This window comes from Oryctolagus cuniculus, chromosome 11, assembly GCF_964237555.1.
Source record: "Oryctolagus cuniculus chromosome 11, mOryCun1.1, whole genome shotgun sequence".
Taxonomy (NCBI): domain Eukaryota; kingdom Metazoa; phylum Chordata; class Mammalia; order Lagomorpha; family Leporidae; genus Oryctolagus; species Oryctolagus cuniculus.
Window position 1 is genome coordinate 69,341,520 of NC_091442.1, and position 576,716 is coordinate 69,918,235.

Consider the following 576,716-nt stretch of genomic DNA (forward strand, 5'->3'; position numbering starts at 1 on the left):
ACTGTGGCATAGTGGGTAAAACCACTTCCTGTGGTGCTGGCATCCCATGTGGGTGCCAGTTCAGGTCCCAGCTGCTCCATGTCCATCCAACTCTCTGCCAATGCACATGGGAAAGCAACATAGAATGACCCAAGTTCTTGGACCCCTGCACCCATGTTGGAGACCCAGTAGAAGCTCTGGGCTCCTAATTTTGGACTGGCCCAGTCCTGGCAGTTGCGACCACTTGAGGCATGAACCAGCGGATGGAAGATCTGTCTAACACTGCTTGTCAAATAAATATGTTTTTTAAAAGTGTGTAAATGTTTACACACATACACTTCTTTCTGAGCTCTTCTCAATCCCAGCTATGTATACAGATTCTAAATAGCACTATTCTAAGTGTGGTCTATGGATTGTGCCAGTCAGGAAATCATTTATTACCTCCCCCTGGTTAGATAACTACTGAAAATGAGGGCAGATGTTTACAAATTCCTGTAGCAATCTGATAATATCCAAGTCTGTAATTCGTAGTCTCATCTCATTGGATAGACACTGACATGAACAGGTGTGGTCAAACTCAGGCTGAGTTTCACATAGTGCACTGTGCCATTGGACCACATATCAGCCTTGACAGATGGGAAAAACAGCCTTTCACCACTAACAGTCTAAGAAGCACAAATGTAGATCCGTATGCAGCCTGATACTGCCACCAATTTCAATACCAAAACTGTTTGGGATTTAGGATCACAATGCTAAACAGGCCAATGAGAACGGAAGACTTCAAGTATAAATGATGAAGGCCCAAGAAAGACCAAAGCGACATTAGGCTGTTAAAGCCAATTTGCCATAAGAAGGTAGCACTATTGCCTTCCAATAGAACTAACTAGAAAGTAGCACTACTGCCTTCCAAAACAGCAAAGATTGTATTTACATGCATACATAAAAGAGAATTCAGTTTCAGGCAAATAATATCAAGTCACGTAAAATTAATGCAGTTAATTTTAATTTTATTGATTATCAGGGTAGTGTTGTTGGTGTTTCATTTGTAAAATCTGTTTTGGCTACGTGGTTGTGAGAGAGCTAGAAGCACCAAGAGTTTGCATCTACTTTTACATTAGTACATATTTAAGCAGTGTAATAAAAAATAAACAAAGTTGGCAGGGGAGACCGACAAGATTTTTTTTCTTCCTTACAAAAGCTCCAAACATGATTTCAATTTGAGAAATAGTGGTCGTTTGGATATTGGGTTTAGGTCAGAAGCCTGGACTGGAGAAAATAAGTCTTCTTAAAAGAAAAAGGGGGGGGGGGTTTAGAAAATTAATAGGAAGCCACTCAGCATTTGAATTAGACATTCCCAGCTGTAGCTAGGAATGAGCCTGCCTTGGGTAGCTGTGCAAAACTGTACTCATTGTAACTTAGTTGCATCACTTGAGTCACTTTGTTACAAAGGAGTTGCTTTATGACTTTGTTATACACGTTACAGGTAAAGTCTGCAGGGGAAACCTCGGAATATATTTGGAAAAGTAAAAATTAAGATTTTTAAGGAAAATTGTACTTTATGTAACAGAAGTTATGCAAATAATGAGATGGCCCAGTAATGGATAAATAAACTATATAACCTTCAGTCTTTCACCAACTTCCCACCTTTGTAATATAACAATGTAACAATCATAGATTTCACCAAGGGGCCATCCTTATTCTACAGAGGAGAAAGGCAAAGTTACCAGGCAAAGTCTATGCCTAGGCCACAGAGCCAGGAAAATGGCTTATTGAGTCCAGTTTATGTATTAAAACTGCGTTCAGGGGGCCGGCGCTGCGGCTCACTTGGCTAATCCTCCACCTGCAGCGCTGGCATCCCATATGGGCGCAGGGTTCTAGTTCCAGCTGCTCCTCTTCCAGTCCTGCTCTCTGTTGTGGCCCGGAAAGGCAGTGGAGGATGGCCCAAGTGCTTGGGTGCCTGCACCGCATGGGAGACCAGGAGGAGGCACCTGGCTCCTGGCTTCGGATCGGCGCAGCGCCGGCCGTAGCAGCCATGGGGTGGGGGGTGGGGTGAACCAACATAAGGAAGACCTTTGTCTCTGTCTCTCCCACTGTCTAACTCTGCCTATCCAAAAATAAATCAATAAACAAACTGCATTCACAGGGGCCAGCACTGTGGTGTAGTGAGAAAAGCCACAACCTGCAGTACCGACATCACATATGGGTGCCAGGTTGAGTCCCAGCTGCTGCACTTCCAATCCAGCTCCCTCCCTGCAAATGTGCCTGGGAAAGCAGTGGAAGATGGCCTGAATCCTTGGGCCCCTACACCCAAGTGGGAGACCTGGAAGAAGCTCCAGACTCCTGGCTTCAGACTGGCTCAGCTCCAGTGTTGCAGCCATTTGGGAAGTGACCCAGCAGATGGAAGATATTCTCGCTCTCGCTCTGCCTCTCAGTAACTCTGCCTTTCAAATAAATAAATCTTAAAAAAAAAAAAAAAAAACACTGTATTCACATAGTATTCAGTTGTTTTGGAAAATAAAACTGTCTAATTCTCTTAAGGAAGACATTTCTATAAAAATAATTACCATTTTACCATTTTTTCTCATTCAGTTTAAAAATAACATAAAATTCAAACTTAGTTTTAAGAGATAAGAGGAAAGGATAATTATGGTTTCATTAAGTAGTATAAAAATTTTATATAATTAAAAGAAAAAAGCTAGTGCACAATAAGCTATCATCATGACCCAGACTGGTAGCTAGTTGCTCTGGTAGTCCTTTATTTTTACATTATTCTACTAGATTATGTGTCCTAGATTATGTGTCCTTTTTCCCTTTTGTAGATTTGCTGGTAGGGACGTCAAGAAAGACAATAATTGGAGGAAAGGATACTAAATTCTGTATCATAATACTGTGTCTTAAAATACAACTCTAATGCCAATCAGTACATGAACCAAAGACCTGCCCCTTCCATAATTCCTGCTTTTACCTGGTCACCAGCCCTCCTCTTCAGTATCTCTATACAGCCTGAAACAGAGGGTAGTAGCAGCTTACCAGATTCTTGCCCCCTCCAAATTACTCCTTTTATAAATCTTTCTGGGGTCTGGGGCTATGGTTTATTGGGTAAAGCCATCTGGGATGCTGACATCCCATACAGGCACCAATTTGTGTCCTGGCTGCTCCACTTCCAATCCATCTCCCTAGTAATGGCCTGGGGAAAGCAACAGAAGCTGGCCTGTGTTTGGGCACCTGCTACTCACGTGGGAGACATGGATGAAGCTCCTGGCTCCTGGTTTTAGCCACCTGGGGAGTGATCCAGTGAATGGGAAAAAAAAAAAAAAATCTGTCTTTTTCCCTCTGTAACTTGACTTTCAAATACATACATAAAGTTTAAAAAAAAAAAAAGTAAAGTAAACATCCTTCTGAAAGCTGCTCCTGTCAGTCCTCTGTTGGAAGTTCTTCAATTAGTGCCTCATTGCCTGATGGATACTCTTTGAACTCTACACTAGCATGAAGTTCCAGATCTGGCCCTCTCCCAGTCTCATGTTTTTCCACCAAGTTCTCCCATCTCAAACATATTTGTGTTCTATCCTCCATATGCATGCTCATATTCTATACTTCAGCTCCTTAAGAAACCAGTTGTGGTTCTTGGAGTACCTCACTGCAAAATGCTTTGGAACATACCATGCTGTCTGCCTGAAATAGCTTTTTCTCACGGCTCCTCCCCACCTCCTAACCTTCTCCCCTCCAAGTCGTCTAACACTTTCTCTGTGTTACGTACTCTGACAGCTGTCCTTGGGCACTTTGTTCTCTGCACTCACTCCCAGCACACTCAAGCCCTCCTCTCTGCTCCCCTGACACCCATCTGTACAGGAGGAGAGAGGTGGTACTGGAGATGCTGGTACAGGCATGACTTCACAGCTGTACTTAATACTCTCCTTGAAAGCAGGAACCAAGATTTTCTCATCCTGAACAACCATGCTGGCTGCCCGTGCTCAGTGAACATTTGCTAAGGGTATGAAGTATGGCCTGGGCTGCCTTTCTCCCCACACAGGAATCTCTTCCCCTTCAGGAGCGAGTCAGACTAGCATGTATCAAAGACCATGTATCAAAGACCTTGGCCTCATAAAGTTCTGTGTTCCAGTGTAGCTTTTCCTAAAACACAGGACTTTAAAAGCTATTCATGAGGTTTTTAAAAGAATAAAAATGTTATCATTTCATCATCAGGATACCCCATGGTATTAAGTTTACAGATCAAGATATCATAAAAATAATGACAGTTGCCATCATTGAGCCCTTAACCACATGATTCTATCCCAAATTTTTCACATTCATTCATTTCATTTAATCCTCACAAGAGACAGATGTTGTTTGTCCTCCTCTTCAATAAAAGACTCAGGGGTGTTGAAAGGTTAAAAAGCCACAGAGCTACTAAGTGCTGAAGCAAATTTAAACCCAATGCAGTCCAACTTCAAAGATGTGGTTATCAATCACTGCACAGGAGCTATGGGCTCTATCTAGGCTACAAACCATATCTTCACATTCTATTCATCACTTGATTTGGTGCTTAAAGTTCAATGACTGTTGAAATGAAAGAGGGTAAGAAATTAAACCAGTACATTTTAATTGTCAAATATATTTAGATAACATTGACATTCCAATAAAACTGGCAACACCACTACCAATGGCCACTGACCTGTCTAAAGCAGTAGGCTTCTTGAATAAGGAAATTTGTATCAATAGATTTTTTTTTGTACTTATAGTCAGGAAACTAACCCCCCCCCCATGCCTACTTCTACCTCTCTAGTTTTCTACCACTCTCTTTGTCTACCTCTCTCAATAAATAAAAATTTAAAAAAGAAAAGAAACCAATCTGGTTGCTGCAGAAGGAAGCATTATCTGAGGTGCCTTTCTTTGGCTAGTAGGCCATCTGTCAGGTAGCCAGACTGAAGGTTCAGATATATGACTTTAATTAAATAAAAGGATAGCAATGGAGCAAATGCACAGTGGCTATTAACAAACAGTAACCTCCAAGTTCACCACAGTGAGGCAAACAACCAGTTCTTGTTAATTCTAGCCTTTATAGCAAATACTCTATGGAAAGAAGAAAAACTATGCAATAATCTGTTTGGTGGAAAGTTATTCACTTAAATGGGTTGCCTTAGTTAAGTAATTCTACTAAAATATGTTGAAGTTTCAATCCTTATTGTAAGAGAGTTAACAGAACTACACAAGTCAGTGTGTCAAAATCTCAAAATAGACCTTAGAAATGTTTTCCCAGTATATGTAACTAAAAAAAAAAAACTCTTCTGATTCCTAATCAAAAATTTTATAGCAGTTGATTAAATTGATTAAAATCCTGCCAAAAACTTATAAGATGCTATAATGTTAGTAAAATGCTATGAACTTCATTTCAAAAGTTAACTCAGCTTTTTTTCTGTGTTATCTCCTTAGAAACTGCTGCCCTATGTCTTAGCTTTGTTACTTCAGGCAAATTTATTAGTTCAGACTCTTTCTTCTTCTGGTAAAGACACCACCTTTCAGGTATGCTGTAAGGATTATACCAAATAATACCTGTGAAATGCCTAACACAGTGCCTGATCCAGAGAAGACCCTAGCTGCATTGTATTTCTTCTGTCCCCCCCCCCCCACAATGTACACTGCTCAAAACTCAAATTCCAAGTTGAACTTTTTGTTAAGCAGGCTGTAGAGTACAGTCTTGTGATGTGGAAACTGACAGACCAAGGGTGTAACAGAAGCACACACTTTAACCTCCCTCTGCTTTCTCCTAGCTATTTTATAGAAACAATTTTTTAAAAAATTTATTTATTTGAAATGCAGAGTTACAGAGACACAGAGGCAGAGGAAGAGAGAGAGGTCTTCCATCTACTGGTTCACTTCCCAAATGGCTGCAACAGCTGGAGCTGGGCCGTCCTGAAACCAGGAGTCAGAAGCTTCTTCAGGGTCTCCCATGTGGGCACAGGGGCCATAGAACTTGGACCATCCTCTACTGCTTTTTCAGGCCCTAGCAGAGAGCTGGATTGAAAGTTCAGCAGCCAGGACTTGAACCGGTACCCATATGGTATGTTGGCACTGCGAGCGGTAGCTTTACCCACCATGCCACAGTGCTGGCCCCAGTTAGTTCTTTAAATCTGAGGATACCCATATAGCCTCATGTGCCAAAACATAAGCAAAAACTGACAATTTCTGCAAACAAAGTTCAAAGGGAAATTCTCAAGTTCATTGGTTGATCTTCAAAACCTATGAGAACAAAAAGGTAGGGATGTGGAGATCTATAAGCATGCACAATCTTCCCCTGGTGAATATATATGTTGTAATGTGAAATGCATTTATCATATCTATTGAATTAGACAACACTCATATTAAGTTTAAATATAAAACAGAATGAAATGAGAAAAATACCATTTAATATTTTCCTCAGAAACTAATAACATCAGGAAGTGCGCTTGCAGAAACAGAAGGGATATATAGTCTTCCTTAGCAGTATGATTTCACATTGCAGCCACACATTAAAGCACAAATGAACATTTACTAGCCAAAGTTACACAAATCAGAAGGAAAGCTTACAAGCCAAAAGAAAAGCATTGTTAATTACAGAGGCATCTATTCTTTTACACTGAGATTTTCCTCAATAACTATATTCTTATTACACACAGTTAATAAGCAGATATAAAACCAATAAGTTACTGAATTTAATTTGATGGGAAGGAACATGAAACATAATAGTCTTTGAAATCAAGCCTCTTCTAAAACATTTACCCAAAAGTTATTACATGGTGTCTAAATGAATTGGATTTAGCAGCTCCAGCAGAAAATCAGGAGGACAGAGAAATGTGCCCTGAATTTTAGCAGTATGACATCTTACATGGGTAATTCTTCACGTCATTCTGTAACTCACTACATCTGCTACAACAAACCATGTTATAGTTTCTCTACTCACCATTGTATACAATAGCAATAGCTCTCTCAATATCATCTTGACAAAAGCCTTCAAGATGACCCCAAGTTTTGAATGCTGTGTTGGTATCACATGAAGTTACACAGATTAGCCAAATTTTTTTGTATGTGACAACACCAAGTAAGATTGTTCCCCTCAATCAATCTTTGAGATTAATAATTTTATTAAAGAATACTTTTTCAAATTTGTGGTCCTTAATGTATTAATTTGCATTATATTTCAGAAACAGATTTAAGTAACATACACATGAAAAACGTTATGCTAGAGTAGTCTCCATAATAGGCTTTAGAATGCTTAAACGTAAATTGGGAGTGGGATGTATGTGGAGGAAGCAACAGTTACTGAGCACAAACAACCCTAGAATTTAATGGTAAGATACTAGAAATTGACCTTTTGCTCAATGTTATTCCTAGACAAAATTAAAAATGTATTTGTTCCATGTTCATTATTTTCCTGACCAACCTACAATATAATCTGCTTATATTTTAAAAGAACCTAATTCAACACTATATGAATCACTTAAATTTAAGTTCCACAGCAAAAGCAAAACAAAACAAAAAACTAGATGTGAGATGACTTCCAAATGCAAAAAAGGAAACACTGTTCATCCTTTTGCAATAAAATTCTCCCAAAAGGATAAGCCAAATCTAAGCAGTATCCTCTGATCCACACTTTTAAGTCATGGAGGCATCTCAGTTCACACACACACATACACACACACACACAGCAGCACCACCACCAACACTGCTATTGCACAGATTTTAAAAGAAATTTCGACACAAAAATGCCACAAACAAAATGCACTCATTATTTAGAAAAGTATCTCATTATACAAGTAACAAGCTAAGAGCCTTTAGAATGAAAAAAGATACTAAGTAACAGGCCTTCCCTGCTTCCCCTATTGGGTGAACAACTGCAAAATACCCAGTTTCGGATTCCAATGTTTAATGTTCTGGAGGAATTTCAGTCCTATTTCCATCAAACAAATTAGGTGATCATCTTTCAAAGTTACCATATCTGCAAAAGACATACAAGTGCATTTTGTCACACTCCAAAATCTACCCACTTTAACATTCCAATGAAATTTGATGACAGCACTGTGATTTTTTAATCAAAGTGCATTGTGACATTTAGTTGATAGAACACTCCATGTTTGGCAGAACGCTTTAATTTAATGCTTTACTTGGTTATAAATGACCAGTACCCGTATTTGCAACTTTTAAGATATGACTTTCTAAAGGGGAAAGCAGAAGCATTTCTGAAGCAGGGATGCCTTCTGAGTGGGTAAATGTAAGGTCGCCGGCCAAAAAGCGTGCTGGAGAAACGAATGCACAAATCTAATAAGGAAGTGGCTTTAAAGGGATAAATTCCCTGAGTCGTTAACAGGATATAAACCAAAGACAGGTTGTGCCACCTAGAGAAAAACTGAAAGTTGCACATTGGTTTTTCCATAGTGCGCATTTGAAAAGCCTGAAACTTTTGGCATGCCCAATAACCAAACCACCGTGCATACGGCTCATCAAGCTCAGCAGACAACTCTGCCTTCGCCACACTCCAGCCTGACTTCCTGCTTTCCCACCCATGCAGCACCACTTAACCTCCAAGCAGAGACGGTTTGCCACAACCCAGGCAGACCCTGAATCTGAAACCCATCCAGCGCTAGAGCCTTTTCCTCGAAGACAGCACAGGCCTTGGTCGAAGGAGCAGGAGATTAAACCCTGGTGAACCTCACCGGTCAGAGTCCCTCTGGGTGCTGGCAGAGCCAGTGTGCACACCCCTCCAGCCCCACGAGGCCTGTATAGGAAATTCTGGTGCACTCTGCACAGCATATCCAGGTTACGGAGATGAACTCCTGGCCAACCTCTGCGCAACCCAAACGCCATGCAATGACCTCCGCAGAATCGAGCCTAGCAGGTGCAAACGGCCTTCAACTTTCCTCTCCGCGAATCAGTTAAGAGCAACGTGCCCAGCACACGTGTGAGGCTGAAACACAAAAGGTCTGCAAGGCACCTGGCACGGAGAGCCGCCTTTCACAAAGAAAACAGACAGTAATTAAGAAAATCCCGCAGTCCTGCGGTATCAACCCGACAGCTGGGACTGCGCTGGGGCATAACTCATCGCCCAGGCAGTCGCTCCATGCCCCAGACCCTGGGCCCTGGGACAGCTTTCTCCTCCAGAAAATCGCGGCAGCGCCCCTTTCTCGCACCCCCAAACCCTTTAGGGGACCTCCAGCAACTTTGGGCTTGGCAACACCCTGGCAGCCCAGCCAGGGGCGGGGACACCGCGAAGGCGGCCGCGGGAGGAGCAGGAAAGTTTGTAAAGTCACTTAAAGCACCGCGGGGTCTCCCCCCAGCCCCCAACACACAAACACACACGCCACACCCGCACCCCCGGCGCCCACCGCACGCAGGGCCGTTCGGACTCCACGTGCGGCCGGGCCCGGGAGAAGCTGGAGTTCGCCCTCCGTCCCCGCCTGGCGCAAAGTTCCCCGCTATGGCACCGCGCCTCGGCCCCTCGGTCCTCCCCCCAGAAGAGCCTCTCCGAGTTCGCGCGACGCCACCTGGACTCCCGAGCGGGCCCCGAGGGCGCGGCGCCCCTCCCCCGCGGCCGCCGGCCAGGTCGGGCGGGAGTCGGACACCGGGAGGCAGCGGGGGCGGCCCCGGCGCGGACCCCCGGCCCTGCCTCGCCCCACGCGGCGCCCCACTCACCTCGCTCCTGCTCTTCCGCCTGCAGGCAGATGGGGATATTCTTCTTCCAGCCGGGCATGGTGTCGGCTCCGGCGCTCGGGCTCGGGCTCGCTCGCTCGTTCCCTCTCTCCGGGGCTCGCCGCACCTCCTCGCCCGCCTCGCGCCAGGGGCTGTTCAGCGGGGCTGGGGCGCCGAGGCGGCTCCCGGGCGCATCGAGGCGGCGCCGCGCGCCCCGCGCTCGACTCAAACTCGCCGAGGCTCCGGGTGGCGGTGGCGGCCGAGCCGGGCCGGGCCGCGCTGGGCAGGGCTGAGGGGCTGCAGCTGCGGAGGCCGGGCCGGGGGGCGGGGGGCCGGTGCAGGCCGAGAGCGGGGCACTGCGGAGCCCCCGTGAGGTGGGCGCCGGCGGCAGGAGTAGGCTGGCGCCGCCGCCTTTTACCCCTCCTCCTCCTCTACCTCCGCTTCCCCCTCCCCCTTCCTCGTCTCCTCCGCCAGCAGGTGGGACTCGGAGCCGCCGCCGCCGCCGCCGCTGCTGCAGCCTCACAAAGCCGCGCCGGCGGCAGGACTGAGGCTGCCGGCTCCCCAGGCGCCGCTCGCGGGAGCCTCCCCGGAGACGCGCGCGAGGCTGAGCGGGCACGGAGGGGCGCGCGCGCTCACACCCTCCGCGCCCCGGGCCGACGGCCTGCGAGGCGCGCCCGCCGGGCCAGGTACCAAGCCAGGCGCCTGGCCGCGGTGTGGAGCCCACGGCGATCCTCTACAGCCACTACTCCCTCCCCAAGCCTCAGCTGGCGGTTCCCCGGCTTAGGCGACGACCTCGACAGAGTAGGGGGCAGTGTCCTTCCGTCTAGTCCCTCCTCCTCGCCGCGCGCCCCCCGCCCTGGCTGTCGCCCCCTCCCCCAAGTTGCGAGTCGCAGCCACTGATTCGCTAACTTCGCCCTCGATGGAGGGCAATGGCAACTTTGGCGATGGTCAGCGCTGGCGGGTCCCAGGGACACATTTGCTAGTCGGGCGGGGAAGGCACGAGCGGAGAAGCTCTTTTGTTTTAAATGATGCAAGGAGACCTTGGCTGAGTGAATATTTAATCGCTGTCTTCAAGTATAAGAGGGATTTTATGATCAGGTTTTACGATTAGTTTCTTCCCCTTGTAGTGGGATCATAGAAAACCGGTGGGGGGGGGGGGAGGGAGACTGCTTTGCAGTAGAGCCTGGAAGATTCTGCCCGGTCGTAGGGGCTCTTGCTGGCGCTTTCCGTGCCGCCAGGAGGGCCGCTGGCAGCCTTGCGGATGACACTTGGCAACTGCCTGCCCTGCAGGGGAATGGCATCCACCCACTTCCAAGCTCTGGGCTGGCTGCACAGCTTCTGTGTTCGCCCCTGAGTTTGGGTCCCCTGAGGCTGTAACTACTGGATTGTGGTTGTGGGGAACCAGCCACTGCACTGCTAGGACTCTCTGTGTCCTGTCGTTTGTCTTGGCCTCTGAAGACACTGCAGTTGGCTCTCCCAAAGTGAGGACATCGGCTCATGCCAAGGCTTCTCTCACTCTTCTCCCAGAGACAATAATACTGCCAGAGAAATGTAATAACTGAAAGATAGAATCTTTCTTCCTCTGCCACTGCATAAGCGCCTTATCAGGCAGAGATGTTTGCTCCTGCTGCTGCCCCTTGTCAGGGCAGCTGTCTGTCATTAAGAACTTTGCAGCTGTCACAGTCGGTGGCTGTCTCCAAGCCGAGGAGAGGCACAGGTCCAGAAACTTCGAGGTTGCGGAGAAACTGAAGGGCCCCATGAATGGCGCAGTCAAACCATCCCAGGGGGTATCAGGGCAATCCCATCTGAGTCGCTCAAACCTTCTTTCTAGACTTCCTGAAGAAGTAAAATCCATAAAATTGATGTGAGTGTTGCGCCGGTCACCCCTCCATGTGCCTCCCTCAACCCTAAAATAAATAGGACTTCTTTGATACTTTTGTCCTGTTCTAAGCTTGTTTCAAGGTCTAATCCTAACTACTGTACATGGAGAAAGGCATTTGTCATTGATTCCCCAAAAGGAGAAGCCAGTGCAGCTCGAACCAGGAGAGCTGGCATCTGTATGCAGCCAAAGACCTAGGTTCTGACAACGTAGAAATGATCTCAACATGTTAACAGCATCTCAATGTCCTTAACAGCACTCTGGCCTCAGAATTAGCCCTTAAGGCATTCGGATCTGGCTGAAAAGCCCTTGAGAGTATTCTGGGCATGGAAAGCCAAGACACTGGCAAAAAAAAAAAAAAAAAAAAAAAAAAAAAAAAAAAACAAACAAACAAAAAAAACCACCTAAATGAAAGATCTCTGCGAGTTAGATCCATCAAAGAAGGAGGTACCTTTCTCTGAAGGGTGGAGAGAAAGAGAACTTCCACTTTGACTATGACGTTGTCTAAATAAGATCAGAGAGTCGGTGAACTCAAAAGGCTTCCATAGTCTTGGCAACTCATGACAAGAGCCTAGGGTGATCACTGACGCCATAAACAAGAGTGTCAATTTGTTATGTCAACAACAAGAGTCACTGTGCACTTACTCCTCATGTAGGAACTCTGTCCTTAATGTGTTGTACAATGTAAATTAATGCTATAACTAGTTCTCAAGCAGTACTTTACACTTTGTGTTTCTGTGTGGGTGCAAACGGTTGAAATCTTTACTTAATATATACCAAATTGATCTTCTGTATATAAAGATAATTGAAAATGAATCTTGATGTGAATGGAATGGGAGAGGAAGCCAGAGATGGGAGGGTTGTGGGTGGGAGGGAAGTTATGGGGGGGGGGGAGCCATTGTAATCCATAAACTGTACTTTGGAAATTTATATTTATTAAATAAAATTAAAAAATAAAATAAAAAATGTACAGGTCTTACACAACTTTTTTTCAAAATTTTGCTTAGTACACATTTCCAATATTGTTGTACCTGGTATTTCTCTCTCTCGGCCTCTGTCTCTTTCTCTCTCCCTTCCTTTTTCACACTCATTGCATTGTCCACAGAAATTGTGAAATAATGTGACATAATAAATACCCATATTTTGTTCACTAAAAAAAAAACCAGCATCTTAGATAACATTTTATATGCGATGTTTAGTTATTCAAGAATACTTCTTATGCAACAAATGCCTGGTATGGATTGAACTTACTCCTATAGTTAAGTTGCAATCTATGGCACAGTTGTCCTGCCAAGATGAGTGACATCACAGTGGATATGGAGTTCTAGCTCACACCTGTTAATAGGATTTTAACTTGGGTAGACAAAATTCCTACCATGTGTTAGGCTCAGTGCCAAAGCAGAGGATATGAGAAGAAAATCATAGCTTAGTAGTGAAAGATCAAATTAATACATTCTCCTGTGTGTTGTTATTCTTTGGATTACATAACTGAGACTGGTAAAGAAATGCTTAAGGATGAATTCATATCTTCCTCATCTCAACTTACTTAGTGTGTAAACATGCGTTCAGCAAATCCAATACCTCTTATCATCTTTGTATATAAAGCTAAGTCATCAACTAGGCCCTGAGCTGTGTTGAGGAAATATATGGCTCACCCCTTCACACCCCCAGAGCCAGGGGCAGGAAGCACTAACCTCTCTTGGACAGCACTATCATGTTACTGCAAGGAAGTCAGCCCTTAATGAAGACTTTTCATGACACTATTGAGATCACTTGATATTGTCAAATCAAAAAAAAAAAAAACTAAATCATTTAGAACTGAGTCTGGAGACCTGTCGTGGTGCAGCAGATTAAGCCACCACTTAAAATGCCAGCGCCTCATACCCGAATGCCTGTTTGAGTCCCCGACTGCTATGCTTTTGATCCAACTCCCTGCTATTGTGCCTGGGAAGACCATGGAAGATGAACTAAGTGCTTGGACCCCTGTCACCCATGTGGGAGACCAGGATGGAGTACCTGGCTCCTGCTTTGGCCTGACCCAGATTTGGCTCTTGCCAGTATATGGGGAGGGAACCAGTACATGACAAACATCAACCTCCCTTTCTCTCTCCCTCTTTCTCTCTCCCTACCCTCTCCTCCTCTCTTCTCACCTTCTCCCTCTCCCTCTTCATCTCTCCTCTTTCTGTAACACTGTCTTTCAAATAAATAATATTTTAAAAAAGTGAGTCTGAGGGGCCGGTGCTGTGGCATAGCAGGTAAAGCCGCCACCTGCAGTGCCAGCACCCTATATGGGACCAGTTCAAGTCCTGGCTGCTCCACTTCCCATCCAGCTTTCTACTATGGCCTGGGAAAGCAGTAGAAGATGGCGCAAGTCCTTGGACCCCTGCACCTGTGTGGGAGACCTGGAGAAGGCTCCTGGCTCCTGGCTTCAGATCAGCCAAGCCCCAGACATTTGGGGAGTGAACCAGTGGATGGAAGACCTCTCTCTCTCTCTCTCTCTCTCTTTCTCTCTCTCTCTCTGCCTCTGCCTACCTGTAACTCTGTCTTTCAAATAAATATTAAAAATTGAATATGGTATATTCAATTCCATTGTATGTAGTCATCATATTCAAAGTATTATATATAAGAGTCTATTCCAAGGAAAATGTTTATGGACTTTAATGAGGAAGATGTCTACCAGCCAGTAGAATATAAAATGTATTCCTTTTCTCCATTACTAAATTTGAAAATCAATGTCCTTTAAAGATTGCAACTCCAACTGAAACCACTGTTGGTGGACATCATCTCACTTAGATTAAGAATTTGAGCTCTTATTTGAACATAAATTCTTCTTAGTTATTTGTGTAGTTTCACTGACTTTATAGCCAGGGTGTACAGAATTCGATTTTTAATTTAATTTTGTTTACCTTAACTAGTATGAATAGTTGACCACACAGGCTCGAGAAGAGCTCTCAATGTGGCTTCACTTGATCTCCTTTTCAATGTGCAATTTTCAAAATAAAGGAGAAAGAAGACATGTTCTCTTCCTGTTAGTGCCTCCCTTGCCTGGTAGGAAGGAAAATTTCCTGGAAACTAAAAGCTTTAATTTTATTGTTTGATCTTTTTTTCAAGCTTGCATGGATATTCTCAGTCCATTAAAGCATTGGAAATGTGTGTGGTTGAGAGCAAGAGCAGCTTTCCTTTCATTTTCTTTGTACTCTGACAACTAAGCCTCAATCTCCCGCTCTCAGGGCCTTCACTCTAACAGAATGTTATGTCTTCTTGGGACTGAATTGCATGAGTCCCTGGAGTCCCACAGGAGATGTAAAATCCCAGCTGTTATTTTGGATTTGATCCAGGGCCTAAAAACATCCACAATATATTTTTTTAATCGTGCATTGACTTTTTATGAACATACACACTGCATACTAAGCAGGAACCTGAAAGTTTCAATAGCACTACCAAAAACTAGTGCTTCTTTTCTATGCCATACAGTGAATTTGAAAATTCTTTTAACACCTGATATGCACTCCTAGTGGGAACCCATGGATTCCTTCAGATGCTGTTAACTGACTTTTACCTGCAAAAATCTTCTTTGAGCAACTAAAATGAAAGAAGAAACAGCTTCCTTGGATAGTTTATCTTCTTTGGGGAAAAAAAAGCTAAGAGAGCAGAAAACAAACAGAATAAATTCAAGTTGTTTTCACTTCAAAATTTTCAGTTAGGAAACCATAACTGGGGAAAGGGGTGACGTGGAAGGAGAAGCTCTAACAGGAATAACTGAAGTGGGACATGTGTGAAAGGAAACAGAGAACTCACCTAAAATATTAGAATATTGTGGTTTTCTATATTTTTATTTATTTTAGAGGCAGAGAGATAGAAGAGGGAGGAGAAAGAGAGTGAGAGAAAGAGTTTTCTTCCACTAATTCATTCCCCAAATGCCTACCATGACTGGGACTTGGCCAGGACTAACACCAGGAGTCAGGAACAAAATGCAGCTCTCCCACATGGGTGCCAGGGACCCAATGAGTTGAGGGCCTAAAAACATCCTCTCAGGACCTGCTCAACAAAAAAGTGGAGTCAAGAGCCTGAGGCAGGTATCAAACCTAGGCACTCCAACATGAGCTGTGAGACTATGTGCTAGACCAAATGTCCATCCCTAGCATGTGGTTTTAAATGACAGTACAAGGCACAGCAGTTGGAGCCAGAGAGGCTGCAATGGTTAATTTCACGTGTCTGCTTGAATGGGCCACCAGGCACCCACACATTTGGTCAAACATTATCCTGGGTGTATCTGTGAGAGAACTTTTGGAAGAAATTATCATTTAAAGCAGTAGAATGAGTAAAGCGAAATGCCCTTTCCAATACGAATGGGCCTAGTCCCATCCGATGAAGAACTGAGTAGAACAAAAAGACTGACTGTCTTTCAAGAATGTGAGAATCCTCCTGCCTGACTGCCTTTGAAGTGGGCCATACACTTCTTCCTGCACCCAGACATGAATTGAAACATCAGTTCTTCCTGGCCCTTTAGCCTGTTGCCTCTAAACTGGAACTGCACCACTGGCTTCCTACTCTCAAGCTTCTGGACTCTGATCAGAAATGCATTTTCAGCTCTCCAGAGTCTCGCCTGCAGAGCGTGAAGCTTGTCAGCCTCCTTAATCACAGGAGCAATTCCTTAGAAGCAATCTCTTTCCACGTATATCCATCCTATTGGTCTGTTTCTCTGAAGGACTCTGTCCCCCCTATTTAAACTGTGATGTGGGGCAGGTGTTCGGTGAAGCATTTAAAATGATACTTGGAACACCCACGTCCCACACTGGAGTGCCTAGGTTCAAGGCCTGACTCTTGTACACTCTTGGAAACAGCAAGTGGTGACTCAGGTCATTGAGTTCCCACCTGGATTGAATTCTGGGCTTCTGGCTTTGGCCTGGCCTAGCCCCAGCTGTTGCAGGCATTTAGGGTGTCAACCAGTGGATGGATGATCTCTGTCTCTCTGTCTCTCTCTGCCTTTCAAAAAAATCACCTTTTTTAAATTAAAAAGATAAAATATAATACCTAAATCACTATGTTTTGGTGGGGATTAAAGAATCTAATATAGTTAAGGTATTTAGCACAGTACCTGATGTATAGTTAATTAAAGATTTGAAAAAATACATCATCTTGAAAAGAAATTATGCAGAGTAAGCTCTTGGGATTCATGGGCTTCTAAATATACAAGAACTCCCTAAAATTGTAGGCAAAATTTTGTGAGTGTGTTTATGATCCCCCAACACACACATATTTGTGGTGATAAAGCAAAATCCATAGAGTTCATCAAGTTCTGAAAAGGACACTTAATCCAAAAAGAGAGTAAAAAGTCTCTGATGAATGTGAGAAGAAGACTACAATATAGAGTTAAGTTTTGGTTTTGCTAAAACTGAGAAAGGACTAATCCAAAAGGGCTTTACTTCCTAATTGAGCTTTAAAATTACTGATACTCAAACTCTCTGCTTCCACTTTCCTTTTGTATTTGAACTTTTCACAAAGTCATCTTTACTGCTGACACCCTAGTTTTCAAGTCTGATTCACACCTAAACTAACTGCAATTCCTCTCTCAAAGATGAAATCATCAGTTCAGTCCCCTGGGGTGAAAATCTGAGAATCATTTTGACTCAGTTCCAAATCCCCAGTTGGTTACCAAATTCTTTCAAATCTACCCTTGAAATAATCCTGGAACCTCTTCCTTTCTCTTCCAGGGCACTGCCCTGACTCAGGCCCTGATTAGCTTTCACCTGGACAATCTCAACAGACTCCTCCAAGGTCATTCCTTCATTCTCTCTTGACTCCAAAGTGCACCACTATCAATATTGTCATGGTTGTTTCTCTTCAAGTAAAATTCCAAATTACCTTTCTGCTGCCTCTAAGTCAGATTTTCTCATGCCTATCCCACTGTGTCTTTTGCCACAGTTGCTCCTCACATAAGCACACCCATCTTCCCTTCCTTGAACCACCAGCAATATCCCTTTGAGTCCTCCCCATCATATATTACCTCCATTTCCTAAATAGCTTTGCTCCCATATTTGTCTAACTTTGCTTATCAGAACAAAAATAGATTGAATGCTTAAGACTAAAAGAAGTTACCTTACAACATGCATTAGAACCATAGTTTGAATCCAAGGGTGTTGGGCCCTAAAGCTTATTATCTTTCCACCCTACATTGAACCAAACACTTTCATTTATACACAAAGTCTTGCATTTATACCCATCAACTTTATTCTACTTCTTCCATGGATCTTGATTTTTCTTGTTTGCTCACCTTCCTGAACTACCATATCTCCTTGTTGACAGCATTTTATTGTTGCTTATATGTAATGTGATCTATCCTATCACACTCTATATTCTGTAGTGACATATGTGTTAAACAAGACAATTCTGGAACCACATGATTGAAATTCAAATCCTAGGTTCTCCACTGGAATGACAATGGGCTTTATCCTGCCTTTGTATCCTTATCTGTAATAGTAGGACAAATCTCATGTTGTTGGAGGCGGGGTGTGAATTCAAGGAGTGCTTGCAAGCATTTAGACCTGAGTCTTAGATATAAAGAGAATCAAATAAATGTTCCATATTATTACTATCATAGGGTCAAAGATGTGCCTTACACTACTTGGCATTGTCACAGTCATCCGGCATTGGACCTATGGTTAGTACATACCCAATGGATGTTTGGTAAAAGGCCGCATATGAAAAATAGTTTAAAATCAGTTTCATTACCTAAATAAATCCTTGGTGATTAGGAAGAATTGGCCCATTAATGTATTGAAGATGGAAGGCTCACTTACTTCAACAAAGGCTGACAATATTATTTTTTTGTCCCTCTGATATTCAAATTAAGTTGTCCAAAAGGATTTGATCTTTCTGGAATAAACAAATCTGAGAGTTTATGCAGCAGGTTTCTTTTCTTCCGGGGCAGGTCTCCTCTGGCTTCTTGTCAGCGTCTGGCTCTTGGAAGTGGCAGCCTTTTTTCCCCACCACTGGCTTCTGATTCTTGACACCCACAGCTCTAGGCTCCTTTCCCTTCTTCACCACCTCAGGCTTCTTGCCTGTAGCCTCCTTGTAGTCTGATTTGGCTGCTGGTGCCTCGGCTGCTTCCTCCCCCTGGGCTTCGTGATTCCTGGCCTGGACATGAATGGTGTTCTGCCATGTGGTCTTTGCATATGGGTTCAGCTTCAACATGATTCTCAGATTCTTCAGCAGGTTCTTTAGGACTCTGATGAATCTTCTTGCATGGTGCTCAGAGTGCTCTTTGGATTGCTGGGCTTTTCAAGATTCTGTTAAGATCTATATTATCTTGTACAAGGGAAGGTTGTAATTATTCTAGAGAGAAGGTCTGACCATATTTCTTTTAAAAAAGATTTATTTATTTGAAAGGCAGTTACAGAGAGAGAGAGAGACACAGAGAGAGAATGAGAGAGAGGTCTTCCATCTGCTGATTTACTCTACCAAATAGCTTCAACACCCAGGGCTGGGCCAGGCTGAAGCCAGGAGCCAGGAGCTTCTTCTGGGTCTCCCACTTGGCCATCTTCCACTGCTTTCCCAGGCATTCTAGCAGGAAGCTGGATTGGAAGTGAAGCAGCTAGAACTCGAATCCATAGGGATGCTGGCATAGTAGGCAGCAGCTTTATCCTGTATGCCACAACACTGGCCTCTTGACAATATTTTAAAAGAAACCTTTTAGGTCAGAAGAGACAGAAATGACTTTATTATTATTAACATGAGCAAAACTTATTAATTGAGTAGAGGATAGACATAAATAAGCATTTCATCAGGAAAATTGAATAGATGTTTCCTACTGTCATGACCAAAACCTACTATTAATGAATTCAGGTTTAGTCTCATGAGAATCTAAAAAAATTAGAGCAATGAAGTGATTAAGGAAACTGACTTCAGAAAGAAAATGAAAGTAGCTGGCTGCATCTAGTATAGACTGGCTAAGCAATGACTAAAATATTCCTTGGTGAAAATTGAAAGGATCAGTTAAGGAGTAAATGCCAAACAGGAAAAGGAATTATTTATCATATTGGAAGATGGTAAGTAAAAATAAAGACAGAAATGAAAGGAAAGTGTAGGCTGGTCAAGAGGCAAGATTTAACTTTTATGTATTGTCAGTGAGTAGTGAAAATTATTGGTTAGAAAACTATATACATACATCTTCCAATTGTTAGTGTACAGATTGATACAATCAGTTTCAAAGGCAATCTGGCAATATAAATAAGCTACAAACTATAAATAATTTTACCTAGTTATACTGTTTTTGGATCTCTCTCCTAAGGAAATGATCAAAGCTTTGGCCAAAGATTTATACTCAAAGATGTTAATGATAGCTTTATTCGTGATGGCACAAAATTAGAAAGGTTCTAAATGTCCAATAGCAGGGGATTTTTTTTATATAATTTATATTGATCAGTGTTAAGCCTTTAAACATCACAATTTTAAAAGACAGTAGTAAATTCTCATGATAGAGTATCTACCAAGAAAGAGGGCTACCTATACTATATTTCATAGGTTCTAAGCATATTTTTAATATTCTTACATACCTAAAATCAAAATACTTCTTGTAGTTTTATTGCATATAATGTGTATTAAGACTTGGAAATAGAAGACAACAGGTTGAAGGCAAGACAATAACAGAATGTAAGAAATGCTGTGGCTGGCGCTGTGGCTCACTAAGCTAATCCTCCACCTGCGGCGCCGGCACCCCGGGTTCTAGTCCTGGTCGGGGTGCCGGATTCTGTCCCGGCTGCTCCTCTTCCAGTCCAGCTCTCTGCTGTGGCCCAGGAAGGCAATGGAGGATGGCCCAGGTGCTGGGGCCCTGCACCCACATGGGAGACCAGGAGGAAGCACCTGGCTCCTGGCTTCGGATTGGCGCAGTGTGCTGGGCATGGCAACCATTTGGGGTGAAACAAAGAAAGGAAGACCTTTCTCTCTCTTTCTCTCTGTCTCTCTCTCTCTCACTGTCTAACTCTGCCTGTCCAAAAATAAAAAAAAAAAGAAAGAAATGCTGTGTTATCCATATGCTGTGTTATCCATACCCTAGCTGAAACAGCATATATTGTGTGAAGACCACAAACATCAAAAAGTCTGAATCATAGAATTAAACACAAGAATTGAAGCTTGAATATGAGAAAGTTTTAGTAATTCCTAGCCAATTAATTTCACCTATGTTTTCCTCATGTAAGCTGAAGATATTTAATAAAGCCTATGTCTAAAGGATTTTTTTCAACAACTATAAAATAACAATTCTTTGTGGTTAAACATTGTATCATAATACAGGCAAAATTTTTTCCTTCCTTCCTTTTTTCTTTCCTTCTTCCTGACTTCTGTCCTTTCCGTTCTTCCTTCTTCCTTCCTTCCCTTGCTTATTTCTCATAGTACATAAAATAATAATGAGTGCTGATAGAGATGCCCTCCTAGATTAATGGAAAACATTATGGACTTATACTATGAGTCAAACCTCTGAGGGGAGAAGATATATACAAATATCTTCTCTCTGGATATTAACAATATCTGTGAGTTATTGCCTTCTCTTTTGTGCATTTTTATATTTTATAAATTTTCTTTAGAAAATAGAGAAATGAGCTGCTTAACAGGGATCTGTCTTGAGGAATGCATTGTTAGTTGATTTGGGCATTGTGTGAATATCATAGATTGTACTTACACAGACACAGAATATACGATATGTATATATAATTATATATTGCTTCTAGTGCCATGATGAACAAAACAACATGAGATTAAATCAAGCACAAAAGAAAACGATGCAGTCAAGGGACTTGGTTAATACAAGATATATGAGGCTGCTGCCTGTGTAACATGACATATTCTTTTACTGTAAGCATTTCTATAAGTAGAAGGAATCTACTCTAAAATAATAATAAAAGTATAGTATAATAAATATATAAACCAATAATATACTCAGTTACTGTCTTGTCAAGTGTTATGCACTGCAGTTAAGTGTGCTGTGCTTTCATGTAACGGGCAATGCGAGTTTGTTTACACTGAAGCCACTACGAATGTGTATAGTGCATGTGGATAATGCGCTGTGTTTCAGTACTATGAGGCTATGGCATCACTAGGCAACAGAACATTTCCAGCTTCATTATAATCTTCCGAGACTTACCATTATATATCAGTTTGCCATTGACCAGAATGTAATTATGCAGTGCATGGCCATACCAGGGGTCTTCAAAATGTTACTGGAAAATGCATGTTCTAAAATATTACGTAGGAATATACATTTTCACACCAAAATAAATTCATACTGATTTGTTATAACATGTATGAACAGGAAGTGAGTTGAAACACTATGAAGGATAAGATGTCTGTTTAAAAGGACCCTGTCAAAGCAGCATGAACTCTGATAACATTGAAGAACAAATATCAAATTGATGGTGAAGCTTGGGTGGAAGAATAGTGAAATCATTGGTGCTTTACAAAAAGTTTGCGTGGAAAATGCTCCAAAGAAATCAGCAATTATGATGGAGAACTGATTTTAAGAAAGGACGAGATGATGTTAAAGATGAAGCCCATGGTGGAAGACCATGCACATCAATTTCCAAGGAAAAAAGTAATCTTGTTCTTGGCCTAATTGAAGAGAACTAACAATCAGCAGAAACAACAGCTGCACCATAGACATCTCAGTTGGAGCCGTTATGATTCTGAATAAAAAAATAAAGTGGAGTGAACTTCCTGCTTAACAGGTTCCAAAACTATTGAACCCAAATCAGTGTGGACGAGGACAGAACTTTCTTTTTTATTTTTATTTTATTTTATTTTTTTTATCTTTGACAGGCAGAATGGACAGTAAGAGAGAGAGACAGAGAGCAAGGTCTTCCTTTTGCCGTTGGTTCACCCTCCAATGGCCGCCGCGGCCGGCGCATCACGCTGATCCAAAGCCAGGAGCCAGGTGCTTCCCATGGTATTCCTTGCGGGTGCAGGGCCCAAGCATTTGGGCCATCCTCCACTGCACTCCCGGGCCGCCTCCAATGGCCGCCGCGGCCGGCGCATCACGCTGATCCAAAGCCAGGAGCCAGGTGCTTCCCGTGGTATTCCATGCGGGTGCAGGGCCCAAGCATTTGGGCCATCCTCCACTACACTCCCTGGCCATAGCAGAGAGCTGGCCTGGAAGAGGGGCAACTGGGACAGAATCCGGCGCCCCGACCGGGACTAGAACCCGGTGTGCCGGCGCTGCTAGGCAGAGGATTAGCCTATTGAGCCATGGTGCCGGCCTTAGGGGGCAGAACTTTCAATGGAAACTTTTAGCAAGTGAGATCAAGATCTTGAAGCATTTCTTCAAAGAACTGTAACAGGAGATGAAATGTGGCTTTAATAGTATGGTCCTGAAGATGACTCAGAATCAAAGCAAAGGCTACCAAGGGGTAGAAGAGGTCCAGTTGAAGCAAAAGCAGATCAATTAAGAGCAAAGGTTATAGCAACCACTTTTGGGGATGTTCAAGGCATTTTTCCTGTTGGCTTTCTGGAAGACCAAAGAACAATAACATCCACTTATTAGGAGAGTGCTTTGAGAAAGCTGATCGGGGCTTCAGGAGAAAAAGGCCTAGGAATGCTTCACCATGGAGTCCTTCATGACAGTGCTCCTGCTCCTTCCACTTTACGAAATAAGGACAGTTTTGCAAAAGTTTCAATGCAACATCATTACGCATCCACTTTACAGTCCTGATTTGGCTCCTTTTTGATTGCTTTTTGTTTCCTACTTAAAAAAAATTTAAAGTGCACCAATTTTCCTTCTGTTGATAATGTAAAAAAGACTGTATTGACATGATTAAATTCCTGGGAGCATTAGTTCTTAAGGGATGAACTGAATGGCCGATATCACTTATAAAATTATCTTCAATTTGATGGAGCTTCTTTGTGAAATAGAGTTTATGTGTGTATATATATATATATTCCTTTTAAATTTTATTATCCTATTATTTGGTCTCTGTCATTAAAAGAGTCATTAATTTATTTCAGAGGGAGAGAAGAAAGGAGGGAGATGGGGTGGAGAGAGAGAGAGTGAGAGAGAGAGAGAGAGAGAGAGAGAAACTCCCATTTGCTGGTTCATTCCCCAAACGCTTGCAAGGGCCATGCTGGGATGCCAAAGCTGGGAGCAAAGAACTCATTCAGTTCTCTGTGGATGACAAAGATCCAGTCACTGGAGCTATTCGAGTTTTCTAAATTCCTTGTTACTAAATTTTAACAGGAAAAAATTTTTAATAAATATTGTTTTTAAAAACAGTGCTGGAACTGGTTCTAGTCCTGGCTGCTCCACTTCCGATCCAGCTCTCTGCTATGGCCTGGGAAAGCGGTAGCAGATGGCCCAAGTCCTTGGGCCCCTACACCTGCATGGGAGAACTGGAAGAAGCTCCTGGCTCCTGGCTTTGGATCGGTGCAGCTCCAACCTTTGCAGCCAGCTGGGGAGTGAACCATTGGATGGAAGACCTCTCCCCTCTGCCTCTTCTCTCTCTGTGTAACTCTGACTTTCAAATAAATAAATAAATCTTAAAAAAAAAAAAAAAACTATGCTGGAAACAAATGAAGATGAGAATCTCTTCAAGCTACTCTGGGATTTTTGTATCTATGAGCAATTTTACAGTGAATAGTCTAAAATTTGAAGTAGAAAAGTTGAAATTTCATTCTTGTTTCTGTCAACCTAGCCATTTGTAAAATGATGTGGTTTTCTAGAACTATCCCATTCTCTTGCGTAAGAAATACACAGTAACATTCACTTGCCTAAAGTAGCAGTGTGTGAGCATCTGGAATGAAACAAATAGATGATATCATAATTGCAGACAGTCTAAGCAAAGAGTAAGAACAAAGGACTTTGTGAAGACAGAACTTTTCTCCTTTTAACTTACCACTAAGGAATATTCATCTCCATACTATCTGTGAGGCCAAGACAAACCAATCTACTGAAATCCCCAGGAACACCAACTTCAGATCAGTTTTTGTCTCATGTACCAAAATATTTTTAAATGTCCCAAAGACACATGTAACCTTATTTATTTTTACAGCCTGCAAACTTGGTCTCAGCAATGAACGCAAAGTACCTGACACACATGTATTATGCATTATGCATGTATGTGCATTTGTTTATATTCTCTCTGATTTTTAAAAGTCTGTTCAATGAGCCTTTTTATTCCATACTTATTATATATGATGTTTCATTAAGATCCATGGGTAGAGTTGCTCCTACTTTGTATTTACATTACTTAAGCACTACAAGTGATATTTGCTACTGGTTATGTATATGGAAAATAACTTACAAGATTTATGATGTGATTTTCTTTCTTACACATGGTGACTGGGTTGCCTCCTGACTTTTATTTATGTCCTGAATGATAATCAGCCTCTTCCATTTGCCCACCCACGCAGTCGCCTGAGGTTTAGATGTGGCTGGAAATGAAGGTGGGGGAAGAAATAACTGTGTTGGGTTCAGAATGATAAGAGCCAGAGAAGAGACCAGGAGGCAGGCCAGCTTCCAAGTTAAAGCATCAGTCTACTTCCTGTAAAGCAAAGAAGTCCTAGGGCTTGATCTAGAAGGTCCCCTAGCACTGCACTTTACATTCCAAGCTATGGAAAATTAAAAAAGACCTGTCCTGTGGAGATGACTATTAATTAACAAGTAGACTAAAAAATGAACTCAAAATTGTAAGAAATAGTAGACTAAGGACCAGCGCTGTGGCTTAGTAGGTAAAGCCGCCGCCTGCAGTGCCGACATCTCATATGGGTGTTGATTCGAGTCCCAGCAGCTCCATTTCTAATCCAGCTTTCTGCTATGGCCTGGGAAAGCAGTAGAAGGTGTCCCAAGTCATTGAGCCTGTTTACCTGTGTGGGACACCTGGAAAAAGCTCCTGGCTCCTGGCTTAAGATTGGCACAGCTCTGGGTGTTGTGGCCATTTTGTGAGTGAACTAGCAGATGGAAGACTTCTCTCTCTCTCTCTGTTTCTGGCTCTCTATAACTCTGCCTTTCAAATAAAATAAATTAATCTTTAAATAAAAGAGCAAGAGAAAAGAAATAGTAGACTGCAAAGGGACTTCAAAGTTTGTGAAAATGGAATAAAAATATATTTATTTTGATGACAAAAAATGTGAAATCCATGCATAAAAGGGTATTCAAAAAGTTAACAGAAAAGGAATATTTATGAAAAATTCAGTCATGATATCAAATTTGGGAGGCATGAAAATAAACTTATTTATAAATTGTATTTTCCATGAACTTTTTGAACTGACTCATAGATGAACACCAGGAAATATTGTCATCTACAGCCAAAATCTAACAGAACAAAGGCCAAATGGCAAATTACGGTGTTTAATGGTTGTGTGTGAAAGAAAACATCCCCTTCTCCTGAAGCATCTGTAACAGAGCCAATCTTTTGAAAATAGAAAATTATAAACAAACTGAAGAAGCTTCAAGCCAACTTCCCTAAATTCATTAAGTCATTAAGTCAACTTTACATTCTGACCCAAGAGGAAAAAAAAAAAAAACAAAGCAGAAAATCAAAAAGAAAAACAGAACAAAACAGCCTGAGCAGGCCCTGCATGAAGTGCCAGGGAGGGATCTTCTCAAATCAGAAAGCATTCTCTCATGCCCCAGAGTGGATTTCATCAAGCAAGTAGCTTCTCTGAATTTCTGCTCCAGCAAAGTTCAGTCCATGTTCCACTAATGACAGGCAGCCTAGAGTGACCTGTCTGCCTATAATTTAGTTCTATTTTTAGCTCATTTCACAACCCCAATTAATACTCCATTTCTTTTCTCCTTAGTCATATTCAAAGGGACTTGAAATAAATTTAGCTTTGAGGTTGCCTTCAATCTGAACTCAAATCCTTCTCAACACTTTCTCTTTCATCACTATTTGCTCTCTTCCCATTGTCATTTCAAGATACAGACCTTCCCGCCACTTCTCCACCATCCCCCAACTTCCCAGAGCCAATTGCAATCTCTGCATTCTAAGTGACAGTTAACTAACCTGGTAAGTCAAAGCACGCTAATACTAATGGACTATTAGCCACTATTGTGCAAATGAAGGCATGTTAGTGACCTACCCTCTTTTCCCCTCTGGGAATTTTTACTGTGGCATTTAAAAATCTTAAAGAGATGGTAGTGGCAGTGGATTTTTAAGTAAGAGAGAAAAGCAAGAGAAGTAAGACAACCTTTTTTTTAATTCCTTAAATGACAACATGAAGAAAGGGTGTCACAAGGGTAGTAGTATATGCATCTCACTATTATATTATGGATGTTGCTTCAACTGCTTTGTTCGGAGCTGCTGTGGAATCAGCATTAGGTTAAGCCCTAGAAAAATGCCATGAAAAGAGACTTGCATTTTTGTTTCTGTAACAAAGGTTACAATGCTTGAACTCTCAGTTTAATTGGTATATATTTAAACTTTTCTTGCAGTGGAAAAAGAAGCATTTTTAACAGTAAGCTGCTGCCATGTAGAGCCTAAATATCTGAAAAATTCATTAAAATAGTACTTTAATTTTGACAGAGTTGAACTACTTGGAAAATTAATTGATTGTTTCTCATTTGAGCTTTGGAGAAGTCATTAAGGTTTTATGGTTTATGGAAAATTGAGAATTGAAGTACACCAGAATCAATATGTTATCTGATGTACAGAGAAAATAGCACTTCAGATGAAAGAAAGCGTAAACCATTCTTCAGAGCTTTTCCATGCTCTCTCCTGATTCGACGGGTATATTTACATAGAGCTTCTATATTTACTTGTATTCAAAGTCGTTAGTCAGTCATTTCATTGTGCGGCACATTGTGAGGACCGAATAATGAGTTCTGAGAGATGAACTGCTGCATTTTAGAATCAATAGCTTTCCGGGAATTTTTTAAAAAATGTTAAGGACATAACACAAAATACCAGGAATATTTAGATAGGTTTGTATGTTTTGTATCAACCTTTAACAGATAACTTGTATTGGGTTAACATTAGGGGCAATGGAAGCAATTTCAAATGTTCCATATAGGGCTTGCACGCATTATGGAGAAAATCAACTTGTTTCATGCAAATAAGGGGCAATGAGGTGGGCACTGGCTGATGCCAACAGCAAGGTTTAGAAACCTATTCTGCTAGATAAAGCAAGGATAAAACAGAAAAAAAAAATAGCAAGGACTGGTAACAGAAAACATCATCATGTAATTTGTCTAGTCTTCTAAATAAGTCTTCTCTGTCTGTGTCCTCTTCTGATTGCTCCCATCATAATCCTGGGATGATTTGCTATTATTCAAGTTTTGCAAACACTGAATGGATTGATTTTCAGAATAGCCACTTCTGCTTTATCCACTTCTACTACCGCTATTCCAAAGAGATAGTTATATTTTCTTCTTTGAATATTCATGGCTGCTTCTAAACTCCTTTACCTCAGATTGACCCTTCCCTTCTTTGGGTAGCTAAAGTCACTTCCAATTAATCATCCTCCTACACAGTCCTATCCAAAGTAGCCTGTGGAGGCATAGGAGAACAGTGAGAGTGTGTTGGTGATAAAACATTTGTTAGCATAAGCCTTATCTCAGAAGCACTAGGTAAACAAAATGGCCCTACAGTTGGCAAATTGATTATCTTGGTTATCACTGAAAATCAGGATGGCTGTCTAGTAAGAATATATTCTGCATAATATATCCTTGCGATCACCAAGCTGTTGCATAATAGAACAAGAGAGTGCTCATTAAGTTAGCATTTTATACATGGCATGTTCACATTCACTAGTCTATAGGTCCATATGTATTTTATACAATTAGGTTAACTATTGTTTTCTTTCCTGGGAACCTAGTAATCCTTAAGGAAGACAGCACAAATAGAGAAACTCTTCAAATCTCCTTTAGAATTGTAAACTTCTTTCTTTGATTTTTCAGTTTTATTATCAAAGTCTGTAGAAAACTCAGGAATTTGAGGAGAAATAAATACCCACCCAAACCAAGGCAAGGTGCCAGTCCATTTTATGGTCTTGCCAGCCTGGAGTGCAGCCCTTTACTTTGTCTTTATGCTGCCAACATGTGAGTAACAGGTCTCTGCCTTCCTTCCCCACAGTCAGTTTATCCTATTATATTTTCCCATGATAGGCATCTCTGAACATGTTCTAACAACTTGTTCAGAGGACTACTTTTAGTGAAAATGGATGACTAGCAATATTTACTGCACTAATGATTGCTTGTAAGAATATAATTTATTAAACTATAGCTACTAAACCAAGAATAAGAATTTCTTGTTCATGATTATATTACAGCTCTGGATTTATTGAGACACCAAAAAAAAACAGGGGAGACTTTTTCCAAAATATTCACAATAGCTCATATACTTTAAAGGGGGAAAACAACCCAAGTATATATTGGAGTCATGAAATTTAAGTCTTACTCTGGTTTCTTCCACCTAATCTGTTCAATGATCCCAACCATTTGAAATAAGCACCAAACAAGCACTCTTTTCTGAGCAATAATTTTTTTCTGCACCTAAATTTAATTCTCCAAGCTGTTCAATCACATGGTGCCATTCTTCACTGTGTTGAAGAGATTACACTTCTCCTTTTTGGAAAGAGCCTTTGAGACAAGCCATGGTGTCCATGAAGTCTGCATTAAAACATACTTGGAGTATATAACACTTTAACTCTTTAGCATGAGTCATGACATAATCAAGATTGATTTGTTGCATTTTAACCAACTTGTAACCAGTCCAGCTATAAAAGTTGTCAAGAGGCTAGGGAGATGGTGGGACCCAGACATAGAGCTGTTCTTCAGAAGGTAGACTTAAAATGAAAGGACAGGAAGGTCTGAAACAGGCAGCTAGTAAGAACTATTTGCCTGGCAAGAGAAAACATCCAATACTGAAGGGCACCTTTAGAGACTAACCCCACCACTCACAACTTTTCTGAACTTCCTATTGCCTACCAGATCTTTAAATACAATTGCCAAAGTCTGCACCCAAAAGGACAAGATATTGACAGTCACAGCATTGCATTTCTATTTTTTCCCCTGCAGCTATATTTGAAACTGTGGGGGTTAGATTTGATTCTGAGAAGAATATCAGTAGACCACCTGACTTCATAATCTGATAAAAGTTATTGGTATTTACTGGGACTTGTATCATGCTGAAAATCAGCAACATGATCTTTCTTGGTATATGTTGACATCTCTAACGAGAAGGTTTTATTTTCCTTGAAAGTTCAGAAAGTAGCACAGACAGAAAACACCATAGCCCCCATGGGTGAGCAGATAAGTTTGAGAGATCAAGGACAACCAATAGTCATCTTGCTTCTCCATACTAAATCCTTTGCCACAACACTTACTTCCTCCCCAACCCTTTTATATTAAATTGGCAAGACTTAAAGTCAGGGAATAGAAACATGTGTGGAATTCTCACATTAATTCTGTAAACAGGAAAGAAAGAATAGGGTAGTGATTAACAGCATGGAACCAGACATAACTATATTGGACTTCCAGTTCCATCACTTACTATCTGTGCAAACTCATGTAACTTTGTTAAACCTCAGTTTTCTTGTCTGTAAAATGGGGATAATAGAATTCATTTCATGGAACTTAATAAATATTCCATCATGAGCAGTTATTGGATTTTTACAATTACAAATTCTAGTACAATTTACCTTTATGACAATGATTTTATGGTACTATAACTATAGCAACAAATATCATTCAAATTTTTAAATAAGTAAATTGTCATCAAGTGTTATTGCTTGGATGTTGTTTTGAATGTCTCTTAAAAGTCCATGGTCGGCCGGCACAGTGGCTCACTAGGCTAATCCTCCACCTGTGGCACCGGCACCCTGGGTTCTAGTCGCAGTTGGGTGCTGGATTCTGTCTCAGTTGCTCCTCTTCCAGTCCAGCTCTCTGCTGTGGCCCAGGAAGGCAGTGGAGGATGGCCCAAGTCCTTGGGCACTGCACCTGCATGGGAGACCAGGAGGAAGCGCCTGGCTCCTGGCTTCGGATTGGCACAGCTCCGGCCGTAGTGGCCATTTGGGGGGTGAACCAACGTAAGGAAGACCTTTCTTTCTGTCTCTCTTTGTCACTGTCTAGCTCTGCCTGTCCAAGAAAAAAAATAGTCCATGGTCAAAGGCTTGGTCCCCAGGTTGACACTACTGGCAGATGGTGAAATCTTTAGGAGGTGGAGAGTACTGGGAAGTCCTTGGGTCTTTTGGAGCCTATTCTTGGTGGGGACTGTTAGACCCCAGCCTCTCTCTCTGTCTGACTTCCTGTTTGGAAATGCAAGCTCTCCCATACACAGGAACCTCCATTAGGATGTGACTTACAGCCTGGAGAACTTTTGCCAGAACTGAGCGAATGGAGTTGCCATGACCTTGAACATCCAAAGCTGTGAGCTCAGCAAATCTTTTCTCTTTATAAAGTTAGCTCCTTTGGAAATTTCACTGCTGTGACACAAACCTGACTAATATATCAAGGAACTATATGTCTACAAGATAGACAAGTCCTGGCATCTGTGTTTTATGGATATGAGAGAACTATAAATTCCAGTCTTTTCCCTTAAGTACTATACCTCATAGTCATGGAGGCAAGACTACCTTAGGGATATCCAGTGTTAGTAAACACAAGCAGTATTAGAAATAAAACACTGCTGTATTTATGTATCTAGAAGTTGGGTTGTGAGGCTGGGGTTGTGGCATAGCTTTTAAGCTACCACCTGTGATACCAGCTTCCCATATGGATGCCAGATTGTGTCCTGGCTGCTCCACTTCTAATCCAGCTCCCGGCTAATGCTCCTGGGAAAACAGCAGAAGATTGCCCAAGTATTTGGGTTCCTGCCACCTACATGAGTGACCCAGAAGAAGCTTCTTGCTCCTGGCATTAAATTGGCTCAGCCCTGGTCATTGCAGCCATTTGTGGAGTGAACCAGCAGATGCAAGATCTCTCTGTCTCTGTATCTTTATCTCTTTCTATAATTCTGCCTTTCAAATAAATAGATTCTTTTTTAAAAATTGCATCAGTTTTAGATTATTATGGAATCACTTAGAAAAACAATCATGTAACATAGTCATTGGTCTTCCAATGCTTTAAAAAAAGTATCTGTGCTGACAAAATATAGTAACCTATGGAATTAAGTCAGACATTGCAGTAAAGTAGCTGCCCATTCAAGTTTGCATGTCCTGATTTTGCTTCTTCATTGTACCAGCTGAGAAGGACCTCTGCTATGGATCACCTGAAGAGCTGCTCCCATGGTGCACTGAATCCAGACTTAAAGGGATGAACTTACTTCCATACTTTGTGTATCAAGTAAATCTTCATTGCTGGACATTGCTGGACAGACACCCACAAGCATGTGGTTCAAATGTACAACTGGACCAAAGCCTATAGACCACCCTGTAAGATGGGCAACATAAACATATTCCCTCAACTTCTCTTTTCTACTTTTCTCTCCAATCATACATTCATTGCTGCAATGATGACACTCAGTATCTGTTTAGAAGTGACTGTGCCTACATTACCAAACAACATTGGGAGAAGGGTCTTCCAGGTTCTACAGCCATCTAGGAACTGCCTAGGAAATCACACGGGAAGAAGGCAACAGAATGGAGATGTTGACACAGGTTTGCTTCTACAGGGACATTTTCCTTTTTCAAAATGAAAGCCAGAATTACCTGACTCTAGGAAGTATCACCCTGGAGTTACTTGCTTCATGGTTCAAAAACTTGTTTACTGAGCTTTTGTTCTGATAATAATCTGAAAGTCAGTTTTACTTAGGAATGAACAGCAAGTCTAACTTGAATTTTTTATTATTGTAGCTGTGCTACAAGAGGTCAAAAATGACCCTATCACTGACCCATGGAAAAACACAGAGCTATTCTCTTTAGAATGGTTAACCTTATCTCTGGTTTAAAGTAAACTTTCAGGTAAGGACACACACACACACACACACACACACACACACACTACCCTACTCTATTCCTTTCTACCTATTTTGTTTCACTTCACAAAACTAAAGGGCAATTTGAAATAACCAATAATTCTTATATAAATCTGGTCCGTCAATTTTTCCACATCCTTTCTACATTGACCAAGAATGTAACAAGCTTTCCCAAGAGTAAACAATGTATAATGAATGCAAGCTCCCTTGGTTAGGACAGTGTATGGAGCAGGGTGGTGGTTACAGAGTAACTCGGGTCTTCTGAAGAACTGTGACCACAACAACAAGACATGTTTGCAGACCTGGCTGGTGGAATTCACATAATTTGTGATCATACCTTCTATAAATATGTCCTACTTTACTTAAAATATTTTGTATATAATGGTGGATGTTTGGTGTAATAATTAAGAAACCACTGGGACGTCTATAGCCCGTGTTGGTTGAGTCTGGGTTTCAGTCCACATTCTAGCTTCCTGGTAACGTATGCCCTTGAAGGTGGTGAGTGATGGCTCGAGTATTTGGATTCCTGCCACCCAAGTGGAAGAACTGAATTGATTTTCTGGCTTGTGAATTTGATCTCACCCAGGCCTAGCACTCCAGACATTTGGGCAGCTGAGATTCTCCCCACAAACCCCACCAACTTCCATGTATATGTACCTTTCAAAACATAAAATAAACAATGAAATAAAATATTTAATATGTAAATTAATCATATTACTTAGTCCTGAAAATAAGCTCAAAATTACCATCCATTGAGACACACCACTCCCATTAATCTGTTAAAGGCATATTATTATTTTTGTTAAAATAAGGACAATGAGGCATTCAAAATTTAACTATGATTCCTTTATGGATAGAACATTTAGTATTTATGGCTTAGTCTTCTGACACTCAATTCAAGGACCCAGCATGTGGTCCATTCACGCCCATAAGTATCTGCCTAGGATATTATAATTATATTTTAAAACTATTGTAGGAGAGGGCCGGCACCACAGCTCAGTAGGCTAATCCTCCGCCTTGCGATGCCTGCACACCGGGTTCTAGTCCCAGTCGGGGCGCCAGATTCTGTCCCAGTTGCCCCTCTTCCAGGCCAGCTCTCTGCTGTGGCCCGGGAGTGCAGTGGAGGATGGCCCAAGTACTTGGGCCCTGCACCCCATGGGAGACCAGGATAAGTACCTGGCTCCTGCCATCGGATCAGTGCGGTGCGCTGGCCGCAGCGGCCATTGGAAGGTGAACCAACGGCAAAGGAAGACCTTTCTCTCTGTCTCTCTCTCTCACTGTCCACTCTGCCTATCAAAAACAAAACAAAACAAAACAAAACAAAACAAAACTATTGTAGGGGAGAAAGGAGTCTTAACTTAAATTTTATAATTGAGACTAACTATGAACTCTTAAATTAACTATGAACTCTTAAATTTGTTTTCTCAAAATAATACTCCAATAATTAATCATTCAATGGTTATTTTGGTGTCACCTGAGGAGGAGCACACATACACACACACACACACACACACACGTCTGAAGAGGTAATATTGCTCTAGGAGATACTCACCAAAATAGTTGTTCCAAATACATTCTTTTGGATATCATGGGATATACTTAAATGCTAATTTTTCAAATTTGTGTATTTTTTATTGATTTCTTTATAGACTTTCCTTAAAGAACAATAGATTAGATATCTTGATGAGGAGCAAGCACCAATATCATATGTGAACTTTTCCTAAAATGCTCCAGAATCTTTGGGAGAATGTACTTTGTTAGGAAAATGAAAGTACTTTCAAAAGTAAACTTATATTTTTAAGCATAAAATCTGACTTTTTGGAAAGCAATTTTGGAAAAGGTGCTTCCTTTCCTAGCTAAAAAGTAGAAATGACAGGCTGAAATTAAAGCTAAGACCATTCTGTCATACTGCATGTCACACATATTCACAATATTTTAAGTAGAAATATACTATGTCTGGTAGTCTTTTATTTGTTTCACAAGTCTTAATGTATTTCTGATAAAAGGAAGAGGGGAAAAAGAAGACAAAAAATAATAAGCTTTTAAAAAATATCCCCCTTTCATTTAAGGATGAATATAATTATACTTAATGAAAAGAAAAAATTATCAGGGAAATATAATCTTACCCAAATCCACATGTTTGAGCTTTTATTTCAGTTTAAAAATACTTCCATATTTATCTTTTTTTCCATATTTATCTTAAATCCTGGTCTCTGTGTTAATTTTTTTTACTTGACAGATAGAGTTAGACAGTGAGAGAGAGAGACAGAGAGAAAAGTCTTCCTTATGTTGGTTCAGCCCCCAAATGGCCTCTACAGCTGGAGCTATGCTGATCTGAAGCCAGGAGCCAGGTGCTTTCTCCTGGTCTCCCATGCGGGTGCAGGGGCCCAAGTACTTGGGCCATCCTCCACTTCCTTCCCCAGGCCACAGCAGAGAGCTGGACTGGAAGAGGAGCAACCAGGACTAGAATCTGGTGCCCATATGGGATGCGGGTGCTGCAGGCGGAGGATTAACCAAGTGAGCCATGGCGCCGGCCCCTCTGTGTTAATTTTTTTAAAAGATTTTTTTTTATTGGAAAGGCAGTTACAGAGAAGAGGCAGACAGAAAGAAAGAGACAGAAGGGGGGGGGGAGAGGGAGAGAGAGAGAGAGAGAGGTTTTCCTTCTGCTGGGTCACTCTCCAGATGGTCACAGCATCCAAAGTTAGGCTGATCTGAAGCAAGGAGCCAGGAGTTTCTCCCAGGTCTCCCACATGGGTTCAGGGGCCCTAGGACTTGGGCCAACCTCTTCTGCTTTCTCAGGCCATAGCAGAGAGCTGGATGGGAAGTGGAGCAGCTGGGACTTGAACCAGCACCCATATGGGATGCCAGGACTGTAGGCAGAGGCTTTACCCACTATGCCACAGCACCAGTCCCTCCATGTTAATATTTTTAGGTTGGCTTCTAACTACCAATGCTACTGTAAAGCAATCTTCCATTTCATCAAATATGAGAATGTCTCTTGTAAGAGAAATTTATAATGGTTGTGAGTTGTTTGTTTTTATCATTACTTTTTATAACCAAAACCCTATCATAAAGCTATTATTTTTTCTATGCCCAGAAGGCAAAAGAACTTGACCTTCTATTGAATTTGTTCATCTAAATGTCAACTTTTCTTTCATGGAATGAGACTTTAGTCTTAATATTCTCATTCTGAACTACAACCATATGACATTTAAGATCCTTTTCCACTTTATAATTTCTGGTGATTTTGTTATACAGTCCTTTAAAATTAATTGTAAATTTTTTATAATCACTGCTGAGGAATATACAGGGTTATATTAACCTAATAGAGTATAAAAGTATTTATATGAGTGGTTTGCCTTTCTGTAGAGATAGTGTAGAGCCTAGGATTTCTCCAAGGAAGTTTCCTAGTGTCTTTGAGTTGCTGCCTGAGAGAAAAAAAAAGTACTGAAAGAGTCCTCCTCCAAATTATATTCTTGAGCCCAAGGACTTGCCCTTATCTCTTTACTCTGTATTGCTCTCCCTTCTTTTAATATTCCTTTTATTGATTTATTTATTTTCAAATTATATTTAAGGTTTACAAATTTCATGTATTTCATGTATACAGATTTAGGACATAGTGATACTTCTCACCCTACCCTCCCTTCTGCCCATGTTCCCACCCTTCCGCATTCTTCTTCTATTCCCTCTCATAATTTTTACTATGATCTACTTTCAATTTACTTCATACTCATAAGACTAACCCTACAGTAACTAAAGAGTTCAACAAATAGTAAGAAAAAAAAAGCACTGTTCCTCAACAGTAGAGACAAAGGCTGTAAACAATAATCAAATCTCAAAATGTCAACTTCACTCCTATATATGACATTTTTGGTACTCTATTAGTTACCACAGATCAGGGAAAACAAATAACATAGATGCCCAACAGGACTGCATAGCAACAAAAGCGAGCGCTTTTTTTTTTTTTTTTTTTTGACAGGCAGAGTGGACAGTGAGAGAGAGAGAGAGAGAAAGGTCTTCCTTTGCCATTGGTTCACCCTCCAATGGCCGCCATGGCCGGCGCGCTGTGCCGATCCGAAGCCAGGAGCCAGGTGCCTCCCCCAGTCTCCCATGCGGGTGCAGGGCCCAAGCACTTGGGCCATCATCCACTGCACTCCTGGGCCACAGCAGAGAGCTGGACTGGAAGAGGAGCAACCGGGACAGAATCCGGCACCCCAACCAGGACTAGAACCCGGAGTGCTGGCGCCTCAGGTGGAGGATTAGCCTATTGAGCTGCAACGCCGGCCGTGGGCACATCTTAACACACATGGTATGTGTAGAGTGTCAATGTATAGGTGCACATTTGTTTTGAGTTAAATTGGGTTGTTGCATTTTAATGCATAAGCTGCCCTCAATGCTGTGAGTTTGCTAGCTCATATTCCTTCCTTTGATTCCAGATTTGTTTTTACTCATGTACTTGAAGGAGAGAGAGAGAGAGAGAGAGAGAGAGAGAGAGAGAGAGAGAGAGAAACACTCCCATCCTCACGTTCACTCCCTCAATGCCCACAATAACTGGGGATGGGATGGGGCAAAGAAGCTAGGAGCGAGGAATGTAGTTCAGATCTCCCACATGGGTGACTGGAACCCAATTGCTGGAGACATAACTGATACCTCACATATTCTGCATCACCAGAAACCTGGAGTCAGGAGCCAGAGCCAGGAATCAGAGTCAAGTACTCCAATATGTGTCATGGGTAACTTAACTGCTAAGCTAAACTCACATCTCTGATACTACATTTATTCAGGCTTTCATCTCTGACTCTCAGATCTACCTCTTTAGTTCCATATTTTAAATGCTCTTACTGCAGTTACCCAAAGCAGCATCAGTAGTACTGCCTTTGCTTCAGTTTGTCATCACTCAGATTTCACTGTCCTTGAATGGGTACCCTTTATTCTAGGATAGCTTTAGACAGGCTTTTCTGCTCTGCTTCAATGTTTTCAGAATATTTTTGGTCAAATTTCTGTAGCTTGATCAAATTTCTGCCAACTGTCCTTTCATAGAATTTCTTAACTTTGGTTAGCACACAGACTCTGTCTTTCCATTGTCTTACTAGCGTACTTCAGACATTCCATGGAAAATGTGCTTTATCTTTAGTTCAATTTCCCATGAACTAATTAAGTATCCTAATATTTGTCTCTCTGTATCTACAGTTTAACATTCAGTGTGATGAAACATATTAAATATGTTTTAAAAACTCATGAGTTCATAATGACACTTAAAAATACTCCTTAGCCACTATTGGAAACAGAGAAAAAAAAAAGGGGGGGGTAACAGAGGGAGGGGACAAGCATTTGTCTTACTTGGCTCTAGGAACCTTATACCAGTAACAAAACAGTTGATGAGGAGAAGTTTTTTTTTGAATTGTAGCTCAAAATGAAGGATAATTTAATTTAAGTATCACCATTTTGCAATTTGTAATGAAGTAAAAATTCTGATAATAATCATCGGTGACTTTTAAACTATTAGATTGAAAAATTTAGTTTGTAAAAAATGGATCAAGTGGACAATACAAGAACCCGGTGATCAAATTTAATAATAAGCAAAAAGAAACAACCACATGTTCTATGTCTCCTGATATGATGCAAAAGAAAGTCTGTAACACTATGATATATTCTTATAAGAATGGAAAAGGAGTTTTATCAAAGTCTCTAGATTGGACTACTAACTTCATAGGACACACAAGCGGTGGAGGATATCACAGGAAGGCAACATAAAAATCTAGAATGTGTGAAGTTCAATGGGGCAGGTTACTTGCTTTACTCAACAAGTGGAAAGAAAAGCAAAGAAGGAAAAAATACGTATATAACAAGAGATTTTACAGACATATCAGTGTGTACTGTATGCATTTTGGCTCCTGATTATTAACAAATGCTAGCCTATGAAATAAGTGGAAAAATCTGAAGGTTAAGAATTTGGTAATATTTGATAACATTAAATTATTAATTTTAGGTATAATAAAGATTGCGGGGGTTTTAATTTTTTTTAATTTTTTTAACTTTTATTTAATGAATATAAATTTCCAAAGTACAGCTTATGGATTACAATGGCTTCCCCCACATAACGTCCCTCCCACCCGCAACCCTCCCCAAAAGGCTTATTTATTTGAAGGTTGAGTGATAGAGAGAGAAAGAGAGAGAGCAAGCAAGAAAGAAATCTTTCTTCCATGAATTTAATCCTTAAATGGCTGCCACAGGCAGGCCAGGAACCAGGAACTCCATCTTGGTCTCCCAAATGAGTTGCAGGGGCAAGTATGTCCACCATCATCTGCTGTCTTCTCCAGTACATGAGCAGCTGGACTGGAAGCACAGTAGCCAGGACTCAAACTGGTGCTCCAGTATGGAATGCAGGAGTCACAAGCAGTGGTTTAACCCACTATACTACAATGCCCAATCCATAAGTTTTTGTGGTTTTTATTTTTTTAAGAAAGAACAGTTGTCTTAAAAACATACATAATGAGATGTTCATGGATAAGGTGACATAATGCTGGGATTTGTCTCTAGAACTTCGGAGATATGGATGGAATATAGATGAAACTTTGTCCATGAATAAACAATTACTGAAGTTGTAGTACTTCATGGTAGTTTGTAATACTATAGTGCACAGTTTTACATATATTTCACATTCTCATAATAAAGGATTCTGTAACTGATAATTTTTTACTTCACAAATACAAAGGGAACCCCAATGTGAAAAGAGGAGCTGACTGAAAATTATAGTTTATCACATGGGGTATCTTTATAGAATCATAGCAATACTCTTACCTCACATTCTCTTCTCCCCAACCCCAAGACCTTCAGAAAATATGATAATGCCTGTTAAGGTGTAGACAGTAGGTGACCAGACGGTGGGAAGAAACACGTTTTCTAGGAGAGTGGCAGATTAATTCACTGGTTTTGAAGAATCCTTGCATTGTCCTCACCACTGTAGAAATGTGGTGCCTCAGGCTGGAGATGATCTGTGCACACCTCAGGTGAGTTCAGTCTCTTTTAATTACTAGTGCAGGCCAGCAAGAGACCCATGGTTACCTTTGCAAATTACATGAGGAGACATAGCCTTGTCACACGCAGGTGGTTTCTTGTTGCATTGGGGAGAAGGGAGCAAAGCTGCAGCAGAAGAAGCAGGGTTAAAGCAAACTGAGAACCACAGTCCTAGAACACTCTTGGAAAGTCTAACACTATCAAAGGATGAAAACTCAGTAGATTGGGGTACACTGTTACAGGAAAGACTTCTCAAACCTGACAATGCAGGAAGGGGTCAGTGCCCACTTACAATCAGACTGGTATGCAGAAGAGATAGAACTGGAGTCAACAGGTGTTGGGAGTATACACTTAAGAGGGAGGTGGTGATTCAGTAGACTTACGGTGAAAAAAAAATGATTATGTGGTCTCCTGGGAGTCTAATGTCACCTGCAATCACATGATCTCTGTAGCACACACCAATCAGTGACAGAATTGGGGTGAGTCCTTAGGCAAACACCTTTGTTCTACCCACTTGGTGTTCTCACCTTGGCATCTCCCCCAACTCTGCCTTAAATGTTAAACCCTTGCCCAGGCTGCAGCAAAAGAGATGCTTAATCTCTTCTCAGCATGACACAGAAGGAAGAGGGAAGAGTCAATGGGAAAGCCTTGGACTCCAAAACAAGCTGGCTTAGATTAAATCCTGGTTTTGTGTCTTCCTAGTTTGCTTGATTCTGGAAAGTTTTGGGATGTTTTTTATCATCTATAAAATGAACAGAGTATATTTCCTACCTTCAAGTCTTATTGTGAAAACAAAATTTACAAGCAACTGTAGATTTATAGTATTAAAATAAGCAGGAACTGTCCCTCCCATGCTGTCCATGGTCATTTGGGGTCCTGGGAAAATGGAAACAAGATAGACTGTAGTATAGTCGAATCCTAGCAGGTTCAAATAGCATGTGACACCCCCACACCAAGAAAATCAGGTCCTGAACCTGTCCAAACTTGATCAGTGAAGAGCTGCTTTCATGAAAACTTCATGAGTCAAAAATATTATAATACCCTACCCAGCCTCTTCCCAGTCATAATCCCAACCCATTGTTACTGAAGTAAGGGAGCTGAAAGTTTTCTGCTGATGCCATCTCCTCTAAAGGACTTATTTGTTTTTCTTTTCAGTGGTTTCCAATACTACCAACAGACTGAGTGCCAGAAAAATTGGATGGTACATATCCAAAATGTTGATTCCTTTGGGCTGAGTAAGAAAATGATTCTAAATCAATGAGCTGGAGCATTGTATCAGGTAAGTCCAACATGTTTTCAACAGAATTAAAAAAAAATACAGAGGATTTGAGAATCATGAAATGGGTGAAGAGTTTAGGTTCCTCATATGTTGCATAGTCCAAAAGTGAGAAGTCCAGGTTGAAGGACAGCCCTGCTTTATGCAGGTTGTTGTATGAGTATGTGGAGATTGTGGCAGATGATGATGGAGGAAGACAAGAGATTCAGAATTTTTTGGTTATCTTTCATAAAAATCTTTATATTCACTAATATTATTCTTGAGTATGTAGACTTGGCTCACTAAGCATTACTTCTTTCTTCTTTCCATTCCTTCCTATATCAAGTATATTAGAGATGGACAGAGCATTTGCTAATAACTTTTTGAAATAGCTAAAGAAAATTATACTTGCAAATAATGTGTCCCACTTTGCCACCATAAAAAGCCTTCCTTTTCACTAGAATAATCTCTACACTTGTTATTAACTTTGACTCAAGAGTTTTATGCTTATTTTTTTAAAGTGGCCACACTAATGTTTAATAACATAGATATCCACTATTTATTTAATTGTGAACATCTTACTAGATTAACTGTTGACAACTGTATATTTCAATTGATTCTTTAAAAAAATCACCAGTACTAAAAATACAAAATTTTGGAAATTAGGAAAAATAAATTCTCAACCCAGTAGCCCCAATAATATTATTTTCAAAGTAGTCTTTAATCACCCCTTTAAGAGTAAGTCTGCAAGACAATTCTGTAATTTTATTAAGTTCAAGCTAAATTACTAAAGATATTTCTCCTGTATTTCTTGTTTTCACTTTACACTTAGGTTACCAAAAGACCTTATAGACCCTTCCCTAAGATTAATCTTTTTTTTTATTTTTATTTTTGACAGGCAGAGTGGACAGTGAGAGAGAGAGACGGAGAGAAAGGTCTTCCTTTGCCGTTGGTTCACCCTCCAATGGCCACCACGGCCGGCGCACCGCACTGATCCGATGGCAGGAGCCAGGTGCTTCTCCTGGTCTCCCATGGGGTGCAGGGCCCAAGCACTTGGGCCATCCTCCACTGCACTCCCGGGCTACAGCAGAGAGCTGGCCTGGAAGAGGGGCAACCGGGACAGAATCCGGCGCCCCGACCGGGACTAGAACCCGGTGTGCCGGTACCGCAAGGCGGAGGATTAGCCTAGTGAGCCACAGCGCTGGCTAAGATTAATATTTTAAAGCTGCCCTCTGATGCAAATAATTATTTTAGATCTACTGAATCCTTTTATTGTGATTAAATGGGATGGGTTTGTACTGCTGCGCTTTACATGGTGACAATCATGTTAAATACATTTTCCACTGCTTACATGGCCTCCAAAACATTAAGTTAAATAGAGAAGCACATCATAGACCTGGGATGTTTGTTTTCCCAACACAGAATACCATGCAGAGTGTCATCTGGAATACCAAACTTCTTCCTGCCTCTTACACAGGAGTTGGTGCTTGTAGATAGAGCTTCAGACAATAAATGCAATGAAAACGCACACTGGAGGGATCATGCTAGCTTTCCTGAATTCTGGGCAATGTCCCAAGATTGAAATGAATTGTTCTTTGAGCTGTGAGGAGTGGATATCTGAAATCACTCTTTTAAAATCCACAGGAGGCTTGAGAACTATGAAACTATAAAATGTCAACTTGCAGAAAATTAAAGATTTCAAATACTGAGCTTGATCTTGGACAAACACTGATTCCTGATTGACTACAGTAGAGAAAACCATAGCCACATTGGACCCAGGCAAGGAAGGTCATTCAGAGTACAAAACCTTTGAGTACCGCCAACAGCAGGATGCTGAAATAAGAAAGAAACAAATATTTCTTAGCTCCAGCACTACTGGTTCCTGGTCATTTAAATTCTCTAAAAGCCAATTAACCAATATAATACAATGGCTTAACTTCTGGACTCTGGAACCAGACAAGCTAGGTGCCTAGTGTTGGCTTTCTCACTCAACACTGTGTAAACTTGTGCATTTCGACCTCTCTAAGCCTCACCTGTAAAATCAACCTGAATTAAACTCTGAGGATTGTTATGAAGAGTCAGTGAATGAGTACATGAGGCAACCAACATACAGTAAATGCTCAATAAAAGAACTCCTATTAATATTATTCCTATGAACTATTGTGTGAACATTTCAGATAAAATATATGAAAAGGCTGTGAAGACTACAGATGGCCACACAAATGCAAGTCATTGCTAGTTTGTTTAATTCTCAAGTAGGCTTATCTCCATAGCTCATCAGTGGTTTGGATGAAATCCAAACTGTGTTGGGAAAGAGCAACTAAGTACTGGTAGGTATCTGTAACTTGTATTTTAGAAAGTTTGCTCTTTGTATGTGTCTGGTTAGGTAGGTACCTAACTTTGCAGGCAGCAATGCTCTTAGCCTGAATCCTTACCTACTATCTTAATAACAGATATGTCTCTAACCCTTGGAATTTATATACTAGGAAGGAGACAGGAATCAGAGAGTCATACTTCTTACTTATTCCCTTTTCCTGCCTTAGGCTCCACTCCTCTTTTTTCCCCAAAGAAATCTTTTATATAATGAGTACAAATTTTGTAAGTACAACTTTAGGAATATAGTTATTCTTCCCACCCTACCCACCCTTTACCCCCACTCTCACCCCACCTCCTCCTGCCTCTCCCATTCCAAGTCCCATTCTCCACAAACTGTTGAAATTTTTACTTAGTATATACTAAATTGATCTTCTGTATATAAAGATAATTGAAAATGAATCTTGATGAAGAATGGGATGGGACAGGGAGTAGGAGATGGGATGGTTGTGGGTGGGAGAGAGGTTATGGAGGGAAGAGCCACTATAATCCAAAAGTTGTACTTTGGAAATTTATATGTATTAAATGAAAGTTGAAAAAAAGATTCATTTTCAATTAACTTTATACACAGAAGACCAACTCTACATCAAGCAAAGAATTCAACAATTTGCACACACACACACACACACGCTCAAAATATAAAAAACTGCTTGAGAACAAGCTTTACAGTTTATTCTCATAGTATAACTCATTAAAAACAGAGGTCCTGCATGGGGAGTAAGTGCACAGTGACTCCTGTTGTTAATTTAACAATTAATATTCTTATGTATGACATCAGTGATCACCCGAGACTCTTGACATGAGCTGCCAAGACTATGGAAGCCTTTTGAGTCCACAAACTCTGTCAATATTTAGACAGGGACATAAGCAAGGTGGAAGTTCTCTCCTCCTTTCAGAGAAAAGGACATCCTTCTGTGATGGCTCCTTTTTTTCACTGGGGTCTCACTCACAGAGATCCTTCATGTAGCGCATTTTCTTTTGCCATGGTATCTTGGCGTTCCATGCCTAAAATGCTCTGATGGGCTTTTCAGCCAGACAAGAATGCCTTAAGGGTTGATTTTTCTGAGGTCAGAGTGCTATTTAGAGTGATTGTCATTCTATGAATTTGCTGTGTGGATTGCTTGCCATGTTGGAACATTCTTCCCTTTTTAATTCTATCTATTATTATCATCAGACACTTGATCTCATTTATATGATCCATTTAACACTTAATTCTATCTATATGATCAATTTAACACTTCATATGATAACTTTAACACTGGGGCCGGCGCCGTGGCTCACTTGGTTACTCCTTGTCTCATGGTGCCGGCATCCCATATGGGCGCCAGGTTCTGGTCACAGTTGTTCCTCTTCCAGTCCAGTTCTCTGCTGTGGCCTGGGAAGGCAGTGGAGGATGGCCCAAGCACTTGGGCCACTGCACCTGCGTCGGAGACCAGGAGGAAGCACCTGGCTCCTGGCTTTGGATCAGCGCAGCGAAGCGCACCAGCCTAAGCGGCCATTTGGGGGGTGAACCAACGGAGGGAAGACCTTTCTCTCTGTCTCTCTCTCTCTCTCACTGTCTAACTCTGCCTGTTAAATTAAAAAAAATGATAACTTTAACACTGAAGATGGCATTATTATCACCCAGCTTAATAGGATTTGCAGTCCCATGGCAAGTTTTTAGCTGTACCCTTAGAAGTAAGTCCATAGGAATATATGCAGTCCACCCCTCTTAAGTTTTCTGGCTATCAGGTTAGTCATTGTTTGAGTCATTCCAAAGGTTCATGTTATAAAGGATTATAAGACTAGTTTTCTGCCTCTGCAGGATTGAAGTATATGGTGAATTGACCATTAATTGGTGTGGGTCAACTTGAAATGGATAGATTCTGCTACTTGAGAAATAGAAGGGAAAGAAAACTAAACATTGCTGCTTGCTATGAGGCATAGAACAGAATAAGAGAAGAAAATTATAATCTGGAATATGCTTTGAGTTCCTTTGAAAAATGTCAGAATCTAGTGCTGTGGCATAGTAGGTTAAGCTGTCACCTGCAGTGATGGCATCCCATATGGGTGCTGGTTAAAGTCCCAGCTGCTCCATATCACATGCAGCTCCCTGATAATGTACCTGGGAAATCAGCAGAAGATGGCCCAAGTCCATGGGCCCCTGCACCCATGTGGGGGACACCTGGATGAAGCTCCTGGCTCCTGGTTTCAAATCACCCAGCTCTGGCCATTGTGGAAATTTGGGAAGTGAACCAGCAGGTGGAAGATCTCTCTCTGTATCTCCCTCTCTTTCTCTGTAACTCTGCCTTAAAAACACACACATACACACACAAAAATTTCAGAATCCAAGGACTTTTACTACTCACTAGAAATCCTACTGAAAGTCTGATTTTCCCCAATGCCTGGTTATATTATCAGATTAGATTTTTGACAAAAAATTAGAAATAAGTTTTCTGTACGGAATGACATACAGAGTTAGCAAAATATACAATATTTTGAAAATTCTGAAGCTGAGCTCTACTGTCAGAGGAAAGGAAACCAATAATGAATAAGAACCTGTGGTAGAAATTCTGAAAATTTATGAAAAAAATTGCCTTTCTCTTAAAATGAGTGATTTTGTATGTATATACTATCATAGGAATTAATAAACATTTGTTGAGGGGTGGGTTAGGCTTAGCAATTAAAGACTCCAGTTAGGATAGCCATTATCACATCAGAGTAACTAGGTTTGATTCCCAGCTCCAGGTCCTGATTCCAGTTTCCTGCTAATGCAAACCATAGGAGGTAGCAGGTGATAGCTCAAGTAAACCACTCTATGGGTAATCTGGATTGAGTTCCTGGCTCCTGGCTTCAGCCTTGCTAAACCCCAGCCATGGTGAACATCTGGGGAATGAAACAGTGGATGGAGGCTGTCCATCTATCTCTCTACTTCTTAAATGAATAAATAAAAATTTAAAAGCAAATACTTATTAAATAATTATTCACTCAACAAAATGAAATTCACTCTGTTATATGTATTCCTGTAAAATGTTTGTCCTCCTGTAATCTTTTGGGGAGACTGAGCAAAGGGACATTTTGATCAACCTAATCCTCTAAGAAAATATGAAGCTGTCCTCATGGCCTTTGTGCACAGGAAAGGCAGTGTCCATCAGTGCATATCCCTCTTCTATCCTTGAGTAAATACCAGCAAAAATGGCCCATATTCTGGGGCCAGTGTTGTGGAACAGTGATCTAAGCTGCTGCTTAGACACCAGCATCCTATATCAGAGAGCTGGATGCTTCACTACTGTTCTAGCTCCCTGCTAATGAGCCTGAGAAACCAGCAGATGGCCCAAGTGCTTGGGCTCCTGCTCCCCACGTGGAAGACCTGTATGGAGTTCCAGTCTCTTGGCTTCTGCTTGGACCAATTTGGACTGTTGCAGCCATTTGTGGAGTGAACTGGTAGATGGAAGACTCTCTCTCTCTCTCTCCCTCTGCCCCCCCCCCACCCTGTGTGCGTGCCACTCTTTCAAATAAATAAATCTTTTCTAATAAAAAAGATGGCCCATATCCTGCACAATGCCTTCTCCTATAATCCTCTAAAGAGAAATATGAGGGTAGGTCAATGGCAGGCTGTGTGGAGAGGCTGCTCTGTATTCTGCCTTTTGATGATCCCCAACCCACCCAGTATCATGTCACAGGTGAAGATGTGTAAGTGGATAAAATCTCTCAACTGGTACATATTTGTACCTGTTTGCAAAGAACTAAGGAGGCCGGCACCATGGCTCAATAGGCTAATCCTCCGCCTGTGGCGCCGACACACCAGGTTCTAGTCCTGCTTGGGGCACCGGATTCTGTCCCGGTTGCCTCTCTTCCAGTCCAGCTCTCTGCTGTAGCCCGGGAAGGCAGTGGAGGATGGCCCAAGTCCTTGGGCCCTGCACTTGCATGGGAGACCAGGAGAAGCACCTGGCTCCTGGCTTCGGATCAGCCTGGTGTGCCGGCCGTGGCAGCCATTGGAGGGTAAACCAACGGTAAAGGAAGACCTTTCTCTGTCTCTCTCTCTCACTGTCCACTCTGCCTGTCAAAAAAAAAAAAAAAAAGGCACTAAGGAAGCACATCTGATTGTGAATTGCAACAATTAGCATTGGGCATCATAGTCATTAATATTACCTCCATTCTAGGCAGAGGTCAACATTGCCTCATGAATGAGTGACTCAGCATTACAAAATTGTGAGGTGTTTCCTCTGTAATTAGATTTGTCCCACTCTGAAGTAATCAAAATAAAGTGCTTACTGGGAGAGAAAAGTTTAAGGGTAATCTGGACGTATATCATAGTGATTCCTATTACTACACAACCTTCATGGGGGAAGCAACAAAAAATCTACTCTCCTTTTCTGGACATATGCTACATCCCGCCCTACAATTGTATTCCCCTAACTCCTTTGAACTAGATATGGTCATGGGACTCAATTCCCAGAAGTAGCATGTGAAGGAAAAGATGAGTGTTACTCCTGAATCATTTGCTAAAAATGAAACTGATACTCTTGGACCTCTCTCTCATTTCCCATTGTACCCAGGACCCATCTTTGACTACACAGATGAGGGCAGAGCTCCTTCATGGTGTTACCTGATAACAAAATAGAAGAAACATGAGCACTCTAATGCCCATAAAAATTCCAGTCACCCCTGAACCCACTCTTCTCACTTCAGGACCACAGTGGGGGAGGGAGATATACTCTTTATACACAAGACTATTCTCATCCTCTGTAATTTTGGGTCCGTTTGAGACTTTATCATAATGCAATAAATAATTATATATCGTTCCATGTAATAATATCTATATATAATTGTATTTGTTTTCTGTAGCTATGTAACAAGTAACCATGCACAGTCCCATAAAACAAGACATGTATCTGTTCTGTAGGTCAGACTCTGATGAGTTGTCTGCTGAGGGTCTCTCCAGGCAGAAATCAAATTGTCAGCCAGGCCTGCAATCTCTTCTAAGATTCAGGGTCTTCCATGCTCATATGTTGTTGGCAAAGGGACTTCCTTGCTGCTGTAGACTGTGGCAAGGTCCCTGTTTTCCTGCTAGCTATAGGGCAGTGACCACTCTCAGTTCCTTGCCGCTATTTTCAATCCCTTGCCATGTGGCCCTCAGAGGTTGGTCTAATATGGGTGCTATTTCTTCTTAAAAGCCAGCATAAGTACATCTCTGGCTAATTTCTCTATTAATATCTGGAGAAAATGCTCTGTGTTTAAAAGGTTCACCCAAAGTCACCATGGGTAAACTCCCTTCTGCCATATTAGGTAATATAATTTCAGAGAGATATATTATTATATTCACAAGTTCTGCTGACACTCTGGAAAGAAGAATATGTATGGCTTATACCTGAAGAGGTGGGAATTTTGGGGATCATTTTACAATTCTACCTACCACCATCATAGACTAATACACATATGTAACACATGTGATACATACTATAATAACACAATAATGATGACTTGTTGAGTGCTTTCTATGTACCAGGAACTTGAAAACCATTTTACAAGCATTTTATCATTTAATCTTTGTGATAACTCCTATGAGAGATAATACAATAGTCCTTATTCCACAGATTACAGTGATAACTTGCCCTCAAAGTTTTACAACTGGTAAGTGGGAGAAGTTGGATAGTACCCAAGTCTGTTTCTAGACAGCGTGAACTTGGGAATTTGACTTAGCTGTTACACATGGTCCTAGTGTCTTTTAATTGTTGATAGCACTTGTCACAATCCCAATTAAATAATTATTGTGAAATAAATTGGCTATGTTTGTCTTCCCAGAAGGACACAAACATCATTTTGAAGTGTATTCACTTACAAGTGACAGAAAGCTTGAAAAATATTGGCTTTAACAAATAGAAATTAGCTTTCCTAATCTAGATGAGAAGTTCAGAGGTGTCAGTTGCTGGTAATATCTCTGAAACTGTCCCATCTCGTGATGTCTTTTTGAATCCTTTGGTCTTTATTTCCTGGGTTCAAGGTGACTGTTTTATCTCCAGCCATCACATCTAAATCAAAGCTGGACAAAAGAAGAGTGTTCAAGATAATAGTTTGTGTAATCTTGGTTATTTTTAAACAGTAAAATTGTTAATTTTTAAGATTTATTTGAAAAGGAGATGGGGGGGAGAGTTATCTTCCAAGAGAGAGAAAAAGAGAGATCTTCCATCTGCTAGTTACTACCCAAATGATCCCAATCGCCAGGGTTGGGATGCTGGATCAGAGAAACTCCAAGCTGCCTCCGATACAGAATGCCAGAGTTGCAAGCAGCAGTTTAACACATGCCAAAAAATGCCAGTCCCTTACATTGTGGTATGGCAGGTAAAGCCACTGCCAGCAATGCCAACATCTCATATGGGTGCTGGTTTGTGTCTTGGCTGCTTCACTTCTGATCCTCTTCACAGCTAGTGCACCTGAGAAGCAGCAGAGGAAGGCCCAAGTGCTTGGGTTCCTGCCAACCACATGGGGGATCTGAATGGAATTCCTGGCTTCTCACTTTGGCCCGGCCCAACCCTAGTTATTGTGGGCATTTGGGAGAGTTAACTAGCCAATGTATAATCAATTTCTCTCCCTACCTATCAAATAACTAAATAAGTTAATATTTTAAAAATGCTTAGTATATACTAGGCAATCAATACATGATGGCTACTGGTAACCATATGATCCAGAGACCCCAAGTGAGTATTATTCCAGCGCTGCTTTTGCTGATTCAAGGATAAGCAACAACAGCTGATGGCCCTGCTGGCCCCATTAGCCACAGAAGGATCTGAATGAGGTACACTCTAGAGTGGGGAAGTGGGAAGTGAGGAATCTCCTTCCAGCTACCCTGGTGCTTTGCCAGCTAAGGCTGGCCAGAATGGGCCAATTCTGTAGCAATTGCTCAGCTGCCACCTATACATCTCAAATAACACAGCTGGTGGGCAGGGCCAACGCTTAAAGCTTGCTTCCTTTCAGAAGTGGAAAAAAAAAAAAAAGAAAAGAAAATCCCATCCCTGAGGTTAACACAACTTTGCTGCAAGGGTTGAGGTGGGGAAAAAATGTAAAACCTCTGCGCCACCATCTTCTTCATGACAACATTTCCACAAGCTTCTTGATCTTCCACTTACTTTTATCCTTCTGGGGCCCAACTACAAGGTACTAGTATATTTATATATTGCCAGCTGCAATGCACAGTCCAAGCTCAGAGCCCCCTCTTTGAGCAAAGATGGAGCAGCAATGCTAGGTGCTTCCTACAAGCCTTCCCTCCTCCCTAAGTATCCACTGGGTGGTGGGTGAGTGTACCAGTTTGCTATGTCTGCTCTAACAAAGTGCAAACTTGGTGGCTTAAATAACAGAAATGTAGAGCCTCATGGTTCTGGAGGCTGGAAATCCGAGGTCAAGGTGTTAGTAGGCTTGTTGCTTTCTGAAGGCTGTGAGGGAGAAGTTGTCATGTGTTTCTCTCCCAGCTTCTAGTTATTTTCCAGCAACCTTCGGCATTCCTTGGCAAGCATAAGCATCATCACCCCAATCTAGGCCTTCATCTACACATGCCACTCTGTGTGTGTGTGTGTGTCCAAATTTCCCCATTTATAAGGTCATGGCCATACTGGTTTAGGGCCCATCCTGATAATCTCATCTGAACTTGATCAACTGCAAAGATCTTATTGCCAAATAAGATCACATTCACAGGTGCTGGGAATCAGGACTTCAAAGCTTTCTAAGGGGCATAATTCAACTCTTAACAGTTTGGAAGGATACACACTTTCCTTTCTTTAATAAAGACCAATAGTGATTTTGGGCCTCCTAAAATGTGAAGATTACTTCCAGGATGTCAAGCGAAAAGGCCCTACAAATCAGTCATTATTTTACCTGTTTTTTTTTTTAGGATAACACTGACCCACATAATGTTTCCAACAGAAGCAATGGAAAACACAATTAAAAGAGATTCATGATTTTGTATCTCTATGAAACTTCTGAATAAATAATCAAGCCAGAAAAATTAATGATTATGATCATGGCTATGATTTATGGTGCAATATGCCTTAAAGCATGTTTATCATAACACATAGGATCTGCTGCCTCTTCATGTTATACACAATACTGGGAATTTAAGCACAGTGGTACTGACAAGTGGGTGTCAGAGGCTCCATGTGTGGTTGAAGAGAGGCAGTCTCAGGAGATTTACAGAGTGTGCCTAAGGTCAGGCTCAGCTGGGGAGGGATGGACTCAGGGTTCTAATCTTAGGTCTGAGTACTGAAACTGTTAAGTAGGCTGCCCGTTTTTCGTCACAGAAAACATACTTTCCATATCTTTGTGACTCTAATAAACTTAATGACTTACAATGGCTGAACATGAGAAAAAGAGATTTTGGGCAAGCTATATTTTTAATAAAAAGATTGAAAATACAACCTATGGTGCTATGGTGCTGAAATGGTGCTTCTTTTTTTTTTTTTTGCTGGTGTTCAAGCCCATCAGATACACCGTGGTTATAACTGAATTGAATAGGCAGTGGTTTAAAATGTAGGAAAACTTTGGGTTTAAAACTTAGATTAAAAACTTAGGAAAATGTGGGTTGGTGTTTCAAATAACTCTAAATTTTTATATTTTTGTCCTTTGAGGGCACCTACATGTAAAAGTTATGGAGGCATGGGGTGAACATTTGGCTTTGCAGTTAAGGCATCAGTTAGGATGCCACATTTCATATCGGAGTGCCTAAGTTCCAACCCCCATCTCCAGCTCCCTATTCCAGCTTTCTACAAATGCATATACTGGGAGGCAGTAGTGATGGCTCAAGTAATTAGGTCCCTGACACCCATGGATTGAGATCCTGTGTCCTGGCTTTGGTCTAGCCCAGTCCTGGTTACTGTTGACATTTGTGAAGTGAACCAGCATATGACAATATGAAAATGCCCTTGCTCTCTCTGTCTCCATCTTTTCAATAAATAAATTTTTAAAAATTTAATTAAGGGGCAAAAAATTCAAGCTTTGTCTACCTCACTACTAAAAACACTTTAGGAAAAGACAGGCATTATTGAGAGTTTGATAATAGCAGAGTTAAAGAAAGTATCATTTATTTTAAATGACTCTTGTGGTTTAGAAAATGCAGATTCCTCATCAAACTATTTAATTGAAATCTTCTTAATACTCAGGTTAAGTCACATTAGTAAAAAAATGAAGAATTTCTTTAAATCACTTTGCTGTAATAGGATTTTGTGAATAAGAACCAATTTAAAATAAATGGGCCACTCGCTAGATTTAGACATTTCCATCATATAATTTTCTGCTTCAAATCTATTTGCAGTAATGAGTTTTGATCTATTGTCAAATGGTCAATTGTTTTGGACCTTGTGCTTCTCTTCATGCAGTCTATTAATTGATGAGCAACTTGTGGAAATCTTACAAATAACTCCTGGTCTGTTTTGTATTTTTTAAAAATTTATTTGTATGAAAGAGAGACAGAGAGAGAGAGAAAGAGAAATAGTGAAAGATTCCCCATCTGCTGGATTATTCCCTAAAGCCCACAACAGCTTGGGTGGGGCTAGGCCAAAGCTAAGAGCCAAATGGGCAGCAGGGAACCAGCTACTTGAACCATCACTTGCTGCTTCCCAAACATTGTGAGGGAGCTGGAATCAGGAGCAGAACCAGGACTAAAACCCAGGCTGTCTGACATAAGATTGTAGGCATTTCAAGTCGAAACTTAGGTTATCAAATGACTGCCCCAACATGGCCTGTTTGTAATGATGATAAAGACAAAATTTAGGCCGGCGCCACGGCTCACTAGGCTAATCCTCCGCGCGGCGCCAGCACTCCGGGTTCTAGTCCTGGTTGAGGCGCTGGTTCTGTCCTGGTTGCTCCTCTTCCAGGCCAGCTCTCTGCTGTGGCCCGGGAAGGCAGTGGAGGATGGCCCAAGTGCTTGGGCCCTGCACCCCATGGGAGACCAGGAGAAGCACCTGGCTCCTGGCTTCGGATTGGTGCAGCGCGCCAGCCGCAGCGGCCATTTGGGGGGTGAACAAACGGAAGGAAGACCTTTCTCTCTGTCTCTCTCACTGTATAACTCTGCCTGTCAAAAAAAAAAAAAAAAAAAAAAAAAGACAAAATTTAGCACAGATATTTGACCTGTTTCAACCCAGAACTAACTCAAAAATGAGTTTTGTCCACGGAATTCAGATGCATAAGTCTCACATATTCATTCAGCAAATATGTATAAAACACCTTTCTGGGCCAGGCATGGTTCTAGTGATGGAGACACACCACTGGACAGACTAATAAAGATCCCTGCTTTGTGGAGTTTACCTTATAGGAGGGGAAACAGACAGCAAACTGTAAACCTAACAATAACCATGATAAAAATGTTGGATGTATGAGAATGAAACAAAGAAAAAAGTGAAAAGGTGACAGTGTCACGAGAAAAAAAAGAAAAAAAAAAGGAGAGAGAGCTAAGAGGCATTGGGAAAGTTTCAGGCGACATTACCATGTTAAATAGCAGGCCAGGGTGAAGGTGGCCATAGAGTCTCAGACTAGAGAATTTGGAAGTAGGTTTCAGCTAGATGACATTGAGAAGGACCAGGAAGTTTATAGCGCATGTTTATTGTAAACAAGGGCCTTGAGTCTGAGGGTAGGATCAAGACTCAGCTGTATCCTCACCCACCTCCTTCCAATTTAGTTCTATATTTTATAGCAAGTGTGTATAGAACAGACGAGAGAGCCTAGATTTCTTTCCCTTAGAGATGAAGGGAACAAGTATGGAATAAGAAGTCACAAGGTACATGGGTAGAAAATTTTTCAGGGTTGGTATAATGAAATCTGTTTCAAACAAAATGGAAATGTTCAAAATTATCCTTCAAAGTTCCTCTGGAACACAGCTGTTGTAGACCAACTGACCATCTCAATAACACTCCACACTGCCAGCTTTTTTATTGGAATAGATTTGTTTCTTCACTTGAACATAAGATAAAATACTTCATTTGAGTTGTAGAGGGCCACATTAAATGTTTATTTCTTTGTCCATGATGAAAATAGTTTATTTTATTTAAAATAATTTATTTTACTTGAAAGCGAAACAGACATCTTCCACCTATTGTTTCATGCCCCCCAAATGCCTGAATGCCTGTAAGAGCTGGGGCTGGGACAGGCCAAATCCAGGAGCCCAGGACCCAATCTGAATCTCTCATAGGGTAGGCAGAGACCCAACTATTTGAACCATCACCTGCTGCCTTCCAGAATTAATAGGAAAATAAATCAGAAGTGGATCCAGCTCTCAAATCAAGCACCCTTGATATGGGATGCAGGTGCCCCAAGTGGTGTCTTATACCCTCTTATATCAAACACTTGCCCCTGAATATTTGAATATGGCAAGATGCTTCCAAGAAAACTGAGTTAGACTGGGGTCACAGCAGATTCATGTCTCTTGTCTCACTCCAGAGAGGATGATCGTTATGGGCGATGGCAGCCAAATACTATTTTAGCATCGCTCCATTTCTTTCCCAAGCAGGCATAGTTGAATTTGCATAAATTATTTAAAGTAATTACTTAAAAAATGATCCTCTACCTAGAAGTCCTAGTTCTTGGGTTTCATCAACTGCTGTCAGTGTGCCTGCATCTCACTTTGTCTGCCCCTCTGAGTGACCCTCTGATATTCACTTTCCTGGTTTTTTTTTTTTTTTTACTGCCTTACAAAGCCACCAACATTTAGGGCCATGGGACAACTGCCCTGCTCTACTGTTCAATGGGTTTATGTCTTCTTTTTTTAAAAGATTTATTTATTTGAAAGACAGAATTACACAGAGAGAGGAGAAGCAGAGAGAGAGAGAGAGAGAGAGAGAGAGAGAGAGAGGTCTTCCATCCAATGGTTCACTCCCCAATTGTCTGCAACAGCCGGAGCTGTGCCAATCTGAAGCCAGGAGCCTGGAGCTTCCTCTGGGTCTCCCACGTGGGTGCAGGGGCCCAAGGACTTGGGCCATCTTCTTGCTGCTTTCTGAGGCCATAGCAGATACCCAAATCGGAAGTGGAGCAACCAGGTCCTGAACTGGTGCTTATATGGGATGCTGGCGCTTCAGGCCAGGGTGTTAACCCACTGCACCACAGTACCAGCCCCGGTTTATGTCTTCTAAGCTACTGAGACAAATACACACCTGGATATTTTTCTCTTGGTCCATTTCATTTAGTTCAATAAAAAAATTTCAAATGAATTATTAAAAAAACAACAAAAATAATACAATTCACTTCTACACACTATTTCAAGGTCTAAAATTAAGAGACAAAATCCAAATTAAGAGAGCTGCTAGAGTCAGTGAGAGTGTAGGGGAAATTCAAAAAATCAGGAAGCTGGAAGACCCCTGGTTTGATTAGTCAGGATTGTTCTGATGACACATGCATAATCTTCTCCTTCGGGATAAAAAATAAGAAGATTAAGTTGTCTTTGTCTAAGCAACACATTACAAGCTTAACCAAGATTAGCCACATTATAGCAGCTGAGATTATGCATTCAAGATTCCAGCAACCTAATTTTAGTATTTCAAAAATTGAAGCAAATTTCTCTCAATGCCCCAACTAAAAAACAAACAAATAAGCTGTAATCAATGAAACACAATTCTAAATACTTTTTTTTGGTTGAGAGAGACATAAAAATTATAGAAGAAGTATTTGAAATCTAGTTTTCCTCCCAATGGAGTTCCTAAAGTGGAGATTTTAAAAAATTATCAAAGATAATTGTGTCCTCCAAAATTTCATTTTGGCCTCAATGAGAATACCACCAACCCCTATCCCCCATAAGTTGAGCTGAGAGAGGTATGCAGGGTTTAGAAACAGGCAATATAGACTCAATCCTCCCCCCACCAAAAAAAAAAAAACCCTAAAGAGTTAAAATGTTCTGCTTGGTTCTAACTGCCAAATTTCCAGGTTTTCATCAAGTTTTGCAAAAATGAGACACCCTTTGCTAATAACCAATCTCACATGTATTTGGGCTAAAGTAGTTAAATTGATCCAGTGGATTTAGTGTGGAAACTTAGTTGCCTATATAACTTAATTTTTATTTAAAATAATTTTTAAATTAAAAATCGAGAAATGAAATGGCTTTCTAAACAGGAATCCTGTGACTATAACCTAAAGAAATCCCAAACCCAGGTGTGACTCTGACATGGGTTAAGAAAATGAGGAGCGTCTCTCTGTCTCTCTCTCTCTCTCTCACTGTCCACTCTGCCTGTCAAAAAAAAAAAAAAAAAATGAGGAGCGACTTCCAAGCAAGCAGCAGGAGTGGGTGCACACGAACATTCACTAGAAGCCACTGTGCAACAGAACTGAAGGAAGCCCAGTTGCAGCAGGGCTTTTGAGCAGGCCCAAGGGTTTGGAAGCCTCTGCTTCCAAATCAGGATATTGCAAAACCATGTGGAACCAGCTGGACAGTGTTTTGCAAGAAGAACCATTAAGACTTATGGGAGGCAATTCAACCAAAGAAAGCAGGTTGAGATGTGCGAGCTTACTCCAGGGACGGTGGGTCACTGTGAGAGTTGAGGGGCAATTCTGAGGTTGACAAGGCTTACATTGCTCAGATTTACATTTGGCCCTTGGTCACATCCAGAGACTTGTGCCAGAGCTGGGGAGGAGGAGTGACCAATATGCATCTGGTCACCCGCATTGATAGACACAAGTGTGGCAGTGTGGCTCCTAGTCCTGTAACAGAACAAAACCCAAGTGCGAGGTGGGGTGAATGCTACTGTTCATCCTGAAAGCACTGCCATGTAGTGTGGCTACCTGGGATGCCCTGGGGATTAGTGAGGGGGAAAGGAACATGACTGTTAGATTATCATCATGACAATCTGACACCGGAGCAAGTTCTCTGGGGAAGCAAGGGCAAAGACCCCATGTCACCCAGGAGGTGAGAATCTTGGAGTCTATGTTGCAACACACTTTCTGAGGATTTTTCTCATGAGAGGGCTCTCCATGATTTCTTTGGAGAAACCAGATCTCACACACACACACAGACACACACACACACACACACTCCTTTTTAAAAAATCCCTTGGGGCAACCATTTGGCTGAGTGGTTAAGACACAAGGTATTCCCCATCCTATATTGGGGGGCCTGATTTCAAGACCTGGCTAAAGTTCCTGAATCCAGTTTCCTGCTAATGCAGACCCTGGGAACTAGTGGCAATGACTAGTAGTTGGAACCTTGCCATCCATGTGGGAGGCCTAGATGAAGTCACTGGCCCCAGCTTCAACCTGACCCAGCCCTGGACCTTGCAGTCATTTGGGGAGTGAACCAGTAGATGAAGGTCTCTCTCTCCCTCCCTCTCTCTCTCTCTCTCTCTCTCTCTGCTTCTCTGCCTCTCCCTCTCCCCCCTCTCCTGTGTGTGTTTCAATAAAAAAGAAATCTTCTAATCCTGCTGCCTCCCTAGTCTCCCCACTGTTTAAGCTGTTGCTGTGGCCTAAAGAAACACAGGTTTTGTGCACTATTGCCTTTTATTCAGAAACCTCAGCTCCTCTCACCATTTTGTCTTCCCCACACTGCCTTCCCCAACCATACACATAGTTTCAAAAGTGGCAGCACTTAATGAGCTCCTTCAGGATTCAGAGTGGATACCAATGACATGAAAAAATGACTTCTACTTTATAACTGTTTAATCCACTTAGGGAGGTAGCATACGTTTAAAGAATAAAGCAGAATACAACAATAAATACAAATTAAGATAAAGCATCATACATAGCCATTATGTTGCAATGAACAACCTAGTGGATTTATTGAGGAGGATTTCTTGGAAGAAGTGAGGTGATAAAACTTTGGAGAGAAATATTTTTCTGTTTCTATCTGTGACAGAGAAATCCCAGCCACCCCATGCAATATATCAGTTCAGGCAGCAAGTCAGAGGTTTGTGTGTGTCAGCCACACATTGGCATGCACACACACAATGAAAGCAGGTGTTATCTCAAGTGGGGGCCAGGTCACAGAACAGCACTTCCAACGAGTCCCCAGGGTTCAATCCACATGCCACTGCCATCCTCAGGAGATGACAGAGTAAGTAATAGCCATGAAAATGTTAAGTGCCCAGATTGGAATCTCAGGGGGACCATGAAGAGGCAAGCAGGCCCCAGACTCATTCAGAATTCTGAGTACCTACAAAGTAGGAGCAGGAAGCAGCCTGGCTGTATGAGTCAGACACCCAGATCCAAGTTCAAGTTTTCTGTTGTATGGTCATGGAGAAGGTACTTATTTTTCTGAACTTGGATTTCTAATCAGCAAAACAGCAGTAATAGCACTTGCCTTAAGGAATTATGAAGATAGAACACACACACACACACACACACACACATCTTGCAAGGCATCTGACATTTGGAAAGTACTCAATGCATTAGGTTTGCAGGTCTACACTTGGCAACAGGTGTCTCCCTAACCACAAAATGAGGCAAAGACAGTGGTGTGTGGTTACAGGAAATATAAGAACACAAGGAACTGAATAGCTCCTGACTTGCCCAGAAGAATCATTCTGGAAGAAAACTACCCTTCTATGCCTCAACCTCAGAACCTTTTGTTTCCTTCTGGATCAAGGACTAGATCATTGGCTCCACCTCCAGCAGCCAAGTGCTGATGTCAAGGTCATGTTCACAGCATGGAGTCAGGGTACTGAAGAATGCTACTTTATCTTCAGAATTGTGCCCGCTTGAGTGCTGTTAACGTTCCTGCTGCTCTAAGATTGAGGTTGCTCTTGCGGCTATTTTCCCCTTAACGGTTCTTCCAGCCAGGGTCACTGTCTTGTACTGGCCACGGTGCTGCGCCTGGGACCTGATGCTGAGCATGTTTAGGAAGGAGCAGGGAGGTGTAGCTGCTCTGTGTTGTACTGGCATCTCTTGGTACGAGGTCAGCATTAGAACCACTTCTGTTTTTGTGCTGCTCAGTAGCCCCAATCTTTTTATTTCCTTGAAGGATAAATGTGTATTTTTAATTAAAACAGAGAAAACCCTGGGATATTTGCTTGACCTAAGCTTCTGTTCCCTTATCTGCCATTTAATGATGCTTTGGCAATTGCATCATTTAATCCAAGGAGCAACACTGGAGTGTTGATAGTAGTTTTCCCATCTCACATATGACAGAACCTATGACTGGACAAGGTAAACATTTCACAGGTAGCTGGTGGCAGAATCAGAAGATAAACCCACGAGTTCTGACTCTGAAGACACTCTGTTCTCCGTAACTCTCTTATTACGGGTAGACACTAAGATTGGTGGTTACAATGCTGGTTGGGACATTTGCTTCCCATATCAGGGTAACTAGGTTCAAGTTCCGACTCTGGTTCCCAATTCCAGCTTCCTGCTAATGGTTTCCTGGGAAACAACAGGTGATGGCACCCATATCAGAGATTCAAACTAGTTTCCCTGCTCCATGATTTGGCCTTGTCCAGTCCCAGCCATTGTAGGTATTTGGGGAAGTGAACCAATAGATGAGCACTCTCTGTCTCTGTCTGTGTGTCTCTCTTTCTTTGGCTCAAATAACTGAATAAATACACAAATGAATTTATATAATTGCTGAAAGAATTGTGGTGAGAAAGTAGTCTTATGAATTTGTGTACGTCCAATATTTAATAGTCACTAATACATGTAAAGTTACTGTTCACTGATTAAGAGAATGAATGAATGAACATTGAGGACAAGCACAAGGCAATAGTGAAACTACTCAGTGATAAAGGGTTGCCTTAGTTCAATAAACAACATTGGAAAACATTGTTAAGGCTGAGGGAGGCTCCAGTAAATTTTGCAATGCATGGCAAAGGTGACGGAAGGCGGGATCTGAGCATGATGACACATCTAGTCTAGGACACAATATGCATCAAAGACTTAAGAAAAGACAGGTATGGCTTTGTACAAGTCTGCTTTGACATGAACCTAGGAGGGGAACAAACAAGAAAATCAGCAGCAGCAAGAATGACAAGTAGCTTCTATAGGTTTGTGTGCAATATAGTAAGCAGTGCAAGAGAGCCGAAACAGAGGAAGAGTGAATGTGCTACACACATTAGGGAGGAAATGAAATAGATCATAGAGAAAGGGAAAAGTAAGCAGAAAAAGAGGTTCATTGTATGTAACAGAAAGGAAGTCAATAGATTACTGCTTAGAACAGGAAATGAAAAAATGATTCTTTTTAGAAACTCCTGTCTCTCTGTCCACAACACAATGAAAAGACCAACTCAACTAAATATTGTGGGCTCCACTTTCACTCCACTCTCCACTTCTGTACATTTCTTGTTTGTAGAAGATACCTGAGCAACAGCTTTAGAAAGCACAGCACCTTTCCACCTACAGAAGACCTGACATCAGAGTTGGATTACAGACCCAAAGGAGCTTAGGGCAGACCCAGAAATCTAGGAAACAACATAAAAAAGAAGCCACAAACAATCTCTGATTATTGACTGTGAGTCCTAAAATTTCATCTTGTTGTGTAATTTTAGAACTCAGTCACAAATTTATTCCTTCACCAGTATTTATTAAATCTTAGGGTAACAGACATAAGACTAGAAGGTAGAGACAATGTGACACTGTCCTGCTTCATGGAGCTCACAGTCATTGAAGGATAGAGGGGATATAATAGACACTTCCAGGGAAATGTAATAATATTGAATGAATTAACTACAAAACAAAATTCTTTGGTACTTTTCCCAACATTTTGGAGGATATATATATATATATAATGTGTGTGTATGTGTGTTTGTGTGTGTGTGTGTGTGTGTGTGTAGATATTTAATTTGAGAGGCTGTGGATGGAGGAGAGGGAGACAGAGATTGAGAATGCTCCCAACTGCTGGTGCACTCTTTAAATGTCCACAATGGCTGGGGCTAGGCCAGAACCAAAGCTGGAAGACAGGAACTTGACCCAGGTCTCCCACATGGGTGGCAGGACCCTAACTACTGAGCAGTCAGCTGCTTCCCAGGGTCTGTATTAGCAAGAAGCTGGAATCATGAGGTGGAGCTGGGACTTGAGCTCAGGTAGTTCCATGTGGTATGTGGACGTCTAACCGACATCTTAGACAACAGGCCATACCCTCACCTTGAAGATTATGTTCCTGGGTAGCCTCTTCATATGGCAACAATTAGGTTGACAAAATTAGATTTTTATTATTACAATTTCACCATGCTTTGTGAGTAATGCCATGGAAGTTTATAGAAATGTTAATACCAGAATTAGAGAACATCTATCGAGTGACTTTTATGCATGAGCTGTGAGATTTCAGGGCATTTAAGCCTTTTTCTGTCAGTGGCTAACTTTCAGCTCTCTCTGAATTAATGACATCATTAGCCTATTGTCATTAATGTTTTCATTATGGTGGCATATCATGAGTTTAATTTTATCTTCCTTGATGTCAGTCACTTTGTGTCAAATCAGCAAGAAATGTAATATTTTTCACTATAACCACAAGCTTCACTCCTCTTATTAGATTATCAAACTATATCTACAATACTTTTTATTAATTTGGTTCAAAATGTATCTCTTCTACATCAATTACTTTTCAGTGTCAAAACAATTTCTGTAGATTTTATCACTCATCTTTTTCATGTTTCATATTTCATTAATTTTATATTTCTCTAATAAAAAGATATAACTATGATAAAAAGAGGCATCTTTTATATACATCCAAATCAGGAACTTTAACTTCCAACTTGTTCTATTGAAATATTCATAAATAACCGCCAAATTAAAAAAACATGATTTTTGAGCTTTATTAACTTTTGAATAACCTTTTTGCATCTTCTTTGTATCTATGTTGTGAATCTTGAATAGCTTTGCAAATGGACAAATCAAGTTGTTGCCTCCAGATCTTCCCTTCAAAAAAAAATCCAAGTTGGTATGTTTGTTTAAATGCTCCACCTGGGAGGTAAACTAGAAAACACATAAGTTTTACAAAATATCACAATAATCAATAACCTCAGGAACTATAGGGCCAGCTTTTCTCCAGCAAGATTAAGGAATGAGCCACACATGGCAAGCATTCTGCAAACTTAAAACTCTTAGATCTCTGCTCTCACCTCTTCTATAGCTGTGTTGTCACACCCTTTGATTACAAAAGTTGCTTAGTGGCAGATTACAAGATGACTGCTTTTGTTCATGTTGTTAAAGGAAATCACACATGAATGCTTTTCCTTTAGCAAAGTAAAGGTAAATGTAACATGCAATATATTGCCTTCAGAAAGCCAGATCACATCAAGGAATGATGGAATGTACCAAAATTCAGAGAAAATGGCCTAAAGGAGCTCCCATTAGCCAAATCTGAGACAATTTGAGATGAAAATAAATTATAGCCGCCACCATGGCTCACTTGGCTAATCCTCTGCCTGTGGCACCGGCACCCTGGATTCTAGTTCTGGTTGGCGCGCCAGGTACTAGTCCCAGTCGCTCCTCTTCCAAGTCCAGCTCTCAATGTGGCCCGGGAGAGCAGCAGAGGATGGCCCAAGTGCTTGGGTCCCTGTACCCTCGTGGGAGACCGATACGAAGCACCAGGCTCCTGACTTCAGATTGGCACAGCACCAGCCATAGTGGCCATTAGGGGAATGAACCAACAGAAGGAAGACCTTTCTCTCTCTCACTGTCTATAACTCTACCTGTCAAAAAAAAAAAAAAAAAAAAAAAAAAAAAAAAAGAAAACAAAAGAAATTATAGAATAGCAGGTAATTATTATTTGAATTATGTAAGAATCATGAATTCACACTTACATAAATGAATACATATATAAATAAATGTGAAGAAAAATACTCATAATGGAAGACTGATAGACAAAGAAGGAATTAAGACATTAAAATCACCTTTTAGGTAACCATTACAGATATAATTCAATCCATTAAGTGAATGCTAAAACTAACAGGCAGTTTGACAAAGAATAAGCAGTTTCAAAATACCTCCCAATGGGGCCAGCGCTGTGGCGAAGTGGGTTAAAGCCCTGGCCTGAAGTGCTGGCATCCCATATAGGTGCCAGTTCTAGTCCTGGCTGCTCCACTTCTGATCCAGCTCTCCACTGTGGCCTGAGACAGCAATAGAAGATGGCCCAGGTCCTCGGGCCCCTACACTCATGTGAGAGATCCGGAGGAAACTCCTAGATCCTGGCTTTGGATCGGCACAGCTCCGGCCATTGTGGCCATCTGGAGAGTGAACCAGTCAGTGGATGGAAGACCTCTCTGCCTCTACTTCTCTCTGTAACTCTTGTAACTCTCAAATAAATAAAATAAGCCTTTTTTATTTTTTATTTTTTGACAGGCAGAGTGGACAGTGAGAGAGAGAGAGAGAAAGGTCTTCCTTTACCGTTGGTTCACCCTCCAATGGATGCCGCGGCCGGTGCGCTGCAGCTGGCACACCGCGCTGATCCGATGGCAGGAGCCAGGTACTTATCCTGGTCTCCCATGGGGTGCAGGGCCCAAGGACTTGGGCCATCCTCCACTGCACTCCCTGGCCACAGCAGAGAGCTGGCCTGGAGGAGGGGCAACCGGGACAGAATCCGGCGCCCCGGCCGGGACTAGAACCCAGGGTGCTGGCGCCACTAGGTGGAGGATTAGCCTGTTGAGCCGAGGCACCGGCCCTATAGCCATTATTACAAAGGACTTATACCCATAAGGATCCTTACCTCCAAGCTTATTAGCTTCGTAATGAATCTGGTTTTGCCTGTAAGTACATGAAGATGGAGTGTATTCCTAGAAATGAATGCACAACTAAATCAGTATATATGGTTGTTTTAGCACAAACGTGGAAAAATATATTTCCAGTATCATGCTCTATTTCTTTTTTTTTTTTTAAAGATTTTTTAAAGTATTTATTTGAAGGGTAGAGTTACAGAGAGAGGAGCGGAGACAGAGAGAGACAGAAAGAGAGAGAGAGATTGATATTCCATCTGCCTGTTCACTCCCTAAATGGCCGCAACGACCAGGACTGGGCCAGGCTGAAACCAGTAGCCCAGGGTTTCTTCTAGGTCTCTTGGGTGCAGGGGCCCAAGCTTCCACTGCTTGGCCATCTTCCACTGCTTTCTCAGGAGCATTAGCAGGGAGCTAGAAATGGAGTGGAGCAGCTGGGTCTTGAACTGGTGCCCATATGGGATGCTGGGATCTCAGGTGTAGACCTTACCTGCTACACCACAACACTGGCTCCTCTATCTCTCTTTAGTTATCTCCTGTTGCTCCAGTTGAGATGTGTGTCCAACTTAAGCATCTTAAGTTTGCTTAAGTAATGAATGGTTAGTCCTCCTGGTTTGTAGTTATATTTATAATATTTCTCAAATGTTAGGGATTTTCATAAACCCTGATGATCTCATGGTTGCTGCTTTTTTTTATTACTTCCTTAAAAGTGTCCTGACATCTTAAAATCTACATTTTTTAAGACCAAAAAAGTTATGCTTCCTTTGTTCTTTTTTGATCAATTCAAGAATAAAATGTGCATACCTTTAGTTAGTCATCATAGGTCCAAACTGTTTGCCACATCATGAAAATAAATGATAGACCAACATAGAATACACCACTCATTAGGTACAATTTAGAAAAGCACATTGAAATTTCATCATATGGAAACATTTGACATCCTTTGGATCAGGAGGAAAATGATATATTAACAACATCCTGTAATTTATCATAAAAAAATCTCCAAACTAATCAGTGTTACATGGATGGCTCTAAAATTATTTGGCTTGGTGTGATTGACGTTCAGGGAGTAGGAGAGAGGTTGGTTGAGGTTAGAGCATTGAAAGTTTTCATTGGAGTAATCAACTCTTTATTCTATAAATCAGTAGAGTACCATTGTAGTTATTCCAGGAAATCTGAGTTGTCTCTAAGAAAGAACATGAAGGTAGTGTAAGAAATAAACTGAAATAAGAAGTATGTGGAGATGGAGAGGACTGGTTGGAAGCTGTCACAAGAGTCCAGATATCCTAAGATCTGATTTAAGGCAGAAGCTCTGGGAATTAAGATAAGAGAAAGGATTTGGGGCATTTGGCCTAGAAGTCAAGATACCTGTTATGATGTCCATGTCCCATATCTGAGAGTACTTGGGTTCAATTCCCTCCTCAGGCCCCCAGCTTAGGCATTCCTGCTTATGTGTACCCTGATAGGCAGCAGTGATGGCTCAAGTGATCGGATCAAGTTCTTGACTCCGGGCTTAACTCCCTGATTAGAGTCTGATCTGCTCCACTTCCAAACAAACTCCCTGCTAATGCACCTAGGAAAGTAGCAGAGGTCAGCCCAAGTGCTTGGGTCCCTGAACTCATGTAGAAGACCCAGAGTAAGTTCCTGGCTCCTGGCTTCAGCCTGGTCCAGCCCCAACCCTTGTGGTCATTTGGAGAGGTAAACAACATATGGAAGACATCTCTCTCTGTCTCTCCATTGCTCTCTCTGTAACTCTGCCTTTTAAATAAATAAAATAAATCTTAAAAAAAGAAAATGAAATGAGAAATATCCCCCATCTTCTTCCAATGGACTTTATGTATCTGGCTGTGATACTTGGAGGCACAACAACCATCCCAGGAATGATAGCTTGGGGATAAACAAATAGGCTGAAAGTAAAAATAGAAAGAAGCTGAGTTTTATTTGAGGTAATTTGCGCTCTAACTAACCAGAGGACTTCCTATCTCTAGAATTCTTATTTACACCTTATATATCATTATATATTTTCCTTACTGTTCAAACCAATCAAGTCTGGCCTTTCTGTTACATTGAAAGTATCCTCACAGATATCTTATTAATCCAAAAATGGATAAACAGGTTGAAGAGGTTATAATGGGGGAAGATTTTATTTCTAAAATGCTGACTGTGGCAATTATTTTGACTAGCAAGAAGCTAGTGGAGAAAACATGGGTATTTGGAAATTATACATATACGAACTTATGTTGAGGGATGATTTAGAAAACTCGAGAAGCACATGTTGATGGAGAAAAGAGTCATTAATGAGTGTGAGAAGAAGCTTCATATAAAATACAAGCAAACGAAGAGTTAGCAAAAGAGGAGACAAAAATAAAGAGGGAAATCACAAAAGATGTGGTGATTTCAGAAAACAAGAGGATGATCAGACTTTAAGAAACAGTAAATCTTAAAAAAATAAATAAAGAAAAAAAAAGACATTCCAAGATGGCAGAGTAGGGAGGGAGCTTACTGCTCTGGTCTAGGAGAGGATAGCCTAAAAAAAGTGGAGAGAGTGCAGTCTCAGGGAAGAGTTAGGGAGAAAATGGCAGAGGAAACTCGACACAAATTAGAGGGACACAGTGGACGTACACGGAGGGTGTGGGCGCCCACAACTTAGGACTCCAGCAGCTGAGAGCATCCACACCAGCATGGGAGAGTGAGGTGAGACCAGACTGCAGCAGCCCACGCCACTGGTGATAAAGCTGCAGGAAGAGCTTAGAGGGAACCCAGCTTGGAGCCCTGTGAGGGATAGTGTACCTACCAAACTAGAGGGAAAAAAAGTGACATGTTTCTCCCTCCCTGATCACTTTGCAATGGTGTCCCATAACAAGTTGATAGAGCAAGCACCATTTTGAACATACCTAACATCTGTGCCAGCTTGTGTCCACACCAAGCAATCAGCCAAGTGTTAGAACATTCAAATCAAAGAGAAGGAGAGGAAATTAGAAAACCAAAAAACACTGTTGGGAATCTACAGGATACTATCAAACAACCCAATATACGAGTTCTAGGAGTTCCTGAAGGCACGGAAAGATGGAAAGGATTAGAAGGCCTTTTTAGTGAAATAATAACAGAAAAATTCCCTAATTTGGGGAAAGAAAGGGATATCCAAACACAGGAAGCACACAGAACTCCTAAGAGATATGATCAGAAAAGATATTCACCAAGACACATTGTAATCAAACTCACCACTAAGATTCTAAAATGTTCACAAGAGAACACCAGATTACTTTCAGAGGATCTCCAATTAGACTCACAGTGGACTTCTCATTAGCAACCCTACAGGCTAGGAGAGAATGACAACATATATTCCAAGTTTTAAGAGAAAAAACTGCCAACCAGCATTCTATACCCTGCAAAGCTCTCATCTATGAATGAAGGTGAAAGAAAGACCTACATAACAAGCAGAAATTTAAAGACTTAGTCACCACCCATCTGGCTGTACAGAAGATGCTTAAGGATGTGATACACACAGAAACACAGAAACATAGTCATCACTAAGAAAGAAGGTAAAGAAAGAAAATTTCTCAGTAAAAGTTCAAAGGAAAATAATAGTTAAAAATAGAAATATATTGGGGAAATGGCAGAGCAAATTCATTACTTACCAATAGTCACCTTGAATGTAAATGGCCTCAACTCTCCAGTTAAAAGACATAGACTGGCTGAATTTATTTAAAAACAAACCAATCTATTTGCTGCCTACAAGAAACACATCCCACCTACAAAAATGCATGCAGACTGAAAGTGAAAGGATAGCAAAAGATGTTCCATGACAACAGAAACCAAAAAAGAGCTGGTGTAGCCATCCTAATATCAGACAAAATAGAATTTAACACAAAAACTGTAAAAAGAGACAAAGATGGTCACTGGGTAATAAGAGATCAGTCCAACAGGAATATGTAAATATTATTAACATATATGCACCAAATTACAGGGCATCTGGTTATTTAAAGAAATGTTAAGGGATCAAAATGGAGACATAGGCTCCAATACAACAGTAATAGGGGACTTCAATACCCCATTTTCAGCAAGGAACAGATGAACCAGACAAAAAAATCAGCAAGGAGACAGCAGAGTTAATTGACACTATAGACCAAATAAACCTACAGAACTTTCCATCCTACAGTTGCAGAATACACATTTTTCTCAGCAGTGCATGGAACTTTCTCTAGAAATGACGACATGCTAAGCCATAAAGCAAGTCTCAGTAAATTCAAAAAATATCAAAATTATGCCATGCATCTTCTTGGACTGCAATGGAATGAAGCTAGAAATCAACAACTCAGGAAACTCTAGAACATATGCAAACACATGAAGACTGAACAGCCTGTTTCTGAATGAACAGTGGGTCATAGAAGAAATCAAAAGAGAAATCAGTAAATTTCTCAAAACAAATGAATTGACAATACAACATATCAAAACCTATGGGATACGGCCAAAGCAGTGTTAAAAGAAAAGTTTATAGCAATTGGTGCCTACATCAAGAAATTGAAAAAGTATCAAATAAATAAGCTCTCAATTCATCTCAAGGATCTAAAAAAACAATAACAAATGAAAACCAAAACTAGTAGGAAAAAAATAATTAAAATTAGAGATCAACAAAATTGAATCCAAGAAAAACAAAACGAAAGATCCACAAAAAAAATCAACTACCTTGGAATAAATTTAACCAAGATGTCAAAGGTCTCTATGATGAGAATTGTAAAATATTAAAAGAAGAAATAAAAGATACCAAAAAATGGACAATCTTCCATGCTCATGGATTGGAAGAATCAATATCATCAAAATGTCCATTCTTCTAAAAGCAATTTACAGATTCAATGCAATACCAATCAAAATACCAAAGATATTCATCTCACATCTCTAAAAAATGATGCTGAAATTCATTGGAGGCACAGGAGACCTTGAATAGCTAAAGCAATCTTGTACAACAAAAACAGAGCTAGAGGAATCACAATACCAGATTTCATGACATACTACAGGGCATTTATAATCAAAACAGCATGGTACTGGTACAGAAACAGATGGGTACACCAATGGAACAGCATAGAAACACCAGAAATCAATCCAAACATCTACAACCAACTTATATTTGATCAAGGACTTAAAACCAATCCCTGGAGCAAGGACATACTCTTCAACAAATGGTGCCGTGAAAACTGGATCTCCACATGCAGAAGTATGAAGCAAGACCCCTACCTTACACTTTACAAAAAATTCCACTCAATATGGATTAAAGATCTACATCTACAACATGACACCATCAAATTATTAGAGAACATTGGGAAAACCCTGCAAGACATTGGCATAGGAAAAGAGTTCTTGGACAAGACCCCAGAGGCACAAGCAATCAAAGCCAAAATTAACAAATGGGATTACATCAAATTGAGAAGTTTCTGTGCTGCAAAAGAAACACAGGACTGTAAAGAGGTAACCAATAAAATGGGAGAAATTATTTGCAAACTTTGCAACTGATGAAGAATTAATAATCAGAATCTACAAAGAAATCAAGAAACTCCACAGCAACAAAAGAAACAACCCAGTTAATTAATAAATGGGCAAAGGACTTAGACATTTTTCAAAAGAGGAAATCCAAATGGCCAACAGACACATCAAAAATGTTCAGGATCACTAACTGTCAGGGAAATGCACATCAAACCCACATTGAGGTTTCACCTCACCCAAGATAGAATGGCTTTCATACAGAAATCAACAAACAACAAATGCTGGTGAAAATGTTGGAAAAGGTACCCTAATCCACCTTTGGTGGGATTCTAAACTGGTAAAGGCATTATGGATGACAGTATGGAGATACTTCAGAAATTTGAATATAGACCTACCATATGACCCAGCCATCCGCCCCCTGGGAATTTACCCAAGGGAGATGAAATCAGCAAATAAAGAGTTATCCACAACCTCATGTTTATTGTAGCTCAATTCACAATAGCTAAGACATGGAACCAACCTAAATGCCTGTCAAGTGAAGACTGGATAAAGAAATTATGGGATACGTACAGTATAGAATACTACACAGTGGTGAAAAAATGAAATCTGGTCATTTGTAACAAAGTGGATGAATCTGGAAAACATCATACTTAGTGAAATAAGCCAGTCCCAAAGGGACAAACCATATATTCTTCTTGATCTGCAAGAACAAATAGAGCACCTAAAACGAAATCTGCAGAAGTGAAATTGAAACTTCAAGAAAGGATGACTTTAGTGGCACTTGTCTTGACTATTTTGGAACAGGTTTTTTTTGTTTGTTTTTTCTCTTCATACTATTTGTTGAACTCTTGATTTAACATAGAGTTAATCACATATGTATAAAAATCAATTGAGGATGAATTCAGTAAGAAAGAAGAGTGGGAATAATAGAGGGAGTAGGAAGTTTTTAACTGTAAAGCTGTATAGTTCTGGATGCATTCCTAAGGACTAACTTCTAAGGATACGGTTTAAAAACTGTCATGAGAACCCAAATCCCATTATTCTTGGTGATAAAAATGTCATGTTAAGTGTTAAAGTGATCACATTAAATGTTAAATTGAACCCGTATATATAGGATTGTTAAAATGATGATATAAATAGAACCAGGTGTTCAGTAAATATAGTAGATAGAATTAAAAAAGAGAGAATGTTCTAACATGGGAAGCAGTCCACACTGCTGACTCATAGAATGACAATTGCTTTAAGTAACATTCTGACCTCAGAATCAGCCCTTAAGGCTTCCTGGCCTGGCTGAAAAGCCTGTGAGAGCATTTCAGGCATGGAAAGCCATGACACTGTGGTAAAAACATTTTCTACATGAAGGATCTCTATGAGTGAGATCCCAAGGGAATGAAGTGGTCATCAAAGAAGGATGCACTTTTCTCTAGAGAGGAGAGAACTTCCACTTTTCTTATGGCCTTATCTAAATACTGATGGATTTTGTGGATTCAGAAGGCTTCCATAGCCTAGGCAGCTAGGAAGAGCCTTGAGTGGTTACTGACGTCATACATAAAAGTGTTAGTTGTTAATTAACAGGAGTCACTGTTCACTAACTCCGCAGGTAGGACTTCTGTCTTCAATGAGTTGTATTATGAGAGTTAACTGTGATATTTGTTCTCAAACTGTGTGTGTGTGTGTGTGTGTGTGTTCGTGTTTGTGCAAATTGTTGAAATCTTTTTTTTTTTTTTTTTTTTTTGGACAGGCAGAGTTAGACAGTGAGAGAGAGAGAGACAGAGAGAAAGGTCTTCCTTTTTCCATCAGTTCACCCCCCAAGTGACGCTACACTGATCTGAAGCCAGGAGCTAGGTGCTTCCTCCTGGTCGCCCATGCGAGTGCAGGGCCCAAACACCTGGGCCATCCTCCACTGCACTCCGGGGCCACAGCAGAGAGCTGGACTGGAAGAGGAGCAACCGGGACAGAATCCGGTGCCCCAACCGGGATTAGAACCTGGGGTGCTGGTGCCGCAGGCGGAGGATTAGCCTAGTGAGCTGTGGCACCGGCCAAATTGTTGAAATCTTTACTTAGTATAGAGATGGTCTTCTGTGTACAAAGTTAATTGAAAATGAATCTTAATGGAGAATGGAACTGGGAAAGAGAGCCAGAGGAGGAGGGGTGGGAGGGCAGATATGGTGGGAAGAATAAATATATTCCTAAGGTTGTACATATGAAATTTATATTCCTTAAAATATAAGTTAAATAATTAAAAAAGAAATAGGAACTGGTTTGAGTATGTGGCTCAGTGTTTAGAATACCACCTGGGATGCCTGCCTTCCATATAGAAGTGCCCAGTTTTGAGTCCAGCTCTGCTTCCAATTCCAGCTTTCTGTCAATAAGCACCCTGGAAGGGAGCAGGTGATGATCTTTGATCTCTGCCACCCACATGAAAGTTCTGGATTGAGTTTCAGGCTCCTGATTTCATCCTGGCCCAGTCTTGGCTGTTGTGGGCATTTGGGTAGAGAACCAGTAATTGGAAGATCTCTCTCTCTTTCCTTCTCTCTCTGTCATCTCTTTCTTTCAAGTAAATAAATCTTTAAAAAAAAAAGAAAAAGATTTAATACCTGGTAGCCCAAGGCCCTGAAGAAGGAGGTGGTTGGAAAGTATGAGATTCCCCAAGACAAAACAGAAGGAGAATCAGGGCATCTAATAATTTCAGGCAGTTATAACAAAATTTCATAGACTGGGTAGCTTATAGACCTTAGAAATCATTTCTCATGGTTCTGGAAGTTGGAAGTGCAAGATCAAGGTGTTAGTAGCTCTGGTATCTAATGAGGGCCCATTTCCTAGTTCAGAGATGGTTCTTCTCACTAAATTCTCACATATCAGAAGGGGCAAGCAAGCTCCTGTGGGCCTCTTTCATAAGAGATCTAATCTCACCATGGGGACTCTGTCTTCCAGATCTCATTGCTTCCCAAAGGCCCCACTCCCTTCAACATACAAATTCTGGAGGACACAAATATTTGGACCACAGCAGAGGAGTAAGCTACTTAACCCCAACTACTAGCCTCTAAGCTTTCTATGCTTTTTCCTTACCCTTCCCTCCCTCCCCCTCCCCCTTTCTTTCTTTTTGGTTCACCTGGGGGAGCTCAACTCAAACCCTCTTTCAGAAACCACTGAAGGTTCTTACTAGTTGTCCTCCTCCATAATAAACAAATGAACAAAATTCTGGGAGTGCAATTAATGGCAGATTTGGATTTAATGGAAACACTTCTTGTAATCAAGTAGGTCTTTTACAATGAGGTCATGAATTACTTATTTCAATCAAAGACTGGAAAATTATGTCTTTTTGAGGCAGAATTGATGCACTGCACAGAAGTTTGAACCACATGAGCTTCACTAGGTAATGTTGGAATAGAAGAACCTTTGTAATGGAAGCAAAAATGGCAAGCAGGGATAGATCTGGGAAGAAAATGGGAACTGAGGACAATATAATACAAAGATACCTTAAAAATAAAAGAGAGGAGAACGGCATTAAAAGTAGCTTTTACCTTCCATATGATTCCTGCCTTAGGTTGGTTAAATATTTCTATAACTTCTAGCCAACAAAGTAATGGTGCTACAGTTTGATGTACATTCCAAGTCAAGTTTTGAAACTGCCTCAGGCTATGTCAATGTCTAGTCTTGTACTGAAGAGAATGTTCAGTCTATCACTGATGCCTATCGTAATGTTTTCAGATGAATGAACTGTTGCATAAGACAAGGAAACGATAACCAAATGTTGTTGGCTTTGGATTGTCAGCTTTTTATGGGCAAAGAAGTCAAGAATAATTATCAATAGCCAAGGTATTACTGCATGGAAAAGAGTAGATTTTTTTTCTGGGGGGTGGCTTTTTTCTTAAAAATAAAGGAATCCATTTAGTGACTGGTGATGAATAACGTGTTGTTTTGTCCATGAGTAAAGTATGCATGGTTAATTATTATTAAGGGGATAAATGCAAATAAGAAAAAACAAATAACGTTGAAAGAGGCACTGTGCTCATTATGAAAGACAAACCTCTTGACTACTATATTAATTAATTGACATGAATAATGTATCAAGAGAAGAGGCTGATTAATATCAGTAGTAATGAACTTTAATTACATAATCTAATCAAGGCATTTCAGAAATTTCATAGGCACTCTTAGGCATATACCTTTCTCCAGCTGTCAATTTCTAGTTCATATTGGGAAGGCAGCTGTATATAGGCAGGTGACTTGAGAAAGTTCATGCAGCAAGAAGCTGGCATAGCAGAATCCAAGCTAAGAGTTCAATCACTGTCCTAATTAATTTCCTCAGATGTTATTTGTACCTCAAATTCTTATGAAAGGATTGTACCTTTGGAAGAATTTCAAACATTTGTCTGCCACAGAGTGATGGAAATACTTGATATCAGTTACCTGACTGGCTGAAGGAGATGGCTTGAGGAAGTGCTGAAAACAGTTGATTAAATTTCTCACCCATCATTAATGGTGCATAGCACAAATTCATAATGGGCACAGTTGGACTTAATCTATTTTATGCACCCTTTCCTGACATTACACCAAAGGACTCAGATTCTATTACTAGAATATGTTTCAGGCGGTTCCAAGATGGTGGAGTAGGGAGGGATCTTACGGATCCAGTCCAGGAGAAGATAGTTTAAAAAAAGTGGAGATAGTGTAGTCTCAGGGAAGAGTTAGGGTAAAAATGGCAGTGGAAACTCTACCGAAATTAGAGAGACATGGTGGACCTATGTGGAGGGCATGGGCACCCACAGCTCAGGACTCCAATAGACAAGAGCCTACACACCACTGCTGGAAAGTGAGGTGATATGAGACCACGGTAGCTTGAGACACTGGTGAAAAAGTGGCAAGAAGAGCCTAGAGGGAATGAAACTTGATGCCCCGTGGGGGAAAGTGCACCAGCTGAACTAAAGGAGACAAACAAAGGATGGTACGGACACGTTTCTCTCTCTCTCCAATCACCTTACAAAGGCATACAAGCTGATAAAGCACTCGCCATTTTGGACATATGTAACAGCTGCGCCAGCTTGTGTCTGCGCCCAGCAATCAGCTGAGTGGAGATCCTGCCTCTGTGTGGGGAGAAATAACAGGGAACTAGGAGCTTGTGACTGTGTGAGGCTTCTGAACTGGGACTGTGAAAATAAAAAAAATAAATAAATGAGGGTGTATAGGAGAACTCACAGTGTGGCTGAGACTTTGAGCAGTCTTGGTGGGAGACGCCACAAGCTCAGGTGGTCCTGGTTACCCGGTGAAAGACATTGTTGGGGAATCTGAACTTATACTGAAGACTGCACAGATCTTTTGTGCGCTCCTTGAGATAGAGCAGACAAATATCATACCCACTGGAGCTAGCACTCAGGCACTGGTTTCCAGCGAGAAGAAGAGCTCAGCTGAGCAGAATTACTTCCCTTATGATTAAAATAGAGGGAGAGGATTTACAACGCCAAACAAGGGTGTGTTACCTTAGGCATGCCCCTAACCCTGGAGAACTAAACAGAGCTCTCTCGGGCCACACCCTCCACAAGCCTCTAGAGATTCACTGAAAGTAGACAGTCCACTTATCTACAGAGTCATAGTACAATGATAAAAGCTGCCACAGCGGGGGTGGGGGGGCAGAAGAAGAAACCGAGTATCTCTACAAATGCAAGCAACAAATGCAACAATCCAAGAAATAAGAATAAGGAGGGCAACATGAAGCCCACAAAAGAACACGACACTTCAATATAAGATTATGAAAATGATGAGATAGAAGAAATACAAGAAATGGAACTCAAAAAATTGATGATAAGACTACATAGAAGTAATCAAAAGCAAACATGAACAACTGAAATCCATGCAGAATATGAAAGAAAATCTCTCTCATGAAATTGAAATCTTAAGGAGGAATGAAAAAGAAATGAAGGATTCAATAGAACACAAAATTGAGATATTGGAAAGAAATCAAAATGAGATGAAGAATTCCATAGAACAAAAAAATTAAAAAAGATCATCAAAACAAAGAGCTGTTTATTTGAAAAAATAAACAATATTGACACATCATTGGGCCAACTAACCAAAAAAAGGAAAGGAAGGCCAAATCAATAAAATTAGAGATGAATAAGGAAATGTAGTAACAGACACCACAGAAATAAAAAGAGTCATCAAAAATTACCAAAAAGAGTTGTATGCCAACAAACTGGGAAATCTAGCAGAAATGGATAGATTCCTGGACAGATACAACAAACTACATTGAACCATGAAGACATAGAAAACCTAAACAGACCCATAACCAAGTCATAAATTGAATCAGTAATAAAGGCCCTCCCAACAAAGAAAAACCCAAGACCAGATGGATTCACGGCTGAATTCTACCAGACATTTAAAGAAGAACTAATTCCAATTCTTTTCAAACTATTCAAAACAATTGAAAGACAGGGGAATCCTCCCAAATTCCTTTCATGAAGCCAGCATCACCTTAATTCCTAAATCAGAAAAAGATGCAGCAGAGAAAGAGAATTACAGACCAATTTCCCTGATGAACACAGACACAAAAATCCTCAATAAAATTCTGGCCAATAGAATGCAACAACACATCAGAAAGATCATCTACCCAGACCAAGTGGGATTTATCCCTGGTATGCAGGGATGGTTCAACATTTGCAAATCAATCAATGTGATACACCACATTAGTAAACTGCAGAAGAAAAAAACCCATATGATTATCACAATAGACACAGAGAAAACATTTGATAAAATACAACACTTTCATTATGAAAACTCTAAGCAAATTTGGTATAGAAGAAACATTCCTCAACATAATAAAGGCAATTTATGAGAAACCCACGGACAGCATCCTATTGAATGAGGAAAAGTTGGAATCATTTCCACTGGGATCTGGTACCAGACAGGGATGCCCACTCTCACCATTGCTATTCAATATAGTACTGGAAGTTTTAGCCAGAGCCATTAGGCAAGAAAAAAATGAAAGGATACAAATTGGGAGGGAAGAAGTCAAACAATCCCTCTTTGCAGACAATATGACTATTTAGGGGATCCAAAGAACTCCACTAAGAGACTATTGGAACTCATAGAAGAGTTTGGCAAAGTAGCAGGATATAAAATCAATACCAATTGGGGCTGGCGCTGTGGTGTAGTGGGTTAACGCCCTGGCATGAAGCGCAGGTATTCCATATGGGTGCCAATTCGAGACCCAGCTGCTCCTCTTCAAATCCAGCTCTCTGCTATGGCCTGGGAAAGTAGTAGAAAAGGGTCTAAGTCCTTGGGCCCCTGCACCCACGTGGGAGACCCAGAGGAGGCCCCTAGCTTCTGGCTTCGGATCTGTGCAGCTCAGGCTGTTGCAGCCAATTGGGGAGTGAACCAGCGATGGAAGACCTCTCTCTATCTCTCTCTCTGCCTCTCCTCTCTCTGTGTAACTCTGACTTTCAAATAAATCAATAAATGTTTTAAAAAATCAAATCAAATCAATACATAAAAATCAATAGCCTCTTATATACAGACAATGCCACGGCTGAGAAAGAACTTCTAAGACCAATCCCATTCCCAATAGCTACAAAAAAGTATAAAATACCTTGGAATAAACTTAACCAAGGATATCAAAGATCTCTACGATGAGAATTACAAAAATTTAAAGAAGGAAATAGAAGAGGATATCAAAAAGTGGAAAAATCTTCCGTGTTCATGCATTGGAAAAATCAATATCATCAAAGTCTCCATTCTTCTAAAAGCAATTTGCAGATTCAATGCAATACCAATCAAAATACCAGACATTCTTCTATGTCTAGAAAAAGTGATGCAAAAATTCATATGGAGGCACAGGAGACCTTGAAGAGCTAAATCAATCTTGTACAACAAAAACAGGGCTGGAGGCATCATAATACCAGATTTCAAGACATACTACAGGGCATTTATAAACAAAACGGCATGGTACTGGTATAAAAACAGATGGATAGACTAATGGAACAGAATAGAAACACCAGAAATCAATCCAAACATCTACAAACAACTTATATTTGATCAAGGAACTAAAACCAATTAATGGAGCAAGACAGTCTATTCAAATAATAGTGCTGGGAAAACTGTATTTCCACATGCAGAAGTATGAAGCAAGACCCACACCTTACACCTTACACAAATCCACTCAACATGGATTAAAGATCTAAATCTATGACCTGACACCATCAAACATCAGAGAAATCCTGCAAGACATTGGCACATGCAAAGAGTTCTTGGAAAAGACCCCAGAGGCACAGGCAGCCAAAGCCAAAATTAACAAATAGTTTACTTCAAATTGAGAAGCTTCTTTTTGGAAAAAGAAACAGTCAAGAAAGTGAAGAGGCAACCAACTGAATGGGAGAAAATATTTGCAAATTATGCAACTGATAAAGGATTAATAATCAGAATCTACAAAGAGATGAAGAAACTCCACAACAAAAGAAACAAACAACCCTATTAAGAGATGGGCCAAGGACTTCACAGACATTTTATAAAAGAGGAAATCAAAACGGCCAACAGATGCATGAAAAAATGTTTAGGATCACTACCCATCAGGCAAATGCAAATCAAAACCATAATGATGTTTCACCTCACCCAGGTTAGAATGGCTTACATGGAGAAATCAACTAACAACAGATTATGGCTAAGATTTGGGTAAAAAGGCACACTAATCCACTATTGGTGGGAATGCAAACTGGTAAAGCTACTATGGAGGACAGTTTGGAGATACCTCAGAAATCTGAATATAGACATACCACACGACCCAGCCATCCTACTCCTCAGAATTTACCCAATGGATATTAAATTGGCAAAAAATAGAGCTATCTATACCTCAATATTTGTTGCAGCTCAGTTCACAATAGCTAAGACATGGAATCAACCTAAATGCCCATCAACAGAAGACTGGATAAAGAAATTATGGGATATGTACTCTACAAAATACTACACAGCGGTAAAAAGAAAAATGAAATCTGGTCATTTGCAACAAAATGGGGAATTTGGAAAACATCATGCTGAGTGAAATAAGCCAGTCCCAAAGGGACAAATATCATATGTTCTTGATTTGTGACAGCTAACAGAGCCCCTAAAAAGAGCCCTCTAGTAGTTAACTTGACACTATGAAAAGAAATGACTTGATCAGCCCTTGTCCTGACTGTTGAGGAACACCTTACTCTTTTATTCTTTTTAGTATTTTTTATACATAATACCATTGTTTGAACTCTTTACTTAACACAGAATTATTCTTAGGTGCTTAAATCCAACTGAAAATTGATCCCTGTTAAAAATAAGAGTGGGAATAAGAGAGGGAGGAGATGTAGAGTTTGGCGCAAGCTCCCTTGGACTTACCCCTAAGGGTAAAGCTAAAACTTGCCATGGGACTCCTTATCCCACTAAGTTTGCAGGTGCCAATGCTGTAATTCTAGTTAAAGTGATAAGTTTAAATTCATAACTGATTTTAAAGATAGGATTAAGTGTCAAAGGGATTACATGAATATGACCAGTGTCTGCTAATAATAATTGATAGCATTAAAAAGCAATGAATGATCCAACATGGTAAGCAGGATACACAGCAGACTCATAGAATGACAAATACCCTAAACAGCACTCTGGCCTCAGAATCAGCCCTTAAGGCATTCAGATCTGGCTAAAAAGCCCATGAGAGTTTCTCAGGCATGGAAAGCCAAGTCACTGCGTCAAAAAATGACCTAAATGAAAGATTTCTGTGAGTGAGATCCTGGTGGAAAGAAGGGGCCATAAAAGAAGGAGGTACCTTTCTCTGAAGGGAGGAGGAGAGAACTTCCACTTTGATTATGGCCTTGTCTAAATAAGGTAGGCGTTTGTGAACTCAAGAAGCTTCCATAGCCTTGGCAGCTCACGACAAGAGCCTCGGGTGATTACTGACATCATAAATAAGAGTGTCAATTGTTAAATCAACAACAGGAGTCACTGTGCACTTACTCCCCATGTAGGACCTTTGTCCTTAATGTGTTGTACTATGAGAATTAATGGTAAAACTAGTCTTAAAACAGTACTTTATACTTTTTGTGTCTGTGTGGCCGCAAACTATTGAAATTTTTACTTAGTATGTACTACGTTGATATTCTGTATATAAAGATAATTGAAAATGAATCTTAATGAAGAATGGGGTGGGAGAGTGAGTAGGAGATGGGATGGTTTGGAGGTGGGAGGGGAGTTATGGGGGTAGAAACCACCATAATCCAGAAGTTGTACTTTTGAAATTTATATGTATTAAATAAAAGTTTTCTATAAAAAGAACATGTTTCAAAGCTCAAACATACTTTTCTATCTTAATGGATATGAAATATCCCCAGAATTGCTAATAAGGCCATTAATGAATTTCCTTGGAGAAATGAATGTGTCTTAGAATAACAAATTTCCTGTTACTTCATAGGCTGTAGACTGTTGTGCAGTGGTGACTGAATAACAGATGTCAAAAATGGTTTAAAGGACATATATCAACCTAGAAATGTATGTTGATACACCAGAATTAAAAGCATCCAATGCCTCAAATATTTTTGAAAATATCTATAGCTCATCAATATGAAGGGGTTGGAGGTTCCAGGATATGCAACTTTCTGATTTGGAAGAAGATAACAATTTCATAACAAAATAGAGTGTACTCAGCACAGAACTGAATGCATTTTGGTTGAAGAGTAATGAATATGAGGAAGAGTAGCAAACAAAAAGAATATATAGTTTGCATAAGAATATGGAGGGTTTAAAAAAAGAGAAAAACTTTAGAGCTTATTTCCTCTGTAATTTTTCTCCAATCATCCTAAAATAGGTTATATGTACCGATTAAGTCCTCACATGCTATATTTTATCAAACACATATAATACTTGATTGTTTCTGTTTCTTAAATTGTGTGACTTCATTAAATTCTTTTTGGGCCAGGAACTGTGGCAATCTTGTTCCCCTTCTTCCTAATCACCCTGCAAGAACTCTGACACATGGGTAAGTGCTCAATACATATTTGTTAAATAAATGAGTGAGTGGGCAATGGGAAGCCTTTGATGACCTGTAAGTTGGGGAGGAAATTGGCTTAAAAGAATCATGAAGAAGTGAAATGGAATACACATAGGCAAAAATACTGGTTATTTTAACAGCTGCTAGTATAGGAGAGTATCTTGCATAGATTCAATCACAGATAATTGTGCTTAATACTTTGGAAACTGTAGGATCTAAGGGAGCAAGACAAAGCTACAGACATGCTTCTACTCCTGCCACCACTTAGGAACTTTATTGTATTCATGTCATGCCTTTGTTTTAAAATTATAGCTGAGGAAATTGAATCTTAGAGGGATTTCTAGTTTTCATGAGGTCATACACTTTGTAATTAATGAAGCTGAGACTAGGTCCTAAGTTCTAAATTCCCATCCAACAGTTTTTTCATGTGACTCATATTTTTTTTAACTTTTATTTAATGAATATAAATTTCCAAAGTATGATTTGTGGATTACAATGGCTTCCCCCCCATACCGTCCCTCCCACCCACAACCCTCCCCTTTCCCACTCCCTCTCCCCTTCCATTCACATCAAGATTCATTTTCGATTATCTTAATATACAGAAGATCAGCTTAGTATACATTAAGTAAGGATTTCAACAGTTTGCTCCCACACAGAAACATAAAGTGAAAAATAATAGATGATTTTTTTTAATGATGATGAATTCAGATCAGACCTATTGTCATGTTTAATCCCAGTGAAAGTCAAGTTGGGAGTTGATAATTTCTTTTTTTTTTTTTTTTTTACAGAGGATCAGTTTAGTATGCATTAAGAATTTTTAAGAACTAGAAGTTTTACTCATTTTTCTCCATAAGCCTCTCTTCTAATGTCACAATAATCTTTTTCCTTATAAAATATCTTAGAGCCATCTCTTTTTAGTCACACTGTAACTGCCTTTACATGGGCCATCAGCATATTAGACCAAGAGATAATACTCTCCTTGCTCATGATATTTCCTCCTTAAATCCAACCTATTCCAGCAACCTTATAAAATGAATTTTCCTAATGAGTCACATACTAGCTTGATGACAGGTAAAATATTGTCCCTAACTCTTATAGGCAACGACTAGATGGATGCCTTCTTTACAATAATAAGGAAATACACAACATGTCTAAAATTTAATAATAGATTAAATTCAATATAAGAATTTTTTACAGAGTATCTGATACCTCTTTTAGTTCAATTTTATTGGGCAAATACTTGTTGATCAATTATGTGCTTAGCTTTTAAAATATTGCCATTTTATCACTAATATTGTCATTATTGATATTATTAAATATTTAGTGCTTAGGAAACTTAGAATAGTTAATATTCAAACATATCAGTAAATGTTATGTTGACTTTTAATTTCTACCAAAGGAAAAAAGTTTGTTCTAAATATTGGCAAAGAAACAAAGTGTACCATGTGTGTACCCTTAATCCTAACAAGGGTCCAAGAAAAACAATTAAAACATCACTTTAAATGTTATATTGTCAGCCGGCGCCACGGCTCACTTGGCTAATCTTCTGCCTGTGGCGCCAACACCCCAGGTTCTAGTCCCGCTTAGAGCGCCAGATTCTGTCCTGGTTGCTCCTCTTACAGTCCAGCTCTCTGCTGTGGCCTGGGAAGGCAGTGGGAGATGGCCCAAGTGCTTGGGCCCTGCACCCACATGGGAGACCAGGAGGAAGCACCTGGCTCCTGGCTTCGGATCAGTGCAGTGCACCGGCCTCAGCGTGCTGGCCACAGCAGCCATTTGAGGGGTGAACCAACGGATAGGAGGAACTTTCTCTCTGTCTCTCTCTCTCTCTCACTGTCTAATGCCTGTCAAAAAAAAGGTATATTGTCATTAAATTAGCTATCACCAGGAAAATTCATTCTTGCCAAGTTTTTCTGGTGATTTGTCTGCCAAAAGGCAAGGAAAGTATCGAAAGAAAAATACTGCTATGGACTCAGTCAAAGCCTACAAGAAAGAACTTGTTTAAAAACAGAAGTGATACAACTTGGGAACAATAAAACTATTCTGAAATAGCCAATGAAGGGGAAAGCAGGACATAACCAGCCATGATTACATTTTTATATGTGGCAATTATTTTTATTACAATGTAAATGTTCCTTTCAGAGGAATATGGAAAATTACAAGAAAGAAAGTAGTAATCTAGAGATAACAATGTTAGCCTTTTGATATACATCTTCCTGTCTTTTTGTACAAGAATTGTGCTTCTTGGGCTGGCGCCACAGCTCACTATGCTAATCCTTGGCCTGCAGTGCCGGCACCCCAGGTTCTAGTCCCGGTTGGGGCACCGGATTCTGTCCCAGTAGCTCCTCTTCCAGTCCAGCTCTCTGCTGTGGCCCAGGAAGGCAGTGGAGGATGGTCTAAGTGCTTGGGCCCTGAACCTGCATGGGAGATAAGGAGGAAGCGCCTGGCTCTTGGCTTTGGATCGGCGCCGCACACTGGCTGCAGCGTGCAGGCCATAGCAGCCATTTCAGGGGTGAACCAACAGAAGGAAGATCTTTTTCTCTGTCTCTCTCTCTCACTGTCTAACTCTGCCTGTCAAAAAAAAAATTGTGCTTCTCTTGTTATATAATTTATACTATATTTTACATAAAATTTTACAATGTAGTTTCTTTCTTCGATTCATAACACATCATAAATATCTCATTTTGTTTTGTGGTCTACTGTTTAAATGATATTCTATTTTAAAAAGTAATGATAGCTACTTTGCATTGGCATTGTGTGCTAGAACCTATATAAGGAGTGATATTAGATTGTCTCATTTAATGTTAAGCATTCCCATTTATTTTGAGATTCAGGGAAAATAACTTGCTTAGGACTCTGAAAGTAAGAATTAGGAGATTCAGATGTGAATTCAGATAATTTAAAACTAGTCTGTGCTCTTAACCTCTATGTTATAGCATTTCTATTACTGCAATAATTTATTATAAATAAAATCAATCCACTACTGATGTACTTCTAAGATGTTCACATTTTCAGGTTATTACAAATAACTGTGTGACAAAGTTGGCCATATATTTTTATAAATAGATGCATATATTGACTACTCAAAAATATAGAGTGAAATTGCTAGCTGAAAAGGTATACATAGGGGGCCGGCGCCGTGGCACAGGTTAATTCTCTGCCTGTGGCACAGGCATCCCATATGGGCGCCGGTTTTAGTCCCAGCTGCTCCACTTCCAATCCAGCTCTCTGTGTAACTCTGACTTTCTGTGTAACTCTGACTTGCAAATAAATAAATAAATCTTTTTTAAAAAGTGCAGAGAGTGTAGATCAGAAAGTTAGGGAGAAAACAGCAGAGAAAACTCTACCAAAATTAGAGGGACATGGTGGTCCTACGTGGAAGGTGTGGGTGTCCATAGCTCTGGACACCAGCAGCAGAGAGCCTACATATCAGCATAAGAATGTGAGCACACAGAAACACAGAAACATAGTCATCACTATGAAAGAAGGTAAAGAAAGAAAATCTCTCAGTAAAAGTTTAAGGAAATTCTAAGTAAAAACAGGAATATTTTTGGAAAAAGAGCAGGGCAAAGTCATTACTTATCATTAGTCACCCTGAATACATATGGCTTCAATTCCCCAGTTTAAAGACACAGACCAGCTGAATAGACTAAAAACCAAAACCCATCTATTTGCTATCTGCAAGAAACACATTCCACCAACAGTGATGCATGCAAACTGAAAGAGAAGAATGGACGAAGGTATTCCATGCCAACAGAAACCAAAAAAGAGCTGGTGTAGCCATCTTAACACCAGACAAAATATACTTTAACATAAAAACTGTTAAAAGAGACAAAGAAGGGCACTATATAATGATTAAGGGATCAATTCAACAGGAAGATGTAACTATCATAAAGGTAGGTGCACCAAATTACAGGGCATCTGGCTTTTTAAAAGAGGTATTAAGGGATTTAAAGGGAGACTTAGACTCCAATAGAATAGTATCGGGGAGGGGGGACTGTGGTGTAGCGGGTAAAGCCACCGCCTGCACTACTGGCATCCCATGTGGGTGCTGGTTTGAGTCCTGGCTGCTCCACTTCTGATCCAGCTCTTTGTTATGGCCTGGGAAAGTGGTAGAAGATGGAACAAGTGCTTGGGCCCCTGCACTCATGTGGGAGACCCAGAAGAAGTTCCGGACTCCTGGCTTTGGAGTGGCACAGATCTAGCCATTATGATCATCTAGGGAGTGAAATAGTGGATGGAAGTTTTTTCTCTCTCTCTCTTTCTCTCTTTTTTTTTTTTTTCTCTCTTTTGGTCCTGCGTTTCCCACAGCAGTTTTTTTTTTTTTAACTTTTATTTAATGAATATAAATTTCCAAAGTACGATTTATGCATTACAATGGCTTCCCCCACATACCGTCCCTCCCACCCACAACCCTCCCCTTTCCCACTCCCTCTCCCCTTCCATTCACATCAAGATTCATTTTCGATTATCTTAATATACAGAAGATAAGCTTAGTATACATTAAGTAAGGATTTCAACAGTTTGCTCTCACACAGAAACATAAAGTGAAAAATAATAGATGATTTTTTTTTAATGATGATGAAATCAGATCAGACCTATTGTCGTGTTTAATCCCAGTGAGAGTCAAGTTGGGAGTTGATAATTTCTTTTTTTTTCTTTTTTTTTTTTTTTTACAGAGGATAAGTTTAGTATACATTAAGTAAAGATTTCAACAGTTTGCACCCCCATAGAAACACAAAGTGAAATATATTGTTTGAGTACTCATTATAGCATTAGATCTCAATACACAGCACATTAAGGACAGAGATCCTACATGAGGAGTAAGTGCACAGTGACTCCTGTTGTTGACTTTACCAATTGACACTCCTGTCTATGGCATCAGTAATCTCCCTATGCTCCAGTCATGAGTTTCCAAGGCTATGGAAGCCCTCTGAGTTCTCCGATTCTTATCTTGTTTAGACAAGGTCATAGTCAAAGTGGAGGTTCTCTCCTCCCTTCTTTGAAGACCTGTTCTTTCCACTGGGATCTCACTCGCAGAGATCTTTTGCCAGAGTGTCTTGGCTTTCCATGCCTGAAATACTCTCATGGGCTTTTCAGCCAGATCCGAATGCCTTTAGGGCTGATTCTGAGGCCAGAGTGCTATTTAGGACATCTGCCATTCTATGAGTCTGCTGAGTATCTCACTTCCCATGTTGGATCACTCTCCCCTTTATTTATTCTATCGGTTAGTGTTAGCAGGTACTAGACTTGTTTATGTGCTCCCTTTGACTCTTAGTTCTTTCATTATGATCAATTGTGAACTGAAATTGATCACTTGGACTAGTGAGATGGCATTGGCACATGCCTCCTTGATGGGATTGAATTGGAATCCCCTGGTATGTTTTTAACTCTACCATTTGGGGCAAGTCAGCTTGAGCATGTCCCAAATTATACATCTCTTCCCTCTCTTATTCCCACTCTTATGTTTAACAGGGATCACATTTCAGTTAATTTTTAACACTTAAGAATAACTGTGTATTAATTACAGAATTAAACCAGTCATATTAAGTAGAACAAACAAAAAAACTACTAAGAGGGATAATGTATTTAGTTGTTCATTAACAGTCAGGGCTATGCTGATCAAGTCACCGTTTCCCATAGTGTCCATTTCACTTCAGGAGGTTTCCTTTTTGGTGTTCAGTCAGTTGTCACCAATCAGGGAGAACATATGGTATTTGTCCCTTTGGGACTGGCTTATTTCACTCAGCATGATGTGTTCCAGATTCCTCCATTTTGTTGCAAATGACTGGATTTCGTTGTTTCTTACTGCGGTATAGTATTCGCCATACCACCCTGAACGCGCCCGATCTCATCTGATCTCTCTTTCTCTTTATCTCATTCTCTCTGCCTCTGCCTCTCTGTAACTCTGCCTTTCAAATAAATAAATAAATCTTTTAAAAAAATAACGATAGTATTGGGGGACTTCAATACTCTACTTTCAGCAACGGAGGGATCAAACAGACAGAAAATCAACAAGGAGAAACAGCAGATTTAATTGACACTATAGGCCAAATGGACCTAATAGATATCTACAGAACTTTTCATCCTACAGTTGCAGAATACACATTCTTCTCAGCAGTGCATGGGACTTTTTCTATGACTGACCACATACTAGGCCATAAAGCAAGTCTCAGCAAATTCAAAAAATCAAAATCATACCATGCATCTTCTCAGACCACACAGGAATGCAGCTTAATATCAGCAACTCAGGAATCTCTAGAGCATATGCAAACACATGGAGATCGAACAACATGCTCCTGAATGAATAGTGGGTCACAGAAGAAACCAAAAGAGAAATCACAAATGAAGATGGCAACACAACATATCAAAACTTATGGGATACAGCAAAAGCAGTGTTAAGAAAAAAGTTCATAGCAATAGGTGCCTACATCAAGAAATTGGAAAGGCACCAAATAAGTGAGCTATCAATGCATCTCAAGGAACTAGAAAAACTACAGGCAGGAAACCAAACCAAAAACTAGTAGGAGAGAGAAATAATTAAAATTAGAGAAGAAATCAACAAAATTGAATCCAAAAAAACAATAAAAAAAGATCAGCAGAATGAAGAACTGATTTTTTGAAAAAAAAAATAAACAAACATGACACACCATTGGCCCAACTAACCAAAAAAGGAGAAAAAAGACCCAAATCAATAAAAAAAAAGAGATGAATAAGGAAATGTAAAGACAGACACCACAGAAATAAAAAGAGCCATCAGAAGTTAATACAAAGAGTGAATGCTAACAAACTGGGAAATCTAGCAGAAATGGATAGATTCCTAGACACGTAAAACCTACCTAAATTAAGTCATAAAGGCATAGAAAACATGAACAGACACATAACCAAGACAGAAATTGAATCAGTAATAAAGGCCCTCCCAACAAAGAAAAGCTCAAGACCAGACAGCTTCACTACTCAATTCTACCAGACATTTAAAGAAGAACTAACTCCAATTCTTCTCAAACTATTCAAAACAATTAAAAGACAGGGAATACTTCCAAATTCTTTCTATGAAGCCTGCATCACCTTAATTCCTAAACCTGAAAGAAATGCAACAGAGAAAGATAATTACAGACCAATTACTCAGATGAACATAAACGCAAAAATTCTCAACAAAATTCCAGCCAATTGAGTCCAACAGCACATCAGAAAGATCATCCACCCAGACCAAGAGGGATTTATCCCCGGTATGCATGGATGGTTCAACAATTGCAAATAAATCAATGTGATACATTGCAATAGCAAACTGCAGAAGAAAAACCATATGATTATCTCAATAGATGCAGAGAAAGCATTTGCTAAAATACAACACCCTTTCATGATGAAAACTTTAAGCAAATTGGGTGTAGAAGGAACATTCCTCAACACAATCAAGGCAATTTATGAGAAACCCATGGCCACCATCATATTAAATGGGGAAAGTTGGAAGCATTCCCATTGAGATCCAGTAACAGACAGGAATGCCCACTCTTTTTTTTTATTTGACAGGTAGACAGAGAGAGGGATAGAGAAAGGTCTTCCTTCCATTGGTTCACCCCCCAAGTGGCCACTACGGCCAGAGCTATGCTGATCTGAAACCAGGAGCCAGGTGCTTCCTCCTGGTTTCCCATGCGGGTGCAGGGGCCCAAGCACTTGGGCCATCCTCCACTGCCTTCCTGTGCCACAGCAGAGAGCTGGATTGGAAGAGGAGCAACCAGGACTGGAACCCGGCGCCCTTATGGGATGCTGGCGCCGCAGGCAGAGGATTAACCAAGTGAGCCATGGTGCCGGCCCCAGGGATGCCCACTCTTAACCAGTGCTATTCAATATAGTACTGAAATTATTAGCTAGAGCCATTAGGCAAGAAAAAGAAATCAAAGAGATACAAATTGGGAAGGAGGAAGCCAATCTATCCCTATTTGCAGATGACATGATTCTATATATTGGGGATCCAAAGAACTCCACTAAGAGACTTTTGGAACTCATAAAAGGGTTTGGTAAAGTAGCAGGATATAAAGTCAATACACAAAAACAAACAGCCTTAGAATGCACAGACAATGCCACAGCTGAAAAAGAACTTCTGAGATCGATCCCATTCAATAGCTACAGAATGTATCAAATATCTTGGAATAAACTTAACCAAAGATATCAAAGATTCTATGATGAGATTTACAAAACTTTTTTTAAAAAAGAAATAGAATAAGATACAAAAAATGGAAAAATCTTCCATGTTCATGGATTGGAAAAATTAATATCATCAAAATGGCCATTCTTCCAAAAACAATTTACAGATTCAATGCAATGCCAATGAAAATACCAAAGACATTCTTCTCAAGTCTAGAAAAAATGATGCTGAAATTCATGTGGAGACACAGGAGAACTTGAATAGCTAAAGCAATCTTGTACAACAAAAACAAAGCTGGAGACATTACAATTCCAGATTTCAGGACATATAACAGGGCGGTTATAATTAAAGCAGCATAGTACTTGTACAGAAACAGGTGGATAGACTAATGGAACAGAATAGAAACACCAGAAATCAATCCAAACATCTACAACCAATCTTTACTTAATGTATACTAAGCTGATCTTCTGTATATGAAGATAATCGAAAATGAATCTTGATGTGAATGGAAGGGGAGAGGGAGTGGGAAAGGGGAGGGTTGTGGGTGGGAGGGACGGTATGGGGGGGAAGCCATTGTAATGCATAAGTCGTACTTTGGAAATTTATATTCATTAAATAAAAGATAAAAAAAAGAAAAACAATGTTTGCAGTTAGAGTAGCAGCTGAAGAAACATTGTAGACTACACCGCATGTTTATGATATCAGTTCTAGCACTATCTGAGTGACCTGAGCCTACTCCTTCTGTGCTACGGTTTTCTCTTCTGTAAATGATTACTTAGCAGCTAAATCAATTAATAAAAACAAAGCATTAAAATGGAAAAAAAAACAAAAAAAATTGTGAACAGAAATTGATCACTGGGACTAGTGAGATGGCATTGGTACATGCCACCTCGATGGGATTGAAGTCGAATCCCCTGGTATGTTTCTAACTCTACCGTTTGAGGTAAGTCAGCTTGAGCATGTCCCGAATTGCAAATCTCTTCCTCTCTTATTCCCACTCTTATATTTAACAGCGATCACTTTTCAGTTAAGTTTCAGCACTTAAGAATTGTGTATTGATTACAGTATTCAACCAGAAGTATTAAGTAGAACAACCAAAAATATACTAAGAGGGATAACATATTAAGCTGCTCATCAACAGTCAGGGTGAGGGCTGATCAAGTCACTGTTTCTCATAGTGTTCATTTCACTTTAACAGGTTTCCTTTTTGGTGCTCAGTTAGTTGTCACCTATCAAGGAGAACAAGTGGTATTTGTCCCTTTGGGATTGGCTTTTTCACTCAACATAATGTTTTCCAAATTCCTAACAGGGATCACTTTTCAGTTAAAATTTAAACATCTAAGAATAATTGTGTGTTAATTACAGAGTTCAACCAATGGTACTAGAACAAAAAAAAATACTAAAATGGATAAAGTATTACATTGTACATCAACCGTCAGGACAAGAGCTGATCAAGTCACTGTTTCTCATAGTGTCCATTTCACTTCAACAAGTTTCCCCTTTGGTGCTCAGTTAATTGTCGCCAATCAGGGAGAACATATGATATCTGTCCCTTTGGGACTGGCTTATTTCACTCAGCATGATGTTTTCCAAATTCCTCCATCTTGTTGCAAATGACTGGGTTTCGTTGTTTTTGACTGCTGTATAGTATTCTATAGAGTACATGTCCCATAATTTCTTTATCCAGTCTACTGTTGATGGACATTTGGGTTGGTTCCAGGTCTTAGCCATTGTGAATTGAGCTGCAATAAACATTAATGTGCAGACTGCTTTTTTGTTTGCCAATTTAATTTCCTATGGGTAAATTCCAAGGAGTGGGATGGCTGGGTTGAATGGTAGGGTTATATTCAGGTTTCTGAGGAATCTCCAGACTGACTTCCATAGTGGCTTAACCAGTTTGCATTCCCACCAACAGTGGGTTAGTGTCCCTTTTTCCCCACATCCTCTCCAGCATCTATTGTTGGTAGATTTCTGAATGTGAGCCATTCTAACTGGGGTGAGGTGGAACCTCATTGTGGTTTTGATTTGCATTTTCCTGATTGCTAGTGATCTTGAACATTTTTTCATGTGTCTGTTGGCCATTTGGATTTCGTCTTTTGAAAAATGTCTATTGAGGTCCTTGGCCCATCTCTTAAGTTGGTTGTTTGTTTTGATCTTGTGGAGTTTCTTGATTTCTTTGTAGATTCTGGTTATCAACCCTTTATCAGTTGCATAGTTTGCAAATATATTTTCCCATTCTGTCGGTTGTCTCTTCACTCTCCTGACTGTTTTTTTTGCAGTACAGAAACTTCTCAATTTGATGCAATCCCAAATGTTAATTTTGGCTTTGACTGCCTGTGCTTCTAGGGTGTTTTCAAAGAGGTCATTGCCGGTACCTATATTTTGCAGGGTTTTTCCAATGCTCTCTAATAATTTGATGGTGTCAGGTTGTAGATTTAAGTCTTTAATCCATGTTGAGTGGATTTTTGTGTAAGGTGAAAGGTAGGGGTCTTGCTTCATGATTCTGCACGTGGAAATCCAATTTTCCCAGCACCATTTATTGAATAGACTGTCCTTACTCCAGGGATTGGTTTTGGACCCTTGATCAAATATGAGTTGGCTGTAGATGTTTGGATTGATTTCTGGTGTTTCAATTCTGTTCCATTGGTCTATCCATCTGTTTCTGTACCAGGACCATGTTGTTTTGATTACAGCTGCCCTGTAGTATGTCCTGAAATCTGGTATTGTGATGCCTCCAGCTTCGCTTTTGTTGTACAAGATTGCTTTAGCTATTCGAGGTCTCTTGTGTCTCCATATAAATTTCAGCACCATTTTTTCCAGATCTGAGAAGAAGGTCTTCGGTATCTTGATTGGTATTGCATTGAATCTATAAATTGCTTTTGGGAGAATGGACATTTTGATGATATTGATTCTTCCAATCCATGAGCATGGAAGATTTTTCCATTTCTTGGTATCCTCTTCTATTTCTTTCTTTAAGGTTTTGTAATTCTCATAGTAGAGATCTTTAAAACGTCCTTGGTTAAGTTTATTCCAAGGTATTTGATTGTTTTTATAGCTATTGTGAATGGGATTGATCTTAGAAGTTCTTCCTCAGCCATGGCATTGTCTGTGTATACAAAGGCTGTTGATTTTTTTCTTTTTTTTAACTTTTATTTAATGAATATAAATTTCCAAAGTATGGCTTATGGATTACAATGGCTTCCCCCCCATAATGTCCCTCCCACCCACAACCCTCCCCTTTCCCACTCCCTCTCCCCTTCCATTCACATGAGGATTCATTTTCGATTCTCTTTATATACAGAAGATCAGTTTAGCATACATTAAGTAAAGATTTCAACAGTTTGCTCCCACACAGAAACATAAAGTGAAAAATAATAGATGATTTTTTAAATGATGATGAAATCAGATCAGACCTATTGTCATGTTTAATCCCAGTGAGAGTCAAGTTGGGAATTGATATAATTTCTTTTTTTTTTTTAACAGAAGATCAGGCTGTTGATTTTTGTGCACTGATTTTATACCCTGCTACTTTGCCAAACTCTTCTATGAGTTCCAATAGTCTCTTAGTAGAGTTCTTTGGGTCCCCTAAATAAAGAATCATATCATCTGCCAAGAGGGATAGTTTGAGTTCTTCCTTCCCAATTTGTATCCCTTTAATTTCTTTTTCTTGCCTAATAGCTCTGGCTAGAACTTCCAGAACTACATTGAATAGCAGTGGTGAGAGTGGGCATCCCTGTCTGTCTCAGTGGAAATGCTTCCAACTTTTCCCCATTCAAAGAGGAAATCCAAATGGCCAACAGACACATGAAAAAATGTTCAGTATCACTAACGTCAGGGAAATGCACATCAAACCCACAGTGAAGTTTCACCTCACCTTGGTTAGAATGGATATCAGACAGAAATCAACAAACAACAATTGCTGGCCAGGATGTGGGGTAAAGGTACCCTAATCCACTGTTGATGCGAATGCAAACTGGTAAAGCCACTATGGAAGACAGTTTGGAGATACCTCAGAAATCTAAATATAGTCCTACCATACAACCCAGACATCTCACTCCTCATACTTTATTCAAGGGAAATTAAAACAGCAAATAAAAGCACTATCTACACCTCCATGTTTATTGTAGCTCAATTCTCAATATCTAATAAATGCAATAAACCTAAATGCCTGTCAGTGTAAGACTGGATAAAGTTAGGGATATGTGCTATGGAATACTACACAGTGGTAAAACAAACGAAATCTGGTCATTTGCAGCAAAATGGAGAAATCTGGAAAACATCATTCTGAGTGAAATAAGCCAGTCCCAAAGGGACAAATATCACATGTTCTCCATGATCTGTGACAACTAACAGAGCACCTAAAAGGAAACCTAGAAGTGAAATTGACATTATGAGAAGCAAATACTTGAACAGACCTTGTCTTGACTGTCAAGGAACAGTTTATTATTTTTTTTTACTATTTTCTTTTTATACTTAATACCATTGTTTGAACCATTTACCTAACACAGAATTATTCTTAGGTGTTTAAATCCAACTGAAAATAGATCCCAGTAAAAAATAAGAGTGGGAATAAAAGAGGGAGGAAATGTACAGTTTGGCACACATTCCCATGGATTTGCTTCTAAGGGTAAAGCTAAAAACTTGCCATTGGACACCAAATCTCATTAAGCTTGGTGGTACTAATTCCATGTTACATATTAAAGTGATCATATTAAGTGTGTAACTTATCATATAGATAGGATTAAGTGTCAAATAGATCACATAAATAAGACCAACTGTCTGGTAATAACAATAGATAGAATTAAAAAGGAGAGAATGATCCAACATGGGAAGCAGACCACACAGCAGACTTATAGAATGACAAATGCCCTAAACAGCACTCTGACCTCAGAATCAGCCCTTAAATCATTCGGATCTGGCTTAAAAGCCCATCAGAGCATTTCAGGCATGGAAAGCCAAGCCACTGTGGCAAAAATGATCTACATGAAGGATCTCTGTTAGTGAGATCCCAGTGGAAAAAGGGCCCATCAAAGAAGGATGTACTGTTCTCTGAAAGGAGAGAACTTCCACTTTGCTTATGGCTCTGTCTAATTAATGACGGAGTTTGTGGATTAAAAAGGCTTCTATAGCTTTTGGAGCTCATGTCAAGATCACTGACATAAATAAGAGTGTCAATTGTTAAATCAACCACAGGAGTCACTGTGCACTTACTCCCCATGTAGGACCTCTGTCTTTAGTGAGTTTTAGTATGAGAATTAAATGTGAAACTTTTCTTCAAACAGTATTTTATACTTGGTGTGTCTGAGTGGGTGCAAACTGTTGAAATCTTTACTTAGTATAGAGTTGATCTTCTGAATATAAAAATAATTAAAAATGAATCTTAATGAAGAATGAGTTGGGAGAGGAAGTAGGATGTGGGATGGGTGTGGGGGTGGGAGGGTGGGTTTAAGTGTGGGTTTAAGTGGAAGAACCACTATATTCCTAAAGCTGTGCCCATGAAATTCGTGTTCATTAAATAAAAGCTTTCTGAAAAAAAAAAGAAAATAAATTGGGTAGGACACAGCTTATTGCTCCTCCTTGATATCTTGAACTCAAATGCTAAAGATTGGAATCAACTGAAGTCTCATTAATTCATATGTTTGGTAGTTGATGCTGGTCATTTACTGGGTAGGGAACGGTGCTTAGTTCTCTCCATATTGACTTCTATATGTGGTCTTTGCATGGAGGCTAATTTAGCCTTCCTCACAGCTGGTTTTCACAATGTAAGCTTCCCAAGAAGAGTTAGGTAGAAGCTGTGTCCTGTTTATGAACTATCCTTGAAAACCACTTGGATCACTTCTGTATTTTATTGGAATTATGGAGGTTCTGGTTCAAAGAGAGGCTAAATAGACTGTACACTTGATATGGTGTGTCAGGCTTGTAAAAGAACATATGGAATATACATATTTCTGTGGTCATTTTTGGCAAAATAGAATCTTCCACAATCCCAAATAATATCAAAAAAAGGGCTAATGTTCCTCAAATCGTGAATACTGGAGTGGTAGCATAGTAATGAAGGTTAAATTCTTATCATAATCTTGATCATGCTTGTTGAGAAAGGGATTAGTGCTTTTCCAATTACACAGTTTGTAAGCTCCATATCTCTATGGCCAGGAGAACTCTTGTGGTGTCTGACAATTCCCCAAACTGTGCCTCTATGTGTGTTTTCAGAATATGATGGGCAGTATTAAATTAACATCTCATGCTATTGTTTCTGTCTCTGCAAGTGTCCCCAAAAATTTTATCCAGAGGCACATTTTTGAGCTATCTGACAATTTGCCTTTGTTTGTTCTAAGGTGTTCCTGTCTGGAATATAAAAACCTCATCTTTATTTATTTATAGGCACATTACTGAACTTTTTAATTGCTTCTAAAATCTTTTCAGTTGATTCTATTTAAGATTTCTAGACAACAGATTTTCCAAGTAATGATGGTTTGCTTTAAAAATTTATTTATTTAAGAGGAGCAAGCGTGTGCGTGAGAGATCCCATCCAAAAATGATTTATTCCTTAAATGCTCACAGAAGCTGGAGCTAGGTCAGGCTGAAACCTGGAGCCAGGAGCCAGGAACTTAATCCAGGTCTCACATGTGGGTGGTTAGGGACTCAACTACTTAGTCATCATCTGCTACCTCCCAGGATGTGCATTGGCAGGAAGCTTACATCATGGTCCAGAGCTGGGACTCAAACCCAGGTACTCCAGTGTGGTGTCCCAACCAGTGTCCTGACCGTTAGGCCAAATGCTTGCCCCTACTTTCTTGCTGTTTATTGTCCTATAATGGCTGAAATTAGCAGAAAAAAAGGTAAATAGTTATGCTGACGGAGGAAGTTGCTATATTTTCATTACTTTAAAATGAGAAAGCTATTAAAGATGATATTAGTAGTTGATTTGAGATAATTTTCATTATCATTTTAAAGAAGCACCTTCTAGTCCCCACTTACTAATTTTTCAGCTTTTTAAAATAGATCACAACATTTTGTTTTAGCCTCTGTGAAGACTATTTTTCTTATTCAACATTTCGGTATGCATGCTTTATATTAGTATATTTCCTAATATTAAATCATACTTGGACTAAGCTGTTTTATTATTGTGTATTTTCTATTTTTGAATACAATCACCTATTAACAACTCTTTGCATACAAATTTTGCAATATCTCATATATTTTTATAAGAGTAGTCTTATTGTAACTATTTTCGATATACCTTGTAATAACATTGTTTCTCTGCTCTAAAATTATTTTTGAGTGGCTTTAACAAATTATTGCCATTTCCAAGTGGTTGAAAACTATTTGAAATTCTATTACTACAACTTACTAATAAAATATTTTTGTAGAAAAGATGTATATTATTTCAGAACTTAATCAGACAGGGTTTACTAAGTGAACACATTAACTTCAAGCTCTCAGTAATTTTACACAAGAAGTATTTATTCTTTGTTGTATTGCATACTGAAGGACATGTTAATAGAGAGCTATACTTCAGGGTTCAGGTTAATGAAATACTCACAATGTGTCGATGTTGCTGTCTCAACTCATTATGTCAATCTTCTCTGTAACAGGGAAGAGATTGAATGAAGCACTCATACCTTCCTTTAAAATCTTCCACTCAAAAGTAACACATGTAACTTATACTCATAGCCTGCTCATTATGCTAGTCATACAGCCTTGCTTAACCACAAAGTTAGGTGGTCAAGCAAACGGAAACTCAGAGGTATGTAAATGTGTGGTAAAATATTGATAAATCTAAATGGAAGGTAGTTTCTGAGTATTATACTGCAGTTAGATTCAATGTTAGAATGAGCATCTATAGAAGTATTTCACTGTAAATGATGAAGACAAATGGGAGGCCCCTAAAAAGATCAATATGGCTTTCTCTGATGAGAAGTTTCTCTAATGAGCTGAAATTTAAAAGAACATTTTTAAAAAGTGAAAAAACTAGAAAGTTAAAGAAAGAAGACTATTCTCTCATCTGAAACAAGCTGACAGATGGACATGTTTTAAGAAACTGAACATCAGAGGCCAGTGTTGTGGCACAGCAGGTAAAGCATTATCTGCAAAGCCAGCATCCCATACAGACACCGGTTTGTGTCCCAGCTGCTCCACTTCTTATCCAGCTCCCTGCTAATGGCCTGGGAAAAGCAGCAGAATATGGCCCAAATGTTGAGCTCTGCTACCTCTATGGGAGACCTGGATGAAGTTCCTGTCCCCTGGCTTCTCTCTGGCCCAGCCATGGTAGTTGTACCCATCTGGGGAGTGAACCAGCCAATGGAAGATCTCTTTCTCTGTCTGTGTCTCTCCCTCTCTCCTTATAACTGTCAAATTAAAGAACAACAACAACAAAGAAAGAAATTGGACATCAGGCAATTAAGGACAGGATTCCATGAGAGGCAGTTTTAAAAATGAGAGAAGCCTAAGGATTTTCCCCAGATTACTTCCTTGGGATAATTTCCAGGTTGCAGTACAGGGAAGGAGAATCTAGGTCAAGTCTGAGTTGATGAGACAGATGTGAGGATCTGAGAAAATTAAGGTGACTGGAGTTCATATGACTGACTACAGAGAAGAGACATTTGCACAAATATTGAACTCTGGAAGTCTGCAGACAGTCCTCCTCTATCATTAATTGTTCTGATCAGCACACATGTGTGAGAAAGCCACATGAATCTGAGGAAAGAATCATTTACAAAAAAAAATAATAGAGGTAGCAATGTCCAATAACACAGGATTGGGAACAGGACCTGTTCCCAATAACCAGAATGGAAAACTTTACAATTCACAGGGCATTTGTAAAGTATTCAGGAGGGTTTGCTTTCATAGTGAGGAATAATTAGCCATAGACTTGTTCTGGTGCCATGTAACAAATCTTAAACATAAGACCTAAAGGACCAAATTCTGTCCAAATAACTTAGTTGAATGCCAGGACATGTTTTGAGAAATATTTATAAGTGCAACAACAACATATGCAGCTCCCAACAAGATAAAATTCACAGTATGCAGGACTGAGTCATTCATTGCCAGGCATGAAAAAGCAGGGAAACATGATCTATGATGAAAGGTAAAATTAATAAACTGACCCAGAAGTGATGCAGGTATTAAAATTAGGAAACAATGCCATTAAAAGAGTTATTACAATTATAGTCTATGCATCCAAAAGTAGAATATGGAAAGTTCAAGAAGGACCCAAGTTAAATTTCTAACAACGAAAACTACATTTTCTGAGACGAGAAATACACTGGATGGGATTAACTGTAAATCAGACATTGTAGAAGAAAAGTTTAATGAATTTTAGAACATAAATCGAAAGGAATTATTTAAAATGAAACTCAAAGAGAGGAAAAATTTAAATGAACATAGCATCAGCAAACAGCATGACAACTTCAAGAAGGCTAATATATGTGTCATTAGGGTCTCCAAATGAGAAGACAAAGATAGAGGAACAAGAAAAACATTTGAAAAAAAAATAATGCTAGAAAATTTTCCAAATTTCATGAAAATTATGAACTTTCAGATCCAAGAAGATATGTAAATCTCAACCACAAAGGAATGAAAATAAACACTCCCAGACATCATTATTAATTTGCAAAAAACAAATGTTAAAAAGAAAATCTTAAAAGCAACCCTAGGAAAAAGGCATAATATATATGGTGGAAGAAGGATATGGATGATAGAAGATTACTTGTTGGAGACAGTGTATGTGAGATGACAGTGTATAAAAGTCTTTAAAGTAGAATTTCAACACAGTATTCTATATTCAGCAATAGTTTTAATAGTGAATTTGAGATAAAGAATTTTCAGATTCATAAAAGCTAGAATTCATCTCTAGCAGACCCACAGTAAAAGAAATACTAAAGAAACAACTTCAGGAGAAAAAATCTAGACAGAAATGTGGATTTACACAAAAGAGTGAAGAACATTGGAAACTCAGGGAAAAAATTCTTATAAGGTAAAACACACAGTGACAGTCCGTCCTTTCATCAGGATTCTATACGAGTTGGGATTCTTTCCTAGATGCAACCCTTATGCATGCCCACGAACACTGTCCAGAACTGAAAGAATAGGGTTTTACTATGATTGGTTTAACTTAGAATTTACTACACAAGTAAGTGGGAAAGGAAGAGAAAACTAAGTTAGGACTATATAATAAGAAAAAGGAAAATGATTGTTAGGTAGACTAACAAAATCATCTAGAATAGAGGCCGTGGCTGATATGAAGGTACTTCAAAAGGATAGTGTAGAAAAAGAAATGGAATTAAATGATAAGCTTACTTTGGCACAATGGGATTTTGAAATATGTGCACAATCTTACATAATACAAATTTTCCATGAACTTTTTCAAGAATTACAATTAAAAGACAATGGACATTTTGTGTGACCTTCAAAATACCCTTGTGTGTCTGTGTGTCCCTACACAAATGTATGCATGGGTCACAATTGTACATGATTAAATTATTTATGTATATATATGCGTGTGTGAGAGATATATGTAAAAACTGGATATTAATATAAGCCTAAGTTTGAAATCTGTATTTCTTTCCATTATTAAATATTTGTCTATAATTACCTTCTAACTTAATAGGTGGAGTAACTTTTGGTGTAGTGATTAAGATACCACCTGCGATACATCCCATATTAGAATTCTTGGGTTTCAGTTCAGGCTCTGCTCTTAGTTCCAGTTTCCTGTGAATGTGCATGCACACTTGGAGGTAGTAGGTGATGACTCAAGTACTTGGGTCCATGTGGGAGACCTGGATTGTGTTTTTGCATCCTGGATTCAGCTTGGCCTAACTCCAGCTATTGTAGGCATTTGGGGAGTCAATCAGAAGATGGGAAACATCTGTCTGCCCGTCTGTCTCTGTCTCTGTCACTCTCTTGCTCTGTCTTACAAATAAGTAAGTAAATAAACTTAGCAAATTTGTCATATTCTATAGAATGAATGTATCGTAATTCATTTTACCTAATTTATAATCCCTGATGCTTAAGGTTTAGATTGTTTTGAATTATTAATAGTCCTATGACAAATATCTTTCTAGGCATAACTATGTGCACTCCACTGATTATTTTCTTGGGATAAATTATTTAAATGGTAAGAGTCAAATTAAAGAGGTAACTCAAATGTTGTCTCATAGCAAGGTTATATAAGTTTTATTTTCCCACAAGCAGAATAGGAAAGTATTTACGTCCCTTCACCTTCACCTAAACAAGCTTTTGAACTTCTCCAATTTGATAGGCAGCTATATCTTTTCATTGCCTTAATTTTGTGTTATTTTGACTATCAGTAAGGTGATCCATGTATTCCCATATTTTCCATATTTGTATTTCTCCTTTTGTGAATTATCTTTTCAATATCATTTGCCTCAAAAATGGCATTACAAGGCAAACAAACTATGAAAGGAAAAACACATATTGAAGACACACTGAAGAATAACATGGACTAAATTGTATTATGAGAAAGGTAAGTGGCCAGAAACAGTTGAAGCTCATAAAAATCATAAACAATATTCTTATTAGACCTAACTTACAGAGAAAATAAGAATCTATTGATTTTCCTTAATATTCTCTATGATGAAGACAGATGACAAGGTCATATAAGTAGATTAGGAATCGGTAGAAAACAGTTGAAATCCTACCTAGATTAAGAATTTTCAGAGAGCTTACTTTCAGGTGGGCTTGACCCTCAGGAACTCAGAATTGTCAAAGTACTAGGACTACGGGTTAGATGGTTGATATACAGGGAATTTTACAGAATGGGAGCTCCTGGATGTCTGGAAACTGGTGAATGCTGTCTTTGGACTTCAAAAGTGAAGAGGAGGGGGAGGATAGTTGAGGCTGCATGATTCTTGATGTACTAGTAATAAATGAGATTTGTGGATTCCCAGTTGATTCAAGGGTGGGGAACATCTAGTCTGCAGGCTATATAAGACCCACAAAAATCATTTGGTCTAAAAGGCCCATGAGAGTCTCAGGCATGAAAAGCCATGACACGGTGGCAAAAACAACCTAAATGAAAGATCCTGGTGAACAAGATCCCAGCAGAAGGAACAGGCGATCAAGGAGGGAGGCGCCTTTCTCTGAAGGGAGGAAGGAACCTCCACTGTGATATGGCCTTGACTAAACAAGTTCAGAGTCAGTGAACTCAAGGGGCTTCCATAGCCTAGACAGCTCACAGCAAGAGCCTCGGGTGACGTCATAAATAAGAGTGCCAGTTGTTAAATCAACAACGGGAGTCACTGGGTACAGGCTTCCCATGTAAGATCTCTGTCCTTAACGTGCTTTACTATGAAGCTTAAAGACAACAATACTAGTCGAACAATACCCTATACCTTGTGCGGTTGTGTGAGTGCAGCCTGTTGAAATCGTTGCTTAGTGTATACTAAGTTGATCTTCTGTATATGAAGGTAATTGAAAATGAAACTCGATGAAGGGTGGGATGGGAGGGGGAGTGGGAGAAGGGAGGGCCGTGGGAGGGAGGGAGGTTCGGGGGAAAGCCACAACAATACAAAAGTTGCACTTTGTAAATTCACATTTATTAAATAAAAAAAATCATTTGGTCTGCCTAAGGCAATCACAGGTGGGACTTGAAATTCAATAAATCAATAGCAGGTTAATTTCAAGTTGATAATTTAGTATGACCTTCAAATTATAAATATAAATATAGCTACTTATAATTGAAATATATTACAAGTATAAATAAATTATTAAGTTATACATACCCCAGTGGCCCTTGGCAGAAAAAAGTTTCCTCAGCCTTGCATAATCAGGAGTGTTGGTGTCCAGTGGAATTCTATAGGATCCAGTATTTAATTTAACCTGTTCAAAAATATGAATGTCAAGATCACACCATGAAATTTAAAGAGAGTGTATGTGCTAATGGAAATGAGTCATCTGAATAATGTCAGTTGCTTAGGTAAAGGACTGGGGATAGTGTAAACTGTGTCTTACTTTAGAAAAACTCTTATTCAGGGCAGGTGTTGTGGTATAGCAGGTAAAGCCATTACCTGCGACGCTGGCATGCCATATGGGTGCCTGTTTGTGTCCCAGCTGCTCCACTTCCAATCTAGCTCCCTGATAATTGCCTGGGAAAAGCGGTGGAAGATGGTCCAAGTGTTTGGGCCTCTGAATCCATGTAGGAGACCTGGATGAAGCTCCAGGCTTCTGGTTTCAGACTGGCTCAGCCCTGACTGTTGTGGCCATATTGGGAGTGAAACAACAGATGGACAATCTCTCTTTCTGTCTCTTCTCTCTCTGTAGCTCTGACTTTCTAATAAACAAGTCTTTTTTTAAGAAAAGAAAAACTGTTACTCAGTTTTGTTCAAGTCTAATATGGCAGAGATAACCTAAATAGCAAAAAAAAAAAATCTTAGAAATTTGTTAGGTTATATACAGTTCCACTTTAGAGTGGGCGAGAGACTAAAAAGATTACCTTGTCTAAGTCTTCATTTTATGATTGTCAAAACAGATGTCAAGAGAGGTAAAGTGCTTTCCACAGCCTTCCAAGTGGGCTGAACAATTTAATTTTTTATCAACTATCATGTAGTGTTCTCTCTCTCCTCCCCCCTCTTTTTCTCTCTGTCTCCCAACTTTGTCCACCTATCATCATCATCATCATCATCATCTATCAGCAGTAGCAGCAGCCATCTCTCTCTCTCTCTCTCTCTTTTCCTTTGCTGAACGTAATTGGTCTTTTCAGAGCAAAGTCACAGTGCATGTCTTGGGCTGAAACATGGATCTCCAACTAGACTTACAGTTTCTGGGAAAAGAATCTTACCTCAATGATTTCTTAGCTGATCTTATGGTTGCTATCACTTGATTCCACATTAATGATGCACTTGACTGTCTGCAAAGGAGCAAAACCCTGACCTGCAAGAGCTATTCCTGCCTCCTGTGGAAAAAGTGTCCCATTGAGATGAACTCTTCATCTGCCCAGCTTACGTCTCGGACCTCATTTGCAAGAATTCTCCCACCACTCACTACACTTCAGTGACACTGCCTTGGTTTTCTTCTTCCAGCAAACAAAGCAATCTCAGCAAATCTTTTGTTACCTCTGCTGAACCTTTTTGTGAAACTTCTGTCATAGGACCTTTGTGTGGCTGGCCAGAGGTTTCACTTTAGCTGTCACCTTCTCAGAGAATTCTAACTTGATAGTTCATCCCCAAATACCTGGCCACTCACCATCCCAATGTTCTGTCTTACTTTTTATAGCATTTATCATTGTTTGAAATTGTATTTTTTCATTTTTACATGTTTATTGTTTATGCCACCTCACACTCTAAAATGGAAGCCTCACAAGAACAGAGTGTTTCAATAGTCCTGTTCGCTGCTGGATCTGCAGTGCTTAGAAATATAACTGGCTTGTGGGAAGATCTCAATAAATATTTGATGAGCAAATGAACTGAGCTCCCACTTGGACTTCCTGGCCCTCTTAGTGAAAATCATAATATCTGCCTTTATTTGAGGCCCATAATTGTGTGCATATAGGCACATACAAGAATCAGGTAGAGCGGAGGAATTCTTCTTATTAAATTATTACTATTAAATGAGAACATGAGCCGGTGCCACGGCTCACTAGGCTAATCCTCCGCCTTCCGGCGCCGGCACACCGGGTTCTAGTCCCGGTCGGGGCGCCTGATTCTGTCCCGGTTGTCCCTCTTCCAAGCCAGCTCTCTGCTGTGGCCAGGGAGTGCAGTGGAGGATGGCCCAAGTGCTTGGGCCCTGCACCCCATGGGAGACCAGGAGAAGTACTTGGTTCCTGCCATCGGATCAGCGTGGTGCGCCGGCCGCAGCATGCTGGCCGCGGCAGCTATTGGAGGGTGAACCAACGGCAAAGGAAGACCTTTCTCTCTCTCTCTCTCTCTCTCTCTCTCTCTCTCTTTCTGTCCACTCTGCCTGTCAAAAAAAAAAAAAATTAATTAAAAAAAAATGAGAACATGACTTTTCACCTGAAATAGAAGCCAGAATTTCAGCACTTGAGGAACTTGAAGGACCATATTATCACGATGATCATGATGATGATACTCTTACTACTGATGATGATGGAGTATAACTGAAGCCTAGAGAAATAAAGTAACTAGCTCAAATTACACAGACATTTCCACGTAAAGGTGAGGCATTACCTAAGTGTCCAGACTCCTAATACTATACTTTTTCTGTTGAACTATATCCCCCCCATAATCTAAGAGACTGCATATGAACCAACCATGATGGAAAGGATCATCAATGGTAGGAGAAAATCAGGAAAAATTTATTAGCATTGTTTGTCGCAGGTACAGAATCAAGGAGTGGCAAAACATTGCCTCTAGACTAGAGGAAGGAAGAATAACCATAATGTTACAAACCAGGAAACACGCATGGGACACAGTTATTTAGATTATAAAAGATACAGTTTTTTCCTTAAAGGAGAGCCATACTCCTCTTATAACAAAGCCACTCTGTAAAAGGAGCTCTGAGGGGTTTTGTGGTTGCCCCATAATTTAGATAAATCAAATCAATTTTCTGTGCTCATGGAAGATCTTCTCCTAAGTGAAATGTGATGCAAATGTTAGAAACCATGGTTTTTCACAACTGTCACATAAAATTCTATCTTTCATATGTATGTCAGTGTTATAAAACCACAGCTAAATATAGATATAGGAATGATTTTATTCAACATGACTTGAGTATAGAGAATGATATTAGGTAAGATAGACATATATATGTATATATATTTTCCATAATAACACTATACTCTAAAAATCATTGCTTCCAGATCACAGATTGTGTTCTAAATGTAATGTTTTCATAACCTGCATTTTGGCCAGGCTTTATTTAATGTTCATGAATGATTAGACATGGAATCCTTGTGATATGATTATTAAAGATGCACAATGTGCATATATACTAATGCCATATTCTCATTAGTTCTAGAGTTGTCTTCAAGTTGATGGATTTCAAAGTGTTATTTACCACATTATTTTGAACAGTAATAAAGGAGGAGAAGCTGTATTATTCAATAAACAAAGTGATCAGATAGCTCAATTCTCACATATCGCACGTGTGGGTGTGGGGTGAACTGCAAATGAGTATTCACACAGATGTGGAGGGAACTCCTGACTTCCCTCTGCATTATCTAAACTGAGAGACGTGTCTGGCCATGCTCAGGGACCAATACACTGGCACAAATGCCAAGTGAGGAACAACATGAACAACACCAGACTTGAGATTTCAGGTCTTTAATTAGCAGTAGGACCCTAAAATACTCACTGAACTTCTAAAAGTTTTAGTTTCCTCATCTATAAATTGATGATAACGATAATGTTCTAGCTCTATCAACAAGGATAATGCTGTGAAAGTTCCTCATAGACTAAAAAGTGCTCCATGAATGCATTTCCTTGTGGTGGGAGGACCTGGCTGGGATAAGGTTAAGGATTCAAACACCCTAGTTAGCCAATGACGCAATAATACTGAGCAGATGTCCTATTTTTTGTTTAATTGCGCTCTCGCCTCAGGTGTCATTCATATACATAGACAGGGTCTTAGTCTATTCGGCCTGCTCTAACAAAAATACTTTAGACTAGGATAATAGTGGCAAACAGCCATTTAGTTCTGACATCTCTGGAGGCTGGAAAATCCAACAATAAAGCATTAGCACATTTGGAAAGGGTTTGTTGTCCACCTCCAAGATGGCTCCTTCTCCCTGCGTCCTTACATGGAAGAAGAGATGAGCACTGTGCCATCACATGGTGGAAGAGTGAAAGGACAGACTCCATCAAGTTTTTTTCTTTTGAAGAAGATCTATTCATTTGTTTATTTGAAAGGCAGAATTACATAGAGAGAGGGCGAAGGAGAGACACAGAGAGCTCTCCCATCTGCTGGTTCACTGCCTAAATGGCTGCAATGGCTGGGGCTGGCCCAGACTGAAGCTAGGTTCCCAGAGCTTCTTCCAGGTCTCCCACGTTGGTGCAGGGGCCCAAGCACTTGGGCCATTTTCCACCACTTTTCCCAGGCCATTAGGAGGCAGATAGATTGGACTCAAACAGGCACCAAAATGGGATGCTGATGATGCAAGCAGAGGGCTTACCCGCTATGCCACAATGCCAGCCCCCTTCAAGCCCTTTCATAAGAGCCCATCCATCAGAAAGAGCCCTCATGACCTAGTCACCTCCTAAAAGTCTGCTTTTAATAGTATTGCATTGGGGATAAAATTTCAATGTGAATGTTGAATGGACATAAACATTCAAACCATAGTACATTCATATACATATATACCATCTTCTAGTGACCAATACCATTTTCCACTAAAAGGAAGCAAGATACCTTAAAGAAAAGGCTGAGTTCAGCATTGGGACAGGGAGAATTAAATTTGAGTCTGGAAAGCAAAGAAGTGCTCAAAAAAGTATGGGTCTTACCAAAAGGACAGACAGCTTAAAGAGATTTTCATTGGCTAATTCTGGGGAAATTGAGTGTCAAAATAATTAAGGATAATAAATAACTATAAATCATTGAAAAACTAATTTAAATTTCCTAATATTTTATTTACAAATACAGTTCCAATAGATGAAAGACTTATGTAAAAAGCACATACTTAGGACCTAGAGGACGGAAAGAACAAGATCTTCCATCCAATGTTTTACTCCCTAGACAGCTGTGATGGCTAAGTCTGGACCAGGAAACAGGTACGCCATTTGAGTGGCAGGGTCCCAAGTCCTTGGGCCATCTTCTGCTGTTTCCCAAGGGTACTATCAGGGAGCTGGATGGGAAGCACAGCAGCCAGGACTCTGATAAGGGATGGTGGCATCACAGTAGGGTGTCACTGTGCCACAATGCTGGCCACAGCAAAAACTATCTTTTTTTTTTTTTTTTTTTGACAGGCAGAGTGGACAGTGAGAGAGAGAGACAGAGAGAAAGGTCTTCCTTTGCCATTGGTTCACCCTCCAATGGCTGCCACGGCTGGCGCACTGCGGATGGCACACCGCGCTGATCCGATGGCAGGAGCCAGGTACTTATCCTGGTCTCCCATGGGGTGCAGAGCCCAACGACTTGGGCCATCCTCCACTGCACTCCCTGGCCACAGCAGAGAGTTGGCTTGCAAGAGGGACAACCGGGACAGAATCCAGCGCCCCGACCGGGACTAGAACCTGGTGTGCCGGCGCCGGAAGGCGGAGGATTAGCCTAGTGAGCTGCGGCGCCGGCCAGAAAAAACTATCTTAATTCAAGAAGCCATATCATTGTGAAAGGAGTCAGCCTCAGCAGTTACTTTGAAGGACTGATGGCAATTATGATATCTTCAAATGCTAATGAAGGCTGAGAATCAATGGAGTGGACAATAAATCAACTAAATGCTGAAGTCGAAGACCAGACAGCATAGGACACTGATGGAGGCAAGACTATTCAGTTGGAAGAGGAATACAGCATCAGGTTTCCCAGATCTCCCCGCTGGTGATGTATTTGTTATTTTTAAAATGCAACCATATTTTATGTGGATTTTTAAAATAAACTGGAGTAAGATCATGTGACCTTTTGATCAAAATAAAAAGATGAATAGATTATCTGAAATTAGTGTTATCTGAAATGACTGTCTTATTTTGAGGGTTCCAGTATTAATGCAAAAAATAAATTTTTAGATTGTGCTTGGAAATTGGTACTTAAAGCATTTCCCACATAAGAGTTCTACCTGGCTTGGCCAAACCCCAGGATGGGAGCCACTTCTTACATCCACAAAATTGTCCTACTGCTGTAAACTTTAACAGCTTGCACAAGGGAACTCATTTTAAAGTGAGAAATGGCATAACTTACAAAAATTAGGGGCTGGCATTGTGGCACAGTGGGTTTAGCCACCGCCTGTGATGCAAGCATCCCATATGGACTCAGGTTCAACACCTGACTAATCCATTTCTGAACCAGCTCCCTGCTAATACACCTGGGACAGCAGCAGATGATAGCCCAAGTGCTTGGGCCCCTGAACCCATGTGGGAGAATTAGAAGAAGCTTTAGACTCCTGGCTTCAGCCTGGCATAGCACTGGCCATTGAGGCCATTTGGAGAAGGAACCAGTGTTTGAAAGATCATTCTTTCTCTCTCTTTCCCTCTCTCTCTGTAACTCAGTAACTCTGTCTTTATTTAAACAATTAATTTGTATAAAATAACTTGCTTCACTAAAGATCACAGTTTTTTGCTTTGGTATATAAATGATATTTTGGAATAAACATTAACACTAAGTAACATATGACTCCAACAAAAATATGATTATTGTGTTAAAGAGTATTTGATTTGTCAAGGTTTTGTGACTCAGTAAAGGTTTTATTACCTTCCCTGGATTTTTAATTTCTGATTTAGTATTCTGTGCCATGAAATGCTTATGTTAACTGAAAACAATCAAGTAATTACTTGATGGAAAAAGAAAAGGAAAGGAGAACCATGAGTTTCCTGATAACAAACAGCTAAATGGGGAAAATGGAAGAAAAATAACCATCATCCTGACTTCCAAAAGGATAGATTTGTATTGCTGATTTTTAAAAGATTTATTTATTTATTTGAAAGTCAGAATTATATATAGAGAGGAGAGGCAGATATATATCTATATCTATCTATCTATCTATATATATATAGAGAGAGAGAGAGAGAGACAGAGACAGAGACAGAGAGAAAGGTCTTCCATCCACTGGTTCACTCCCTCGTTGGCTGCAACAGCCAGAGCTGCACCAATCTGAAGCTAGGAGCCAGGAGCTTCTTCCACGTCTCCCAAGCAGGTTCAGGGGCCCAAAGACTTGGGCCATCTTCTACTGCTTTCCCAGGCAGTAGCAAGGAACTGCATTGGAAGTGGAGTAGCTGGGACTTGAGCCAGCGCTCTCTGCTTATTTATGACCTTTGTATTCATCAGTTTCTTTCTGTCCATGGTTTTTTTTTTACCTTTTATTTAATGAATATGAATTTCCAAAGTACGACTTATGGATTACAATGGCTTCCCCCCCATACCGTCCCTCCCACCCACAACCCTCCCCTTTCCCACTCCCTCTCCCCTTCCATTCACATCAAGATTCATTTTCGATTATCTTAATATACAGAAGATCAGCTTAGTATATATTAAGTAATGATTTCAACAGTTTGCTCCCACACAGAAACATAAAGTAAAAAATAATAGATGATTTTTTTTAAATGATGATGAAATCAGAGCAGACCTATTGTCATGTTTAATCCCAGTGAGAGTCAAGTTGGGAACTGATAATTTCTTTTTTTTTTTTTTTTTACAGAAGATCAGTTTAGTATGCATTAAGTAAAGATTTCAACAGTTTGCACCCACATAGAAACACAAAGTGAAATATATTGTTTGAGTACTCGTTATAGCATTAAATCTCAATGCATAGCACATTAAGGACAGAGATCCTACATGAGGAGTAAGTGCACAGTGACTCCTGTTGTTGACTTTACCAATTGACACTCCTGTCTATGGCATCAGTAATCTCCCTATGCTCCAGTCATGAGTTTCCAAGGCTATGGAAGCCCTCTGATATCTCCGACTCTTATCTTGTTTAGACAAGGTCATAGTCAAAGTGGAGGTTCTCTCCTCCCTTCAGAGAAAGGTACCTCCTTCTTTGAAGATCTGTTCTTTCCACTGGGATCTCACTCACAGAGATCTTTTGCCAGAGTGTCTTGGCTTTCCATGCCTGAAATACTCTCATGGGCTTCTTTCTGTCCATGTTATGCTTATAAGCTCCATATTGTGTGCACTTGTGGTTCATTTATCTCATCACTGTATAAAATCATTGTATTTATGAACAAATCACAACTTATTCTCCATTTTACTGGTAATGGATATTTAGGTTGTTTCCACTTGAAGATTATCTCAAGTAGCACAACAGAGGGTATTCTTGGACTGTCTTCGCTAAAAGTATGCATCTTTTTTTTTAGTTACATATCTAAGAGTAAAGTTGCTGTGACACTAGATATAAAGCTATAGATACAAATTTTGGAAGACTCTGCCAAATTGTCCAAATGGCTTTCCAAAGTAGCAGAAGCTATTTCTACTCTCTCTAGCAGTATATGAAAATTTCAATTGTTTCACATTCTTGAGCAACATTTAGTATTGTCTGCGTATAATTTTGGTCAGTTTTTTGGGCATGTTAGATTTCTACAGTGGCATGACAAGTTACCAGGAACCTAGAGGTATAAAAACGACATAAATATATTATACACCAGTTTCTATGTTATAAAAGTTCAATTTAACTGACTCCTCTCCTCAAAGTCTTCCAAGGTTGCAACAAAGATGTTGGCTGGGCTTTTTTCTTATGCAGGGGTTTGACTGGGCCAACATCTGCTTCCAAGATTGTTCAGATTGTTGGCGGAAATCATTGCCTTCCTGCTGTACGACAGAGAGCCCTAGCTTTTCACTGGCTACTGCCTGGAGTCTGGGAGCAGGTCCTATAAGCTGCCCACCGTTCCTAGATATCACCTGCACATCCTTGATGAATAGGCTTCTCCCAAATGTACTTCATCAAGCTCATAAGAAATGCCAGCTCCTGTGTGTTAGCATGAGTCTTATATAACATAATGTAAAATGGGAGTGACACCCCATCATCTCTGCCGTGTTCTATCAGTTAGAAGCATATCACAAGTCATGACTGCAGTCAAAGAGAGGAGGTTATACAAGAGAATAAACACCACGAGGTAGGAGTCATTATGGATTTCTGCCTGCCACAGCAAGTATATTGGGGTATTTCACTGTAACTTCAGCTTATGTTGGAGCACTGTTTTCTCCTCAAACCTAACAGAATAAGAAAATGTTTACCTAGGATATTTGGTTTCCTCGGCAAATTATCTTTTCTCTCCATCTTGGGAATTAAATTCTCTCTTGCTTTGTCCGTCTGGATATGGGCTCAAAGTATAGATTTCAGCTTTACATACTAGATAAAGCCTATTTATCTATAGGTTTGATATTCTGCCAGCTCAGGAATCCACGCCATTTATCTTTTAAAGATTTATTTTACTTATGTGAAAGGCAGAGTTACAGAGAGAGATGAAGTTAAGTAGAGAGAGAGAGAGAGAGAGAGAGAAAGAAATCTTCCAGCTGCTGGTTCACTTCCCAAATGGCCATCATGGCCAGAGTTGGGCTAGGCCAAAGCCAGGAGCCAGGAGCTTCACCTAAATCTCCAATGTGGGTGCGGGAGCCCAAAGACTTGGGCCATTTTCTACTGCCCTTCCAGGTGCATTAGCAGGGAGCTGGTTTGGAAGTGGAGCTGCCAGGACTCCAATCAGCACCCATATAGGATGCCAGTGTGGCAGGTAGTGGTATAACCCATTACGCACAACACCAGTCCCCATCCTTGCCGTTTCAATTGGATATGAAGCACAAAGACCTGAGCCATAGCCAAATATCTGAGATATTAGTAAAATACAAGAAATTCTTATTCAGTTACCTGGAAATGTTACTTGGCATCTTCTTTCTTGCTTCCTTCCTCTAAAACAGCATGAAATATCACTGCACTGTTAAGCAGTTGCAATTCACCCTGGGGTGACAGTGTTTCAGAAGTGAGTGTTGTGACCTTTGATATTTGTTTATCACTTCTCTTAACTTTATGGAGTGGCTAGAACCTTCCCCAAGAGGAAGGTAATACATCACTATTAAATATTATCACAGATAATATGTTTGCTGAATCATATATTACAATTGAATCTTCCATGCAGATGACAAAGAAAAAAAGGTGATCATTATTCCTTCAATATTAAGAACTTTAAAAGTCATCCAACTAGGTAAAACCCTCATTTCAAATTTCTTGTTTGCTACAGAGAACATATTATAGATAAATAATACAACTAACTGCAATAATACAGAGCAGAGTTATAGTACTTGATCAAAATTATGCCAAGGTTTAAAAAAATAATTGTTGAGTGGTCTTAGGTACTGAATACTTTCCTAAGTCCAAGAAGCATAAAAGCTCATCTTAGATATTTATTTTTTGTCTCTAATGATTTTAATCTTTTGATAGCTTTGTTAAAAGAAATATATAGAAGGAAATTGACATTGAGGGAAATAAATTCCCAAATATAGTAAAACATCCAGAGGAGAGTGATTGCATCTAACACAAAAAATGTCACAGGGATAGTTCCTATGACCTTGAGCTACCTTTGAGTCATCTTTATAAGACTAAAGAGATATTCAATCAAATTTGAATTTTCTTGCAAGAAGTAGAAAATATATGCTAAAATATCCAGAACTCTGAAACAAAAACCTAAAATTATTTATAATGAATAAAGATCAACTATCACAAGCACTTTCTGAATTTCTGCTGAATCAGGAATATTATTAGAACTTAAATTTGATTTTATAAGTAAAAGTCTTAGGCAACTCTTTATTATATAACAGATTGAAAGGGTAATGAGTGATGAGCAAGTTCTATTATATGTGTTAAAACTCAAGAAGTCAATCCATTCTAAGTTATATGTTTTTATCATTTTATGTTCTTTTTGTTTTTTAAAAAAAGTCATTAGAAATAATTTTTAAAGACGCACTTATTTTGGTTTGTTGGATATGTCCCAAATTAAAATATCCTTCTACATAACATTCTTAAGCAAGAGCATAATAATAGAACTAACAATTTTTAATTAACTGGAGAAAAGTTTTATCTCAGAAAAGGGATGAATACCAAATAACCAGCTATAAATCCCTTTTTGAAAATAATGATGATACCTCACCCCGGTTAGAATAACTTACATACAGAAATCAACTAAAAACAGATGCTGACAAGGATGTGGGGAAAAAGGCACACTAATCCACTGTTGGTGGGAATGCAAACTGGTAAAGCCACTATGGAAGACAGTTTGGAGATCTCTCAGAAACCTGAATATAGCCTTACCACATGACCCAGCCATCCCATGCCTCGGTATTTACCCAAAGGAAATTAAATTGGCAAACAAAAAAGCTGTCTGCACCTTAATGTTTATTGCAGCTCAATTCACAATAGCTAAGACATGGAGTCAACCTAAATGCCCATCAACAGAAGACTGGGTAAGGAAATTATGGGATATGTACTCTATAGAATACTACACAGTGGTAAAAAAAAATGAAATCTGGTCATTTGCAACAAAATGGAGAAATCTGGAAAACATCATGCTGAGTGAAATAAGCCAGTACCAAAGGGAAAACATTACTATATTCTCCTTGATCTGTGACAACTAACTGAGCACCAAAAAGGAAACCTGTAGAAGTGGAACTGACACTATGAGAAGCAATGACTTGATCAGCCCTTGTCCTGTCGAGGAACAGCTTACTATTTTATTCTTTTTAGTATTTCCTTGTTCTACTTAATATCATTTGTTGAACTCTTTAATTAACAAAGAATTATTCTTATGTGTTTAAATTTAATTGAAAATTCATCCCTGTTAAAAATTATAGTGGGAATAAGAGAGGGAGGGATGTACAGTTCAGCACACATTCCCACAAACTAATGGTAGAGCTGGAAATGTGCCATAGGATTCCAAATCCCATTAAGTTGGCATGTACCAATGCCATCTTACTAGTTAAAGTGATCAGTTTAAGTTCATAGTTGATCATAAAGATAGGATTAAGTGTCAAAGGGATCACATGAATAAGACCAGTGTATGCTAATAATAATTGATAGAATTAAAAGGAGAGAACAATCCAACATGGGAAACGGGATATATAGCAGACTCATAGAATAGCAGATGCCCTAAACAGCATTCTGGCCTCAGAATCAGCCCTTAAGGCATTCAGATCTGGCTAAAAAGCCCATGAGACTTTCTCAGGCATGGAAAGCCAAGTCACTGTGACAAAAAAAAAAAATGACCTAAATGAAAGATCCCTGTGAGTGAGATCCCAGTGCAAAGAAGGGGCCATCAAAGAAGGAGGTACCTTTCTCTGAAGGGAGGAGAGAAGTTCCACTTTTTTGTGGCCTTGTCTAAATAAGATCAGAGTTTGTAAACTCAGAAGGCTTCCATAGCTATGGCAGTTCATGACAAGAGCCTCGGGTGATTACTGATGTCATAAACAAGAGTGTCAATTTGTAAAGTCAACAACAGGAGTCACTGTGCACTTACTCCCCATGTAGGATCTCTGTCCTTAATGTATTGTATTATGCGAATTAATGGTAAAATTAGTATTCAAACATTACTTTATACTTTGTGTAGCTGTGTGGGTACAATCTGTTGAAATCTTTAGTTAGTATATACTAAGTTGATCTTCTGTATATAGAGATGATTAAAAATAAATCTTAATGAAGAATGGGATGGGAGAGTAAGTAGGAGATGGGATGGTTTGCAGGAGTGAAGGTGGTTGGGGGGGAAATTGCTATAATCCAAAAGTTGTACTTTTGAAATTTATATTTATTAAATAAAAGTTTTCAAAAAATTAAACAATCCTGTCATAATAAACAGAAGTTTCTAAAATGTGCCATACTGAATTAAAATATATAAATGAAAATATTCCTTTTCTTCCCAGTTCTCCATTGTTTCTATCAAAACATAAAATACATTTTTCAAAGAAAGTTTGATATGAAATAAAAAATAGGAGACCAGGAGGAAGCACCTGGCTCCTGGCTTCGGATCAGCGCAGCACCAGTTGTAGCGGCCATTTGGGGGGTGAACCAATGGAAGGAACACCTTTCTCTCTGTTTCTCTCTCTCTCACTGTCCAACTCTGCCTGTCAAAAAATAAATATGTAAATAAAAAATGAAAAACCAAAAAAACGGTGATGTTTATTAATGCTGACATAGTGTACTTAAAGCTCTGCAATCATGGTATAGCCACAGAAAACAGGGGCTAGGAATTTGAATACTACTATTCTCTAGTTGAAAGTGAACTAATGTTACAAGCTACCCCTTTGCCAGGATAATATATATTTTCATCAATTTTCTGTACCTATTTATATGTTTATATATACATATCCTCTAATCTTCTCACGGATTTTTCAATATATTACTATCTATATAGCAGATATCATTATCTTAATTTGCTTGATGAGGAAACCAAAGTGTAGTCAACATGACCAGTCAGTGATAGAGCTAGAATTCAAATCCTGATGTGTGTGTGCTTCTGAAATACTTTGCCTTCCATGTCCAATAAAGTGACATTATTAGTGTGTGTGTCAGGTAACATCCTTGAGGAACTAATGCTTCCCCCCAACCCTGTGGCCTCTCATCCCATTACTAGAAGCCCCTGTGATTGAAGTCCCTTGCTGAGTATAAATTCCATTGTTAACAAAGTGTACTCAGTGTGAGCTCACGTTCACAATGTTCTTGAGGCTGGGCTATGCCAAAAGACATGTGGACAGATGTTAACTTGGCTTTGAGACTGCTCTACCATTTGCCTCTAATTCCACTAACCTGTACTTAAACATCATGGATCCAGACCTATCATCAGTCATGAGAAGAATGCCTAAGCTTGGTTCTGCATCTTGCCACATTTTATTCCTCCTTTCCACTGCTTGTAAAACCAGTGTGCAAATTTAGACAAAGGACAAATGAACATGTGAACATTTCAATATTTTTGAGTTTTGTAATCTTTATCAGTTTGATTATGATATGGCATGATGTAGTTGTCTTTGTACTTATATTGCTACAGATTCACTGGGATTTCCAAATCTATGAATTATTAGGCTTTTTTATTGTCTTTAGAAATTGCCTAGCTGGCAGGCGCTGCGGCTCAATAGGCTAATCCTCGTCCTGCAGAGCCAGCACACAGGGTTCTAGTCCTGGTCGGGGCGCCAGATTCTGTCCCAGTTGCCTCTCTTCCAGGCCAGCTCTCTGCTATGGCCAGGGAATGCAGTGGAGGATGGCTCAAGTGCTTGGGCCCTGCACCCGCCTGGGAGACCAGGAGAAGCACCTGGGTCCTGGCTTCCGATCAGCGTGATGCGCCGGCCGCAGCACGCCGGCCACGGCAGCCATTGGAGGGTGAACCAACGGCAAAAGGAAAACCTTTCTCTCTGTCTCTCTCTCTCACTGTCCACTCTGCCTGTCAAAAAAAAAAAAAAAAAAAAAAAACCAAAAAAAGAAAAAAGAAAAAAAGAAATTGCCCAGCAGTTATTTCTCAGACTATTATTATGCCATAGTCCCTCTCTGCGCTCTTTGTAGGACTCTAAGTACACGCATGTGAGGCCTAACTTACTCCCACATACTTGTTGTATTCTCCTCCATCCTCTTTTTAAACAAAATTTCTTTGAATTTTATTTTGGATATTTTCTATTGATGTGTCTTTGTAAGTTCACTAATTTTATATTTTGCTATATACACTAGATTTTTTTCTTGCAAACACCAAAAAGTTTTTAAAAATATAATTTGCATACCTAAAATTCACCTATTGCTTGCTTTGTGGTCTAAATATATCTCCACTTTTACTTTTCATTTTTGCAAAAGATACTTTTTTATCCAGACTCCTCTCCTTCAGGGATTTTAGATGACTAGAAAAACTGATGATTGGTCCATATTAATGTACAATTTTTTTCTTAGTCTCAGATGTTTAGAATGCAAAAGAAGTTTCCTAGAGACAAAACACCATAACCTACATTTTCTCAAAGGAAACTTCATGAACTATTTTTTTCAAGGGATTCATGTAAAAATACACATGCTTGAATTTCATTCCAGACTTACAGAATCAGAATCTCTTAAAATGAGTCTCAGAATCTGAACTTTCACAAGCTCTCCAGCTGTTTGTTATGGACCATGGAGTTTGAAAACGCAAGTTTTAACACATAAATATAAATCTCAACTATCTACTCGTAGGACTTCAAGCCCAGGGCAGACTGGCACCAACAAAACTGTAGAGGGATCCAAGTGCCTCAGCTAAGCTTTTTCAGTGACACTACAGTACATCCACTAGTTTCAAAACCCCTAGCAAGCAAAACTAATGTAGTTTTAAGCAAATGAATATTTATATGCTATATGCACAAAATCCAATTTTATATGGACTCCCGGTGGAGAAATGTGGGAGCAAATGAAAATAGTCTTTTTATTTGAGGGGTAGAAAGAATCTGCAAAGCCAGACTTCTATTCTGGGCCAAAACAGATATGGAAAGAAGTAGGAAATGATTAATTTAAAATGACACAATCCATTTCAAGTCTCAGCCGAGAGCACTGATGCATTGGCTGGAGAACATCATCACACTGCCCAGGAGCAGAGCTGGTGCAAGGCTGCTGGCAGCTTTGAGTTTTCATAGATTTTTTCTGTGTTGCTCCTTCAACCATTTTTATCCCTTTCAGCCTAGAATTGTCTTAGGTAAAATGAAATCCAATCTTAGCATGACAAAAATGACATCTTCTGAATTGCAGACCTTTAGTTACATAGAGACATGCAAAATGTGTGGGATGTGTTTGTGATTGAAAAAAATTTAAGCAAAGCAAGCAAGATATTGCATCTATGAAGTACTTTGGTCAGACCCTATAAAACTAGACTCATCAGTTTGTATTATCAGTCTCTCCTTAAGTCTGCCCCTTTGCTTCAAGTGCCTTAGTAAAATGGCTCTGTAATTTCTTACAGACAGCGCTACTGTACTCATTGTTGGTAAGCTAGTATCTGCAAAATAATGGAGATATCCTGTTGCTATAACTCTTTTCACAATTTATTTTTAAAAATCATAGTCCAATACAGAATAAACACTGAAATGTGAAAGAGCATACTTTAAATCTCTTAGGGGAAATATAGGATAATATATTTATGACCTCAGGATAAGAAAGAATTTCAGTGAGGCACAAAAAGCCTAACTGATAAAGAAACAGCCTAATAAATTAGATCACATCAAAATTTAAGACTACAGCATGATAAAAGAACTTGTAAGTTAAATGCAGGTGACAGACTGGGAGAAGATATTTGTAGCACATAAAGCACAAAAAGGTTTTTTTTTTATTTTTTGGCAGGCAGAGTTAGACAGTGAGAGAGAGAGAGAGAGAGAGAAAGGTCTTCCTTTCCATTGGTTCACCCCCAGGTAGCTGCTACAGCCGGTGCACTGCACGGATCCGAAGCCAGGAGCCAGGAACCAGGTGCTTCCTCCTGGTCTTCCATGTGGGTGCAGGGCCCAAGCACTTGAGTCATCCTCCACTGCCTTCCCGGGCCACAGCAGAGAGCTGGACTGGAAGAAGAGCAACTGGGACAGAATCCGGTGCCCCAACCGGGACTAGATCTCAGGGTGCCAACACCGCAGGCAGAGGGTTAGCCATGTGAGCCGCAGCATCGGCCACAAAAAAGTTTAGTATCCAAATACATATAAAGAGAGCATACAATCCAATGAGGAAAAGAGAACCCAATACAAAATAGGCAAAGATACTAACAAGCAATTCACAGAACATGAAATTCAAATTATCCATAAACATATGAAAAAAGAGACAGATTCACTAGGATCAATGGAAATGCAATAAAATAGTAAGATATTGTTTCTCATCTAACAAATTATGAAAAATAAAAGTATTTGAATGGATCAGAAAAGATTCCATAACTGCAACCTACAGAAGCCAACAGTTTAAATAGAAAAAGAACATAGTAGATTATAATAGCTAACATTTATTGATTGGTAACTATATTCCAGGCACAGTCCAAAAATGCCTATTTTTTCATTTAACTCTCAGAAAATACTATAGGAAAGATACAGTTATTTCCCACATTTTATAGAGGAGGAAGAGGAAGCATCCTGTTTCCAGAGCTCACAGTTTTTAGAATATTCAACTAACTATTAAAACAGTCTATAATATGACCAGAGAAACACCCCAAATCCCATTACTCAGCACCACTGACTCTCCACAACCACTAGAGATTCTGAATACAAACTTCTGTTCATGTCAATAACACCAGCACCAACAACAGAATGTTGCTTCTAGAGCCTCTTATCTCTGAGGCTTCTGAAAATCGGGTTCACATACTACCAGTAAGAGTGGATTCCAAGGGGTACCTGTTTCCAATTATGTTATTGGTTTTTCATTTGTGATCTAACTGGGGTGAGTCTGTCTGGTAAAGCCTAGGAAAGGAGAGATCAGAGTCTATTTGAGGTCTAGAGTGGCAGATGTGAGCTTGTGAAAGTTTTCCAAACCAAGGAAGGATACTTTGGGTTCTGTGTGGCCAAAAAAAGAAAAGTGTTTGGCATGCTGACAACATCTCATGCTCCAGGAGGAGTGATAAAGATCTGACTCATTGTGGGTATATGGCCCACAAAATTATTTGGCCTGGCCAAGCAAAGTTATCTGCAAGTAGGCCTTAAAATTCAGAAAATCTATAGCAGACTAATTTTGTATTAAGATATTCCAGCACATGTGCAAGGGAAGATATCTCAAAAATATCAACTGCTGCAGTATTTTTTTCCTCCCAGAAACCATTATTTAAGGAATAAAAACTTCATGCATTTCATAAATACAACTTAGGGACATAGTGATTCTCCTAGCACACCCACCCACCCACCCAATCTCCTTCCTCTCTTCCTCCCCTCTCTCCTATTCCCATTCTTATTTGTTAATAAGATCTATTTTTAAACTTGATACACATACAATTAACTCTATACTAAGTAAAGAATTCAACAAATAATATGAAGAAGAAAAATGTTCCTCAATAGTCAAGACAAGGGCTGCTCAAAGTCATTACATATTGAAGTGTTAATTTCACTTCTATAGATTACCTTTTAGGTGCTCTATTAGTTATTGCAGATCAGGGAGAACATATGGCATTTGTCCTGTGGGGACTGGCTTATTTCACTAAGTATGATGTTTTCCAGTATCATCCATTTTTGTTGCAAATGACAGGATTTCCTTTTTTTTTCCTGCTGCATAGAATTCCATAGTGTGCAAATACCATAATTTCTTTAACCAGTCTTCAGTTGATGGACATTTGGGTTGATTCCATATCTTATCTACTGTGATTTGAGCTGCAATTCACAATATGGAGGTATAGAACACTATTTCATATGCTTATTTCTTTTCCTTTGGATAAATTGCCAAGAGTGGGATGGCTAGATCATATGGTAGGTCTATTTTGAGATTTATGATGTGTCTCCATAATGTCTTCCACAGTGGAAATAACAGTTTACATTCCCACCAACAGTGGATTAGGTACCCTTTTCCCCACGTCCTTGCCAGCATTTGTATTTGTTGATTTCTGTATGAAAGCCATTTTAACTAGGATGAGTTAAAACCTCATTGTGGTATTGATTTGCATTTCCCTGTTGGCTAGTGATCCTGAGCACATCTTCATGTGTCTGTTGGCCATTTGGATTTCCTCTGTTGTCCAAGTTCTTTGCCCATTTCTTAACTGGGTTGTTTGTTTTCTTATTGTTGAGTTTCTTGAGCTCTTTATATATTCCAGTTATTAATCCTTTATCAGTTGCATAGTTTGCAAATATTTTCTCCCATTATGTTTGTTGCCTCTTCACTTTGCTGAGTGTTTCGTTTGCAGTGCAGAAGCTTCTCAGTTTGATTTAATGCCATATGTCAATTTTGGCTTTGGTTGCCTCTGTCTCTGGGGTCTTTCTCAAGAACTCTTTACCTATGCCAATGTCTTGCAAGTTTTCCCCAATGTTCATTAATAATTTGATGGTATTGAGTCAAACATTTGGGTTTCTAATCCTTTTTGTGTGGATTTGTGGTGTAAGGTGGGGTTCTTGCTTCATATTTCTACAAATGGAGATCCAGTTTTTCCAGAACCATTTGTTGAAGAGACTGTCCTTGCTCCAGGGATTGATTTTAGTTCCTTTGTTAAAGATAAGTTGGTTGTAGATGCCTGGTTGAATCCTGGCATTTCTATTCTGTTCCATTGGCCTACCCACCTGTTTTTGTACCAGTTATCAAGCTGTTTTGATTATAACTACCCTGTAGTATGTCTTGATATCTAGTATTGTGATATCTCTGGCTTTGATTTTGTTGTATAAGATTACTAGCTATATGGGGTCTCCTCTGTTTCCATATGAATTTCAGCATTATTTTTTTCAATGTCTGTGAAAATGTCCTTGGTATTTTTATTGGTATTGCATTGAATCTGTAAATTGCTTTTGGTAGTATGGACATTTTGATGATATTGATTCTTCCAATCCATGGATATGAAAGATTTTTCCATATTTTTGTGTCTTCTCCTATTTTATTATTTAATGTTTTATAATTCTCTTCATAGAGATCTTTGACATCCTTGTTAAATTTTTTCGACAGTATTTGATTTTTTTTGTAGCTATTGTGAATGGGATTGATCTTAGAAGTTCTTTCTCAGCTGTGAGATTGTCTGTAAATATAGAGGCCATTGATTTTTGTGTCTTAATTTTATATCCTGCCACTTTACCAAAATCTACTACGAGTTCCAATACTCTCTTAGTGGAGTGTTTTGGATCCCCTATATATAGAATAATGTCATCTGCAAATAGGGATTGTTTGACTTTCTCATTTCCAATTCATATCCCTTTGATTTCTTTTTCTTGCCTAATGACTCTGGCTAAAACTTCCAGAACCATATTGAATAGCAATGGTGACAGTGGGCATCCAGGTTTGGTTCCAGATATCAGTGGGAATGCTTCAAATTGTTGCCATTCAATTGGACACTGGCCATGGGTTTGTCATAACTTGCCTTGATTGTGTTAAGGAATATTTCTTCTATACCCAATTTTCTTAAAGCTTTCATCATGAAAGGGTATTATATTTTATCAAATGCCTTCTCTGCATCTATTGAGATAATAAGGGTTTTTTTTTTCCTTCAATTTGTTAATGTGATGTATCATACTGACATGTGAATGTTGAACCATCCCTGCATACCTGGGATAAATCCCACTTGGTCTAGGTGAATGATTTTTCTAATGTGTTGTTGGATTTGATTGGCTGGTATTTTGTTGAGGATTTTTGCATCTATGTTCCTTAGGGAAACTGATCTGTAGTTCTCTTTCTCAGTTGCGTCTTTTCCAGGTTTAGAAATTAAGGTAATGCTGGCTTCATATAAAGAATTTGGGAGGATTTCCTGCCTTTCAATTGTTTTGAATAGCTTGAAGAGAATTTCAGTTAGTTCTTCTTTAAATGTCTGGTAGAATTCCACAGTGAAGCCATCTGGTTCTGAGATTTTATTTGCTGGGAGGGCCTTTTTTCATAAGATTTATTTATTTATTTGAAAGTCAGAGTTACTCAGAGACAGGAGAGGCAGAGAGAGAGGTACTCTATCTGTTGGCTCACTCCTCAACTGGCCACAATGGCCAGAGCTGCACCAATCTGAAGCCAGGGACCAGGAGCTTCCTCCAGGTCTGCCACACAGGTGCAGGGGCCCTTCCACTGCTCTCCCAGGCCACAGCAGAGAGCTGGATCAGAAGTGGAGCAGCCAGGTCTTAAACTGGCTTCCATATGGGATGCCAGTGCTTCAGGGCAGGGCGTTAACCCGCTGTGCTACAGTGCCAGTCCCTGGGAGGGCCTTTATTACTGATGCGATTTCTACCTTGGTTATTGGTTTGTTTAGGTTTTCTATGTCTTCATGGCTCAATTTAAGTAGGCTGTATGTATTCATGAATGTATCCATTTCTTCTAGGTTTCCCTATTTGTTGGCATACAGTTCTTTATAGTAATTTCTGATGATTCTTTTTGTTTCTGTGGTGTCTATTACTACACTTTCTTTTTCATCCCTAATTTTATTGATTTGGGTCCTCTCCCTCTTTTGAGGAGGGGTTAGTTTGGCCAATGGTGTGTCAATTTTGGTTTTTTTTTTTTTTTTTTTTAAAAACCAGTTCTTTGTTTCACTGATCTTTTATTTTTTTTGTTTGAATTTTTGTTTATTTCTTCTGTGATTTTAATTATTTATTTTTTCCTGCTACTTTTGGGCTTGGTTTGCTGGTGTTTTCCTAGGTCCCTGAGATGCATTGATAGCTCATTTATTTGGTGCCTTTCCAATTTCTTCATGTAAGTGCCAAGTGCTATAAACTTTCCTCTTAACACCACTTTTGCTATATCACATAAGTTTTAATATGTTTTATTGTCATCTTCATTGATTTCCAGAAATTTTTTCATTTCTCTTTTGATTTCCTCTATGACCCACTTTTCATTCAGGAGCATGTTGTTCACTCTCTAGGTGTTTGCATATGTTCTAGAGATTCTTGAGTTGTTGATTTCCAGCTTCATTCTACTATGATCCGAGTAGATGTATGGTATGATTTTGATTTTTTTGAATTTGTTGAGACTTTCTTTATGGCCCAGACATATGTGGTCTATCCTAGAGAAAGTGCCATGTACTAGTGACAAGAACATGTATTCTGCAACTATAGGTTGAAAATTTCTGTAGATATCCATTAGATCCATTTGGTCTATAGTATTGTTTAACTCTGTTGTTTCCCTGCTGATTTTCTGTCTGGTTGATCTGTCCACTACTGAAAGTGGGGTGTTGAAGTCCCTCATTACCATTGTATTGGAGCTGATGTCTCCCTTTAGATCAATTAACATGTCTTAAATATCCAGGTGACCTATAATTTGGTGTATATACATTTATAATAGTCACATCTTCCTGTTGAATTGATCCCTTAATCACTGCATAGTGCCCATCTTTGTCTCTTTTAAAAGTTTTTGTGTTTATTAGTCTATTTCATCTGATATTAGGAGCACTATACCATATACCAGCATTCTTTTGGTTTCTTTTAGCATGGATTATCTTTTTCCATCCTTTGACTTTCAGTCTGTGTTTATCTTTGGTGGTGAGATGTGTTTCTCATAGGCAGCAAATAGATGGGCTCTGTTTTATAATTCATTCATCCAGTCTGTATCTTTTTTTTTTTTTTTTTTTTGGACAGGCAGAGTTAGACAGTGAGAGACAGAGAGAGAGACAGAGAGAAAGGTCTTCCTTCCATTGGTTCACCCCCAAATGGCCACTACGGCTGGCACTTTGCGACTGGCGCACCGTGGCAATCCGAAGCCAGGAACCGGGAGCCAGGTGCTTCCTCCTTGTCTTCCATGCGGGTGCAGGGCCCCCCATATCCTCCACTGCCTTCCCGGGCCAGAGCTGGACTGGAAGAGCAACCGGGACAGATCCAGCGCCCCAACTGGGACTAGAACCCAGGGTGCTGGCACCGCAGGCGGAGGATTAACCTAGTAAGCCGTGGCACCCACCATAGTCTGTATCTTTTAACTGGAGCATTGAGGCCACTTACATTCAAGGAGACTATTGATAAGTAATGACTTTGCCCTCCTATCTTTGCATAAATATTCCTATTGTTTACTTTGGATTTCCTTTGTACTTTTACTGGGAGATTTTATGCCCTCACTTTCTTTCATAGTGATGACCATGTTTCTGTGCTGTGTGTATGATCATTTTATGTAAGGCTGGATGATTTGTGACAAATTCTTTCAATTTCTGTTTGTTTTGTAGGTCTTTATTTCACCTTCATTCATAAATGAGAGCTTTCAGGGTACAGTATTCTGGGTTGACAGTTTTTTCTCTTAAGACTTGGAATGTATCTTAGCATTCTCTCCTAGTCTATAGGGTGTCTGAAGAGAAGTGAGTTGTGAGTTTAATTGGAGATCCTGTGAAAGTAACTTCGCACTTCTCTAATGCACATTTTAGAATCTTTTCTTTATGTTTTACTGTGGAGACTTTGACTGCAATGTGTCATGGTGAAGATCTTTTCTGATCATGTCTATTAGGACTTGAATGTCCCTTTCTTTCTCCAAATGAGGGTCGTTTTCTGTAATTATTTCACTAAGAAAGCCTTCTAATCCATTCTCTTTTCCATACCTTCAGGAACTCCTAAGACCCATATGTTGGGTCATTCTATAGCGTATCATAAATCTCCAACTTCACTTTTTCATATTCTAATTTTTTCTACTTTTTTTTTGGTCTGAGTGTAAAATTTGCAGAGTTTTGTCTTCTAACTCAGATATCTTTCTTCTGCCTCACTGAGACTGTTGTTAATGCTTTCTACCACATTTTTATTTGATCTATTGAATTCTTATTTTCCAATACTTCATTTGGACTGCTCTTTAAAATTTCACTTTCATATGATAAATTTTCATTCATGTTATGCATGGATTTCCTTAGTGATAGATTTGCTTCTGATTACTTCTAAGTAATCCTACAATCAAGTTTTTGAATTCCATTTCTTGCATTTCTTCAGTCTTTTCATTTTCAGATTCTAGCACTGAAGTGTTGTTTTGTTCTCTTGGAAGTGTCATGTTGTCTTCCTTATTCTTGTTTTTTTAATTACTGCATTTATTTTTAGGCATCTGTGGAGATACTAGTTGTTTTTTTCCCCCTGTGGTGGCTTTTATCTTTAGACTATGCCTTTGTGGCTTAGCTTAGTGTCTGCTCTTTCAGCGAATAGCCAGAGGCATGTACGGGGTGTGGTCAGGGAGCTCTATTCAGTGTTCAAAGGTGAGGAGTGTCCAAGGTGACACTCAAGTTGGTCGTGTTAAATCCCTCTCTCTTTTTAATCAGAGAGGGGTTTGTTCAGCTCTGTTGTCATACTCTCATGGTCACTCCCTCTATTCTAAGGAGACCAATGCCTGAGTGCTAGCCCCAGTGGGTATAATATTCATCCATGCTGTCATAAGGACCACATAAAGGATCCACACAGTCCAAGGTGTGAGCATGGATCGCACAGCAATGACCTCACCAGGGAATCAAGGAGCATGTGGAGCCATCCACAAGGACTGCCCAGAGACCCAGCCACACCTTGTGCCTTCCCATGCAGCCACATTGTTTCCATAGTCCCAGCACACAAAGTTCCCATAGTCATGAGCACCCATCCCCCTGTCAATTCTGCCAGCCAGACTCTCATGTCTCCTCTTGGCTGGTTGCTTGGTGTGTGGACATGAGCTGGTGCAACTCTTTTATGTCACCCACCCTCTCTTGGCTAGTTACAGGACACCAGTGCCAGGTGGTCAGGAAGAGAGAAACATGTCCCCTCGTTTCCCTCTAGGTTGGCAGGTACACTGTCCCCACACGGCTCCAAGCTTGACTCATGCCAAGCTCTTCCTGCAGCATTATCAATGGTTCTTGGGCTGCTGCTGTCTGGTCTCACTTCATTCTGCACAGCTGGTGCTGAGGCTCTCAGCTGCTGGGGTCCTGAGTTGTGTGCATCCATACCCTCTAGGTGTCCTGTAATTTGCGTGGTTTCCTCTGCAGTTTTTCCCTAACTCTTCCCTGAGATTGTACTCTTCCACTTGTTTCTAACTATCCTCCCCGCTAGACTACAGCAGTAAGTTCCCTTACTATTCCACCATCTTGTAAACCTGCAGTGTTTAAAATAGCCTATTAGAAACAACTAACTTTCTATCAGTGAGTAAGAAAATTATGTTATGAAATAAAATACTATACAGCAATTAAAGTGAGTGACATAGATCTATACCAATCAATAGGGTAACCTCCATAACATGGCAGCAAACAAAAAGCATCAGAGATGTTACATCCCATATGAGAACAGTTATGTATGTTGAAAACAAAATGAAAAGAGCACATGAATGGAGTGAGCAAAAACAAAAGGGATACACATCACATTCATGATCTATGAGTTGCCTTTGGAAATAAAAAGAGGAGACTTGGACTGGGGAGAAAGACAAAGAGAATTTTACTTTTATTTGAGATATTTTAGTTCCTTTATTAAACGTATAAAACTGGAGCAAAAATGTTAAAACATTAACATTATTTGTTGATTTTTGATTATGTGTATATGACAGTTAACTATTTTCCCACATTATAATAGTTTTCCCAGAAAGGAAAAATCATGATTATTCAACTACAATATTTGAGCTTCACATTCTTGCTAATGTAATCCATTTTTAGGAGCATTTTATTCTGTTTCATAGGCTTCTCTTTTGGACAAATAAAGGATATGATTTTATTATGAATATTGTAGTTGTGTAATTAACTTGATTAACATTCCATTCTTATGACTACAGAGATTTATACAACTTCCAGGATATTTAATGTTAAAAGTTCAGACATAATCTTTCTCAGTGGTATAATCTATACTTATCTACTTTCTCTTTGTATAATTTCCCAAAAATGATTTGCCTCTTGCCTTTTGGATGATGAAGATAGGATCCAATAGGTATCTGAGAGTAAAGCCATTTTTTTAATAAATGAAAAAAATACTTTTAGAATTAGTTTATTTCAATTGTAGCAGTTACCAAGCGTCATTACATTGATGTTTCTCTTTTTTGAAGAAGAAAATTGAGAGTATTTTCTCCTACAATATATATTCAGAATATCCTTGAAGCTCTACTCTTAAAGACAGGTCTTAAGACACTTATCACCCTCCTGGATATTCTATTTAATCAAGTCCTTTGAGTAATTTCAGACTTCAATAGAATCAACAGTCCCTAATAGAGGAAAAATGTCATAAATTCCTAGTAGCTTAGGAACAGACAATATTATGTATGCAATCATTTAAGTCTCTTCAGGAAAGCTCACATAGGTATCTTCTAGATCCAGTTTTGAGAATAACCTAGTAATAGACTTCTAGAAACATAGTGACATAGAGGAGTATTTCATATTCTCAAGAGAGGCTCAGACTACCAAAGGAATATCACCTCTGGTATCTGAAGTTATTAGAGCTCTCATGACTCAAACTTTCAGAAAAGAAAGCATGAAGTGATCCTATTTAGTACCTACCCAGATTGATGGAGAGATATTTGCATAGCAAGTTTTAAGCATGTCTTCAAATTATATGACAGGATTATATCAGATACAGAGAAAGCCCTTTCTCCCTGTCTGCTGTTATCAGCTTTAGATTTAATTGTATTAATGGAAAATAGTAGAATTAAAGTTAAAGATTAAACAAATCATTAGTAGAAATGATGGTGAAAAGCAGGAAAACAAAGATTAAGAGCCATTACACTAACTCTATTCTGAAAGGTTCATAAAACAAGATTGATGGTTGCCAGCTTGAGATTGTATAGGCAACATCAAGGATAATTAAAACTGGTCTTAGTGGAATAAAATATATTGGATGATGAGCAGTGATTATACTTCTGTTCATGATGATATTTACCTGCAGTAACTACCTCTGGGGGATGGAGAGAAGAGGTTAAAGGGGAGGTTATACAGGAATTGTAATCTATTTGATTATACTGCTATTTAAACTTGATGATAGGTACATGGAAATTTGTTCTAATATTTTTTATTTCATTTATTTGAGAGAGACAAAGACTCTCTCTTCACCTCCCCCCCTCCACCCAACACACATGATTTAGTAGAATCAGTAAGGAAAAATGGTCCAGAAATGAAAGGAAAGTCCAATATTTCCATGCTGGTCACGTGGAAGCCTACCTTGGAGGACTACCTGGCATGATGTTCACAGATGGAGTCCAAGCAAAGTTGAACTGTTCCAGAGTTGTCCAACACAGTTAGATTTTTTAAAAAAGGATAAACTATATAAACTTTTCATCTGTTGAACACCTTCCCTGATGGGAATACTATCTAAAGGGTTGGCCAAGCTCATCATTCGCACAGTATCATTGTGGGTCTGAAAATGTGATTCAGGTGCATAGTGAGTGTCTGAAGAGAAATTTCAAGAACTGAAGGAAATATTTGTCTAGGCAGAATAGATTATTCTCGTAAGACAATACAAAATCAAACAGAAGCTAGAGAATATAATTAATTGAGTTGTTGATTAGAATGGGTAACACAAGAACAAGTCTAAGAAACTGATGGGCTTCTGTTCAGCTAATGCTCACTTGTATAGTTTGAGCTCATCTAAAAGCCTTATGACAAGGGAATGTCTTTATAATATTGCCACACAGAGTAGTTGGTCTAGGCTGGGATCTTCCAGACAAGTCATAAAGATTGAAGACTATCCAAACTTGGATTTGCTTCTGAAAGAATATGCTTTCCTTCAGTGATGTTCAAGGGCTTGTCAGGTTTAATGAAGAACTAGGCTGAGTCTGAGTAGGTAGAGTTTGTAGATAAGTTGAACAAAATTTATCAATGACTATGAAATGGCAATAAAAATCTTTTCCCCATGTAAAGATCTCAGAGAACCACATTAGGTCAGTGGTTCTCTAACTTGAGCTTGTAACAGAAATAGCTAGAAGGTTTATTAAACACAAATTACTGAGTCTTACCACCAGGGTCTATGGTATTACCTAATAATGTGAATTTCTAACAAGTCCATTAATAATGATGCTGTTCTGGGGAATATACATTGAGAACAATTGGTCTAGAGAAATGAGAGGTAAATGATCATAAGACTTCAGAAATCTCCCATAACCAGAACAATTTGCAGATAACTTGAAGTTCTTGACTTTGTTGGGTACTCCCACACGAAAATCTTAGTCATTTTCTTTGACATCTTTGGATCATCTTACTTGGATAAAAATATGATGACCCAGCTATAACCACCACCAAACTCTAATTTAAGCCATGCTTTTCAGATTTGACTGGGAGGTGACACCATGGTAAATTTCCTAAGAATCAAGGGTTGACTGGATATTATATACATAGAGAAATCTTCTCATCTAGAAAGTCATGGAATATTCCATTTATGATTTACAGGAAGACAAAAGGGATGTTGGACCAGCTGAACCATATCATTCAATGGATTGAGACATTTCTGTGAAACCATTTTCATTTACTACTCTTTGTCACCCAAGTTCTAGATTCTCTAAAAGTCATACCTTTTCAAGCCCAAAGTTTCACAAAACTGATCTCTAACAGGGATTAATAATAGTAGTTAGTCATCTTGAATGACACTTATGCTAGACTTTAGTAATCCTAAGCAAGCCCCAGGGTACCTTTGGGAGTTGATAGAGGGCCTTATGGAACGCTACCACAACTGAATTCTTGAAGGCCTTGGATTTGAGTGATGAAAGTGAATATGGTTGCTTTCCTGGAAGCCAAGCATTAAAAAAGGAGAGTTTGGCTACCCACTTCATCTTCTATTCAGGAGAAGTTCTCCTGCCTCTTTGTTTTACAAACTTGCATAACATTTAGTTAATGAGAAGGAGGAAGAACATGGAGACTTAAAGAAGGTCTAAGCAGTACTGGTAGCAGAATTTCATGATAGAGAAGATAGGGGATACATGGCTCTTCAGTGACTTGTTTAACAAATATTTATGTGCTAGGCTTTTTTCTAGACACAAAGAACAAGCAAGCCAAAGTCTCTACTCTCAAGTGTCTAATATTTTCAAGTGGATAGGCTGAGAATAATGAATAAGGGAATGAATAAAAGACTCCATTAGTTTCTTGAAATCTTGACAGGCTTTCCAATATACAGCTCAACAGAGAGTGGTTATTCATTTGTGCAGTAGTGGCACTGGGTCAAGTATGCATTTGCGTTCTCTGGAAAAGGCATGATTCACGAAGCGGCATAATGTCCCTGAATATATCATTTTCAAACCTGAAGTTAGGAGAGAGTCAGTTTTAAATCCTTTGAAATCTACAAATCTCCTTTCCCCAAGGAATTAAACTGGACATGGGGAGCAGACCTGCAGTGTCTGACAGGGTTGGAATGGAGGCACACGGTACTGGTGGGCTAATATTGGCACTGTGTCTAAGAGATGTAATGCATGTGCAGCATGAAAGACAAAAATTTAAAATAAAAATGAGGAGCAGATCCATGGAGCATCCAGTGGAGACTGCAAAGTGAGGTAAGATGACAATAAAGAATTGTGAATGGGCATGAATGCACCGAGATAAGTTCTGGATGAATTCCAAAGTCAAAAACAAACAACCAAAGCTAGTTTTTATAAGGTTTTAGTGCATTCTTATGTAAGCAGAAGTATCTCTGTAAAGAACTCAGATTGGGACAGATATTCTGACTCATTTATTAGGAATAAAAGCATGCAGAGTAAGGTAGCAGAAAAGCAGACGGAATTTAATTATTACATCGAGAAATAGAATGAATGTGTATTTATTGAACAATTAATACATTCTTGAACTGTACTTAGTCCTTGATCTCTTGTAATCCTTTCAATGATATAGAAGCTTAGAATAAGTATAATCTTGTTATCGTAAAAAAATAGACTTAATGATAAAAATGGCTTAAATACAATGGAAGTTTATTTAGTACTCATAAATCAATACAAGGCAGGGTTCTTGATCAGCAGGCAGCTCTTCCTATCCTTTGATCCCATCATCCTCTAAGTGCTTACAGTTTTTATCTGCTTCCAGTTAATAGGAAGAAAAAGAAGACACATCCATTTCTTAGAAGCTTTGACCCAGAAATGACAAATGTGATTTTCACAAACATTCCTTTGGTGAGAATTAGTCACCTTGATACAAGAACTATTTCATGAAAATCTCTTTGTTGAGAACTACCACACCTTTATATAGAGGGGAGACAGGGAAATATCTCTTCAAGGAAACATCTCTATGTCCAGGAAGGGGTAGCACAAATTTTTTTGTGTTCCGCTGTCTTAATAGTCTGTCCCTCAGCCTAGGTTTCTATGTTCACCCTTCTTTGCACACATATGGCACATTCCTCCCTAAAGAAATTAAGGGTCAGAACAATCCTCTTTCTGCAACTAGCTCAAAATGCATGATCTTCACCTCTTCACCATATTTATAAGGTCTTATTTTGGTCTGGAAACCAATAAACTGAAAACTAAACTATGGAATTGTGTAGCAAAGACCAGGTATATGAAATTAGCTCTATTTTGGATAAAGAAAGAGAGGGAGCTGTCTTCTTTCAGTGACCTATCCAGTGTAAGTCACTTCTGCTGAGGTGTCCCTGAAGCCAAGATCCATATCTTTGATCTGGGCCAGAATAAGGTAAAAGTGGGTGAGTTTCCACTGGGTGAGCACATGGTGTCAGATGAATATTAGCAGCTGTCTTCTGAAGCCCTGAAGGCTGCCTGTATTTGTGCAATTACATGGTAAAAAGCTGTGACAAAGATGGATTTCATATTCAAATACAGCTCCACTCCTTCCATGTCATCTGAATCAACAAGATTTTGTTCTGTAATGGAGCTGACAGGCTGCAGACAGGTATGTGGGGTGCTTTTGGAAAGCCCCAAGGCACAGTGGCCAGGGTTCACATTGTTTCAGTCATCATGTCCATCTGCACCAAGCTGCAGAGCAAGGAACATGTGGTTGAGGCCCTATACAGGGCCAAGTTCAAGTGCTCTGGCCTCCAGAAGACCCACATCTCAAAAAAGTGGGTATCACCACGTTCAGTGCAGGTGAATTTGAAGACAGGGTGTCTGAGAAGCGCCTCTCCCCAGTTGTGATCCCTTAGACAAGTGGCAAGCCCTCCTCTCATGATGGCTTCCACTATTCTGCACTCCTTCATCATCAATAATAAATCCTGATTGCTGTTCAGAAAAAAAGAGTGGGAAATGTACAGCAGTCACAGGACCATAGCAGTAAATCTTAGTAGGGAGCCATTGTAAAGAACCAATATTTTGGGGGCTAGTGCTATAGCTCATTAGCCTATGCCTCTGCCTGTGATGCCGGCATTCCATATGGGTGCCAGTTTGTGTCCCAGCAGCTCCTCTTCTGAAACAGCTCTCTGCTATAGCCTTGGAAAGCAGTAGAAGATGACCCAAGTGCCTGGGCCCCTGCACCCATGTAGGAGACCCAGAAATTCCTGGCTCCTGGCTTTGGACAAGCCCACCTCCAGCCATCATGGCCATTTGAAGAGTGAACTAGTTTCTCTCTATCTCTCCCTCTCTTTGTCTCTAAAATAAAATCTTAACAAAAAAGAAACCCATATCTTGGAAATGGGTGAATTGCTTTATTGGGCCTTGGTTCTGCTCTTCTTTGCTCATCTTTAGCTCTCTCAGAGTTTCTGTCTGTTGTCCTCCTTGGCCACATCTGAAATAAATGTTGGGGAGGATGCCATCATTGGGAGTTGTCTAATTTCCATAGTCATTCTGTTCATTCAACTGGGGGCTGGCATTTTTTAAAAGCTTAAATGGTCACAGATTTTGGGTCAGCAGTATCATTTCTTTATGTATTATTCAGCCATTGATAAGTTTTGCATCCAAATCGCAGTGGCTTACAACAATAAAGGTTTGTCTCTTGCTCACATTATTTGTCCACAATACATAGCCTGAAAGCAGCTTGTTCTATGTGACTTCTTTATTCTGGAGCCCAGACTGAAATAACTCCTACTTAGGATTAGTAGAGTCATACAACGGCTCCTAATGCATTCGATAGCACAAGATGATATTCATTCCTTCTTCTCACGTTCCACTGGATGAGGGAAGCACATGTCTCTCTCAAGGAGGTAGTGCAAGTCTGAAGGCAATGAACAGAGTTGTGCAGTCTTTTTACAGGGATTCAGTAATAATACAAACTACCTTTGGCAATATAGGATGCCCAGGAATTTAGCAGGTCTCAATCTATTTGCTCTGGTCAGTTCCATGTGTAACCACTTTCTTATACCAGCTTCAAGTCCACTTTGTTTCTTGCTTCCTTTATTTTGGCATTTATTTCTCAGTTTAATGAGATCCTCCAAAGCCAAAGGCTTGGGTGAGAGAACAGGATACACAATTGTATCTTTGCTGTAGTCTGAGTCATTTCATTTGACCGAGGAACCTTATTGGATCTTTGTCACTCAAGTCTTGTTTCAATATTTCCTGTTGTTTAGGATCCAGATGCATTCACACTGAAAAGCCCCACATGTCTGGACTCTTTCCAGTCCCTTTTACTTCTTGTTCTCTAATCAGATACTCTTTGCCTGAGCTCATCACTTTCTTGCAATATCTTCCTGAATGCAGCAGCCCAGCATTGCAAACACATAATAAGATTCTAGCTTTTTCCAATTCTCCTCTCTCCTTCAGCCCCACATCAACAGCTGCAGACTCAAGCTATCCCTTTCAAGCTATTGCAGGTGATGGTTTCACAAAAGGTTTTGTCATCAAAGTTTTATTAATCTAACATTACGTGTTTGTTTCCCCAGTGCCCATTATCTGCTCGCTAAGCCAGTACCATATATTTTAGGTTTTTTTTTGTTTGTTTTGGTAGCACCACAGTCCAATTTCCCAAATTTTCAACAATTACTTATTTATTCATTTCTTTTTTTAAAGATTTATTTATTTATTTGAAAGTCAGAGTTACAGAGAGAGAGAGAGAGAGAGAGAGAGAAAGGTCTTCTATTCTTTGGTTCACTCCACAATTGGCCGCAATGGCCGGAACTGTGCCGAACCGAAGGCAGGAGCCAGGAGCTTCTTCCGGGTCTCCCACACGTGTGCAGGGGCCCAAGGACTTGGGCCATCTTCTACTGCTTTCTCAGGCCATAGCAGAGAGCTGGATGGGAAGTGGAAAAGCCAGGACTCAAACCGGCGCCCATATGGGATGCCGGAGCTTCAGGCCAGGGTGTTAACACACTGTGCCACAGCACCAGCCCCTATTTATTCATTTCAAAGGCAGAGTCACAGAGAAAAAGAGAAAGTGGAGGGGAGAGAAAGAAGTAGGGTAGGAAGAGGGAGAGAGGAAAAGATATCTCAATCTTCCATCTGCTGGTTTACTTTCCAAATGGCTGAAATATCTGGGGTTAGGCCAGGCTAAAGCCAGTAACTAGGAACTCTATCCAGGACTCTTGTATGGGTGACAAAATAACCCAAATCTGGCCTTCTGCCAGTTTTTTGTAAACAAAATCTTATTGGAACACAGCTGTGCTTATTCATACATGTTTTGTCTGTGGCTGCTTTTGCATTACAATGTTAGTCCTGAATAGTTGCCATAGAGATATTATGACCTGCAAACTTAAGCCATTTACTATTTGGCCCTTAAAGAAAAAGTTTGCTGGGACCAGCGCCATGGCACAGTAGGTTAATCCTTCGCCTGCGGCGCCAGCATCCCATATGGGCGCTGGTTAGAGACCAGGCTGCTCCGTTTCCCATCCAGCTCTCTGCTGTGGCCTGGGAAAGCAGTGGAAAATGGCCCATGTGCTTGGGTACCTGTACCTGCATGGGAGACCGGGAAGAAGCACCTAGCTCCTGGCTTCAGATTGGCACAACTCCAGCCGTTGAGGCCATCTGGAGAGTAAACCAGTGGATAGAAGACTCTCTCTCTCTCTCTCTCTCTCTCTATCTCTATCTCTATCTCTATCTCTATCTCTATCTCTATCTCTGCTTCTACTCTCTGTGTAACTCTTTCAAATAAATAAATAAATCTTTAAGAAAAGAAAAAGTTTAACACTTCTTCCAGTTTCAAATCATTGTCACCTGAACCCAGCTAACAGAAGGAAAAAAAAATGGGGAAGGTAAAATTCCTCTTTAAGTCCTGGTCCACAAGCTTCACACAGACTCCCACTCACATTCCATTATCACACGGCCTCACCTAGATACAAAGTGGAACTAGGATATGCATTCCACAATCAGGCAATCACTATGTCACTTTTCAGAAGCCCATGTTATACAAAAGGGAGTAAGGATTTTGGTGGACAGTGGGTCATCTCTGCCATGATGCCCATCTTGTAGATTAAAAAAAAATTAGCCTTCTGAAAAAATAGCACTTTGGCTAATACTTCAAAACTTGTTTCAATGTACAGTATCATATTAAAATAATTAGCAATTTGGTGTCCAGCATTAGAAAAACTTAAGATTTAAGAGTAAATGTTCAGGGTAGGTGATTGGACAAGTGGTTAAAATGTTGCTCAGAGCACCTGCTCCCAAATCACAGTGCCTGGGTTCAAGTCCCAGTTCAGCTTCTGATTCCAGCTTCCTGCTATTGCAGACTCTAGGAAGTAACAGGTGCTGGATCAAGCAGTGGATTCCTGCCACCGACATGGGAAACCTCAATTCAATCCCCAGCTCCTGTCTTTGATGCGGCCTAGTCCAGCCTGTTGCAGGCATTTAGGAAATGGACCAGCAGATGAGAGCTTCCTTTCTCTGTCTGTTTCTCTCTTTCTCTGTCTACCTCATATCTCTATTCCTTTCATATAAATAAATAATTAATTAAAATCAATGAAGAAACCTACCTAAATGTAGGATCTTGAATCATGGTATTTTTGAGTAGGTTTATTGCTCAGACGCTAAATAGCTATAAGCCATTAACAATAAATACACTCTGGGCCGGCACCGCAGCTCAGTAGGCTAATCCTCCTCCTGCAGCACCAGCACACAGGGTTCTAGTTCCGGTCAGGGCGCCGGATTCTTTCCGGGTTGCCCCTCTTCCAGTCCAGCGCTCTGCTGTGGCCTGGGAGGGCAGTGGAGGATGGCCCAAGTGCTTGGGCCCTGCACCCCATGGGAGACCAGGAGAAACACCTGGGTTCTGGCTTCGGATCAGCGTGGTGCACCGGCCGCAGTGTGCCGGCCGCGGCGGTCATTGGAGGGTGAACCAACGGCAAAGGAAAACCTTTCTCTCTGTCTCTCTCTCTCACTGTCCACTCTGCCTGTCAAAATAAATAAATAAATAAATACACTCTGAAGTATTCATTACCATGATGATTGGATTAAATACCCATATACTGATTTTTTTAATTTGACGATTTTAAATTTTAACAATTCATAGAGTTGGCATTTCCCAAAAATTATTCTAAGAAAATTATTCACTGAAAGAGTTTCTATTTTATACAAAGCCTGTTTAACCTAAGTTAGGAAATAAAATCATACTTAGGAGAACATATATTTTATCTAACATTAGTATTGTTGAAGTCAAACTATAAAAACTGGTTATACTCATATGAAGAGTCTGATTTGAAGCTGCATCCTTGGTATTAAGCCCTGTTATCAACAATGTAGTTCCAGTAAAACAATGCCATGTATTACATTAAATAACATCTATTAATTTGAACTTTAGTGATTTTGAAATTTTGTTAGTTTTTAATTTGTGAATTTGCTTTTTATTATATGAGAGTTGTTAATGCATATTTCTTTCACATTTAAATAAGGCACGTGAACATTCATTTTACATTATAATAAAATGATGTAAGACAAAATGCAAGGAGGTGGATCACTGTCAGCAGGGCTTTCTCTTTAAAACAAAAATATGAATCACTCAATTCCTAAGCACTGCATGACACAATCATCACTTCCCGGAGCTCAAAAATTCCAGCCTTTGAGTTGGCACAGACTTCAAATGAAGGTTTGAGACTAACTGTGCAAAATAAGGACAATGGAGTGAGTTTTGAGTGACATCAAATAGAATTACATTTAAAAAAAAAACACCTAGATGTGGGCCCGCACTGTGGCACAGCTGGTTAAAGCCCTGGCCTGAAGCGCCGGCATCCCATGTGGGTGCTGGTACTAGTCCTGGCTGCTCCTCTTCTGATCCAGCTCTCTGCTATGGCCTGAGAAAACAGTAAAAGATGACTCACGTCCTTGGGCCCCTTAGCCCATGTGGGAGACCGGAAGAAGCTCCTGGCTCCTGGCTTTGAACTGTCGCAGCTCTGGCTGTTGCGGCCAACTTGGGGGTGAGCTGGCGGATGAAGGACCTCTATCTGTCTCTGCCTCTCTCTCTAACTCTTTCAAATAAATAAAATAAATATTTAAAATAAAACAGCTAGATGTAAAGCAAGATGGCAGAGTTGGGAGAGAGCTTACCACTATAGTCCAGGAGAAGATAGTATAAAAAAGTAGAGAAAGTGTAGTTTCAACGAAGAGTTATGGAGAAAATGGCAGAGGTAACGCTACACATATTGGAGGCACACGGTGGACCTACATCAAGGGCATGGCCACCCACAACTCAGGACTCCAGCAGCCAAGCATTGGAAAATGAGGTGAGACCAGACAGCAGCAGCCCAGGCCACTGGCAAAAAAAGCTGCAAGAAGGGCCTAGGAGGTACCCAGCTTAGAGCCCCATAGTGGGGATAGTGTACTTGCCAAACTAGAAGATGAAAAAACAAAAGGACGGGACAGACGTATTTCTCCCTCCCCAATTACTTTACAATGGCATCCTGTAAAAAGCCAATATAGTAGGCGCCATTTTGGACATGCGTAACAGCTGCACCAGCTCATGTCCATGCCCTACAACCAGCCGAGTAGAGACTCCTGACTCTGGTGGGGAGAACTAACAGGGGGCTATTAGCTTGTGACTGTGTGAGATTTCTGTACCAGGAAACTGAAAAACTGAAGGTGTGTGGGAGGACTCACGGTGTGGCAGGAACTTTGAGGAATCACAGTAGGAGACTCCACATGCTCAGGGTTTCCTGGTTACCTGGTGAGAGACATTGCTGGGGAATCTGAACTTGCACTGAGGACTGCACAGATCCTTTGTGTGGTCCTTGGGACAGAGCAGACAAATATTACACCCACTGGGGATAGCACTTACCCTGGTCTCCTTTGAGGAGAGGAGCCCAGCTGAGCAGAATAAATGTCTCTTCTGATAAAAAAAAAAAAAGAAAGAAAAAGAGAGATTTACCACACCAAACCTGGGTGTGTCACCTTAGGCACACCCTTAACCCTGGAGAACTGAGCAGAGCTCCCTGATGACACCCACTAAAAGCCTCTAGACATTCATAGAAAGCAGATATTCCACTTATCGACAGAGTCATAGCACAAAGATAAAAGCCACCATAGAGAAAAAAAAACAAAAACAAAGAAACCAACGAGTATCTCCACAAATGCCAAATAAAAAACACACCAATTCAAGAAACAAGAATAAGGAAGACAACATGACACCCCAAAAGAACACAACACTTCAGTAGTAGATTGTGAAGATGATGAGACAAAATAAATGCAAGAAATGGAATTCAAAAACTTGACCATAAGATTACACAGAAGTAATCAGAAGCAAATGCACAAGCTACTGCAATCTGTACATAACATGAAAGAAAATTTCTCCCACAAAATTGAGATATTAAAGAGAAATCAAAATGAAATGAAGAATTCAAGAGAACAGATAAAAATTGCAGTGGAGAGCCTTAACAACAGAATTGGAGAAGCAGAAGAAAGAATATTGGACTTAGAACACAGAGCAAAGGAAAGTATACAGTCAAACCAAAGACAAGAAGAGAAAATTAGAAAACTAAAAAACACTGTTGGGAATCTTTAAGATACTATAAAAAGACCCAAAATACAGGTTCTAGGAGTTCCTGAAGGCATTGAAAGAGAGAAAGGATTAGAAGGCCTTTTTAGTGAAATAATAACAGAAAACTTCCCTAATTTGGGGAAAGAAAAAGAAATCCAAGTATAGGAAGCACATAGAACTCTTAATAGACATGACCAGAAAAGATCTTCACCGTGATACGTTGTAATTAAACTTACCACGGAGTGGGAGGGGGGGAGGGCATAAAGAGAAGACTCTAAAATGTGCACGAAAGAAATGCCATATTACATTCAGAGGATCTCCAAATAGACTCACAGCAGACTTCCCATCAGAAACCCTTACAGGCTAGCAGAGAATGGTGAGATACAGTCCAAGTCTTAGGAGAAAAAAACTATCAGCTCAGAATATTATACCCTGCAAAGCTCTCATTTATGAATAAAGGTGAAATAAAGACCTCTCATAACAAACAGAATTTGAGAGAATTGGTCACCACTCATCTAGCCCTAAAAAAATGCTTAAGTACGTGTGGCAGACAGAAACACAGAAACATTTTTATCACTATGAAAAAAGGTAAAGGAAGAAAATCTCTCAGTAAAAGTTCAAGGAAATTCAAAGTAAAAAATAAGAATATTTTTGGAAAAACAGCAGGGCAAAGTTGTTATTTACCAACAGTCAACTCGAATGTAAATTGCCTCAACTCTCCAGTTAAAAGACACAGATGGGCTAAATGGATTAAAAAATAAAACCAATCTATTTGCAAAATATTGAAGAAAGAAATCTGAGAAGATACAAAAAATGGAAAAATCTTTCATGTTCATGGATTGGAAGAATCAATATCATCAAAATGTCCTTTCTTCCAAAGGCAATTTACAGATTCAATGCAATATCAATCAAAATACCAAAGACATTCTTCTCAGATCTGGAAAAAATGATGCCAAAATTCATATGGAGACAGAAGAGATCTTTAATAGCTAAAGCCATCTTGTACAACAAAAACAGAGTTGGAGGCATCATAATACCAGATTTCAGGACATACTACAGGGCAGCTGTAATCAAAACAACATGGTCCTGGTACAGAAACAGATGGATAGACCAATGGAACAGAATAGAAACACCAGAAATCAACCCAAACATCTACAGCCAACTTATATTTGATCAAGGATCTAAAACCAATCCCTAGAGCATGGGCAGTCTCTTCAACAAGTGGTGCTGGGAAAACTGGATTTCCACGTGCAAAAGTATGAAGCAAGGCCCCTACCTTACACCTTACACAAAAATCCACTCAACATGGATTAAAGATCTAAATCTATTACCTGACAACATCAAATTATCAGAGAACATGGGGGAAACTCAGGCAAAGAGTTCTCGGAAAAGATCCCAGAGGCACAGGCAGTCAAAGCCAAAATTAACAAGTGGGATTACTTCAAATTGAGAAGTTTCTGTATGGTAAAAGAAACAGTCAGGAAAGTGAAGAGGCAACTGACAGAATGGGAGAAATTATTTGCAAACCATGCAACTGATAAAAGATTAATAACTGAAATTAAATATATCAAGAAATTCCACTACAATAAAACAAACAACCCAGTTAGGACATGTGCCAGTGAATTAAACAAACATTTTTCAAAAGAGGAAGCCCAAATGGCCAAGAGACACATGAAAAATGTTCAGGAGCACTACCTGTCAGGGAAATGCAAATCAAAACCACAATGAGGTTTCACTTCACCCCAGTTAGCAAACAGAAATCAACAAACAACAAATGCCTTGAGGATGTGGGTAAAAAGGTACCCTAATCCACTGCTGGTGGGAAAGCAAACTGGAAAAGCCACTGGAAGACAGTTTGAAGATACCTCAGAAATCTAAATATAGACTGACCACATGACCCAGCCATCCCACTCTTGGGAATTTACTCAACGGAAATGAAATCAGAAAACAAAAGAGCTATCTGCACCTCTTTGTTTATTATAGCTCAATTCACAATAGCTACAAGATGGAATCAACCTAAATGCCCAATAACTGAAAACTGGATAAAGAAATTATGGGATATGCACACTATGGAATACTACAAAGCAGTAAAAAAAAATGAAATCTGGTCATTTGCAACAAAATGGATGAATCTGGAAAACATCATACTTAGTGAAATAAGCCAGTCCCAAAGGGACAAATACCATATGTTCTCCCTAATATGTGAGAACCAATAGAGCACTTAAAACGAAATCTGTAGAAATGAAATTGACATTTCGAGATGACTTGAGCTGTCCTTGTCTTGACTGTCGAGGAAGAGGGTTCTTTTTTGTCTTCTTTTATTCATACTATTTGTTAAACTCTTTACTTAACATAGAGTTAATAATAGTGTATAAAGTCAATTGAGGATTGATTTCAGTAAAAACTAAGAGTGGGAAGAGTGGGAATAAGAGATGGAGGAGGACCTTTGTAACTGTTAAGCTGTATAGTTTTGCATACAATCCTACGGACTTATGTCTAAGGGTGCAGTTTAAAATCTTGTCATGGGACTCCAAATCCCATTAAACTTGGTGGTAAAAATGCCATATTAATTGTTAAAGTGATCATACTAAGTGTTAAAGTGAACATATAGATAAGATTAAGTATTAAAGAGATCATATAAATGGGATCGAGTGCCTGGTAATAATAATAGATAGAATTAAAAAGGAGAGAATGTCTAACATGGGAAGCAGTCCACACAGCAGACTCATAGAATGACAATTGCTTTAAGTAACACTCTGACCTCAGAATCAGTTCTTAAAGCTTCCTGGTCTGGCTGAAAAACCCATGAGAGCATTCCAGGCATGGAAAGCCAAGACACTGTGGCTAAAACATATTCTACATGAAGAATCTCTATTAGTGAGACTCCAGTAGAAAGAAGTGGCCATCAAAGCAGGATGTATTTTTCTCTAAAGGGAGGAGAGAACTTCCACTTTGCTTATGGCCTTGTCCAAATACTGATGGAATTTGTGGATTCAAAAGGTTTCCATAGCCTAGGCAGCTCATGTCCAGAGCCTTGGGTGGTCACTGACATCATGCACAAGAGTGTTAATTTAAGTTAACAACAAGAGTCAGTAGGCACTAACTCCTCATGCAGGACCTCTATCCTCAATGAGTTGTATTGATAGTTAACTGTAAAACCGGTTCTCAAACAGTTTGTGTGTGTGTGTGTGTGTGTGCAAATTGTTGAAATCTTTACTTAGTATAGAGATGATCTTCTGTGTTCAAAGTTAATTGAAAATGAATCTTGTTGGAGAATGGGACTGGCAAGGGGAGAGGGAGGAGTAGGAAGAGTGGGAGGGCTGATATGGTAGGCAGAATAAATTGTACTTATGAAATTTATATTCCTTAAAAATTAAATTTAAAAAAAATAAAAAATGTAAAGTTAAAAAAATTTTAAAAAACACCCAAATTTAATCTTCCCAGATTTTTGGAGGACCAGCATTGCCTTACAACCTCAGGTGGTTGCCTCAGCAACATAGAAGCTTGTATAGATAATTACACTAGATTCCTTATTTGTAATTGGCATTGGTTACTCAGTTAATAGAAATAAAATAGACAAAAAAAAAACAGGGAATTTTAAAGTATGAAACAAACATACCATAATTATTTCTTTCATTTAATGCAAATAAATAAATGAGTCTTAATTCTCCCATACTTTGAGGTGAAATCACAAAAGTATGAGTCCATCATTTGCGGTATAAATCAAATTTATTAAAGTGTTGCAGGATACAATTTGAAATTCGTCAAATCTGTTCTCTTTATATTAATAAAAATTATAAAAAGAAAAAAATCATAAACTAAAAAAGAATACATGCAAACAAAGAGAAAAAAAGTGGCACAAGAATCTGAGGCACTTATCCTCAACCTGAGTGCAGAATCCTGTCTAATTTCTCTGCTAAGTTTTTAATAGTTATATTGTTTATACCTATTTCAAAAGGACTTTTAATGGTTTGGCTTTATTAGAAGTCTCAAAATCATTCATTTTTTTCTTATCAAAGGCTCTTTTCATTTATATATTATTAATTTATATAATATTTAAAATATGTAATTGTGTGTGCAAGGGTGGGGGTGGAAGCAAAGCATTTGACCTAGCTCTTAAGAAGCTGGTTAGGATGCCCACATCTCATATTAGGATACCTGGATTCAGTGCCTTGCTCTGGCTCCGGATTTCAACCTCCTGCCAATGCTCACCCTAGTAGGCAGCAGTGATGGTTCAAGAAGTTGTTTTCTTCCTTCTAAGTGGGAGACCTGGATTGTATAACTCACTCCTGGCTTCTCCGCTGTGAATATCTGGGGTGTGAAAAAGCTTATAGGAGCTCTCTCTCTTTCACTCTTACTCTCTCTGTCTCTCAAATTTAAAAAAAAAAAAGTGATTTATTTAACCATATATTCTATGTGTATTATAGATATATCATATATGTATTATATGTGATATATATATAAAACAATTGCATTAAAGTAGTTTGGGAACTAGTCTGACCAACTCCTGCTAAGTAAGCAGCTCACCTGGTGAGTAGCATGATGGCATACTGAGGAGACCTTAAGCAATAAGTGCCATGAGCATCAGTCAGCATGTTTTACAGAAGGAATGGAGAGCATCATCCATTTTAGAAACCTGGTTAAATGGATGTCAGATTGAAAAGCAAATGTAAAAAATTCTACTTTACAATGCCATGTATATGAAAAAATATTTAAGTGTCAAATGCTATAGAAACCCAAAGCAGGGAACAACTAACAGCCTGTATCCTAGATCTCTTCAACTATTTATTAAACAATAGCAGAAACCAAAACCAGCTTTCAAAAATTTTATTTGAGGGACCAGTGTTGTGATACAGCAGGTTAAGCCATTGTCTGTGATGCCAGTATCCCATATTAACGACTATTTGAGTCCCAGCTGCTCCACTTCTGATTCGACTCTCTGCTAATATACCTGGGAAAGCAGCAGAGAACAGTCCAAGTGTTTAGGCCCTTGAACTCATGTGGGAGAACCTAGATGGATCTCCCGGCTCCTGGCTTCAGCCTGACCCAGTCCTAGGTATTGTGGCCATTTGGAGAGCCATTCTCTCCCTTTCTCTTTAACTCTCTCCCTCCCTCCCTCCCTCCCTCTTTCCCTCCCCATCTGTCTGTAATACTGCCTTTCAAATAAATAAATCCATCTTTAAATTTTTTTTACTTGAACATTTTCCCTCATTGAAATATTGGTGGGTTATTTAAAAACAAAAGATCAATGTGGTTTTATATTATTCCCTTAAATTTGGGGGATAAACCATGCAATATGAGTGTACTTCAAGCAGCTAGAGGAAAACGGAATTAAAGATGAATTTATTCTGTTGCAAGAAATTCTGACTTCCATTTCCCATGAACTTGTTTAAGACCTCCCATATTTCTTCTCGTTTTGGATTATCTGTAATTGATGAGTCAATTATTCTTAATGATCATGCCATGAAGTGTTAAAATTCCCAGAAAAGGATCTTTTTTCTCCTTGAAGGAAGGACTAATTTGGTGCTCTAATTGCACATGGTTCATTGTGAGTGATTTCATCTGCTGTCTTATCCAGCTGCCTTTTCTCTGTTCACTCATCCTTGGTGCTGCTTAATTTTCATCACTGTACTCTCTCCTCCTGCTTCCAGACCTTGCTGGTTTCTCTCTCCCCTAGAGCACTGTGATGTTTAATGATTCCTGGTCTTGGATCACTCACTGCCCAGTCATACGTTTATGTCTTGTCCTCTAAAATAGACTGTAAGTTTCTCAACAAAGGATTGTGTCTTTCATGTATTCTTTGGCTCACAGCATCTCTACACCACAGGTAAAAGCAATTACTTGTTGAATTGAATCAAAATCACTAGCAGGCTCTTAGTAGAATGTAGTTATACTTAATAAACTGACAACTAGACTTTAGTGAGCAATCATTACATTTTTATTCTATAGCAAGTGCCCTCGTAAATAAGTATTGTAGAGATAACCCTTCACTCCCAATGACAACCAAATAAATGGTTTCCACTCTAGGAACCAGAGGAGTTAGTGAACTTTAAGGTAGACTTAATGTAATAGAATATTAGATGGTTCATTTATCTACTGTTCTAGGGTAAGTGCTGAAAAAGAAATTCCACTCCACTCTTACTGTATAAACACATGGAAGGAAGACCATGTCATGTTTGATACTAGGTTTCAATAATGTCTGAAATATAAAAATTAATTATCATAAAAAATTAGCCATCATTGTCATCATCATCATCCCAACAAAAACAATGAGACCATTAAGACATGAATTGATCATTTATTTTCAGTCCACAGCAAGAATAATTGAGCTTGGATTTTGGATTCTTATCAACAAAAAGTCTAAATAAAATCTCTGCAATGAGAATTCTCTTTACAGAGTTTTTCTCCATCTGTTTCATATGTTTGTTGAAATGAATGGATTTTCCTCTAAATGTTTCCTTCACTTCCTCTTCTTTCTTTCAGAAGCAATTTTCTTCTAAAAGGAACACAGTGTAATGTAGCCTAATATATCTACAGTACAAACTGCAGGACTTAATGGAACATTCTTTAGGAACAATTCATTCCTTCCTTCTTTCTACTCTGGAAAGCACTTCTATTACTTGAGCCATTTCTAAGACATTGTCTTGTTAACATTTGGGTATTCTAACTTGAGGTTCTAGGCATACTAAGACATGAGGAGGAAAAACACATTTTTATTTCTGTTTCCCCTGAGTATAAGAAACATTACTTTTCTATTTCAGGCCAAATCCATGTGGATTTTGTTTCCCTGAGTAGAAATGCTTCTGAGGAAAACATGAGTGTTAGCCTTTGGAGCTAGTAAGTCATTGATCCTATAGCAAGCAGGTGACTTATTTTTAAGGAAGACAAAGACAGAGAATCATAACAAGAGGTGGATTTCCCCAATGACAAGTCACTCTCATACTTCTATGGGGAGACCTTTCCTGAATGTGGAGAACTTACTGAAGACTTAAGCTACTAGAAAGGAGGTACTTGCGAGTGAACACAGAGATGCTGCATAGGAGGTGTCAGTGAAGGAATCTCTCATGACTACAATGGAAAACATAGCTAGTAAGCAAAGAAAGGATCATCCAAAGACAAAATGAGTGGTTTAAAGGGATGTTTCTCCTTCATTCTACTTCCCACTGCTACCCTCAGATGCTTAAGCATCTATGCACATTGACGTCTCTTATCCATCTGGTTGTCAAGTTTGGAGTCTCTGTAATCTCACCTTCTTCATGGTTCTTTGAGATCTTCCTCCACTTCCAACCTGTATTAGTTGGGGTTCTCCAGAGAAATAGAACCAATAGGGCTTGCCTCTGTGTGTATGCTCATGACACATGGCATTATAAAAAATTGGAGCATGTTATTATGGAATATGGCAAGTCTCAAGTCTCAGGTAGCTCTCCAAGCTGAGTAGGAAAGTACAGTCAGGAGAGCCAGTGATCTAGTTCTTATCCATAGGCCAGCAGGTTTGGGACCAGAAAGGACCAATGTTTCAACTCAAATCTGAATCAGCAGAAACCAATGTCTTAGTTTAAAGACGGATGGCAGAAATTCTCTTTTACTTGGAAGATGATTGATCTTTTTGTCTTAGTCAGGTCTTCAATTGACTCCACGAGGCCTACTCACTAGTGAGTGCAATCTGCTTTACTCAGTCTGCAGATTTAAATGTGAATTTTATCCAAAAACATACTCAGAGAAACACCGAGAGTGTTTTACTAAATTTATAGATATTCCATGGCCCACTGAAGTTTATGCATAATATTAACCATCAAGTTTTCCAAGACCACAACATCCCATCCCCAAGCCCCACATATATATACCTCATGACTTCATTTCTTTATCTTACCAAGATACATTCATTTCCAAGGCCGGGATCACCAACTTCACTATTTTATCTTTGTTGCATTTTGAGTTTTAAAACTGAGCTAGTGTGTAGAATGTTTAGTTTAATTGAGCCCCCTTAGGATCCACATGTGTGGCAAGGATATGGGATTTGAACATAAAGTGAAGTTGAGCTGTGATGCAACTGGACCACAGACTTAGTGGGCTCCAGAGGGAACTCTGGAATTAAATGAACCGTAGTAATGGTAGTGCATGGAGCCAAAAAGGACCAAGACAATGGATGTGGGCCATCTTACAGAGGTTGTGACCATAGGTAAGGCAGGCCCTTGCAGCATTCCCATATGCTGGGGCAGCAAGTCTGTCCTTAGAGGGAGTTGTGGGAGTGCTCACCTCTCCAACACAATGGTTTGGGTTTAAACATCATGTCCTCTTCTTCTTAGTGACTCCCCTTTCAATTTTCAAAGCTCTCTTTTAGAAAGTTACAGAAAGAACATTTATATATTTGTAATTTCTTTATATTCATGCCATAAAAATCTCTTTACAGGGCATTATCAATGGCTCTTAAAATTTTAAAAATTATTATAAATTGATCATTTATAATTATTTTTATATGGTACAAAGTATGTTATGATTTATGAATACAATGTGGAATAGATAAGTCACATTAAAATTTACTGTGATGAGAGTATTTGAAACTTATTTAAGTTTTAGCCTGAGCCATTAGGCAAGAAAAAGAAATCAAATGGATACAAATTGGAAAGGAGGAAGTCAAACTAGCCCTATTTGCAAATGGCATGATTCTATATATAAAGGGTCCAAACACTCTACTAAGAGACTATTAGAAGTCATAGAAGAAGCCGGCGCCGCGGCTCACTAGGCTAATCCTCCGCCTTGCGGCGCCGGCACACCGGGTTCTAGTCCCAGTCGGGGCGCCGGATTCTGTCCCGGTTGCCCCTCTTCCAGGCCAGCTCTCTGCTGTGGCCAGGGAGTGCAGTGGAGGATGGCCCAAGTGCTTGGGCCTAGCACCCCATGGGAGACCAGGAAAAGCACCTGGCTCCTGGCTCCTGCCATCGGATCAGCGCGGTGGCCATTGGAGGGTGAACCAATGGCAAAGGAAGACCTTTCTCTCTGTCTCTCTCCCTCACTGTCCACTCTGCCTGTCAAAAAACAAAAAACAAAACAAAAAAAAAACAAAAAAAAAGAAGTCATAGAAGAGTTTGGTAAGTAGCAGAATATAAAATTAACACACAAAAATCAATAGACTTTGTATATACAGACAATGTGATGGCTGAGAAAGAACTTTTAAGATCCATCCCATTCACAATGGCCACAAAAACAATTAAATAACTTGGAATAAATTTAACCAAAGATGTCAAAGGTGTCTACAATGAAAATTACAAAACATTAAAGAAAGAAATAGAAGAAAATAAAAAATGGAAAAATCTTCCATGTTCATGGATTATAGAGATCAATATCATCAAAATGCTCATACTGCTGAAAGCGATTCACATATTCAGTACAATCCCAATGAAAATACCGACGGCATTCTGCTCATGTCTAGAAAAAACAATGTTAAAATTCATAGGGAAACACAAGAGACTCTGAATCTGAAGGCATATTATACAACAAAAACAAAGCAAGAGACATCACAATACCAGATTTCAAGACATGCTACAGGGCTGTTATAATCAAAATAGTCTGGTACAGACACAAAAACAGATGAGCAGACCAATGGAATAGAGTAGGAACCCCAGAAATCAATGTGTCTACAACCAACTTATTTTTGACAAAAAGAGCTAATTTCAATCCCTAGAGCAAGGACAGTCTTTTCAACAAATGGTGCTGGGGAAAATGGATCTCCACATGCAGAAGTATGACATGACTAGACCCCTGGCTTACACCTTACACAAAAATCCATTCAAAATGGATCAAAGACCTACATCTACAACTCAATACCATCAAACTACTAGGGAACATTGGGAAAACCCTGCAAGACATTGGTATAGGAAAATACTTCTTGGAAAAGGCCCCAGAGGCAAGGCAATCAAAACCAAATTGACAAATGGGATTAAATCAAGCTGAGAAGCTTCCGCACTGCAAAAGAAACACTCACCAAAGTGAAGAGGCAACCTACAGAATTGGAGAAAATATTTGCAAAGTGAGAAACTGACAAAGGGTTAACATCCAGAATCTATAAAGAGTGCAAGAGACTCAACAGGAACAAACAAACAACCCAGTTAAGAAATGAGCCAAGGCCGATGCTGCAGCTCAATAGGCTAATCCTCCACCTGCGGTGCCAGCACACAGGGTTCTAGACCCTGTCAGGGCACTGGATTTTGTCCCGGTTGCTCCTCTTCCAGTCCAGCTCTCTGCTGAAGCCCAGGAGTGCAGTGGAGGATGGCCCAAGTCCTTGGGCCCTGCACCCACATGGAGGACCAGGAGAAGCACCTGGCTCCTGGCTTCAGATCAGTGCGCTGCACCGGCTGCAGTGGCCATTGGGGGGTGAACCAATGGCAAAGGAAGACCTTTCTGTCTGTCTCTCTCACTGTCCACTCTACCTGTCAAAAAAAAAAAAAAAAAAAGAAAGAAAAGAAATGAGCCAAGAACTTAAACAGGCATTTTTCTTTCTTTCTTTCTTTCTTTTTTGGAGATTCTTTTTTTTTTAACTTTTATTTAATGAATATAAATTTCCAAAGTACTGCTTATGGATTACAATGGCTTCCCCCCCATAACATCCCTCCCACCCACAACCCTCCCCTTTCCCACTCCCTCTCCCCTTCCATTCACATCAAGATTCATTTTCGATTATCTTTATATACAGAAGATCAGTTTAGCATACATTAAGTAAAGATTTCAACAGTTTGCTCCCACACAGAAACATAAAGTGAAAAATAATAGATGATTTTTTAAATGATGATGAAATCAGATCAGACCTATTGTCATGTTTAATCCCAGCGAGAGTCAAGTTGGGAATTGATAATTTCTTCTTTTTTTTTTTTTTAACAGAAGATCAATTTAGTATACATTAAGTAGATTTCAACAGTTTGCACCCCCATAGAAACACAAAGTGAAATATATTGTTTGAGTACTCGTTATAGCACTAAGCCTCAATATACAGCACATTAAGGACAGAGATCCTACATGAGGAGTAAGTGCACAGTGACTCCTGTTGTTGACTTCACAAATTGACACTCCTGTTTATGGCATCAGTAATCTCCCTATGCACCAGTCATGAGTTTCCAAGGCTATGGAAGCCCCTTGAGTTCTCCGACTCTTATCTTGTTTAGACAAGGTCATAGTCAAAGTGGAGGTTCTCTCCTCCCTTCAGAGAAAGGTACCTCCTTCTTTGAAGGCCAAACAGGCATTTTTCAAAAGAGGAAATCCAAATGGCCAACAGACACATGAAAAAATGTTCAGGATCACTAGCCATCAGGGAAATGCAAATCAAAACCACAATAAGGTTTCAGCTATTCCTGGTTAGAATTGATTTCATACAGAAATCAACAAACAACAAATGCTGGCAAGGATGTGGGGAAAAAGGTACCTTAATCCACTGTTGATGGGAATTTAAACTGGGCAGCCACTGTAGAAGACAGTATGGAGATACATCAGAAATCTGAATATAGACCTACCACATGACCCAGCCATCCCATTCCTCGGAATTTACCCAAATGAAATCAGCATATGAAAGAGTGATCTGTACCCCCATATTGTGTATTGCAGATGAATTCATAATAGATAAGATATGGAATCAACCAAAATGTCCATCAACTGAAGATTGGATAAAGAAATTATAGACTATATACACTATGGAATAAACACAGTGGAAAAAAATTAAATCCTGTATTTGCAACAAATACCATATGTTCTCCCTGATCTGTGGTAACTAACAAAGTATCTAATAGATAATCTATAGAAGTGTCTGTAGAACAGTCTCGACTGTTGAGGTACAGTATTTTTTCTTCCTTCATACTACTTACTGAACTCTTTTACTTAGTGTAGGGTTAACCTTACAATCATTAAGTAAACTGAAAGTAGATCTCTGTAAAAATTTAGAGTCAGAATAGAAGAGGGAAGAGGAAGAATGTTTGGAGCATTGGCAGGATGGAGGGAAGTATTAATATATTCCTAAATCTGGATACATGAAATATACAAAACTTGTATAACTTAAGTAAAATTTAAGAGAAAGGAAAAATAAACATATTGTCTTAACAATTTTGAAATGTATAATGTACTATTATTAAATAAATTTACCATGCTTTGAAAACAATTTTAAAAATAGAAGATTATTCTTCCTGTCAAACTGAGACTTTAGTACTTTTTGACCTCATTGTCTCATTTTCCCTCATCCTGGACATCTCTTAATAACCAAGACGAAGGCAAATATAAAGATCTGCTTAAAAAGATAAAGATTAAACAAGTATCAGTATTTCAAAATATTGTAGAGAATCATTCTATTTCTTCTGAAATAGTCATTTCTTTGTGATGTTTTTTCTTTATTTTGCTAAAAATTATTTTGATTACCATGTAAGTCTTGTACATCTTTATGTGGCACAGTGCATAGGAATATTATCCAGCTTAAAAGCAGAAGGATATCTTAAAAGGAAGGAATTGAAGATCATTATATTAAAGAAATAAAAAATGCAGAAAGAATCACTCTGTTTTAGAGCCAAAATAAGGATTAATAAGGCCAAGTTTCCTTTATTTTGTTAATTACTTAATTTGTGACTCCCAGGGACTTTTTTCCTTTAATTTTCATCCTAAATTGTAAGAGAGTTCAGGTTTTTGTGTGTTTATACTACAGTTTATGACACAAAGAAAGTCCTGGTAAGACTGTCCCCATCATGGGTAAAAAGTCTCATCTCTCTAAATAAGAACATCAAATCTTCACTTTAAAAGAGTCTCCAACCACATTGATAGAATTGGCCTAACTCATGGGTAGAAGCAATGTAGGTTTCCTTTCCAGATATCCTACTTTGTAGCAAGAAAATATATAAGTAAATAAAAGAAAAGACAAAAAGAGAGAGGGAGAGAAAGAGATCAGTCGGATTACATTTTAATATATTCTATCCATACTGAATACTTTGAGTCTAAAAGCAGAGCATAAAAACCCAACTCAGCTGAAATATGAACTACCATTTGTTATTATCAATGCTGTATGTCATCATTAGCAGCCTCATATTTCAAAAGGACGGCCGGCACTTCCAAGGTCAATGACAGTTTTATATAAAAATCCCAAATGAAAGGATTGCAGAGATCAAAGATTTGAAACAATCATGTAGAGAAAGATTGTAATAATGTTGGCTCATCCATTCCAAAAATTGAGTTTATTTTTTATGCCTAAGATGAAGGGATGGGAAGAGATTGAAAAGGAAGATTTAATAAAAGCTATCAAGATGAGCCTGTGCTCCCAATCATAAGTTTAACATTCTATCGGAAAAGTTGCTAAGGAAAAATGTGCAATTTTTTTTTTACTGTTTGAATGTCCACTCCCTTTTGGTGAATTCGTTTTGAGAAGGCCTGATGTTAATACAGAATAATTCGATTATCTAGCAGGATGATAATTTCACAGACAGAAGAAAATAAATCAAATCAGCACAGTGGTACCAAGGAGGAGATGTAGACATCCTGTGCTGAGCTTTCAATAACTTTGGAGTATTTATATTAATGGAAGAGGGAAAGGTACAGACTTTCAAAGCTTTCAGATTTTCAGAACTAATTGGGAATCAGGATTATTACTGACCATCTCACATTTTCTTGTTTCAGGGAAAGAATGAGGTTATAATGAGGAATTATCCAAGCCAAGGATTTTTAGCCAGTTGGTATCAGCATCTACTTTAGTAATCTCATTCCTGCCATACATGAAGGAGAGTGACGGAGCAGTTGTGAGAAAAGGGAGGAAACACAGTATGCTCCCAAATATTTCAACTTTCCATAGTGCCAACCTCACTATTTGCCTGCATTTTGAAGTCATGAGCTGAAGTTACTTGGAGAACACTTAAAAAGCTCATAAAATTTTTAAATTTATATATAGTTTTTTTATAATAATGTTTCTCATGAACTTTTAAAAAAGGTTTACTTATTTTTATGTGAAAGGTAGTAGATGGGGAGAAAAAAAAAGGAGACATAAAAAGAATGACAGAGAGCTTCTATTCTCTGGTTTACTCCCCAAATGTCCACAATAGCCAGGACTGGGTCAGACCAAAGCCAGGATCCAGGAATTCCATCTGGGTGCTTCACGTGGGTGGCATCATTTGCTGTCTCCCAGACACAATAAAAAGGAAGCTGGTTTGGAAGCCTAGAGTAGCCAGGACTTGAATCAGGAACTCCAACATGGGATGTGGAATTTGTAAGCAGCAGCTTAAACATTTGCAATACAATGTCCACCCTTCCATGAACTTTTTAAAGAACGTTTATAAAGCACAGCTTACAAAAATTCTCACACCAAATTAAATATATCTTTTAATTCCATTTTTCCATGAAATTTTTTTGAAGTACCATTGTATTGTGGGAGGGAAAGAGAGATTAAGCTAAAAAAAAATAGAACCTTGCCAGGACCCAGAAATACTTACTAAGCCAAATTCAACTTCAAACACCCAAATTTTCTCTACTGAGCATTTTCTTGCCTCAATAATGTGGTCCCTCCTTTCAGACTTCATGGTATTTGTGCTCATCTTATATGCCTTCCCCCAACGTTTATATCAAAGTTTAATGTTCTAGATAGCTAGGAAATTGGAGGGAATCGCCTATGCCAAAATCTGTTTTATTTATAAAAATAGTATTTCATTGAAACGATTAAATCAAAGGGCTGAAAATGGAGAAGTTATTTCCAGTCTCACGGTAGAGACTTCTCAATCACCAGACTCAGCTAAGCCCGCTCTAAATTATGTCTACTTCCTTAGCAAGATTATGGCTTTCTCTGAAATCAGTCCTCCTGGAGGATCTTGGACATGAGCTAATGGCTGAAGGCAAGTCTGAGGTGCTCCTTACTGTGACATATGATTGGGCTGCAGAAAAGCTTTCTGTAGACACGAATGCTTCTGACCCTCTCTCCAAAACCATCTGTAAACATCCCACAGCAATACTATTAGGAGGTGGGGCCTCTGGGGGTGCTTAGGTCATGGGTCCTGAGCTCTCATGAATGGGATTAGTGTCCTTGGAAAGGAGGCTCCAGAAATGTTCCTTAAACCTTGCCCCACGTGAGGACACAGCAAAAGGATGCCAGTCTATGAAGCAGGCCATCAGCAGACACCAAACCTGCTGGCATCTTCACCTTGGGTGTCTAGCCTCCCAAACCGTGAGAAACAAATTTCTATTGCTTATAAACCATTCAGCCTATGATAGTATTTTACTCTAACGGCCCAAATGGACCAAGATACCCTCCAAATATCCCTATTTCTCCCTCACAGTGCCTTTTAAGCTCTCATTTCAGACAATCTCAGAGTAAATTTGTGTGCGCTACTTCAGATCTAACTCAATCCCAGCCCCAGCGAGCACACCATACACTTTCAGTGACGAGACAAACATTGCTGAGTATATAGAAATGGTAAGATAAGTGCATGAGCATTTACTTTTTACAGACTCTCATTCATCACCCTCCAATGCTGCCAGCAATACCAGAAATCAGTTCTTATTTATCTTTCTCCATACATTCTCAGGAAGAAGCCGAAGATGAGGAAATCAAAATTAAATGCAGATTCAATACAGTGTTGCCTCTTCAAGACATCTTTGCCTTTTAAAAATAAAAGCTTTGTCTTTGTTGTAAAAGTTTTGTACAGCCACAAGTAGAAAAGTAAAATGTGTGTGTGTGTGTGTGTTCACAAGGGAGTGAATGGAGGAGGGAAGAGAAAACCTATGTAAGTTTTAGGGGTTGTCCAACTTTCTCAGAACACACACCAGGGAATGAATGACAAGGTAAAGGAACAGTTACTGATAACAAGTAGAGTATGCCTCTGTTATGTTTCTCCTAGACACCAATCACTGCTTAACATGCTATATATATATATGTTATTTCTACTTATTCACTTTATTGCCTCTGTATCTACTCCAATATACTTCTATAGCCTATGCTAGTAAAATTGCACACCATAGAAATCTTATTAACATTTTTGAACTGTTTGTATGATTATTAACATGTACTTAAATTTTTCTGTTACATGTGTTGTAATTATATTTTCCTATCCTGCACTCATCTTTTTATTTTGTGGTGTCTTGGTAATAGAAGTCCTTAATTTAGTATAGTTGCATTTATTTTTCTTTTGATTACTGTTAACTATTTGTGTATAGTTAAATAAGTCATTCCTTCTTCCAAAGACACAAGCACATCACCTATGCTATTTCTTTAAAGTGCTATCATTTTTTCAATTACAAGTCTAATTTTGTGTATGATTTGAAATAGAAGTTTAATTTTATGTTCTCCATGGATAATCAGTTGTTGCAGCATCATTCATTGACTGTTCCACAAGTCCCCTCCTATTTGCAGTATGAATTGCCATAAATCAAGTTTGTGTCTCTGGATATACTTGCAGTAATTTTTGGACCCTATTTTGTTCCACTGGTCCAGCTGTCTTTCTCATCCTTGTATGCTGTCTTGCTATCTGACAGAGCAAGTCATACTTTGTTTTTCTTCTTCAGGATTGCATGACAGTTTTAGCCCTTTCTACTTTCATATCAATTTGATGTCAGCTCATAAATTTTCCCACAAACACATGGATTCAAATAGATTTTAATTTTTTTGCACCAAAATAGTTATCTTTTAATTCCATGAATTTTTTAAAAAGCTCATTGATCTGAAAAACAGATCCAGAGGTACAGAGTAAAAGACAGAGAGAGAGAGTGTGTGATAGAGAGAGAGAGAGAGAGAGAGGTGGAGGAGGTGAGGAGGAGGAGGAGGAGAGTGAAGGGGAGGGAAAGGAGGAGATGAGGGAGGGGATGGGGGAGGGGAGGAGGAAGGAATGAATATCTCCCATCTACTGGTTTGCTCCCCAAATGGCCACAACAGCTGGATCTGGGCTAGACCCAAACCAGGAGCCATGAATATTATTCTGGTCTTGTACACTGGTGGCAGGGACCCAAATAATTGAACCATTTCTGCTGCCTTCACAGGCATATTAGCAGGAGGCTGGATCAGAAGGGGAGCAGTTTGCATTCTAAGGCATGGATGCCAGCAACTACACAAGCAGTGGCTTGACCCCCATGAACTTTATGAAATACTTTCAGACACATAAATACCTGTTGGGGTTTTCATTAGAATTATATTTAAGGTATATAAATCAATTAAGGGAAGATTGAAATTCTTAACAAATTATTTTGGTCTATTAGCTTGATATAGTTATCATTTTATTTAGATATTCTTTATTATCCCTCACCAAATTTTTAAATTTTCTCTTTAAAGAAATTGCACATCTTTTAGTTGTGTTTATTCTTGGGTACTTGAAGAGTTCTTTCTGTATGTGTAAGATTTTGTGTATACATCCAATTTATTTGGTAGTCATATATTTATTAAGGATTTCTATGTATTCTTTAATATGTTTTGGTGAGTTCTATTTTTATCTTGTAATTTATCAATTTTGCATTTAAAATTGCTAATTAATTCTAATTTATTATCTTTTAGCTGTCTGAAGCACTCCTGATCTTGATTAATGGTAACATCTATGTTAATTTTATGAACACTTTCAACATGGCTTTATGATTTAATTATTATTTGAAGAAAATAATTGACTTTATTATTCTTTATTGTATATTTATTTATATTCTCATACATTTCTGATTTTCATTCTATTTTTATAGTCCTACTTTATGCTTTCTTTGGGTTTGGTTTTGGTTTTATTTTACTGTTTTCAAAAAAGATTTATTTATTTATCTGGAAGGCAGAGTTATAGAGTAAGAGAGAGACAGATCTTCATTTGCTGATCCCCTCCTCAAATGACCCCAACAGCCAAATCTGGGCCAGGCCAAAGCCAGGAGCCTGAATTCCACTCATGTCACCCACATTGGTAACAGGGGCCCAAGTAGTGGAGTCATCTTCCACTCTTTTCTGAGGTGCATTAGCAGGGAGCTGAATTGCAGGTGGAGCAACCAAGACTCAAACCTGTACTCATATGGGATGCTGGCACTGCAAGTGTTGGCTTAATCCACTGGCCTCGATTTTATTCTACTTTTGAACTGGTACTTAGCTACTATCATACTAATATTTGTATGTAAGAGTAAAAATTTTCTGTTGTTTGGCTATATTCCACAATATTTGCTATATTGTATTTCTATTGTCACTTAGTTAAGATATTTTCTAATTTCCATTATGATTGATTCTTTTGTCAATATAGTTCTTTTTGAACATATTTTCTAAATTTCCAAACATATGGAGATTTTCTGATTCTCTCACTGATTTTCATTTTTAGCTGAATTGCAATATAGACAGATCACTGTATGATTTCAATCTTTTAAAATTTGATGGGACAATAACCAATTTCATGAACTTTTCATGTCTCTAAAAGAACATATATTAAGCAGATGCTTATGCTGTGTTCTATGTATATCCATTAAGTCAAGTGTGTCAATTGTATTGTTGAAATTATTTATTTCCATGCCAAACTCTTTTTTGCCAATTTGTTGAATGAAAAACTGAAGGAAGAGTACTGGAAAGATCTGATCATGATCATGAATTTACCCATTTTTTTCTTTATGTGTATCAATTTTTGATTCATGAGTTTTGAAACAGTGTTATATATTTCATGAAAATTTTGAAATAGCTGTGTTTTGTTATATTATTATATCAATCTCTATTAATCTTTTTGTCTTGGAATCTGTTCTGTGTGATATTATCTTGTTGCACTAGCACTTTGGGAAGAGATAAGATGTGGAGTATATAATGACATGTCATTTTAAAATCATTTTATTTTGAACCTTTCTGTATGTTTATGTTTTAGCTATATTCCCAATAAACAACACATAATTGAATTTTTCCAGGATACCTCTGTCCTTTAGATTTATTTATTTATTTGAAAGGCAGAGTTAGAGAGAAAGAGAGAGAGAGAGAGAGAGAGAGAGAGAGAGAGAGAAATCTTCCATCTGTTGCTTCATTCCCTAAATGGCCAGACCGAAGCTAGGAGCCAGGAGCCAGGAGCTACTTCTGGATCTCTCATGAGGGTGCAGGGGTCCAAGCACTTGGGCCATCTTCCGCTGCTTTCCTAGTCCATTTGCAGGGAACTGGCACCAAAAGGGAGCAACCAAACTTGAAAGAGTGACCATATGAGATGCAGACACTACAGGCTATGGGTTAACCTAATACACCATAGCGCCATCCCCTTTACTTCACTTTTTTTTTTTTTTGAGAGAGAGAGAGAGAGAGAGAGAGAGAGAAAAGCAACATTTATTTTAAGTCAGAAACCTTCTGTTGCAGTGGCCAGGACGGAGGGCTCCAAGAGAGGAAGGCCTCTTTCCTTAACTCTTTAAAGACTATTTTGCTGGGTATAGAAATTTGCTGACAATTATTTTCTCTCAGCATATTCCACGAGTTGTTCTTCCATCTTTTAGATTCAGCTTTTATTCCTGAGAACTCTGTAACTATAACTGATTCTATATGAAGGTAATTTCACTTTGCCAATTTGTCCATGTTGAGGTTTACATTGATTGGTTTTCTGCAATTTTACTTTGGTACATTTAGATACAGATTTCTTTTTATTTACCCCACATGGGTATTACTGAACATTTATAATAGTTGATTAGTGCCAATCATTTTTAGAAAACATTCAGGACTCCACCAAGCCACAGAGGCATAGTTCAAAGATAAAAGCCAACACAGGGGGGAAAAAGAACCAACAAGTATCAATACAGATGCCTAATAATAAATGCGGCAATTCAAGAAACAAGGATAAGGAAGACAACATAATGCACCCAAAAGAACACAACACCTCAACAATGGAATGTGAAGATGAAGAGATTGATGAAATGCCAGAAATGTAATTCAAAAAGATTGATTGAAGGATTACTTAGAAGTAACCAGAAGCAAGTCCATGAACTAAAGAAATCCATAGATGACATGAATGCAATTTTTTCCCATGAAATCATATATTAAAGAGAAATCAAAATGAAATATTAGAAATTAAGAATTCAAAATAACAATATTGAGATGGAAAACCTTAATAATAGACTTGGTGAGGCAGAAGAAAGAATATCCTAATTAGAAGATAGATATCTGGAAATTTTACAGTCAGATGGAAAAAAGAAGAAATTAGAAAACTGTTGCTCCCCCTCTTCATGGAGGAACGACACTAAACCCTGCCTAGGCTTCATATCCGAGTCACGGCACCAATATGTTGCTCCCCCTCTTCGTGGAGGAGCGACACTGAACCCTGCACTGTTCTTTTATCTGCTCGGCCCTTCCCCGGTTTGCTGCTGGTTCTTCCCGGGTTGGCTACCGACCCTTCCACCTCCGTGGAAGGGCGGTTCCCCCTGCCACTTTCCCCACTTCCGCAGGGGAGCGGCACACCGCCGGCTGGCTCTCTTGGGGGCTGCACAGGTGTTCCTCTTAGATGTTCCTGGTGCATGTTGTCTCTCTCCTCCTTTATAGTCCTCTTCCACCAATCCCAACTCTGCTACCCACACACCGAGTACACTGCTCTCCTCCAATCAGGAGCAGGTCCTGCTGTTTATTGGTTGAACTGGAGGCAGCTGTGTAGAAGCTGTTTCCTCCTCTCCCAGTGCCATATTGTGGGAGAGCAGATGCATAAAATAAGTCTTAATTCGAGTAACAGTCTAGTCTGAATTGCTCCCCACAGAAAACTAAAAAACAATGCCAGAGATTTATGGGAAACTATCAAATGACATAACATACAAGCATTAGGAGTTCCTGAAGGTGAGGAAAGAGAGAATGGATTAGAAGGCCTTTTTAGAGAAATAATACAGAAAATTTCCCTAATTTGGAGAAATAGAGGGACATCCAAGTACAGGAAGCACATAGAACTCAGACATGACCAGAAAAAATCTTCACCATGACACATTGTAGTCAAACTCTCCACAGTAAAACATAAAGATTCTAAAATGTGCACAAGAGAAACATCAGATTACTTTCAGAAAAACTACAAGTAGACCCACAACTGACTTTGCATCAGAAACCCCACAGGCTAGGAGAGAATGGTGAGATATATTCCCGAAGTCTTAAGAGAAAAAAAAAAAACTGTCAACTCAGAATACTGTACTCTGAAAATCTCTCATTTATGATGAATGTGAAATAAAGACCTTCCCAGCAGAGGATGGCCCAAGTGCTTGGGCCTGGCACCCGCATGGGAGACCAGGAGAAGCACCTGGTTCCTGGCTTCAGATTGGCACAGCGTGCCAGCCATAGCTGCCATTTGGGGGGTGAATCAATAGAAGGAATATCTTTCTCTCTGTCTCTCTCACTGTCTAACTCTGCCTGTCAAAAAAGAAAAAGAAAGAAAGACCTTCCATAACAATCAGAAATTGAAAGAATTGGTCAGCACTCCTCCAGCCTTATAAAAGTTGCTTAGGGATGTGCTGCATACAGAAACACAGAAATATAATCATCACAATAAAAGAAGCTGGAGGCAGAGAATCTCCAAGTAAAAGTACGAAGGCAATCCAAAGAAAACAATAGGAATATTTATGAAAAAATGGCAGGGCCAATTTATTACTTACCAATAGTCACCTTGAGTGTAAATGGCCTCAACTCTCCAGTTAAAAGAAACAGAGTGGTGGAATAGATTAAAAAACAAAACTCATCTAATTGCTGCCTACAAGAAACACATTTCACCAACATCAACAAAAATACACAGAATGAAAGTGAAAGGATGGAAAAAGATATTCCATGCTAACAGAAACAAAAACGAGTTGGTGTAGCCACCCTAGTATCAGACTTTAACACAAAAACTGTTTAAAGAGACAAAGAAGGGCACTATCTAATGATTAGTGGACAAGTCAACAAGAAGATATGACTATTATAAGCATATATGCACCTAATTAAGGGCACCTGGCTATTTAAAAGAGACGTCAATGGATCTACAGGGAGACATAGACTCCAATAAATAGTAATAGGGGACATCAATACTCCACTTTCAGCAGCAGACAGATCAACCAGATAGAAATTCAGCAAGGAAACAAGAAAGTTAATCAACACGATAGACCAAATGGACCTAACGGATGTCTACAGAACTTTTAGTCCTACAGATTCAATTCAGAATACAGGTACTTCTCACCATGGAACTTTCCCTAGGATAGACCATATGCTAAGCCATAAAGCAAGTCTCAACAAATTCAAAAACTCAAAATCATACCATGCATCTTCTTGGACCACAATGAGATGAACCTGGAAATCAACAACTCAAGAATCTCCAGAACATATGTAAACACATGGAGACTGAAAAACATGCTCCTGAATGAAAAGTATGTCATAGAAGAAATCAAAAGTGAAATCAAAAAATTTCTGGAAATGAATGAAAAAAACAATAAAGCATATCAACACTTACGAGATACAGCAAAAGCAATGTTAAAAGGAAAGTTTATAGCAATTGAAGCCTACATCAAGAAATTGTAGGCCGGCGCCGTGGCTCACTAGGCTAATCCTCCACCTTGCGGCGCCGGCACACCGGGTTCTAGTCCCGGTCGGGGCGCCGGATTCTGTCCCGGTTGCCCCTCTTCCAGGCCAGCTCTCTGCTATGGCCAGGGAGTGCAGTGGAGGATGGCCCAGGTGCTTGGGCCCTGCACCCCATGGGAGACCAGGAAAAGCACCTGGATCCTGGCTCCTGCCATCGGATCAGCGCGGTGCGCCGGCTGCAGCGGCGGCCATTGGAGGGTGAACCAACGGCAAAGGAAGACCTTTCTCTCTCTGTCTCTCTCTCACTGTCCACTCTGCCTGTCCAAAAAAAAAAAAAAAAAAAGAAATTGTAAAGGCATGAAATAAATGAGCTATCAATACATCTCCACAATCTAGAAAAACAAAAGCAAACCAAACCTAAAACTAGTAGGAAAAAAGACATAATGAAACTTAAAGAAGAAATAAACAAAATTGAAGCAAAAAAAAAAAAACAATAAAAAAGATCAGTGTAATGAAGAGCTGGTTTATTAAAAATTAAACAAAATTGAAACACCTTGGCTTGAATAACCAAAAAAAGGAGGGATAAGACCCAAATTAACAAAATCAGAGAATCAAAAGGAAATGTAACAACAGACACCACTAAATGAAAAGAATCATCAGATATTATAACAAATAACTGTATACTAACAGATGGGGAAACCTAGGAGAAATAGATAGATTCCTGGGCACATATGGTCTACCTACCATGAACCATGAAGGCATAGAAAAGCTAAATAGACCAATAACCAAGACAGAACTCAAATTAGTAATAAAGACCCTCCCAACAAAAAAAAGCCCAGGACTGATGGCTTCACTGCTGAATTCTATCAGACATTTAAAGAACTAACTAAAATTCTTCTTAATCCTCCAAAACTCATTCTTTGAAGCCAAGAAAACCTTAATTCCTAAATCTGAAAAAATACAACAAAGAGAACTACAGACCAACATCCATGTTGAACATAGATGAAAAAATCTTCAACAAAATACTAGCCAATTGAGTCCAACAACACATCAGAAAAATCATTCACCCAGATCAAGTGGGCTTTAACCTCAGTATGCAGGGATGGTTTTTATTTTCAATTTTGTCTTTTATCTCTTTATATAATCTAGATATCAAATAATCTGATTAATATTTTCTTTTTTAAGATTTATTTACTTATTTGAGAGATAGAGTTACAGATACAGAGAAGGAGAGTCAAAGAGAAAGATCTTCCATCTGCTGGTTCACTCTGCAAATGGCCACAGAGGCCAGAGCTGGGCCGATCTGAAGCCAGGAATCAGTAGCTTCTTCCTGGTCTCCCACATGGTTGCAGGGGCACAAGTACTTGGGCCATTTTCTACTGCTTTCCCAGGCCATAGCAGAGAGCTAGAGCAGAAGAGGAGCAGCCAGGACTAGAACGAGCACCCATATGGGATGCTGGCACCACAGGTGGAAGCTTAGCCCACTACGCTACAGCACTAGTCCCCTGATAACATTTTCTAATTTATCTTTACACTATATGTGTCACTCTTTGGGAATCCAGTATTACAGTAGGATAGAAAAGTCCTGGATGCCACACCTGCTTCCCAGTGCCATTTGGACAATAACTGAAGCTTGTTTTTTCTGCTTAAGCAAATGTTTTCTAGACAGAACGAAACATTGTCCTTGGCTTAGCATTCAGAGTACTGACATTTTAACCTTAGAATTATGTATTTCTTTTCAGCTTTTACATCATCTTGAGGTTGTTGATAAATATTTTATCTAACATTCTTAGTTTTATTCAACAGAAGAGTTGTTATGAATAACATAGTCCTACGGTTTATCAGAATACACACACACACACAGACAGAGAGAAAGAGAGAGAGAGCAAGCGAGAGAGCACAGACAGAGAAAGTGAGACCTATTATGGTTATTTAAGATGTAGTCCTTAATGCTGATTAAAACCTGGACCTCTCCTCTTCTGATTGATGGGGGCGAAGAATACAGCAGTATGGTCTAAGACACAGGTTGTAAGACAACTCCTTTCCCTTGCTCTCTTAGGCAGTGGCTCCTCCAATGTTGGTTTTACAGAGGCAGGAGAGGGCAAAGCCTCCTCATCTTAATATTAGCAAAACTTCATCTTAGCTCTGGCTGAGTCTGGTTGCATGTGATTCTAGAGATCTCTGCTAATGAGATATCTGACAGGCTATGGATGTAGCTTAGCTGGGGTAATTATTAGCTTAACCTGAGTATTCAAGGTTGTTTAAGAGGCTCCTCCAGAGAGCAGGAATGTCTCCTGTTGGTGTCACCCACCAATACCTTCTAGAATTTGAGTACTTCATTACCTGATCCTTAAAATGCCGATCTGGGAAGCTTCAGGGTGCTTCTGTCTTAATACTTCTGCAGATTTATGAGGAGTAAGGAGAATTACCAGGGTCTTTTCAGCTCTATAGGGTATCTAGAATATGGGGATGGGATTGCAACTGGAACCCTATTTTTCCTAGGAATTCTACAATCACACATTGTTGATCCTTCCAAAAATGGCTCCTAGTTGCACAGCTCTCCAGATCAAATGCATCCACAATTGTCAAGGGACATACAAAATGAGGAAACATACTTTCTCCCATAGGTATACAGAAGTGCTAAGAGGATGAACATATATATAGGGGTCTGCTCTTGAGCCAGCATCCAGTTGGAAAATAAGATACTGATACCTATCTGACATTTACATCTTTAATATTTAGAGGTGATTTTTGGAGTACCCTCTTTGGTCCTTAGGGAAGAGAAAGTAATCTTCTCTGAATGGGAGAGGAAGAAGTAGCAAAACTTTATATTCCCAATAATGGGAAGCATCCTCCTGCCTTCCCTCTTCATCTTAGGCGTGCTGTGGGCAGGAAGAGAGTGGATTCAGTGTTTCATATCACACTGGTGCTTCCCAGCAGGCTGAAGCAGCAAGCTGGACTCTGAGACTGGAGGTTTAAGTATAAAGTAATTAGCCTTTCATCCTCAACTAGCTTTAGCCTTAGCTGTGGGATAACAGGAAGGTTCTAACTCTAAGTCATCATCTTGCTAACAACATTCATGTTTTTAATGGTCACACCCTCAGATGCCAGTACTTACTCTTCTGGTGATTTTAAATTATTATTCCAGTTTTTTCTTTTTCCTCATCCATATTTTCTAGCTTTTTGTAATGAGCACTGTGTTATATTCACTGTACTGTAATAATATGTAACATAATATAATACTATATGTAATAATATAACAATACAATATATAGTACCATATTATTGTATAATAGTGGTAATAAATATATTTCTCAAATTATTCTACCTTCATTAATAAGCAACTGCAATTTACTCTTAAAATATTCATCAAATTATCACAGGATGAGTATCTCTTATCCAAAATATTTGGGACTACAAGTATTTCAGATTTCTGAGTATTTCAGATTTTAGAGTATTTGCATTAACTTTACTAGTTGAGTATATCTAATCTGAAAAAAATATATCTAAAACCTAAATGCTATGAAGTGATGGCAATCAACAAATTTCAGAATTTGGATCAATCTGAATTTCAGATTTTTGGATTAGAAAAGCTCAATCTAGGAAGCAGCTATAGAAGATATGATGATTCTACACCCCTCAGCAACCCTTAAGATTAAGACCTAGAATCTCTTTGAGGCAGGAATTATGTAGGCAGGTAGATAGGGTAAAATCGATTAGATTTGTGAGCTGGAAGATCTTGCCCCTGTGTGATCTCAGTCCCTACCTTACGCCACCTGTACACCCACCTGCCAATGTATGTAACCACTCCCCTTTGGGAGTAAATAAAAGGTCTGGAACATGGAGACCCCTCCCTTTTGTTGCCCTGTGGGCACGTGGCCTTGGAGCTGCCCACTCTCTGCTTTCCTGCCTGCATGCTTACTCCACGTGGCTCACTCCTGGCCTGCTCTCTGTCTGATATGGACCCAATTTAGCTTTTAGACTTCTTTCTCCCCTAAATAAAGCCCTCACTCTCCTGTGTATTCCTCTCACTGAATAAAAAGCTTAAAACTCAAAGAAAGGAAAAAAAGAAAAGCTCAACCTACACCAGATACATTTTAGCTTACTGGAAATTTCATTTGATTTTCAAATGTGGAAATTAATTTATTTTCTTTTGAATGTCCCTTCATATTTATTTTTGTGGACTAAAATTCCAAACACTACCATCACATTTTGTTGTGACTTTCAACTCATACTTTAATGAAAGTAATTTTTGTTTCAAGGCTGTAAAGGAAATGCAAAATGGAAAAATCAAATCAAATGTTTACTTAGTCTCTAACTGAAGATAAAAATATGTCCTCTAAAGAGTTGGTCAGCAGAAATAATCATTATACTCTCCTGGATGTTCTAAGAGAAAATTTTAAACATATACATGTAGGCTTCTTTCAGAATGGGTAGCCCAGCCTTTGCCTCCTACAAGTAGAAAAGAAACTGGCTTTCAACTGAAGTGCTTTCTTGATTAGATTGAATCAATTCTTTGGTCAGTGACGGAGACCAAGGACTTGAAATGGTCCTTGAACAGCCTAGTATTTTTCCATTCTGTCTCTGGCTGGCTCCATGTTCTTTTTGTTATTGTTGTTGTTTAAGATTTATTTATTTATATGAAAGAGTTACACAGAGAGAGGAGAGGCAGAGAAAAAGATAGAAGTATTCCATCTGCTGGTTCACTCTCCAAATGGCCCCAATGGCCAGAGTTGGGCCAGTCTGAAGCCAGGAGCCAGGAACTTCTTCAGGGTCTCCCTTGCAGGTGCAGGGGCCCAAAGACTTGGGCCATGTTACACTGCTTTCCCAAGTCATGGCAGAGAGCTGGACTGGAAGTGGAACAGCCGGACCTCAAACTGGCACCCACTTGAGATGTGCCGGCACTGCAGGCAGCGGCTTTACCTTCTATGCCACATCAGCGGCCCTCAACTCTGTGTTTATCAGACTTAGTGAATGGCTTCTAGTCTCATGATACTTCATGTCTGTGGAAAGACCACTATACCTCAAGATATGTTTGAGGTAGGAAGAAGAAGAAAGAAGCTGCAAGACAGAAAAGCATACCACTTGGCTGAGTTGGTTCCCTTTAATGGTATTTCCAAAAAGCCCAGATTGAGGACTACTAAACTGCGATATCAATTTCCTCTGTAAGGAAGAATGGGAAATGTTGTTTTAGTTGAGCATATTCTGCCTCCTAGAGTCTGCTTTTAAGGAGGGAAGAATGTACATGGCCTGGACTGTCAACAGTCTCTGTAAGAGTAATTTTTCTGTCTTTCTACAGCTGAAGGAAGGGAACCTCCAAAAAAGCTAAATAAACTACCACCAGTCACACAGCTATGTTAGCTCAGCTCTTCCCATCACTCTACGAGTTCTTATGCCTGAAAGTTTAGGCTCAATGTGTCCAATATTGGTCTTACACTTTCTCTTTTACATTTGCGATATTATTCTACTCTTTCACCTCTTGGCTACAAGGAGATGTTTCAGCACATTAAGATAACAGGGAAATCGGACTAAAGAATTTTCCCCATGTCTATCTTTCTGATGTGGAAGTGTCTGTAGGTGCAGTTTAGGGAAGTTTTGGTACTCCAGCTTCTATACAGACTTCCTGTCTGTTATCATAAGTGCTTCATTTCATCTCTATCTTAGTCTCTTCCTTCATCTCCTCTCATTTCATTTTTAGCCATTTGTCTTTCCTCTGAAACATCCACATTTCTGCCTTTTTCAGATCTGACATCCAGTCACTAAGTCTGTTCTCAAGAGAAATTGTGAGCAAAAGCATGCCCATAGCAGCAATGTACTTAGCCTCAATCTTCAATCTACAAACAAATTATTTTTTGAACACTCTGTACAAACCACTGTACCAGGTACTACTGCATTTATTATGAAACATGGGGTAAAATCATGCTTGACCTCAAGGAACAAATAACCTAGTTGGGAAATGAAATGCATATCCATGAAATGACAGCCAGTAGTTCAATGCAGGATGTAATTTTAGATAGAATTAGGAAGAAGTGATGAATGTTCTAAGTATTAAGAAGAAGGAAAAAGTTTCTTTTCGCTAAAGAGGTCAGGGAAAGAATTAAGACAAGAGGGACAAGATTTGCTTCCTGTGGGGCTTGGAAATATTGAAAGCAAATGAATACCTTCTTTAGGAGAAGAAATGGCCAGATGAAAGCCACAGCAATGGGAGAACATTGAATGTGCTCAAGATGTGGGAGTGGCTAGGTCTAGCTAAAATAGTTGGTTAATACATGAAAGCAGGGAGGAGGCAGTTCGAAAACTGTTTTGGTGTCACATGGTAGAGAGCCTTACATGCCAGGCTAAATAACGTGGATTTTATGCAAAATGTAAATAGAATTTACAGCAGTACTGAATGAACGTCCTGTGCTATGGTTTGAAGATATTTTTTCCCTCTCAAACTCAGGGGTTTAGACCCAAAATCTAATCTTTATGGCACCTAGAGGGTGGGAACAATCCAGTTATGGTATTTGGAAGTACCGTCTTTGAGAAGTGATCATATTGTATTGGATTCAATCAAGTGGATGCCCATGATTAAATCCAGGTAGGTTTTATAAGAAATCACATAGACATACATACATACACACTGTTTCTTGCCATGTGGCAGTTTGCAATGCCCTGGGAGTCTGCCAGCAAGAACACTATCATGAGATGCAAAACAATGAGAATCACCCATTCCTTAACTGAACCCCAAGAACCATGAGCCAAAATAAACTCCTTTCCTTTATAAAGTTAATTGCTTCAGGTATTTTCCTGTAGTGACGATTTAAAAGGACTGACTTTAAGGGACTAACTCCAAGTCTATGCATACTGTGTTCTGTACAACTGATTCTCCCCATCGTGGGACTTTTTCCCTGATCTGACATTAATTGGCTCCGGCCCCATGGCTTGTTTTCCTTCTTCTGCAGCCTATGTTTCATTTGCATTTGTCACTTATGTCAGCACATTTACAAAGAAGAGAGAAAATGGAACTGACACCAGTCCATTTACCAGTTCTACTAAAAGATTGAGAGGAAAAAAAAAAACCTCAAAGCAAGCTCTAGAATGTGACTTTTGATTATTAAATTATAGTGTCTAAGAGACCAAACAAGTGATGTCTCTAGGAGAAGTGTAGGTGTGGGTTGTCCACATGTTGAGAAAGAGGAGGCGATTCTATGACTCTTTTCTATTGTGCCTGCCTTCCCGACATTGAATCCTGTGAGCAAAGCAGCTTGCAAAATGGCAGTGGTTGTCTTGATTCTTTCAAAGGAAGAAAATCAGGATCAGGTGATGGAATTAGCAGTCATTTCTCTTCCCAATAGTCAAATTCCTTCAAGTAAACAATTATCTTATCTTATCTTATCTGGAATTACTTAGAATATTAGGAAATTTCACTTAACAGATAACCTAATCTAGACTTAAATGAGAAAGGAACTAAGTAACTCACGCACAACAAAATAAAGGACTGGTCTCACAGGGGTCACTCATAGCTTTAGTATGGACTAAAATGCTGTCATGAGGACACTGTCTTGCTCCATCTCTCAACTCTGCTCCCACATTGCATTATTTCTTATACTAGCAAGATGGATATCAGCACCTTCAAGTTTCAAAGTTCCAGTCCAGAGGAAAAGATCATATGCTTCCTAGATTGAATCTCGACAGACATGATAGTATAATTGACTTTCTAAGCCTGAGTCTCATGCTCTTCTATATAGTCAGGTCGTCTGATAAATCCATTCAAAGTACATGGACTGAAAGCAGAAAACAGTGATTATCATGGCATTTTCTGCTACATTGTAAAATGTCTATCTCTTAGTAGTACACTACAAAATTTCCTCTATCTTTTTCAACTTTCTAGTGACATTGTCAAATGACATCTCTAAGAAGAGATATTCAATGCCAGAACTTGGACCTATTTTTGTTTTTTACTAATTTGGGAGGAGTATGGGCAGCTAGTCTTTGTGGAAAAACTATTCCATGTCATAGGTTTCCTTTAACTATTATGATTCACCTACACAACAGCCCTTTGAAGTATGTATATTCTTTTTTTAGAAAAAGAAAATTTACTCCAAAGAGGTTAAATATCTTACTCAGTATCACAGTTAACAGTGAACCATTGTTGACACTAAAAATTAGATTTTTTCCAACTCAAAAGGCATTACTGCTTTCACTATGCTATGCTGCACCCAAGTCTGATTTATTTCTCAGAGTCCATTGTCATTTCCATGGTCATAAAATTATGCTGTGCATTGTTATTTTTTTCTCATTACATTCCAAAGCACTGCCTGTTTATGAAGATACATATTCTGAGAATGTTAAAACTAAAAGGGATCTTAGAAATAACCTAGTTCATCTGATTTCATCATCATTTAAAAAAATCATCTATTATTTTTCACTTTATGTTTCTGTGTGGGAGCAAACTGTTGAAATCCTTACTTAATGTATACTAAGCTGATATTCTGTATATTAAGATAATCGAAAATGAATCTTGATGTGAATGGAAGGGGAGAGGGAGTGGGAAAGGGGAGGGTAGTGGGTGGGAGGGACGGTATGTGGGGGAAGCCATTGTAATCCATAAATCGTACTTTGGAAATTTATATTCATTAAATAAAAAAAAAGAAATAACCTAGTTCAATACTAAAGATCTTTTTTTCAAAAGGTGAGGAAGCCAAGACAGAGATGAGCATTGGTTGTTTCAGGAAATAAAGGTAGAGTGTGGTGCTGGAGAGGCCACCTGATTTGCAGGTGCTTGTTGGACATGATTCATATTCTGGCTCTTCTATGTTCTCTCCTTGTCTAAATATTGGGTAAGGTACCAAACCCCTCTGGGCTATCCCTTGCTCCTCTGTAAAATAAGGGCAATTTTGCTGAATTTAATTGAGTCCCAAGTGCACATTATTTCACATTTTAACTCTGAAATCTGAATGTTGCTTGGGGCGGGAAGTAATTTAGCCTCCAGTTAAGATGCTGGTTAAGATGCCCGCATCCCACATCAGAGTGCCTGAATTTGATTCCTGATTCTGGCTCCTGACTCCATCTTCCTGGCAGTGCAGACCCTGGGAGGCAGGAGTGACAACTGAAGTGACTGGGTTCCTGCCACTCACATGAGAAAACTGTATCAAGTTCCCCACTTTGGCCCAGTCCAGTCTTGGCCAATGTAGGTGTTTGGAAAACTCCTTCCTCTCTCTTTCTTTTTCTCCCTCTCTCTCTCTCTCTCTTTCTTCTTCCCTCCCTCCTTCCTCCCTACCTTCCTCACTCTCTCTCTTAAAAGAACTTTAGATAGTGTGCTTACAATGGAAAACAAATCATAGTTAATGCTTTTATCTCCTTGGTAGTATATAAAGTAATGGCATGTCTCCTAGTGGTATCTTAGATGCAATGAAATATGAAAATACATTCTATCTGTGGGGTTGCTGCAGAAAAATAATAAATATGTGTAATTTAGAGTAACATCTGGCACAGAGTGTTCATTGTGGTAGTGGTAGTAGTGATGATAACATTGTACCTAAATATGAATATATATGCAGGGCATGACCCACAAATTTCCTTTTAGAAGATAAAATTGCCCCTGGATGTGGGGAGCAATCCGGACTAGACTGAGTTATTGGAATTAAGACTTATTGTATGCATCTGCTCTCCCACAATATGGCGCTGGGAGAGAAGTAAACAGCTTCCGCACAGCTGCCTCCAGTTCAACTAATAAACTGTAGGACTTGATCCTGATTGGAGGAGAGCAGCGTACTCGGCGTGTGGGCAGCCGAGTTAGGATTGGCGGAGGAGGACTATAAAGGAGGAGAGAGACGGCATGCACCAGGAACATCTATGGGGAACATCTAAGGGAACCCGTGCAGCCCCCGAGAGAACCGGCCGGCGGTGTGCCGCTCCCCTGCGGAAGTGGGGAATGTGGCCAGGGGGAACTGCCCTTCCACGGAGGTGGAAGGGATAGTAGCCAACCCGGGAAGAACCAGCAGCAAACCCGGGGAGGGCCGAGCAGACGAAAGAACAGCGCAGGGTCCTGTGTCGTTCCTCCACGAAGAGGGGGAGCGACACCTGGATTTTGTCACCATTTACAGCTTTATCCATGTGGCCTGTGGATAGATAGCATCATGGTTTTTCTTTCTTATTCTGTATTACTGACTGTTATACTTGGTTCCACAGAACCTCAGCCATTCCAAGCCTTTTGAACTCAATTATTCAGATTACTTTTCCCTTTTTTCAAATCACATGGTAAAGCAACAAACTGTCAGTCATGTTTGTATTATATAAATGCAGGATATAATTCCTACTGGCTTTCCTTGTGCTTCATTGCCAATGGATAAAAGTGGCTTTTATAAATATTTTCACTCAAAATCCTCAGCCTCACCTCTTTATTACAAAATTGTATAACAGCAGGTAAATTGACATAGTATTTTTTGGGTAGAAATTTATGTTTGCTTCAAGTAGAAGACATGATTTTTCTTCTATTAGGAAGGGATGTCTGATAGAATTCAGGTGTAAGTTTACATTGATATAATATCAAACTAAGACGAGTTTTATTGATTTCTAACAAAAATTTCTGCATGTTTTCCTCATCCCATTGCAAGGGATAACTTTGAAAGGCTTAGTGTTTTCCAAAGGATATTGCATTCATGAAAAGGCATTGGTATTCTTTCCTCCAGTTTCCAAAATCTCACTGACTATTGAGTCAAATAGGCAACATCTTTACTGATCTGTTATTCAAAATGTGTGGCTCTTCATATTTTTTGTCTATTCGTCATTTCTCCCTTGTCTTTCAGAATGTCTATAAAATGATGGGTTATTATTTCCGCTATTTCAGTTAGTGTTTATGCCAGCAGGGAGAACATTATTTTATTATTTTTAGAGAATAGGAGCTATTTCTTGAACAAGGAAATTGAACTTTCTGTTTTAAAAAATAAAGCAAAGACGTCCATCTCATCAGTCTCTATTTGATTTCCCCTGGGGTGCCTTCTCCATTCCCTAGAATCGTGATCCTCCCCCCTACACACATAAGTAAGAATCCTTTCCCATCATACACTGTGCAAATCTCTATTATTATTTACATCCATGTTAAAATTCCTATTTCTGTCTTCTCTTTAAACAGGGTTCTCCTCAAAGACAGACTGTGGCCATTTCATTGCTGAATGAGCATAACTTAGAGCACTAAGAAGTTTGTTAAACATAAAGTGTTCTAATTCAAAGACACTCTTGTAACTCTGGGAATAACTGTGCATTCAGTTTCAAAACTGATGTTTATGCACTGGGTAGGAAGATTCATCACCAAAGTAGATTTTAATTCTTCAGAACTGCACCTGCAAAGTTGCATGTACCACTTTAGGTAATAATCTGCTAGAGACACTTATAGGCACATATTTATTTAATATTAAGCTGGGCTAGAAAAGAAACCAATTTGAAATTGCTTCCTCAGCTGAAAGCTCTATGCTAACAATAAAGTTTAATTTCAGCAGCTGTAGTTCTCAAATCAATAGACTGCAAAGAGGGAGGCAGAATTTCAGTTTTCGGTTTTGAATACTAAGCAGGTCAGAAGTTGCATTATTTAAGAATAAATTTACAGGATTTAAAAAAAAACTTTTGGAAAATTCGCCATGTGGATTTAAATTATTTTCAATAAAAATCAATCTCCAGAGTAAAAAAAAAAGTCCAACTATAAACCACCATTTTTATATATGAATATGAAGATTTATTAGCATTTATTACTTCCAGAGAAAGACTTACAGTCAGGTTTGTGATGGATACTAAATTGCATCCAATTGTTGGGTATTTTTTCTTGACAAAGAATTTTAGGGAATTTTCTTATTTTCTTGGGTTTCTCCTGTACTTTGCTTTAAACAGAAAACATTGTAGTAATACCTCCTGATAACCAGACTATGTTATGTTATTATACAACTAGTGTTCCCTTTAAACAGTATGTATTTGCTGTAGAGTAGAATATTATGTGATAAGTATTGACCATGCCTATGTTGACTGTCTTTTATTGATCATGTTTCCAAGATTGTGTTGTCTTGCCTCATCTTTTAATAACTGATTATGCTGGTAGTTACTGGGGCATGAGGGTATCAAATTACAGATGTTTTTATAACCCAGATGTCCCATTTAAGAAATCTTTAAAATACAATAAATTACTTTATCCTTAGAAAATAAAGAATGATCTTAAATCTTTCCATAAATGCTTGCTCTTAAACCAAAGTGTTTCAGGCTCCTTGTCCTGGATGTTCAAGACTGGAGGAAAGTTAAGGCAAAATCTACAAAGATTTTTTAGGGTCAGATTGTGTAGGAAGGTATTGAAGTGTTCTGAAGTGATAGATAAGATTCAGCATTTTTTAAACAATGTCAAGGTCAAGATGACTATTAGCATTTTGTTTTGAATTTGTACTTATCCATTTTATTAATCAAAAGGCAGAGAAAGAGATAGACAGAGAACTCCTACCCACTGGTTAATAACCTCCTCCATGTATGTAATAGCAGGGCTACACCAGTCCAACCAAAAAGAGAATAACTCAACCCAAGTTTTCCACATGGATGCGTGGTAGGGACCAAGTTCTAGAGCCATCAACTGCTGCCTCCCAGAGTTACATTAGCAGGAAGCTGGAATCAGGACCAAAACTGAGCCTCAAACCAGGCACTCTGATATAGAATATGGGTTTCCCAAGTGGCATCTTAACCAATATGCCAAACATCTACCCCCTGATTAGTGTTTGTTTTTTTAAAAAGACGTATTTACTTGAAACACAGAATGATTCAAGAGAGACAGAAATGTTGCACCTAGTGGTTCACTCCCCAAATGGCTGTTAACGACCAAGACTGGCCTACAGCTAAGGCAGGCATCCAGGACTCCATTCTTCTCTTTCATGTGAGTCTCAAGCATCCTGAGCAGCAGTTTAACCTGCTGTGCCACAACACCGGCTTCTTGATAGGTGTTTAAAAGAGAAACACTTGGAAGGGACAGAGGACCACAGCTGGTGCTGAATGTGGTCAGCACCCCGGACAGCTCTGAGGATCCTAATCTACAGCTGACTCATCTTGACAACTTTTACAAGTATTGTGTCAACTCATTCACAGGCTTTACTTCTAACTGAGCAGGTAGTTAGAATATCATAGTTTTAATATTTTTATCTGTTCATTATGGGGAGGATAACAGAGAGTAGATTCCATCCAACTTTTATATCCATTGTGGGAAGTATGAATTCTGACCTGATCAAGGCTCCAGCATCATGGGGTAATGTTGTGTTAACTGTGGGCTGCAGTGAAGATGGAGATTATTGGCCACCCCCGTACCTTATTGTATTTTACCATCATGTATTTCCATTCCTCAAATGTAGAGGCTGGTGCTGGAGCACTGCCTAAGACCAGCTCAATGTGGAAGACACTGAAGGTTTCCAGTAAAGAATTTATTTTTCTCTATCACTGAAAGGAAGAGAAAAAAAACTCAAGTTTCCCCTCTTTAATAATTTTGTGTAATTAAACTCAAAGCTTTTAGATGTGATTTATACTAATAAATTCTCCATGGAATCTTTTAGAAGTGATGCACAGCTGTTCAATTCATGAATCTATTTTGCAGTTGTTTAAATAGAATGTTTTCTTCAAAATGAATGTTATTCTTCAGATGGTCAAAATGACCATTTTATCTTTTCTCACTTCTTATATTTTCTGATTCTTGATTTTAAAAAATACGTGTCAGTCTTAACTAATTATATTTGTGCATGTCAGTTATTCCCATGTCTGGGCTTCAGATTTATCATTTCAATTCAATCCTCAACTCTGTGCCAAAGATTATGCTGAGTGTAGAAGCCTTTAAATTCCATGATGTTCATTGGCATTATACTAAAGTGTATGATCTCAGCTTCTTTTCTTAACTTAGGTGTGTTTTTTTTTCAGGCTAAATTATAATCTGGGTTCATGACATTTAACAACATGATTTGTGATTTTAAAATATTGCTCATAACAGAAAATAATAAGATGCTATATTTAATCTGAATGTGTAAGTAAAACTTTTCCCAACTTCATTCCATATCTGGCTAGCTTGAAGCAGGCCATGTTAACAGTGACATAACCATTTAAAAACTGTTACAGGTCCTCCTGTAAAATGTACCAAACAATACTGGATTGAGTTGAAATATTTGGAGTTTTGAAGACTTCTTCTCACACCCCCACTTAAGTGACCTTAAGATGCCTGCTAATTCCTTTCTCCATCAAAGGACTGACCTTCCGTCTTCAAAGAAGGAGGTACCTTTCTCTGAAGGGAGGAGAGAGAACCTCCACTTTGACTATGACCTTGTCTAAACAAGATAAGAGTCGGAGAACTCAAAAGGCTTCCATAGCCTTGGAAACTCATGACTGGAGCATAGGGAGATTACTGATGCCATAAACAGGAGTGTCAATTTGTGAAGTCAACAACAGGAGTCACTGTGCACTTACTCCTCATGTAGGATCTCTGTCCTTAATGTGCTGTACATTGAGATTTAATGCTATATTGAGTACTCAAACAGTATATTTCACTTTGTGTTTCTATGGGGGTGCAAACTGTTGAAATCTTTACTTAATGCATACTAAACTGATCTTCTGTAAAAAAAAAAAAAAAGAAAGAAAGAAATTATCAATTCCCAACTTGACTTTCACTGGGATTAAACATGACAATAGGTCTGATCTGATTTCATCATCATTTAAAAAATCATCTATTATTTTTCACTTTATGTTTCTGTGTGGGAGCAAACTGTTGAAATCTTTACTTAATGTATGCTAAACTGATCTTCTGTATATAAAGAGAATTGAAAATGAATCCTCATGTGAGTGGAAGGGGAGAGGGAGTGGGAAAGGGGAGGGTTGCGGGTGGGAGGGATGTTATGGGGGGGAAGCCATTGTAATCCATAAGCCGTACTTTGGAAATTTATATTCATTAAATAAAAGTAAAAGAAAAAGGACTGACCTTCCAATTCTGATATTCAGACAGAGTTGTAGAGAAAACATGAATGAGGAAAAATGGGAGATGAAGTGAAATGGTGGAGGAATGAAAATGGCAGTGAAATATTGCCAGTTAGCTTTGAAACAGGGTGACTATATGGTCTTCATTTTATTCCATGCAAATTTCCCTTGGAAGCTCTATTTGATATTATTGCAAAAAGTTCTGCTTGGACAAATTTATAATTTAAAAAAATCCGTAACAGAAGAGCACCTGGCTTTACTACTCTCTCAGATAAATCTCTTCCTTCTTAATGGCTGATGAACCCAGTGACTGAGTTTATTTGACCAAAACAAACGGATATAGCTCCAGTACTTTATCACAAATCCATAAATTTTCTATCAAGGTGTCTTTAGACTTTGAAAATATAAGAACACTGTTTTGATATTGATAATTAAAAATCCTCTCACAATATGCATGTGATTTTCATTCAGGGACATTTCAAATGAAATTTTTTAAGTAATAAGTAGAAAAAAGAATTGCCAAATGATAAATAAAAACCTTCATTATTCATGAGGGAATATACAAAGTGTGGGCATCAAATATTCTATCAATAGAAAAAAATCTAAATAAGCAAAATCCATAAGTTGTCAGTTGTAGAAATTAAAACAACAACCACAAAATATCTCCCACTTAGAAGGAATTTAGATCCCCAGACCAATTGTCTCAATCATCTGAGCTCATCCACAGCCTATTTGCTCTTAGGCTTGTTTCTTTGCTCTTTGGGTTTATTTAAACAGTACCCTTATTTGAGAGAGCTTAAAATGGTGCATTGCATTCCCAACCTTTGAAACCTCTTTGAGAGGTAGTCAAGAGACAAATGCTTCCAGTTTTTACATTGCATCAGGAGATATTTGTTATTTGCTTAGCAGACATGTACCAGTCATTTTCTGCTATGGTAAGCAAGGTAGTTAGATCCTGGCTTCAAGCATTTATAATTTAAAACTATAAATGAAGATAAACATGCTGAAGCACATGTCAACCAGCAAGGAACTGCAAATCTAGAGGCACATGCCACAGAGAAGCTGCTAAAGAAAGCAGTTACCTATTAATTCAGAATTAAAGAGAAACGCTATCTCCACCATTTAGACAGTTTTGGTGAAGAGATTATAGACATATTAACCCTTCTAAGGAAGGCCTTTAAGCAAAAGTGTTTAGTTAAAATTGTGGTCACCTCAGTCTCATTCCCAACTCTCTTTTGTAGCATCCTGTAACTACCAACACTTCATTCATGAAGTGACTTCTTGTCTCTATTCTCTTTCATCCAGATCTAACCAGAACAGTACCTTATGCCTCGGGGTTTGTTTCTAAATTTTACTCATAAAGCTCCCACATTTTAAAATGTATATGTTCTTTTTAAGTCTTACCCCCTGCAAAATTAAAGCCTACACTTCCTGCTAATAGAACTTTTAACATCAGTAAATAAACCTGAGGGTAGGAGTGATATTTGAGGACTAAGCATGCATTCATGAAGCACACATATTACAGCACGTAGACTGTACATTTTCTATTTTATTAATGTGAGAAGTGGAGAAACAAAGAAACAGAGACAGATAGGCAAAGATAGAGAACTCACTTCTCTTGGTTCCAAATGCCCACAATGGTCCCTGACTGGGGTTTGAAGTCAGGCGCCAGGAACTCAATTCAGATCTCCCAAATGAGTATAAGAAACCCAATTACTTGAGTCATCAATACTTCCTCCCAGGTTCTGCATTAGAAGGAAGCTGGAGTCCAGAGGTGGAGCTTGGAGTTCAACCCAGGTGCTCTGAAATAGGATGTAGGCATCTCTTCTGTTAGACTGAATGACTGCCCCTACTTTTCCTTGTGAAGTCATCCTTTTTTATTTTATGTTTTCTTTGTGCATGAGTAAATTTTCTAGGGTGATAGTATCAATGATGATAGTGCTGGTAACAATAATAATTATCCTAATTACTTACAATGTCATCAAACAAAGAACTCGGGAATTATTTTTTTCCAGAGATATATTACATGCAATATTTTCAACACAGACATATAGGGCAATATTTGAATAAAGAAATAATATCAGCAAACTTTTAGGAAGAAAGAGTGGAAATCATAACTTCATTTTTAGTGACAATTTTTCAAAATATAAAGAATGATAAAGGGATCAGGCAGCACAGTAACCTCTGTTAGAAACAGTTAAGCTTTATTATGACCTTAGGAAAGTTACTTAGCCTTGTTAAGCTTCAACTTCTTCACTCATAAAATGAGAATAACAAAGTTTACCCCCCAGAAGGGTGTAGTGGGACTAAGACCCTCAATTTAGTACCTTCCTATGAAAAATAATAAAGACCTTAAGCCTGAAAAGAAGATACAAATGAAATTGACAGAAACCAGAGAGAGAAAACTTCTGCATATATATGTCAATGATTTCAAATTGTCACAAATATGACACATTGTTACTATAAAATAGCCACAGTTTTAAAATTTACCTCAAATACATGAAATATGAGAAGCAAATTCAGAACAATTCCACAAAACTTTATAAAAACATACTTGATTTTCCATTTCTCCCATAAGAGTTTCTACTAAGCCACATTGCTCCCCTCTTATAAAACCTTGTTTAAATTGTATTTTTAAGTCTCTCTGTAATTATACTGAGACCACTGTAATTCTTAAGTGTATATGTGTTTACAGCATAATTTCCATATTTGTGTGCTACTATTAAGTCTTCCCATGTATTTGTTATACTCAGTTCTCTGACAATCTCATATAAATAGTAGGAAACCCAAGGGTTAGGCCAATGCTGTACTGTAGTTGTCTCTAAATACAATGTACCTCTTTTAGGTCTTATGTTTTTATTTTTATTTACTTATTTAGTTAGTCTTTAACAGGTTCAATATAGTTCGTAGATGCTATTCTAAGAACATAATGATATTCCCTCTCTTCCTCTCTCTCTCTCCCTCCTTCCCCGTCTCTCCCTCTTAGCACTTATTTTGTTCTCTCAGACGTGTCTGTGTTTGCTCCCCATGTTCTTCTTCTTGGGACGTTGTCCTCAGTTTCTGTAATTCTGTCTCTAGCTGCCCCTGCTCAGATTCCTTCATGGGCTCCTTTTCTGACAACTCCTTAGGAATTGATGCTCCCTAGGGATGTGCCCCTTCCTTCTTTTCTGTTCATTCTGTTCATTTTCTGTTCACTGACACCTAGGTATATTGAGAACTGCCATATGCCCATTCTCTTTTCTGATCTCAGCGTGCATATTTTATTTTTTTAAAAAAATAGGTTTATTATTTATTTGAAATACAGAATCACATAGAGAGGGAGATACAGAGAGAGAAAGACATCTTCCAATTGCTGGTTCATTCCCCAAAGTGGTCCCAATGGCAGGGGCTGGGGTCAGGCCAAAGCCAGGAGCCAAGAGCCTTATCCAGCTCTTCCACTTGGGATGCAGGGGCCCGAGCATTTGGGCTATCTTCTGCTGCTTTCCCAGGTGCATTACCAGGGAGCTGGACTGAAAGTGGAATAGGTGGGATTCAAACTGGTAATCATATGGGATGCTGGAACTACAGGCAGCAGCTTAATCTGCTGGGGCACGCTGGCCCCCAGGTCCATATTTTCAAATGTCTACAAGACAGCTCCATGTACAAAGCCCAGGAGCACCTCAAATATAGCACATCCAAAACAAAACAAATCATCTTTGTCTCCCCATCCCAAATTCGCCCTCCTTCTCTTCATTCTCCACTCCTTGGAGCCAACTTCATCTCTCTCACTGTCCAAGACAGATGCTGGGATTTTATCCTTAACACTGTCTCCTCCTCGTCCAAAAATCAGATTAGTCTCCCACTTCTATGGGCTGTCCCACCAAATTCTCTGTCTTGCTTCTCCCCATTGCTATATGTCACTATTGTTACTAACTCAGTCAACTTCTGCCACATTTACAGGAAGGGTTTCTATTCTTATTTTCTTCCTATGATGTTCAAGTGAACATGGTGTTCCTAAATTGAAACTCTGAATTATATAACTCACCTGCTTTACACATGCATTGCCTTCATAACCCTCAATATAGAAGACCATTTTCCTCAGCAAGGCCATTAAACTTGATGTCTGTCCCACTTCCTGTCCAGCCTCCTTGCTTGGCACTTACCTTTGCATCACCCCCATTCTGCACAATTAGAAATTCTCCATATGTCACATTCTCTTCTGCCTCTTTGATCTCAGTGAATCCCCCACCCCATTCTTCTGCTTAAAGAAATTTTACTTCCCCACCCTGAATTAAGTTACACAGAGTATCATTCAATATTAACATGGTATGAGCTACATCATCTCTGTGGGGAGCAACTCGGACTAGACTAAGTTACTGGAATTAAGACTTATTCTATGCATCTGCTCTCCCACAATATGGCGCTGGGAGAGGAGGAAACAGCTTCTGCACAGCTGCCTCCAGTTCAACCAATAAACTGTAGGACCTGCTCCTGATTGGAGGAGAGCAGCGTACTCGGCGTGTGGGTAGCAGAGTTGGGATTGGTGGAAGAGGACTATAAAGGAGGAGAGAGACACCATGCACCAGGAACATCTATCTGAAGGAACACCTGTGCAGCCCCCGAGAGAGCCGGCCGGCGGTGTGCCGCTCCCCCGCGGAAGTGGGGAAAGTGGCAGGGGGAACCGCCCTTCCACGGAGGTGGAAGGGACGGTAGCCAACCCGGGAAGAACCAGCAGCAAACCCGGGGAGGGCCGAGCAGACAAAAGAACAACGCAGGGTCCTGTGTCGTTCCTCCGCAAAGACGGGGAGCAACAATCTCTCCTTTTCTAAGTTCAATTTTAATGGAAATGGCACGATAAATTAAATTTAATTGTGACCTAGCCATGTTAACTCTGCTCTATTGTAACTATAGAAAGATATAAACTGTGTATATTTAGACCATTGTTTCTAGAAATAGATACTCTCTATTTTTATTTGGCAAACATTTATGAGTGTGTACCATGGATTGGGCAACTAACACACATTAACTCATTTAATTATTACTTTTAAAAGATTTATTAATTTGTTTTAAAAGTAGAATTAGGGAGAGAGACACAGAGAGAAATATCTTCCATCCACTAGTTCACTCCCCTAGATGCCCGCAACAGCTAGGCTGGGTCAGGCTGAAGTACTTTAAGTATTTTCCTGGGCACATTAGCAAAGAGCTGGATTGGAAGTAGAGCAGCCAGGACTCTAACTGGGGCCCATATGAGATGTCAATGTGGCAGACAGTAGCCCAGCCAATCCACTATGTTATAGTGCAGGCTCCCACACTACCTTAGCTTTAGGAAGGAAATCTTCAATATGTTGAACTAAAGGATTGGGGAACAAGCTTCTTTGTCTTCCTAATTCTGCTTAAAAGATGGTGGTTTAACCCCTGCAAGCCAAACCATTTAGGTCTAGAGATAAGGCATCAAGTATCTTTTTAAAAAATAATTTAAGAGGGGCCGGTGCTGTGGCACAGTGGGTTAAAGCCCTGGCCTGAAGCTCCAGCATCCCCTATGGGTTCTGGTTCTAGTCCTGGCTGCTCCATTTCCAATCCTATGGCCTGGGAAAGCAGTAGAAGATGGCCCAAGTCCTTGGGCCTCTACACCCAGGTGGGAGACCCAGAAGAAGATCCTGGATCCTGGCTTTGGATTGGCGCAGCTCTGGCCATTATAGCCATTTGGGGAGTCAACCAGCAGATGGAAGACTTCTCTCTCTGTCTCTACCTCTCTCTGTAACTCTATCTTTCAAATAAATAAAATAAATCTTTAAAAATAATAATTTAAGAGACAGAGAGAGAAAAAGAGGAGAGAGAAAGAGACAGAGAGAGAAGAACTCCCATTAACTGGCTCACTCCCCCAAGTGCCCACAATAGCTGGGGCTGGACAGCCTAAAGCCAGGAGCTAGGATCTCAATGCAAGTATCCTGTATGACTCCAGGGACCCAGCTACTTGAACCCTCAGTGCTGTCTCCCAGGGTCTGAAATGGCAGGAAACTGGAATTGGGAGCCAGAGTTGGGAAGCAAACTTAGGTACTATAGTATGGAATGCAAGTCATCTTAACCAATATCTTAACTGCAAGGCCAAATTCCTGCCCCAAGTTCAGTGTCTATTTATAGAACAAGTGTAATGGCTTTGACAAATATTAGAACATAACAAGTTACTTCAAAAAATTGACACACACATACAGATTTCCCTACACATACTGAAAGAGAGCTTTACCTATGATATATCCCTTTGATCATCCCATTGGTTTCCATCCTAACAGATGAATGAGTATTGTTTATTTTGCATCCATGACATTTGAAGGCATATCTGAAGGACTACTCAAAACATGAAAGATGAACTTCATTTCCATTGTAATTTTTCTTAATATTCTTGAAAGAGACATTTACTTTTGAAGAAACGGTCCATCTATGATTTGCAATTGGATTTTCATAGGCCCACTTTTCTATCATTACATTCCTCTTCACATTCTGTTTGACATTTTCCTCATGCATATTTATTTATTTATTTTCTAAGATTTATTTATTTATTTGAAAGTCAGAGTTACACAGAGAGAAAAGGAGACGCAAAGAGACAGGGAGAGAGAGAGGAGAGAGAGAGAGATAGAGAGAGAGAGAGAAAGAGAGGTCTTCCATCCACTGGTTCACTCTCCAATTGGCCACAGTGGCTGGAGCTGCACAGATCTGAAGCCAGGAGCTAGGAGCTTCTTCTGGGCTGCCATGTAGGTGCAGGGGCCCAAGGACTTGGGCCATCTTCTACTGCTTTCCCAGGCCATAGCAGAGAGCTGGATCGGAAGTGGAGCAGCTGGGACTAGAACTGGCGTCCATATAGGATGCTGGCACTGCAGGAAGAGGCTTTATCTGCTACGCCACAGTGCCAGCCCCACATCATGCATATTTAGTACTACTAGTTCTTGGTAGATGTGTTGAAATATAGGTGCATATTATAATTAAATGTGAATAGAAATAACCAAGAACACCAGCAGGAAAATATTAATTACCCAAAAATGTGGCTCTCAGAATTAAATACAGTGATCCAGATATCATATGATTACCACAAAGAAGAATTAAATCTTTAGCATCCTAGTCATGGACTTTATGCTTCTAATAATGCAGCCTAAGTTTGCAACACTATCCCTGTGGCTTGTACCAAACATTTAGTCAATAAAATCCCACAGCTTTTCTTCCATGAAGGGTAGTTAAATCAGTTCTTGCACAACCTGTGCTTTCACCATTGATTTTTTTAAAACCTACACTTTAACTTTATAGTTGTTCCCAAATGCATTTTGTCTTAATAGTTTTAAGCACTTTTTCTGGCCCACTTGTCTTTGATGACTTCCCTAAGAAGAATCACCAGTCATTGATTCAGTCCTCCTTCAGAATATTTTACCTCAGGACGTTTACATCAGGCTAAATTAGGACAGGCCAAATTGATGTGACACCAAATGCTTTAACTGCTTGGCAATCAGTTCCTAAGAATGAAGAGGGGATGAGAGAAAGGGTAGGGGTGGAGGGTAGGAGATAAGAATAACGCTCAGAAGATGAGTGGTTTTTTTTTCTTTAACATTGGAATCAAGAAATTCATCATAAATATGAAAAACACAGCTGTAACTGGTGTAGGGAGTGACTCAGCCTTGCATCCTGGCAGCCTTTTCACTTTGGCAGCATGAATTGGACCTGAAAGACTTCTACTGCTTTGGGTTCTGATTTTCATTTAGTCCTACCAGCAAGGAAAATCACCCTTGAGCAATGAGCATGCTGATGTTGTTAATTCCCTTAAATATGTCCCTTGTTTAAATCACCACTGATTAAACATTCTTGACATCTTTCCTTTCTCAATGTGCCATGACTCATCAGGTGATCAGAGTGAAGTGCAAAAGCTAAATCTGTTTCTTTAAAATGTTTACTGCAAGCCAGCAATGGAAAAAGCAAAAGCAGCGAAAATGATGAATGGCTTTGTTGGGCTGCCTGTGTTTTACTTGTGGGTAGTCTTCAAGAAGCGAAATATTAGCTGTAGGAGAACATCATTAGGAGCTGAGGCAGGCCACAGACTTCAAATGCTGCACTCCTGAGATTCTGTTGCCAGAGAAGCATATCCCAAATGGGTTTGATGGCTCTTCTAATACTCAAGGTCATTTAAAGGTAATAATTTTGGCTGTGCTCCTGGATTTTGGTTTCACCTCTTCAGAAATAATATTCAAAGTCACTCCAGTATTTGATTTTCTCTTTTCCTTATGGTCTGAATTTTAAGATAGTGAAATTACTTGCCACAAAGAAACCAGACACATGTCAAATGTTGTTCACTGAAAGTTCATTTTTACTATGCTACTTTTAGCACAAGAAAAGACTTTCTGTTCCATATGTGACAATAATAAGAGGAGGATGACTACCACGGCAAATTACTCACTCCCACCTACATTACAATCTATAGAGCTCTGTTGGTTGCACCAAGGGAAGAAATTATCATATTCAGTATAATACAATAGAAGGAGCACTGCTCCAGGAGTTGGAAGGACAGGTTTTCTATTCTTGGTACTGTTCACAAACTGTGAGACCTCGGATAAGTCATTTCAATCTCCGAACTTTAAATGCTCATTTAGATAGATGTTAAACTGGAATAAAGGGGTCGGAGCCCATGACGTAGTGGGTAAAGACACTGTCTGCAGTGCTGGCATCCCATATGGGCAATGGTTCAAGTCCTGGATGCTCCACTGCTGATCAGCTCTCTGCCATGGCCTGGAAAAGCAGTAGAAGATGGCCCAAGTCCTTGGGTCCCTGCACCCCATGTGGGAGACCCATAAGAAGCTCCTGGCTCCTAGCTTCAGATCAGTGCAGCTCTGGCCTTTGCAGCTATTTGGGGAGTGAACCAGCAGATGGAAGACCTCTCTCTCTTTCTCTGCCTCTCTCTGTAACTCTGCCTTTCAAATAAATTAATTAATCTTAAACAAACAAACTGGAATAAGATCTTAGGTTTTTGTGTTTATGAACTTTGAGAGAAATAGAGATTTCTCTTCTATCCACTGGTTACTCTCCCAAATGCCTACAACAGATAGGACTGAGCCTGGCCAAAGCTGAGGAACAGGAACCCAATCCAAGTCTCCTTTGTGGCTGGAAGGGATCCAGCACTTGATCTGTCACTACTACCTCCTAAGGTCTGCATTGGCAGGAGGCTAGAATCAGAGTTGTAACCAGGAATCAAACCCATGTACTCCAGCACCATAGGAGGCATCCTAACTGGCATCTTAACCACTAGGCCATATGCATGCTATAAACCATGGGTTTTATATTTGATTCTACAACTTCCTGCATCCTAATAAGAATTATCTTCCTGGAATATGTTACTAGGATTGTAAATATGTACCTCACTCAATGCTACCTGAGATTTTAGTTTAATTTAGTTATCTTTTGAAAAAACTATCTGAACAGAGGATCAATTAACAAATCACATATTTTCTTTGGCCAAGAGTCCTATTTTAGGGATTTGAGTTTGCTGTCTTCTGGGATAATTATAAAGAATGCTACATTAGTCTTAGGTTCAGAACTACATCTTGGTGGAGGGGAGAATGGGAAAAGTCTAAGTGCTACCAGCCTCATTCTGGGGTTCATTCTGACTCTCTCTTGGGATTTAGGTGAGTCACCTAACTTCGCTCTGTCTAAATACATTGTATTTCTATACTGGAGTTAATCTGTTATTTAAAGTTGTCCCAGTAAATGGTGGTAAATACGAATGAAAAACTGTGGAGGAGCACAATGCCCATGGGACAATCTTAGACGAAAGTTAAAATTTTTTAAAGTAACTAAACAACTAGAAGTCACTTCCTTCAAGCTTTGTTATTGACAATATAAGTGCCTCATGATTTAGAGGACTCTAACATCATTTGTAGGTTGTCATGGTAACAATGATTGCTATTACCAGTCTACCTGGAAGGATTCAAAAGCACAACAATAATTCAAAATTTTTTTCTCCTGTCCATGGCTGGAAATATCATCCAAAACTCATGTATGCACTCTTCCCACTTCACACTTTCTGTCACATAAAAAGCCAGCTCTTACTTAGTTTTTCTCTTCTCCAAAGCCACATTGGATACATAGGCCAATGCTATGAGATCATGCTATTTTTTTCCTGAACATATCAAAGTAGGAAAATGAACTGCACAGGAACAGGGGGTTGAGTCACGTAGAATATCTTGCTCAAGGAGGATCAGAAGGAAGATCTCTGTTTCATCAATGACAAGTAGACAACTGAAGTCTATGGAATTACTTTCATGTAACTCAAAGGTAACAGATAGAATATGGATTGGGATTGTAAGTGTTTGCTGAAATGTAGCACACTCTATTTCTTGTAATTATTTCTTTTTCTTTCTCCATCCTATTTTTAATAAGTTCTAATAGCTTCTAGATTAAATAGTGACCTGAGTCAATGTTGAAACTCCCATATTCTGCACAAATATATTTTATAAATTAAAAAGGGTATGATACAATCAAAAACAAGTAGGGAGGGACCGGCGCCATGGCATATGGGTAAAGCCGCCACCAGCAGTGCAGGCATCCCATATGGGTGCCAGTACAAGACCTGGCTGCTCCACTTTTGATCCAGCTCTCTGCTGTGGCCTGGGAAAGTAGTATAAGATGGCCTAAGCCCTTGGGCCCCTGCACCCACAAGGGAAGACCTGGAGGAACCTCCTAGCTCCAGGCTTCGGATCAGTGCAGTTCCAGCCATGGCAGCCAACTGGGGAGTGAATCAGCAGATGGAAGACACTCTCTCTCTCTCTCTCTCTCTCTCTCTCCTTCTCTCTGTATAACTCTGACTTTCAAAGTAAATAAATAAATCTTTTTTAAAATAGGGAAATACTTTGTTCCAAAACCAAGATATCATTCTAAAAAATCAGAAAATCAAAGCAAAATCATAGAGAAACTAATATATATATAAAATTAGCTGAAGCTGTGGGACTATTATGATGTAATCAAATTCTAATGGGTGCACCGAAATCAGGAACAAAGAAAATAGATGCAAAACAACAGTACAAAAGTTGATGTTTGATTTTTCAAAAGAGGAAATAAAAGAGGAAATTCAAATGGCCAACAGATACAGGAAAAAAATGCTCAGAATCACCAGCCATCAGGGAAATGCAAATCAAAACCACAATGAGTTTTCACCTCACCCCAGTTAGAATGGCTTTCATACAGAAATCAACAAACAACAAACGCTGGTGAGGATGTGAGGGAAAAGGTACCCTAATCCACTATTGATGGGAATTTAAACTGGTGCAGCCACTGTAGAAGACAGTATGGAGACACAATAGAAATCTGAATATAGACCTACCATATGATCCAGTGATCCCACCACTGGGAATTTTACCCAAGTGAAAAGAAATCAGCATATGAAAGTTATCTGTACCCCCATGTTTATTGAAGTTCAATTCACAGTAGCTAAGATATAGAATCATCCAAGATATCCATCAACTGAAGACTGGATGAAGAAATTATGGAGCACCATGGAATATTGCACAATGGTAAAAAAGATGAAATCCTGTCATTTGCAAAAAAATGGACATAACTAGAAGCCATTATACTTAGTGAAATAAACTAGCCCCAAAAAGACAAATACCATATGTTTTCCCTTATCTGTGGTAACTAATAACAGAGAGAGACAGAGAGAGACAAAGAATTGATGCCTGGAATTTCTCAGAACCAAAGACATGCAGGTGTCCTCAAACTATTAATTTCCACTATGTGTCAGATGGGGTCAATACACATATACATGATACGTTCATGTCTAGATACGTTGCGGTAAGATTGTAGAATACAAGATAATGAGAAATCTCAATTTGTGCTTAAAGAAGTAGATTGAAATCTGTAAAGTTCTGAAGCAAACATAGCTATACTATAATTCTACAGCCAGGAAAATTATAATTTGTGGAGATATTTTTAGGCATAGATACACATCTAAAATTAAAAATAATCTTAGAATAACTTTGAAAGTCTATCTTTCAGCTAAATAATTACATACATATATAGGATTAGAAAGAAGTGGTGATGAATCAAAAGTGAGCAAAGAATCAGGAAGACATACTGGGAAATGAAATGAGTTCTGTCTATAAATTAAAGCAAAATAGTCTTTTTATGTTTAGTAACATTGTGTTTCTAAAATTCTAGGCAAAAATTATATGTGAGCTGGGGAAAAGTTTGAAGAAAATTAAAAATGTTTTAAGAATATCTTGTTTTTTATTTTAAAGACTTATTTATTTTGAAAGAGTTACAGAGAGAAAGGGATCAACAGAGAGAGAGAGAGATCTTTCATCCATAAGGCCACAATGGCCAGCACTGGGCCAGACCAAAGGCAGGAGCCAGGAGGTTCGTTCTGGTCTCCTTTGTGGATGACAGGGGCCCACGTGCTTGGGCCATCTTCCTTTGCTTTTCCCAGGCCATTAGCAGGGAGCTGAATCAGAAGTGGAACAGCTGGGACACGAACTGGTGCCCTTATGGGATGCCAGTGTCCCAGGTGGCGGCTTAACTCGGTTCACCACAACACCGACCCCAATTATTATCTTTTTAAAAAGGAAAGGAAGACAAATTATGAACTTTGTTTAAAAATGTAAATTTATGTTTGAGTGTTAATATTTTAAGAGTCAACAGTAAAAATATAGAATTGAACATATAATTTATATTGAATGAATTTAGGAGAGAGGAGGAACAAAAGTCTTGATTAGTTAAAACACAGGAAAACAAAATAAGAAAAATAAGTAGAGAAAAAGTATGGTGGATTAAAAACAAAATAATGTGAGAGACAAAATAACAAACATACCAGTAATCATAAAAAAGTGAAGTATCAAGATATTTTTCTAGCCAGCGCCGCGGCTCAATAGGCTAATCCTCCGCCTTGTGGTGCCAGCACACCAGGTTCTAGTCCCGGTCGGGGCACCAGATTCTGTCCCAGTTGCCCCTCTTCCAGGCCAGCACTCTGCTGTGGCCTGGGAGTGCACTGCAGGAAGGCCCAAGAGCTTGGGCCCTGCACCCCATGGGAGACTAGGAGAAGCACCTGGCTCCTGCCTTCGGATCAGTGTGGTGCGCCAGCCAGAGCGCACCAGCCACGGCAGCCATTGGAGGGTGAACCAATGGCAAAGGAAGACCTTTCTCTCTGTCTCTCTCTCTCACTGTCCACTCTGCCTGTCAAAAAAAAAAAAAAAAGATATTTTTCTAAAAGGTATTCTCACAGTTGATAAGAACAATTTCATCTATATTCTATTCCCAAAAGTACCTAGAAATGAATAAAGTTAATAAAAAGGTCTGAGAATATATATACTGATAAATACAAACATAAACAACTTGCTATAGCAATATTAAAATCATAAAAATGGAAAAACTTAGTGAACATAATTAAAAGGGCAAAATAAAAAATACTCGATACTAGCCAAAATAACAAATCACAAATACAAAAAAAAAATTTCTAGAATATATATTGCCAGCTATATTGCATTCTCAAAGGTGATTACATAATTTATTTTGTAAGATCTTAGGTATTCAATTTTTAAATAGTATTTTCATAATAGTAACACTTAATTTTTCAAAAACATTTTATTTCTTTTTTTACATTTATTTGAAAGGCAAAGAGAGAATTAGAAGGAAGTGGTAATGAATCAAAAGTGAGCAAAGAATTGGGAAAACATACTGGGAAATGAAATGAGTGCTGTCTATAAATTAAGCAAAATAGTCTTTTTATGTTTGGTAACACTGTGGTTCTTTTTTTTAATTTTAATTTTTTATTTAGTAAATATAAATTTCCAAAGTGCAGTTTATGGATTACAATGGCTTCGCCCCCCCATGATTTCCCTCCCACTCGCACCCCTCCCATCTCCCACTCCCTCTCCCATTCCATTCACATCAAGATTCATTTTCAATTTTCTTTATATACAGAAGATCGATTTAGTATATATTAAGTAAAGATTTCATCAGTTTGCACCCACACAGAAACACAGAGTGTAAAATACTGTTTCAGTACTAGTTATAGCATTACTTCACATTGGACAACACATTAAGGACAGATCCCACATGAGGAGTAAGTACACAGTGACTCCTGTTGTTGACTTAACAATTTGACACTCTTGATTATGGTGCCAGTAATCTCCCTGGGCTCTAGCCATGAGTTGCCAAGGCTATGGAAGCCTTTTGAGTTCGCCGACTTCGATCTTATTCAGAGAGGGTCATGGTCAAAGTGGAAGTTCTCTCCTCCCTTCAGAGAAATGTACCTCCTTCTTTGATGACCTGTTCTTTCCACTGGGATCTCACTCGCAGAGATCTTTCATTTAGGTCATTTTTTTTTCCAGAGTGTCTTGGCTTTCCATGCCTGAAATACTCTCATGGGCTTTTTAGCCAGATCCACATGCATTAAGGGCTAATTCTGAGGCCAGAGCGCTGTTTAGGACATCTGCCATCCTATGAGTCTGCTGTGTATCTCGCTTCCCATGATGGATCATTCTCTCCCTTTTTTATTCTATCAGTTAGTATTAGCAGACACTAGTCTTGTTTGTGTGATCCCTTTGACTCTTAGACCTATCAGTGTGATCAATTGTGAACTGAAATTGATCATTTGGACTAGTGAGATGGCATTGGTACATGCCACCCTGGCATGTTTCTAATTCCACCATTTGGGGCAAGTCCAATTGAGCATGTCCCAAATTGTACATCTCCTCCCTCTCTTATTCCCACTCTTATATTTAACAGGGATTATTTTCAGTTAAAATAAACACCTAAGAATAATTGTGTGTTAATTACAGAGTTCAACCAATAGTACTAGAACAAAACAAAATACTAAAATGGATAAAGTATTACATTGTACATCAACAGTCAGGACAAAAGCTGATCAAGTCACTGTTTCTCAAAGTGTCCATTTCACTTCAACAGGTTTCCCCTTTGGTGCTCAGTTAGTTGTCGCTGATCAGGGAGAACAAATGATATTTGTCCCTTTGGGACTGGCTTAATTCACTCAACATAATGTTTTCCAGATTCCTCCATCTTGTTGCAAATGACTGGGTTTCATTTTTTTTGACTGCTGTATAGTATTCTATAGAGTACATGTCCCATAATTTCTTTATCCAGTCCACTGTTGATGGGCATTTGGGTTGGTTCCAGGTCTTAGCTATTGTGAATTGAGCTGTAATAAACATTAAGGTGCAAACAGCTTTTTTGTTTGCCAATTTAATTTCCTTTGGGTAAATTCCAAGGAGTGGTATGGCTGGGTTGTATGGTAGGGTTATCTTCAGGTTTCTGAGGAATCTCCAGACTGACTTCCATAGTGGCTTAACCAGTTTGCATTCCCACCAACAGTGGGTTACTGTTCACAAAACAATCAATGTGATACACCACATTAACAGACTGCAGAAGAAAAACCACATGATTATCTCAATAGACACTGAGAAAGCATTTGATAAAATACAACACCATTTCATGATGAAAACTCTAAGCAAACTGGGTATGGAAGGAACATTCCTCAATACAATCAAAGCAATTTATGAAAACCCACGGCCAACATCCTATTGAATGGGGGAAAAGTTGGAAGCATTTCCACTGAGATCTGGTACCAGACAGGGATGCCCACTCTCACCACTGCTATTCAATATAGTTCTCGAAGTTTTAGCCAGAGCTATTAGGCAAGAAAAAGAAACTAAAGGGATACGAATTGTGAAGGAAGAAGTCAAACTATCCCTCTTTGCAGATGATATGATTCTTTATTTAGGGGATCCAAAGAACTCTACTAAGAGACTATTGGAACTCATAGAAGAGTTTGGCAAAGTAGCAGGATATAAAATCGATGCACAAAAATCAACAGCCTTTGTATACACAGGCAATGCCATGGCTGAGGAAGAACTTCTAAGATCAATCCCATTCACAATAGCTACAAAAACAATCAAATACCTGGAATAAACTTAACCAAGGACATTTTAAATATCTCTATTATGAAAATTACAAAACCTTAAAGAAAGAAATACAAGAGGATACCAAAAAATGGAAAAATCTTCCATGCTCATGGATTGGAAGAATCAATATCATCAAAATGTCCATTCTCCCAAAAGCAATTTACAGATTCAATGCAATACCAATCAAAATACCAAAGACCTTCTTCTCAGATCTGGAAAAAATGGTGTTGAAATTCATATGGAGACACAGGAGACCTCGAATAGCTAAAGCAATCTTGTACAACAAAAACAAAGCCGGAGGCATCACTATACCAGATTTCAGGACATACTACAGGGCAGTTGTTATCAAAACAGCATGATACTGGTACAGAAACAGATGGATAGACCAATGGAACAGAATAGAAACACCAGAAATCAATCCAAACATCCACAGCCAACTTATATTTGATCAAGGATCCAAAACCAATCCCTGGAGTAAGGACAGTCTATTCAACAAATGGTGCTGGGAAAACTGGATTTCCACATGCAGAATCATGAAGCAAGACCCCTACCTTTCAGCTTACACAAAAATTCACTCAACATGGATTAAAGACTTAAATCGATGACCTGACACCATCAAATTATTAGAGAGCATTGGAGAAACCCTGCAAGATATAGGTACCGGCAAAGACTTCCTAGAAAAGACCCTGGAGGTACAGGCAGTCAAAGCCAAATTAACTATTGGGATTGCATCAAATTGAGAAGTTTCTGTACTGCAAAAGAAACAGTCAGGAGAGTAAAGAGGCAACCGACAGTTTGGGAAAAAATATTTGGAAACTACGCAACAGATGAAGGGTTGATAACCAGAATCTACAAAGAAATCAAGAAACTCCACAACATCAAAACAAACAACCCACTTAAGAGATGGGCCAAGGACCTCAATTGACATTTTTCAAAAGAGGAAATCCAAATGGCCAACAGACACATGAAAAAATGTTCAGGATCACTAGCAATCAGGGAAATGCAAATCAAAACCACAATGAGGTTTCACCTCACCCCGGTTAGAATGGCTGACATTCAGAAATCTACCAACAATAGATGCTCGAGAGGATGTGGGGAAAAAAGTAATACTGTGTTTCTAAAATTCTAGGTAAAAATTACATAATTATATGTGAGCTGGGGAAAAGTGTATATGAGAGACAGAGGGAGAAAGAGATAGAGGCCTCTCATCCTCTAGTTCACTCCCCAAATGCATGCAACACTCAGTCTCAGTTAGGCCCAAGTCAGGAGCCTGGAATTTAATCTGGATCTCCAACATGGGTGGCAGGGACCCAATTACTTGCCATTACCTGGTGCCTCCCACAGTGCACATTAGCAGAAAGTTAGAATAGTAAGCACAGCTGGAACTTGAACCCAGGTACTTCCACATAGGATATGGGCAGCCCAAACAACATCTTAACTACTGCATCAAATGCCCACCACATTATACTCATTGCTTAATGATGATAATTAAAACATATAAACTCACTTCATAACACAACACTGATATTTTTAATGAAATTAAACAGAAAATATATTACATGAGAAACCCTTCACAGAATGATCACATTCTATTCAGTCTTCTTTCCTGATATTCTATTGTCCCATTGAGTTAAATAAGCATTTTATAAATAAATTTTAGCAATGGTCTCCTTGCCTGCATAGTTCTGAAATGTAAGGAAATAAATAGTACTGCTGCCCAAAATCAGCTCTGTTTTTATGTGTAGACACTTTCTGATATTTATTCTGTCACTTCTATTTCCCCAGTGAGAGGACATTAGAGTCACTTTTAATGAGGTTTTCCTGAAAAATTAAATTTCTTTATTAATATTTAAATGTAATTAAAATTATTTCCCAATTCTTATTAAAAATATAAATAAAACATTCATGACAGTTTTTACCAATATTTATCTTTCCCCCATAATTAATAAATAGAAAAATAACAAGGTGATATATAATTAGAAACTAGGAAAAAGAAACAACTCAACACAAATTAAAGTGTTTATATATTTGAATAATTTAAAGGCATACCTGAAATGAGAGGAATTGTTGATTGAAATGTCTTCTTAATTAATTTCTGTGTTATTTGTCTTTCTGGGTACAGAAAACATACAAATTTTAGTTGGAAATTGAAAATGTTTGAAATTTCCCTTGAGGAATATGAGTGTTATCTTCTGGAATAGATAGTGAACTAGAATAGAGAGTGAACTAGAACAGAAAATAGAACTTAGTGCTTGTTCAGAGTCGCTATATGATTTTGGATCAAATATTGTTTCATGCTTATTATGGCTCTAGGCAGATGACTAGCCCAGTAGACTAGTTATTTTCCTTAATCTTCTGCCCTCCTCTGTTAATCAAAGCATCCCTGTCTCCTGTGATTTTCATTGAAGGGCAAAACTTACCCTATAGCTTAACACAAAGCAGGAGAATGTAAATTTAATGCCATTCCCCTAGTTCCCCACGAAAAGAAAACATGTCTTTTCACATCAAATATGCTTCCCCATTGCCTGTTTCTTGTCAACAGACATTTAATCTTTGAGAGGCAGATGTACACATCTTTTGGCTGAAAGTACAGAGAACAGTTTTATACCAAACACATCAAGAAGGAAGCTGGGAACAGTCATAACACACCATCATTTTGGAAACCCTTTTATAGTTACTGGACAAAAGCTGGCCTCATGCCGGCTTTCAGAATTCCTCCCACAGAGTGTAATCTCTTGAGAGATTTTTCATTATTGTCTTTACTGCTTAGATCAACACCAAGCAGACTGAGTGTAAATGGCCCTTCAAATACATTTTTAATCTTTCAAACAGGCAAATTAGTTGTGAATTATTTATCAAGAACATTCAGGTGGATGCTAATGCAGTCAAATCAGCTTTCTGCTTTCCTGTTACCAAGAATTTTTGAGCCTTCAAAAGACTAACATCGCTCTTCTTTCTTTCCTTGTACCAATTTTCAATTTGTTTTCTAAAAATAATTTGACATGCTATCAGAGAACTGAAAGATGTTTGCCTTTTTATCCTGTACTGACATAGTCAAACCACTGAGAAAACTCAGATCATACTTAGACCAACAAACATGTAGGTTTTAAACTGAAATACAAAGAGGGAGATGGAAAAGAAAAGACAATTATTTAATGAAGATTAACATTATAATCCTTTTGAAGGTAGGAATGTAGAGTATGCATGAACTAATGCTACTATACTGGTCAGTGGATTAGTTTTTCCTGTTTTATTTTATTTTATTTATTTATTTGAGGGTCAGGCACAAAGAGAAAGAAACAGAGATAGAGATTCCATTCTCTGGTTCACTCCACAAATGCCTGCAATGGCTGGGGCTGGGTGAGGCCAAAGCTGAAAGCCAGAAACTCAATCAGTGGCAGGAGTCCAATTTCTTGAGCCATCCCGGCTACCTTAGCAACATTCTAGGTTCTCCTTTATTTCTATGCTTGAGACAGAAGCCAGAGCTTGGTCCTGAACACAAGTATTCTAATGTGAGATGTGGACATCTTAACTTCTAGGCCAAATGCCTTCTCCAGTGGACAGGTTTTAAGGAAAAGACAAGCTATCTAAAATTCGTTGTTTGGAACTTTAAGAAATCATCCTATGTTCTTTCTTTACATTGCAGACCTAAATCTTTTCAACCCCAGTGGCAATACCTTATTTGACAATACAAAGACTCTTGTAAACAACATCAAGCCTCATATATATCTTCTAAAATGTAGGAGAATTTCTTGGTTGGTTCACAGCCTGGTGGTTATAAAATTCTGTACAAAATTGTAGAATTAACTCAGGCAAAACTAAGATATGCTTGAGAAAAACAAGCAGGGGATACTTAATTAGCAAAGATAGGAATATTGCTTCTGTAGTTAGAAATGTTATGGTGCTGTTAAGCAAGGGGATAACTTTTAAAAGTTAGACATTAGTTGCAAATGTTAACTCTTACTGTGCAGTTATATATATCACAGTCAATCCTCATAAAAATTCAAAAGGTTGGTGGCCAGTGCTGTGGCATAGTAGGCTTAGCCTCTGCCAGCAGCACCAGAAACCCCTATGTGTCCCAGTTCATGTCCTGGCTGCTCCTCTTCTGATCCAGCTCTCTGCTAATGGCCTGGGAAAGCAATGGAAGATGGCCCAAGTGCTTGGGCCCCTATACCTGTGTGGGAGATCCAAAAGAAGCTACTGGCTCCTGGCTTCTGATCAGCCCAACTCTGGCCCTGGTGGCTACTTGAAGAGTGAACAAGCTAATGGAAGATCTTTCTTTCTGTCTCTCTCTGTCTATAACTCTATATATCTCAAATAAATAAATAAAATCTTTTTTAAAACATCTAAAAGGTTAAGAGCTAGTAATGTTATTATTTACAGATGAGGAAACTAAAATAGAGGAAGATTCAACAGCTTGTCCAACTTTCCATAGCTGGCAAGTGGAACAAGATAAGGACTGAACACAGATGTTCTGCCTCTAGAATCCATTGTGGTTTTTTTTTTATCTTTTTAAAGATTTATTTATTTATTTATTTATTTGAAAGGCAGAGTTACAGAGAGAGAGAAGGAGAGGCAGAGAGAGAGAGAGAGAGAGAGAGAGGTTTTCCATTCGCTGGTTCACTCCCCAATTGGCCGCAATGGCTGGAGCTGTGCCGATCCAAAGCCAGGAGCCAAGAGCTTCTTCCTGGTCTCCCACGTGGGTGCAGGGGCCCAAGGACTTGGGCCATCTTCTGCTTTCACAGGCCATAGCAGAGAGCTGGATCAGAAGAGGAGCAGCTGGGACTCAAACTGGCACCCATATGGGATGCCAGCACTGCAGGCAGCAGCTTTACCCACTACGCCTCAGCGCTAGCCCTGAATCCATTGTTTTAATCACTGGACAGTTGGCCTCTCTTTCACTAATTATACCTAATAATACCAAAAATACTCTTGTAAAGTATATTTTCAACATTTTTATTTATGTACACCCTCATTTCATTTGAAAACTATAGACACAAAGAGAGAGAGCTGTAAGATACATTCCATATATTGTTTTACTTTTCAAATGAGTGCAACAGCCATGGCTAGGGCAAGCTGAAGCCAAGAACCAGGAGCTTAATCTGCATCTTCTACAAGGATGTCAGTGAACCAAGTATTTGTGTCATCACCTGCTGGGTCTCTAGAGTATACATCTGCAGAAAGCTGGAAATGACAGGGGAACCAGGACTTGAACCCAGGTGTTTTGATTTGGGAAGCATATTATTTACTAAAATAATAAAAATGCCTTGAAAATGTCTTTTATTGCACAAAACACCTCACCTCCTTGCAACTCTGATGGCCATAACAAAACTGATTATGCTCTTCTCATAGTACTACTTTCTACTGTGTGTGCTTCCTGCTAAATTGGTGTTGAGTAACATTCCTGGGGGCAAGAAGATGAAGCCAAAAAGTGAAGCCAGAAAAAAAAGCTGTGGAAGTAAGAATTGCAAAGATGTAAATAAAAACTATTTGGGTTTCTTCATCTGCCAGAGAAAAACAACATTAAGAGTTAAATAGAGAGGCCAGCACTGTGGTGTAGTGGGTAATGCCACTGCATGCAGTTCTAGAATCCCAAATGGGTACTATTTCATGTCCCAGCTGCTCCACTTCCAATCCAGCTCTCTGCCATGGTCTGAGAAAGCAGTGGAAAATGGTCTAAGTCCTTGGGCCCCTGCACCCACATGGGAGACCCAGAGGAAGCTCCCAGCTTCTGGCTTCAGATCAGCCCAGCTCCAAGAGTTGTGACCATCGGGTGAGTGAACTAGCAGATGGAAGACCTCTCTCTCTCTCTCTCTCTCTATCTCTATCTCTCTGTCTCTGTCTGTCTGTCTCTCTCTTCTGCCTTTGCCTCTCTGTAACTCTGCCTTTCAAATACATAAAATCTTTTTTTTAAAAAAAGAGTTAAATAGAGTAAAAAAATTAGCATCTATGATTTATTACATGCTTTCTCCTAATAACCCTGTGACATAAATATTAATTCCCTTTTATATAATATAAACAATTCCTTTTAAAGGTGAGGGATATGAAGTGAACCAGGGCAGAGACAGAATGCAAAACTATATTCTGCTCTAACTTCTATGACTCAGTTACTAAGAAAGACAGGGGTATACACCAGCTCTGGAATGAGTTCAGAATCTCTGATTTCAAGTGATGGCACTCCTGCTTACTAGCTGTCAGTTAATCTCTCTGCAGTCCCGACTTCTTTATTAGAATTCTCATATATTTGTGGCAGAGATGGAAAGTAATAAAATGATTTGGAAAAACATTTTGTAGTTTCTTATAAAATTAAACATACACTTAACCATATGACTCAGTGATTTCACTATTAGATATTTTCCCAAGATAAATGAATATGTAGTTATATGTTCACAAAAGATGTCCATGAAGCTCATGGTAACCATTAACAATTGTTCCATACTGGAAAAAGCACAAATGCTCATCAACTGATGAGTACATGGGTAAATATTTACCATGTATTCACACAATGTACTGTACATTAAAATAATACAGTATTTCATAACAACTGAAAGGAATTAATTACTGTTATCACAATAACATAGAAGAATCTCTTGGGCAAATAGGCACAAAATATAACTAATGTATTATTCCATCTATAGGAAATTCTATAAATGGTAAATCCAATTTATAATGATAGAAAGCAGATCAATTAACTGCCCAAAATTAGGGGTGCAGGCTGGGGATCATCTGAGAGAGGTACAAGAGTTTTTAAGGATGGTAAAAATATATTTGTCTTGACAATTGCTTTAAGTAACATACTGACCTCAAAATCAGCCCTTAAGGCTTCCTGGTCTGGTTGAAAAGCGTGTGAGAGCATTTCAGGCATGGAAAGCCAAGACACTGTGGCAAAAAAAATTTCTACATGTAAGATCTCTGTGAGTGAGACCCCAGCAGAAAAAAATAGACATCAAAGAAGGATGTAATTTTCTCTAAAGGGAGGAGAGAACTTCTACTTTGCTTATGGTCTTGTCTAAATACTGATGGAGTTTGTGGATTCAAAAGGCTTCCATAGCCTAGGCAGCTCATGTCAAGAGCCTAGGGTAGTCACTGACATAATACATGAGAGTGTTAATTGTTAAATTAACAACAGGAGTCATTGTGCACTAACTCCTCATGCAGGACCTCTGTTCTCAGTGAGTTGTATTATGAAAGTTAACTGTAAAACTTGTTCTCAAACTGTTTTGTGTGTGTGTGTGCAAACTGTTGAAATATTTACTTAGAATAGAGTTGGTCTTCTGTGTACAAAGTTAATTGAAAATGAATCTTAATAGAGAATGGGGCTGTCACTGTGGTTCACTTGGTTAATCCTCTTCCTGCGGCACTGGCATTCAGGGTTCTAGTCCCTGCTGGGGAGCTGGATTCTGTCCTGGTTGCTCCTCTTCCAGTCCAGCTCTCTGCTGTGGCCCAGGAAGGCAGTGGAGGATGGCCCAAGTGCTTGGGCCCTGCACCCACATGGGAGACCAGGAGGAAGCACCTGGCTCCTGGCTTCAGATCAGTGCAGCACGCTGGCCGTAGCGGCCACTGTGGGGATGAACCAATGGAAGGAAGACCTTTCTCTCTGTCTTTATCTCTCACTGTCCACTCTGCCTGTCAAAAAAAAAAAAAAAATAGAGAATGGGACTGGGAAAGAGAGAGGGAAGAGGAGAAGGAAGGGGAGTGTGGGTGGGAGAGTGGGTATGGTGGGAAGAATAACTATATTCCACAAGTTGTACTTATGAAATTTGTATTCTTTAAAAATAAACTAATTAACAACAAAAAAGAAATGTTTGTCTTGCTTTTGTTAATATACCTTCATCAAAATCTTTTTATGTATACTTTATAAATGGGTGTCTTTATACAAATTACGTCAGACAAAGTTGATTTTTTGAAAAATCTAGGTATAAGGGGTGGAGCCAAGATGGCGGAATAGTGAGGGCACACACCGATAGTCCGGGAAAAGATAGTTTAATAAAAGTGGAGTTACTGTAGCCTCAGGAAAAGGCTCAGGAAAAAATTGTAGAGGAAACTCTTCCGGATCTAGTGGATGTGACATGGAGGACCTACAGGGAGAGCAAGGTCACCCACCGTGTGGAAGCCAAGCCGCAGAGTCTGCGCGCCAGCGCTGGAAGGGGAGGTGAGACAAAAACCTCGGTAACCTGAGACATTGGCGGGGAAAGGCAGAAAGAGCCTACAGGGAACGAGGCCTGAAGCCCCACTGGGGAAAGTTCACCAGGCTTACTGGAGGAGAGAAAAACACGAATAAATAAGGGGAACCAGCACGGACATTAGCCTCTCTCTCCACTCACCTTACAAAGCCGAGCAAGACAAAGAGCAGGCGCCATTTTACGTATGTAAACAGGCGCCCACCATTAGCCAAGCAGAAAAACCTGACTCTGGTGGGGAGAAATAACAGGAGGTTAAGACCTAGTGAAAGTGTGGAGCTAACGAACTGAGACTGTGAAAATCTGAGGGGGGCTGAGAGAACACACCTAGTACACAAACTCGGTAACCTTGGCAACCCAGTGAGAGACTGGTGAAATCTGAGAACACACTGAAGGCTGCATAAACTCTTTCTGTGGTCCCAGGGGTAAGCAGACGAATACCCACAGGGGCCATATTTCATACATCAACTACCCTCAATTCCACTCAGCTGTGTGGAATTACTTCCTAACTGAGTAGAGAGAGAGAGAGAGAGAGAGAGAGAGAGAGAACAATCTGGGTAAGTCACCTTTGGCACACCCTTAACCCTGAAGAACCAAACATAGCTCTCTGGCCACACCCATCACAGGATCTAAGGATCCATCAAAAGCAGACAGTCCACTTAATCTAGAGTCATAGTATAATGAGAAAAAACACCACAGCGAAGAAACAAAAGAATATCTCCAATATGCCAAACAAAAAATGCAGAAACTGAGGTAACAAGAACAAGGAATACACTATGACGCCCCCAAATGAAAAGTACACCCCAATTCAAGATTATGAAGATGATGACATAGAAGAAATGCAAGAAGCAGATCTCAAAAAATTGATAAGAACATTAAGAAGTTCTCAAAAACAAATTCTTGAACTACAGAAATCCTTAATGGACAAGATAAAAAATCTCTCTCACGAAAATGAAATATTAAGGAGGAATCAAAATGAAATGAAACAACTAGTAGAACATGAAACTGTGATAGTGATGAGAAATCATAATTAATTGAAGAATTCAATAGGTCAAATGACAAACACATTAGAGAGCCTTAAAAACAGAATGGGAGAAGCAGAAGAGAGAATATCAGACTTAGAAGACAGAGAACAGGAAAATATACAGTCAAACAAAAGAAAAGAAGAAGAAATTAGAAATCTAAAAAATATTGTCGGGAATCTACAGGATACTATTAAAAAACCCAACATTCTGGTTCTAGGAATTCCTGAAGGCATGGAGAGGGAGAAAGGATTAGAAGGCCTTTTTAGTGAGATACAAGCAGAAAATTTCCTGGGTTTGGAGAAGGACAGAGACATCCTAGTACAGGAAGCTCATAGATCCCCCAATAAACATGACCAAAAGAAATCCTCACCATTACACGCTGTAATCAAACTCACCACAGTGAAACATAAAGAAAAGATGCTAAAATGTGCAAGAGAGAAACGTCAGTTACTCTCAGAGGATCTCCAATTAGACTCACAGTATACTTTTCATCAGAAACCCTACAGGCTAAGAGGGAATGGTGAGATATTGCCCAGGTACTAAGAGAGTAAAACTGCCAGCCCAGAATATTATATCCTGCAAAGCTCTCATTTGTGAATGAAGGTGAAATAAAGACCTTTCACAGCAAACAGAAATTGAAAGAATTTGTCGGCACCCATCCAGCCCTGCAAAAGATGCTTAAAGATGTGTTACACACAGAAACAGAAACACAGTCATCAATATGAAAGAAGGTAAAAGAAGGAAACCTCACAGCAAAAGATCACAGGGAATTCAAAGCATATATTAGAAAATATCTTTGGCAAATGGCAGGGCAAAGTTACTACTTATCAATAGTCACATTGAACATTAATGGCCTGAACTGTCTAGTTAAAAGACACCAATTAGCTGACTGGGTTAAGGAACAAAACCCATGTATTTGCTGCTTACAAGAAACACATCTTTCCACAAAGATGCATACAGACTGAAAGTGAAAGGCTGGAAAAAGATATACCATGCCAACAGAAATGAAAAAAGAGTGGGCATAGCCATCTTAATATCGGACAACATAAACTTTACCACAAAAACTGTTAGGAGAGACAAAGAGGGGCACTATATAATAATTAAGGGATCAATGCAACAGGAATATATAACAATTATCAATGTATATGCACCTAATTACAGGGCACCAGTTTATTTAAAAGATTTGTTAAGGGACTTAAAGGGAGACTTAGACCCCAATACAATAGTACTGGGGGACTTCAATACTCCACTCTCAGAAATAGACAGATCAACAGGACAGAAGATCAACAAGGAGACAGTAGATTTAAATGACACTATAGCCCAAGTGGATCTAACAGATATCTACAGAACTTTTCATCCTACACATAAAGCATTTACATTCTTCTCAGCAGTACATGGAACCTTCTCTAGGATTGACCACATACTAGGCCATAAAGCAGGTCTCAGCAAAATCAAAAGAATTAGAACCATACCATGCAGCTTCTCAGACCATAAAGGAATGAAGTTGGAAATTAACAACTCAGGAATCCCTAGAGCATATGCAAACACATGGAGATTGAACAACATGCTTCTGAATGAACACTGGGTCATAGAAGAAATAAAAGAGAAATAAAAAATTTTCTGGAAGTAAATGAGGATAACGGCACAACATACCAAAACTTATGGGATACAGCAAAAGCAGTGTTAAGAGGAAAGTTTATATCAATAGGTGCCTACATCAAGAAATTGGAAAGGCATCAAATAGATGAGCTTTCAGTTCATCTCAAGGATCTAGAAAATCTGCGGCAAACCAGACCCAAATCTAGTAGAAGAGAAATAATTAAAATCAGAGAAGAAATCAACAGGATTGAATCCAAAAAAAACATTACAAAAAATCAGCCAAATGAGGAGCTGCTTTTTTGAAAAAATAAACAAAATTGACACCCCATTGGCCCAACTAACTAAAAAAAGATCCAAATCAATAAAATCAGAGATGAAAAAGGAAACGTAACAACAGACACCACAGAAATAAAAAGAATCATCAGAAATTACTACAAGGACTTGTATGCCAGCAAACAGGGAAATTTATCAGAAATGGATAGATTCCTGGACACATGCAACCTACCTAAATTGAACCAGAAAGACATAGAAAACCTAAACCGAACCATAACTGAGACAGAAATTGAAACAGTAAAAAAGGCCCTCCCAACAAAGAAAAGCCCAGGAGCAGATGGATTAACTGCTGAATTCTACCAGACATTTGAAGAACTAACTCAGGCCGGCACCGTAGCTCACTAGGCTAATCCTCTGCCTGCAGCGCCAGCACACCGGGTTCTAGTCCTGGTCGGGGCGCTGGATTCTGTCCCAGTTGCCCCTCTTCCAGGCCAGCTCTCTGCTATGGCCCGGGAGTGCAGTGGAGGATGGCCCAAGTCCTTGGGCTCTGAACCCGCATGGAAGACCAGGAGAAGCACCTGGCTCCTGGCTTTGGATCAGCACGATGCACCGGCCGCAGCGCGCCGGCTGCGGTGGCCATTGGAGGGTGAACAAACGGCAAAAGGAACACCTTTCTCTCTGTCTATCTTTCTCTCTCACTGTCCACTCTGCCTGTCAAAAAAAAAAAAAAAAAAAAAAAAAGAACTAACTCCAATTTTTCTCAAACTATTCAGAACAATCGAAGAAGAGGGAATCCTCCCAAATTCTTTCTATGAAGCCAGCATCACCTTATTTCCTAAGCCAGAAAAAGATGCAGCATTGAAAGAAAATTGCAGACCAATATCCCTGATGAACATAGATGCAAAAATCCTCAATAATAATTCTCGCCAATAGAATGTAACAACACATCAGAAAGATCATCCACCCAGACCAACTGGGATTTATCCCTGGTATGTAGGGATGGTTCAACATTCACAAATCATCAATGTGATGCACCACATTAACAGACTGCAGAAGAAAAACCACATGATTATCTCAATAAATGCAGAGAAAGCATTTGATAAAATACAACACCCTTTCATGATGAAAACTCTAAGCAAACTGAGTATAGAAGGAACATTCCTCAATACAATCAAAGCAATTTATGAAAAACCCATGGCCAACATCCTATTGAATGGGGGAAAAGTTGGAAGCATTTCCACTGAGATCTGGTACCAGACCGGGATGCCCACTCTCACCACTGCTATTCAATATAGTTCTCGAAGTTCTAGCCAGAGCTATTAGGCAAGAAAAAGAAATTAAAGTGATACAAATTGTGAAGGAAGAAGTCAAACTATCCCTCTTTGCAGATGATATGATTCTTTATTTAGGGGATCCAAAGAACTCTACTAAGAGACTATTGGAACTCATAGAAGAGTGTGGTAAAGTAGCAGGATATAAAATCAATGCACAAAAATCAACAGCCTTTGTATACACAGGCAATGCCATGGCTGAGGAAGAACTTCTAAGATCAATCCCATTCACAATAGCTACAAAAACAATCAAATACCTTGGAATAAACTTAACCAAGGACGTTTTAAAGATCTCTACGATGAGAATTACAAAACCTTAAAGAAAGAAATACAAGAGGATACCAAAAAATGGAAAAATCTTCCATGCTCATGGATTGGAAGAATCAATATCATCAAAATGTCCATTCTCCCAAAAGCAATTTACAGATTCAATGTGATACCAATCAAAATACCGAAGACAATCTTCTCAGATCTGGAAAAAATGATGCTGAAATTCATATGGAGACACATGGAGACCTTGAATAGCTAAAGCAATCTTGTACAACAAAAACAAAGCCGGAGGCATCACTATACCAGATTTCAGGACATACTACAGGGCAGTTGTAATCAAAACAGCATGATACTGGTACAGAAACAGATGGATAGACCAATGGAACAGAATAGAAACACCAGAAATCAATCCAAACATCCACAGCCAACTTATATTTGATCAAGGATCCAAAACCAATCCCTGGAGTAAGGACAGTCTCTTCAACAAATGGTGCTGGGAAAACTGGATTTCCACGTGCAGAATCATGAAGCAAGACCCCTACCTTTCAGCTTACACAAAAATTCACTCAACATGGATTAAAGACTTAAATCGATGACCTGACACCATCAAATTATTAGAGAACATTGGAGAAACTCTGCAAGATATAGGTACCGGCAAAGACTTCTTGGAAAACACCCCAGAAGCACAGGCAGTCAAAGCCAAAATTAACATTTGGGATTGCAACAAATTGGGAAGTTTCCGTACTTCAAAAGAACCAGCCAGGAAAGTGAAGAAGCAACTGACAGAATGGGAAAAAATATTTGGAAACTACGCAACAGATGAAGGGTTGATAACCAGAGGAAATCCAAATGGCCAACAGACACATGAAAAAATGTTCAAGATCACTAGCAATCAGGGAAATGCAAATCAAAACCACAATGAGGTTTCACCTCACCCCGGTTAGAATGGCTCACATTCAGAAATCTACCAACAATAGATGCTGGAGAGGATGTGGGGAAAAAGGGACACTAACCCACTGTTGGTGGGAATGCAAACTGGTTAAGCCATTGTGGAAGTCAGTCTGGAGATTCCTCAGAAACATGAATATAACCCTACCATACAACCCAGCCATACCACTCCTTGGAATTTACCCAAAGAACTGAAATTGGCAAACAAACAAGCAGTCTGCACATTAATGTTTATTGCAGCTCAATTCACAATAGCTAAGACCTGGAACCAACCCAAATGCCCATCAACAGTGGACTGGATAAAGAAATTATGGGACATGTACTCTATAGAATACTATACAGCAGTCAAAAAAAATGAAACCCAGTCATTTGCAACAAGATGGAGGAATCTGGAAAACATCATGCTTTGTGAATTAAGCCAGTCCCAAAGGGACAGATATCATATGTTCTCCCTGATTGGCGACAACTAACTGAGCACCAAAGGGGAAACCTGTTGAAGTGAAACGGACACTATGAGAAACAGTGACTTGATCAGCTCTTGTCCTGACTGTTGATGTACAATGTAATACTTTATCCATTTTAGTATTTTTTTTTGTTTTAGTACTATTGGTTGAACTCTGTAAGTAACACACAATTATTCTTTGGTGTTTAAATTTTAACTGAAAAGTGATCCCTGTTAGGAATTTGGAAAACATTATGCTGAGTGAAACAAGCCAGTCCCAAAGGGACAAATATCATATGTTCTCCCTGATCGGTGACAACTAACCGAGCACCAAAAAGGAAACCTGTTAAAGTGAAATAAACACTATGAGAAACGGTGACTTGATCAGCCCTTGCCCTGACTCTTGATGAACAGCTTAATACATTATCCCTCTTAGTATTTTTTGTTTGTTCTTCTTAATACTTTTGGTTGAATACTGTAATCAATACACAGTTATTCTTAAGTGTTGAAACTTAACGGAAAAGTGATCGCTGTTAAATATAAGAGTGGGAATAAGAGAGGGAAGAGATGTACAATTCAGGACATGCTCAAGCTGACGGTAGAGTTAGAACGGTAGAGTTAGAAACATACCAGGGGATTCCAATTCAATCCCATCAAGGTGGCATGTACCAATGCCATCTCACTAGTCCAAATGATCAATTTCAGTTCACAATTGATCACACTGATAGGTCTAAGAGTCAAAGGGATCACACAAACAAGACTAGTGTCTGCTAATACTAACTGATAGAATAAAAAAGGGAGAGAACGATCCATCATGGGAAGCGAGATACACAGCAGACTCATAGGATGGCAGATGTCCTAAACAGCACTCTGGCCTCAGAATTAGCCCTTAATGCATGTGGATCTGGCTGAAAAGCCCATGAGAGTATTTCAGGCATGGAAAGCCAAGACACTCTGGAAAAAAAAATGACCTAAATGAAAGATCTCTGCGAGTGAGATCCCAGTGGAAAGAACAGGTCATCAAAGAAGGAGGTACATTTCTCTGAAGGGAGGAGAGAACTTCCACTTTGACCATGACCCTCTCTGAATAAGATCGAAGTCGGCGAACTCAAAAGGCTTCCATAGCCTTGGCAACTCATGACAAGGGCCTAGGGTGATTACTGAGGCCATAAACAAGAGTGTCAATTTGTTAAGTCAACAACAGGAGTCACTGTGCACTTACTCCTCATGTAGGATCTCTGTCCTTAATGTGCTGTACATTGTGATTTAATGCTATAACTAGTACTCAAACAGTATTTTTCACTTTGTGTTTCTGTGTGGGAGCAAACTGTTGAAATCTTTACTTAATATATGCTAAACTGATCTTCTGTTTATAAAGAGAATTGAAAATGAATCTTGATGTGAATGGAAGGGGAGAGGGAGTGGGAAAGGGGAGGGTTGCAGGTGGGAGGGAAGTTATGGGGGGAGCCATTGTAATCCATAAGCTGTACTTTGGAAATTTATATTCATTAAATAAAAGTTTTAAAAAAATCTAGGTATAAGATATATACTAGAGGGGATAGAGTTGTGCTGTAGCAGGTAAAGCCGCTGCCTGTTTTGCCAGCATCCCACATAGGTGCCAGTTTGTGGCTCAGCTGCTCCTCTTCTGATCCAGCTCCCTGATAGCACACCTGGGAAAGCAGCAGAAGATGAGACAAGCACTTGGGCTCCTTAACCCATGTGGGAGACCTGCATGATGCTCCTGGCTCTTAACTTCTATCTGAACCAGCCCTGGCCATTGTCACTATTTGGGGAGTGAACCAGCAGATGGAAGATGGACCCCCCTCTGCCAAAAATCTGCCTTTTAAATAAATAAATCTTTTAAAAATAAACTATAAAACCTCATTATATCACTGTTACTAGTGTGTAAGAACAATTATCAGTACGTGTATAAATGCATTATAAAATAGATAACAAATTAGTGGGAAAGGAAAAGATGATTCAGCAAAGCAATTTATGGATGATTGGCAGGCTATTTGGAAGTGTTGTTTTGGATATAATTTGAACCCCAAAGTTTCATGTGGTGGAAGCTTGATCTCTAGTGTGACATATTGGTATTGAGGTGGTGGACCCTTTAAAAAGTGAGGCTTAATGCAACCTAATTAGATCCTTGGTGGTACTGCCCTCATATGAGCCTAGTCAGCTCCCAAGATGGTACATTGTACAAAAGAGCAGGACTGGTCCTTTGCCCTCTGAATTTCTATTTCACTGTGTGGTATCACATGAAACACCTGTTCCTTTTTTATTTTTATTTGTTTGTGTTTGGAAGGTGGAAAGAGACATATTTTTCAAATTATAGGAGTTTGATATTAGACCAACATTGTTACACAACAGTGAGTATCTAGAATGTGATTTCATCTATGGAAAAGGAAAAATATAGAGCTAAGGAAGTCAAAAGAAATAAGTCAATATGCTAAAATAATGGCAAGAGGTAATCAGGTACGATTATGAATTTTTCTTTGCTTTTATACCTTTAAAATTTTCTATTATAAGCTGACAATTGGGATGATAAATTTAAATTTTCTTCAAGCCCTTACTGTGCAGACTGAGTTGAGTCAGTTATCAACCCAGGGCAATATTGTTCCCAGGGGACATTTGGCAATGTCTAGAAACATTTATAAGTGTCACAACTATGGGTAGAGTGAGTCCTATGCCATCTAGTTTGCAGAAGCCATGGATTCTTCTGTACACCTCACAATGCCCAGGACAATCTCCTGTCACAAAGAATTACCTTGGGCTGGCGCCGCAGCTCACTAGGCTAATCCTCCGCCTTGCGGCGCCGGCACACCGGGTTCTAGTCCTGGTCGGGGCGCCGGATTCTGTCCCGGTTGATCCTCTTCCAGGCCAGCTCTCTGCTGTGGCCAGGGAGTGCAGTGGAGGATGGCCCAAGTCCTTGGGCCCTGCACCCCATGGGAGACCGGGAGAAGCACCTGGCCCCTGGCTTCGGATCAGCGCAGCACGCCTGCCATGGTGGCCATTGGAGGGTGAACCAACGGCAAAAGGAAGACCTTTCTCTCTGTCTCTCTCTCTCACTGTCCACTCTGCCTGTCAAAAAATAAATAAATAAATAAAAAGAATTACCTGGCCCAAAATATTAGCAGGGTGGAAGTTGAGGAACCCTGAGATAGGTGATTTCTCTACGTGCTCTTAAAGGATCCTGTACATATCTCATATATTATATATTGCTAGTATTGACTATTATCATGTCATTGATGTTTACTATGTATAAGTCTATCTGACTTTGAGTCAGATTCTGAGTAAATTAAAAGTACTTAGCTGGGTGATGCCTACCATATAGTAGGAACTCAGACAGTGTTTCAGAAATACAACCTGCCTATGTTGTCTAAGTCTCTCCCAGGTACTAAACTCTGTGCTAGACTCTAGATTATAGAGAAAAACAAGATTTTTTTAAAAATTCCATGATCAGATAAAGCTCAATGATTTTTGCAAAGGCAGATCTCAAATAAGTAAAAATATAAATAAACAAAATCATAACAGATTATGATGAACTTATAATGGAAATAAAGTAGTGGAGAGATAGAGTAACTGGTGGAGGCTACTTTAGATTGGATGATCAGGGAAGGTCATTCTAACTAGGTAGGCTACAAGCTGACAATGTGTAGTAAATAAAATGGAGGAAGAGTATTCTAGGCATAAAGAAGAGCAAGTCCAAAGGTCTTGAAAACTTTGACAAATGTATGTTTTATAGATGAATGAATGATAGCGTACATTGATTAGCAGTATTTCATTGACTACTCTGCAATCTACATTATTACGTTTTTTGGTATTCCCGTTTCAGATGCTTTTCCCCACTTGCCAAGTAACTAAGAATACAAAATCCTCAGTGCATTTTCCTAATTTAAGAAATTGTGTTGTGCATCTGTCATTTGTGTGCATAAATTCATAACCAGGCAAGCACTCCTTGGCAGTCCTATTAAATTGTATACATATGAGTTATGAATGAGATTGTTTACTAGGTCCAAGAATTACACATGTCCCCAGGGCTAAGAAATTCTCATGGAGTTTCTGCCAACTCTACAAAATTATAGTCTTAAATGAGTCCCCTAAGGAGGGGAAAAGGATTATTTTATCATCCCTATACTTTTTCTCTAGCATATAGTAAGCAATCGCTGCTAGAGCTACAAATAATAGAAAAGAAGAAAACTGATCAAAATAATACACACTCCATGAATCTTTTTTCCCCTCAGAAGCTGAGATAACTATATTTAAAATGAAATGTAGAGGTGACATTGAGAAATTGGATACATAAAAGAATTTAGAAGCTTGTAAATGAAAGGCATACTTGTCATGTCTCTACCTGTGACTGGTTACCTGCAAATAGATCAACAGGACATGTACATGTTGTCAACTGATCTATTCACTGAAACATATCAACTTTCCAAGACAAATCAGTATCGCAGACTACAGATACACCTTGACATTCACTATGAATACCAGTTATAGCTAGCTACCCCATTGTAAGTTGAAAATATCCTGAGCCAAAAATGTATTTACTATATCTCACCTGCTGAACATCATAACTTAGCAACAGAGTCCATTGTAGAGAATTGATTGTTTTCCCTCTGATCACAAGCTAGACTGGGAGCTTCACTTCCATCATGAGATTATTGTGCTCCATGTCACTATCCTGGGAAAGATCAGCATTCAAATTTGAAATTCTACCAGATTCATAACAATTTTGCACCCTTGTAAAGTTAAAAAATTGTAAGTCAGGGACCATCTGTATAGAGAGAGTTAAAAACAGGAAACTTGATGGTCATCATATATACTAAAATTATATAGTACAGTTTTAGAGACAAGCTTAAAAGAAAAATAGAAATATAACATCTTTCCCAGATGTTATTCTCTGGTTCTGAATTCAAGATGGAAGCAAATGATGAACTGTATATTTGCATAGTATTTGCATATTGCCTATCTATTTAAGTATACATAAAGAAATCTATTTAATTAGCTAAATCCATCTTTCCCACTTTGGTGAAGGATATTTTAAACAAATAGAATAAGAGAGATCTAAAAAAATTCCTAGTAATAATAATAATACTAACAGTAATGTCTTCCTATGTATTGAAAATCACTATTAGAATTTAATTTCTTTAGATAAAGAATGGATCCTTGTTCATGTGAAAATAACCCTCATTAATGGGTTTTGGGTTCTTTCCTGACAGCGATTTTTGATCATTTGGTTGGGGGGAGATGAAGGCCCTGTGCATCTGAAATGTAATTAAAGTGGGGGAAAAATATCAAAAGATGAGACCTTAATCACCACAAGCAAATTTCCCCATCTCAAATTTTCTTCATGGCAAGTTTTGTCCCTAGGTATTGGTTTAGGTTTCTGACAATTTAGCATATTAGATAAGCAAAATAGAATAATTCAGAATATAAAGAAAACTTCCAAGTGACAGAAGAATTAAAAAAAGAGTTGATCTCTCACGCAAAAAGAATCTTAGACTTAAGCTACAACGGCATCTCATCAGAATCATCGGCAACCAGACCACTTAGTTTTCTTATCAGTCATTCAAAGAAATATAAATTTTCTTTATGGGCTAAGATGGCAAATAAGATGGCTTATAAGAGCTCTAGTCATGCAATTTGCATTCCAGGCAGCAGGGTGGAGGAAAGATGCCAAAGAGAATCCCACAAGGTCAACACATGGATGCTTACAACTTAGTCAAGGAAGAATGGGAACTGTGTCTTCTAGCCAGGTGTGTCTTTAATCATCACTCTGCTTATGAAAAGGAAGAGTTTACGATGTTGGCAAAGATGAGTAGCAGATACCAGCATTTTAGAGAATACAAAAGTCTTTAAGCACCAAACCATATATTTTAAATAAACCATATTAATGTACTCTTAGAATTTATTTCTGATACTTCCATTTCCACCCAAGATGGACTAAGAAGAAATAGGCTTACTATTCCACCCAAAGCAATAATGATAAAACAACAGACAAAACATGAAACAATGATTTTCAAAGCCATTAAGCAATAAATTGTGTCAACCTTTGAGAGATGGAACACAAATGAGATGAACTCCAGGACTGCCCCTAAATTCCACCCCTAATAGAGTTTGTAGGGTATAACACCAGGAAGGGAACCAAGGCAAATCTTGCTGAACTCCCTTAGTTGAGGAGTTGAAGCTGAGAATTTGTCGACTAGATTATCAGGGATGAGAGCTGCACAGAGAGTAAACTCAGGACATCTGCAGATCTCCCTTCAAGTATTCAACAGAGTACTTTTCAGTACATCAATGAGAACAAATTGTCCAAAAACAGGGTAAAATCAAATAAAACACTAGAGAATAGAGCCTGGCACATGAAAAGAGTTAGCAGCAGATCTGTTCCCACCAGACTAGGGGAAAAAAAGAATTCACAGGGAGATGGGCAACAAATTCAGAAGGTCTTGCCTCAGTGATTGAGAATAATATAGCTAAATACTACTTTAGATTTGCAAAACAAATTTAAAAAGATCAACTTGTTCCAAGAAAGTTAACTGAATCCCAGAAAAAAAATCTGAAGGATATTTATAGGAATACAAAAATATATAATATCTGGTTCCAATATTTGATGCTAACCAACTAAATGAGTTTTGCAAGCTTGCAAAAATAAATTGCATAAGAATTTATGTATAACAACAATGCACAAACCAGAAATTCAAATCCAAACACGATTTAAAAATAACAAAAATGTGAAATACGAAAGGTAAATCTTTCAAAAGATATGAAAGGCATTAATGAAAACAGCCAATGACAGGATCTGTGTAATAGAGAAGCTGCTGTCTTAGCCTGTACCCATTTTAGATCCCTCTCTTGCTCTAGGTCTCTTAGGAAATGGAAAACTTCTGAGTCAACTAATACTTGAGTCAAAGAAGTATTCTGTATTACTGAATGTACTTCCTCTGAAATCCAAAGAGGCCTCCATGCACAGTGCCTCTTTTCTTGTGGCAGATGTGAGGTGCAGCAATACATTCTTCACCTTATAAACAGATGTCCCAGTGTAGCCTGGCCCATTTATTAGAAAATAAAGTGGCAAGCCCCTGAATTTCCCTGCACTTAACTCTCATGTTTTGGTTGTACGGCATCAACTGTGGTACTTAACAAGATCCAATTAGCAAGATATCATCCATCTAGCGGGCCAGTGATATTTCATGGAATGTTATGACAGAGAAAGTTAACATAGCTCTAGGTCAAGACAATAAGTTGGCCCTTACCTCAGAAAACCAAATGATTTTTAACCCTTTCTACTGATTGACATTGAGCAAATTACCAAATCAGTTTACCAAAATATTTACCAAATTAGTAGCTGAACACTGAATACTAGTGGTTGTGCTGATCTGCTCCAGTAAAACTGCCATATTTGAGATGATGACTGCAAATGGGGATAACATCTACTGATATTTATGGCATCCCAATACCATCCCCCCATTATTCATACATGTGGGGGATATGTGTATGTTTGCAGGAGTGAAAATTAAACTTTATATGGTGGAGGCTACCATTCCTCTTAGATGGTATTAATTGATTTACTGCATAGATTAAGGATGGGGAGCAGTTTCAAGGATTTTCATTTGGTATGTATTTGCATTTCATTAATTTACAAATCCATGGTCAAATGTAAAAGCATTTTTGGTACCAAGAATATTTATTCCAATTATATAGTCAGAACCAGGAAAATGACCACAACATGGATCTCTGGACCCATTGACTGGTTTCTCTATGAGATGGATGTGGGCCATGACTCTACTTATCAACAAGTATACATAAGTTTTCTTTTAGCCTTGCCCCCCAAAAAGCCAATACTTTTCTTTCTCTGGTGCTAGTGTACAGTTATCTGGAAAAAAATCGTGAGTTTCTTTGAGAAAGGAATGGAGAAATACTCACTTGTGATAACATTTCTGGGTACTTCCTCAAGGACATTCAGCCTCTGTTCTAATCATTTGGCTCTGGGTATGGGAACTAACTTAAATGTGAAAAGTATAATGGCTGACATCATTGCACTACTCTTAATATCGCATTAGGAAAAAGCATTGTTATTGTCCTTGTTATACAAATCAGGTAACACCTTAGTCCACTGTCCTATTCTGACCATAGAAACAGCATGATCTAACAATGATCACTAAGATCCCGACGAATCAAGGCAACCTTATTGTCACTCCACTCTTTCTGTCCTTTATGAGGATGACCAAAGATTTCTTGTCAAAACAGGACACTTTTGAGAGTGAAAGCTGGCACTATTAATGATTATGCCGAGATGACAGGCAAAAAACTGTCCTGGGAAAACTATGACATATGCTGACCTTATTCATTATTGTAATAAGATCTACTTCCCTCTGATGATTAGGTGCTGCCACCTGGCTTCTGCCATTTCTTAATTCCTCCATCCTCATGAATTCCAAAGATCACAGCTCCATGGCAGCATCTTACACCATCAGCTCTAGTCTATATAGGACAGCAAGAACAAACTTCCTTAAAAACACTGGATACTCTTTCACAGATTCATTTCTTATCTTTAAAAAGGTAGAATCCTTGGGGACTTCTCATGAACTGGTAGGTGATGGATCCTCAAGTGTTACATAGTAAATTCATTTTAACACTCCCATATTCTTTGGAGTTCCAAATCCTTTTCCAATCTCATGCAAAGAAGATTCTGGCATCATTGCTTTATCTGTTGTAAGATATTACTATAACCAAAATCCACCCCTGAAGACTATGAAGAATGTTCCATGTCTCTTTGTCAGAACTTCAGTTATATATGAGTGCTCCCATAGCCATAGATTCTCCCATACCTAGCCTTGTATTTCACAGCCCTTCCCTAGTCCAAAACTCATAGGATCTAGTTCCTTTCATGTTCTTCTGCTTCATGCCTGTACATACAATCCACATAATTTAACTCCCCAGAGAAGCAGAGTACTTTTTTTTTATTTTTTGACAGGGGGACAGTGAGAGAGAGAGACAGAGAGAAAGGTCTTCCTTTTCCGTTGGTTCACCCCCTAGTGGCCGCTCCGGCAGTGCGCTGAGACCAGCGAACCTCGCTGATCTGAAGCCAGGAGCCAGGTGCTTCCTCCAGGTCTCCCATGCGGGTGCAGGGCCCAAGCACTTGGGCCATCCTCCACTGCACTCCCGGGCCACAGTAGGTAGCTGGACTGGAAGAGGAACAACTGGGACAGAATCCAGCGCTCCAACTGGGGCTAGAACCCGGTGTGCTGGCACCACAGGTGGAGGATTAGCCTAGTGAGATGCAGTGCTGGCCCAGCAGAGTAATTTTTTAAATCATTTTGTGCTGATATGTAACCCTGGTTTTCAGCCTGGAGTAATGAAGTGAGAAGAGAGGTTGCTAATAATAAATTCCATCTTATGAGACACTTGCTGCAGTTGAAATCATTGCCTAGTGTCCAGGTGCAGGAAGGTCCCTTTCCTTAGCACATGAAAGGGTCTACTTTTGCTAACCAGGGATTCTAGAATAATTCAGGCACTACAAACTCTCAGTCTCTTTTACCTATGTGCTTCATTTCCAGATCTCATGTCCCCGTCCTTTTTCTATTAAGGTCTTACCTTTTCTGTAGGACATCCATCAAGTATACATAGTAAGCCTTCTTTTAACATTGCCATCCTTAAAATCAGATCCAGAACCTGGCTTTCAGCACAATCTGCCTTGTAACTACAGGAGTTGGGTATTTTCTTAGATGCTACTATAAAAGTTGTATCAGTCAAGGACTATTTCCTTTCCCTTTGTGCATAGTTATGATGGTAAATGACAGTACATTATCTCTGAAAAAGGTTTATAGTATATTCTTAAGGTCAAGTTGAAAAATACTTTTTTAAGGGACTTGAGTATATCATCTATTTTAGTTTTTTTCTTAATTAGATGAGAGACTTGGACCCTTCATTATGGTTATTCAAATCAGCTTTCTTTTCATGAGACTTGGAGGTTTTTTGATTTATTTTATTTGAAAGGAAGAGTTACAGAGAAAGAAGGAGAGAGAGAGAAGAGAGATGTTCCATTAACTGGTTCACTCCACAAATGGTCACAACAGCTGAGACTGGGCCAGGCTGAAGCCAGGAGCCTTGAATTCCATCCAGGTCTCCCTCATGGGTGCACGGGCCCAAGGAGCCATCCACCACTGCTTTCCTGGACATATTAGCAGGGATTTGGTTCAGAAGTGAAGCAGCCAGCACTCATGGCTTGAACTACTGTACCACAGTCCTGGCCCTGAGACCTGGATTTTTTTTATCATGTTATAGGGATGAGGTAACCTTCTGGTAGGATGTTTATTTCATATTTCATTTCTGAAGCTCTTGGCCAAGCATTCTGATTATCTCCTAACCTCTGGTGCCCATTACTGGAAATGTATCCTTATTGTTCTGTTGCCACCTTGTTCTGCCATGACAAGATCCCAACTTCCGCCACTGAGACCAGGGAACCCATTGCGTAGAAGCATCTTGCACCATCCTGCCCGGCCTACAGTGGATAACAGCCTTGGGGCTTTTCTAAGATATGGGTGCTTCCCTCACTAATGTATTGCTTAATGTCCTAGTGAAGAAAATGTTCTCTGAGGCATCCAAAATGATATAGTGAGGACGGGCCTGCAGGGTTAATGTACAGGTCACTTACGATTAAATTCACTTCAACATCTCCATTCTGAAATCTTTAAATTTCTTCCTCTGTATCATGCAGGGACAGTTCACATCTCTATATCAATAAATGTGGGCCACCATTAAATCCAAGTTCTAACAAACAATCAAGGAAACTGTGAGAACCACCTCCACATGTGCCAGATAACACCTTCCATCTATCACCTCTGGAAAAGATAACCATATCAATCTAGTTGGGTAACAGAGACAATGTATTATGAAGAAATTGTTAAGCAGATAGTAAAAGAAACAAAAAGAAAAACGTTTATAGAATACATAAATAATAGCATAGAAAGAGGCTACAAGCCCAAGGATTGGACAGTAAAAGGGAAGATGTTGGACTTATTTAAATCTCGGAGCAGGGGTGTGGGCCTCTGAGCAGGGATGCTGAAGCTGGTATCTCCGAAGGGCTGGTGTTGACAGAAACAGAACACAAAACAGGAAGGAATTGGTTATTTCTCCTCCTCCAGGCTTTCAGTCTCCCTCTAGTGTTCCCTTTTGGAAAAGCCTAACAATGAACCAGCTGCCAAAAACACAACTGTTGTTTGTAAAGCCTTACAAAGCAGTGTACAGAAAAGCAGCGTTGTAATGGAGAAACAACAGCTGAAAACTCAGGTTGATGCCCCTCAGACCATCACAGTACCAATGGACTCCACAGGACCTTATTTAGGTTTCCCAATGCCATTAACAGAATCCAATCTCCTCCATAATCTTTATGCTTATAATCATCCCCATATCCTCTGAGGTGTGAGAGGTGTGATAGCCACAGCACATGTAAATAAGTGCCTCAGTTTACCCCTGCACCTCGTCCCAACTAACCTCAGATGAAATGCTTAATCATTTTGATGCTTCTGCAAGCAGGAGTTATTTTTACCCTCAATTACTATGAGCAACAGGGTCTCTATCAGCATCAGACTGGAGAGAAATACTACTTCAAAAGCTCATCCTGAGATGCCCGTATAAATACGTATAAATAAATAAAAGGTTATCTTCAATTCCAGCTGCATTGACTTGAGTTTTGCAGAGTGCAGAGCCTGAAGCAAGTGAGTTTATATTACTACTTAACCCAGAAAGCAAGTCCAGCTAGGTAGGAATGAAGGAAGAGGGGGAAAGAAGCAAGAAATAAAGAGAACTGATGCAAGGTACATTACTGAGCAGTCTGCCATCTGATACCAAGCACTATTCATGACTTGATCTGTTGGATCCACGGAGCCTGTGAACTACTGTTTAAGGATATTCTTTGGGATGAAGGGCAGATAGAGTGGTGGATCAATTTCTGCTTGATCTCATCTCACTTTTTTCTAAGATTCATTCTCCGTGATTCCCTAAGGCTCACTTTCAAGAAATTTTGATTCGAATGCACAGTTGCTAAGTATATCCTAGGACATCTCATGCCTCAATAACAACAAGGGACTAGGGCCAAGACAGCCTCTGGACAGAGTGCACCTTAGCCCATGCTGGGCTGGTCATCAAAGCCACAGCTAGTGGGGAAATAGTGCAAAATACACTGATGAGGTTGAAAATATCCAAGTGATGTCTGTTACAAGGATCATTTATATCAATGAAAGCTCAGAAACAACCCAAAAAGCTATCAAAGGGGGAACAATTGAATAAAGCACAAATGATATATTTAAGAAATTTTTAAATGCACTGATGGCAAGTCTGTAAAATACACTAAGTGGCAAAGAAAAGTATGGATGAGAACTTATATACAAACTATCACAAATATGTGTGAAAATAAAATGTTATTAGTGCATACATAGAGAAACTTTGGAATGAAACTATGAACTATGAACAGCACTCACAGATGGCAGCTGAATACATGGAGACAAGCTGGGGTTTCCACTGCAAACCATTTCATACTTTTGGGTTTTTGAGCCATGTGAACATATTAGCTAAGCACCTGACATAAGATGGGGGAAGGTGGAAGTATTCTACAACACTGGTAAAACCTGAATCAGGAAACACTGCTTTTCTGACAGACAGAAAGCTATGAAACAGACAAAAAATGACAGTGATAATAAAAATCAATGAAAATTTAAAAAAATTCTTCTAGATCTTGTTTTTAAAAAAGCTTAAGAAGAGGGGCCGGCACTGTGGTGCAGTAGGTGCGGCACCGGCATCCCATATGAGCGCCAGGTCTAGTCCCGGCTGCTCCTCTTCCCATCCAGCTCTCTGCTACGGCCTGGGAAAGCAGTGAAAGATGGCCCAGGTGCTTGGGCCCCTGCACTCGCGTGGAAGACCTGGAGGAGCCTCCTGGCTCTTGGCTTTGGATTGGCACAGCTCCAGCTGTGGCGGCCATTTGGGGAGTGAACCAGCGGATGGAAGACCTTTCTCTCTGTTTCTCCCTCTCACTGTGTGTAACTCTACCTTTCAAATAAATAAATAAATAAATAAAATTTAGCAAAAAAGTTTAAGAAGATAATCATATAGTGTTAATAAACAAAAAAGAAAAAAATAATATTGAAAACAAGGAAAATAAGAATGAGAAAAGGAATAAAAATGCAGACACAAGGCAGGTATTTGGCCTAATGGTTAAGATGCCAATTACGATGCCCACATCACACACTGAGGTGCTTGGATTCAATTCCTAGATCCAGCTCCTGATTCCAGCTTCCTGCTAATGTAGACCCTTAGAGGCAGCAATGTTGAGTCAAGTAGTTGGGTTCCCACAACTGATCTGGGAGACCTGGTTTGAATTCCCTGGTGAGGATCATTGCTATAGGACCATGCCTGCACCGATGAATACACCGATCCTTTGTGTGGTTCTTGTGGTAGTGTGGACAAATATTGTACCAACTGGGCAAACCCATGGCCAGTGTCATACTGAACAGGGAAGAGTTAGAAGCATTCCCACTGAGAGGCAGAACCAGACAAGGATGCACACTCTCACCATTGTTTTTTTTTTTAATTTTGCTTAATAAATATAAATTTCCAAAGTGCAACTTTTGAATTATAGTGGCTTTTCCCCCCATAACCTCCCTTCCACCCACAACCATCCCATCTCCCACTCCCTCTCCCATCCCATTCTTCATCAAGATTCATTTTCAATTATCTTTACATACCAAAGATCAACTTAGTATATATTAAGTAAAGATTTCAACAGACTGCACCCACAAAGATACACAAAGTATAGAGTACTGTTTGGGTAGTAGTTTCACCTTTAATTCGCATAGTCCAGCACATTAAGGACAGAGGTCCTACATGGGGAGCAGATGCACAGTGACTCCCGTTGTTAATTTAACAATTGAGACTCTTATTTATGACATAGTAATCACCTGAGGCTCTTGTCATGAGCTACCAAGGCTATGGAAGCCTCTTGAGTTCACCAACACCGATCTTGTTTAGACAAGGCCATAATCAAAGTGGAAGTTCTCTCCTCCCTTCAGAGAAAGGTACCTCCTTCTTTGATGGCCCGTTCTTTGTGCTAGGATCTCACTCACAGAGATCTTTCATTTAGGTCATTTTTTGTCACAATGACTTGGCTTTCCATGCCTGAAAAACTCTCATGGGCTTTTTAGCCAGATCTGAATGCCTTAAGGGCTGATTCTGAGGCCAGAGTGCTGTTTAGGGCATTTGCATTCTATTAGTCTGCTGCATATCCTGCTTCCCATGAAGGATCATTCTATTCTTTTTAATCCTATCAATTATTATTTGCAGACACTGGTCTTATTTATGTAATCCCTTTGACACTTAATACTATCTTTTTGATCAATTATGAATTTAAACTGATCACTTTAACGTAAGATGGCATTGGTACATGCCATCTTGATGGGATTGAATTGGAATCTCCTGGCACATTTCTAGCTCTACCATTGGAGGTAAGTCTGAGTGAGAATGTGCCTAACTCTACATCTCTGCCCTTTCTTATTACCACTCTTATATTTCACAGAGATCACATTTCAGTTAAATTTAAACAACTAAGAATACCAACGGTAATAAGTAGAACAAAAAAATACTAAAAGAAATGGTGAGTTATTCCTCAACAGTCAGGACAAGGGCTGATCAAGACACTGTTTCCCATAGTGTCAGTTCCACTTCTACAGGTTTCCTTTTTGGTGCTCAGTTAGTTGTCACCAATCAGTAGAACAGGATATTTGTCCCTTTGAGACTGGCTGATTTCACTCAGCATGATGTGCTCCAGATTCTTCCATTTTGTTGCAAATGACCAGATTTCTTTTTTTTTACTGCTGTGTAGTATTCAATAGAGTACATATCCCATAATTTCTTTATTGAGTCTTCTGTTGATGGGCATTTAGGTTGATTCCATGTTTTAGCTATTATGAATTGAACTGCAATAAACAATGAGGTGCAGACAAATTTATTTGCCAATTTAAATTCCATTGGGTAAATTCCAAGGAGTGGGATGGCTGGGTTGTATGGTAGGGTTATATTCAGGTTTCTGAGGAATCTCCAGACTAACATCCATAGTGGCTTTACCACTTTGCATTCCAACCAACAGTGGATTAATGTCCCTTTATCCTCACATCCTCACCAGCATCTGTTATTAGTTGATTGCTGTATGTAAGCCATTCTAACTGGGGTGAAGTGAAACCTCATTGTGGTTTTGATTTGCATTTTCCTGATTGCTAGTGATCTTGAACATTTTTCCATGTGTCCGTTGGCCATTTGGATTTCTTCTTTTGAAAAATGTCTATTGAGGTCCTTGGCCCATCTCTTAAATGGGTTGTTTGTTTTGTTGTTGTGGAGTTTCTTGCTCTCTTTGTAGATTATGGTTATCAACCCTTTATCAGTTGCATAGTTTGCAAATATTTTTTCCCAATCTGTTGGTTGCCTCTTCACTTTCCTGACTATTTCTTTTGCAGTTCAGTAACTTCTCAATTTGATGTAATCCCAGTTATTAATTTTGGCTTTGACTGCCTGTGCTTCCGGGGTCTTTTCCTAGAAGTCTTTGCCGGTGCCTATATCTTGCAGGATTTCTCCGATGTTCTCTAATAATTTTATGTTGTTGGTCATATATTTAGATCTTTAATTGATGTTAAGTGTATTTTTGTGTAAGGTGTAAGGTGGGGTCTTACTTCATGCTTCTGCATCTGGAAATCCAATTTTCCCAGCACCATTTGTTGAATAGACTGTCCCTACTCCAGGGATTGGTTTTGGATGCTTGATCAAATATAAGTTGGCTGTAGATATTTGGGTTGATTTCTGGTGTTTCTATTCTGTTCCATTGATCTATCCACCTGTTTCTGTACAGCACTATGCTGCTTTAATTATAACTGCCCTGTCATATGTCCTGAAATCTGGAATTGTAATGCCTCCAGCTTTGTTTTCGTTGTACAAGATTGCTTTAGCTATTTGAGGTCTCCTGTGCCACCATATGAATTTCAGCACCATTTTTTTCCAGATCTGAGAAGAATGGCTTCGGTATCTTGATTGGTATCGCATTGGATCTGTAAATTGCTTTTGGGAGAATGGAGATTTTGATGATATTGATTCTTCCAATCCATGAGCATGGAAGATTTTTCCATTTCTTGGTATCCTCTTCAATTTCTTTCTTTAAGATTTTGTAATTCTCGTCATAGAGATCTTTAACGTCCTTGGTTAAGTTTATTCCAAGGTATTTGATTGTTTTTTGTAGCTATTGTGAATGGGCTTGATCTTAGTTCTTTCTCAGCTGTGGCATTGCCTATGTATACAAAAGCTGTTGATTTTTGTGTATTGATTTTATATCCTGCTACTTTACCACACTCTTCTATGAGTTCCAATAGTCTCTTAGTAGAGTTCTTTGGATCCCCTAAATAAAGAATCATATCATCTGCAAAGAGAGATAGTTTGACTTATTCCTTCCCAATTTGTATCCCTTTAATTTTTTTTCTTGCCTAATGGCTCTGGCTAAAACTTCCAGTACTATATTGAATACCAATGGTGAGAGAGGGCATCCCTGTCTGGTACCAGATCTCAGTGGAAATGCTTCCAAATTTTCCCCCATTCAATAGGATGATGGCCGTGGATTTTTCATAAATTGCTTTGATTGTATTGAGGAATGTTCCTTCTATACCCAATTTGCTTAGAGTTTTCATCATGAAAGGGTGTTGTATTTTATTGAATGCTTTCTCAGTGTCTATTGAGATAATCATATTGTTTTTCTTCTGCAGTTTGTTAATGTGGTGCATCACATTGATTGATTTGTGAATGCTGAACCATCCCTACATACCAGGGATAAATCCCAGTTGGTCTGGGTGGATGATAATTCTGATGTGTTGTTGCATTCTATTGGCCAGAATTTTATTGAGGATTTTGCATCTATGTTCATCAGGGATATTGGTCTGTAATTTTCTTTCAATGCTGCATCTTTTTCTGGCTTAGGATATAAGGTGATGCTTCTTCATAGAAAGAATTTGGGAGGATTCCCTCTCTTTTGAATATTCTGAATAGTTTGACAAGAAATGGACTTAGTTCTTTAAATGTCTGGTAGAATTCAGCAGTGAATCTATCTGGTCCTGGGCTTTTCTTTGTTGGGAGGGCCTTTATTACTGTTTCAATTTCTGTCTCAGTTATGGGTCTGTTTAGGTTTTCGATGTCTTCCTGGTTCAATTTAGGTAGGTTGCATGTGTCCAGGAATCTATCCATTTCTGATAGGTTTCCCTGTTTGCTGGCATACAAGTCCTTGTAGTAATTTCTGATGATTCTTTTTATTTCTGTGGTGTCTGTTGTTACATTTCCTTTTTCATCTCTGATTTTATTGATTTGGGTCTTTTCTCTTCTTTTTTTAGTTAGTTGGGCCAATGGGGTGTCAATTTTGTTTATTTTTTCAAAAAACCAGCTCCTCATTTGGCTGATTTTTTGTATTGTTTTTCTTGATTCAATCCTGTTGATTTCTTCTCTGATTTTAATTATTTCTCTTCTCCTACTAGATTTGGGTCTGGTTTGCTGTAGGTTTTCTAGATCCTTGAGGTGAATAGAAAGCTCATCTATTTGGTGCCTTTCCAATTTCTTGATGTAGGCACCTATTGATATAAACTTTCCTCTTAACACTGCTTTTGCTGCGTCCCATAAGTTTTGGTATGTTGTGCTGTTATCCTCATTTACCTCCAGAAAGTTTTTGATTTCTCTTTTGATTTCTTCTATGACCCAGTGTTCATTCAGGAGCATGTTGTTCAATCTCCATGTGTTTGCGTATGCTCTAGGGATTCCTGAGTTGTTCATTTCCAACTTCATTCCTTTATGGTCTGAGAAGCTGCATGGTATGATTCTAATTCTTTTGAATTTGCTGAGACTTGCTTTATGGCCTAGTATGTGGTCAATCCTAGAGAAGGTTCCATGTACTGCTGAGAAGAATGTATAATCTTTAGCTGTAGGATTGAAAGTTCTGTATATATCTGTTAGATCCATTTGGGCTATAGTGTCGTTTAAATCTACTGTATCCTTGTTGATCTTCTGTCCTATTGATCTGTCTATTTCTGAGAGTGGAGTATTGAAGTCCCCCAGTACTATTGTATTGGGGTCTAAGTCTCCCTTTAAGTCCGTTAACAAATCTTTTAGATAAACCGGTGCCCTGTAGTTAGGTGCATATACATTGATAATTGTTATATCTTCCTGTTGAATTGATCCCTTAATCATTATGTAGTGTCCCTCTTTGTCTCTCTTAACGGTTTTTGTGGTAAAGTTTATGGTGTCTGATATTAAGATGGCTACGCCTGCTCTTTTTTCATTTCTGTTGGCATGGTATATCTTTTTCCAGCCTTTCACTTTCAGTCTGTATGGATCTTTGTTGGAAAGATGTGTTTCTTGTAAGCAGCAAATACATGGGTTTTGTTTTTTAACCCAATCAGCCAAACGGTGTCTTTTAACTGGACAGTTCAGGCCATTCACGTTCAATGTGACTAATGATAAGTGGTAACTTTGCCCTGCCATTTGCCAAAGATAAGTTCTAATATATGCTTTGAATTCCCTGTGATCTTTTGCTGTGAGCTTTCCTTCCTTGGTTTCCTTCCTTTACCTTCTTTCATATTGATGACCGTGTTTCTTTGTTTCTGTGTGTAACACATCTTTAAGCATCTGTTGCAGGGCTGGACGAGTGGCAACAAATTCTTTCAATTTCTGTTTGTTATGAAAAGTCTTTATTTCACCTTCATTCACAAATGATAGCTTTGCAGGATATAATATTCTGGGCTGGCAGTTGTTCTCTCTTAGTACCTGGGCTATATCTCGCCATTCCCTCCTAGCTTGTAGAGTTTCTGATGAGAAGTCAGCTGTGAGTCTGATTGGAGATCCTCTGAGAGTAATCTGACGTTTCTCTCTTGCACATTTTAGGATCTTTTCTTTATGTTTCACTGTGGAGAGTTTAATTACAACGTGTCGTGGTGAGGGTCTCTTTTGGTCATGTTTATTAGGGGTTCTGTGAGCTTCCTGTACTAGGATTTCTCTGTCCTTCTCCAAACCTGGGAAATTTTCTGCTAATATCTCACTAAAAAGGCCTTCTAATCCTTTCTCCCTCTCAATGCCTTCAGGAACTCCTAGAACCCGAATGTTGGGTTTTTTAATAGTATCCTGAAGATTCCTGACAATATGTTTTAGATTTCTAATTTCCTCGTCTTTTCTTTGGTCTGACTGTATCCTTTCCTGTTCTCTGTCTTCTAAGTCCGATATTCTCTCTTCTGCTTCTCCCATTCTGTTTGTAAGGCTCTCTATTGTGTTTTTCATTTGATCTATTGAATTCTTCACTTCAGTCACTATCCCAGTTTCCTGTTGTACTAGTTGTTTCGTTTCATTTTGATTCCTCCTTAATATTTCATTTTCACGAGAGAGATTTTCTATCTTGTCCATTAAGGATTTCTGTAGTTCAAGAATTTGTTTTTGAGAACTTCTTAATGTTCTTATCAATTTTTTGAGATCTGCTTCTTGCATTTCTTCTATGTCATCATCCTCATAATCTTGAATTGGGGTGTCTTTTTCATTTGAGGGCTTCATGGTGACTTCCTTGTTTTTATTACCTTGGTTTTTGCGTTTGTTATTTGTCATATTGGAGATATTTGGTTTCTTCACTGTGGTGCTTTTTCTTGTTATACTATGACTCTAGATTAAGTGGACTATCTGTTTTTGATGGAGCCTTAGGGCTTGAGATGGGTGTGGCCTGAGAGCTCTGGTGTGCCAAAGGTGACACTCCCAGGTTAGGCGTGGTAAACCTCTCTCTCTCTCTCTCTCTTTTTTTTTGATTCAAAAGGGAAGTTATTCTGCACAGCTGAACAAAGTTGGAGGTATTTAGCAGGCAAATGATATACCCACAGGAGCCAGAGATCAGAAGCTCTTTCCCAAGGACCACACAGGGAATCTGTTCGGCCCTCAGAGTGGGCTCAAATTCTCCTTCAGTCTCCCACTGGGTTGCCAAAGTTACGGAATTGTAGCGTCTCTGGAGAGTGCTCACGTGAATTCCGTGAGTTCTCTCCCCCACCATCTCTTTTTTCACAGTCTCAGTTCAGTAGCACCATAAATTTACTAAGTTCTAATCTCCTGTTAATTCGCCCCACCCAGAGTCAGGTTTTACTGCTAGGCTCAGGGCCGGTGCAGACCTGAGGTCGCTCTGCTTATGACGTATGTCCAAGATGGCGCCTGCTCTTTGTCTTGCTCGCCCTTGAGAGGTGAGCAGAGAGAGAGAAACCTGTGTCCGTACCAGTCACCTTTTTTTTTTTTTTCCCTCTCTCTCTCTTCCAGTTAGCTTGGTGAAGTCCCCCCCGCCCCGGGGGTCGTTCCCTCTAGTCTCCTCTCTCCGCTTGCCTGCCGGTGTCTCGGGTTATTGAGGTTCGGCTCACCTCGCGTTCCAGCGCTGGTGTGTTGAGTCTGCCACTGATGTCCCGAACTGTGGGCTCCCACACTCTCCACGCAGGTCTGCTCCCCTTCCAGCGCCGATGTGTGGACTCGGAGCCCTGGACGTCCCAAGTCTCCGCGCTGTTGCACTCCCCTTCGAGCACTTGCGCGCAGACCCTGCAGCTTGCGCAGCTCAGTCCCGCGGCTCGGCTTCCGCGACTCAGTCCCGCGGCTCGGCTTTCGCGCGCGGTGGGCGACCTTGTTCTCCCAGTAGGTCCTCCGATTCACGCCCACTGGATCCAGAAGAGTTTTGTCTGCAATATTTTCCTGGTTCTTTTTTCTGAGGCTACCGTAACTCCCCTTTTATTAAACTAAATTTTCCCGGACTATCGGTGCGCGCCCTCACTATTCCGCCATCTTGGTTTATATTCGGGAGTAACAACTTCTACGCAGCTGCCTCTCGCCAACTTGAGTGATGACCTGCAGGAGCTGATCCTGCTCCTGATTGGAGGAGAGCAGCGTACTCGGCGTGTGGGTAGCAGAGTTGGGATTGGTGGAAGAGGACTATAAAGGAGGAGAGAGACAACATGCACCAGGAACATCTAAAGGGAACACCTGAGCAGCGCCCGAGAGAGCCGGCCAGCGGTGTGCTGCTCCCCCGCGGAAGTGGGGAATGTGGCAGGGGGAACCGCCCTTCCACGGAGGTGGAAGGGATGGTAGCCAACCCGGGAAGAACCAGCAGCCAAGCCGGGAAGAACCAGCAGCAAACCCGGGAAGAACCAGACGAAAGAACAGCGCAGGGTCCTGTGTCGTTCCTCCACGAAGAGGGGGAGCGACATAATGGTGCCGTGACTCGGATATGAAGCCTTGGCAGGGTTTAGTGTCGTTCCTCCATGAAGCGGGGGAGCGACAGTAGGCACCTATTTCTATAAACTTTCCTCTTAACACTGCTTTTGCTGTATCCCATATGTTTTAATATGTTGTGTTGTTATCCTCATTTACCTCCAGAAAGTTTTTGATTTCTCTTTTGATTTCTTCTATGACCCAGTGTTCATCAGGAGCATGTTGTTCAATCTCCATGTGTTTGCATATGCTCTAGGGATTCCTGAGTTGTTCATTTCCAACTTCATTCCTTTATGGTCTGAGAAGCTGCATGGTATGGTTCTAATTCTTTTGATTTTGCCGAGACCTGCTTTATGGCCTAGTATGTGGTCAATCCTAGAGAAGGTTCCATGTACTGCTGAGAAGAATGTAAATGCTTTATGTGTAGGATGAAAAGTTCTGTAGATATCTGTTAGATCCACTTGGGCTATAGTGTCATTTAAATCTACTGTCTCCTTGTTGATCTTCTGCCCTGTTGATCTATTTCTGAGAGTGGAGTATTGAAGTCCCCCAGTACTATTGTATTGGAGTCTAAGTCTCCCTTTAAGTCCCTTAACATATCTTTTAAATAAACCGGTGTCCTATAATAAGGTACATATACATTTATAATAGTTACATCTTCCTGTTGAATTGATCCCTTAATCATTATATAGTGCCCCTCTTTGTCTCTCAACAGTTTTTGTGTTAAAGTTTATTTTGTTTGATATAAAGATGGCTACGCCAGCTCTTCTTTGGTTTCTGTTGGCATGGAATATCTTTTTCCCACTTTTCACTTTCAGTCTGCATGCATCTTTGTTGGAGTGATGTGTTTCTTGTAAGCAGCAAATAGATGGGTTTTGCTTTTTAATCCATTCTTCCAGCCTGTGTCTTTTAATTGGAGAGTTGAGGCCATTTACATTCAATGTGACTATTGATAAGTAGTGACTTGCCCTGCCATTTTTCCAAAGATATTTCGAATATATGCTTTGAATTTCCTGTGATCTTTTACCTAGAGATTTTCTTCCTTTACCTTCTTTCATTTTGATGGCCATGTTTCTGTATTTCTGTGTGTAACACATCTTTTAGCATCTTTTGCAGGGCTGGACGAGTGGCGAGAAATTCTTTCAATTTCTGTTTGCTGTGAAAGGTCTTTATTTCACCTTCATTCACAAATGAGAGCTTTGCAGGATATAATATTCTGGGCTGGCAGTTTTACTCTCTTAGTACTTGGGCTATATCTCACCATTCCCTCCTAGCTTGTAGGGTTTCTGATTAGAAGTATACTGTGAGTCTAATTGGAGATCCTCTGAGAGTAACTGACGTTTCTCTCTTGCACATTTTGGAATTTTTTCTTTATGTTTCACTGTGGTGAGTTTGATTACAGCGTGTCATGGTGAGGATCTCTTTTGGTCATGTTTATTGGGGGATCTATGAGCTTCCTGTACTAGGATGTCTCTCTCCTTCTTCAAACCTGGGAAGTTTTCTGCTAGTACCTCAATAAAAGGGCCTTCTAATACTTTCTCTGTCTCCATGCCTTCAGGAATTCCTAGAACCAGAATGTTGGGTTTTTTAATAGTATCCTGTAGATTCCCAACAATATTTTTTAGATTTCTAATTTCTTCTTCTTTTCTTTGGTTTGACTGTATACTTTCCTGTTCTCTGTCTTCTATGTCTGATATTATCTCTCTGCCTCACTGATTCTGTTTTTAAGGCTCTCTAATGTGTTTTTATTTGTTCTGTTGAATTCTTCATTTCATTTTGATTTCTCTTCAATATCTCAATTTCATGTTCTACTAAATTTCTCATTTAATTTTGATTCCTCCTTAAGATTTCATTTTCATGAGAGATATTTTCTGTCCTGTCCTGTATGAATTTCTGTAGATCATACATTTATTTTTGATAACTTCTAAATCCTGTATCTTGCATTTCTTCTATTCATTATCTTCATAATCTTGTATTGGAGTGTCAGGTTCATTTGGGAGCATCATGATGTCTTCCTTGTTCTTGCTTCCTTGGTTTTTGCATGGTTGTTGAATGATTACATTTGGGAGGAGGAAAGAGAATGTGACCAGTACCTGTCAATGTTTTATTTCTTATGTGAAATGGTTGATATATGGATATTTGTTATTTTAATCACTTTACATTTTTGCGTTTGTTGCTTGGCATTGTGGAAATATTCTTTGGTTTCTTTTTTTTCTCTTGCTGTAGTGGCTTTTCTCATTATACTATGATTCTAGATTAAGTGGACTGTCTGCTTTTGGTGAATATCTAGAGGCTTGTGGTGAGTATGGCCAGAGAGCTCTATTCAGTTCTTTGGGGTTAAGGGTGTGCCAAAGGTGACACACCCAAGTTTGGCATGGTAAATCTTCTCTCTCTCTTTCTCTCTCCTTTTATTCAGAAGGGAAGTAATTCCGCTCAGCAGAGATCTTAACCTCAAAGGTGATCAGTGCCTGAGCACTATCCCCAGTGGGTATAATATTCGTCTGCTTTGTCCCAAGGATCACACAAAGGATTTGTGCAGTCCTCTGTGTAAGCTCAGATTCCCTGCAATGTCTCTCACCAGGTAGCCAAGGCCACCCAAGCTTGTGTTGTCTCTCACCGAGACTACTCACGTCTCAGCTATACTGTGAGTTCTCCCACACACCCTCAGTTGTTGTTGTTGTTGTTGTTTTTCACAGTCCCAGTTCATAAGCTCCACACATTCACTAGGTCTTAGTCTTCTGTTGTTACTTCCCACCAGAGTCAGGTTTTTCTGCTTGGTTGAGGGCGGGTGCAGCCCCAAGCTGGAGCAGCTGTTACATATGTCGAAAATGGTGCCTGCTCTATTGTCTCGCTCGCCTTTGTAAGGTGTGTGGAGAGAGAGAATCATATACATACTGTCCCTTTTCACTTTTTTCTCTCCTCTAGTTAGGTTGGTGTACTTTCCCCCTTGGGGACTCAAGCCTCGTTCCCTCTAGAATCTTTCTGCCACTTTTCCACCAGCGTCTCAGGCTACTGCAGTTTTTCATCTCACCTCTCCCTCCAGCGCAGGTGCAGAGCCTCTCAGCAGCTTGGTTCCCGAGCAGTGGGCGCCCGTGCCCTCCATGTAGGTCCACCAAGTCCCTCTAATTATGGAAGAGTTTCTTCTACTGTTTTTTCCCTAATTCTTCCCTGAGACTACACTATCTTCACTTTTTTTATTATTTTTTATTTTTTGACAGGCAGAGTGGACAGTGAGAGAGACAGAGAGAAAGGTCTTCCATTGCCATTGGTTCACCCTCTAATGGCTGCCGCAGCCAGTGCACTGTGGCCGGTGCACCACGCTGATCCGAAGGCAGGAGCCAGGTGCTTATCTTGGTCTCCCAAGGGGAGCAGGGCCCAAGCACTTGGGCCATCCTCCACTGCACTCCCAGGCCATAGCAGAGTGCTGGCCTGGAAGAGGGGCAACCGGGACAGAATCCGGCGCCCCGACCAGGACTAGAACCTGGTGTGCCCGCACTGCAAGGCGGAGGATTAGCCTATTGAGCCACGGCGCCGGCTTTTATCTTCACTTTTATTAATCTGTCTTCTCTCAGACTATCAGTAAGCTCCCTCCCTATTCCGCCAACTTGGCTCCTCCCCTCTCTCACCATTGCTATTCAATATAGTCCTGGAAGAGTCATTAGGCAAGAAAAAGAAATCAAAAGGATACAAATTGGGAAGGAGGAAGTCAGGCTATCCCTGTTTACAGATGATATAGTTCTAGATATAGGAGATCCAGAAGACTCCACTAAAAGACTATTGGAACTCATAGAAGAGTTTGGTAAAGTGGCAGAATATCCAATCATCACACAAAAATCAATAGCCTTTGTATAAACAGACAATGCCATGGCTGAGAAAAACTTTTAAGATCAGTCCCATGCACAATAGCTACACAAAAAAATAAATATGTTGGAATAAATTTAACCAAGGATGTCAAAGATATCTATGATAAGAATTACAAAACATTAAAGAAATAAATAGAATAAGATACAAAAATATGGAAAAAGCTTTCATGTTCATGGATTAGAAGAATCAATATCATCAAAATATCCACACTATCGAAAGCAAATTTACAGATTCAATGAGATGCTAATGAAAATACCAAGAATGTTCTTCTCAAATATAGGTAAATTAATGATGCTGAAATTCACAGAGAAACATAGGAGCTTAACCTACTGCACCACAATGCTGGCCCCTAAATTTATCTTTCAATTTCACTTTTTCCATGAACTTTTTGAAGTTGTCTTGCACACACCAAAAACCTATAATCATGCACAGGAATTATATCCACCAAATGAAGGAGAATGGTTACATTTGGGAGGAGGAAGGAGAATGTGACCAGTACCTGTCAATGTTTTATTTCTTACGTGAAATGGTTGATATATGGATATTTGTCATTTTAATTGCTTTATATTTTTTCTTTATTATTTTTTTAAGTTTTATTTAATGAATATAAATTTCCAAATTACAGCTTATGGATTATAATGGCTTCCCCCCCCATAACTTCCCTCCCACCTGCAACCCTCCCCTCTCCTGCTCCCTCTCCCCTTCCATTCACATCATCACTTTACATTTTAAAAGTGTTTTGTCCATTCAGAACATTAATGTTCAAGAGTATAGACTGAAAAACCTGACCTAATGGGTCTGGATTCCTTGTTTGCCACCAAGAAGCTGTGTGAGCTGAGAGGCTATACTTAGGTTTCCTGGGCCTCAAGCATCTTTCTGTAATATGATGATAGCAATATCTATCTTGAAATCATAAACTCTCTGTGAATATATGCAGAGTGCTTGGCACATAGCTTGTACCATTTGAGACTCTTCCTCTTTTAGGCTACGAAACTCAAATTCAACAGAGGATTCTACTCTGAGCACCAAAATAACAACAGCATCTCTTGGCATGCTGCATTCTTGTATCTTAATGAATACAGAAGAGAGGAAAGAAATCTGTTCAAAATTCAGTCATGCCATTTACTAGTACAACTACTGTGGAGTAGAGATAATAAACACATACTCTATTCTCTTTTTTTAAAATAAGGTTTACAAAGTTGTTTATTTGAAAGGCAGAGAGACAGAAAGAAACAGGACAGACAGAAATCTTCTGTCCACTAATTCCCTTCCCAAATGTGCACAACAGACAGGGCCATGCTGAAGCCAGAGCCAGGAGCTCCATCTGGATCTCTAACATGGGTGGCAGGTCTCCAATTACTTGAGCTATTACCTGCTTCCTCACAGGGTTTGTGCATTTCATAGAGCTGGAATCAGAAATAGAGCTGAGATCTGAACACAGGTGCTCTGATATGGGATGCATGCATCCCAAGAACTGTTAGGCCAAATATCTGCCACATAAATTCTAGTCTTAAGGATCTTATGTCCTAGTAGTAGAGACAGTGACACATCTAGATAAACTATAACAGTTTAAAAAGCTTAGCACTAGAGAGCATAGAGAGGGCAGTGGTCAGAATATGACAGAGTGCAGAGATAGTAGTACAAAACCTGTATTGGGTCAACCTTATAGAAAACAATGAATATTAATTGCTCCTACTCTGTTTTCAGTGATCTATGGACAGTAAGTGCAAAAAACAGGTGATAAGCAACAGTTAACTAGGTGTTTGAGAATAAATTTTTCATTATAAGAAAACTAATATAAGCTACTATAAGGAGGGCTTAAATTTTGTTTCTCAACACTTAAGAAATAGAAAGGAAAATTCTGATCCCAAGTGAAAATTCTTACTGTGTCTACACATTAAAGAGCATTATCAATTGAAATTAGTTCTATGAACTGACAATGTATAGGAAGTATGTCCTGCCAAGATGTGGTTATATTTAGCTTCTCACTGTAAACAATGAACTTACATTCCTACTAGTTCCAATTCCTCCATTTTTCGTACAAATAATTCTCCCCAATAAACTATCTTGATTTCTAAAAATGCTACTGTACTCAAGTGACCTTTTATTGAAACTGAAAGTCCCCTACTCATAATAAATAAGTCTAAAGAAAACAAAGTTGTAGTGCTGACAAACAAAAAAGGCATTGAACTTTCCTGGGTTTATTAGCTATGACATTCAAAGTCTTTCTTAAATTTCTATATTCCTATGCTTAAAATAGGGTCCAATTAAAATTACAAATTAGATAAGGTTGTCTTCATAGTTCCCTTTTCTATTAACTGAAATCTCCCACGCTGCTTTTGGTACCAGTAAACATAGTAGCCTTGCTGTATGGGATGGAATACTCAGGGCTGAGGTTGTGTCAGGAGCATCTGTACTGAAAAGACTTTATATTCTTTTGAGAAATAGACTACATTTTCAAGTAGCTCTGGAGGAATAAGGCTTATCCAGGGCCAACATTTTGATGCAGTGGGTTAAATTCCTGCTTGCATGCTGACATCCCATATAAGAGTGTCAGTTGAGTCCCAGCTACTCTAGTTCTGACCCAGATTTTCTGTAGTGTGTTGGGGAAAGCAGCAGCAGATGGTTCAAATACCTGGGGCCCTGCCACCTGTGTAAAAGACCAGGATGGAGTTCCTAGCTCCTGGCTTCAGGTTGCCCCAGACCTAGTTGTTGCGACCATTTGGGATGGAAGATATTGCTCTCTTTCTCTCATTGTCTCTCCCTCTCTAACACTCTATCTTTCAAATAAATAAATAAATAAATCTTTTTAGAAAGCTTTTATTTAATAAATATAAATTTCATAGCTACAGCTTTTGGAATGTAGTGGTTCTTCCCGCCATACCCACCCTCCAACCCTACTCCCTTCCCACTTCCTACTCTCTCTCCCATCCCATTCTTCATTAAGATTCACTTTTAATTATCTTTATATAGAAGATCAACTCTATACTAAGTAAAGATTTCAAAAGTTTGCACCCACACAGACACATCAAGTATAATGTACTGCTTGAAGAAAAGTTTTACTGTTAATTCTCATAGTACAACTCATTAAGGACAGAGGTCCTGCATAGGGAGCAAGTACACAATGACTCCTGTTGTTGCTTTAACAACTGACACTCTTATTTATAACATCAGTGATCACCTGAGGCTCCTGTTATGGGCTATCAAGGCTATGGAAGCCTTCTGAGTTCACAAACTCTGTCATTATTTAGACAAGGCCATAATCAAAGTGGAAGTTCTCTCCTCCCTTCAGAGAAAAGTACCTTCTTCTTTGATGGCCCCTTTTGTCACATGGCTCTCATTCACACAGATCTTTCATGTAGGCCATTTTTTGTAACAGTTAATCTTGGCTTTCCATGCCTGAAATTTTCTCACAGGCTGTTTAACGAGATCCAAATGCCTTAAAGGCTGGTTCTAAGGCCAGAGTGCTGTTTAGGGCATTTGTCATTCTATGAGTCTGCTGTGTGGTCTGCTTCCCATGTTGGATCATACTTTTCTTTTTAATTCTGTCTATTGTTATTAGCAGACACTTGGTCTTATTTGTGTGATCCCTTTGACACTTCTTATCTTTATGACCAGTTATGCACTTAAAATGATCATTTTAACTAGTAAGATGGCATTAGTACCTTCCAACTTAATGGGGTTTGGAGTCCCATAGCAAGTTTTTAGCTTTACCCTTAGGGGTAAGACCATGGGAATGTGTACCAAACTGTACATCCCCACCCTCTCTTATTCCCACTCTTATTCTTAACAGGTATTAATTTTCAACTGGATTTAAACACTTAAGAATAATTCTGTGTTAAGTAAAGAGTTCAACCAATGGTATTAAATAGAAAAAGAAAATAGTAAGAGAATAAAATAATGAGGTGTTTCTCAATAGTCAGGACAAGGGCTGATCAAGTCATTGCCTCTCGTAGTGACAATTTCACTTCTACAGGTTTCCTTTTAGGTGCTCAGTTAGTTGTCCCAACAGGGTGAACATATGATATTTGTCTCTTTCACTTATTATTTCACTCATGTATAGATGGTCAATATTCACAAATCAATCAATGCAATCCACCACATTAACAAACTGCTGACCAACAACCATACGATTATCTCAATAGATGCAGAGAAAGCATTTGATAAACACAACACCCTTTCATGATGAAAACTCTAAGCAAATTGGGTATAGAAAGAACATTCCTCAATACGATCAAGGCAATTTATGACAAACTCAGCCAGCATCCTATTGAATGGGTAAAAGTTGGAAGCATTCCCAAGGAGATCCGGTACCAGACAGGGTGCCCACTCTTACCATTGCTATTCAATATAGTACTGGAAGTTTTAGCTAGAGCCATTAGGCAACAAAAAGAAATCAAAGAGATACAAACTTGGAAAGAAGAAGTCAAACTATCACTCTTTGCAGATGACATAATTCTTTATATAGGGGATCAAAAGAACTCCACTAAGAGACTATCAGACCTCATGAAAGAGTGTGGTAAAGTAGCAGGATATAAAATCAATACACAAAAATCAACAGCCTTTGTATACACAGACAGTGCCATGGCTGAGAAAAACATCTAAGATAAATCCCATTCACAATAGCTACAAAAACAATCAAATACCTTCGAATAAATTAACGAAATATGTCAAAGATCTCTACAATGAGAATTATAAAACATTAAAGAAAGAAGTAGAAGAATATACAAAAAAAGTAAATATTTTCCATGTTCATGGATTGGAAGAATCAATATCATCAAAATGTCCATTCTTCCAAAAGCAATTTACAGATCCAATGTGATACCAATCAAAATACAACAGACATTCTTCTCAGATCTGAAAAAAAATGATGCTGAAATTCATATGGAAACACAGGAGACCTCAAATAGCTAAAGCAACCTTATACAACAAAAATAAAGCCAGAGGCATCATAATACCAGATTTCAAGACATATGACTGGGCAGTTATAATCCAAACAGCCTGGTACTGGTGCAAAAACAGATGGATAGGCCAATGGAATAGAATAGAAACACCAGAGCCGGTGCCATGGCTCACTTGGTTAATTCTCCGCCTGCAGCACCGGCACCCCATATGGGTGCTGGGTTTTAGTCCCGGTTGTTCCTCTTCAAGTCTAGCTCTCTGCTGTGGCCCAGGAGGGCAGTGGAGGATGGCTAAAGTGCTTGGGCCCCTGCACCTGCATGGAAGACCGGGAAGAAGCACCTGGCTCCTGGCTTTGGATCATGCAGCGCCGGCTGTTGTGGCCATTTGGGGAGTGAACCAACGGAAGGAAGACCTTTCTGTCTCTCTCGCTCACTCTCTATAACTCTACCTGTCAAATAAAAAAAAAAGAGAATAGAAACACCAGAAATCAATCCAAATATCTACAACCAACTTATATTTGATCAAGGATCTAAAACCAATTCCTGGAGCAAGGACAGTCTATTCAACAAATGGTGCTTGGAAAACTGGATTTCCACGTGCAGAAGCATGAAGCAAGACCCCCACAAAAACCCACTCAACATGAATTAAACATCTAAATATATGACCCGACACCATAAAATTATTAAATAACATCAGAGAAACCCTGCAAGATATTGGCACCGGCAAACACTTCTTGGAAAAGACCCTGGAGGTACAGTCAGTCAAAGCCAAAATTAACAACTGGGATTACATCAAATTGAGAAGTTTTTGTACTGCAAAAGAAATAGTCAGGAAAGTGAAGAGGCAATCGACAGAATGGGAGAAATTATTTGCAAACTATGCAACAGATAAAGGATTAATAACCAGAATCTACAAAGAGATCAAGAAACTCCACAACAACAAAACAAACAACCCAGTTAAGAAATGGACCAAAGACTTCAATAGACATTTTTCAAAAGAGGAAATCCAAATGGCCAACGGACACATGGAAAAATGTTCAAGATCACTAGCAATCAGGGAAATGCAAATCAAAACCACAATGACGTTTCACCTCATCCCGATTAGAATGACTTTCATACAGAAATCAACAAACAACAGATGCTGGCAAGGATGTGGGGGAAAGGTACCCTAATCCACTGTTCGTGGGAATGCAAATTTGTAAAGCCACTATGGAAGACAGTTTAGAGATACCTCAGAAATCTGAATATCGGCCTACCATACGACCCAGCCATCCCAGTCCTCGGAATTTATCCAAGGGAAATTAAATCATCAAATAAAAGAATTCTCTGCACCTCTGTGTTTACTGCGGCTCAATTTACAAAAGCTAAGACATGGAATCAACCTAATTGCCTGTCAACCGAAGACTAGAATACTATACAGTGATTAAAAAAAAAAAAAGAAATCTGGGGGAGGCAAGATGGCAGAATAGGAAGGAAGCACACTGATAGTCCGGGGAGAGATAGTTTAATAAAAGTGGAGATACTGCAGGTTCAAGGAAGAGTAGGGGAGGAAACAGTAGAAGAAACTCTTCCAGAATGCGTGATTCACAGCGGACCTGCATGGAGAGCGTGTGAGCCCACAGTTCGGGACACCAGCGGCAGACTCAACACACCAGCGCTGGAACGCGAGGTGAGCCGAATCTCAATAGCCCGAGACACCGGCAGGCAAGCGGAGAGAGGAGACTAGAGGGAACGACCCCCGGGGGGGGGGGGAGTTCACCAGGCTAACTGGAAGAGAGAGAGAGAGAAAAAAAAAAGGTGACTGGTACGGACACGGGTTTCTCTCTCTCCGCTCACCTCTCAAGGGCGAGCAAGACAAAGAGCAGGCACCATCTTGGACATACGTCATAAACAGAGCGACCTCAGGTCTGCACCGGCCCTGAGCCTAGCAGAAAAACCTGACTCTGGGCGGGGCAAATTAACAGGAGATTAGGACCTAGTAAATTTGTGGTGCTACTGAACTGAGACTGTGAAAAAAGAGACGGTGGGGGAGAGAACTCACGGAATTCACGTGAGTACTCTCCAGAGACGCTACAATTCTGTAACTTTGGCAACCCAGTGGGAGACTGAAGGAGAATTTGAGCCCACTCTGAGGGCCGAACAGATTCCCTGTGTGGTCCTTGGGAAAGAGCTTCCGATCTCTGGCTCCTGTGGGTATATCATTTGCCTGCTAACTACCTCCAACTTCGTTCAGCTGTGCGGAATTACTTCCCTTTTGAATCAAAAAAAGAGAGAGAGAGAGAGAGAGAGATTTACCACGCCTAACCTGGGAGTGTCACCTTTGGCACACCAAACAGAGCTCTCAGGCCACACCCATCACAGGATCTAAGGATCCATCAAAAGCAGACAGTCCACTTAATCGAGAGTCATAGTATAACAAGAAAAAGAACCACAGTGAAGAAACCAAATATCTCCAATATGACAAATAAAAAACGCAAAAACCGAGATAATAAAAACAAGGAAGTCACCATGACGCCCTCAAATGAAAAAGACACCCCAATTCAAGATTATGAAGATGATGACATAGAAGAAATGCAAGAAGCAGATCTCAAAAAATTGATAAGAACATTAAGAAGTTCTCAAAAACAAATTCTTGAACTACAGAAATCCTTAATGGACAAGATAGAAAATCTCTCTCGTGAAAATGAAATATTAAGGAGGAATCAAATGAAATGAAACTAGTACAACAGGAAACTGTGATAGTGAGTGAAGTGAAGAATTCAATAGATCAAATGAAAAACACAATAGAGAGCCTTACAAACAGAATGGGTGAAGCAGAAGAGAGAATATCGGACTTAGAAGACAGAGAACAGGAAAGGACACAGTCAGACCAAAGAAAAGAAGAGGAAATTAGAAATCTAAAACATATTGTCAGGAATCTTCAGGATACTATTAAAAAACCCAACATTCGGGTTCTAGGAGTTCCTGAAGCCATGGAGAGGGAGAAAGGATTAGAAGGCCTTTTTAGTGAGATATTAGCAGAAAATTTCACAGGTTTGGAGAAGGACAGAGAAATCCTACTACAGGAAGATCACAGAACCCCTAATAAACACAACCAAAAGAGATCCTCACCACGACACATTGTAATTAAACTCTCCACAGTGAAACATAAAGAAAAGATCCTAAAATGTGCAAGAGAGAAACGTCAGATTACTCTCAGAGGATCTCCCATCAGACTCACAGCTGACTTCTCATCAGAAACTCTACAAGCTAGGAGGGAATGGCGAGATATAGCCCAGGTACTAAGAGAGAAAAAAAGCCAGCCCAGAATATTATATCCTGCCAAGCTCTCATTTGTGAATGAAGGTGAAATAAAGACTTTTCATAGCAAACAGAAATTGAAAGAATTTGCCGGCACTCGTCCAGCCCTGCAACAGATGCTCGTCCAGCCCTGCAACAGATGCTTAAAGATGTGTTACACACAGAAACACAGAAACACGGTCATCAATATGAAAGAAGATAAAGGAAGGAAAGCTCACAGCAAAAGATCACAGGGAATTCAAAGCATATATTAGAACTTATCTTTGGTAAATGGCAGGGCAAAGTTACCACTTTTCATTAGTCACATTGAACGTGAATGGCCTGAACTGTCCAGTTAAAAGACACCGTTTGGCTGATTGGGTTAAGGAACAAAACCCATGTATTTGCTGCTTACAAGAAACACATCTTTCCAACAAAGATCCATACAGACTGAAAGTGAAAGGCTGGAAAAAGATATACCATGCCAACAGAAATGAAAAAAGAGCGGGCGTAGCCATCTTAATATCGGACAACATAAACTTTACCACAAAAACTGTTAAGAGAGACAAAGACGGGCACTATATAATGATTAAGGGATCAATACAACAAGAAGATATAACAATTATCAATGTATATGCACCTAACTACAGGGCACCAGTTTATCTAAAAGATTTGTTAACGGACTTAAAGGGAGACTTAGACCCCAATACAATAGTACTGGGGGACTTCAATACTCCACTCTCAGAAATAGACAGATCAATAGGACAGAAGATCAACAAGGATACAGTAGATTTAAACGACACTATAGCCCAAATGGATCTAACAGATATATACAGAACTTTCAATCCTACAGCTAAAGATTATACATTCTTCTCAGCAGTACATGGAACCTTCTCTAGGATTGACCACATACTAGGCCATAAAGCAAGTCTCAGCAAATTCAAAAGAATTAGAATCATACCATGCAGCTTCTCAGACCATAAAGGAATGAAGTTGGAAATGAACAACTCAGGAATCCCTAGAGCATACGCAAACACATGGAGATTGAACAACATGCTCCTGAATGAACAATGGGTCATAGAAGAAATCAAAAGAGAAATCAAAAACTTTCTGGAAGTAAATGAGGATAACAGCACAACATACCAAAACTTATGGGACGCAGCAAAAGCAGTGTTAAGAGGAAAGTTTATATCAATAGGTGCCTACATCAAGAAATTGGAAAGGCACCAAATAGATGAGCTTTCTATTCATCTCAAGGATCTAGAAAACCTACAGCAAACCAGAATCAAATCTAGTAGGAGAAGAGAAATAATTAAAATCATAGAAGAAATCAACAGGATTGAATCAAGAAAAACATTACAAAAAATCAGCCAAATGAGGAGCTGGTTTTTTGAAAAAATAAACAAAATTGACACCCCATTGGCCCAACTAACTAAAAAAAGAAGAGAAAAGACCCAAATCAATAAAATCAGAGATGAAAAAGGAAATGTAACAACAGACACCACAGAAATAAAAAGAATCATCAGAAATTACTACAAGGACTTGTATGCCAGCAAACAGGGAAACCTATCAGAAATGGATAGATTCCTGGACACATGCAACCTACCTAAATTGAACCAGGAAGACATCGAAAACCTAAACAGACCCATAACTGAGACAGAAATTGAAACAGTAATAAAGGCCCTCCCAACAAAGAAAAGCCCAGGACCAGATGGATTCACTGCTGAATTCTACCAGACATTTAAAGAAGAACTAACTCCAATTCTTCTCAAACTATTCAGAACAATCGAAGAAGAGGGAATCCTCCCAAATTCTTTCTATGAAGCCAGCATCACCTTAATTCCTAAGCCAGAAAAAGATGCAGCATTGAAAGAGAATTACAGACCAATATCCCTGATGAACATAGATGCAAAAATCCTCAATAAAATTCTGGCCAATAGAATGCAACAACACATCAGAAAGATCATCCACCCAGACCAAGTGGGATTTATCCCTGGTATGCAGGGATGGTTTAATGTGCACAAGACAATCAATGTGATACACCACATTAACAGACTGCAGAAGAAAAACCATATGATTATCTCAATAGACACTGAGAAAGCATTTGATAAAATACAACACCCGTTCATGATGAAAACTGTAAGCAAACTGGGTATGGAAGGAACATTCCTCAATACAATCAAAGAAATCTATGAAAAACCCACAGCCAACATCCTATTGAATGGGGAAAAGTTGGAAGCATTTCCACTGAGATCTGGTATCAAACAGGGATGCCCACTCTCACCACGGCTATTCAATATAGTTCTGGAGGTTCTAGCCAGAGCTATTAGGCAAGAAAAAGAAATTAAAGGGATACAATTTGGGAAGGAAGAACTCAAACTATCCCTCTTTGCAGATGACATGATTCTTTATTTAGGGGATCCATAGAACTCTAGTAAGAGAATATTGGAACTCATAGAAGAGTTTGGCAAAGTAGCAGGGTATAAAATCAATGCACAAAAATCAATAGCCTTTGTATACACAGACAATGCCATGGCAGAGGAAGAACTTCTAAGATCAATCCCATTCACAATAGCTACAAAAACAATCAAATACCTTGGAATAAACTTAACCAAGGACATAAAAGATCTCTACGATGAAAATTACAAAACCTTAAAGAAAGAAATAGAAGAGGATACCAAAAAATGGAAAAATCTTCCATGCTCATGGATTGGAAGAATCAATAGCATCAAAATGTCCATTCTCCCAAAAGCAATTTATAGATTCAATGCAATACCAATCAAGATACCGAAGACCTTCTTCTCAGATCTGGAAAAAATGGTGCTGAAATTTATATGGAGGCACAAGAAACCTCGAATAGCTAAAGCAATCTTGTACAACAAAAACAAAGCCGGAGGCATCACTATACCAGATTTCAGGACATACTACAGGGCAGTTGTAATCAAAACAGCATGGTACTGGTACAGAAACAGATGGATAGACCAATGGAACAGAATTGAAACACCAGAAATCAACCCAAACATCTACAGCCAACTCATATTTGATCAAGGATCTAAAACCAATTCCTGGAGCAAGGACAGTCTCTTCAACAAATGGTGCTGGGAAAATTGGATTTCCACGAGCAGAATCATGAAGCAAGACCCCTACCTTACACCTTACACAAAAATCCACTCAACATGGATTAAAGACCTAAATCTATGACCCGACACCATCAAGTTATTAGAGAACATTGGAGAGACCCTTCAAGATATTGGCACAGGCAAAGAATTTCTGGAAAAGACCCGGGAGGCACAGGCAGTCAAAGCCAAAATCAACTATTGGGATTGCATCAAATTGAGAAGTTTCTGTACTGCAAAAGAAACAGTCAGGAGAGTGAAGAGACAACCGACAGAATGGGAAAAAATATTTGCAAACTATGCAACAGATAAAGGATTGATAACCAGAATCTACAAAGAGATCAAGAAACTCCACAACAACAAAACAAACAACCCGCTTAAGAGATGGGCCAAGGACCTCAATAGACATTTTTCAAAAGAGGAAATCCAAATGGCCAATAAGCACATGAAAAAATGTTCAAGGTCATTAGCAATCAGGGAAATGCAAATCAAAACCACAATGAGGTTTCACCTCACCCCGGTTAGAACGGCTCACATGCAGAAATCTACCAACAACAGATGCTGGAGAGGATGTGGGGAAAAAGGGACACTAACCCACTGTTGGTGGGAATGCAAACTAGTCAAGCCACTGTGGAAGTCAGTCTGGAGATTCCTCAGAAACCTGAAGATAACCCTACCATTCAACCCAGCCATCCCACTCCTTGGAATTTACCCAAAGGAATTTAAATTGGCAAACAAAAAAGCGGTCTGCACCCTAATGTTTATTGCAGCTCAATTCACAATAGCTAAGACCTGGAACCAACCTAAATGCCCATCAACGGTAGACTGGATAAAGAAATTATGGGCTATGTACTCTTTAGAATACTATACTGCAGTAAGAAACAATGAAATCCAGTCCTTTGCAACAAAATGGAGGAATCTGGAACACATCATGCTGAGTGAAATAAGCCAGTCCCAAAGGGACAAATACCATATGTTCTCCCTGATCAGTGACAACTGACTGAACACCAAAAAGGAAACCTGTTGAAGTGAAATGGACACTATGAGAAATGGTGACTTGATCAGCATAGTCCTGACTGTTAATGAACAACTTAATACATTATCCCTCTTAGTAAAAAAAAAAAAAAAAAAAAAAAAAAAAAAAAGAAAAGAAAAGAAATCTGGTCATTTGCAACAAAATGGAGGAATCTAAAAAACATCATACTGAGTGAAATAAAATCTTTTTTATAAAAAGAGATTTATGCCAATTGTATTAGGGATCTCTAAAGAGACAGAACCAATCGCATATATGTATAGATACATGAATGGGATTTTATTAGGATATTGACTCATGTGATTATGGTGGCTGAGAAGCTCCATGCCAGGTAATCTGCAGGTTGGGGCTACTGAGGTGCTGTAAGTGTGGCTTAGGCTACGTCTGAAGGCCTCATAAATGAGGAAATTGATGACGCTAACTCCAGGCTGAAAGCCCAGGTACTCAGGGAAAGGGTTACTGGTGGAATTCTTGCAGTCTAATGGCCAGCAAGCCCAGAGTTCCAAGGCAGGAGACTTTGGATCCCCCAGCCGTTGAAGGGAGAGAGCAATTCACCTGCTTTATTTATTCCCCTTGGGGCTTCCAGCTGATTGGATGGTACCCACTCCTACTGGCGACAAGTCTTCCCCACCCAGTCCATTCTGACTCATATGCTCACCTCCTCTGGAAACAGCCTCAAAGACATATCCAAAACAATGCTTTTCCTGGTTTCTAGTTGTTGCTTAATCCAATCAAACTGACACCCAGTTAAACATCACAAGATAATGAATATCTGGAGAGGAAGCTAAGCACAGTGGTTAAGAGTAGGGTGGCTCTGGATCCAGATTGCCTCGGTTAGTATCCTGGGGTTGCAAGTACTTTGCTGTGAGACCTTAAAGTTTTGTTTTTTGTTGTTTTTTTTTTTTTATTTGTCAATTTGAGTGATAATAATAACGGTCTTTAAGGCTGTTACCACACTTCAAAGAATTAGTATTTCTAACGCACTTATACTAGTGACTGAAACAAAGTAAGTGTTATTTAGATCCTTTGAACACAAACTAACCAGTGTGATCCCACTTTCACTAATTACAGGAAAGGTAATTACTGGACTTAGCTAATATGAGCCACAGGACATTTTTGAAAATGTCGTCTTAAAGGCATTAAAGAGGTAAGCAGATAGTGATGAACTACTGGACCAACTTCTCAGACTAGAAGGAATTCAGAACTATAGTCCTGGGATTTGATGTTGGTTTTGCACTGTAAGTACTGTCAATGTGAAATAGGTGGATTAAATCCTGGGCAGTGCTTTTGACAGCCTTACAAATCTATGAGAACAAAAATCAGAACCCAGGGCCCAACAGGGGTGCAGATACAGTTACTGCCCTCTTCTTATTTTGGGCTTCCTCTTTGTGTGGGAATGAAGTGGAAATAAAACAGCCCTCACATGAAATAAAAAGCCTCATGTTAGATTATCTACATGTTGCTCAGCGTCTTGAGGCTTAAAAAAAGATGAAGGGTATTACTGAATGCTAATGCTGTCAGTCACCTGTCAGAAAAGAAAGAAAAACTCTGAAGGAAGATAGCATTATCCTGGTCTTGAAGAATCCTACTATAAACAAACTTAGAAATCAAATAACTAGCCCACCATTAAGGATAATAAGCCACAGAAAAAGACAAGTCAATATAAAAGATTGGTGCAGAAAGGAAACCAAAAAGACTCCACATACTAGAATTATAAGACAAAGCCAAAAAACAAGTTTACCTACCATTTTCAAAGATATACAAACCATGTTGGAAAATTTCAGCAGAAAGCCTGAAACTATAAGAAGTTATATGGTAGATTTAGGGTAAAAAATGAAAATTACGGAATTTAAAAATTTAATAAAACTTATGAACTCAGTGAAAGAATTAGAAAGTAGACTGGATACAACAAAAAATAGAATTTGTGAACTGAAACAACAGAAAAGCATCAAGAATTAAACATGGGGATACAAAATAAAGACAAGACACATGCAGGATACAGATTGTAGCAATAATTTTCAAAATCAATGAAAAACAGAGCTTTATAGATGTAACACACCCAACCAATAACAGACGATATAAATGAAAAGAAATCCACATCTAGCTATATCATAATGAAGCTATAAATAGAGGGATGACAAAGAGAAAAATCTTACCTTATCCAGAGAGAAAGACTGCTAAAGTGACAACTATATAGACAGTTCTCTTCTCAGCAGCAACAAGAAAAACCATATGACAATAAAATGATACCTCTTTAGTGAACAGAAAGAACAAAGCTTCTAAATTACAATTCTATATCCAGTGAAAATAACTTTGAAAAATGAAAATAAGATTCAGGGCCATAACTTAGGCAAGGCAAGCAAGGCATTTGGGGACAAAATTTAAAAGGAGTCTCACTCTGAGATGCACTAGCCTGAGGGAGAGTGTCCTTTTTGGCACACACTGGACACCATTCTTGTCTCACCCTAACACTTTCACTGGCAAACTAATAACACGTATAAAAGAAAAGGACTGGGAGAGTTTATCTAAACCAAGCTAAACATAAAAGAAAATTCTTCAATAAAAAGAAAATTAATCCTATATGAAATAGATGTAGAAAGGAATGAAGAATAAAGAGAGTTGTAATAATGTGATCCAGTACAATCTTCACAGTGAGAAGATATGGGAATGATAGATAAAATATTTCAAAAGCTGTCTATTTTAAAGCATCAGAGATCTTGCAAAAGAGCAACAATTTTTGGAACACTATATATTCACAAGACAGAAATCCAGTGTGCTAAATCTCACATTTGGTGCTGGTTAACCTATAAATGTTCCTGCCAATTCTGGCAAAGATGCTAAGACAATCAGTACCATTTTGACAACTTCATGGAATTAGATGAAGATATATTTAAGTCCAGGGTCTGAATTTCAGATTCAGCCTCACAGGGCTACTTCCTAGGAGTAAACTACCAGTAAACTGGCAGTAGATTTGTCCTTTCTAGGACTAAAGGTCATGTTTAAATGACCCACACTTCCGAAACTGGCCTAGAACGATCCCATCTTGATAATGTATTTAACTGCCCACAGAAGCAAACTTACTCAATTACCCAGGAAGATAATATTTTTCTAAACCTCCTATTTTTACAACTTTTCATGTAAAACATTCTGCAAACAATCAAAAATAACCAAACCCACAAAGAGGCAAGACAACAAAAATAAAAGCAAGACAAACAACAGACAACATATCCACAGAGGAAAAAGTTAATAGAGTTATCCAATAGAGGCTTCATAGTTGTGCTTAATATATACAAGATAACACTGAAACTTGGCAGAGAGCTAAAAAATGCTAATAGAAAATTTAAAAAATTAATGATTAAAATTAAGGATCCAGGGGCCGGTGCGGTGGCACAGTAGGTTAATCCTCCGCCTGCAGCGTCAGCATCCCATATGGGTGCCAGTTCTAGTCTCGGCTGCTCTTCTTCCAATCCAGCTCTCTGCTATGGCCTGGGAAAGCAGTAGAAGATGGCCCAAGTCTGTGGGCCCCTGCACCCCTGTGGAAGACTGGAAGGAGCTCTTGCTTCTGGCTTCGGATCGGTGCAGCTCTGGCCGTGGCGGCCATTTGGGGAGCGAATCAATGGACAGAAGACCTTTCTCTCTGTCTCTCCCTCTCACTGTCTATAACTATCTCTCAAATAAATAAAATAAAATCTTTAAAAGAAAATTAAAGATCCATTGGATAAGTTCAATTAGTTGCAGATGAATCTTAGGAGAGAAATAGTAAACTGAAGAATTAATCAGAAAAAAAATCCTTAGAATGAGGCATAGATGCATAGATGGAAAATATAGACAAGAAACACAGTGAGAAGATATATAATGCACATATAACTGGATTCTTAGCAAAAATGAAGATAGGAAATAAAACAAGAGCAATATCTACAGAGAAATTAGCTGAGAATTTTTGCAGACCTTATAAAAGGCATCAAGTCAAATTTTTACAAAGTTCAATGAACCCAAAGGAAAATGACAATTAAAAAATTCATACCTGACACATAGTAAACTGCACAGAACCAAAGACAAAAAGGAAAAATATTAAATCACTGAAAGAGAAAACAAAATATAGATTATTTTCAAAAGACATACAATTTTATTGACAGCTTGTTTCTTAGCAGAAATAATGACAGTCAGAAGACAATGAAATAATACATCAGAAGTATGAAAGGCTGATTATATAAAATTCTCCACCAGAAAAATATATACAACAATGTAGGTAAAATCAAGTCACTTTAGTACAAATGAGAGTTAAGTGAACAATGCTGATGGAAAACACAAAGGATATTTTTCAGGCCAAAGTTTCAAAAAACCCGGAAGCTCAATAGTGCAGAAAGAAATAAGAGCAATGTGAGGCAAAATGTCTAGATGAATATAAATTAATATTGAGTTTATAAAATGATAAGAATGAAGTCTGGTGATGATCCAAAATTATATAGAATTAAAATGCATAATAGGGTAAGAATCACAAGAAAAACTGGAGATTAAATGAAATCAAATTGTTCTTAAGTCCTTGTATTATTCAGGAAAAGGGCAAAAGTATCAAGTTGTAGAAGTCAAAGATGCATGTTGTAATAAATTGGATCACCAGTGTGAGAGTGTATATAGTTACCAAACTAATAAAATGGGGAAGTGGGATAATAAAAAAAAATTCATGTAATAAGAAAAACAAATACAAAGCAACAGTGAAATAGAAGAGTAACTCCTGTATCCAATCAGGGGAAACAGACCACTCAGTATTTTGAACAGGGATGGTATAATAGACAGAATATTAAATATATTATAGGGGAATACTTACTAAGAGGTAAAGAAAACTATAAGGAACATAGGAGGAGTAGATGAAAGGAGTATCCTCTACTTCTAGGACCGAAATCAATCATTCAAACTTGAACAAATCTGCAAGCTCCCTTTTTTCCCTAGGGCTTAAATCCAGACATTACTGGAGAGGTGGCGGTCCTGGTCCACAGTATGGCAAAGAAGTTTGCTGGAATGCCCCAAGGACAAAACTCACGAGGATGTCTACCTGTAAGTGCCAGGGAAAGCTGTCCATGGGCGAATGCTCCATGCTTTGCACCTTGCATCCTCCTTCTTCGATTCTCAGTGTCTTCTACTGATGAAGCTCAGCAACATTCCAGCCTTTGAGGAAGAAATGTTCCAATATCACAAGCAAGGCAATGCAGTGCAGAGAGGCAACTGACAACTTGTTTTAACTAATGAATCTGTAATTGCATTACATGTAAACAAGCTATGTAAATCAACAACAAAGTGAAGATTTTCAGAAAATGACAACTAGATACAGTTTATAAAAACATCTAAGGACCGGCACTGTGGTGTAGCAGGTAAAGCCGCCCCCTGCAATGCTGGTGTCCTGTATGGGCATGGTTTCTTGTCCTTACTGCCCCCTTTCCAATTCAGTTCCCTGCTAATGACCTGGGAAGGCAGTGGAAGATGGCCCAAGTCCTTGAGCATCTACCCATATAGGACACCAGGAGGAAGTTCCTGGATCCTGGCATCAGTCTGGACCAGCCCTAGCCATCGCAGCTATTTTGTGAGTGAATCAGAGGAGGGAAGCAAATACCATATGATCTCACTTGTATGTTGAATCTAAAAAAGTTGAACTCAGAAGTATGGGGTGGTTACCAGGGGTTGAGGGAATGCGTTGGGGAAATGCTGGTGAAAGGCTAGAAAAGTTCAAGAGATCTATTGTACAACATGGTGATTATAATTAGTAAAAATGTATTGCTTCTTGAAAACTGTTTGGAAAGCAAATTTTTCATATTCTCACAATAAAAAATGATAAATGAGGTATATAATCTATGAGACAGTACATGTGTTAGTCAGCTTGATATAGTCAGTATATACTGTGTACAGATATTTCAAAATATATGTAAACAATAACTGTCGCTCCCCCTCTTCATGGAGGAACGACACTAAACCCTGCCTAGGCTTCATATCCGAGTCACGGCACCATTATGTCGCTCCCCCTCTTCGTGGAGGAACGACACTAAACCCTGCCTAGGCTTCATATCCGAGTCACGGCACCATTATGTCGCTCCCTGTCTTCATGGAGGAACGACACAGGACCCTGCGCTGTTCTTTTGTCTGCTCGGCCCTCCCCGGGTTTGCTGCTGGTTCTTCCCAGGTTGGCTACCGACCCTTCCACCTCCGTGGAAGGGCGGTTCCCCCTAGCCACTTTCCCCACTTCCGCGGGGGAGCGGCACACCACCGGCCGGTGTTCCTGGTGCGTGTTGTCTCTCTCCTCCTTTATAGTCCTCTTCCACCAATCCCAACTCTGCTACCCACACGCCGAGTACGCTGCTCTCCTCCAATCAGGAGTAGGTCCTACAGTTTATTGGTTGAACTGGAGGCAGCTGTGTAGAAGCTGTTTCTCCCTTCTCAGAGCCATATTGTGGGAGAGCAGATGCATAGAATAAGTCCTAATTCCAGTAACTTAGTCTAGTCCGAGTTGCTCCCCACAAATAACTATGATTTTTATTTGTCAGTTTTAAAAAGTGGTAGAAAAGAAACTCTTTTTCACTGCTGATTAGAGTGTAAATTGGTATCAAATGGTTAGCAGGAATGAAGATACCCATATCGTACTCCCTGATTATTTTTCTCCTAAGTATCTACTCTACAAAAATGCAAACTTAGAGATACCAGAAGATATGCACAAGAATTTTTCATGATATTCTTTTGTGAAATAACCCGATAGTGGAAAGAAATCAAAACAGTACAGTAGATTTTTAGAAAATATTGTATATTCATTCAATTGAATGTTATAAAGCAGTAGAAACAAATTAACTACAAGCCACATTTAGTGTAGATAAATTTAACTCATCTCAGATTTTTCTTTAATAATATTTATGGTAATTATCTATTGTCTATATCTGAATGAGTTACATACACATTTACTTTTTAGTAATTCACTTAGCTGAACATACGTGTTTTCACACTGTTCTAAAGCTGTGTTATATTTCACAATCAAATAGCTTATAATACCAAAATTAATAATGCTAACATGGTGAAATAACCCTAACATGGCTGAAACAGCATTCTGGATATTCCTTGTTTCTTCTTTTTTAATTCTGCTAATAATACTACAAGAGCAGTACATTATAGTATTAGTATTTGCATTCCAGAGGTATGGACTATATTTTAGTTATCTTTGTCTTCCAATACTGGGCATGTGACTGGCATTCAATAGGTACTCAATATGTTTGATATTAAACTGGGGCTCAATGAAAAAAAAAATAAACGGGGCTCAGAGACATTAAAAGTTCCCCCACACCCCGTCCACCAAGGAAGTGTAATTTACAATGAACGGAACCTGCAAACCCAGGTTTTCTCAGTCCAAGCTTCATCAGGCATGCCACATCTGTCTCTCCACATTTCTGCTGTGGCAGACAGAAGCTCTTCCTCAATTCTGCTTTCCAACTGCACACACAGCTAAATAGTAATTAAAAAAACTTATTTCTAACCATGGACTGCAAATCAATTGCAAGATTAAAATCCAACCAAGAAACTTTTAAAAATAAGCCTTGACTGCAGAGCTTGCCTATAGTAGAACAAAATAGAAATTATGCACCTTTTACTGCTGTGTTAATCTGACATCAAACAAGCAACCAATAAGTAAGAGGCATTGTCCTTTTGCCCTAAGCATAATCTTGAATTTCTTATTCTGAAAGGAGCAGAGATAATATTACATTTTTAAGTACAGTCAGCCCTCCATTATCAGGGAATTTTGTGTCGTGGATTCAACCAATCACAGTTCAGGAATATTGCCATCTGTCAGATGGGTGCTGTGATTTATCAGATTAAGACACTGCCTGGGACTCCAGCTTCCCACATTGCAGAGCCTACTTTGAGCCCAGCCACTCTACTTCCAATCCAGCCTCCTGCTAATGTGATCCTGTGAGGTAGCAGGTGATGGCTCAAGTGGTTGAGTCCTTGCCACCCATGAAAGAGAACAAAATAGATTTCCTGGCTCCTGCCTTCAGCCTGGCCCAGCCCTGGCTTTTTGCAGGCAGATGAAAGATTCTCTCTCTTTCTTTCTCTCATTCTCAGTAGATGAAAACAAATATATAAAAAATACTGCATCTGTAGTGAATATGTTCAGAACAGACTTTTGTTTTTGCTCATTATACCCTCAACCATACAGTAAAACAACTACTCACATATATTGTATATTATATTAGGTATTATGAATAACAGACAGATGATTTAAAGTATGCAAAAGGATCACATAGGTTTATGTAAATATTATGCCATTTCATATAAAGAAATTAGATTTTGATGTCTCATGTTGGGGCTCCTAGAACCAGGCTCCCATGGCTACTGAGCAGCAATTGTACTGTGAATCCCTCCTCCCCAGTCTTTTCTGTCTCTCACATTATGTTCAACTACTTCATCAGAATGTAGTCAAGTATTGATGTAAAGATTATTTGAAGACAGTTAAATGGATTTCAGATCTAATTCTCTGAGCATGTTTGTCATGGTGGAAGTAACAAAAATCTGTTTTGTACTGGCTTCTGACAGACAAAAGTTGCACAAAAGCAAGCTAAACAGAAGGGATGGACCTGTGCACAGAGACAGACTCTGTAGCTTCTCAGCAAGAGGAACAAGTTCTAGGGGCTCTCCAGAGTGGGATTTTCAAACCACAGACAACACACCCATTAGTGGATCTCCAGCATTTGGAAAAATGAAATTAGAAAACATCAGAATGTCTGGCCCATAGTAAGAGTAAGCACTGTTTCCTTAAATGTTTGTTTCACATTAGGTGTGTGAATGTATACAGGCGTGTGTGTGTGTGTATATAATGGGGCAAGCATTTTGCACAGTTGTTAATATGCTGATTGGGAAACCCAAATCCTATATTGTAGTGCCTGAGTTCTAGCCCCAGCTCTACTCCTGATTCCAGCTTCTTGCTATTGTGTACCCTAGAAGGGAGCAGGTGATTGCTCAAGTAGTTGGACCCCTGCCACTCATGTGAGAAATGTGGACTGAGTTACAGGCTACCGGTTCAGCTTGGTCTAGACACAGATGTCGTGGGCATTTAGGAAGTAAACCAACAAATGGAAGATTTATGATTATTCTGCCTTTCAAATAAATAATTTTTATAAAACTATTGGAAAATGTGCATCATCTTTTATTCCACTTTTTCATGGACTTCTAAAACATTGAATAGTTTTAATGTCATTTGTATTTGAAACACAATTAATACTGCTCATTTTCCTCACCATTTTGCCCTTCCCTCTCCAGTAGAGGACTTACTGATGTACAGGAGCTTTGGAACATCTTACATATGCTTATGCATATTTCCATTTTGTCTCATACAAGGCTATTTCAAATGGTTCATGTAAGAATGATATTAGGGGATGGCATTGTGGTATAATGTGTTAAGCTTCTGTTCCCAGTACTAGCTTCCTATATGGACACCGGTTTGAGTCCTGGCTGCTCCACTTTCAATCCTGGTTCCCTGCTAATGTGCTTGGGAAAGCAGTGGAAAATGGCCCAAGTGCTTGGGCCCCTGCACCCATATGGGATACCTGGAGGAAGCTCCTGGCTCCTGGCTTCAGTCTGGCCCACCTGGGCCACTGCAGCCAGTGGGGGAGTGAACTACCAGATGGAAGATCTCTCTTGATGGATAGATTAGATATACAGATCTCCCTTTTCCTCTCTGTAACTCTTTCAAATAAATAAAAGAAATCTTTAAAAATGAAATCAGGCCGGCGCCGCGGCTCACTAGGCTAATCCTCCGCCTTGCGGCGCCGGCACACTGTGTTCTAGTCCCGGTCGGGGCACCGGATTCTGTCCCGGTTGTCCCTCTTCCAGGCCAGCTCTCTGCTGTGGCCAGGGAGTGTAGTGGAGGATGGCCCAAGTGCTTGGGCCCTGCACCCCATGGGAGACCAGGAGAAGCACCTGGCTCCTGCCATCGGATCAGCGCGGTCCCCGGCTGCGGCGGCCATTGGAGGGTGAACCAATGGCAAAGGAAGACCTTTCTCTCTGTCTCTCTCTCTCACTGTCCACTCTGCCTGTCAAAAAATAAATAAATAAATAAATCAAAAGATTAATTTATTTTGGAGAAAAGGATTTTTAAATCCATGTATAGCTTCTTCATAATACACATTTCCCATAACTTTTTTGAAGACTGCTCATGTATCTATAAAATTGCATGAGCTGGGTTATGTTATAAAATAGTTTACCTTTTTAAAAAAGATTTATTTATTTGAAAAGCAGAGTAAGAAAGAGAGAGAGAGAGAGAGAGAGAGAGAGAATCTTCTATCCACTGGTTCATTCCCCAAACGCCTCAAGCAGCCAGGACTGGGCCATGCTGAAGCCAGGAGCCAGGAACTCCATCTGGATCTCCCATGTGGATGGATATAACCCAAGTACTTTAGCCATCAACTGCTGCTTCCCAGATGCATTAGCAGGAAGCTGGATGAGAAGCACAGGGTAGCCAAAATCCCAACCCATGTGATGCCAGCACCCTAACAGACAGTAAGCACCTTCCCCAAAATGTTTTCCTTAACATGGGTCAGTGTATAAACGTCTGGAACAGCATGATTTAGGTCAGTGTATAAACGTCTGGAACAGCATTATTTAGGTTTTTTTATACTCTATAAGATTCATAGTAAGGTCTGCAGTTTACTTTTCAGATAATTCAGTTTGAAAAAAAAATATTGGGGTAACTAAGATGGCATTGCACCTGACCTAATTCATACGAATCGTTAACTTGATAGTGGCCCAGAAGCAAATAGATGGCCAGCTGTCCAGTGCTAGCAAATTATGTGAGTTATTAAGCTAAATCAAGGAGCATCTATTTTGCACTGTCCTTTTAATCTGGTCCAAAAGCAACAAAATGAAGCACAGCACAGTCCATCACTGGTGCCAAGGCACAATGAAGACTACATCTCTAACTGATCCTACCTATCTCCAAAGACTCTAGAACCACTCATGCTACTGACCTTCAGTCCTAAATGTCAACTAAAAAGCTTTGCGGGGCTGGTGCTGTAGCATAGGGAGTAATGCAGCCGCCTGCAGTGCCAGCATACTATATGGGCGCCAGTTCAAGTCCTGGCTGCTCTACTTCAAAACCAGCTCTCTGCTATGGCCTGGGAAGGCAGTAGAAGATGGCCAAAGTCCTTGGGCCGCTGCACCCATATGGGAGACCCAGAAGAAGCTCCTGGCTCCTGGCTTCAGATCAGCACAGCTCCGGCAGTTGCGGCCAATTGGAGAGAACCAGCGGATAGAAGACTCTCTCTCTCTCTCTCTCTCTCTCTCTCTCTGCTTCTTCTCTCTGTGTGTAACTCTGACTTTCAAATAAATAAATAAATCTTTTTAAAAAAAGCTTTGCATCACAGCAGAGACTTCATTCTGTCTTCTAAACATTGCTTCTTATTTCCTGAAACTCCTCTTGTTTTCAGTTTACCTTTATCATAGTAGGACAGAAGTTCATCTCATTTCACATATGAAAGAGATTATAAAGACACCTCAACTGTTTCTCTTTTGAGCATAATGACCTTATTCAGATATTGAATTATTTGAGTTATATGAAAAAATCCTTTGATACTAACAAAACAAATATACAGAGACCCAGGCGTATCCAGAGGTAAATCTTCCTTGACAGATTATAATAAAAGTTTGGTAGATTGATTATTTTACTACAAGTGTAAATGCATTGGCATATGTTATGAATGAAAATTTGATTGGAATAAAGACATTATGTTTGATAACATAAATAGGCTAGGCATCTTCACAATTTCACTACAAGTCAAGACAGAGCAAGCAATGGCCTTGCTAAATCTGCACAGAGGCAGACATAGATTGAAAAGCAGTGAAAGCTGAATTTTGTGACTGATTTTATGACATAATCAATTACCCTTGGTCAGCATGACTTCTTTTCCTCAGAGGTTTTGTGGGAATGACAGTAATAAAAGATTTTTAGCTTCTGAAGAATGGCTTGCTCCACTTCTGGAACTGAGTATTCCTACCAATAAGCAAGTATACACATTTGGAAGGGAGATTAACTACTCTGTTCAAAATACAAATAGTAACACTAACTCCTCACAATGTTTCTCTCACTGTTGGGGAAAAGTGGGTGGTTCAGCACAGCCTCACAGCTAATAGCTCCCTTTAATAGAGAACTTACTCATGGACCATGTGCTGGGTGAGGTCCTGTACAAATATGTTTCTGTTTTGTCTTTCTAACAAACCTATGAATTAGACATTGTTATCTTTAAATAAAATAAGACTAATCTCTGGAACCTATTTACTGATTTGTGAATTTCTATTCCACTCCTAAGCTTTAATACTGCCACACTGCTGAAGATGGCCATTTGATAGTATTTTATTCTTCCTTGTCTCCCACATGCATGCAGGGGCACAAGTACTTGGGCCATCGTCCACTGCTTTCCCAGGCTCATTAGCAGAGAGCTGGATTTGAAGTGGAGCAGCTAGGACTCAAACCAGCACCCATATGGGATGCTGGCATTGCAGGTGCTGGGTTAACTTGCTGTGCCACAACGCCAGCCCAACAGCATTTTACTTCCATCTGATAAGATGCCCTGGGCTATCAAAAACACAAGTAAGAAATTTCAAGGCCGCCTCCGCTGCTCAATAGGATAATCCTCCGCCTGAGGTGCCGGCACCCCAGGTTCTAGTCCTGGTCAGGACGCCGGATTCTGTCCCGGTTGCTCCTCTTCCAGTCCAGCTCTCTGCTGTGGCCCGGGAGTGCAGTGGAGGATGGCCCAAGTCCTTGGGCCCTGCACCCGCATGGGAGACCAGGAGAAACACCTGGCTCCAGGCTTCGGATCAGTGTGGTGCGCCGGCCACAGCGTGCCGGCCGTAGCAGCCATTGGCGGGTGAACCAATGGAAAAGGAAGACCTTTTTCTCTGTCTCTCTCTCTCTCACGTCCACTCTGCCTGTAAAAAGAAAGAGAAAGAAAGAAAGAAAGAAAGAAAGAAAGAAAGAAAGAAAGAAAGAAAGGAAGGAAGGAAGGAAGGAAGGAAGGAAGGAAGGAAGGAAGGAAGGAAGGAAGAAAGGAAGGAAGAAAGGAAGGAAGAAAGAAAGGAAGAAAGAAAGGAAGAAAGAAAGGAAGAGAGTTCAAGTAAATTAAAGACAAAATGAGATTTATACCTAAAAATCATGAAATTCCTATGTGTAATTATGGACTTGTCAGAAAGCTAGCGTATTTGTAGGCCCCACAAAATACACACCATATTGAGGGTGGGTGTTTGGCACAGCAGTTTGTCTGCAGGACACTTGCATCATGAGTTTCTGGATCAGGGTCCTGGCTCAGCTCTCCATTCCAGCTTCCTATACACGCACACCCTTGGAGGCAGCAGGTGATACATAAACAGCTTAATTACTGTCACCCATATGAGAAACCTGTATTGTATTCCTGGCTCTTAACTTTGGCCTGGCCCAGCACTACCTCTTGGAGAGGCATGTGGGGAGTGGAACAGTACATGGGAGAATCAATCTCTCTCTCTCTGCCTTTCAAATATGTCTGATAAAATTAAAAGCTTTTTGAAAATTAAAAAATACCTACAATACTGTGTTTTATTTTAGTGCTCAAAATCCTTATAGAGTACCTCATATTTTCATACTTATATTCTCTTATTGTCATACTAGTGCCCACTCTTGGAAGAAAAATACTTTTAGGTGATTTGTTCATGCTGAGATTTGACTTCTTCTTCAAGAAACCATTTTAGGGAAGATTAGTGTCAACTAACTCTCAAACAGCACCACAGCCAGTACTGAAATTGCAACATTAGATTTTACCTCTCAAACTACAGATGTTTCTGCAGAGACTAGAAACAAGTGTCACAGTGCTGAGAACAGACCTAAACGGAATTTTGTCTTTCTTACTGAGGGTGACTGATAATTCCTTCCATCAAGGAGATTAGGTGGACTAAGGCACTGGGCTGTGTATGGAAAACAAAGTTGAGAGCATCTGTAGGTAGAACCGGTTGGAAACCAGGAAGCTTTTTTTTTTTTTTACTACTTTTAAAACTTTATTAAGACGCCTCCCATCTGCCGGCCCCACCCCCAAAGGCCCCAATGGGCCGGCAGGGCTGAAGCAAAGGGGGAGGAAGGAAATGTTTGATCCAGGTGTGTGGCATGGGGGGTGGGGGGGGGGGGGGGTGAGTGAGCTGAGTCAGCAGGGGGAAGGGAAAAGTAGCCAGGAACCTATACAAGCCACTCTCCGCTTCCATCCTAAGCTTGTAGCTCTGTGCATGGAGGAAGCTCCACTCGCAGAGGTGCTGGGTTCCATTCCCACCGCCGGGCCCAAGCTTTCAGATTCTAAACGGAAGCACCTGTGTGGGACTTAGGGCTGGGATTGCTGATCCCCCCACCCCAGGACGCGGGAAGACACCTTCCGGATTGCTACGCCCCCCCGCAGCGCGACAGACCCCTGCCCAACCAAAACCACACCAGACCAGACTTTGGCGTTAATGGGAGAGCTCTGGGAGGCGCGGCCTGGTCCAGGCAGGGCCAGAGAGCTGCTGGCACCCCAGCAAACGCGGCCCGGCGGAAGGTTTCCTTTACATCAATGCTTTCCAAACACACGTGTCTATAGGATCTTTGTCTACTTTTTATATTAAAAAACCCATATCCTTTCTGTGACAAAAATATTTTAAAAATAGTTTCAGAGTCCTCAGTGCTAAATTTCCAAAGAAACGTTAGAAAACAAGATCAGAAAGAGTATTAAATATTTCATCAGACAAAAAAAATTATTTTCCTGAAATTTACTTTTTGAGACACTGGTTTGTCAAAGCACTGCTTAAAGCAAAACCAATTTGCCCTTTTCCCTCAGTGGTTAAGAGTCCTGAATTTTACCAAAAAGTTCTGCCACTGCCCTATTTTCAGAAAAAGGGATAGATGACAAGAACATGATGTCAATTTAAGTAGTTTGTGAAAATCATCCCCAAATGCCAGGTTCCTTTTTATAGGTCAATACACACTGCTTAATCTCCTACTGCTATACTTCTACAAATTGAAAGTTGGTGAAAAAAGAACGGCAATCCTGGGTCCACACAAGAGCCTTTATCAGGAAGAAAAGAGAGACTTACTCATCTTTAGTATAATGAAGTATACTAGAGCACCCAAAATCATTTTTAAATCAATGATTGCCTAAAAAATATTTTTAAAAGATTAATGAGAATTCACCCAGAAGAAGTAAAAATCAAGCAAACTGTCTTTCTAATTGACAGGGTTCCTTCTTAAGATCTATTTTGTTTCATTTAGTGGGGTTGGGGGAGCAGGGGACAGGATAGGAAGGTTCTGGGGCTCTGCATGAGTAAAGTGTCGACATTTGAGATTAAATCCCTTTTTTCCTTTTATTTTGGAGGAACAATAGTCATAATCAGCATTGCCACCACTATCGGTTATATTTTCTGTGACAGCCACAATTTTCATACAAGACAGTGGGATATTTAGTTTTATTATGGAGTTATTGTTAACTATTTACAATCCTCAATTTCAAGCTCATAAAACAAGAAAGTACAATGATACCTATAGGAACTAGGGCTAAGGGATATAGAATACTTTTCTTCTTTGTCCTTCCTCATCCCTTTCCCCTCGCTCTCCCTCTCTCTCTCCTTCTTCTTCTTTTAATATCTATGATGGTGAAGCAAGTATAAAAGTCCTAATTGGGCTCAAAAGTCCATGTAGTCTCTGGCAATGCTAAATAACACATGGATTTGGATTATCTCTATTTTATAATTGACCCTAGCATGCAAACCTCTAAGGAAACTGGCTCTTTTGCACAGGAGTGCAGCATCCTGTGGGAAGGATGGTACCCACAGAATGAGAAATCCTAGGCAGTCTTGGACCTGACACCAGCACTCTGGAAAGGCAGAAGTTGAACTGCTTCACTATAGATCAGTGCTTTCACATATTTTTAATTGCTTACATACCCCTAAGAGTTAAATATGATTGAGATGGGATAGGTGTTGTACCACAGAAGGTTGAATTGTTATTTGGGATACCTACATCCTACATTGGAGTGCTGGTTTGAATCCCAGCTACTCTATGCTTCCAGTCCCACTTCCTGCCAGATGATGGCCCAAGTACTTGGGTTCCTGCTATCCATGTGGGAGACCCTAGTGGAATTTGTTGTATGTTGACTAGGACTTCTCTCCCCAAAACTCATGCAAGATTTTAAAACTCCATGTCTTAACATTAATGATTGATTTGGGGTGGAGACTTTATCTTAAAATGACATCAAGGAGGTGGGACCAATGGGTATGGCTCACTGGGGACATGCCTCACAAGAGGGTTGATTGTTTGAATTCAATTTCAGACTAGGTATTCTTTCCCTCTCTCTCTCCTTCTCCCTCTCTCCTTCCTGTCCTACCATGTGATCATGCCTCCATACCCACAGTGACCAGCCTCCATTAGACACTGAAGTGTAGAGCCACCCATTTCTGTAACCCGCAACTGTAAGCTGAAATAATATTTTTATTTCCCAAAGAGGCTCTACTCAGGTATTTTAGTTAAAATTAGAAAGAGTGAACTAATGCAGAGTTCCTGGCACCTGGCTCAACCTTGGCTATTGTGGGCATTGGGGGAGTGAAACAGCAGATGGAAGATCTTTTCCTCTCTCTCTCTCTCTGCCTTTCAAAATAAATGAATCTTTTAAAAAATAAATGAGATTATCCTGATGATTTATAAATTGTACACATATGACAATACTCCAAAGTATTGCTGAAAAAATGGAAATATATGGTAAAGATTTTGAAATCTATTTATAGTTTTCTCATAATAGAAATTTTTCATAAGTATCTTGAAAATCCTTCATATACATTTATTTTGATTTTTTGACACCAAAATGAACTTTCAATTCCATTTTCCATGAACTTTACAAAGTACCTTTGTATTTAATTATACTGATAAAAATCTGAGTATGAAAAATATAATTTCAAGAAGAAACACAAATGAAAGTTCTTATATTTCTTTGCTCAACCTCACAGATCGTCTTGAATAATCCCTGGAATGCAGACCTTACCGCCCCTTCAGCCACACACACACTTATTGTGTTACTGGTCTAGACTCGACAGGCACAGGCTGGCTTGGCCTTACATCGGAATCCACAATTCCGTAAGTGACTACTATCCTGATGTATTTAATTTTTAGAAACAAGATCAAGAAACATTTGAAAAAATTACATTTATTTAGGAACAAGATTTCTAGACAGATTGTAGCAGAGCAAGAATATCACTGGTATCTAAGTTATTTGCCATATCATGAAGTATTACACTTAAAATGGAAATAAAACCAGTAAAAAGTTTAAATTTTGTGAATGGAGTTGTGGCACGGAATGTTAAATCGCTGTGACACCAGTATGTTGTCTGGGCACCAGTTCATGTCCTTGCTGCCCCACTTCCAATCCAGCTCCCTGCTAATGTGCCTGGAGAAGCTGCAGAAGCTAGCCCAAGTGTTTGGGCTACTGCACCCACATGTGAGGCCTAGATGAAGCTCCTAGCTCCTGGTTTCAGCCTGGCTTAGCCCTGGCCATTGCAGCCATTTGGGAACTAGACCAGTAGATGGAAGATTCTCTCTCTCTCTCTCTCTCTCTCTCTCTCTATCTCTCTCTCTATATATATATATAAACGCACACACACACACACACATATATATATCTGCCTTTCAAATAAATAAATAAGTCTTTAAAAAGTTTCAACTTTTATTGGATACAAGTGGATCTAATGTATAAAATTTCTTGATTATTTGCTTTAAATTTCCAGGGTCTGAACTGTTAGGTCAATGTTCGTCTCCATCTTTTCCTCTAAATGTATTACTTTTTTTTAAAGGGGAAATGATATAGAAATCAATAGAGGAAGAAAACCAGTGGACTATAATAACATGCTGTCCTAAAGTAAAATATGAGAAAGAAAGCAAGAGAATATTAGGTGGGAAAATTCTATTGAAAAAATAAATACATTATTTGAAATGTGCTCATTTTATAATATGTAACTAAAATTTTGATTTTCTCTCACTTTTTTCCAGCTCACAGAAGATGGTTAATGATGCACATTAAATATACAGATGCAATTCTACAAATATATACTAATTCACTGCTGCGTGGTAGTATCTGCCTGCCTATCTCAAGAACTCTAGGATATCAGAATAGGCCATCAGAAATCCCATTAGACCTCAATCTAACCTGTCAGAAGAAATGATGAAGAACCTTTTGTCCAGATCCTTGGGAATGTTGGAGGAAAGGACCGTAAAATACTATCAGATGCCTGGGAAGACTGGAAATTCCTCCTGGGATAGGAGAAAGACACATCATGGAAGATGAGTCTAGCCTAGGGAGGCCAGCTTGTCCAGAAAGTGACCCTTCCTGCTACTATTGTGGCACAGTGGTTTAAGCCACTGCCTGCAATGCCAGCATCCCATATGGGTGACGGTTTAAGTCCCAGCTGCTCCACTTCCAATCCAGCTACCTGCTAATGTACCCGGAAAAGGAGCACAAGATGGCCCAAATCTTGGATGCTGCACCCACATGGGAGACCTGGCATTCCATGCTCCTGGCTTCAGATCTCTCCCAACACTCTATCCCCTCGTAACTCTGCTTTTCAATTAAATGAGTAACTATTTATAAAAAATATTTTAAAAGAGTACAATACAAATTCAAATACTATTTTAAAAAAATTAAGAAAGAAAGTGGCCCTTCTGAGAATAGCATGGGAAGACGTTTCTGAAAGCTTTCCAGGGCACCTCTTGAGAACTTGTCCTAAATGCCCATCCTTTGGAAGCTGAAAGGGTAAGGTAACTCTTTGAAGCCAAATAGTAGTATCCAATTCCAATTTTTCCAAGAAAGTAAAAAATAATTTTCTTTGTTGATTGTGGTGTGTATTGTACATTTTGACCCATTTCCAGAAGGGTTTGCAAACTATAGCCCATAGAGGAATTCCATCCAGTCTCCTGTTTTGTTTTGTGTTTTTAATCTCCAGAGACTTTCAAAGGCCTTCCTTCCTTCCTTCCTTCCTTCCTTCCTTCCTTCCTTCCTTCCTTCCTTCCTTCCTTCCTCTTTCTTTCTTTCTTTCTTTCTTTCTTTCTTTCTTTCTTTCTTTCTTTCTAAGGTAGAGTTACAGAGAGAGAGAGATCTTCCATCTTCTGGTTTACTCCTCAAATGGCTGCAATGGCTGGAGTTGAACCCATCTGAAGCCAGGAGCCAGGCGCTTCTTCTGGGTCTCCCATGTGGGTGCATGGGCTCAGGAACTTGGGCCATCCTCTGTTGCTTTCCCAGGTGCATTAGCAGGGAGCTGGATGGGAGTGGAGCATCCAGGTCTCCAACTGGTGCCCATATGGGACCAACATTGAAAGTGGTGGCTGTACCCACTATGCCACAACACCAGGTCTAGTCTCTTGTTTTGATAAGGCCCATTGACTAACAAGTGTTTTTACATTTACACATATTTTTTAATCAAAAGAAGAATAACATTTTGTAATGTGAAATTTATATGAAATTCAAAAATAGGTGTCCATAAATATAATTTCATATATACACTCTTTTGTTTATGTATTTTCTTTTTTTTTTTAGAAAAAGGTTTATTTATCTGAGAAGTGGGGATGGAAAGAGAGAGAGAGAATCCTCATCCACTTTTTTCCTTTCCCGAAATGCTTGCAATAACTGGGTTAGGCCAGAGATAGGAGCCCAAAATTCAATCCAAATTTCCCATGTGGATGGCAGGATCTAATTACCTGAGCCATCACTGTTGCTTCCTAGGGTCTGCATTAGCAGGCAGCTGGAATCAGGAGCTGGAGCCAGGAATTGAACAAAAGTACAATGAAATGGGATTCAGGCATCTGAATCACTAAGCCAAATGCCTGCCCATGTTTATGTGTTTTATATGGCTGCTTTTGTGATACAGTGGCAAGTTCAGTAGTTGCAACAGAGACTACATAGTCCAGCAGGCCCAGAATGTTGAGTATCTCAATTTGCAAAAAAGGTTTGCCAACCTCTCATCTGTAGTGATGACGAAGAAAAGGGGAGATGCATAACAATGCTAATGTGACTGCATGAAGAATTCTCCAACAAGTTTATATTTATAAGTCATGAAAAATTTTGAAAAGGAATATGAAGGGAAAGCTATCAATAACAACAACATTAATGAGAAATAACTTGGAGAAATAGCAAGGAATATATGGAAATATTGTCTGTGAGGCTAGAAGCTCGGAAGATTCTGAAGCTTGTAATAACTATTAAAGCAAGAAAAATGAGATTCATTTGTGAGTTAAGGGAGCAAGAACAGTGGATAAGGTTGCTACTTGGGGTGAATGGCAATAATAATGCTACCAAATACAAGAAATAAAGAAGAATTAGTCAACTCTCTTCAATTCAGCTAACTTCTTCAGTAAATTTCCATCTTTTCTGGGAATATTTATCATCATTTAAGAAGAGAAAAACAAATACTTTTGAGAACACATGGGAGACCAAGAGAATAAAATTTAAAAAAAAATCACCCACTCTACTTTATCTTAAGGGCTGAATGAACAATATCTCAAGATATCAAAAGGATATAAGCATCTCAATCTATCAAAAAGCTCATGATGATTATAGAGTGGCTACTGATAATCTTTGAGAATTTGGAGAGAATGAAGAGTTCCTTAAAGTCCAAGGTTGGAAAAATAAAGTACCAAAAAAAAAAAAAAAAAGCATACTCCAAACTCTGGGATTGTGAGTTTGGTCTGATTCACAGTAAAACTCAAGGATGATGCACTGAGTCTTTAAGCATAGAGAAAAGAAAATTGTAATCAGAAGGAAGCAGAAAAGGTTTGCTAAAAATTATCCAGATAAACTTCACATTTTCAGATAGGGCTATAGGGTATATCTTGGTTCGATGCTTTGACAGGTTCTCTTCCTTTGTACAAGCTTTAGAAGGGATGATATTGCAAAGTAAGAAGTATCATGAAGTGCAATTATGTGGATTTGTAATCAGAGTATCTGATTAATGATATTCTCCAAAGTTCTGATTAATGAATTAATGTGAAGTTACGGAGAATTTGTCAGGAGTATGCCACTGTCTCTTTAGCTACCTTTTTAAACAAGTAATTTGGTTAAGGATATTTTTGCCATGATGCTGAAATTTGCAGCAACTCAGTAGCTAGTATGTCTCATGGCAAAAATCAAGATTTAAAAAGATAATCAAAAGTTGAAACAGGCTGGCCCCGGGTTCCTGGTTGGGGCTCCAGATTCTGTCCCGGTTGCTTCTCTTCCAGTCCAGCTCTCTGCTGTGGCCCAGGAAGGCAGGGGAAGATGGCCCAAGTCCTTGGGCCCTGCACCGGCATGGGAGACCAGGAGGAAGCACCTGGCTCCTGGCTTTGGATCGGCACAGCGCGCCGGCCGTAGAAACCATTTTGGGGGTAAACCAATGGAAGGAAGACCTTTCTCTCTGTCTCTCTCTCTATCCACTCTGCCTGTCAAAAAAAAAAAAAAAAAAAAAAGTTGAAACAAAATTCTACAATTAGATCCCAAACAAAATGGGGGAAAATAAGAACAAAATCAAAACCGAACAAATAAACACAAATGTGGTTCTCAACACTGAAATTTAATTGGTCTGGGGTGCAAACTGATCATCAACTTTTTTTTTAGATTTTTATTTATTTATTTGACAGGTAGAATTACAGACAGCGAGAGAGACAGAGAGAAAGGTCTTCCTTCCCTTGGTTCACTCCCCAAATGGCCGCAACGGATGGAGCTGCGCCAATCTGAAGCCAGGAGCCGGGTGCTTCTTCCTGGTTTCCCACATGGGTGCAGGGCCCCAAGCACCTAGGCCATCCTCCACTGTTTTCCCAGGCCACAGCAGAGAGTTGGACTGGAAGAGGAGCAACCAGGACTAGAACCAGCACCCATTTGGGATGCTGGCACCACAGGTGGAGGATTAACCTAGTGCACCACGGCATCAGCCCCCATCATCAACATATTACCAAGGTATTTAGGTGATTTCAAATTCAACCAGTATCACTTTCATTTGGAATATACTATGAAAGTAGAAGACAGGGTAGTAAGTGAACAAAAACTAAGGTCCAGAGCATATATGGCAATACTTAGAGTATCCTGGAGACTCTAAGATATGATTCTATCAGATATGGCAACTGAAAAAAAACAAAATGATTTTAAGTTGTAGACATCACCTAGAGAATTAAGAAATTGTAAAGGTTACCTCTCATCCATCAGGTAATTACTCTTATACCAACCTTTATAAAGTCAACATTATGGAACAGCAGGGTTTGAGTCTTAATTACTCTTTTGATCCAGCTTCCTACTAATGTACCTGGGAAGGCAGCAGATGATGGCCCAAGTACTTGGACCCCTGCCACACATGTGGGAAACCAGGATGGAGTTCCTGGCTCTTAGCTTCAGCCTGGTTCAGAAAAGGATTTTGAAGCCATTTGGGGAGTGAACCAGTGTATGGAAGAGCTCACTTTTTCTGTGTCTCCCTCTCTCTGTTGCTCTGCCTTTCAAACAAATAAATAAACAAATTTTTAAAAAAGATTTGCAGTGCATTGTATTTTTCAGAAAGTTTTTATTTGAGAGGCAGAGACAGGGAAAGAGGAAGAGAAACATACAGACACAGAGACCTCCCATCTGTTGGCTCACTACACTGCTAGTTGCCTATATTGGCCAGACCTGGGCTGGGGCCAAAGCCAGAAATCAGAAACTCAATCCAGATCTCCCATGTGGGTGGCAGGAACCCAATTACTTAATCTATCACCGTGGCCTCCCAAGGTCAGCACTAGCAGAAAGCTAGAGTCAAGAACCACTCAAGGATTGAGTTCAGGTACCCTGATATGGGATGTAGGCATCTTGGCTGCTGGCTAAACGCCTATCTCTGCATTGCACTGTTTAATCCTCACATTAACTCTGTGAAATAAATATTATTATCCACAATTTGTGGTGGAGAAAATTGAGGCTTTGAGAGGTTAATCAACTTACCTAAGTCACTAGCTAGTATCTATTGTGGCTAAAGGTTACTGAATTAGTATATGAGGAATGAATTAAAATGGCCTGAAGAGACCAGTTGAACTGGGAATTTATTAGAGACGAAATATTTATATTTTAATCAAGAATTAATGTTGAAGTGAATGAAGATAATGAAGGAAATATAAAGTTAAGGGGCTGACGCTGTGCTGTACTGGGTTAAGCCCCTGCCTGTGACACAGTCATCCCATATGGGTGCCAATTTGTGTCCCGGATGCTCTACTTCCAATCCAGCTATCTGCTATGGCCTGGGAAGGCAGCAGTAGATGGTCCAAATCCTTGGGCCCCAAATCCCCTGTGGGAGATAAAGAGGAAGTTCCTGGCTCCTGGCTTCAGATCAGCCCAGCTCTGGCCACTGCAGTCATTTAGGGAGTGAACCAGTGAATGGAAGACCTTTCTCTCTGTCTCTCCCACTCTCTGACTATAGCTCTACCTCTCAAATAAATAAATAAAATCTTAAAAATTTCATTTCTGTACTGCAAAAGAAACAGTCAGCAAGATGAAGAGGCAACTGACAGAATGGGAGAAATTATTTGCAAACTATGTAACTGATAAAGGATTAATAAACAGAATATAAAAAAGATCAAGAAACTCCAGAACAACAAAACAAACAACCCAGTTAAGAGGTGAGCCAAGGACTTAAACAAACCTTATTCAAAAGAGGAAATCCAAATGGCCAACAGACACATGAAAAAATGTTCAGGATCACTAGCTGTCATGGAAATGCAAATCAAAACCACAATGAGGTTTCACCTCACCCCAGTTAGAATGGCTTTCATACAGAAAACAACAAACAACAAATGCTGGTAAAACCACTATGGAAGACAATATGAAAATACCTCAGAAATCTGAATATAGACCTACCATTGACCCAGCCAATCCCACTCCTGGAATTTACCCAAGGGAAATTAAATCAGTAAATAGAAGAGTTATCTGTACCCCCATGTTTATTGCAACTCAGTTCACAATAGTTAAGACATGGAATCAACCTAAATGCCCGTCAACCAAAGACTGCATAAAGAAATCATGGGATATGTACACTATGGAATACTACACAGTGGTTAAAAAAAAAAAAGAAAAAGAAATCCAATCATTTGCAACAAAATAGGTGAATCTGGAAAACATCATATGTGGGGAGCAGCTCGGACTAGACTAAGTTACTGGAATTAAGACTTATTCTATGCATCTGCTCTCCTCTGTGGGGAGCAGCTCGGACTAGACTAAGTTACTGGAATTAAGACTTATTCTATGCATCTGCTCTCCTACAATATGGCGCTGGGAGAGGAGAAAACAGCTTCTACCCAGCTGCCTCCAGTTCAACCAATAAACTGTAGGACTTGCTCCTGATTGGAGAGCAGCGTACTCGGCGTGTGGGCAGCCGAGTTGGGATTGGCGGAGGAGGACTATAAAGGAGGAGAGAGACGGCATGCACCAGGAACATCTATGGGGAACATCTGAAGGAACACCCGTGCAGCCCCCGAGAGAACCGGCCGGCGGTGTGCCGCTCCCCTGCGGAAGTGGGGAATGCGGCCAGGGGGAACTGCCCTTCCACGGAGGTGGAAGGGATAGTAGCCAACCCGGGAAGAACCAGCAGTAAACCCGGGGAGGGCCGAGCAGACGAGAGAACAGCGCAGGGTCCTGTGTCGTTCCTCCGCGAAGAGGGGGAGCGACATAATGGTGCCGTGACTCGGATATGAAGCCTAGGCAGGGCTTAGTGTCGTTCCCCCATGAAGACGGGGAGCGACAATCATACTTAGTGAAATAAGTCAGTCCCAAAGGGTCAAATACCATATCTTCTCCCTAATCTATGAGATCAAATAGAGCACCTAAAATGAAATCTGTAGAAGTGAAATTGACACTTTGAGAAGGGATGACTTGAGCTGCAGTGTCTTAACTGTCAAGGAACAGTTTCTTTCTCTTTATCTTTTTTTTGGTTTTTTTTTCTTCATATTATTTGTTTAGCTCTTTACTAACATAGAGTTAATCATATTGTATAAAGTTAATTGAGGACAGATATCAGTAAATAATAAGAATGAGAATAAGAGAGGGAAGAGGAAGTTTGTAACTGTAAAGCTGTATAGTTCTGCATACATTCCTATGGACTTACTTCAAAGAGCACGGTTTAAAAATTTTCATGGCACCCCAAATCTCATTAAGCTGGGTTGTAAAAATACCATTTTAATTGTTAAAGTGATCATATTAAGTATTAAACTGAATATATAGATAGAATTAAGGGTTAAAGGGATCATATAAATAAGATCAAGGGTCTGGTAATAATAATAGATAGAATTTAAAAGGAGAAAATGTTCCAACATGGGAAGCAGTCCACACAGCAGACTCATAGAATGACAATTGCTTTAAGTAACACTCTGACCTCAGAATCAGCCCTTAAGTCTTCCTGGTCTGGCTGAAAAGCTTGTGAAGCATCTCAGGCATGCAAAGTCAAGACACTGTGGCAAAAAGTGTTCTACATGAAGGATCTCTGTGAGTGAGACTCCAGCGTAAAGAAGTGGCCATCAAAGGAGGATATACTTTTCTCTAAAGGGAGGAGAGAACTTCCACTTTGCTTATGGCTTTGTCTAAATAGTGATGGAGTCTGTGGATTCAAAAGGCTTCCAAAGCCTAGGCAGCTCATGTCAAGAGCCTTGGGTGGTCACTGACATAATACATGAGAGTGTTAATTGTTATATCAGCAACAGGAGTCACTGTGCACTATCTCCCCATGCAGGACCTCTGTGAGTTAACTGTAAATCTTGTTTTCAAACAATGTGTGTGTGTGCAAATTGTTGAAATCTTTACTTAGTTTAGAGTTGGTCCTCTGTGTACAAAGTTAATTGAAAAAGAATCTTAATGGAGAATGGGACTGGGAAGGGGAAAGGGAGGAGGAGTGTGGGTGGGAGGGTGGGTATGGTGGGAAGAATAACTATATTCCTAAGGTTGTACATATGAAATTTGTATTCCTTAAAAAATAAATTAATAAAAATTCAAATATTTTTATCAAGATTTCCAAGCCTAAGATATCAAAATATTTGTATGAAAAGAAAGGTGGTAGAAGGGAAGAGGGTTTATTATTTGAGGAAAATAATTTTGGTTTTTAATAATAAAGGAGATATGGCCGGCGCCACGGCTCAATAGGCTAATCCTCTGCCTGTGGCGCCGGCACACCGGATTCTAGTCCCGGTCGGGGCACTGGATTCTGTCCCAGTCACTCCTCTTCCTGTCCAGCTCTCTGCTGTGGCCCGGGAGTACAGTGGAAGATGGTCCAAGTGCTTTGGCCCTGCACCCACATGGGAGACCAGGAGAAGTACCTGGCTCCGGGCTTGGGATCAGCGCAGCACGCCAGCCGCAGAACACTGGCTGCAGCGGCCATTGGAGGATGAACCAATGGCAAAGGAAGACCTTTCTCTCTGTCTCTCTCTCTCTCTCACTGTCCACTCTGCCTTCAAAAAAAAATAAAAAAATAATAAAGGAGATATGTTTGGGGCCGGCGCCATGGCTCACTTGGTTAATCCTCTGCCTGCGGTGCCGGCATCCCATATGGGCACCAGTTCTAGTTCTGGTTGCTCCTATTCCAGTCCAGCTCTCTGCTGTGGCCCTGGAGGGCTGTGGAAGATGGCCCAAGTGCTTGGGCCCTTGCACCCACATGGGAGACCAGGAGGAGGCGCCTGGCCCCTGGCTCCGGATCAGTGCAGAGCCAGCTGTAGCAGCCATTTGGGGAGTGAACCAATGGAAGGAAGACCTTTCTCTCTGTCTCTCTCTCTCTCACTGTCTATAACTCTACCTGCCAAATAAAAAAAAAAAATAAAGGAGATATGTTTAAGGTACTCCTCTCATGCCTGCTGTTTTCTGTTTGTCTCATTTAAGTGTAGTATAACTCTATGAGCAGCTGGGACTGGAACCAGTCCTCTTATATAGAATGCAAGCATTACAGGTGTTTAACTCCTGTACCACAATGCCAGCTCCCAGAATGTAATATTTTAACACTTCACCTATTAGTATAAGTAGTAACAAGTAGCATTGCATAAAACCTCAATTGCTGAAAGAATCTAAGCACCATTTCATTACATCTATTTTGATTAAATTATTATTTTTCTCCAGCCTCATTTTTTTTTAAAATCCTGATCTTGTGGGCTCATGATTTCTCTTAAATTACTCCTGAACACCTTTATTCAAAATCAAAACTTGCAGCTGGTAGTAAGCAGAATACCTTTTCAGATGACAGGATATGGCCTCCTCAGCACAGCATCTATAAATAAAGCAAACTGCAGCACTTGCTGAATTTTAGCATTTCCTCATCCTTCTGCCAAAACTGATAACCAGCTTTCCATTTATAAGGTGATATTTTTAGTTGCCTGAAAATCCTGGACAGTGCTCTTATCAATATATATCAAAAATGCTATGATTTCTTAAATGCTAAATAATGGTTATTGTTATTATAAAAGTCAAGAATTAAATGGTAAACATACCAAAGGAAGCACCTTTTTGACATAAATAATCTTTGTAATTTTCTCTAATGTGCTGCAAATGTATTCTAACTCTAAAAGAATTATCCCTTCACAGAATAACAATTAAGTTTGATTTACAGTACCACTAAAAATTAACCAAGAGCTTCTTGCAGTTGTTTAGCTCACAGTAGATCATAGGAAAAACCCTAACTGTTGGGCTCTTTCCCATCAACTAGAAATAAATCTGGTTGATATTAGCCTTATATAACATTCACTTCCTTTTGTATCTAAGTTGAATTCAGTATTGACGAATGAGCCCCAACAGGAAGCACTTTGTTTCTGTTTATTCTGAGTGTGAAGCTGTCTACCCTGAAACACAAATCACAACTGCCCTTTTCCTTCCTTCCTAACAGATCAGCTTTGACATTCAACAGACTTCATTATGCTTCAAATATCAATAACTGGTTGACTAAATATAGCTCCAGTTTCTTTATTTCCTTTAACTGAATTTATAACAAATGTACAAACTGGGTACAGTCCACACTTTCTTGGCAAGAGGCTAATTGTTAAATGCATATCAAACTTCTCTCCTACCAAGACTTTCCTCCTTTTTATCATCCATTCAGTATTGATTCAGAAAAAATTACTAATAGAATAATGGTCTCCAAATTATTTCATGGTACTGTCATTCTTTGAGATTTTAGTAGTTACAACTTTAAATTCTATTCTTCTCTGTGTCATGTAGCAAAAAACTACATATTCCTCTCTGAGATCATAATACATTCAGCATTTTAAGATTCTGAGACAAGCTACAGTTAGAAAATTTGTTTAACCTTCCTCTCTCTCTCTCTCCCTCTCCCCCACCCCATTTATTTATTTGAAAGGCAGAGTGATAGGGGGACAGGGAGAGAGAGAGAGAGAGAGAGATCTATCCATCAGTTCACTCCCCAAATGACTCCAGCCAAAGCTAGGATCCCAGAACACCCTCCAGGTCCCCCACATGGGTGGAAGGGGCCCATGTACTTGGGCATCTTTGGGTGCTTTCCAGGATTAGCAGATAGCTGGATTTGAGGTCAAATAGTCAGGATTCCAACTAGCACTCCACTATGGAATTCTCGCATCCAAGAAGCAGTTTAACCTGCTGCACCACAATGCTGGTCTAAACTTTCTTTTAAACACCCCCGCCTACCTACCCACCCCTTCACACACACACACACACACACACAGTCCAAGTCCCAAGGGTATCTGTTTCTATAACCATGTTATGGACTTGTGTTCTGTGGTTCACAGCTTGGGAAATGTTGCAGTAGACACTTCCTTGTAATAATAGGGGAGAAAGAAACACAAATAAAGCCCTTGAGTGTCTTTTTCCCCCTACAAGCTTTGACATTTTCATTTCCTGCCATATTAGAACTGCTTTGGTGAAAATTTAAAGGGTTTTAATTCTGTTTACTTCTGTTTTATACACCTACTCTCCAGTAGGGGTACTAATGAACAATCAAATGCCTAATGAGGCAGACAAGCAAATGAGGAAGTTATTTAGAAGTCAAATAATCTATTACTAAATGGGTTCACTTTTATTTTCCTCTTAAGATAATCAGAGGTGTTACCTATCAACATACAATGTACATGTATACACAAGGATTAAAGGATTACATTAGGTATAATGAAGCATATCATTCAGCATTTACTTGTTGAGATCCAATAGAGCAAAGACAGAAGTAATTCTGCTAAGTAACTTGCACTCAATAACATCCCTCTCCAACTACTCTGGGCTATGTAGGCTGACAAAAACCACCACAAAATGGACAAGAAAATGTCATTCTCTGCTATATCACTGCAGACCTCCTATTTCCCTAGAGAAGCGTCATTATCACTCTAAACCTGAACCTTTCTTATCCTTCCATATTCTTGGACATCTCTTTCTCCACATTCCCTCCATACATGTGTGTGAGATATTTCCCACATGTCTTAGAAGCCCCAAAGTTGAAAATGTGAGGTACAAAGTAAGCCAATATTTTTAAAGAGACCCATCCAAGGAGAGGCAGATCCTGCTTCTAGAAGTGACTTTCTTACCATCTTCCCACATCTTCCCAACTGCCCTCCAGTCTATTTAAGATGAGTACTATGGAGAGAGAGGTTTCTAAGAGAGATGTAGCAGGGAGTGCTGGGGCTTTCCTCCCCAACCCACCTCAAGAACAAAGCAAGCACTTGGAAGAGATGAGAACCTTTGTAGGAAGGAAGGATCTGGAGAGCTTTGGAGGCTGCCTTAGATACCATTAAGGGTGAAAAAAAAGATTTGACAGAGCAGGTTTGAAAGCAGTGATTGAAAAACCAAAGAGACCTTTCAAACTTGCATAACAACTTTAGATCATTCATTCTTCGGGGGGTTACCCACTGATTTCTGCACGTTTGAGAAGGGAAGAGAAATGGAGGGAAGTGGCAGCATTGGGGATGGGGGAGAGGCCATGCAGTGACTACTTTCTCCATCAAGTGTGGTGGAGATGCATGGGCTTTGAGTGGGAGACATGGACAAATCCTTTTGAAGTTAGTGGGGCTTGAGTTCACTGGGAGGGTTATGGAGCCATCAGATGTGCTGAGGCCTCTGAGACCTATCTCAAAGAACTCACCACCTTATCCCTCACAAGAGAGTCAATGTTTGGGTATCTGCCAAACAGAGGGCAGGAACAGTAGAGCGAGAATAATAGTACAATAACAAAACAAAGGAAGCTTTCCTCTTCTTTTATGCTATCTCCCTATCCCTAAAGAGATCTAGAGGTAGAAGGTAGTGTTTGAACAGACATTGGAATAAATTATTGCCTTATTCTATCTTGTGTTGCTATAATAGAATACCACAGCCTAGGTAAACAACAGAAGCTTATTCAGCTCATGGTTCTGGAGTCTCGTGGTTCAAAAGCATGATGCTGGTCTCTGTTAAGAATCGCTGAGCTGCTTCAAGACATTGTAGAAGAGCAGGTGAGAAAATATATGACATACAGAGAAAATCAGGTCTAACTCATCCTTTTCGTCTGGAACCCACTTCTGTGACAATGGCGTGAATACCTTTGTGAGCTAGTCCCCTTTTCAAGGTCACACCTCACATTCTATCTTAAAGGTAATTAAATTTCAACAGGAGATTTGGAGGGGACCTTCAAACCATAGGAATTAGATTGGGCTTCCGATACCTCAAAAGGTCTGGGAAGCTATGAGATCTGCTCAGGATGTCATTAAAGGTCATGGAAAGTATGTCACAGAATGTGTTTGAAAAAAAAAAAAAAAGGTAACATTTCATGCTGGCACCTCCAACAGCTCATATGACTCAATAAATCAGTTATACAATGTTTCCATTGCTCATCCCTTTATTGACATTTATCTTTTAATACCTCAGTTCTACCATATTCAAGCATCTACTCTTCATTTTGCAAATATATATATATATAAAGCTATTTTCATTCTATACTAAAGGAGAGCTTTTTCCTAGATTCTGCCTAAAATTCAGCACTTTTATGTGAAATTTACAATCTGAACCACGTGATTGTTTCTCAAGGTTCAGGAATGTGTCTTGCTCATCTTTGCATCCAATGGTGTAGGTGCACAGTGTGTTTGTGAACTAAACTAAACTACTGGTTAATGTTAGAGTTTCCCAACAGACTGAAGGACTCTATTTTTTTCCCCTCTCTAAAATCTCTTATCTCAACTTTCTATTGTAGAAAGCAAACTCTCAAGTTACCTTTAGCTAAACTTACTTCCTTTCACACATAAAAGTAATTTAGCATAAACCTATCATTAAAGAAAAGCATTTCTCCACTGTCAAGTAACAAGTTATTTTCAATGATCCACAAATCAAATTCCTATCAGGTCAAGAGTAGAAAATCAAGGAACAATAAGTGCCCATTAAAAATATGGCACTGACTTTGTACTTGGAGTAGAAATAGTTTAAGGATGGCTATTCTCTGAAGGAATGTATGCTCTAATTGGAGGCAAACATAAAATGCTATGACTGGTTCAAGACCATGGTAAGGAAACAGGGAAAAAAAACAGGGAAATCCATTCCAGATGGGGAGAAGCACTTCAGTGTAGCGATTTGGAGTATGGTTTCTGAAGAGACAAGGTGTGGGTTCTGTTCTGCTTTCACTTTATGGATGACCTTTAGCAACTTGTACTCAGTTTTTTTGTGCCTCATAATTTCTATCCTACAGGACTATTCTGAGAATGAAAAGAGTTAATACAACACCTGACCCATAAATAAATAGATATTATTGTAATTATTATTACAGAAGATCCCTGACTCACCATGGTTCAACTTATAACATAATTTTCTAAGTTTTTAAAGATTTATTTATTTGAAAGGCAGAATGACAAAGAGGGAAAGATCTTCCATTCACTGGTTCACTTCCTAAATGGCTGCAATGGCTGCAGGTGGGTGGGGACCAAGCCAGAAGCCTAGAACTCCATCCAAACTCCATCTGGGTCTCCTACATGGTGTCAGGGGTCCAAATACTTGGGCCATCCTCTGCTGCTTTCCCAAGTGCATTGGCAGAGAGCTGGATTGGAAGCGGAACAGCCGGGACTAAAACCACTGCTTTAATATGAGATGTTTGGCAACATAGGTGGTGGTTTAGCTCACTGCACCACAACACTGGCTCCTGATTTTTCAACTTTATGATACTGCAAAAGCAATATATGCATTCAGCAGAAACTTGCCCTTTGAATTTTGATCTTTTCTGAGGCTATTGGTTTGTGCCCAGGCTGAGCTCAGCTCCCAGTCAGCCAGGTAAGCATGAGGGGAGACAAGCAAACTCTACAGCACACAGCATTGCCAAACTGTGATGTTCTGAAAGTTAGGTGCATCAAGTGCGTTTCTGACTCAATTATACTTTCAACTTATGGGGATGTAGCCCCATTATAAGTCCAAGGGTGTCTACATTACTGTTACTAGCATCATTATACACAGAGACAAGGAGTGGGAATTGTTAAGGACATAAAGCTTTAGTGGGAGCTTCTCCCTAGAAGAGGACAGTGACAGGTCAGAAAGAAGAGGTTAGAGACAGATGAAGGTGATCACTGACAGCCAAAACATTTGGACTTTATCCTGCAATAATGAGCCACTGTGTGTTTTAAATATGTAAGTAGCACTATAAAACGTGTTCTGTATAAATCTAAACTGGCTGTGTAAAACATTTTGGGGAACAGGGATTAATAAAATATTTCATAAAGATAGCTAATTTTTATCCTTTCCTGGACCTTTGTAAGCATGCAAGAAATACTAGTTGTAAATACTATTATTATGCTGTAGACCAGTGGGGAATGTCCTGCCCTTGAAAATCCTTTGATCTGCCCCAGCCAAGGCAGCCACAGGCCAGACTTGAAATTCAGTAAATCTATAGCAGGCTAATTTTTCAGTTGATAATTTTGTATGGCCTGCAAATGATTTTATAAATATCCAGATGGCCCTTGGCAGAAAAGAGAACTTCCCTACTCCTGGAGGCAATACTCTAAGTACACTCATATAGAATATTTTATTTTACTTCTATGATACCCCTAATGTGATTAGCACTGTGCCACAGTAGGTTAAGCCACTACCTGAGATGCTGGCCTCTTAAAGGGAAGAACCGGTTTGAGTCCAACTTAGAGATTCTCTACTTCCAATTCAGCTCCCTGCCAGTGTGCCTAGGAAGCCAGTGGAGGGTGGCCCAAATACTTGGGCCCCTGCCACCCACGTGCGGGGATTCAGGGGGTGGTCAGGGTTCCTGGCTCTGGCTTGGTGCAGTTCCAGCCACTGTGGCTATTTGGGGAGTGAACCAGCAGATGGAAGATTTCTTTCTCTCTCTGTCACTCCCTCTGATTCTATCACTCTTTCAAATAAATGAATCAATCTTAAAAAAAAAAAAAAAAACACACACAAGGGCCCTATAAGGTAATGTTCTGATGATCATCGTTTTGCCCACAAAGAAACTGAGGCTCAGAGGGATTAAAATGAATTGCCTACGACAGCTAGTAAATGGCAGTATACATGATTTATACACAAGCTGTCTTACTCCAAATGGTATAGGCCAGTCGGAAACAGATAAACGTAAGGACTGACACACATAAAAAGACAAACCAGGACATCAGTCTGGTCAGATACAGGCTAACAGACAGGATTGCCACCAGATGTCTGAGGTTTCAAGCCTTGAGGTTCACACACACACAAAATGATCTGCTTGGTGTCTGCATGTGTGTGTTTTATATATTAAATATCGTGTGAGAGTTATTCAAAACAGACACCCTTATTCAAATGGTCAGGCAGGTTTGGTGAGGGAGGGCCTAATGATGGCAGACTTGGGTAAAATGAAGGAAGAGACATGGGATTACTAGTCAGAAAAATGTTGTGTATATTATACAAAAGCATACACGAAGGCAGACCAGAGCAGCGACGGGCACTTTGGATACGTATTGTGAGGGCAAATCACGCTTCATCTGTTTTATTAACTGCTATTATCCGTACCTGAGTCTGACCTAGAAGACTCAGTAGCATTTGGTGAAAGTGGGAAAGAACGGTAAAGAAATGCCAAACCGGATTTGATGTTTTGGAAGTAGGATGCCCTTTCTAAAGGTCTGTTGTTGTCTTTAAACAAAATCTCTGACCAAGGTTAATTTTTCCTCTTTTTTAAAAGGCCTGCCAGCTAAATCACCCACCACCTCAAACTCAGATTTTTACGTGTGGACCCCTAGCTGGCAAATATTATCTGGAAAACTCCTAATATGAGGCAGATGAAACACTTGGATGGTATACAATGGCTCGGATAGCTCATCTCCGATGGTTGTGCTTGTACGTCTGAGGCAGCGACGAAATACTCAGCTGAAAGATCAAGTCACGAAAGCTGACGTACAGAAGATGGTCCTTTAGCTATTTCGGACAGAACGCGCAGGCCCACTGGTCTTTTACTAAAATTGGGCCGCCATTAGAGAGCGCGCTCTGCACTCCCGGAAGGAGTGCGTTAACCAGCGAAGTCGGGAGGCCCAAATGCCTCTACAGAGGCAAGGATTCGTGCAAGAGGCCGCCACTGGGTCTCTGCCAGGGACACCAACCGGACCGCAATGCGCCTGTCCGAACCGCAGCCGCCTAGCTCGGCAAACGTCGCCAACGAAGAGCGTGTGTTCACAGTACGAACCCGAGGCGGAAACGGAGCGGTGATTGAAAGGTCGTCCCCAGCACGCCTCCCGCGCCAGCCTGCAAATCCCAGCATTCACTCCTCCCACAGGAGCCAATGAGAACGCTACAAGTTCCTGCAGCCAATCACATCCCGACTCAGCGTAGCGCACGTTGAATTCTGGGACTTGTGGTTTTCACGTGGCAGCTTCAGTCTGGTGGTTAAAGGCAACAGGCCACGCGTCCGATTCAAAACGAAAACTCCCTCTTAGAATTCTTTATGGTCTCCAGGCTGTCCCCTTAATCACCATAATCTCCAGGCACTACACGCCTTTAAATTAGTGAACTTTTTATCTTAATGTCATACAGATAAGAAAATCAAGTATTTTCAGATTAAGGCCCGTTTGTAGCTTCCGTCCCTCGTCCTTTAACCGTCACCCTGAAATCTCGCGAGAATAGCCCCCTTCAGTCGTTGTCATGCCTCCTGGGAGGCGGTCCACGAGAAGACTGACATCGGCCTTAGCCAACAGAATTGCCCTTTAACAAGCGTCTCAAGCGTGCGCGGGGAGGCCTCCGTGAACTCTGACTTCGGCTTTCCGTAGCGTCCTCCGCCTGTCGCCCCGCCCCCGGAGCGAAGGAGGCGGGTTTTGGCCTCCTGCCCTAGCGATCGAGTGCGGAGGGAGTGGGAGCTAGACGGCCCGAGTGGAAGTGTCTGGGTCCCGGGAGAAGCCCTGCTGTGCGCCGTGCCGCCCATGAGTCCGCTCTCCCGCCAGCAGCGCGGTCGTTAGCCCAGCCCCGCAGCCTCTGCTTCCCCCGGGACGGGCCCACCCTCGCCGCGGAGGCAGCCTGCCGAGGCGCCTCCCTAGTCAGCGTCGGCGTCGCGCTGCGACCCTGGAAGCGGGAGCCGCCGCGAGCGGGAGGAGGAGCCCGAGCGGCGGCGGCGGCGGCGGCGGCGGCAGCGGGCAGCAGCACCAGCGGCGCCGGCGGGCGGGATCGGGGCCGTCAACATGGCGAGCGCCTCGTACCACATTTCCAACTTGCTGGAAAAAATGACATCCAGCGACAAGGACTTTAGGTGAGGCCGCAATCTGACCCTCACCCCACCTCGGGGGGCCCCCCGTCCGCGGCCCTGGCCCTCACGCAAGGCCCTGCCCCACCCCTTGGGCCTTCGCCGGCTTCCTCGCTTCACCGCGGCCGCCAGCCCGCCGCTCGGCTGGCTCCCTGATCCCGGGACCCCCCCCACCTTTTCCTCGCCCCGCTTCCAGCCCCCTCCCCCCTTCTTGCCTCGAGGCCGTTGCCACAGCCATCCCTAGGCCCCTTCCTTCCTGGCCTCTAAGCGCCCCCGCCGCAGGCCCTGACCCTACGGACGCCATCCTCGGCTCCCAGGTAGCGCCGAGGGGCGAGAGCACCCACCATTGTGTGGAAGGGGAGTTGCTCTGCGGCCGGGCCCGCGCGCCGGCCTTGCCGAGGCTTTAGGCCGCCCCGCTCACGGGGGCCCCCGCGGCCGCCTCCCTGGCTCCCGCAGGCTGGGGTCGGCGCAGCGATTCGCTTTGGTCGAGCCCTTCGCTGACTGAGTTCTGTACTTTTTTTCTTTGCATTCTTTTCGGTGTCGGAGCGGAGAAGTGGGGGAGGGGAGCCTGAAGGCAGAGACTTGGCCAGGAGGGTTTTCCCGCCAGCATCTCTTGTCAGTTTCCGTCGTCAGGTGAAACCCACGCAGGGTCTCGGGGTTTCAGCCTCATATGCCTACATCCAGAGTCCGAACGAGCCGGACCTTCCTGGAAGGAGTTCTCTGACACGGGGCTGGGGAATGCGAAGCTTTATACAGCAGTCTGTTTCAGGAGGCTTGTGCTGTTGCTTCCAGATTCTTGTCACATGCATGTTGAAGACATGCTGTGTTTTCACAAGTTGATTATCTGTGGGCCTTTTTTTTTTCCCCTCCTCGCACACTGCATTGATTGTTGCATTCCTTTACAAATAAATACATATGCTCTGTCTCTCACAAACATGCTTTTTTATTTCTGCACCTTCAGTTTTACACGTGTCATTTATGTGCATTTAAAAAGAACGAGCAAGTAATCTTCAACTAAGTTATAGCCAGTTTGTACGTGTTGTCTGAACAGGACGTTTTAACAGGAAAATGGGTCCAAACTCAGCCGGCAAGAAATGTTCTAACTTGGGAAAGGAGAGCCATGGAAAAAGCAATAATTGTGATCCTACTTAGATTGATGGTGTTTGTCATATTAAAATGGTCACTGAAGTGCAGTTTTGGTTCTGTGGCTTCAAAACCACATGCTTTTGGAAAAGTTTTGCTACCTAGGGAGTGTAAGTGTTGTGTCTGAAACTTAAAACCAGTTTGTTAACCTGAAAGATTTTGGCGTTGTTACTTTTTGGAAGTGAGGTGCTTGTTTTGGGTAGTTTGGAATTTGAGATGTGTGTAGTTGGAAGGGCAAAATCAAGATTATTGGGTGGAAAATAAAAGTTTTATGTTTTAAGAATGAGGATGCTGTTTGATTTCCTTTGGAACTTTGCTTGCTCCCAATTCCAGTTACTGAAATGGAAATGCTTGAGTGAGACTTGGATGTAACTTTCAGCCATGGAAAATCTGTGCTGTGTCTCTTCCTGCTTCTGTCAGTTTGTCTTATTCTGTAGAAGAACTGATCTATTCTTATTGTTTTTCATTTCAGTCTAAAGGTAGCACTTTCCCTGTTGTGCAGTTTTAACTTTACAGAATCCTATGTGGGTAATATATTTAGAAATACTTAGAAGTCATGTCATGTGGTGATACTGTACAGATAGATGTCTGTTGACTGAAGCCAGCTCTTTTCAATTTCTTGCAAAGGAAACATAGTATCAAGGTACTTTTAAGAGTTGTGGAAAATGGAATTAAAAGACAAGTTTATTCTGCTGCAAAAAACTTTTTTTTAATCCATGCATAGTTTTTTCATAATATGCATTTTCTATGAACTTTTTGAAAACCTTTGTGTAGGGTGTATGTCCCTGGGGTTTGGTTTTATTTTGTTTTAAACTATGTGAAGGAAGTAACAATGTGTGATGCTACTCTGTAGTTATTGCTGAATTTACTAAGAATTTTCTACTGATTTGGGTTGGAATGAACCAGAACATAGCTTGACTAGGTAGTGTAATATTAATATATAATAGTTGGTGAATGTTGTAGAAGCTTTGTTGAGGAATAGTAAGCAACTTCCAGCAATTTGACATCCCCGAGGTGTTTTTAATGAACTATGTTGTAAAAACTGTTTTGTAATGTGCTTCAGTTCACAGGCAAATCTTTGGAAGCTGAGGAATTTTTTGTATTAAGTTACAGATTTAAAGATTAATTGAAGTAGTGAGCATTTAAAGTAAACAGTTTTGAAGATTTTTCTGCCTAATTTCAGTATGGGTGTTTATCTTGATACAGTTGTTCTTTTTTAACTTCTTGTTAGAAATTTCTTTATTTTGGTATAAATAGCACAGATGATGATGACATTAAATATCACAGGAAGAATCTTGAGGGCGAAGTTAATTAACGTTATGGAATATCTTAACATGTGTAAAGTGGTCTGTTGATTGAGAGAGGAAGAAAGCAGTGCTACCAAAATCAAGAAAAATGTTTATTCTTTTTATGATATACTACAAAGAGAATTTGACCTGGTCACAAGATCTGTGTTCCAGTCCTGTGTGGTTCTTTTTTTTTTTTTTTTTTTTTTTTATAGATTTATTTTATTTATTTGAAAGACGGTTAGTTACAGAGAGAGGTAGAGACAGAGAGAGAGGTCTTCCATCCGCTGGTCCATTCCCTAGGTGGCTGCAACAGCCAGAGCTGCGCCGATCCGAAGCCAAGAGCCAGGAGCTTCTTTGGGTCTCCCACGTGGGTGCAGGGTCCCAAAGACTTGGGCTGTCTTCTACTGCTTTCCCAGGCCATAGCAGAGAGCTGGATCAGAAGAGGAGCAGCTGGGACTAGAACCGGTGCACATATGGGATGCTGGTGCCTCAGGCCAGGGTTTTAACCCACTGTGGCACAGCGCCGACACCCTGTGTGATTCTTTTTTAGGAATAGTGAGATCTTGGCTAAGCTACTTAAATTGAGATTGCATTTTCACTTGTGAGAAAAAGATCATTTCTAGGCCTAAAATTTCAGGTCTCCAGATAATTTCATAATCCATTGAGAAGGTAAACAAATGAATTCAGGCCTCAAAATGTTGGAATTTCATCATTTTCAAAGAAGGCTTTTATAAGACTTAAATTATGGGCTCCATTTATTGAAAAAGAACTGATATTCCTTTTCTTTCATGTTTTGGTATTCATTGTTTGATGGTGTGGGATATTAAGATTTAAGCGGAATGGGGAGCATTCTGATGAGAAATGTCAAGACAAACAAACCAGTATGCTTGTGCATAGTACTGTGTACTTACTTCATAAAGGAATAAAGAGTAAAAGTGAAGTGAGGTAGCCAGTAGGTCAGGCCTTGAATTTCAGCTGGTTCTGAAATTGGGTTTGTGGTATATATTATACTGGAAGATGCATTTACTCATTTCTTGAGAAGGACCACAAAAAGTTCAAGGTCTGGTGTTTGCCCTCAGTAAATCTGCATGTTTGTTGAATAGTTAAGATGCCATTGTAAACATATAAATAACCCAGGGTAGTGTGTAAGCTGTCAAGTGGCCAGTGGCAGAGATGATTAAAGCAAAGATTGATGTCCTAGGAGAGATCTGAGATAGGTCTTGAAAATGAAATGCTAGGTAGAGAAAATGAGTACGAGTATGAGAACACACTATACAAAATTTCACTAGGAGAGAGGGAGTAGATAACTTGGAGCTGGATGGGTAAAGAGTTCCATACCCAGCCACAAAAAGCTGAATCCTCCATTCTGTCTAGTACCTTGGCAGTGTAGGTTCTCATAGGTACTTGTTTTAGTGGAATTGGATTTTAGTTCCAGGGTTAATGAAAAGGTATGTAAGAATTTTAGAAAATAACTTTAAGCAACTGATCTATTTATTTAGGTACCACTTGATACAGTTTTCTTGAAGTGACTCACAGCATTGTGGGATGCAGGCATTTCGTAACCTGATAATAGTTTATGTTGCCAGTTTCATTTAGGTGTTTTGGATAATGGAAGACATTTTCTCTTGAAACATTAAAATGCTAATAAAAATGCCTTTCAGAGACAGAAGTGGCCTTAGAGATTCTATCAGATAGAAGAAAATGTTTCAGTAACATAGCAAGAAATACTAAGTGAAATTACTTTGATCACTTGTGCTTGGAGAAAAGCAGGTTTAATCAGAAGAAATAAACTTGTGGAGATTAAGAAGATGATTTCTGGGTACTTCTCAGGTTGGTGGGAATAACTTAACCACTGAAAATGAGGTGAAGGAGACCCCACTGAGGAACCTGAGAAGAAAGATGAGTTAAAAGTGCTTTTACGTACTCCAAGTTCATAGCCCTGAAAGGAATAGATGAGGAAAAGTGAGAAAGCAGTGGTGTGTGTTCAGGATCTTTGAAAAATAATTGGTTTAATGGTGATGCAGTTGACTCATATCTAGATTTCTGTTGGAATTAAGGGTAAATTTGTGTTTAAATATAAGAAGAGAGGTTGTGGTGAGAGTTACTCATTGTGCAGTACAGGGTGTCCATTTTTACCATTGCTTTTGCTTCTCTGCGTTGCATTTATTGAAGATGAAAAGTTCTCCCCTCAAGGAAGAACTTACACAGTTCCTTATGCTGATACATACCTTTGTTATAGAATAAATGAATAAGGTGGCACTGCCTACCAGTTACATCCTAGGAATTCCATAGGTGTCTGAAAGTTCATGTTTTATCTTCTGTTTTCCTGGCTTGAATAGTCTTTATCCTTTATCTTGCCCTGTTGTACTACCATCCACTCTGATGTTGACCTTAATGCTTCCTGCCTTTTTCCTTTAGTCCTCCACAAGTATTTCTTAAATTCGTTTCCCTGTCTCAGGCCTCATTCTCAACCAGTTGATTGTTCACTCAGGCCATTAGAGTTTTCTTCCTAAATATCACAGCTGATCATTGCCTCCACTGCTCATTTCCATTGACTAAAAGATAAGCTCCAAATTTCTTAGCAGTTGCCTGTCTGAGCTCCCTGAAACTGCTCTCCCTAAAATTCCTAAAAATCTCTTGGCATAGCAGGTCGAGTGGATATTTTATTTGTTCATTTATTTGATATTTAAGCACTGCTTACACTGGTTTTCTTCTAGAAATGTCCGAAAGCACACATCCCTGACACAGTTGGGTTTATTAGTCATCACAGTAAGGGTGTCTGGGTAAGAGGATGTTAGAAGGAATGGATTTCTTTGGGGAAGAGTCTAATGAAGCAGAGCTTTGCATTATAGTAGATATTGACAGGAAGTGAAGGCAATTCTATTTCTTGGCATGTTAATAATAAATTTTATAGGGAAGGCAGACCTAAGCAGGCTAAAAGTTGTCATTGGTTTAAAAGAAAAAAGAGACAGTCACTTAATAATTGGAGAAGGGTGTTGTCTGGTGTTTTGTGTTGCTCACCGACTTTTTCTGAAGGGGATATTCTATAAAATTGTCATTGTCCAAAAAAATACTTTAGCTGTAAGCTTTGGATCAGTTTGTGATGACACAGGTTTGAGTATGAGCCTCTCAGATCAGCTGATGATTTTTCTTTTTCATTCTCAATCCCCATTTATGACTAAGGTACATGAAACTGGACTAGGGGCCATTGATTTATGATGTTTGCATCTTAACAATGGCAGAGATTTTTTTGAGTAAGATCAGAGGAATATCCATCCAATATAGTTTGTAGTTGCACCAGAATGAATCTTGTCTCCTGGTGTAAGGTAAGTGACTGAACCGTTTCTGCAGTAAGATGAAGACTGGACAAAGATACATCAGCTGAATCTAACATTCAGCCCTTTCTTCCTAGCTCATCCCCTTATCATCTCCATATCTAATCTATTTTGAAAAACTTAATTTACCTCAGTAATCTCCAGTAGAGTCAATCCTATTTATAGTAATTAAGTTCTACAAAGTCATCTCAAACACTGAATTACCAAATTCTGAACCATTACTTCTAGGGGGAATTACAAGGCTAGGTGCCTGTGAGCCCCTTGTCTCACAGCATTTTCATAATTAGTTGATACAGTCTGTAACCTTGTTTTATGTCTTATGTTTCTATTTAAAGATATTATACTTAACATATAGTTCATTACCATTAAACTCAAAATCAATAGTACTGTAACCCATGCCTGAAGGAAGCTTGTCTAACATGTATTTTTTCCAGAAGGCACAATGCAGCCTTCTTGCACTTAAGAACAGTGCTTCAGCACTACTCTTGGGGGCAATATTAAGCAGCAAAATCACCAGTAGAAAACATAAACATGAAAAACATGGCACTGACTATAATCCAAGAAGAGGATACCTGTTTACAGCACATAAACTGAAAGCGGGAGGCAGAGTGTATCCTTGTCCAGCACAGCTGGGAATGTATGTTTTGGGTGGCTCAAATATTTTACCACTCTGCATTTATGTGCAAATAACTGCAAAATGGAGAGTATTATTTAGGGTTACAGATAAATTTTAATGAGTAAGTGAATCTGTAAATAGTGAGGATTGACTCTGTCTATTCCACTGATGACCATAACCCTAATTCAAGTTGCTGTCATTTTACTCAGACTGCTGCAGTAGTTTCCTGACTCGTCTTAGTTCATTCTTGCTAGTTGAAGACTGATTCTCTCCAAAGTGTTGCCCATGTATAGTGGGAGTAATGTTTGGGAAATACAAATCTGTTTCTTGTATTGACTCCCCATCTCTACCCCAGCTTCCTTCCAGTAGCTTCCCATGGCTATTTATTTATTCATTTATTTGTTAAGATTTATTTATTATTTAAAAGGGCGAGTTAGAGAGGGAGAAGAGATCTTCTGTATACTGGTTCACTCCACAAATGACCATAGTGTCCAGGGCTGGGCTAAGCTGAAGCCAAGAGCTTCTTCTAGGTTTCCCACATGGGTGGGAGACCAGGAGCATTAGCAGGGATCTGGATTGGAAGTAGAGTAGCTGGGACTAGAACCAGCCCATATGCATTATAGGCTGCAGCTTAGCCCATTATGCCACAGTGCTGGCCCCTCCTATGTCTCTTTAAATGTAGTTCAAAATCATGATATAATCTACAGATCTCTAGTTCCTGACCTTTTGCTTACTTGGTACAAGTTACCATAGTTCCTCCCCAGTTCTGCATATTCTTCCCTGAAACACAGCACCCAGCCTAACACAACACTGAATCCAGACTAGGTTGTTTTATTCATGCCTTCATGACACATTCCTTAACAGAATTTATCTCAGGGTTGTTTTTTTTTGTTTGTTTTTTTTTAGTATTTATTTGAAAGTCATAGGGCTCTTCCATCCAATTATTCACTCCCCAGATGGCCAAAACAGCAAGCCCTGGGCTCGGCCAAGGCTAGGAGCCAGGAGCTTCATCTGGATCACTGACGTTGGTGCTGGGGCCCAAACACTCAGTCCATCTTCTGTTGCTTTTCCCAGGCCATTAGGAGGGAGCTAGATCAGAAATGGAGCTTGAACTGGGCTTGAACTGCCCATATGGGATCCCAGCATTGCAGGCTGCAGCTTTACCCACTATGTCACAATACTGTACCCCTCAGTTCATATTTACATAGGTACCTACTTACATATGTAATTTTAAAAATTAATATGCTTTTGTGGACTATTATGTAAGATCCAAGACAGTGAGAATTGTGTCTGCATTGACTAGCCCTTGTATCCACTGCAGCTAGTAGGGTACCTGATACATAGTAGTTTGGTAATACATAGTGGATGGATATTAAGACTCTTTGGCTTCAGCCTACATTTCCATCATCTTACTACTAGGTTTCTTTCTCCATTAGGTTTGTATGCTCCAGCCACACCGACTCACCTGTTCCTCAGTCCTTTAAGGTGCTCTGCCACAGGAAAAATAAAATAATTTAGGGGTCGGCACTGTGGCGTAGCGGGTAAAGCCTCTGCCTGCAGTGCCAGCGTCCCATATGGGTGCCAGTTTGAGCCCTGGCTGCTCCACTTCCAATCCAGCTCTCTGCTGTGGCCTGGGAAAGCAGTGGAGGATGACCCAAGTCCTTGGTCCCCTGCACCCACGTGGGAGACCCGGAGGAAGATCCTAGCTCCTGGCTTCAGATCAGCACAGCTCCGGCCTTTGTGGCCAATTGGGGAGTGAACCAGCGATGGAAGACCTCTCTCTCTGCCTCTCCTTCTCTTTCTAACTCTGACTTTCAAATAAATAAATAAATATTTAAAAAAAAAGAATAATTTAAATCCCAAACCAGATTTCCACATGCAAACCCCTATTCAGGATCCAACCTTAACAGTTCTTTGATATGAGCATTTCTATATATTCTTGAATATTTAAAAAATCTACAAGATTGAAATTTGTTCACATGTCTGTCCTATTAGATGAAGAAGGGGAGGAGACTGAGTCTGCATGGATGAATTCAGCTCTTCCCATTCTACCTAAAACAGTAAATGTTAAAGAGACATTTTCAAATGAGCTTTTAAATCTGCTGTGGACAGCTTTCAAACTGGTCAAACTTTTTTTTTTTTTGGACAGGCAGAGTGGACAGTGAGAGAGAGAGACAGAGAGAAAGGTCTTCCTTTGCCATTGGTTCACCCTCCAATGGCCGCGGCGCGTTGCGACCGGCGTACCGCGCTGATCTGAAGCCAGGAGCCAGGTGCTTCTCCTGGTCCTCCATGCGGGTGCAGGGCCCAAGGACTTGGGGCATCCTCCACTGTACTCCCAGGCCACAGCAGAGTGCTGGCCAGGAAGAGGGGCAACTGGGACAGAATCCGGCGCCCTGACTGGGACTAGAACCCCGTGTGCTGGCGCCGCAAGGCGGAGGATTAGCCTATTGAGCTGCGGCGCCGGCCTGGTCAAACTTTTTTATAAGGAGATTCATAGTGCAAATTTTTATATCCAGTTATTCTTGGAATTTTTTCTTTTAGGGTCACTCTTGGTATCACAATATCTTAATTCAGTTTTTCTGATTTTTAAAATTGCCTATTGCTAATTTTTATAGTGTTCATTTCAACTTTTTAAAAAATACTTAGTTATTAATCAAAGATTTTTGAAAATCAATAGAATTCTTAATTGCAGTATAATCTTTGAGATCAGGGGCCAAAGATTATTCACCTTTTATTTTTCCCTAGTTTTTAGTCCAGGCTGTCTAGAATAATAGGCTGTGAGTAAATGTTGAATAAAAGAATGAAATTTGTGTACCAGTTGAACCCATTCAAAGCCATAAAACAACAGTCTTTATTTGGGATTAACTACTTTTTTTCTTTAAAGATTTATTTCTTTATTTGGGAGGCAGAATTGGAGGGAGGGAGAGACAGGGAGATTTTCCATTCACTGATTGATTCTTCAAATGGCCCCAGCAGCTGGAGCTGGGCCAGTCCTAAGCAAGGAGCCAGGAGCTTCTTTGGGTCTCCCAAGCACTTACGCCATCCTCTGGTGCATTAACAGAGAACTGGATCAGAAGTGGAATGGCGGGACTCAAACTGCCGCCCCTATGAGATGCTGGCAATCGTCATTACCCACTTCGCACTTTGCGGGCCCTGAGATTACTTACTTTTAAGTTGATGATCTCTTGAGCTAGCTGACGTAGCTGAGGTGAGGACCTCAGAAATCATAACTCTGATGGCTACTTAATGGATTTTACTTAAAAAATGTTTTCAGTGCTTTGTGTGTGGAAGTACCTGTAAGGATGTACCATGCAGTGTTTTTTCCATTTTTCAGATTGTTAATGGAAATTGTTTTGTCATTATAAAATGGGAGTTTCCCATTAGAATTGTATCCCTTCTGAAAAGCTACATGCTTTGTTCATTCTGTATTGCCCCATTGTGAATCTAAGCTTTGTTTTACAAGCAGTTTAACAGCTTGGTAAGAGTTAGACTACATGCATGTAGTTTAAAACTTTGTCAAATCAGCATTAAAGGAAAAGACTAGTTATTGGAATTATCCTTCAAGTTAAAATAATATATTGCTTTGTTATTCAGGTGTTTTGCTGATCTTTACCATATAGATTAATGCTCATGTTACCAGATTGCCTCTATAGCTGTTTATCATTTTAACTTCACATTTTTCAGTAGTTTTTGTTTTAATTTAAACATGGATTTGACATTTCTGAACAAATTGTAAAATTAGATTTTTACTCAACTGGATCTTATTCAAGTAAAGTAAATGAAAAAGACATTAAGTAATTATTTAAGTTGGGTTATTTCTATAGGTGGAAAGGAGCCAAGAAGTGTGGGGAAAGTTTGTTAGCTTTTAATTATGTCTTAGGGCTTTATTTGAATGTGATAAACTCTATTTCCGAGAAATTACTTGTAAATAATGACCTGGGAGGTATAGACGGGGTAGGGGTGGAATTCAAGACTGTATTTTCCTTATCTTGTATTCAACCCTTTTGTTTAAAGCTGAAGTTAGACAATCTTAAGATTTTTTTTTCAGGCTGTCCAATGGTAAGCCTTCCTTTGGCAGTAGCGCATAAGGGGAGTGAGGTTAATGTTCAAAAGAGCAACTTTGTAAAATTGCCTCTTCACCATTTTCAAAACACATCAGATACCAGGTGATGGGAGCTGGGAGGAAGGTGACAGTTTGTATTGCACTTTTTCCAGTAGTTTGTAATATGGGACCCCTGCCATTGTGACACACATACATAGTATTACACAAGGAGGGTCGTCTTAATGTTTGTGGTTGTGGGCTTCCTAAGTAAAGTACAGGTCCCAAGTGAAGAAAAGAGGCACTTTTCTCTAAAAGCAGCAGTGCAGGTCACTGTGATTAGAATGAAAGAGCACTCTCAGCAGGGCCTGTCATAAATATGAAATCAAGACCAACCTGGGAAAGATAATTTTGAATAGTGGTACCTTATATAAGAGCTTATCAGGACTTCAAAAATATCTGTCTACTTATATGAATATAGTGCATTTTAAGTATATTCAGTTATCTTTTTCATTGGTAGCTTTTAGTTTATTATCACTTAAGAAATAGGTAAGTTTTATGATGTATTATGTTTCTGTTGAATGAATGATATAGCATTGGATTTGAAATACTATCTTTATTAAATTATTGATATAATTGAATTTTTTGGTTAGGTTTATGGCTACAAATGATTTGATGACAGAACTGCAGAAAGATTCCATCAAATTGGATGATGACAGTGAAAGGAAAGTAGTGAAAATGATTTTGAAGTTACTGGAAGATAAAAATGGTGAGGTACAGAATTTAGCTGTCAAGTGGTAAGTTTTTTATTTGTTGATTCCTCCCCAACCCTGCACCCTTTGTTAAAAACTGATAATTGAGAAATTATTATGTCTTTTATTAACTCTTTGTGAAATATGTGTGTGTGACTGTTGCTTGACTTTCCTCATTAAAAGTTTACTTGACTCTGTTGTATATTCCAGTGGGGATGAAACTTAAAAAGCAATAGTTATGGAAAGTAAAAGCTAACAATAAAACTTTTAGTAAAGAATAGCAACAGTTAAAACCAGAGGTAAAGTAAAATAACATTGATGATACAGTAGTTACAAAGAATCTTCCCTAAAAATTATAGAAATTCTAGTTGTGTGTACAATGTGAGGGAAGTGATGTAAGCTTATTGCTAGGCATGATATTGGCAGTTGAGTTTCTTACGAGTAGGATACAGCATTTGAATTCTTAGTAAATTCTAATAATTTACTATTGAATTTATGTCAACTTTTAAAACGTTTAATTTACCTTATATTAGTAAGTATAACCTTTATTTTGGTCTATCAATTAAATTGCAGGATTATATGTCATTTCATATGTTACATTTGTTATCAATTTAAACAAAAGCATTGTTCCATTATTACTTAGTGAATTCTTAAACTTTTAAACTTGTTTTAGGTTAAGCTTTACACATTTGTTGTAAAAGCAGACAAAAATGTGAGAAATCTTGTCAGCATAGACTTTCTAATCATGCATAGACTTCCTAGGCAAATTTTAGCTTCAGACATTTGTAGGTTTAAAATAAAATGGGTATTTAAAATATATTAGGATATAGAATAATGCAAATGAGTCAGTAATTTTATTTTCTTATTTTAAAAAATATTTGTTTATTTGAAAGGCAGAATTGCAAAGAATGAAGAGATAAACAGATCCTCCATCTTCAGGTTCTTTCCCCAAATGGCTGCAATAGCCTTGGCTGGTCCAAGACAAAGCCAGTAGCCAGGAGCTTCCTCCTGGTCTCCTGTGTGGGTGCAGGGACTAAATTAATCGGGCCATCTTCTGCTGCTTTCCCAAATACCTCAGCAGGGAGCTGGATTGGAAGTGGAGCAGCCAAGACTTGAACTGGCACCCATATATATAGGATGTGGGGGTTGCAGGTGGTGGCTTAACCCATTAGGCCACAACGTTGGCCCCAATAATTTTATTTTGATTAAAAAGTTCTTTTGCGGCCGGCGCCGCGGCTCACTAGGTTAATCCTCTGCCTAGCAGCGCCGGCACACCGGGTTCTAGTCCCGGTCGGGGCGCCGGATTCTGTCCCGGTTGCCCCTCTTCCAGGCCAGCTCTCTGCTGTGGCCAGGGAGTGCAGTGGAGGATGGCCCAAGTGCTTGGGCCCTGCACCCCATGGGAGACCAGGAAAAGCACCTGGCTCCTGGCTCCTGCCATCGGATCAGCGCGGTGCGCCGGCTGCAGCGCGCCGGCCGTGGCGGCCATTGGAGGGTGAACCAACGGAAAAGGAAGACCTTTCTCTCTGTCTCTCTCTCTCACTGTCCACTCTGCCTGTCAAAAAAAAAAAAAAAGTTCTTTTGCCATGTAATAATAAAATTAATATATATTGAACATTTACCAGCCTTTAAAAAGCAATAAAATAGTTTTTTGGCCCAAATTGAGAGTTGGGAGGATATTCAATAGGTTACTTGCATACAAATGCTTACTTATTTAGGAACCTGAGGGTTTTTTATCTTTGATTTTCTTTTATATTTATAATTAAAAAGGTTGGGGAACAAACAATGTATATTTAAGAAAGTAAAGGAATTAAGATATAAGCAAATATAGTGTATTAGATGGTAAAGTTAGATGTATAATAGAGGAGCTGATTTTTGAAGGAGGAGAAACCCAATAGGTAGATTACTAAACAACTCGATCATGAAATTGGAAAATTGTGAAAAACATTGCCACCCCGAAGAAAGGTTCAGAAATCTTTCACAGATCCCTTTGAAACCTTGAAGAGCAGATAATTCCAGTACAGACAGTTCTAGTACTGTTCCAGAACATAGTGTGAGTCTAAAAACCTTCCAAACCTCTTTATAAACCAAATACTGATAATAAATCCTGACTAAAGATAATTAAATAAAGAAAACTACAGGCTAGCTTTAGTACATGTTCAAAATAAAAATATAGCAATATATTAAGAGTAACCAAGTGAGGTTTTTTCCAAGAATATAAAGATCAATATTATGTACTTTATTGGTATAGCTATTTCATCATATTAGTAGGTTAAAGGATGAAAGAACTATGAAGACATAGTAAGGGTCAACATTATTGATTTTTGATTTGCATACAAAGAGAATCGAAAATGAATCTTGATGTGAATGGAAGGGGAGAGGGAGTGGGAGAGGGGAGGGTTGCGGGTGGGAGGGACGTTATGGGGGGGAAGCCATTGTAATCCATAAGCCATACTTTGGAAATTTATATTCATTAAATAAAAGTTAAAAAAAAAAACATATAGGCTACTTAGTATAATTAGGAGTGAAAGCACTTCTTCCAAAGACCAGTGTCATCCGTAGTATATCTCTGGAGTAACATGATTCATCATGTGTTCCAGACAAACCATTTAATAATGTAGAGATTCATAGGTCCCTCTTTAGCACTGAAAATATGTACACATACATGGACATACTATTCTCACAGAAGCTAATGAAATACCAGATGCATTTACACTGGAGTCAGGAACAGGGCAAAATTGTCTATTTTTTTTTTAAAGGGTGTTAGTCACTATAAGACAAGGGGAAAGAAACAATTAGAGGCATAAGAATTGAAAACCTGTACTGCAAGGCAAAAGTCAAGTGAATCAACAACAAAAAGAACTTAATGCAAAAAAATAAGAATTCAATGGAGTAGCAGGTTGTAAAATTCATGAAATTAGTAGCTTTTCATAAAGGTTTTCATATAATAGCTTCTTGTTTGCTTATAGGAAGACCAGTAGCTTTTCATTGAAGCATTTGTAACCAATTGGAAAATATAAAGGAAGTAAATATCCATTTGTTATAGCATCAGAAAAACTAAATATCTAGGAAGACATTATAATGGTGACGTTACTAACAGGAGGTAATGTATAACATGAGATTACAATTTTATCCTCAAAACATAGGAGAGGAAAACTTTAAAATATACTTCATGCATTTCATAAGTACAACTTTAGGAACATAATGATTCTTCCCGTCATACCTGTTCTCCCATCTGTACTCCATCCTTCTCCTCCCTCTCCTGTTCCCATTCTTATTTTTTACTAAGATTTTATTTTCAATAAATTTTATACACAGAAAATTAACTCTATACCAAGTAAAAAGAGTTCAACAAATATTATGGGGAAAAAAACTGTTCCTGAACAGTTTTTTGATTTCTCTCTTGATTTCTTCCATAACCCACTGTTCATTCAGGAGCATATTGTTCAATCTCCATGTGTTTGCATATGTTCTAGAGATTCTTCAGTTGTTGAGCTTCATTCCATTGTGGTCAGAGAAGATGCATGGTATGATTTCGAATTTTTTTTTTAAATTTGCTGAGACTTGCTTTATGGCCTAGCCTGTGGTCTGTCCTTCAGAGTTCCATGCACTGGTGAGAAGAATGTATTTTCTGCAACTGTAGGATGGAAAGTTCTGTAGCTATAAGTTAGGTCCATTGGTTTATAGTGTCAATTAACTGTTGTTCACTTGCTAATTGTCTGGTTGATCTGTCCATTGCTAAAAGTGGGGTATTGAAGTCCCCTGTTACTATTACAAGGGAGTCTGTGTCTCCCTTTAGATCCATTAACATTTCTTTTAAATAGCCAGGTGCGGGTCTGGTGCTGTGGCATAGCCACCTGTTGTGCCAGCATCCCATGTGTGCGCCGGTTCGAGTCCCACCTGCTTCCCTTTTGATCCAGCTCTGCTACTGCAATAAATCTTTCAAAAAAAAAAAAAAGAAAATCCAGGTGCCCTGTAAATAGGTGCATATACGTTTATTATAGTGAGATCTTCCTGTTGAATTGATCCCTTAATCATTGCACAGTGCCCTTCTCTGTCTATTTTTTTTGTTTTTAAGATTTATTTATTTATTTAAAAGGCAGAGTTACACAGAGAAGGAGAGGCAGAGAGAGAGAGAGAGGTCTCCATCTGCTGGTTCCTCCCCAATTGGCCACAATAGCCGGAGCTACGCTGATACGAAGCCAGGAGCTTCCTCCAGGTCTCCCAAGCAGATGCAGGGAACCAAGGACTTGGGCCATCTTCCACTGCTTTCCCGGGCCATAGCAGAGAGCTGGATTGGAAGTGGGGCAGCCAGGATTTGAACCAGCACCCAAATGGGACAGCGGCATTGCAGAAGGTGGCTTTACCCACTGTGCCACAGCGCTGGTCCCCTTTCTCTGTCTCTTAGCAGTTTTTGTGTTAAAGTCTATTTTGTCTGGTATTAGGATGGCTGCACTAGCGTTTTTATGGTTTCTGTTAGTAAGGAATATCTTTCTCCATTGTTTCACTTTCAGTCTGTGTATCTTTGCAGGTGTGATGTGTTTCTTATAGGCAGCAAATAGATGGGTCTTGGTTTTTAATCCATTCAGCCAGTCTGTGTTTTTTACCTGGAGAGTTGAGGCCATTTACATTCAAGGTGACTATTGATAAGTAATGACTTTGCCCTGCCATTTTCCCATAAATATTCCTATTGTTTACTTTGGATTTCCTTTGTACTTTTACTGGGAGATTTTCTGCCTTCATTTTCTTTCGTAGTGATGAGCATGTTTCTGTGTGTAGCACATTCTTAAGCATTTTTTGTAAGGCTGGATGAGTGGTGACCAATTCTTTGAATTCTGTTTGTTACGGAAGGTCTTTATTTCCTCTTCTTTCATAAATGAGAACTTTCCAAGGTACAGTATTCAAGTTTGACAGTTTTTTTTCTCCTTTGGAGGCATCATGTTGTCTTCCTTAGTCTTGTTTCTTGAATTCCTATGTTAATTTTTAGGTATTTGTAGAGATACTTACTGGTTTTTTTCCCCTGTGATGGCTTTTATCTTTGGACTGTGCCTCTGTGGGTTAGTGGAATGTCTGTTCTTTCAGTGAATACCCTGAAGCGCAAGCTGTGTGTGGCAAGGTAACTCTCTTGGAATGTATCTCACCATTCTCTCCTAGCCTTTAGGGTTTCTGATAAGATGTTACCTGAGAGTCTAATTGGAGATCCTGTGAAAATAGTCTGGCATTTCTCTCATGCACATTTTAAAATCTTTATGTTTTCCTGTGGAGAGTGATTACAACGTATCATAGTGAAGATCTTTTCTGGTCATGTCTATTTGGAGTTCTGTGTGCTTACTATGCTTGGATGTCCCTTTCTTTCTCCAAATTGGGGAACTTTTCTGTAATTATTTTACTAAAAAGGTTTTTAATCCATTCATTCTCTTTCCATGCCTTCAGGATCTCCTAATACCTGTATGTTGGGTTGTTTAATAGTATCCCATAGATCTGTTTATTAGTTTTCTAATTTCTTCCTTTTCTTGGTCTAAAATTTCCAGATACTTGTCTTCTAACGTAGATACTCTTTCTTCTGCCTTACTGAGTCTGTTGTTAAGGCTTTCCACTGCATTTTTAATTTGATCTTTTAAAATTTTCATTTCCAATATTTCATTTTGATTTCTCTTTAAAATCTCAATGTCATAGGAAAATTTTTCATTCATGTCATGTTGGATTTCTTTTTCTTTTTTTTTTTTTTTTGACAGGCAATGTTGGATTTCTTTAATTTGTGGATTTACTTCTGATTACTTCTAAGCCATCCTACAATAAAGTTTTTGAATTCCATTTCTGGCATTTCTTCAATCTCTTCATTTTCACATCTAGTATTGAAGTGTTGTGTTCCTTTGGAGGCATCATATTGTCTTCCTTAGTCTTATTTCTTTCAACTATGCCTCTGTGGATTAGTGGAATTTGTGCTCTTTCAGTGAATACCCTGAGGCTTAAGCTGTGTGTGTGGCAAGGGAACTCTCTTCAGAACTCTAGGGTGAGGGAAGTGTCCAAGGTGACACCCAAATTGGGTGTGATAATTTTTTTTTTATCAGAGTTTTAATCTGCTCTATTGGTATAGTCTCTTGCTCACCTCCTCTCCTCCAAGGAGACCAGTGCCTGGTTGCTAACACCAGTGGGTATGATATTTGTTCACACTGCACAAGAACCACACAAAGGGTCTGTGCAGTCCTCAGTGTGAGCATGGATCCTGCAGCAATGACTCTCACCAGGGAGACAGGGAGCCCAGAGTGTGTGGAGCTGCCCACAGTGACTGCCCGAAATCCCAGCCACACCCTGCACTCTCACATGCAGCCACAGGGTTTTCACTGTCCCAGCACACAAGGCCCCCACAGTCATAAGCCCCCAGCCCCCTGTCAGTTCTCCCAGCCAGACTCAGGGGTCTTCTCATAGCTGGTTGCTGGGCGCATGAACGAGCTGGCACAGCTGTTTTGTATGTCCAAAATGATGCCCACTCCCTCTCGACTAGTTACAGGATTGCGAAGTGGTTGGGGAGAGAGAACCATGCCCCCCCTTTTTTTTTCTCCTCTAGGTTGGCAGGTTTACTGTCCCCCACAGGGTTCCAAGTAGACTCAGGCCAGGCTCTTCCCGTAGTTTTCTCGCCAGTGGCTTGGGCTGTTGCTGTCTCGTCTCACCTCACTCTCCAAAGCTGGTGCTGAGGCTCTCGGCTGTTGGGGTCCTGAGTTGTGCTTGTCCACACCCTCCACATAGGCCCATAGTATACCTCTTTTTTTTTTTTTTTTTTTTTTTTTTTGACAGGCAGAGTGGATAGTGAGAGAGAGAGACAGAGAGAAAGGTCTTCCTTTTCTGTTGGTTCACCCTCCAATGGCCGCCGCGGCCGGCGCACTGCGGCCGGCACACCGCACTGATCCGATGGCAGGAGCCAGGAGCCAGGTGCTTTTCCTGGTCTCCCATGGGGTGCAGGGCCCAAGCACCTGGGCCATCCTCCACTGCACTCCCTGGCCACAGCAGAGAGCTGGCCTGGAAGAGGGGCAACCGGGACAGAATCTGGCGCCCCGACCGGGACTAGAACCCGGTGTGCCGGTGCCGCGAGGCGGAGGATTAGCCTAGTGAGCCGCGGCGCCGGCCACAGTATACTTCTAATTTGCCTGGAGTTCCACTGTTTTCTCCCTAACTCATATATCTTTATTTCTTACTGATATATTGAAGAGTGAAAGTATTGTGATCCATTTAACTTTTTAAGAAACTGACAAATGATTTTCTGAAGTATATGTACTATTTCACATGAAAATTACTGTTCTCCACATTCTCATCAAACACTTGGTTCTGTCGGCCTTTCATTTTAGCCATTCCTGTAGGTTTAATTTTAATTTATATTTCATTATACCTACTTACATAAGGGCCCTTTTATATGTGTATTGGCTGTTTATTTTTGTGACTTTTCCAATTTTTTTTAGATAGAGTTTGTCTTTTTATTATCAAGTTGTAAAAGTTCTTCATATATTCTGGATGTATTGGTCCTTTGACACATACACGCTTTGTAAATATGTTTTCTCAATATGATGAGATTAAATTTTTAATTTTGGTTTTAAATTTAGCTTAGTTTGGCTTAATTTATAAGTTAATTAAAATTTTTCTTTCATGGTTATTGTTTCTGTGTCCTAAGAAATCCTTTTTTCTTTTTTGTTTTTAGATTTATTGATTTGTTTGAAAGTCAGAGTTAAATAGATTGAGAGACAGAGTCTTCTGTCTGCTGGTTCGCTCCCCAAAAGGCCGCAACTTCCAGCACTGGGTCAGGCCAAAGCCAGGAACCACAAGCTTCTTCTGGGTTTCCCACATGGGTACAGGGGCCTACGTACTTGGGCCATCTTCCACTGCTTTTCCAGGCACACATGTAGGGAGCTGGATCTGAAGTGGAGTAGCCAGGACTCAAACAGGCGCTCATATGGATTGCTGGCACTGTCAATGATGGCTTAACTCATTGTGCCACAGCACCGCCCTCAAGAAATCTTCTTACCTTAGATTACAAATTTTTCTCCTAGTAAGCCTTATAGGGTTTTTTTTTTTATTTTATTTTAAGATTTATTCATTTATTTAAAAGGCTTAGTTACAGATAGGGAGATGGAAAAGCAAAGGCAAAGATAGAGAAGTCTTCCATCTACTGGTTCACTCCCTAAATGGCCACAATGGCCAGGGCTAGGCCAGCCAGAGCCAGAAGCCAAGAGTAAAATCTGGGTCTCTCACATGGGTGCAGGGTACCAAGTATTTGGGCCATTCTCCACCGCTTTCCCAGATGCATTAGCAGGGAGCTGGATTGAAAGTGGAGCAGCTAGGACTCAAACCAGCACCCATATGGGATGCTGGCATTGCAGGTGCTAGGTTAACTTGCTGTGCCACAATGCCAGCCCAACAGCATTTTACTTCTATCTGATAAGATGCCCTGGGCTATCAAAAACACAAGTAAGGAAATTTCAAGTAAATTAAAGACAAAATGATATTTATACCTAGAAATCATGAAATTCCTCAAATCAGGGCCCGATGGGTGCCGCAACTGTAGGCGGCAGCTTAACCCATTACGCCACATCGCCAGCCCCCGAGCCTTATAGTTTAAGCTTTTACTTTTCATTCCATGATCTAGAATTTTAGGAAGGGTGTGAGATAGAAATAGACTTCATTTTTTTTTTTCTCCACATGAATATGCAGTTGTTACAGCATCATTCATTAAAAGGATTTTCCTTTCCCTACTGAATTACCCTAGCGTTTTTGTAAAAAAAAAAAAAAAATCGTTTGACTATAAAAGTATGTGTCTGTTTCTAGATACCTTTCTGTTTCATTGATCTATTTGTCTATTCCTATATAACACTGTGTAGCTCAGGGTTTTTCATCTGTGGCACTACTGACTTTTGGGGCCAGGTAAATCTGTTGTGAGGAGCTGTGCTGTGTATTAAAGAATGTTTAGCAGCATTCCTGACATTTACTACTATATGCCAGTAGCATTCCCACCTCCTTCAGTTGTGACAAACAAAAATGCTTAGTGTACAGACATTTCCAAATGTCTCTTGCACAGTAAAAATCTAGTTGAGAATTATAAGTGTGGGTCTGTGTTAAGTTCTCGAGCTTCATTCTTTCCTTAAGAGTATTTATGTTTCTTTTAGGTTCTTTGTATTTCTATGTAAATTTTAGAATCAGTTTGTCAATTTTTAAGTTTACAAGTAAGCTCGCTCCAATTTTAGTTGGAATTGTGTTAAAGCTGTGGAAATATTTGAGAAGACTCCATATGTTAACAATACTGAGTCGTTTAACCATGAACCATAGTATCTCATGCTTATTAGTTAATAGTGTTCTATGTTGAGTCCTCAGGGTTTTCTATGTAAACAATCATACGTAAGTGAATAACTGCCTTTTTCAATCCTGATGGTGATAATTTATATTCTTTTTTTTCCTTCCTCTGTTAATTTAGGTGGGAATTTATCAACTTTACTATTTTATTAAAGAACTGACTTTAGGGTTTGTTAACTTTCTGTATTGTTTATTACTGCTTTCTCTTTACTGACTCCCCTCCCCCTTTAAGTTTGTTTTATGTATTTACGTATTTGAAAGGCAGAGTGACACAAAGAGGGAGAGATGAGAGGAATCTTCCATCCTCTGGTTCATTTCCCAAATGTCTGCAACAGCTGAGGCTGCACCAGGCCTGAGCCAAAAGCCAGGAACTCCATCCAGCTGGGGGCAGGAACCCAAGAACTTGGGGTATCAGCTGCTGCTTCCCAGGCATGTTAGCAGGAAGCTGCATTGAAAGTGGAAATGGGCCTCAATCCCAGGAATTCTAAAATGGGATGCAGACATCTCAAGCAGCAGCTTGACTTGCTGTGGCAAACCTGTCCCACTTTCTTCCTTTTTGATTTAAACATTTATTATATACTACAAATTTTTATATTTTCATTATCATTTAGTTTGAAATATTTTTAATCTCCATTGTCATTCCTTTTTCTCCATGGATTATTCAAAAGCAGTTTCCAAGTATTTGGAGGTTATCTAGATGCTTATTTTTATTGGTTTCTAATTTAATTCTACTGGTCAGGGGACTATAGTCTTTTTGGGGACAGTTTTTTTTATTAAAACATATATTGAGATTTGTTTTATGGTTTATCATGTGGAGATTGTTCCATATTTTCTTGGAAAGAAAGTGTATTCTGCAATTGTTGGATGAAGTGTTTTATAGATAGATACTTTGTTTGGCTTATCTATTGACTGCTGAGAAGGGTTTTTAAATATCCAGCTAAGACTCTTGGCTTTTCTTTTCACTGTAGTCATTTTAATTTTTCCTTCATGCTTTTTTTTTTAAAAAAGATTTATTTATTTGAGAAGCAGAGTTAGAGACAAGAGAGGGGGAGAGACAGAGAAAAAGGTCTTCCATCTGGTGCCTCCCTCCCTAAATGTCTGCAGTGGCCACAGATGAGCTGATCCGAAGCCAGGAGCCAGAAGCTTCTTCCAGGTCTCCCATGTGGGTACAGGGTCCCAAGCATTTCTACTGCTTTCCCAGGCCCTAGCAGAGAGCTGGATTGAAAAAGAAGCAGCCAGGACTTGACTGGGCACCCATATGGGATTGGCTTTACCCACTGTGCCACAGCACTGTCCTTCCTTCATGCATTTTAAAGCTGTATGATATTAAAGTTAAAATTATCCGGCATTTGTTTGAACAGTAAGGAAGACTTTATTCAAGACTGTTGTGATAGGTGTCAAACTGTTGTAGTAGGAAGGAGAATAGGGTCAATTCTGAATACAAGGGCAACTGGAGATTTATAACCAACAAGAAGAATGTGGGGGAGGGGATGGAAAAGTTATTTAAGAGGAGACATCAAGGATAATAGAGGGGATGGGGCCAAAATCAAGGCCTAAGTTGAGAAGACTTGGAGTTTGGCTGAATGAAAGAACTATCAATGGCTGGATGTTTACATGTTTATAATTATTATGTCTTCCTGATGTTTGTCCCTGGTAATAACACCTTATTTAGAAATAAATGTTCGGGGCTGATGCTGTGGCGCAGCAGGTTAACGCCCTGGCCTGAAGTGCCAACATCCCATATGGGTGCTGGTTTGAGACCTGGCTGCTCCTCTTCCTATCCAGCTCTCTGCCATGGCCTGGGAAAGCAGTAGAAGATGCCCCAAGTCCTTGGGCCCCTGCACCCACATGGGAGACCCGGAGGAAGCTCCTAGCTCGTGGCTTCGGATTGGCGCAGCTCCGGCCCTTGCGGCCAGTTGGGGAGTGAACCATCGGATGGAAGACCTCTCTTTCTCCCTCCCTCCCTCCCTCTCTCTGCCTCTCCTCTCTCTCTGTGTAACTCTGACTTTCAAGTAAATAAATAAATCTTTAAAAAAAAAAGAAATGTTCTCTATTAATATAATCATCTCCAGGTTTATAAAGATTATATGTAACCCTGCATATTTTCTATTATATTACAATAATGTCTCTGGGTAATTAAGGCTTGGTTTTTTTCTATTTAATTTTATAATTTATACTATTTGACAGGAGTGTTTAATTTATTGACATCTATTACAATATTGATAAGATTGGATTGAGATGTGCCATTTTATTTCTTGTTTTCTATTTGTTTCATGTTTTTGTTGTTGTTTTCTTTCCCCTGCCTTTTTGGGAGAGTTAATCAGATATTTTATAGCAGCAGTTCTCAAAGTATCATTAGTGGGGTCCCCTCAAACATCATCCCATGAACTTAATAGGGTCAAAATTATATGCATAATATTAAGATATTACTTTCCTTTTTGACTTTTTTTAAATATTTATTTGAAAAGGCACTGTTAGAGAGAGAGAGAGAGGCAGATGAGAGAGAGATCTTCATCCACTAGTTCACTCCCCAAATGGTTGCCTCGGCCAGAGGTGGGCCAGACTGAAGCTAGGAGCCAGGAGCTTCTGCCAAGTCTTCCACATGGGTGTAAGGGCCCAAGGATTTGAGCCATCCTGCGCTGCTTTCTTGGGCATTAGCAGAGAGCTGGATTGGAAGTGGAGTAGACTGAAATCTGTGCCCATGTGGAATGCTTGCATTATAGGAGGCAGTTTTATCCACTGTGCCACAAACCCAGCCGTTTTTTTGTAAGACAGTCTAATTTTTCTGAGGACACATGATATATCACAACAGTTTGAATGCAAAAAGTAGATAGGAAAATCCAATTGTTCTCTTTTAATCCTAAGCATAAAAGAAATTTGCAAAAACATAAAACAGGGCTATTCTATTTTTCCTTTTTTTTTTCTTTTAAACATTTTATTTATTTGAGAGGTAGGGTTACAGAGAGAGAGGGAGAGACAGAGAGAAAGGTCTTCCATCCATTGGTTCACTCTCCAAATGGCTGCAGTGACTGGAGCTGGGCCGGTCTGAAGCCAGGAGTTTCTTCTGGGTCTCCCACATGGTAACAGGGGCCCAAGCACTAGGGCCATCTTCTATTGATTTTCCAGACCATAGCTGAGAGCTGGATTAGAAGAGGAGCAGCTGGGACATGAACTGGCACCCATATGGGATGCCGGCATCAAAGGTGGAGGCTAATTTATTATAACATGTATTGGATTTTACTTTTAATTTTAATATAGTTAACATTTGCAGATATATCCACATAAAGAAAATTTCTTTGGAGTCTTAATTTTTTTTTTAAACATTATAAGCTTGACCTAGAGGGTGAACATTTGGGCTACCAGTTAAGTTACCCTTGTCTAGTAGGAGAGTGCCTGGGTTCCATACCTGCCTCAGTCTCCTGACTTAAGCTTTCAGTTAATATAGATCCTGGGAGGCTAGTGGTGATGGCTCAAGTAATTGGGTTCCTGTCTCCCAGTTGAGAGACCTGAATTGAGTTCCTAGCTTTGACCCTGGCCCAGTCCCCAGAGATTGTGTGCATTTAGGGAGTGAACCAGCATGTGGGAGCATGTTTTTTTCTCTCTCTCAAATATGTTAGTTAAAATAAAAAGGGACTCCTAGATTAAAAAAGTGGGAATCACCGTTTTTACAGTTTTCATTTTTGTCCCTCTGTTGAGTTTTTAGATGTATCTCCTTAGAGTCTTGGGATTGTAATTTATACCTGAAATTTATCATATAATCTGTTGAGTGTTAATGTTGTACTGCTTGATATAGATTATATAAAACTTGGCCAATAATATGGTTCTGTTAACCTTACTTCTGTCATTTGTGCTATTGCAGCTTGTATTCATACATATGTGTGTATATGTGTTTCCATAATACAGCATTATTTATAGTTTTGAGGGGGAAAATGTCCTTTAAATGTAGCTTTTTATGTATCTACACATCTATCATTTCTGATATTCTTTATTTCTTTGTGTTAATCCAAGCTAGCATCTGGTTTATTTTCCTTTAAAGAACTTCCCTTGACAGTTATTGTAGTATAGGTCTGATGATGATACATCCTCTCAAATTTTGCTTATCTGAAATTGTTTAATTGGTCTTCACTTTTGAATGGTAATTTCATTGGATATGGAATTCTAGCTAGACTTTTCCCCTCATCTTTATATATATACATATACATATATATATATATATATAAATTATTTGCTCAAAAAACAGAGAGAGGTCTTTCGTCTGCTACTTCACTCCCCAAATGGCCACAGTGGCTGTGGCTGGGCCAGGCCAAAGTCAGGAGCCAGGAGCTTTTTCCGGGTCTCCCACATGGGTGGAGGGGCCCAGCCACTTAGGTCATCTTCTGCGCTTTTCCAGGCACATTAGCAGGGAGCTGGATCGAAAGTGGAGCAGCCGGGACTTAAACCTTTGCCCATATGTGATGCTGACATTGCAGGTGGCAGTTTAACCCACCACACCAGCTCCTCCATCTGTTTTTTGATCCATTATTTTCTAATTAGTTTTATAAAAGATGGCTTTAGAGACATTTATTTGAAAGGGGGAGAGAGAGAGAAAAAAAAAAGATCAGACACAACACACACAACACACACACACACACACACACACACGGCTGCAGTAGCTACTTCTGGGCCAGGCTGAAGCTGGGAGCCTAGAACTTCATCTGAGTCTTCCTTTCTCAGCTGCATTAACAGGAAGCTAGATATGAAGTGAAGTAGCTGGGACTCAAACCAGTGCTCATATGGGATGCTAGCAGCACAAGCAGCAGCTTAACCTGCTGTGCCACAATGCTGGCCCCCATTTTCTCTATTTTAGAGTTCTGTCTGTAGGAACATTAGCTCAGCAAAGCTATTCTGTCTTTTCTGGAAGCTAGAACTCTTCAAATTAATTTTTGGAATCTTTATTTCCATTTTTCATGGTTTCATATAGTTTCTCTTGAATAGGCTATTTTTGGATATCTCCAAATAACTTTTCAGTTTGTTTTTCTTTTAATCACCCAAGTTGCATTACTTAGTCAAATAGCTGTTACTTATTGAGCATCTGTGTGTGAGACATTGATCTGAACATTTATCAAATTAAGCTATTTTTATCATGTCACTTATGGTTGAAAATGCATTGGCTTCCAGTTTCACCATATCACATTTAAATCTGTTGCCTGAATGCTAAAGGTTTTCCATATTTCATAAACAGTCCATGGAAGTTCCTTACCAACCAGATGGTAGGTTTCCAAGATAGGTTCTATACCTTCTTTGTTATTCACATACTAACTAAGCTGCTATGCACTAAACTGAAAGGGAAGGATGTAGGAAGGACTTTTCTCCATCTTCAAGGAGTGGTTCAACCAGAGAATGTTATGTAAACCTGTAACATCTTAAAATACTGGTAAAAAGATGCTTTGGAAGCACAGTGGTATTGTGCTTTTATTTATTTATCGGAGGTTTATGTATTTATTTGAAAGGCAAAGTGACAGAAAGACAGGAAAGAAAAGATATCTTCCATCCTCTGGTTCACTCCCCAGATGGTCACAACAACCAGGGCTGGGCCAAGCTGAGGCCAGGAGCCAAGAACTCCATCCAGATCTATCATGTGGGTGACACGAACTCAAATACTTAAGCCATCATCTATTGCTTCCCAGATGCATTATCAGGGAGCTGGGTTGGAAGTGGACTTGAACCAGCATTCCAGTATAGGATGCTGGCATCAAGTGTCAGCTTAACCTACTGCACTGTGACACCTGTCCCCTATTTATTTATTTTAAAAATTCTTATGTATTGTTTTTTATTTGAAAGGCAGAGCAACAGAGACAGAGATCTTTCATCCACTGATTCACTCCTCGGCTGCCTGCAATAACCAGGGTTGGGCCAGGCCAATGCCAGGAGTACCTAATCCAATCCAGATCCCTAATGTGGGTGGTAGGAACCCAAAATCTTAGGCCATCATCTGATGGCTCCCAGTGCATTAGCAGGAAGCTATATTAGAAGTGGAAGAAATGGGACTTGAACCAGTGCTCTGATATGGGATGTGATATTCCAAGTGGCAGCTTTACCCTATTTAACACAACTCCACCCCTACTCTCTTCTTTTAAAATTTGGAAAAGAACTTAAAAGGATTTTGTTACATAAATAAGGAGGACATTAGAAATTCTTTTGGCTTAATAAGGTGGAGTTTGGTGGTAGCAATAAGGGGTCCAAATTGGCAAAGTGATACATATTGGATGGAACTTCCATTGTAGGTAAACCTTCCTGTTACTAGATTCCTCAGTAGCCTTTTTATTATTAAAAAGTTATGTAGTTTGTGTGTGTGTGTGTGTGTGTGTAGGGATATACTGACTCTCTAGGTATTTTTTATTAGTGAAAGATCTTCCAGATCCGAAGCCAGGAGCCAGGTGCTTCTTCCTGGTCTCCCACGCGGGTGCAGGGCCATCCTCCACAGCCTTCCTAGGCCACAGCAGAGAGCTGGACTGGAAGAGGAGCAACTGGGACTAGAACCCAGCTCTCATATAGGATGCCGGCGCCGCAGGCGGAGGATTAACCAAGTGAGCCACGGCGCTGGCCCCGAAAGTTATGTAGTTTAGAAGGCTAAAGAGTGAGGAATGAAAGTCTCTTCAATTTCATGATACTGTGGGTCCATAAACTGAATCTGCTCGCCTAACGTGCAGACTACTAATCACAGTGGTGATGGAAGAAAGTAGTTGATTTTGCAGTGCACAAAGCAAGCGGTCATGCAGCTGTTGTTCAGTTTCCAAACATGTCGAAGGGTTAAGGGCGTTGAATCTTACAGATTAAAGTTGGAGGTGAGCAGTGTGATCATCTTGTGTGCAGGTCTCTCTGGTTAGTCCACAGTGCTCATGTCCATGAGACTAGCATGTTCTGAAAATGCTTTCATGGCAGAGTGGGCTCCAATCTGTGTGTAGTTTATGGGTAGATTATTGCCTTGTTTAATCAGTTCCTAAGGTTCCTGTGAAGTGTCTCAAAATGGATTCTGATGTTAGGATATTTACATTACAAGTGATCACAATTATGTGATCTGAGATTTCATGGAGCTGGCCTGACCCATATAACCCTCTGTTAATTTAGTGAGTTAGTCTAGTAGGGAGTTGACTGGTAATCATCAAACCTGGAGACAGAGGAACTGCAAGCTAAGGGAGGAAGACGGGGCCTGATAAACTCTACATCAGAGGCATTAAGGCTCTGTCCTTAATGTGTTGTACTATGCAAATTAATAGTAAAACTAGTCTTCAAACAGTACTTTATACTTTATGTGTCTGTGTGGGTGCAAACTGTTGAAATCTTTACTTAGTATATACTAAGTTTTTAAAAAAGGCATTAAGGATAGGGGCTTGGTTTTACTGTGATGGAAATCAATGGAAGGTAATTGAAAACCAATTATAAGGAGTTTATCAAGAATTCCTTTTTTTTTTTAAAGATTTATTTTATTTATTTGAAAGAATTACAGAGAGAGGTAGAGCCAGAGAGAAAGAGGTTCACTTCCCAAATGACCGCAACAGCCAGAGCTGAGCTGTTCTGAAGCCAGGAGCCAGGAGCTTCTTCTGGGTCTCCCATGTGGGTGCAGGGGCCGAAGGAATTGAGGCATCTTCCATTGCTTTCCCAGGCCAAAACAGAGAGCTGGATTGGAAGTGGAGCAGCCAGGACTCAAACCAGCGCCCATATGGGGTGCCGGTGCTGCAGGATGCAGCTGTTAACCCACTGCCCCACAGCGCCAGCACCAAGAATTTCTTTTCTATCCTTATTTATATATTATTTAGATACAGGTATATGGCATAAATATGATATTGACAGTTGCTAAGCAATAATTAATGTTTCTCCTTATGTATTTTTCTGTTTTTGTGTTTATTTGGATTTTACAAGAATTTTTCTTCTTTGTATTACAGTCTTGGCCCTTTAGTGAGTAAAGTAAAAGAATACCAAGTAGAGACCATTGTAGATACCCTCTGCACTAATATGCTTTCTGATAAAGAACAACTTCGAGATATTTCGAGTATTGGCCTTAAAACAGTAATTGGAGAGCTTCCTCCAGCTTCCAGTGGTAAGCAAGAGCATTTTTTTCTTCCTGTTTTCTTTTAAATGGAGGTGTTTCTCTCCCATCTAGGTCTCTGTCCTAGAAGATCTTTCTTGATAACTCTTTGAGCAACTTAAAAATTAAGTCTGAAGCCTTATTCTTCTAAAAATTAAATTTAGTCTTGAGTACTACTATGTGCATAAATATATGAATGCCAATTCTGAAGGATTTTTATATGTTGGAGCAAGATTTTATACTGTGTGTACTATGCAGACTAGAGTTATGCCAATCCATACAATGGGAAAGATAAGCAGTATTAATCTTTGCTGTGTGAAGAATTTACTGTATAAAATGTAACACAGTTATGAAAGCTATGGAATACTTCAGTTTACTAGTAGCTTAAAAATGGAAGCTTTTACAGCTACTTGGTAATTAAGCTTAAAACTGTAATTAATTAATTTGTTAATTAGTTAGCTTTTGGGCTCTGACAGAAATGTTGAGGTAATGTAGATTGAACTATTGATCTTTGACTACTAAACTGTTGCTCAAATTAACAGTCTAAAAGTTGTCTTACATGCAAATAGGTTGAAATTAGATTTAATTTGGTATAATGTAACTTGAGTACATAGTTTTTCACTCATTTATTGAATACGTATTCCTCCTTTATTATACTTGTTATGCTAAATGCTGCATGTGTGTTATTTCACCTACTAGAAACTGCAACCCTAGGCGGGGGGTCTTAAGTATCCACCCTTGTTTATAAGATGGGATAACTGAAATTTGAGAGATTAGATTAACTCAGAGCTTTTAGGACTTGGTTGAGTGAAGATTCAAATTCCTTATCTTTCTAGTCCAAGACTGATCCACTGTATCATAAGTGTTTCTTTACCCTTATTAACGAGTTACATATTTCCATTAGATATTTTATCAGCTCTGAAGGTATATTATTTATAATTGTATTAGCTGTTATTGATACTTTCCTCTCTTTCCCCTTCTTGTTGAAACACATTTACATTTAGCTGATTTCTCATTCTAACAATTTTTTAAACCTTTCAAATTGTTACTGTCACAGTTCCTGTTGCTCTCACTTACCAGTAACAACATGAGCTGCTGTAAAAAGTAATAACCCTGATATGAGTCTTGGAACAGCATTTCTATATTATAATATAGTTGTAGAGTCTTGAGTTGGAATGAATCTTATTAGAGATTGTATCTGTTGAAATTTTTTTTTTTTTTTTTTTTTTTTTTTTTTTAGGAAACTATTAACCATTGGAGCTCAGAATATATATTTGTTAATTCATTGCCATTCAAAAGGCTGGGTTACCTGAAAAAAAAAAAAAGTGACTCAAGTATAGAAAACTCTTATTGGTACTTTTCCAGTCTGGCACTATGGCTACCACAGCTCCATGACAGTATTCATTCTAGTGCATAGAAATAGTTATACAGTAGAATCAGCTGAACCTATGTTATTTTCCTTATGTACCATACCTCCAGTTGTTAGTTGTAATTCCTGTTTATATCTGACAAATTGTTTTATTGAAAAGCAATCTGTTTTGAAAGACATTTTCCTGGCATAGATCTCCTGGTTCTCAAAATCAAGTGTAGGATTGTTGAATGTTTGATAACTGCTATGGTAGAATTCGACATGCTTCAGTTGAAATTATTATTGATTTCTTATTCAAATAGGTTCTGCCCTAGCTGCTAATGTCTGTAAAAAGATTACTGGACGTCTTACCAGTGCAATAGCAAAGCAGGAAGATGTCTCTGTTCAGCTAGAAGCCTTGGATATTATGGCTGATATGTTGAGCAGGTAAATGTGCCTGTTATTTATATCACTTTTGTTTATTAAAACCCCTCTGGTAAATAATAGTAAAACTTGGAACAAAATTATTCATGTTTAAATTGTGAATGCTTTACAAATGTGTGTGGTTGGGGGGTGAGGGAAGAAATAAGCCACTTAGTGTAATATTGAATAACAAATATATATTTTATAGATCTGACAAGTAATAAAATTGTGATTTAAAAATTTTCAATATTTTATTTTGTTTTACTTTCGTGTTCTGTTTAGTGGTCTATTTAGATAAGGAGATGTTCCTGTAGGAGCTACATATTTTACAGTTAAAAAAGCTGCTGGTAGTTTTTGACAACCATGTTTATACTATTTATTTTGGGAAAGAAAAAAGCCTACCTTTTATACATTTGGTGTTTTTCTGTTTATCTTTGGATTTCAGACTTTGGAAGATCAATCTAAACTTCTAGTAGAAAATATCTTTAAAGGACATGTCAATTTCAGTTGATCCCTGATTATTAGAATCATTATAGATTTTCATTATTTGTATATATATATTTGTGACTAATGTAGTTCAACTTAAAGATAATCAAGTGCCTTTGTGGGGTGTGTGTGTGTGTATAATGTATCATCCTACCACACAAAAAGCTTTACTGTAGGAGTAAGAAAGATGGTTATAAGACATGCAGATTAAAGACTAATTGTGGAAGCATAGTATGTTTTGGAGTTTAAAGTGGAAAGGATCCAAGGAAGTTTGTTTATTGATGGTATGGCTTTGAATTGAGTTTTGAAGAATGAGTAGCACTTCAGTTGGCACATATGCCAGTGTGCATAGTTTTGGAATAAGCAAACATTGTATTTTAGTTTTTCAGAAAATAAAATAGATAGTAGGAAATCATTCTGATGGGTTGGGGTCATATTTTGTTGGGTGGGAAATTTATACTTATTCAATAGGCAGCGAAAATGTAATCAGACTTTGTCCACTGAGTGATTTGATCACTGGTGTTGAGCTGGCCCATTATAGATGCTTGAGTACTATTGACTTACTGAACTGTACATATGAGATGATTTGAAAGAGAGGTGTTGGACCAGCAGGACCAGTGCAACTTAGTGAAAAATAAAGAAATTGTGAGTTTTTGAGTGTTGTGAACCTTTGAAAAAGCTATACTTAAGCAAATATGATTTAGATGTCTTAAAAGTGATAACATCATTACTTGTTTGCTTGTTTGATGTTTTCCCAATCCAGTTGGTAGGGTGTCCTGTAATTTAGTGATATGTCTAGATTCCAGGAGTTAGTTTGGCAATATAAATTTCAAAGCAGCATTCACTTAGATTAGCATTTCGGTTGGATTGGTTTAAATAGTGAGAATTCTGTTTTCTTTTCATTCTAATTTGGATTTGTCTCAAATATTTACATTGAAGTCAGAGACCAGGCATTTTAGTAGTGCTCAGATATCTTTAATTCATTTGCTTCTCTTTTTCTTTATTTTATTTTAAGGCAAGGAGGACTTCTTGTTAATTTCCATCCTTCAATCCTCACCTGTCTACTCCCCCAGTTGACCAGCCCTAGACTTGCAGTGAGGAAAAGAACTATTATTGCTCTTGGCCACCTGGTTATGAGCTGTGGAAATATAGTTTTTGTAGATCTTATTGAGCATCTATTGTCGGAGTTATCCAAAAATGATTCCATGTCAACAACAAGAACCTACATACAATGTATTGCAGCCATCAGTAGGCAGGCTGGTCACAGAATAGGTAAGAAACTTTAAAATGCTTTGAGATTTCTTTGAAAAAAAAAAAAAAAACTCTAAATACATATTTTTAAGAACCCATATGCTTTTCTTAGGTGAATACCTTGAGAAGATAATTCCTTTGGTGGTAAAATTTTGTAATGTAGATGATGATGAATTAAGAGAGTACTGCATTCAAGCCTTTGAATCATTTGTGAGAAGGTAAGTTTTCAAGCTCTTTTTTTATTTTTTTTCCCTTAAGAATAGAATAATAATTTAAAAATAGGTTAGGTGTATGAAGATAAATGGCTTTTTGTATTTCTGATGTCTTAATTATATATAGTGAATTTCATGTCTTTTTAATAGTGTTTTAGGTTTCTTATGTACCTTTTGCTAGGACAATGATTCTCCATTTAGAAACCTGGACCTATATTAATTGTTAAAGTGAACATATAGTTAGGAATAAGTATTAAAATTATATAAAAATTATATAAATAGGATCAAGTGTCTGGTAATAATAATAGAATTAAAAGGCAGAGAATGTTCCAATACGGGAAGCAGTCCACACAGCAGACTCAAAGAATGACAGTCACTTTAAGTAACAGTGTGACCTCAGAATCAGACCTTAAGGCTTCCTGGTCTGGTTGAAAAGCCTGTGAAGCATCTCAGGCATAGAAAGCCAACATACTGTGGCCAAAAAAAAAATGTTCTACATGAAGGATCTCTGTGAGTGAGACCCCAGCCCCAGCGTAAAGAAGTGGCCATCAAAGAAGGATGTTCTTTCCTTTAAATGGATGAGAGAACTACCACCTTGCTTATGGTCTTGTCCAAATACTGATGGAGTTTGTGGATTCAAAAGGCTTCCATAGCCGAGGCAGCTCATGCCAAGAGCCTTGGGTGGTCACTGACATAATACATAAGAGTGTTAATTTAACAATTAACAAGAGGAGTTACTGTGCACTAACTCCTCAAGCAAGACCTCTATCCTCAATGAGTTTTATTATGAAAGTTAACTATAAAACTAGTTCTCAAATAGTTAGTGTGTGTGTGCAAATAGTTGAAGTCTTTACTTAGTATACAGTTGGTCTTAAGTGTACAAAGTTAATTGAAAATGAATCAATGGAGAATGGGACAGGGAAGGGGAGAGGGAGGAGGAGGAGAGGTGGGAGTGTGGATGGGCAGCTATGGTGGGAAGAATCACTGTGTGCCTCAAATTGTTTTTATGAAATTTGTATTCCTTAAAAAATTTAAAAAAATACAAGAAAAAGAAGAAAAAAGAAACTTGGATCTAATGAATTTTTTTTAAAGTTAATAAGACTTGTGCATATATGGGGGTACTTGAAAAATTTTGAAATCCATGCATAAAAGGAGTCTTCAACAAGTTCATGGAAAGTATATGTTATGAAAAAAATCATTGCATGAATTTCAAATTTTTTTGCATCAAAATAAACTTAATTTCATTTTCTCATAACTTTTTTGAAATAATCTTATATGTACTAAAAGGCAATATAGGTTTTGAGTATCAGATTTTTTTTTTTTTTTTTTTTTTTTGCCTTTGGCTAGTGTAGTAAGTCTCAAGTGTCTTGAGACTTCACTGGTGTTATATACAGTTATCCCTTACAACTCATCGTTCTGAGAAGCAGATTTATAATGTCAATTTTTTTTAAATGAGCATCTTTTAATTCCATTTTCTACAAACCTGTTTTTTAATTTTTTAAAAGATTTTTATTTTTATTTGAAAGAGTAACAGAGCAAAATCTTCCATCCGCTAGTTTACTCCCCAAGTGTTCTCAACAGCCACAGCTGGGCCAGTATGAAGCCAGGAGTCAGGAGTTTTCTTTTGGGTCTCCCATGTGGGTGCAGGAGCCCAAGCACTTGGGCCATCCTCCGCTGCTTTCCCAGCCACATTATCAGGGAGCTGGATCAGAAGTGGAGAAGCTGGGACTTGACCAGCATCCATATGGGATGCTAGCACTGTAGGTGGGAGCTTAACCCGCCGCACCACAGTGCTGGCCCCCATTAGAGTGTCAATTTTTTTTTTTTGGACAGGCAGAGTTAAGACAGAGAGAGAAAGAGAGAGAGAGAAAGGTCTTCCTTTTTCTGTTGGTTCACCCCCCAAATGGCCTTCACGGCCAGCGCGCTGCGCTGATCTGAAGCCAGGAGTCAGGTGCTTCCTCCTGGTCTCCCATGAGGGTGCAGGGCCCAAGGACTTGGGCCATTCTCCACTGCCCGGGCCACAGCAGAGAGCTGGACTGGAAGAGGAGCAACTGAGACAGAATCCGGCGCCCCAACGGGGACTAGAACCCGGTGTGCCAGCGCCTCAGGTGGAGGATTAGTCAAGTGAGCCGCGGCACTAGCCAATAGTGTCAATTTTTTAAAAGCAGAAATTGTGTGATTCATTTTTATCCTTCTAACTGAAAAAAAATTTTTTCCTTTATTGGCTCAGTGAACATTCATCTGTTCTGTCCTCTCAATGTATATTTTGAAGACCAAGCCTAAAGAAATGGACACTGCCATTTTTACAAATAATCCTAGTTGCTGAAGAGTACATTTGTTTGAACTTGATCTTGTAGTAATACCTTGGGAAGATAAAAACATATACCGATTTCTGTCTGTACCATCCCACATTAACCATAACAGGTACAATGTGGTGGGGTGGGGAGTTTTTTTAAGATTGATTTAAGACATGTAATATGATAGGTTAACCTTGTAAAACATGAAGTCCCTGATAAAGTTGAATAGGTCATTGTTATTAAATAGGATGGGGACTGTTCCCTATGTTATAACTGATAAGAAAAATGTGGTCAATTTGAATCAAGGAGAAAAAAATTCAAAGCAGCTTTTGTTTTTGTCTTCAGATGTCCTAAGGAAGTATATCCTCATGTTTCTACCATTATAAATATTTGTCTTAAATATCTTACCTATGATCCAAATTATAATTATGATGATGAAGATGAAGATGAAAACGCTATGGATGCTGATGGTGGTGATGATGATGATCAAGGTATTTCAAGTTAAATAGAAGGAACCCATTAAATTTTCATGAAAGTATTATAAATGGAGATGTTTCTTACCATTCTTATCTCAAATTCTCATTTTTTAATTAATAATAATAGAAAGGAAAATAACCTTTAACAGTTGACCATATCAAATTGATTGTTAGGGAAGTGTCCAATACATTGAGCTGATAGTGAGGCAGCACATTCAAAATGTCTAGAAAATCAGCAGTTAATGCTATTTTGGTAATAAGTTTTCCAAATTTTATTTTTTAATACAGAAAAAATATTACGAATCCTTTTCTTTTGACTAGCAACTATATATAAATTTTGTTCTTTAGTATTTAAAAAGGTTTTTAAAAAATTAATATGTTGATATACATTCTCATAGCAGTTTGGTTGAATTTTGAAAGAGTAATTAGTTTCCTTATACATAAGCTTAGTTATTCATAAAACATCCTAAGTATTGTTCTTTTTAACTTTTCTGAATAACTTAAATATTTCTGCCTCTTTTTTAAAAACCAACATTTTATTTTTATTTATTTGAAAGGCAGAATGACAGAAGAGATAGGGCCAGGACTGGGCCATGCTGAGGTCAGAAGCCTAGAACTCCATCCTGGTCTCCCATGTAAATGGCAGGGACCTAAGAACTTGGACCACCCTCAGCTGCCTTCCCAGAATCACTAGCAAGAAGCTAGATGAGAAACAGAGAAACTGGCACCCCTATATGGGATGCTAACATTGGAGGCAACAGCTTGACCCACAGTGCCCTAACACTGGCCTCTTATAAATATTTCTGAGGCTCCTAAGATTGATGTTGTTGACACTGTGATTTGTGTTTACTCTGGGAAAGAATGCATGGTTAGTTGTTTTCTTTTTGTATTGGAAGAATCATAATAGAGATATTTAAATGGATAAATTGTAAACTATATGAGTTGTGGGTATCTTTTTATTTTTTTTTAAAGATTTTATGTATTTATTTGAAAATCAGAATAACAGAGAGAGAAGGAGAAAGAGAGAGAGATCTTCTATCTACTGGTTCACTCCCCAAATGGCCACAACAGCCAGGGTTGGGCCAGGCAGAAGCCAGGAGCCAGGAGCTTCATCTGGGTCTCCCATGTGGGCACAGGCGCCCAAGTACTTGGGCCATCTTCTACTGCTCCCCAGATGCAATGGCAGGGAGCTGGATGGGAAACAGAGAGCCAGGACTTGAACCGGCACCCATGTGGGATGCTAGAGTTGCAGATGGTGTCTTAACCTGCTATGCCATAGCACCAGCCCCTATTCTTTTATTTTTGATAATACTTTTAGTGTGATTCTTTAAATATATTTATGTAATTTATGTACAGATTTTCCTGCAAAGTCTTTAATTTCACCCATCCTTTTAAAAACTACTACAAAAATCTTCTCTTCATCCTGTATACTTTTAGCCAAATTTCTTTCTGGTACAGTAGAACAATGCTATTCAGTTCCTTTCTTCCCCTTCTATTTTAAAGCCACTCCTCCAGTAATGGACAGGGTTACAAATTACTGCAAATGTTGACTCATTCAGTGCCTGCAACACTTCTTTTTTTAGCTTCCAGGATACCACACTTGCCTGATTTTAACCCTGTCGTTGTGATTACTGCTTCTTGGCCTTCCTTGCTGATTCTTCATGTATGTGACCACTGGGCTCAGTCCTTGGACTTATTCTATTACACCCTTAGTTTTCTTGATCTCATGTTTTTCTGCTTTAATTGCAGTATACTAACAACCCAGATGTAGTGTTTCATTAGCCTTTTAAAGCCATCTCTGAATAGCATCTCCAATCTTTGTTTCTCAGGCCAAAATTCCCTTCCACCCCAAGGATTCTCCCCTTACTTCGAGGGTTATTTTCTTTATCATACTTAATCACTTTCTGACCTGTTGTATTTGATAACTGCTGGAACATAAGCTTTGTGAAGGCTAGAAATTTTTATCTCTTGATTTACTCCTTTATTCCAGTGCCTAGGACAATGCCTGACACACACAGTAGTTGCTCAATAAATGTATTCTATTAATGAAGGGGAACTTTAGCTTATGCTTTGAATATCTGTTGAAGAAAGCACTAGCAATCAATACTTCAGGTTTTAAATGTTGGTGTTTAGTGTGCTAAAACCAGTCCCTTCAACTGTTTTATGAGTTATGTGAATTAAAATAATAAAATAATGTAATTTCACTGATTAGGACATTTGTTAATTTTTTAATAACCTTATTTTCAATAAAGCATATTTCTGGGAGGCAGTTTGTATAGTGTGTTAACCTGGGAAAAACTTCATTCATTTGTTTTATTTTGTTCTTTTCCTTTTTTTCTTCATTTCTATTTGAATTGAGAGGGAGATATACAGACAGAAAGATCTTCCATCCACTGTTTCACTCCCCAGATACCCCGAACAACCAAGGCTGGGCCAGACCATAATCAGAAACCCAAAACTCTATCTTGGTCTTCCACATGGGTGCAGGGACTCAACTCCAGCTCTGTATTTGTTTTCTTGTATTTTTTTTTCTTGTATTGTTTTTTTTTTGTATTCCTTTTCTTTTTTGGTAATGCCTTTTAATTTTTATTTAAATATTTATTGGTAAATGAATCAAATGCCTTATGATTAGGCTTTGGTTGTTTTTTTTCCCCCTCTAAAATATGCTAATATGAATGAAATTAAGTGAGCCTATTTAGGATCTTTTAAGACCTGGCTGGGTACATTTAGTGTTTTTTAAACTAATGGGAATATAAGTCAGTAAAGATCAATCATCCAGGGGCTATAGTCTTAGCTAAGAATAATAAAATTGTTATATAATTTTACACTGTTGTAAGAACTAATTTTTTTTTTCACTTTTCTGATTTTGTACTACTCAGCTGATCCAGCTTGATGGTGTTAGCAGGAAATAATTTTTAGAGATTACATACACACACAAATAGCACACAACTTACCTGTCAAGTATAGATAATTAAGATATAATTCTTACTGCTTGTGCTTGGAATATTCAAGGTTTACCATTAGGAGTTTGGAGAAAATGGTACTCTTTTAAGTAGGCAGCATTTTCTGGTTAGAAAGTATTTACGACAGAACTGTGAAAGGTAGACTATGCATATTTGTTCCAAATAGCCCATTAGTAAACCTTACCACAAAGCCAATGTCAAGAGTCTATCTGCCCCCAGAAAATTAGCTCTCCAGCATGTCCTGGGATTGGTACCCATTCTCATCACACAATCCATAACTACAAATCCATTTCACAGTTTATCTTATAAACTCCTCCACCATTTGTTTGATTTTTCTGTAGGGTTAAGTAAGTCCTTTGAATTTTTTTTCAAAGGCTGAAAAATTTATGATTTTATGAATATTTATATTCCAAGTGTATTTAATGTATCAATTTTAAAGGGTTATAAGTAAGTAACAATTCATTACCCACAATAAAAGGGAAAATGCTTAACAAATTAAAACCATAGACATGCTCATTTTTCTTTAGGGGTTAATTTATGTACAAATTTATGTAAGTAAGAAGCTCTACATTTGTTTAGGTTCTAGCTCTTTTTAAGCTTAACTATTACTATATATGTTAGTGAAAAGATTAGAATAACAGTTCACCTTCTGTATTAAATAATATACTTTTCTTATCATTAATAGCCTGTTCACATTAAAACTTCCCTTTAGGGAGTGATGATGAATACAGTGACGATGATGACATGAGTTGGAAAGTGAGACGTGCAGCTGCTAAGTGCTTGGATGCTGTAGTTAGCACAAGGCATGAAATGCTTCCAGAATTCTACAAGACCGTCTCTCCTGCACTGATATCCAGATTTAAAGAGCGTGAAGAAAACGTGAAGGCAGATGTTTTTCATGCATACCTTTCTCTTTTGAAGCAAACTCGTCCTGTGCAAAGTTGGCTGTGTGACCCTGATGCAATGGAACAGGGAGAAACACCTTTAACAATGCTTCAGAGTCAGGTTGGTTTAGACATGGTTTCAAAAGTTGTGATGGTCAATGTGATCTTTTTAAAATTTTTAGATAAATCTTCAGAAAATCCTGGTGTATGGTTGTATAGTAAATATATTTTATCAGAAGTATTTTTTGATTGATACACAATATTAAATGATTTAAGATCCAGCAAATTTTAATGTTTGTCTTTAATAATGGAGTCTTCAAACTGTAGAATCAGACTAGTTGTGTTCACATATCAAGCTTCACTCCTAATTTGGCTATGTTATTTTGGTGGATTACTTAGTTATTTCATTAAAGCTCATTCTTATTTGTAATTAGAGTTTACTTAGCAGTATCCATCAAGGATAGGTTTTAGTATAGTACCTACTGTTTACTAAGTGCCTAATATATGTGAGCTCTTACTAATAAAATCATATTTTTTCACTTGAGGGCATTTTTTTCCTAAGATCATAAACATCAGAGCTATGTAGCTCCCATTTATTAAATATTCAGTACATACTAGTAATTTTTTCTATCCTGTATGTAATTCCTATAGCAGCCTTATTGAGTACATAAATAGTATGCCCATTTTGATATATTACCAAACAAAGTTTCTTTTTTTTATTTTTTTAAAGATTTATTTATTTATTTCAAAGAGTTACACAGAGAGAGGAGAGGCAGAGAGAGAGAGGTCTTCCATCTGATGGTTCACTCCCCAGATGGCCACAACAGCCGGAGCTGCGCCAGTCCGAAGCCAGGAGCTTCTTCCGGGTCTCCCAAGAGGGTGCAGGGGCCCAAGGACTTGGGCCATCTTCTACTGCTTTCCCAGGCCATAGCAGAGAGCTGGATTGGAAGAGGAACAGCTGGGACTAGAACTGGCGCCCATATGGGATGCTGGCGCTTCAGGCCAGGGCATTAACCCGCTGCGCCACAGCGCCGGTCCCCAAACAAAGTTTCAAAAGGGATTAAAGCAAAGGAGAGGTGTTCCTATACCATATTATCTTATTTTGAAATAGTGTAAATAAATAAATTTTTGGTGACTTTTTCATAAAGATGAACATTGAAGAAGTCAGGTATTGCTTGGTTGAATTACCAGGAATTCTAATAATACTTTGGGAAATTAGATAATTTATTTTGTCTCTAGTTCACAAGTCATTGTCCAGTTATATGTATCTATACAGTGGTGTTTTTAGAGGGATTTTTACTGTTGTGTGTATACTTTTGGCCTTTCTTGTTTTGTTTGCTTTTAATTTCTGCTTGCTTTGCTCTTGAGGAAATTAGAAGCTCTTTTTATTGCCCAATATCCATCTGTAAGATTTGTCAGTAGACACCCTATTAAATTTTACTAACAAAACATTAGAAAGTTTAGAGCAAGTGTTTTTGAATCATACGCCCGCTGTTGATAGCTATATTTTAAGCGAGATTGCTTTCATTTTACCAACAAACTGAAAGCCAAAAAAAGATCCTATTCAATGCTTGTTTTTCTATAATATGCCTTATTTCCTTTGGTGCTTATCTGTTTACTTTCTGTTCAGAATAACATCATGCTCCCAAGTTTTTGGTTCAAAGATATGTTACTATTTGATTTTTTTAGTGTACTTTGTATTTTATAATTAAAGTGAATAAAGAAAAACTAATTTGTTGCTGTGTGGAAAGCTGATAGCTTTTCTTTAATTTAACATTATCAAACAAATATATGAGAATGTACAACACATATATCAGACATAGTTGCAAGAGAATATATTTAATGCAACAAACTTCTTATATGTGAAATTAATTGTTATATATAATACATGAACAAACTTAGTTTGTATTCAGCAATCTTAATCATGTTCACAATAGCTAACAGAAAAAGATGTAACAAAAAAAAGATGAATTCCTCCCTTTCTGTCATTCAGTATAATTCATGTTAAGTGTATTGAGGAAGTAACCAGGTCTCGACCAGCTTATGAGTATGTTATAATTTCAGGTTCCCAACATTGTGAAAGCTCTGCATAAGCAGATGAAAGAAAAAAGTGTGAAGACACGACAGTGTTGTTTTAACATGTTAACTGAACTGGTAAATGTGTTACCTGGGGCTCTAACACAACACATTCCTGTACTTGTACCAGGTATGAAAGAAGCAGTAAATTTCTTTCGGGACTTAAAAGGCCTTTTAATAAGACTTAGATAACTTTCAATTATTATTTCCTTTCAAAAGGAAATTTATGACTGCTTAATTTGCACATTCAACTAATGTGTTTATCTGTCTTGAGCACCCTATAGGTAGAAATTCGGAAGTTAAAAATTCAGTGTCTTACCTCAAAATCATTGGCCTTAATATTTATTATAGATGATGGAATTTCTATTGGTTTTAAGACAATGTGTATTTGGGGGGTCAGTTTTTAATTTTGTCTTCTTTAAACTGAAGAAATGATTAGATTTTTGTTGGCTTTTTTTTTTTTTTTTTAGGGATCATTTTCTCACTGAATGATAAATCGAGCTCATCGAATTTGAAGATTGATGCTTTGTCATGTCTATATGTAATTCTCTGTAACCACTCTCCTCAAGTCTTCCATCCTCACGTTCAGGCTTTGGTCCCTCCTGTGGTGGCATGTGTTGGAGACCCATTTTACAAGATTACATCTGAAGCACTTCTTGTTACTCAACAACTTGTCAAAGTAATCCGTCCATTAGATCAGCCTTCCTCGTTTGATGCAACTCCTTACATCAAAGATCTATTTACCTGTACTATTAAGAGGTTAAAAGCAGCTGACATTGATCAGGAAGTCAAGGAAAGGGCTATTTCCTGTATGGGACAAATTATTTGCAACCTTGGAGACAATTTGGGTTCTGACTTGCCTAATACACTTCAGATTTTCTTGGAGAGACTGAAAAATGAAATTACCCGTTTAACTACAGTGAAAGCATTGACACTGATTGCTGGGTCACCATTAAAGATAGATTTGAGGCCTGTCCTGGGAGAAGGGGTTCCTATCCTTGCTTCATTTCTCAGGAAAAACCAGAGAGCTTTGAAACTGGGTACGCTTTCTGCCCTAGATATTCTAATTAAAAACTATAGTGACAGCTTGACAGCTGCCATGATTGATGCAGTTCTGGATGAGCTCCCACCTCTTATCAGCGAAAGTGATATGCATGTTTCACAGATGGCTATCAGTTTCCTTACTACCCTGGCAAAAGTATATCCCTCCTCCCTTTCAAAGATAAGTGGATCCATTCTCAATGAACTTATTGGACTTGTGAGATCACCCTTATTGCAGGGGGGAGCTCTTAGTGCCATGCTAGACTTTTTCCAAGCTCTGGTTGTCACTGGAACAAATAATCTAGGATACATGGATTTGTTGCGCATGCTAACTGGTCCAGTTTACTCTCAGAGCACAGCTCTTACTCATAAGCAGTCTTACTATTCCATTGCCAAATGTGTAGCTGCCCTTACTCGAGCATGCCCTAAAGAAGGACCAGCAGTAGTAGGTCAGTTCATTCAAGATGTGAAGAACTCAAGATCTACGGATTCAATTCGTCTCTTAGCTCTGCTTTCTTTAGGAGAAGTTGGGCATCATATTGACTTAAGTGGGCAGTTGGAACTAAAATCTGTAATATTAGAAGCCTTCTCATCTCCTAGTGAAGAAGTGAAATCAGCTGCATCGTATGCATTAGGCAGCATTAGTGTGGGCAACCTTCCTGAGTATCTGCCATTTGTCTTGCAAGAAATAACCAGTCAACCCAAAAGGCAGTATCTTCTGCTTCATTCCTTGAAGGAAATTATTAGCTCTGCATCAGTGGTGGGCCTGAAACCATATGTTGAAAACATATGGGCCTTATTACTAAAGCACTGTGAGTGTGCAGAGGAAGGAACCAGAAATGTTGTTGCTGAGTGTCTAGGAAAACTCACTCTAATTGATCCAGAAACTCTGCTTCCACGCCTTAAAGGGTATTTGATATCAGGTGGGTATCTAGATTTTCTTTAAAATTTTGTATTGATATTTGAATGCCTCAGAAGATGCTTAATGAGGAATTTAAGCCATGCTTTTATATTTTCTTAAATGTAAAACCAAGTATATGAGGAAAAAGTAACGCCTTGTGTTATAATGTGGAACTTCATTCAAATGATTTTGTTTTTTGGATAGAGTGAATAGTTAATGGGTGAATAAATTCTCTAGTTAATGTTACTATTTTGTCTTGAAACATGAAAAAGAGATCGCCCATGAATTAATACAATTTAAAGAGTTTGCCTAGTACTAATTATAATATTAAAATTGGTGAAAATACTTTAGTTCAGATGGAAGATTGTAGAAGTTTCCATTTTACCAGTGTCAATCCCAGTAGAATGAGTGTAAGGTAGTAATAGCCATTCATTCTTAGAAATTGCTTTCTTAATAAAACCAAACTTAAGGTTTTGTAAGCTATTTATGGATTTAACCAGTTCCCTTTTGTGAGGGCTAGATCCTCCACTGCCACTCCCCCAAGTCCCCTCCTTCCCAGAAGAAGCTGTTTCTTTTGAATTCCAGTGGGATTAGTTTTCTTAAGGTGAGTAAACTTTGCTTCTTTAGTATCCTGAGAAAATTAAGAAATACCCTTCTTACTCAAAGAGAATTTTAATGAATTGAAAACACTGATACTAATGTGAAATGGTTTGAAAATGATGCCTGTTGATTTAGATGGACTACATAACAATAGACTTACGATTTATTTTTAATTAGGCTCTTCATATGCTCGAAGCTCAGTGGTTACAGCTGTTAAATTTACTATTTCTGATCACCCTCAACCTATTGATCCACTATTAAAGAACTGCATAGGTAAGTAGAAACAATCACATTGATTATTTGGGGTGAAGTTAGATTTAATCAAGAAAATTAATTTCAACATAATTGAAAATATCACTAAGGAATTTAGATGCTTATAAGGTTAATTGCTTCATTAAAAAATATTGATAATGTGTGATCACATTACAACATTAGAAAATTACATTTGCTTATATTAGTTTGAAATTGTTACAAGATGATTTTGCAAATAACTAGAGTTAGTAAATCTATCAGAATGTCTTTAAAGTCAATTGCATTTTTGTACTCATGTTTTTGGGGATGACTTAAGGTTTCTGAATAAAGCAGAGTGATAATTAGATTTGTCTGTCCAGTCAAAAGTTTCCTCTCAGATGTAAATGAATCTAACTTGAGATGTTAGGGCCCCAATTTTTAATTCTTCTTGTAACCCTCCAACTCCCAAGGGGATCTGTGAAGACTTCAACATGAAAGGTAGAAGTAACCTGAGAATAAAAATGTTGAGTAGAGCTAATTATCTGAAAAACAAAGAGAAAATACTCAAGAAAAACTAGTGCCATATCTGTTTTCTATAGAGACAGCAATTAGTTTTAGGGATTGTTTATGCTTTTATAACTTTTTTATGTTTTATTGTTTGCATCCTTGATTTTCCTAGAGCTGGTAGTAGCCAAAAACTTCAGAACTCAGTGTAGTGTTTTCTTGAGGGTAGAAGAGTGAAAATATGAACCCCAGGGTCAGGGCAATGGGGGCGGCTGGGGATAGAGCTTACGGCAAAGAAATTGTAGCTTCATGCCATTCTGCATTGTGTCAGAGAGGGAACAGTTTTTTTTTAATTGGAACTATAGAAAGGGGTTGCTCTTGCTAAGACCTAGAAATAATTTAACTGAACTATAAGATTCTTGCCTCCATTTCTTTACGATTTTTTACTTTGATATGTTTATTTACATTTTCATATTGTGTAAGATAGGACAGAGGAACAGTCCTTTGCCATATTAAGTGGCATCTTTTCTTTTCTTTTTTTTTTTTTTTTTTTTATCTTTTATTTAATGAATATAAATTTCCAAAGTACGACTCATGGGTTACAATGGCTTTCCCCCCCATACCGTCCCTCCCACCCACAACCCTCCCCTTTCCCACTCCCTCTCCCCTTCCATTCACATCAAGATTCATTTTCGATTATCTTAATATACAGAAGATCAGCTTAGTATACCTTAAGTAAGGATTTCAACAGTTTGTTCCCACACAGAAACATAAAGTGAAAAATAGATGATTTTTTTTTAAATCATGATGAAATCAGATCAGACCTATTGTCATGTTTAATCCCAGTGAGAGTCAAGTTGGGAATTGATAATTTCTTTTTTTTTTTTTTTTTTTTTTTACAGAAGATCAGTTTAGTGTACATTAAGTAAAGATTTCAATCGTTTGCACCCCCATAGAAACACAAAGTGAAATATACTGTTTGAGTACTCGTTATAGCATTAAGCCTCAGTGTACAGCACATTAAGGACAGAGATCCTACATGAGGAGTAAGTGCACAGTGACTCCTGTTGTTGACTTTACAAATTGACACTCCTGTTTATGGTATCAATAATCTCCCTATGCACCAGTCATGAGTTTCCAAGGCTATGGAAGCCCCTTGAGTTCTCCGACTCTTATCTTGTTTAGACAAGGTCATAGTCAAAGTGGAGGTTCTCTCCTCCCTTCAGAGAAAGGCACCTCCCTCTTTGAAGACCTGTTCTTTCCACTGGGATCTCACTCACAGAGATCTTTTTGCCAGAGTGCCTTGGCTTTCCATGAAGTGGCATCTTTTCAAGTTGACAACAGCAAGTTGGTATAGTTGCATCATTGGTTAACTTATTTGATTAGGAAGTTATCTTTCTAATTGAATTAGCATTTAGTTCTATAGTTTCATATTTGAACCACTAGGGAGCTTTTTACTATTTGAACTTCCTAGACCAAGGAATTTCAGACCTCTCATCTTAGTCCTTGGCACCATTTCATGTGATAATAACAGTATTTTTTAAATGCTCTCCTCAGAGTAAAAACATACTGTATCATTATTCTTCTAATCTTCCATTTTAGTAATTCTGTGAAAAGGGGTGTGGAAGTCTAATCTGAACATTTAAATTATTTTTGAAATCATACTACCTCCTGAACTTTTTCCCCCAGTAATCAGTGCTGGAACTAACTTTCCTGGGTTTCAACATTGAGTTTTACCTATCTATAGTATAGTGTTTCAAATCTCTTTTTCCTCTCATTTTTTTCAAATTACTGTTTTTTTAACCTGCCACTCAGATCTTCTGTCACATCTCCTTCATTTTCCTGTGTATGCTAAAAGATTGCTCAGGATAGAGCTGAGGTGATATAATAATGTATGTTAGATGTGCATACTTAGTATGTGCTAGACAGTGTTTAACAATATGCATACTCTGAAATATGACACCAATTTTATTGACTGGGAAACAGAGACTCTTGCCTAAAGTATCTTGCCCAAAATCATATTTTATCAAATGAAGTGGTTTGAATCATCCTTTTATATTACTCCAAAGGTTATTTGCATTATAATTCATTCTCCACATTTGCAAGAACAAACAGGCTTAGATCTGTTTTTAAAATAGCTAGATGCCTTCTTGGGCTTTTGCCCTATTTTAGGTTTTAGTTTCCCTTTATATTATTATTATACTGGTATAAACTCATGTATTTCTTACTGAAGATAGAAATAAAATAGGGCTTTTGGAGGCAAGTTTCTCCTTATCATTTGATGAATTGTATGCATGTTTACAGTATTCCATCTTTATTAAACACCTTATTTTTTTTTTAACTTGGTGAAAAAAATTTTGTTGTTTAGTGAACTCTAAGGAGAATCATGCAAGTTGTTTGTTTTTTTGGCTGCTGACTATCATTTCTTTATGCAACCCACTTCCTTTTAGAGTATCTATAAAAGTAATATTGGAGAACTTTATGGACTACGCTTCCACATCCATAGGTGCTAACAGTGGCTGTCAATTGAAAACTTGCTGAGCTTCACAAGTGATAGTTCTCTGCTTCCAGAAGAAACTTTATGATTCACTTATTGTCCGTTTCTTTCATGACCTTCTTGAAGAAACAATAGCTACAGCAATATAGCCAATTTAGAAAAAAATATAGTTTAAGCCTACTATAACTGTGTGTCACATTTTTTTGTCATTTTTCAGGTGATTTCCTCAAAACATTGGAAGATCCAGATTTGAATGTACGAAGAGTAGCCTTGGTCACATTCAATTCAGCAGCACATAACAAGCCATCATTAATAAGGGATCTTTTGGATACTGTTCTTCCACATCTTTACAATGAAACAAAAGTTAGAAAGGAGCTTATAAGAGAGGTGTGGTAAATTTCAGTTTATTCTAAGCTTGTCAAATTTTGCTATTTATGTATCAAATATCTACCCATTCGTTTTTGTTTTAACAGGTAGAAATGGGTCCATTTAAACATACAGTTGATGATGGTCTGGATATTAGAAAGGCAGCTTTTGAGTGTATGTACACACTTCTAGACAGTTGTCTTGATAGACTAGATATCTTTGAATTTCTAAATCATGTTGAAGATGGTTTGAAGGATCATTATGACATTAAGGTAAGATGTTCCTGCTTTATGGAATGTTTTGGAAGACTGCCATCTTTAGTCCTTGTAGTTTGCTTATATGTATAAGTGAGAAAGATTGTCAGAATTTTAGTAACTGTATTATAAGCTATAGTATTCAAGTAGTAATGAGTTAGTATAACATCTTTTGACCTACATTGAGAAATCTAGAACCCTTTGCATTTGAAAAGAAAGTGGAAGTGGACACAAAACTTGTATGAAATGCTCTGTGCTAGGTTGCCTAGTGAATCATCGCTACCTAGAATCTTTTCCCGCAAAAGAAGAGTCCAGATAGATTTTATAAGCTGAGTATAAATCTGTGATCTTTTCTGCCTTTTCTGATTTTGGATTGTAGTTGCTACGCATGGAGAGTTTACGGAGTTACTCAGTCTTGTCATGTTTAATTCTCTTGGGCTATGATAATTCTATTATTTCCCTGAATGAATAATTTTTGTTTTCTAGTATAAGATACTGCATTTAATGTTCTTCTGCACAAAGTAATCTGTATAGAAACAACTAGAGAGATAGCTCATTTTTCTCGGGTTTAAGCCATTAATTTTGCTGATCGCTATTTGTTTTCTTATTTGCTCGTCTCCATCTTAAATCAGTAAAAGGATTTGGAAGATATGAATTAAATGCATTGTCTTTTTCATCTAGTCTTTTATGCAAGACAAAGTGTTATATGAACAGGAATTCAGCTGTACTAAGAAGAATCAACTTTGGTGTGTTTGAATGTAGTATGTAGTAACTTGATCCTCCCAGAATTCAATGAAGAGAGCTCCACACTAAAATAATAGGATATGTCTATTTAGTTCTATAAGTTATATTCCAAGATAAGCAGTTGGTGTTACCGGGTTATAAATGGATTAATCTCAATAACCAATTTTCCCCCCAGAAAGTCAGTTAAGATGGTAGAAACTTACTATAAAGCTTTTTTTCTAGTTAGACATTTTTCTGGTTCAGTGATTATTCAATTCTGGTACACATGAGCTTTTTATTGATTTTTAACTTACTTTGTTAAAGATTTATTTGTTTATTGAAAGTCAGAGCTACAGTGAAAAGATGTCTTCTGTCTGCTGGTTCACTTTCCAAACTGCTGCAGTGGCTAGTGTTGGGCAAGGCCAAATCTAAAAGCCAGGAGCTTTATCCAGGTCTCCCACATGGGTGCAGGGGCCCAAGCATATGGGCCATCTTCCCCTGCTTTTTCCAAGCACATTATCAGGGTGCTGGATTGCAAGTAGAGCAGTAGGGACACAAACCGGCATCCATATGGGATGCTAATGTTGCAGGTGGCAGTTTTACCCACTATGCCACATGCCCATCCCCACATGAACTTTTTTAAAAATACAGAATCTATGGCCCTATCCTGACAGGTTAAGTAAAACTCTGAGAATGGGGTTGATAAAAAATTTTTTTTTTTTTTAAGATTTTGTTTATTTGAGAGGGAGAGACAGAGAGGTCTTCCATTTGCTGGTTCACTCCCCAGATGGCTGCAACAGCCGGAGCTGCGCTGATCTGAAGCCAGGAGTCAGGAGCTTCTTCCGGGTCTCCCATGTTGGTTCTGGGGCCCAATCACTTGGGCCATCTTCTACTGCTTTTCCAGGGCATAGCAGAGAGATAGAGCAGAAGAGGAGCAGCCGTGACTAAACCCGGTGTCCGTATGGGGTGCTGGTGCCACAGGCAGAGAATTAATCTACTGCACTTCAGCATCGGCCCATGAATGGGTGTATTTCTAAAGCCCACTAGGTGATTTTGAAGTATAGCCCAGACTGAAAATCCCTTTTCTAGATTTGCATTCTAGGACCACATTATAGGGGAGTCTCTCTATAGCACTTAGCTCAAATAAGGTTTGAAACTTATCTATGTGGTTTCGAATGGCAGATTTCATTAAAATGCAGCTCTATTTTCCATGCTAGTCTTTTTCCTTTTGAAAGGAATTTGGTGTTTTTGTCTGTAGAAAATAAGGTCATTTTTTTTCTTGTTCTAACAGATGCTAACATTTTTGATGTTGGTGAGGCTCTCCACCCTTTGTCCAAGTGCAGTACTACAGAGGTTGGACCGACTTGTTGAGCCATTACGTGCCACTTGTACAACTAAGGTAATCACTGATTGCTTTTGAGTTAGGCCACACTTGTAGTCAGGATTCTAGCTTATTGTGTTCTCTAGTTTTCCAAATCTAGTCCTACCAGTACCATGTGTAGCTGTCGATTTAAAAAAGTTAACTTACTGAATGAGGATGTTTTATAAAAAACCTATCACTGTTACATGCATTCTTGAAAGTTTTTGTTTCACTCTAACAGTGTGATATATGTTTGGAAGTAATGCTGTAGTATAAAATGTGAACCACAAAAGAGGAAGTTTTAAAACCTTGGTTAGGGAGGGAAGCGTAGAAGGCTTTATGTGAGAATGATGAACCTTGAAAAATCAATAGTTTTTTTAGACCAAGAAGGTGAAAAGGGGATTTTTACATCAAAGTAGCTACCTGAATAAAGGCATGGATGTGTTATTAGATGGTGTGCTGAATAAATATGGGCACTAGAGGATTAGTTTCTTGGTGGAGGCCAAAGGCTGACTCGGTGTGCAGGTAAGACTGTAGGTCCCACTCTCTTCATTTCAACCATATAGGTCTGGATTCTGCCTTTTGGACAGGGCTTTGTGTAAAATATTCCTTTAAAAGAAGAGGAGGTAGCTGTTGCTTTTGGAAACAGTTGTGCTTAGAATAGATGGGGCTGGGGAGGGGGGGTTGTCTTCAGAAAGTGTATGGAAAGCATATAATATGAAAAAACTATACAAAGATTTCAAAAATTTTTTGTAGCCAATCTTAGATTTCACCAGTTTTTTGAAGCATCTTTTAATGTGCCTTTTGGATATATGAAAGAGAGCTTTGCTTTATTTGCCAGAAAGTCCTATGTGCTTAATTTCTGTTTATGTAAGATCTGTCTTTTATAGCATGTAATCTGAATTTACTCCATGTTACAGGTAAAGGCAAACTCAGTAAAGCAGGAATTTGAAAAGCAAGATGAATTAAAGCGATCTGCCATGAGAGCAGTAGCAGCACTGCTAACCATTCCAGAAGCAGAAAAAAGTCCACTGATGAGTGAATTCCAGTCACAGATCAGTTCTAACCCTGAGCTGGCGGCCATCTTTGAAAGTATCCAAAAAGATTCATCATCCACTAACTTGGAATCAATGGACACTAGTTAGATGTTCATTCAACACGGGGACCATTATATTTGACCACATGATGCACTGAATTGACAGGTTAATCATAAGACATGGAAAGAGAAGTGTCTAAAAGCTTCAAAATGTTCCACTTTCTTTTCCTTCATGGAGACAGTTTGGCTTTCTTCCATTGTTGTTTTTGTAGCATTTACTTCAGAAACATGTATTTCCATAATCTAGAGGTTGTAAAACCACTAATGTCTTAGTGGTTGGGGCAACGTTTAAGATGGAAACTAAAAGTTAGGATTTATGGAGTGTGGAGTTAGGGTCCAGTATCTATTTACCTTGTAATGTTTAGGATTAAAATGTTAAAATTTTGTGACCATGAATTCCTTTGTTTTATAAATTTTCTCATTTTAAAAATCAAAACTTCTGCAAGATAAAAACCATGTTTCTTTTTCTTGTATATCTTTCTGTTTCAACAGCATAAATAGATTTTTAGCTGGCAAACAAGAATATCCATGGAAGATTTGTTACATTTCAGAGGGTTTGGCAGTTTTAAAAAGATAATAAGGTATCATTTTTAAAGTATGGGGATTAACAATATCCCTGTTGCGCACACTAATTTTGCATGAGCAAGTTTACAAATATGTATTGTCTGTAAAGCCGCATGTGCAGATAATTCATAATACAAAAGTTAAAATAAGTATTAGTGCAATTTTGAGATATTTATTTTTGCACAGAAAACACATATCTGAAGAGAGAGAGAGGAGTAAATTTTTGAAACTTGTTTTCTTAATGCCAGTGTGAATTTGCAGATGTTTTTAGCAAATCAAGTCACAGTAACAATTTGCCACTTTTTTTGTATTATAAATTTTCTTACACACTTTAAATTTGAATATTTAATTACTTAGTTTTTCTGAGTTACCCATTTGTGTGTGCGTGTTTCCACCTAAAAATTCTTAAAGCCAGATTTTTCTTTGATTCCCTTTGGATGTCTACATTCCTTGTCAAAGGATACTGTGTGTATGCTTTTGAATTTTATTTTTAGGAAAATTTTAAAGTTGGCTCTCACAGGTTTGTTAGCTCATGTCTTCTTTTAGTTGTGTTAGATTTTCCCTCATCTCTTGTAGTGCTAATTTACATATTGTGTTGGTAAATGTCAGCTACTTCTCCAGTTAAGGGATCTGTCCTAGGGGAACAAAGCTTTTGCAGTACCTTCTATTGTAGTTACAATTTCATTTAAGATATATTTGAGTGAGTTCATTTCACACTGTAGCCTCTTCCTTCAAATTTGTGGTGCTCCTGTAACAGTAAGAACTAACTTCCAAAATAAAAGACATCTCCTAATGCTGTGCAAATAGAGTTTACATGTTGAAGGAGGCAGTTGTTAAATCGAGCAACCTTTTTAAGCAATCAGATATTTGAAAACTGCACCCTTTATTTTTGAAACTGTGAATTAGAAATACTTTTTCTGCTGTATTACTTATCTGCTTTAACATCCAGATATGCAGTGATTTTAATTGATAACATACTGTGGTTAGCTTGATTACAAATGTTCAGATAATGCAGAAAACATTGCTACTAGTAAGGATTTTGATTAGTACATTGAGATGGAACATTACATGAAGTTGGTGCCATTTCAAAATATGGCAGGTGATAATCTTATACCATAATTTGCATAAAGCTGTAATAGAAATTTATTTTGAGATGTTAGTGTATTATGTACTATGCATTATTGTGGTATAGATGTTGTGGATATATTTAAGTTCTGATTACATGGTTTCACAATAAATTACAATACTGCAGGCTCTAGGACTGAGTAGGAGACTGACATGCATATTTTGTGTGACTGTCTCAGTTAATTGCCTAGTTAAATCCAAATACTCTTCTTGGATTGTATTTTTCTTTATTTTGTTTTTGACTTCCAAGATGCATGTTTTGAATTTTTTGTTTTGCTTCAGTCTTGCAAGCCAGCTCATTTTTCTAATACACTTATATTCTTTTAGTTCTGAAGGGGTAGATAACTTTTCATGGTTTTAAGTGTTTAGATATATATCTCCATATCAAAATGAATAATCAAATAATTGTCCAAATATAAATGCTGAGGCATGCTGATTAACGCCATACTTTTGGTGGTAGTGCGGTCCACATACTGGAATGGAAGGAGCAAGGTATGGATGGATTCCAGACATACTCCACCCCCCATGCCACTTAATTAGTCCCCCACACAGAGGATCCTTACAACATCTTAAAGTTAGTGGTACAGTAACACTGTTGACTTTCATGAGGACATTTAGATTAGTTTAGATCTACCTAGTTTGCTTTTAAATGAAAGTTCAATATGGGGTTGAGTTTTGTTGATATGACTGGATCTAACCAGTTATTCACACATCAGTAGCACTGAATGACAATTCAAAAATATTAGTTGTATTTTATTAATGGTATCTGAAAGCCGCCTAACCATTAAGAACTAAAATTCTTAAAAGGTTAGAATATGATGACTTCATCAAATGTTTTGAGTATTTACATAATTTTTATATAACTAATTAAACAACCAATTAGTCTTTTTTTCTTTACGCTTGGGAAGAAATAATAGGGCTATATCTAACCAGTTCTAGGGAGTATTCGGATACCTTCATATCTAGCTCAGTCTCAGACATGTGATATACAAATATAGTCATGATTGAAGTTCAAAATTATAAAATATATAAAATCCTCAGCCCTTGAAGGATTGAGTTTACATGTTAATAAGTCTTTTAAGTTGTATTTGGTCACATGATAAAGTATATAGTCATCCTTAGTAATTCAGGAAACATTTGTTTGCCCACATTAATATTACTGAAAATGTAAATTGTTAAAATTAATTGCCAATCTATATAATTAGTGAATGTTTTGATATTAAAGACCTTAGAAGTTTCAGCAAGTTAAGTTTTAGATTCTAGCTCTATTTTGAATTGGAACCCAATTTTTAAACCTGGGCTTATCTGTTTTTTGAGATCTTGTTTAATCTTTAGTGGAATGGAGCATTGAAAGTATAGTTAACAGTTCATTTACTGTTTGGAATAAAAGTTGATTTTAGCTGGCTTTTCCAGTTAAATAAATTGATATTTTTGGTCTCAAAAATGGAACACACTGGAAGTATTTGGCCATAAGCTACCAAAAGCTCACCAGACAAAGTAGAATTCCTATGAAAAATGCTAAATGAAAATATATTTTCCTTTTCTGGTACAGGAAGTTTCCTTTTCTGTAAGAAGATGTTTTTCTTTTAATACTGGAAAGGATGTGAGCCACCTGTAATGATAATTTAGGCAAAACCTTTTAGCAACATGTTTTTGCTCTGTATAACTTAGAAAGTTAGTTGTGAATGCAAAATGGAATTTGTTTTTCAAAGGGCATTTAGATAACCAGTTAATAATGTACTGAGGTGGGGTAGTAGTGGTGCCTGTAATTTTGCTTTGGCGGCCCCTTTAATCTCAGTGTGTCAGATTTCAGAATGATTTTTAGTAAACGGATTTCTGTTTTTGACATCTCAGGACCCTGGCCTCTTCATACCATTCTGATTGCAAATAAGTATCAGTGATGATTTTGCTAATTTTATTTGGTTGAGGTCATAGAAGAGAAAAAGCTTACATTATTTGAGATTAAATTTTTTCCAAATGAACAAGTATTAAAATTAGTGTATGTAGTCATTGACAGTAGCCAATGGTTGATTCACATTGTGTGATTTTTTTTTTACTCTAGAATGCTCCCATTAAAAAAAAAAAGTCTGAAGAATTTTACTTCAACAAAACTGGTTAACCATATGATATCCCGTGTTAGTCCCATGTTTTAATAGTCTGTAATAACCCTGTTAACATTGAAAAGCTATTTTACTTGTTTCACAGGTATTTTACTTTTAAACTTGATAAAAAACCCAACTGCTTACTTAGGTAAGTGCAGCTAAATGTGTGCAGTGCTTGTTTACATGTAACCCTAGTGTAGTATTTTCAAAACATACATGTATTTGCTTGCAGTTATTACCCTGTGTGAATTAAGTTAGGCTTTCCTAAGAGATCTGGAAATAAACTCCCAGATCCTTATTCTAAAAATAAAGCCCATGTTTTCCTCCATAATTTATATTATTATAGAAATTCATGTTCATTATTTTAGATTAGAACTTTAGACCTAGACATTATTGACATCTTGAACTGGATCATTTTGTTGTGGTGGTGGTTCAGGGGAGCTGACATATATGCTATAAGATAATAGCAACATCCCTGGCCTCTAACCATTAGATGCTGTTAGTACCACCACTTATCTTCCTGCCTGGTGGTAAAAACCAGCATTGTTCCAGACATTGCTCAGTGTTCCCAGGGAGGGATGGAGTTGTGAGGGTTGCCCCAGTTGTGATCCACCATTTTTGAGAAAGAATTTTCTTGTTTCTGGCAGCTATAGCATTTTATATAGGGATCTCTATAGGAAGAAGTAAAAAGAAATCTCTTATTTACATTGGCGAGAAGTTTTTAGACATTCTTGAGTTAGTTTTTCATCTTCCTAAGTACTGCTTCTTAGTAACCAGATTTCTTCTGTGTGATTAAAACTACTATCATATTTTAGTGATTACAGGCTTCTGTGTTACCATCACTGATTTAATGGATGGTCTTTAATAAACCCCTTAACCTGGCTAAATGTGATTATAAAAGAGCTGCTACTATAAATGGGAGTATGAGACATTTTGGGTGCTTTGAAATCTGTGTACAACATAAAGTTCATGAGCAGTAGCCATGAGCAACTAGGCATTTTATTTGAATTCTTCTAATGAAGACAGATTAAATGGATTTCAAAATGGTTATATTCTCTTCATGAGAATAAATTGTCTATTAATTTATTTCTTGAATTAATGGCTTATTTCCAAATATGGATAATTCCTTGTTTAGCTGTGATTTTTAAAGATAAGCCAGGTAGTGATATTTTGTATAATTTCAAAACCTATATTAGAAAATAGCTGTTAAAGTTAAGCTGACTATAGCAAGTGTTTGCTATTTTTCTAGGATTAGTTTGTGCCTGGAGACCATAAAATGCTTTGTGAATCTTGATTCCCAGATATAGGGTTTTAAAGATTAGTAGTGGTAGGCAAATAACAGAAAAATGACCACAAATTGTCCATTCTTTGAAATGGCCATTGAATGAGTAGTCTTCTCAGCCTTCTGAACCATGTCAGCCCCACTTGGGAGAAAGACATAAGCAAAGGTAAGTTAATCACCTTTTACATACCGTTAATTGAATGTCCATGGGTCAGAAGTTTGAATTAAGACTGGAATTCTGAGTTTGGAAACTCTGTACATTTTACTATCCATTTAGAGGTTTTCTGTGTGGCTGGGCTGGAAAATCTATGTTTCATAGGCTTTTCATTTAAAGAGAAATGTGTTCCGGCATCAATTTTCCAATAAATATAATCCAGCAGTCAGATGACTGTGTGTGGCTGCCTAGAGCATTGTTGCTAATCTGTAGAATGTCATAGCCCTGACAGAGTTCTGCATGTTATGACAAACCTAGCAGAACTTATACCCAAAATTTATTACTATGCTTCCATTCCTGTAGATGGATCACCAAATTAAAGGCAGGATTAATTACATTTTTCTTCCTTCCCTTGGTACTTCCTACTGTTTGGTACTTGGCACAGGGGATAGTGCCTGTAGGGAAAAACATACTACATAATTACTATTAAGTAGTAATGTGATAGGGGAAACACAGAATTCTCTGATTTATGGGAAGCGATTTCTGGTCTTTAGATCAGGACAATCCTAAATAAAATGGATATTCCACGTAGTAGGAACGGAACTGGCAAAAATGGAGACACAGGATCGCTTGGTGTGTTCAGCTGAGTGTGGCTGTGCTTTAGAATATGAAAGAGAAAAAGTGGTCAGGGGCTGGGAAAGGCACACAGGAATCCGGTAGTTTGAGTGTATGGACAATGGTAAGCCATAAAAAGAATTCAAGCCCCGCAGTGATGTACTTGGATTTGTATTTGTGAAAAGTTAGCTGCAGTTTAGAAAATGGATTGGACCTAAAGTAAGGCATTGCTGATGGATGAGTTAGGATATTGGGGTAATACAGGCAGGAAGGGAGTAGTCAATGGAACCAACAGAGTTTTGGCATGGAAACAGGATGTTTGAGGTAAAATTGGCAGGACTCAGGAAGTAATTGGATATTGGAAGTATATGCAACTGTATGCTACAACAAAACAATCTCCAAAGTAGATGGCTTAGAACAAGATTGAGTCTAAATGTCCATTGCTACACCTGGGACCCAGGATGACCAAGCCATGGTGTGGGACATTGCTGGTCCCTGTGGCAGAGGGAAAAGTATATAGTGGGTCGTCTCTGGCTCTTAGTGCTTTTACCTGAAATGACACACAAAAGCTAGTAACAGCTATACCCAACAGCTCAATATTCAGAAGGCGTCAGAATAATTAGGTCATGGTTTAGCTGGGGAATGATTTTGTTCTGGGGTCAAGCAGAAGAGGCCATGTTGCACACTATTACAGTGAACTCAAGAGACCTGTTCCTGTTCTCAGAGGTTCTTTTCATCCACTCTGCCACTGAATTTCTTTAACTGTGACTCTTCTCCCTGCTGCACTTTAAAAAAAAATTTTTTTTTTGAGAGGTGTGCCATCTGTTGGTTCGTTCCTCAAATGCCTTCAATGGCCAAGGCTGGGGCTGGCAACTCAGTCATGTGGGTAGAAACAACCCAACCCATTTGTCATCACCTGCTACCTCCCAGGGTATGAATTAGAAAGGAGCTGGAATTGGAAGCAGAGTAGGAACTCACGCGGGCACTCTGCTTTGTGACATGGGTGTACCAAATAATGGCTTAAGCACCGTGCCAAATGTCTGCCTAACCTCCCCCCACCTTTTTTTCATGGTGGTCTGCAACACCTTCCCCTGTTTCCAAGTAACAATTTGTTTCCTTTTATGCATTGGCACCTGTAGGAAATGGATCCTCTACCTCAAGCACTTGTTTTTAGCACATTTCAAGTGTATTTTTCCAAGCGAAATGTCAGTCAGTCTCACTAATGGTGCCAGCAGTTTACGTTTCCTGTCGTGTATTTAGGTAGATACCCTTATCAACAGCTCAACTCCATGATTCTTGATTTCATCAGTCTATCCCACTTTTTGTCTTTGAATCATTTTGTGTCTTTGTTGTAAATGAACAATTTTAATTCCTTTCTTCCACAAACTTTTTTGAAAACCCCTCTGTGATGTGTCATGATTAAATCAAACTGTCTAGCATGCCTGTCACCTCAAATACTTATTTGTAATTTACTCAGCAGTTTGGAAGTGTGTATTATTCAACTATAATCCCCATGCAAAAAGACTTAGTCTTTTTATCTACCTGAAACTTTGAACCCATTATTTCAGCCAACCACTTTGAAGGCTGCAGCTTGGATAATTTCATCCAGAGCTGCTTTAATTTAAGCTTCTATATGCTACTCTTATTGTCCATCAAATTGTCACATCTTTAGTCACTAAATCTGTTGATTGATCATATGGATTCTTATAGTCTGTATTTCCCACCATTTTCTCTTGTAACCACAAGGCTGATGCTGTAAATGGCTTATTCATACCATTACCTGTCCCTTTTAAGTGTTAACCCTCACTTCCATACCTAACAGGTAACCAATAAATCACTTCATCAGTAAAATTAGACCTTTATCCCTATTCTCTTGCCTAAAAGCTTACATCCATTCCCATCCTTACATGCTTGTCTCAGGTTGAGTTGTGACCCCTTTGCTCAAAACCAACGTCTCCTAGAGTTTCTTTTCTTGTAGTGTGTTCCAGGTTTTGATTTAACTGGTTTCAAGTTCTCTTCTGTAACACTGCACTCATTCCATCTGCTAGACTTTCAAAAATATGCTCAAATTTTACATAAGACACTTAATTTTTTTAGTTCCACTTCAAGATGGCCGTCTTTAGCGACTAAACCTCAGCCTATTATGATCTGCTTTTCATTCCTTTCCTATTGTTGCAAAACAATTTCAGTGAAGTCTTTGATGCTACAACATGACAATTGGTCTTTTTTATACTTGATGTACAGTCATTTTCTTACTTGAGCTCATTGATGTTAATGCGTTGATCCCCCCCTCCTTGGCAACCTACTACCTTGGCTTCTAGGACGCATACCTGCAAGAGGTCACTATCACAGATTCCCTTAAATTTTGTTCACTATGTCCTTCAGCCCACACATCTACTCTAAACCATTCTGGGTCAGCTTATCTGTTACGATTTGCATGTTTTTGCTTTCTTCATCTGTGTATCTGCCTCAGTCTGTAACCATGTTTTACACTACCATATCCAACTACCTGCTGATACCTCATACAGGTCTCAAGCACAGCATATCCACAGTTGAACTCATTGTACCCTAGGTTTTCCAGACTTTGTGTCTTTGCTAATTTTGGGACTATTTGCCCACCCACTCAGGCTGGAAATTTGGCAGCCTCACTTAGTGTGAGTTTGAAAGCTGAACAGGATAAAGAACAAGGACTAGCTGGTGGATATCACATGGATTTGAATCCTGACTATTATCTGGTTGTTTTGGGTAAAACTGCTTACTCTCAAGTTTCTTTGTAAGATGGGTATAAAAAAATCAGTAGCTACCTCATAGGGTTATTGTGAAAATTAAATAGGAGTATTTGGAAGTCACTTAAGGAGATATCTGGTACATATATAAGTGCTGTATACAATTGTTAGCTCTTACTAGCATTCTGCCAATTTTATTTCATAAATACCTCTTATACCCATCCTACCCTATCCCCATTACTCTTGGTTCAAGACCTTATTTCCTTTATTAACTGGACTGCCTCAGATACCTCTTAATTGGTATTTCTGTGCTCATTCATATAGCAAGATAATTTATTACTCAGCTAGTTGCTGCTGGGATAACCAAGACAGTACCTGATATGAAGAAATGTAGTTTGTAAGAGAAGTATACACAGGATGACAATGGAGGGCATGGATGGGGCAGAAACAATTTATAGAGACAAAATGTTTCTCGAGAAATGAGGTGTTTTTCCGGGGAGTGGATTTCAAGTGAGTTGACCTTACAGTCACCTGGAGAGTCTATTAAATTGCTGGACCCTACTCCTAGAGGTTCTGGCTCAGTAGATTAATGTAGGACCAACTAATTTGCATTTCCAAGAACTCTAGGTCCTGCTGCCAACTCTCAAGACTACACTTTGAAAACCATTGTGTTGGGGTACCCAGAAAGCTTCCATCACAAAGTCGTTATCCTACACAACTGCCAAGATAGTGGTCGAGATCATTTCTCATCCTTCAGTGACTCCAGATCTGGTTACTCTCTGCCACTCAAGCTTCATTATCTGTCCCACCTTGGACTGATACTTCCCCTCTGTCCCTAATGGATTCTTCCACTGCCATGCTGTTCCTTGCCTTCATACCTTTGCTCAAGTTCAAGGTATGCCTTTTGCCTGGAATGCCTTGACATCTTTTCTTTTTACTTGGCTGGCTGTTATTCATCTTGCAGGCTGGGTCACTAACTCCAGGAAGCCTCCCTGCTGCCAAGTGAAGAGACAGTAATTTGGAAGCCAGCTCCCATGTTGAGAGCCTGATTCTATTCCCAAACATATAACAGGCAAATTTCAGTCACTCTCTGTTAACATTAGTGTAGATACTCCACTCCTCACCTATTGCCCATGCTATTGTCAATGTTTACTGACTAAGGACAGATATGGAAAAAGCTGAATGAATCAACTGTTTATAGAAAGTTCTTTACGATACTGAATACTGGCAACAACCCAGTCTCACTTTCTGTACCTAAGGACACAGCTTGAAGTCCTTTCTGGGCCTTGGCTGGACTGAAAGCAATGCCACTTGGCCTGGTTTGTGACCTTTCCTCCGATACACCTTGCCTTTTGTCTTCTAGAAATTTGTCCAAATACTTGACATTCTTCAGCCTTCCATACTGCTCTACATAATGTTTTGGGTTCATTTTATGCTTAATGTCATTTCAGTAGGATTTTGAGACTGAATAAATGTAAGCACATGAGATTGATCTGCCATCTTGAAGCTTCTGTTATTTCTTGGTCTTCTGCAATGCTTTACTGAGAAACATTATAATACAGTTGTTAAAGACTCAGGCTCTGAATCTGGTTCTGCCATTACTTGGAAGTGGGGTTTTGGGCAAATAATATATCCAGGTCTGTTTCCTCATTAGTAGAATGGAGTTCTATGTGATAGCCTCAAAGGACTGCTTAGAAGGGTAACATGCATAGATTATTGAATATGGCATCCAGGAAGCACTGAAAAAATACGTATTAAGCATAAGTAAAAGAAATGCATTTTATTCATGAGTGACCATGTTAGATTTTTCTTGTGTTATTCTCATTGTTAATTTCTTAGTTTGTCTAAGAGATGAGTAGAGATTCTAAAATGTGCATTGAGGAGAAATTGTTATCCTGTGTTTTGAGAACCACTGGAGAGCTTGATGTCAGCATAATTTATTAGTAAATTAAATCAGTAAAACTCTAAAGACTAGTTATTAGAAACCATTAACAAATAGTATCCTTAATAATGAAACAAAACTATCTAAAGCCACAAGCTAGACTAGCATTGTTATAGAGCATTATTGTATAACATATTTTCAAAAGCAAATAAAACAATATATGAATGATACAAATTAGAAAATAGATAAAGCTTTTTTTTTGTGAATGATATAATTACACACCTAGAAAACCAAGAAAATTTAATAATAAAAAAAATCTTCAGATGGTTTGTTAGGGGCTAGCACTGTGGCATAGTGGGCTAAGCCTGCCTGTGGCACCAGTATCCCATATGGGCGCCTGTTTGAGTCTCAGCTGCTCTCCCAATCCAGCTCTTTGGTATGGCCTGGGAAAGGAGAGGAAGGTGGACCAAGTCCTTGGCCTCTGCACCTGCCTGGGAGACCTGAAAGAAGTTCCTCACTCCTGGCTTTGGATTGGCACAGTTACGGCCATCTGGGGAGTGAACCAGTGGATGTAAGATCTTTCTGTCTCTCCCACTCACTGTCTATAACCCTGCCTTTCAAATAAATAAATAAAATATTAACAAAAAAAGGGTTGTTTGGCAAGGTGGATTCTTTCAAAGTGATGTAGGACAGCTTAGATAATTTTTTTAAAAGATTGTTTATTTGAAAGGCAGAGTTAGAGAAAGGCAGAATAGGCAGAGTTAGAGAAAGGCAGAGGCAGAGATCTTCCATCTGCTGTTTCACGCCCCAAATAGCCACTGTAACAGGCAGAGCTGGGCTGATCCAAAACCAGGAGCCAGGAGCGTCTTACAGGTTTCCCGCACTGGTGCAGGGGCCCAAGCATTTGGGCCTTCTGCTTTACTATACCATAGCAGAGAGCTGGATCGGAAGTGGAGCAGCCCAGTCTTAAACTGCCACCCATATAGGATAACAACACTGCAGCAGATGGCCTTACCCGTCAGGCTCAGCGCCGGCCCCCTGATAATTAATTTTAGGTTCATGATTTGGAAGCTGCACCTCCTTTCCTCTGTGGTGCCACGTTCATATACCTGTGAATCGGGACCCCTTTCCAGGAAGTTCCTCTAACCTCAGACATGGGGGTGGTATCACATAAACACTTCTGATTTTCTAAGTGCATAAAAAACTAGGAAGCACAGTGCCTTGCTCTCTCCTCCACTTTGACTCAGGACGAGCAGAGCAGGGTATGATAATTCCCTTTCTGTGTCCCCTTTTCCCAAAATAAAGCTCTAATGGTCCTATGGTTTTGTTTTGTTTTGTTTCCATTTTGTAAACAAAGTTTATCACACTGCATGCAGTGTTTGGGCCTGTATTTAGAATTCTTCTCTAATAACAGGTAAGACCCTGGAAAATTAATTTAGGCCCAAACCCAATCTATAACAAAAGGAAAAATATCCAGAAGAGCTCTTGAGGAATGGCAGCAAGTGAACGTGGTTCCTAGGGCTCTTCATTCTTAAACTTCCTAGATCAAATCTAAGAGCCTGACTTTGGCTCCTTATCCAGCTCACATTTCTCGACAAGCCTACAAACCGAAACTCGAAAACTGAAAAGTAATAAGAATTTTTGCTTCTCTCATCTTCCAAAATTACCCGTCTTTTTTTTTTTTTTTTTTTTTAAAGATTTATTTATTTGAAAGAGCCACAGAGAGGCAGAGAGGTCTTCCATCCACTGGTTCACTCCCCAGATGGCTGCAGCTGCTGGAGCTGAGCTGATCCAAACTCAGGAGCCTCTTCTGGGCCTCACACACAGGTGTTGGGGCCCACGGACTTTGGTCATCTCCACTGCTTTCCCAGAGAGCTGGGTCGGAAGTGGAGCGGCTGAGACTTGAGCCACTGCCCATATAGGATGCCGACACTGCAGGCAGTGGCTTTACCTGCTAAGTCGCAGTGCCAGCCCCTCTGTTCTGAGTCTGAGTTTTCTTTCATCACCTATTAATAATTTTGGGGGTTCCTTGCTAAGGACAGTGTTTGACAAATAAGAGGGGAAAAATGGGAATATGTTGGAGCAAACTCAAATGGATAGGGTGTTGGGGAAAGAATATGGGACTGTTTGTGACTAGGGGAAATAGAAGTAGGGTGTTTATCCACTACTGAAGGTGAAAGAGCTGTGTTCCTACACAGAGCCCAAGATTTTGAATGGCATTTCTATCTGCTTATGAGTTTTATGGCTTACAAGCCTTGAGAAAAAGATTCTTTAGCTCTTCAGGGGAATAGAGAGCATAGGCCTGGTCAGTGCATAACTCAGTGATGAAAAGCTCTATTCTTATCTAAAACTTCCTTTTAATTTTAATTTTTAAATTGTTTTTAACAGATTCATTATGATTTGTAGATACAATTCTAAGACACCCCCCCCCTTTTGGCTTCTGAGATAAAATACTCTAAATTCACATTATAACAAAAAGGCTTCATCGAATAAGAAGTTTAACAAGTAAAAAAAGCAAAAAGTCCCTAGTTTGATGGGATTATAGACAGCAGCTATAAACAATAATTGAATAGAAAAATGATCATTTCATCCATATACAGTAAATTTTAAAGTAATCACAGAGCATTAAAACTATAGTTATATAATATTCTTAACCATTGGTTTGACAAAGGTATAAAACAAAGTTTTACAAACTATGTTTTAGCTTCTATCAGCGAGAACATGAGGTACTTGTCTTTAGGGTCTGGCTTATTTCACTCAGCATGATGTCCTCCAGTTGTGTCCATTTTGCTGCAAATGGTGGAATTTCATTTTTTATAGATGAGTAATTTCCTATTGTGTATGTATATATACCATATTTTCTTTATCTATTCATCTGATGATGAATACCTTGGTTGGTTCCAAATTTTGACTATAAACATGGTGGTGCAGGTAACTCTGGTACATTCTGGTCAGCGCTTTTGAGTACAGATCCAGTAGTGGGATTGCCTGATCATATTTCAAGTCTGTTCTCTTTCTACACTGACTCTTATCCTGACTTTGGTCCTAGGACTCTTGCCTGCATAACATTAGGCTTCTCAGACTTAACTTGATTTAAAACAAATTTTAAAATGCATTTATTCCCTGAACAAATATATATTTGATAGACTGAGTATCAAAGATTAGGAAACTTCAGCCTTTTAAAAATTCACTGAAGAGTTTAATTTTTTTTAAGATTCCAGGAACAAACAGGAAGAAAGTCAAGGAATGGGGCTAAAAATTACTGAAGAATAATGTATAGACAGCAAATAATGTTAAGTCAGAGGTGCTTGGCTCTGAATTATCAGAAAGTAAATACACCTGTAGAGTCAAGAAAGCACCTCTCAGTGTCTTGTTGCCCTTTTCTTTGATTTGTTAACATTGAGGCACCTGTGTTAGTCACATTTTCATTATTAAACTAAGTACCAAAGACAAGATACTTAGGTCGGAAGAAGTTTATTTTGGCTTGATTTTGGAGGTTCACTGTCCAAGACCAAGTGGGCCCCATGGGTTTGGCTGTCTGGTGAGGATAGATGATGGCAGTGGCAGAGTGCAGCTTAAGGAAGGTTCACATGGCTAGCCAGGAAGCAGAGGGACATAAGGAAACACCATCATTGACATAATACACATGAAAATGTGGCCAAACCAACCAGAAAGAAAAGCAAACATATTGAACCGCTAGGTTGTTTTAATTATTAAATTATCTGTAAATGAGGTATAGTTTTCTTTCCTTTTAAAATGTCCTCATCATAAATACAAGATGCTGAGCCTTGGCACATTGTCCGCTGTCATCCCTGGAGTACGAAACAGGCTCAGTGAGAGTCGGATGGTCTCTGTGGGTTCCTTGTCAGAAGACGCCTTCCTCACTGCGCTGCGATATTTCTCCCAGTGCTTATGCTGCCTGTGCCACCTCCCCTGGGAGGAGAAGGAGTTTATTGCACTGTCATCCATCGCTCTCTCAAAGTGACTGTGTCATTTTCTCATAATCTTTTGCATATAGAGGTTTTATATATACATATATATGTTCATATATATATTTCTCTTAAAGTTATTAAATGTAATAAACCACTCATTAGTAATGAAATATTTTATTTTCAAAATGAAGATCAAGAAGGACTGGAGGTCTTCAGAGTCAAGGTCGTGCTGACCTTCCCATGTCCTAAGGATGGGAAGATGGAGGTGGTGAATACCTGGGCCACAGTTTGATCCCTCAGTCTCACATTTAACGGTACGGTTGGTCTTCGGTTACATTCTTAACAGATTCCTTGTTTCTCTGAGCTGTAAATGTATTTTGTATTTAAGATTCAAAACCTCCTTTAAAATGTTTTGGGAGATAGGATTGGGAAATCCTTAGAGACTTCCATAGTTTCAAAAAGCTAAGAAAATATAATATATAATCATACAAGGTACTTCAAAAGAATCCTGTAAAAAATGGAATTAAAATATAAGTTTAGCTGCATTGTGGTGCAATGGGTTAAACTGCCACTTGTCCACTGGCATCCCATATCTGATGCTAGTTCCATTCTGGCTGCTCCATTTCCAATCCAGCTCCCTGCTAATGTGCCTGGGAAGGCAGTGGACGATGATCCAAGCACTTGGGCCCCTGCCACCCATGTGGGAGACCAAGTTGGAGTTTCTAGTTTCTGGCTTTGGCCTGGCTCAGACCTAGCCATTGTGGCCATTTGGGAAGTGAACCAGCAGATAAATGATCTCCATCTCTTCCTGCTGGTTGCCATGATTTCAAATAAATTATATAAATGTATCTTTTTAAAAATACATTTACTTTGGTACAGAAAATATGGAAATTCATACATTTTTTTGTGATACATTTTCCACAAACTTCTTGAAGACCTTCATATAATCCCAATAATGCATAACTTAAAAAAATGTGAGTCTCCATCAGGGATGGGTTAATGCATGTAAGAAAGGACAGTTAGTCTCTTTTGCATGTTATTATTTGGTGATAAAATAAAACCATATTTATGCATTTTTGATGCAATCACTTTGATTCAGATATGTCAAATGTCTTTGTCAATATAACCTGGTTTATGGTGTCACTTGGGCTCCCTACTGCCCTGAGACTACCTGTGTTCGTGTCTTCCTTTCTCTCTTGTTTTTTTCTTTCCTTCCTAGGCAGGCCAAGCATGCCCCAGCCTACTGCACCTGGTCCTTGCCCTCTGCACCACTACTTCCTCCCCTTGCCTTCCTTTTCTGACTTACCTTTTACTTAATCTGTCTTCCTACCAACAGCCAAAATATGATAAAGGAAAAGTAAGCTATATATTTTAGATTAAATTTTTAATCTTTAGGCATACTTAAATGTTATTACCTACCTTTGGCAGTTGAGGAGTTGCGGTGGATATTAAATTATTTTCTACTCTGCCTTTCCTCTTGATAGTTTTGCTTCTGTTTATTTGATACCCTTGAGAGAAAAGAATTACGAGTATTTGATATTAAACAGACTCCAAAGCTGCAGAACCCTCAGTAAACATAAATAATTAAATTATAAAAATGAGATTCTTAGCATTTTATTATGGTGACTGTAATAATATCATAAGGTATGTGAATATAAGAACAGATAACTAAACAATTCTAATTAATGGTTGAGAAACTAGAGCAATTAATGAGGATACAAATGAGTTTTCTCTAGAAATAAACGTCTGAGATAGTTTATGCCATCAATGAGATACTTGGAATTTATTTGCTCTTTGTAGTCATGATAATGGAAAAATGTCATTTAGTGTGAGATAGCTGATATTTAAAAATCAATGTAGAAGAGGATTTTCTAGATATAGAAATTCCACAACATAATAGTTATATAACATTGGTAAAATATTTCAAAAGCTATAAAACTCTAATTTCTGAACATTTATAGACATCTCCCCCTACCCTACTGCCACTTAAATCAAGCTATAGTAGATGAATAAAATCACATGTATTTCCAGTGTACAATGTGTCGTTTTAGTATACATTGTGCAATGAATAAACCAAGCTGGTTAACATATCTATGCCTGGCATACTTATCATTTTTTGCCATGAGAACATTTACTCTCAACAATTTTCAAGTATACATTATTATTCACTAAAGTCACCATGCTATAAAACAGTCTCCAGAATTTATTCTAATTAAGGCCTCATGCTTTTTAATTAACATCTACCCTCTCTCATCAAGCCTGCCTCCCCCAGGGCCCTAGTGACCATCATTTAACTGATTCTGTGAAGTCTACTTTTTCAGAACCCATGTTCTTAATAAGTATCCATATCATGAAGTATTTGTCTTTCTGTGTCTGGCTTATTTCACTGAGCACAATGTCTTCCAGGTTCATGTATGTTGTTGTGAATGACAGAATTTCCTTCTTTTTCTTTCTTTATTTTTTTAAAAGATGTATTTACTTGTTTGAAAGATAGTTGCAGAGAGAAAGAAAAGGTGGAGAGAGAGAGAAGGAAAGAAAGGAAGGAAGAAAGGAGGGAGGGTGAGAGGGAGGAGTCTTCCATCTGCTGATTCACTCCCTGGGCTGGACCAGGCTGAAGTCAAAAGCTTCATCCAGGTCTCCCATGTGGGTGCAGGGATCCAAGAAACTGAGCCATCTTCCACTGCTTTCCCAGGCACACTAGCAGGGAACTGGATTGGAAGTGGAGCAGTTGGGACTTGAATTGGTGCCCGTATGGGATCCCAGCACTCCAAGCAGTGCTTTTACCTGCTGCAACTAGCGCTGGCCCCAGGATTTCCTTCTTTTTCAAGACTCAATAGCATTCCATTTGTGTGTGTATCTATGTGTGTGCACATGTGTATATATTTTCTTTACTCATTCATCCATTGATGGATTCTTAAGTTGATCTATGTGCTTGCTAATGTGAATAGTGCTACAATGAATGTGGGACAGCCAAGATCTCTTAGACATAGTGATTTCTTTTCATTTGGATATACACCCAGAAGTGGGATTGCTGGATCGTATGATGGTTCTACTTTCAAGGTTTTGAGGAATCTCCAAACTATTCCCATAATGGTTGTGCTAATTACATCCCCACCAATAGTGTACAAAGCTTCCCTGTTCTCACGTCATCACCAAAACTTATCTTTCATCTTGTAAGAAATTATTTATTTGTTTGATAGAGAGAAAGAGAAATGGGAGCAGCAAGACAGAGAGAGATACAGAATCCTCCCAACTGCTGGTTCACTTCCCAAATGGCTGCAACAACCAAAGTTGAGCCAGGCTGAAACCAGGAGCCAGAAACTCAATCTAGGTCTCCCACTTGGGTGGAAGGAACCTACCCACTTGAACCATCACTGCCATATCTCAAGTTGTGCATTAGCAGGAAGTTGAAATAAGAAAGTGAAGTCAGAATTTGAATACAGGCACACATATTGATATGGGATGTGAATGTCCCAAGTGGTATCTTTCTTTCTTTTTTTTTTTTTTTTTTTTGACAGATAGAGATAGTGTGAGAGAGAGACAGAGAGAAAGGTCTTCCTTCCTTTGGTTCACCCTGCAAATGGCCGCTACGGCCAGCGCACTGCGCCGATCCGAAGCCAGGAGCCAGGTGCTTCTTCCTGGTCTCCCACATGGGTGCAGGTGCCCAAGCACTTGGACCCTCCTCCACCCTCTTCCTGGGCCACAGCAGAGAGCTGGACTGGAAGAGGAGCAACCAGGACCAGAACCTGGTGCCCATATGAGATGCTGGTGCCGCAGGCTGATGATTAGCCAAGTGAGCCATGGCGCCAGCCCCCAAGTGGTGTCTTAAGTGCTGTACCAAGCATCCTTTCTTCTCCACACCATTTATTGAAGAAATTGCCCTTCCCTATTATGGATTCTTGGCACCATTGTGGAAGATCAGTTGACTATAAATGTGTAGATTTATTTCTACACTCTATTCTGTTCCATACACACACACACACACACTCACTCTATATATCTGTTTACATGCCAGTACCATACTATTTTGATTACTATAGCTCTGTGGTGTGTTTTGAAATCAGGTAGTGTTATGCCTCCAGCTTTTTTCTTTTTGTTCAACATTGCTGTGGTTATTTAGGATCTTTTGGCTTCCATACAATCTTTAGGACTTTTTTTCCTATGAAAAGTGCCATTGGAATGTTAGTAGAGATTGCATTGAATCTTTATATCACTTTAGGTAATATGGATATTTTAACAATATTAATTCTTCCAGTACATGAATATGAGATGTCTCTTTATTTATTTGTATCTTCTATACTTCCTTTCAGCAATATTTTATAGTTTTCAGTATATAGATCTTTTACCTCCTTGGTTAAATTCATTCCTAAGTATGTTAATTTTTTATATTATTGTAAATGAAATTGTTTTGTTGATTCTTTTTCAGGTAATTGTTAGTGTATAGAAATGTTGCTGAGTTTTGTGTATTGATTTTGTAACCTGTAACTTTACTGCATTCATTTTCTAGTTCTAATAGTTTTTTGGTGGATTTCTCAGAGTTTTCTATATAAGGTCATTTCATCTGCAGAGACAGTTTTGTTTCCTTGCTAGTTTTTATGGTTTTCATTCCTGTTTCTTGCCTAACTGCTCTGTGACTACCAGTATTATGTGAAATAAAAGTGGTGAAAGCAGCCATCTTTGTCTTGTTATGGATCCTAGAGGAAAAACTTTATCATTAAATATGATGTTAGCTAGGGGCTTCTCATGTATAACCTTTATTATATTGAGATTCCTTCCTTCTTTACCTAAATTGTTTTGTTGAGTTTTTATTATGCAAAGGTGTTAAATTACTTCAAATGCCTTTTCTGCATCTATTGAGATGATCATCTTTTGAGATGATTTTTATCCTTTATTTTGTTCATGTGGTACATCACATTCATCACTTTATGTGGAATTATCCTTGTATCCCAGGGATAAAACTCACTTGATCATGGTGTGTGATTGATTTAGCAGAGTGACAGAGAAAGAAGGAGAGAGAGGAGAAAGAGAAAGAAAGAAAGATATCCTTCATTTACTACTTCACTCCTCAAATGGCCACAATAGCTGAGGTTGGGCCAGGCTGAGTCCAGGAGACAGGAATTGTATCTGAGTCTCCCACATGGGTGACAGAGGTCCAAGTACTTGAACCATCACCTGCTGCCTTCCCAGGTATATTAGCAGGAAGCTGGATTGGAAGTGGAACAGTCAAGGCTTGAACTGATTCTCTGATATGGAATGTCGACATCACAAGCTGTGGCTTAACCTGTTATACCACAATGGCAGCCCCATGAACTTTTTAATGTGCTGCTGAATTGAGTTTGCTAGTGTTTTGTTGAGGGTTTCTGCATTAGGTTAACAAGGAATATTGGTCAGTACCTTCCTATCCTTGTAGTGTCTTTGTCTGACTTTGGTAGCAAGGTCGTGCTGGTCTTATAAAATGAGTCTCTAAGTGTTTCCTCCTCATCCTTTGTGAATCTCTAGGGAAGTCCTGAGCTTTGTTCCACTTATAGTGGCAGTTACAGATTTGGGGAGCTGAAGAATCTGGAAGCAACTCCCAAGAAGTTAGGTGAATCTGTGCTAACTATTTATTGAGAACTGTCCAGTGGTGATAAATTGTCGCTCCCCCTCTTCGCGGAGGAACGACACAGGACCCTGCGCTGTTCATTTGTCTGCTCGGCCCTTCCCGGGTTTGCTGCTGGTTCTTCCCGGGTTGGCTACCGATCCTTCCACCTCCGTGGAAGGGTGGTTCCCCCTGCCACTTTCCCCACTTCCGCGGGGGAGCGGCACACTGCCGGCCGGCTCTTTCAGGGGCTGCTCAGGTGTTCCTTCAGATAGATGTTCCTGGTGCATGTTGTCTCTCTCCTCCTTTATAGTCCTCTTCCGCCAATCCCAACTCTGCTACCCACACGCCGAGTACGCTGCTCTCCTCCAATCAGGAGCAAGATCAGCTCCTGCAGCTCAGTCAATCAAATTGGCGAGAGGCAGCTGTGTAGAAGCTGTTTCCTCCTCTCCCAGCGCCATATTGTGGGAGAGCAGATGCATAGAATAAGTCTTAATTCGAGTAACTTAGTCTAGTCCGAGTTGCTCCCCACAATAAATAGTGAAGACAAGCTGGCCAAAAGGAGGCCTATCCATTCTCTCTTTTGCTCATGTTTGACTTTCTAAGTCCTAAGACTATGGGCATGATAATATAAATAAGCCAATTAAAATTATTGTATGGATACAAAAACACTAATAAGAAAAATCTGGGGCTTCAGCTGTATTTATATTTAGAGCATAATTTGACTTCTAAGTTGAGGGAATAAAATAATAAAAGAGCATGGGGTTGGGAAGCAGTATCCTTTCAGGCTGCGCTCTTTAGCCTGTCTACCTACATTTTAATTTCTGTTGTGATGCTGCCACTGTTGTCACTTACGCTCACATCTGTTAGTTAATTTTTAAAGTGAGATATGGATCTTTTGAAGACCATGATTAATTTTGACTTTCTTAAAAGCAGCCAAAGCTATCCCCCCTTTTTTTTTACTTCTCAGTGAGAGTGTATTAAAAGTATATTAATATCTAGCTCCAAACCCAGCTTAATTGCCTGGCTGGACATTTGTGATTAATTATAAGTTCAGAGCTGTCATTAACCCTGACTGGTTTCTCTGGGCAGGCGTGGTCTGCCTCTGAACTGTTTGTTGTGCTCTTGATTCATTGATTAGAAAGGTTTTGAAGTTCTGGGGGAGATCTATGCTGCTACTTCCCTGGTGAGCGTACATCCTTCCAATTAATTTTGATGAGGGTCACATGGGTGAGCCTGTTGGATTTATGATCCCAGAGCCTATTGGTTTCATGGTTTATGTGCTCAAAGACAAAGATACTGAAAATAGTTTAGCAGCAGAGCATAGCAATTTTGAATAATTCCTACAATCAACAAAGATTTACTGAGTCCTTCCTATGTGCCTGGCATTGCTACAGGAGTGGACACATGGCAGCCTGCTATTAAGGAGCTTATATTCTCACGAGGACAAGGGGAGATGATGATCACAAAATAACAAGTGTGTATCATGTCAAGTGGTGATAAGTGCTAAGAAAAATAAAGCAGCAGATAGATAGAGAGTGTTTTTATATAGTACATTGAAAGAGGGCCTTTCTGCTAAGGTGACAAATGATGGGGGACTCAAAGGAAACACAAGAGCCTTTTAGACACATGGAGCAGCAAGAGCTGAGGCCCTGGAGTGAGAACAGGCAAGGGTGTTCAAGAAACAGAAGGAGGCCAGTAGGGCCGGAATGCAGAAATGAGGAGGAGAGCTGAGTGTGAGGTTGGTTGATGTTACACTCTGGAGAAGGCTTCACACTTTGGATGGGGAGCCTTTGGAGCATTTATTGGTTTCCTATTGCTACATGAGCAAATTACAATGAGTTATTGACTAAGGAAAGTACAACTGAATTCTCTTATTGTTCTGGAGGTCAGAAATCCCAAATGAGTCTTACAGGGTGCCTTCGATTGCTGAACTTGCTTAGACAGTGACTGGGTACCTCAAACAATAGACATGTCTTGCCTCACAGTTCTCAAAATTAAGGTCTGGAAGCAAGGTATCAGTAGGAGTAATCAGATCCATGCCTAGCTCCAGCTGCTGGTGGTTTTCCTTTGGTGTGCCATCATCTTCTTGTGACATTCTGCCCATGTGCCTGTCTGCACTCCACAGCCCCCTTTTGCTAAGGATATTGGCCATTTTTAATCAGGACCCGCCATGACTGCATTATGACCTTATCACCTTTGTAAAGACTGTACGTACAGGCCGGCGCCACAGCTCACTTGGCTAATCCTCCACCTGCGGCACCGGCACCGTGGGTTCTAGTCCTGATTGGGGCGCTGCATTCTGTCCCGTTGCTCCTCTTCCAGTCCAGCTCTCTGTTGTGGCCCAGGAGGGCAGTGGAGGATGGCCCAAGTGCTTGGGCCCTGCACCTGCATGGGAGACCAGGAGGAAGCACCTGGCTCCTGGCTTCGGATTGGCGCAGTGTACCAGCCACAATGTGCCGGCCGTAGCGGCCACTTGTGGGGTGAACCAACGAAAGGAAGACCTTTCTGTCTGTCTGTCTCTCTCTTACTGTCTAACTGCCTGTCAAAAAAAAAAAAAAAAAAAGCAAAAAAAAAAACAAAAAAAAAAACAAAACTGTATGTACAAAGAGGATCACATTCGGAAGCCCTGAGAGTTAAAATGCCAGTGTATTTTTGTGGGGAGGGGAGGACACAATTGAATCCATAGCACGTGGAGCTAAAATCAAGGTGCTGGCAAGGCCACATTCCTTCTGGACTCTCAGGAGAACTGACTCTTCCCAGAGGCCACCAACATCCTTTGGCTCACTGCTTCATCCAGCACTGACGCCCCTTCAGAAGCACTTCTTTTCCAACTCTGACTCTCCTGCCTCCTCCTATAGGGACATAACCCACTCTCTTCAAGAACCTTAATGTAATCACATCTGCAAAGACTTTTTCACCACCTGAGTAACATATTCATTGGTTCTGGAGACTGGGGGTTAGGGGTTAGGGGTTAGGGGTTAGGGCATTATTCTACCTCCCTCAGCGGGTTTTGAGCAGAGGAGTGATAAAATTTGAGTTGCCATTTTTTTTTTCTTTTCAAAGAACTAAGTATGTATTTATTTATTTACTTTATTTCAAAAGGCTGGCGGTGAGGGGTGGGGGTGGGAGAATTCTTATCTGCTAGTTCATTCCCCTAATGTCCGTAACAGCAGACATTGGGCCAGGCTGAAGCCAAGAGCCCAGAACCCAGTATAGGTCTTCCATATTTGTGGCAGGAATTCAAATAGTTGAGCCATCAACTGCTGCTGTCTGGGGTGTGCATTAGCAGGAACCTGGAGTTGGGAGCTACAGCCAAGAATCCAACATGGGATGAAAGCAGCTTAATTGTTCAGCCAAATCCCTCTCCCTCTGGATTGCATTTTTTTTTTTTTTAAGATTTTATGTATATGGGGCCGGCACTGTGGCGCAGCGGGTTAAAACCCTGGCCTGAAGCGCCAGCATCCCATATGGCTGCCGGTTCTAGTCCCGGCTGCTCCTCTTCTGACCCAGCTCTCTGCTATGGCCTGGAAAGCAGTAGAAGATGGCCCAAGTCCTTGGGCCCCTGCACCCACGTGGGAGGCCTGGAAGAAGCTCCTGGCTTCTGGCTTCAGATCGGCACAGCTCCAGCCACTGTGACCATCTGGGGAGTGAACCAACGGTTGGAACTCTCTCTCTCTCTCTCACTCTCTCTCTCTCTCTGCCTCTCCTCTCTCTGTGTAACTCTTTCAAATAAATAAAATAAATCTTTTTTAAAAAAAGATTTTATGTATTTTATTTGAGAGTCAGAGTTACAGACAGTGAGAGGGAGACGCAGAGAGAAAAGTCTTCCTTCCGCTGGTTCACTCGTCAAATGGCCACAATGGCCGGAGCTGCGCTAATCTGAAGCCAGGAGCTTCTTCCTGGTCTCCCACGTGGGTGCAGGGGTCCAAGGACTTGGGCCATCTTGAACTGCTTTCCCAGACCATAGTAAAGAGCTGGATCGGAAGTGTAGCATGCGGGACTAGAATCGGTGCCCATATGGGATGCCGGCGCCGCAGGTGGAGAACTAACCTACGGCGCCAAAGCACCGGTCCCTGGATTGCATTTTAAAAGACTTGGTCTACTTGCTGTGTGGAGAAGTTTGAAGTAGGAGAGCCATTAGGAGGTTTTGGCAATGTTCCAGGTGAGAGGTGCCAGAGAGGTCGAGGTGGAGGAGAGGTGATCAGATAGCCCATGGACTACATGGCAGGTGTGACAAAGAATACTTTGTCTTGTCTTTTTTTTTTTTTTTTTTTCAGAATAACAGTAACTCACATTTGTTGACCACCTGTACATATTCAGCATGATTTTACACTCTATCATTAGAACACCCTACTACTCTTTCAGGTGTCATGATTTTCAGAAGGATTTTACAGAGGGAGAGAGGGAGTGGAGGATTAGAGAAGTGACTTCTGGTGATTTGATGTTTAGTTTACTGCTGCTGTAATTTTTTGAAATTGGCTATTTCTGCTTGGTGGTTTTAGGCAAGCAATTGTTAGTAAAGCTTATAAGGGTAATAGACAACCCCTGATGTCACCTATGTTTTATAAATAAGTTCACTAATCCTAAAGCTAGAGATTCATTCCATATTTAGTTTGGTGAGGAGTAAATAATTAATATACACAAATATTTAGAATGTTGTCTGGCAAAGAAAGCTCTATGTCATGCCGAAAATCATAACAGTTATTATTTATGATTTAGATTCAGTTCTTTCAAAAGAGATTCAAAATTATAATGAAAAACAAAACCAAGAAACAGAGAAACAAAAACAAGGAAACATTTTTATTATGAGTACTTAGAATAAATGAGATGTTAACAGTGAAACATTTCATTTAGTTCTGAGTGTCCAGGCAGCTTTATCAAAAAGGGAATTATCATCAGAAAATGTAGTTCTTGTTGGTTTGTATTGAAATTAAATTAGATAATCAAAAAGAAATAAAAACTTGTGGCATTCTAGTCATAATTCAGTGTGCAAATCCTGTACAAGCGGTCTTGGAAACATGCTTTTTGGGACTTTGTTAAAAGCCAAGGGCATAACATTAAACTTGAGTGCAGTGAATCCTGAATGTGTATGCTCACTGCACATATCCCAGGTGTTTATTTTTCAAAAGTGTGCCTCTTCCCTTCTGTTGCCAGGGTGACTTTTAAAAATGCAAATCTGATTCTGTTATTTACCTACTTAAAATTCTCCCCAGACTCTTCATTGCCCAAAGCAGTGTTTTTAAGCACATTTCAAACCATAGAAACATCCCTTCAAATTGGAGCTTGCATGGAAATCTGATATGTAAAACAGAAATTAGCTGGAGGAAGTGTGGTGTACGCATCTTGTCCAGTCTTCCACACCATTAGGATATAATCAGGACCCTTCATCAGCATCAGCTGGGCCTGCAAAACCTTTGCCGTACAGTCTACACTTGGGTTGAACTTAGATTAAAGTCTAATTTATTAACGAAATTAGGACATTTTTGAGAATAACAAGGTATTAAAAATAATTAAGATGATTTTGTTTTTGAATTGTTTACTTACTGATCCACAAGCTAGTTTTATATTATTTTGGACATATAAAACAGTTCCATTAACAACTATGTATAAAAATATCTCCCTAGAAATGTTAAAGCAGATATGTTATCTCAATATATTAAAAACACAAGCATCATAATTATCATTGAAATAAGTGATTACATTTTACTTAGTTTCTTAGTTGGATTTTCCTCTAAGGCTATGACACTGTCTTTTCCTCCTTTCCTTTTTTTCTTTAAATAAATATGCAATGTTTTCATGTGGCTCTAAAATTTTGATGAAATTGTATATAATTTTCAAAATTAATTTTAAAAAATTATTTGAGAGGGAGAGAAAAAGTAAGAGAGAAAGAGAGAGCATGAGAGACAGAGAAAGAAAGTTTGTTCTATTTGTTGGATTACATCCCGAATGCCTGCAGTGACAGGGAGTAGGGGGTGCTGAATCAGGGAGCCAGGCACACAATCCAGGTCTCCCATGTGGGTGGCAGGAATCCAGCTCCTGAAGCCATCACTGCTGTGTCTTGTTCCAGGGTCTGCATTGGCAGGAAGCTGCAGTAAGGAGCAAAAGTCAAGATTCAATCCAGGCACTGTGAATGTACCATTCCTAAATTGAATTTTGTGATATGTGAATAAGAATTTTTTATATCTTCAATTTAATTTTCTGTGGAGACCTTATTTTTGATAAGAATATATTATCTCTGAGTGCTAAGGTAACTAGAAAGCTCAGAGTAAATTATGCTAAACAAAGAGATTCTCAATCCTATTTAAAAATATTTAAAAAAATAAAAATTTAGGCCAGATATTTTTGTTTCTAACCAGAATATCTTTGGCATATATTTTTATAAATTAAAACTTAAGAATATGGTTTGTCTTTATGAATGTTCAGAGCATTTCACTACATTTTAAATTTTTCAAAGGTGTGGAGCCATCAATTTTATTCCATTCTATTCTGGAACAGAATGCCAATTTATCTAAATGAAAGGAGGAGCTTCATCAATAGTTAGCCCCAAAATCCCGTATACCATTTACATTTTTTCACTTCCTTGTTTTTGTAGGAACAAATTCCTTTTCCTTTTGTCAGTTTTCTTTTCAAATACTTTAAATCCCTAAAAAGCTTTGCAAGCTAAAGTTTTTGGTCCTCCATTTGTTGAATGCTTTGTTTAGAGATTCCAATACTGGTTAACAATGCATACAAAATTTAAAGAATTTCTTTACAGAAGAATCTAATACCATTGTAGTCCACTTAGTTTGACAAAAATTAATTTACTTGAGTAATCAAAAGTCTGAAAAACTAACAGGCAGCAAACAGTGAAGACACAGTGCCATATGGAAATACTAATTTTATTCACAACCTCATCACAACAATTTTGTAGTTCAGTTATTTTAATTATATGAATGTATATTAAAGCATTTCGATTGGAAAATTCCAAAAGCTTATTTTGGAATGATTTATAAGTGTATGAATTACATGTTAGTGCTTTATGGCTCTCTTAATTTAGTAAATATTATTTTTACATGATGTGACCCATCAAAATTTTCTATTTGTATATGATTATTTGTAGTTACATATTACTATAAAAATTATCTTCAATGTTGAACTTTTCAATTGAGTTGTTGATAGCAACCACAAGAATGACAAATGTTTCATCTTGTACTGAATGAACTTCTAAATGATTTGCTTTTATTCCTTGAATTAAAGAAAAACAAAGCATATTGGAATAAATGAATTTTCTATTTGAAGCCTCTACTGATGTGCTGTAAACCCAATACTATTGAGTTGTTTACAAATTTCTTGGTTGATGTAGGGATCACATTAGCTGCTATTTTTTGACTTCTCATTTAGGATAGGTCTTCAAAAAGTTCATGGAAAATGCACATTTTGAAACCACTGCATGGATTTCATAATTTTATTTTGCACCAAAACAAGCTTACCTTTTAATTACATTTACCATGAACTTCTTGAAGTATCTTCATATGTGCACAGGAAACTTTGGTATTGAAAACAAACAAAATTTCCGTTAGAATAACAATTCTTTCCTCTAAATGGAAAGTTAATGTCTCACAGAGTGCCATGCCAATCCTTTAAGAGCATGAGTTAAATGGTCCCTGTCCCTTGAATCTTTTTTTTTTTTTAGATTTATTTGAAAGGTAGTGATGGGATGATGGGAGTGGGGGAGAAGAGACAGAGAGAGACAGATCTTCCATCCACTGGTTCACTCCCCAAAATGGCCACAACAGCCAGGACTGGGCCAAGCTGAAGACAGGAGCCTGGAACTCAATCCTGATCTCCTACATGGTGACAGGGGCCAAGTACAGTGGTCCGTCTTTTCCTGCCTTCCCAGGCATATGAGCAGGGAGCTGGATTGGAAGCAGAGCAGCTGGGATTCAAAGTGGCATTCTGATAAGAGATGCTGGCATCACAAGCATTGGCTTAACCCTCTGCACCACAGCACCAGCTCACTCTCTTGCAGTCTTACTAAAATTTTCATTCCCAAAGGGAGCACTGATGTTTCCTCAGCAGTGATGCATCATTTTCTGTTGGTTCCCATGGTAACTGTCAAAAAAGTATTCTGTACTGGGTACATGCTCATCCTCAACTTACCTGAGAAGGGAAATTTCAGTCCTCATTTCACATTTCACGTGGGCTTTTACCACCTCTTGTTTTTGAGTTCATTTTTGCTGACAAGATTTATTATAAAATAAATCAACATTATGAGGCTATAAAATGAGACTTGTTGATTTACAATACATTTATAATAAATAACAACACCATTACATCAAGCATTCTTTGGAAGGACCATTCAACCTGTATTTCTCATATTTCATATTCACCTGACCCAAAGTTTATTGCATTTTTAATTGACTCTGCCACTCGGTGGCCTAATGGCTGCATGTATCTTGAAGCATGTGCCATGAGCCAAGGTTCAGCTCTCTGAAAAACCAAGGGATCTATGTGGACAGTGAGGTAGGATGCTTCTCCCATCCCACTCTGCCACCAGTAAGCTGGTGTTCAACTCAAGAGAAACCTGCACAGTGTCATTGAAAGGGAGGTATTGTTTACTTAGTGTTAGGACAGTGTCAAAAAAGAAGAGATGTGTTACTGCTGCTTGGCTTTTAGATTTAACTATGGTAAAGTGTGAACTCTGTTCCTTGGACTTGTCCCTTACTTAGGTCTCAGACCACAGGGGACGCTGGAACTACAGGTGGCGAGCAGTGAGCCCATGCTGGTTCTAAAGAATCTGGAACAAAAGGCAAAAGCAGATGGGGCCCTGAGACAAGGAGTGTCAGTTAGGAATGACCCAGACAGTCTTGGGTTTGGATCCTCTTACCTAAGTTCCAAAGATAGGGTGCCCACTCTTTCTTTTAATGCCGCCTTCTTCTTTTTTTTTTTTTTTTTTTTTTTTTTTTTTTTTTTTTTTTTTTTTGACAAGCAGAGTTAGACAGTGAGAGAGAGAGAGAGAGAGAAAGGTCTTCCTTCTGTTGGTTCACCCCCCAAATGGCTGCTATAGCCAGCGCGCTGCACCGATCCGAAGCCAGCAACCAGGTGCTTTCTCCTGGTCTCCCATGTGGGTGCAGGGCCCAAGCACTTGGGCCACCCTCCACTGCACTCCCTGGCCACAGCAGAGAGCTGGCCTGGAAGAGGGGGAACCGGGAAAGAATCCGGCGCCCTGACCGGGACTAGAACTCGGTGTGCTGGCCCCAAGGTGCCAGCTAATGCCTTCTTTCTTTTGCAAATGCATTTCCTCTGAAGGAACTGTCCTTCCATGATAACATCACCAACTCCACTTATCCTTCCCAACACAGCTTTATGAAAACTACCTTTATCACTCAGTTAGATGACACAGATGCTTTACATTGCAGTGGGCTGAATGGAGACCCCCAAAAGATATTCCTAATCCCTGGAATCTGAGAAAGTGATCTTATTTGGAAAAAGGGGTGTTTGCAAATGTAATTCAATTAAGGATCTCGAGATGAGATCATCTTGGAGGGCTATAATTCCAATGACAAGTGTCTTTAAAAATCTTAATTTATTTGAAAGGCATAGTTACAGAGAGAGAGAGAGAAAGAGATCTTCCATCCACTGGTTCATTCCCCAAATGGCCATAACAGTTGGGTCTGGGCCAGGCCAAATCCAGGAACCTGGAGCTCCCTCCGAATCTCCCATGTGGGAGGCAGAGGCCCAAGCACTAGGGTTTTCCTCCACTGCTTTCCCAGGCACATTATCAGTAAACTGAATTTGAAGTGGAGCAGTTGGGACTCAAACCAGTACTCATGTGGGATGCCAGTTTTGCAGGCAAAGGCTTAACTATTTGCACCACCACGCTGGTCCCAACAAAAGTCCTAACAGCAGAAGAGCAAGGGGCTTTCAGACACACATATGAGGGGTAGGCAATAGCGACCATGACGTGCAGTGAGCAGGTGTTTGGCTTAAACAGGTACGATGCCTGTGTCCCAAAACTGAATATCTGGATTTGATTCCTGGCTCTGGTTCCTGACTCTGGTTTCCTGCTAATGAAGATCTGGGAGGCAGTGGTGATGGCTCGAGGATTGGCTTCCTGCCATCCACCTGAGAAACCTGAACTGAGTTTCCAGCTCCTGCCTTCAACCTAGACAAACACTGGCTGTTGTGGGCCATGAACCCCTAGATGAGAGTTTCTCTCTCTCTCTCTCTCTCTCTCTCTCTTTCAGTATCTTTGTTTCTACCTCTCAAATAAATTAACACACACACACACACTGACAATTATATATCTCAAGTCTCTGCAGATCATTAAAATTGGTAAAAGAAGTAAGCTGATACTTCAAAATCTAGAATTTTAGAATATGATCCCTCAAATGCATATTCCAACCAGCCTAGTGTTCTTTTTGTCACTGACACCAAAGCACATTATTTGGGAGCTGAAGTTTTTCTCTTTCATGTGGTCTTTTGAAGTCTGACATCTGCCCAAATATTCCTTTTCTTTCAACACAGGATCTGTTATATGTCTAAAATATGAAATTATTAATTCCTGTACCAGAAACTCTTTTTGTTTTTTATTTATTTTATTTTTCTTTTTGACAGGCAGAGTTAGACAGTGAGAGAGAGAGACAGAGAGAAAGGTCTTCCTTCCATTGGTTCACCCCTCAAATGGCTGCTACGGCTGACGCTGTGCCGATCCGAAGCCAGGAGCCAGGTGCTTCTCCTGGTTTCCCATGTGGGTGCAGGACCTGGGCCATCCTACACTGCCTTCCTGGGCCACAGCAGAGAGCTGGACTGGAAGAGGGGCAACTGGGACAGAATCTGGTGCCCCAACATGGACTAGAACCCGGGGTGTCAGCGCCACAGACAGAGGATTAGCCTAGGGAGCCGTGGTGTCAGCGCAGAAACTCTTTTTGTAACAAAGTTGACTTCAGGAGAAAAATTAGTAAGGCCTAAGTTTTCAAGGAGTTCAGCTGGTAGAAGAATGCAAGTCTTGATGTCCCTGTTGAGTCCATGACTAAAGTTTTTTTTTTTTCAAATTTTCTTCCATAAAAATAAACTATTAATTCCATGTTTCCCTGAACTTTTTTGACATCCCCTCATATATGCATGTCAACTGTAGGCCCAGCCTTGTCCTATGTCCTGGGGGCCCTTGGTCATAAGAATTCTGGTGGGCTATCCTTTGCTATACTTTAGAGAAAGCCAACCATTCTCTCAGGAAGTCTGCAAATGCAGAGGTGTTGTAACCTGCCTCAATTAAAAGTTTATTCTTGATAGACCCAAATCATTGGCTGGTAGGGAGGTGGGGCTATCTAGAACACCAGCTAGATAAGGCAGGAAGAAAGTAAAGCAGGCATGCTTGTCTCCTCTTCTGCACTGGCTAGGAAGCCCTGGCTCTGGCTGACCATAGTGCTGTGTATGCTGCTGGCAAACAGCCTCTTCCTTGAAGTCATCCATCTGGCAAACAATCAAAGTCTTCATTCCTTTTCAGAATGACCTAGGGCTGATGGCCCTTGATGGAGGCATACATAGCACCTTGTAGGAACACATGGGGCAAAGGACTGCGGACTGCCTGGAGGAGACAGGAGAAGACAACCCCTGAGTTAAAGTTTAAGGGCAAGTAGGCATTACCTAGACTGTTGAAGGGAATTTGGCATAGAAGAAAGAACATCTATGAAGCATGGAGACTGAGGAAAGAGAAACTTCCAAGAAGTTCCGTGTGCTGACAATTGACTCTCTGCTGGAAGTGTAGGAGATGACAACTTGACCAAAACCAACTACTGATTAGAGATTCATGAAGCTACAAGGAAAGGATGAATGGCAATTTAGATAAATTTTTGGGCTTTTTGAAATGAATTTCATGGAAGATGGCTTCTCTGTGAATATTTATTTTATACCAATAGCCTGGTTTACTGTTATATAATCTTACACACAGGTTAGAACATGGCTATCTCACTTGGATAGGAAATTTCAGGAGGTTTAAAGACAATTGCCCCATCGACAACATCAAATCCTGGGCCTCTGGGTCTTGTTCTTAGCTGCACAGATTTATCATTTAACAAGCAGTACAGATGTTCAGCAGGCAAATAGCTGGAAGACTGTCCAAGCTGCAAGTGATTCAAGCCAGCAAGGTCCATGGTGAAGGAGGCAATGGAACGCAGGGTAGGAGACAAGAGCCTTGGAAGATTCCCAGAGTGTGATCATAAGCCAGTAAAGCATTCCAAGTTTCTATTTATGAAAAATGAACTTTTCACACAAAATGTGGGTTCAGTGGGAGGTTGGGATACTGATGTGCTATTTTTTGCTATTATGTGGGCAAAAGAGTTCTGGAAGTAACAGTGGTCAACCTGGCCCTGAGCTTTGGAAAGTGTTCCCAGGAGGTGAGTGATTTACCAGATCAGCTCTATCAAGGGTCATATTGAAAAGTGGAACCTGGGGGCCAGTGCTGTGGTCTAGCAGGTAAAGCCACCACCTGCAGGCACCCCATATGGGCGCTGGTTTGAGACTCAGCTGCTCCACTTCCGATCCAGCTCTCTAGCATGACCTGGGAAAGCCATGGAAGATGGCCCAAGTCCTTGAGCCCTTGCACCTGTGTGGGAGACCTGGAGGGAGCTCCTGGCTCCTGGCTTTGGATCTGCTCAGCTCTGGCCACTGAACCAGCAGATGGAAGACACCTCTCTCTTTTACTCTTCCTCTGCTTCTCTGTAACTCTGTCTTTCAAATAAATAAATAAATCAGTCTGTGACTGAGGGAGACTTGGGCACACACATCAACTTTACTGTTTGCTTTTCCTTCTACTTTGTGACTGGCTTGGGAAACCAAATTCAGACACTGCAGTTGACTCTTTTGGGGCTAGGAATTACATCTTTCAAATGTTCTTTATAATGTTTTCTAAAGGGTAGGACCTCAAGCAAGGGAAGCTAAAAAAATTGAAAACAACGACTCTTACATATTCAATTGTATATTTAAACCTTCCATCTTTGAAAACAGGCCATCAGGTATTATAATGGCAGGCAAACCATTTCTGTGTGATTCTAACCAGATCTACAGAGCCCCATAGATCAAAGCTCCATCAATGTAGGTTGGAAATCTGTGGTGTGGCCAAGTACCTGAGGCATGATAATGGTGGGCAGAGAACCTAACACAGGCCTCTGACACAGAAATTGGGAATGCTCAGAAGAGGAAGCCTCCAACCTTAAACACCCAGTGTTTCCTCCAGGGAACCAGAGACCAGGCTATGACTGGATCCCGAAGGCCAGAACTCTTTTACACACTACGGGTCCATCAACCTGGAAGATCTGGTGTGAAAGTCTTGCCAGCACTTCCATATACCAGCTGGTCCTCCCTGACTCATCAAGCCTACTCCAGGCCCAGGTTAGAGAGATAGATAGGAGCCTGGCCTCTTGTTTCCTTTCTGATTGACCTTGCAATAAAGCCTATGCTTTCTCAAAAGCCATTCCACAATCACTGGCTTCTGTGTACTTCAGACAGTGAGCCCTTGCTCCACAACATCATCACCAGCCATCTTTTATCAGTTAGAAAAGATAACTGTCACTTCCGGAGTCCTGAATTCTGTGTTCCCTGTTGTTTTACGAATAAGCATAATGTGTTTAGAAAGGAAATGTACAATCCCAGCCTACTTCATGGCGTTGGTGTATTATTCAAACAGTAAAATGGTGGCGCAAGTGGTGGGCAACATGTTTAGAGAGGACAGATGGTGCAAACTATCCCTGGTGAGGATTAGAGGACCAGTGTAGGTTGACCTTTGGGGTTTCTTCCTCCTCAGTCCTTCCAGGGAATAGCATGTGATTTGGGAATGGGAAGTAACTGGACAGAATGCTTCCTACACTAAAACTTTATGAAATATTTTTTCCTTCCTTGAGTAAGGATACTGGTGGAAAAGACATAATAGTCAAAAGTTTTAATATTTTAAATTGTTGTACTGTGTTCCTTTACCATCATGCAAAACCAAAGCTTGAGAAATAAAGACATGGGATCTTGTGTAGAGAAAGCCAAACATTCCAATTCATTTGGCTTTGCTTGTACCATATGCGTCACTAACTCCAGGAAGGTAGTCTGGGAAATAACAGTCTAGGAAAACTCCTAGTATTGTTACTCATCATTTAAAATCCTTAGAACTCTTTTGCCAATTCTGCAACTTAAAAATGCAAAGATAAAGATGGTTATTTTCAAAGCCATGTGTGGAAATTATTCTTTTCATGTCTCTCTGTGCTATCAACTTTAGTATCTCTCTGCAGTGTTATCAACTCCTGAAAAACGGGAATTCGTAGCTCTTTGCTGGTGAGAATTCAGACCTTCTCTGAGGATTCGTAACTCTAAAGGTTCATTACTCATTGGACTGATGTTATCCTTCACTCTCAGATGAGAGGATGGAATCCTGAATATTTGCCTTTTAGCTTTTCTGTTTGCCCAACATTATGCTAATTCTTCTGGAATGTGAGGCAAATTTGTATCTTCAGTTGCTGCAGAATATCATTACCTTTCTCCAGAACTGAAGAGACTTATTTCCTCTTGATGCATGAAATCCTAGCACCCCTTTCTGCATTCTTGGTCTTTTCTTCCAGGAGATGGCGATATAACATCATAAATATTAAAGCACAAAATTCAAGTGTTTTGCCCCTGGAGGTGTCCTATTGTAGAGCCCATGACCAATGTGAGTTACTTTTTAGGATCTGAGTCATGAATGAGGTATTTCATTGCAATACTTGACTACTGTGTCCTATGTGAAGGGAAGACAAAATTACAGCTCAGCTGCTTGTTTATTTTCTATTTAGCTTCTCATTTTCTGAATTTATGCTGTTGAGTGCAAGAAATATTAGATAGATTGGCCTCCGTTGAAAGATGATGCAGTTTACTAGCTTTCTTGTAGGTGAGGCTTTTGAACCTAGAATCATTGCTTTTTCTATGAGCCAATGTAGCAGCTATCTTGTTTACTAGAATATACCATAGACTGCATTTTAGACTGCTTCTTAAAATATTCCTTGATATTCCTCATTCTTTATGGTTTCATTTTGGAAACTATTCATCAAGTTGCTTTTTGGCAATTTCCGCTCCTAGTAGATTAAGATCAAGTAAAATAAATGAAAGACCACTTGTCAAGGAGTAATGTTATGGGACCTCAATTGGGGGATGGGCATTTGGTATCCTCTTGCTCACTCACCAATTGATTTCTGGAAGTTATTCTGAGGTTTATCAATAGCTGCTAGCCTGGGATTAGTGACCTTTCAGAATGATCAAATTTGAAAACATCTGTTGTTTTAATAAATATTTTATTAAAATAAAAATTCCCAATTTAGCAAAACAACTCCAGGCAAAGTCAGCGTAGGTATGCAGATGTAAATCCAATGGAGAATTGAGTTTAGTTGAGATGTTGAAGGAAGAGAGCAAATAGATATTTAGAGAAGCTAGCTTGCCAGCCAAGCATGTGAAATTCCCATAAGGTAGCACAGAATGGTTTTTTTTTATTCACAAAAAATAAGTATGTTGTGGTATCCTACAATTGGAAAATAGAGAAGAGAAAATGCTTAATTCCATTTTTTAAATATTTCCTTTTTCTGTAGGTTTTTATTTAATGAATACAAATTTCATATGTACAGCTTTTAGGGATATAGTGTTTCTTCCCCCCATTCCCACTTCCATCCCACCTCCCACTCCCTCTTCCATTCCATTTTCCACGAAGATTCATTTTTAATTGACTTTATATACAGAAGACCAACTCTATACTAAGTAGAGATTTCAACTATTTGCACCCACTTCTGTCCTTAATGAGGTGTACTATGAGAATCAACCATTAAACTTGTCTTCAAACTGTACTTTAATTCCGTTCTGTGAACGTTTTATAATTATTCTTTCTCAGACTTGAAGGTTTTTTTTTTTAAGATTTATTTATTTATTTGAAAGTCAGAATTACACAGAGAGAGAAGGAGAGGCAGAAAAGAGAGAGAGAGAGAGAGATCTTCCATCCACTGGTTCACTCCCCAGGTGGGCTCAATGGCTGGAGCTGGGCCCATCCAAAGCCAAGAGCCAGGGGCCAGGAGCTTCTTCTAGGTCTCCCATGCAGGTGCAGGGGCCCAAGAACTTGGGTCATCTTCTATTGCTTTCCCAGGCCACAGCAGAGAGCTGGATTGGAAGTGGAGCACCTGGAACTCAAACCAGCACCCATATGGGATGCCAGCACTGCAGGCAGTGGCTTTACCTACTATGTCATAGTGCTGGTCTCGACTTGAAGATTTTAATATTTCTTTCTTTTAACGCCCACATAGCTGCTCAATATTGCTTATTTAATTAATTCCTAGCCCAAACATTGTGAACTTCTGCTATCTACAGTTCCTGTGTTAGGAGGAGAGATGCAAAGTATAATGTTGGTTTGCAAATATGGAGGAGTAAGTCCTGCTATCTCAAGGTGCTTGCTGTCTAGTGGGTGGAGATAGGCATGTAGACAATCACTGGTAAATAATGCTTTCTAAGTCACATGGGTTTCCAGCTTTTAGTTATTGCAGCATGAAGGAAAGCTATCAAGGCCAGCTGTATGCCAGATTGCAAAACTGGGAAAGCACCCTCACAACAAATCCCTGATTTTAAACTCCGGCTTATCACTCATTAACTGGGTAGCTTTGGGCAACTTGTTTAACCTCAGTGCTCTTCAGTTTTCTTGTGTAAAAAATGGGAATAATAAATACTTACTGGTGGATCTGTTGTGGGGATTTAATGAAAGAACGTAAGGAAAGCCTTCACTATGGCACTTAGCCCAGACTCAGTAAGTGGTAGCTGCTGTGATAATTTCTGCTTGTCTCTCTTTGATTCCCTCCAATTCCCAGGGCTTGGTGCAACTTGCTCATGTGTTGTGGTGATGCTAGAGAAACATCCTGTGCTGCCTCTTCAAAAATATACACAGGGATCTTCCTCGAGGCCTGCTGTCAGCAGGGGCACAAGGCTCCCTCGTAGAACTTACCTGAGGCTTCTGATCTCTGCCCAATAGCAGCCAGTTAACCCCACAGACCAGCCTGTGCCACCAAGACGGTAGGAAAGTGCTACCTTTTGCCTGTTTATAGAAGCTGCAGAGATAGCTTGCTGGTGTACCCTCAGACATCCTGACTTTTCTTCCTGGTGCATGATGTGTGTGGTTCCAGATTGTCACATTTCTGGTTCCAGTTGCAGGACAGCCCATGCACTCATTAACAAGTGCTTATTGAATAACTATTTATGTCTAGGTGTTGGAAGGACAGCAGTGGACTTAACAGTCAGTCTCCCTGAACTTGGAGGAGAATGAGGACACTGATATTACACAAATAAATGCACAGAAAATATTATTTGCGAACTTATGTAGCACAAAGGGTGTAGTGTGCGGGAAAACTAGACATCTAGATTGGGACAGTATATTAATTTGACAGGCTGCTGGAAGGAAGTTCCACAAGCTGGGTGACTTAACCAACAGAAGTGCATTATCTCACAGGTTTGAGGGACTGAGACCACTGGGTTCAAGTTGTTGGCAGGGCTGTGAGGCCCCATTCCTAGCTAACTCCTTGTGGATTGCAGACTTTGATGCTCCTGGACGTCCACTGCGTCCTCCCAATCTGTTTATCCATCTTCACACGGACTTCTCTCACTGTGTGTCTGTCTCTAAAAGTCCCCTCTGTATAAGGACAGCAGTCCTACTGGACGAGGATCTCCCACTCCCCCAGCATGACCTCATCTTAACTAGTTCCATCTGCAGTCACCCTATTTCTGAATGAGGTCACCTTTGAAGTTCTGAAGATTGAGACTTTGACCTAGGAAGTATAAGGAACACAATTCAACGTATAACAGTGAGTCAGCAAGGAAGAGCTCTCCAAGGAAGGAAATGGAGATGTTCTAAGGGTAGAATTTCTCCTGGGGTTCTCCCACCACATTGTGTAAAGACCTATTGGTTGGCTCCCTGTGAGGCTGACCTCGTTGATGTAGCTTTGCCTGGCAGTGGAAGCAGGAGAACTCACATGAATTATACTCGTATGTCTTGTAGCTCACCTGCTACCAAATCTGAAGGTGGAAAGTAAATTTCCCAAATGAGAGATGGGGCAGGTGACTTTAAAAAAATTTCTTGGTTTTTTTTTTTTTTTGACAGGCAATGTTAGACAGCGAGAGAGAAAGAGAGAGAGAGAGAGAGAGAGAGAGAAAGGTCTTCCTTCCGTTGGTTCACCCCCAAAATGGCAGCCACGGCTGGCGTGCTGTGCCGATCCGAAGCCAGGAACCAGGTGCTTCCTCCTCGTCCCCCAGGTGGATGCAGGGCCCAAGGACCTGGGCCATCCTCCACTGCCTTCCCGGGCCACAGCAGAGAGCTGGACTGGAAGAGCAGCAACCAGGACAGAATCCGGTGCCCCAACTGGGACTAGAACTCAGAGTGCCGGCGCCTCAGGCAGAGGATTAGCCAAGTGAGCTGTGGCGCCGGCCTGTGTTTTGACATTAAGGTGATGTCACTCTGGTTTAGTCTTCCTGGTCTCAGGGCTAGGAATTAAAATTTTGTTAATGTGAAATCATCTGTTGTATCAGAGTTGCATGGAAATTTTAGATCCTAAGGAAGAATCATCTGTTTCCATTATCCATCCTGCCACCCATCCATCTCTCCATCCAATGCTATATGCTGGCAGTGTGGTAGCCAATGGCGATAAACTTGGAAGATAGGAAAAATATTTAACCACCTGTGGTGACACAGCACTGACCAAAACCAATACCACCAGTAAACAACTATTATGGGCACCCTTGTACAAATTTACTGAACAGCAGCCATGAGTATAGTACTTTATCAACACCTGTCCTAGGTCTCATGAAACTGACAGCCAATAGAAATATGATGCATGCATATGTGTGGAATTTCAAGACTTCTAAGAGCCATGTTAAAAAGTGAGGAGAGGCCAGCGCCACGGCTCAATAGGCTAATCCTCCACCTAGTGGCGCTGGCACACTGGGTTCTAGTCCCGGTCGGGGCGCCGGATTCTGTCCCGGTTGCCCCTCTTCCAGGCCAGCTCTCTGCTATGGCCAGGGAGTGCAGTGGAGGATGGCCCAAGTGCTTGGGCCCTGCACCCCATGGGAGACCAGGAGAAGCACCTGGCTCCTGCCTTTGGATCAGCGCGGTGCGCCGGCCGCAGCGAGCCAGCCATGGCGGCCGTTGGAGGGTGAACCAAGGCAAAAGGAAGACCTTTCTCTCTGTCTCTCTCTCTATCCACTCTGCCTGTCCAAAAAAAAAAAAAAAAAAAAAAAAAGTGAGGGGAAGCCAGTGAAATTAATTTTGATAATATATCTTATTTATCCCAGTATGAAAACTATCATTTTTACATGCAACTAATAGAAAATTATTAATGCAATATGTTATATATTTTTAATACTAGGTCTTCAAAATCTGATTGTTTTTCTTTCTTTCACTCCTTCAACAGACAGAGTGAGACAGAACATGCATACACACATACACAGAGAGAAGGAGAGCACTCACAGCCACAGTCCCACTCCATAAATGCCCTCCACCTCCTGGAGCTGGAACCCAGTGCAGGTCTCCCAGGTGGGTAAAGGAAGCCAAAACCATGTGGGCCATCACCTCTGCTGCCAGGATCTGCATCAGCAGGAAGCTCAACCCAGGAGCCCAAGGTGGGCATCAAACCCACGTACTCTGATTTGGAACACGGACATTCCAGCCAGTGGTTTAACCAGTGCTGGTGCAAATACTTGCCTCTAAATCTGATGTGCATTTTGATCTTTTTACAATGCGCCTTAATTCTGATAAGTCGTGTCTCAAGTGCTCAGTAGCCGTCTGTGACTGGTGGCTACCTCACTGGGCAAAACAAGCCAGGAATTGAATGGAAAGTTTCTAAGTTTCTCTTAGAGAGAGAAGAAACCTAGAGAAGAGTACATGTCCTTTGAGGTCACAGAGATGCCCTGGAGAGACCATGTGGTAGGACTAAAATGCAGAAATAGTAAACGAATATGTTCTTCCTTTTCCTTCCCCCCACTTAGCAGTTATATTTTCTTGCAGCCTTTGCACCAGTGTGAGTCCCAGAAGAGTGGTGAGTACAAGTGCCACTTTGAGGAGAAGGAAATAATATGAGGCAAGACCCTGTCAAACAGGCAAAGATGGAAAATAAATTTTTTCAATACGAGGAATAGATGGTGGGCAGAGGGGAAGACAGAGAGAGGGCTGGGGAGGGAGGAGGAGAGTGAGAAGCCAGGGTGCTTGCATGTCCTACTCTCCCAGGGCTCCAGCAAGACGAGAAGTGAGACACAGACATCTGCATGTGCCTGAGGGAAGGGAACAATGCTGGTAATGACCTACTTCTGTGACATAGTGAAGGGCACTATGCCATCCTGGAACAAGCCTCTTTGACTTATGTGTGATGTTGAGCTAAAGGTCCTTGAGAGGCAGCAGAAGCAGTAAAACTCTCAAAACAGTGCACATGCTTCTCCTTTGGTAGAGGAAAGTTACATGCTTAAAAGAAATTTCCATTTGTTAAAGACATCTCCTACAACAGGCAGAGGAGGACACTTGACTTGCTTCACTGAAGCAGACTTAAATCACAACAACCCTTTACCAAACAACCCTTGTTTACTATGCTTTTCTTGGCCATTTTCCCATAACCTGCCTCCCCGACTCAGGATCTCAAAACCCCTTTCCTTTGTTTAGTCTAAGATCTTACACAAGCCCAAGTTCTAACCCTGTGGGTTCCTCTCACCGGGTGGTCTCATGTGTATAGCAAACTGCTTTTTGTTTTTCTCTGGTTAATCTTTTGCAAGACTGATTTATTGGCCCCAGCCAGGGGACCTAAGATGGACAGAGAAAAAAAAGCTTTTCTCTTCCTCTGTTACAAGAATTTAGGGAGAGTTGCAGGCTTCTAGGTATTCTGTGTTTAAACTGGCACCAAGAGATGAGAGGGCACTCGAGTGTATGGGAGTGTGGGGTTCAGAGAGAGAATTGTTGGGGGGTGGGGAGAGAGAGAGGAGGAGAGAGACTCTAGAGGCTGTGGGTAACCACAGATGGCTGGAGATCTCATCCCAGTGAGGGAATCTGGAGACACTCAAAGGCCAGAGACCCAGCATCAGGCAGAAATGAGTGCAGAATTTGAAGACTTGATAGAGACAAATGGTTGGGATCACAGATTTTAGTAGCAGATGTCAGATATTTCCCCACTCCCTCACATTCATATGTTGAAACTTAATAAAGAATGTGACAGTATTAAGATGTGGGGCTATGGGGCCGGCATGGTGGTGTAGCCTATAATGCTGCTGCCTGCAAACCTGGCATCCCATATGGGCACTAATTAGAGACCTGGCTGTTCCACTTCCAATCCAGCTCCCTGCTAATGAGCCTGGGAAAGCAGCAGAAGATGGTCCAAGAGCTTGGGCCCCTGTTCCCATATGGAAGACCTGGAAGAAGCTCCTGGCTCCTGACTTCAGACTGGCCCAGATCCAGCCATTTTGGGTATTTGGGGAATGAACCAGTGGATGGAAAATCTCTCTCTCTTTCTCTGTAACTGCCTTCAAATAAATAAGTCTTTTAAAAAAGATGTGGGATGTGGGGCTGTTGTGAACATGTATATCTTTTTAAAAGACTATTTATTTGAAAGGCAGAGTTACTGAGAAGCAGAGAAAGAGAGAGAGAAAGAGAGATCTTTCATCTGCTGGTTCACTCCCCAGATGGCCAAAACAGCCGGAGCTGTGCCAATCTGAAGCCAGGAGCCAGGAGCTTTTTTTGAGTCTCCCATGCAGGTGTAGGGGCTCAAGGACTTGGGCCATCTTCTACTGCTTTCTCAGGCCATAGCAGAGAGCTGGATCGGAAGTGGAGCAGTTGGGACTTGAACTGGCACCCATATGGGCTGTGGGCACTGCAAGTGGTGGCTTTACCTGCTGCACCACAGTGCCAGTCCCAACATATATATCTTAATTTTATTCCAGGTTCTTGCCTTCACAAAGATAAGAATTCAAAGCAGAGGAAAAAATACAGTGTGTAAGTAAGCATAGGATTTATTCAAAAGGGAGGGTGAATATACATTTACCAGTGCGTGTAGGCCACCCCACACAGAGAGACATCTGTCATGAGGGGCCTAGAGCATTGTCTTTGGTGAGAGAGAAGCCAAGAGAAAAAAAGGACTGCTCCCATATTATCAGTATCTTTTATGAGATAGAGCATTGTGTTCTAATTGCATATACAATCAGGTGAAGTTTAGTCTGTATGAGGCTTTCTAGGAGTTTCATGGCACCTCCACACAGAGCTTAACTGTTCCACATGGCCATCATGGAGTGTCTTCCTTCCTGGTTCCAGATGAGATGCAGGTGCATCACGGGAAAGTGAGCGTTCTGCATTATAACTCCGGGGCTGTGCAAAAATTGTGATTCCAGCTCACTTATTCCTATTTATCTCCCTGTCTAGTTCTCCTGTATCAGGTCCTTTACAAGGAAAGTCATCAAGGCAGCTGTCTCATGAATAGGATTAGTGCCTTTCTAAAAGAGTTGAGAGGAAGCCGTTGCTCCTTTGGCCATTTGGATGGCATCATAAGAGGTGCCCTTTTTGACCCGAAGAGCAAGTCCTCATCAGATGCTGAATCTCATGTTTTGATCTGGGACTTCCCAAACTCTAGAACTGGGAACAATACATTTCTGTCATAATACACAGTCTGTGGTACAGGTGTTTGGCACAGCCATTAAAATGCCACAGGGTAGGGGGTGCTGTGGCTTAGCATGTAAATCTGCTGTGTGCAGTGCCAGCATCCCATGTGGGCGCCAGTTCGAGTCCTGGCGCTTCATTTCCAATCCAGCTCTCTGCTATTGCCTGGGAAAGCAGTAGAAGATTGCCAAAGTCCTTGGGTCCCTGCACCCATGTGGGAGACCTGGAAGAAGCCCCTGGCTCCTGGCTTTGGATCAACCAGCTCTGGCCGTTGTGGCTAATTGAGTGAAGCAGAGGATGGAAGACCTCTCTCTCTCTCTCTCTCTCTCTCTCTCTGCCTCTCCTCTCTCTGTGTAACTCTGACTTTCAAATAAATAAATAGATCTCTAAAAAATGCCACAGGGTATGTTCATATCCCATGTTGGAGGGCCTGGGTTCCAGTCCTGGCTCCACTTCTATTTCTAGCTTCCTGCTAATGGAGACTCTGGGAGGCCACAGGTAGTGCCTCAAGTAGTTGGGTCCCTGCCACTGACCTGGAAGACTTGGATTGAGTTCCTAGCTCCTAGTTTCAGCCTCACCTATCTTCATTGTTGTGGTCTTTTGGGGAGTGAGCCAACAGGTAGAAGATCTCTCTTTCTCTCTGCATTGCATATAAACAATAAAAATTTTAAAAATTATACAGTCTAAGGTTAGTTTTGTTATTGTAGCAGAACTGGACTAAGACACTATCTAGTCTTCAAACACCAGTAAATATTTGAAAAACACTCAAATACCACTTGTTAAGTCTTATTATTGCATTAGTCACAGTCCCGTAAGGAAAACAGAACCCATGTCAGGACGGACAGGCGGAGAGATTTACACGCTAAACCACATTTCTGAAACTGGTTAGAGAGCTGTGAGGAGGGGCAACAGGAGGCAGCCCTGGAGTTAACAAAGGCAAGAGACCACCACCGCTCCTGGTTTTCCACAAGCCCAGCAGGGAACATGTTCAACCCAGCCCCTCAGTATTTATGTCAAGCAAGGGTTTGCATGTAGCAAGGAAGGCAGAAGTGAAGGGGCATGATAACAGAAGTGAGAGGGGAGGGCTGGCCCTGCTAGTAAAGTCAGGACTTTTAATAGCAGCCTGGGGAAACACTCTGAGAACAGCAGCCAGGGGGTGTGACTTGGAGAGGTTGTGAAAGGCTCTGGCTGCCCCATGGGCCACACCCCAAGGAGGTGAGAATTTGGACTGAGCTTTCTTGTCTTATCTCAGACCAGCTGTGTTTATTCATATTTCTAGGAGATCAAGCTCTGTGGGAGGCATTCTTGCCATTCAAACCGCCCGCAGGGTCTGGCACCAGCATTTCTCGTGGCACTGTAGAGGTGGGCAAGTCTCATGCCTCCAGAACACGTTCCCCAGAGTGCCTCAGTGAGGCCGTTGTCAGGTGAGTTAGGAAGAGGCTTTGAGGGAAGCTTCTCCCTGAGCGTCAGAGGAGTTAATGGTTACTCGCTGGGAGTTAACACTGCAAGGAGAACGGCTGAGGTACAGGAAAATGCTCTGCTCCCCCTGGTGGCCTCATCTCACTCAGTCTAAAGGGACCCTGAGCAAAGGTCTTCTGGTGCTTTGATAAGGCTGACAGCCCAACAGCTTTGTTTACTCCAGCGTCACCACACACATGCAAGTAAGGCATTGTGTTACCACGTTCCCACAACCACGATCCTCCTTGACAGCAGGAAATTTTCAGCTCCATTATAATCTTCTTTTTAAACAAAGATTTACTTATTCATTTATTTGAAAGGCAGAGTGACAGAGAGGGGGAGAGAGGAGAGAGAGAGAGAGAGACAGACAGACAGAAGGAGATGTCTTCCATCTGCTGGTTCATTCCCCAAATGACCACAACTGCAATGGCAGGGTCTGGTTAAAAGCAGGAGTCAGGAACTCCATCTGGATCTCTTAGCTGGGTAGCAGGGCCCCAGTGCTTGTCCCCATTATTTGCTGCCTCCCAGGCATATTGGCAAGAAGCTGCATTAGAAGGGGTGTAGCCAGGACTTGACCGAGTGCTCTGATATGGGATGCTGGTGACCTAACTGGGTGCTTAACTTGCTTTGCCATAGCCGCTGACCCTCCATGATAACCTTATAGGAGCACTGTCCATCACTGATGGAAATGTGGTTCTGCAGCACAGGACTGTATAGCCCAAGGTTTTCCAAAGAAGGGCTCCTGCAGAGTAACTTTTTTCCAGGGCAGGCATTTGGCATAGCAGTTAACACCTGTTAACACTCTCATATTAGAGCGCCTGGATTTGAGCCCCAAGCTCTGCTCCTGCTTGCAGCTTCCTGCTAATGTGTATCCTGCAAGGTGCAGATGGTGGCTGAAGTCTTGGTTCCTACCATCCACACAGAAGACCTAGACTCAGATCCTGGATTCCTGTTGCAACCTGGCTGTTTTGGGCATTTAAGGAGTGAACTTGCAGAGATGGAAGATGTCTTTCTATCTTTCTCTCTACCTTTCAAATAAACAAACATAGTAAATAAAAATTTTAAAAAACCAACAACGTCCTTCCCATGGAAGAAGCCACACACACTAGGTGAGCACTTAGCCTATTGGATCAATAGATGCTCCAGGATCACCCTAAATGCAGTCCATTTATAGGGGCCCTGCCCTCACCCTTTGATGCCTCTCCTCACAAAAGAATTTCCTTTGATCTGCTGCCAGAAATTCTGCCAGGTTGTTCTTCTTTTGAATTAACACCCTGGGCTTCCTTTTAAAATGCAAATTTCTCTGGGTTGGTTAGGCAGTCCATGCCAAATAAGAAGTAATTTAACCAGATTGCCTTGGGGGATCCTAAGTCTTGGATATTGTAATCCAGGACAGCAAAGAGCAGCATTTCTGAGCCTCTGTGGAGTGGGGGGAGGGGAGGGAGGGAGTGCCAACATACATGCCAGCAGCATGGCGTTATTAGGAAGGCCTGGGGATTTTGTCCAGATCATACCCAGTTGTTGATCGAACCTCAGCTACTAGAAAGAATATCCCAGATTTGCAGAGCTAGTGAAAATATCTTTCAACTGCATTAGCAACTAATTTATTTAGCCACCATGACAGGCTGGCCATAAGGTGATGTCATTTATTGAACACCTATTATGTGATACGCGTTTTTCATCCATTACTTGATCTCTTTATCAACTCATTTTGTCATGATGAAATCTGAATCCAGAGAAGTTTCATCATTAGGTAGGGAGTGGTGGAGCTGGGATCTACACCTTGTTCTGCACATCCACTATGAACCCTGCATTTTTTATTTATTTATTTATTGTTTTTTAAAATATTTTTATTTATTTATTTGAGAGGTAGAATTATAGACAGTGAAAGGGAGAGACAGAGAGAAAGGTCTTCCATTCGTTGGTTCACTCTCCAAATGGCCGCAACGGCTGGAGCAGTGCCAATCCAAAGGCAGGAGCTTCTTCCAGGTCTCCCATGCAGGTGCAGGGGCCCAAGGACTTGGGCCATCTTCTACTGCTTTCCCAGGCCACAGCAGAGAGCTGGATCGGAAGAGGAGCAGCCAGGACTAGAACCAGCGCCCATATGGGATGCCAGCACCGCATGTAGAGGATTAACCTACTGTGCCACGGCGCAGGCCCCCTCCTGCGTTTTTAGATACTATGTTTTTGAGTTTTGTTTGGTCTATGTCTAGGACAGAGTTAATATTGTGGTGTCATGAGATCATCTCTCTATAGAATACTATGTTTAAAAAAAAAAACCCGAGTAATTACATGATGGGGAAATACCCAAGAAGATCTGATATTAGGTTTTGTGTGGCTCCCTTGGGGCAAAATTATGTTTTTCAATAAGGCCAGGGGAATTTCTTAGATGCATATGGGGTAGGAGAGACTGCACTCGTAGCTGATGTACATACATGCTGCTGTTTAAGAACTGTGAGGGCATTTTGTTAAAAATTGTGAAGAATGTATTTTTTACACACAAACACATTTAATGAAGCTGTAATTCCATTAAGTGGAATATGAAGAACCCATATTTCAGAACAAGCCCGAAAAAAGACCAATACTTTAATATAATTGAAGTAATATTTTATTTTTTCTATGATACATTTTAGCATACCAGTGCACAATAGGAATAACCTTATTCTCTGCTAATTGGAATATGTAATTTTGAAAGAGGCATAGATCTTCTTAATTAGAATAAAGGTTTATGATGTTGAGCTAATGGCCTTTGGTTTAGTGATTTGGAGAGATCTAATTTAGAGGGGGGAAAGAAACCTGACCCAGGCCTGTTTCACTTGCATGCTTCTGTTTCAGGCCTGTGGCTGCACAAGGTTTATTCCCTTTCTGAGTTAAAGTACCTTTGCATGGAGGGGGTAAGAGCTCGGGCCTGCCCAAGGCATGCTGATGAAAGAAGGTCATGGTCCCCTTGCTAAGCCCTTACCCACGCCTCTCTGAGCTGTGCTCCCACCTCCTGATAATCCCTTTCAGTTCCTTTACAAGGGATCCTTAAGAAATCTGTGAGTTTGCCGACTGCAGCCCTTTGGGGAACCCCAGATCGAAAGGCACTCACTGTCAAGTCTGTGCCCTTCTCCTCTCTTTCACTCTTTCAGTCAGATAGGTTGGTTCCACCCAGTGAGGAGGAAAAGACTGGATTACACCTAGAACTACAGAGCAGGTATGTAGAAATGCAGCCAAGCTTTACCCACAATGCCCAGCTGTTTTCTTTGCTTGTAGCTGCCATTGCTTCCAACCAGTATGCTGCAGGCTGTGTCAGCCCAGGGAGGGATATTATGTAATCATCCACTGGGATGGACCCCCCCTTTCTGTTCTGCACAATGGCACCATGAAGCTGGTGGTGGCTCTGCCTAGATTGTTATTGCAATCACATGGTCCTTTAAAACTTTTATTTCCATCTGCCCTTATAGACATTATCTCATTTAAAAATTACAATAAGGACAGGAGTTAGGCCTAGCAGTTAAGGTGCTCACGTCCCACATCAGAGTGCCTGGGTTTGATACCTGGCTCCAACTCCTGATTCCAGCTTCCTGTTAATTGTAACCCTACGTGGCAGTGGTGATTGTTCTAGGAGTTGGGCTACTGCCACACACATGGGAGACTTGGACTGAATTCCTGGTTCCTGGCTTTGCCTTACCTTTTACTCCTCAACTGTTGTGGGAATCTGGGGAATGAATCAGCTGATGGGAGAACACACTCTCTCAAATAAATAGTTTAAGAAAATCAATAACTATGCCCCAAATTATAATAGCCTAGCAACTTAAGATAGACTGGGGACTATTTAAAACTACCATGCAGAGAAGGAAGGGGAGACCCCTGTTGAGACACATTTCTAAGGTGTGAGATCTTGATCTTGAACCCTGTTCTTCTGACTTTATATCCATTGTTTTTTCTACTGTCTCTTTGTTCCTAGTGATATAGGAATAAATAATAATATTCTTAAAATTATTACGAAGCTGTGCATACATGTACGAAAATATAGAGAGAAGACTAGTAAGCTCAAATCTACTGTCTTTTCATCTTATATGTTTCAGTTTTTATATCTTAAAAAAAGATAGATTCAATGCTATTATTATACCTAACAAAATGAATGTTTCATTGGTATCATCTAATAGTTCATATTCAAATTTTCCACTTGTTTGTTTTTTAAAAAAATCCTTTTATAGTAGTTCTGTCTGAAATTAGGATCCAAAAAAGTTTTGATTCTATTATCTCTTTTCTCACCTTATTTTCAGCTTCGTTACTTCTGCTTCTCCATAGTCTGGGAATCTACTGAAACATTTACCACTGTTACACACACTCACACATCACTCTGCTTTGCATATAGATTTGGTGTTCCTCAGGGCTTCATGTGTTGGGGGGTTAGTTACTCGATGCTGGTGTTGGGAGGTGGTGTGGACCTTTAAGAAGGTGGACCCAATAAGAGGTCCTTCTGTCATTGGGGGCCCTCTTCATAAAGAATGATGGGAATTTTCACATGTCCCCTTGGTAGTTCTCAGGCGAGTGTTTTTCTAAACACTGTAGCCTGGCCCCACCCAGCCCTCTCTTGCTCTCACATGTGTGCCCGCCATAATATGATGCAGCCGTGAGGTCCTCACTAGGATTGAGCCAGTATCAACACCATGCCCTTGGACCTCCACCTCTGTGAGCTAAATGAATCTCCTTTCTTTGTAAGTAACTTCTCTCAAGTATTCCGTGTTAGTGATAAAAAGCTAACACACATATAATACACCTTTATTTTTAGTTATCATCCCATGATTCCCTTCACCTTAACAACCAAGCTTCATAAGAAAAACTTGGGGGCCAGTGCTGTGGTGCAGTGGGTTAAAGCCCTGGCCTGAAGTGCCGGCATTCCATATGGGCGCTGGTTCTAGTCCCGGCTGCTCCTCTTCAGATCCAGCTCCCTGCTATGGCCTGAGAAAGCAGTAGAAGATGGCCCAAGTCCTTGGACCCCTGTACCCATGTGGGAGACCTGGAAGAAGCTCCTGACTCCTGGCTTCAGACTGGCGCAGCTCCGGCTGTTGCAGCCATCTGGGGAGTGAACCAGCGGATGGAAGACCTCTCTCTGGCTCTACTTCTCCCTGTAACTCTGACTTTCAAATAAATAAAATAAAAAAAGGAAAGAAAAACTTATACTTACTATGTATTAATTCATTCCTTTAACAAACACTGATTGAGTACCTGCTGTGTGCCAGGTACTGTGGAAGAGTTTGTGATTACCGACCCAAAGGTTCTCCACATCTGTTTTCTGTTGTTCCTTTGTAATGTCTACTGTCTGCCCCTCCTTGTCCCCTGCTCCCCTATGCTCATCCTTAGGCAGTCAGTGCTCTGCCTTCTTTCACTGTAGATAACTTTACACTTTCACATTTCATATAAATGGAATCATGCAGTCTGTGCCTTTTTTTTTTTTTTTGATCTGGCTTCTCTTATTCAGTATCATTATTTTGAGATTTATTCATCTTGTGTACTTCAGTGGCTCATTTCATTCCATTGCCAAGTGTATTCTATTGTAGTGTGAAATCACAATTTGTTTCTTTTGATTCCAAAGGACATTTGGGTTGTTGCAGCTTTCATCTATCACAAATAAAACCATTATGTGCAAGTCTTTGTGTGACTTTGTATGAACACATACTTTCTTTTCTCTTGAGTGAAGTTCTAGGAGTGGAATGAATGGGTCACAGTAGGTATACAAAAGGACTTCAAAAGTTCACAGAAAAACTGAATTGTAGAGAACGAGGAGGGGTTGTTTACAATAGTGGTTAAGTTGTCTACATCCTAAAATGGTATAACTGGGTTCAGATCCTGGCTACAGACCCTGACTCCTGTGAGTGCAGATCCTGGGAGACAGCGGTGATGTCCCAAGCGATTGGGATCCTGTTACCCTGGTGGGGGACCTGGATTGCATTCTTGGCTCCTGACTTTGTCTTCAGCCCAGACTCAGCTGTTGGGTGCATTTAGAGAGTGAACCAGTAGATGGGAGCTCTCTCTCTGCATCTGAAAAAAAAAAGACAAGAATTTTCCATGAACATCTTAAAGACACATCATGTACCTAATTTAAAAAATTATTTTACAAAGATATTGTACCATTTTCCACTGGCAGTGTATAAGTGTCCAGTTGTTCTATTTCCTTGTAAATTCTTAGCATGATCAGTCTTTTAAGTTTTAACGTTATAGTGGGAATGTAGTGGTATTTTGTTGTGGTTTAAATGTACATTTCCCTAATGATTAATGAAATAGAATATTTTTCCATATGTACATTTACCACTTGTATATATTTTTTGGAGGAATGTCTGCTCAAACTTTTTGTCCATTCTAAGAACTGGATTGTTGTCTTATTATAGAGGGTCAGAGTTCTTTAAGTATTCTGGGTATACAGTCCTGTGTTAGATATATATTTTATAGTTATTTTCTCCTAGTTTTCAGCTTGTCTTGTTGGAAAGATGTTTTGAGGCTGAAAAATAATATATGGGTAGCATCTAGTAGAAGAAGAAGCATCATAATCATTGTTTTTAGATATGTTCTTTGGAAGAAAAGTTTGTTTTAATATGATTTTCACTTCTCCTTGGTGTTATCAATGGTAATAGTCACTGAAACAGTTTAAAGTCTAGACTCTTAACCTTGTCAAATCATTGTAGTACTCATTTTGTGTGTGCTGTGCTTGCTGTGAGGGAATCAGAGGTAGCAGAAAACATGGCCCTTGTCCTAAAAGAAAGAGGTAAGACACATTGATATATAAATGGAATCACATCAGATCACTATCAAATGCCCATCCGCAGTAAGCCATAAAACTTTGCTAAGGCAACACACAAGGTATGGTGAGTCTTACTCAGATAATTTTCTTTTGAGGACCTGCTATGTACCAGTTGCTATGCTGTGTATTAGGAATAAAATAGAAGGGTTTTTTTTTTTTTGGTTGTTGTTATTTATTTGTTTTAAAGATTTTATTTATTTATTTGAGAGGTAGAGTTACAGACAGTGAGAGGGAGAGACTGAGAGAAAGGTCCTCCACCCACTGGTTCACTCCCCAAATGGCCGCAACAGCTAGAGCTAAGCCGATCTAAAGCCAGGAGCCAGGAGCCTCTTCCCAGTCTCCTACATGGGTGCAAGGGCCCAAGCATTTGGGCAATCTCCTACCTTTTTCCCAAGCCATAGCAGAGAACTGGATTGGAAGAGGAGCAGCTAGAACCAGACCTGGCATCCACATGGGATGCTGGTGCCGCAGGCTGAGGACCAACCTACCTGTGCCACAGCACTGGCCCCAAAAGTGAAGGTTTTTAAAGTAGAGGTGAGGAAGGAGGAGAAGCTGGGAACAAACACTAAAATAAATAGCCTTAAAGGATGTTTTTGCACATTGTCTTCTTCTTCTTCTTCTTCTTCTTCTTCTTCTTTTTTTTTTTTTTTTGACAGAGTGGATAGTGAGAGAGACAGAGAGAAAGGTCTTCCTTTTTGCCGTTGGTTCACCCTCCAATGGCTGTCATGGCTGGCATGCTGCGGCCGGCGCACCACGCTGATCTGAAGGCAGGAGCCAGGTGCTTCTCCTGGTTTCTCATGGGGTGCAGGGCCCAAGCACTTGGGACATCCTCCACTGCACTCCCGGGTCACAACAGAGAGCTGGCCTGGAAGAGGGGCAACCGGGAAAGAATCCGGCGCCCCGGGACTAGAACCTGGTGTGCCAGCACCACTAGGTGGAGGATTAGCCTAGTGAGCCGCGGCACTGGCCGCACATTGTCTTCTAATCACTTCTCTGCATCCTGCTTTTCAGTGCTGATTTTTTTGATAATATATCTCTAAAATGAAGAATGCCAATTTTCACATTAAACTGTTACTGATTTCTAAAGCTATGTGTATTTTAGATAGTTCTAGCTTTATTGAATAAGTAACTGAGGTACTAATTCTATCTCTCTGACTACTTTCACTAATATATACTTGCACCTTTTATTGTATTATTTTTCTTGTGAGGGAGAACATTTGGATTTAGGCCTCTGAACATGATTGATGACAGTTGAAGATGAAATGTCAATGGCTTTCTAGAATGGTTCTATAATGGCACTGGCAGAATTTTGATTTTTATTGCTGTTAGCCACTGTCATGATAAACACAAATATGTCCCAACATTTACAAGCTCTTTAAAAAATATGATATATATATCATATATATGATATATATATATCATATATATATATATATCACTATCTTGATTACTACAGCTTTGTATTGTTCTGTAATTGGGAAATGAAAGTCTTCCAATTTTGTTCTTTTTCAAGATTATTTTGGACATTCTAGATCTTGTGTATTTCCACATAAAAATCAGGATCAATTTGTCAATTTTTTCCCAAAAAAACCATATGGGATTTTGATAGTAATTGTATCAAACCTGTAGATCAGATTGAGTAGTATTGCTAAGAATTATGTGTTTTTAACTTAAAAGTTTCAGGGGACAATATTCATCTGTGCTAGGAGCAAAGCTTTCAGATATTTCCCTCTAGCCTAGGCTACTCTGTTCCATTTATTTTCAGGCTCCAGCTTCCTTATTACATATAAATCCATATATGATGGTAATGAGATATTATTATATCTTTTTCCTACAACTCCTCTAAAGAAATAATGTGTACTGACACATCTGATAAACAAAAATGCTAAGCCAGTGTTAGTATCAGCAGCAGGCCCAGAGACGGCAGCGGTGACAGCAGGTAGGACTCTTGTCAAAACAGCAATGACCATTCTTTCTAATTGCTGAGCCTGGGGATGTTGTCAGAATTCAAAGTGGAGAAAGGAAGTCTCATCCTTGCTTTTGATACAGTGGTGGTTCACTTCTTAAGGGGTTCTGTGATTGGGAAGCATCACTGGGTTGGCTCAGGGAAAGCTGAGATAATGAGAAAAATTCCTCTTCATTCATTGGTCTCTATTTTATGGTGAAGGTACCCATGTAAGCACTGCACTGGATCCTGGAAATGTATCCTCTTCCTCTGTATTTATTGCTGGATATTATTTATATTTGTTTACTTTTCTTTAAGGGCCTGCAAGTCTATTTGTATTTTATAATGTGTGGCACTTAATAATTGCAGCCATCAGCAGTTTGGGGAAGAATTTGTTGGGTGTGCATGAAGTCCTACTGCAATGGCTGCACCGACCACTAGGGGGAACTGGATAACGATTCCGTAGGTCTGGAATGGGGTTATTAATCAGGCATACTTGCCATGTTTTTCTACTCAATTTGCCTTTTAATCATGTATTCATATGTTTGTTTTTTTTTTTTAGTGATTATTCTAGAGATTTCAATATGTGTTTCTGATTACTTATAAAACATCTTGCTACATTTTATCTGGATAATCAAAGAGCTAACAATGGCTTATATTTCATTCATCTGCCCTTTGTGTCACTTTTGCTATATGTTTTTTGCTCTTATATATGTTATAAGATAATGAAATATTAACATTTTAAGAAATAAATATGATTTTATATTTACTTTTAAAATTTTATTTATTTTATCTTATTGGTAAGCGAGGTAACAAAGTCTAATGAAGAGAGTGCAACTGATAGGCCAGGTGGGCAGCCCAGTAAAGAGATGAATATATTTACCTTTCCAGCTGCTCTTCATTTCTTTCTGCAGAGTCTGTTAGCTTTTTTTCTGGAGTTGTTTCTATAAAGATTGAAGAACCTCCTTTAGTGCCATTTCCCTTTCTTTCTCTCTCTGTCTCTCAAATAAATGGAAAACATCCACATCAAGCAAGTTTTGTTCTTCTTTTCCATGGGTTCATTGGTTCGCCCTTGCAGCCAAGGACTGTGCTAAGCCAAGGCCTAATGAAAATCAATCTCCTAATGTTTTTTGTTATTCCTCAGCCATCGGCATCCAGGCTTTTCATTCAGATTTTGTGGGTTCTTTTTTTCTTTGGCTTGAAAGTTTTGTACTTTTGAAGGTTCTGAGATTCTAACCCTTAAACGTCTATTCCATGCAAATTCAAAATCTCTCAACTGTTATCAGAGAGAAACTGGTTGGATGGTTTCAGGCCATTTAAATCTGGTGGAATTTTATCTTCTAGACAACAAGGTTCTGTAGGCTTTTTTTTTTTTTTTAAAGATTTATTTATTTAGTTGAAGTCAGAGTTACACAGTGAAGGAAAGAGAGAGAGGTCTTCCATCCTCTGGTTCACTCCGTGATTGGCCACAATGGTCAGAGCTGTGCCAATCCGAAGCCAAGAGCCAGGAGCTTCCTCTGGGTCTCCCACATGGGTGCAGGGACCCAGTGACTTGGCCATCTTCTACTGCTTTCCCAGGCCATAGCAGAGAGCTGGATTGGAAGTGGAACAGCCAGGACTCGAACCAGTGCCCAGATGATGAGATGCCAGCTCTGCAGGCAGTGGTTTACCTGCTACACCACAGTTCCGGCCCCTTCTCTTGTTTTTTTTTCTAGCCCAGCATCCATAGGCCTTCAGCCTCAAAGCTATATAGGAGCACTGCATCTGATCACTGCTAAAAACAAGTCTTACATTTGGGTCTCCTCCAGTTTTCAATCTGCCATATTTGTGTGGACACCAGGCAGTCTGCTTGTTTCCCTGTGCTTGTTCCAAGCTTAGTCACTGGCCTCGTAGAGTGACACTTACCTCTTCTATGTGCCCCAGGGCAGGGGCAGTTGGCTACGGGAAACTCACCTGGGAAATATTTACTCACCCTGAAGTTTAGACTTAATCTGAGCCTCATTGACTCGAGAACTCTGTATCTTAGGATAAAATTTTTATAATTTATTTTTCTCTGTTGATTGCAATGGAAATTTTGGCCCATTGCCACCTATTGCATCCCGTGTTATGTTATAATGGAGCTGATGCTAGTGATTGGAGGCCTACAATTCCAATCCCACAATAGCTTGCATCAGAAAAGGTAATGTTGTTGCTTGGAAACTCTAAATTGTGTATGTAGATTTAGGCTTTAAGTGTTATTGAGAAATGTTGCCCAATTCTAAACTCTGATTCTGGGCCATAAAAAGGCATGCACAATTAAATCAAATCGAATCCATTTTCAAAAGTGTGAATTTTTAATGAATGTCTTTATTTTAAAAACATAACTTTGGGAAACATATTCTCTAGAAACTCCCGCTTAGATTTCAAATTCAATTAACAAAAAAGGAAAGTACAGAAAAAGCTAAGATAAACTTTGAGGAGTTTAATCTCAGTGACTGAGCTTTCATACAGAAAAGAATTATTCATCTTTTGATAATCTACTTTATTGTGGCACAATGTACATTTTAAAAATTTTACCCATTTTGATTATCAATAGTCTTTGACAAATCTGTCTATCTATTGGTAACCATCCTCACAGTCATGATATAGAACATTTTCTAAAATGTTCTCTCCTTTCGTCACTAATCTATAAGGACCCTCCACAGTTGCTGGTTCTTAACTTCTTTCTCTTCCTGTCAGATGGCTGGCCGGCTCAGGCATTCACACACGCTGCACTACTGCTTCTGGAATAGTCCCTCAGTGTGACTCAAACCTCAAGGACTTGCCTGAGCAAGTCCTCTGATCTCTGATCCCTTCTTCTTGCCTGGAGCCCTCTGGAATCCTATGAATTCCAAGGAACTGTTTTAACTTGGGCTTGTCCATAGGCTGCCTATAACCTGCCTTCCGCTTGATATCTCCTTGGAGCCAGAGGTCTTCTATTTCTTTTGAAACCACTCGCATACCCTTTACAGTGTTTTGTTCAGTGAATGCTATGAATAGACACAATTTGCAGAATGCAAAGGAACTCAGTTCTCCAAAGTCCTAGATTTACCCCAGGCAACCTCTGTGGGCCTCATCCTGTGCTGAGGGTTCGGAGCGTACACTCAGGTTATCCACAGTGCCCCTGGCTCATTCAGCTTTCCAGCATCATCTCAAACCTCACTGTCTGAGATTGCCTTTTATCAAAGCATTGACCCATAACAGTGTCAGCATCTGCCTATTAGTGTATTCAACATTGAATTGGAATTTTAATGCTAAGAATTAACCAGGATAATCTCTCACTTGGACAGAAGCCATTTCATTCTCTCCTGTGAGCTAAAATGTTATTTGAGTAACTGTTAAGGCCGTGGAAATAGAAGGAAAATTTTGTAATTACAATATTGTAGGAAAGGTAGAAGAACAAATTCAGATTTTGTGAAAAATATTTCCTTTTTAAAAAAGATTTTATTTATGTGAGAGGTAGAGCTACAGAGAGAGAGAGAGGGAGAGACACAGAGAGAGGTCTTCCATCCATTGGTTCATTCCCCAAATGGCCACAACAGCTGGAGCTGAGCCAATCTGAAGCCAGGAACCAGGAGCTTCCTCTGGGTCTCCCACGCAGGTGCAGGGACCCAAGCACTTGGGCCATCCTCCACTGCTTTCCCAGGCCACAAGCAGAGAGCTGGATCAGAAGTGGAGCAGCCAGGACATGAACTGGTGCCCATAAGTCATGTGGGCGCTGCAGGCAGAAACTTAGCCTACTACGCCAGAGCGCTGGCCCCCTGAAAATTTCCTTAAAACCATCAGATTATTCTGGAATGGCATTAGTTAGCTAAAAAGTTAGTTAACTCAAAAGATCCTGCTACTAAAATCCTATCCCAATTTACTTCCATTTTCAAGCCACATGAGTCCTGAAGGAATAATATTGGTCCTTACTTGTGTACTGTGAATACAAATTTAGTGGGGTTTCAACAGGGCTCAAGGACATCTGAAGAAATGAAATTCACAAACTTTATTTAAGCCCATTACCAGCAATTTTCTTTCATAATATTTTGTAAGAATGTTTCCTAAGTATCTTTTTAATTTCCTCTTCTGGTCAGGATAATTATATTTATTTATTTATTTATTTATATTTGAAAGGGGGGGAGAGAGAGACAGAGATCCTAACCCCAGATGCTTGTAGCAATCAAGGTTTAGCCAGGATAAAGCTGAGAGCCAGGAATTTGACCTAGGTCTCCCAAGTGGGTGGCAAGGACCCACATGCTTGAGACATCACCTGCTTCTGTCCAGGATCTGCAAAAGCAGGAAGCTGAAATCAGGATCCAGAGCCTGGGTACTCTGATATGGGAAAGGGTGCTACAAGTAATGTTTTAACTGCAGAATCAAGTGTCCATCTCAGGGATAGCAAATGAAGAGCCTAGAGACCGTGGAAATGCAGAGAGAGAGAGAGAGACAAATATTAATAATCCTTGACCAACATAATCAATTGACAAATAATCAGGTGTTGCTAGAGGTCTGGGTGGGACATGAAGCAAGGCATGATGATTTTTTTAAGTTTATTTATTTTATTTGAAAGTCAGAGTTACACAGAGAGAGGGAGAGGCATAGAGAAAGAGAGAGAGGTCTTCCGCTTCCTCTGGATTTTTCCATGTGGGTACAGGGGCCCAAGGACCTGGGCCTCTTCTACTACTTTCCCAGGCCATAGCAGAGAGCTGGATTGGAAGTGGAGCAGTCGGGATTTGAACTGGCACCCATATGGGATGCTGGCATTGCAGGCAGGGCTTTACCCGCTACACCACAGCGCCAGCCCCAAGGCATGATGATTTGTTAAGAACATACTGAAGTTAGGAGCTTCCTCATGGGACAGCTCATTCTTTACCTCCGTCCAGATATACATGTACAAGGATACAAACATGTATATATCTATGTGGAGCTCAACCTCTCCTGCTGACCGACAGCTATGGACTTTATAGGTGACAGAAACCCGATGAATAAACTCAGCACACAGAAATGGTCTCTGAGCTTTGGAACCGGGGCCAGGTGGCGATGACAAAGACAAATGCAGTTGGTTTGCCCTCTGCTTGTCGGTTTTGCCCCTGTCCTGACAGCTTGTTTCTCAGATTGCCACTCTTTAAAGCAACGCTATTTGCATTCCAACAGTGAGAGGCAGTTTTACAGGTTAGAGCATGTCTGGAATACAAAGTTGTGGAGGTAGAATGCATGTGGCCCATGGAAATAGATGACATAAACCAATTTATGTGTTGTTTGGCTCTGATCATGTAAACCTATAGGTCGGCATGGAATTAGGAATACCTAGGAAAAGTATGTTACATAGTTTCCTCTAAGGCACCTGTCAGAATTATTTAATAGCTGTAATAATAACAATGGGCCAATGTGCTCTACCAGGTTAAGCCCACTCGAGAGGCCAGCATCCCATGGGGAATACCAGTTCAAATCCTGGCTGCTCTGCCTCCTCTCCAGTTCCCTGCTAATGCACCTTGGAAGGCAGTGGAAAATGTCCCAAATACCTGGGCCTTGCCACCCATGAGGAGACCAGGATGTTATTTTTTTTATTTTTTTTGACAGGCAGAGTGGACAGTGAGAGAGAGAGACAGAGAGAAAGGTCTTCCTTTTTGCTGTTGGTTCATCCTCCAATGGCCGCCGCGGCCAGCGCGCTGCGGCTGGCGCACCGCGCTGATCCGATGGCAGGAGCCAGGTGCTTCTCCTGGTCTCCCATGGGGTGCAGGGCCCAAGCACTTGGGCCATCCTCCACTGCACTCCCTGGCCACAGCAGAGAGCTGGCCTGGAAGAGGGGCAACCGGGACAGAATCCGGCGCCCCGACCGGGACTAGAACCCGGTGTGCCGGCGCCGCTAGGTGGAGGATTAGCCTAGTGAGCTGCGGCACCGGCCTAGGAGACCAGGATGTTATTCCTGGCTTCTTGCTTTGGTCTGGGTCAGACCTGGCTGTTGTGGCCATTTAGAGAGTGAACCAGTGGATAGAAGATCTCTCTCTTTTTGTCTCTCTCTCTCTCTTGCTCTGCTTTTTTTTTTTTTTTTTTTTTTTTTTTTTTTTTTTTTTTTGGACAGGCAGAGTGGACAGTGAGAGAGAGAGAGAGACAGAGAGAAAGGTCTTCCTTTTGCCATTGGTTCACCCTCCAATGACTGCCGCGGCCGGCGCGCTGTGGTTGGTGCATTGCGCTGATCCGAAGCCAGGAGCCAGGTGCTTCTCCTGGTCTCCCATGGGGTGCAGGGCCCAAGCACTTGGGCCATCCTCCACTGCACTCCCGGGCCACAGCAGAGAGCTGGCCTGGAAGAGGGGCAACCGGGACAGAATCCGGTGCCCCGACTGGGACTAGAACCCAATGTGCCGGCGCCGCAAGGCGGAGGATTAGCCTAATTAGCTGCAGCGCCGGCCTTGCTCTGCCTTTCAAAATAAATAAATCTTAAAAAATAATAATAACACAGTCAATGTTTTTGAGGACTCCTGTGCAAGGCACTGTGTTAAACTGATCATAATATCTAATTATTACACCATCTTGATGAGATAGATAAAATCATACCCATTTTAGAGCTCAAGAAACTGAAATGAGATTAAATGATGCAAAGGCACATGGCCACCAGGTGGCAGAGCTGGGACTGGAAACCAGGTCCTCTTGACTTGGAAATTGATGCCCTCTGGGGCCATACTTGTCTACCTTTGCAGGGTGGAAGGGGAATGTAGGGAGAGGCTCCCAAAACACTCATTGTTCATTTTCACCTTCCAGATTCATTGAAAGACCAGAACTGGCATCCAGATTTCAGAATCTCCACCGCTGGCTGATGGGCTGATTTTGTGTGCATGGAATCATTGTTCCTTTTCACTGTTTCAGAAATAGGATTTAAAGTAAAACATGTGCTGATAGAAATTATTTTTAAAACTGGGCACAAAATGCAAACCATCAATTTGGTTGCTTTATAGTCCACTCTAGTATAAAGAAATGCAGAAATCCCAACCCTAGGGCCATGCCTACTTCTGCCTGGTCTTTGCCATGTCAGCCCACAGAGGTGGCTCAGGGTCCACAGAGTCTCCTTGGCAATGGTTGCTGGTTTGAGTATGCAGAGACATCTCAGTGGGAAGCCTGGCCATGTCCATCTCCAGGGCCTACCTGCCTGCCTTTTTAACCTTTCCCTTGTCACTGAAGTGAGGATGCCACTCTCAGCTGTTGTAGCATGCATACTTACTGCTCCTGGAAGAGGCAGCCGATGTTAGCTTGAGTTCCAGTAAACCATGTTGTGTTAAATTTTGTTCCTTCTGGCCAACTCTGATAAATTGCACTTGGCAACTATGGTTAAGAGATATTAAATAATAGATGTATTTTTGGTCACCACACTTGTTAAAAATGGTTCCCCACAGCTGGGTGAGAGAAGTCCCTTCCTTCAGGTCTACCACAATGGTCAGCTGGCATTTTTGACTGAATTCACTGGCTTTCCACTGCAAGGCTTTCTAAAAATGATACTGCATCCATTCCTGAGATTATCACAAGGCAGCTAAGGTTTTCCAACGTTTAATTGAGATACCCAAAAGTCTCTTCTGAATCTCTTTTCTTTGCTGTGAAAGCTAAACCTGGGGCTGGCATTTGGCCTAACAGCTGAGCCAGCGTTGGGACACCCACATTTCATGCTGGAGTACCTGGGTGTCGATGCTCGCTCTACTCCTGATTCCAGCTTCCCGGTAATGTGCACTCTGAGCAGCAGCAGGTGACAGCTCTGATAGTTGCATCCTTGCCACCCATGTAGGAGAGCTGGATTAAGCTCCTTGCTCTCGGCTTCAGCACCCATGCTACCTTGACTCTTGTGAGCATTTGAGGAGGGAACCAGTGGATGGTAGATCTCTCTCTGCCTGCCTTTTTCTTTCTTTCTCTGTCTCTGTACCCCTCAAAAGCAAATAAACAAAAATTAGGCCTAATCTTGGAGTTAAGTGCATGTATGGTCACATGTCTAATGAATGTCAGAGATGACATCCACATCCCAGGTTTCACCCATTCTGTGAGCACAGGATCACCAAAGTGTACTGCCTGGCAGAAGTCTGTACCTGGGAGTCATTATTGCCAATAGCAAGGAAGTTTGGAAGAGATTTTCCACAGCAGCAGCTTGGCCAATCCAGCCTCACAGGCAGATTCACTTGCAGGCTCTTGGAACAGAGGTATTTAGGTGTCTGACTATTGATTGTAACTATTGATTGTAGATTAATAGGGGTAGTTAGATAAGTTTAAGGCAAACAATTGTAGTACAGACATCTTACATTGGCCTACTCAGTTCTACAATCAGAACATACCTATATATCCATATCAATCTCTATCTCTCTATCTCTCTCTCTATCTTCTACCATTGGTCTCTCTATGTTTCAGCAATAACCCAAATGAGCAGGGAGGTTAAGTAATTTGCCCAGGTTGCAGGAATGAGAAACATTAAGATTCTTCAACTCATTAATAGAAGACAATGGGAATCAGGTGACTATTAAAGAGCAATTTGAGAAACATGCAGCTGCTGGCAAGTGACAGGTATTTCCATGTCTCCAAATCCTGTGAACTCAGCCACAGGGATTTGGGGGAACTAAAAGTTCTTCCTGTGGGTGCATCTAGGGGATAGAAGGCTTGTGAAAACCCAAATTGCAAAGAATTTGAGTGAAAGTGAAAACCACAATCACAAAAGCCCTGGCTCCACTAGATGAATTCAATAATAGCTGCACAACGAGATATTCATAATAAAAGTATTCTCATATTTATGGAATTCATCTCTTCCATTTGATGAAATTGTGCAAGACTTCTTCTCAGAAAGGCATGAGAGAGGAAACACCACAAGATAAAAGAAAAATAGGCCTTTTTAAAAATTTTTTATTTGACAGGCAGAGTTAGTGTGAGAGAGAGAGAGACAGAAAGTTCTTCCTTCCATTGGTTCACCCCCCAAATGGCTGCCATGGCCAGTGCTGTGCCGATCCGAAGCCAGGAGCCAGATGCTTCCTCCTGGTCTCCCACACGGGTGCAGGCACCCAAGCACTTGGGCCCTCCTCCACTCCCTCCCTGGCCACAGCAGAGAGCTGGAATGGAAGAGGAGCAACCGGGACTAGAACCTGGAGCCCATATGGGATGCCGGCATCGCAGGCGGAGGATTACCCAAGTGAGCCACGGCGCTGGCCCCAAAATAGGACTTTTTTAAAGGTTAGATTGCAACTTGTCACCACAGACACTTTTTGAAAGTCCTTTGACTGCTTGCCAATTGACAGAAAATGGTGATGAATAAGAGTGAGGTTGAAAAGGATCAAATGCAAAGCTGCTAACACAAACCATGCAACCTGCTTCCCATGCTATCTCTGAGATGTTCAATCAACAGTTTTTAAAACTCGCTTTTTAAAAATCCCACAAAACAGAGCTGATAATGCTTCATTTTAACTTTCATTACAAAAAATGTTAATAACCAAGGTTTAAGTTGAGTTAAAAACAAAAACAATGATGGATGACGAGGGGCTGTCGAGGATAGCCCAGACTTTGACCTACAGTTTTCTTTTCTTTTCTTTTCTTTTTTTTCTTTTTTGACAGGCAGAGTGGACAGTGAGAGAGAGAGACAGAGAGAAAGGTCTTCCTTTGCCGTTGGTTCACCCTCCAATGGCCACTGCGGCTGGCGCGCTGCGGCCGGCGCACCGCGCTGATTTGATGGCAGGAGCCAGGTACTTATCCTGGTCTCCCATGGGGTGCAGGGCCCAAGCACTTGGGCCATCCTCCACTGCCTTCCCGGGCCACAGCAGAGAGCTGGCCTGGAAGAGGGGCAACCGGGACAGAATCCGGCACCCCGACCGGGACTAGAACCTGGTGTGCCGGCGCCGCAAGGCGGAGGATTAGCCTAGTGAGCCGCGGCACCGGCGTGACCTACAGTTTTCTTTTGAGATCTGATGCAGCTCCAAAAGACAACTGCAGGTGTTTATAAAGTAGATATTCTGGGCTTAGCACTTTGTGATTCTTTTTCTGTAAGGTGGCAGGAACTCTGTGGTGTGAATTGGGATAGGTAGAGAAACTTCCTTTCTTGTAGTTGTGCTCTTTTTGCATCTCTACTTTAGATGTAAAGTTCTCTGTTTCTCTAAAACATATGCCTTATGCGTGTGTGTGTGGAGACAGAAGCCATGCAAGTTCAAGGCAATCTTTTCAACTAGGAACAATGTCAAGTTACAAAAGGGAGCCTTTGGACCAGCGCCGCTGCTCACTAGGTTAATCCTCCACCTGCAGTGCCAGCACCCCGGGTTCTAGTCCCGGTTGGGGCGCCGGATTCTGTTCCGGTTGCTCCTCTTCCAGTCCAGCTCTCTGCTGTGGCCCAGGAAGGCAGTGGAGGATGGCCCAAGTGCTTGGCCCTTGCACCCACATGGGAGAACAGGAGGAAGCACCTGGCTCCTGGCTTTGGATTGGTGCAGCGCCGCAGTAGCGGCCATTTGTGGGGTGAACCAACAGAAGGAAGACCTCTCTCTCTGTCTCTCTATCTCACTGTCTAACTCTGCCTGTCAAAAAAAATAATAATGAAAACAAAACAATAGGGAGACTTTGGATTGCTATTATCATAGGATTGCTTATCTGACCTTAATTAATAATAGCAGCTACAGTTTGTTGAGCATTTAGTATGTATGATAAAAAGAATTTTATTTTTATTTCAGTAAACAACAGAGTGAGAAAGAAAGAAACAGAAAGAAGGTGACAGACACAGAGAAAGCACCCATCTGCTAGTTCTCTCTACAAACGCCTGCAGTGGCCAGGATTGGGGAACCAAAGCCAGGAGTCAGAAACTCAATCTAGGTTTCCTATATGGGAGGCAGGAACCCAACCGCTTGAGTCACCACCACTGCCTCCCGGGGTCCACCTTAGCAGGAAGCTGGGATCAAGAATCGGTCCCAGGTTGTTAAACACAGGTCCCCTGATGTGAGATTCAGGCATCCTATTCAGTGGCTTGACTGCTAGGCAAAATACATACTTGTGTGTGTGTGTGCACAATCTTTTCCCCCAATAAGACCTAAAACATTTTTTCCTCCTGACATTACTTTTTGCAGATTAGTCCATATATTTTTTTTTCAGTAGCTACTTACATTCTTGCTTATGTTATTCAATAATTAGAGGCTTCTGCATTAATTCCTCACATTTGTTATATGAAGCATTCTTTGTAAACTGGTATTCCATTATAAGAATAAATTAGTTATTGATGAATAGAACCTTCATAACCAGAATGCTGTAGAAACACATCATAAATTTTTTCTCCTTAGCACATTTAAAAAGCATTAAAATAAATGACAAAGAACTTACTAAATGTTTATGACTTTGGTTTATGCCTGTGGCCTAATAGGATGAAAGGCTAATCCATCAGTTAGCTCTTCCTGCACTTAATTAGCCTAAGTCCCTTTATACCACACTGGAAATAAACTTCCCTCTTTTCTCTTTTCCCTAGGACAATGTGAAATTAACAGTAGCAGGAAATAGTTACCTTAAATTCAGGGTTGATGGAAATGGAAATAAAAATAAGCTTCCTGTAGAAAACTAATAAAGGAGTGCCTGCACTCAGCAGCTGACCTTGAACCTCTTTTGACTTTGGATTATATTTTCTTCCTTGTGTTGTTGCTGCCCCGTTTGATATGTGACATTGCATTGGTGATGTTCTGAGATAGGCAACTCCTACAGAGAGATGCAGCGTTTAGGCTGCAAAACTCATGTGTTCAGACTTTTAGACAGAATACCTTTGTATTCTTGTTTCTAAAGTATATAAGTATATATATAAAGTATAAAAGTATATATAAATATAGATATTTATGTAAATAATATTTATATATAAATATATAAGTATACACACTTATAAAGTATGTAAGTATATATATAATTACATATATACAATATATAAAAGTTTTGTTATATTTCTTTTTCAAAGTTTGATCAGTTTATTTGAAAGGCAGAGTGACAGAGAGGGAGAGGAAGGGCGGGGGAGAGAGAGAGAGACAGAGACAGAGACAGAGAGAGAGAGAGAGAGAGAAATATCTTCCAGCCAGTGGTTCACTCTCCGAATAGCTGCCACAGCTGGTGCTGGGCTGGGTTAGGCTGAAATCAGGAGCTCAGTGCTCTATCCAGATATCCCAGTGGAAGGCTGGAACCCGAGTGCTTGGGCTTCCATCTGCTGCCTCCCAGGTGCGCTAGCAGGAAGTTAGAGCAGAAGCAGAGGTGGGACTCAGTCCAAGGCTCTACAATTTGGGGGCCAGGTGTCCAACATTTTATATTTTTAAAATGTTTTTGATCACCATTAGTTGTTCCTGCTACAAATTTGACAACCAAACTGTTGCACTTGGTTATAGATTATGTAGAGTAACTTTCATTTTTAAGAGAAGAAACTCCATAATTGTGGTATTGATAGGAAACTGATGCTCATTAGTTGCTGCCATATCAAATGATGTATTAAAAAGTGACTTTATCGAGCAATAAAGGAAGAAGCTGCTGTATCTTTGTTTTTTAAGCCCAGGTTTGCTTTCCAGCATTCCGCTCCAGCAGAGAGTGGAGCATTGAGTGGAAGCAGCCTGATGTCTTAGACAACTGGATTCTAGTGTCAGGTTGGCAGATTGTGACCATTCAGCCTGTCCTGGACTCATTTTTCTCAGCTATGAGATGAGAAGTTCTTTCCAGACTAGTAGTTTACAAATTGTCATGAATGAAGGTTCAGCAGTTTTATATCCTTCTGATGCCTAAGATCAACTGCACTGGGGGTCAGGACAAGAACAAGGAGGGGAGCTGGCTCCATAAAAAGGAGTCTCTGAGACCTGCCAGGGGGTGAGATACTCCACCCCTATTTGTTTTAATTACTGGTCTTTTCAAAAAAAAAAAAAAAAAGGTTGGAAGAAGATGATATGTCTAGGTTTCTTTGCAGGCTTTTAATTTTATAATTGGAAGCAATAGATAGAGCTTGCAACATGAATTAAAAAATGTTGTAATTTAAGCATAAATGTGTTTGGAACATCACAGCAACTCTTGTCCATTTGTATCTTGGAGTTTTACATATATCCATGATTAAAGGTGCACACTGCATATGCTGGCCGATTTAATAGTTAAATTGACATTCTTTTGGCTAATTGTGGTATATGATATTTATTGCTGAATCTAATGAAGCCAAACAGGCTTGACTTAAAATGACTTATATTCAAATGGCTGTAAGTAAATAGTTATCTCAATTAAAGTATTCCTATCAGTTTCACTATTTAATGGGAACATTCAGCTTTGGTGAGCACAATTACCAATACATAGTGATTTTTTCTTAGTGCTAATTTTAAAAATATCACATTTTATTGGAGACATTTATAGATAAGAATATTTTCAAAAACCCATAATAATATACATATATATATTTTTCTAAAAGCTAGGAGAGAAAATTTTGGGATATTTTCAACAAAAAGTTTGAGTGCTTGAAGAGACAGACATGTTTAATTGTGACTTGAACATTATCTAATGTATACATGTATTGAGACACCAGATGATGCCCCTACATAATATGCACAATTTTTATGTAACAGTTAAAAATAAAAGTTGTACTTTAAGAAAGTCCCAGAGTTTATAGGAATGGCGAAGCTGGAGAAATATAAGACAAATGATTTAGCAAAAGAAAATCTGAAATACACCTAGGAAACACAGAGCTGCTTAGTGCTTTGTTCAGTGCGTACTTAAAAGATGACCTGAGACTGGAGCAGGTTTGCAGAAGCCACTTTGAGAATCACTTGTCCAGTTTGGAAAGTGTGGCACCATGACCTAGATAAGGAGCAAAGGGATGCCAAAAGAAGGGGCGGGGGAAAGGGATTGCCCTATTTCACTTCATTGTGGTTTTACCTCCTTGTAGCTGCCACCTGCCTTTTCACACCACAGGGTCCCTGGGACTCAAGTCAACTTGAACTTACCCGTTTTGAACTCTACGGGAGGTGGTGAGGCAGCCTGTATGTTTTTGTCATCGTGTGGTCTGTCCCCTGTGCTCTGACTCTCTTCCAATAAACCTGGTCCTTTAAATCTATTAATACTTTGCCCCAAGAAATCTGCCGCAAGGCAGAGGAGGGACAAGAGGGTCAGGGCTTTCTGGGCTTGAGTTTAGAAGGATCTCTGCAACACAGGGTCAGGAAATGTCATTGCCGCTGAACAGGGAAAATGCATCTCCAAGCTGCCCACTAATGCAAAGTCTTTAACACTGAAAAAAGCCAGGCCTGAACTATAAATAAATTCTTGTCACACTGCAGTGTGTCTCTTCAGGGTAGTGAGTAATTCTTCACAAAGATAAGCAACTTCACGGACCCTAATTCTATTCCAGTGGGTCTGGATTTCATTAGTTAACTTTTACATTGCCATTCATGCATAAATCTTGGGCATTATTATGCTCATGGTGTGTAAGTCCTCCTAGTACATACAGCTCAGATGAGTGGGGTGAGGTGGCGTTCAAGTACCCTTAAAGGGAAGAAAATTTTGATTTTAAGCTTTTTTGTAGTTAATGGAAAATAAGACATCATTGATGTTTCCATTGGTGTGTAAATTCCTTATAAATCTCTGTAACAAACTCTTTAGAATGCTGGGGATGGAAGAACCTGCAACATGCCATGGCATATTACATCCAATTTTCCTTATCTCAGCAGTCCACAGGCAACAGTTGGAGCCAGACACCTGCAGTCCCTGCTCTGATGCTTCAGTCGGTTGATCAGCCTTATGAGGCTCACAACTGTAAAGATACAAAGATGAGTGAAGTTGCTGTCGCAAAGAACTCACAGCCTAGAAAGACATGCAAATAATTAAGATATAAATCCTATGTGCCATGACCACGTTTCCCCCAAGGAGTAACAGGAACACAGGGGAGGGGAACGCTAATTTAAGAAGGCATGCAATGCATCAGAGAGCAGGTTCCAGTCCAGCTGCTCTGCTTTCAGCTCTCTGCTAATGTGCCTGTGAAGGCAGTGGAAGATGGTCGTGTGCTTGGGTCCCTGCTACCCACAAGGCAGACCTGAAGGGAGTTCATAACTCCTGGCTTTGGCCTAGTTTGGCTTTGGCTGTTGAGGGCGTAAGGGGAGTGAATGAGTGGATGGGAGATTTTCACTGTCTGTCTGTTTCACTGCCTTCTCAAGTAAAAAATAAGCAAATAATATAAACAAATAATTACAAAATTAAAACTTTTTGATCAGGGGCAAGTTACTTAAAATCCCTGAGCCTAGGCATGGGCATTGTTGTTCAGTAGTTAAGCAATCACCTGGGATGCCAGCATCCCATATCAGTGCCTAGTTCAAGTCTGACTGTCTCATCCAGCTTCCCGCTAGTGCACACCCTGGGGAACAGATGACTGCTCAAGTACTTGGGTCCCTGTCACCTACACGGGAGACTCAGATGGAGTTGCAGGCTTAGGTTTTGGGTCTTTCCAGCCCTGGCTGCTGCAGGAATTTGGGAAATGAACCAGTGGATGGAAATATCTTTTTCTCTCTCTGTTTCTCCCTCTCTGTGTAACTCAACCTTTTAAATAAATGAAATAACATATTTTTTAAAGAAAGCATCACTAAGGAAATGGTACCTAAGCAGATTCTTGGAGAATGAGTCGTTTTCTTCTATGTCTAAAAGGAAGATGGATGAGAGACTGTGAACAAAGACCTAGAGATGCAAGGGGCACAACATGAATGAAGAGGCCTCAAAACAAGTGTGGAAAAATAGAATTAAGACATTATTTTATCTTGGTGTAAAGATTTTTAAATCTATACATAGTTCTTTTCATAATCCATATTTTCCACAAAGTTTTTGAAGAGCCCATTCATGAGTAAATGTAAAGATTTCAATATGGTGTAAGCTTACGGTTATGTCAGGAAGCGATAGCAATGCCACGTGAAAGGCCAGAATGGTTCAGGTTAAGGCCAAAGATATAGGGGAAGCTTTTCTAGCAGATTTTTTCTTGTCCTGGCAGCTGAGTGCAAGGCAATATAAGGCCTCTTCCTCTCCCTATGTTACTCTCCCTTCCTTGCAAACTGAAGCATTCTCCTGGGTGGCCAGATGAGCTCTTGGACCTCAGGGAAGTCTTGTGTTGGACTCTGATCTTGAAAAATTCCTCAAGGGGCAGCATGTCTTAGAGGGAGCCCATGTCTTTGATCTTCTGCACCGTTTAATTTGACAGAAGTTAAGAAAGACAGATTTCAGATGAAAGGCCCAGGTCCTTTGGATGATCCAAGAGCTACAGGAGAAAAGGAAGTCACTAGGGAGACTATTCATGCTTCTCTTTGTTTCATAGTTTGGCACCATCAATTTGCGTTTTTCTAAAGCAATTGCTTTTCAAAATCTAGATTTAACATTTTTTTATTTAATTTCTCAGTAGCAGGCCTTTGTTTTATAACTCCCATAAATAAATGCAGAGAGGAGAAGGTCACTAAGGAGTAAGCTTTCTGAGATATGTTGACAGAGGATTTCCTTGCCAGAATCTGAGTTCTCACCATGAGCAAGTAGGATCATGACTAATTCCTGGGTTGTACAGTGAAACAAGTTCAGGTCATTATACGCATTTGTAGGGGCAGGGATTAAACTGCTGTGTTTCATGAGAATTGCTAAAATTAGCACTAAAAGGACACACACACAAACACACACAGAAAAAGAACAACAGTTGTTTTCTTTTTTTAGAAAAAGACTGATGTTGGATGTAAAAAGGAAGTAAAATGGGGCTGGCGCCACAGCTCTATAGGCTAATCCTCCGCCTGCCACGCTGGCACCCCGGGTTCTAGTCCCAGTCGGGGCGCTGGATTCTGTCCCTGTTGCTCCTCTTCCAGCCCAGCTCTTTGCTGTGGCCAGGGAGTGCAGTGGAGGATGGCCCAAGTGCTTGGGCCCTGCACCCTCATGGGAGACCAGGAGAAGCACCTGGCTCCTGGCTTCGGATCAGCATGGTAGGTGGGTTGCAGCAGCCATTGCGAGGTGAAGCAACGGAAAAGGAAGACCTTTCCCTCTGTCTCTCTCTCTCACTGTCCACTCTGCCTGTAAAAAAAAAAAAAAAAGTTGTAAAATGGACTACCAACAGAATGGAAGATGCTGGAATGGATTTCTGAGTATGCCCTTCTCATCTCTTGGATATTTTGTCCTGAATGCGGGGATTCATTTAATCTGTGAACAGTTGCAGATTGAATTCTTTGTGTGATAAACATTAGGGAAATTGTGTGAACAAAGCAGAGAGGTCCCAGACCCCATGAAATTGCGGCCTAATTGTACAATCATTCCCTTTATCTGTGGTTTGACTTCCCAGTTTCAGCTACTCACAGTCAGCCACATTTTCATGGAAAATTTCAGAAATAAGTAATTCAGAAGTTTTAAATTGTATACACTGTTTTGACTAGAATGATGGAATCTTGTACCATCCCACTCCATCCTACTCATGATAGGAGTCATCCCTTTGGTGTATCCCCATTGTATATGTAACCCACCCATTCACCCATTAGTCACTTAGTAACTGTCTAAGTTAGCAGAGCCACTGTGGTGAAATTGTTGTGTCTGGGTAAAGGATTTAGTATTGTTTGTGGTTTCACATATCTACTGGGGCTCTTGCAATGTATCCATAGAAAAGGGGAAGGCATTACTATATTGGAATAATTAACTAGACAGTTTTCATTGGCGATTAGCAAGTAATAAATAGGTTATGTGAGAGAGGATAGCTCAGTGGTCATCAAGGGAGAGAGTTATGTAGAATCTGAAATCTGAAGGGTAAGCCAAAAGAAGACGCAGGGGAAAGAATTCCACGGAGAGCAGGTAGTATGTACAAAGGCTCCAAGGCAGGAAAGAGCCTGGACTGTTTGAAGAGCAGCGAGGAGCAGAGGGAGCAGTTGGGTGTGGAATGAGATGAGACTGCAGAGGTGGGAGAGATGGCATGTGTGGGGCACCCACTCTCAATGATTTACAAGAGGGCTTTCAGCACTAAGCACACAGTAATACTCAGTTATCACTTATTATAGGAAAACAGCTCACAGCAAAATCAGCAAAGGGAAAAGATACATGGGATGAAGTCTGGGGAAGACCAGGCACGAGCTTCCAAGAGCCTGCTCCCAGTGGAATTACCCAGGCTGTGATTCATCCAGCACCGAGCTGTGATCAGTGGGAGTCTCACTCTTCTAGCTGCTTTAACTTGACGGTTTTATATGGCTCTCCTCCCATGTTGCATCATAGAACAGCTATACTGGAGGAAGTTTTGCTGCATGACTGCAAACAGTTTTGCTGACTTTCCTTGGCACCCTGATAAAGAAGTAGGACACTAGGCTGGGGAAAAGCTTCCAGGCCTGGGCTTGTGCTGATCAGGGTAGTAGGGCTGCAAAGACTCAAAAGAAACTTGAAGGGCTAGACAGGGCCTGGAGCTACTCCGGAAAGAGCTGGTTTGTGTGGGAGGATAGAAAGGGTGTTAGGAGAGAGTGAGAAAAAGTGAACTCCCTGAAACAGGAGGAAAAGAGATTCCAAGGCAGCAAATGCTAATTAAAGTGGAACAATGAGGAAGGGACTTTAGGACACAACAAAGTTGTGTCTGGTAAGTAGGAAGATTTCAGGACTTCTATAAATTCCTCTTCCATAAGGTACTTACATTTTTTCTTAAATGTCATCTGGTGTGTGTTTAAGTGTACTATAATTCTAGTACGTGGTGATCTGGATTTGTTACATTAGTGAGCTCTTGTGACTTTCCTTTTCCTGTTCTATCACCATGCATGCTTCTGGAGGGTAGGGGCTGCAAAGAATACTTTTCCCAATAGTAGACACTAAGGAGGAACTGAGCTAAGGAATGCACATGAAGATACATGAATTGACCAAAGAGACGTTATTTTGGAATATGCTTAACAATCAGAATTAAGAAACACCAGAGTGGGTAGACATTGTGGTAGTGAGGCAGCATCCCATATCAGAGTGAAGATGTGCGTCTTAGCTTCTTTGCCTATGAACCAGCTTCCTGCTGCCTGGGAAGGCAGCTGATGATGGCTCAAGTTATTGGGCCGCTGTCACCCATGTGGGAGATCTGTATGGAGTTCCTGAATTTTTGCTTTGGCCTGTGCAGGCCTGGCTGTTGTGGACATTTGGGAAGTGAACCAGGGGGTAGAGATTACTCTCTGTCTCTCCCTCTCTCTCTGTCAATTCTTAAAAAACAAATTCCAGAGAGGAAAAACATCAAAGGGTTTTTCGGACAAGAACATATAAGCTATATCAGATGCAAACTGTGAACAAGTGTTAAAGTGAGAGAGAGATGCAGACAGGGAAATTTTCGGGCATAATACTGAAGCATTTCAGATGATCTGTGAATGAGATTTTGAACAGCTTGCAATGCACAGCAAATATTCCAATTCTTTATCAAAGCTGAATTGAATAATCTGTATAAAGCCATTTAAATCAAAGTCAAGGTCAATTGGCTGATATGAACTTCAGCAGAAATAATAATTGGTCTTTATAAAAACAATATACACATATCCAGGCAATTTTTGCTAACTGTGTCAAAATTTTATTTCAGACTTACTGAAAGCAAAGAGAACTCACAGGCCAATTTAAAGATGGTGAGGAAGTTTTATAGGAAAAAAGGAATGTTAGATATGATTGGACAATATTGGTTTGACTGGAAATAATAAAAATCTATGTCTGCTTAAATACCATTAGGTTCATGACAGAGCTGAGGGTTTGGCTAATAAGTTCCCAGAAGAGGTCTTAATCTAATTAAGTTTATCAGAAAATTGCTTAAGCATTTCTGTTCAGAAGTGGTAATTTTTTTTCCCAGAAGAAAATTGTAAATAATCTTACAAAGTGGGTTTTTCCCAAACTGGGTTTGGGACATTTTTTTTCATATATTAATACAGAAAAATAATTTAATTGCATTAGTGTGCATAGATACATTGCATATATGGATTCCTTCATGCAAAGGAAGTTGTTATATGTGCCTGAACTACTGCAGGTGGAAAAAAAAGTGACTTCATTAATCACTGAGGGTCTTGGATGTTCTTGTTTCAATAGTATGTCATTATCAAGTATAAGTAGGTACATTAGATAGAAACTTTGCTGCAAGTTACATCTTGAACTATCTTAAAAATAACAAAATTAATGACAAGAAAGGGGAGGTTTAAGAAATGAGCAACTTAATATGTTATCCCTCTTAGTATTTTTGTTTGTTTGTTCTACTTAATACTTTTGGTTGAATACTGTAATCAATACACAATTCTTCTTAAGTGCTGAAACTTAACTGAAAAGTGATCACTGTTAAATATAAGAGTGGGAATAAGAGAGGGAAGAGATGTGCAATTCGGGACATGCTCAAGCTGACTAACCTCAAACGGTAGAGTTAGAAACATACCAGGGGATTCCAATTCAATCCCATCAAGGTGGCATGTACCAATGCCATCTCAATAGTCCCAGTGATCAATTTGTGTTCACAATTGATCATAATGATAGGACTAAGAACCAAAGGGATCACATAAACAAGAATAGTGTCTGCAAATACTAGCTGATAGAATAAAAAAGAGAGAGAATGATCCAACATGGGAAGTGAGATACACAGCAGACCCATAGAATGGCAGATGACCTAAACAGCACTCTGGCCTCAGAATCAGCCCTTAAGGCATGCGGATCCGGCTGAAAAGCCCACGAGAGTATTTCAGGCATGGAAAGCCAAGACACTCTGGGAAAAAAAAAAAACCCTAAATAAAAGATCTCCATGAGTGAGATCCCAGTGGAAAGAACGGGTCATCAAAGAAGGAGGTACCTTTCTCTGAAGGGAGGAGAGAACTTCCACTTTGACCATGGCCTTGTCTAAATATGATCAGAGTCGGTGAACTCAGGGGACTTCCATAGCCTTGGCAGCTCATGACAAGAGCCTAGGGTGATTACTGATGCCATAAACAAGAGTGTCAATTTGTTAAGTGAACAACAGGAGTCACTGTGCACTTACTCCTCATGTAGGATCTTTGTCCTTAGTGTGCTGTACATTGAGATTTAATGCTATAACTAGTACTCAAACAGTATTTTTCCCTTTATATTTTTGTGTGGGAGCAAACTGTTGAAATCTTTACTTAATGTATGCTAAACTGATCTTCTGTATATAAAGAGAATTGAAAATGAATCTTGATGTGAATGGAAGGGGAAAGGGAGTGGGAAAGGGGAGGGTTGCGGGTGGGAGGGACATTATGGGGGGGACGCCATTGTAATCCATAAGCTGTACTTTGGAAATTTATATTCATTAAATAAAAGTTAAAAAAATAAAAAATAAAAAAAAGGAATGAAGCTGGGCCATGGGAAAGCCAGAGAAGTGGCTACAAAAATGAAGGGGTTCCAAGAGATGCCCTCTCTGGACTCTTGCCTTGCTGCTGCTGCTTCTTCTTCTTCTTCTTCTTCTTCTTCTTCTTTTTTATTTTTGACAGGCAGAGTGGACAGTGAGAGAGGGAGAGAGACAGAGAGAAAGGTCTTTCTTCGCCGTTGGTTCACCCTCCAATGGCTGCCGAGGCCAGCGTGCTGCGGCCGGTGCACAGCGCTGATCCGATGGCAGGAGCCAGGTGCTTCTCCTGGTCTCACATGCAGGTGCAGGGCCCAAGCACTTGGGCCATCCTCCACTGCACTCCTGGGCCACAGCAGAGAGCTGGCCTGGAAGAGGGGCAACTGGGACTAGAACCTGGTGTGCTGGCACCGCAAGGCGGAGGATTAACCTAGTGAGCCACGGCGCCGGCCCACTCTGCTTCTTTATCTGCATCTTCTGCTTTGTTTTTTGAACATGAACTTGACCTAGTTCAATGAAACCTGATAGGCATTCTCAGGCGTTCACTCTTGTTCCAGTCACAGATTTATAGGGGTGGGACTTCTGGTTTGCTCAGCTTGGATCATTCAGAGACCACTAAACTGAGGCCAGGGTTGGATAGTATCTAGGAAAAGGTCTGCTGAATGCCTTCCCTAGAGACTGGGACAGTTTTAGAGTCAGAAGAGGTACTATGGATAGGTTAGATATACACTGAAGTTTACTACATTAGGCTTGGCCAAAAACAGGGATTATTTAAAAGTTCAACATAACAAGAGAAAGCAATCACTGTAGACATGTTTAAGAGAACAAAAAGTCTAATCTGCTCTGGAAGGTACCATACAGAATATCACTCCCTACAGGCCTTCCTAAACCTGGCCATCACCAGAAATAGATTCAGTGCTTACCTCCCTCCCCCACCCCAGAAGCCGTTTATTTAAGGAATACAAACTTCATGCATTTCATACAACTTTAGGAATATAGTGATTCTTCTCACCATACCAGCCCTCCCACCAACACTCCCACATCTCTTCCTCCTCTCCCCCCCATTCCCATTCTTATTTTTTACTATATCTATTTGCAATTAACTTTATGCACATAGGATTAAATCTATACTAACTAAAGAGTTCAAGAAAGTGTATGAAAAAAAAAACTGTTACTCAACAGTCAAGACAAGGGCTATTCAAAGTCAGTGCATCTCAACGTATTGATTTCACTTCTATAGATCACATTTTAGGTCCTCTTTTAGTTATCATAGATCAGGGAGAACATGTGATATTTGTCCTTTTGGGATTGGCTTATTTCACTAAGTATGATGTTTTCCAGTTTCATCCATTTTGTGCAAATGACAGATTTTTTAAAAACTGTTGTATAGTATTCCATGATGTACATATCCCATAATTTCTTTATCTGGTCTTCAGTTGATAGGCCTTTGGGTTGATACAATATCTTAGCTATTGTGAATTGAGCTGCAATAAACATGGGGGTACAGATAGCTCTTTCATATGTTGATTTCATTTCCCTTGGGTAAATTCCTAGGAGTGGGATAGCTGGATCATTGGGAGGTTTATATTCAGATTTCTGAGGTAAATCCATACTGTCTTCTACAGTGGCTGGACCAGTCTACTTTCCCACAAACAGTGGAATAGGGTACTTTTTCCCCCACATCCTTGCTGGCATTTGTTGTTTGTTGATTTCTGTATGAAAGCATTTCTAATGGGGTGAGGTAAAAACTCACTGTAGTTTTGATTTTAATTTCCCTGATGGCTAGTGGTCTGGAACATTTTTTTCATGTGCCTGTTGGCCATTTGGATTTCCTCTTTTGAAAAGTGCCTGTTTAAGTCCTTTACCCATTTCTTAACTGGGTTGTTTGTTTTGTTGTTGAGTTCCTTGATATCATTATATATTCCAGTTATTAATCCTTTATCAGTTGCAGAGTTTGAAAATATTTTCTCCCATTCTGTCAGTTGCCTCTTCACTTTCCTGAGTGTTGCTTTTGCAGTGAAGAAGCTTATCAATTTGATCTAATTCCATTTGTAAATTTTAGTTTTGATTGCTTGTGCCTCTGGGGTCTTTTCCAAGAACTCTTTGCCTGTGCCAATATCTTGCAGGCTTTCCTCAATGTTCTCTAATAATTTGATGGTATTAGGTCATAGATTTAGGTCTTTAATCGATTTTGAGTGGACTTTTGGGTAGGGTGTAAGGAAAGGGTCTTGCTTCATACTTCTGCATGTGGAGTTTTCTAAGCACCATTTATTGAAGAGGTTGTCCTTGCTCTAGGGATTGATTTTAGCTCATTTGTAAAAGATAAGTTGGTTGTATATGTGTGGGTTGATTCCTGGTGTTTCTACTCTGTTATACTGGTCTACACATCTGTTTTTGTACCAGTACCAGGCTGTTTTGATTATAACTGGCCTGTAGTATGTCTTGAAATTGGGTACTGTGATGCCTCTGGCTTTGTTTTTGTTATATAAGATTGCTTTAGCTATTTGGTGGTCTCCTGTGTTTCCATATTAATTTCAGCATCATTTTTTTCTAGATCTGAGAAGAATGTCATTGGTATTTTGATTGGTATCACATTGCATTTGTAAATTGCTTTGATCATATGGACATTTTGATGATATTGATGTTTTCAATCCATGAACATGAAAGATTTTTCCATATTTTTGTGTCTTCTATTTCTTTCTTTAATGTTTTGTAATTCTCATCCTAGAGATCTTCGACATCCTTGATTTAATTTATTCCAAGGTATTTGATTTTTCTTGTAGCTATTGTGAATGATATTGATCTTAGAAATTCTTTTAGCCATGGCATTGTCTGTGTGTGCAAAGGCTATTGATTTTTGTGTGTTGATTTTGTATGTTGCTACTTTGCCAAACTCTTCTACAAGTTCCAACAGTCTCTTAGTGAAGTCTTTTGGATCTCTAAGTATAGAATTCTGTCATCTGCAAAGAGGGATAGTTTGATTTCCTCCTTCCCAATTTCTATCCCTTTGATTTCTTTTTTTGTCTAATGGCACTGGCTAAAGCTTCCAGGACTACATTGAATAGCAATGGTGAGAGTGGGCATCCTTGTCTAGTTCTGGATGTCAGTGGGAATGCTTCTAACTTTTCCCCATTCAATAGGATGCTGGCCATAGGTTTGTCATAAATTGCCTTGATTGTGTTGAAGAATGTTCCTTCTATATCCAATTTACTTAGTTTCCATCATGAAAGGATATTGTATTTTATCAAATGCTTTCTCTGCATCTATGGAGATAATCATATGGTTTTTGTTCTTTAATTTGTTAATCTAATATATCACATTGATTAGAGAATGTTGAACAATCCCTGGATGCCTGGGATAAATTCTACTTGGTCTGGGTGAATGATTTTTCTGATGTGTTGTTGGATTTGATTAGTTAATATTTTGTTGAGGATTTTTGCATCTGTATTCATCAGATATGTTGGTCTGTAGTTCTCTTTTTCTGTCATATCTTTTTCTGGTTTAGGAATCAAGGTGATGCTGGCTTCATAGAAGGAATTTGGAAGCGTTCCCTCCCTTTTAATTGTTTAGAATAGCTTGAGAAGAATTGGAGTTAGTACTTTAAATGTGTAGAATTAAGCAGTGAAGCTGTCCAGTCCTGGGCTTTTCTTCACTGGGAGGATCTTTATTTTTAATTCAATTTCTGTCTTGGTTATTGGTCAGTTTAGGATTTCTATGTCTTTATGGCTCAATTTAGGTGGGTTGCTTATGTCCAGGAATATAAACATTTTAGGTTTCCCAATTTGTTGGCATACAGTTCTTTGCAGTAATTTCTGATGATTATTTTTATTTCTGTGATGTCTGTTTATACGTTCCTTTTGCATCTCTAATTTTATTGATTTGGGTCTTCTCCCATTTTTTTTGGTTAGTTTGGTCAATGGTGTATCAATTTTGTATTCTTTCCCAAAAACCAGCTTTTCATTTTGCTGATCTTTTGTATTGTTTTATTGCTTTTGATTTTGTTGATTTCTTCTCTAATTTTAATCATTTCTTTTCTCCTGCTAGCTTTCAGTTTGGTTTGCTGTTGTTTTTCTAAATCCTTGAGATGCATTTATAGCTCATTTATTTGGTGCCTTTCCAATTTCTTGATGTAGGCACCAAATTGCTATAAACTTTCCTTTTAACACAGATTTTGCTGTATCCCATACAGTCTTTTGATAGTACCCCATAAATCTCTAACACTGTTTTTTTTTTCTTTTTTTATTTTATTTAATGAACATAAATTTCCAAAGTACCACTTACGGATTACAATAGCTTCCCCCCCATAACTTCCCTCCCACCCACAACACTCCCCTCTCCCACTCCCTCTCCTCTTCCATTCACATCAAGATTAATTTTCAATTATCTCTATATACAGAAGATAAATATAGCATATATTAAGTAAAGATTTCCACAGTTTACACCCACACAGAAACACAAAGTGTAAAATACTATTTGAGTATTAGTTATAGCATTAATTAAATACCTGAGAGTAATTGTGTATTAATTACAGAGTTCAACCAATAGTTTTAAGTAGAACATAAAAAATGCTAAAAGGGTAAAGTATTAAGTTCTTTTGTTTGTTATATAGTTTTTTTATTTAATAAATGTGAATTTACAAAGTGCAACTTGTGTATTGTTGTGGCTCCCCCCCCAACCTCCCTCCCTCCCGTGGCCCTCCCCTCTCCCCCTCCCTCTCCCATCCTGCCCTTCATCGAGTTTCATTTTCAATTACCTTCATATACTGAAGATCAACTTAGTATATACTAAGCAAGAATTTCAACAGGCTGCACTCACACAACCGCACAAGGTATAGGGTATTGTTTGACTAGTAGTGTCTAACACTCTTTTGTAGTTTTCTAATTTCTTCATTTTTGTTTTTGGTCTAACTGTAAAACTTCCAGATTCATTTTCTGACTTGGATGCTCTTTTTTTTCCTCTCTGAGTCTGTTCTTTAGGCTTTCCACCACATTCTTATTTGTTCTATTGAATTCTTCATTTCCAATATACCATTTGATTTCTCTTTAAAATCTAAATTTCATGGGAAAAATTTTCATTCATGTCACGTATGGATTTATTTAGTTCATGAATTTCCTTCTGATTACTTCTAAGTAATTCTATGATCAATTTTTTGGATTCCTTTTTTTTTTCACTGTGTCAATCTCTTCATCTTCATATCCAGTATTGAACTGTTGTGTCTTTTGGGAACATCATGTTGTCTTTCTTATTCTTGTTTCTTGAATTGCTGTTTATTATTAGGCATTTGTGGTGGCACTTGCTGGTTTTTGTCCCCCCTGTGATGGCTTTTATCTTTGAACTATGCCTATGTGGCTTTGTGGAATGTCTGCTCTTTCAGTGAATACCCAGAGATATGTGCTGGTGACAGGGTGGGCAGTGAAGACATCACTTATTGGAGTGCTTGGGTTTGAGTCCTGGCTTCGGATTCCAGTTTCATGGTAATGTACATCCCGGCAAGGCAGCAGGTGATGGCTCGAGTCTGGGTCTCTGTTACCCATGTGGGAGACCCAGATTGAGTTCTAAGTTTCTGGTTTTGGCCTGGCCCAGCCTCAGCCATTGCAAGCATTTGGGGAGTTAAATCAGCAGTTGGAAAATCTGTTTCTGTCCATTTCTCTTTTTCTGTTTCTCTGCCTTTCAAATAAAAAATTGATTAGTGAATTAAGAAGAAATTATATGTTATGTATAAGATTTAAAAATGTATTTATTTATTTTGAAAATCATAGTTACAGAGAGAGAGAGAGAGAGAAAGGAAGAGAAAGAGAAGGAGAGAGAGAGAGAGAGAGAGAGAGAGAGAGAGAGAATCTTCCATCTGCTGGTTCACTTCCCAAATGGCTGCAATGGCTAGTGCTGGGCCAGGCCAAGGCCAGGAGCCAGGAGCTTCATTTGGGTCTCCCACATGGGTACAGGGGCCCAAACACTTGAGTCACCCTCTGCTGCTTTTTCCAGGCCCTTAGCAGGGAGCTGGATCAGAAGGGAAGCAGCCAGGACACAAAGCAGCGCCCATGGGGATACCAGCTTTACTTGCTGCATCACAGAAAATTTTGACTTCAATACAAAGAACTTTCATTTGTCATTACTATAAATAATATGTTTATAAATAAATCAGATTATCAAAATGAATGAACATTTAGCAGTGTATCCCTTATCTTGGAGAAAATCTTGGATGGTTTCTGTCTGAGTCAGGGTCCTGGGTGGATATGTTTTCTTTTGATAAGCTTTCTTTTTTTTTTTCTTTTCATTTTTTGTTTTGAAAGGCAGAGTTAGACAGTGAGAGAGAGAGAGAGAGAGAGAGAAAGGTCTTCCTTCCGTTGGTTCACCCCCAAAATGGCCGCTATGGCTGGCGCTGCGCTGATCCAAAGCTAGGAGCCTGGTGCTTCTCCTGCTCTCCCATGCGGATGCAGGGCCCAAGGACCTGGGCCATCCTCCACTGCCTTCCCGGGCCACAGTAGAGAGCTGGACTGGAAGAGGAGCAACTGGGACAGAATCTGGCGCCCCAACTGGGACTAGAACCCAGGGTTCTGGTGCCACAGGCAGAGGATTAGCCAAGTGAGCCACGGCACAGGCCTTTGATGAGCTTTCTTTGCTGAAGTGAATTCATAGGAGAAAGACCCCTTGTTGAGGATCTTGATGGATTTTTTTCTAGAATGTGGTTCTATTTAATTCTATCTGAAAACAAACTGACCAAATTATTACAGTATCCTTAATATTTTCATACCAGTAAATTCTTTTATTTCAATGCTATGGATTTAAGGGAAAAGTAGATTAAAAAGTAGAGTATGAGGGGCTGGCACCATGGCATAGCAGGTAAGCTACTACTGCCTTCGGTGCCGGCATCCCACATGGATGTCAGCTCAAGTCCCAGCTGTTTCACTTCCAATCCAGCTCTCTGCTATGGCCTGGGAAAGCAGTAGAGGATAACCCAAGTCCTTGGGCCCCTGCACCCATGTGGGAAACCCGGAAGAAGCTCCTGGCTTCTGCTCCTGGCTTTGGATTGGCTCAGCTCTGGCTGTTGCAACCACCTGGGGAGTGAACCAGCAAATGGAAGACCTCTCTCTCTCTCTCTCTGCCTCTGCCTCTCAAGTAAATAAATAAATCTTTAAAACAAATAAAGTGGAGCATCTGGGACTCAAACTGGTACCCATATGGGATGCCGGCACTGCAGGCAGCAGCTTTACCCACTGTGCTACAGCACAGGCCCCAATCTTGCCTATTTATTTTTTAAGTAGAATACGACACCCTTTCTCTGTCTTGTCTTCAAGAAATGGCTACAGAGAATGCTTTCTTAAGTATTTTTCTATACATTTAGCAAGAGAGACACACACACACACATGCAGACATCCACAATATGAGCATATCATTTACTGCAGTCCTATCTAGAATTTGTTAGTAGCAACAGACAGCTACAGAGTATTCTAGCATGTGACTGCAGCATTCCTGACCCCAGCACTCTCATGTGGCAGTGTATTTAATTTGCGTGGTGGATGCAGCAAGTTACTTATGAGTACCCATTCCTACTGCTTCCTGATGAAGCCAATGCTGACCTTGCTCAAGATAAGCATTAGCCTAATAGTGTCCCCAGGCTCCCTGGCGGTGAAGGGTGGCATGTGACACAGCTGGGGCCTGATGGAATTACGGAATCCCATTGTGTGAACACATCCTCAATGCTGTGGCCTGTCAGAAGAAGCTGGTTACATTTGGACCTGGAGGTTGTTTTTGATTTATTGTTATAAAGTAAGCTTCATTCACTGCCTATCTACTTGATGTTTTTATTAGATAAAAATTGATTTTTTGTAGTGGAATGGTGCACATAGGTCTGTGAGTACCGGGAAGTGTTTTGGGTTAGGGAGCAGCCACTTTTCTGGCTTGTGTGCTCCTTCAGGCCCTGCCCTCTGGGTTTGTGGGTAGTTCCAGTCAATTCAGTGGGAAACTGTACATTTCCCGTGAGATTGTTAGTTTCCCATATTGCCAGTTCCCCTACAGCATCTCCTTGGCTCCTTCGCTGCCTGTCTGTGTCTGGCATCTGTGCCAGAGGTCAGCTTCCTCTCGGTGTCGATGCGGTCCATGTGCCTTTGTCATTTGTGTTCTGGTTGGCTCTGCTCTGATTATTTCAGCCTGGCTGGGTTAAAGAAGAGCCAGTGCAGTTAGGAGTTCTCCAGGGAAGCAAGTTCAGCCAGGCTGCAGGCAAATTGATTCTTTTGAATCTTTGATATCCCAGTGGAAGGAATTGAGGTCACACATCCTAGGCAGACAGAAAACAGAATTCTAAAAATATTTCTCACCATTTCACTTTATTGAAAATATATTGCAGCATAGGTGTGTGCAGGTGTGATAATCTAAAAGACTTAACCATCAGAAACCATGGATATAATTTATCAGAATGGGTTCAGGCACTGAACCCATGGCATGGCTGCACTCGTGTGGATCTATTGAGCATCAGGTGAGCCACAGGGAAATGGGATTTTCCTTTTTATCCCTAAAAACTGAATTCTGAAATGATGGGCAGCTAGACTTCATTTCAGCAGGTTTTTATCTCTTCCAACCAGTTTGTGAGAACCAGTCTTCCTTATCCCCATTTGAAAAAATCTCTTTGATTACATCATCAATGGATATCTACTTTTTATTGAAGATCCAAAATTCCTATCTTGGATGTATTCATCAGAATGCTTTGCACTGGCAACGAAAGAGCCCAATCCAGGCTACCTTAAACATAATGGGGGGTTGGGTTTACTTGACTAGAAGCCTAGGATGAAAGACTTCAGGATTGCCTGCTCAAGTTCAATGGTATTGTTAGCACTCTTTAATAATTGTCTCTATCCCTCTTTCTTTGCCCGCCTCATTCTCATGGGCAGATGGTCTTCTCCCCAACTGGTGGACAGGCCAGCCTGATGGACATGCAGTCTTTGCCATCACAAAGATCCAGTACTGAGGAGGACCATATTAGCACAGAATATGAGCAGCCCTGTCTTGATAACCTGAACAAACTCTGGTCTGCAAACTTCCCAGCAAATTTACGAGCAAGAACAAATCCTTACGTCTGAGCGTTGGGGCTTGTGTCAGTCACTTTCATTACTACAACAAAATGCCCAGGCAACTAACTCAAAGAGAAAACCTTTCTTTAGCACACAGATTTGGAGGCTGAAATTCTGTTGTGCTACAGGCTGTGGTGCAGGCTCATGGTGGGTAGCAGTATGGTGGAGGAAGAATCACATGGTGAGCTGGGCAGCAGAGAGAGAGGGAGTAGAGAAATGTCAACCTTTGCAACACCCCTTTCATTAGAACTACCTCCCAACGGCACTGCCCCAATAACCTAAGTACCACTTCCCCCAGGCTCTGACTCCTAAGCTTCCCACCACCTCCCCTTGGTCCCCACCCTGGGGACCAAGCTTTTAACACAGAGCAGGGCTGTTTGCAGCATTCCTGTGACAATAGATGCCAAACACATGGGACCATGGTGAGTCTGGCAGTGCTTCAGCACACTTGGTGAGCTCTCTCAAACATGCAGTGTTTATCTATCTCTTCCTCGGTAGTACTCAGCACAATGCCTTCCATGATCAGTGAATATTTTTGGAGAAGATAATCACCCTCTAGCTACTTCCATGTTACCCTGCTTCTTTTCATCATGAAATGTCTTAAGTGACTTTTCTAAAGTTACAGCCTCACTCTCCTTTTATTGAATTTCTGACTCCATGTCTCCATTAAGACTTCCTGCGTTGCTCAGCAGTGACCTTGGTGCTGCTGATCACAGCCATTAACAGCACTTTCCTTGGTGTCTCCACAAAATTAGGTACCATTGGCCACTCCTTTCTTCCTGGAACACTTTCTGCCTCTGGCCTCTGTGGCACCACAGTTTACCAGGTGGCAGAAGTTAGAAACAAGGAAGTTGGAGGAGTCCCACATTTTGGAGAGTGTGGATAAGTGTGAGTTAGATAACCTTAAGTTGTAACACAGCACAGAATCGTTAAGATCCACAGAAGGTGACACTGCTTCTTTAAAACCCCTGTTAGCTTAGAAAGCAGAGAACAAAACCCGCAAAACTTTCTCCCATCTCTTCAACAAAGGCTAGACAGATTCTCACAGTGCCCGCTGTTCTGCTCTTAACGCCGAGAATGAATAAGGCTTTCTGCATGAGTACTCCCAGCTGATCTCTGCAAAAAGTTCCACAGGACCTACTTAGCCCAGAGCAAGAGAAATTGCTGGTTCACTTGACCTTGAGCAGGCTCTGGTTCAAGAGCTGCTAATGAACCCATCATCCCCCCCTGTTATTAAGCACTTACTCTGGTCTGCGCAAGCCTTGCCTAGGCTTTCCAGAGGCGGTATGCTTGCTGCTTTCCCATCATGACTGAACCCTGAGCTGTGCCCTTCCCTGCTGGAGAATTAAATGCCTCTGAGTGGGTGTGTGCACGTTACGGGAAACACACATTAGTCATGCTATTTGCGGAAGGACAAATGAATCCCAATCATGCTCTATAATTAAATACTTGTTAAGGACCATTGGATATGACAAATGAGTCAGGAACCTTAACACGGCTCAGTCGTCTTCCAGGTGAGTTGCTTGCGTCGAAGAGTTTGCCAAAAGGGATCAAGGACGATGACATCATCATTTATTTCTCCATTACAGCCAGGGTCTTCAGATAAGAAAAGAAAATCCTGGATGCTCAGAGTGGTTATGTATTTTGGAAATGCAAGTGTGATTTAATAAGAATAATTTCACTTTTCTATTGACTCGTAAGTAATACACAGTTCTATCTGTGGCCACTTAAAGTTGGAAATGCAGTCTCAGTTTGGAAACTAAACATGTCCAGTCCAGGATGACTGAACTGGATTTCATGCAAATGTCCTATCTTCTCCCAGCTCTGTCTTGCTCAGGCTGGAAGCATGCTGCAGGGAACGAGAGTTGGGGTGGTCAGTTGCTACTGCTGTAGTTCTCTTCCTCTGACTTCTTCCCGCCTCACCTGCTGGCCAGTTTCTTACCTCTCCAGGGAAGGAGTAGGAGCCAAGAAGGGAGGAGCAGGAGAGAGGAGTAAGGAAGGCTCTCAAGTCAAGTGGTGATAATATAAGTTGATTTTGCGTATGGAAGACTTGGCTGGATGTTAAAGTGGAGTTCATCTTCGTGGGCCCCACCATAGCTGGATTCTGCTCCACTCACCTCCTCTTCTTTTACCTGAGGCTGTCACATGTAGAACAGGATTGGAAAAGTCCAGCCTGTAGGCCACATCTAGCCTTCCACCTGCTTTTTTTTGAATAAAGTTGTACTGGAATATAGACACATCAGTTGGTTATAGATTTCTTATGGCTGCTCTGGTGCTGTAAGCAGAGTTGAGTGTTTGCTACATAACCACATTGCCTTCAAAACCTGAAATAGTTACTCTGTGGCCCTACCCAGAGCAGTTTGTTGATCCTTCTTCTAGAGTTTGGGTGGTTATTTTCAACTCTTTCTGGAACCAGTAGATTTTCAACTTTTCCCTCTAGCTTCTTGTTGCTGGATTCCTTCTAGCTCTCCAGGAAGGCCTACGGCTGGTTATGTATTGGCTTTCCCCTGCGGCCCAGCTCTGCCCAGGGGAAGCGTCTGTGCCTCCTCTGCTTTCCACAGTGGAAGCACGGATGACCTGGTCACAGGCTATCAGGAGCAATGTGGAGCCTTGAGGATAGGCGTGGAGAGGGGATGGACGGTCACGATATGGCAATAGCTCTCCCTCTCTCTCAAAAATGTTTCTTTATGAATCCTTCATTTTCCCACATCCTCAGTCTGGCCAAGCATCCAAACATCATGAACTGATTCTTGATATGTCCTTTATAAATCCTGTACACATGGCAGGTCATATTTTCTTTGGCATTCTGTGTCTAAGATGTGGGTAGCTCAGTTCCAGCTTTACTGTTAACATCTTATGAAACCCATATAGTTAGATGAAAATAATTTAGTAAGGGTTACAATGCCTCCATACATTTCCCTGTTATGTGTTGCTTACCCTATCATTTAGCAATCATTTCTTTGAGTTCTTATTTCAGCATAGAAAGCTTTTAAAGAACATATTTCATGTCACAGGAATTTACATGAAGGCAGAATTAGCAAAATGGTTTGAAGTCCTAAATCCTTTTTAAGTTAATTTTTAATCTTGAGATATTCTTTTAAAAATCAAAAGAAATTATTATTTTATGAAGCATATAATAAAGAAGTAATTTCCTATAAAGTACTCATTTTAGATATTGTGTTTTGAAGTGAAATTTAAATAGCCCATAATGTTCAACTACATAAAGATAGATTTTATTTTCCCAATTTTGTAAGTGACACAGATTTTTAATTTCCTTTAACTTAGGTAAAAATATAATAGGAACTATATTTATTTTAAAGTGATTTATGTTTATGGGAGCAAACATTTTTTGAATGTCAATTTAAATTTTTTAAAAAAGATTTATTTATTTATTTGAAAGGCAGATTAACAGAGAGGCAGAGGCACAAAGAGAGAGAGAGGTCTTTCATCCGTTGGTACACTCCCCAAATAGCCTCACTGCCTGGAGCTGCACCCAACTGAAGCCAGGAGCCAGGAGCTTCTTCCCGGTCTCCCACACGGGTGCAGGGGCCCAAGCACTTGGGCCATTTTCTACTGCTTTCCCAGGCAATAACAGAGAGCTGGATCGGAAGTGGAGCAGCAGGGACTTGAACCAGTGCCCATATGGGATGCCAGCACTGAAGGTGGCGGCTTTACTCACTACACCACAGCGCTAGCCCTGAAATTTAAATTTGATGTTATGACATGAAATGGACAAAATTTTCTTTCAAATATAATCAGTTTCTTAACATTTGTATTAATTCTGTAAATAATACACAGTTATTCTTAAGTGTTGAAATTTAACTGAAATGTGATCCCTGTTAAACATAAGAGTAGGAATAAGAGAGGGAAGAGATGTACAATTTGGGACATGCTCAAGCTGACTTGCCCCAAATGGTAGAGTTAGAAACATACCAGGGGACTCCAATTTAATCCCATCAAGGTGGCATGTACCAATGCCATCTCACCAGTCCAAGTGATCAATTTCAGTTCACAATTGATCATAATGAAAGGACTAAGAGTCAAAGGAAGCACATAAACAAGTCTAGTACCTGCTAATACTAACTGATAAAATAAATAAAGGGGAGAGTGATCCAACATGGGAAGCGAGATACTCAGCAGACTCATAGAATGGTGGATGTCCTAAACAGCACTCTGGCCTCAGAATCAGCCCTAAAGGCATTCGGATCTGGCTGAAAAGCCCATGAGAGTATTTCAGGCATGGAAAGCCAAGACAGTCTGGCAAAAAAAAAAAAAAAAAAAAAAAAAAAAACCCTAAATGAAAGATCTCTGTGAGTGAGATCCCAGTGGAAAGAACAGGTCTTCAAAGAAGGAGGTACCTTTCTCTGAAGGGAGGAGAGAACCTCCACTTTGAATATGACCTTGTCTAAACAAGATAAGAGTCGGTGAACTCAAAAGGCTTCCATAGCCTTGGAAACTCATGACTGGTGCATAGGGAGATTACTGATGCCATAAACAGGAGTGTCAATTTGTAAAGTCAACAACAGGAGTCACTGTGCACTTACTCCTCATGTAGGATCTCTGTCCTTAATTTGCTGTACATTGAGACTTAATGCTATAATGAATACTCAAACAGTATATTTCGCTTTGTGTTTCTATGTGGGTGCAAACTGTTGAAATCTTTACTTAATGTATACTAAACTGATCTTCTGAAAAAAAAAAAAACAAGAAGAAGAAATTATCAATTCCCAACTTGACTCTCACTGGGATTAAACATGACAATAGGTCTGATCTGATTTCATCATCATTTAAAAAATCATCTATTTTTTTCACTTTATGTTTCTGTGTGGGAACAAACTGTTGAAATCTTTACTTAATGTATGCTAAACTGATCTTCTGTATATAAAGAGAATCGAAAATGAATCCTCATGTGAATGGAAGGGGAGAGGGAGTGGGAAAGGGGAGGGATGCGGGTGGGAGAGACGATATGGGGGGGAAGCCATTGTAATCCATAAGCCATACTTTGGAAATTTATATTCATTAAATAAAAGTTAAAAAAAAAACATTTGAACTATAAACATTAACTTGTCAATTTTAAAATAAGCTTGTCCCTTTTTGATTATCTGACAAGAGAAAGTCTCAGGCCGGCGCTGCGGCTCACTAGGCTAATCCTCCACCTAGTGGCGCCGGCACACCGGGTTCTAGTCCCAGTCGGGGCACCATATTCTGTCCCGGTTGCCCCTCTTCCAGGCCAGCTCTCTGCTGTGGCCAGGGAGTGCAGTGGAGGATGGCCCAAGTGCTTGGGCCCTGCACCCCATGGGAGACCAGGATAGTACCTGGCTCCTGCCATCGGATCAGCGCGGTGTGCCGGCTGCAGCGCACTGGCCTCATTGGAGGGTGAGCCAACGGCAAAAGGAAGACCTTTCTCTCTGTCTCTCTCTCTCACTGTCCACTCTGCCTGTCAAAAAAAAAAAAAAAAAAAAAAAAAGAAAGTCTCAGGCTGGCATTTATAAACATGTTTCTGCAAACAATCTCTTTTAGAAATGCAAAATCTCTGTTCCCATGATATAAAAGCCAAATTGGATTAACAGTTACTGTATTTTATTTTTTAAAATTGATTTTTTTTAAAGATTTACTTATTTATTTTAAAGTCAGAGTTACACAGACAGAGGAGAGGCAGAGAGAGAGAGAGAGAGAGGACTTCTATCTGATGGTTCACTCCCTAATTGGCCGCAATGGCTGGAGCTGCACCAATCTGAAGCCAGGAGCGAGGAGCCTCCTTTGGGTCTCCTACGTGGATGCAGGGGCCCAAGGACTTGGACCATATTGTACTGCTTGCCCAGGCCATCGCAGAGCTGGATGGGAAGTGGAACAGCCGGGTCCTAAACCCGCGCCTATATGGGATGCTGGCGCCTCAGGCCAGGGCCTTAACCCGCTGCTCCACAGTGCCGGCCCCAACATTGATATTTTAACATATTAAAGACATCTTGATACAGTATATAATGTTTTGATCAGATGAATATAACCTATGAACCCGATGAAAAGAATTTTATGATGAACTTGCAGAATTAGTTTTGCATAATACAAGGTTATAGCTTTATATGGATTTCAGTTTCAAAGGTCTTTTTTTTTCTTTAACCAATGATCCTTTATGAGTATGAGCTAACAACACATGACTAAGAGTAAACACAATGTCAAACTGGACAGTGCTCAAGTGCACTGCAGTGGCTTGGGATGTGCAAGTGTCTGCCAACATCACAGCCCAGTAGGTTGAGCCTTGAGCCCATTTACCTAATCTGAAAAAAATAAACCGAAGCTTATGCTTATATAATTCACATTTGGAGGCTTTCCATTGGTTATTTAAAGGCAAACTATTGAAATGAATTATTATATTTATTGACTTCTTAAAAAATAGAAATATGTGTAGAAGCCATTACTGTCTTCACCACTAGGAATTCTGGAGTGGTTTCTGGAGCCCCTTGTTGAGGACTGTCATTCTGATTAGGAGCAGCTCTTTAGCAGTCAGAGTCGGGGTGGGGAGAGCTGGCAAGTGCTGGTGGGAGGAAGGAAACTGTATGAGGTCAGCCTTCCTGGACAGGTGTGCATGTAGCCCCAGGGGCGTGGCTCCGAGCCAAGATTTATATTCACATAGCAAATGTTTCTGAAGAAATTTTACCTGAAAGAAAAAGAAAAAACATATTAAGACAAATACAAATATATTATAGAATAGAAAGTGTTTCTATGAAATTTCAAGGAAAAATATGACCTTGAATGTTTCCCAGAGGTACCATCTTGATTCAGAGTACTGTAGTGGAAAACAGAGACTCTCCCCAGCTGGCCAGAGTTGTGGTGCAGCGGGTAAGCCTCTGTCAGCAATACTGGCATCCCCCATGAGCACTCATCTGAGTATTGGCTGTTCAACTTCCAGTTCAGCTCCCTGCTAATGTGCCTGGGAAAGCAGCAGATCTTGGCCCAACTGCTTGGGTCCCTGCCACCCATGCGGAAGACCTGGATGGAGTTCCAGGTCTCTTGGCCTGGCTGAGTGAATGGAAGATTTCTCTCTTTCCCTTTCTCTGTAACTCTGCCTTTCAAGTAAATAAAATAAATCTTTTAAAAAAGGAGGAAAAACAGACTATCAGAGGAAGGGATTTGGAGGAAGAACTACTCTGGATTGAAATTTCATCTACTTAGTCAACAGCCAAATTACCTGGTTCCTAGTTTGTCATCGAGGATCACCTCATTATTATCCAGGCAAGGCTCCTCATTCTCACAAGTTATTCCATTTTAGGTTTAAGGGGTGCAGTTTGTAAAGCTATAATAATGGGTTCAAGGGAGTGAACTGAACTAAGAAATCAAAGCTAGAGGGTGGAAGGGAAGGAGGAAGGGCACCTAAATGGAGGGATCCAGGGGCTAGAATACTGCTCTGAACACTTAAACCCAGTCATAAACAAAAAAGCAGTAGATGTTGTGGCCACCACCTGGGACTCCCACATCCCGTATTGGAGTGCCTGGGTTTGAGTCTCACCTTTGCTTTTGATTCCAGCTTCCTGATAACATGCATCCTGGTGGGTAGCAGCTGATGACTCAAGTACTTGGGCCATGCCACCACGTGGGAGACCCACATGGAGTTCCTGGCTCCTAGTTTTGGTCTGGCTCAGTCACAGTGTTGCAGACATCTGGGGAGTGAACCAATGAATGAAAAATTTCCTCTTTTTATTGTCCTGCCTTTTAAATAAATAATAATAATTTTTTTAAAATAGCAAAACTACAGCATAAACTGCAAATGGGAGGGGGTGAGGGCCAACGCCAAGAACAAATGTTATCTGCAGCCTGCTGCTCTATGACTCTGAGACATAGTAGTGGGTATTGGATGGGCAGCATCTGAAGCGTATCATGCCAAATGGTAGCCTGTGGACCTGATCCAGCTGACTGTGTGTGTTGTTTAGCCCACAGAACTTTGCTTTTGCTTTATTCTTACCTGAATGGCTTAGCTATATTTAAAAATTTTAGGTATGTCATGAAAATAAGATTTCCAATTTTCTTTAAAAATGGTCCACTGGACTTTAATTTCGCATAGCACCTAAGGCTAGGTTGCTCTTTGAATGCATCATGTACTCTTCATGTCACCATTGTCTCTGCTATTCCTTTCTGTCTCCTCTTGACTGAGGCAATTTGTAGTTGTTTATCTACTTGTCTTAGTATGGGCTGCTATTGCAAAAATACCCTAGACTGGGTAATTTATAAATGATAGAATTTTGTTGCTTACCATTCTGGAAGCCCCAAGATCCAGGTGCTGGAAGAGTTAGTATTTGGTGATGGCTTGGGCTCCTCTCCATAGATGTCATTTTCTCATTGTGTCCTGTTGTACAAGGCCAGTCATCCCGTTCATGAGGCCAGAATCCTCAAGACCCAATCATTTCCCAAAGGTTCCACCTTCTTAATATCAGCACACTAGGGATTAGGGTCAACCCACAGATTTTGCGAGCACATAGATACATGCACTACAGCACTCTAGTTTCACCTTACATCACTTATTTATCCTGTTTTCTCACAAAGTCATTTAGTTTCTGACTTTTAAAGAGAGGAAAAGAATGGACAGAGGAAATAATCTCTCCTGGTGCTGTAAAGAATGCTTAATGTAATATAGAAAATGCCTGGCTAGACCTTGGCGAGGGTTAAGGGCTCAATAAATGTGAGACCCCTTCTTGTCTCCTCCCACAGTCATTATTTGGCACCGAGCACATATTTCAGGGCTGTCAGAAAACCTTCAGTTTGCAGTGGGGAGAAAAGTGATTTGATTTTAAACATCTATCACCTGGTGTTTCACAGGAGAGACTGGCAATATGATGTTTGACTGCCAAAAGTAACTGCTAGACTCAAAAGATTAAGTGCTTCTTGTTGGTGGGTCAGAGTTCCAGTGACCTGGGGTAGGACACAGTATGTGTGTTTATGCCAGATAAGCTGTTCAAGCAAAATCACATTTAGTCCAGCAGTGACCTTGAGGATGTCCACCCTTGGAGGGCACAGGAGGACAAATGTTAAGTGGAAACTCAAACTTTTGAATCTCACAATCTACTTTCTGGTTCTGTCATTAGATTTTGCACTTTGCTGGAACCAAAGAAATAAAGAAAAGATCACAAGATCACACTGGGATCTGTGTTTGCTATCAAACACGGAATCAGAATTGTAATGGATCTGAGCAAGGAGTCCCCTGTAAGAAAGAAAGAATGTATCAATCTACCTAATGGCACTCCAGGGACAAAGAGGCCCAGCCAAAGTGTCTCCAGGTGAGGGATGTGTTTCTTTTCAGTCTGAATTGTAGCAGTGAAGAGGAGTTGATAAATTAAAAAGACAAAGAAAGAGAGTATTTTCATAGCTCCAGATTTATATTTCCAGATGGCAAAAGGATAGATCATAATAAAGCTGTATCTGTCAGCAAGGCCTTTACATATCACCATTTACAAAGTCTATAAGAAAGGAAAATATCATGGAATATATGCAGTTTTTTAAAAAGAAGGAAAGCCTGCTATTTGAGACAACATAGATGGACCTGGAAGACATTATGTTTGCTGAAAGAAGCCAGATGCATAAGGACAAGTATCCCATGATCTCATATGTATGTGGAATCTGAAATAGTCAAACTATAGTAGAACAGTGGGTGCAGGGGTTATTGGAAGGTAGAAATGGGAAGATTTTGGTCAAAGGGCACAAAGTTTCGTTCTGCAAGATGTAAGTTTTGGAAATCTAGTGTTCAGCACTCTGAATATAGTTCATGATACTGTTTGTGCACTTGAAATTTGTGCAGAGGGAAGATCTTACATGTTCTCACCACACACACACAAGTTGGTGACTACGTGAGGTGGTGGATACGTCACTTACCTCAATTGTGGTGGCTATCACATGATGTATAAGTATCGGTATATAAAATCATGAAGTTGTAAATCTTAAATGTGTGCAATTTTTAGTTGTGAAAATAAGTCAAGGGGCCTGGTGCTGTGGTGTAGTGGGTTAACGCCCTGGCCTGAAGCGCCGGCATCCCTTATGGGCGCTGGTTCTAGTCCCAGCTGCTCCTCTTCTGATCCAACTCTCTGTTGTGGCCTGGGTTAGCAGAAGATGGCCCAAGTCCTTGGGCCCCTACACCCACGTGGGAGACCCGGAAGAAGCTCCTAGCTCCTGGCTTCGGATCGGTGCAGTTCCAGATGTTGCAGCCAACTGGGGAGTGAACCATCGGATGGAAGACCTCCCTTTCTCTCTGCCTCTCCTCTCTCTGTGTAACTTTGACTCGCAAGTAAAATGAATAAATATTTAAAAAAAGAAAAGAAGTCAAAAATATTAATTTTAATACAAATGCCTGTATTTCAAATTAAAAATATATTACAGACTCAACTCAAAGCAACCAATCTATAAAGGCAAAAATTTCTACTTTATAATGACATCCTCCTTACTCGATTCCTTCTATTCTTAGAGAATGCTTACCTAATTTTCAGGAGAAAATGCAAGGTTTTGTTCTATGTGCATTTTTTGATATGATAATCATTATAAAACTGTTGATTAAAATTCTATCATAGTTTTGCCACATAATACTTTCTGATGTTACATACTTAAGTTGTGGAATTAAAAGATAAGTTTTCAGGGCTGGTGTTGTGCCACAGCAGGTTGAGTCACTTCTTGTAGCATCCCCTGTTGGAGCTCAGGTTTCAGTCCAGGCTGCTGTGCTTCTGATCCAGTTTCTTGCTAATGCACTTGGAAAGCAGCTGATGATGGTCCAATTACTTGGGGTCCTGCCACCTATATGAGAGACCCAGCTGGAGTTCCTGGATCCTGGCTCATCCCTGGCTGTCACAGACATCTGGAGAGTGAACTAGTAAGTAGAACATCTCTCTCTCTCTCTCTCTCTCTCTCTCTCTCTCTCTGTCACTCTGCCTTTTAGATAAACCAATAAGTAAATCCTTGAAAAATTAACAGATGAGTTTATTTTTGGTGCAAAAAAAATTTGAAATTCATGCTTAAGAGTCTTCAAAGAGTTCACAGGAAATGCATGTTATAAAAAACTATATGTGGATTTCAAACTTTTTGCAACAAAATAAACTTACTTTTAAATTCCATTTTTTGGTGAACATTTTGAAATGGCTTTATATTGTACATAAGGTGAACTTTTTACTGTAGATTTCTCAGAAAAAAAGCTTAAACTCCATGAGCAGCAAATGGAAAGTCCTTTATGTAAGTGTGGCCTTTGCCACCTCTTTCAACACCAAACTGAGGCTAGCACATAGATACTAAGTTCCTTGGTGTTCTTGAAGGCTGTACCTAGAGGAATGTGCATCCTTCCCTCCTAAAATTTTGGGGCTGGATGAAGCCTTAGAGATTATAGGTGCAAAATTTTCAGAGCTGGAATAGATCTACAAGGTCCTCTGGTCAAATCCTCTTTTCCAACATTTGAAGAAGTCAATGAGCCGCTTTTCCTAGAGCAGGCACTGAGACCTAACACAATCCCTTGCTCTTCTCACTATATTAAAATTACCTCTCTTTCAAAAAACCTCAAGAAGCCAGTTGCTTTTGATGCTTGTTTGAGCAAACAGGGGGCAGAAAGTCCACAAGCCCTAGTCAGAGCTGTTTTGGAATAATCCTTTTAAATTAAACTGCATATCTGCATCCTTTGAAATTCTGGTTAGTTAAGGGTGTTTGATTCTCAGAACCCACCAGGGAGGAAATGATGCTTTGGGGTCCAGCAGCTGCCCAAAGTCAAGCTGTCAGCTTAATACCAGCTCGTTCTCTCTTTCCACTTTATCAGCAAAACAGCTGGGAACAAAGGCGTGGGGCAGAGTTGGACAAGGAAATACAACACCGCTGAACACTGGTGTGGGCGGCCTATGTTCCTGTAAGGGCAATAATAGTTTATGATGTTGCTTAATTAGATTTGATCATAAGCATCAAACAAAACAAAACACCTGATATATGTGACAAAGGGTGCATAACTAGGCATTCCCAAAGACAAACAGTTCTGCTGTCTCCTTCTGCTTTTCATTACATGCCCATTTAGGCCATTGCATTGTGATCTGAAAGGGTCTGGCTGAGTTGCTGAAATAGAGTAATTATTCTCTCATCTCCTGGATGGCTCCACCCAATCCTTATATAGGAGCCACAGATGACTCAATGGGTACTGAGAATGGTATGAGATGACGCATTATTAGCACTGATAACAAAGCTCAGTGAATAAACTCTTCCCACACATTTATTAATTAGATACGCTGAATACCAACTGTGTCCCTGGTACTGTGCTATGCTAGGAGGATACAACATTGCAGAAAAACAAGCCTGGTCCTGGATCTCATAAAGCTAGGAGTCTTGTGTAGAGACAGAAGAAAAACTTTTACAAAAATACATGTAAAATTAGCACTTGTGATCAATGCTTTGAGTGTGTGTAACAAGGCAAGATGACCTAGAGTAGCCCCTCTCGAACGAGCTAGGCTGAAAGCTAGGTGGAAAGCCTTCCCTGAGGCTGCCGTAGACAGATACTAGCATACCAATCATGCTATGTCTCATTGACCTGACCATGTGAGTTTGGTGACATCTGCACTGCTATTTACCCGGTTCAGCCAGAGGAGTCTCCTAATCATAAGCTCAGGGGTCATGGTGGTGCTAAGATACTGCAAACATTGCTGGATGCTTATTTCTCAATTTTTGCTCCTATCACATTGCAGACAGCATGTGGGTTGGCACTGGACTGCAGATTGCACTTTAAGTAGCTGTGACCTTCCCAGGGGAAATATTTTTTGCCTAGTGATCTGAAGGATGAATAAACAAAGTTGAGAAGAAAGAAAGTTCAGGTAGAAGAGATATAGCAGAAGACGATATGGAGGTGGGGGGCAATGCCAGGCCAGGCCTACATTATTGTCATGCTTTCTCCATGCAAGGGGCAGCTTTTGGAAGATTTTAATCTAAACCTTGTGAATTGGTCAGTGAATTGATAAGAGCACCCTGCTGCGGTGTAAATGATACATGGTAGGGGTGTCTTAGTCCATTTTGGCTGCTGTAACAGCATATCTATAGGTTCAGCAGCCAATCAAGAACATTAATTTATTACTCACAGCTCTAAGGCTGGGCAGTCCAAGATCAAGTGGCCAGAAGACTTGGTGTCAGGTGAAGTCTTGCTTCGTGGTTCACAGACATCTTCTCACTGCACTGTCAATGGCAAGAAGGTCAAGGGGACCCTGTGGGGCCTCTTCTATAGGACATTCATGCCAGTCATTAGGGTGCCACTTTCATGATCCAATCACCACCCCAACCCACTTCCCAGTACCATCCCCTTGGGGAGTTAGTACTCTAACACATGGATTTTCTGGAAAAACAACCATTCAGACCATAGTGGGCGGACAGAAACAAAAGTAGAGAAACAAGGTAATGGCCTAATGCAGTAGTTAAGGTAACCTGAGCCAGGGTGCGTGTGTAGTGGGGTGGAACTTGAGCATAAGAAATGGGAGACTGAGGAAGGAAAGTGGATTTCTGGTGAATGAAGGGAAAAGATTAAAGATGACTTCTGGTAGCTTCAAATCATCCCAATAGTCCAGACTAATGAAGACAAAGAATGTCGCTTCTCTTCTGTTCAGGACTAAGGGAGTCTCTTTATCCCCGAGAAATTTCCTGGCAGAGAATGGAGGTCCATTTCCCAAGTCCGTCAGGGCCCTGCCAACATTTTTAGATGTACTTCCCAATTGCCGTTCTTTCTCCATTTAACTTTCCATTTGTGGAACTAAATGAGTTTTCCTTAGAGAGCAAATTCTTCTCTATAGTGGTTCCTCATTTTTCCCCTTAAAATGCTAGCTCTAGAAAATATTCGTAGGTACTAGATGATAAAGGAGTCTTATCAAAGAATATATTTGGGAAACAGCAGGCTAGACAAGGATCAGACTTGTCTTATCTTCAGTGCAGAACTTCTCAGTGCATTTAAGATGCTAATGAGCATTTTCAGTTTCCCCAAGAGGGGAGACAAAAATACAGTGTTTCCCAAACCTATTTAGTTATGGGCTCCTTTGTGTCTGGAGAAGCTACACAACTAGGGTTCCATGGAACACTCATTGGGAAAGCCTTATCAACATTGGAAGTTAGGGTCTGCTTTACAAATTTTGAAGCCAGAAAAAGTTGTTTTGTTTTTTCTGTTTTGGTTTTGTTTGTTTTTGGTCATAAAATGCTTTGCCTGAAATGTTAAATGTGGTTTTGGAATCAGGACCAACAGCCCCTATACCCATAGAGCTTGCAATTCCAGCTCTGTGCTGAGAAAGGCAGTACCAGCTCTAAGTGGGCCAGCATCCTTTGGATCTGTCTAGGGCAATATGGCCTGCCCAGGTAATATATCAAGAGAGAGGAACGGAGTGTGCCGCCCTGATGGACTTCCGTGACATTTCTGTAAGAGCAGTAATACTGCCTTTTTAGCTGACTGGGGCACAGCAGAAATCAGAAATGAGAGCTCTGTCTGCAGAAACTCAGTTTTCTCCATCCTTCTGCTTGCTTGGCCTTTTGTGACAAACCAAGGAGAGCAGCAAAAGGAAAGTGTCTTTCTTTCTCTCTCTCTCTCTTAAGATTTATTTATTTATTGGAAAGTCAGAGTTACATAGAGAGAGGAAAGGCAGAGAGAGAGAGGTCTTCCATCTGCTAGTTCACTCCCCAAATGGCTGCAGTGGCCGGAGCTGCGCCGATCCGAAGCCAGGAGCCAGGAGCTTCTTCCAGGTCTCCCACGCGGGTGCAGGGGCCCAAGGACTTGGGCCATCTTCTACTGCTTTCCCAGGTCACAGCAGAGAGCTGGATCAGAAGAGGAGCAGCCAGGACTAGAACTGGTGCCTGTATTAGATGCCAGCGCTTCAGGCCAGGGTTTTAACCCGCTGTGCCACAGCGCTGGCACCCTTTATTTCATTTCATTTCATTTCATTTCATTTTTTTTAGTGGAAAGCAAAATAGCAAGGTTTTTAGGGTAGGGATATCCATAAGAACAGATGGGCACCTCTTCAGACAGTACCTGAGAGTGTGAAAGTGTTTTTCTTTATTTTGTAAATAGATGTCATTTGTCAGCAGGTGTTCAAGATCAGAGCCTCTCAAACTTGAAGGTGCATGAGAGCTACTTGGGGATCAGGCTGACAATACAGGGTTTGGAATCAGCTGATCTGAGTGGGGCCAGAGACCCTCACAGATCATTTTTTGAGCAACAAAGTTCTCAAAATTTAATGTGCCTGAGAATCTCTTGACTTATTTCCTACAAATGCATATTTCTCTAGTGCCACCCCCTCCCCAACCCCCCTGAATTCTTATTTCACAGATCTGGAGTGAAACATAGCAATTTGTGTTTATTTTTATCTTTACCTCTTGCTATGGGGTGAATGTGTTGCCCAAAAATCATGTGTTGGAAACTTACCCTCCACTGGATCAGGGTTAGGAAGTGAGATCTTAGGGGAGATGTTTAGGACATGTTTTGGTTGACCTAATGAATAGATTAACACTGAGTTTTAAAGGGACTCGAGGCCGCATGTTGATCTCCCTTTCTCTCCTGTGCGCCTTGGGATAATGCAGCAAGAAGGCCCTTGCCCTTGGACTTCCTGGCCTCCAGAACCATGAGCCAAATAAACCGCTGCTGTTTATAATTTACCCAGTAGCATTGTCACAGCAACAGAAAACAGACTAAGACACCCCCTTGCCACCATACGCTTCAGTGTTTATTTCCTAAAAATAAGACAACTCTCTTGCATAATCATAGCACAGTTTTCAAAATCAGTAAATTAACCTTGCTATAATAGTGTTATCTAGTGTCTCAATGACTGGAACCCACGCCTCACACTAAAAATTTTCTGGCCCAGGCCAAAGGGCCAGATGTTTAACATTATCAGATGAGCCCAGACCTAAGACAATAGGAAACAAGAAGAGGGGATCTTCAAAGATGTTCATTTTTCCCATCTGTGATTCCCTTGCTTCCCCTACCAAAATACTCCACTTCCATGCAAGGCAACCATAGTCTGTTATTATGCCTGCAAAGTATCGCATAATCCATTTAGGCAAATTGGTAACTGCTGGTTATAAACACCAGGTGGGCTTGTGAGCTTCCAAGCTTGTTAAACATGATCTCGCCTTTTTAACTACCTGCTGAGAGATGTTGCTGAACTGTTTTGTGTCAAGGAATACACCTAGAGAACTAAGGAGGTAGTTCCTATAGGAGCCATCCCAGTATTCAGCGTCTAGGAAAAGCTCTAAAATCCAGACGATGTAGAGTTAGTTAGATGTGATTATAAGAAACCAAGTTAGTTTAGAAAGGTATTTTCTCCTCTTGTACTTTGAGAAAGTTGGCTGCCCAGACTGAAACCAGGCCCTCAAACAATGCCTTGGATGTAGATGCCAGATACCATCAGTCCCAGTCTCCTATTCTCCCTCCCTTAGCTTAAAATGTCCTTGCTCTACCTTTTGATAGAACAAAATTAACTGTATTGAAGGAGTAGCCCTACAAAGTTTTTTTTTTAAAGATTTATTTTATTTATTTGAAAGACAGAGTTACAGAGAGAGGTAGAGACAGAAAGAGAGGTCTTAGATGGCCGCAATGGTTGGAGCTGTGCCAATCTGAAGCCAAGAGCTAGGAGCTTCCTCCAGGTCTCCCAAGTGAGTGAAGGGGCCCAAGAAGTTGGGGCATCCTCTACTGCTTTCCCAGGCCATAGCAGAGAGCCGGATCAGGGGAGGAGCAGCCCGGACTAGAACTGGTGCCTATATGGGATACTTGCACTTCAGGCCAGGGCTTTAATCCACTGCACCACAGCGCCGGTCCCACCCTACAAGGTTTTAATCATTGGATTCTTGAGGTCTTTTTCTTCTCCAATCAATAGCACCTTGATGACTGGTATTATCTCAAGGGACTTCAGGTCCAGGCAGGGGACTTTCAGGCCCAGGGTAGAGAGTACTGAAGCCCATTTGGCCATCATAAAATTTTCCTGAAGTGTACGGCATTGCTCATCATCAAGGAACTGGGACATGGCACTGGACAAGCACCCAGACAAAATAACCATTGTGACTCCAACCAGCCACTTATGGCCTGGCCCGAGGCCAATATACAGCTGCTCCCTTCCTTTATTCCCCTTCTTTCTGACTCCCCCTTCCTCATAGCCTCCTTAAAACCCCAAAGTAACCCTCATTCAGCAGGTAGTAGTTCTGGAGACTCGGCAGGTCTGCTACCTCCCCCATCTATCAATAGGCTAAACGTTCTCTTCCCTTTGCCTCAAACTTTGTCCTCTTTATTTTGATCAGGTGCTGTGGATGGGGACTGAACTTTTGCTAACAAGAAATCAGGAGTCTAACTTTTCTGCTAATTTGGAATCTGGGCCTTTAAATCCACAGTTGGCAAAATGAGGACTGTATTTGTCAGCTTTTCCTCACTACAGTGGAACACCCAGCAAAGCTAGCCTTATAAGGATTATTTAGCTCAGAGTTTTAATGGTTTGAGTCCAAGACCTGATGGTCCCATTGGTTTGGCTTCTGATGAGGGCAGCAGATGGCAAGAGCAATGTGTGTGCAGGGGAGGGATCACCCATGTAGCAGAGAGGCTGGGCCCTAACTGGGCTTTATAACAAGAACTGCCTTCTGAGAACATGCACTGTGCCCTAGGAAGCCCCCACTAGGCCCACCTCCTGAACACCATCCTTGGACTAAGTCCCCCCCACCCTTCATACTATTAACATGACTTTGGGCTTTAAATTTGCATAAGTTCAGGAGCCAAATCTTGTTTAAGCTACAGCTACAACTCTTGTCAATCTTAAAACATAAGCAATGCACAGCGCCAGCTTCTCTGTGCTGCCCATCTGTAGGTCACGAGTCCTTATCTGAAAACCCTGTGACCAGATGCATGTCAGGATTCAGACACTTTTGGCTGGTACATCCACCACAGGTCATGCAGTACCCCAGGAGTCAGAGATCTCATCACTGAATACATGAAATTTCTGCAACCACACAATCATGTCAGATAAATAAAGGTTAACCCGTAAGTTCTGGTTTGAATTTATAGTCATGAGACTTAAGTTGTGTTCAGTTTTACTTCTCAAGGAGTTAGAAGTTTCTAAGGATGCCTGCATTTTTGGAATTGCTAAGGCCTGATGGACCACTTGGAGTATGTTTCTGTATATTTTAGTTCATAATGCTCTGTAAGACAGGTTTTCAAAGAAGAGTTGCAATTATAAAGATTGAGAAAGGCAAAGGGAAGTTAGAAATCCAAATTGCACACTGAGGAGAGTACAGAAAAATACTGGCTTGTTCATTTGTTATAACTGACAGCTTCTGGTGGAGTGCTTTGTGAGGAATCATGCCAGAAACTTTCCATTGTTTATATCATTTTACTCTTAAAATCCTTATGAGGATGCTATCATTTTTATCACCTTTTACAGATGAGGAAACTCAGGTTAAATAACTTGCACAAAGTCACCTGGCAAATAACAGAGCTGAGATCAGAACCCATGTCTACAGGTCTCCAGAGAGCCTTCGATCCTTAGCAGTGATGCCTTGGTACTCAAGCAAAGTTGGTAGGCAGTGTTTTTTGCTGATTTTGCTGATTAGGGAACCAACTATGTCTTGAAATACAATCAGTTATCTTGAAATAAAACCAGATTACCTCTGTGTTCCTACTTCAGTATTCAACATTTTGGTCAGTTCATTGGTCCAAAGTCTGCTTTACCTATTACATGTTGTTATCATGTTAAAGTAATGGGTATTGTGCTTGTTAAAGTGATTTCTTCAGTTATTTGTACTTTGTTCCTAAAAGTAGTTATGAATAGAAAATGAAAAAGTTTTTTAAACATGTTAAAGGCTTCTAAGGAAGTGAGTCAATATTGCTCAAATATAATCACTTCAATTTAAGTAAGAAGAAATATACTGAATTTTTCTCCTCTGAGCTGAAGTTACCCCATTGAGTAAAGTCCTTGCCCTAAAACCATTCACAGTTTGAGGCAAAACAGCAGCAGACAAGTAGTTAGAGGACAGTGGGGCAAGAGCTCTGGCTGGGATACGAAGGGAAGCACTTAGAGGGTGGAGCCACACAGAAGAGCTCATCACCGCAGTGATCACGCGCATCTCACACAATATGGTGTATGAAGTGGTCTCGTGAAATACGCTTGTAGCCTTTCTTCAGTGATCTGTGGATAGTTTTCAGTGGTCCATTAAAGTGTACTGTCACACTTCATTTTTTTTTGATTATTATTATTTTTTAAAATTTTTTTGACAGGCAGAGTGGACAGTGAGAGAGAGAGAGACAGAGAGAAAGGTCTTCCTTTTGCCGTTGGTTCACCCTCCAATGGTTGCCACGGCAGGCTGCGGCAGGCGCACCGCGCTGATCCGATGGCAGGAGCCAGGTGCTTCTCCTGGTCTCCCATGGGGTGCAGGGCCCAAGCACTTGGGCCATCCTCCACTGCACTCCTGGGCCACAGCAGAGAGCTGGCCTGGAAGAGGGGCAACCGGGACAGAATCCGGCACCCTGACTGGGACTAGAACCTGGTGTGCCTGCGCCGCAAGGCGGAGGATTAGCCTAGTGAGCTGCGGCACCAGCTAGATTATTATTTGAAAGGGAGAGTTACACACACACCCAGAGACAGACAGAGAGACAGAGAGGGATAGAGGGAGAGAAAGAGTGAGATCGTCTATCTGCTGGTTTACTCCCCAAATGACCACAAAGGCTGGAACTGGAACAGACCAAAGCCAGGAACCAGGAACTTCATCTGGGTCCCCTACATGGATGTCAGGGACCCAAGTACTTGGACCATCTAGTGCTACCTCCCAGGCACGTTAGCAGGGAGCTGGATTGGAAGCAGAGCAGCTGGGACTTGAATCAGCACTCCAATATACAATACCAGAATCGTAAGCAGTGGCTTAAGCCGTTGTGCCACAAAGCTGACTTCAGTATCACACTTTGTGTGTGTGTGTGCGTATAATAAAATTCAGGCTTGGTTGTAAAGTGAAAAAATATTCTTTTTTTTTTCTTGGATGGAGAGGCAGAGTGAGGAAGCAAGAGAGAATGAAAGTGAGGGAGCTCTCATCTGCTGGTTTGCTCTCCATAAGCTGGCAGTGGTGGGGACTGGCCCTGGCTGAAGCCAGGAGCCAAGAACTCAATCTAGTTCTCCCACATGGAGTCAGGAACTGGGGCTAGAACCTAGGTACTCCAGGTGTGGGATGTGGGCCCCCAGTAAGAGTCTCAATCACTAGATCCAGTGCCCATCCCAGCATATTCCTTATTTAAGGTCATGTTTACATTTTCAAAATATCCTTCTTGGTCAAATTCCCACTGCCAGTTCTGCAGCTGTGTGTTACCTTCTGCAGCCACACCAGAGTCCTTGGTAGTCTTCCAACTCTCCACAAATGCTCCCTTCCTGGGGTTTTGTGCTAGCTCTCCTCTCTGCCTGGAACTGTCTTCTCCCAGATGACCAAGTGGTGACACTCTCACTGCTGGAAGTAGACCTCTCACTGTCATCCTCTCAGGGTAGCTTAACCTCGTCACTCCATCAACACCTACAATTCCAGTGCTCCTTTCTTCCCTGGTTTCCTCCACTGCACTCGTCATGATGGAATGCATTCTGCACTTGAGTTACAGATTTCTTTACATTTTTGAGTCCCTAGAAACAGGCACTTGATTTAATTCACTGCTGCACCCCCAATTCAACATCACCTGAAACACAGAATGAAAGAATAGAAGTTTGGATCAACTTGGCCTTCGCTATTTAACATTTGGTGCTAGCTCAGAGTTCATTAGCTATAATCCTCTGCCAGTAAGAAGGAAGTTCTGAAATACATAGATTATACAGTTCTTTGGCATTTCTTCCCAGGAAAGCACCCCCAGTTAATACTGTCATGGAGGACTGGCTCTCAACAATGCACAAATTTACTTAAACTGAAAAGCAATTAACTTTAGCAACAAAATAATATGCAAGACTCTATGTAAATTGGAAACTGGAGGGCTGCTGCCGTGGCTCACTTGGTTAATCTTCCGCCTGCAGCGCCAACATCCCATATGGGTGCCGGATTCTAGTCCCGGTTGCTCCTCTTCCAGTCTAACTCTCTGCTATGGCCCGGGAGGGCAGTGGAGGATGGCACAAATGCTTGGGTCCTTGCACCCACATGGGAGACCAGGAGGAAGCACCTGGCTTCTGGCTTCGGATTGGCATAGTTCAGACCATAGTGGCCATTTGGGGAGTGAACCAATGGAAGGAAGACCTTTCTCTCTGTCTTTCTCTCTCACTGTCCAACTCTATCTGTCAAATAAATAAAAAAAATGGAAACTAGAGTATGAAAGTTATGTATTTGCAGGAGGCACTTCCAGGTGCTAGCTCACAGCCTACAGAAATGCCTCACAGGTAGAATTGCTTTTGGGAATACAACTCAACCCAGGAGCCTTGCAAGGGGTAGATCCTGGCTTGTCAATGCCCTGGAGTTCACAAGTCTCAGGAAAGATGATTCACATGAAAAGATTTGGAACAGATTGAAGAACATGCCAGAATGTGAGACATACAGTTCAGAATGAGAAATGGACCCGTTACAGGGACGAGGACTCTCTCATATGGTTTGAACAGGAACTTCTCTGCCTATTGGAGGATGGGCACAGGGACTCATGTGGCACTCACAGCCTTGTTGCTGAGAGTGGAACCTGGTGATGTGGTTTCTCTGGCCCTTCAGGTTCTCTTGCAGGGGTGGAGAGTGTCCAACTTGTAGATGGTCTAGCCATGCCAAGGCAACTGCACGTGGAACTTGAAATTTGACTGATCTATAGCAGACTGATTTTTTAGCTGTTAAGTTTGTATGTTATAAATATCCAAATGACTCTTGTTAAAAAAAAGCTTCCCCATCCCTCATGGTCCAACCCCTCCCTGGGGATTTATCTGCCAGGGCTGGGAACCCCTTTCTCAGCAGAATCAGCACAACCTGCTCAGGTCTCCCTCTGCTGTCAACAGAAATGGTGCTTTCCTTTGGGTCCTCAATTTCTTCTGACAACACAAAGCCAAGTCTTGCTCTCTCCTCCACCTGCTTTCTGTCTTCATTAATGTACTTGCACACCTCTAACATCTCTGTTGATTTGGTGATTTAACTCAGATGTCAATCTTTTTTTTTTTTTTTTTTAAATTTCTTAGAAGACATCTCCCCCAATGGCATCTGAGTACCATTTTTGGTTCCTAATGAATCTAAATAACATCATTGTCACCTTTACCCCACCTCACCTGTATCACACTGATACTAGATATTGGTTCCGGAAGACAGAAGATGTCTTGGGTTAGTAGTGTGTGTGTGTTTGTGTGTGTGTGTGTGTTTGTGTATGTGGCAGTGGCGGGTAGCTTCTAGAATATGTACCCATTCCATGCAAATTGTTCAGTTATTTAAAACCATGGTCTTTCTGTGTCCTGATTCTCGACAGTGAGTGGATGTCGGGCGTGGATTTTCTTAGGACTTTATTGAAGAGACATCTAGTGGAGCTGAGGAAGAAAACTGTCACTCTGAATTCTGCAGCATCAGGGCTGGAAGATTCAGTGCCAAGAGGGACCTCTAGTGTCCTGAGAAATTTCAGACTCCTGGAAGCTGGGATTCCTCTGACACCTGCTCCTTTTTGTCACTCGTCAGACCACGATGTGCTGTTGTCCCAGTTTGCCATTCTGTGCACAGAGGAAGAGGAAGGGCCATCTCAGGATTTCAGTCAGGCTGTTTCTAAATTGATGAATTAGAATAAAACAAAGCGGGCTTTCCTCACTGAGCACTTACTGCCAGCCAGCACTCCTAACTCTGTGCTTTTTGTTTTGTAGACGAAAGATCTAAGACTTAGCGAGAGTGAGGAGCCAAGCATAGGGGACTGTTAAGTGGCAGCACCTGATGTCGGTCTTACCTCTTCTTCTTCTTTTTTTTTTTTAAGATTTTATGTATTTATTTGAGAGGTAGAGTTAGAGATAGTGAGAGGGAGAGACAGAGAGAAAGGTCTTCCTTCCATTGATTCACTCCCCAGATGGCTGCAACAGCCAGAGCTGTGCCGATCCAAAGCCAGGAGCCAGGTGCTTCCTCCTGGTCTCCCACATGGGTGCAGAGGCCAAGGACTTGGGCCATCTTCCACTGCCTTCTCAGGCCATAGCAGAGAGCTGGATTGGAAGAGGAGCAACTGGGACTAGAACTGGCGCCCATATGGGATGCCGGTACCACAAGTGGAAGATTAACCTGCTGCGCCACAGTGCTGGCCCCTGTACCTCTTATTCTAAAATTTTAAAAAATATGTAATTATTTATTTTACTTATTTGAGAGAAAGAGAATGACACAGAGAGATTTTTTCCACAGGTGGGTTGCTTCCTAAATGCCTGCAACAGCCCGGCCGAGGCCAGGCTGAAACCAGGAGCCAGGAAACCCATGCTGGCCTCCCATGTGGGGAGCAGGACCGCAGACATTTGAGTCATTGCCCATTTCGTACCAAGGTGTGCATTTGCAAAAAACTTGTATTCTTAACCGCGACGCTTTTCACCATCGAGCTGAAGGATGGGCTAAAAGTCACCCTTTTTTCTCCTTCTTTCCTCCTCTCTTATTTTCCTCTTCCCTCCTTCTCTCCACTTTTCTCTCCCTCCCCTCCACTTCTTTCTTTCTTTTCTTCCTTCCAGTTGACAGAGTTCAGGGCCCCCTAGCACTAAATATGGTCCCTTGGTGCTTGAAGAAACAGCTGAGGCAGGAAAGTGGCTCTCAGCTTCTTCACAGACCCTCACTTGAGAGGTTCCCTCCTTATACCTGGAGAAAAGAGACGTACCTGCCTCCAAAGGCACAGGGCCACAGAGCAGAATCAGAACAGGCCTTGCTCAGTTCCCCTGAATTTGTTCCGATTAGATCATGTTTTCTTGTCCCATGGAACTTCCTCACAACCACTCATTTCTCTATCGAATCAGCACAATACGCAGATTTATACCTTCTTTGTTGTTTCCTTTCAAAGGCTTTTGTGTTACAGGGAATTTGTATTAGGTAAATCTGTATAGTCTTCTCTTGTTAATATTTCTTTCATCCCGGGTGAGGAAAGAACTCTCTTCTACCCATACACAGCCTTCCCTTCATTCCTCCAAGCTAGCAAATGTATCCATTTTCCAGCAGAGGCTTGGTGACATGTGCAGTGGGAGTGGGTCCGTTTTTGCCAGGGTTATACTTATGATGGCATTTTGACAAGCAGTGGGAACTGGCATGCTTTGTCTTGACACTGTTAAATGATCTCCCACAGGGAATCCAAGCAGATATTTCACATGTCACCGCCTGGGAATGGTTTTCCTTGGGTGATGTCCAATCCAGAGAATGGATGCTATTTTATTCTCCTGATGAAAATTGTTATTTGGCTTTTTCCAGCTCTTAAATTATCCTGTCTCAGAATCTCCACCTCAGATGAGAGGTAAATCCATTTTAAAAAACATGTACTTTTGCAAAACAGAGACATGGAGGTCAAGTGAGTCATTCGTTAGAAGTTGAGCATCCAAAAGCCTTTTCTCTTCTAACAGTGCCTGGAACCTCGTGGTTTCTCCAACCATAAATGTTTTCTTTTGTCTTTTGGGGGCTTCTCTTGGCTTTATTTTGCTTCACTTTTGCAGTGGATCTAGGAGACATGTCTTTAGCTCTTTTAGGAAAACGTATAGAATTAGGTCACATGTGGGAAGTTATGGACTGGGTGGTGAAGGAGACACTACACAGAATCGTTCTTAGAGTCCACTGGAGTGGCCATGCAAGGGGCCATTTCCCATGAGGCCAGGCTGGACAACCATGCTGCAGCCTCTCCGACAGAGTGGTGTGTCTTGAGGTGGGCACTTAATCCCAGCACAGCTGGACAACCATGCTGCACCCTTTCTGACAGAGTGGCGTGACCCGTGGTGGGCACCTAACCCCAGCACAGCTGGACAACCATGCTGCGCCCTCTCCGACAGAGTGGCGTGTCCTGTGGTGGGCACCTAACCCCAGCACAGCTGGACAATCATGCTGCACCCTTTCTGACAGAGTGGCGTGTCCCGTGGTGGGCGCCTAACCCCAGCACAGCCGTTCACAGTCATTCTGGAAGCAATTCTGGTGGAAAGAGCACCTCCTTATGAAGATTCGAGATTAAAGAACTGCTTAAATGTGAAAGTGCAGGGGCCAGTGTTGCGGTACAGCAGGTTAAGCTGCAGTGTGTGATGCCGGGATTCCATACCCGAGGGATGGGGTTTGAATCCTGGCTATTCCTCTTCTAATCCGGCTTTCAGCTAAAGTACTTGAGAAGGCAGTAAATGATGGCTGCAGTACTTGGACCCCTGCAGCCCATATGGGAGACCAGGATGGAGTTCCTGGCTCCTGGCTTTGGTCTGTTCCAGGCTTGGCCATCATGGCAATTGGGGAATGAATTGGCAGATGGATGATCTCTCTCTCTTTCTGTCACTCTGCCTTTCAAATAAATAAATAAATCATTTTTAAAAGTCTGAAGCTACAGAAGTAATTTGCCCAATGGAGAAAACTAGTTTAACAAAGAGGGACTTAGAGCCTGCAGGTGAAGGTGAAGCAATTGCACCTTAATGACATCATCTGATATCAGGGAACTGGCCGTAACTGAGCCAGACACCCACTCTTCTACTTTTCAGTTACAGGAACCAGCACATTCCCACATGGCTCAAACTAATTTGAATTGGGTTTTTGTCCCTTGGTGTGGAAAGTGTCCTCACTACTACAGAAACATACACAGACACTTCTGGTCAGACCCACAGGAGGGGAGGAAAGAGGATTCCTGTACCTTGCGCGTTGATGAAAGGTCTGCTGCTGTCACCTAGGAATGAATCAAGGGTTCTTTGCATTCCTGCTTTTCTGCCAACACCAAATCCGTATGGAATAACTGAGGGCTGCTTGGTCAGTCTTCTGATTCTTCTCCATCCACTGGGTACAGGCCACTTCTATATAACCCAGATCACAATTATTCTAGCCACAATTGTTGATAAAAATGAATATTTGTGATATTTAATGCTTTGAAATTGCACATTAAATTCTTTGAAATCACACTGCATTAGTTCCCAAACTATTCATCACCAAGAATACTCTTTATTTTCTAAGTGAAAGATTTTGTTTACAGAAATATTACACTTGCTTAACAATTATGAATTTGTTTTACCCTAGAGGTTAAATAAGTACCTAGAACGAAAGAAAAAAGAACTGCTTATTGCTTGCTAAGACTAGAATTTCTGTCCAGAACTGATAGCATGCCTGCTATGAACTGCAATCTTGAGTTGAATGTTAGTTTCTGTTAGGAGTTTTGCAATATTGTATGCAGTTGTCCACTGAAATCTGTGAGGGATGGGCTCCAGGGTCCTCCTCCAACTATGAAGATGTATAAGTCCCTTATACGAAATGATGTAATATTTGCATATAACCCATGCACATCATCCCAGATGCTTTAGCTCATCTCTAGGAGTAGGCATTGTTGTGGAGTAGGTTAACCTGTTACTTGGGATGCTGGTATCCCATGACAAGGTTCTTGGGACTGATTCCTGCCTCTACTCCCAATTTAGTCTCCTGATAATATGCCGGGAAGATAGCATATGATAGTGCCTGAGTTCCTGACACTCATGGGAAGACCTGGATGGAGTTTTTATTTTCTGGTTGCAACCTGGCCCAGCGTTGACTTGCAATGTTGCAGGCATTTGGGTAGTGAACCAGCAGATAGAATATTCTCTCTCTCTCTCTTTCTCTCTCTCATTCTCTGTCACTCTGCCTTTCAAATAAATACTTTTTTATTAAAAAACACATAATTTAAAATACGGCCGGCGCTGCAGCTCACTAGGCTAATCCTCCGCCTTGTGGCGCAGGCACACCAGGTTCTAGTCCCAGTCAGGGTGCCGGATTCTGTCCCGGTTGCCCCTCTTCCAGGCCAGCTCTCTGCTGTGGCCAGGGAGTGCAATGGAGGATGGCCCAAGTGCTTGGGCCCTGCACCCCATGGGAGATCAGGAGAAGCACCTGGCTCCTGCCATCGGATCAGCGCGGTGCGCTGGCCGCAGCGCGCCGGCCACAGCGGCCATTGGAGGGTGAACCAACGGCAAAGGAAGACCTTTCTCTCTGTCTCTCTCTCACTGTCCACTCTGCCTGTCAAAAAAAAAAACACACACACAATTTAAAATAATGAACACAATGTAAATGCTATAGTTTTTGTATTGTTTAGAGAATAATAACAAGAAAACAAGTTCCATGCATACTTACCAAAAATGCAATTTTTTTCCAAACATTTTTCAACCACGTTTAATTGAATCCACAGATGCAGAACTGATGGGTACTGAGGGCCCACTGTATATATATTTTAAATATCATACTAGAAAATTTGTGTCTCTATCTATCTCTCCCTATCCCTGTATCCATATCTTAACTCTACCTATCTATATCTGTTTCTATACCTATGCCTATGCCTATATCTATATCTATATCTATATCTATGTCAATATATACATATGCCTTTATCTTTGGAGATTCTAAATTAGACATTTGACCTATTAAGTTTTAGCATTGTGTTGTCTCAAGAAGATACAATGACATGGATCCTGCATGAATGGAATTTATTGTTTAGCTTTTGGGAGAAGAACACTACCCTCCCCCGCCCCCATTTTCCTGCCTTCTTAGCTTTGGGGCCTTGCACATCAGACTGGCAGAAGATATTTCAAGAGGAGAAAAGACATACAAATTAAATTATATACATCACGGAGCATTTTCTAGGAAGGAAGTGAGGATCCAAAGAAACATAGGCCTGTGAGTTTGTATACCATTTTCCACAAAGAACCACCAACTATGGAGTTACAACAAGACAAAGGAAAAAGGTTCGAGACCTCGAAGGGCAGCAAACTGTACAGAAGATAAGGGCTTTCTTGGTAAGGTTCATTTGTTTAGGTCTACCTCGGTGCCAAATTTCTACCTTCTTTATGGCCTTAAAACTTCCAGAGGGGATGGAATGCATGGAAGTCATACTTAGGAGTTTCTGCTTTTAGTCAGATGAGGGAAACTAGGAAGACTGCTCTGTACATCTGTTGACTCTCCAATATCTTCAACTCAAAATAATCCGATGCCAAAGTGGCATATTTTGGGGTGTCGTATTCTGACCTTCAAGTTTCATTCATCCCTTCACCAAGTGTTTATTGATTGCTTACCAAGTACAATTCAGTGAGACACAAAGTTGGATGAGCTACAGCTTTAGCTCTCCAGGAACTTGCAGCTTGTTCACCAAGAAATGAAAGTAATTCAACCCTCAGGCCATTATGACCACATGCCATGATAGATTAATGAGCATCTCAGGTTATATTAATAGGATCCCCCTGGAACACTGTTGTAACTGCTGGCCAGCCTGCTGTGCTGACATCCTCCTAGCTCCCATAGAGGCAAAGCTGACTCGGCATTTCCACAGAACAGCCACTTTTGCACAACTGCAACACTAGGAGCACGTGGGAAGGGCTGTGGGGAATGCAACAAGGTGGTATTGGTGTGTGGAAGAGCTAAGATGCTACATGATTTATAGCAAGCATGCTTTGTTACAGGCTGCTTTTTGAGTAACATTCATTATTTATGCCAGGGCCAGCTTTTGACTTAATGGTTAAAATGTTGGTTAGAATGCCTGTGTCAGCATGCCTAGGTTCAATTCTGTGTTGAAGCTCCTGGCTGTAGCTTTCTGTTAATGCAATCCCTGGGAGAGAGCAGGTAATGGTTTAGGTAATTGGGCTCACTCCTATGGGAAACCTAGATTGGGTTCATCTGGCCATTGCAGGCATTTGGGAAGTGAATCAGTGAATAGGAGATGTCTTTTTCTGTAACTCTGATTTTCTGTGTGTATATATCTGCCTCTCAAACAAGCAACACAAGCAAATAAATCTTTAAAAAAATAATTACACCGCATATTCTGGGTGATGTGGCTAAAGTCAGATGAGGCTGGGCAAAGCCCCACTTAGAACTCCCCATTAACCTGTGGGACTTGATAAAATAACATAAAATAACATCAAGAAAAGTTCCAACACCCTGAGTTCCTATAAAAACAAAATGAAACTTAGCTCAGCCAAGCACAAATGGCCATGTGAGTGTTGTCATATTAGGGACATTCCCTTGAGATAAACAAAGCCTGATCTCATGTTTTCAGGTTGGCCCTGTTGGGGATGCAGCTCCTGTGATCATCACGTTCAATTAGAATATTCACAAGATGAGAGTGTGTGTGTTTGTGTGTGTGTGTGTGTGTGTGTTTGTGTGTGTGTGTGGCGGGGAGGGGCAGAGCATTTCATCAAGCTTCTTGTCCATTCCTCTGTAGGAATATCTCAAGCAAAGGAGGAATGCTGCTTCCTACAGGAGAGAGCTAAGGAAAGCTTCCTGGGGGACTGTCTCAGAGCTTGGCTTAGGTGCACCTTGAAAAGCAATTGTTTACAACTCTCTATAAGAGACAGTGACTGAGCAATTTGACACAGAGATGCTTTCAGAATTTGTTTATCAATTACACCATCACAGAAGTAAAAACCCTAAGGAAATAAATTCTCTCATCCACCCAAGCCCTGCAGCCCAGTAGCTCCAGTAGTGTTTTCTGAATCTTTAAAACCGCTGGCTTCCAAGGTCATTCCATCCAGAGCATAAAGGTGAATATGAAGAGGAAGTCAGCTTCCCCTTAAGATTATATTGTTGTCAAAATCATGCAGACATCCAAGCCTTATGGATTCCTTCCTCTTTCCTTTGCTACTGCAAAAGCTCATCACAATTTTTCCTCTGTGCACCACGGGAGGAAACCATCCACCAGCAGCTGCATCCTCAGCAGTCGCTCTGAGACAGCACGGCTTTTCCAACTGAAGAGGCTATCTTTGAACTTCACCAGCTGCTTGCTGAATGATTGCTAGACTGTTCTGATCATGGCAGTGGCTTCAGAAAAGACAGTGATGCAACCTAATCTTTCTTTAGTAATGGAGGTATTTCCTACCAGGGGAGGCAATGCTTATTTAATATTATCCAAGTGTCTTCTCTCCGAATGCTCTCCAATTCTTCCAGCCTTATTGATCACCCCAATCATAAGTATTCAAATAAAAAGGACTTCATATTCCATTGTACTGGTAAACAGAAACCTAGAGTACTTGCGTACCCATTCTCTATGGAAGTTTTCAGGGGCAAGAGTGAATTAGATGTGAAGCTTTCTCCTAGACTTTCTACTTAGAGCAAATTTTTTAATCCCACTTCCACCCAACCTTCTGTGATTTTCTTTTCTCAAACTTGAATGCAATTTTTTTCATTCATAAGAAAACACTTATGTTTTAGTTGGTTTTACAAAGGGTTTGCGAAAAATAGGGGGAGAAGGTGGGCGCCATGGCTCACTTGGCTAATCCTCTGTCTGCGGCGCCAGCACCCCGGGTTCTAGTCCCAGTTGGGGCGCCAGGTACTAGTCGCGGTTGCTCCTCTTCCAGTCCAGCTCTCTGCTGTGGCCCAGGAAGGCAGTGGAGGATGGCCCAAGTGCTTGGGTCCCTGCACCCACATGGGAGACCGGGAGGAAGTACCCAGCTCCTGGCTTCGGATTGGCATAGCACCAGCTGTAGCGGCCATTAGGGGAGTGAACCAATGGAAGGGAGACCTTTCTCTCTGTCTCTCTCTCACTGTCTATAACTCTCTCTGTCTCTCTCTCACACTGTCTAACTCTGCCTGGCAAAAAATAAAATAAAAAAATAAAAAAATAGGGGGAGTGGATTGCTGTAGAACACAGCAAAGTCTTTAAAGCTAGATCTGGGATATTCCTACTGACTTCTAAGTGGAGATAACCCAGCAATTTTTGTTAAAGAGAATTTCACTCTAGCTCTCTTCTCCAGGGCCCAGATTCCATTTTCCTGAACTCTCTAAACCCCACGCTCTCTTCCCCCAATTCTCTTCCCCCAAATCATCCCATCCCCACTGTCACAGTCTGTCTGCTCTTGGAAACTCATATCCTGATGCAGGGAACTCTGCTTCCCTTTGGCTTACTGGTCTTCTTCCTGAGCGGTATCTTTTTACAAACAAACGGCCCTTCAAGGCATGTTGCTAAGCAAATGATATTATCCTATTAAGAGAAACATCAACACCCTTTAAGATAAAATGTAGCTATCTCTTTGCTATATTAAAATTTATATCATATGCGGACTTTTGTAATAAACCAGCATTATTTTTATACCATGTTGGAGTGAAGAGATATGAGACTCAGTATGGCCAGATTTTAAATTCCTGTTCTTTCCATCCTTTTTGTTAATGTCTACATATTGCTTCTTCTTCTTCTTCTTCTTCTTCTTCTTCTTCTTCTTCTTCTTCTAAAGATTTTATTTATTTATTTGAGAGAGAGAGTTATAGACAATGAGAGGGAAAGACAGAGAGAAAGGTCTTCTGTCCGCTGGTTCACTCCCCAAATGGCTGCAAAGGCCAGAGCTGTGCTGATCTGAAGCCAGGAGCCAGGAGCTTCTTCTGGGTCTCCCCAGCAGGTGCAGGAGCCCAAGGACTTGGACCATCTTTTACCGCTTTCCCAGGCCATAGCAGAGAGCTGGGTCAAAAGAGGAGCAGCCGGGACTAGAACCAACTCCCATATGGGATGCCAGCACTGCAGGCAGAGGATTAACCTACTGGGCCACGGTGCCGGCCCCCATATTGCTTCTTCCTGAGGAAGATATCCTTTCCCAAATCTCCTTAGTAGCATAGGCCTTTACTTCCAGGAACCAGTGAGCTAACTGGAGATGGACATTAATACTACAACAGTAAGCCTGAGGTTGAATCCAATATGTGCAAGAAGTAGAGAGTTTGGAAAAAGGTGAGATGCTGGCTGGCTTGCTTATCACCTTCACTGCAGACAGAAACTCACATATGAAAAAGAAATCCAAGAACACAACGCGAGATGAAGTTGTTTCTGGCTATGTGTCCTATATGTTCACTCTTGGTCTTCCATTACATCTCGGGACTACAGCTCTCACTTGGAAAATGAGAATTGATAAATTCCCTAGGTTTCAACATTGGCAGCAACTCCAAAGGCATTTGAAAGTGATTTGCATTTTCTACCTGATTGTTTAATCCTCCTTCATATATATCTTTAGGGCAATGTCCCTTTCTATTTTTTTTTCTAGATTTTTGCTTATTTATTTGAGAGGAAGAGAGAGATAGAAAGGATGGGAGTGCTCCCATCAGCTGGTTGATTCCTCAGATACCTGCAATGACTAGAGGGACAAAACACAGGAGTTGGAAACTCAATCCAGGTCTCCCAGGTAGGTGACAGAGACCTGACTAATTGAGTTATCAACCCTGTCTCCCAGGGTTCACGTTAGCAGGAAGCTGTAGTCAGGAGTTGGAGCTAGGAAGCAAATTCAGGCACTCTGATAGGGGATATAGGTATCCTAAGAGGTATCCTAACCTCTATGCCAAAGGCCCGTGCTGTAATATACTTTTCATATTTGCAAAGCTTGCTATAAGTTCCTAGTTCTGATACAAAGGTGTAGAATCATGAAGCCTCCCATCAGGTATACTTACAGCCTTCTAAAATGGGTGTGACCTGGAAATGATTTTATAAAGTTGATAAGCAACCATGTCTGCTCCATTTCTGTACACTCACTGGCTTGTCTGCCAGGATCTGTGCATGACTGTATGTAGTGATATCATTAGGTAGGAGGGGTGCCTCCAAGGGTGCCTGGCCCTAGTCTGGGCTACCAGGGACAGGTCTAGCCTGGCTCCTCACCCCTCAACCAGCAGGGCTATTGTTAAGAGACCAATCTGCTTAGCGCTACATTGCTTAGCCAGATGTTTCCTGGTTTTATCAGCTATGAACATAAAATACAGCCACGTGTAGTATGGTAAAATTCCAATGTCTCTGCCATCCCTCTGTCTGCATATTCTGGAACTCAGCACCCCTGCAATATCACTGGTCATCTCTGCAAGTTTCCCATGAGGGTTTGACACCTGTTCACAGAACAGTTGGTCATTTGGTAGCCTCCCAGCCTCTTTCTAACTCTTATTTCAGCTTCCACTTTTGTCATCATCTATGTATGTAAGCTGTTTTATAGCAATAAATATAGTAAACCTTTGCAGAGTAACTTCTACATGCTAGTCATTAATCTATAGGCCATATGCATATTGAGTCACTAACCCCTACAGCTATGCTGCTATTATGACCATTTTACAGATGAGGAGCCTGGGGTTCCAGAGAGATGCCAGCAACGAAGTGGTGGGGCTCAGAGTCCTTACCTTTATCCAGTTTGCTCTTTGCATGTTGTGGTATTGACTTTAAACTCTAGAAGGTGAGAACAAAGGTCTAGCCTTGAGTCTGACACAGGGTCAGATCTCTGCTCAGTCACTTGTGCATCGTGTGATCTGATGAGTTTCTTAGCTTCTTTGCACTAAGCATCCTCATCTGGATACTGAATACAATATTGATGCCAAATTGTTTTGGGTATTAAATAGAATAATGCCTGTAACAACATGGAGTAGAGTCCTTGGCATGTTACAAGCATGCAATAAATGTTAGCTATGAATATAATAGTAGGAATAATCTTCCTAAAACCCTTTATGCAGTCGAGCAAACTGAGGTATGGAAAAGTAGAAAAACCATCCAGGATAACACAGCTTAAACAAAGAGCAGCTGGGCTTGAATCTCAGCTCCAAGACTGACAATCTACACTCTTTCTAGTTATGCCATTAAGAGCTGAAGATCTGAACAAAGGTATGGCATGAGATGTGGTTTTGATCAAGAAACTCCCTGATCTTTTGCACAACTCCCTGTGATAAGAGCCACACCGAAGTTCCAAATTAATTGACTAAATGGTGTGTGACTGGAGTGCTGAGCTGAGAGGGAGGGATCATGGGACCATGAGTCCAAATCATTTCTGTGTAGTCTCAATCCTTGGCTGAGTGCCTAAATCTTCATTCCACCTCTTACTGTCGAACTCTTGTTTTTCTTTAAACCCAAGAGTCCAACTCTGCATGTAACATAATAGCATGTAAATGAGGGAAGGCAGGCTGCTTGCCTTACTATAGTGGTTTTGTTGCTATAATGAAAACCACATGCGTTGTGGTATTTTTAGACTAGTTAATATTAGCAGGTCAGCAGTATTTTAATTTAGATATTGCTATTCCAGCTGTGCTTTTTCTAGTGACTTCAAGAGAATTCAGAGTTTCTACCAAACCAAAAGCTTTCAAGACAGTGGAAAATTGGAAGAAAATGGCTAGGGCTTTCCACGTGGCTCTTCTGCTTTCCACCTGGAATTTGTATTTGTTTCCCTGGGTCTCTGTGAAAGGGAGAGGAGGCTGACCCAAAGGATGGTGAGACAAATAACAAGGCAGAATAAGTCATGAGAAATGACTAGAATTTGCCCTGGAGGCAAGAGGAGAGAGTAGCAAGGAGGAAAGAAGGAGGAAAGGGGGTGTGCTCGTCCATCTAAGTTCTTGACATTCACTAGCACATACTGGGATACTGCAGAAAGTTTACAGAAACATGGAATTAAAAGATGAGTTTGTTTTTGGGTAAAAATTTTGAAATCCATGCATTTAAAACATCTTCAAACTGTTAATAGAAAATGCATATTATGAAAAAACTGTCCATGAATTTCAAAAGTTTTCTGCACCAAGAGCTAATCTTTTTAAAAATTATGTTTTCAAATAAATTTAAAAAATTATATATTACATTAACTTAAAAGTCAGAGAGAGACAGAGATCTTCTACCCACTAATTTAATCCTCAAATGCCTGCAATAGCCAGGGCTGGGCCAAGCCAAAGCCAGGAATCAGGGCCTGCATCGGGTCTCTCTTATGGATGACAAGGACACAATTATTTGAGCCCTCACTGGCTGCCTCCCAGGATGCACATTAGCTGGGAGCTGGAATAGAAAGCGGAACCAAGATTCGAACTCAGGAATTCTGATATAGGATGATTTTATCTCAAGTGGTGTCTTTTGTTTTTCTTCGATATTCATTTATGTGTTTGAAAATCAGAGCTACAGAGACAGAAGGAGAGACAGAGATATCTTCCAACCAGTGGCTCACTCCCCAAATGGCTGTAATGGCTAGGGCTGGGCCAGACCAAAGCCAGGAGCAAGGAGCTTCTTCTGGGTCTTCATGTGGGTGGCAGGAACCCAAGCACTTGGGTCACTGCTGCTGCTTCCCCAGGCACATTAGCAGGGAGCTGGATTGGAAGTGGAGCAGCTGGAAATTGTTGCAGTCCACATCTTGGCCTGCTGTGCCATAATGCCAGCTGCCCCTCTCCCCCATGTGGTATCTTGATCGCTGTGCCAACAAAATTAATCTTTTAATTTTATTTTCCACAAAATTTTTCAAGTACCATCATGTCTATGATGGTTACTTTTACTGTTTAGAGAAAGGTGGGGTTATGCCTTTCTGTTCTTGGGTCTTCTTTTGAGTATGTGCTGCTTTGAGAGAAAGTTTTATATTTGGAAATATACTTAAATCACTTTGTTCCCTAGCCAAATGATTTTCCCAATCAACATTAAAAATACAATGTCTCTATGACCAGAAAAGTCAAGGTGCAGTTCTCTCTCCTTAGAAATGGAGGCAGATTGGGGCTGGCGCTGTGGCTCACTTGGTTAATCTTCCACCTGCGATGCCAGCATCCCATATGGGTGCCAGGTTCTAGTACCAGTTGCTCCTCTTCCAGTCCAGCTCTCTGCTGTGGCCCAGGAGGGCAATGGAGGATGGCCCAAGTGCTTGGGCCCTGCACCCACATGGGAGATCGGGAAGAAGCACCTGGCTCCTGGCTTCAGATGGGCGCAGCTCTGGCTGTGGTGGCCATTTGGGGAGTAAACCAATGGAAGGAAGACCTTTCTCTCTCTCTCTCTCTCTCTCTCTCTCACTGTCTATATCTCTACCTGTCAAATAAATAAATAAATAGAAAGAAATGGAGGCAGATTGAATTGCTTTGGAGCCTATGGGTGTCATTGAAAGCAGATGGGCACTTTTTCCTCTGTTCAGCAAATTGGAGGAAAAGTAATAAACAAAGGAATAATCAGCATTGATAAAAGTTCCTCAAAATAACATCTTTTTTAAAAAAATTTGTTTTATTTATTTGAAAAGAAGAGTGACAAAAAGAGAAAGAAAAAAGAGAGAGGGAGAGGGAGGGGGAGAGGGAGAGGGAGGGAGGGAGGAAGGGAGAGAGAGAGAGAGAAAGAGAGGGAGAGAGAGAGAGAGAATCTCCTATCCACAGGTTCACACCTCAAATGCTCGCAGCAGTCTTGGCAGGGCCAGGCCAAAATCCAGGAGCTACAAACATAATGCAAGTCTCCCATGCAGGTGGCAGGGACCTAAGTACTCGGGCCATCTACTGCTACTTTCCTAAGCACTCTAGCCAGGAGATATATCAGAACTAGAGCAGCAAGGACTCAAACCAGCATCTTGGCGGTGGCTTAACCACTGTGCATCAATGCTGCCCCCCCCCCCACCCCAAATGAGCCTTATCTTGAAGAGAATTACTCTTCTATAGATATTAAAAGATCCAACAGTATCCAAATCAAAGTTGGTACTTCTACTCTGGTTCAAAGCCTCTCTCACTTCAATGGCAGCCTGACCCTTGCTGAGGATCCCAAATTGGGAAGGAGGCTCTGGGTTTGTGGCCCATTTTTTTTTTCCCTGATTTACTCCTCCTCCATTTGCCTTGCTGCCTTTTGTTTCTTCAGAGTTGGAAGTGGGGGCAGAAAGGGAAACAGAATGGGGAACAGTCTTTACGTAGCTGTGCTCTTTGTGATTCACTTGCGATTGGTATGGCCAAGGTGTTGGGCCTTTATTGCACTGTCCCATTATGTGTGTTTGTGGAAACTGCATCAGGATTTCTGATGTTCTCCTTATCATATGGGCTGTTTGCCCTAAGCTTGTGACCCACTTCTTTTTTCAAAAAAATATTTATTTATTTATTTGAAAGAGTTACACAGAGAGAGGAGAGGGGCAGAAAGAGAGAGAGAGAGAGAGAGGGAGGAAGAGACACAGAGAGAGAGGTCTTCCATCCATGGGTTCACTCCCCAGGTGGCTGCAACAGGAGCCAGGAGCCGGGAGCTTCTTCCAGGTCTCCCATGTGGGTGCAGGGGCCCAAGGACTTGGGCCATCTTCTACTGCTTTCTCAGGCCATAGCAGAGAGCTGGATTGGAAGAGGAGCAGTGGGGACTCGAACCGGCGCCCATATGGGATGCCAGCACTTCAGGTCAGGGTGTTAGCCCACTGCACCACAGCACCAGCCCCAGTGTGACCCACTTCTTGCTTCTACTCAAACTCCTGTCCCAGTGGTTGTCGGTAGTGCTTACTGCCAGAATCTTCCTCTTCTTGCAGGCCACCCACTGCAATGGATCTTTCCAAGATGTTTAGGGCATGTTCCATGGTGCCTACCAAGCTCATTGGAATGCACACCTTCATGTTGCACCACACCAAGAAATTGCAGCCTCTGTCCTTACCTGCCATCTTGGGCAGCTTCAGGAAGGCTTCTACCTTCACAAAGAGTCTCAGCATGTGGCAGGTGCTGGGTTCTATTCAACCTGTTCTCAAGTCTTCAAGGACATACATCAGGTTCTCCCATGAGGACAGAAGAGACAAGTGATCTTGATTCTTGGGAAATCTCTTCTATAGGATCTTGGGGGGAATTTCAGCTCATCTTCTATACACTCTGAAGTAGAAAGGCCAGTTTGGATGTCTTTGAGTGAGTTTTAGGGTCCAGGAGATCCCTATAGAACTGAGAAGGCTCACTATAGGAACTTCAGCTAAAACGCAGTGACAGCAGGAAAAGTGTTCTTTGCACCTGATGGAAATGTGTGGGTTGAAAGTTCCTATGGAGTGAACTTTCTATTTTGACTCCACTTGGAGACTCCCTCATGAGTCATTTAGAAAAACATTCCCAGATTGTACTACCTCTGGGAATTTGTATTTGCTCTCAAGAGATGTCTGCTAATGTATATGTGTCTGCTTCAACAATTATTTGCTATATAAACAGAAAAATAATAGATATGTCTACCTTGGTGGGAAACCAAGTATAGCTGCAGCAAAAATATATGAGACACTTGCTAAGCTCTGCTCTATGTGTATTTTAACTCTTTATGGCCTTGCTGTTGCTCTCACTGTAGGACAAATAGGAAGACTGAGCAACAGAGGCATTGAGACAAATGCCCAAAGTCACACGGCTGGGAGAAGAGGAGCCATATTCAAGTCCCCAGGCTCCAGAGTTCCTGCTGTGACCTTGTGCTCCTCTGCCGCAAGGGTTGGACTGCTCAGAGGATTAGCCTGTTTCTCACTGCTGACCTCCTGGGGCAGTTCCTCGGATTTACCTTAGGTCAAACGGTGCAGGCTCAGAGAAATGTACCCTGGGAGGAGAGGGCTTCTTGATCCAGATCAAGTCTTTGGTCTTTGGTAATGAGCTGGGTTTCTAAAACTTGATGTCCTTGCTCTGCAGAGTGGAAAGAACGTATTATTTTGAAAGGATCAGAGCTTTTTAGTAATAAGCATGTGCCCATAATAGGAACCCCCACACACATACACACATCTGAGAAAAGTCTACCTTTTAGAATATTTCTGTTAGGCTTATGAAAGAATCATAAAACCAGCACATACTGAAGTTAGTAAGGGGCCAGAGGGTTGCTGGTTCCTTGGAATACAAGACCACTGGACCTCTACTCCTTTGTGATGACGCCATGCAGAATAAAGGCTTAGGACTTGACTGAAATGTGGTCAATCCCACAGAACCTTTTGTCAGAGCCATGAGAAGGGTGAAGTACCCACTGAAGGGGGGTAGTATGGATGGTGATCAACAGGGAGAGGCAGGGAGCTACGGTGGAGAGAGAACACAATGCGCAGGAGTGGTTTCCAATTTGGAGAAGTGCTGTGGAAGAGATCGTCCCCTTCCCAAAATACTTTTAAGAAATCTGACTTGTATCAGGGAGAAGGAGCAAAGAAGGGGTTTCTTCACTGAAGACCAATAAGGCTGTCACTTCCTGCATGGATTCAAAGACACCAAGTTAGTGTGAATCTCATGCGTTCTTTTAAGCGGAATTTGGCAGAAACAGGATGGCAGGGCCTGCTGGATCAGTGAGGGCAGGTGAGATCAGGCAGGAAGTTTTGCTTGGGGTTCTGGTTAGAGCCTCCTAAGTGGGCAGCAAGGAAACCCAGCAGTTTTAGTTTCATGGGAAAGTGGAGTCAGTAATAAAGTGGGCAGGACAACTGTGCCAACAGCAAGGATCAGGCCCAGCAACTTGGAAGAGCGCACAGGACGCTTCACCATGTCCTCCTTCTCATACAGCGACTCGTCTGAACACCAGCTCAGCAGCAGCAGCAACCTTGACCAGTTCATTTTACAACTGAGCGCTTCTTGTGTGTCTGGTCTCGCACCAAGCCCTGGAGACAGTCTGCAATTCGAAGAGCGTGACAGTGACCTCTGCTTGCCGAGAGCTTGTAGGGCACTGATCTTGTGCATTGACGGGGTGTGTACAGGTGCTCTGGGCTCGTGCAAGGATTCACAACCTTTACCTGGAGGAAGATGTATCTAAAAGGAGGCCTGCAGGGATTGGAGGCTGCAAGCCTGGGCAGTGGAGATGGGGTGGGGGTGGGGGATTATTTCAGGCAGAGGAATCTGAACTTGGGTAAGAACCCAGAGGAAAGAGGGGATCCTGAGTGGCTGATGTGACTAGAGAGGACTGTGCTAGGAGGGAGTGGCTAGAACTGAGCCTAGGAAGTAGGTAGCGCTGCTGTCATTTTACAGCTTATGCCAATGAGGGGGGTTAGGTGATAATCGCTAAATCACACAGTGCAGGTGGCAGACCTGGACCTGGATCTTAGGTCTACCTGATCGCAAAGATGGAGCTCATTCTACCTTACTTCTCTGTGTGAATTCTTTGTGCCTAAGTCAATGTGTCCCTACCCATCTCCTCCCTGTTGCACTTTGAGCTAAAATCCGTCAGGATCCAACGTGTTGACATTTATGGAAGGGTGTTCTTCGCTGATCCTGATGGAGGCAGCAGCTCCCCAGGAACGCAGCCTGGTGCTCAGGCCTCCAGTCTGTGAGCACAAGCCCAGAAGAACCAGGTCGCATTTGTATTCCAAGTGAGAGAGAGACTAGGGAGAAAAACACACAGCAGTTTCTTTCATGAAAATTTTAAAAGGGCCAGTTTGTTCATGACCTTGGTTGAGTAGGGACAGGAATCCAATATGATAATGCTGAATATATCAGAAAAATCTGTGTTTGCTCCCTGGCCCATGGCGCTAAGGCTTCTCCAACTGTAACTTCTCTGGACTGAGCCCTGGGAAAGTGCAAGTCACTTTGAGGTTGATTTGTTTGCTTGTTTACTTTTTTATTTTTTGTTTCCTTTCTTTCTTCCCTTGCCAGTTTGGGGCAAAACCCAGCATCACTGTGGCATTTAACCACTGAGAAGTGAAAAATAAAATTTGTTGAAAATGAGTGCCGTCACAGCCCCCAAGAGCTCACAGCACCTGCATCTGCAAGGCTACCTCTTGGCTAGACATCTCATGACAGTCTTTCCACTTCATCTCAGGAGCTGGGGCTTCCATCACTCGGTGGCTGCATCCCTGCACCATGGCAGGCCCTGGCTCTCTTAAAGAGCAGAACCTCCGTTTCCTCTTTTCATGGGACTTCAACCCGGGGTCTTGGGTACCAGTACTTTATTTTCTCTCTCTCCCTATCCATTACAATGATGACCAAGAAGGGATGTAAATTTTTAAAATGACTTATTTATTTGAATGGCAGAGTGACAGAGAGAGAGGGAGAGAGAGAAAGAGAGATCTTCCATCCACTGGCTTACTCCCCGAATGGCCACAACAGCCAGGTTTGGGCCAGGCTAAAGCCTGGAGCCAAAAGCTTCATTCAGGTCTCCCATGTGGGTGCAGGGGCCCAAACTTTTGGACCATCTTCTGCTGATTTCCCAGGCCTTAATGGAAGTGGAGCAGCCAGTTTTGCCAAGTATACCACAGTGCAAGACCCATTTTTTTTTTTTAAAGATTTATTTTATTTATTTGAAAGTCAGAGAGTGGGGCTGGCACTGTGGCTCACTTGGTTAATCCTCCGCCTGAGGCGCCGGCATCCCATATGGGTACCAGGTTCTAGTCCCGGTTGCTCCTCTTCCAGTCCAGCTCTCTGCTGTGGCTCGGGAGGGCAGTGGAGGATGGCCCGGGTGCTTGGGCCCCTGCACCTGCATGGGAGACCAGGAGGAAGCGCCTGGCTCCTGGCTTCGGATCAGCGCAGTGTGCAGGCCATAGTGGCCATTTGGGGGGTGAACCAACAGAAAAGAAGACTTTTCTCTCTGTCTCTCTCTCTCTCTCTCTCTCTCTCACTGTCTAACTCTGCCTATAAAATAATAAATAAATAAATAAATAAATAAATAAGAAAGGGGGGGGAGAAAATATCTTCCATCTGCTAGTTTACTCCCCAAATCCCAAATGCCCTCAACAGCCAGGGTTGGGGCAGGTTGAAGCCAGGATGATCCAAGAACACAATGTGATTCCCCTATGTGGGTTGCAGGGGCCCACATGTCTGGGCCACTTTTCGTTGTTTTCTCCAGCATATTAGCAAGGAGCTGGATCAAAAGCACAGGAGCTGGGACTTGAACTGGTGCTCTAGTATGGGATGCTGATGTCAGAGCCAGTGGCACCACAATTCCAACCCAAGAAAGGCATCTTAAATTTAATAATTGAGAGGGAGAAAGGATTTATTATGATAGGTAGGAGTTATCACTTAGGTAGCATATACTTAGGCAGTTATACAGTTCTAGGAGTTTTATGCACATTGACTCATTGAGTTACTCCAGTAATTCTAATGCACTAGAGAATGTTGTGATCTCTGGGTGGAGAGAGAGAGGTTAATTTACTTACGCAGGGTCACCGAGTTAGAACATGTAAAGACGTAGTTTGAACTCATATTTGAGAATGAACATGATTAATGGCCAGGATGTAGCAGGCACTGTGCTAGAGATGGTACTGCAGTGTTTTACTTAAGATCCTTAACTAACTTTCCATATGAGATTTTATAATCTCATTTTACAAAAAGCAAGACAGGTAGGATAAGTGATTTATTGAGATTTCATATCTGCTGAATGGCAGGGCAGGAACCTGGAGCCAGGGCCTCAATGACTGTAAATTCTGTATTCTTTCCACCACGATGTCCCAAGATTCATCCCATCAGTACCAGGGTAAGTGTCATTCTGTTCAGATTTTGCACTTTGGTAAGTATCAGAGCATTAAGTTAGATGGTTGATGATCACTTAGGGTAGGTCTTTGGGTAGCAATGAGTTGGTAAGGAAAGCATTTTATCTGGGTTTGGGCTTGGGTAATGAGACCTTACTGGAACTAGAAATTATACCTTGTAGGCTGGTGCCTAGTTGGCCATCCTAGCATGACAGACTCACGTAGAAGCTTTTTTTTTTTTTTTAAGATTTATTTATTTATTTGAAAGTCAGAGTTACACAGAGAGAATGAGAGGCAGAGAGAGAGAGAGAGAGAGAGAGAGAGAGAGAGGTCTTCCATCCGCTGGTTCACTCCCCAGATGGCCAAACGGCAGGAGCTGCGCTGATCTGAAGCCAGGAGCCAGGAGCTTCTTCCAGATCTCCTATGTGGGTACAGGGGCCCAAGGATTTGGGCCATCTTCTACTGCTTTCTCAGGCCACAGTAAAAAAAAGAGCTGGATTGCAAGTGGAGCAGCAGGGTCTTGAACTGGCGCCCATATGGGATGCTGGCACCGCAGGTGGTGACTTTACCCACTATGCCACAGCACCGGCCCCGAGAAGCTTTTTCTCTTCCGTTTTTGTCCACTGTATTTGACCATCTTCACCCTGGCAGTTTACAGTTCATTCCCTTACCCCAAGTCTGAAATAAAACTCTCCTTCCTTACATTCCTATTGAGGGCTGGCAGTGTTACTTACACTAGAAATATCATTTTTCCTCACCTGCCACCTGTCCAGCCTGTCCCTGAATTCCATAGACTCTACCTTTACAGATGTTTCTGGCTGCTCTCTTAGGCCTAATCACTCAACGGTGCCTTTGTTAGGTCACTTATCACCCTTTGCCTAAATTATTATAGTTGTCTTCCAAGTGACTGCCCAACCTCTGGTTTTCTCTGAAGCATCCATCATGCTGCCCTGATGCAATTTATCTAACAAGGAAATCTGATCATGTAACTTCCCTGTCCCAGATCTGTCAAAGGTGGGGGCTCGTGCTGTGGCATAGTAAGTACAACCACCACTGGCAACACATATGGGCTCTGGTTCATGTCCTGGCTGCTCCACTTCCAATTTAGCTCCATGCTAATGGCATGAGAAAGGCATTGGAAGATGGACCAAATTCTTCAGCCTGGCACTGCCCTGTGGCCATTTGGGGAGTGAGCGAGAGGATGGAAGATCTCCCTTCCTCTTTGTTTTTTCCTCTCTCTATATAACTCTGACTTTCAAATAAATACATAAATCTAAAAAAAACTCCTTTCAATGACAAGCCTCTAGAATTTTTATAATATTCCTCAAATTATAGACCATGGCCTCAGTAATATACTCTTGAGGATGTCTCAAAAATTAAAAAAAAAACTTTCATTCCAATGAGAGTTAAAAGTTTGAGTAGATGCATTTTTTTCTTTTTCTTTCTTTCTTTCCCTTTTTTTTTTGACAGGCAGAGTTAGACAGTGAGAGAGAGAGAGAGAGAGAGAGAGAGAGAAAGGTTTTCCTTCCGTTGGTTCACTGCCCAAATGGCCTTTAGGGCTGGTGCGCTGCACCGATCCGAAGCCAGGGGCCAGATGCTTCCTCCTGGTCTCCCATGCGGGTGCAGAGCCCAAGCACTTAGGCCATCCTCCACTGCTCTCCTGGGCCACAGCAGAGAGCTAGACTGGAAGAGGAGCAACCAGGACAGAACCCGGCGCACCAACCGGGACTAGAACCCGGGATGCCGGCGCCACAGGCAGAGGATTAGCCTAGTGAGCTGCAACGCCAGCCACATTTTTTTTTCTTTTAAAGAAAATGGAAGGATAGACACAAGATGCAATGAGGGAAGGAGGAAATGAAGGAAAGAAGGAAGGGAAGGAAGGAGAAGAGAGGGGAGCCAGCGCTGTGGCATAGCAGGTAAAGTCACCACCTTCAGTGCTGGCATCCCATATGGGCGCAGGATCAAGTCCAGGTTGTATCACTTCTGATCCAGCTCTCTGCTATGGCCTGAGAAAGCAGCGGAAGATGGCCCAAGTCCTTGGACTCCTGCACCTGTGTGGGAGACCAGGAAGAAGCTCCTGGCTCCTGGCTTCAGATTGGCGCAGCTCCGGCTGCTGCAGCCAATTGGGTAGTAAACCAGCGGATGGAAGACCCCTCTCTCTCTCCCTGCCTCTGCTTCTCTCTCTGTGTAACTCTGACTTTCAAATAAACAAATAAATCTTAAAAAAAAAAAAGAAGTAGGGAGGGAGGGAAGGAACTGATGAATGAAGGGAGGAAAAAAAAAACTGATCAAAATTGACACCCAAAGGGGGAAGGTCAGGTACAGCCTGTATCCCCAGAGAAGGAGTCTTGTTCATATATTATTTTCAACTTGAAAATTCTCAGAGGATCAAAGAGAGACTGTCCACATTACCACTAGCCTTATACTCTATCGTTACTTTTTAGCTTCCCAAGGAAGAATAATTCGTTTAAACAAACTTTCATGTGTACATTATTTTTAGTTCAAGAAGTATTTGCTTTTGATATTTATGTGTGGGAATGTGAGTTCGGATCAGCTGATGTGGGATTTGGGGCAGAGAGCTGGCTGCAGAGGGCTGTAAGTAACTGAGCAAACAAGGCGGTATGGCTTGTAATGATCTCCATGACACTGTCAGTTCCAAAACTAGATGTCCATGTTACTTACCAAGTGAAAGTCAAGTGTCAATCTCCACTCTGATATTCCCATAAACAGAACTGTGTGTGCTACACAGCCAACCTCATTCCCTACCATGGAAGCATCTGCTTCCTTTCTTTCTCTCCTTCTTTCTTTCTACACTATTAAGTAGCTGTCTCACACACTATGCTAAGCCTGTGCAGCTTTTGATCTTGATCTAACACAATAAAATTTAAAATGGAGGTTTTCCTGTACCTGCAGAAACCTTTATGTATAGACAACTCAACAGCTGACAAAAGAGGGTGTCAGCCTTGATTCTTTCCGTATAAATCTGCCGTTGAATACTGCATTTGGAGACCTAGTTCTCTTGGCTCTGTGACCAGGAAACAACCAAGTCACCTTTTTTGACCTTAGATTCCTCCTCTATAAAGTGGTGATGGAAAAATACCTGCTACTTTTCTGCAAATTGCAGTGATGATTATCAGAATGACAGTGGGATGGTCTATGTGAAAGTTCTTTATCAACTGTACAAGGGACAAAACAAAAGTAAGGAAGGGTTGTTGTTCTTAACAAGCCTTTACCACCACCCCCACCTCCATTAGAGCCATCACATCCTGCATACATGAAATTAACATGACAGAAATAGGGCATTAGCTATGTATTGTTTAACAGTCATGGTGGGTGTACTCTTCATCATGCTATTGGACATAGAATGGATGTCTCTGGATAGTGGATAGCTACCATCACTGCTAGGAGCACAGGTCAGAGGGTGTGTGTTGTTGGTGGAGAGTCACCATGTAAAAAGCCACCTTTGTATGGCATTCTGAGCTGCAATGGGTAGAAACAGCTAACTGCACACTGTCCAAGTTTCATGAGTTTGAGGATAAATATACATTTATAGTAACATCACCACCATCATGACTACAGATCTATCCATCACCTCTCAAAGTTTCCTCTTAACTGCTTTATTATGACTGTTATTGTTGCAACACTTAAATAAGATCTACTCTTTGGGAAAATTTTAAGTGTGCAGTACACTATTGCTAGCTTCAGGTACTACACTGCATAGCAGATCTGCAGAATTTGTTTATCTTGTATAACTGAAACATTATACCCTTGGATCATCATTCCCCACTGGGCCCCCATCCCTGGCAATCAACATTCTATTCTCTGCTTCCATGAGCTTGACTATTTTGGATTGCACATATGAGTGAGATCATAGTACCATTTGTCTCTCTGTATCTGGCTTATTTCACTTAGCATACTGTCCTCCAAGTATATCTATGTTATCGTTAGTAACAATATTTCCTTCTTTTAAAAGTCTAAATAATATGCCATTGTGTATATACTACATTTTTCTTTATTCATTTGTCTGTTGGTGGACACTTTGGTTGATTCCATAACTTGACTCTTGCAAACAGTGCTGCAATGAACACAGGTATGAGTTCAGGTATCTCTTTAGGATGCTGATTTCATTGACTTTGAATAAATACCAATAAGAGGGGATGTGTATCATATGGTGGATCAGTTTTTAGGTTTTTGGGGAAACTCCACACTGTTTTCTGTAATGGCTATATTGATTTATGCTCCCATTGATGGTGTACTTGACTTCCCTTTTCTCCACATCCTTGCCTGTGCTGTTATCCTTTTAAACATCCTGCTTTAAAATCACAGTGGTACATTGGCTAGCTTGTTCGTTCTGTACTGCCTAGCCCTCCCTCCCCCTGCACCTTCTGGCAAGTCCACACCCACATAGGAGAGGACAGTACAGTGCTTCAAAGGGAGATGGAAGGGGCAATCCCTGATAAAGACGGCCCCGTAGTCCCCTACTCCCCACCTTTGGAAATGCTCACTTTCTCATCATGAGCAGAGACCTACTCTATTTGTGACTGGAAATAAGTTTCCCATCACCATCTTAAACCCCTATTCAGGTTACACATTTATTCATTCATAAATTCAGCACACAGAGATTGAATACCTACTACATGCCAGACACAGTCCTAAGTACTGTAATAAAGCAGTGAACAAGACAGGCAGAGTCCCTGCTTTTATGGAGCTGATATATGGAACAAGAAGACACAGTCAATACAGAAATGAACAAGTTCATGGACAAGACAGCTTGCACTGGTCATGAATGCAATGAACGAAATGGAAGAGTAATGTGATGGAGGATGACCAGGGAGGAGGCCTATCTGGGAAGGCCTTCTGGGAAGAGGAATTTCAGCTGAGATCTGAGGACAAGGAAGAGCCACCCAGGGGCAAATCAGGGACAAGGAATTCCATGTTAAGGGATCATCAGGTGCCTGGGTGAGAAAGGCCCCTTTGCTTGTTGGAAAGGCAAAGTTTGCTTTGTTGAAGTTGAGAGCCGCTGGTATCCAGACACAGCCCTGTAAGCCATTCACTAGTCTCTGCTCAGAGGTTTCAGACGAGGAACAATCTGCTTCTCTGCGGATCCCACACCCCGGCGGTGCTCTTTCCTACAGAGAACGCAGTTGTACCATTGGGTTCAAATCACTGCCTTCGCTTCACTGCTTTCTCTCGTAGCTAAGCTTCGAAACCCTTTACTTAGAGATGTGTTTACACTGCTTACTGCAGCCAAAGGCAGTTCACAATTATTTCTCTTTTTTTTTTTTTTTTTTTTATTATTTATTACTACCACTAACCGTGGAAATACTGACCTTGAAATCTTCAGATACAGACCCCCATATGGGGACTCACACGGAAGTGATATAATATCCCCCATCTAAGGAAAGAGAGCTGGGTGTGTGGCAACAGATTATGCTCCTGGTTTTATACATTTTAACTTATTTATTTTCATTTTATTTGAAAGACACACAAAGAGAAACAAAAGCGGAGCAAAATCATGCACCCACTGGTTAATTCCCAAGTGTCCTCAGCAGCCAGGGCTGGGCCAGGCTGCAGTTGGTAGCCTGAGACTGCATCTGGGCCTCCCGGTGGGTGGCAGGGACCCAACTGTGGAGCCATCATCTGCTGCCTCCCACAGTGCACAGGAAGCTGGATCAGAAGCCCAGTAGCTGGGACTTGAACCAGGAATTTGAATATGTGATGAGGGTGTCCTGAGACTGTCTTAACTTGTGTGCCAAATACCTGCCTCCAGACTCCTGGTTTTTAAGGATGTGCTTAACTGAGGAGAATGATGAGCAAAGTAAACACTTTGCAAGTCAATGATTGAAGGGCAAGAGAAGCAGGCTTCAGATAGGAAAAGTATTTACTGGATGCTAAGAGCTATCTTCATCCTTGCAATGTAACACGCAAGAGTGCATTTTGTTCTTCTAGATGCCTAAAAGGAATTGCCTGAAAACACAGCTTCCCTACAGCCTTGTCCTCTTCACACGCCCACCATCTCTGGAAGTGTTCAAAGTACACAGGATCACATTTGTCACATAATTAAATTAAAAGGAGTGGTGAAAAGAAGAAAACACACCAGAACTCACATGAAACAAAGCGGCGTCAACACAGATGATTTCTGAACTAATTCACTCCCAGAGGCTTATTTGTCTCACAGTAAGCAATGCCATGGTTCTTCCTGCCCCTTTGGTTTCAACTTGTCCACCAAGTCCTCCCAAGGGTCTGACTTTGAGCTCCACATTCTAGGCCATGCACATCTCACAGTGCTCATCCCTTCTTCTGGGATAATCTTTACATGTACCATTGCTTCACTCATTTAATACATATGTATTAAGCCTTTATTGTAAGCCTGACAAAACACTGTAGGCTGTGTACTAGGTTTGGGGGATGTGAGTCTATTCACTGTTGCGGACAAGCTAAGCAAAGCCATGGCGCATGTGGCACTTGAAGTTTACTGAGGGACAGGGACAAGCAGGCAAGAGTGACATGGGTGACAAGTACTTTGATAGGAGTAAAACAGGAGATGTAGGAAACCCAGTGGACAGTGAAACCTCCGGTCTCATCTTCTAGGTGTTTCTATTATCTTTTCTTTTCTTTCCTGCGTTTTGGAGAGCCATAAGACACACAGTGTCACTGCCCGTCTAGTTGACTCTCGGTCACATTAGCCAGGGAGAAGTCAGCTTCCTTTGCTCTTCGCGTGTGGCAAGTCCCTGTTCTGTATCATTTTTGCCAAACCAAGATTTGGAACCTCTCTTGGCTACTTCTGTACTGAATGATTAAGGGTTTTCTGTCTACAGAAATATAAGTTACTGTCTCAGAGAGATAAGAATTTTAAGTGTTTTTTCCAGAACTTAGGATATCCCATATAGTCTTGTGTACATCTAGGTTGAGCAGCTAGAAGTTTTGTGGTCATGGGAATATTCTTTCTCTGAAGCTAATAAATCTACTTGGGAATAAAATTAGCTGTGTGGTTTCATCAAACCTGAGCCCTAACCAGATCATACACAGGGTGGAACTAACGATATTAAATCAGCTATTCAAATGAGGAAATTTGCATGCATTTCCAAGTCCAGGACATGGCATACCTGCTAGAATTTTAATAATTTAAGCTGTGACCTTCAGCACTTTTATTACTCACTGACTGGTTATACTGAAAAGGAAAAATGGTTTCATAAAAAGCCTGCTGGATATTTATGGGGAGAAAGTGAGAGTTTCAAGATGAGTAGTGTTTATGTCCACAGCTCCGCTTGTTCTCAGTGCTCCTTGTCAAGCTCATGCTGTGGGAGGCAATGAATGAGTTCACATGTTGGCTGTGTTCTAGGGACCCCTGTCATAGAATCATTGCTTTGCTGGGTAACTCATGGGTCACCTGTTGGCTTGAGACCAAAAATTCACAAGGTTTTGGTGCCATCTCTGTTTTGACGCAAAAACCTCAGAAGCAAACTCCATCTGCAACACTGACTCAGGCCTCTCACTGACAAGGAAATACAACACTATTTACTGACTAGAAAGTTGTATCACTTATTTATTTATTTATTTTTGTTTTAATTTATTTGAAGGAGGAAGAGACAGGGAGGGAGGGAGAGAGAGAAGGAGAAAGAAAGAGAAAGAGACTTATTTTTTTCCTTTTAAAAGTGTACTTGAAAGTCATAGTCAGGGGGCCGGTGCTAGTGGGCCCCCTGACTACTGATTCCGGTTTTCTGCCAATAGCAGTAGTGGGTAAAGTCGCTGCTTGCAGTGTTGGCATCCCATATGGGCGCCAGTTCAAGTCCCGGCTGCTCCACTTCTGATCCAGCTCTCTGCTGTGGCCTGGGATAGCAGTAGAGGATGGCCCAAGTCCTTGGACCCCTGTGCCCACATGGAGACCTGGAAGAAGCTCCTGGCTCCTGGCTTTGGATCGGCACAGCTCCAGCCGTTGCGGCCATCTGGGGAGTGAACCATCAAATGGAAGACCTCTCTCTCTCTCTCTCTCTCTCTCTCTCTCTCTCTCTGTGTGTGTGTGTAACTGACTTTCAAATAAATAAATCTAAAAAAAAAAAAAAGAAAAAAAAAAGAAAATCATAGAGAGAAGGAGAGAAATGTCTTCCATTTGACGGTTCATTCCCCAAATGGTAGCAACATCCAGGGCTGAGCTGAGGTGAAGCCAGGAGCCAGGAGCTTCTTCTAGATCTCCCACCTGGGTGCAGGGGCCCAAGCACTTGGGCATCCTCTGCTGCTTTCCCAGGCCATTATCAGGGAGCTGGATTGGAAATAAAGCAGCTGGAATTAAACAGGTGCCCATATAGGATGCTGGCGTCGCAGGTGGCTGCTTTACCAGCTTTGCCACAACACTGACCCCCAAGAAAGAGACATCTTTTATCTGCCAGGTCATTCCTCAAATACCCACCATAGCTGAAAAAACCAAGAGCCAGGAACTCAATCTAGGTCTCCCACATGGGTGGCAGGGCCACAATCACTTGAGCCATCGCTGCTGTCTCCCAAGACCTGGATTGGCAGACAGCCGGAATCAGGAGTGAAGCTGGAACTGGAACCCGGGCTCTCAGATATGGGATGTCAGTGCCCTAAGCAGCATCTTAACTGCTGTACCAAAGCCCACCCCCTTGAGTCACCTGGGATAAGGGGCTTGCTGGGGCAGAGCTCTGGGCCCAGGGTTTCTTCTTCCATGCTGTGCTGAGAGGGTCTTAGATCCCCTGGTCATAGAATCCTCCCACAAGTCTCCTCCAGAGGTCTTCCCCAGATGTGAAATTATCACCCCAAGTAACATGTATTTCCTAAAGAACAATAGGAAATAAATAAAAGACAAAAGGATAAAGTCAATATAATCTAAAGTCTAGGCTCCTCTGACTATATAGCCATACTTGTTGGCATATATTCTTCTGGGCTCATCAGCATGCTTGCTGGCTGTAGTCTGAGTGTGTTTTAATGTCAGTCAACTAACTCATATATCTTTGAGAATCTGTTTCTCCACTGTTATTCTCTTTCCATGGATGTTTATTGTCACACTATTATATGTTCAATGCCATTTTAATTGATGCCTAATAATCCATTATACAATTAAACCTCTTTATGCGGGATATTTAGCATTTCTGATTTCTTACAATTCTGCAACAAACAGTTCTCATAGTAACTTCTTTCTAAGGAGCCTACCAATGTCTACTATAGGGAATGGTTCCCTGGGTCCAGGCCAATGCAGGTAACCTCTGACAAGAGATAAATCCCTAGAATCAGGGATTCTCTTCACGAGGAGATACAATGGTCACCATTGGCTGAAGCTGAATCACTACTAGTGACACTGATGCTAATAATAACACCTAGTTTCTCTGCTCCTTTCTCCCTTGTCTACCACTGCCTCCCTATCAATGCTTGAGCAGCTCCAGGGATGGGTGCTGGCTATGTTATTATAGCTCCATGACATTCATGTGTGAATAAGATCATGTGTTAGCTTGTTTCAGTCCCAGAATAACCTACAGAACAGAACTGATCTTTTCTTTTCTTTTGTTAGATGAGAAGCCTATGCCCCACAGAGCTAAGTGACTGCTATAATTCACGCTGTTGGAATCTAGAGGAGACTTGGCCTCTGAACTGAAGCACAGGGTGTGCATGTGTCAGAGGTAGGAGTCGAAGTCTTTTCTCTATGTTCTGTTGTCTGCTTAGTGTTTTATGTTGAATTCAACTCATACATCAGTTCTTACTCCCTGTTCTAATTCTTCCTTCGTGTCTAGATAGAGCAAATTTATTCTTTTGTTCCTTCCTGAATGACTTTGAAGGGATAAAAATCAGTCAATTTGGACCAGGGAGAAAAAGGAGTCTCAATGCAGGGGAGGGGATCAGAGCTGGGAGAAGCAGCACCAGGGTGGTTGCCTAGTGGGATGTGCGGGTGTGAGTGAGGCTGTGCCTGTATGGAGGCAACAAATGACAGTGAGGGTCCAGGGCTCCCCTAAACACACCTGGTCCTACCATTGTCACTGTGTGATTGGCGCTGTACCTAAGCAAGTGCAACCTGAGACCTTGGACTGGACATGAATTACTGTGATGAATGTATTTTTCTTTTGTCTTATATTTTCTTATCATGAGTGTTTTCAAGAAATTGAACATGCCATGAAAAATAGCTATGAAGAGAAGTCAATTTAAATGCATTTGGTTTTCTCCCTTGATTTCTCATGTTTTACTTGATTTCCCTTCAATCAAATTTGCTTCTCTAATGCTGCACAGATAATACTTGCCTGATGATCTCAGGCAGAATGCGCTCACAGATGCAGTGCTGCAGAGGCCCTCGCCTACTGGCTGTTTGCAGGAGCCCAAAGCAAGAGGCAGCCAAGACACCAGGGGAGGCAGAGGGCTCAGTTTGTAGGACAAAGAGTGGAGAGAGCGCCCTCTCGTGGGACTCTGCTCCCTGTCTAATCTGCCTGGTAACAGCAGGCTGTCTCTTGTAGCTCTTTAAACCAATGGATACATTTTTCCCACATGGGTTTGGGTTGGAAGGTATTAGAAGATTCTGAGTACAATTCCTAGCTTCTTTAAACATCCGCTAAGAATTGATAATCTCACACCGGTTAGCAATTCAAAAGATTGCTTTTTATTGTAAAAAAAATTTTAAGAGAGCGGGATTGACAGCAAATTGTCTCCCCAATTGGAATGTTGTAATTATTTTCATATTTGGTGCAAAATATGGTTTTGTAATTAGATTTTTTTAAACTACCTCTTCCACCTGGGTAGGATTTAAGCAAAGCCCAGGCAGTTTGGAGCTATTTTTAGTGCTGATTAATTATTCGGCCAAGATAATTCCAAGTTCAGCAGCTTAGTTGGAGGAGGCATGACAGCTGGGCTCTCAAGGCAGCCTGCATTCAGAGCCAACATCTTTATCGTAAAATGGTGCTCTCTCCACCTCCAGGGAGAGTGCAGGGGGGTGGCGTGTTCTGCGATACTGGTGTCAGCTCCACAGGCCTGGAGCCAGCGAGTGGAGGGGAAACTGCTGATTCAGGGGCCTTCAGACATGGCTGATTTCACTGCAGTGAAAATAGGTCACTAATGACATGTGGCAGCAAGCCAAAAACCATGGCCAGGAGCTCTGGACACTCTGCTGGTGGCAAGATGTGTTTTACTAGAGCTCCTGAAAGAAATGGCCCTGCTTTAATTTGTTTAAAGCAATCATAGGGTTGTAGGACTCACATGTTACAATTATGGTCTTGCTCCCCCTTCCCTTTATTTTCCTAATGCTGGAGTTCATTGTTCCAGTTCATCCCTTTTCTGTTTCATGCATGTTGCTCCCATTCCTCATGTGTTGCCACTGAAATGGTTCGGGCCCATCTACTCCACACCACATTGATCCTCATGAAGTCCTCCCTGTGATTCCAGGGAGACATGTCTGGTAGATAGTATTTTACACCTTGGGTTGCTGCTTCCCATTAATTTTAATAGTTCTGTAGGAGATGGGAAATTGTAGACAGGAAAGCTGGGGAGGGGCTAATTGGCCCTCCATCTAGCTCTCTCAGCCAATTTTCTTAGAAATTGAAATGGTAATAAGTGATGGTTTTCTGAAGCTCAATGATTACCTCAATGGAATGGATATTGGTTACATTGGATGAAAATGATGAAATCACTGAGATTCTTAGTTTTTAAAGTGTTTTCACACAATGGAGGAGGGAGAAATTAAGCAATTTCCTGTCTAGGTAGTGGAGTAAGATGTAGATTTCAGAAGAGGTTGGGCCTACCGAGGGAAGCAAGGTGTTTCACCCACCAGTTGTGATGAACCTTCTGCAAGGAGTTTCTGAGGAAGGTGACTGGATTCTTCCCTCTGGAGGGCTCCATTCGTGGAATCTCCCAGGGCAGGGAAAGGAGAGGCTCCTGTGTCAGGGAACAGTTTTCAGCACGGTTTGTGGGTTAGGGACTATCACACATGTTGGGAACTAGTCTACAACCCTTGGAGTTAAGTTTCCGGGTCTCCTCTGAGCTTTGTGTCTCTTTATTTAGACGAGATCAGAGGGAAGACTTTATTTGGAGTGTGACTTGGGCAGAAGCCCAGTCTCCTATGACCTTCCTCCAGCTCAGATCCTCCTCCTTCCCTACTTTACATTCTGTACTCTATCAACACCATCTCGCTGGTGGTTTTCTGGCATAGACCGTGCCTCATGCCATCTCCAGGACTTTTTTAAATGCTGCATTTCTCTTGGAATGTCTTTCTCGCTGTCTGACCAGGCTGAGCTTGGATAACTCACATGTCCCATTTATGATTTTACTTGGTAGCCACCTCTTACAGGAAGTCTCTTTAACTGTCTTTTCCCTGAATTCTCATCATACCCCGTGAATGCCTTTATCACAGATTCACTCATTTATTTAGCCTTTATTTTTCAAGTTTCTCCTATATGCTTTGCATAGTGGTAGTCATTGGAGATACCTAGATGGATATGACATGGTTCTTGTCTTTAAGTAGCACATTGTCTAGTAAGGGAATGTAGAGACACAGGGCAGGCATTATAATGCAAAGTTCAAAGTCTTATGATGGGAGAAGCATCACGTGTGCTATATAAGACCATTGGAAGGACACCTGACCCTAGCTTGAGCTGTCAAGGAGGGGTTTCCAGGTGAGATAATATCTTTCTCAAGAGCTAAGAAGAAATATGGGAGAAGAGCATCCCAAGGAGAGGGAAGGCCATTTGCAAAGGTTGTTGTTTGTTTGTATAATTGGCTGTAAACTGTACATTCTGGGGGGTGAGGCTATCATTTATTCATTAGCCTAACCCCAACTCAGTGAATGTGAGTTGAACGGAAGAATGAATGAATGAGCTTCGACTTGAGACAGCTGGCAATAACCTCAGAAGGTGTTGATGCTTAGAAAGTGAACATGTGCTGACTCAATGACTTTCTAACCTGTTCTTGTATATTCCTTCCTATGTGTGTATCAGTTGGTTATCAAGCATTAAACTTGCACAGGTTTCAGGTGCAAGTGCATTTCCTGACCTGAGTATAAGAGTTGATATGATCTCCTCATAGCAGCAAAATGCTCCAACCCAATGCTGTGAAAACAAATGTGTGAATTCCGAAAAGAGGACTGACGCAAGCAAGGTTAGCACAGATTGTGCATTTTAACACTGCTTGAAATCTCACTACATCAAACCATGTTTTCCAAAATAGGCATCTTTATTTCTTTGTAATTGGACAAATACTGATTTTTGTTGTTGGCATTGCCAGTTGCCCCTCAAAGTACATTCTGCCATTAATGGCCCGGTGAGGTGGTCCCACAGGCCCATGTACCAGCTTACTCATTGTCAGTGAGCTCTACATTTGTGAATCATCTTGAGAAAATGGGAAATGACTACCTCAAAGCAAAAAGGTGATTTGCATTTTCTGAATGAATGCTAGTGATCAAAGTGCCGGCTCCTAGGAGATCTGCACAGGAGTTCATGAAAGAGGTGGGGAGCATCCCTGTGTTCTCGGGAGCTGCTTTGGTGAGAGGAGTGCTGCCTTACCGTGGGGGAGGCAAAGCAGACAAGAAGCGGTGAGTGGGAGAATTCGAGCCATTTCATTGTAGAATCCTTGTGCTACTCCTCTAGGCCACAATTGTGTGGGCTGACATCTGGCTGCAAATAGCTACTTAGCAAAAGCTCACTGCTAACCCTGGCTCTCCACAGTGTCTCCCAGCCGCGAATGCACAGTAGAATCATCTGCAGAGCCGTTAAACATCCCAGCCCCAGGGCTTCACTGTAGAGTCTCTGATTCCATTTGTATGGGATAGAATCCAGGCACTGACATTTTTAGAAAATTTTTATTAAAATTTATTTATTTGAAAGGCAGAGTGACAGAGAAAGGGGGAAAGATGGGGAGAGAGGCAAGGACAAATCTTCCATCCACTGGCTCATTCCCCAAATGCCCATAATGGCCAGGACTGGCCCAAGCCAAAGCCAGGAGCCAGGAATCCCGTTCGAGTCTCCCATGTCAGTGTCAAGAACCCAAGTACTTGGGCCATCATTTGCTGGAGCTGGATCGGAAACAAGGCAGGTCTTTATCCTAAGCACTGCAACATGGTGGCTTAACTTGCTGTACCACAGTGTCTGCTCCAGCATCAAGTGTTCATTTTAAGATTTATTTACTTATTTGAAAGTCAGAGCTACAGAAAGAGGGAGTTAGGGAGTGAGGGAGGAAGGAATGGAGAGAGAGAGAGAGGGGGGAGAGAGAGAGAGAGAGAGAGAGAATTTCTTCCATCTCCTGGTTCACTCCCCAGATGGCCACAGCAGCCACAGCTGAGCCACAGAAGCCGGGGAGCATCAATATTTTCTTTTCTTTTTTTAAGGTTTAAAAGCAAGAATTTTTTTAAAGATTTATTTATTTGAAAGTCAGAGTTACACAGAGAGAGGAGAGGCAGAAAGAGAGAGAGAGAGAGAGAGAGAGAGAGAGAGAGAGAGGTCCTCCATCCGATGGTTCACTCCCCAGATGGCTGCAATGGCCGGAGCTGTGCCGATCTGAAGCCAGGAGCCAGGAGCTTCTTCTGGTCTCCCACGTGGGTGCAGGGGCCCAAGCACTTGGGCCATCTTCCACCGCTTTTCCAGGCCATAGCAGAGAGCTGGACAGGAAGAGGAGCAGCCGGGCCTTGAAACGGCACCCATATGGGATGCTGGTGCATCAGGCCAGGGTGTTAACCCACTGCGCCACAGCGCCGGCCCCTAAAAGCAAGAATTATAGAGTCAGAGACCTCCAGTTGGAGTGACATGGAGTAGGGGTGGGTGCTGTGGCATAGTGGGCTAAGCCTCCGCCTACAACGCCAGAATCCCATATGGGTGCTTGTTCAAGTCCTGGCTGCTCCTTTTCCAATCCAGCTCTCTGCTCTGGCCTGAGGAAGCAGTGGAAGATGGCCCAAGTGCCTGGGCCCCTGCATCCACGTGGGAGACCTGAACAAAGCTCCTGGCTCCTGCCTTCGAATTGCCCCTGCCCTGGCTGTTGTGGCCATTTGGTGAGTGAACCAGCGGTTTCAAGACATTTCTCTTCCTCTCTCTCTCTCTCTTTCCCCTTCTGTTTGTAACTCTACCTCTCAAGTAAATAAATAAAATAGTAAAAGGGGGGGGGTGGTGATAGTGGGGCTTATAAGCACAATTTGATAAAAAAAATACTTGACAATCAGATTGACATTCAGTTACAAATTGGGGACAAAATGTATCAAAAGACCTGATTTGTAATCTGTTATGCTCTCTGGTTGCTCTCCATAAAACAAAAAGAACTATCCAGAAGAGTGGGATAGGTAACTTGTTTCACAATAAACTGTGAGCTCAGGAGGATGGATTTGCTACACTCTTGCTATTCTTTTGGTAAAACTGGAAGCTTCCAAGGAGTGGATAGGCATAAGTATTTTCTAAAAGTTCCCTGGTTGATTCTAGTTAAAAGTTGGGTTTGAGACTAAATAGTTGCAGATTAGGAGAGTCCCACACTAGCCCAGGAGCACCTGAGCCACCCCTTTCCAGGATTTCTCTCCTTGGACAAGAATAGAAAAAGAGGAGCAAGAAAAGAGGAAGAAGTATGGGTAATCCTTTTAACCCCAAGCTAGAGTGGCTTCAGGAAACACGGGGTAAACACAAATTGGTTGGTACTAGCACCCTTAGAATTCAAAGCAGAATATGGAAATTAAGAGGAAGCTAAAGTTTTTAAATAATAGAGCAGGGGAGGGCATTTGGTGTAGCTGTTAATATCCCACTAGGGATATTCACATCCCATATCAGAGTGCTTGAATTCAAGTCCTGGCTCCATTTACAGTTCTGGCTTCCTGCTAACGTTCACCCTGGGAAGCACTGGGTGATGGTTCAATTACTTGAATTCCCTGGCACACATGTGGGAGAAGTACCACTGGCCTGGCCCAGCCCTGGCTGCTGTGGGCATTTGAGGAATGAACCAGGGGATGGAAGATCTCTCTGTCTGTCTCTGTCTTACAAATAAAATGAAATTAAATTTAAAAAAATGATGGGCAATGAGTTATTGGCAAGACACTTTTAGGAATTCTGAAAGTATGTTTGGCAAGAAACTCACTGATCAGATGAAGGGGCCTGTAAAGTGTGTTTTGATGGGACTGTAAGATAAGTACTGGGAGAGGTGGGCAGGTGGAGGGCGGGCTGTGGAAGTAGCCATCAAGGAACAAACTGCTGTAGCATTCACCCAAAAACCAGTGGGCTTCTCTTACTTCCGGGAGAGACAAGGAAAAGGCCCAGGGATAACACTCATTGGTATGAATGGTAACAGATTTTTAATACTTTAGTTTGTAGAACTGAATATAATTTTAAAATTTGTTTTAAGTATCATCAAAATCAGTTAGGCAGGCCAATACCACGGCTCACTAGGCTAATCCTCCACCTGTGGCACCGGCACCCCAGGTTCTAGTCCCGGTTGGGGCGCCGGGTTCTGTCCCGGTTGCCCCTCTTCCAGGCCAGCTCTCTGCTATGGCCCAGGAGGGCAGTGGAGGATGGCCCAAGTGCTTGGGCCCTGTACCCGCATGGGAGACCAGGAGGAAGCATCTGGCTCGCAGCGCACCGGCTGTAGTGGCCATTTTGGGGGGTGAACCAATGGAAAAGGAAGACCTTTCTCTCTGTCTGTCTGTCTCTCTCACCGTCTAACTCTTCCTGTCCAAAAAAAAAAAAAAAAAAAAAAAAAAAAAATCAGTTAGGCTGGGACTTTTCTGTGGATACTCCACCAGTGTTCTGTCCTCTAGTTATGGATTTCATGAATGTAAGATGTGTTCCTGCTTTCATATATTCCACCTAAAGCTTTGAAAGTTTTGAAAGACACACTACAGTACTTTCTTGGGAAAGTGTCCTCATAGAAAACATTTCACATTTAATAATTACCAAATTATTGTTATTAGATGTTAAGTTATTATTAAATAATTATTTAATTACTATTAAACAAGGATTTAATAACACTTCATTAAGCAGCACTCATTAATGTCAACCTGACTGCAATGTTCAAACTCACTTGGAGAACAGTCTGCTTTAGTCCAACAGGAGATCTTAGATTTGTTTTACTGACCATGTCCCGTTCTGAGCTTGCCTGGGGTCTCTCCTGGCTGAAGTTGTCACAGTCACAAGAGCTGTCATTGGCTCCGTCTTGGAAAGCTCCAATACCATATTCCTCTAAATCTCGGAAGTCCCCCATGACTCTGACTCCATCAAGAGATGCGTCATTCTCATAGCCTCAGGTACCAACTGCAAATGCTTCACTTTGTCTCATATGGCATTGGTTGCCCAGAGAGTAGAGGGCTTTTGTTGATCACTCCCTGAATTTTGCATACAAAGGTACTCAGAATACTTCATGGAAAAGTGGAATTAAAAGATGGGTTTATTTCATTGCAAACAATTTTGAAATTCAGGCTTAGTGTTTTCCTAATATAGATTTTCAAATAACTTTTTGAAGTCTTTTGTGCAGACCTCCCACAATTTTTTTTCATTTCCTGAGAGCCAACAGCTCTGCTCTGTAAATGGGATATTTGATCTTCGATCTCACAGAGATCAAGCTTTTACCAGCATCTTTCTTTTTTTCTTTTTGAATTTGACAGATAGAGTTGGACAGTGAGAGAGAGAGAGAGAGAGAGAGAGAGAAAGGTCTTCCTTCCATTGGTTCACCCCCCAAATGGCTGCCATGGCTGGAACTACGCCGATCCAAAGCCAGGAGCCAGGTGCTTCTCCTGGTCTCCCATGGGGTGCAGGGCCCAAGCACTTGGGCCATCCTCCACTGCCTTCCCAGGCCACAGCAGAGAGCTGGACTGGAAGGGGAGCAACCAGGACTAGAACCCGGCGCCCATATGGGATGTTGGTGCTGCAGGTGGAAGATTAACCAAGTGAGCCATGGTGCTGACCTCATCAGCATCTTTTTGATATAACATAGCAACAAGACCAAAGTACAGGAGTCAGTATGCTCAATTTATTTATTTTAAAATATTTATTTATTTATCCAAAAGGCAGAGTTACAGAGAAGCAGAGGCACAGAGAGAGAGAGAGAGAGAGAGAGGTTTTCCATTTGTTGGTTCACTCTCCAAATGTCTGCAACAATAGAGCTGGGCTGGTCCAAAGCCAGGAGCCAGGAGCTTCTACTGGGTCTCCTATGTGGGTGCAGAGGCCCAAGGATTCGGGTCATTTTCTACTGCTTTCCAGGCCACAGCAGGGAGCTGGATCAGAAATGGAGCAGCTGAAACTCGAACTGACACCCATATGGGATGCCGGCACTGCAGCCGGTGGAGGCTTTACCTGCTGTGCCAAAGCACCAGCTCCAGTATGCTCAATTTAAAGGGCTGAGTGTCATCAGCTGACACCAAAACCAGGAAGCTGCATGAAAGAGGTCACTAGGGCCCTGTGCACTTGCATATGGATCTTCCCCGACCTATTTTTAAAGGATTTGAAAAGGTGGAGGACCAAAGCCTACGTTTCATTCATGGAATGCATTTGCTGGGCCCCTTTATTATTATCTCAGGTCTGACATCCATGGTCAGATCAGATAAGGGGTTTGCCCTAACGGCACCGTAACCCACAGGTCTTTGAATCTCTAAGATTTGGAGGAAACATAACAGGTGCTGAGTAAAATCTATTCAAGGTCTACCCTTTTCCCATTATGATGCTGTAAATCTAGTGTAACGTGTATTTGAAAATGAACAAGGGGCTGGCGCTGTGATGCAGCGGGTAAAGCTGTTGCCTGTGGCACCGGCATCCCATATTGGTGCCAGTTGGAGTCTGGCTGCTCCACTTCCGATCCAGCTCTCTGCTGTGGCCTGGAAAGCAGTAGAAGATGGCCCAGATGCTTGGGCCCCTGTACCCACATGGGAGACCCAGAAGAAGCTCCTGACTCCTGGCTTTGGATCAGCGTAGCTCTGGCTGTTGTGGCCATTTGGGAAGTGAACCAGCAGATGGAAGACATCTCTCTCTCTGCCTCTGCCTCTCTGTAACTCTGCCTTTCAAATAAATAAATAAACAAATCTTAAAAAAAAAAAAGAAGAAAGAAAGTGAACAGTATTAGCCTTGATTCTTCCCAGCAGTTCCGATCTTTGAGCATCAAAGTTCAGGTGCTCTGAGATTTTGTAAAGAACAATGTGGTTATGTGAGGAAATTAGTATGTTAGGTATTTCATCTCAATAGTCATCTTTTCCATAAAGTGCTGCATAGTGTCTGGAGCCCCCAAGATCCCTTGTGACCATGGCTTAAAGGTGAGTGTTCAGCGAGCGGCAAAGGTGTTTCCTGCTGTTCCATTACAATCTGAGTCTGATACTATTTCATCCTTGAAGTGGTCACTGGACAGTGATGTCTTTAATAAGCAGTGTTGGGCCCTCTGAATGTGGGATTTGGGTTTAGGTGTCTTTTGATGTCTATTTTGAGAACAATTGTCCACCCAATTCTAAATTTTGTCTGGAATTTTATCTGTACTGGACACTCCATCAGTATAAGATGGACAGTCAGGTAAAATAATCCTTGTTCCTGGAAGTTGAGAATCACTGCAAAGGAATGCTAGAGACGCCCAGGTCATTTGCAAATACTGCACCATCGGAGATGGGACTTGAGCATCCATGGGTGTTGTATCCTTGGAGGTCCTTGTGCCAAGCTCCTCGTCCCAGGAATGCAGAGGCAGGACTCTCCTGAGCATTGAGGGTTGAAGTTTTTCTCTAGCATGAGCCTGCTTCTCGAAGGCTGGAAACAGCGTAGACACTTGGCTGATTCATTGCTTCCCAGCCAAAGACAGGTTTTCTTCCAACCACAGATATTTGCCTCTTTTCTTCCTTCCCCAGCAATGGAATGTTGTGGAATGGTCTTTTTCTTTCTTCAGGTATCAGCTCTCTAGACCCCGGCCCTCCCCAGCATTAGCAGTGGGATCCCTAATGCTTACTGGAGCCACAGACACGTGTGTTGCAAAGCGTGTAGGTCAGGATGGTGTCAGTGCTTTTCCTGGGCCTTGGAATTCCTCAATTTCCCTTTGTTCCTTTCCTGTTTAGTTTTCTTAATTGAAGGAAATAAGGGGGCCATCTCTTATATGTCAGCCAGAGTTCCTGCTGCACATGCCTCCTCAGAAGTTACTTAAGACCTGCCTCATCTATATGTTTCCTTCTCACTGTCTTTTATTCCTACTGCTTTCCATGATAAAGATTCCAGATTCAGCTTGTGAGCTGGTCTTTGCTTCCTGAAGAAAGTCAGCTTTTACTGACAGGTAGCTTTGACACAGGCCCAGTTTTCAGAAATCCTTAAGTACAGAAAAGTCAACATAAACATGTGCAGCTTGATGATGTTCCACAAGCTGAATATCCCCATGTAACCAGGCTCCAGGTCAAGTAGCAGAAGGTAACCGGGACCCCAAAGCATCCCTTGTACTCCTTTCCAGTGATTCTCAACTTCCAGGAGCACGGATTGATTTTACCTGGCCGTCCATCTTACACTGCTGGACTGTCCAGTACATGCTCTCTTGTGACTGACTCTTGTTTGTCATTGCATTTGTGTAATTCATCCATATCATGTGTATGGTTGCACATCATGCATTTCATATACATGTCATATATGTGTGAAGATGCAACATTTTAAAAACTCTATTTTACTATCTGGATCCATTTTTGCTCCAGAAAAAAAATGGCCATGAATATACCACAATTAAAAAAAATTTACTGTTTTGCTTCAGACAGAAAATGGCCACTATAAACAGTGTGGCTGTGGATGTTATGTGACTTGTGGAAGTAGCTAGGTGTTTCTGTTGGGTTACGCATGAGGGGGCATTCAAGTTCATGGGGTGTGAGCATGCTCAGCTTTGTAGGTGCCACCAGTTTTGTGTGTTTTGAGTTGCAGTTCCTCCATCCTCACTCACATTTTTTTTTTTTTTTTGTATTTTTGTTTTAGCCCTCTTGGTTGGTGGGTGTGCAGTGGTATCTCACTGAGGTTTTAGGGTGTGTTTCATTTTGAGTGGCTCTGTGGTATCCCACGTAGGAAGCTAGGGTGCCTAATGCAAGAAGTTACTGCATTTGTCTATTCTTTTAACAGGGGTAGCTCTGCCCCCATCTTTAGGGAAATTGTGTTTGTATAAGCTGGCCTGAAAATGCACCCCTCCTGTCCACCGCCTTCTCAGGAAAGGTGTTATTGGTAACAGGACTCAACATATCACAAAGTGTGCAAGTGACAGGGTCTGACCTGTACACGCATTTGCTCTTTCATCTACAAATGACAGTGGGTGCCTAGATATGCCAGACAGGGTTCGAAGTATTAGGAAAACAAAACAGAATGTAGGTTCATAAGAAGCTCACCTTCTAGGATGGGGAGACAGACAATAAACATCAAAATAAATAAAGTAGCTCATCCAGGATAAGTGCTACAGAGAAAATCCTGCAGGGAGGAGCAAAGAGGGTTGGGCTTAGCTTTAAATAGAATGGTCAGGGATGACCTCACAGACAAAGTGACATTTCAACAAAGTCCTTTCACTGATTGGAAAGAGCACATGCGGAGGCTCTGAGGTGGGGGCATATTTGAGAAACAGCCAGGAGGCCTGTGTGCTTGGAACAGAGTGAGCGTGAGATGGAGGCGTACAGGAGAGGAGGAGACTGTGTAAACCTTACAGATCATTTAAGCGCTCTGACCACTTTGTACCTCAGAGTACAATGCCCTTAAAACTGCTCTTTTGGTGGGGGCTTGATGGAGAAGCTAAGATAACAGCAGGGACCCCATATCCCATATTGAAGTGCCCAGGTTTGAGTCTTGGTTTCATTCCCGAATCTGGTTTTCTGGCTTCACCAGGCCCCAGGAACCTGGGAGACAAGCAGTGATAGCTTGAGTTGCCAGGCCCCTACAACCAAGAAGACCTGGATTAAACTATTGGATTGGAGCACTCTCCCTCTCTCTCATGAATAAATAAAAAAAATTAAAAGTTTTCCCTAGGGATGAACATTGTGGCACAGTGAGTTAAGTCCTTGCTTGGGATGCCAGTGTCCCTAATCAGAACGCTAGTTTGAGCCCCAGCCATTCCATTTCCAATCTAGCTCCCTGGAAATGCACCTGGGAAGCAGAAGATGATGACTCAAGTTCTTGAATTCCTCTCAACCATGTGAGAGACCCAGATGGAGTTACTGCCTTCTGGCTTCAGCCTGGCCCTGCCAAGTCTGTTGTAGCCTTTTGGGGAGTGAACCATTGGATGGAAGATATTCTCTCTCTCTCTCTCTCTCTCAACCTTTTAAATAAATAGATAAATCTTAAAACAAACAAAAAGCTGCTCTGATGCTCCCTTCACAGAGCCTGCACCTTCCTGTCAGCTATGACCAACTGATTTTTCCTCCCTTAGCCTGGGATGAGTCTGCTTATCACTCAGTTCTTCAGTCTTTTCTAGCCATTTAGGGGTCATCTGACTGATGCAAACAGAAAGGGGAGGGGCCAGATGGAGTTTGAGGATGCTAAGTTCTCTGTGACACAGTCAGCACCACCAGGGCTCACATATTACTGAGGGAATCCCCAGACACCAAGCTGTTGATGTGAGCATGAACAGGACACAGTGGCAGTTAAAAGTCAAAGCCTAGGGCTCTGTATTTCCCACCACCAGCAGGGCTGAAGATGAATTGCATGTTGGAGGCCCTTTAGCCCCACCAAATTTCTTTTGGGCTAACTCCAAAGGGAGAGTGGACATGTGTTCTTTTTTTTTTTTATTTTTTAAAGATTTATTTATTTATTTGAAAGAGTTACAGAGAGAGAGAGGAGAGAGAGAGATTCTTTCTACTGGTTCACCCCTCTCTAGACAGCTGCCATGACCTGGGCTGGGTTGGGCTGAAGCCAGGAGCCAGGAGCTTCATCCAGGTCTCCCACATGAGTGCAGGGACCCAAGTACTTCAGCCATTCTCTGCTGATTTTTCCAAGCCATTAGCAGGGAGCTTGATCAGAAATGGAGCAGCAGGGACTTCAACCAGCACCCATTTGGGATGCCAGCATTGCAGGTGGCAGTTTTATCTGTGATGCCACAGTGTTGGCCCCTGTGACGTGCTCTTGATTCAGGCAAATGTAGCTGTGAACTTTCTGAAAAGGAACAAGATAGAGGGACCTTGGCTTCAGAATAGATTGAACGGAAGGGCAAAACCCAGGAAAGGAAATTGATAGTATATGAAAAAGGGTGTATCAATTAATAAATGGTGTTGGAAAAACCCAGATAAGGCCTGGGGGAAAAGTAAACCTTTACTTCATAACTAACATCAATATTAGCTTCCACAAAAATACTACAAAAAATAGGTGACTCTTTTTAACAAAATAGAAAAATTTTATCATCCACCAAAAGCAACCATCGTCGTCCTCACTACCAAAACCCAACACCAGTCTTGTGCTTTACCCACAGTGAACAATATAACCCTCCTGACAGCTTTCTGCTGTTTTACTATTCAGCCCATTCGCTATGTGATGAAATTGAGGCCCTGCGAGGTCCCAAAAAGTGGTCATAACAATTCAAAATCAACAAATTACAATGGCAGAGTCACTACTTCTTTTTTTAATGTTAATATCTTTTTTTAGTTTTTTTGTTTTTATTTAGGTTGTACAAGTTTAATGTATTTCATATATACAGATTTAGGAACACAGTGCACTTCCCTCCCCTTATCCCTCCCGCCTATGCTCTAACCCTTCCTTCCCCTCCCTTTTGCGATTTCCACTCAATTTTTACAATCATCAATTTTTATATACTTAATGATCATATATTCAACCCTACTCTAAGTGAAAGAGTTCAACAAGTAGTATGAAAAGAAAGAAAACAAAACAAAACACTGTTCCTCAATGGAAGAGACAAGGGCTACAAACAATCATGGATTCTCAAAATATCTATTTCATTCCAATACATTACATTTCAGGTACTGTATTAGTTACCTTAGATTAAGGAAAATATATGATATCTTTTTGGGACCAGCATATTTCATTAAGTATAATGGTCTCAAGTTGAGACCATCATGTTGTAAAAGACTGGATTTCACTTTTTTTTTTTTTCAGCTGAGTGGTACTCCATAGTGTATACATATCATAATTTCTTTATCCAGTCAACAGTTGATGGACATCTGGGTTGATTCCAATTCTTAGATATTGTGAATTGAGCTGCAATTCACAATATGGGGGTACAGGTCACTCTTTCATATGCTGATTTCATTTGGATAAATTCCCAGGAGTGGGATGGCTGGATCATATGATAGGTCTATATTCAGATTTCTGAGGTATCTCCATACTGTCTTCCACAGTAGATGCACCAGTTTACATTCCCAGCAACAGTGGACTAGGGTATATTTTTCCCAACATCCTTGGCAGTATTTTTCATTTGTTGATTTCTGTATGAGAGCCATTCTATCTGAAATGAGATAAAACCTCATTGTAGTTTTCATTTGCATTTCCCTGATGGCCAGTGATCCCGAGAATTTTTTCAAGTGTCTGTTGAATATCCTCTCTTGAAAAATACCTGTTCAAGCCCTTTCCCCATTTCTTTTTTTTTTAACTTTTATTTAATGAATATAAATTTCCAAAGTACGATTTATGGATTACAATGGCTTCCTCCACATACCGTCTCTCCCACCCACTACCCTCCCCTTTCCCACTCCCTCTCCCCTTCCATTCACATCAAGATTCATTTTCGATATTCTTAATATACAGAAGATCAGCTTAGTATACATTTATTTATTTATTTATTTAATGAATATAAGTTTCCAAAGTACGAATAATGGATTACAATGGCTTCCCCCCCATACCGTCCCTCCCACCCACAACCCTCCCCTTTCCCACTCCCTCTCCCCTTCCATTCACATCAAGATTCATTTTCAATTATCTTAATATACAGAAGATCAGCTTAGTATACATTAAGTAAGGATTTCAACAGTTTGCTCCCACACAGAAACATAAAGTGAAAAATAATAGATGATTTTTTTAAATGATGATGAAATCAGATCAGACCTATTGTCATGTTTAATCCCAGTGAGAGTCAAGTTGGGAGTTGATAATTTCTTTTCTTTTCTTTTTTTTTTTTTACAGAGGATCAGTTTAGTAGACATTAAGTAAAGATTTCAATAGTTTGCACCCGCATAGAAACACAAAGTGAAATATATTGTTTGAGTACTCGTTATAGCATTAAATCTCAATGCACAGCACATTAAGGACAGAGATCCTACATGAGGAGTAAGTGCACAGTGACTCCTGTTGTTGACTTTACCAATTGACACTCCTGTCTATGGCATCAGTAGTCTCCCTTTGCTCCAGTCATGAGTTTCCAAGGCTATGGAAGCCCTCTGAGTTCTCCGACTCTTATCTTGTTTAGACAAGGTCATAGTCAAAGTGGAGGTTCTCTCCTCCCTTCAGAGAAAGGTACCTCCTTCTTTGAAGACCTGTTCTTTCCACTGGGATCTCACTCGCAGAGATCTTTTGCCAGAGTGTCTTGGCTTTCCATGCCTGAAATACTCTCATGGGCTTTTCAGCCATATCCGAATGCCTTTAGGGCTGATTCTGAGGCCAGAGTGCTATTTAGGACATCTGCCATTCTATGAGTCTGCTGAGTATCTCACTTCCCATGTTGGATCACTCTCCCCTTTATTTATTCCATCGGTTAGTGTTAGCAGGTACTAGACTTGTTTATGTGCTCCCTTTGACTCTTAGTCCTTTCATTATGATCAATTGTGAACTGCAATTGATCACTTGGAATAGTGAGATGGCATTGGTACATGCCACCTTGATGGGATTGAATTGGAATCTCCTGGTATGTTTTTAACTCTACCGTTTCGGGCAAGTCAGCTTGAGCATGTCCCAAATTATACATCTCTTCCCTCTCTTATTCCCACTCTTATGTGTAACAGTGATCACATTTCAGTTAATTTTTAACACTTAAGAATAACTGTGTATTAATTACGGAATTAAACCAGTCGTATTAAGTAGAACAGACAAAAAAACTACTTAGAGGGATAATGTATTAAGTTGTTCATTAACAGTCAGGGCTATGCTGATCAAATCACCGTTTCCCATAGTGTCCATTTCACTTCAGGAGGTTTCCTTTTTGGTGTTCAGTCAGTTGTCACCGATCAGGGAGAACATATGGTATTTGTCCCTTTGGGACTGGCTTATTTCACTCAGCATGATGTGTTCCAGATTCCTCCATTTTGTTGCAAATGACTGGATTTCGTTGTTTCTTACTGTGGTATAGTATTCTAAAGAGTACATATCCCATAATTTCTTTATCCAGTCTACCGTTGATGGGCATTTAGGTCGGTTCCAGGTCTTAGCTATTGTGAATTGAGCTGCAATAAACATTAGGCTGCAGACCGCTTTTTTGTTTGCCAATTTAAATTCCTTTGGGTAAATTCCAAGGAGTGGGATGGCTGGGTCGAATGGTAGGGTTATCTTCATGTTTCTGAGGAATCTCCAGACTGACTTCCATAGTGGCTTGACCAGTTTGCATTCCCACCAACAGTGGGTTAGTGTCCCTTTTTCCCCACATCCTCGCCAGCATCTGTTGTTGGTAGATTTCTGAATGTGAGCCATTCTAACCGGGGTGAGGTGAAACCTCATTGTGGTTTTGATTTGCATTTCCCTGATTGCTAGTGACCTTGAACATTTTTTCATGTGCCTGTTGGCCATTTGGATTTCCTCTTTTGAAAAATGTCTATTGAGGTCCTTGGCCCATCTCTTAATTGGGTTGTTGGTTTTGTTTTTGTGGAGTTTCTTGATCTCTTTGTAGATTCTGGTTATCTGTTGCATAGTTTGCAAATATTTTTTCCCATTCTGTCGGTTGTCTCTTCACTCTCCTGACTGTTTCTTTTGCAGTACAGAAACTTCTCAATTTGATGCAATCCCAATAGTTAATTTTGGCTTTGACTGCCTGTGCAGTCAAAGAAAGAGTTTCCAGAAACTCTTTGCCTGTGCCAATATCTTGAAGGGTTTCTCCAATGTTCTCTAGTAACTTGATGGTATCAGGTCGTAGATTTAGGTCTTTAATCCATGTTGAGTGGGTTTTTGTGTAAGGCGTAAGGTAGGGGTCTTGCTTCATGCTTCTGCACGTGGAAATCCAGTTTTCCCAGCACCATTTATTGAATAGACTGTCCTTGCTCCAGGAATTGGTTTTAGATCCTTGATCAAATATAAGTTGGCTGTAGATGTTTGGGTTGATTTCTGGTGTTTCAATTCTGTTCCATTGGTCTATCCATCTGTTTCTGTACCAGTACCATGCTGTTTTGATTACAACTGCCCTGTAGTATGTCCTGAAATCTGGTATTGTGATGCCTCCGGCTTTGTTTTTGTTGTACAAGATTGCTTTAGCTATTCGAGGTCTCTTGTGCCTCCATATAAATTTCAGCACCAATTTTTCCAGATCTGAGAAGAAGGTCTTCAGTATCTTGATTGGTATTGCATTGAATTTATAAATTGCTTTTGGGAGAATGGACATTTTGATGATATTGATTCTTCCAATCCATGAGCATGGAAGATTTTTCCATTTCTTGGTATCCTCTTCTATTTCTTTCTTTAAGGTTTTGTAATTTTCATCATAGAGATCTTTAACGTCCTTGGTTAAGTGTATTCCAAGGTATTTGATTGTTTTTGTAGCTATTGTGAATGGGATTGATCTTAGAAGTTCTTCCTCAGCCATGGCATTGTCTGTGTATACAAAGGCTGTTGATTTTTGTGCATTGATTTTATACCCTGCTACTTTGCCAAAATCTTCTATGAGTTCCAATAGTCTCTTAGTAGAGTTCTTTGGGTCCCCTAAATAAAGAATCATGTCATCTGCAAAGAGGGATAGTTTGAGTTCTTCCTTCCCAATTTGTATCCCTTTAATTTCTTTTTCTTGCCTAATAGCTCTGGCTAGAACCTCCAGAACTATATTGAATAGAAGTGGTGAGAGTGGACATCCCTGTCTGGTACCAGATCTCAGTGGAAATGCTTCCAACTTTTCCCCATTCAATAGGATGTTGGCTGTGGGTTTTTCATAGATTGCTTTGATTGTATTGAGGAATGTTCCTTCCAAACCCAGTTTGCTTAGAGTTTTCATCATGAACGGGTGTTGTATTTTATCAAATGCTTTCTCGGCATCTATTGAGATAATCATATGGGTTTTCTTCTGCAGTCTGTTAATGTGGTGTATCACATTGATTGTCTTGTGCACATTAAACCATCCCTGCATACCAGGGATAAATCCCACTTGGTCTGGGTGGATGATCTTTCTGATGTGTTGTTGCATTCTATTGGCGAGAATTTTATTGAGGATTTTTGCATCTATGTTCATCAGGGATATTGGTCTGCAATTTTCTTTCAGTGCTGCATTTTTTTCCGACTTAGGAATTAAGGTGATGCTGGCTTCATAGAAAGAATTTGGGAGGATTCCCTCTTCTTCGATTGTTCTGAATAGTTTGAGAAGAATTGGAGTTAGTTCTTCTTTAAATGTCTGGTAGAATTCAGCAGTGAATCCATCTGGTCCTGGGCTTTTCTTTGTTGGGAGGGCCTTTATTACTGTTTCAATTTCTGTCTCAGTTATGGGTCTGTTTAGGTTTTCGATGTCTTCCTGGTTCAATTTCGGTAGGTTGCATGTGTCCAGGAATCTATCCATTTCTGACAGGTTTCCCTGTTTGCTGGCATACAAGTCCTTGTAGTAATTTCTGATGATTCTTTTTATTTCTGTGGTGTCTGTTGTTATGTTTCCTTTTTCATCTCTGATTTTATTGATTTGGGTCTTTTCTCTTCTTTTTTTAGTTAGTTGGGCCAATGGGGTGTCAATTTTGTTTATTTTTTCAAAAAAGCAGCTCCTCATTTGGCTGATTTTTTGTAATGTTTTTCTTGATTCAATCCTGTTGATTTCTTCTCTGATTTTAATTATTTCTCTTCTCCTACTAGATTTGGGTCTGGTTTGCTGTAGGTTTTCTAGATCCTTGAGGTGAATTGAAAGCTCATCTATTTGGTGCCTTTCCAATTTCTTGATGTAGGCACCTATTGATATAAACTTTCCTCTTAACACTGCTTTTGCTGCGTCCCATAAGTTTTGGTATGTTGTGCTGTTATCCTCATTTACTTCCAGAAAGTTTTTGATTTCTCTTTTGATTTCTTCTATGACCCATTGTTCATTCAGGAGCATGTTGTTCGATCTCCATGTGTTTGCATATGCTCTAGGGATTCCTGAGTTGCTAATTTCCAACTTCATTCCTTTATGGTCTGAGAAGCTGCATGGTATGATTCTAATTCTTTTGAATTTGCTGAGACTTGCTTTATGGCCTAGTATGTGGTCAATCCTAGAGAAGGTTCCATGTACTGCTGAGAAGAATGTAAAATCTTTAGCTGTAGGATTGAAAGTTCTGTATATATCTGTTAGATCCATTTGGGCTATAGTGTCATTTAAATCTACTGTATCCTTGTTGATCTTCTGTCCTATTGATCTATTTCTGAGAGTGGAGTATTGAAGTCCCCCAGTACTATTGTATTGGGGTCTAAGTCTCCCTTTAAGTCCGTTAACAAATCTTTTAGATAAACCGGTGCCCTGTAGTTAGGTGCAAATACATTGATAATTGTTATATCTTCCTGTTGAATTGATCCCTTAATCATTATGTAGTGTCCCTCTTTGTCTCTCTTAACGGTTTTTGTGGTAAAGTTTATGTTGTCTGAAATTAAGATGGCTACGCCCGCTCTTTTTTCATTTCTGTTGGCATGGTATATCTTTTCCCAGCCTTTCACTTTCAGTCTGTATGGATCTTTGTTGGAAAGATGTGTTTCTTGTAAGCAGCAAATAGATGGGTTTTGTTCCTTAACCCAATCAGCCAATCGGTGTCTTTTAACTGGACAGTTCAGGCCATTCACGTTCAATGTGACTAATGATAAGTGGTAACTTTGCCCTGCCATTTGCCAAAGATAAGTTCTAATATATGCTTTGAATTCCCTGTGATCTTTTGCTGTGAGCTTTCCTTCCTTGGTTTCCTTCCTTTACCTTTTTTCATATTGATGACCGTGTTTCTTTGTTTCTGTGTGTAACACATCTTTAAGCATCTTTTGCAGGGCTGGACGAGTGGCAACAAATTCTTTCAATTTCTGTTTGCTATGAAAAGTCTTTATTTCACCTTCATTCACAAATGATAGCTTTGCAGGATATAATATTCTGGGCTGGCAGTTTTTCTCTCTTAGTACCTGGGCGATATCTCGCCATTCCCTCCTAGCTTGTAGAGTTTCTGATGAGAAGTCAGCTGTGAGTCTGATTGGAGATCCTCTGAGAGTAATCTGACGTTTCTCTCTTGCACATTTTAGGATCTTTTCTTTATGTTTCACTGTGGAGAGTTTAATTACAACGTGTCGTGGTGAGGATCTCTTTTGTTCGTGTTTATTAGGGGTTCTGTGAGCTTCCTGTACTAGGATTTCTCTGTCCTTCTCCAAACCTGGGAAATTTTCTGCTAATATCTCACTAAAAAGGCCTTCTAATCCTTTCTCCCTCTCCATGCCTTCAGGAACTCCTAGAACCCGAATGTTGGGTTTTTTAATAGTATCCTGAAGATTCCCAACAATATGTTTTAGATTCCTAATTTCCTCTTCTTTTCTTTGGTCTGACTGTATCCTTTCCTGTTCTCTGTCTTCTAAGTCCGATATTCTCTCTTCTGCTTCACCCATTCTGTTTGTAAGGCTCTCTATTGTGTTTTTCATTTGATCTATTGAATTCTTCACTTCAGTCACTATCACAGTTTCCTGTTGTACTAGTTGTTTCGTTTCATTTTGATTCCTCCTTAATATTTCATTTTCACGAGAAAGATTTTCTATCTTGTCCATTAAGGATTTCTGTAGTTCAAGAATTTGTTTTTGAGAACTTCTTAATGTTCTTATCAATTTTTTGAGATCTGCTTCTTGCATTTCTTCTATATCATCATCCTCATAATCTTGAATTGGGGTGTCTTTTTCATTTGAGGGCTTCATGGTGACTTCCTTGTTTTTATTACCTTGGTTTTTGCGTTTGTTATTTGGCATATTGGAGATATTTGGTTTCTTCACTGTGGTGCTTTTTCTTGTTATACTATGACTCTAGATTAAGTGGACTGTCTGTTTTTGATGGTGCCTTAGGGCTTGAGATGGGTGTGGCCTGAGAGCTCTGTTTGGTGTGCCAAGGGTGACACTCCCAGGTTAGGCGTGGTAAACCTCTCTCTCTCTCTCTCTTTTTTTTTTTTTTGATTCAAAAGGGAAGTTATTCTGCACAGCTGAACGAAGTTGGAGGTAGTTAGCAGGCAAATGATATACCCACAGGAGCCAGAGATCAGAAGCTCTTTCCCAAGGACCACACAGGGAATCTGTTAGGCCCTCAGAGTGGGCTCAAATTCTCCTTCAGTCTCCCACTGGGTTGCCAAAGTTACGGAATTGTAGCGTCTCTGGAGAGTGCTCACGTGAATTCCGTGAGTTCTCTCCCCCACCGTCTCTTTTTTCACAGTCTCAGTTCAGTAGTACCACAAATTTACTAGGTCCTAATCTCCTGTTAATTTGCCCCGCCCAGAGTCAGGTTTTTCTGCTAGGCTCAGGGCCGGTGCAGACCTGAGGTCGCTCTGCTTATGACGTATGTCCAAGATGGCACCTGCTCTTTGTCTTGCTCGCCCTTGAGAGGTGAGCGGAGAGAGAGAAACCCGTGTCCGTACCAGTCACCTTTTTTTTTTTTTCCTCTCTCTCCCCCCTCCCGGGGGTCGTTCCCTCTAGTCTCCTCTCTTCACTTGCCTGCCGGTGTCTCGGGCTATTGAGGTTTGGCTCACCTCGCGTTCCAGCGCTGGTGTGTTGAGTCTGCCGCTGGTGTCCCGAACTGTGGGCTCCCACGCTCTCCACGCAGGTCCGCTCCCCTTCCAGCGCCGATGTGTGGACCTGGAGCCCTGGATGTCCCAAGTCTCCCCGCTGTTGTCTGTGTGGCACGCACTCCCCTTCGAGCACTGGCGCACAGAGCCTGCAGCTTGCGCAGCTCGGTCCTGCGGCTCAGCTTCCGCGGCTCGGTCCCGCGGCTCGGCTTCCACGCGGTGGGCGACCTTGTTCTCCCAGTAGGTCCTCCAATTCACGACCACTCAATCCAGAAGGGTTTCCTCTGCAATATTTTCCTGGTTCTTTTTTCTGAGGCTACCGTAACTCCCCTTTTATTAAACTAAATTTTCCCGGACTATCGGTGCGTGCCCTCACTATTCCACCATCTTGGCTCCCCCTTTCCCCATTTCTTAACTGGATTGTTTGTTTTGTTATTGTTTAATTTGTTGAGCTCTTTATAGATTCTGGATGTTAACCTGTTATCAGTTGTGTAGTTTGCAAATATTTTCTCCCATTCTGTCAATTGCCTCTTCACTTTACTGAGTGTTTCTTTTGCAGGGCAAAGCTTCTCAGCTTGATGTAATCCCAATTGTCAATTTTGGCTTTGATTGCCTGAGCTTCTGGGATCTTTTCCAAGAGTTCTTTGCTTATTCCAATGTCTTGCAGAGTTTTCTCAATGTTCTCTATTGATTTGATGGTATTAGGTCATAGATTTAGGTCTTTGATCCATTTTGAGCTGATTTTTGTGTAAGGTGTAAGGTAGTGATCTAGTTTCATACTTCTGCAAGTTGAGATCCAGTTTCTCCACTACTGTTGCTAAAGAAACTACTTGTTCCAGTGACTGATTTTAGCTCTTTTATCAAAGATAAGTTGGTTGTAGATGTGTGGATTGATTTCTAGAGTTTCTATTCTGTTGCATTTGTCTACCTGTCTGTTTTTGTGCCAGTATCAGGCTGCTTTGTTTTTAATTACACTGTAGTATGTCTTGAAAACAGCTATTGTGATACCTCCAGCTTTATTTTTGTTGATTGCTTTAGCTATTTGGAGTCTATCATATTTTCATATGAATTTTAGCATTATTTTCTCTAGATCTGTGAAGAATGTGGTTGATATTTTGATTGGGATCTCCTTCAGTGTGTAAATTGCTTTTGGTAGTATGGATATTTTGATGATGTTGTTTCTTTAATCCATTAACAAATAAAGATTTTTCATTGTCTTTTTCTATTTATTTCTTTAGTGTTTTATAATTTTGATCATAGAGATCTTTGATATCCTTGGTTAAATTTATTCCAAGATATTTTGTTCTTTTTGGAGCTATTGTGAATGGAACTGCTTTTAGAAGTTCTTTTTCAGCCATGACATTGTCTGTGTATACAAAGGCTATTGATTTTTCTGTGTTGATTTTATATTCTGTCACTTTACCAAACTCTTATGAGTTCCAGTAGTCGCTCAGTGGAGTCTTTTGGATCCCCTATATGTAGGATTATGTCATTGGCAAATAGGGATAGTATGATTTCCTCCTTTCTAATTTGTGTCCTTTTGATATCATTTTCTTGCCTAATGGCTCTGGCTAAAACTTCCAGTGCTATATTGAATAGCAACAGTGAGAGTTGGCATCCTTGTCTGGTTTCAGATCTTAGGGGCAATACTTCCAGCTTTTCCCTATTCAATAGGATGCTGGCCATGGGTTTTTCACAATATTGCCTTGATTGTGTTGAAGAATGTTCCTTCTGTACCCAATGATGAAACATCATGAAAGGATGTTGTATTTTATCAAATGCTTTCTCTGCATCTATTGAGATAATTACATAGTTTTTGTTCTTCAGCTTGTTAATGTGATGTACCACAATTATTAATTTGTGAATGTTGAACCATCCCTGCATACTAGGGATAAATCCCACTTGGTCTGGGTGAATGATCTTCCTGATGTACTGTTGGCTTCTATTAACTAATATTTTGTTGATAATTTTTGCATCTATGTTCATCAGGGATATTGGTCTATAGTTCTCTTTCTGTGCAGTATCTTTTTCAGGTTTAGGAATTAAGGTGATGATGGCTTAAAAGAAGGAGTTTGGGAGGATTCTTTGCCTTTCAATTGTTTTGAAGAGCTTGGGAAGAATTGGAATTAGTTCTTTTTTAATATCTTCTAGAATTCAGCAGTGAAGTCATCCAGTCCTGGACTTTTCTCTGTTCTAGTGTCTTTATTACTGATTCAATTTCCATCTTAATTATTGGTCTGTTTAGGCTTTCAATGTTTTAATGACTCAATTTTTATAGATTGTAATGTGTCCAGGAATCCGTCCATTTCCTCTGGGTTTCCTAGTTTGTTGGCATGCAGCTCTTTGTAATACTTTCTGATGAATTTTTTTCTTTCTGTGGTATCTGTTGTTACATTTCCTTTTTCATATCTGATTTTATTGATTTGGACCTTTTCCCTTTTTTTTGTTAGTTTGGCCAATGGTATATCAATTTTGTTTATTTTTTCAAAAAACAGCTCTTCATTTCACTGATGTTTTGAATTGATTTTGGTTTCAATTTTGTTTGCTTCTCTAATTTTTAAAATTATTTTATTTATTTATATGAGAGGTAGAGTACAGAGAGAGAGAGAGGTCTCCATCTCCTGGTTCACTTCTGCAATGACTAGACCTAGGCTAGCCTGAAGCCTGGAGGCAGGAGCTTCTTCCTGGTCTCCCACATGGCTGCAGGTGCCCAAGCGCTTGTGTCATCTTATATTGCTTTCCCAGGCCATAGCAGAGAGTTGGATTTGAAGTGGAACAGCCAGGACTTGAACCAGTGCCCATATGGGAAGCTACTGCAGGCTGAGGTTTAGCCTACTACACCACAGTGCTGGCCCCTCTTCTCTAATTTTAATTATTTCTTTCCTCCTACTGATTTTGGGTTTTGATTGTTGTTATTTTTCTAGGTCCTTTAGTTCCATTGATAGCTCATTTATTTGGTACCTTTTAAATTTCTTCCTGTAGGAACTTATTGTTATAAACTTCCCTCTTAGGTGCCTTTCTCTGAAGGGAGGAGAGAACCTCCACTTTGACTATGACCGTGTCTAAACAAGATAAGAGTCGGAGAACTCAAGGGGCTTCCATAGCCTTGGAAACTCATAACTGGTGCATGGGGAGATTACTGATGCCATAAACAGGAGTGTCAATTTGTAAAGTCAACAACAGGAGTCACTGTGCACTTACTCCTCATGTAGGATCTCTGTCCTCAACGTGCTGTACACTGAGGCTTAATGCTATAACGAGTACTCAAACAGTATATTTCACTTTGTGTTTCTATGGGGGTGCAAATGATTGAAATCTTTACTTAATGTACACTAAACTGATCTTCTGTAAAAAAAAAAAAAAAAAGAAATTATCAATTCCCAACTTGACTCTCACTGGGATTAAACATGACAATAGGTCTGATCTGATTTCATCATCATTTAAAAAAAATCATCTATTATTTTTCACTTTATGTTTCTGTGTGGGAGCAAACTGTTGAAATACTTACTTAAGGTATACTAAGCTGATCTTCTGTATATTAAGATAATCGAAAATGATCTTGATGTGAATGGAAGGGGAGAGGGAGTGGGAAAAGGGAGGGTTGTGGGTGGGAGGGACGGTATGGGGGGGGAAGCCATTGTAACACATGAGTCGTACTTTGGAAATTTATATTCATGAAATAAAAGATAAAAAAAATAAACTTCCCTCTTAACACTGCTTTTGCTGTATCTCATAAGTTTTGATATGATGTATTGTCATCTTCATTTGTCCCCCCAATATTTTTATTTCTCTTTTGGTTTCTTCTTTGACCCACTGTTCATTCAAGAGAATGCTGTTCAGTCCCGTGTGCTTACATATGTTCTAGAGATTCTTGAGTTGTTGATTTCCAGCTTTATTCCATTGTGGTCAGAGAAGATGCATGCTATGATTTGATTTTTTTGAATTTGTTGATAATTGCTTTACGGCCTAGTATATCCTAGATAAAGTTCCATGAAGTGGTGAGAAGAATGTATACTCTGCATCTGCAGGATGAAAAGTTCTGTAGATATCTGCTAGGTCCATTTGGCCTATAGTGTCAATTAAATCTGTTGTTTTCTTGCTGATTTTCTGTCTGGTTGATTTGTCCTTTGCTGAAAGTGGGGAATTGAAGTCCCTGTTACTGTAGTATTGGAGTATCTCTTTAATCCATTAACATTTCTTTTAAATAGCCAGGAGCCTGTAATTGGATGCATTTACATTTATTATAGTCATGTTGATTTGATCCTTTTATCATTATATGGTGCCTTTCTTCATCTCTTTTAACAGTTTTTATGTTAAGGACTATTATGACTGATATTAGGATGGCTACCGCAACTCTTTTTGGTTTCTGTTAGCATGGAATATCTTTTTCCATCTTTTCACTTTCAGCCAGTGTGTATTTTTGTTGGTGAGATGTATTTCTTGTAGGCAGCAAGTAGTTGTTTTATAATCCATTCAGCCGGTCTGTATCTTTTAACTGGAGAGTTGAGGCCATTTACATTCAAGTAGACTATTGATAAGTAACAACTTGGCTCTGCATTTTTCCATAAATATTCATATTGTTTACTTTGGATTTCTTTTGTACTTCTACTGGGGGATTTACTGTCTTCTCATTCTTTCACAGGGATGGCTATCTTTCTGTGTTTCTATGTGTACCACATCTTTAAGCTTCTTTTGTAAGGCTGGATGAGTGGCAGCAAATTCTTTCAATTTCTATTTGTTACGGAAGGTCTTTATTTCACCTTCATTTATAAATTAAAGCTTTGCATGGTACAGTATTCTGGGTTGATTTTTTTTTCTTTTAAGATTTGGACTTTAGGGGCCAGTGCTGTGGTGCAGTGGGTTAACACCCTGACCTGAAGTGCCGGCATCCCATATGGGCACCGGTTCTAGTCCTGGCTGCTCCTCTTCCAATCCAGCTCTCTGCTGTGGCCTGGGAAAGCAGTGAAAGAGGGCCAAGTCCTTGGGCCCCTACACCCACATGGGAGACCCGGAAGAAGCTCCTGGCTCCTGGCTTCAGATTGGCACATCTCTGGCTGTTGCGGTCATCTAGGGAGTGAACCATCGGACAGAAGACCTCTCTCTCTCTCTGTGTAACTCTGACTTTCAAATAAATAATAAATAAATTAAAAAAGATTTAGACTTTATTTCACCATACCCTTCTAGCCTATTGGTTTTCTATGAGAAGTCAATGTGAGCATATTTGGAGATTCTCTGAAAGTAATCTGACATTTCTCTTGTGCATGTTTCTTTATGTTTTCCTGTGGAAAGTTTGACTACCATGTGTTGTGGTGAAGATCTTGTCTGGTCATGTCTATTATGAGTTTTATGTGCTTCCTCTACTTGGACTTCCCTTTCTTTCTCCAAATTGAGGAAGTTTTCTGTAATTATTTCACTAAATGGGCCTTCTAGCTCATTCTCTCTTTCCACACCTTCAGAACTCCTAAAACCCATTTGTTGCATTGCTTGATAGTATCCCATAGATCTACAATGCTGTTTTTAAATTTTCTACCCTCTTTTTGCTTTTTTCTGGTCTGACTGTAAGATTTCCAAAGATTTTCTTCTAGTTCAGAAATTCTTTTTTCTGCCTTGCCAAGTTTGCTGTTAAGGCTTTCCACCACATTTTTAATTTGATCTATTGAATTCTTCATTTGTAATATTTCATTTTGATTTCTTTTTAAAATCTCAGTTTCATGGGAAAAATTTTGTTTAGTTTGTGGATTTGCTTCTGATTGCTTTTGAGTAATCCTATGATTAATTTTTGAATTCCATTTTTGCATTTCCTCAATCTCTTAATCTTTACATTCTAATATAAGATGTTGTGTTCCTTTGGTGGGGAATGGTCGTTGTGTCTTCCTTATTCTTGTTTCTTAAATTTCTGTGTTTGTTTTTAGGCATTTGTGTAGTTGATTTTGTTTTTTTCTTCTGATGACTTTTACCTTTGAGCTATGCTGCTGTGGCTTATTGGAATGTCTGCACTTTCAGTGAATTCCAAGAGGGGTCCAGTGGATGTGGCCAAGGAGCTGTGGTCAGTGCTCCAGGGTGGGGCGAGTATCCAGGGTAACACCCAAGTTGGGCGTGGTAGATCTCAATACCCAACTATACCCTGTACCTTCTCATGTAACCACCAAGTCCCCAGGTTCTGAGCACACAAGTTTCCCACAGTTGCCGGATCCAGAGGTTTCTTTCCACCTGCTAGCCTGTCCAGTGAACAGAGAGGCAGATGTTCCCCAAAGAGCTCCGCTTAGGTGTTTTGACCCTGTGAGGCTGTGGGTGCCCCACTGCCTCACATGGCCGGCCAGCAAACTCCCAGTCACACTCAAAGTCAGTGGGGGCAGTGGACCATTCTCTCCAATAGAATCTCTGTATCATACATGCATACAAGAACCACTGGCCAACCGTTGCTGCCTGCCTGCCACTGCCACTGGCACTGCTGATTAGGCGTCCCACGTGTGCACGTGTGCACAAAGGCTTCTGTAGCTGCTACCCTAACCCAAAATGGTACCTGCCCTCTCTCAGCTGGGTAGTGGGCACTGTTTTGGGGCAGCTGAGGGGAAACCAATTTCCCCCTCCATTTACACTAGGTCCACAGGAAACCTCCAGTAACTGCCAGCCCTCAGACTCCAGTCCTGACCCACACCAGGCTGTCCCTCTGGCTCTACCTCCACGAGTTACTGCAGTCCAGTCTCACCTCTGTCTCCAAGATACTGCCTGCTCTAGCTCTTGGCTTCTGCAGTTACATTTGTGCTATGTGTCTGTACCCTCCACACAGGTGCACGCTGTTTCTCCTCCTCCCATAGGAGTTCCAGTGTGGTTTTCTCTCCAATTCTCCCCTGAGAGTGTACTTCCTACACTTTTCTCTTCACTGTTTATCCTTAGCCCAGCAAAGCATGTCACTCCCTAATCTGCCATCTTGGAATCCTCCCTAATTCTTTTTTTTTTTTTAAATAAGATTTATTTATTTGAGAGACAGAGTTACAGAAGGAGATTGGGAGAGGCATAGAGGTCTTCCATCTGCTAATTCACTCCCCAAATGACCACAATGGCCAGAGCTGCGTTAATCCGAAGCTAGGAGCCAGGAGCCAGGAGCTTCTTCCGGGTCTCCCACATGGATGCAAGAGCCCAAGCATGTGGGCCATCTTGGACTGCCTTCCCAGGCCATTTGCAGAGAGCTGGATCTGAAGAGGAGCAGCCAGTACACAAACTGGCATCTACATGGGATGCCGGCAGCAAGGTTTAATGTACTACACCATTGCACTGGCCCAGAGTCCCTACTGAATTACTAAACTGCAAAGGAAAATACTGGTCGATTAAAAGCTGCATAGAAAAAAAATTTCATAGAATCAAAGAGCAATGACCATGAGTGGGGAAAAATCATGCCAAATATGCAACAGGCAAAGCACTAATATTATTCACAGAACCATTTCTCAAATGTTATTGCCCAGAACAGCACCATCCTGTACGATGCTAAAGGATGTTCATGAATAAAGAAATCTTGATGGTCAATTAAGTTTAGGAAGTGAAGTGTTAAATCTGACCACAGACCTCCTCTTCCCCGCTTAGCATGCCCATTACCATCTCATGGCGTGATAAGATTCCTTGAAATACAATCTGGATGTCCCGTTTGTACATAATGAGCTCTTACAAATCAGGGAGACGAATGTGAATATCTCAGCAGAAACGTGGGCACAAGAAAAAACAGACAACTTAAAAAAATAGCTATATGCATATGCACATGTTGTAGCTGCTTAGTAATCAAAGGAAAGTGAAGAGACATGGTGGTACCAGTTTCCAGTCTTTCAAACAGGAAAAGGAGAATTTACAACATGCCCTTAAAAAGTCAATGATGTTTAAAAGAGAAAGCTCCAATTTGAAAATTATAACTTCTGAAAGAGAGAATTTGGTGATATTTACCAAAGATGTGGAAAGAATGTATGTGACTCGATCTGGCAAATTTGTGCATAGAAATTTACCACAATGAAGAGCTTGGAGAAGTGGGCTGTCCTGTATATGTACAAAGCAGTTCATTGTAGTCTTATTTATATTAGCAAAAATGCCTATTCATACAAATAAGTCACATGCATTTATAGCACACAACACTGTGCACCTCTTAAAATGGGATACTGACCTATTGTATTACCATGGGAATATATCCAAAATATATGCAGAAAAAAATCAGATTACTGAATAATTTATATCTGCTTTGTAAAAGACAAATTAAAAAGACAAAAAAATGTGTAGATTGAAATATTAATGCTGGTTAGTTTTTTCTCCAGTGGTAGGAATTGGGTTGATTTTTATTTATTTGTTTTTCAACTTACTATTTTATATACATACTTTTGAGATAACATTTTTAATTTACATGCAGTCAAAGGCTTAATGGCCCTACAAAATAAAGAGTTAAACAAGTAAAAAGTAAAAAGACCATACACACTCTAGCAGAGAAGTAGGCAGGGCTATAAACAATAATTAAATGAAAAGATGTGCAACTTCATTCATATAAAGTAAATTTAAAAGTCACAAAATCATTAAAACTATAGTAGTATATACTTCCTATCAATTAGTTTGACAAACATACGAAACAAAGTTTGGCAAAACACTGTATTTGCAGCAAAACTGACACAGGCATTTTTGGAGTGCTTTAAAAATTATTATTTTTTAATTTAACTCCCACATATAAGGGAGAATATAACAATATTTGTTTTCTTTTGTCTGGTTTATTTTACTCAACTTGATGTCACTCACGTTGGATGGTTGAAACATCCAACCATCACATTGAACATCACATTATTTTTTCTTTTTCTGCATTGTCTTATGTGTTACACTGATGACTTGTTACTTTGAAAAGAGAAATGGCTATTACTATTTGAAGTGTGAAAGTTTTATTACTCTGAAATAGACACAGATTAGGAAAATAAGAGGATTTTATTCTTTAACAAATGTTAAGTTCTTATGATGTGAGTAAACTTAGCCTCAGCCTAATAAGTCAAACTCAAAGTCAAGATGAGTAGGGTTCACAATGAAAAAGATGGTTAAAGAATCCAGAGTCTGTAGAAATAATAGATCTTTATAAAAGGGAGATGGAGGAAAGGGGGGATTAACCTTTGCATCATTTCACTGCTGCATTGAATCATTTGTTGTCAGAGGAGAAACCTGCATCTCTAACGGCGCTTGTTGGATCAGGCAGGGCAATGAGTGGATGTCAAATGGTGCTTGGCAAATGGAACTGCAGAGCAAGCCCCCAGCAATTTCTGCAGGGAGTCTCAATGCCTCGTTCCTGAATGTGTAGAACAGGGTCTGAGCCAATTCCTTCTCTTTTTTTTGACTAACCCCAAATGAACTCCTTATGCAAAATCTGGACCCGTTCCAATACACCCAAGGCTCAAGGTTGTCAGCCTGCTGTTGGCAGCTCATGTGGACTAATTTTCTTTTCTCTTAAATGATGCAGAAATATGTTGCTTTACATACATAGGGGGAGAAATGAGCTGAAAGATCTCATCTGAAAATAGTCCAAACCTCCTAAAATCAGCCTTTAGACCTCGTCAGTTTGCTTACCCATTTGTTCTGTTGTACTGTGTTGAAATGTGAAGGTGTCACATGAAGAACTCCCCTTTTTATTTATGGAACGCACAGGGAATTCCCCAGCAAATTCCCCTGGAAAGGAGAGAACCTGAACATTAATGAGGGCCCTACCTCTTTGCCATTCTCTGGCCTTGGGCAAAGCTCTCCAAAAGCTTGTGCTATTCTGGGGTCCCCGGGGGCTCTGGTGAGGATTAAGGTGGGAAGCAGGGGTCAGCTGGTGGTGGGACACCACAGCAGCTCCTCTGTGTCTTGCAAATGAGGTCAAAACCTGGGGCTGCTGGTCTTTGACCACTTCCTTAACGAATCATTTTTGACTCTGAAGCTGGCCTTTGAGTAACCATGGAGACTCTTCCTTATACAAAGTTGTATTAAATTAGCATATCAGCCAATTTAGGAACTGAATCTTAAACTGCCTCATTGGTTAGTTATTTTATTTTATTTTTTTGTATTTTACTTAGAGAGAGAACTCATCTGGCTTCTCATACTTTGAAGTTTCAATCAAAAATGCAGTTTTCCAGGGGGTGGGTATTTGGTGCAGCAATTGGAGTGCTGCTTGAGACGCCCACGTAGGAGTGTCTGCCTTTAGTCTCCACTCTTCTTTTGATTCCAGCTTCCTGCTAATGAATGCCCTGAGAGGCAATGATTATGGCTCAAGTACTTGGGTCCATACAAAGCATGTGGGAGACCTGGATAGAATTCTTGGGTCTTGACTTTCTCCTGGCCCAGCCCCAGGTGTTGTAAGCAAGTGAGGAGTGAACCAGCTGATGAAAGATTTCTCTCTCTGCTTTTCAAGTAAGTTAAAAATAAATAAATAAAAATCTTAAAAAAGAAAAAAAACTAGTTTTCTATTTTTTTAAAAATAGGATCTCCTGTAAAAATTGGTATGTTTTAGGAAACTGAATATTGGAGGAAATCTATTGCATTTATCTTCTATTGTCCTGTCTTGTGAGGTGTGTCGTTCAGTGGTTAAGGTCAAAAGCACTGGAATCTGCTTCCACATCCATAAAATGATAAATATCTACCCTGCTGGGTTGATGCAAAGATGAAGTCATGCTCTGGAACCACGCAGGGCCCAAGTGAGTCATTCCGACCCATGGAGGCCAGCGACAGCGACAAGCACCCCCTCCACCCTGACCATAACTCACCTTGCCAGCCTCTTCACAGAATCCTGGGATATTTAGAAAGGCTGGCAGTATGCACTCAACATTTTTTGGTTCTTTCCAAATTCCCTGTTTTTCCTAGAAATACCACTGTTGGCTGGGTGAGAAGGGAAACTTACCCCTTCCCGGGCCCCCAGCTCCAGTCACCTACTGCTGCTGCTGGGGGCAAGGATTCAGCCCTCTCTCCTGGGGTGGGAGGCAGGTCTGGGCAGGGTGGTTCAGATGGTCCCTGTCCAGCTTTGAAGAGAACTACGCACACGCACGCGCACAGGCGTTGAAATGCGTGTGCCTTTGACAGGAGCCAGCCAGACCTGCAGCAGGGGCCCCCCTGGTGCTGGCTGCCTACAGTGCTTTGTTTTACCATAAACTCTCTGATCTGCCCTTTGTTTTGAGCCAGGGTGAAAATAAACATTCTGAAAAATAATCTTTCCTTTCTCTCAACCTTCCAGTCATAACAAGCTAATGCTGCTGCAGAAAAGTGGATGCCTCTGCCCACTGGGCGAAAGGTCAGGAAGTGCTGAAAAGAAAGAAAACACAATGACTAGTATTTCCAGATTTTATCTCCCCTCTTGCAATGAGAGCCTTCGCTTCTTCTGTGTGGTTGTTGGGAATGTGAGGAAAAATCCACCGTTGGCAGCGTGGTTCTCTCTGGGAATTTCTGTGGATGGAGAACATTAAATTAGGAAGCCGGAGAGTTTGCATGAGGCTCTGGGACTCGGGAGTGGGGTTAGGGGTGGGAGAGGAGCAGCCGCCACAGCCCTCTTACCTTCTCCACGTGCTCAGAGTCCCCAGAGTCATTTCATGCTCATTTTCTCTTCCCCAAAGCCCTCCCTACGTCCTGTAGGAACCAGGAAGTCACCATGGCTGAAACGAGAGTCATTTTAAGCAAGGCAAGGTTGGCAACTGACTGGCTCCACAGCTGAGACCGTCTAGATTGTGAGACACACAAGTTTAACACTGGCCAAAAGTCGCTCTACTGGGCTGGCTCCAAAAAATTTCTCTCTGATTCTCAGACTAAAGTGGAACTTTCCAGAAAGGCTTGAGCGGGAAGGAATCCTCTTCTTGGTTCTCGTTCTGCAGCAGGGGAATTCCCTGCATGGATGGACTCTGTCCAGTCCATCAACTGTTAGACTAAGCTAAGACCCCGGTAACAGTGAGGTTTCCTTCGCTTATTCACACAATAGCATAATGGGAAATAGAAATCTAGGTTCTCTATTTTTATTAATTTGGAGATAATTTCTCTGAGCAAGTCACCTCTTTATGACTGAGTTTCCACATCTATGAAATGGAAAAATTATATTTTATAGCCTTTGTAACATGAATACTATTTTTAGACATAAAACAATACATTAAAAAGGATATCTTCACATTTTTAATAAATGAAATTTTAGCCATTAGAGTATTTCTGTAATGGGGAGTATATTTATTCAAGGTTTGATTGCTTGAGTGCATAGTGAAATTGACATTTAAAAGTGAATTTGAGAGAGTTCAATTCCTGGTATGATGTCACTGGGATGAAATATTAAGTGAGACATGATGGTCGGACTCCAGTAATGACGATCGGTGTAATGTGGGGTAATGGCTCTTCATTCCTTAGACCTTGAAATAGAATGTCAGTGGCAGGAACACAATTCATGAGATTTATGAGAGCGTTTGAGTAACCAGGACTTTCCAAACCCTGCAGAGCGAGTGAGTCCCAGCCCACAATGCCAGCATCACATTCATTTCCCAACTACTCTTTACTGGCTATTTCTGTAGACTTGCAATCACTGTGGTTGGAGTGGCATTGGGAGAGAGTGAGGCAAGGATGCTTTGGCCTCCTTTGAAGTGAGGACTTCTTTTTTTAAAAAAGTGGTTCCAAGAAAGGGAGGTCATTATTTATTTTGCTTGACTTGTTCTTCCTGTTTAGCAAGACTTGCCAAGAGACTCCACCACCCAGTTTCTTCAAGTCACTTAGATTCAAAGGACAGGCAGGAGGTCACAACAGGGATCTCATATGTCCCCTCCTGCTGCTGCTGACCAGTGCACCGTGTTGCATGTGATCTGAACATACAAGAAGAAAGGAGACTTTTTTGGAGAAAGCTTGGTCACACAGCTCACAAGCTGACAAAGATAGACCTTGAAAGCAATCACATCTATACTTGTGGGTCTGGTGGTGTGGATAGGCCTCTCTCTCTCTCTCTCTTTTTTTTTTTTTTTTTTTTTTTTGACAGGCAGAGTGGACAGTGAGAGAGAGAGAGAGAGAAAGGTCTTCCTTTTCCGTTGGTTCACCCTCCAATGGCTGCTGCGGCCGGTGCATCGCGCTGATCCAAAGCCAGGAGACAGGTGCTTATCCTGGAGGACTTGGGCCATCCTCCACTGCACTCCCGGGCCACAGCAGAGAGCTGGCCTGGAAGAGGGGCAACATGGACAGAATCTGGCGCCCCGACAGGGACTAGAACCTGGTGTGCCAGCGCAGCAGGTGGAGGATTAGCCTATTGAGCTGCGGCGCCGGCCGGATAGGCCTCTCTTATTTCAGTTAATATCTCTGAGACTTGAGTATTCCAGGAAGTGTGCAGTTAGCATTCTCCTTTCTGCATATGCACAAAGCATTTCTTGCCTTATTCTAGAGTAGTCTAAAGAAGTGCAGTTGCTCAATGCCCATCATTAGCCTAAACTCACTTTCATTCCAGATGCAAAAATTAATTTGTATATCACATCCTGGAGTTTGACCTGTAGTTCAGCATCATTGCATAACACCACTCTTGTGTTCTTTATACCAAGCTTGGGCTCTTTGCTCTAATGGGCCTATGAAAATCACTTTTTATCATTCCTGGGAATTGTTTTCCTGTCTTTATTGCTTAATTGAGAGCTTGTCCCACGGACTAGCCTTGATGATTTTGCTACTAGTATTTGTTGAAATGAAAAGCAAGCCAAGAAATTTGGTACCACATCCTGACAACTCTTATAAAGATTTTGGTGGGAGTAATAGGTAGGATATTGAAGATATTCCAATCATCATCCAAAAGAATAAGCATTACCTCCACATTGGATAATGTGAATTATGTTTTGCCTATAGTGAGTTGACAATCTAGCACTCAGTCGCTCACACACAAACACAGTTTAAGCTAACTCAATAAATTACCTAGAGCTAAACAATCAAGGTTTAATGCTTTCAGCGAGGCCCTGGGTTTAAGAATACCAGGGTATATAATTCTACCTCTGTATACAGTCCACACATGTGAATGCCAAACGGCAGAGTTTCTTAGACTGAGATTACCAAGTGGAAGCAGTAAAGATTTACTCCCTAAAAAGAAAAATAATGTTCATTACCAATTTGGGGAAATGGCTTTTATTAAAATTCAGTTTTCAGGATCTGCATTCTGGTTCAGCAGCTGTGTATCCGTGGATGCCACTCTTCCCTGCACGTCAGGTTGGAGATCATTAGAACCAGGTTACAGGGAGCTGGCATTTGTATTGCATTCCTTGGCATAGGAACAATGTGTCCAGGCAGCTCTCTGCAGAACTGAAGGCCAGTTGTCCATCCCACAGGCTCACAGCCCCTCCTCTGAGAGGGCTGATGATCCTTCTGCATGTATGTGGCTGTGAATTGAATAAGTATTTCATTAGAGTGCCATTAGGCATACTGCACATGAACTTAAAGAGATAGTCACTAGAATAGGATTTTCTGAGAGTATTATGTTTATGTTGGCTGCCTGCTGGTGCCCAGGATTGTCGACAGCTATTGGGGTCCCCAGTAACACTTCTATTCAGTTTAATAAAGAGAGACCCCATTTTGCCTTCATCTTTTTTTCTGCAGATTCCCCTCACTTAGCCTGGAGATTATGTAAAAGAAACTCTAACTCAAACCCAGAGACCAAAAAAAGCAAAGTGTTCTTTTTTTTTTTTTTTAATTTCAGAAAGGAGAAAGGAAATTCCTGGATGTAAGTGCCAGGGTCTAGAAGTCAGAGTGGATTTTCTAAGACCTATTTATAGTGGTTTAACTGAATCATGGGGATTGGGGACTTGTCATAGGGGCTGAAAAATGAAAGAGAAGTAAAATAATATTTCTCTCACATGGCAGGTTGGAAGGCAAATGCATTTGGTGGGAGAAATCTACCTTCTTTCTCTCCCAGAATCAATTTTCTTACTATCTCCAAATTGCATCTCTGACTGTGGTTCTTCTATCTTTATTTTATTTGGGAGGTGAGAAGCTACCATCCAAGATGCCTGCCAAATGGCTCAGGACGCTTGAGGGGGACTCCCAATTTTTCCTTGATTATTTTTTTAAAAAGGTTTATTTATGTATTTGAAAGGCAGAGTGTCAGAGAAAGAGAAATGGACACAGACAGACACACACACACACACACAGAGATCTCCTATCTGCTGTTTCATACCCCAAACAGCCACAACAGTCATGGCTGGGCCATTCCCAAGTCAGGATCCTGGAATTCCATCCAGGTTTACCACAGGGCAGCAAGGACCCAAGGACTTGGGCCGTCTTCCGCTACTTTCCCAGGCACATTAGCAGGGAGCTGGCTCAGAAGTGGAGCAGCCGGGGCAGAAGCCAGCACGCCCGTGTGAGGTGCTGTTGTAAGTGGTGGCTGAGCCTGCTGTGCCACAGTACTGGCCCCTGTATTGTCTTGTATGTTCATGAAGTTCCCTGAATTCTTTGTCTTTTATTCCCCTCTGGTCCTAGCGATGGCTCAGATGGTTGCCATTGTTTTTTCATAATAGAAACACCAGAAAGAGTTAGAAAGAGAGTCCACAGTTGTTAGAGCTCTATGAAGAGACAGCTCAAAATCACAAAACTACTATATTTCCCCTTCCCCCATTTCAGAGGAATAAACTGTGTCTGCTTTCTGGTTTCCAGGAGGAACAGCTTCTGCCTCTTGGAGGCCTCCTGTGTGCATGGGGCAGGGTGAGGTTGTTGCCCGAGGGCAAACAGCATGGCAGATGGAAAGCAGGCACAACTTTGGCACAAGGGGAAGTGTTTTCGCCACCTGTCAGATCCCTCTCCTGTCTCCTCTTTGCCTCCTTGCATTTGTAGCAGCCCTCGAAAGGCTTTGAAGCTGCATGCAGCGCATTGTCTGCCCAAAGGAAGGCACGAGTGTGAAAAGAAGCCGAAGGCCCAAAGGGAATTTTCCTGTAAAAAATAGCAGCAATTTTAATTAACACAGGGGAAGTGTTTGAAATGGGTCAGCTTCTTAAGGACGTCTATTGGCTGCCAAGAAGTTAGTTTTCCCTGCTCCTAATCACAGGAAAGCAGAGCAGGAACAAGGCATCAGAGGGACTTGATGGCCACTGCAGCTGCTGTGGATATTGGAGCCAGGTGGCCAAGGGTCCCTAGTCTGAGAGATCATGGACTTGGCAGCTGTCCGGGTAAGTCTGTGTTCTTACAGGACTCAGAGAGCTCGGGCTTATTTTGAGGGGCAGGGGCCAAAGAGAAATTACTACCTTGAGGAATGGTTGCAGCAAAGAGAACTAGGGGCAAAGGTTAGTGTTATTTAGTGAGTTAAGATGGCAAAGGATAAATTGAACCACATGAAGTTAAATGAAGGATAGCAAATGCCAAGTGTGGGGATGGCACCGTGGTTAAGATGCTGCTTGGTTTGCCCACACCCCATTATCAGAGTGTCTGCATTTGAGTGCTGGCTTAACTCTCTATTCTAGCTTCCTGCTAATGCAAATCCTGGGAGGTGGCAGATGATGGCTCAAGTTGTTGGGTCCTAGCCATCCATGTGGGAGACCCAGATGGAGTCTCTGGCTGCTGGGTTCAGTCTGGCCCAGTCTGGGCAGTTGCAAGCATTTGGAGAAATGAACCAGCAAATCAAAGAGCTCTTTCTGTCCCTCTGCTTTCCAAATAAAATGAATAAATGATTAAAAAAACAAAGCAAAATACAAAGTGAGGTTTTTAAGAATATATTGATTTTCTTAATTAGCCTGAGATATTTCCCCAACCTAGTAGTGTAATTCAGGTAGGATTATGCACATACAAAGACCCAGAGAGTGACGGATAATTATAATAGCAACAGTGTCCAAACCAGGTAGCACAGAAACTGGAACTCAGAGCCAGCACTGTGGCATAGAAGGTTAAGTCTCTGCCTTCAGTGCCGGCATCCCATATGAATGCCAGTTCGAGTCTTGGTTGTGCCACTTCCAATCGAACTCCCTGCTAATGTGCCTGGGAAGGCAGCAGAAGATGGCCTGAGTGCTTGGGCCCCTGCACCTGCATGGGAGAGCAGGAGGAAGCTCCTGGCTCCTGGCTTCAGATTGGCCCAGCTCCATCTGTTGTGGCCATTTGGGGAGTGGACCAGTGGAAGACCTCTCTCTCTCTTTCTCTCTGTCTCTCCTTTTTGCTCAGTACCTCTGCCTTTCAAATGAATAAATAAATTTTCTTTAAAAAAAGAAACTGGAATTCATGCAGGGCTAATGTGAGAACATCCCATAGGCAATATCTTTATGGACACAGGGCAAGCGTGACCCAAGGAGTGCTTGATCCTTGAAAAACCACATGTCACAGATGGCCTCATTCTTAGGTGACAGTAACTCTGGTGTGACCTGTTTGTGATTGTTTTGTGCATATCTGTATAATAAAATTGTACCCATGACTCACTGCTCCCACTTTTAGATGCCTGTGTAAGAATCCTTTCTAGATCAGACCACTGCCAAACTTGGGAATGGTCCCAGAACCCTTCCCAACACAAGATTCAGAGTGGTTAGAGTTGGCATAGGAGCTGAGATGTATTCACAGTGTGTGAAGTAGCTCTTCAATGTATTTGTTTGCAAAATGTCAAGGAAGAAAGATCCATTCAAGGTTGTTAAAATAGAAACACTCACGTTGGGCATTGAGTCACTAGGTTCTGGGACAAAGTTTAGCAGCACCCCACTGGTTGATAAAATTATAGGTGATGACCACTGTCCGAGTTCCTTCTGGCACTGCTTTGTCACTTGGGCTTCCACAAATGACACACAAATAGGACATTCCAGACAAGAGTGAGTGTACAAGTGAACCTCAAAATGTTTGTGGAAAATGAAGTGAGAAGATAAGTTTATTTTGGTGTAAAACATTTCTGATATCCATGCCTAGGTTTCTATGCATTTTCCATGAACTTTTTGAAGTATCCTCATGTATTGTGTGTGTGTTTTTGTGAATGTGTATGTCTCAAAGCTAGAGGGGGTGGGGTGGAGAGGGAGAGGTGATGACTATGAGGATTGGATAAGACGCACGGGTTTTTCTAACCCATTGAAACACTAATTCCTCTTCTTTGCCTTTTGCTAGTTCATGTCAAAACAAGCCACCATTCCTTTCCAGGATACAATTAAATCCAGATATGGCTGATTCTGCTTCTAGGACCCATGAGCTTCTTTGGGATCCTCAGTGAGAGCAGAAATGTGCATAACCCCTTTCATCCATGCCCTCGTGTGGTTGTCTGCCTGGCAGAGGCCTGCTGCGGGTCACCCCTGTGAGGCGTGCTGAGGGAGGATGGCCTTGCTGCGCTTGCCGCCAACATGTGCAGCATGGCTGTGCTGGATGCAGATTATGCTCCCAGGTCCCTTTCACTTCTATTCTCTCTCGTTTTTGCCTTCTCATAATGGATCGTAATGTGTGTCTAAAAATGAGCCTATTTCTCCTTTATTAAAATAAAATTTGAATATTGGGCATTACTACTTGGAAGGCCTAATACAGTAATTATTATCTGTTCTCCTGTGAGTCACTGAAGACTCCAACCTTTTATTACACTGAGAGAAAATCTTCCAGCAGTAGGAAGTTCAGTTGTATTGTTGATCCTGAAGTTTCTTTGATAATTTTGTTTTTATTTTCTTTTTTTTATTTATTTGACAGGTAGAGTTATAGACAGTGAGAGAGAGAGAGAGACAGAGAGAAAGGTCTTCCTTCAGATAATTTTGTTTTTCAGGCCTAGGAAATTGCATCAATAATCTGTATTATAAATTCAAGCAAAGCATTCAATGTGCAGTACGTGAATGATTCATTTGCTTTCCTGCCCAGCCCATCAGCCTGGTTACCCCACCTTCACACATTTTTAGCAGCACCTGAGGGAGGCATTCACTTCTTGAGCAAGAAAGAACACTTAATCAAGTTGGGGAAGAAAGAGGTGTCCCATTGGTACACACATCCTCCGGGAAACCCAGCGGCCATAACTCTTTTGAAAAGCATCTATTATATGTCAGGCATCATGCTAAGAGTACTATGGCATATTTTTAATTCTTGTAAAAAGCCTTGTAAGAGTAGGCACTATTTTCTTATTCTGTGGACAAGAAAATTAAAGTTTGAAGAAGTTAATTAACTTGGTGAAATTTGCACAACTAGAAAATGTCTAAAATGCATGTTCCTGGCATCCCCAGCCCCCTTTTAGAAGATTTATTTATTTACTTGAAAGGCAGAGTTACAAAGAGACATATAGAGACACAGAAATCTTCATTGGCTGGTTCGTTCCCAGATGGCTGCAATGACAGGTACTGGGCCAGGCAGAACTCCATCTGGGTCTGTCATGTTGGTGCCAGGGTCCCAAGTCCTTGGACCAACCTCCACTGCTTTCCCAGGTATATTAGCAGGGAACTAGATCAGAAGTAGATCAGCTGGACTCAAACTGATGTCCATATGGGATGCCAGCACTACAGGCGGTGGCTTAACCCACTATGCCACAGTGCTGCCCACCCCGTAATATCCTTCTTATATCTACATGTGCTCATTTGATCTTGATCAATAGATCTTATTAATGACTGTTCTTTGATGTAGCATATTCCAGTTCCCAAAGCATTGTCACATACTTTGTTTCCTCTTGTTCAAGTTTCACAATTCTGTGAGTGTCATTGTGATCTCGTTCCACGGAGAGAGAGGCATTGAGGCCCACCATTGTGAAAATATGAAACCACGTCAATCCTGGAGACTTTTGGGAAAGCACTTTCATTAAAAACCAGGGTTGCATTTCTGAAGGGGAATTAACTGAGCAGGCTCCAGCCCAGAGAATTCTGGTTTACCAAACATGAGCAAAATCCAAATAAGTAATAATCTTCTCAACCCATGAGGAGGAAGCAGAGGACCCCAGACCACAGAAAAGCAAGGACCACTGTTTTTAACCAGCCTGGGTCTATGCACCACACTGAAGGCTCGGGTGTGTGTATGTGTGTGAGTGCATGTGCACTGGCAGCCTGCAGGTGCCTGAGGAACGCTAAGGTCTTCCTGTGGGTTAAGGCCAGGACCAAGAGTGTGTCCTGTTGTCTTCGACTCTGACAGAGAGAGGTCCAGTAGGAGCCACTTTGAACCTTGTCTAGTATGCCAGGCATTTAAGATATAAACTTCACCTACACACAGGCCCACCACACCCTTCTAATGGCTTCTTCATCCTTTCTTGGATACCACTGTGCCTATCATCTGTCTCTGCATTGTAACAAAATCAAGGCCTTCCCCGATCCACATCCCCATAATTCAGGGCCTGCAGGCTACAGCTACTTTAAAGAACTGACTAGTAGCCAACATAGAAATGTCTGCTACAAGGTGACTTTTGCCTGGGTTTTTCTCGGGGCGGGGGGGAGGGAGGGGACCATTATTGACAGCTCTGAAGAAAGAGACCACACCTGAAGTGGCCATAGCCCAAGTGGACACTGTATTCTTTCCCCTGGGAAGTGACTGAATCTAGACCCTCTTCACACCTCTGGGTCATATTTTTTCCTTTTACACAACATCACAATAACTCACCCACGGGATGGAAAACACCCGCAGATCTTCATGAATTTCAAGGGCCGAAGGGGTCCAAGTAATGCTGCTTTGAGGACATGCTTACAGTGAAATGATTGTTTGTGGCAGAATGGGTCAAGCTGCTACCTAAGACCCTGGTATCCCAAATGAGTGCTGGTTCAAGTCCCAGCGCTCTATTTCTGATCCAGCTCACCTGGCAAAGCAGCAGAAGGTGGCCCACATTTTTGGGCCCCTGCATCCACATGGGAGACCCAGATGAAGCTCCTGGCTCTTATCTTCTGCCTGGCCCAGACCTGACCATTGTAGCCATTTGGGGAGTGGACCAACAGATGGATGGTCTCTCTCTCTCTCTCTCTCTCTCTCTCTCTTTCTGTCTCTGTAACTCTGCCTTTCAAAGAAATAAATAAAACTTTTTTAAAAAATAAAAAAATTGAAGCAATTATCAAAGCTTACCATTTCTTTTCCCGCATCAGTCTCTTCCCTGTTACACTGCTCAGTTGTTTTCAGGAATTGGCTCATTGCAATGATTATTGAGCCAGAGCTATTGTCTGTGCTGCCTCTTAGAACTATTTTTCCACTGGACACGCCTCGGGTTGGAAAGAGAAACAGGCTGGGGTGGGTCGCTTTGAGCATTACGGTTAACACAGTCTGGGCCAGCAAGGGCTGCCTTTTGCTTACTTGTCCCCAAGCCTCATTCAGGCCATCCCTGAGATAGGAGCCACCTAATCCAGCTGCACAGAGAAATCTGGAGCCCGTGGGGGGCTGAGTACCCCTTCTCCTCTGTGTCGCTCTCATACCCCCAGGCCTGCCTCACCGAAATGCACTCTTAGTAGAAGGAAGCCACCCCTGAAGGGTTAACACCAGTGCACAGTTGGAAACTGATTTTTTTTCTCCTAACACATTCTAAAGTTTAGGAAAACCTAGAAATGAAATGTCTAAAAAAAGCTGGTTTCTTTCTATATTTCTAAGTCATTTTTGTGTCTTTGGAAACGTATGTGTGTGTGTGTGTGTGATCGTCAGGGAGGAAGGGGAAGAATATATATATATAGCCACTGCTGACTTCCTAATTCTAAAGATAGCATTTTAAAATCTATAAATCACACTCGCTGCTTGGGTATTACACGTATATCAAAAGACATCAAGCTTTAAAACAAGTCAATTTTGAGACTTTCCTGGTCCCACCACATCTCACTCATTTTTGTTTTTCCCAGTGTGGGGAATTCAGAGTGCTGGTTAGTGATTTGAACAATTCAACAACTTCTTTCTTTTCTTTTTTCAGGAGACGGTGTGTACAAGTTGAATGCGCTAAACAAAGGGGTAGGATAATTTCACTTTTAGGCTTCTTGCTTCTTTTGCTTAAGAGAGGGCTTTCATCACTTTTAAAACTATGTCAGCATCATTTGAAGACAAAATAAATGGGTGAATAAATTGCCAAGCAATAGATCAGACAGGAATGCTTTTTTAGACCTTTCTTGAAAATACTGAAACTATTTTTTTTTTATTTTTTGACAGGCAGAGTGGACAGTGAAAGAGACAGAGAGAAAGGTCTTCCTTTTGCAGTTGGTTCACCCTCCAATGGCCGCCGCAGCCGGCGCACTGCGGCCGGTGTACCACACTGATCCGATGGCAGGAGCCAGGTGCTTCTCCTGGTCTCCCATGGGGTGCAGGGCCCAAGCATTTGGGCCATCCTCCACTGCACTCCCTGGCCACAGCAGAGAGCTGGCCTGGAAGAGGGGCAACCGGGACAGAATCCGGCGCCCCGACCAGGACTAGAACCCGGTGTGCCAGCGTTGCAAGGCGGAGGATTAGCCTAGTGAGCCGCGGCGCCTGCCTGAAACTATTTTTTAAAAATTATAATTTCTCACTTAAAATATGCTTCCCTCCTTCTCCCCCACCCCCATGGATGAGAATTTACTGATTCCCCAAAAGTGGACGCTCCTGGGAGGAGAATTTCCAGCAGGGGTCTAGTCTTGGCTTGATGAGAGGCTTAGCCCTACCCTGCATTTTTGTTCTCATTCATTTAGTCCAAAAATGTTTCTTAGCACCTGCTAGATGCTGTGTACCAAAGAAAATGGAAAATAAAATGCATTCACTGCCTGGGCTGCACCGCACAGAATTTATAATCGAACGAGGGCTGGAGGAGCTGTCGTCAACACATGCTTCCATGGGGAAGGGCAGGCTTCTCAGAGGCCCGTGCGAGGGATCTCCCCACCAGGTCTGGAGAAGCCGTGTGTGAGCTGACTCCCGCAGTCACAGGGGGAGCCAGGAGGAAGACAAAGCTACAGAGGCGAGGAAGAGCGTTGCTTGGAGGTATGGGACCGACGCAAAGAGGTTCATTAACTTGGAACAGGGAGAGCCAGGGTGCTGGTTCTGGCAAGAGAGGAGGCCCTATTTGTGCAGCCGCGCTACTCAAAAGTACCAACACAATGCAGCCAGCTCCCCTTCCCTCTTGAAATCTCTTCTTCCTTATTTGGACTTCCACAACACCACAGTTTCTTGTTTTCCTTCTCCTGCACTGGTTACCTCTCAGTCTCCTTTCAATGCCTGGATATTGGAGTTACCACGACTCAGCTCTGGGCCCTGTGCTTTGCTCTGTTTCCATTTACAAAGTGATTTCACCCAGCCTTGTGGCTGGCTTCCTGCCTATGATCTCCAAGTCTCTACCCTCTGCCCTCACCGTTCACCCCCAGTGCAGACTTGTATGTCCACCTATCTCCTTGATCCTGCACTCCAGCCATTCACACACAGTGCTCAATTACTTAGAATGCTATTGGCTGTAGGCAAAGACTGTTTCAACTCACATGGCTTAAACAGTAAGGCCACGGTTCCTGACATAGGTGGTTTATGGGGATGGGTACTATGGAGCAGAAAAATCCTTTCCTCTACCTTCTTAAGTTAAGTGACTGGGGCCTGTGAATTAAATTATGGCATATTAATGAGAGAAAAAGTTTATTTATGCATGTAATGCTCATATATGTGGGAACATTCCGTGACAAGTAACCCCAAAGGGATGGTTAGAATTTGGGGCTTATAAGCCTAACTTAGTAGGGGAACAAAGCAAGGGGTGGGGGCAGTATGGGGAGGGCAAGCAGGAGAAAAGACTTTTATGGAAAGAACAAATAGATGTTTTTCAATAAAGACGAATGGATTTCTGGGAGCAAAAAACGAGATGCAGTTTGTGCCGCTATTTGTCTGTGCAGGTATGAGTTGTCTTTCCATCTCCTTCAGGACAATAAAGCTCCCTCTTACAGAGGATTTATGGTGGGTTTACTTTTGGTCTCTCTCCTGCATCAGACCGGCCTCAAAGAGGTAATTTATGACTGTCTCATCTCTCAGAAATCTCTGCTTTTATTCAGATAAAGAAAGTTCTGAGAAGGCTTCTTTCTGTATCTGTTGAATTTCAAATGTCTTCAGCTTATAATAATTCTTGTGCCAAATTCACATATTTTGGGGGTGGCATATCCTGATCGCCCTCAGTACTGCATTCTTTTTGAAATTTAATTGAAAAATTTTTAGCTATTACATAAAAATCGTACATATTTATGAGGGACCATGTGATGTTTTGATACATGTGTTGTGTAATGTTCAAATCAGGGTAAACATATCTATCTTCTCTAACATTTGTCATTTCTTTCTGATGAAAACATTTAAAATTCTCACTTCTAGACTCCCCCACACCTCAGTTTTTTTTGTTAGAGCATGTGTCCACTGGTTCACTCATCAAATGCCCATAAGGGCCAGAGCTAGAGCTAGGAACCAGGAACTCAATCCAGGTCTCCCACATGGGTGACAGGAACCCAGCTACACATGTGGTGCACGATGGTGGAAGGCTGGAACCAGGAGCAAACCTGGGAATTAAGCTCCAACATTCTACTTCTCTTCTAGCTTTGAAAATTACGTGTGTGTGTGTGTGTGTGTGTGTGTGTGTGTATAGTTATCAATAGTTACTCTATTGTGCAATAAAATACCACAACTTGTTTTGCTTTCCTAACTTTAACCTAGGATCCATTAGTCAACATTTTCCCATCTCTTACTCTTTCCCACTTCTGGTAATCACCATTCTACTTCTAAGACCGAGATCAGCTTTTTAGATTTCTTAGATTCCACGTATGAGTGAGGATATAAGATACTTGTCTTTCTGTGCCTGTGTTATTTCACTTAACACAATGGCCACCACACTGTTGCAAATTACAGGATTTCATCCTTCCTTGTAGCTAAATAGTGTTCTATTGTGTGTATATATGATATTCAGCAGTTGATAGGCACTTGGCTGCATGCATATTCTTGGGTTTTGTGAACAGAATTGCACTACATTCTTTCAATTGTTGAAAGTTGTACAAAGGAATTTCAGAAGTTTGAATTGGTCATTGGGTTATTTCTTAAATTTTGAGTCACTAAGGGGCCTATGTTAGTATAACTCTTCTTAGCTCTAACCTAGCTACCATTTATAATTCCATTTTCCACTGGATTCAAATAGAAGATAAGAGATATCTTGTTCAGTACCTGTTATAGTATATGTGGAACATGTTTTCATCTATGATAGTACCTATCATGGCCTGATTCATGTGTTGAATGAACTTCATTTCCAGTGTATTGATGGATGATGTCAATAGTCTGCTTTATCAGCCTCCCTCTGTCCTTGTCTTTTCCCTATAATTTTTCTGTCCCCTCCCACTCTGATCCTGAGCTCATCCGTGACAATTGCTTTGGCCAATGAAATGTTACCAAATATGCTACAACCAGAGGCTGTCAAAGTGCATACAGATGGAAGTGTGCTTTCCTTCTTAGCTGATGACCCCTGAAACTACTATGAGAATGAGCCCAGGCTATGCTGGTGGAGAAGAGAATCATCTGTAGCAGAGATGAGTCATTAAAGGTGAGGCCATCCTAAACAAGGCAGCTTCCAGACAGTTGGCCAGCTAGCCAGTCTAGTCCAAATCAACAGAACAACTCAGCCAACCCATAGATAATAAATATTAAGGGTGGTTTGTTATGTGACAATAGCTCGTGTAAATGTGGATAAGTCCTAACCTTTTTGAATGGAGAGCATGAGGAGGCAGCTTTACAGAGGAGCCTGTGTGAGCAAGGAGTCTCCAAACTACATTTCCCAGGTCTGCCAATTTTTATTCCAAGATTTTTGTTTTTAAACTTTTATTTAAGTTATATAAATTTCTTGTGTTTCATATATACAGATTTAGGAACATAGTGATACTTCCAACCCTACCTTCCCTCCTGTCCATGTGCTAACCCTTCTTCCTCTTCCCTCTCTCATTCCCACTCTTAATTCTTACATAGATCTACTTTCAGTTTACTTAATGATCATAAAGTTAACCCTACACTAAATAAAAAGAGTTCAACAAATAGTATGAAAAACAACAATGCTCCTCAACAGAAGAGACAAGGGCTGTAAACAATCACTGAATCTCAAAATGTCATTTAACTCCAATACATTACATTTTAGGTACTCTATTAGTTGCCTTGGTTAGGGAAAGCATTTAGTGTCTGTCTTTTTGGGACTGGTTTATTTCACTAAATATAATGGTTAGAGTTGGATCCATTTTGTTGCAAAATACAGGATTTCATTTCTTTTACAGCTGAGTAGTACTCCATAGTGTATATATGTACCATAATTTCTGTACTGAGTCATCAGTTGATGGACATCTGGGTTGATTCCCTATCTTAGCTATTGTGAATTGTGCTGCAATGAACATGGGGGTACAGATAATTCTTTCAGATGTCAATTTCTTTGGGTTTGGGTAAATTCCCAGGAGTTAGATGGCTGGGTCATATGGTAGGTATATATTCAGATTTCTTAGGTATCTCCATACTGTCTTCCGCAGTGGATGAACTACTTTACATTCTACCAATAGTGGATTAGGGTCCTTTTCCCCCATGTTCTCACCAGCATTTGTTGTTTGTTGGTTTCTGTATGAGAGCCATTCTAAATGGGGTGAGGTGAAACCTCATTGAGGTTTGATTTGCATTTCCCTGATGGCTAGTGATCCTGAACATTTTTTCCTGTGCCTGTTTGCCATTTGAATTTGCTCTCATGAAAAATGACTTTACGGGGCCAGCGCTGTGGCACAGTAGGTTAAAGCCCTGGCCTGAAGTGCCGGCATCCCATATGGGTGCCGTTTCTAGTCCCAGCTGCTCCTCTTCCAAATAGCTTTCTGCTATGGCCTGGGAAAGCAGTAGAAGATGGCCCAAGTCCTTGGGCCCCTGCGCCCGCATAGGAGAGCCGGAAGAAACTCCTGGCTCCTGGCTTCGGATTGGTGCAGCTCTGGCCATTGAGGCCATCTGGGGAGTGAACCAGAGGATGGAAGACCTCTCTCTCTGTCTCTCCCTCTCTCTGTAACTCTTTCAAAAAAAAAAAAAAAAAAAAAGAGAGAGAAAAAGAAATATGACTTTTCAAGTTCTTTGCCCGTTCTTTCTTTCTTTTTTTTTTTTTTTAAGGATTTTATTTATTTGAGAGGCAGAGTTACAGAAAGAAAGAGGGAGAGACAGAGAAAATGGTATTCCATCCACTGGTTCACTCCCAAAATGGCCACAATGGCAGGAGCTGAGCCAATCCAGACCCAGGAATCAGGAGCTTCCTCTGGGACTCCCACGTGAGTGCAGGGGTACAGGCACTTGGACCATCTTCCACTGCTTTCCCAGGTCATAGCAGAGAGCTGGACTGGAAGAGGAGCAGCCAGGACATGAACTGTGACACATATGGGATTCTGATGCCACAAGCAGAAGCTTAGCCCACTATGCTACTGTGCTGGCCCCATATACCTATTTCTTAACTGGATTGTTTGTTTTGTTGTTGTTGAATTTCTTCTTTTTTTTAAAAAAATTATTTATTTGAAGTACAGAGAGGCAGAGGCATAAAGAGAGAGAGAGAGAGAGAGAGAGAGAGAGGTCTTCCATCTGCTGGTTCACTCCCCAAATGGCTGCAACAGCCAGAGCTGCATTGATTCAAAGCAAGGAGCCAGGAGCTTCCTCTGGGTCTCTCATGTGGATGCAGGGGCTCAAAGACTTGGACCATCTTCTACTGCTTTCCCAGGCCATTATTATTGAATTTCTTGAATTATTTATAGATTCTGGATATTTACCCTTTATAAGTTGCATAGTTTGCAAATACTTTATCCCATTCTGTCAGTTGTCTCCTCACTTTGTTGAGTGTTTCTTTTGTAGTGAAAAAGCTTCTTAGCTTGACATAATCCCATTTGTCAATTTTGGCTTTGATTATCTGTGCCTCTGGGGTATTTTCCCAAAAGTTTTGGCCTATGCCAATGTCTTGTAGATTTTTCCCATGTTCTCTAGTAATTTGATGGTATAGGGTAGTAGATTTAGATCTTTGATGCATTTTGTGTAGATTTTTTTTGTGTAAAGTGTAAGGTAGGGGTCTAGTTTCATACTTCCGCACATGGATATCCATTGTTCCCAGCACCATATTTTGAAGAGATTGTCTTTGATCCAGAGATTGATTTTAGCTCCTTTGTCAATAAGTTGGTTGTAGATATGTGCATTGATTTCTGGGTTTTCTATTCTGTTCCATTGGTCCACATGGCTTTTTCTGTGCTGGTACCAGGATATTTTTATTATAATTGCCTTGTAGTATGCCTTGAAATCTGGTATTGTGATGCCTCTAGCTTTGTTTTTGTCATATAGGATTGCTTAACTATTCAGGGTCTCTTGTGTTTCCATATGATTTTAGCATCACTTTTTCTAGATCTGAGAAGAATGTCATCAGTATTTTGTTTAAGACCACATTGGCCGGAGTCGCGGCTCAATAGGCTAACCCTTTGCCTGCGGCGCCAGCACCCCAGGTTCTAGTCCAGGTTGGGGCGCCGGATTCTGTCCTGGTTGCTCCTCTTCCAGTCCAGCTCTCTGCTGTGGCCCGGGAAAGCAGTGGAGGATGGCCCAAGTGCTTGGGCTCTGCACCCGCGTGGGAGATCAGGAGGAAGCACCTGGCTCCTGGCTTCAGATCGGTGCAGTGTGCAGGCTGTAGTGGCCATTGGGGGAGTGAACCAACAGAAAGGGAGACTTTTCTGTCTCTCTCTCTCACTGTCTAACTCTGCCTGTCAAAAAAAATCACATTGGATCTGTAAATTGCTTTTATTAATATGGACATTTTGATATCAATTCTTCTAATCCACAAACATGGAAGATTTTTCCATTTTTAAATGTCTTCTTCTACTTATTTCTTTAGCGTTTTATAATTTTGATCATAGAGATCTTTGACATCCTTGGTTAAATTTATTCCAAGGTATTTAATTCTTTTTGGAGCTATTGTGAATGAGACTGATCTTAAAAGTTCATTTTCAATCATGACATTGTCTATGTATACAAAGGCTATTGATTTTTCTGTGTTGATCTTATATCCTGTAACTTTACCAAGCTCTTTCATGAGTTCTAATAGTCTCTCAGTGGAGTCTTTTGGATCCCTTATATATAGGATTAAGTCATTGGCAAATAGGGATAGTATGATTTTTTCCCTTCCAATTTGTTTTCTTTTGATATCTTTTTCTTGCCTAATGGCTCTGTCTGAAACTTCCAAGGCCATATTAAATAGCAGTGGTGAGAGTGGGCATCCTTGTCTGGTTCTGGATCTTAGGGATAATTCTCCCAGCTTTTCCCCATTCAATAGGATGCTGGCCTTGGGTTTGTCATAAATTGCCTTGATTGTGTTGAGGAATATTTCTTCTATAACCAATTTGCTTAGAGTTTTCATCATGTAAGGTTGTTGTATTTTATCAAATGCTTTCTCTGCATCTATTGACATACCATATGGTTTTTGTTCTTCTGTTTGCTAATGTAGTGTATGACGTTGATTGATTTGCAATGTGTACCATCCCTGCATACCGAGGATAACTCCCACTTGGTCTCGGTGAATGATCTTTCTGATGTGTTATTGGATTTGATTAGCTAATATTTTGTTGAGGTTTTTTGCATCTATGTGCTTCCTATACTTGGACATCCCTTTCTTTCTCTAAATTGAGAAATTTTCTATAATTATTTCACTAAATAGGCCTTCTAGTCCATTCTCTTTCCAGACATTCAAAAACTTCCAAGTACATATATGGGTCTTTTGATAGTATCCCAAAAATCTCCAACACTGTATTTTAAGGTTTCTAATATCTTCTTGATTTTTTTTCTTTCTTTTTCTTTTTTTGGTCTGAATGAAAGATTTCCAAAGCTTTGTCATCTAGCTCGCATAATCTTTCTTCTGCCTCACCAAATCTGTTAATGCTTTCCACCACTTTTTTTATTTGATCTGTTGAATTCTTCATCTCTAATATTTCATTTTGATTTATCTTTAAAACATCCATTTCATGGGAAAACTTTTCATTCTTTTTTTTTTTTTTATTTTTTTTTTTTTTGACAGGCAGAGTGGACAGTGAGAGAGAGAGAGACAGAGAGAAAGGTCTTCCTTTATGCCGTTGGTTCACCCTCCAATGGCCGCCGCGGCCAGCGCGCTGCGGCCGGCGCACCGCGCTGATCCGATGGCAGGAGCCAGGAGCCAGGTGCTTTTCCTGGTCTCCCATGGGGTGCAGGGCCCAAGCACCTGGGCCATCCTCCACTGCACTCCCTGGCCACAGCAGAGGGCTGGCCTGGAAGAGGGGCAACCGGGACAGAATCCGGAGCCCCGACCGGGACTAGAACCCGGTGTGCCAGCGCCGCTAGGCGGAGGATTAGCCTAGTGAGCCGCGGCGCCGGCCTTCATTCTTGTTATGTATGGTTTTCTTTAGTTTGCGGATTTGCTTCTGATTGTTTTTGAGTAATCCTATGATTAATGTTTTGAATTTTATACCTGTCATTCCATCAATCTCTTCATCTTCACATTCTAATATTGAGATGTTGTTGTGTTCCTTTGGGGGAGCATGATGTTTTCCTTATTCATGTTTCTTGAATTTCTGTGTTTATTTTTAGGCATTTGTGGAGTTACTTGTTGGTTTTTTCCTCTGATGCCTTTTATCTTTGAACTATCCCTTTGAAGCTTAGTGGAATGTCTGCACTTTTCAGTGAATACAAAGAAGTATGTGCTGGGTGTGGCCACAGAACTCTGGTCAGTGCTCCAGGGTTGGGAGAATATCCAGGGTAACACCCAATTTGGGTGGTACATAGCCTGTTGTTAACAGAGGTGGGGAAATGATCACCTCTTTGGTTGGATCACCCCCTCTCCTCCTCTTCCCAAGCAGAGCAATGCCTAGGTGTTAGCTCGCAGTGGGTTCAACATTCATCTACACCACCATAAGAACTGTGCAAATGATCTGTGCAGTCCTTACCCTGAGCATGGTTTCTGTTGCAATGACCCATCCCAGGCAACCAAGGAGCTCTGAGCACGTGGAGCCACACTCAGTGATTGCCTAGGGACCCAGCTACACCCCACACCATCTCATGTAGCCACTGAATCCACATGGTCTCAGCAAGGCTCTCAAAGTTGCTGGGTGCAGAGGTTCAGCTCTGCCCTGCCAGCCTGTCCAGTCAACAGGGAGGCAGATATTCCCTTAGCCAGCTTGGCCTAGTGGCTTGAGCCCTGGAGCCTGTGGTATGTTGGGGAGCTGGGGGAGCCTCACAGTCCTACATGGGACACAGCTACCTGTCAATCCTCCCAGCCAGACTCAAAATCAATGGGGACTGTGGAATTTCCCACCGCTAGAATCTCTGGACTACCTGGGTATACAAGAGCCACTGGAGGAATGTTCCTCATCCCCACCACTGCCACCTGTACTGCCAAGATGGCATCCTGTCTCAGCTGTGGGTGCACACAAAGGCCTCCACAGCTGCCACCCAAGCCCAAAATGGTGCCTGTCCTTTCTCAGCTGGGCAGAGGATGCTGTTGTGGGGAGAATGGGGCTAGGGAAATGTGCTCCTTTTACTTCCACTGGGTCCTCAGATAGAGGCTAGTATCTGCTAGCCCCCAGGGCTGCAGTCCGAACTCACGCCATTGTCTGTCCAGCTGTATTACCGCGGTTGCTGCAGTCTGGTCTCACCTCCACCTCCAAGCTGCCACCTGCTCTGGCTCTTGGCTGCTGCAGTCATTTGTTGTGTCCTTCTTCGACGTCCACATCCTACACACAGGTCCTCAGCATTCCTCTTCCTCTTGTAGGATTTCCCATGTGTTTTTCTCTCTAATTCACCCCTGAGAGTGCACTTCCTACGTGTTTTTTTTTTCTATTTATCCTTAGCCTAGCACTATACATCATTTCCTAATGCACTTTCTTAGAATCCCCCTTATTCCAAGATTTCTTAAGATGGGTAATTTCTCAGCTGGGCATGCTTCCTATGCAACATGATGTCATGACCCTGGCTGAATGAGATGCCACTCTGGGTTAGTTCTAGTAGAACATCCTCCTTTGACAAGCAGAATGAAGTCACTGTCAGCTTCTCCTCTGTGGGGAAGGTTGTGATGGAGCAGTGCTGGACAAATGCCGATACTGGACAGAGAAATGTGGGAGGTATTAAGAGGCAGCACAAGGCTGTCCCATTAGCACATGAGATGCGATCCTTAAAAGGAAGAAATCCCAGCAGTGTAGGGAGTGTCCTGTGGAGCAGCATTAGCACTCCCCTCTTCTTAAATCCTGAGGTCCCGGCCAGGCTCTGACCAGAATTCACTCTGTAACTGTCACTTCTCTCAGGCCACAGTGATGCTCTTCATTTGTGGATTTCTACTGACCTCTAATTACCTGTGAATCCTTACCCTCTGTTTTCTCCACTTGAAAGACAATGTCAGATTTGTATCTCGACATCCGGCTGGGTTCCCTCTGTGGCTTCTTTGCTCAGGGTCTGGCACTATCACTTGGACACTTCCTGACACATATAAATGTCAGAAAAAGGAGCCACAAGGGAAAACAACATACATTGCCCCATATGCTCAATTCAGCTTTCACTGGTTGACGGTAGCTGCAACCTGGTGTGGAGCTGTTCACTGACAGGAATGAGAGGAAGTGACAGTCTGTAGAACAAGGGAAAGCAAGTATTAATGATGGAATTCAGTGTCTTGTTTGAGAAGGTAAATATTTCAAAATACAGCAGTGTTATAACAAATGTGGCTTACTGGTTAAGCACGTAGACTTTGGAATCATGTTTGGATGCAAATTAGGATTTATAATTCACTAGTGCCGTTATTCTGGACAAATAACTTGACCTGTTTATATTACCATGAAAAGAAGATAATAGTATCCATTTCCTAGGTAAAAATTTCATGAGACATAGCGTGTAAAATGCCTAACACAGTATTTATCTCTGGCAAGCACTCAGTAAATACAGGTGATGATAATGATGACTATTTGAGATAATGTTGCCCAACATATATTCCACCCAACAATAGTGCATTTGAAACATTAATAGATGTACAGTGAGAAAAGTTTCAGATATCACAGAGAAAAACCAGATGACAAAGATTTGTGGGGTTGCGTAGCATAGAATCTAGTTGAGGTTTAACCCACATTTCCCCAAATTTGTTTGAAAACAAGAGTATTCTTTTCTTGGAACCCTTGTTGAGTCTGAGAGAGGGGTGTTAGTACCCCTCAGAACACCCTTTGCACAATGCTGTTCATGAAAATAATTTTTAATTGTTTGGCTAATTGAAAATCCATCACCAGAGAGCAAAATGAGAGTTGAGTACACAGAAGCTCAAGTGTAAAACCTGGCCTCCAAGAGTGTTGGCCCAGTGTCACAGTTGGCTCAGAGCCTCTCTGGAGTCGGGAAGGCGGCAGATCATCATCGCGGCCATCTGCTGGGCAGGGGAGCAGGCGGAGTGACAGGGCCCACTTCTCCATTCTGAGTTGGAATTTCTGTTCCACTGCCAGCCTCGCTTTGAAAGAGAAGCCACACAAGGTTCTTGGTGGCAGCTCAGTCCCTTGAAGACAAGCCTTAAACTCGAAACTGTCCTCATGAAGACCACCCAAGCCAAAACTCGATTTTTTTCAGCCAAGAGTGACCGCACATATTTTCCATTTTTGTTTGTTTGAGTTTGTTTTGTATGAAAACACACAGAGCATAGACAGTAGCCTATCCAGTTTGCAGTATAGAAGTTTCCTCACCACGATGATTTTGAAGAGGAAATTTACCACTTGTCAAGGAAAATAGGATTGATTCCTAATGCAGAATGGTTCATAAACGGCCCGGTGCTGACAGCCAATCCTGGTGAATAACAGCTGCCTATTCATGCTGGGGAAAGTTGTTTCGTTTTAAGAGAAAGTTCACAAACACAGAAGATTGGTAGGAAGTATAAAACATAGCAAAAAGAAATGCCACGTTTTTCTAAAGGAAAGGTAGATACTTTTTAAAGCATAACATTGAATTGATATCATATTAATATTGAATTGATAGGAGGGAATTTGCCAGAGGGGACCTCAGATTGCTTTGGTGAAGAGAAAATTTACATATCTTGCCACTAAGAACATGCTTAGTACTATACTTGATAATTGCTAGATGGCACAGAGAAATATGGAATCCTTGCCAATTCACTTTATGAAGTGAATACAGCTAAAACTAATTGCATCCTTTGACAAAAATCACAAAAACAAATCTTATCCCCAAACAATGGAAATGAAACCAATCAGATGTAATTGATAGTGATTTAGGAATATAAATTTAAAAATGAACTGAAATAGAATTCTTACTCTAATCTAACCACATAAGAAGGTTTATCTTAGGAATGCAAGGAATGGTTTATGAATAGGAAATCTATGAAGAAAACATCAATATATCAAGACAAAAAATGACATCATCATCTTAGCAGATGGTATCCATTTGTGATTAAAACTATTTAAAAGTAGGAATAGAGAGTGGTCCCTTAACTATTCTTATAAAGACACTTACTAGGGATGTAAAAACAACCCATCAGCTGAAGCCTTAACAGAAATGACTGAGTTCCCCAGGGAAGTGGGAATCCTGTTTCTGGATTGCCCCTAGACTTAACATCAGCTTCAGCTTGTTGGCCTGTTCTGCAGATTGGATTTGCCAGCCCCCACAATCATGGGAGCCACTTCCTTAATATAAATTTCTCTTTGTGGCATTGGTCTATTTCTCTGGAGAGCCCTGAGTTCGGCAAATGGCAACAGCTAACACCAACTGGATGCTTTCTATGCACCAGGTAGGTTTTGAGAGCTACACTTGTTATCTATTGACTAATGTAACTTTGGCAATAATTCTAAAAGGTAGTGCTATTTTTGTCCCTATTAGAAACTAGAAGGAAATACCCTAGAACTTATAAGAATTCTGAGCTGATTGAAGGCAAAGAATCAAAGGTCTCAAGTCCCTGCCCTATATTTAACTTTTAGGCCGGAGATTCCGGCTGTCTTTTCATTTATAAGCTATCAGTAGTCCAGAACCTTGCACCGACTGTTAACTGTATTTCTATTACCCTGGCAGCAGCCCATTCAGTTGCACACAGGCTGGAGTAACCATATTCTGGAAGTCCTGCAGAGTTTTGACTTGTAATTTGATGCTGCTATATTAGTTTACTATTGCTGTATCACATTACCCCAAGTGTAGTGATGTGATGCCGCATCACATGGTACTGGGGTCAGCAGTGCTACCTTTTGGATCTACTGGGGGTGAATCCGTCTCCTGGACTTCTCTAGAAGCTCCTGTATTCATTGGCTCTTGGCTCTCTGCTTTGTCTAGAAACTTCACAGCACAATGTCTTCGAATTTCTCTTTCTGTCTCATAGTTGCTTTCACTGTCCATGCCTTTTCGCTCTGATTTCTACTCTTCTATCTCCTTTTTATAACAACTTTTCTGATTGCTTTGGACTCACATCTTTCATCTCAAGCTCTTTAATAATGCTTCTCTTTTGCCCTAGAAAGCAACATACTCACAGGATTTGGGGATTAACACGTGGACATCTAGGGAGAGGGGACAGCATGCTGACCACTGTATGTGTGAGACACAGGTGAAGGGGTGCATGCTGATGAAAGAAAGAGAAGCTGGTCCCACACTCGCAGGCCTGTCCTGAAAGGTGTCACATTTCTGTGGTTCCCTGTGCCTGATTTTCTGTGGCAAATCTGCTGCATAGCCCAGATTTTGAAAATTGTACCAGTGGAGAGGATATTTCCTCAAACGCTGCCTCCTACCTTTTCCGTTTATGCATAATCTCAGATTTTTCATACTTAAGGGGAAACATGGATCCGTGGGGAAGGGTGTTCCTGACACAGAAAGGAAGCACAAAATCTCAGTGGACAAGGTCAATTGACCAAATTAAAATTTCAAAACTTTATACACCTTTTAAAAATGAAAACAAAATTGTAAGACAAATGATAACTAGAAAAATATCTACAAAATCTGGACCAGTGTTGTGGTGCAGTGGGTTAAACCACTGCCTGTGGCATTAGTATCCCCTGTGAGCACTGGTTCTGGTCCCAGCTGCTCCACTTCTGCTCCAGCTCCCTGATACAATGGCTAGGACAGCAGCAGAAGATGGCCCACTTTCTTGGACCCCTACCACTCACATGGAGACTCAGATGGACTTCCTGGCTCTTGGATTCAGGTTGGCCCAGCCACAAGTGGGGAGTCAATCAGTGGGTGGAAGAGCTCACTCTCTGTAATTGCCTTTCAAATAAATAAATAAATAAATATTTTTAAAAAAAACCACAAAATTTATAAGAAAGGGTTGATATCTTTATAAAGAGCAGTTACAAATTAGCAAGGGAAAAATATAAGTGTTCTGATGGCAGATGGCCAAAAGAAATAGAAACCTCACCAAATGGCAGATATGCTTAACCTCACAAGTGAAAGTACACAAATGTGACTTGACAAATAGAAAAAGAAAACTAATCAATGCTTGTGACCATGTGGCAACACTCTTTGGGCTCCTTCCTGATTGGTTGTGAGGGTGTGGATGGGGTTTACATTTCTAGGGTTTCACTTGGCAATGTGTACTGAAATTCCACATGCAGGCATTTATCTGAAGGGCATCATCAGGTGTGCACACACAGTGAGCTGCAAGAATTCCACACAGTCTACAGAGAGTCTGCATAGTATTTTCATAGTGTACATTCTCCAGGAATTTTTTAAACAAAGATTTATTTATATACTTGAGAAACAGAGTTACAGAGAGAGAGGGAGAGACACAGAAAGAGGGATCTTCTCTCTGCTGGCTAATTCCCCAAATGTTTGCAGCAGCTGGCACTGGGCCAAGCTGAAGCCAGGAGCCAGGAGCTTCATCTAGGTCTCCCATGTGGGTGCAGTGGTCCAAGCACTTGAGCCATCTTTTGCTGCTTTCCCAGGCACATTAGCAGGGAGCTGGATCGGAAGTGGAGCAGCCGGGACTCAAACCGGAGCCCATATGGGATGCTGGCATTGCAAGGAGTGGTTTAGCCCACTGCACCACAGCACCAGCCCTCAGGAATTTTTTAAAAAATTTATAATTGGCTTTGTACTCATTAAACTCCTTATTCAATGAAGTATTAAGCCTTTTTACTGTAAGGCAAATTTAAAGTATGTTATCCCAAAAATCAAAATAAAAGAAGGAAGGAAGGAAGGAAGGAAGGAAGGAAGGAAGGAAGGAAGGAAGGAAAGAAAAGAAAAGCAAGGCCTATGGAAGGAGGAAAGTGGGAGGGAAGGAGGAAGGGAATATCATTATGTTCTTATACTTGTATCTACACATCATATTGAATGTTAAAAATTAGTTAAAATTAAAATAAAAAATGAAAATGGTTTATTTATTTATTCATTTGGAAGACAAAGAAATAGAAAGAGGGAGGGAGATCTGTCATCCACTGGTTCAGTCCCAAAATGGCTGAAGCTAGGAGCCAGCAACTCCATCCCGGCCTCCCACATGGGTGGCAGGGACACAAGAACTTGGGCCTTCCTCTGCTGCCTCCCAGGCACATTAGCAGGGAGCTGGGTAGGAAATGGAGCAGCTGGGACTTGAACTGGCACTCCAATATAGGATGTGGGCATCACGAGAGCACCTTAGCCCTCTGTACCACATTGGCAGTCACTCCACCAACCTTTTGAAGACTCCTTTTATGTATGGATTCCAAAAGTTTTTTTTTCATGAAAATAAACCTATTTTCAAACTCCATTTTAAAAGTCTCCCCCATAGTGTTTTCAGTCAAATTCACAGCTCGTTCCCCTAAGCTTTGCATACTGGCTCCTCCAAGGGAGGTCTGTGAACCAACAGAAACTAGGAACTCTGAAATACAGATGCTCAGTCGCACACCACTCTGCCAGAATCTGAGTTTTCCCCTGGTACCCAGGTGATTGGAATACACCAAACAATCGCGGAGCCCAGCTTTACGGTGTTCACAGCTGATCATTTCATTACTGTGTCGGCTTTGCTAATTAATGTCAAGACGTGGTATTTTGCATTCTCTACAAATAGGTTAATAAAATGTTAAATATCTTTCTGGCATTAAAATAACTTTCACACATGTTCAGTAATTTGGATGCAAATGATTCAGAACTATTGGAGTGAAACAAACCTGCCTTGAAATTTGCTCTGCCCTGGTGCTTGCTGTGGGCTCTTTCACCCCCTGGTTCAGTGGCTGGGGCAGGTTCCCTGTCCTCTTTTCCTCGCTCATTGTCTCTGTCAACTTCCCCTTCACCAGCTATGTGGTGTGCACTCCCAGTCCCAAAAGCAAAATATGCCCTCACTTCTGTGATTGCCCAACTGAAATTTTAACAATACCTATTGATTGCTTAGTGTCAGGTAGACATTATTTGCTTTTGTAGAAATATATTTATTTCAATCACTCGACATTTCCCAGGTTATTGATTCATAAGACAGTCTATGATCTTGAAGGCTGTTAATAAACTGGCAGGGATGGTAGGGGTGGGAGACAGGCATTACGTAGAAATACCATAGAGTGAGCTGATGGGCTGTGTGTCTTTGTGAAAATACTACCATGGGGCCATCATGGTGCCCAGGGAAAGCCAGGAAGGATTTGGGAGGTGGTGACATCCTTAGCGACCCACCCCAAGCCTCCGAAGGTGAAGCTCCTTCCATGGTAGCTACATTCCCTCTTAGCTGTCTTCTTTCCCAGTGGGTGATGGTCCAGTGATGGCACAGAGTCACTCAGGGTTACCAGGGGCTGCCCAGGCCACATTTGCCCAGTGTAAGAAGATGACCTGAAATTTAGAAGGAGAGCTGGACTTGGCCATGAAGATGGCTGCATGTTCTCCTGGTAAGAGAACGTAGCCTGTTCCCAGGCAAGACGGGAAGGGAAGAACATCACTAAGCTGTCCCTGTCGTCAGCACACCTTCTCCCAACTGCCCACCAGTGCCTTGTGCAGATCCACCAAAGCCGGAGGTTACAGTAAATAAAACCTTTCGGTCAGTTAGTGGTGACAGATTTACCGTTAAACCGCCAGCCACAAGCACCTCTCAGAAGAAAGAGCTGTGATTGTGTCAAAGGCTGCTCAGGAATCCCCAGCCTGGGCTTTATTTACAGCGGCTCCCTTCAAAGCAGCGAGCAAACGTGCTCTGAATGAGTAGAGAGCATAGCCTTGCAGCCTGGGCACCTAGCACGTTCAGAGAAGGAATCAGCTGGAGTGGCGCCAGGACAGTACGCTACCTGCAGCACAACCAAGGGAAGGAACAACCAGGCCCCTCTCTCCAGCACCTCCTCACCAATGTCTCAATATTCTTTGGCATTTGAGCAGGCTTCCTGTTGGTTTTGGGAAGAGTGACGTGCGCAATGACATTTGTATTAATACCTTCCTATTGACTGCCTCCTGTTTAACCAAACCATAACATGGAGGTGAAATTATTCCAGAGCAACTAAAGTGTATGTGAGCCAAGGGCAAAGAACCCACCAGGTGTGTGACGTATGCCCTACAGCTGCTGGAAGGGAGCCTGTCACATAGCCCACTGGCCCTGGAGTTGGGGCACAGGGCAGGTTTGGATGCCAAGGAGACTCTCCCTAGCAGTAGGAACACTGCAACCCAACCTGGAGGTGAGCAGGACAAAGGGGCATCTGGATGGTCCTGCATTGCTGGTTTCAGAAACCTGCACCCTAGTTAAAGTAGCCACTCCCCAGGACTGCACTACCCTGCCTTGGGGCTCATAGGCTTTGCTGGTCATGAACCCCAAGTCACCCAAAAGAATCACAGCTTCAGGTTGGGTCGACATCATTGCGGTTACACCCCAGCAGAAGGGTGTGAAAGAGCATTTGTGGTGTGAGCATTTGCTCTGAGCCTGAGTCCCAGAGCAGCTTCACTGGACCTCGGGTGAGAGTGGTTCCCACACATGTGTCCGTGTAGATTCCTCAGCAAAGCCTGATGGGACCAGGATGGGTGGGAACCATGCCAGGGAGGAAGCATTTTCTCAGCTACTCTTCACCCATAGCAGAAACTACCTTTTCTTGTTTCTCTTCAGGGCACAGGAGTGGTTTCACTGTCCAAATATTTTTTTGGAACATGGCATCAAAAACTCAGGGCCTGAGCACGGGGGCTAAATATCAAAGCTCCTTTTGATTGACAATGTTTGATGTGCTTCTGCACATGCTCCCACATTCCCAGCCTCCTTGCGAAGGCACAGCCTGCCTTATGAGGTGCCTGAGGTCCACGTTGTGTTCCTTTGATGCATGTGGACATGAAAGGAGCTCACCAGGCCCTCAGCTGCCATGGACCCACGACTCCTGATTCCAGTGCCCATCATAACACCATGGAGTCTTGCTTTGCCCTTCCATCAGAGGCCTAGAATGCTCCTGTCTCTGGTGGAGGAATAGCATGACTTGAAACGTTTACTTTCTTCTACTTCTGGGATGCACATAGCAAGCTCTCTCTGAGATCTTGAGTGTGGTATCCTTGGTTTGGTCTGAAAATAATGGCAGGAGAGGAATGCTTAGAAAGTATACAACTTGCTGGTGTCAGGGTGAGAGATATTTAAATTCTATGTTACCATATAATTTAGCTTTTATACCACTCACATTTGTTTATTCAGCAGTCATTGTTTTAATTTTCATCTGCATACTTCCTGGAATAGTTAATCCCTAGGCCTACAGTAGCTGCCCTGTGACAATCTTGTTAACACGTTCCTCCAAGAATCCTACACCCCCTGGCTTCCCCTGGAACATGTGAAGGCTCTGAGAGGAGCTCAGGGTAGAGGAAAGGTCTGCATTCTAGGCAGGCTTTGCTTTGAGAGGAGCTGCTTTTCCTTGTTGTCCAGAAGCCCCAGTAGTTAAATGGTGTCTCTGGGAGACAGATAATAATTCTGGCTGGTGCACTCTCTCCTAGCTCTGAGTACAGAGCTAAACCCCCAGCACCACCACCCCTTTTAAAATATTATAACATATTTGATAATCAAGGAGAGAGAGAGAGAGAGAGGAGAGAGAGAGAGAATCTTCCCATCCATTGATTCACTCACCAAATGCCCACAACAGCTGGGACTGGGCTGAGGCTAAAGCCAGGAGCCAGAAACTTCATCTAGGTCTCCCATATAGTATGTGTGGCAGGAATCCAATTCCCTGAGCCATCACCCAACTGCCAGGGTCTGCATTAGCAGGAGGCTAGGGTCAGGATCTGGAGAAAGGCAGCAAACCCAGTTGTCCTGATGTGGAACACAGGGATATTGACCAGCTTCCTAACTGCTAAGTTAAATGCCTACCCTGTCAATCCCCCTTTAATTGTTAAAGTGTTGCAATACACCTAAATAGTTGGAAAAAGAGAAAATTAGTAAATTCAGTTATTTGTATATATTCCTACCAGTTTTATATATCAGAATTTGTCAGAACTGTAACTGAATACCTATTTGTTATTTTTTAATTAAAAATTATTTATTTATATCAGAAACAGAGGGAGAGACAGAGAGGCACAGAGAGAGCTCCTCTCCACTGATTTATTCCCCAGATACCCACCATAGCTGGATTGAAGCTTGACGCTGGGAATTCAATCCAGGTCTCCCATGTAGGTGGCAGAAACCCAACTACTTGAGCTGTTACCACCGCCTCCCAGGGTCTACATTAGCAGGAAACCAGAGTCAGGAGCCTGAGCTAGTTGAATGCAACTGTTACAATGCAGGATACAGGGGTCTTAACTGGTGTCTTAACTACTAGGCTAAATACCCATGTACATACCTACAATTTTCTATAGGAACTTTTTTGCTAAACATTGTATCATAAACATTTCTTGGGCCTCCTTTTCTCGTAACTATAATTTTAATAGTATATTACTTCTGTTGAGGAAGTGGATGGCAACTACTTTAACTATTCTTCCATTGTTGGACTTTTTGCTTGAATATAGGCTTTTGACTTCGTAGATAACTCCTCCATGGGCAGCAGTGGAGCTTAGTATTCTTTCGCGTTTGAATAAATGCCCAGGAGTGGGCAATTGACATGTGTTGTCATATTGTCTTCTTAAAAGATTATAAAGACTTCTGTCCTGTGGATTATCTGTGGCTGAATAATGCATAAACCAGGGTAGAGGTGATGTTCACAATTTATTAACTAGTTGGAGTATTAGCACTGGCAGATCTAAACCAAGGCCAGCTGGTCAGCCCGTCTGGACATACTGCCTGAATATTGGCCCTGTTTAGACAGCAAACTTTAAGTTGTCCCTAGGGCATCCTTCTCCTCTATTCTCTTTTCTGTCCATTTGCTTCCATCTCTTCTTCTTTTCCTCTACCTCTTTTCTGCTCCTTTAGCAAAGTAGGAGGAGCAAATAGCAGACATTTTATTGAGTGTTTACAACTGTCTGGATTAGCACATTTAACTCTTGACACAGTTCTATAAGGTGGGTTAGTCCCATTTTATAGCCAAGAATGCGATTTGAAAGGCTCCACATAGATGTTATGCAACAGAGCTGAGGTTCAAATCCAGTCTTGCTGGCTCCCTTGGTCCTAGCTAGGAGGCTGCCCAGCCTGAACGCAGTTAGAGTGCTGGGTTGGGGGTTGGGGCAGGAGAGGGAGGAAAACTGGAAGGCTGGAGGAGCTAAAGATGGCCTGTTTTAGACTCCTTTTCTCTCTCTCTCTCTGGGTTCCTGCATTATTAAAGTTGTTGATTAGCTTCTCCTGGTGTCATATTTATTTGCAGCTGTTAAACATCAGAAGACTTCAGTGAGGGAATTTATTTCCAGCATAGTTATTAAAATGTCTATTTTGATTTAAGGATTTCTTCTGTTTCATATTACTCACTTGTCTCATTCTTTAATCTATTGTTATTTCTAACAAGGAACGTTCAGGACCTACCAGCTTTAAGCACTTGAAGTGATTCTTGCCAAGTCTCATTTAAGCATATTATCTCTTAGCCAAATCATCACTCAGCTGTAGCCCTGTCTTTTCATCACTTATAAACTTGGCCAACCGTCCATTCAGGTCCATTGCAAGGATCCTATAGTCTCTTAGCTAGAAGAGATCTCTGATGATTTTATTCTTTGATTTGCAAATATCCTCTAGTTGAATTTCCACAAGGTGGGTTGAAGATATCAGTCACTGAAGTGGGGCTTGATGATGGCTGTTGGAGGAGTTGAAGTCAGTTTCTGGCTGCAAGCCCAATAGATCCTTGAAAAAAATGGGAGAGGGGCATGTGAGGATTGTATTCTTGGATGTTTCCCTCAACAGCCTTGGGCATGGAGAGTGAACTCTGGCAAGTGAGGATGAAGTAGAATGGGCACACTCTCCACCTTAGTTGAGTTTCCCAGAAGCAGAGACTGATGCAAGGAATTGAGTGAGGTTAGTGGGAGAGATGGGGACAGTGAAGTAGGGAAGTAGGACAAGTCAATGCAAGGGATTAGCTGTCCTAGAAGCACATGGAATACCTTCTAGAATCTTCTACTTGAAAAACAGGGGGCTGGAGCACACACACCCCCAGATTCAGTCCCCTGCTGATTGAGGTTGTTCCTGGCATCATGATGCCCCAGTCTGTACGCATGATTGTCCTGCTGGCAGGATTAGTACTGGAGAAAATGCACAGGTGAGCACCTTGGGATGATTCATCAGAGCTGTGTGAGTGATATGGGAGGTGGGCCAAAGGCCAGATGTCTCCACTACACAGCCACAAAATAAGATGGAAGTCTCTATTTTCAAAATATACCTTGACCTTGATAACTACCATTCGTGTACCAGCCACCAGCTTCATCTCTCACCTAAACCAACTGGTCTCTCTGCTTCTGCATTTGTCTTCTTACATTCTTTCTGCCTCAAGCACCTCCTAGGCAACAAATCCCTGCTTATCACACGCTTGTGCAAAATCCTGCCTTAGCTCCCAGATCTCGCCAATGGCTCTTTATTCAACTTCAGTACTTGTGACTCTTCTGTCGTTCACTCTGTTCCAGCCACACAGACCTTCTTGTTCCCAGGCAATGCCAAGAATGACTCTGCCTTCTTCCTTTTCTTCCAGCTGGATTTGGTCTTCCTCTGATTTTCACTTGACTCACTGCTGCCTCCACTTCCTCAGTGCAAACTTTCCCTACTGCTCTTCCTAAAATAGCACCTCCTTACTCTCCAGCTCCCCTTCCACAGATTGATTTCTCTTCATAGCACTTTTTGCCATCTGTCACCAGCTTACATATTTATTGCTTTGTTTATCGTTCATCTAAAGTTCCACGAAGATAGCAATTCAACACTCCATCTCCACTAGCAAGAATAATCCTTTGTATATTACAGGTTCTCAATCAATATTTGTTAAATGAACGAATAAATGAATGACTCAGCACACTTGAAATGGTTCCATTAATGTGGCCGCCCGTGTGACCCAGGAGGGTATTACTTCTGTGTATAATTAATCACTTGAATCGATGATTTGAAAATGCAATGAGGTGATAAGAGCCATTGTGATGAGTAATGGCCCAAGGTGGGTAGGAAGTGTATGACACCTTCAAGGGGAAAGTGGGCAGCAGGGAGGCATGGACATAGGGCCACTTCAACCAGGTCCCAACCAATGGTCTGCTTGGAGCCAGCCCTTCTGGTGGGTGTATGAGAGCCAGGGCTAGTACTGGCAAATTCTAGGCTTCTTGCTTCTTTTTCTTTTCTCCCACTCCTTCAGGAAATGACAGGGAAGGAGAAGCTAGACCATCTGGGGCTGTGGGAAGGTCTGGCACAGACAAGGAACTTGACAGTGACGGTACTTGAGAGGCCTGATTTCATCTCCCTGTATCCAAGGACTAACTGAAACCACACAGACAAAGGCCATTTATGGAAGTATGCACAGCATTGCAAGAATGCGCTTTTGGGAATTTTGACAGAAGTCTGCAGTTTGAAGGAGACGTGGACATTTTGTTGGGTAGCACAATCTCTTTTTGTGTCCCTTCCTTCTCACTCCCACACCAGGTTTCCTTTTGCCAGCACCAGGAAGATCGGCATTTCTCTGAGGAGTGCCCCGGTATTCTAATTCCTTCACAGTTGTTTCTTCAAGCCTACTGCCCTCTTGAAGGCTGTTGATGTTTCAGTGGGAAAAGGCTGGTGTCCTGTTTGGTTGCTCAAGCAATGCTGTATTAGGGGTTTTGTGGAAACAACACCCTCAACTACCTATTCCAGGATAAAGAAGTGAGTGTAAATGTGGACATGTAGGCCAGTGGAGGACAGATGGCTACTTAAAGGAAATTGGGGACCTTGTGAGACTTCATGGGGTTGGCGGTTGTTTACTTTGGGGGCAGCCTTTGGATCCTGATTCCTCCCAAGTTTCAAATCCTGGTTCCGCCATTTGATTAGTCATGGGAACTGGGTATTTGCTAACCTGCTTGTGGTTCAATTTCATCTTCTGCAAAATGGGCATAATAATTGGACCTTATTATAGAGCTGATGCGAGTATTAAACGAGAATAACAAGACCTTTCTCTGAGGGTTGGTGTGAGTGTTGAATGAGTTAATGTGTGTGCAGTTCTTAGAACATTCATTTCACAGTAGCTTCAGACCTGATGACCATGCTGAGTCCACGGTATTCACCAAAGGAATTCACAAAGAGCCGATAGTTCTTCCCACTGGCTTTTGCCTTTGTAAAAATCTCTTACCTGCATTTCCTGTCTATCACACTGCCTTCAAACTATTTTTGGTATGTAATCTCAAAATCCGTGAGTTTTCTTAAAATCTTCTGTGACTCTACTCTTTACTGACTAGAGAATGAAGTCCCTCAAAGGGTCGCTTAAGGCTCTCCCCCATCTGATTTCAGCAACGCAGGTGGATTCTTGTAGTTATGAGTGATAGAAATCAATTTGGGGGCTAGTGCTGAAGTGTAGTGGGTAAAGCCTGCAGTGTCAGCATTCCATATGGGCACTGGTTCAAGTCCTGGCTGCTCTACTTCTGATCCAGCTCTTCACTATGGACTGGGAAAGCAGTGGAAGATGGCCTAGGCCCTTGGTCCCCTGTACCCACGTGGGAGGCCCAGAGGAAGCTCCTGGCTCCTGGCTTTGGATCAGCGCAGCTCTGGCTCTTGCAGTCATCTGGGGAGTGAACCAGCAGATGGAAGACTCTCTTGCTCTCTCTTTTTCTCTCTCTCTATCTCTCTGTATCTCTCTGCCTCAGCCTCTCTGTAACTCTGCCTTTCAAAAAAAAATGAATCTTAAAAAAAATCAATTTGGACCAGCTCAGGAAAAATGGGGGGTGTGTCATCTCCTGTATCATGGCAAGACCCAGGAATGTGTGTGTTTTATCTTTTTTGGTGGCAGTCACAGAGGAACCCTTGGAAATGCCAGGCTTACATGATCTAAAACTCTGGTTAACAAATCCCTGTGTCCCAAATGGCAAAACAAGGATTTGAAACTTGGGAAGAGTCAAGATCCAAATCCTATCCTGAAGAAGACAATTACTAACATCATGAAGTCTCACAAGGTTCCCATTTCCTTTGCTAACTGGTCATCCTCTCCTCCACTGGCCAGGAAGTCCATGTTGGCACTCATGTCTTTAGGTGAAGAAGAAAAGGATACATGGCATGAGAATGAATCTTCCCTAAAATTCCAAAGAAATTCCAGGGAGTTAATCTTGGCACACTGGGTAACTTGAGTCATGCACCCAACACTAAATTACTGTATTCAGGGAGATGGAAGGTGGTCAAGTGGTATCACAGGCTCCACTCTGAATCTGGGAATGGGGTCAACTCCATAAAAATAGGTAGGTTTCCCTAACAGAACAGAACTGCTAATACAAAGAGAACAGAGTGAATACTGAGTAGGAAAAAAATAGCAGCTGTTCAACACAACCCACCCTTCCTGCATTACTTATTCTTTGAGCACATGCTGCAATAGTCTACTTCCTGCCCTTGTACATGATGTTTTCTTCACTTGAAATGTCTATCTTAGACCTCTCCCTATCAAAAGTTCAAAGTCCATTTTAAATTATACTTCCTTAATGTAACCTACTCCTTGGCAATTGTAATTTCTTACCTTTTTTACAACCCTTATTATCATCCAATTTGTATTATATTATATTATATTATATTATATTATATTATATTATATTCATGCCCTTTTTTCCCACTGGATTGTAAACTTCTACCAAACAACACTGTGCACATGAACATTATCTGGAGACCAGTACCCTCCACCATGTGAGAAGTTTCAAGTCAGTTGTGAAGGAGTTGTTTAGTAACAAAACTAGATGCTTCTGTCCTCCTAATTATTTTCTAGCAATGTCTTCCACATTGTAATTTTCTAATGAATAATAAATAATTAATTTATTAGAATATCAAATTATAATCAGAAATCATTTCGGTGGTCTCCCTATTCACTTTACCTCTTTCTAAAACCAAGATTGACATTATTCAGGTGCAGAAATGTGCCTTTCTTCAAGATGCTCCAGACATCTGGGCCAAGCAAACAGAGCTATGATTTTATTTTGTCTCTGCATTTAGATTAGGCTCTTTGGCATTGCTTGAATTTTATTCCTTAGCAACCTCTTATGTTTTAATACTCTGTCTTAAATCTCATGCACCTTAATCAAATGCAGAGCTAAGAGTTTTTAAAGAGCTTTCCTAAGGCCTGTGAACACATCTTTACCTACTGCTGGATAGTCTGACAGCCTCTAATAAACACATTTGGCACATGCCAACACTAGTTCCTGACAGGGCATGTGAGTTGGACTGGACTCTGATAGCCTTGGCTACCTTCAATTATCTACCCAGAGACTGTAGCCCATTCACCAGCCTTGCAAAAGAGTCTCACTGTCCAGCAAAACTTGACCTCTCTTCCCATCTCTGGCCCCTGCCCATTTGCGCATCCCTTTCCTTTCCTGAGAAATGCACACAGTATAACCTCTCACTGCACAGGGCCACATTTTGGGAATCCCATCTGTTATGACCTCTTCTCCTCTCTCCGATTTCTGTTCCTCTTTTAGTAACAATTCTACCTTTCCCGTAGGACCAGTAATTCTTTATCAGATTCATTATAGGTATTGGTTCCAACCATCTAGTTATGGTTATTCATGACTTGACATGTCACCTCTTCCAGATCACACATTTAATTCACACTTTCTAGTAGGACTGGATAGAAACTATTTTCAACTCACAGAAAAGGCAGAAATAGAATGAATCTCAGGCAATGAGGAAACTGTGGAAAAGATCTGGAGATAGACTGGAGTTGGAGGGGAGGGAGAGGCAAGCCTTTAGTGACCTTTTATGGTAAACAGGGCACCTTGTAAGGGTGAGCAAGACACAGTGAAAGTCGTCCATACAAATACAAGGAACCCATTGGAAACACAGGTGCATAGCTCCTGCTAAGTTAATGGTTCTGCCCTCATTCATATTCTAAAAGGTAGGAATCTGAAGGAAATTGACAAAATCCAATGGGGAACAATACTTTTGGCCATTTTTTTTTCAGCTTTTTTTTTTTTGGCTTTTACTTAAACCATGTGCTTGTGTGCTTTCTATTGACTGTCCCATTTGGTCCTCCTGGTAGCCCTTCAAGGAAATTGAAGAGGTGATCCCATTTTGCAGATGAAGAGACAGACTCATAGCAGTCGACTTATGCTTCCCAAGGTTTCCAGTTAGTGCATGGTAGAGTTAACATTCAAATCAAGGTCTGTCTGACTTCAAAGTCCTTGCTATTGATTACTGTACTGCTGTCCAACCCTGTCCAAATAAGCCATTGAAGTGGTTTCTAACTTCTCATACACTGATCTGTTCATGGATGACTTATTCACTGAACGTTTTGAACATATACAATGTGCAATCACTGTTAGTTGTTGAGGATATTCAGCTATATGGCAAGTGCCATGGGCACTGCAACAATGGGCCGGTAAGCTATGCCTGGAGCGAGGATGGAGTGTCCCAGAGATTGGTGCACTGGATCTGAGTGTTGAAGGACGAGTAGGAGCCTGGTAGACACAGAATAGGAGGGATGCTTGGGTTGGAATTACATTGATTCTCTTTGAGACTCTAAGAATGTGCCCATTTTAAGAAGTGGAGCGTAAGGAATACCAATGCTCTATCCTTGCAGTCCCCTCGTTTGATGTTTCTGGAGGGGATTGCGAGCTCTTTAGGGGTTGAGGTGGAGAATGATATATCCTGGTTGGCAGCACATGGAATGACACAGGACAAAGAGCCTGGCATTTGAAGAGGGAGACTAGGATTTAGCGGTGGAGATTTAACTTTGATGTCTAAAGCTTGGGCAGCAAACAGGTGGAGGAGCAGATTATGAGGAAAGTAATTTATGCCAAATCAACATGGAAGAGGGCTACCATGTTGCAAAAACCTTTAGGCAGAGGTTTAAGGAAATTTGTCCTCATCAGTTTGTCTTAATGATGAAACATTACTGGGTTCTACAAAATACTACTAATCAGTGGTATGTAAAATACCAAAAACAAGGCAAAGCAAAACCCTAGTATCTAACCATAAGCAAACTTCTCAGCGAAATTGGCTATGTTAACACAATTGACTCTGATACGACCATTAAGAATAAGTGTATAGGGACCCAGACACTGCTAACATTGAAATGGCATAATACAAAATTAATTCACACTATGTATCCTCAGGAACTAAAACTGAATACATTAAAATAAAAGTGGTTGGTATAATGATTTTTATTTTTCACAATTTAAAAGGAAAAATGACCTCAGAGTGATTTTTTTGAGCTATGTCACTAAGCTGAGAAGTCGTTTGTTGAATGCTGTCTATGAGGCAGGTGATATTCTGTTTTTTTAATTTACTTGTTTATTTGAAAGGCAGAATTACAGAGAGGGAGAGACACAGAGAAAGAGATCTTCTATTCACTGGTTCACTCCCCAGATGGCTGCAACATCTTGGGTTGGACCAGGGTGAAATCAGGAGCCAGGTGCTTCTTCCAGGTTTCCCAAGTCAGTTCAGGGGCCCAAGGACTTGGGTCATCTTCTGCTGCTTTCCTGGGTAAATCAGCAGGGAGCTGGATCAGCAGTGGAGCAACTGGGACTCAAATTGGTGCCCATACAAGAAGCCAGCACTGTTCTGTTTCTTAGATTATGTCAACTGGTTTTCATAGCAGCTACCTCAGGGGAGTACAGCTACTTGGTGAAGTTCACTGAAGTCTTCATCCCAAGACCTCACACATGGACCTAGTATTCAAACTTCGTCAGATGAGCTTCAGACTTCCTGCTTTTTACTACCACACTATGTTGCTTTCCTTAACCACAGGGTCATTTTTAGCATGAATGGCCTGGCTAGGCTCAAGGTGGCCTAACGTCATTCTGAATTCTTCTCAATGGTAATGCTGTAAAATAGCCTGTAAGAAAGCATCTGGGTTTTGGGTCAGGGCCACGGCACAGAACTGCCCATGAGGAAAGCTGTATTCTCTAGTTTCACCACAGGATGACCCAGCTATCTGGGAAATGTCATTAAGTCCCTGCCTCCAAGCAATTACAAGAGCATTTCTTTTTTAAGTTTTTTTTTCCTTAAAGATTTTATTTATTTATCTGAGTGGCAGAGTTACAGACAGAGAAAGAGACAGAGAAAAAGGTCTTCTATCTTCTGGTTTACTCCCCAAATGGCTGCAACAACTGGAGCAGGGCTGATCTGAAGCCAGGAACCAGGAGCTTCTTCTAGGTCTCCCACGTGGGTGCAGGGGCCCAAGGACTTGGGCCATTTTCTGCTGCTTTCCAGGGACATTAACAGGGAGCTGAATCAGAAGAGTAGCTGGGATAGGAACCAGCACCCATATGAGATGCTGGTGCTTCTGCCGGAGGCTTAGCCTACAGTGCCAGCCCCGATGATGTTTAAAAATGTTCACAGAAAGTGAAATTAATTGGGTCCAAAAATTTTTGAAATTCATGCACAGCTTTTAAAATCATATACATTGGGGCTGGCTGTGGAATAGTGGGTAAGGGCACCACTTCTTTTTATTTTTATTTATTTATTTATTTTTTGACAGGCAGATTTAGACACTGAGAGAGAGAGAGAGAGAGAGAGAGAGAGAAAGGTCTTCCTTCCATTGGTTCACCCCTCAAATGGCTGCTATGGCCAGCCCGCTGCGCTGATCCAAAGCCAGGAGCCAGGTGCTTCCTCCTGGTCTCCCATGCGGGTGCAGGGCCCAAGCACTTGGGCCATCCTCCACCGCACTGCTGGGCCACAGCAGAGAGCTGGACTGGAAGAGGAGCAACTGGGACAGAATCCGGCGCCCCAACCAGGACTAGAACCCGGTGTGCCAGAGCTGCAGGTGGAGAATTAGCCAAGTGAACCGCAGCGCCAACAGGCCACCACTTCTGATGCCAGCAACTCATATGGGCACCCATTCAAGTCTCGACTGCTCCACTTCTGATCCAGCTCCCTGTTAATGTCCCTGGAAAGCAGTGGAAGATGGCCCAAGTGCTTGGGCCCCTAAACCCGCGTGGGAGACATGGTGGAATTTCCTGGCTGTTGGCTTTGGATTAGCCTGGCTCCAGCCATTGCAGCCATCTGGGGAGTGTGTCAGTGAATGGAAGATCTCTCTCCCTCTCCCTCTCCCTCTCCCTCTCCCTCTCCCTCTCCCTCTCCCTCTCCCTCTCCCTCTCCCTCTCCCTCTCCCTCTCCCTCTCCCTCTCCCTCTCCCTCTCTCTGTAACTCTGACTTTCAAATAAATAAATCTTTTAAAAAATCATATGCATTTTGAAGAGCCCTCATGTAAATAGAATGCCCCTCATACAAGAAGCCTTCAAAAATTCATGAAAAATGTGTTACAAAAAAGAAACTATGCATGAATTTTCAAAAAAATTTGCAGTAAACTAAGCTTTAATTCCACTTTCCATGGACTTTCTGAAGTACTCTTGTATTCAACCTCTCTGCATACTGCTGTGGTTCCTTTTGTATGTAATCCCTTGTATCCAGAAAGTCGGCTTAACGAACCTAATTCTCTGAAGTGAAAAAGGAAAAAAAAAAAATCAATGACTAGGAGGAGATTTAGAACTGAACAGAGAGAGCATTGCCTGTAAAAATTCCCTGGATAAATCCTGTTCAGTATTGTTTTCCAAAGCCATCTCAGGTGTACCAAGACAAGCGGCAGCTGTGTGCTACCCAGGATTCAGGTGCCAGAAGCTTTAAGGTATATTCATTTGGGACAGCACAGAGCCTTACATTTTGTCTTCTTCATAAGTGTGTAACAACCCTTCCACATATGGTATTTTTATCTTTTTTTTTTTTTTTTTTTTTTTTTTTTTTTTTTTTTTTTTGCCAAGCAGAGTTAGACAATGAGAGAGAGACAGAGAGAGTTATAGGCAGTGAGAGAGACAGAGAGAAAGGTCTTCCTTCTGTTGGTTCACCCCTCAAATGGCTGCTACGGCCGGTGCACTGTGCCAATCCGAAGCCAGGAGCCAGATGCATCCTCCTGGTCTCCCATGCGGGTGCAGGGCCCAAGCACTTGGGCCATCCTCCACTGCTCTCCCGGGCCACAGCAGAGAGCTGGACTGGAAGAGGAGCAACCGGGACAGAATCCGGCACCCCAACCGGGGCTAGAACCTGGGGTGCCAGCACCGTAGGCGGAGGATTAGCCTAGTGAGCCGCGGCGCCGGCCCCACATATGGTATTTCCCTTGGTGACTGAGGTGTGTCCCCCACATCCACCTGTTGAATTCCTAGTCCCGGGATCCTCAGAAGGTGACCTTATTTGGAAATGGGATCATTGCATATGCAACTAGTTAAGGTTGTGCTGGAGAGGTGGTGGGACATTTAACCTAATAGGTCTGGTGTCCACATGAGGGGAACCTGGAGACACGCACACGCACACACACACACACACACGCTGGGGGAAACTCCCTGTGAAGATGAAGGCAGCATGGGTGATGCAGTAGAAGACAGGGGAGGCCAAGGGCTGCCAGTCGGGCTGAGCATGAGCACAAGGGGCCCCACGGGTTCCCAGGGCCCAGAAAGAACTACCCCCATTGACACCTGTATCTCCGACATCCAGTCTCCAGGACTCGGAGACAATATATTTCTTTTGTGGCAGCCACTTGGTTTGTGGTCCTTTGTTATGACAGCCCTAGGAAATGAACACAGTCTCCAAAAATAGATATGCTAGAATTTCCTCCCACTCCAAAGGATAATAGTCAACACTTAGTAAGTTCATGATGGTGTTAAGCACATTGCATGTATGAACTCAATACATGCAGCTTTCCCAGGAGATCAGTGATTTTATTTTCTCCCAAAGCATAGAGTAATTAAATAACCTGCCCAGGATTCTCTAGCTAAGAAGCCTTGGGGCCAGGATACTCACAGATTTCTTTTTGCAAAACTTACCTAATTTCTTTTTTAAAAATTGTATTTGTTTTATTTTTATTTAATTGAGGGTGGGGAGATTTTTTTTTATCTGCTTGTTCATTTTCCAAATGCTTACAATAGCCAGGTTTGGCCAGGTTGAAGCCAGGAGCCAAGAACTTAATCTGGGTCTCCCAGGAGGGCAGCAGGGATCCAATGACTTAGGCCATCACCTACTGCCTCCCAATGTATACATTAGCAAAAGGCTGGGACTGGAAGTGGAGTTGGGAGTCAAACCCAGGCACTCAGATATGAGGTCAGGCCTCCCACACAGCATCTTAACTACTAAGTCAAAAGCCCTTCCCTTTCCATCCGAATGTTCTGTTCACAGCACCACATTGGTTCCATAAAAGGGAAACAAAAGAAATAAAATGACAAAGATGTGTCTTAATAAGGAATTGGGATTTGTGGGCAGATGGATACATGGGGGATAGAGGCAGCCCACAGGAAAATACAACTTCTGCGGGTACATTTCCCAAAGTGTATTCCATGGGAAACCTTTGGTCTGACACGCAGTCTAGAGAAATGGTTCCAGAATTGCTTGCTCCATCCCCTGATCAGATTCATAACACCATTAGCACTTCAACCAGCCTTCCTCAAGCCTGTTTCTCCATGAGTTCTGTGGACTAGAGAGAGGGGCTGGAGAGTGGAGACACTTAGATGAGTGCAGGTGGAAGCTGGCGTCCTCACGTTCTTCAGGTTCTTTATGTAGCCCCAGTATTTCTTTTTCTCTTTCATAGCCAAGACTTTTAAATATCCACTTGTTTTTAAAACTATCAGATACACAAATAGCAGATGGAGACTAATATAAGAAACTCTCATGTTAACAGTATTCAGCTTAAGGAATGAAAAAACTATGGAGTGTGTGTTTAGCCCAGCAGTTAACATGCCCATGTCCCATATGGGAGACCGGGCTTGAGTCCCCAGCTTCAGACTGCCCCAGTCCTGGTCATTGTGAGTGTTTGAAGAGTCAATCAGATGATGGAAGTGCTCTTTGTCTCTTTCTCTGCTTCTTGATTAAAAAAAAGCTTATAAGAAAGAAGAAATATAACATTATAAATACAGTTGTAACCTGCCATGTACTTTTCCCAATTATAGCTCTTTCTGTATACCTTTGCCTACTTCCCAGAATTAGCTACCAGTACAATCCTAAATTTCCTATTTATCATTCCTATGCATATCTTCATCTTTTGATATATAAATATGTATGTATTTTAACATCTTTAAGCTTTATATAACTATTACCATATTGTGAACATCCTCATGTATCTTGCTTTTGTGTTCAATGTTATGAACTCTGGTTCATTCATTTTCACTGGAGGGTAATATTCCATTCTATGACTATGCCAATATACGTTTATCCATATTTATTTATATTTAGGATAGTTCCTATTTTTCTATTACAAATAATGCTGCAATCTATAAATTCTCATGCATGAGTTGAGAAAAATATATGAAATTTTCCCTAGAGTATAGATATGGAATTCTTGGATTACAGAGTATATACATATCCATTTTTTCTAGATATTGTACTGCCAAATTGTTCTCCAAAATTGATATGCTGATTTCAATTTCTATTCACCATGTATAAGAATCCTAGGTAACTCTATATTAACTTTTGATGTTGCCAACACAACCTACAAAATCCCTGCCAAACTAGTATATTTGAGATTCTACTTCATTATAATTTTACTTTGTATTTATTTCACAACTGATGAGACTGTTTTATGATATGTTTATTGGCCACTTAGGTTTCTGTGAATTGTTCGTTCATTGGCACACTTATTTTTCATTTATTATTTTCCATTGACTGTTTTTTCTCTTTCTCACTGCTTTTTGAAAGTTCTTTGTTAGAGTCAATTTCTTAATTACTTGTTTTCTATATATCTTCCTGAAGGTTGAGGCTTTTCTTTTCTCCTTTTGGAGGTTTCTTTGCATATAAAATTTAATTCATAATATAATTGAACTTATCTACATTTTTATTATGATGTATACACTTTGTGTCTTATTTAAGAAATTTTTTTCAACCTTCAAACTACAGAGATATTCTCCTATATTTTAATTAAAACTTTTAAAGTATTGCTTTTTACATTCAGATTTTTAAAGATTTATTTATTTATTCAAGAGGTAGAGTTACAGACAGAGAGAGGAAGAGACAGAGAGAGAGAGTCTTCCATTCGCTTATTCACTCCTCAAATGGCTTCAGTGGCCAGAACTGGGTGATTCTGAAGCCAGGAGCTTCTTCCAGGTCTCCCACATGGGTGCAGGGGCCCAAGCACTTGGGCCATCTTCCACTGCTTTCCCAGGCCATTAGTAGGGAGCTGGATCAGAAGTGAAGCAACTGGGACTAGAATTGGTGCCCATATGAGATGCCAACGCTGCATGTGGATGCTAAACCTACTACGCCACAGAGCTGGCCCCTAGAGTTTTAATGAACTTGAAATTGATTATTGTGTATGATCTGAGGTAAGGACCCATTTTTTTCCTTATATAGATAACTTAATGTGATGGTATCATTTGTTCAATTGTCAGCCATTTTCCCCACAGAGAGTCTGCAATGCCACCTCTGTCATTGTGATACTTTATCACCATATGAGTCTTTTGAATCATAAAACTGTAACTGTATTTTGTTTATTTCTAGACTAATATCGTGCTGAATTAGTAAACAAGTTGACTTCTGCTGGGTAGGTTAATTACATTGATGGATAAAATTAATGGCTTGCCTCTATCTATGCAGATAGCAATATAATTTTGCAGCTCATTCCATTATGAGGTTGTGTCTTTCTCTTCCCTTTGAATATGGACCACATGTGATACTCACTTTGGTCAATAGAACGAGATGGAAGTAACAGTGTGCCATTTCCAGACAGAGGCCTCTAGACTCTGCATGCTTCTACTCCCACTTTTGGAATCCTGTCTCCACTATGTGCTGAAGGGTGAGAAAAACACATGGAGCAAAGTGGAGCCAATTCAGGCTGATGCCACCCTAAATCAGCCAGTGCCCAGCCAACCCACCAGCTGCCCATGTGAGTGAACCTAGTGAAAATAGCTAGGGTTGACTCATAGCACTCAACTGCATTGCCAACCCATAGACTCATAAACTAAAATATATGCATGTTGTGCTATGCTCTTAGACTTTTGTGGTGATTTATCCTACAACACAATTGTGTTAAAAGATAACTGAAATATAGTATGAGTTTTATATCTGTTCTGTTATTCAAAATCATCTTAGTTGATCAATGCCTTATGTACTTCCCTATAAACATTTTCAAATTGATTTATGAAATTCTGTGACCTGGTTTAACCCTCTTCTAACTCAAGACCTAGGGTAGCATCCTTGGCAGCCACTGAATCCCTTCCAAGATTCCCTCATATTACTCCCCAGAGTAATATGTTGCTCTAGTTTCTGATAAGGTGTTAATTTATTTGTGTTTGCTATATCATATTGTAATATCATTATCACAAGATGGGGATTCTGTTGCCAGGGCAACCAAAACTGATACATGAGCTTTTTAGCTTTAACTAAAAGCTTAACTGTCTTTGACCACATTCTACATATTTTCTTGACTTCCTTCACTCCTGAGGTTAAAAGAATGATGGATATTCTACAATTCTGCTGGCATTTTATGTTTTGTATTTGTTTCCATTTCTACACTCATTGGTATATATATCACTCTCTAACTTTACTAACATAACTATTTTTTTTCTAATATTTTTCCCAGATAGCTCCTCTCCTTCTGTGTAAAACTGAACAATTCATTTAATATGTATTTAACTATCACCCAGCAGGTGTCTGGGACTGGGATCACAAAAGAGTACAAGACAATCATGACTTCCATTCTCCCAGAATTTGCCATGTTGAGGAGACAGAAACAAAATATACAAGTACACTGATACTTTACCATGATGGTAGATGCTATTAAAAACAAGTATAAACCCATGAATAGGGGCCCAGCTATTCTAAATCAGTGATGATTTCTGTGAGGAATGAAATGTAAGTTAGGACTGATGGATAAATTGAAGCTAGTTAGAGTGAGGCAGGGCACATTTGGCACAAATGAGCAATGTGGCACAAAGTCTCTTGGTCTCAAGGAGGAGGGTGGTGAGAGGCCCATGTGGCTGAAGATGAGCGCTGTGATTTGGATACCATTTAGATGTCACCCAGTGGCCCATGTGTTAAAGGCTTGATTCCTGGGGTAGTGCTATTGGGAGGAGGTGGGCCAGTAAGAGGTCCTTATATCCCATGGGACATGCCCTCCTAAGGTTGTTCTTGTGAGAGGGCTATTATGAAAACCTATGTTTGGGTCCAAACTCTTTTTCTCTGCTTCCTGGCTTACCACAGGACCCTTCCTCTGTGCAAACTCTACCATTGCCATCTGCCACACTCACCAAAAACCAGATCAATGGGACCATCCAATTTTGGACTGAACCTCCACAACTGTGAGCCAAATGAATCTTTTATCTTGTCAAATTAGTTATCTCTGGTTTTTGTTACAGTAATAAAAAGTTAACTAATAGCATGAGTATGTGAGAGTGAAGGGAACTTGCCATGACCTGAAAAAGCAGGCAGAGAAATCACAGTGGACCTTATAGGGGGCCTGTCCTCCCTGTTAGGGGACTGATTTGTGAAGGTCTGGAATGGGGACATTATCCTAGAAAAACTTATTCCTCCCCACAATCATATGTTCCAACTAGTAATTTTAGGGAGGTACACAATGAGTTGTCTGGTGCTCTGGGTATGTGTCCCAGGTCCTCTGAAGTTAGATCCATGGGCACACCCTGCTGAGATGGAGAAGTCTTCCCTACTCCGACCCTCAACCCACTACCACTATGGGTTCTTCTGGGTACGGTATTCACACAATGAAAATCAGAGGTCAAGCCCAGGGTCATGGTTCTATAGCACCACCCATTCTAGAGCATATCTTTGCACACAGTAGGTCTCTATTGATTACCTGCCCTGGGGCACCATTACTGGAAGGCCCAAGTGCCCCATGAATGGGCAGTAGAAGCCTGATGCCAGAGTCTCTGGCTTGGAGAAGAGCAAATACATCTTTACCTAGAGATGAGGCTTAGAAAGAATTTTTTTTGACAAAGTTAGACAGTGAGAGACAGAGAGAAAGGTCTTCCTTCTGTTGGTTCACCCCTCAAGTGGCCACTATGGCCGGCACATTGCGGCCGGTGCACTCCGATCGGAAGCCAGGAGCCAGGTGCTTCACCTGGTCTCCCATGCGGGTGCAGGGCCCAAGCACTTGGGCCATCCTCCACTGCCTTCCTAGGCCACAGCAGAGAGCTGGACTGGAAGAGGAGCAATCGGGACAGAATCCAGTGCCCCAACCGGGACTAGAACCCGGGGTGCAAGTGCCACAGGCAGAGCATTAGCCTAGTGAGCCATGGCGCCAGCCAAGAATTTCAACTTTGCTCTTCCCAGCTTCTTTATTTGCTTCTTGTAACTTCTTGGCATCTTCTTCACATTTTTCTATCAGGTCTTCCAGTTATTCTTGAACTCCCTGCCCTCTAGCAGCAAGTATATGCTCAGAAAATGGAATGTGTTGTAGAAGGCACTTAAATATTGGTCATAGAGTGTAGCCTAATCAGTGACTCTCAGATCCCAAATTTTAGAGCTGGGATCCATGACAAAGGTTCATGATACCCCACTCACATGATAGGTACACAGGTAAGGATATGTGTTTTCTGGGGCATGATTATTGTAGCCTGCCCAGCATTCTCTCCTCTCTCAGTAGTGTTAGTACCCTGATTTCCCTTTATAGGCTTGCTCTTCTCTGTGTCGTATTTTATCTTGGTGGCACACAGCCAACAAACTTACCCACCTCCTAGCCCATGAGGGGCTGGGATTCTAAGTGAGGTCCACCAGGAAATCCTGAGGGGCTAACAGCAAGGAAAGAACATGGTTTGGTGGAATCCTTTCACTGGCAGCTCACAAAGAAATTATGCAATTGGGAATTCATCTGCTCTCTAGATCCCAAAGCAGCCCTGTTTCCTCTTCCATTCCATTTTGTTCCAGGAAATCTCTTTGGCTTAAAATACCCAGAGCTGGCTTCTGTTTGCATGGGGAGAAAAGTCCAACTGGTAGTGTGCTTGAATGCAATTTTTTGTGGTATGAAATTCTTCCTATTCTCAAAGGAATCCATCATCCAAAAGGCTTAGGAATCATGAGATTAGGTAGTTGTTCCTATCTTTGAGGAAGGATTGGATACCTACATCCTCACAAATTAACAGACGCCTGAGTCCTTGAACCAAAAATTGTGGAATTTCTGGAATTCCTTTGCAAAGCAGAGTCATTTTTGGCAGAATGACTGTTTCTCAGAAACTTTTGAAATAATTTAGATAGCCTCTGAATTAAAAGACTAGCCTGATCTTTACCTTTACTTTAGTTGAAGTTTGCTTTCTAATCAAAGATACTCTTTTCCCACCATTCCTATATACGCTGGTCCTCACAGGATATTTCTTTCCAGTCAAAAGAACTTTTTCTATGCTCAGAAGAGTTATGAGCAGCGCTGGGAGTCAGGGTGTAGTAAATTAAGTATGTCTTGAGGCTAGCATTTCTCCAAGACCTGACTAAGACATACAAGGAGATACACAAGGAGGCCAGGGTTCTAGGAACTGTGTCCATTTTGAAGAAAAGCGAAAGAATATTTTCTATCTTTCCTTAGCTCTTAAAATTACTGGAAGCCATGTTCACTCTCAAGTACCAATTGGATGGTTCCAAGTTACCATCCTAGATGAAAAGCTGGGGTGGGCTAGCAGATAAGAAGACCATACTCCTCATTGGAGCACTTTGATTTGATATCTGGCTCCAGGTCCTGGCTCCATTTCCCTGCTGCTGTGCACCCTGGCAGGCAGCAGTGATGTGTCAGGTAGTTGGGTTCATGTGGGAGACTGGATTGAGCTTCTGTCTCCTAACTTTAGCCTTACTCAGGCCCAGCCATCGTATGCATTTGGGGAAGTGAAACAGTAGATGGGAAGTTCTCCTCCCCCACCCTGTTCTCTCTCCCAAATAAATAAAGGCCAATGTTGCAATCAAATGATAACCCTGACAGTAGGTAGGATGATGGAAATTGACCCATTGGCCCATGTATGTGAAAGGAAGACAAAATGTCGGGAAAGGAATGTAGCAGTCTCTGACGCAGCCTTGGAAGCAACCCAGTATTTTATACAACAAAGTCCTTTCTATACCCCTAATAGCCTTTTAGCCTCTTTTTCTCCATGAAAAGAGCCCCAGGAGAATCCTCTCTGTCACGTGCTAGTTTGATAACATTGATTAACAAAACCTTGGGTTCAATTCACCAATTTCACGAGCAAGTCCCTTGTCCAGGAGAAGGCAGTGGGAAAGCCCCAGTCTGGATGCAAATTGGGCTGTCAGTTCTTTGCTCAGATACCCATCTGGCCTGTCAGGTGCATTGTGTTCACCGAAATTTGCTACCCAGCTAGCTGCTACTTTGTCTCACATCTGAAATTCTTTTCTTATGGGAAGATAAGAACCTGTTCCAGCTACCTCCACTGAGGCTGACATCTAAGATTATTAAATAAACCACAAGGCTTTCATAAAGAAAAAGAACAGGCAAGTGGAATGACTTTTAGATCTAAATCAATAGAACCAAAGACAAGTCCCCATCTTATCCCAATATGTGTTTTGTTCCCCCATCAATAAATAATTGCAACTTTATTCAGGGAGTGTCATTGTAAATTTAGGGCAGCTGTTTTACCATTATTCCTTAATCATGCGTGCATGTACACACCCACATCCCACACACACTCACTCTCTCAGGCCCCCCTTCTATCTTTGCTTATTCTCGCTTAAAATGGGCTGAGTTCAGGAAACAGAATCCATTTGCCTCCCTCTGCTTTCCATAAGAATTGAACTGCTGACAACAAAGCCCACATAATAATTTGATCTTGTTTCCTTCGAGAAAATGTTGCTGGGATATCCCAGTAGGCAGAGTAGGCAAATACAGCCCAGATCAATGAGAGCTGTGTTTGAATAAGGGCTTAGAAGGAGAGGAAAGTAAATGCCCATTCTAAGTAGAACTCAAGCTGGCTCCAGCAGGGAAGACTCATTTAGAGTAGTGCTCTATCTACTATCTATTATTTTACATTAATAGAAAACCAAGTCCACTGAATTTCTTTTTTTTTTTTTTTTTTTTTGACAGGCAGAGTTAGTGAGACAGAGAGAAAGGTCTTCCTTCCGTTGGTTCATCCCCCAAACTGCTGCCACGGGATCAGAAGCCAGGAGCCAGGTGCTTCCTCCTGGTCTCCTATGCGGGTGCAGGGCCCAAGGACTTGGGCCATCCTCCACTGCCCTCCTGGGCCACAGCAGAGAGCTGGACTGGAAGAAGAGCAACCGGGACAGAACCGGCACCCCAACCAGGACTAGAACCTGGAGTGTAGGTGCCGCAGGTGGAGGATTAGCCTAGTGAGCCACAGTGCTGGCCATCAAGTCCACTGCATTTCAGGAAGAGAATATAATGGCAGCAGTTTAGGTTCCCTTGCAATCTCTCCTAACCCAGAAGATCAACCATCAGCTGTTTTGAAAATTTATTTCTCATTTCATGAGAATATTGTCCTTAATGTGAATTTGTCATTCAAACCTGCTGAATACCAAGCTGTGCCACTCTATTGGACACCATTTGATCATTGCAGTGGAAGAATACCCATTCTGGTTGGAAGAGCAAAAGCTTACCCACAAAGCAATTTTCATCCATAATTTCGATTAATAGTAATAAATGTAGTTGTCACATGCTGTGACAAAACATTGTACATACACGCACTTTCATCCTCCTAGCAACCGAGGGAGACATGGTGGGCAGTATAGAGAAAAGCTTGTGTTTCCATGGAAAACCATGCTTTGTTTGGTGTATACCTTTCTAGGTTATCTGATTCTGATTCCATGGAGAACTCTGAACCTCTCATTGCCTTTGAGCCATGTTGGAGCACTGTAGGTTGGAGATAATGCATTTGATTATGTAGATAATTTGCAGATACATAATGCATTTAGATAATTTTCATTGAATAGCAATGCAAATGATTCCTGTCTGTGTGTGTGTAAATATGTATTATTTGGATGGAATTAAATTTAGTTCTCCAGCCAATTACCCACTCTTCCATAGACAAAGCCAGTTTCTGTTCATTTGTAAACTCATTTCAACATTCCTTTACTCTATATGAATTTGTGTTTCTTTTGCTTCTCCTTTGAAACAAATCTAGCATTTGCCTATTAAAATCTTCTGGATGTGTTAATTTTATATGTGTAGGAAAGCCATGATTTTACTTAAAAAAAAAAAAGAAAACCTCTAACAATTATTATTGACTCCATTTATGGTGAACATATGGAGGCTTAAGATGAAATGCCTTGCTTAGGACAACGAATGATCAGGGTAAACCCCTACCCTTTCTGAGTTCATAACCTTTGTGCTTTCCTCTACTTGTGTACCTACTGCATGCCAGGAGTGTGGAGGAATATCCTTCTAAGTCATTCAGGCATGCATGGCTTTGTTTATGCTTGTACTGTGGCGTTATTATATATATATATATATATATATATAAAAAACATAATCTCTGATTGTCAGGTGATAGTCAGGAGGAGTGGTAAGAGAGCAATGAAATTGACCTTGGGAAGCTTTTCAGAAGAGATAGTTTCTTGATTTGCATTGCCTAAATGGAAGGAGTGTTAAGAAGACTGGAAACTTGTGAATTTAAGTCCTGAAGCCTCAAATACTGCCATTTAAGAAGCAAGCAGGAAAACAGGATTACACCACTGCTTCTCATCTGCTATCTATGTAAAAAAAAGGAAAATATGTCCAGTGGAAAGGCACCTATTCTAATCAATTAATCATTCCCACATCTAAGCATTTTGCATGAAGTTTCATTGATAACATCATGCTTAAAACTGGTGGCCATTGGCTTTTCCGTACTTGTAGTTTAAACTCTAAGCCTCTTTGTATCATGTTTTTTTTAATCTGGCCCAACACTCTCTTCTCTCTTCTCTCCTCTTGTCTCTTCTCCCTCCCTCCCTCCCTCCCTCTCTCTCTTTCTCTCTCTCACAATCACACACACACACACACACACACACACATCCTTAGGTTCCTGACACCTGAATGCTTGGAGTTTTCCAGCCCACCATGCTCTGTTGCAATTCAGCCTTTGCTGAAACTTTCCTTTGGCCCCCAACCCCACCAGTGCCTTTGCAAACACCTGTTCATCACTCAGCACTCAATATAGGAGTCACCTGCTCTCTGAAGAACTACTCACGGCAATCTGTGACAGTCACCCTCCCAGCACGTATTTACAAATCTTCCGCTTACTTGCTTCGACACTTGCTCCCAGTGCCGGTGCCTGGCCTGCACTGGTCTCCCTTCACTCCCCAGTTTCCCTTATTTATGTTCAGTAATTGGGTGCTTTGCGCATCAGGGCATCCATGCACTCACCATGTGATAGGCAAGGTGATGGTATCAGAGAGACCTCAGAGATCAACACCTTCAAACCCCTGCCTCTGTGACACGGAGACTGCTGGAAATATTAACAGAACACAAGAGGAAACTGAGGCCTGGAGAAACCTGGCAGTATCGGTAGAACACAGTGCACCCCGGCCCCTGACTTCAGTACCAATTCCAGCACAGCACAATGCTTTCCAAGGTTAAAGTAGGGAGAGAAAGATCTCCCTTGGAGAGAAGGGTGTTTATGGCTTTGTTTTGTTTTTGTGGCACTTTCATAGTTTTGGTAGGGCTATTTTTAAGCCAGAGCATGGGATGGTTCAGTTTTCATTACCCAACTTGGCATTTTCCTCTTGTACACAGAGCTGCTCTGGGGCCTTATCATCGCCCAGTAACCACATCCCCTGCTGGGCTGGATGCTAAATCAACACTGTCAGTTAAAAACAAACACTAACAGGTGTGCAGCACATTGCAGGAGGGAAGGCGTTTATTCTAAAGCAAGAGTTAGTAAACTGTGGGGGAGAATAAAGCCTGGCCAGACCCAGCCAACACCTCCCCCCACCATTCCCACGAGCCTGGGAGGCAGGCAGGAAGTGACTGCCAAGGGCTTCTGGGCTGCCTTGGCCCCTCTGCACCAGGCCTGCCTGAGAGGGGGCTGCAGAAATGGGTTTCACAATTCCACTCAAAGCTCCTGCAGCGTCCCTGTCTCAGGGCTCCCGGGCCTATCTGAAGAGGTGCAGGGGGAGTGGTGCTGATGTGCACCAACACCCCGGGTGTCCTCAGCGGCCACACCTGGTGGGGGCTGGAGAACAGCCAAGGTCATGTTCAGAACAGGAGCTCTTTCATAAGATCTTGTTTCAGGGGAAAAAGTTGATCTTTTCCAACTCTGTCTACAGCCTGTCATCCTGCAGAGCAGATCCCACGGCCTCGGGAGAAAAGCTGCTGTTCCTTTATGCCTGAGGCTGCCCTAGAGTCCCCCCTTGAACTAGGGGACAGTGATGTAGGCAAGGCAGATAGCCAGCAGGGAGAGAGTGGAGGTCACCGGCGCCTCCCTATGATCTCACCTACTCCACCCAACCCCCACTCATGCTGTGGAAAGCTGCCGTTTCTGTAGAACCACCACCCAGAATCCAGACTGGCTGAAAATATCCACCCCTGCCTGCTGTCCGCATTCCAGCAATGACCACGGCTAACTGTTCTAACATTATGATAAAATTACCACGGCCAACACTCTTACTCCCATGTTGCAACTGATGCCATGAGGCTTCTGAGACTCCCCAAAACGGGCAAGAAAATGGGCAGAACTCAAGCCGTACCGCAAATACCATCCCTTCAATTTTTCTGCTCTCCTGATTTCATATGAAATGGATAACCATGAATCTCATTGAGCACAGCTCACTCTCAAGTGTGCCCATACTCCCTCTCCTGTGTTCACTTTTGCTTTGCTAAAAAAAAAAAAATCTTATCTGTCTGCTAACATTTATCTACATCTGATCAGCAACTTTTTTGCTTCAGAGACAAAAACCTGGATCCAGTCATCCGATGACTACTATAGGATGAAAAGTAATGATAATTTTTAATAAGAACCGAGGACATGCATCTGGTACAGCAGTTAAGACACTGCTTGGAAACACCCACATCCCTTATCATAGTGTGTGGTTCAAGTTCTGGTTTTGCCACTGATTTCAGCTTCCTGCTAATGTGGACTCTGGGAGGCAGCAGGTGATGGCTCAAGTAGTTGGGTCCCTGCTACCCATGTGGGAGACCCAGATTGAGTTCTTGGCTCCTGATTTCAGCCTGGCCCATCTTGGGCTGTTGTGAGTATTTGAGGAGTGAACCAGTGATGGAACATGTCTCTTTGCCTTTCAAATACATTTTTAGGAAGTTAAATAAATTAACAAAATGAAGTAAGAACCAGCCTGTAAATGCTGCACTCACTTTTTGCTAGGCTTTTCTAAGTACTGCATAGTTATCATGATACTTAATCTTCACATCAGCCCAGGAGATAGACACCATTGGTAGCATCCTCTTCATTTTGCATGCAAGAGTACTTCAAAAAGTACATAAAAAATGGGTTTGAGATAAGTTTATTTTGGTATGAAAATTTTTGAACCTAATCATAGGGTTTTTTTATAAAACACATTTTCCCTGGACTTCCTGAAGACCTCTTTGTAAACAGAAGGGCAAAGGGATCCACTAAGTTCCAAAGTTATGCAGCTAACGGGCTTGTGGGGGAGCCAGGATCCAGCTCCAGGCAGCTGGTTTCAGCATGTGTATCCTTAGACCTTTGGGACACTGTGGCGGACCTGACATTTTCCACCTTGGCTATGAATTAGAATCACCTAAAGGACCTTTGAAAAATGCCACTGCCAGAGGTTACCTCTAAAGATATGCATTTATGTGGTTTGGATAGCCCAGGAATTAAGCCAGTTTCATTTATATGTAACGTATATATGTAATGTTTTTTGAAACCAGATTAGCTTTAACCACTTAAAGAGTACAGCTGACCGGGTAGGTTTTTGGCATAACTGTTAAGAGGCCACTTGGGATGCCTACATCCAATATCAAAGTGCCTGGGTTTGAACCCTGGCTCTGCTCCTGATTTTAGCTTCCTGCTGATGTGCACCCAGGGAGGCAGCAGGTGAGGGCTCAGATGGTTGGGTCTCTGCCACCCAGAGTTGGGAGACCCAGACTGAATTTGGGGCTCCTGGCTTTGGCTTGGCCCAGCCCTCGTTGTTGTGGGTATCTGAGGAGTGAACAGCAGATGGGAGATCCCTGTCAGTCTGTCTGTCTCCACTTCTCTCTCTGCCTCTCAAAAAAAAGGAAGGAAGGAAAGGAAAGAAGGAAATAACAGAGCAGTTGGCACAGGTAGTGTTCTCCATCGTGTCACCCAAGGCTAGCCTTGAGGAGCAGGGTGCAGATGGCATTGGAAGCTCTGCAAAAGGAGTTCTGGCATGACCCTAATTCCATGAATCCGTTTCGGGGGAGAACACCAGAAAGAAGGCCAAGGCAGCCAAAAGAGGTGCAAGAGAGCCAACAGAGGCCTGCTTCACGCTCTGCCAGGGGTGGCCACAGAGACGGCCAAGGAGGAGACCGCAGGGGCGACCACCTTCAGTGCCGCACAGGGGATTCCTGGAACTCACCAGTATTAAAAAGAAGCAGAGTTCCCAGAAGTATGTTTTAAGAGAGAAACTTGCCCAATAAATCTCATGTGTTGGAGACACCCGAGGGTATTTAGGGATCTGAAGTGCACGATACAGGAGTCTCCTGAAAGCAGGGAACGGGGTGTGAAGATGTGAGTGCTGAGAGTGAGGCTGCCCCAGCCCTTCAGTTGCTGGCCTGCAGTCAGCTCGTGTGGATTGCAAGTTACATCCTCCCCCTGCAGGGCTGCTTACACTTCAGATGTGTTTAAAACGATAACACTCATGTCTGTGAGAACAAATTAAAAATCTCTTAGAATTGGGTGGGCATTTGGCCCAGTGGTTAAGAAGCTGTTTAAGATACCTGTGTCTGAAATGGGAGTGCTGGGGTTCAATACCCAGTTCAATACCTGACTCCAGCTTCCTGCTAGTGCAGGCTGGGAAACAATGGTGGTGGCTCAGGTACCTGGGTTCCTGCTCTGGGTTTTGGAAAAGCCAAGCCCTCATTATTATGGGTGTTTGAGGGGAATGGACCAGCACGTGGAAGCTCTCTCTTTCTGTCTTTCTGCTTCTCAATTAAATGATCAAAGGTAAATTTTTTTTCATTTAAAAAATACTCATAATTATATTACCCAAATTTAACAACTATTATGTAGATATTCTTTTAGGTTGCTGTTTTTCCTGTATGTAAATTACTGTTAATCATAAAATATATGCAAATATGATGACCTGACTTTTCACTGAAACTAATATAAGACTGTCTATTCATGGAATCAATATTTTTCTTTCCTTTTAATAATTATATTGACAGTAGCAATTAATTCTGCGTTTCTGAAAATTGAATAATTTATGAACTTATTCTTTAAGAAAAAACTGCAGGAACATCTAATATTGATACAAATTAATTTTATTTTTACTTAAATATATATTATTTAAAACAGGTACTCTATAATTATATATGTGTGTGTGTTCAATCCATATTTAAAAGGCCTGAAAACAAATTCTTTATTATTTGAAAACAACCATGAAATCAAAACATCTCTACATGTTAAAACTAAACAATAACATTTTAAAATAATTACATTAATTAATTGTGACAAGCATTGTTTAGCGAGTTTAACAGTCGCTCATTTCTATGATGCAAGGTGCATTGCTTTCTTGGTGCCAACAGGACCAGTGATGTGGGGTCATTCAGTTTCCCACCATTTTTCCCTGTTCTGAACTTTCAAAGCCTTCACATGCACAACCTGCAGGCATCATGAGCCCTTATCTGGCAAGGGCACTTCCTTTCAATCACCTATTTTCCTTCTGGTCTCTCCAGCTCATGATGATTCCTGCAGTACCACCTGGTGTTAATGTAATCAAAAACACAGATTCTAAATTGAGCCATAGAATCAAATGCAAGTGGGTCTTTTTAGTGAATCCAGAATATACTAACATTAATTTTAAAATTATGATTGAGTGGTCAATAACAATGTAAAAATGTTTCCTGGAGAACTTCCAAATCAAGGAAATATTACCAGACCCTTACCATTTTGAGAAACAGGTTTATTGAATATCTCTGTTGTGCGAGGTGGCGTATCTAGATCTACTCACTCCCTGTAACAACATATAATTCCTGTTTCACAGGGCAGGTAGCTGAGCCTTCGTAGAAGTTAGGAAACTTGCGGAACCGCACAGAACTCTCATTCTAATCCTGGTCTGCAATTCCCAGGCCAGTGTCCCAGGATTGTGTTCCCACAGAGCCTTCCACAATGTTTTTATGGTGTGTAGCAGTAGCACTAGCCAGGTTCATAGCTAAAGATTTCTTCTAGAGAAATCCTGTCATCTGCTATTTGTCAAGTATTTATTTACTTATGAGTATAACCTGGACGGATGGACACTTTAAGATATTTCAGTAACTCTGGCAATAACTAAGGTGGTTGGCAGTAGCTTGCCAGCTATTAAATGGTTCTGAATATATGGAGACTTGTTAATTTCCTTCTTGAAAGGGCTATGCCAAAGAGACTAAGCCACGTGACGTAATCCCTGCACACACATTGGCATATGCAGGGGCTCTGTTTGTGCAAACTGATTCTTGGAGCCAATCATACTAGTTTGGTATTTCATCTTTTGGCCTGATACCATAAACTGGCACAAATAACACGACCCCTGCCATGCACCAAAGTTCAGAATAATAAATCAGCCAGCCTGTAATTATATTGGGAGAGCCAACTTGATACTCAGAGTGAGCAGACTGATATATCTGTTTGGACTGCATACCCTTGGGCTCCCTGGGAACCTGGGCTGACTTCCTAGTGCCCAGACAGGCACTGCCCCATATCCCTGTGTATGTAGGTGAGTTCCCACTGTGCAGGTCTGCTGGGATGAAACTGGTTTCCAAAGCTGTTTGGTTATTTGGCTCCTCTACAAGGTCCATAGCTGTCAAAAGAAAAACAAAGCCAGAGGCTGGCAATGGTAGAAAAGCACAAGTGCATCCAGCAGGGTGTGCAGGATGAGCAGGGCAGGCAGAGGTACAAAGCCTTCCTTAACTTCATGATCGCAAGTGGCTCTTCATTTAGCCTCCGAGGACAGTCCCAGGCCAGAAGTCGGACCAGGTAATTCCTTTGCATAAATTTGTGTCATTTTTTCAGCAGTTGGCAGAAAGCCCTTGAAACAACAGATTTAGGTGGGCAAGAGAGACAGGTAGGAAGGGCATTTCACATAGGGGAAAAAATTACCTGCCCCTTGTCCTACCTTTGTTGCAAGCTACATAAAAGAGATCTTAATTAATATTAGTTAGGGGAGGAATGAAGGAGGACTACTTGTAGCTAAATCCTGCTGTGAAAATTGTCAGGTCGATTCCATGAGACTTTCACGGAGCCTTACCTTGTGACATCCAGCTTGATGCAGACTTTCTCAACACAGTGTAAGGCTTTGCCCATGAAGTGGGAAGAGTTCCCCCGCAGAACTATTCCTTGTCCAACCTTTGAACGCCTTCGTCTGGCTCTGCATGTCTGACTCATAGGCCTTCCCCACATGAAATTAGACGTTTTATTTTCTGAGATCAAGTCAGCTATTTTGCCTCTCTGGTTGTATCTCTTTGCCTTTGTGGTTTTCCCTGCTTGGAATCCTCCAACCCCAGTTCCTCACATGGTGCCTGCTTTCTTCTCTGGCCCTAGTCCAAGCTGTCCCTTTTCACAGACAGGCCCTTCCCCAACCCTCTCCATGCCTGTCCATTCTCCTCACACGTCTTTGTTCAATTTGTCACATCTAGAGGGATCTCATTTATTCCCTGGATTATTCTCTGGCCCCCTCCACCTATGTACAGGTGTGGGCTCTGCTGCATCCCTAGCACCCAGCACAGCACTGATGGGCGTGCAGTGGACCGAGCCCTCACAGAGCATGAGCCGTGTGCTAGACACCATCCTAATCTCCTTTAATCTTCCCAACAAGTCTATTAAGGGAGGTCCTAGGCTTACCTCTATTTTATACATGGGGAACCATTGACTGATTGGCACAGTTAGGATCTGAACCAGGGCAATCTGACTCGAAGATCTGAGTTCTAAACAGTGGCCTTAGGCTCCTTGTTAGCATTAGTGTTGAATAAGTGAATGAGCATCTCTCACCGTTATTACCTAAAGGCTCACAGAATCATTATAACCCCCTAAGACCAATGGACACAAATATCATGCCTCTAAACATGTAATTCTTAAATAGATGAAGGATATCGTGCCAGGTTAGGAGTCATTCCGATATCACCTTCTTCAGCAGTAATGTGTTTGTAGTCCCATTCTTGGTTTCAGACTCTTCAGGGATGGGAGGTTCAGTCTTGAGATGATACTGATACCATCAAAGGCAAATATAAGGATATTTCAAGAAGTCTGAGAAAATATTGGATTAAAATATGTTTATCTTGGTGTATAAAGATAAAGGTTTACTAATTTGACAGTAAGAATATAATGTGTGATCTTGCTGTGGTTGTATAGGCAGAGACCCCATGTGTATTATGCATGTTATAACATGTGTTTTCCTGGAAACTTTTGAAGTACCCATATCTTTTTCTCTTTAACTTGCCCTTGGCACCCAGTGACTGGGTAAATGGCCAGAGGACATGGGGAAACCCTGTAATGCTTCAGAATCTTAAAAATGGGCCTTATAGCACGTTAAGTGTTTTGAAACGTCTTGTTATTCATAGAGCTCTCCTTCATGTACTTTGGCTGAGTTATTTGTTTAAACTCTTATATTTTTAAGGGTTCATTCATTTATGTATTTGAAAGGCAGAGTTATAGAGAGAGAAAGAGAGAAAACTTCCATCTGGTGGTTCACTCTGAATGGCTGCAATGGCCAGTGCTGGACTAGGCTGAAGCCAGGAGCTAGGAACTTCATTTGGGTCTCCCACATGGGTGCAAAGACCCAAGAACTTGGGCCATCTTCCACCGTTTTCCTAGGCACATTTACAGGGATCTGGATCAGAAGTGGAACACTCAGGACGTGGACCTGTGCGCATATAGGATTCCAACATTGCAGGCGGCAGCTTAACCTGCTGCACCAAAACGCCGACCCCTAAACTCATATATTTTAATCTAGTTTAATAAGGGTATATATTTAGTTAAAGACATTCAATATATTTAGTTTGCATACACACTTGGGAAATTTTTTGGAATCTTGGAGACATAGAAGTCTCTTTAGTGTTACCAAAGGATTTCACATTTATCTTCCCTTTTTACTTTAAAACACCACTGAAGCAGGCAGAGTTGGAAAACTGTTATTTTCTCTGTCCTCCTCAGCCCCAGGTCCCAGCCTGGACTCTTCTTCCTGTCTCTGTGGCTGCTCCCAGGCATCCCCTTGCCCGGTTTCTCTTCATTGCCCAGCCTTGAAACGCTGACATGACCTAGGATTCAGTCTTAGCTCATCTTCTCTTTCCTACACCCCACTCTCAGGTATTCCCTTTCATGCTGTTGGGTTTAAATACCATCTCTAGGCTAATGGCACTCTAATGTGTACTTTGGGCTTTGTTCTATCTCTTTATCTCAGGACTTTTTAGTTTCTTTGGCATCTCTCTTAGGTCCACTACTGAGATTTCAAACTGAAATGCCTCAAATGGAGCTTCCAAAGTCCCTCTTCCCAGTCTCCTTCAACTCAGCAGAAGACTACTTACCACTCCATGCTTGTAGTCTCCAAGCCAAAACCTGGCACCATCTCTGACCCCATTTCTGCTAGTACATTCTACATTTGATCTGTCACAAATCCTGTGGTTTCCAGCTTAAAGATACAGTCTATCCAGGAGCTGGCCTTTTATTTACACTTTGCTCTGTTACCATCCTGGGCCAAATCACTTTTGACTTCTACTTGATTGATTGCAGTGGCATCCTGGCTCCTGTCCCTGCTCTGTCCTTGCTGCCTTTCATTCTGTTCTCATCACAGTAGCCAGATCATAAGACCATGAACCTCCTCCACTCAAAATGCTCCAAGGGCTTCCCCTGTCACTTTCAGTCAAAACCGTACTTCGTCAAAGTTCCATACAATCGCCCACGGTCTCGGCCCCTTTCTTCTTCCCCTGTGGCTTCCCCTAACCTGCCTTACCGTCCCTTTTGCAGAGTTTCACTTCAAGGCCTCTGCTTTTACTATTCTCTATGCCTAGAATGCCCTTCTTCCAGATATTTTTGTGGTCTTTATCCCAATGGCCCTTGCCAATGAGGCCTTTCCTGGTGACCCTTTTTAAAATAGCAACATAGTCCCAGCCCTTCCTACTCTCCTTGCATGCTGTATTTTCTTCCTTGGTACTTAAATCACTATCTGCATTCTGTATGTATTAGCACAAACCTTATTTTCCTGCCTGATCTAAAGATATTCATAATAACAATACCAATCTCACGCAGTTGTTCTAAAGATGAAATGATGTACAAGTGCTTTGCACTGTGCCTAAAGCAGAGCAAGTTTTCAAGAAGTGTTAATGTGCTATGCTTTGCATGCTGCATAGCGTAGAACTCAGCTATCGATATCTAATACATTGCTCTTAAACACATATATGACTTAATTGGCAGAGTCGACATTTCTATCCTTGTCTATTCTGGAGAATGCAAAAGAGTTAGGAGCAGTGTGTTATGCAATGTAAGGCCTACACATAGTCTGGCCTTGGCTCTAGGCCGGTACTCCTATTCAACCTTGTTTTAGGACAGGATTTGAGTCAAATGAAGTTTAGCAAAGATTCTGAAAAATAGGATAGTTCCCCCTTCTCAAATCCTCCAAAAGCATAACCTTTAAAGTATACTCAGTGATAATGCCTTCTGTAGCATTTATGCAATTAGCTGTATTTCATTAATCGTGTTTTCTGAGCAAAGCAATTTGAAAGAACATGCTCCCTTCTGTCTCACTCTGTCATGTTCTCATCAGTCCTTTCACAAATTAATCTGAATAAAAGCAACTTCCCTTCAGTGGTGAGCTAAAATAAGATACTCTTCACATGATTATTACTTCATTGTGCTTTTACACACATTCCTCTGTGCTTTTTAATTATATATAATTACCAGGGAACTGGGAGTAGAATCTGTTTAATCTAAAATGAAAATGCTAAGTAGATAATGCTTCCAGTTTCTGTTTTTTGTTTTTTCAAGGTATGACTCCAAGCAGGGAGACTAGGTTCAAGTGTATAGACCCATTTGTTGTAGAAAGTGCAACTTACATGACTGAACATTATTTATTTCATGTGCACACCATTACTTTTTAAAAATTGCCATGCAACTTAGCAACCCAAGTAATAATATCTTGGTTACAACTCTTTCAAATGCCAATTTTGTTTCCTTATAAAATAGTTGCAATTAACTGCAAACAACAGTTCAACTTGATGGTAGCATATGGTGACTTTAATGTGAAGATATGTTTTTATTGCAGTTTTCAATGTGTATGTTTTTGATGATGAGCGATTTTATTAAAGACTATCACCATGATCATATTACAAGGCAAGATAGTATTCAAGAGGCAGCATAGCTCACTGGGTTCATTTCAAGTGCTGGAAACAGACTCTCTACTTATGAATCTAGTTTTACCTTTTGCTTAGCTGTGCCATCTCAGGCAATTTTTTTTCCATTTTGAGCTCTTTCACTGTCATGAGAGTCCCCTGTTCCCAGAGGCTGCCTTTTGTCATGAAGGGCACAGGTGGTAGTGGCAGCAGCAGCAACTGGCTTAGTTGGTGGATGGCTTGGCCCACTGGACGTTGAGGATGAGGTGGTTGTAGGCAAAGCCTGACACTCTGACAATGGCGCAGGTGGCGTCCTCATGGCAGTGGAAGCTAAGGGAAGCAAAGCCCTTAGACTGGCCAGTGGTCTTGTCCTTGGCCAGGTAGATGGAGCCAAAAGGCCAGAAGAGCTCCTGCAGGTCAGTCTCACGCGTGCCCTCGGGCAAGTAGGTGACGTGGATGGTTGCATTGTCGCCGGCTCTGTGGTTAGGTTGCATGGTCTCCCCACGGTGGGTAGCACCACTCCTCAGGCATGGTGGCAGGTACTTCCCAGTCTTGTTCTGAGTGGCCTGCACAGGCTCCAGCTCTCTGGGTACCTTCTCTTTCTCACCAGTGGACAGGTCCAGCTGCTTGGCCAGCTCCTTCTGATGGACCTCAGTGTGTCCCTGGAGGGGTGGCGGGTGATCCAGTGGTCCCACTTGCAGATGCAGCAGCACACAGTCTTCTGGTCCTTGAGTTTGTTCATTGGGTCCTCCTCCTCCTGGAAGTTCAGGTGGTCTTTGCTGGCAATGAATGTCATAGAGACGTCATTGCTAACCATGGTGGTGGCCCCATTGGGCCCTGGTGTGTCAAACTCTGAGTTCTCAAACTTCTTCCAGTTCTTTCTCCTTGCAATAGCCTTGGAGGCCTTCTGGGTCTTGATCCTGAAGGTATGGACCATCCTGAACTTCTTGTCATCCTCATTGAGCTTGCACTTTGTCACAGTCTTGATGTTTCCCTTGATGACCTCCTTGGGACGTGGCAGTGAAGTCCCCGGTCCTAGCTCAGGCTCTGGGCCGGTGTCCCTGGTGGCCAGAGGGATGCCTTTGAGCAGCTTGCTGATGACACATTTGTCATCCTTGCTCTCCTCTTCCACCTGGTAGGTCCTGCTGGGCTTCAAATCCAATGCTCTGGTCGGCATTGCAAAGTCTTCCCCACACAGCTGGAGCCTGGGCCAGAGAAGCCATCTCACACAATGTACATAACTTCTCTGTACACCCAGTGTCTTCATGTGTACATCCGCGACCCAAAGTTATCTCAAAAATTATTGTTAGAATAAGATGAATATATATATATATATATATATAAAAAGGGCTTAGAATGCAGCGTTCAAAGAAAGTTAATTATTGTTAGCGATGCAAAAGGGGAGGTTGTGCTATAGTTAACACCTAACTGCAAAATTCTAGTGGCTTGGGATGACAAGCATTTATTTCTTGCTCAAGCTACAAGTACCTCATGGAGTAGCTATCATCTCACAAGTTGCCAGTTGCTATGGCATAAGGAAAGATCATTTTGGAGGGTCTCATACCAGCAGTTAGGTGCTCCAGGCTGGAAGTGGCCCTGTAGCTTTTGTTCCTAACTCACTGGCCAGAATTAGTTACCCAGCCACGCCTGTCCTCCCAGAGGCCAAGGGATGCAACCTCTAAAATGCCTGAGCAAGCATCTTTGGCAAATAGGACTTACAATATCCATAGTTCCTGTTGTTTTTATGCTTCTTCTGTACAAGCATTTGGTACTCTCAGTTTGAGTAGCCCTAACCTTTTGGGTTCCTGGCTGTCATTGTTAGTGGTGACTATCAGTGATGGAGGCCTAGAGGCTTCTGGGAAGGGCTCCAGGAGAGTTGGGGTGTCTTGGAGTATAATAGGCTAAGCAGAAGGCTCTACTTAGCTGTTGTGTGATAGTCACAACCACTGAGCCATGTACAATGTGATTTTAATTTTTTTAAAGGCAGAGATACAGAGCGAGGAGAAAGAGAGAGAGAGAGAGAGATCTTCCATTTGCTGGTTTACTCCTTAAATGGCTGCAACGGTTGGGACTAGGCCAGGCCAAAGAAAGGATCCAGGAGCTTCTTCTAGGCCTCCCACGTGGGTGCAGGGGCCCAAGTACTGGGGTCATTTTTGGCTGCTTTTCCGAGGCATATTAGTAGGGAGCTAGATCACAAGTAGAGCAAGCCAGGACTCAAACCAGTGCCCAATGGGATGCCAGCACAGTAGGCAGAGGTTCAACTTTCTATACCACAACACTGGCCCAATGTGAATGATTTTAAAATGTCCTTTATTTCAAAAGTAAAAGATGATTTTTTAAAAGGTTTATTTATTTATTTGAAAGTCAGAGTTAACACAGAGAGAGGAAAGGCAGAGAGAGAGAGAGAGAGAGAGAGACAGAGAGAGAGGTCTTCCATCTGATGGTTCACTCCCCAATCGGCCACAATGGCTGGAGCTGTGCCGATCCGAAGCCAGGAGCCAGGAGCTTCCTCTGGGTCTCCCACGTAGGTGCAGGGGCCCAAGGACTCGGGCCATCTTTCACTGCTTTCCCAGGCCACAGCAGAGAGCTGGATCAGAAGTGGAGCAGCCGAGTCTTGAACCAGCGCCCATATGGGATTCCAGCACTTCAGGCCAGGGCGTTAACCCGCTGCACCACAGCACTGGCCCCAAAAGATGATTTCAAACACTTTACACCCATGAGCTTAACAACGACCTTGGAAAGGACGTCCGTACGCCTTATCAATGTCCAATGTCTATTCAAGGCTCTGTGCAGTTTCCCAAGGCCTGGTAGCTCTTGGATGTGATTGCATTTAGATGTCCCTTGGCCTCCATTTGTTTATTTGTCTTGAATTTTTCTAGGGCCACTGGAGCACCAAAAACAAATGACTTAGTGTTAGCTCTTCATTATCTGTGCAGATGGTTGGGAATCTTGAATACTGTGTGTTTGCCTTTGACGGATTCTTCTGTTCTGCAGCCAGCATCCTTACCCCTCATCCTTCCACACGTCCTCTTGGCTCCTGTACCTAGGAAGGAGTGCCCACTTTACTGCGCCTTTGCCTCTACTAGTCTCATTCTCTCTCACATGCGCTGGGCTTCTGCTTTGGGGGTGGGGTGATGGTAAGTAAAGACTGTCTTTGTGGCTTTATTTTCATCTTTAACTACCTTGATAATTTATTCAGGGATTTCCCATTGTGGTAGCATGGAGTGGAGAAAAGAGTGGTGCAATTCAGACTTCAGAAGGCGAGACTGGTTTGAATAAGGGAAGAACAGCGGGGCTTCTTTTCCTATAGGATATTGTTGGAAAGGAGGTCACAGGGCTATTGCACCTCCAGCCACACCTGCCAGGGAAACCCCTAGCAGCCTGTTCCCACACCATCCTCCCACCCTCCCGCCATGCTCTCTGCACAGGCTTTGGAGACAGGAACATCTGTGTTCAAGGCATGGACCTGCTGGATGACCTTAGGGAAACTACCCAGCTCCTCTGAACTTTGATTTCTTCATCTGTGAAGTAGGGTTTAATGACACTCACTGTGAAAAGCTGTTGTGACACTTAGATCAGATAATACCTGTGCTTGGCATATCCCTGGCACATTATGGTTCTAAGTTAATTGCAGAGGTTATTAATTAAAGTACAGATTAAGTTTTATCTCTTCTATGAGCTCTAACCGGCCTGCTGCAACTCCTTCTACACAACGTATGTGTTTTCAACTGCAACAGAACTCCTGTAACAAAAATACCCACAGCACATGGCATAAAGGTCCTAGAAATTGATTTCTTATGTGGCAGCCCGAGGAAGAAATGGACTTGGAGTGATGTCTGCTCTGTGCCCTCAGTATAGGCTTTCTGGGGGCTGCCATCATAAACGCAGTGGATTTAGCTTGTGATTCCAGCTTTCCCTAACCAGTTCAGTCTCTGCTGCTCCACTTTCATTTCAGCTCCCTGCTAGTATGGCTGGGAAAGCAGTGGAAGATAGCCCGTGTTCTTGCCACCAATGTGGGAGATTAGGATAGAACTCTCAGCTCCTGGCTTTGGCCTGGCTCAGCCCCAGGAATTGTGGCCATTTGGAGGAACAAACCAGCAGATGGAAAATCTCTTTCTCTGTGTGTCTCTCTCTGCTTCTCACACAAATAAAATAAATCTTTAAAAGATACATATGGACCTTGTCTACCTTGTTCCGAGGGGAGGAGAAAAGCAAGGAGGCGCACCCTTGGCACACTGCATGTTCCGGGCCCATTGGCCCCATCACGATCCACTGGGGAGAATGAGTTACAGGGCTGTAGGCCACTTCAGAGGAGGCTGTCTGTGGCACAGCTGAGTCTTCAATGCTCAGGACCACAACGAGAGGGGAGGGGAGTTTGGTGACCCAACACCTGGCTCAGATTCAAAATCTTCCTAGATGTGTTAGAAACATCTTTTCCATTGAACTATGATACCTTATTTTACTCTTAATCTACAAAGTTATGCTCAGTGACAGGCAAGGAACAGTCACCCAAAGAATGCTTTTTGAATTAAACTAAATGAATAGGCATCATCATCTTTGACTAAATATCTCAGATATGGACTCAATGGAATCTGAATGTCATTTTTGAGAAAAAGAAATCAAGTTTTAATAGATTGGGTTATGGATTTCAGGTCTAGGACAATTGACTCTCTTTAACAATTCGAAGACAATCACCACAAAAACACTGAGTTTTCCAGTGATACGTGGATTCCATTAGTGGCTCTCATTATTAAAGTTATTCATTATAATTATTTACTGATACATTTTAAGGTACATTAGGTTCTCAGTGTTATCGTTAAACCATCTTTTTTTTTTGACAGGCAGAGTTAGACAGTGAGAGAGAGAGAGAGAGAGAGAGAAAGGTCTTCCTTCCGTTGGTTCACCCCCCAAATGGCCACTACGGTCGGTGCACTGTGCCAATCTGAAGCCAGGAGCCAGGTGCTTCCTCCTGGTCTCCCATGCGGGTGCTGAGCCCAAGCACTTGGGCCATCCTCCACTACCTTCCTGGGCCAAAGCAGAGAGCTGGACTGGAAGAGGAGCAACCAGGGACAAAACCCGGCACCCCAACCAGGACTAGAACCCCAGGGTACCAGCACCACAGACGGAGAATCAGCCAAGTGAGCCGTGGCAACGGCCTAAACCATCTTTTAAAATCATAGACTCATGTATTCTTCTATTGAAGGCAATTAACATTTATAAAAATAAGTATAGGGGATAAATCATAATTTTGTAGGGTTTTAGGATAAAAAAAATCTGGTGTTATTATACTCTTTAAAAACCTATGATTTGGGACAGCATTTGGCCTAGCAGTTAGGATGTTGGTGAAGACACCAGCAACCCACTGGAGTGCCTGGGTTTGATTTCCAGTTGTAGCCCCTGACTCCACTTCCCTGTGATGCAGACCCTGGGAGTCAGGGGTGATGTCTCAAGCAGTTGGTCTCTTACCAGCCATGTAGGAGATCTAGATTGAGTTCTCAGCTCCTGGTTAGCAGATTGGAACTCTCTGTCTTTCTGCAACTCAGAACAAAACAAAACAAAAACAAAAACAAACAAAAAACTCTATAATTTTTTTCATAGAAAGCTTTTATTTAATAACTATAAATTTCATAAGTACAAATTCTGGATTATAGCGGTTCTTCCTCCCATACCCGCCCTCCCACCCCCCAACCATCCTACCTCCTACTCCCTCTCCCATCCCATTCTTCATTAAGATTCATTTGTAATTATCTTTATATACAGAAGATGAACTCTATACTAAGTAAAGATTTCAACAGTTTGCACCCACACAGACACACAAAGAATAAAGTGCTGTTTGAAGGCTAGTTTTACTGTTAATTCTCATAGTACAGCACATTAAGGACAGAGGCCCTACATGGGGAGCAGGTGCACAGTGACTCCTGTTGCCTTTTCAGTTGTCGAATGTCCTAGTTAAGAATGCTTATTATCTTTTCCCTGCTAAATAACTGATAAGGACAGCACTGTGGTGCAGTATCCCACGCCGGAGCACCAGTTCCAGTCCTAGCTGCTCTGCTTTCTGCCCAGCTCCATGTCAATGTGCCTGGTAAGGCAGCAGATGATGGCCCAAGTGCTTGGGCCCCTGCACCGCTGTGGGAGACCCGAAGAAGCTCCTGGCTCCTGGCTTCAGATCTGCACAGCTCTGGACGTTGTGGCCAATTGGAGAGTGAACCATTGAATGGAAGACCTCTTTCTGCCACTTCTCTGTGTAACTCTGACTTTCAAATAAATAAATAAATAAATAAATCTTTAAAAAAGAAGAAATATTTTGGGAAAAAATTTAGTCTGCACTGAACATACACAGACTTTTTTCCCCTGGTCATTATCTGTACAATACAGTGTAACATCTGTTTATACAGAATTTACATTGTGGTAGATATTATAAGCAACCTAAAGATGATTTAAAGTACACAGGAAAATTCACAGGTTATATGCAAATACTATGAAATTTACTTCTACATTTGGTTTGGATGAGAACTCAAGAATGAGTAGATTTTTTAAATAGGCTTTGTCCCTAATTCTGTTACCTTACAACTAAGTATTCCTCTGTAGCTCATTTCTCCTCACTATTTTAGGAGGAAGTAGTGCTTGCCACTGGGTGACTTTCCCAACATCTTCAGAGGGGTGAGTACAGCTAGGGACAAAATGACTTATGGGTGGGAATTTCTCCAGCTGTCAACATTTGAAAATGTTTGTTGGTGGATCTGTTTCTAAAATACCTAACTTTCTTGAATTCTTAAACAGAATATGCTAAGTATATTTAGAAATTTAAAAAAATGACTCAAGATCATAATTTTTACCTTTAAAGATGGTACCATATTAGAAGACATCTTACTCATTAGGGATTATTGGCAGGTGGAAAAAGGGTTTGTGATAAAGAAAATATTCCCAGAGTAATTATAACTATGAGGAAGATAATGAGACATTGGCATCAACTATGAGTAACACTTATTGAACACTTGTTGAACGCCTTTGGCTCTCCCTGGCCCTTCGTATACATTTTCTCAATCCATCCTACAATAGCCCTGTAAGGCAGTTACTATGGGCACCCCTACTGACTAGGAGAGAGCAACTGATGCAATTCCTGCCCAAGAGTTTACAACAAAAATGGATGGTTGCTATTAAAGTCTGCTTAAACCCACTTTGTAATTCACAATGTTTTTGTTTGATTTTAATTTATACATTAATTTATGAAAAAGAAAATTCAGGACCAAGCACATGAAAGTTGTTGTACTTGGAACTGTAGTAATTACTGAAAGTACTAAAACATCACTTCACCTTCAAGGAATTTATAATCTAGTAAGGCAGGGAGAGTAAAAGTACTACCATACTAACTATAACACTACCTCGTATGCAGAAAATGTCGTGTGGTCAAGCATCCTCCTGAGCACCCCAGGGAAGTCCGCAGTGGACAGGACAGAGCACTGAATGAGTGTGCATGGGTGGGAAGTTGAACAGGAGGAAGGGAGCAAAGTTGAGCACATGCCAGAGCCCTGTGGGCAGAGATGCGTGAACTAGATTAGGGTAGGATTGCCTGGAAACCACAACGACACTTGCATTCATTTTTCACATTCTCTGCTCCAAGAAGAAGCACTGACCTTATCTTAATTCTGCCCTTTAAACAGTAGAAACATTAAAATCTAAAACATTTAAGAGAAATGAAAGCCTGTAGGTCATGCTTCCTCTGTGCCAGGCCCTGGTCTGAGCATGGGCATCTCTACAAGAACGCCAGGAAAGCGGTAACATTATTACGTCCATTTTCCACCAGGGGAAGCGAGGCAGAGAGGTAAAATAACTTGCTCAGCATCACTTGCCTCATAAATGGCTGTACCAGGGAGTTGAACCCAGCCTGTCTTTCTTTGCTACTGATGGTTTCCAGCACTGTTATAGGATTTTTTTTTTTTTTTTTACAGAAGAACAAAAAGAAAATCTCCTTCTGAAATTTCTTTTTAAGCAAATGGTGCACAGGTCTTCCCTTGGCACCGGCGCTAGCTTCTACCCCCAGCAAGCTGGCACAGTCGCCTCTCTTCAGGGAGCCCAGGCAAAGGATGCTTGTAGTGGGCTTGTCTGTCCACCCAGAGAGACTGCCTGGCCTTGAAGGTGGGCCCTTCTGGTCCTACAGCACACACTCTGAGTGTCTTTCCTGCACCACTGTGGTCTCTCTAGGAAGAGACAAACATCGCAACAAGTTGAACACAGCTGTCTACTATAAGTCAAAAGAAGTTTCTTCTAATATGCTTTTGGATTTATGGAAACTTTTCACACAGGTCAGGTCAATTCTTTCAAGAGCCAAAGAAAGAAAGCTGTCTGTGACTCTGTTTCTTTATGTGTGCTGGCCTGCCAGGAGTCTGATTTTAGCTGGAAAAAAAAAAAACACACACATACACACACACACAACCATTATGTCTTTTCTGGATGCCAAGAATAACGGATGGAAATGAAGCAAGTGCAAATGAAAGGGGATTTACTTACAAGGGAAAAAAATCAATGCAAACCACAGCCTCACTGTTGAGGTTCAGAGAATCTGGTGGGATAATGGAGAATGTTTAGTCTTCTCTGAACTACTTTGGCTAGTGTCTCATTTCCTGAGATTTCTCTGGAAAAACTCAACATACTTCATAAACTCACACTGAACAAAAATTCATATTTTCTTTATAATTTTGAAAGTACTTTAGGATATTATGCAATGTGGTATCCATTATTATAAACATTACATAGCTTCCCCAAAACTACTCTGATTATTTGGAGGATGTGTGGATTCTAGATAAATAATTTGCTAGGTTAGGGCTTTGCTCAATTTTATTTTATTTGGGAGATAGTATGCTCCCATCCACTTGTTCACTCTTCAAATATCTGCAATGGCTAGGAATAAGCTGGTGCAGGAACAAGGAGTTGAGATATCAATTCAAGTCTCCACCATGGGAGGCAGGAGCCCGAGTACTTGAGCCATCACCGCTACCTTTTAGGTTCTGCCATAGAGAGAGCTGGAGGCAGGAATTGAACTCAGGTACTCCAATGTGGGATGTGGGCATAAGCTAAACACCAGCCTCTACACAGAAATTCAGGAGATAAAATTTACTCCAAATTTGAAGCTAATAAATAATACATTAATGAGCAAGATGTCAGCTTGGAAGGAAATCTAGAGATGGCCAAGACTCAGGATTCTGTATTTTCCAGGCTCACGCAAGAGGAAGTGCTTGTCTGCACCAGGTGGGCTGCCCAGTTTCAGCCTGAGTCAGAGAACTACCAGCCCAGTGATCTTTCTTGACATCCACACACTTGTCTATCTCATTTAAGTAGCAAGATTTGTCATCAGTTCTCCTCTTCATGGCTCTGATGTCGGTCGGCTCATCCCAGTCAGATGCTTCACCCATCTGAGGTCACTAAAGGTTTAGAGTCCAAATCTGACTCTGTCCTTCACTCTTCCACGTTCCCTCCATCCTCACATCACACTGAAAAAGTAAAACAGGATGCTGGTGTCAGACACAGTAATACGTACATTTGAATCAGAAATTACCAAGTCATTTGCATTTTGCTTGGCCATTTGCAGTGGTAAAAATGTGAAGGTTTCAGTGCTTGCTTTGCATCTGCACATTGGCTCTAAATCTAAATCCAATTTTCCCTCATTGAACTAAGTAAGCAATATTTTTTGTAAAGTTAATTTAATGCATCTGAATAGAAAACCAATTAAGAGCACCTTTAGCCAGACTGAAATAGACACTAGAGGCTCATAAAATACACTCTTGGTTGCCCATGCTTGGCAGCACCTGGAGATGAGAAGGCCTCTGTGTGAGGTCCTTTAGGCACTTTTGCAAATCATTTACCCTCACAGTGTCCATGACAGCTCTGCCCTTCCCAGAATCCTGCTGAACAGTCAATGAACCTGCAGGGCAGCTCTGAGAATGTGCCATGGCTCTACTTATTGTTTTCTCATTTTTAGCCACCATGCTTAGGCTTATCAAAAGGAAGAACAACTAGAAGGTCTCCCGTTACCCTCTTAGTTCCAGAAAAGGCAGAATTAAGGTGCAAAGTGATGATTTTTATTTTATTTTATAATTCCACTTGCAAGTGTAGGTCTCGTAATGCTCTTCGGGGTGTTACTTTACCCACCAGCCTGCTGATCTGGTATTACATAAATTGCAAACAGTAGTCAGATGGGAGGTGATTTAAGGAGACTGAACTGATCTAACCTGCAATGTGAGTCAATTAGCCGATTCCCGTGGCCCTGAGAAAGACTTTGAGTGCCTTCTTAGTGTTCGCAGGAACTGAGGCAATTTGAGAAGGAGTTTATTAATTTAATAGTGACTTCACAATCTCGTTGGCTTTGTGCCAACCCACTCATCCCTCTTAAGTACCTAAGTGCACTTTTTCTCTCCAGCCGGCCAATTTTTGCCTGGTCATCTGAGAAGGTCAATTGCTGGCAAAGGGAAATACAGTCAGAATGAAAGTACCCAATCTTGCCATTGTTCGCTGTGGGAAAAAGCAACAGTGGAAATGATCAATGAAGACAGAACTGCATTTGGATCAAATTTAGGCAAAAAGTATTACATATAAAGGCAGGTTAAATACTCAGGATAAATTGATTATGGAGGATATGCTATATTAGTTGCAAGTTGCTGAAAGTGATTAGTTCCAGAAAAAATTAAAAGTTAAGTTTATTTAAAATATTGAATAGATACTGAAGAATTGCACCAGTATCCAAGAATTGCTTGGATAAGTTGCCCTAGAGGAACCTAGTTCCAGTGACTTTTTCTGTGTTTCTCAGGTTTCTAGAAAAAAAAAATTGTGGTATACTCTGAATTGTGTACATTGTGTCAGGTGCCTCGCCTGGATCCATCAACCAAGGCAGGATGCCGTAAGATCTTACAGTTTAGATACGGCTACTGAAGGCCTGTCTGTGAACTCGGTAGATCCCAGACAATTTGGAATGCTATCTTTAAACGTGTTTCAGACAGATCCTTCCTTGTTGGGTTGAGTATTGTGTATTTTCTGTAAGACCTTGCCAGTTGGTCAGCAGGAATAAAGGATAGACTGATAATCAGTTTTAGTGACACAGTAATGTCCTTTGCCGACTTTGTGACCCTGACTCTACTCTGTCTATTTCCTTCTCTGTAAAACATCTATCCTGCTTGCCTTACAAAGGCATCATGAGGATAAAAGGAGTTAGTAGATGTGGAGTATAACCCGTAGCATGCCAAGACATGCCTACGCCTTGCTATTCTTGCCATTCTAGAAGGAGTGTTGGTTCAGGCTGTCCAGTCTCAGCACCCCAATCTTGCCTTTACTTGGCAGTGGGGTGTATCTAATCCAATCACATATCTAGAAAACACCTGAAAGAATTCTTTACCTTGGGAGTTTATGAAGAGTAAATCGCGTATTAATTCTGAATGATTGAACCTAAGCAATGGAGTGAGAATCATACACAGTTTATCAGAATCGTATCTTCATTATGATTATAATGTGTAATCCCCAACATGTGCAATACGCCCCCTTGGATCCCTTCTCGTTAAGGATGTGATGCAAATACCTTTGATCTGGTCCACTTTGTAAGCTTTTCTGGTCCCTATTTTCAAATTACTGGTGCCTCTTTCTGTACCCAATGCCATTTTTAAATTTATTTGTATTTTTTCTGTAGTAGAGCTTCATATAGCAGCTACAGAGAATTCTCCACATTTTTCATTTCATGGTTCATACTGCAGGCCTGTATTACAATCTTCACCAGCATTTTCTGTTTTTGCAGATGCTTCTTTTGTTAGTTGCACTGAATTTAGGAGGCTTTTGCTTCTGTGATATGCAGTATGGAATGTGTGTTGCTGGTGACTAATTGTTCTGGGGCTGACTTCTCTGTTTGGGTGGTGTCCAGTTCTCATCCTCCTGGAAGTCGAGCCAATTCTGAGTTATACGTCTGTGAATCTCGGCTGAGCTGAGGAGGTAGTTGAGAGGGGGGCTGAAGCAGAGATACTGTCTGAAACAGGACAGTGTACTCTGACTTCAAGCTCAAGGTTAAGAATCTTGGCTGCTATTCCAATGTCAAAATTTGGACAGAGGAGCAGAATTAGGTCCTGTCATACGCAAATATGATTCTAACTAGATTCCATCAACTCTTGTTAATAGCTAAATGTGGGGCTACAATAATAGCATCAGAATTGGAAAGATGCTAACTTAAACATTCTCCAGGACCTTAATGGCATCTTTGAGTTGCTGGTTTAAGGATTTACACTCTGCCCTTTTGGGGATGGAGAATTGCCTCCAAATGAAGGCACAGTATTAAAAAAAAATCCTTTATCTGAAAATCTCTCTTGGCTTTCCCATTTAATCATTCTAGACCCAGTGGCATGTCAACCATAATGTCAACTTTTTTTTTTTTTTGACAGGTAGAGTGGACAGTGAGAGAGAGAGAGACAGAGAGAAAGGTCTTCCTTTTTCCATTGGTTCACCCTCCAATGGCCACTGCGGCCGGAGCGCTGCGGCCGGCGCACCGCGCCGATCCAAAGGCAGGAGCCAGGTGCTTCTCCTGGTCTCCCATGGGGTGCAGGGCCCAAGCACTTGGGCCATCCTCCACTGCACTCCCTGGCCACAGCAGAGAGCTGGCCTGGAAGAGGGGCAACCTGGATAGAATCCGGTGCCCCGACCGGGACTAGAACCCGGTGTGCCAGCACTGCAGGTGGAGGATTACCCTATTGAGCTGCAGCACCGGCCCCATAATGTCAATGTTGAAGAAGTTCAAGGCCTGAGAGAGAGGCTGTGGCACAGCAGCTACTCCAGACGCGCCTGTTGAATCTACAGTTTCCATGGCCTGAAAGAAATGAGATTGTGGCAAATTTTTACTACTTTCCACTTCACTACCTAGCAGCAGTCTCTTAGATAAACCCAGTTCTTCACTTTGCCACATCACCTCTGAAAACCCAGTGTGGTCCCTTGATGTGGAGCTTTATGTCAGGCCCAGCGGAGAAATAGATAGGGAATGCCTGGATGGAAGGGCAGTGCCGACAGCCCAATGGGAGCCCACTCCGTTGCTGGGGCCCTTAGTGGGAGAGAGGAAACAATACAAACCCAAGGCTGAATATTTTAAGAACATGTCAATTCCACTCTTCCATTTTCCCTCAGGTATTTAGCCTTTCTTTTCCACTCCCACATCTTTCCAGTTTGCAATCTGAAAGACTGGAGATAGGAAATCAATAATAAACATCAATAACCTTTTTGGCCTTAGGTGGATAAGACTTAGGTGAATGAAAATTAATGCTCTTTGTTTCTCATACAAGAGTAGACATAAGATAGAAACCAGGGGGGCGGCGCCATGGCTCACTTGGTTAATCCTCCACCTGAGGCGCCGGCATCCCACATGGGTGCCGGGTTCTAGCCCCGGTTGCTCCTCTTCCAGTCCAGCTCTCTGCTGTGGCCCAGGAAGGCAGTGGAGGATGGCCCGGGTGCTTGGGCCCTGCACCCACATGGGAGACCAGGAAAAAACACCTGGCTTCAGATCGGTGCAGTACCGGCCGTAGCGGCCATTTGGGGGGTGAACCAACGGAAGGAAGACCTTTCTCTCTGTCTCTCTCATGTCTATAACTCTATCTGTCAAATAAAAAAAAAAAAAGCTGCTGGCTGAGGTGGGCTCCAGTGAGGTCCCAGGAGACACAACTGCTGCTAGTAAAAAATAAATAAATAAATAGATAGATAAATAAATAAAAGAAACCAGGAACAGATCCTACTCAGGATAGAATGGGTTATATTGTGGTTCCAAAGTTCCTCAAGACTCAGTAGTTTCCCACAGCAAAGGTCTATTTTTCGGTCCAAATTATATATTCATGAAAACTCAGCTGAGCTCTCTTCCCTGTTGCCTTCATCCTGAGAGCCAGGCCGGTGGTGCAGCACCCATCTGGAAACCTTAATGGTGTTACAGAAGGAAGTATTGTGAGCCTCGCTGACTCTTAAAGCTTCTGGTCAGAAGAGATGCTATCATTCCTGCTTGAATTTCACTGACCAACCCAAGCCGTGTGGCCACAGCTGAGGTCAGTAGGATACGTCTTATCCTCTTGCAGGAGGGCTGCCGCAGGGAGTAGGCTCTGCAGTATCCGCCAAGATTGTGGTAATGTAATCTAGTAACCCTAGTATATAAAATATTTAGTGAATAATGAAGCTACATTTCAAATTATAGAAAGAATGGATGAAATGAAAATGGTCCTGGGAGAACTGGTTGTTTGGAAAAATAAAATATTAGGTCATTTTCTCATGTCATACACAAAAATAGAATGTGTTAAAGAAAAAAGTCAGAAGAAATATTGACCAGTCATTGTGACACTAGGTGGCAAAGGCTTCTTTATGTGTAAAATCAAAGGAGGAAACTGTAATGACTAAGCCCAGGAGAGGTGATTATATGAAAATAAAATCCATCAGTAAGTAAAAAGCCATAAGCAGAAAAAAAGAAAAGAGGTAAAACAGAAGGGGTGAGAGTACAGTCTAGCCTCCATATCCACGAGCTTCACATCAGTGGATTCAACCCACATGGGTTGAAAATGTTTTTTAAAAATTGCTTCTGTACCCCCAATTTACATATCTTTCTTCATCATTATTCCTTAAATAACATAACAACTATTTGCATATTATGTTGATTTAAATATTCTAAATAATCTAGAGATTTTTTAAAAGTGTATGGGAGGGGATGTGTAGATTGTATGCAAATAATATGCCATTTTATACAAGGGACTTGAGCATTTGCAGATTTTGATGTGCTTCGGGGTTCTTGGGACCAATACCCTGTGGATACTGGGGACCATTGTATTTCCAATTTAAGTAGCAAAGAGTCAATATTTGACTTGTAGAAGAGTTCTTATTCATGAGAAAGATGGGGCGGTGTGCTCTGGCTGGGTGGTTGATATCATGAGGGTCACTCTCTCAGAACTGCCCTAACCTGCCTGTCACCCCAAACTGACAGGTCTTCCCAAAGCATTAGAGACTCCTGGAACTTCTGATTCCCTTTCTCAGAAAATATTTTAATTGCTGCCTTCTGGAAACATTGTCCTCATGCCTGTAACATGACCCAGAGGAGCAATGCTAGCACAGAGTGCAGGGTGGGGCCTTCCCCAGCAAATTTCCTAGTTTTCTTCTGTTTTCTTCTGTTCCCTATCTACTGAAGATCTATGGCTGCCGGCATGGGGGACGGAGGGAGTAGGGGAGAAGGGAGTTTAGGACCTTGGAATTCTCAGATTCCCAACTTGCTTCCTTCTGCTTCCCTGAAACAGAAAGTACTGATAATTCATTGATCTCTAAGCAACACTTTCATGAAAGCCTTCTTAGGAGCAATCGGATTTCACCCTGGGAGCTGCCCAGGAATATACTTTACCCCCTTTCTTGAAAGTTAGATTTGGTTGTCCACCTCTCCTGGACATAATAGGAGCTTTCTGGGTTAACAGTACCATCCTCCAGCAGATGGCAAATGCTATCCGACCTCAAAGGAGGGCAATGGCCTCAGGCAGAAATGTGTCCAGATGCCTCCTTTGTCAGTGAAGTTTCTGGATTCCTTAGAACTACTCCAAGCCCCTCCGTAATACCCCCCATGTTTCCCCCTTTTCTCCTCTTAAACCCTTTTCCCCCTGACTACACTAACCTGCAGAGATTCTAGATCTTCACTTCTGTTGAGCTAACATATTTCCCTTCTGTGCCCTGCAGTTTGTTTTTTGAATATGTACACATTTATTTCATTAATTCTCTTGTTTATGAAGCTTAGCCAGTCTATTTGTTGTTGTCACCCATTGACCTGTACAAATGTGGGAGGCAGGGGATGACTCTGTTTCCCATCACCTTCATTACCTAGTACCTTGTCTCCATCAATAAATAATTGCTGGATTTGTTTCCTCACCATGGAGGTAAATAGTGCATTGGGTAGTACTGGGCCAGGCGTGGGTGGACCAGTGATTTCTGATTGGGTCTTCTAGGGTCTCTTGTTGAGCCCTGCTGGCAGCCAGGATATATTGGGAATACCCATAGTGGGAGAGTTCACTTCATGACATCTGTACCAGCACCAGTGCTGTGCTCTGAATGGTCCTTCAACACAGGCTAGGTTAGGTAAGGACTCGGTGTTCTTGCAGTCACTGGAATGCATCCCTCCTTATTCATCACAACAGAGTCTTCTAATAGAGAGTAATCAGGCTCTCTAACTTAGTCCCTCTGTGTATCAGTCCCTTCATCCAGCAAATGGGGATAATTCTGTACCATAGAGTGATGAGATTTAAATGAGAAAATAGAGGTAAGTTACAGAGTGCCCACCAAAGAGTAGGCATTGTAGAATCATGAGCTATTGTTGACATTCACTGCCCAAGGTGTCCCTTAGTATCTCCAGGCAGATGCAGCCATCATCCATTACCAGAGACAGCATCATCTTACTCATGTGGAACACTCCCCAAATCCAAAACATGACGTTCAATGGGTTCTGCTTTTTGGATCAGATCTTCTTTTAACTCAAGGTAGGACCATACCTTTGGCTCCCTTCTCTCTTTTTGGTACAGAACCTCTGGCCACCCCAGGCCCAGGCTGCATCTGCTGACACCCCCTATGACATCTCAGGTAGACAGGGGTGAGATGGATACCATGATTTCTGTCTCCATCTTTCACAGAAGAAGCGACATCTCTATAGACTTCTGAAGGTACAGGCCAGGGATGTTTCCAAGCCAGCGCCATCACACCACTTCTCCGTGGCCACCCTCATCTGCTCTCAAACAACTGCAGTCCCCAACCCTCTATACAGCCTATCTGCTTCTCTTTTTGCCTTTTACAATATAGCTGCAAATCAATTCCTACTACTCTGCTTAAAATGCATCACCCCCACCTCTCTCACCTCTCCTCATGCTTTTCAAATAAATTGATTAAATTAAAAAATAATAAAGGGGCAGGTGTTTAACACAGCAGTTAAAATGCTGCTTAGGACACCTGCAACCCATATAGAAGTGTCTGAGTTCAAGTCCTGGCCCTGCTCCAGATTCCAGCTTTCTGCTAATGCACACCCTGGGAGGGAGCAGATGATGGCTCAGGTAGCTGGGCTGCTGCCACTATGTGGGAGATCCAGAATGAGTTCCCAGATCCCAACTTCAGTCTGGCCCAGCTCCCAT

At 40.8% G+C, this 576,716-nt stretch overlaps 2 protein-coding genes, 3 long non-coding RNA genes and 2 pseudogenes across 6 annotated transcripts in view; 2 read left to right on the forward strand and 5 right to left on the reverse strand.

The window, feature by feature from the left end:
• The window catches only part of GRIP1 (glutamate receptor interacting protein 1), a 739,429-nt gene extending 729,088 nt beyond the window's left edge, over positions 1-10,341 (reverse strand). For both annotated transcript variants that reach the window (XM_051846415.2, XM_051846410.2), the window contains exon 1: positions 9,643-10,341. In XM_051846415.2, coding sequence (XP_051702375.2) covers positions 9,643-9,700 — 58 coding nt within the window. In that variant the 5' untranslated portion in view covers positions 9,701-10,341. The remainder of the gene's footprint in view (positions 1-9,642) is intronic.
• A 28,360-nt stretch (positions 10,342-38,701) lies between these two features.
• LOC138844388 (uncharacterized) lies at positions 38,702-277,996 on the reverse strand. The gene is made up of 5 exons (XR_011380151.1): positions 277,499-277,996; positions 247,929-248,041; positions 100,997-101,093; positions 63,630-63,696; positions 38,702-39,555 (listed from the first exon to the last, which is right to left on the reverse strand). It is a non-coding gene; the product is annotated as an uncharacterized lncRNA (long non-coding RNA).
• Positions 130,655-131,764, forward strand: LOC127490920 (large ribosomal subunit protein uL16-like; annotated as a pseudogene).
• Positions 277,997-278,151: 155 nt separating the features above from the next.
• Positions 278,152-348,158, forward strand: CAND1 (cullin associated and neddylation dissociated 1). The gene is made up of 15 exons (XM_051846406.2): positions 278,152-278,551; positions 289,621-289,764; positions 306,975-307,129; positions 308,789-308,912; positions 310,390-310,646; positions 310,738-310,843; positions 313,480-313,625; positions 317,286-317,578; positions 319,522-319,663; positions 320,004-321,497; positions 322,253-322,348; positions 325,525-325,694; positions 325,781-325,945; positions 327,942-328,049; positions 328,931-348,158. Exons 1-15 carry the CDS (start codon positions 278,484-278,486, stop codon positions 329,153-329,155), a joined length of 3,693 nt encoding a protein of 1,230 aa, XP_051702366.1. The 5' UTR covers positions 278,152-278,483; the 3' UTR covers positions 329,156-348,158.
• Positions 348,159-497,336: 149,178 nt separating this feature from the next.
• On the reverse strand, positions 497,337-497,691 carry LOC138844218 (uncharacterized). Its single transcript, XR_011379780.1, has 2 exons — positions 497,561-497,691; positions 497,337-497,452 (listed from the first exon to the last, which is right to left on the reverse strand). It is a non-coding gene; the product is annotated as an uncharacterized lncRNA (long non-coding RNA).
• A 2,418-nt stretch (positions 497,692-500,109) lies between these two features.
• Positions 500,110-507,062, reverse strand: LOC138844219 (uncharacterized). The gene is made up of 2 exons (XR_011379781.1): positions 506,948-507,062; positions 500,110-500,376 (listed from the first exon to the last, which is right to left on the reverse strand). It is a non-coding gene; the product is annotated as an uncharacterized lncRNA (long non-coding RNA).
• Positions 507,063-559,802: 52,740 nt separating this feature from the next.
• On the reverse strand, positions 559,803-560,755 carry LOC100339136 (eukaryotic translation initiation factor 3 subunit G pseudogene; annotated as a pseudogene).
• Positions 560,756-576,716: the final 15,961 nt, after the last annotated feature.

Excerpts from the sequence above, each read along its gene's own strand:
- CAND1 (XM_051846406.2), top strand. The coding sequence starts at position 278,484 with ATGGCGAGCGCCTCGTACCACATTTCCAACTTGCTGGAAAAAATGACA. Across the intron at positions 308,913-310,389 it reads ATGGCTGATATGTTGAGCAG|GCAAGGAGGACTTCTTGTTA; the intron begins GTAAATGTGCCT and ends TTTTATTTTAAG. Across the intron at positions 319,664-320,003 it reads CATTCCTGTACTTGTACCAG|GGATCATTTTCTCACTGAAT; the intron begins GTATGAAAGAAG and ends TTTTTTTTTTAG.